The sequence below is a fragment of the Lynx rufus genome, unplaced genomic scaffold, assembly GCF_022079265.1.
Source record: "Lynx rufus isolate CCGP_SWC_20201006 ecotype Redwood Valley unplaced genomic scaffold, mLynRuf1.p SCAF_17, whole genome shotgun sequence".
Taxonomy (NCBI): domain Eukaryota; kingdom Metazoa; phylum Chordata; class Mammalia; order Carnivora; family Felidae; genus Lynx; species Lynx rufus.
Window position 1 is genome coordinate 23,085,033 of NW_025814831.1, and position 576,716 is coordinate 23,661,748.

The window sequence follows — 576,716 nt, forward strand, 5'->3', positions numbered from 1 at the left end:
ATCTGTTGCTACATATTCCCCATTCCCGAGCCAAGACTTTTCTGAGTGTCCACCCTAACAGTCCACGAGTAATAAAGCATTTCAGTTCCCTGTTGGGAATAGTCACCCATTCCTGGTCCTGTGTGGCAGTCAGGCACTTTCTCCTCCAATCTTGTCAGATGCTCCTTTCTCTAGTTTCTTCACATGCATATGAAAATGCATACTCAGCTGAATACTCCATGGAGACCCTTTGTGGTTCTCTGGAGTTTTCTCTCTGTGTAGTTCTCTTCTCTCCAGTTTCTGTCCTGCAAACTCCAGTTACATTGGGCTTTTCAGATTCTCAGCTTTGTTTCCTTAATTCAGAGCATCCAGCCACTGCCTGGCTTCCTTCTCCTTGTACTGTGACCTAGAAATTCAAGGCAGTTAAGTTGTGCAATTGTAAGGCTAACCTTACTTGTTTCCTTTCTCTCAGGGATTATTGCCCTTTTTTGTCTGATATTTACTGTCTTAAAAAGCATTGCTGTGGGGCGCCTGGGTGGCTCAGTTGGTTTGGTGTCCAATTCTTGTTTTTGGCTTAGGTCATGATCTCAAGGTTCATGGGTTTGAAACTGCATCGGACTCTGCACTGATAGAGCTGAGCCTGCTTGGAATTCTCTCTCTCCCTTTCTCTCTGCCCCTCCCCTGCATCCACAGTACTATTACAGTGCCATTAACTATGTTCTTTATGCTGTCCCTTTTATTCTAGTGACTTATGCATCCATAACTGGAAGCCTATATCTCCCATTTTTCTCATTCTCCTTCTCCCTCCCCTCTGGCAACCATGGGTGAAATCATATGTTATTTGTCTTCCTCGATCTGACTTTTTTTACTTAGCATAATACCGTCTAAGTCCATCCATGCTGTCACAAATGGCGTGATCTTATCATGCCATGTCTTCCTTACCCATTCATCTGTTGGTAGACACTTAGGTTGCTTCTATATCTTGGCTATTGTAAATAATGCTGCAATAAACATAGGAATGGGGATGCCTGGATGGCTTGGTCGGTTAAGTGTCTGACTCTTGATTTTGGCTCAGGTCATGATCTTGCAGTTTGTGGGATCAAGCCCTGTGTCAGACTCTGCACTGAGGGCATGAAGCCTGCTTGGAATTCTCTCTCTCCCTCTCTCTGCCCCTCCCCCACTTGCACTTTCTTTCTCTCTTTCGAGATAGATAAACACTTACAGCATAGGAGTGCACATATCTTTTTGAAGTAGTAGTTTTGTTTTCTCTGTGTAAAATATCCAGTAGTAGGATTATTGGACCATATAGCATTTTTTTCTTTTAATGTTTTTATTTTATTTTTGAGAGAGCACAAGTGGGTGAGAGGCAGAGAGAAGGGGACAGAGAATCCAAAGTGGGCTCTGTGCTGACAGCAGTGAACTTGATGTGGGGCTTGAACTCATGAACCGGGAGATCATGACCTGAGCCAAAGTCAGATGTTCAACTGACTGAGCCACTCAGGTGCCCTGGACCACTTGGTATTTATATTTTTAATTTTTGGAGGAACTGCTGTACTGTTTCCATAGTGGCTGTACCCAGTTTACATTCCTACCAATAGTGCATGAGGGTTCCTTTTTCTCCACATCCTCACCAACACTTGCTATTTCTTGTCTCTTTGATTTTAGCCCTTCTAACAGGTGTAAGGTGATATCTCATTGCGGTTTTTTTTTCAACGTTTATTTATTTTTGGGACAGAGAGAGACAGAGCATGAACGGGGGAGGGGCAGAGAGAGAGGGAGACACAGAATGGGAAACAGGCTCCAGGCTCTGAGCCATCAGCCCAGAGCCTGATGCGGGGCTCGAACTCACGGACCGCGAGATCGTGACCTGGCTGAAGTCGGACGCTTAACCGACTGCGCCACCCAGGCGCCCCTCATTGCGGTTTTGATTGCATTTCCCTGATGACTTTTTATGTGTCTGTTGAACATCTGTAGATCTTCCTTGGGAAAATGTCCATTCAGGTCCTCTGCTCATTTTTTAATTGGATTGTTTGGGGTTTTTTTTGGTGGTGAGTTGTGAGTTTTTTGTATATTTTGTTTATTAACCCCTTATCAGATATGTCATTTGCAAATAACTTCTCCCATTCAGTAGATTGCCTTTTTGTTTTGTTGATGGTTTCCTTCACTGTGCAAAAGCTTTTTATTTTGATGTAGTCCCAACAATTTATTTTTGCTTTTGTTTCCCTTGTCTTACAAGACATATCTAGAAACATGTTACAATGGCCAACGCCAGAGAAATGCCTGTGTTCTCTTCCAGGGTATTTATAGTTTCAGGTCTCACATTTAGGTCTTTAATCCATGTTGAGTTTATTTTTGGTGTGGTAGTGGAAAGTGGTTCAGTTTCATTCTTTTGCATGTAGCTGTATGGTTTTCCCAGCAGCATTTATTGAAGAAACTGTCTTCTCTCCGTTGTATATTCTTGCCTCCTTTGTCACAGATATATTGACCATAATCATGGGTTTATTTCTGAACTCTCTATTCTGTTCCATTGGTGATCTGGCAATTCCACAGGGCTGTGTTCTTGGTTTAAGGCTCTGCTGACACCATTTTTGACAATCTGAATCAATTTCAAACAGGGCCTGACATTTTCATTTTGCACTTGGACCCACAAGTGATGTGACTATGTGACCAGTCTTACCTGAGGATCTAGATGCCTAATGCTCAAAAGCCAAGAAAAGAATAGTTTTTCTTTTTTTTCTCCTCCTCTTCCTTTCCCTTTCTGCTTCCTGTGGTCACATACCTTCTCTGAGGCCATAAGCATAGAATAGCTTAGATGGCTGAAATGGAGGTTGGAGGAGAACCAAGTGGGAAAAGAAAATACTTGAGGAAATTTTTGGTTAGTATTTCAATTATATTTTCCCATCACATGGAAATAATCAATTTGCTGTCGTTTCACAGTGGTGTGAGTTTTCAAGGTATTGGTGAAACAAAACTTCTGCCCCTTTTACTTGAAATAGCACAGCCTCTGTCTGCTGCTCACCAACTTCTTATGTAATAGTTGTATTCCCTTTCCTATGCTTCCTTATTCTAGATGAGTTAGGGTATGATGATCATGTCAGTGCTTTCAGACTAGCCCCATTCCAGAACCTTCTGTTGATTAGGCCGCTTAGATGTTTAATGTTTGGTATGGTTCAGAATCACTTCTGATAAACCTGCCTAAAAAATTACATGTAATGTTAGGACCTCAGATCTCACAGGCTGGACAATTAGGATTCACCAATGTCATCTTAGTCTAGGGTCTTTGGATTTCAATCAACAGAACTTAAGGTTCAAGAGGGAAATCATCAGCAGGCAACAAGGTATATTCTTTGATCTAAGTACCTAGAAAAAAACGATAATGTCTCGATGTACATGGAACTAACATTCTGGGAGATCATGTTATATATCAGCCAACATATATCGAGTGCTTACTATGGGCTAGGCCCTGGGCGAAATGCTTCATATACATTAATTTCTTTTATCCTCAGAACAACTTTACATGTTAGGTACTATTCTTATCATCTCCATGAAGACACAGAGTGATTCAATATACTTGCTTGAGGTGACATAGCTGATAGGTATTACAGGTAGAATTTGAACCCAAGTGGTCTGAGTCTTGAATCTGGACATTTAACCACCTCCATCTTTCTCTAATGTATCCCAGAACACAAATACATAAAATGTAAGTGGAAATAGCAAGAGATTAAGGCCAGGAAGTTGGAAATTGTCAGGAACCAAGATTCTCTCCTCTTAGGCTCATTTCCTCTGGGGCTGCGCGGTTTACTTTTGCTGACTTTCTCATTTCTCTCTTTCTCTGAAGATTAGATTTTTCAGTTTCTCCTTGAACATAGATAAAGATGGTCATCTAACTGAGAAAGCCTCAGTTTGTACCCTCACATCAAGACTATTCAGGCAACCAATTGAATGCTTGAGTCCCAATTTTAAACCCTCAGAGGATAAAGATCCTGACTGGCCCAAATTGTTTCAGCCACTGACCAAATAGCCATGGTCAGAAAAGGGGCTTTGTATAATATACACAAGGCTTTGGGGCCCAACACTGTGGGTAGAATCATTCCCAGTTAAAGGGTGATATGGGTGAGGTATGTCAAAAATATCTGCCACATCTACTATTATCAAGGTATGGTGTTGTGGGAAGATCATTGATGGCACTAATTGTAAATAGGTAAAATTTTGAGGAGATCATGTGTTATAGGCTGAATCATGTCGCCCTTCCTCCCCAACCCCATACATTGAAGCCCTAACCATCAATATTACCATATTTGAAGATAGTGCCTTTAAGCAGGTAATTAAGGTTTAATGACATTTTAAGGGTGGGGCCCTAATCCAAAATAACTAGTGTCTTTATAAGAAAAGGGAGAGACATCAGGTACTTGCTTGCTTCGGGGAAAGGCCATGTGGGGACAAAGAGAAAAGACAGCTACCTGTAAGCCTAGGAAAGAGGCCTGAGGAGAACCTAACGCTATTGATACCTTGCTTTTGGACTTGCAGCTTCCAAAACTGTGAGAAATAAATCTCTGTTTTTTAAGCCCCCCACTCTGTGGTATCTTACTATAATGGCACTAGCAAACCAATACATCATGTAATCTCTCTATACTTCTATTTATATTGTTTGCAGAAGATGGCTACTGCTGGTGATAATCTTTGTGGGTTTTTCCAGCTTTAACATCAGGTGATTCAACTTGAGTGTGATTTTGGGGTTGGATAACATGTGCCTGTCATACTGATTAAAAGCAGTAAGTGTCATTGGGGAGTTATAAGACACATTTTGTGTAAAATATTTTTTTTTATTGGCTTTCTTATTTTTGTCTATCTTGTAAAGAAGAAGAAAGATTCTATGATCTGACTTCACTATATTTTTTCTAGGTGTCATATCTGTGGGTTGAGAGCACACTATATGACAAAAGTTGCTGTAATTTAATAGTGTATTTTAAAATATCTTGGTCATAATGAACTCAAATATGATTCTCCACCCATTAGCCCCAGTTGTGTTTTTTGATTTTGCTTTATTTTGGTAATGTCACTTTAAAAATGGGGTCTCCTGAATTGAATTTATTCTCTAAATATGGTTGGACCAGTGAAGAGAGGTTGTGGACAGTTTTTATTACTGCTGACATTAGCTGTTTTGGTGGTCATTCTTCCCCCATTTGATCAGATATCACTTCCTTAAAAAGTTTCTATTTTATGTGTCTGCATTGAAACCTACCCAGTACTCTATCACCCAGATTTGTAGAAATTTGTTTAATGGTATGTTTCTTCACTTAGAGCAACATGTTCGTCTCCTCACGTTTACTGCATTTTGAGTGTCTAATACAATGTTTGGATACTAGAAAGATACGGCATACATTTGCTGAATTAAATGAATGAATGTAATTGTTTTGAAAAATTAAAACATTAACAGGTAAATAATAGAGTTATTATGCTTCTGCATGCATATGGGGAAATTTTATGGCTGTTCTGAATTATCTTAATCTCTGTGTCAGGTGGAGTGTATTCTTGAATACAACTGTGAGCAAGCAGCTTGAAGATAGATGAAAATACATAGGTAATTTTTAGAAGAATTATGTTCAAACTGGTTATGAAATAAACTTTACCCCTCAGTGTTGGCCAGAGAAAATGTTGGAGTTATTGTAACACATCAAATTTATATGCTAATTATTTATGTTTTTGTGTATGACAGGGAGAGAGAGAGAGAAAGAGATGTGAAGGGAGAGTGGGAAGTGAGGAAGGGCTGAGAAGAGAGCTACTGATTTTAAAAGATTTGGCTCCTGCCTTTGAAGGGCTGAGTCTGATGGAAGAGACCAACAGGGAAATGGATAATTACAGTACAAAATTATTAGAATAGGGAAACTATGCATTTAATGCGATCTAGCTCTTCTTGAGGTAGCCAAGAAAGCTTTCACAGATAAGGTAAATTTTGATTTAAGACTTGAGGAAGTGATCAATGGTCTTTTTGGCAGAGCACAAAGAAATGAGGCTCTACATGACTAATTGATTTTTCACTTCTTAGCTTTTCCAAAGTTGAGTTCTTTGTTGACGTTTTTATTGCCTTTTCTCAGCTGAAACCGACTTCTCTGAGTGGCATACGTCTGTCTCATGTTCTAAAATGACTGTGGAGATGACACTCTAGACTCAGTGTAGTAGCAATCATGAAGTGACAGCCTTAAAGACTTTGGTTTGCCATTAATGAGTTAATGTGATCTTGGGTAAGTCACTCACTCTTTCTAGGCCTAAAGGGTTTTATTAGATAATCTTCTCTGTTCCCTTCCAGTTCTAAGAATTTGTGGATCTTAGGAAAAAGACATTGTGCTCTGGTAGTAAGAGGATTTGTACGTTTCACTCATGGAAATGACTCTTCCCTGTCTGAAAGCAGTAAAAGAAACGGAGTCTGTCATTATTGCAACTACTTCGAATTTTTCTTTTCTTTTTTTTCTTAAGTGAATATTTTGGACTTTTCTGATTAAATTACCATTAATTCACTCTCAGGTGTTTGCTTCCTGTAGAGGTTACTGGCCCTTTAAAAAAAAAAAAAGAACAGGGCAAGAGGGCGAGGCCCAGGGACTCAGGTGCCAGCTAATCCGGCTTCTTCCGGGAAAGTGGCCTTTAGGCCAGTCGTATGACATCCTGGGATTTGAAGTTTCTCCTAGGGCCTCTCTCCCTGGACGACTCCTTGCTTTTGAGGACAAGATGGACTACAACTCCCAGAGTGCCAAGCGGCAACAGCAGAGGGGTCTTGTTCGCTCGCTGTGGCTGGGCGGCTAGTTCAAGTTGCCATAGCTGCGAGTCTGGAGAGAGCAGAGTCGGTTGCGCCGCAGCGTCAGGTCAGTTGCACCTTCTGGGTCGCTGGCGGCCCTGGGAACCGGGAGGGGCCTCGGCGATGATCCGGCTTTAAGGACTTAGGGTCCTTTTCTATCTCAGGTACCTGCCCTCAAATGCCTACTCGCCCTTTCTTTACTGCTTCCTTATTCTATCGTAGTCGTTTTAGGTCTCACTTCCCCTGGTCCCAGAGGTGGGGACACAAAAGCTACAAGGAAATCTGGAGTGGGGCCTTGGATGGGTGGAGTGTTGCCAGGGTAGGGGGAGACAGCGTGCCTGGTATCCCGTCGCCCCTTCTCTCGGCGTGAGTGTTCACAGATTCTGGCCAAGTCATCCAGGGAATTTGAATTACGTAGGCTTTTTTTTTTTTTTTTTTTTGAGCGGTTAGTTTTGTTGCTAGCAGCTGCGAAGCCTGAGCTGTCAAGGATTTGGGCTCATTCTGGTGTTAGTTTGACGGGGATATAACTTGACGTTTTTGTACCTGTTCTATGGTTACAAAAGTTTGCTACCCTTGGGAACACTGTATCAGCGACCTGGCTTTCCCAGGCCATGAAGGAGGTTGCCCCAACATTAGCTGTTAACAGTCCCTTATTTGAGTTATTTAGCAGGAACACCTGACATTGAATTCCAGCCTCATCCTTTATTGGTTTGATGAAGCTCAGTCACTTGCACAGACGTCTTTAAAACCACGTTGCAGCCGTTCTCAGTTTTGTGTGGAGTATCTAGCACAGGACCTGACACAGAAATGCTCAGTATTTGTTATTTCTTTTATCAATTATGCAGATCTTTGCTGTGTAATAGAAATAAAATGTGAGCCACACACCCGTTTACATTTTCTGGTGCCCACGCTAGACAAGTAACAAGAAACTGGTGAAATTAATTTTAAGAATTTATTTAGCATAGTATGTCCAAAACGTTTTCATTTTAGCGTGTAGTCAAATGTGAAATTTATTGAGATATTTTACATTCTTAAAACAATTTTTTTAATGGCATTAAGTCTTCACATTCTTTTATGTATTTTACACTTACAGCACGTGTCATTTCAAACTGACCAGGTTTTAAGAGCTCACTAGGCCACATGTGGCCAGTCACTACTGTATTGGCAGCACAGATAGAAGATTAAAATTTCAGCCATTTCACATTGGCACAGAACAGTTCGGTTATTGGTATAACTCACCTGGGGAAGTTTGCCCCCCCCCCCTTTTTTTTTTAAAGAAGAGTGAATTGTGCACTATACCTGTGTCATCCCAGTCTGTCCTCTCTGTCATTGCATGATCTGGGCCATTTTGAACCTTCTAACAGTTTACTTTAACTTTTCCACAATACTTTTTTTTTTTTTTTTTTTGAGACAATGACCAATTATCAGAATAACTAGCTGGGTTTTTGCAGATTGCTTTGAAAGCAGTCACAAAGAATTGAAAACATTTCTGTCCGTAGCTCTTTCCTACAACCAAAGGCATTTTACTTACTGATTTGCAATACTAAATGTGGGAAGAATTGGGCAGCTTATAAAATGTTGCCTTTGGGAGTGCTATCAGATAGTTCTTTACTGGCTTAGAAATACAATTTAGCCATCAAATTCAGAAGTAACATGTTAATTTCGTTATCTGCCTTAGTTAGTTTACCCACTAATAGATCTGCTCAGGGACACTACTTTTGGCCAGACTTTGGCTACAATTCACCCTAGCCAGCCCAAGGGGTTACCAGGCATGAGTGGAAGTGACCAGTGAAGACTATGCTGGCTGGGCACTTGGATGTAAAGAATTCCTGTGAGTTCACTGGGACTTTTACATGATCTAAGGATAATTTTCTGTGTTCTCTGATATGCACTAAATTGTGTGTAGTGAGAGTGAGCTTATTTTGATCTTTCATTATATAAAAAAATTAAGGTTGTAAGTGTGTTTTACCCCCTTGTTTCATTTGTCTGTAGGTGATTTGGGGAGGGTGTAGGGCAACCAAAGATCGTCTACTTGACTAGGCCTTTTGCCCTGAACCTCATGAAGAAATGATAGGAGGCAGACATATGTGCCAAAGAAGAGCACTGAGCTCAGAGGAGAACAACACGGAGTTTTGGGGGTGTGTTTTGTAAGTATGCTTTCTCCCTGAGTTTCTGAGCTAACAAATTTTTGCATATGGTGGATAAATATATTTCAACAGATAGACTTGGGGGGGGGCAAGAAACTCCTTTCTAATATGTAGTACAAAGATAAAATAGGTTGGTTGTGAAAGGGTGTTACAAAAATGCAGATGAACAAAATAGATTTGATGTTACAGAAATTCAGGGGGAACAAACTAGATACCTCAACAAAAGCAACAGTGATGCATCTGTTTCTGTTTGACCAGTATTTGAGAACCTATTTTGTCCCAGGCACTGTATTAGGCACCTTTTGCATTTTATCTCTGTGCCACTTTTATTATGCTTATTTTCATTTTACAAATGAAACAGTTGAGGTTAAGATAGAGTTTTTTGACTTTCTTGGTATCTGGAGGCCCAAAAGAGTGGTCTTTGTCTCCAGATCTGTTGATTCCAAATCCCAGTCCTGTCCACTACAAAGAGGACCCATTGCTGTTTATGACTGCTCTTAAGTCAGATTTGATTTAGAGTTAGCGTTTTAGATTAGGTATACCATATAAGCAATGTTTACTGTTTTTTGTCTCTTTATATATTCAGAGGGTTCTGTTAGCTTTTTCAGTTTTTTTAAGGTATAATGTTCTTTACATTATTGAGGTAAGAGTTATAATTTGTGATTTCTGTAGACTATGCATATTCAACATTCAACATGAATTGAAAATCAAGGGTGTAGTGTTAAAAACTCAAGTGTTGCAAAAACAAACAAACAAAACTCAAGTTTTGCAACATAGATTTAAAATTCTGGACACTTTTTAACATTTTCATTTTGCATTTTGATAAAGGCACTTAAACATATAGGGGAGACCCATTGAGACCTTGCAGTAACACTGTGTCCAAGATCTGTGTTGTACAAAGTCCTTAGATTTAAAGAATTTTAGAGCTGGAAGGACCTGCTAGGATAATCTAGCCCAGAAATTCTCAGCTGCAGTCTTGACACATCTGGAAGTAATATGCAAATAATCTAGAGTTTATTGTTATCCATAGAGTATTGTCACTAGGTTGATTCTAGTAGAAAGTGTTTTCAGCATGTTCATAAATATCCCATAGTGTGTTTTTATTTCTTGTTAATATTACAAGTCAGCACATAAAATTCTCCTTGTGGGTTTTAACTGCTACCAGTATCCCAATGACTGGATACATTTACTGTATTATTTGTGTTTTTTCTTATTTATTTATTTACTAACATAAATAACTCTGCAATGAAATTATATGTACACCTACAGGTAAGATGTATACATTTGACTTCTGTTTTCCTGGAATAATATTTATAGATGTAGAATCTAAAAAATTTTTTTTAAACATTTATTCATTTTTGAGAGAAAGAGAAAGAGACAGAGCATGAGCGGGGGAGGGGTAGAGAGAGATTGGGAGACACAGAATCTGAAGCAGGCTCCAGGCTCTGAGCTGTCAGCACAGAGCCTGAAGTGGGGCTCAAACTCATGAATGGTGAGATCATGACCTGAGCCGAAGTTGGATGCTTAACTGACTGAGCCACCTGGGCGCCCCTATAGATGTAGAATCTATATACCTACTAGATAGAATCTAGATGAATATTACTTATTTTTACTTGTCAGTTTTCTAGAAAAGCTAGAAAAGCTATTCTGTTAATACTCTTACAGTAAGGGGGTGCCCATGCCAAAGCTTTTTTTCATTTATACAAAACAGAGAAAGGAGAATCTGATTCTATCATTTTAGTTGGCATTTATTAGTGAAATAAAGTATGTTGTATGTTTGTTAGGGCTATATGTGTTCTGTGAATCGCCTATTTATGTATCCTTTGCATCCTTTACAACTGCACTATTCTTTTTTAAGTTAATTTTTATTTTTTGAGAGAAGGGGAAAGGGGCAGAAGGAAAGGGAGCAAGACAATCTTAAGCAGGCTCTATGCTCAGGCAGAGCCGGACGTGGGGCTTAATGTCACGATCATGACCTGAACTGAAATCAAAAGTTGAATGCTTAATTGACTAAGCCACTCAGCACCCCCTGCTTTAGATTTTTAACCTTGTTTCTGGTGTCTTGTTATTAATGATTATGAGTGGTCCTAAGAGGCTGATCAGGCTTTTCTCAGATATAACCCCTCTCTGAAATTCTTATAACTCTTTTTCTTTCTTATTTATTTATTTTAAGAGATAGTGAGAGGGAGAAAGAGGATCCCAAGCAGGCTCCATGGTGTCAATGTAGAGCCTGACACAGGGCTCAAACTCACACAATGAGATCATGACCTGAGCCGAAATCAAGAGTCGAATGCTTCTACGACTGAGCCACCCAGGCGCCCCTGAAATTTTTATAACTCTTAATGTAGATCTGTACAATGCTGGTGCTTACAGTGTTTGGGAGATGGGAGTATTTGTGGTTACATGAATCCAGTTAGCTGATGAACATTTAGAGTCTACCCTGTGCATAGGAGTTGCCATATAAGTGCTCATGAGTGAATGAATGAGTGCTCATGGGTGAATGGATGAGTGAATTAAAGGTAAACCTAAACTAAGCTTTTCTGAAGAGAGATGTCATTGAAAAAGTGACCTATGATTAGTATTTTAAAGGAAGAAGAGATAGGCAAATTTTATAGATCCTAGAAAGAAGAGAAAAGCTTGTCATGCGAGAGTGAAGGCTTTAAAATGGCAAAAATGGGTTAGTGGCAGTTGGTACATTGAAACAGTACTGAGAATGGACCCAGATGATAAAGAGCCTAGGTAATTTGGAGTTTAGAGCTCTGTAGTACAGATAAGCAATAACTGAGGAATTGAGGAATGCCGGTGCAAATGACAATGATAAGGTGATTTGTAGTAAGTCAAGGAAATCCTCTAGTTTTTTAATTAAAAAAAATTTTTTTTAATGTTTATTTTTGAGAGAGAGACAGAGTACAAGTGGAGGAGGAGCAGAGAGAGAGGGAGACAGAATCTGAAGCAGGATGCAAGCTCTGAGCTGTCAGCACAGAGCCAGATGCAGGGCTCGAACTCACGAACTGAAGATCATGACCTGAGCTGAAGTCCGACAGTGAACCAACTGAGCCACCCTGGCACCCTGGAAACCCTCTAGTTTTGATTCAGTTATAAGTTTTCACACACGTATTCAAGTCAATTTGAAATGTTTATCCTTATTTACTCTAAATAGACATATTATCAAGTATCAAATATTCCTATTGATACTGCTTTTCAGTTAAATCCATATTGTTTGAAGGCTTAAGATAATTAATCTAAGCCATTTATCACTAGAATTATTTCATGCAACAATTATTTAATTAGTACATGCTGTTTGCAAGGGCCTGTACTTTGAAATTTGTCTCTGGATTAATCAGACAGGAGAATAAGGAAAATTTACCTGTAAATTCATTTAAAAATGTTCCAACTACATGCCCAGCACTATGCTAGGTATTGAAATACAACCATGAACAAAGTAAATAGAGTCTCTGTTGAAATTTAGAGTCTACTGAGGAAACAGACAAGTAAACAGCCAGTTTGTCTATCGGCTGTAACGAGGTCATATCCACTATGGGCACTTGGCTCGGAGTTGGGTGGAAGCAGTGAAGGAAAGTTTTTTAAGGGGCGTTTTCTGTGAACTCAGATTTGAAGGAAAAGGTAAGAGTTAACCAAGGGAAAAAGAGTGAAAATGTTCTAGGCTGTGAATCTGGCAGTGAAATGAGTCTGACCTATTCAAGGAATTAAAAAAAAAAAATATGTGTCACAAATATTAACATTTTATGGGCATGTTTAATGTCTTACTATGATTATAGAGCTATAAGAATGCAGAGGAAGGACAGATCACTTCTGGCTGGAGATGAAAGGCATCCGTGAAGTTATATTATCTGTGCTATGCCTGGAATGATGAGTGGACTTGAAATAAGTGGCAATAGTAGACAGCAGAAGGTGTTCTAGACAGAACTAGTGACATTAGTGAAGAATGAAGTGGTGGGAGAATCTGGTGTAACAGCAGCTGAATGTGGGCCTTATGCTTGTTACAGTTCTTTTGTTGGAGAAGGGTAGGGGGGCTAGCTGAAGGTCTTGAATTCCTGAATTCTTGAATTCAAGAACCTAGACTCAATCTTCCATGGGCAATGAAGTGTCAGTGAAAGTTGGAATGGACAGGAAAAGACTCCTAGTTAGCGAAACTATGTTGGTGTCTAGGAATGAGTCGAGAAGAGTCCTGGATTCTGAGTGGTGCCATTGGTGAAGAGAAGGGATAACTAGGAATCTTGGGCTTTGGAGAAAGGTTCGAGACTCAGCTCTGCCACCTGGTAGCCCTATAACCTTGGACACTTAATACTCAGTTTCTTTACGCCTTTTGTATATATATCAGGACAATAATACTTTGTAGGGTTATTGTCATATGGCAATCTGTTATGTGAAAACACTAGTTATTCAGCATTAATATTGTCTCAACTGTTGTTTTTTTGAAGGGTTTTGAAATTGAGCTTTTTAAAGTGGGGTCTACTTCCATGGAGTCCCAATGATTTAATTTTTAAGTGTAATTGGTTTTAAATGATATTATGTTTATTTAAATAGTATTTAAATGATATTATAGTGCATGTCATTATAATTGGATTCCTTTCTAATCCTGTAGATGTTTTTAAAATTTTTTAAAAATGTTTATGTTGATAGAATCCCAAGCAGGCTCCATACTGTCAGCGTAGAGCCCAAAGTGGGGCTTGAACCCATGAACCTTGAGATCATTACCTGAGCTGAAATCAAGAGTCAGACGCTTAACTGACTGAGCCACCCAGGCGCCCCTAATCCTGTAGGTTTAAAATTTTAATTCATACTTTTAAAAACATTCCCAGAAACAGTTCATGGTACAAGTCAAAGTTAAGAACTCCTAATACCTTTTTTTTTTTAATTTGTAAGTTATATTCTCCCTCCCTCCCTCTCTCTCTCTCTCTCTGTGTGTGTGTGTGTGTATGTATGTATATATATATATATATATATATATAATTTTTTTTAATGTTTATTTATTTTTGAGAGAGAGAGACAATGCAAGTGGGGGAGGCACAGAGAGAGAGGGAGACACAGAATCCGAAGCAGGCTCCAGGCTCTGAGCTGTCAGCACAGAGCCCGATGCGGGGCTCGAACCCATGAGCTGTGAGATCATGACCTGAGTTGAAGTCAGATGCTCAACTGACTGAGCCACCCAGGTGACCTAAATTATTTTCTTATACTTTGGAAAGAGTATATAAATCATTCTATTTATCCACTTTTAAAATTAAGAATAAATACCAAACTCTTGAATGAGTGTATCAGTAAGTACAATAAAGATATATTCTATGTTTTTATTATAGAAGAGTTACAGGAAAGATTTAAAGATGCAAAGTAAAAAAAGAATGGGGCAAGAAAGAAATATGGGGATTGAGAAAGAGTGGCAGAAAAAGAGAAATAGGAAATACATTTACATCATGAAGAGAATGCTTTTTTTTTAAAAAATTTAAGGTTTTAGGGTATGGTTTCTGAAAAAATAGATATGCTTTGCTGTCTGAAATGGGTTGTAAATATCCTTTTTACAATTTTTTAAAGTTTGTTTGAGAGAGCGAGAGATTGCAAGTGGGGGAGGGGCAGAAAGAGAGAGGGGAAGAATGAATCCTAATCAGACTCCACACTGTCAGTGTGGAGCCTGATGCAGGGCTCGATCTCGATCTCGGGGCCTTTGGACTCTTAACTGATTGAGCCACCTAGGTGCTCTAGTTGTAAATATTCTTAACAAGAGACAGGATTATTTAAAAGACATCTTAAAATAGCTGTAATAAATTGGATTAATGGCAGATGTAAGTATTTAATACTTTATTATGCTCATTATATAAATCTTTAAGCAAGCACATATGGAATATTCCAGCCTTAAGTGCATTTCTTGGAGGGGGAGGATGGATCATAAGAAACAGAGTAGGGGAGGACAAAGAAAACGTTTGAGTGATTGGGCAGTGTATTTGGAGTTTACATAATTCTTTATGTATAGAATGCATTGGAGAAAGCAGAGTCACAAGATGTGACTTCCAGTACCGTTATTGTAACTTTTTAGCAAAGCCATCATGGACAAGTATTTTAGCCGTTTCTCTTCAGCAAAGGTAGAGAGTTGTAATTATACCAACTTCACAGGATTGAAATGGGAGATCAAAAGAGAAAAGACTAACAAATGCTTTGTAAGCCATATAGCAATATGCAAATTTAAGGTACAATAGGAATAAGAACAATTTTCCTTTCTTAAAATTGTTTGGTTCCCTGGGAAAGTCAAGGGGAGTTTTGTTTATACTTTAAAAACTAGGAGGAAGAGAACAAATGTGCTTTATAATATACTTAGGAAATTGCTGGTTTCTTTCAAAAAACTTAATGTTATACAGAGAACAAATATCCCCAGCTGCTATTTATGATTGTTTAGATTTTTTTTCTCAAAAATTGCTAGCCTGTCACTTGTTTCATCAACTGCTTGGGCTTATTTTGTGCATCCTAATTTGAATCTGTTTTTTTTTCTTCCACCATTAGAAGACAGTCTGAAACCCACCTGTTTTCTGAAGGAGAGTAGGCTTGAGAAGAAACTTCAGGAAATTCACCATCCTCTGAACTAAATCAAATGATTTATTAGTAAACTATATTTTTCAGCTAGATTAGCTCTTGCTGCATAGCAAAGCAAAACTGGAGGCATATGACAATACATGTTTATTGCCTATGCAATGGGTTAGCTAAGCTGTCTGCTTATCATCTGTAGACTCACTGATTTGTCTGTGTTCATCTGGCTGATCTAAGCTGGAAATCACTGGGCAGGCATGGATCCCACACCTTCCTACACCATAGCCTGGGCACATCCTGGTGATGGAAGCCTTGCAAGAGAGCAAATTCCAGTGTGTAATCTCATTTCAAGCCCCTGCTTGTGCCATGTCAGCTAAAATCCTATTGGCCAAAGTGAGTCATATGGCTAAGCCCGGTTGCTGGGGCCCGGGCTGGTAACTCCACCTAGAAGTAAGGATAGTGTGTATAGGGAGGGATGAAGATTAGAGCCAAATGATGCAATGTACTGCACTCTTGTTCTGAAAGTACTTACATCAGGGAAACATTCTAAGTAGTTTCGGTCCTTCTGCTCAGGAGTAGTATATCCTTCTGGTTTTATAGTCTATAGGGATGGCTTATAGCAAAGTCGTATTACCCAATTTTCCTTCTTGTCTGTAGAGGAAAGCATTAGCTTTTGAACATTTAACCTTGATTCATTCTTCATGATTGAATTGCTTGTTTTTAATTAGGGAATGAGACTGGTAGACTTCCTTTGTCTTGGTTCTTCATCTAAAATAAAGTTGCAAGCACAACTGCTCAGTGGGGCCAGTGAGGTAACTCACCATGTGAAGCAGGTCCAGTGGGGACTGGGGCAAACAGGAAGGTGCGTGCCTGACTCTAAGGCAACTACGGCGTCCCATGTTGCAATGGGAGAATTCACCCCCAGTGTTGCCAGATCGTTGGATTTTTCAAGAGAAGCTAGAAATTGGAATTTTTATATGAAGTCTCTTTGTTTTCCAATTAAAGCTTTAAAATCACACAGTGAACATTATTTTTAAGTACATGTTGGTTGTCTGTAGTCCTCCAGTGTTCATCCACCCATTTAAGCAAAATGGTGTCAGAAACTTGGGGATGCTAGTTTCCCTTGGTCCATGCTGGTATCTTGCCCAGTCTGAAGCAGTTTGGACAGTTACTAGAAGTTGTCTCTCTGCACAGAGGACTTCATTCTTGCCTGCTATTTTGGGAATAGTGTAAGAAATATTTTTTGGCTGGCAAATGCAAGAGTTCAAAACTAGGATTTAATTACAAATAATAAATCCATCTTGGGTTCGTCAGCATCCATTTCTCTTGTAAGTTTTTCTTGAGTTTTCATTTGCTGTTTTTTATCTTGACATGTTTTACTTTTTATTTAATTTTGTAAACTCCCTTGTTGATTTTAGAAGTGTGTGTGGGTGTATATCTAAAATATCTGTATCATTTTGATGGTGAAACAGGGAGGGGATTATTAAGTAACTTTGTTTTCTTTTAAAACTGATACTGATTTTTAGCAACTGGCACATGTATAATTATCTGAGCAGCTCCTAGTGTTTTTCTCCATGTCCGAGTAAGCTGTCCTTTTGTATGGTATATGGCCTTTTCCAGAAATAGCCCTGCTTGGTGGGCACTGGTCCCTGTAACTCTGTTCTTGAACTCAGAGGTACTGGAGTAAAGGGAGCAAAATGCAGCCTAGGAGCTGAGCCTGCCTGGCTTCACCCATGGAATAGAGTGTGGGAGCGTGAGCGGGAGAGAGAGGAAATGCATGGCAGCAACAGGAATAAATGGGACATACAATAAAAAATCAAATTGTGTGTGTGTGTGTGTGTGTGTGTGTGTATGTGTGTGTGTGTGTAAATGTTGATTCTCTAAGTTCTTAACTGGAGATGATGATTTAACCAGCACTTGTGCTCCTTGCCCATGCCCTGGGGACATTGAGCAATATCTAGAGACAGTTTTAAATTTACGCCCTGGTGAAGGAATGTGAGAGCTTTGCTTATTTGTACCTTCTTTAGTTCCTTTGAGACAGATGGATGGGTTTTAACTGGTTCCCATTTCTTTTTCTCATCCATCTGTCAAACTTCTACTCATCCTTCGAGATGAGTGGAGGGATCCTTACCTGACTCCCCTGGCATTTTGTCATATTACTTAGCTCACCACGTGTACCACTTTTATGAGTCTTTTTCTCCCCTCAAAGACTGTGATTTTTTAATTTACTTTTATCTTCCATTTCTAATGTAGTGATTCAGTAAATGATAAATGCACGAATCTGTTGCCTCTCTTTGATTCTGTTTCCTTTGTCTTACATGATCTACTAACTGGCTGATGGACTGGACAGTTGATTTTGATCTTCTATTAATTTGCCAAAAGCTTTTGAGGATTTGAAGTTCCAAAGGAGCACTGGCATAAAGAAGACATGTACAATTAATAATTGTACGTGGTACTTTCTGCTGGCTTGTTTACTTTTTCTCTTGAGGGAGAAAATAAAGCTCTCAAGTCCTATAGCTATTGAAACAGTGAGAAATGCTTTCTAAAATTTGAACTTAGTGATTAAGCTTAAAAGACACTTCCCACCTCCCCCAATACTCCCCCCAACACATCGTTACCTTGAACATTGAGGACACTTGCCTTGGACAGGGCCAGCTGAGGAGCCATCACCTACTTAACATGCACTAGTCAGCTTGTGTGAAATATCACCCCCTGAGGCTGGGTGCTTATCTTTTATGGAACAGCTTGCAAATCCTAATTGTTTTAAACTGGCTCTGAGGAAAAGAGACTTGAGGACCAATAAATTATAACTCTCCTACATACAAATGTGCATCATTATAATGAAGACAGTCTGATGGCTCTTTAGGTCAAATAACAAAAGAGGTGGACGTGAGCTTGTAAAGATTCACCACAAGTCCTCTTATAGGGTTGAATGTAGTTTTACTCTCTCTGGTTGGTGTTCAGGTCTGTATATGGACATTTGTTTTTGATAGATCCTTAGTGGGAGTGAATTGATGAGAGTTCATTACTTGCTCTGGTGGCTGTATGTCTTCTTTATAAGGTTCATTAAGACAGAAGCAACAATATTTATGCCTTTAAATACTGATGTGTTGGGAACAGCTAAATAAACTATTCTAAGAATTGTACCATCTGGTTTCAGACTGAGAGTGTTCTCTAAGACTCTGAAGACTTTCACCCAAGGTCACCCCTCTTAGTTCTTTCTAGAGTCTTGGAACAAGCTCACCATCTAAAAAGCAGAGAGCGTGCATATTATCACTTTCTCATCAATGAGAAATTTTGTTGTACCAGTAGGTGGTAGTAAGCTGCAGAGAACATTTACTGCTTTTTCTTCAGTTGAAAGAAATGCCTTTCTCACCTTTAACCAGGATTTAGGTGATTCAGCTTCTTTAAATTGTTCTTTAAAAATAATTAAGTAAATAAATAACTGGTTCTTGAAAGAGCTCTTCAGTCATTCTTCAATTTTAGCTACTCTTTTTTTTTGTCAACAGATGTTATGCTCAAATTTCTTATGATGATGGAAATGGAGTTCTAACCCAATTGAGTTTTCTTCTTTTAAATCATTAACCATAATGATAAAGTGCTTATCTTTTTTTGAGCATACATTTATGTTTTTCTACTAGTCTTAATAATTTTTCTTTGGGCTACAAATTGTAACTGCGATGAAAAAAATCATTCATGAACCAGTTTTAATTTGTTCCCAAAGCAGAATTTGATTGCATAAGCTATCAGTGCATATTAGTATGCCTTCACGTAGTCCTTCAACTTTTAAGTTTATTCTAGTATTTAGTATGTTTCTTTATGAGAGTCCGTTTTTGAGTCTAATGACTGTCAGCAAAATTGCAAAGGTGGAATCATATAATTGAAAAAAAATTATTCTTTTAGCTCCTAAACTCATGATAAATGGTTTCTTTGGTCAGCCAGTATTGTACAGTGTGAAACAGTAGAGACTGGCATTGTGATCCCATCTCTTGAACTCCTTCATTGGTGAAGACTAGTGACATGACCCTCCGTAGGCAGATGGTCAAGTAAGTTGCCTGGGAGAAGGAAACAACTACCAAGAACAAGGGAGTTCTGAATACAGCTTTTATTTAAACACCTTTTCCAGGTTGTCCACTTGTTACTAATCTGTTGTATTTATCTTTCTTTTAAGTATACATTATATTTTTCTTTCCACAGTTATTGTGGAAAATTCAGGGAAGATAGGAATGTTTAAAAAAAATAGAAAATGACTGTAACTGCTGGATAGTAAATATACTTTTGGTATATTTTCTTCCCCTTTTGAAGTTGTCTTTTCCCGCTCCTTTAAATTTGTTTACTCACAGTTTATATTCACACACAGACAACATATAATGTATATACAAAATGGGACTCATGCTTTTATCCTTGCATTGCTATTAAATGTCTCCAGAAACAGACTTTTTAGAATCTGTATACTGTTTCATTGCATGAAAGGTACTGTGTTTTAATCATTGTTTTATAGTTTGAAATTTAAGTTTTTACTTTCCCTCTATTATAACTTCCCAGTAAATATCCACATATATAAATTCTGTACGTATTCCAGATGATTTTGTTAAGGGAAATTTTTGGAAATGTAGTTAGTGGGTTATAGGTACAAACTGCTCTTGATACATACTGCTTGGTTATTTTCAGACAAGTTATGTCAATTTACACATCCCCCTTAGGACAGTACAGGACTGCTCTTTTCCCTACCAACCTGGCTAACCATAGATATTATTATTTAACAGAAAAAATTTTAATGGGCTGGAAAATCATCTCATTGTTTAATTTACATTTTAGATTAGGTAGAACAGTTTTTTTGTGTGTGTGTTTTTTAAATTAATGGCCGTGCATACACTTTAGTTATGTGACCATTCTCAATATGCTTTTATCAGTGTGGAATAAATCTAATGCTCTGGGTACAGTTTGGGGGGAAGATTTTCAGAGGCCTGGTCAATTTTCATTAACACCAGTGATAATAGGATATACAATATTTTTTTAAAAATTAAGTTTTTAATTATAAAATAATACAGTCTCAATGGTGAATAAAGTGTGTAATTGACACTGTTTAGTGGTTTTCTTCTTTAGTCAGCTATATTAAGGGATCTTGGGAATTATTTTAATGGCTCTCCATATATTCCCTGTAGGTTCTGATTATGTGGCTGGCATGACCCTCTTGCCAATACTAGTGGCCACTCCTTTCTCTTTTGTTTCTCCCTCCCTCCGTCAACTCTGTGTCTGGGGAGTCATGGTGTTGGCTGATGAGACATGGGCATCTTTTGATAAGGTTGAATCTCTGCCACCACGGCTGCCTTTTGTGTTGTGACACTTAGGGTAGGGGCTCACTCACTTACTTTTGAGGGTCATGTTTGACCTTGTGAGTTGTCAGTAGTTAAAGAGAGTGCTCAGTTTTTATCAACAATGAAAGTAATCTGATTTCTGTTTTTATTACGGATTCTTTAATGCTTCTTCGTTCAGCATTTATGACACTTATGTATAATTAACGTGCTTAGTTGCTGAATGTTTCATATTTTATATAAACAAAAGTCCCGCGGAATTCTCAGATCAATCTCATCTTACATCTTGATGTCTCTACAGGAGTTCCATCAGATCCAGGAGTTTGAACATCTTTTATTGCTCAAAGTAATTGAAATTAATAGCTGAAGACTGTGTGTGTGTGTGTTTACCAGTGAAATTCATGCTGGAAAGTGTGATTTTCTCTTATTAAAAAATATGTAATCCCTAGTAGGGGTAAGTGAGAGGTCTTTCTTTTTCTTTTGTATTAAGTGACAGCTACACTTAATTTAGTTCATGTTTTATTTTAAATTCGGATACCTCAGTGTTTTCACTTGTTATACACATACTTCCCAGGTACATTCAGAATAAAGATCCAGAAAGTCTAGAATATTGTAGGTCATTAACAAAAGGTTTCATTACACTGCATTTAATAAACCAGAAAAAATGGCCATATAGATTTTAGGAAGATTATAACAATGTTGAAGATTGTTAACCCTCCATTAAGCAAAAAATGAAATTATTGGGATATTCAACAAACTTCCGCTTTTGATCAGTGAGTTTTCTCTCATTCTTCTCTATCCCAATATTTTTTTTCTTTAAATTCCATAAAAGATTTTCTGAAACTTTTGAGATTGTCATGCATGAAATGATTTTCTTTTGCATTAAATCAAAAATTGGGGTAAGGATGGGAAGAAAGCATATTTAGGGAATTTTCTGCTGATGAAACTATACTCAGGATGTTTGGCTTTCTCTTTTGGTGGAGATGTTGAGGTTGCCTTCTTCTCACATACTTGTTATTATGGAATTTTTACCTCTGTTAATAGCATTTAATTCCGTATTTTAAATTAAGGTTCATGAGGGGTGCCAGGCTGGCTCAGTCAGTAGAGCATGCGACTCCTGATTTCACGCTTGTGAGTGTGAGCCCAACACTGGGTGTAGAGATGATAAAATCTCTTAAATCTCTAAAATCTCTCAGAGATAATAAAATCTCTTAAAAATAAAATCGTAACAAAAGAAGGTGCATGAGAGTGTTCACTGTACACTGAATGCGGTTTCCTTATTTTAGGTCATTTTGTGACTGTTGTATTTTTGTTTAAAGATAACACATGTTGTTACAACTTTGTAGAACGGACTTCAGACTAATATTGAGACCTATTAAGACCTACTAAGTCTTAGCTTAGAGAGTAACTTTTTGGTTTTTCAATTGTAGAGATGCCAATCTACGAGCACCTTCTACCTTGCAATGTTGTAAGATTACGTGAGATACTGTATGTGAGAGTGCTTTTAAAATTTAGAAACATTGCACAAAACTAAGAGAATATTATTATTTGCAGTTGTAAACATGACTAAAATCGTATCTGAGGAATTGTTCACATGAAGTGGAAAAAATGAAGGAGAGAGAATTGCGTGGGGAAGTGACCTGTATTTTCAGGCTACGTGTTTAGAAATTGTGATAAGCCAAAGGACTAATGTAATAAATACTTAAGATCACGATGCAGGTAGTTAATTTAATCTCATATGTCCATGCTCTTTACTATTTGATTGACCTTGACCTGGGTTTGTTTTCAGGATTGTGTACATCAATGGCAGAATCCTCCAGCGATTCAGAACACTTTCGCTCTCGTGACCGATTGAGTCGATGGTCTGCCAGGTCAACATACAGGGAAAGTCTAAGTCGTCCTACAGTAGGCGTCACCGAGAAGGTCAACACTATAACGAGTACTTTACAGGTTAGTTTAGCAGTGGTTGCATTTAATAGATTTTCAGTAGTTTAAACTGAGAAATAGTTTTGGTCAGTGTATTAGTTTTTTGCTGCCATAGCAAATTACCACAAACTAATTATATAATTAAATAATGATATATAATTTATAATTGTTTGTAATTAATAATTAAAATACCAAAGTTATTTTCTTATAGTTCTGCACATCAAAATACAACACTGGTCTCATTGGACCCAAATCAGGGTTCGGTAGGGCTGCATTCCTTCCTGGGAGCCCATGGGACTCTATTCCTTTGCCTCTTCCAGCTTTCAGGGGCTGCCTACATTTTTTTGGGATCCTCTTCCTTCATCTTCGAAGCCAGCAAGGGTGGGTTGAGTCCTCACTTCACATCACTCTGACTACTCTTCTGCTTCCCTCTTCTACTCCTAAGGATGCTTGTGATTACATTGGGTTCGCCCAATAATCCAGGATAATATTCCCACCTCTGGTCCTTCACTTGAGCTGTATATCATATCTACAAAATCTCTGTTGCCATGGGAGGTTACAAATACACAAGTCACAAGGATTAGGACTTGAACGTCTTATTGTGCCTAGCACAGTCAGTAAAGATATTTGAAATATGTGATAGGTTGTGGAAGCATTTTGGGATGAGGCAGTATGCCCAAATAAAATGTGTGGGAGTGAAACGAGCAGGAAGTACCACAGTTTAGCTTCTTGTGGTCATGTGCCTTTGAGAGTAATTGCTCATATTTTGACTAGGCAGATTATTCATGGATTGACAATATTGAGATGCCATTTTTATTTAGGGGCTAACTTTTGGCAGTTTGAAAGGCAACCTTTTAGAAGTTTGAGTGGAGGCAGTATATATCCTTTATGTAGAAAGGGCTTGGGAAAAGAGGTGGGTGAAGGGTAACAACACAGCCATACCGAGAGTGAGGGGGGGTGGGGGAAGAAAACTCAGAAATAGAGTTTTTTTTTTTTTTTCCCCAGCCCCTTAATCTCTTATTTTTGCTTTGCCTGGATAAGCATGGATTTTGGTTTTTAATTGCTTTGGGTTAGTATTCTTTAAAAAAAAAATTTTTTTTTTAACGTTTGTTTTTGAGAGAAAGAGAGACAGAACATGAGCAGGGGAGGGGCAGAGAGAGAGAGAGGGAGACACAGAATCCAAAGCAGGCTCCAGGCTCTGAGCTGTCAGCCCAGAGCCCGATGCGGGGCTCAAACTTGTGAACCACAAGATCATGACCTGAGCTGAAGTTGGACACTTAATTGACTAAGCCACCTAGGCACCCCTGGGTTAGTATTCTTAATGAGAAGAGGCTAATTTCTGGTGGAGGGGCCATAATTTGATTTAAAACTCACAAGGCTCTTTTTAAACTTACATAAACTAGCATAACATTGGATTTTTGGAGTACAAATAAATCCTTGTACTTTCCAACCAATGAGGAGACACATTAGTAAGTGTATCTTTTTTTGAAAGAAATGCCTCCATTAATCTCTGAGGTAACACCTAGCACATTTGGGTGGAAACCATTTTTGTTGAGATTAGAACTTAATTTGTTGTTTATAGCTAAAGGTTAAAGGATACTTTTTCTTCTAATCAAGTTCCACAGTGAAGTAATAATTAAAATAACATCGTTCCTAATGATTTGCTTCTCTTATACACAATCTAAAAGGTTTGTTCTCTCAGGATTCCTTTTCTATGAAGGAGGTGTGAATTAGTTGAGGTGCACAAATTAATAATGAGGAGTCTTTTCAAATTAGGGTTTTGTTCCTGACTATTGTGGAACATTGGATAAGGATTTAAATTATGTACTTCAGATTTCACACAAGTAAATTGTGGATGGATTTGAGTTTCTCTCTCAGTGGTTTTTATATGATTTATCTGATATTTAAGAAGTACTGTATATTAATATCCAACTTAGGTATGATATAATTGTACCTTTCACAAATGGTTGACTTAGTTGTTTGACATACTACTAAGATTGAGAAAAGCGTTGTTTGCAACAATTATTAAAATCCATTTTCTTTTTTAAGGACACCAGTCGGAACCTGCGACAAGTAGACCAGATGCTTGGACAGTATCGAGAATATAGTAATGGACAGGCGGGTGCTATAGAACATGTGAGAATGTTTACATATGTTTGTGTTTTTTCTTACCCACCTTTTTGGAAATGTAGTTGTTGAGAAGTAGGGATCTGAGATAAAGGAGAGAACCACTGTGAACCTTTAGCTTTTAGACTGCTTTACTATTTTGTAGTAGGTTAGCTTGTCAGATGGATTGCCAACCAGCTTATATAGATTAGTCTATTGAATTTGAAAGTTTTAAGTCAAAGGAGGAGGTATTCAGGATGTTAATTAAATTGAGACTCACTAAATTTGGGCTGGGGATACTCCTCATGGGAGTTAAGAATTTTATGGAGGGTTTCTTTTAAAGTAATACATGCTCATTGTTTAAATAAATTATAAAACTATCTCTTAGCTCCTCTCAGTTCTACTCCAAAGAGGTAACGATCTGACAGTTCCTTGTATATCCTTCCAAGCATGTTCTATGCATGTATACACATAACTACCTTATTAATAATAGGAGTTAATTCTTTGCTTTTTAGTTTATTAGTGAAAACTTAAAAAATATTAAGTAGTAGCAGGAACAAACCTACTTTGTCATGTTGAATGTTAGATGCATAATTATGGTAGCAAATTCCCTTTGAATTGAGGAATTGAGAAATGAAATTATGTGTTAGATAAACTTCTGTATAGATAAACATTTAAAACACAAAATGTACTCTATGGCATTAAGCCTCTGTAGGAGGCCTAGAGCTGAATGATGCTGAACTTTGAGGGTGTGGTTTTATACACAGGAGGTAAATAAACTCAACAAGTATTCCATTTCCATCTGAGTTATTAAGTACATAGAATGCAAAGCTACTCATAAAAATTAAGACACAGGAGAGCAAGAGTCTTTGATTTTGCTTTAGGTCATTCCTTAGTCCGGTCTACATTCTCTTCCTTAGTTCCCCCAAATTCTTGGTCTGTTAAAACAGTTGGCTCTCAGTGTTTTTTCCCTGCAGCATACAGAGGAGTCTGTCATTCATTGCCTTCTATTAATACTTACTCATGAGAGCGATGATTTTTACCCTGCCACCTGTAAGTTACCTGGGGCAATATCTGCCATAATCTGTGGGAATATGTATAATTTGGAAAGAGTATTTCCCATGACAAGTGATTGTGATGGGCTCCTCAATGCAAATTGCTTTCTTAGCATGAAATCGTTTTATTTACTGGTATGGAATAGATCATACCTTAAAAGTGAGGTGGGTTTTTGTTTTGTTTTGTTTTATTTTGTCTTTTTGTTTTTGATTAAGATCCCTTTAGTTCTAATTTATTTTTTAATTTACATCCGAGTTAGTTAACATACAGTGCAATGATGATTTCAGGAGTAACTCCAGTGATTCGTCACCTACGTATAATACCCAGTGCCTATCCCAACAAGTGTCCTCCTTAAAGCCCTTTGCCCAGTTAGCCCATTCCCCCACCCACAACCCCTCCAGCAACCCTGTTTGTTTTCTGTACTTAAGAGTATCTTATGGTTTGTCCCCATCCCTGTTTTTATTTTATTTTTGCTTCCCTTCCCTTATGTTCATCTGTTTTGTATCTTAAATTCCACATATGAGTGAAGTCATATGATATTTGTCTTTCTCTAATTTCATTTAGCATAATACCCTTTAGTTCCATCCATGTTGTTGCAAATGGCAAGATTTCATTCTTTTTGATCACCAAGTAATATTCCATTGTGTGTATACATATATACACACCATGTCTTCTTTATCCATTCATCTGTTGATGGACATTTGGGCTCTTTCCATACTTTGGCTATTGTTGATAGTGCTGCTATAAACATTGGGGTGTATGTGCCCCTTTGAAACAGCACTTCTGTATCCTTTGGATAAATACCTAGTAGTACAATTGTAAATCAATGTGTGTTTTGTTTAGGGAGGGACCCTGGAGAGTAATTTTGTTTTTCTTTTGGAGGCTATGCTGCAACTCCTATAAGTCTTCTTGCTATAAAACCTGCTGATTTCTTTCTTTCTTTCTTTCTTTCTTTCTTTCTTTCTTTCTTTCTTTCTCTCTCTCTCTCTCTCTCTCTCTCTCTCTCTCTCTCTCTTGCTCTCTCTCTCTCGAGAGAGCAAGAGGGAGAGAGAACACATGCGAGTGAGGGAGGGGCAGAGGGAAAGGGAAACAAAGAATCTCAAGGAGGCTCTGTGCTCAGCTCAGAGACCCCTGTAGGGCTTGATCTCAGATCATAACCTGAGCTGAAATTGAGAGTTGGAGTTTAACCAACTGAGCCACCCTGGCACCACCCCCCTTTTTTTAAACATTTTTTTTTTTTTTAGTTAATCCACTATTTAACTGTTAAAAATTTCTCTATGCTAAATATGCATTGCCTTGTTGAAATTAGCATTTCTTTTTTGAAATACGAGAGACTTTCTGTAAAGTGAGACCAATTTGCTTGCTATAGGGAAGACAAGAATTTTTATTAACTTAGATTTTATAAATGATTCTGTTGCTCCACCTTATGAAATGGATAAGTGATGTGTTTGTGTATATCTATGCGTATTTAATATTTGTTTTATTGGGTTTTAACTTTGTGAACATAATTTACAGAAGTTGAGAGGAAATCTAAACATTTGATATAGTGTTTCCCTCCTGAGATGATCTTCTCCAACAAGAGAACTGTGAGAATTACTCCTGTTGGTTTGTAAAGCCTAAGGGTCAAGAGTCCGGTCACTTTTTCGATGATGTTTACTTGAAATATATACATCATTTCACTTTTTTCCCTTGAATCTTTATAACCTCCAATCCTATATTTTATTTTTTGCTCCTTAAATGTGAAGGTCTCTCTATGAGGAGTTGAGCAGTGTTAAAGCATCAGCGATGGGTCTGTAGGACCTTCTAGAGAAGCAGCACCTTCCTTTTCTTGGTCTCTTTGGGAATTTCTCCATATGCTTAGTATATCCCAGACACTTTTTGTATATTAACTCATTTAGTTCTCTCAATAATCCCGTTAGGTAGGTACTTTGATTATCCTCATTTGCAAGATAAAAACACCGGGCACAGAATGCTGGCTAACTTGCCCATGGTCTCACAGCTAGTTAGCAACAGACCCATGGATAGGCTGTTATCCCAAAGCTCAGCATCAGGATTCATTTACCTCACTGAGTCATGGTTGCTCACATTTTTATGATGCTGTGAGTTCATATTTCTGAAGATTGGGATTTTGGATTCAAAGTTTGAAGGGCTAAATACTTTATGTTGCTAAACTACATTTTAGAGATTATTTTAACTGACTGAACAGCAGAAACCCACTGTCACACAAGTCATTAATGTTACAGCTGATACAATGTCCAGAATGAGAGTTAGGTGAGACAAATAGAGAAATAGAATTGGAAAGAAATCTGGCACTGAGCTAGAATCGGCATTGACAGATTGTCAAAGTTGGCAGGTCTAGCTGCCACTTAGGCAATATGTGGGTTCTGCAACTTGCCTACATCAGCATCAATTTTTCCCTTCCTCCTAAATAACAACCACTGATTTTTTTTTTTTTTTTTTTTTTTACTAGTCTTTTTTGCAGCCATTCCAAATGAGCCGTATTTAGTTGATAGTATGTCTCAGGGTCTTTGGGCCCAATGAACTTCTTGACTTTATGGAGTGTCAATTTGCATTATTTCTCATGCTGTAAATTTCTTGGGAGGTCTGGGAACATTTGGGCAAAAGGGGACCTGTGGGGAAGGTTTTATTTGAAAGCTTACTGTGAAGATTTGGAATATATTATACTCCTGTATTAAATAGTGCAATTGATAAGCTTAGTATTTAAAATATTTCTAAAACTGTGCATTCCTATTCATGAGAGAATGGGGTCTGTTTTTGTGTTAATACTGTAAAAATGGAATGCCCTCAAGAAAGAATATTCAACATAAAAAGTTAATACCTTTTGCAGTTGAAATTTGGACTGTAGCTGAGACTCCAGTAGTTAATATTGGTTATAAAAGAAAAATACAATTGTCTTGATTCAAATCAGCAGACTTTTTAAGTTCATATTTTAAAGTAAAGATTGTTGAAAATATCGTAATATCAGATTGGTGAAGATATAGTAATATGAAATTAGAACTTAGGAGACTTGCATTCATATGTAATTTCTCTCCTAATTAAGTACTCTGATTAAAATTTCCTTTTGAGAGTAATAGGATGCTACCATCGGGCATATGGACTTTGGAAATTTGAATGTTAAATAAAAAGTGGAGGTTTTTTTGTTCTATTCAGTGGGTTTCACTTCTCAATATACTTAGTGACATCCCAGAATGATAATGGTAATGGTTGAGGGCCAGGCACAAACCACTTGTAATATCCCAAAGCTAATGGTATCTGCCCTTTTTTCTGGCTGAGTTTTCGTAATTGTCCTGAAGGTGAGACTTGTTCAGTCTTTTAATAACGTTAAAGTTAAGTAGTAAGAGTCTATGGGTAAGAAATTATAATCAAACAAATTCTGTTATGACTTTTTTATAAATATATTTTGGATCTTAAGAATTAGGTTCTTGGAGTATATTTAAAATTATATTACTAAGTCCTTCATGAAACTGCTGGACAGGAGAATAATTTTTACAGAATTTTGCTTTGAGGGTAATGGAGAAATGTAGACTCTGGAGTCAGACTTGAAATTTAATCCTGATTTTTCCACTAGAAACCATTTCATTGACTTTGGACAAGTTATTAAACTTTTCTAAACTTGAGTTTCATCAACTGAAAAATGAACATAGTTATATATCCCTCATTATAACTAACATTTATTGAAGTGGTCACACAGTCACACTGTTTAGAAACTTGCTAAACATTCATGTTTCTGTTGTTTCTTTAATTCATCTGATAATCCCTACCTTGAAGCATTTGCTGTGTTCTTTTTTTAAACATTTTTTTTAATGTTTATTTTTGAGAGAGAGAGCGAGTGTGTGCGTGTGCAAGTCAGGGAGGGGCAGAGAGCAAGGAAGACACAGACTCTGAAGCAGGTTCCAGGCTCTGAGCTGTCAGCATAGAGCCCAATGTGGGGCTGTAACTCACGAGCTGTGAGATCATGACCTGAGCTGAAGTCAGATGCTTAACCGACTGAGCCACCCAGGCGCTCCTTGTTTGCTGTGTTCTTAATGTAGTACGTGGTACATTCTAGGCACTCAGTATTTTCCTTTCTTTGAATTTATTGGGCCCAGACTCAGTTTCATTTGTGTATAAACAACATAATGTGCTGCAACATTCACAGGGATATGTATGTCTGATTATTTTGACTTCAAAGTATATGCTAAATTAGACAACATACATAAGATTACTTTCTGTCCATCTTGTGTTCATGAGTATGTCTGTCCACTCATAATACATTAAGATGCTAATAAGAGCACACTCCATCTTCCATGAGTGCTCATTTATTAACATCAAAATATTATATACAAATATTTTTTGAATACTTTCAAAATTATTAGAATGTAGTGGTATACGGGCTTTGAATATATGGGATTTCATTTAAAAATAAAATAGTTACATAAATAAAAATGATGTATTTTTGTAAGGGAGTTTTTCAATTTCAGGAATACTATTATGGGCTTATATTTCCATAAATCAGCATATGGAGAGAGGTTAGGCAAAGCAGCTGGAGCTAATGATCTTTTGGTAAATAAAAAATAAGATAGCCGCAACCATTTTAAAAATACATTTGAGCAACAGATGGTGGGACTGGAAAAATATGCAAACCATAAATTTTCACTCTTGTTTAATTTTTTAAAACTCTTCTCCTCCCCCTCCTCCTCTTCCTTCTTGTTTTACTAGTAGAAGACAAATAGACTGTGAGGAACCAAAATAGAGCTGATACGATTAATTCTACAACCAATGTATTTTGTAGTCTCTTGTCAGGTAAACTTTGGCATTGTGTAGAAAAATAGTCAGTGAAGGAAAGCCAGGCATAAAAGCACTTAAAGTGCCCATGGATGACATCATTATCCTGGACAGAAGTTTTAAAACGACGTCTTTTCTGCCTCTACTTTTAGCCTGCATTTTTGCCAAGCTGACCTCTAACATGTGTGAATCGAAGTACTTTAATTTTTTGATGTCATTAGTATAGACATATCTGAACTTACAACACTGTTTCTGTGGTCACCAGTGCTATATATGTTGTGAATGTTTGCTGAATACTGACTATTTAGTGTTAGGTGAAAATAAAACTAAGTCATTAAGCAGAATATTTAGATATTTCTAATTTCTGCTGAACTATGTAGCTAAGTCAATGCAGTTATCCATACCTGGCCAAATTTGCATGCATTTCTGTATAATCTATGTTATGTTAGGGGACATATTTTCTTAGTATGAAAATAAGAGACAACTTAGAGTAAAAAAAGTACCTGAAGAAACTGAATGGAATCTTTACATAGTTTCCAGAATTCAAGGCCTACTTTAAAGTGCAGCATTTACAACTTTTACCAAGGTTATTCCTGGCTTTTTTTTTCCCCCCTTCAGTTGTGTTTTTATTAGTGTGGAAGGTAATTAGTTGATGACTGGTAGCTAGTATATTTATGTGTGAATAATCACTATCCCTTGTGTATTTCTATTATGGTCTCTAGAATAATGGTAAATATCTTTTAAGAATTTCCTAATGACTATTTTTTGTGTGATTATTTTCCCCCCTCTCACAGTGAACATAGTCAAGGATAGAATTAGTTTTTTAGAGAATGTGAATTTGTAAGATACACTATTAGTTACTGTTGCTATATATTTTACCAAAAAAGTTGATACATCTCATCTTCCCATATTGAAGCCTAATTTTATTGAATGGCTTATTTCTTAGGTATTTCTGATAGTGTTGGTGGACTTGATGCCTAGCTTCCTAGCTGTTTACTATTGCTTGGAAACTTTGCCTTCCTAGGGACTGGTCAAGAAATTTGCTCTTACAAATTTTGGAAAGTCAGTATTTTTAACCTAAGAAAGCGGACCAGAGTTGCTGGTCCCCGGTAGATAGAGTTAACATATTCTTTGCTGAATACTGCTTTAAAACCGCTACTGGATACATGGAGCAGCCGTTTGAGGACCCTGAAAAGCAAATACGGGCAGTTCTGATTACACGGTTTGGCTGTGCATGAGTTCCATTACCCCAGTTTGTTCAAATAACACCAGTCCCTAAACAGCACAGTTTGAATTTCAGTTAACAAAGTTTATTAACTGTGAGTAACTGCAAAAAGTTCAAACTTTGCCTCTAGTTCTTCAATTCACATATTACTATGTAAATAGCAGATCACTGCTTTTGAAGTCTGTTGCTGATTGGTCGTAGGTAATAAAACACACGGTTGTGTTACTTCCTTGTCTTCTAATGATAAACCAGTTTGCCATTTTACAAGAACAACAAATAATAAAGGGATTGGCTAACAGTGCAACAATGAGATGGAAAGTGATCATGCTGGGAGTGAAAGTTGAATCATATTATGGAGGAGTTATATGTGGAATTATAAAGACATGACTGTTGGGGCGCCTGGGTGGCGCAGTCGGTTAAGCGTCCGACTTCAGCCAGGTCACGATCTCGCGGTCCGGGAGTTCGAGCCCCGCGTCGGGCTCTGGGCTGATGGCTCAGAGCCTGGAGCCTGTTTCCGATTCTGTGTCTCCCTCTCTCTCTGCCCCTCCCCCGTTCATGCTCTGTCTCTCTCTGTCCCAAAAATAAATAAACGTTGAAAAAAAAAAAAAATAAATAAAGACATGACTGAGAGTGGGAATATTGACGCTGCTGCTACTCAAGGGTCCCTAGATTGCCTACAACTGCCATAACAAAAACTACCTTATACTGAGCAAACTAATCTTCCTAGGCATTATTCTAATTATTTTACGTACATTGTCTTACGTATCCTCTAACGAAAGTATGTGAGAGTTATTATCTGATATGGTGTGAAATATATGGATAGGAGCAGAAGCAGCATAGCTGAGGAAATCACTGCTAGGCTTCCCTCTGGACTTTCTGAATCATGTGTTTTTTGTTTGTTTGTTTGCTTTTGTTTTTAACCAGTCACACCTCTTATTTGGAGAACCCATTGCTGCCTGGGTGATCTCCTTTCATAGACTTGGTTTGCAATATAGTTAGTCCTTTTGAGTTATACACTCTTTTCCAGTTCATTAAACTTGCCTTCTATTTTTGTCTCTAATTAGAGTTCTCCTCCTCCTCCTCCTCCTTCTTCTTTTTAAAGTTTAAAGGCACAGAGAGACGGGGAGAGAGAGAGAATCCTGAGCAGACTCCTCATTGATAGCGTGGAGCCCGATGTGGGGCTCAAACTCAAGGACCATGAGATCATGACCTGAGCTGAAATCTAGAGTTGGACGCTTAACTGAGTGAGCGACCCAGGAGCCCCTCTGATTAGAGTTTTTCCAGATAGAGTCTTCACAGAGCTTACAGAGCTCTATGAGAATTTTAAAATTTGATATTTTTATTTTAATGGTAATCTAAAAGCTTATGTTTTACAAAATTTCATTTATTTACTAGTTGCCAAAATAATGAGTTGGTTTCCTACTCAAAAGTAGTGACCAAGGACTTTTTTTCTCTTTGAGGATTAGCAACTCACATATTTATGAATATTTGAAGTGTTTGAATCCATTGTAGTTCATATTTCTATTGATGCTCAAATTATTTCATCATTTCCTAGAGGGAGATCTCTTGACTTCTGAGTTTGAAGGCATGTCTTGACAATTTGGATAAACTACATTATAATTGCCCTTCAGTTTCAGTGACCAAGTTTCATTTGTATTTATCCCAGTACGTAGTAGTAATGCTTCAATTATTTTATTCTAACATCAAATGAAAGGAGATAAGCGAATAGACCTAAAATGTAAGTAATACATTTATGTCAAGTTGAGGTGAAAAAAATGCGCCATAACATGTTCTGGGATGCAGGGCTTATAGTATTTCAGATAGGGGAAATTGGGTGAAAATGGAGGCATCACTTGGTACGTATAGAGATAGTGATGCTAAACTCTTAGAACCTGTACCATTGGAGTCTGTACCACAGTCTTGTGGGGAGCGTTACTTAGTTTCAGCAAAAAGACATCATCCATCATAGTAAATCTTAAATGAGTTTTATTAGTATTTTTTTCTTTGTTTAGTGTTTTTTTTGTTTTGTTTTTTGTTGCTTTGTTTTGTTTTTTCATTTAATTTCAAGTTGGGCCTGCTTTTTGAATCTAGTTAAGCGTTAAAATCCTAAAGAATATGGAACAACTTTCATAATATCATTATCTCTTTATCTCTTTGTTTTTGTGTTTTAAGAGTTATTGGCTTCATACATCATGATTAAATTTTGTGCAGTATCTCTTGTGTTACTCCTACTTGAAATGTAGATTTTAATTCTATTACATTTTTAGTTTTGTATCTTAGGATCTGTTTTTGCCATATTTGTAGGAGTAATTAAAAAATGTTTACCTTTTACCATTTACATTATAGTTCTTGGTTTTTTTTTTTTTTTTTTACGTTTATTTATTTTTGAGACAGAGAGAGACAGAGCATGAGCGGGGGAGGGGCAGAGAGAGAGGGAGACACAAAATCGGAAGCAGGCTCCAGGCTCTGAGCCATCGGCCCAGAGCCTGACGCGGGGCTCGAACTCACAGACCGCGAGATCGTGACCTGGCTGAAGTCGGACGCTTAACCGACTGCGCCACCCAGGCGCCCCTAGTTCTTGGTTTTTATATATCAGCCTGTTTATCTGTTCAGTGGCTTATGATATCTTTTTAGAGTTTTAAAATGAGGTTGCCAAATAATTGGTCTAACCTTTTATAAATTTCCAACATTTGTTATTACTTGTAGATTTTAGGGTAATGTATCATTTGTCTTATTCTGTACTATTTTCCATATGGTTCCATGGTGGGGTTTTATTTTGTTTTTGTTTTTGTTACTAGGAAGTGTGTGTGTGTGTGTGTGTGTGTGTGTGTGTGTGAATGTGTGTATAAATTCATTTTATTCATCAGCTTTTAGTTACAGCTTAGGGTTTGTTAGCAAATAAGCCCACATAAAAAGGATGCTGGCAAGTTCTCCTTCTGGCATCAGTAGATAAGATTATTTGGGATCAACTCTCCTATTTGGAACAGTTAGAAAAGCAAAAAAAAAAAAAAAAAAAAGAGGTGGGCGCCTGGGTGGCTCAGTTAGTTGAGCATCCGACTCTTGATCTCGGCTCAGGTCATGATTCCAGGGTCATGGGATTGAGCCCCATGTCAGGCTCTGCGCTGAGCATGGAGTCTGCTTAAGATTCTCTCCTTCTCTCCCTCCCTCCCCCTCTGCCCATCTGCCTTGCTCATGTGCTTGCTCTGTCTCTTCTATAATACCAAAAATGAAGTAAAAAATAATACTGTGACTGTGAATCTAGCAGAGAACAACCAAGGCTGCAGGGAACTTTATAGTCTAGGTCTGGTAAAGCTCTGGCAAAAATGGAAGTCTAGAAGGAGTCCTGCATCTGGGACTCTTCTCTTAAGTTAGTAGCTGATTTCAAAAGAGATTGCTTAGAAGCAGAGAGGGTAGGATGAAAGCTATCAATAGACTGAAGAGGCCGGGGAGACCAAAACTAGCATTTAGGAATCTTCCAGCTTTCATTTGAGACCCCAAAGAGTGATAGTGTAGGAAAAATGATGAGGTGAAAATGAGAGAAGAGATGAACTGAAAAATAGACCAGCCCTGGTGGGAGCAGAAGCCCAGTTTTCAGTCATCTTGGTTCCTAACTAGATTAAGGTGGCTTCGGTTTCCTGGTGATTCTAGCCTGACTTTGTCCTAGAAGAAAAACCAAATCTCTTCTGAAGGAAGATGTCATCATCTAGAGTTTCAAATAATCTCCACAATTTTTCATATACAATGTCTATGACATGATAATCAGGCATAAGAAAATACAAGAGGTGACTGAAAATCAAGGGAAAAAACAGACAATAGAAACATACATGCTAATATTAAAAAAAAAAATCTGATTAACCTGTTCAAGAAATTAAAAGACAAGATTGAGGATTTTGGCAAAGAATTGGAAACCCCCAAAAAAGAACCAAATGAAAATTACAGAAACTGAAAAATATAACTAAAATAAGCAAATAAATAAAAACCAATCCTGTTGAGTATAGGTTAAATAGCTGTTTTTTACCAAAAAATGGCTGGAACTGATCCATGAATTCAGCAAAGTCGCAGTATATAAAATCAATGCACAGAAATCAGCTGCATTCCATACACCAATAATAAAACAACAGAAAGAGAAATCAAGGAATAGATCCCATTTACAATTGAATTGGAAGATAGGCCAGCATAGCGTATCCAAAAAGAAAAATGGATGAATGAAAGAACCAAATAATTCAGAAAACGATGACATGGGATTTGGTAAAAAGATAGCTTGAATATATCTCAATTTTCAGAAGGAGAGGGAGGAGAGAAAGGGGCAGAAACAGTATTTGAAGAGATGATGGCTGAGAATTTATAACAGGGAAGATACCGAGGTACAGGTTCCATGATCTCTATGGGTCAAAGATGGGATAACTACAAGTAAAGCTTCACATTGTCATATCACAGTAAAGACATTAACAATCATAGTCAGACAGAAAATCTTAATAACTAGAGCTTAAAAGGGCAGACAACTCACAAAAAGAGCAGTAATAAGAAACAGCAGCTGACTTTGCTTCTAAAAGGATAATGACATCAGGCTTCACTTGAAAGATGTGAATAATAAAGATAAACAAGAGAAGTTAATAGAGCTGGTTCTGTCACTAACTTGTGTGATCTAAAGTCATTTTACATTTCCAGTCCATTTTTCATGTTATAGTTTAGATTTGAGCTTCTTAACGTGGTTTTATTTTATTTGGAGCTTACCCTAGGTTATTGATACACTATTTTGTGTTCACTGTGTAAATACTTTGGTCTACTTACATGTTAGATTTAATGTTACTTATGTATAAATTACTCTCAAGGTCGACCTTGTTTTCCTGGGCCTCATCTGTTTATTTCTCTGGATTAATAGGCTGGGTTCTATAGCTAGTGAATGCACAGGCAGGATGGTTTGGGTATGTAGATCTCAATTTAGAGAAGTAGGGGACAGAGGTGTGGAAAATTAGCCTCCCCCCCCACCCCCCGAAATGAGAACATTAGAGGTACATTCTTGAAATTTTATTTCTTTTAATCCAGAATTTTAACCTTGGTTTTCTAGCAGAGCTAAAGCCAGATAACCAAAAATGAAAGGGTTTGCTCATTTGTGATTCATATTCTTGTGTTTCATCTTGTGCTTTCCCTTCAATGGAGGCTACCTTTTTTTCTGCACAGTTCCCCAAGGAGACAACTCGTTTTCTTCATAAGTGATGTTCTACTCTTTAATTCTGGCTGAATTTAGGAAACCCTCTCCTCTCAATCAGTTTTTTTGACATTCTCTTTAAAGAGTTATGGGTGACTTGTTCTATGGATCAGTTCATTATTAATATTATGTTTTATTTATCCTTGGATAGGATGCCTAGACTTTCAGGTTCTGAATTCCTAGCAATTCAGGGTATGTGGATTTTCTTCAGCTTTAATCTCTGTTCCCTTGGGTTTCATTTGAAACCTCTTTTCAGGTCTGTAGCTGGGTACAGTTCTGGACATTATTCTTTGTATTTGGTGTCTTTTTATTTAATACAGCCTTTTAGGTCAAAAAGATGTTTTCTTATAACCCCTGTTGTCTGACTCCCCAATAATCTGAAGAGAGCATTTGGACAACTGTAATCCCTAGTATGTATTAACAGTTTGACATCTGACCACATAGTTTTCTGGGATTTGAAGTCTTTGAATCAAGAATTTAAAAAATGTTCTGATACACAATTGGACAGTGCACATCATTTTAATAGAAGCAGTCACTCTAAGAGCTGCTCAGTTTCCTGTTACAGATCTGGGGCTTCTAAAGGAATGTTTACAAGCGAGGAAGACTCTCCTTTCAGACACATTGGCCTTCTTATGTTTCTAAGCATGGGTGGCACATACATTAAACATTTTATCTGGAGACATCTCTTTCACATTCTACTAATAGAAAGATGGAATAGGTAGCAACAGATGTTATTTAAAACCAGATGTTAGAATTGGCTCTAGAATATTTATGTTTACTATGTTTCTATTTCCTAACATAACTTACTTCAAATTTTTTTCGGATATAAAGTCTCTTTGGAAAGTCAGATTTTTCTGAAATAGCTTTAAAAATCTCTTGTCTGTTTGTATTTGGAGTTGTTTAAAGAGAATAAATTTTCCTTCACTATATTCTTTAATTTAGTTAAAAGAAAGCTTGGAACAATCAATAGGCCAATTGCGGAGTCAGCGTTTATTGAGAAACTCAGGAGGGAGAAGTATTTCTGTTACAAGTCTGAGTGCAAGTGACCTCGATGGTGGCACTGTGACAGGTAAACTCTTCAGAGATGTTTTGAACCCCCCCCTTTGTTTTGTTTTGTTTTGTTTTGTTTTACAGATATTCCTGAAGTACATATTGAATGCATTTAATCTTTGGAGATATAGAACCCATACATAAAATCATACAAATGATGTTTAGAAGATGCAGTTGTCAGTTATTTTATGGTGCCTAATTTGAAGTGTGTTCAGTGAGACTTTGTTACTCTATTACTTTTGTTCTCAAACTCCATAGACCACAGAGGGTTTTACCTGACAAAACTTGGATTTAATTGTCTGCTTCTAATCAAAAGCAACACACAAATAGGATTTACTGTGTGTTATACTTTCTCGATTAGAAGTCTTGTCGCAGCTTCACAGTTTTTCAAAGTCTGATTAAGAAATATCCTATGACACTTGTTAAAAACAGGTGAATTTTATCTTTGGTGTGCAGCTAGATTTCAATGGCTAGATTAAAGCTGATAACACTTGGTTTGCCTGTAGTTAATCCTACTTAATACTTTCCTACAGCACTGAGATCACATATGAATAGAAAAGTATGCAGTGAAGAGAGGTGATTTAGATAGAAGTGAATATTAGCAACTTGCATTGTTAATAATGCTATTGATCATGATAATAAGGATTAAAAATTGGACACAACCAGCTAATCTTTTTCATGTAGTTTTTATTGATTTTTAAACTATGTTCAGATTTTAGATTACTTTGTTGGAAAAATTCTGTTTTATTGGTATTAAGTTATGTTTTAGAGAGATAAGTTATTTTTATTTTCCAATTTATTATTTTTAAAAGAATATATTGCTTCTTTGAAAAGTATAGCAAATTAGAACTTTTGATATTTTCTATTTCTGTGTTATTTCTGTTGCTCATTTTATCTGCTTTAAGAACAAGATGAGTGCCACTTTGTGGCCTTAGCAAGATACTTGGGAAATAGTCTGGGTTAGGGCGTGTGTATATATCCATGACTGACGTATATTTTCTGAGCAAAATTTTACACGTTTCTTCTCCTGCATGTTTTTATTCTCTCCGTTTTGTTTCATCTCTAAAGAGAGCTACCGTTTTCCACCTACCTCACCTCTCAAGGACTATGGGGATAAGCCGGGGAGTAAACGAATTAGGTCCAGAACTGGTGTCCGATTTGTTCGGGAGACTGACGACATGGGCCAGGTACTTTGTACTAGTCTGTGATCTGCTTTTATCTTTTTTTTTTTTTTTTTCTTTTTAAACCAAGTAAACTATTTTATTTTCAGTGTACTAATTATCATTTATTTTGTACTTTGTTCTGGAGGATTATGTTTTGTAGAATATTTAAAAATGAGTTTAGTTTTGAACAATGTTTTATTTCCTTGTTCAGGGGGCTCATTCTTCGGTAAGCCCTGCTAAGTCAGCTACTTTCTGTTTTGCTAATTTTGGTTTAGTGTAAACAAGTTAGTCCTTGTGTGGTTAACCTATTGATTTTTTTCATTGGTATTTTTCTGATTGTTGAATCATGGGTAGAGTTACTTAATTAGAAGCAAGAAATTTCATACTCTTTCCATGTATTTCATGTATTCAGTAAAGATTTTGGAAGTATTCATTCTAAGGGCATATATCTTTTTCTGCTTCTTTAAGCTTCCATACAAGAGCTGAAAAAATGTTTCTTGTTGCTTTGTGTAGCTAAATTAATTAGACAAAAGCTAGAGGATGTTGCTGACTTTGAGGTTTTTGTTTTGGTGGTTTCAGGATTGCAGCCTCAGAGCTTGTCAGGATACTCACCTGTAGCTTTTGCTTGTTACAGATTAAGATAGAGATAACAAAACCAAGTGCATGAGATGTCCCCTTGTAGAAACTTTTCCTTTACTGTGTGGGTTTTGGTTTTTTTTAGTAGGTGCAACTTACTAGCATGTATTGTATGATTAAGCCTAGAGCAGAGAACAATATCCTAACGTTGTTCATTTACTTTTCCATTCTGTTTATTTAGTGCTATTGTTCTGGGACAGTGCTTGTGCTTGGGAATAGAGATAAGCAAAGACCTTGTGTTTTTGTGGAGTTTGTAATCTAAGGGGAGGGGCTAGATATTAAATAAGTACACAGATGGATCCATAATTGTGAGCTGAGATGCATGCTGAACAGTAAGCATAGGGTCATGGGAGTGTGTGGTAGAGGGACTTGCTCCAGACAGGGAAGGCTTCTTGAAGAAAGGCTGAGCTGAAATCTGAAAGTTGAGTGAGTCATTTTGGGTAGAACAGATACCTCGATAGGAAGGAAGCTAACACCTAGGGCAACTTAAAGGCCATGTGGCTGAAGAAGTATGAAGGACCAAGACTATGCATAGTCTTTGTAAGGGGATAACAATTATTTTGAAAAGATCATTCCACCTCTAGTGTAGAAAATGAAATCAGTGTGGGCAATCCAGTTAAGAGGATATTGCTGTGTTGTGGGTGTGAGATGGTGGTTACTTGGATTAGGATAAATGGAGTTGGAGAAAAGGTAGGGTAGACTTAAAAGCTCTTTGGTGGGTAAAATGAAAGGTCTTGAAGATCAGATGACCATTTGGGGAGGGGGAGAATGATTGTAAAGGAGGGGTCAAGGATGAGTCCTAGGATTCTGGTTTGCAAAACTGGAAAATCATTGCAAAGCCTAAGTGAATGGTCTGCTCTTCATCCACTGTATTACCTCCACTCCTTTTTAATTGTTCTTCCTTATTTTAAGTCTCTTAAGATGACCTTTAGCTCCATGTGATAGTGTACTTTCTTATTTATTAAAAAAATTAAGTTTGTTTATTTTGAGAGAGCAAGTGGGGTAGGGGCAGAGAGAGAGACAGGGGAGAGAGAGAATCCCAAGCACCGATGGTGCAGAGCCTGATGCAAGGCTCAAACTCACAGACTGTGAGATCTTGACCTGAGTTGAAATCAAGAGTTGGATGCTTAACCAACTGAGCCACTCAGGCGCCCAGACAGTGTGTTTTCCGTAATGCTCTGCACATCATTTGTCATTTGTCTGCATGTCTATATCCCATGTTAAATTCTGAACCCCTTATTTCCTACCACAGTTGCTGGCACTGATTAGTTGCTCAATGTACATTTGTTGAAATGGATTGATTTGTTGTTTTTGCAAATCTCTATAACTTAAATATTTTTTAATTGTAAATTATAGTATACAGATACATATATGGTATACATATTTACAATTAAAAGTACAATAATGTAAATGAAAATCTATGTAACCACCATCCAGGCCAAGAATCCAAGCATTATTATACCCCTAAAGCCTCTTTTACACTTCCCCTTTCCCCAGGGCTATCAACTATCCTGACTTTTATAGTAACCATTCTCTTGCTTAAAAAAAAAATAAATAAAAAAAAAATTATAATACATACATCTTGTTTAGTATTCCCTGTGTGTAAACTTTATATAAATAGAATAATACTGTATATCTTCTGCTTTTTTCAATTGATGTTATGTTTTTGACATTATAGCCTTACTAATGTGTACTTACGTTTGATCATTTCATTTTTATTGCTGTGTTATACTCCACTGGGAGAACATATCACAATTTATATATGTTCCGTTCTTAATGGACTTTGTGTTTGTTTTCAGCGTTTTCATTATGAACAGTGCTGCTCCAAACATTCTTGTACATGGTTCCTGGTGCATGTGGGCAAGAGTTTCTCTGCAGCATGGGTTGGCACACGATGGCATGTGGTCCAGTTGAATAGGGTTCTTTTGTAATACCGCCACCCATGCTCCTTTGTTTATGGCTACTTCTGTGCTAAAATGACAGTGTTGACTAATTTTGACAGAGTTAATATATCCTGAAAGCCTGAAATATTTACTATTGTACCCTTTACAGGAAAAGTTTACCGACCTCTTTTTTGAGGGGGCAGGGGGTATCTAAAAGGACTGGAATTAGTGTACTATAGAGGATGTGATGGTTAATGTTATAACTTTTTAAAAGTTGCTTTTCTTTGGAAAAATGTTTCAGAATAGACATTTATTTTGTTATGTTTTATTAACATGAAATTTGGGCATTACAGCAAAAAGTAAGCTCTTCTTCTTCATGGAAGAATTAAACAGAATCCTAAATGGATAACTATGTTTTGCTTTTACTAGTTTCATGCTTTTCATCAGTCCCTCCGAGACCTCAGCAGTGAACAAGTTCGGCTTGGAGATGATTTCAATCGGGAATTTGCCAGAAGAAGCCGGTAAAAGCAGAATATGGTTTTTGTTGGAGGCATAAGTTATTAGAAGAACATAATAAGTTCTGTAATTGATATGTTTACATGAATTCAAAAACAGTGCTGTTTTTATACCAGTATTTTAAAATTTATTAATAGAACAGTTTAAAATCCTTTGAATTTAGAATGTATTGTGACTCAGTGTTAGACAAATTAAATTCATATTTTTAAAAACATGTTAACTTCACTGGAGTACTGCCATTATGGAGAGATACATTGTGAGACCTTAGCAAAGAGGTTGATTTGCAAATAGTTGGAGAGAGACAGAGAGAGAAACAGAGATGGAGACCAGATCACCAACAGTGAAGCTAAAAAAAAAAAAAAAAAAAAAGCATAGTTTGGAATTTGTCAACATGAGCCATTGTAGAATCCAGTATTTTAGCTTTCAGTTGAAATCTTCAAAAGTGAGTAGTTTATATTTGCCAGCTCTACAGTTTTGTCAATTTTATGTAGTGCCCAGCAAGTATCACTTTATTTAAAATTTCCTCACTGTGTTTTCATTTTCATCATTAGCAGTGACAGTTGGCTTTCATTTGGAGGCCATATTTTTACAGGAAACCAAAGTCTTTATCCTTCTCTAGAGTCAGTCTCTAGAGTGACTCTCCAGAGTTCTTCTCTAGAGCAGCGATGGGGGAACAACAAAGCTGAATTGAAGTTTGTTTACCAAGTTCACTTGCTAACTCCCATTCCATCTAACAAAATCATTCCATACACCAGTTTTTTGTTGCTGTCTCAAAAAGGGTCAAAGCTATAAATGTTAAATATGTGATTATCAACTGTACTCTGTGTAACTTACCTGCTTTTAAATGAGGAACATAGGAAATTTCGTAATAAGAATTAAAGACCTTACTGTTACTACTGTTAGTAGTTCATATTATGGAACACTTACTTCTTGCCAGATTTAGATTTAATTCTTATAACAACCCTAATGAGGTAATCATCATTATTTTTTCCATTTTTTGGATGTGGAAAAGGGTAGAGAGATGAAGTAACTCAGCTTGTTGGCGTTCAAATGGGGTATGTGGTAGAGTCAGGATTCAGGTATAGGCATTACGGCCCCAGAGTGTTTGCTCTTTACCACTTACAGCACCCTGTGGTTCAAATCATTTTCATATATAGCGGGTATGAATAAGGAAATTAAGTTCCTGAATTTTGAGCTGTATTATGGAGTTGTATTGTCATTCTTTTAAACCAGTATTTGTTAGTTAACTTAAAACTAGGTATTTATTTTTGACAAGTTGATAAAATAAGCAAAGTGGTGTCAACATTCTAGTATAGTCTGTTCTTGGATTGCTTTATTGTGTAGCTTTTACGCATTTGAAGAAAGGGTACAAATTAAGCACTAGGAACATGAATTTCAGGAATTTGTCCTGTTGGAAGACCCGGGAGAAATTGCAGGTTTGATTTTGTTAATTGGTTTCAGTGGTCATTTGGATGTGCAGTGGTAGACTGGGGATCTTCTGATCCATCTGGTAATAGTTTGTGTGATCCAGAGGCATGTGTGAGGCAGAGAAACTTTATTTAAGCCAAACTAGAAGTCAAGTTTCTTGTGAAATTGGTGACTTAACTTTCTTGTGAATAGATGAGGAAGATATCCGGATCCAATTCTGCTTTGCAAAAGGTATATGAATAATGAATGTACTGGAAAGCAAGCTTTTAGAAAGCATTAATAAAGTTTAACTCAGAACTCACTTTGGATGCCATGTGGAAAATTGATTTGAGAAGGGCAAGTTAGGAAACTGTTGCATTAGCATGTGAGAGATGATTGCTTGACCATGATTCTGGCAAGGAGGAGATGGACACAGATATGTTTAAGACAGGTTTTTGGAGACTGAAGAAACAGGATATGGCAGTAGATTGGATATGGGGGGTAAAGAGAATAAACCAAGGGTGACTACCAGATGTCTGATTTGAGTAGCTGGGTAGATGGTAATTCCACTTCCTGAGATACAGAAGACTGGTAGGGATATGCCAGGTCTAGAGGTTAAGAGTTTGGCCTTGGATATGTTAGGTGTGAGATATTTGTGAGACATCCAGATGTAATATATGCAGCTAGATGTTTACTCTGGAGCTTAAAGGAAAAGTCTCTGTTAGAGATACAAATTTAAGAGTGGTGAGCATACAGGAGTGGTATTTGAAAATGGGTAATATCTAGCAGCTTTATGGAGAGTATCAAGGACAGGGCTTAGTGCCAAAAAGTTCCAGTATTAGAAGTCTCATATACACAAAAGAGGTGGCTTGAGAAGGAACAGCTAGTGAGATGTGGGAAGTCCAGTGGTACAAAGAACCACAAAGCCAAGAAAGAGGTGCAAGTAAATTTTCAGAGATTTAAAGACTTAGAATATTTACCTTTAGGGTAACTTCTTTCTGAGTAAATTACCTAAGAACACATAAGTAAAGTAAAATGGTAACCAAGAAAAAGTAAGATACAGGTGATGAGAAATAATAAAACTAATCCAGAGATTTGGTGAAAGCAGTCCCCAGAATGGTAACCATGTAGCAAATCCAGGAAATATTCACTCTAAATTAGAGTAGGAAGTAGGTGTCCTTTGAGAAGGATGTAATCCACAAGAATGGAGTTGATTCTTAATAGGTGATTCTGTAAGAAGTCAAAGAAAAATATTAATAATGTGATACATAAGGGCCATATAAGGCCAAAAGATAATAAGAAACTCTAGAAAAAACCAAAAGCACAAGACTGTTAACAATGTAGGTATGAAGCTGATGAAAATGGAAACATGATAGGACATAACCAAAAGCATCAATTCTTTATGATGGAATAGTTCATAAGAGGTATAAATATATTATGTAATTTACATAGGTAACCAGTAGAAAAACCAAAAATAGTAATGAATGTATCTGAAATTGGAGAGGGGTATCAGTGAACTAAATATTTCAAAACAGAGAGTTAATTGAAAGTGTCTAGAGATAAAAATGGCTGAGTTAACCAGCAAAAGAATGAAGCATGGAAGTGGTTGAGCATGTGTGCCAGTGGCGAGTGGAACCAGAGTTAAGGAGGTGTGAGAGAGGACGGGCTTTGGTTTTATTTGTAATTCTTTCAGTGCTGTTTCATTATTTATCATGTATGTTATTAATCTGTTAGGAAAAAAGGTAATAGGGAGGTAAGTTGATGAGGACGGACTTTGTACAGCACACACTGTTGTAATTTGGTTACGGATTGCTAGAGAGGATTTGAGATCACATTTAGTCCTCCCCCCATTTCCTTTCTTCTTAATTTAAAATGAGACATATTGCAACCTACTTGTTTATTGAAGGTAATGGTCCAGTGTAGCGCTTGTTCTCAAAGTGTAATTCCCAAATCAGCACCATCAGCATCAACTTGGAATTTGTAGAAATGCACATTCTTGGATCCCATTGCAGATCTACTGATTCAGCAGTCTGTCTTAATAAGTCCTCCAGGTATTTCATATGTTTGCTAAGATTTAGGAACCACTGCAGTAGAATATTATGTAATAACATGTTGTATATTTCAGTTTGTGTATATTTTTTCAAACAGCCAACTTAAAATATTTTTTTTTTTGCCTAGGTCGGATGCTGAAACAAAAAGGGCTTTGGAAGAATTAGCTGAAAAACTTAATGAAGCCCAAAAGCAAGAAGTGGTGAGAACTGTTGGTTTATAAAACAAATTTCATACACAGATGTTAGAGTGGTGGGCCTGGTTGTAATCGCGCTGAAGTTTAGTAGATCTTAACTTTTTGGATGATACATGCCATTTTATCTAAATTATGTTCTTGTACTTCTTATAAAATGTTCATGAATTTGGGGTGTTTAAGATTAAAATATTTACAATAGTAATATATTAGAGATTGAATTATTATTTGTCTAATTTTTAGTTTCCTTATGAATATTCAAAAGATATTTTAAATTTCACTGACCCAGTGATTATATGGCTTTTCTTAAATGATGTTTTAGAAATACAGAATTTTTTTTTTTTTTAATTTTTTTTTTTTTTCAACGTTTATTTATTTTTGGGACAGAGAGAGACAGAGCATGAACGGGGGAGGGGCAGAGAGAGAGGGAGACACAGAATCGGAAACAGGCTCCAGGCTCTGAGCCATCAGCCCAGAGCCTGACGCGGGGCTCGAACTCCCGGACCGCGAGATCGTGACCTGGCTGAAGTCGGATGCTTAACCGACTGCGCCACCCAGGCGCCCCAAAAATACAGAATTTTTTGATAGGGACTCTGTAGCACTCCTCATTAAGTATTTTCATTTCACTTAGGTGTGTAATCGGTTGCTGGAAAGACTCCTAATTCTCGAGTTTTATTTTCTCAAACTCAGATTGTTGAGAGTCGTCATTCAGGGGTTTCTTTTAATCAACCCACTGTTGTTGGTGGAATTGAAGTGAAAATGAAGTACATACAGTGTCTGTTTCTTTGCATCATCAGTTGTTTGTTTTAGGAGAAAAAAACATCAATAGAAATTGTCCTTAAACTTGGAAACTTATCAACTTAAGGAGCAATGTGTATTTATTCATATCCCATAGCACCTTTTGTTTTTTCAAGACCAGGAATGGTAGCAGAATTTTTTTCCTTAACATGTTTTATTCAAACGGAAAGTATATTAGCAGATATTTTTTTTCTGCAGTTTTTACTATGTTTATAGATCCTTACACAGATATGTTGAGTTTATTTTAGAATTTGAATTTATTGCCTGCATATGCTAAGAGACAGATATACTCTGTTTTCAAAGAGATCAACTTAGTTACTCTTTTTGCAGTGAAATTTGCCCATTTCAAAAATTTGAGTAAACATCTGGCCATATGAAAAGTACATTCTTCTTGTGCTCTTGGTGCTGATTTCTTTGTGAAGCATCCCAGAGAGGTGAAGATATTATGTGTATCTTCTGTTGAAATAGACAAGATCTTCACAGTTAGTGCGTGATGATATGGCATTTGATGTGTGATCAGAATATCGGATATTTCTTTTTTTACATAAAGTCTTAGATTTTTCCAGGCATTACCAAGATTTAAATTGTGCCAGTCTAAAATACCTTAACTATTGCACTTCAAAAAAAAAAAATAAAGTATTTTCTCATATTAACAGATTGGTGCCTTTCTTAGTTAATTGCAGTGGTTTACACAGCAAGAAATCTATGCCATTGTCTGATTTTCATACTGTCTAAACAGAAGTGGAATGCACACACTTTTAAGAATGTAGCTTCAAGATCCTCTGTAGCTTAATAAATGATCTTCTGGCTCTTCTCCTATAATTCTAGAATGGAACCCGTCACCTGACAGTGGAACCTGCTGAAGCTTCATATTTTTTTTTTTTTTTAATTTTTAATTTTCTAAATTTGGAGGTATAATTTACTTACAGAAAAGTACATATATTATTGTAAAACTCAATGAATTATTACAAGGTGAACAGGCCCATTTTAACCACCACCCAGATCTAGAAATAGAACATTACCACTGTGTAAGAAGCCTCCTCATTCTCCATCCCAGTCACTAAATTCTCCTTCTTTTTCAAAGATGACCACTCTTGTGACTTTTTAATACCATTGGTAAATTTTGCCTGTTTTAAATATTTTATATAAATGGAATTATACAGGGTGTGTTTTTTATGTCTGTTTTTTGCTAATCTTGCTAATCATATACTTGTAGTTTGTTCATTTTTATTGCTTTTTGGCATTCCATTGTATGGATTTACCGCAATGTATTTTAACATTTTATGATGGATATTTGAATTAATTCAAATTTTGGGCTATTACAAAGAAGGCTGCCGTGAGTAATCTTATTTATTATTTTAGTGCACATGTATGTGGAGTTCTGTTAGTATGTAATGTGGAGTGCAATTTCTAGGTGCCTTCAAATTTAGTAGATACTGATAAACAGGTTTCCAAAGTGGTTACGTTAATTTACACTCCCACTAGCAATGTAGGAGAATTCATGTTGCTTTTTATCCTTTCCAATATTTGGTATTATTAGTCTTTAAATAATAGCCATTATGATAGGTGTGCAGAGTGTCTCATCATGGTTTTAATTTGCATTTTTATGATTACTAGATGATGAGCATTTTTTACATTTTGTTTTTTCCAGAGTTTCCAATTTCTTACTGAATTGCCTAGTAATAATCTACTCCATTTTTGTGGTCATTGGCAATTTCTTTTTTGAAATACTGGTTCACTTCTTTTGTCCCCCTTTTTTTATTGGCTTCCTTGTATTTTTGTTATTGACTTGTGGGAGGTCTTTATATATTTTGTATATGAGCACAATGTCAGTTATATGTATTTCAGTGTTATCTCCAATAGTCTTCAGCCTCTCATTCTCTTAACTTTCCCTTCATGGGGTCTTCTGTTAAAATAATCTAGTTCAGTTTTCTATCTTTTCTTTTGTGGTTAGTTTTTTTTTTTTTTTTAATCTGTTTAAGAAATTGTTCCCTATCTTCAGAACATGAAAATATTTTCTTATGTAATGTTCTAGAAGCTTATTGTTTCAACTTTTACATAAAGACTTAGTACATACTTGGAATTGGTAAGTTGTTCAAGGTGTGAAGTAGGGATCATACATTTTATATGAATATCTATTGATGCAGTTTCATTTATTGAAAGAATCAGCCCTTTGTTACTACTTTACAGTCCTGTCTTGGTCATACACCAAATGTTCACATTTGCAGGCTTCTGTTTCTGGACTTGTATTTGATCCTGTGGTTCATTTGTCTATTCCAGTGCCCATATCACATGGTCTTGATTACTGTTGCTTAATGATAAGTTGTGCTATAGTAGAGTTAGTCTTTTTTGTTTGTTTGTTTTTATTAAATGTAATTTATTGTCAAATTAGCTAACATACAACGTATGCAGTGTGCTCTTGGCTTTGGGAGTATATTCCCATGATTCATCGCTTACATACAATACCCACTGCCCATCCCAACAAGTGCCCTCCTCAATGCCCATCACCCATTTCCCCCTCTTCCCTTCCACTCCCATAAACTCTCAGTTTGTTCTCTGTATTTAAGAGTCTCTTATGGTTTGCCTCCCTCTCTCTTTGAAACTATTTTTTTCCCTTCCCTTCCCCTATGGTCTCCTAAGTTTCTCAAGTTCCATATGTGAGTGAAAACATATGATATCTGTCCTTGTCTGACTTATTTCACTTAGCATAATACCCTCCAGTTCTATTTATGTTGCAAATGTCAAGATTTCATTCTTTCTCATTGTCAAGTAGTAAGTATACCATTGTATGTATAAACCATATCTTCTTTATCTATAAGTTGATGGACATTTGGACTCTTTCCATTATTTGGCTATTGTGGAAACCATTGCTATAAACATAGGGGTTCATGTACCCCTATGAATCAGCACTTGTGCACCCTTTGAATTAATTCCTAGTAGTGCCATTGCTGGGTTGTAGGATAATTCTATTTTTAATTGAGGAACCTCTACACTGTTTTCCAGCGTGGCTGCACCAGTTTGCATTCCCTCCAACAGTGCAATTGGATTCCCATTTTTCCACATCCTTGCCAACATCCGTTGTATCCTGAGTTGTTAATTTTAGCCACTCTGATCAGTATTATGTGTTATCCCAATGTAGTTTTGATTTGTATTTCCTGATTTTGAACAATGTTGAGCATCTTTCCATGTGTCAGCCATTTGGATGTCTTCTTTGGAAAAGTGTCTATTCATGTCTTCTGCCCATTTCTTCACTGGATTGTTTTTCGGGTGTTGAGTTTGTAAGTTCTTTATAGATTTTGGATACCAACCCTTTATCCGATATGTCATTTGCAAATATCTTCTCCCATTCTGTTGGTTGTCTCTTAGTTTTGTTGATTGTTTCCTTTGCATTGCAGAAACTTTTTATCTTGATGAGGTTCCAGTAGTTCATTTTTGCTTTTATTTCCCTTGCCTTCGGAGATGTGTTGAGTAAGGAGTTGTTGCGGCTGAGGTCAAAAAGGTTGTTGCCTGTTTTCTCCTCTAAGGTTTTGATGGTTTCCTGTCTCATGTTTAGGTCTTTCATACATTTTGAGTTTATTTTAATGTATGGTGTAAGAAAGTGATCCATGTTCATTCTTCTGCATGTTGCTGTCCAGTTCTCTCAGTACTGTTTGCTAAAGAGACTGTCTTTTTTTCCATTAGATACTCTTTCCTGTTTTTTCAAAGATCAGTTGGCCACACATTTGTGGGTCCAATTCTGGGTTCTATTCCATTGGTCTATGTGTCTGTTTTTGTGCCAGTACCATACTGTCTTGATGATTACAGCTTCGTAGTAGAGGCTAAAGTCTGGGATTGTGATGCCTCCCACTTTGGTTTTCTTTTTCAACATTACTTTGGCTATTCGTAGTCTTTTGTGGTTCCATACAAATTTTAGGATTGTTTGTTCTGCTCTGAGAAGAATGCTGGTGCAATTTTGATTGGGATTGCATTGAATGTGTAGATTGCTTTGGGTAGTATTGACATTTTAACAATATTTATTCTTCCAATCCATGAGCATGGAATGTTTTTCCATTTCTTTGTGTCTTCAAATTCTTTCATAAATTTTCTATAGTTTTCAGCATACAGATCTTTCACATCTTTGGTTAAGTTTATTCCTAGGTATTTTATGGTTTTGGGTGCAATTGTAGATGGGATTGATTCCCTGATACCTCTTTTTGTTGCTTCATTATTGGTGTATAGAAATGCAATTGATTTCTGTATATTGATTTTGTATCCTACAACTTTGCCAAATTCATGGATCAGTTCTAGCAGCTTTTTGATGGAATCTTTCAGGTTTTCCATGTAGAGTATCATGTCATCTGTGAAGAGTGAAAGTTTGACTTCTTCTTTGCCAGTTTGGATGCCTTTTATTTCATTTTGTTGTCTGATTGCTGAGGCTAGGATTTCCAACACTATGTTAAACAACAGTGGGGAGAGTAGACATCCCTGTCATGTTCCTGATCTTGGGAAAAGCTCTCAGTTTTTCCCCATTGAGGATGATATTAGCTGTCGGCTTTTCACATATGGCTTTTATGATGTTAAGGTATGTTCCTTCTATCCCCACTTTCTTGAGTTTTTATTAAGAAAGGATGCTGTATTTTGTCAAATGCTTTTTCTGCATCTATTGCCAGGATCTATGACAGGATCATATGGTTCTTATCCTTTCTTTTGTTAATATGATGTATCACATTGATTGATTTGTGAATATGGAACCAGCCCTGCAATCCAGGAATGAATCCCACTCAACCTTGGTGAATAATTCTTATACTGTTGAATTCGACTTGCTACTATTGTGTTGAGGATTTTTGCATCCATGTTCATCAGGGATATTGGCCTATAATTCTCCTTTTTAGTGGAGTCTCTGTCTAGTTTGGGAATCAAGGTAATGCTGGCTTCATAGAATGAGTCTGGAAGCTTTCCTTCCATTTATTTATTTATTTGTTTATTTTTGAAACAGCTTGAGAAGGATAAGTCTTAACTCTGTTTTAAATGTCTGGTAGAATTCCCCTGGGAAGCCATCTGGCCCAGAACTCTTATTTGTTGGGAGATTTTTGATAACTGATTCAATTTCTTTGCTGGTGATGTGTCTGTTCAAATTTTTTATTTCTTCTCATTTGAGTTTTGGTAGTATATGGGTGTCTAGGAATTTGTCTATTTCGTCCAAGTTGTCCAGTTTGTTGGCATATAATTTTTTGTAGTATTCTCTAATAATTGTTTGTATTTCTGTGGTGTTGGTTGTGATCTCTTCTCTTTCATTTGTGATTTTATCTATTGGCGTTCTCTCTTTTCTTTTTGAGACGTCTGGCTAGGGGTTTATCAATTTTGTTGATTCTTTCAAAAAACCAGCTCTTAGATTTATTAATCTGTTCTGGTTTTTTGTTTTTTGTTTTTGTTTTTGTTCTTTGTTTTTTTTGAATTCTATATTGTTTATTTCTGCTCTAATCTTTATTATTTTTCTTCTTCTGGCTTTTTTTTTTTGTCTGTTTTTTTTTGTTTTTTGGTTTTTTTTTTTTTTTTGCTGTTCTTTTTCTAGTTCCTTTAGGTGTGTGATTAGGTTTTGTATTTGGGATTTTTCTTGTTACTTGAAGATAGGCCTGAATTGCCTCTTAGGACTGCCTTTGCTGCATCCCAAAGGGTTTGGACTGTCGTGTTTTCATTTTCATTTGCTTCCATGTATTTTTAAATTTCTTCTTTAATTGCCTGGTTGGCCCATTCATTCTTTAGTAGGATGTTCTTTAACCTTCATGCATTTGGAGGCTTTCCAAATTTTTCTTGTGGTTGATTTCAAGTTTCTGAAAATGTGTATCATATGATCTCAATTCTTTTATATTTATTGGGGGCTGTTTTGTAATCCAATATGTGATCTATCTTGGAGAATATTCCATGTGCAGTGCATTCTTTTCCAGTGAGAAGAATGTGTACTCTGCTTTTGGATGAAAAGTTCTGAATATATCTGTCAAATCCATCTGGACAGTGGTCCAAGGCCATTGTTTCATTATTGATTTTCTTCCTAGATGATCTGTCCATTGCTATAGTAGAGTATTAAAGTCGCCTGCAATTACTGTATTCTTATCAATAAGATTGCTTTGTGATTATTTGATTTATGTATTTGGGTGCTTTCATATGGGGGACATAAACATTTACAGTTGTTAGTTCTTGATGAATAGACCCCGTAATTATGTTATAATGCCCATCTTCATCTCGTTATAGCCTTTAGTTTAAAATCTAGTTTGTCTGATAGAAGTATGGCTACTCCAGCTTTCTTTTGACTTCCAGTAGCATGATAGATGGTTCTATATCCCCTCACTTGTAATCTGAAGGTGTCCTCAGGTCTAAAATGAATCTCTTGTAGACAGCATATAGATGGATCTTTTTTTTTTTTTTTTTTTTTAATCCATTCTGATATCCTATGTCTTGATTCGGGCATTTAGTCCATTTACATTCAGACTGATTTTGAAAGATATGGATTTAGTGTCACTGTGTTATCTATAGGTTTCATGCTTGTGGTGATGTCTCTGGTCCTTTGTAGTCTTTGCAGCATTCCACTCACAGAGGCCCCCTTAGGATATCTTGTAGGGCTGGTTTAGTGGTCATGAACTCTTTCAGTTTTTGTTTGTCTGGGAAAGCCTTTATCTCTCCTTCTATTCTGAATGACAGTCTTGCTGGATAAAGGATTCTTAGCTGCATATTTTTCCTATTCAGCACGTGGAATGTTTCCTGCCACTGCTTTCTGGCCTGCCAAGTTTCAGTAGACAGGTCTGCTACTATCCTTATGTATCTACCCCCTTTGTAGGTTAAGCCCGTTTGTCCCTCGCTGCATTCAGAATTCTCTCTTTATCTTTTGTTTTATTATTTTTTTAATGTTTATATATTTTTGAAAGAGAGAGAGACAGAGTGTGAGCAGGTGAGGGACAGAGAGAAGGGAGACACAGAATCGTAGCAGACTCCAGGCTCTGAGTTGTCAGCACAGAGCCCGATGTGGGGCTCAAACTCACGAACTGCGAGATCATAACCTGAGCTGAAGTTGGATGCTTATCTGACTGAGCCATCCAGTCACCCAAGAATTCTCTCTTTATCTTTGTATTTTGCCAGTTTCACTGTGATATGCTGTAGTGAAGACCTTTTCTTGTTGAATCTGATGGCAGTTCTCTGTACCTCCTGGATTTGGATGTCTGCTTCCTTCCCCAGATTAGGGAAATTCTCAGCTATAATTTGTTCAAGTAAACCTTCTGCCTCTTTCTCTTCTTCTTCTGGAACTCCTATGATACAGATATTACTACGTTTCATTGAATCACTTAATTTTCTAATTCTCCCCTTGTGGTCTAGTATTTTCTTATCTTTTTGTCAGCTTCATCATTTTCTGTATTTTATCTTCTGTTTCATTTATTGTCCCCTCTGCTTCCTCCATCCTTGCTGTCACTGCATCTAGTTTATTTTGCACCTCATTTACAACATTTCTTAATTCATTGTGACTGTATCTTATCTCCTTGATCTCTGCGGCAGTAGATTCTCTGCTGTCTTCTATGCTGTTTGCAAGCCCAGCTATTACTCTTATGACTGTTTTTCTAAATTCTTGATCAGATATATTGTTTATATTTGTTTTGAACAATCCTCTAGCTGTCATTTCTTCCTGGAATTTCTTTTGAGGAGAATTCTTTTGTTTTGTCATGTTACCTAGTTTCCTGTCCTTTATATGTTTTAATAACTTGTTATGTGTCCTGTACCTGTGAGCACTACTATATCCAAAAAAGGTCATATACTGTCCTGGGACTGGCCCTTCAGGAGGTGTTTTTGGAGTGTGTTGCATGCTCTCTGTTGTGAGTCTGGTTGCTTTATCTCCCTATTCGTAGTGGTGGTTTGGACCTTCCACCAGGTGTGCTTTGATTTGTGCGTTGAAGAAACCCTGGAAAAATTTTAAAAAGGAGAGGGTGGTGGAAGAAGCCTTATCCCATACAAAGAGAGAGAAATGACAGGGGTGGGGAAAAAGAAAAGAAAAAAAAAAGTGACCAGGCAGAAAATCAGAGAAATTATATGGCTTAATCCCGAGAGAGACAGGAAAATAGAGAAGAAGGAGATATGAAAGAGATGTAAAAAGAATAGATTAAAAATGTCTGCTTAAAGAAACCAACAATCAGAGAAGGGAAGAAATGAGAGGAAGAAAAGGAAGAAAAAATGTATATATAAAATAAGAATTGACCAAGAATCATATCAGAAAATGCAAAACTGGAGAACTGATACCTGATGGTGCCTTGGAACCGGTGGCTGTGCTAGTCTGGAGGAGGGGCTGTCTGGTTCCTCAGAGCCCATCCTGCTCCGGTAAATACACAGTTATCAGGCAGGGAGGGGTGGGGTTTGGTGTAGGTGGGTCCAGCCTCCACTGGGAGGCCGCTGTCCTGTTCCCTGAAGCCTCACCTTGTTGGTGATGGGGAGAAAAACGATGACAACCTAGTTTCTCCTCCCCAGACCAGGTGTCTCAAACCACTCTGTTCAGGCTGTCCTCACAGTGTTGCGTGGGCGTGAACCCGGTTTGTCCCACTCCACTGTCTCCCGCGCCTCCCAGTGCTCTGCTGGGATTCAAACCCCCATGTCTTAAAGGATCCCGCTCTGCCCTGGTTCCAGGGTAGTGTCATTCTGCCCAGCCAGCCAACAAAGGGTCTCTGGCTGGCAGGTGCCTGCCGGGTCTTTTGTCCTTGGAATGGCTATATACCTTCTTCCTACAGCATTCAAGGGAAGGAACTGCTCTCTCCTACTTCACCTCTGAGCTCACTACCCAGCCAGGGGCTGGCTCCGTCTTCCTCCTAGACACACATAAAGGGTGGCAGGCTCCAATCTGCCAGTTGAGGAAAACTCACAACCCTGGATCATGTTAGAAATTGGTTCTTTCTCTGTTTTTTTTTGTTCCCCGGTCCCTGGTTTTTCTCTTGTCCAGATACAATCCTACACTTCCACAGCCTCTCTTTCTCTTCCTTTTGTCTCCACAGAAACGGATCCCTCCCCTCCTTGCCTCCCCACTTATTTTACCTTTCCCAATTCGCAGTCACACACCTTTGGCCTGACAAGTTGTCACGTGGGCCCCTGGAGATGTTTCTGTCACTCTGTAACCAGGATTCCTGGAATTCCAAGTCTTCTGGCCTCAATACTGCTGTGCTGATGGATGAGGGAAATCCATACTTCTCTGCCATGTTGACTCCTCTCTCTTAGAGTTAGTCTTTTTACTTTGTTCTTCAAGTTTATCTTGTGTAATTTTTACTCTGCATTTCTGCATACATTTTAGAATCAGCATGTGAAATTTTAAAAACCTGGGATCTTGATTAGATTTCATTGTGTCTATAGGTCAACTTAGCATTGAAACGTTTACAATGTGAGTTTTCCAGTTCATGAACATAGCAAATCCTTCCATTGCTATTTTATAGTGTTTAATCTAGAGGTCTTATGTCTTATACATCATTTTTAAGATTCGCTTTTTGACTTTGATATTTTTATGACACTATAGAGTGTCACTTAATATTAAAAAAATTAATCTTTGTCTTTTATTTGGAGGATTTACCCTATTACATTTATGTAAATATTCATTTAATTTATATAAATCTACCATATTATGTTTCCTTTCAGTTGGTTTCACCTGTATTTTTCTTTTTTTACATTTTTTTCTTGTGTCCTTTGGATTTATTAGTTTTCTTTAAAAAAAATTTTTTTTTAAAGTTTATTTATTTTGAGAGAGAGAAAGCGTGAGTCAGGGAAGAGCAGAGAGAAAGGGAGAGAGAGAGAATCCCAAGCAGGCTTCACACTGCCAGTGCGGAGCTTGAACCCATGAACTGTGAGATCATAACCTGAGCTGAAGTCAAACATTTAACTGACTGTGCCAGGCACCCCAAGTTTTCATTTTAAAATTTTTTCCATATTTATTATCTTGGTTATTGTACCTTCTTTTGTTATATTTTCATGGTTAATATAGGTATTAAAACATGCACTCTTAATTTATCAAATCTTAATATAAACTAGCACTTCAAGCTTTTTCCAGAAAATACATGGATCTAAGAACACACTAACTCCTTTAACTTGTGTTTCCACTTTCATGTTCTTATTGTCAGTAATTTTCATTCTTTATATAATTGATCCACATAAGACATTACTGTTAATGTTTTATACAGTAATATTTACTCTTTAGCAGTCTTCATTTCTTTCTCATTCCTTTTTGCATTTTGAGATTCCTTTTCTGCCCTAAGAACATAATTTGAAATTTCCTTTACAGTGAATATATACTTGAAAAATCCAATTTAGAATTTCATTTGGAATGGGTTCTTTGGTGACAGACCCTCTCTGTATTTGTCTGAAATGTCTTTACTTTCTTTGTTGAAAGAGATTTTCACTGGATATAAAATTTGAAATAGTCCTTTTTCTTTTTTTCCTTGTCTGTATTTTGAAGATATTTTATCATTTCTCAGTTCCATTGTTGCTGTTGACAAGTCAGCTGTGAGTCTTGGTGCTTTTTTTTTTTAATTTTAATTTTTTTTTTTACATTTATTTATTTTTTCGGAGACATAGAGCACAAGTTGGAGAGGGGCAGAGAGAGAAGGAGACACAGAACCCAAAGCAGGCTCCAGGCTCTGAGCTGTTAGCACAGAGCCCGATGCGGGGCTTGAACTCACAAACCGTGAGATCATGACCTGAGCCGAAGTCGGACACTTAACCCATTGAGCTACCCAGGCGCCCCTTGTTGGTGCTTTATTTATTTATTTATTTATTTATTAAAAAAAAATTTTTTTTTTTAACGTTTATTTATTTTTGAGACAGAGAGAGACAGAGCATGAACGGGGGAGGGGCAGAGAGAGAGGGAGACACAGAATCGGAAGCAGGCTCCAGGCTCTGAGCCATCAGCCCAGAGCCTGACGTGGGGCTCGAACTCCCAGACCGCGAGATCGTGACCTGAGCCGAAGTCGGACGCTTAACCGACTGAGCCACCCAGGCGCCCCTTGTTGGTGCTTTTTTGATAGTCATATATATTTTTCTCCAATTTGATTTTGAGTTTTTCCTCTTACTCTTTGGTTTTCTGCAATTTTACTATAGTGAGCTTAGTTGTGTTCTTTTGATTTGTACCTATCCCCTTTGTTTCTTAGGTTCATTTTTATCAATTTTTATTCATTTTTTTCATTCTTTATTTTGAATATTTTCTTCTGAACTTTCATATAATTACTTTCTCTTCAGCTTAACCAACTATTAATCCACCCACTGCTTATCATGTTTCACTTAGAATTTTCATTTCATCATTTTTAATTTTGTAGTTCTTTGCCAAAATCCTTAATCTATGTATCTGTCTTTCATAACTTCATTGTTAAGATCTTTTTTTTTTAAATTTTGTTAGTGTTTATTTATTTTTGAGAAAGAGGGAGAGACAGAGACAGCACAAGCAGGGAAGGGCAGAAAGAGAGAGGGAGACAGAATTTGAAGCTGTCTCCAGTCTCCCAAGCTGTCAGCACAGAGCCCAATGTGGGGCTCGAACTCACAAGCTATGAGATCATGACCTGAACTGAAGTCAGAGGCTCAACTGACTGAGCCACCCAGGTGCCCCATCCATTGTCTAGATCTTCTAATGGTCTGTTTTTTTCTGTTCTTTCTCATTTTTCTTGGATTTCGATCACAATTGTTTTTGTGTACTGTTTATTTTTGATCAGTTACTTTTGTTTGACAGAAAATACATTTCATTCTTCTTTAAGAATGAATAATTTGATAATTATTGTGTATGAGAGGACATAATTACTTTTTGTTATAGATTAAGAGCTATAGCAATCATGGATTTCCTTGTTATTTTTGCTGAGCTGTTTCAATGTTAAACTTCAGTGCTGGGGTTCAGCTGTTTCTGGTTCACCTTATTGCTAGTGGATAGCTCTTCAGGATTGTAGCCTGAAGGCTGGTGTGGAGTGGGGGAAGTTTAACTAGGGATCTCCTTCCTTAGAAAGGTACCCAACTCCAGTTTTCCCCCCCGTAACTCCACACATTGGTTAAAAACTCTATTTAGCTTCTCAGTGTCACAACTGCTTTTTCTGAAGCAGGCTGATATTTCAGGGAAAAAACATGGACTAATCTCTCTTACTTTCTTTCTTCTCTTTCATGTTGGTCTCCTATGTCTTCTTTTTTAGTTTTCTAGTGCCTTAAAACTGATTTTTGTTTAAAATATTTCTAGTTTTTCAGTTTCTTTTAGTGGAAGGTTTGGTGTAAATTATCTGATCTGTCATTTTTGGAAATGAAACTCTCTGAATGTTTTCATATGTATCAGATTCTTTTAGTATACTTGATATTTCTAATGCTATTTTTGCCAGGACTTGTTATTTTGCAGCTGTAGTATGAAGCTCCTTTTGCTTGGTACATAGGTGCACAACTTGTGAGCATGCTTATAACAAAGACTTTGCTCCAAACTCAGAAATCCTTAGTGTTCTGCTGAGATTTTTTAGTTCTGAGTAAGCTGTGGACATTGTTTATTTGGGATAGTTTGAGTTTGGAGTTTGAAAGTACTGATTTGCATAGTGCACATCACATTTGTTAATGGTTCACCTTTCACTACTGACAAAGAATCCATAATGAAGAGTTATCACTTTATTTCTATTTCTTTCATATAGTAAATAAAACTAGTAAGAAGTCTCTACATGGTCAAGGGCATTAATGGGGATCTGACGTGTAATTACTGAGCTAAAAGTTAACAGTTGAATTTAAAAAAAAGTCCAACTTCTTTCATACCATTATTACCATGTATCAAGATTTACTACACATCAGATAGACCTATGATTGCACAACTGGATGTCACACTTCACTAACGCTCAGCTCATTGGTGTAATTGGTGTGTATAATTTGCCAGTTTACCCAGCTGTCCAGTGTGCCCAGCTCATCAGGGCATATCCTGTTATATTGTCTAAACCTGGAAAATTATACACACTTAATTGTGCGCTGGTTGAATTGTTCATCTGCCAGTTCATCCCATCAAGTTGTGTTGCTACAGCTTGTTTTGTGTTTTCTGTAATTTCCTTTCAAAGTAAGGGTGTCACCTAAGTGAGGGCATCTCATACATCATGTGGGTGTATGTAGTCCTGATTGAGAAACAATTTCCTAATGCAAAACTCAACAATAATGTGGAATTTTAGAAGGTCTTCTGAAGGCCACATGATGTTTGCTTCTAATTTGTACAAGGCTTAATATAGATTTTTGTGACTCACTTGTTCCAATTGAAGTCAACATTTACACTTCATAACTGTTTGACATATTGTGTTGTATTTGTGAATTCATGATAGCATGCTGTCAGAGAAGATGCAGTTTTGTTATTTGAATGTTAAACTTCACAACATCTGCAGCTGTTTCCCATCTAGATTTAAGTTCAAAATACAATTACCAAAGTGAGACATGTTCACTGTGGAAAACTTTAAAATACTGTACAAATATAGAAAGAAAAATGAATGCCTGCCCTTATCTCCCACCAATTTCAGTTCTGTTGGTAACCATTGTTAATCACATTTATTGTACATTGTTCTAAGATTACAGTTGCTTATCGTGCATTTTCTCAGTAACTAAAATATATCTTAAAAGTTTACAGGACACAATTTTCTTTGAGAAGCAAAAAGTATTGTTTCCTATCACACATGCCAAGATCTGATTTGTTAATCCTTTGTGACTCATAGAATTTTGTTCGTTTAGTTTCTTTCTTTCTTACTTCCCATTGGAAGGGAATAGTTATTGATTATAACATAATATTATGAAAAATATTTTCTGTTAAGACTTAATTTTGGTAATAATCAATATTGCATGGGCCTCATACCACAGGGAAATTTCAGCTTATTAGTTGTCTCCATTCTACCCATTTGAGTGTGATATGTGTATTTATTAAGTTTGATTATTCATGGAGTAAAAGTCTATTTTATTTTAGTTTTCTATAGGGCAGTAACTGTTTAAATTAAAAATGTTCATGTGGATCCAGCTGTTTCTGCAAGAGGTGGTCATTAATTGAACTTTGAGAAATCTGTCGACACTGCATTTAGGATGACATGGTTATTGCATAGATTACAGCAGCAGAATATATAACAAGTATTTACTGAAATGGATTTTAAACCAGCAGATATTGTTCAGGATATGAGGAATCAACATACTGAAAAGCCAGAATACAATCCCATAAACAGAATGCTTTTGCTTCTTTTACCTTCTTTCATTAAATGCTAACATTAAAAGACATTCTAATTTGTATTTTATTATTTTGCTGTTTTTATAACAGCAGATTTAGGGCTTTTTCAGATCTTAGTAATAAATTTAATTGATTCATATCAACTCTGATATGTTACCTTTCCAAATTTTTTCTTGTGGTTGATTTTGAGTTTCATAGCATTGTGGTCTGAAAATATGGGTGGTATGATCTTGATCTTTCTGTACTTGTTGAGGGCTGATTTGCGTCTCAGTATGTGGTCTATTCTGGAGAACGTTCCATGTGCACTGGAGAAGAATGCATATTCTGCTGCTTTAGGATGAAATGTTCTGAATATATCTGTTAAGTCCATCTGGTCCAGTGTGTCATTCAAAGCCATTGTTTCCTTGTTGATTTTTTGACTAGATGATATGTTCATTGCTGTGAGCGGGGTGTTGAAGTCTGCTACTATTATGCTATTGCTATCAATGAGTTTCTTTATGTTTGTGATTAATTGAGTTATATATTTCGGTGCTTGCACATCTGGTGCATAAATGCTTACAATTGTTAGGTCTCCTTGGTGGATAGACCCCTTGATTATGATATAATGCCCTTCTGCATCTCTTGTTACAGTCTTTATTTTAAAGTCTAGATTGTCTGATATAAGTATGGCTACTCCGGCTTTCTTTTGTTGACCATTAGTATGATAGATGGTTCTCCATCCCCTTACTTTCAATCTGAAGGTGTCTGTACATCTAAAGTGGGTCTCTTGTAAACAGCATATAGATGGCTCTTGTTTTCTTAAAAATTCTGTTACCCTGTGTCTTTCAATTGGAGCATTGAGTCCATTGATGTTTAGAGTGAGTACAGAAAGATATGAATTTATTGCCATTATGATGCTTGTAGAGTTGGAGTTTCTGGTGGTGTTCTCTGGTCCTTTCTAGTCTTTGTTGATTTTGGTATGTATGTATGTATTTATTTATTAATATTTATTTATTTATTTTTTTCATCTTTTCTCCCCTCAGAAAGTCCCCCTTGCAGGGCTGGTTTAGTGGTCACAAACTCCTTTAATTTTTGTTTGTCTGGGAAACTTTTTATCTTCCCTTCTATTTTGGTTAACAGCCTTGCTGGATAGAGAATTCTTGGCTGCATATTTTTCTCATTCAGTACATTGAATATATCCTGCCACTCCTTTCTGGCCTGCCATGTTTTTGTGGCTATGTCTGCTACAAACATGATCTGTCTTCCCTTGTAGGTTAAGGACTTTTTTTCCCTTGCTGCTTTCATGATTCTCTCCTTGCCTGAGTATTTTGTGAATTTGATTATGATATAACTTGTTGATGGTTTTTGTTGAAACTAATGGGGGTCCTCTGTGCTTCCTGGATTTTGATGTCTGTGTTTTTCCACAGGTTAGGAAAGTTTTCTGCCATGATTTGCTTACATAACCCTTCTACCCCTATTTCTCTCTCTTCCCCCCTATGATTCTGATGTTGTTCCTTTTTAATGAGTCACTGATTTCTCTAATTTTTAAATTGTGCTCTTTTGCCTTTATCTCCCTTTTTTTCTGCTTCATTATTCTCCATAAGTTTGTCCTCTATATCACTGATTCTCTGTTCTGCCTTGTCCATCCTTGCTGCTGCTGCATCCATCCGTGATTGCAGCTCAGTTATAGCATTTTTTACTTCATCGTGACCAGTTTTTACTTCTTTTATCTCTGCAGAAAGGGATTCTAATCTGTTTTCGACTCCAGCTACTATTCTTATTATCGTGATTCTAAACTCTGGTTCAGACATCTTGCTTGTATCTGCATTGGTTAAGTCCCTGGCTGTCATTTTGTCCTGCCGTTTCTTTTGGGGTGAATTCCTTCGTTTCGTCATTTTGAAGGGAGAAAAGGAATTAATGAGGTAGAAAAAATTAAAGTAAAAAATTAAAATTAAAACAATATTAAAATTAAAAAATTAAAAACACACAAAAAGAATCAAATAAATGATGCTAGATCCTAGGTGTGTTTTGGTCTGGGTGTTGAAAGTGGCTTGATAGATTAGAGAAAAAAGGGGAAAGAAGAAAAAAAAAGGAAATAATTTGAAAACTTGAAAAAATGAATACGCTGAAGTAGACTAAAATGAAATGATGGACATAAACTAGAATTTGGACAAATTTACACAAAAGTAAAAAATATAGTAACAAAATTAAAGAAAAATATATTTAGTAAAAATGGAAAATCAAAGTGAATTCTTTCTGTATTCAAGAAAGAGAAAAGATATGAAAAAAAAAGTGAATAGATGGACCTGCTAACATACTGAAATACGACTGAAATTACTTCGTTTTACCCTGGATGTCAGACTATGAAGCGCTTTATAGTCCATAAACTAAGCAGGCGGTGAGATTTCTGTTCTTGAAGAGCGAGGTTGGCCCATTTGGGCGGGGTTGAGTTTAACAGCTCACTTCTCCAGTAGATGGTGCTGCTAGCCTACTGGGGTGGATTGTTGTGGCACTTGTAGGTGCATATGTGCATGTGTGGGAGTGGTGAAAATGGCATCACCCAGCTACCCAGTCTCTAGTATTGGAACTCTCTTCTCCTTGATCAGCAATCTCTCACCCGTCCTTTGTCTTCAGCTTTCATCCACTCCCTGCTTTTACACTGTCCATGACTGAGCCCCAGGTTGTACCTCTTTCCCGAGTTTTGTCTCAGATGTGGCTATTTTCCCTGGCCCCTTACTTCTGAGGGACTGCAGTTTGACCCGTTCTGCCCCTCTGCGGAGGGTCTCACCAAGCAATGGCTGAATGCTGGCCGCACCCAGGAAAATTTGCATTACTGTGCTGCTGACGAAGCCCATAGACTGCGGCCAGGTGCCTGCCCGCCCCAGAAAAAGTTCGTTAGATAGTGTAGCAGCAGCATCTCAGGGATTATGGAAAATCACAACACATATTTGTCACTAGTGTTCACCCTTAATGACCTTGTTCCAGGATCAGTGATGTTGCCATTCTCTGGGGTCTGCTTGGCCCAGGTTGCTTCCCAGCCTCTAGCAAATGTCCTTCCAGCAGTGGAACTGCTTCTCCCCGTGTGGCTCAAGAACCTCCTGGACCCCACTCTTCTCCTGGGGATTTGCTGTTAACCAGAGCACCGCCACGTATTGAGCTGCGGAGTTGCAGACGATCTGCGGTCCCCCTGTTTATAGTCTTAATGGAATTTAAACCCTCTCCTTTCTCTTTTCTCCCTTTTTAGTTCAGTCCCTGTGGCTGTTTCCAATTTTCCACTTTCTCTCCAGCTGCTTTTGTGGGGGGTGTTTTTCCTGTATTCTCCCCACCGTCTCTGTTCTCTCTCCACACTCAAAAGCACCTCTCTGCCCTCTGCGGCTTCTCTCTCAAGTTCACTTCTCCACACTGCGTACCTTCTGACTTCTGTGGTTCAGGTTGTGCATATTGTTGTGTTAATCCTCAGATCACTTTTCTAGGTGTGCAGGATGGTTTAGTGTTGGTCTGAGTGTATTTCATGGATGCGAGACACAAAAAACTTCCATGCTGTTCGTCCATCTTGGCTCCCTCTACATTCATTGTTTTAGAACTCTTTTTATCTTGTAAAACAAACTATACCCATTAAGTGACAACCCCCCAAACTCCCGTTTTCTAGTCCCTGGACGTCACCTTTCTACTTTCTGTCTGTATGAATTTCACTACTCCAGGTACCTCATATAAGTGGAGTGATACAGTATTTATCTATTTGTGACTGGCTTATTTCACTTATCATAATGTCTCCAAGGTTTATCCATGTTGTAGCATGTGTAAGAATTTTATTCCTTTTTAAGACTTAATAATATTCCATTGTATTGTGTAAATCACATTTGGTCGATCTATTTATCTGTCAGGGGACACTTGGGTTGCTTCCATCTTTTGGCTATTGTGAATAATGCTGCTTATGAACATGGGTCTACAAATAACTCTTTAAGACCCTGCTTTCAATTCTTTTGAGTGTATATCTAGAAATAGAACTGCTGGTAACTCTATTTTTATTTTTTAAGGAAGCAACTTACTGTTTTCCATAGAATCTGTACAATTTTATACTCCCACTAACAGTGTACCAGGGTTCCAGTTTCTCTCCAACACCTGTTATTTTCTGTTTTTTTTTTTTTTTTTTTTTAATTTTGTTGTTCTGTTTTTTTGGATAGCCATCCTAATAAGTGTGAGATGGTTCTGTATTATTTATTTTCTGATGAATGTTGCTATTAGTTACTTTTTACATTCATAGTGAATATAAAGGTATTTCAATTTTGTAAAAATTGCATGAATTAACCTTTTGTTTTTTTAGTATTTATCCAATATTGTTTTCTGCTACAGTAGGTACTGCATTTATTTCAGATGCAGTAGTAAATTGTTAAATGGGACAAGGTTGATTACTAGGATAAATGAAAAGATTAATGCTAAAGGATGTTTTGAGTTTTTAGTAAAGCACTGTGAATATCACAGTAAATATCTTAGTTGTTTTTAAGCAGTAGAAATTGGAAACCCAAGAATGATCATTCTTAGTAAATAGTAACTGCTAAATTTTTTGTTCAGTGTTTATTGACAGATTAAACTTATATTGACCAATGTCTTTTTAAAAACCAACTTGATTTGAGCTATAATTTATCATAAAATTAATCTGCTTTATGTGTACAGTTCAGTGATTTTTTAAATGTACTGAGTTGTGCAACCATCACCATAATCCAGTTTACAACATTTCCATTGTCCCAGTAAGATTCCTTGTGACCAAGACCCTCCTGGCTATATAGAATTGTTGGCAAAAGATTTCTTATAATGAGGCTGTATTTATTGCTTCTCTTAAATGAATCCAAATGTTTTCTATCCCTTGTATCCTGCTTCACCAAATATACATTGTCAAATAGGTAAATTTTATAGGTATAATGATACACATGAAATGTGTTTGAATTTGTACAACTTTTAGCAAGGAAAATCTTGCATCAGAGAAAGAAATTTTTTCATGTTTATTTTAGAGGGTCCCAATTAAACATTTTTCTGTTTGACTTTAGTTTTTGATCTTTTGCAGCTGGTTTATTTTCAGTAGATCACAGTAGAAAAGATTGACAAGCTCATGAAAAACACTTTTAATTATTTGCTGCTCATAGACATCAAAACCTTTCTAGGCAGGTCATGTTTATAGATAATTAAAATGAAAAAGAACTAAATAGATCAGTTTATCATTAATAGAGTAATAAATGCAGTTGTTGGCAAACTTGGCGTTTTCCTTCTAATTCACCAGAGGGCACTCTTTTCTAGTCTATTTTAACTCTGATCTTCTGATTATTATATTATACTTTGAAAGATTTAAGTCCTTCATTGGGTTCCAGGTCTGGATTATTTGGACACTAATGATTGTTTTCTTCTGTAACTTTCAGTCAGTTTTTTTGTGATCTGCTTTATAATAAGCATCGTTAAAAAGCACTATAAACAAGCTATTCTTAAATGCTATATAGGCAGTAGTGTATGCGGCATGAAATATCTCTCCAATGTTGTCTTTTATTGCCTACTAGCTCTATCATGTCACTGTTTCTGTCTGTTGATGTTAAGGTTTCAGATCGGGTGGAACGACGGCTTCAGGAAATAGAGAGAGAGATGCGCACAGAAAGGGAGCTGGTGGAAAGACGGCAGGATCAACTGGGACTTATTTCTTTGCAGCTACAGGAGGTTTGTAAAAAAAATACCTTCTCAGAGAGTAAATCTTAAGTTTGATAATTACTTAGCTGCTGTTAAAATGATTAGAGTTCCTTGGTTGTTGCATGTGGCAGTATATTTCATTCCATATGAGAAATATAGCATATAGTTTGCATAGTTCAGTGTGAAGAAGACAGCCCTACCTGGTTCAAACCCAAAGTCTGCTGCTTGCTAGCTTTGTGACCTTGAGCAAGTTCCTTAGTTTGTCTGGGCTCATTTTCTCTGTGGAAAGTGGAAATAATAATAGTTTTTACCTAATCAGGTTTTTACCTAATGTAGTGTCTGGCATGTATTCAAAATGTTAACTGAAAGTATTATTATTCTGATAAATTTTCCTTGGCATGAACTAGACCAGGGGTCAGCAAACTATGGCCAGTGGGTCAAATGTGGCCCACTGCGTATTTTTGAAAATAAAGTTTTATTGGAACAAGCTGTTCCATTCTTACTATTTGTGGAAGGTGGTGTTTATTTTGTTCTTTGTTTTTATTTTAAAACACCATGGCAGCATTGAAGAGTTGTAAAAGAAACTATCTGACCCACAAAGCCTGAAGTATTGACTGTCTGGTCCATTTGTAAAAGTTTGCCAACCCCTAGACTGGACTATGGTCAAACCATTTCAAAATTGAGATCACTTACCTTTCAGGTATCTTTTGAAATTTCAGACTTATGAGGGCACTGAAAAAATTACAACAAAGGACTTCTGTATACTCGTTACCTAGATTCTCCCAATATTCACGTTTTACCTGAATGAATTCACATTTTACTTGTTTTATCATTATATATGTATGTATGTTATAATAATCATAGTAATGTAAAATAATTATTTTTATTAGATACGATTTTTTTGAGCTGGTTGCAGACACGATGTAAATACTTACATAGCTAAATAATAAGGTGTGTACATTCTCTTCCATAATCACAGGAAATTAATTTTGGATCAATACTATGATATAATCTATAGTTTTTTGGTTTTTTTTTTTAATAACCTATAGTTTTTATTCAAATTTTGCTACTGACATCCTTTTCTGGTCCAGGGTACAATACAGGGTCACATATGGCATGTGACCATCATGTCTCTTTGGTCTGGAACAGTTTTTTCAATTTTTCTTTTTTGTCATGACCGTGACAACTTTGCAGAGTACTGGCCAGTTATTTTGTAGAATGCCTTTCTTTTTGGTTTTTTGATGTTGCCTCATGACTAAATTCAGGTTATGTACTTTTGGCAGGAAATCCAGAGAATTGGTATTTCACTTTTTCCAGGATATCTTACTAGGAGGCATGTAATGTCCATTTGTCCCTTTACCAGTAAAAATGGAACATTTGGTTGAGGTGTTATCTGCCAGGTTTCTTCACTGTAAATTTTACTATTAGGCCTTTTTAATTATTTATTTTATGGGGAGATTCTTAGAAACTTGGAAATAGCTTATATCTTATCATATTTTTACCCACAGATGTTAACATTTATTAATATTCTCTCTTGAAACAGTTAAAACTCCTAAGTGATGCTAGATGGTGATTTTTTTTTTTTTTTTGCACATTGCATCATTTTTTCTACATTTATGAATTGGATTCCTACTGTGTGGAAGGGCTTTGCTTTTTCTCTTAATGTTGGTGTAGATTTGTGAATTCTCACTATATTACATTAGTGATGTTTTATTACTATCATTGTAAAAAATTGTTGAAATTCCCTTTAAATGTGTCTTAGATCTATACATAAAGTATAAAAAATTAAAACAAGAAAACTTAAAAATTAAAAAAATGATTTCTTTCTTCTTTACAAAATGGTTTTCTCTAAAAATGGTGTTCTACAAATGCACTTATGTGTGCATGAACATCACTAACCCTTATAAATTGATGGATTAAATTTTTTTCCTAAGTATTAGGAGACACTGCCAATTGAAAATTAGGAGCAAAAAGTGCAACCTTAAATTATAATGTAAGCTGACAGAAAAATCTACTTTTGTTTTCTAAAGTTCCGTTTTTCTCCGTTTCACAAAAGGAGGCATACCCTTGTTAGTTGGTAATTACTTTGAAGAGGATACTTTGTTGAATAATTAGATACAGCATGTGGGTAGCCTTTTTTTTAAAACCTTGATTTTTATACATTTGTTCTCAAAGCAAATTGCATCTGGTGAGCTTAAGAATAGTACTGAAGAGACAATTGTTCTTTTTTACAAGAGAAAATTAGAGAAATTTTCTGTACTTATTTTCCTCTTTCTTTGCAGAATGCACAAAATTACAAAGAAAGAAGGAGAGGAAGATTGCTTCCCACCCCTATTCTTGAGAAACCAGAGCCTGAATATTTGCATTGTAATTGTCAATTTGACTAAAAGCTTGAGTTGTGATTTGGAATTCCATCTCTGACAATACAATAGAGGATCACTATTGATGAGAAATGTTTAATTTCATATTTTGTCACTTTAAGTGGTGACCTATATGCTTTTAAAAGGTGGTTTTGGATTAAACAATGCAGTGGAAGCTGGAAAGGATTAATTTAGGCTGATACGTTTTCCTACTCCCAAGTTAAGTGGCTTAGGCTGTTCTGGAAAGGTCATGTTTAAGGAGAGGAAACACTTTGCTTTTTGTTCAATATTAAAAAACACTTTTGCAAATACCTGTACTGTATGATCATAGTAATTGATATATTTTGTTTCTGGCTGTGGTGAGAAAATGAAAGTATAGGTGAGTAAGGAGGCCTGATTTTAGCCACTGTGCTCTTCTGCCTCCTTAAAATGTATAATTCAATCTTGGTGAATATTATGACATTTAAAAATTGTTAAGAGATTAGGAGTATTCATTAAAAATTCCAGGATGTCAGAGATTTCTAGGTATAATGTCATATTACAGCGAGGCAATATGTAGTTTTGGTTAAAACCTGCTTCTTTTTAGTGATCTAATGAGGTCCTTAGAACTTTATTCCCATTTAATGAAAAACACAGTATTAATCATTGGAAATAGATTGAGAACGGCACTCTCCTCTTCTTGTTTAGAGGTCTTAAGAAGGAATTGTTCACTTTTTAATGTGTATGTGTGTTTTTCCCTCTCCTGGTCTAAACATGTGAGCTGTGGACACTCTGGAATCTACTCCCTTTATTAAGTGTCAGCTACTCATGTGCTACTGATGTCACATGAATGTCAGTTTTTCTTAACTTGGTAAGGACCTTCACTGGTCTTCAGACTTCATATTTTAAACTATGTTGTTTTGGGATCTCAGTAGAGGCCTTTTTAGAGAGGTGAATATTTCATATTGTGCAGTAAATATTCTTTTTATATATCTTTTTAAAATTTTGAATGGTTATTCTAGTACTCTGAACTTTTATTAATCAAATTCAAATATTGTTCAGCCTATAACCCTCGGTCTTTCCTTGTCAAACCAGTATGCAAACAATAAAATATTTGTTTAATATTTATCATATTACAAACTCTTAGTAAGCTAACTTTGATTAGTTAAATATAGTGGAGTGGGGTTGGCATGGTGAGTGTTAGGGTCACAAATGAGGTCTTTAGAAGTAAGCTCAAGTCAAAGCTTTTTCTTTTTTGCAGGCCCCAAAATAACATAAGATCCTAGATAAAATTTCTAACTCTTGGCTATGGCATCTTGGGAATTCCTGACTTGTTTTTTTTTTTTTTTTTCCTAGCTGTTTCTTGTAAATTGATTGTTATTTCTCCATCTTCATTTGAATTACTTAAAACAGAATACACGAGACAAATGCTGGGTGCATATTTGTAAATGCTTCTCAGATCTTTTCGTAGAATATTAAAGTGCTAGCTCTCCCACTTACCCCACCAGTAATATTCCATGCTTGCTGATGATCTTGGGAGAATCAGGTGCTTCAAGGTTTAAAGGTGCTTTGTGGAGAAGCCTGTGGGGGAAGGTAAAGGATGGAATCTTAATTGAAGATGGTGAAGATTAGTGGGGAATTGTTAGTGTAAGATGGGAGTCCAGCTCAGTGGTTTTTCAGTCTGTCTGTCTATGGGAAACCAGATTATGTGAGCCTCATCAGTAACATTAAAGTCATGTACAGAAAAATTAAAGTGATTGATAGATTTTTTTTCAATATTTTTCTTCATCTTTTGGCATTCGTACCAATTGTGAAAAACTAATGAAGAAATAGCTGTTTGTTCCTTCCCAGAAATGTCATTGTGGCTCCAGAGATGCTGAGTACTATGGATACTTCACCTAAGAAAAGCCTTGGGTACAGTTTATAAATGTATTTAGTTTGGACTCATTAAGGGAGAAGCTTCTAAGGAAGCCAAGAATGTTTTCTTAATGTCCTTTTAATAGCTTTAGCATCTCCCTTGAGACTTCTGTGTCAATTCAGAGGAGAACCTAGTCAGGCAAATGTTCTAACGTGCCCCTCATTAACCCTTTCCTTTCAAGGCTCCCCTACTCCGGTTTGGAGCCACAGGGGCCTTTCTAAGGCTGGTTGATTTTGAACTCCCCTTCACTTATCTTTCTAGGGCTGAATTGCATAACTTTTGCATGGCACTTTATCCTCTCATGTTGGCATAGTCTGTGCCCCCACATTTTCACATGTTTATTTCTTAGTACACACTTCCCTTACCCCATTAATGTTATTAGATGCCTTTTATATAAATGTCGGTTAAATCATCCTGACTTTGACCATCCCAGTAGCCTTCTTGGGCTTTGAGAAAGACCAGTAGAACTTACAAGCAAACAGGAATGTAAAATACAAGTTCCGTGGAAAGCTCAGAAGATGTACTGTATTTTCCCAGTCCCTGGGACATGAGTTCTAGAATGCAGTCCTTTTCAGGCCCAGGTGACCGGGGGGGGGGGGGGGGGGGATGTGGTAAGCAGAGAATAACACAGTAAGGGTGACATTTGGGGCCTTCAGACTGCCAAGGGCCTGAGAGCACTGAGTATCACAAAAGCACAACTACACGTGTACTATTCTGTAGGAAAATGTGTGTAGCTGGGGGAAATTCAAAAATTCTTGCTCTAGTGTGTATTCTTTATGGAGTGGAGCTGTTTGTGTGGGATAAATCTGAGCCTTATTTTAAGCCATGGTTTTTATTCAATAAACCCAGATCCCATCAACTATTTTTCTCCTTTTACAGACATGGCTTTTTTCTCCTCACTATTCAGCTTCTAGTGATATATTTCACATGAGGTTTTTTTGTCTCAGGTCATTACTAATAACTATTCCTATTACTATTTTTATTAAATATTAAACATTAACATATTTATTAAATATTTTATTAGTATTTTGTATAAATATGTTATTAAATATGGAAAGTAACCACATTTAATAAATGTATAACTGATGTGATCATATCATAAATGCTCATGCATTCTTTTTAATGTAGCTTTATTTATTTGTTTGGCTCATTCCCCTATCTCTTATGTGTTCTCTCGTTATCAACCATTAATCCTACTCACTAAGAAAAAGGAACCAGTGTAAACATGTGGAAGAGATCCCTTTATATTTTCCCTAATTATTGCTCTTAATTGTCCTAGACAGACATCTGTGGACCATATTACACCTTTGCATGTATAGGATTTTTTGTATATTTTATCTTGATAAAATGAGATCACATTATATATATGTACATTCTGCATTTTGCTTTTTCCTCCCACCAATACTTCCTGGAAATTCCTTGAACTAGCTGATGTGGTTCAAACTTAATCTTTTATTACCACGGTTGGATTTTTATCATAATAGAGGTTATAAGATTATTTTTTCAGAAGGTTCCAACCTTTTACATTTCTGTTCATGAAATGGTTGAGAATGGCCCTTTTCTCTCCATTCTCTTTAATATTTGCCAGGCTCCTGGGTATAAAGCATTAACTCATTTTTATGTTTATTTGCATTTCCCTATTAGTGAACTTGAACATCTTTTCACATATTTGTCGGCAGTTTGCATTTGTGCCCGTACAGATAGCTTGCTTATCACTGCTCATTTGGAAATACTGGATTGCTTGTGTTTTCCCTCAGGAATTTTACTTTTTTAATGACAGGAGGAAGGAATCTGTGTTGTTTTTTATGTGACTAATGAGTTGCCTCAACATCATTTTTGAATAATTTGTTCTTTCCCCTCTGATTTAAATGCTACTTCTGTTATATATCTAGTTCCCCATGGTGTCTGTCTGGTTCTATATACTTTTGTATTGATCTGTTTGTCTATCCCCGAACTGATAGCATTTTGTCTTCATTATTATAGCTTTCATTATATCTTGGTAAATGATAATGAAAATCTCTTGTCATGTTCCATGAAAAATACTGCTGGCATTTTGATTGTAATTGCACTGAATATATAGATTAATTTGGAGAGGTATTTTCTAATATTCTTCAGTAATGTTTTATAATTTTATAGAAAGGTCTTATACATTTTTGTTAGAGTTATTCCCAGGTATCTTAGGGTTTTCCTTTCTATTGTGAATGGAATATTTTCTTTTATTGCATCTCTGATTGGTTATTTAGAATATGTAGGAGTACAGTTGGTTTTATATGTGGCTTTTGTATGCAACGCTTTTGCTTAATGATCTTATTTTCTAATTTGTTAGCAACCTTCATGTATTACTATCATGTACTATATTTTGTGTAGATAATCATATATAAAATGAAAGGCAGTTTAGTCTCTAACTTTATTATTCATTTTTTTTTGTCATTGCTTTATTGCACTGGCTAGAAACTCAAGTGCAATATTGAATAGAAACAAAGATAGCAAGAATTTTTGCTTTGTTCCTATTTTTATAGGAATGCTTCCAAAGTGTTAAAGTGTTTCGTATTGTTTGCTTCTGTTTTTTGTTTTTTTTTTCAGTGCTGTCCTTTATCAGATTAAGAACATTGCCTTCTATTCATAGGTTTTCAAGAAGTTTTTTGTTTGTTTCTTAAAAATCATAATGTGTTGTGGAATTTATTAAATACTCTTGCTGCTTGCTGTATTTCTCTTTTGATATTGAAATGTGAATGTTACCAATGAATTTTGACCCCTCCTAGCACTTGTTTTTTGGTCAAAATGTGTTGATTCTTATACATTGCTGAGTTAATTTGCTAGCATTTTCTTAGGATTTTTATCTTTATGTTTATGATTGAGGGCTTATAATTTTCTTTGTACTTGTCTTCTTGGATTTGGAAGCAAGGTTACATTAACCTCATAAAATGAATTTGGTAGATTCCTTCTTTTTCTATTTCCTGGCTCTGTTTAAGAGAGAGATTGTCTATTTCTTGAATGTTTGTTGAAACTCACCCATAAAACCATTTACACCTGTTATTTTTTTGGTTGCCTGAGGTTTTCAATTTCTTCCTTTCTTTCTATTTCTTCCTTTTTCTTTCTTTCTTTCTTTCTTTCTTTCTTTCTTTCTTTCTTTCTTTCTTTCTTTCTTTCTTTCATGGTTTATATAGCCTTTTTACTTGTTAAGTCAGTTTGGTAATTCATGATTTTATATGTTATCCATTTTGTCTGTATTTTGAAATTAATTTTAAAAAGCAATCATAGGGGGCACCTGGGTGGCTCAGTCGGTTAAGTGTCTAACCCTTCGTTTTGGCTCAGGTCATGAGTTTGAGCACTGAGTTGGGCTGTATACTGACTGTGGAGCCTGCTGGAGATTCTCACTCTCACTCTCACTCTCACTCTCACTCTCACTCTGCCCCTCCCCAGCTCCCACATGGACTCTCTTTCTCTCTCTCAAAATAAATAAACTTAAAAAAAAAAGCAATCATAGCTCTGATTTATTATTTTTAAATCTTTCTCTGAAGCTGTTACTCTTTTGCTTTAGTGTTATTTAGTTATTCCTTTTTCCTTTTTCATTATTAGTCTTGCTAGATATTATGATTATTAGTTTTCATTTTGACTAGCTTTACTACTCCATCACTTCTGTTTTAACTCTATTACTTTTTTCAAACTTTTGTTTAATTTTTTAGGATAATTGTTTCATTTTTTAGACTTGCAAGTTAGAAACATTAGTTGATCTGGTTTTCAAATTAATACTGAAAATTCAAGAAATTACCATATGTTTTGATATGCTGTTCTTTTTTTGTTTTTGTTTTTGATGGCTGGATTAGTCAGTTTACACTTATGATTAATTGATGCATTTGGAAATTTTTTTAAATCATTTTATGTTTTTTTAAACATATTCCTTTCCTTTCCTTTCCTTTCCTTTCCTTTCCTTTCCTTTCCTTTCCTTTCCTTTCCTTTCCTTTCCTTCCCTTTCCCTCTCCCTCTCCCTCTCCCTCTCCCTCTCCCTCTCCCTCTCCCTCTCCCTCTCCCTCTCCCTCTCCCTCTCCCTCTCCCTCTCCCTCTCCCTCTCCCTCTCCCTCTCCCTCTCCCTCTCCCTCTCCCTCTCCTTCTCCTTCTTCTCCTCCTCCTCCTCCTCCTCCTCCTCCTCCTCCTCCTCCTTTTCCTTTTCCCTTTCCTTTCCTTTCCTTTCCTTTCCTTTCCCTCCCCCTTCTTTTTTGTTTGGTACTGGATTGAAATGTATATTCATTCTAATACTTCTGGCTCTAAAGCTGTAGATTATATTTCTATTTTTTAGATGGTTATTCTCAAATTTTAAACATTACATCTATAACTACAAATTATTCTAAGAAATCTGTGCTCTAAGCATAGTGATGTCCTCTCAGTGTCTTATCAGAACATTTTTCTTCTGACCCTCAGCAAACTTCTCTCTTCTCATCCTTGAGGTTTCATCGTTGTCCCCTCTTCAGGAGGCTCTGTTCCCTCCTTCCCTCTCTTTTCTAAAAAAGCTCTTTTCTGCCCCAGTTTTTTTCTTTTTTATCAAATTACTTGAGCTTTTCATAGCACTTAAAAACTGCCTGTAGTTGTATGTTTGTTTACTTATATTATGGTATGTCTCCACCACTAAAACGGGAACTCTGTTAGCAGGAACTTTGTCCATCACGCCTGTTTTCCGGGGCATGTAGTGCTGTGTGTTTCCCACAGCAGTCATTCCGTGAGTACTTGTTGAAGGAATGACCGTTGTTTTCACACAGGAGTGACCGTTTAGCTATATGTAGCACACTTGGTTAAAAAAACTTTTTTTTTTCCCTTTCAGGTTTGTCTACATTGTATTTTCCCACTGCTCTTATTTCTGCAGAGAACAAAGTAAATGCTAACAGATTTTAACTTCTTTGAAGTTGAATATATAATACTCTAAGTGATTTAACTGGAATCTCACAAACATTCTTCAAGAATTCAGACCATCACAATTAAATTCTCACTTTTTAGAGTATGTTGATATGGTGGTTTACTGTTTTTCAAATTGTGTTGAGAACTTAGGACAGCTAGGTTACTGGTTTCTTAATGTAAAACCGACAAAATTAGAAAAAAAAATTAGACTAGAACTGCTCAGATACATGAATTCTGAAATTAAGACTTTAAAATATTAGTTACAGATTTCTGAAACAGTGTTGATTTGGCTGTGTGGATATGAATGAACTGATTCTTCATGGAGTTGTTCCCATTTGGGGTCACTACCAGAGGCTGATTGGCTTTGATTTGCGAACATAACAAATAATGGACAGAAAAGAGATACATTATTTTTCTTTTTAATTTTCAGAACTTTTGAAAGTTCTTTCAATATAGGTTTTTCACATAATTTACACTAAATGTTTCAAATGTAGATGATAAAAGTCTTAGGAGGATACTCAAAAATAGGAAATTACTGCATGTTTTTGACCACTAGTCGTCAGTATTGAACCATCAATTGTGACCAAGCAGGCATCCTTCGTTAAAGTTGCTAAACTTTCTTGGAAAATGATTATAATACATGTATCTCTACTATTAGGACTCCCTGAAAGTATACTTGGCACAGACAGTACAACTGAAAAATAATGTAATTATTTAACTTTTGTTATTTGAAAATTTACATTTGAAACAGTGTTGCTTTTTACTGTTGAAAAATAAAATATGAAGCATTGAGTATTATATATTAAGACATCTGTTATATTTACCACTAAAACTATCATTTCTATGCCTTTTGTTGGAGTTTCTTTCATGCTTCCCATTTAGGGTTACAGTTTTTCCCTCTCTCACTCCGTCCCTATGTGGAAAAAGTCTTTTTACTTCTAGTAAAACAATGAGAGACTGTAATTTGATATGAGAGTTATTCCACTGGAATCATGTATTCTCGTGCCCTTTTCCATGGTTCATGTATCTAATATATATAGAAATGTGCCAAAGATGCACTTTCTCTAAATTTTTATCTTCTATAGATCCAAACTTTCTCCTAATTATTGTTTTCGTTTCCTTAATAATCACTGCCTTTGCAATCTGTTGTCTACCCAACCTAGTTACAGTCATTTTCCACTGGTGTTCTAATGCTGTTTGATCTTTCCTCTGTGTAATCTTGTTTGTTTGTGTTTCTTTACCTGGCAGAAAAGCATTTTTTATAGCTCTATTATGACTCATTGCATTCCTAGTTAATTTACATTTGTATTGAGTACTCATGATCCTTTTTTCTTTTTGTAAATACTGAAGCTGTGGTATTCATTATTTATTGCCCAAGAAATGGGAATCTGCTTAGAGTTTCCTAATATATCTTTGTCCATCTTATGGCCAAGTTAGAACAGTATTTACACCTCTAACTTTATTATGTAGTCATTTGATGGGCCTTGTATGGCAGTGAGGAAAAGTTGTGTGATTTCATATTTTTATCTGAGATTGAGATCCTGAAGCATTGTTATCCACTGTCAGTCTTGGATGGGAATCCTGTTAGAGGAGTGCTGTGATTCAGAGCCACAAAGACTTGGGCAGACGTGGGTTGCTGGAGCTCCATTTCCTGTTCTTTCCTCTCCTGACCTGGGAACTTGTACAGAAGGTGCTAAATTACATCTTTTTGTGTGATTTGTCCTAGTAAGTAGCTCCTATGATTGATTTCTTCTTACAAAGATGGATACTCATCTTGACAACAAAAACAATTTTAATTTTATATTTAAAAATTTTTATGTTTTTCTTTTCTGTCCCTTCCTTTGCATTTCTCTCATCTTTCGCATCTAGTCCATCATTAAATTCTGTCTAATTTAAATTCTATTTTAAAAAGTACATTCTGAATTGGTAACTGCTCATCTCCTCTACTACTATACTTTCATCTATCCTCTTGTCTCTGTTTTCTCCTGCTTGGGCTGGTGTAGAAGCCCCCTTGTTTCCATTCTTAGCTTCTTACAGTCTTTTCCCCACAGAATCAGATAGTGCCATGTCATTCTCTCTGAACCCTTCAATGGTTTATTTATCATCCTCAGAATGAAATGTGAAGTCCTCAACCTACAAGACCCCTCTGATAGGGTTTCTACATGCCCCCTCACCCTAATTCTGTGTCATTCTTCGTGTCCACTGTAGGCCAACGACACTGTTGCTTTTCCACAGCCAGGCACCCTCCTGCTCTTGGACATTTGCACTTTCCATTTCCATAGCCAGGAATTTTCAACTCTGAAAGCAGTTGCGTTGTTTACCCTTATGTCATTCAGAGCCCTACTTCAGCAAGGCCTTATTAACTATCCTAGATAAAATACCCTTTCCTCACTCTTGAGGCCCTTATGTTGTCGTACTTTTTCTTGATAGCACTTTTCATTACCTGTCATCTGTCTGTCCTCTGAGCAAAATGCAGGCACAGTTTTGATCGTTGCTGTATCTATAGTTCCTAGAGCAGTGGCTGACATGGAATAAGGCCCCAAAAAAGTGTTTCTTAAAGAAAGGAATGAATAAATGTTGTCTACTATGTAGTCAGAATTGTATATAGTAAAATATTCATCAGCACATACCTTCATGTACTTACTATATACCAGGTACTGTGCTGGGGACTAGGGATTTCATGGTACTTACAATGCTGTCTTCACTTTTAAGGGCTCCCATTTTAGTTGAGAAAGAAATGTTAACATCTAATTCACTGAGGGTGTTATTTAAGCTTTGAAATGGGCTTCAGAGTGCTCAGAGGGGAAATAATTCCCTGTTCTTGATCCTTTGGGAAAATTTGGGTGGAAGAAGTGGCATTTTTGCTGAGACTTTGTGTTTTCAGAACACTGTAGGCATTTCTTTTATGAGTGTGATTCTGCCCCATTGCTTATTGCTACATGATAAGCACTTTACCAATCTGTGGCTGAAATTCTTATTTAAATTCTGACTCACTATAGTTTTGATTTCAAAATTGTTCTCTCTCATTTTGTGACATGTTAATTATTTTCTTCTCTCTTTTATGTTTGTTACCTGTGGATTACTAATGTTTTTGCAAGGATAAAGTAAACACTTTTCTGTAAGGTTGTGAAAGAACCATTAATGTTACCATGCTGTTAAAAAGGAAATAGATGGAAAAGAATGATGGTCTATTATGGGATTTGTCTTTCAAAGCTGGTTGAACACTATTTGGCACAGCTTGAAATGTGCAAGTCCAAGATATATCATGTTCTCCAGTTTTCTTCCTTAGTCTTTTTCTTGATTTACCTCTTTGCCTCCTGCACCCCTCCCTGCTGATTTAACCTATAAGTCTGTTTTATTAGGCTTTGATCATTTCACATGACACTAAAACACTTTTAACATCTTTTCTGTGGAAAATATCTTTTCCCCCAAAACTCCTTGTAGAAGAGAAGCTGGAAGAGATCTTTTATGTTGTCTCTTTCAACCTTGTACTCACTCAGTACTTGAATTTCTATTAACAGAGTAAACTTCCCATGGATATTATAGACAGCTTGCACAAGCCATATTCCCTTTCTTTTATTGGGAAATACTGATAGTGATAGCTGGTCAGATTAAAGAATATTCCAGATTTGATGATATATTTCAGAAGCCTACTATTTAATGTTGATAACACAAAAGTTGATAGGGTAGAAATATTTTCTACATCATAGGAGAAGTAATATGTTAACTGTTAACATGCCAGCAAAGGCCTTTGGATTCCTTTGAAGGATGCAGTTTTATGAGATGATGTATAGATATAAGTTGTCCTGAAATTCTTAAAGTCTCATTTCTGTATAATTAACACTTATGTCATCTATTCTTAGGCCTTTTACTTTATTAAGAAAATATTACCTAAGACTATTAATTATTAAATGTTTATAATGTGCTTTCTGTCTCCCTTTACCTCTCCGTTTTCAGTGACCTTTCTTCCAAATCCTCCAATGTAGATAACATATTTTCTTATTATTCACATGTCCTTGAACGAGGTGTATTCTTCCATATATTTTCCTGGACTGATCAATTTGCTTGTAGCTTCCTCATTTCTACTCTCATTGAAGTTAGCCCTCTTGTGATTTTTTTGATCCTCTTTTTTTCTTTTTTCTTTCTTTTTTTTTTTTTTTCCCCTGATCATTTGCCCTCTAGGTTCTTAAAGAACCGTTTCTTATTTTCTCCAAAATGGCCATTATGGTCTCTGGCTCATTTCTTTTTTAAGTTTTTAAAATTTATTTTTGAGAGAGAGAAAGAGAGTACAACTGGAGGAGAGGCATAGAAGGATAGGTGAGACACAGAATCCAAAGTAGGCTCCAACCTGAGCTGTCAGTGCAGAGCTGGATTCATGGCTGAACCCATAAACTGTGAGATCATGACCTGAGCTGATGTCTACTGAGCCCCCCAGACACCCTCCTTTCTTTATTTCACCTGTTATTTAAGCATATGTATAGATGTTCTTGTAAAGCACCTCACATTCTGTTTGGAAATATTTGTGGTTTGCATTATAAATAAATACTCTTATTGCTGCTGTGAGTTACATTTAAGTCTGACACATTTTATGTTCGTACCATATATGACTACATCTTAAAATATTGTTTAATCACATTTATTTTGCTATGTGTACTTATTTGTTGTTGCCAATATTGTCATCATAAACTGTAACAAACAAGGCTAGCATGGATCTCTGCGAGTCCCTCTGTAGCACCATATGCAAATAGACGTTTAATGCCGCTAATGCTATGATGATGAAAAATATCTGTGCTTTTGTTGACTGAACAGCTGCCTGACAATAGACTGAGATTTTCTGAGTGCAGGACTTGTTTAATTTCTACTTTGTGCTTTTCTTGAGGAGTGTAATGTTTCTGTCTACATTTTCAGTGAATCTATCCTAGACCATCTGTTTATAAAGCCCTTTTCCACCATTATCAATTAATATTTATTGGGCAGCTACTGAGTGCATAGTGATATTGTGTAAACAGAGACCACTCTGCTACAGATAGACTTATTCATTGACTTGGTACTGTTTTATTTTGATTAGAAAATGGTAAAAAAAAAAAAAAAATCCAGAAGCATAAAATAACATCCTCTAACTGTAAACAGTGAAAGATGTTCTATATTTACAGGGCATTCTGCTCAAATACAAATAAAACTTGAGAGATTTTAAATTAAATTTTTATAATTATCTGTGATCTTCTGTTTGTCAACAATTCTAACTCAGTGGTCCTGTAATTAGAAAGTCAAATGAAGTGTCGTATCGCTCTGGGATTTCTAATAAAACTGTGAGTCTCTTTTTTGAGAGGAAACTACTCAGATAAAAACAGACCCTCCACTAAGAGCTTTTGCTTTTGGATTTTGAAGGAAATCCTGGAAAGTGCACTTGTTGGGCTCACATTTAACTTTACTTGCAAGATTTTTATTAAGTAAAAGATTGCATAAAAATAAACTCCATTCCAGTAAAAGCAATGGCATTTTAAGGAATAATACTCATTACCATTGTTGCTTTTGTATTAAAGAAGGCAAAAGACTTGTATGTCTTTTCAGCATACCAACTTTGTAGGCAGTGATTAAGATTTTGTTTTGCATATTGGCAAATTTAATAACATATAAAGAATGAAATCTTGACAGTAGTCAGTAGGGGTTTTACTTTAGAGTTATTTTTATAGTCATTGTAGTGGATCTTGCTGATTCATCCAGGATCTCTGGCCTAGTTATTCTTCTATGTGGCCTTTGGCTAAGGTTTAGGGTAAAGACTATGACCATGGAACAGAGCAAAGGGAATTGGCTCTCATGGTGATTGAACCCATGACCTTGGTTGGCTTTGTGGGCACAAGGTGCCCCAGCCAGTCATAGACTCCATAAATATGGACATAGTAGAAACAGTAAGTTTCCTTTATAGGTCAGCAATAAGTGTCTATCTGTCCTCCCACGATAATTTCTATAAAAGTTCTTTGGATTCCTGAAAAAATAAACACCTTAGCATAAGAAGACAAAAAAAAAAAAAAAAAAAAAAAAGAAGAAGAAGAAGAAAAGACATCTGAGCCATTCTCAAACAAAAGCTTTGAGTTTTATGTTTCAAAACCTCAGGTATCTTTAAAGAATGTCATTAAGGATTACAATTACCATCAGAAATAATACCAATGTACTTAACTACTGATAAATCTTACTTAACTACATGATACTTGATATTACTCTGCCTTTTGAAAAACAGGAATGGTTGCATCTTGTGACTCCATGCACTATGTGCTTACCACTTGCATCTGGAAAATACACATAATTCAACTGGCACAAGTTTTTAGAATTTCCCCCTTACTCTGATATCCCGGAATCTGTATGGTGTTATAATAGTAATGATTACAGTTGGATTCTCTTTGGACTTTATCATGTAATTTCTACTTTAACTTATTAAGCTTATTTTTTTTTTTCTTTTTTGTAGTGGTAGATGTTGGTATAGAACTTTTGTTCCTTGGTTATGGCTGAAAAATAAATTTCTTTGAACAGTTTAAAATCTATCTGGCTATTTTTAAGTTAGATATTGGTTCAGGGATTTAGAATATGAATGCATTGTTTTCTGCCTTAAAAAGAAAGTTAATTTTTTTTGTTTTGCTTGGTTTTTGTTGGCACAGATAATCCCCAACTGGATGAACTTAAAGGCTAAAATTTTCCATGACTTGAGCTAGTTCTCATGTGGGAGGAATCTCTAACTTGATTTAGGAAAAAACAAAATTTAGAAATTCACAGAACTTGACAGAAATAAAATCTCTGTTAATTTAAGTGAGTAGTACTAGTTCTGAGCAATAAAATCCTGCTGCATTATGCATATATATTCATTTTCAAAATATGTATTATTCTATTGATGTTTGATGGTTTTAGAGCTGTGATTTAGGTTTCCAAACAAGAATTTTAGAAATAGACACCAGATCTCCATCTTAAAAAAAAAAAAAAAAGGAGTTAAATGAGTTTCTTATTACAGTATTCTATACATACTAAGTACTTAGTAATTTTTTTTCTTGATTTGAAATATAGCAAATGTTCTTAAAGCTATTTAAAAATTTTAATATACATAAATATAAACAACTTTTAACTTTATAGTTCATGTGGTCTTATCTGGCTCAGAATAGCATTATATCGTGAAGCTTAAAATATTTGCTGACTTTTATTTTGTACCTACATGAAGAATTTAATTATAAAAAACATAGTCAAATGAGCTATAAAGCAATGAAAAGACATAGAGACACTTTAAAGGCACTTCAAGTGAAAGAAGCCAGCCTGAAAAGACTACATACTGTATGATCCCAACTATGTGACATTCTGGGAAAGAAAAACCATGGTGACAGTAAAGAGATCAATGGTTGCCGGAATTTGGGAGGTAAGGGATGAATAGGTAGAGCACAGAGGATTTTTAGGGCAGTGAAAATACACTATAATACTGTAATGATGGATATATGTTATTCTATATTTGTTTAAATCCGTAGAGTGTACGGCACCAAAAATGAACCCTAATGTAAATTACAGGTGATTATAACGTGTCAGTGTAGGTTCATTAGTTGTAACGATGCACTACTTTGTTGAAGGAAGTTGATAATGGGGGAAGTTATGCCTGTATGAAGACACCGGTGTATATGGGAACTCAGTTTCCCTCTCAATTTTTCTGTGAACCTAACTCCCCCCGCCCCCCAAGGAAGAAAAAAAAGTCTTTAAAAATATATAGTAAGAGCAACAATTTTCTAATTCTCAGTGACTTGACTTCTTCCTTCTTTGTTACTGGGAGGAGAAATCTGACTTGGAAGTTTGTACCTTTTCAGGTGTGATATTACTGACCTGTTGTTTGATATGAGCACAGACTTGTTTTTCTATAGTCTGGTTGGTTTACCAGTGAGTCATCTACATGTTCTTGCCCTTGTGACCAAAGGCATGCACTTGTAGCACTGCTGAATGATGAGGATGAGACCAGATAGTTTATGTTCATCATTTTTTTTTTTTTATTACATTTCAGTAGCCTGTGTGGGAGTTATGATAGGACCTTTATTTCATTCCAGCTTCTTCATTCTTACCCAAGCTGACTGGTCCCTTTACAGTAGACAAAGGGCCTTTAATTCCCTATTTGTTCTTTATTTTTGAGTGTGTTATTTAGAGCCTCTTGATAAACATGCCTGTTGTCAAAGTTGTGGGAGCTTTTATGGTCAGATGAGATGTCTACAAACATTTTCCTTTTCTCCTTTCCCTTACTTTTTAAAAGAAAAGGCTGTCCCCCCCCCTCCCCCCGATTTTATAAATAACTGAGAATTCAGAATCATCTACCTTCAAAGAACTACAGTAATATAATACTCAATATGTTAGTCTTTTTAATGGAAATAGGTATACTTAAGGAAAAGAAGAAAAATTGTTGTTATTAAAGATTTAAATGTGCCCCAGGGACCCACTATTAAGGCTCAGTGTTGTTGCTGTAATCTTAAACATGTAAAAGACAGTCTGCATCCTGGAGCAGGGTATGATAGCTTTATAGCTAAACTGCTTTTAAGGAAAAAATGAGCTTTAAAAAGCAAAATAACATAATAATAGAAATTCATTGGCATGTGATTTTTTTCCTCTTTTTATAACTGCTTTTACTGGGTCAGTTTTAATATAATTCTCAGTTTCTTGATCTAAGTCAATGGGAAGGAAATCTAGTGTCGCCTTATACACTTAAAAAGGTAGTAAATGAGTTAAAGTTTGTTATTAAGGTTTAAAGAAATATCTTGTATTTTCGATTCAGTTAGTTTTAAAAATCTTTATCTTTGAGTGTTATTTGTGTTTTCAGACTTTTAAAGTGCATTAAAATATATGTATGGGGTCTTAGGAGTTAGATTTTCTTTCTTTGTGTTTCATTGTAAACTATGTAATGTAGAAAAAGATTCAGTAGTCTGGGCTAGAATATTGCACATGTGTTTGTTTGTTTACTGACTGATGGTCTAATGTTCAAACTTAATGACATTTCTAGGTGATGTGGTGGAAACGTAGTAATTTGCTTTGGGTTCTCCTTAAGACCTCACTTTTATTCCTCTACTGAAAACAATAGTATTTAAGTTCTCACTGATTAAAATTTTCTAAGACTTCTGTATCTGTAGAGTAAAAGGAGAAATAAAAAAGGGGGGGTGTTAAATAACATTTTGGGCACCAAGTAGAGCTATAATAGAAAGGTATATTATTTGGAAAAGAGATATCACAAGTTAACTGGTCAGATGTGGAAGGTAGAAAGTGAAGAGGAAAGGAAATTTTATTGCATATTCCTAGGTAGCCAAAAGAATTAGAGGTTCTTTTATTCATTTATCTCATATATGGAAATTTAGATTTTTAAAAAGTTGACTTTCAGAAGAATTATGTTTTTATGAGGCATAATTCCATGTACTATAAAACACAATTTGTTTAATTAAAGTTCAGCTTATTGATTTCTATTTCTTTCGCATCAAGTAAAAGTATTAATATTTATACTAATTATAAGAAATGAAGATTAAATATTTCTTAGCCTAAGCATGAAAATAATTTCTCACATTGCCCTTTAAGGGGAATTAATTCTGGTAACTGATAGATCTTTACAGGGGTGGGAATGTAGGGATGTTGGGTGTGGTTATGAGTTTAAGTTTTCGAAATTGAGAACTGGAAGAGAGGCAAACTGCTTTGCATAACCTGGAGAGGGAGATTTAGAAGCCTGTGGGGAAGTTCCAGAAGGTGCAAAGAAAGTAAACAACGAGGGTGGACAAGATGTGAGGGAACAGCAAATAGCCCAAGAGAATTGCGAGAACAGCCAGTGTTTGGTGGCTCTTTGATGAGCATACTCCACTGATCTGTAATAGTCTTCTGTAAATTCCAGATCCTAACAGTGTCTTTCGGTTTTCTATGGGTTTTGGACTAATACACATTTTTTTTTTTAATCTTTCATTCTAGGCACTGAAGAAACAAGAAGCTAAAGCAGATGAAAATGAGGGAGCCATGAAAAATAAGCTAAGACAGACTGAAACTGAGAAGAGTCAAGTAAGATTTTGAGAAAGTAACACTGTTTGGAGCCGGTGATATTTGTTGAGTGTCTTAAAAGTTGTCCCTGGGATCATTTGTTAAGACACAGTGAAGCCTTTATGTTCTGATATGGAATCACTTGGTTTGATGGCTCTGCCATTCTCTGTTGCTTGGTCTGGGAAACGCGTACAGGTCATTTGCTACCTTTTCACCTGGCCACTTCCTTTCTAGAGGCGAGTCGAACTTGGAACATGCAAGGAGCTTGACTTTGCTGAAGGGTTAGGAAAAAGACTTGTTGTTTAAAGGATGGGTATTTTGAATATATTCATTTTCATCATAGAAGATAGGCGTAGGCGCAACCTACAGGAAGAATCCTCTATTCTCATTAGATATTAAGGACTTTTGACATGTATTCATGTCTGCAAACCTATAGAGCCTAGGGCATTAGAATTAGAAAGGAATTTAGAAGATAGATAACTCTCCTCAGTTTGCAAATGAATAGATTCAAGGGTGAGCCCAATGATAAAATGAAAATTTGCCCCCCCCCCATGTAATATTCTTACTCCATATCACTTTTAAAATCTACCATGGCTTTCTTGATTTTTATTCACCAACCTAGTCAAGTTAAATGATGCATCCATGCTGCCTTTCTGGTAAGCGAGTTAGGTCAGGTCATCGTGCTTGCCCTTTGAGGGTCGAGGCTGCCAGAATTATCCAGTGGTCGTGACCAGTATGGGCCATGGTAGATTCTGAAGCCATTTTGACTGAAGTGTGATTCCTTCCCTCTTTATTTCTTCAAAAAAAGAAGACAAGTCAGATAGTATTTTGTGTGGATTCTGTGATTGTATACATACCTTATTATTTTTTTTTTTTTAGAATATGGTATTTTATTGGCCACATGTATAATTTTTTTTAAAACTTGTATAACCAGATTTAAAAATTATTTTGAAATAGTTACAGATTCATAAGGTGTTGCAAGACAGAATGTGCAGAGAGGTAATATGTGCCCTTCACCCAGTTTCCCTCAGTGGTAACATTTTGCATAGTTGTCATTCCATATCAAAACCAAGAAACTGATTTGGTACAGTTCACAGAATTTATTCAGATTTCACCAGCTTTATGTGCGCTCATTTGTGTGTGTAGTTCTGTGCAGTTGTATCTCATGTAGAGATTCATGTTGCTGTCACCACAGCAAAGATACAGAAACACAATGCCCCATTATGCTACTCCTTGATAACCATACCTACCACCTGGACCATATTTGAAGGACTAATATATAGAAAGTAGTTTGGTCAAGTGAAATAATAATTTAGGATAACTATCACAAATCTAAGCACTTAATAACACCTTAATATAAATTTGTGGTTTCATAGAACAGCCTTACTGTTACAAAATGCAAACATGTCTAACATATGTATTCTCTGGAATTTTAACAAACATGTGTCCCATCTGTAGGTGTGAAAAAGTAATTTTACTCTTCTCGGTTCTTTGGCTAATTTAATAATTAAATTGACATAAGACAGGTTAACAGGAGAAAAAAAAATTTGATTTTGTATGTGTAGAAGCTGCATAAAAATAAGAGCCTCAAAGACAGGCAGTTGAGGCTTGTATGCCATGCTGAGCTAAGGAAAGGGGATAGAGGTCTGGGGCTTCAAAGGAGAGGAAAACAATTCATAGGAAGATGAGAAGAGCAAATGTTTGGTAAACAAATGTTTGCCTTGTCTTACAGAGAAGTCTTTCAGGTATAAAAAGTTATCTCTGGGAATAGCTCTCTTCCTGGTACAGACTCCCTCTCTAAATTCTTTAATGCAATTAAGGGAGAGGTAAAAGCTTTTCCAGAGTCTGTTGGGTCTTGATTACCTTCAGCCCCAAAAATCCGTATGCCAAAGAGGCCTAATTTGGGGTGGTACATTCCTCTCCCCTTCACATCCTCTTAGATTTTTCAGCTTGTAGGAAGCTAGGCACATTCAGACTTTGTAGGTATTTGCACACTTTCTTTGAATATTTATCTTATGACTATATTAAGGAAATTTTAAGTATCTTATTCTGAGAATAAATATTTTTAAGTTTTAGGAATGTTACAAATATTGGAAATATTAGGAACGTTAGAATATTATGAATACACAAAATCACCATTTAGATGAAATATACTTTAGTCATTGGGTCCTCGAAGTTTTTATTCTAATTCAGTTCATATGACATTACATGTACTAAAGAAAAAAAAGTGTTTTGGAATTTAGATTACAGTGATTTAGAACTGGAAAGAATCTCAGAGATTGTCTAATACAAAGTCCTTATTTTAGAGATGACAGAAAGGAGACCTAAGGAAAAGAGGGTCATAGTTAATATGGAACTGACTTAGAACTCAGACCCCCTGAGGTCTGGTCTGGTTCACTTTGTTGTTATGCAAATAACATTATTTTCTTGGAAGCATCAATATGTTTTGATAGCAAGATGTTTTCTCCTGTTAGCTGTAAATATCTTCTGAAAACTTTTCCATTTTTCTACTCTTAAACTATACCTATAATAATTTAGTTATTTTCTGCCCCACTGGACATTTTTCTTTATCCTCTGTTGAAACTCTAGCTTGAACAAGAATTGGAGCTATCTCGAAGGTTATTGAATCAGTCGGAAGGCAGCAGAGAAACACTTCTGCATCAGGTAAATCTATGCAAGCTATGATAATCTGCTTTTAAATTAAATCAGGACTGGGGTCCCTTGGTGGTTCAGTCGGTTAAGCATCTGACTCTCGATTTCGGCTCAGGTCATGCTCTCACTGTTTGTGATGTCGAGCCCCGTTTTCGTCTCTGCGCTGACAGCAAGGAGCCTGCTCAGATTCTCTCTCTCCTTCTCGTGGCCCCTTTTTCACTCATGCATGTGTGCTTACTCTCTCAAGATAAATAAACATTTAAATAAACTTTAAAAAATAAAGATAAAAATTAAATTAGGATTGAGTCGCCTTTTCTATTCAATGTCTCTGTGAAAGGTAGAAGATCCCACCTAGGTCTAGAAGTTTTTTTTTCCGCCCCCTAAGGAATGTATATTAAAACGCATAAGCAAAAGAAGAAATCCTTTCAGGAAGAGTCAGAGAAACCTTAGTACAAAGCACTGGCCCAAGTTCCCACTGTGATAGTGAGTGCTGCTCCAATTTAGGATTTACCTCTCCTAGCATAACCAGTGTAAAAATGAGACTGGATGCATGAGATAAAAATTTCCCAGGAGTTTAATTTTATTCAAGGAGGCATTGGGAGAGTGAAGAAGTAAAATACATTAAACAGACCTTTGCATATTCAAGTTACTTTGCATTATTGTCTTATATTTATGGTTTTCAAGATGCTGCCTGCCCCTTTTAACCAAAGATAAAGCTTAATTTTAAAGCATAGCATTTTGTAGCCCGTAAGCCTGTAATGAGAGTTTGGTTCTTCTGCTATTTAAAGTTCAATAACTTGAAGTAGTCATCTTACATTGGATAAGGGCATATGTGTTTCTAATCGCCTGTCAGTGTTTGGTAGAAACTGCAGTTGTACCTTTTTCTGTTTTGAGGTGTGGCTTGCATAACTCACTACATAGTATGCTGGGTAGGCAGAAATGTCAGGCATCTTCGATGCTCAGGAGTATTACATTTTGACAATTAATGCTAAAAATATATCATAACATCTAATTTACAAAACCTTTAAAAATGTTCACTGACTTTGTTCTACAGCCAGTGTTACAATGGAATTAATGTTGGCAGAGTTCAGGTTTTCTTTTTTTCTAGTTTATATTTGTAGTCATTTACACTCTGATTTTTTTTTTTTTTTTTTTTTTTTTTGGTACTCTGACTTGTGATTTCTGATCTCATCTTTTGAAGTAAGAGATTACCATATTCAGGTTGTCATTGACTTAAACTGAGTCTTTTTGATACTCCTAATTTGCTTAATGGTCACTGGAGACATACCTGCTATGCGTTAGGCAATTTGCTAGTCTTTAGAAATACAGATGAATAACATAGTTCCTGACCTCAGTGAGTTTATAGTTTATTCAACAGCATTTATTTCTCACTTATTTTGAACAGTACTTTGATATTATAATATGCTAAATTGTGATCTTTTCACTTGAGTTTACCAGTCAATAGGCCATATTCACATGAAAGAGAAGGAGTAAAAAATATAAAAATGATTATGTAGGTGGTTTGGGTTAATAGTGGTGGAGTGCACTGAGTTCACAATAAGGGATTTTTGGAGTTTTTTTTTTTTTTTTTTTTTTTTTTTTTTTTTTTGTGTGTGTGTGTCAAATTCTTTGTCCCGATAGACACACAGAAGGGGAAAAAAGACATTCATTCTCTGTGGAAGTAATAGGAGAAATAAAGAAAAGGAGCGAGAGACTGTTCCACTGTGCTTGGCATAACAAGGAGGTTAACTGGGCTTCCGTTTGTGCTGACAGAAGCCCATGAGAAGTAATTTTTTTCCCTAGAAAAAATAATATACAATAATTTGTGAGTTCATTTATTCTTTTCCTGCACTGAAAACTGATACAAGTTTCATTTTTGACTATACGTGTTTAGGTAGAAGAGCTCCGTACACAACTTTTGAAAGCAGAAGGTGATCGAAAGGGTTTACAGCATCAAGTGTCTCAGATTTCCAAGCAACAATCAAACCATCAAGATGAACAAGGAGATGACTGGAGGTTTAGGAGAGGTACAATTGTGATTTGCAAATGTGTGGGTTGTTTTTGATCTTCCTTAAATACTTACCACTTTCAGAATTGCATTTCTTACATTGCGCTCTTGTCATCTTATTTCTTGATCTACAGGTTTTCAATAAGCTAATCATGATTTAGCATCTAGTTTTCAAAAGCAGACTGTGTTTTTTAGTTTTATGTTTATAGCAATATTAAGCAGAAGATACAGAGATTTTCCCTGTGCCCCCAGCTGCCACACATGCCTAGCCTCCCTGCCCTCCCCACCCCGTATCAACTTTCCCCCCTACAATGGAAGTATGTTTGCTATAACTGATACCCCTGCCTTGACACATAATTATCACTTGAAGTCTATAGCTTGCATTAGGATTCACTCTTGGTGTTGTGTATTCTATGAGATTGGACAAAAGTATAAATGACATTTAGGTGCCATTACTATATCCTAGAGTAATGTCACTGTCTTAAAAATCCTTTGTGCTCCACCTATTCATCCCCTTCTCTCCCCAGCACTGGCAACCACAGATCTTTTGACTGTCCCTATAGTTTTGCCTTTTCCAGAATCTGATATAGTTGAATCATACAGCCTTTCAGATTGGCTTCTTTCATTTAGTAATATACCCCAAATTTTCCTCCATGTCTTTTCTTGGCTTGGTAGCACTCTCTCTCACCTTTTGTTTTTGTTTTTCTTTTTTTTAAAGCATTGTCTGAATGTACCACAGTTTGTTTATTCGTTCACCTACTGAAGGCCATTGGTTGCTTCCAAGTTTTGGCAATTATGAATAAAGCCACTGTAAACCAAACATCTCTATATAGATTTTTGTATAGACATAGTTTTCATCTACTTTGGGTAAATGCCAAAGAATATAATTGCTGGATTGTATGGTAAGAGTGTATTTAGTTTTTTAGAAATCATCTCAACTGTGTTCCAAAGTGGCCGTATCATTTCTTCATTTCCACTGGTAATGAATGAGAGTTCCTGTTCTTCCACATTCTTGTCAGTATTTGCAGTTGTCCGTGTTCTGGATTTTGGCTCTTCTCATAGGTTTGTAATGGTAGCTTGTTTTAATTGTATTTTCCTGATAACATATGATGTGAAGCATCTTTTATTACTCATATTTTCCACCTCTATATCTTCCTTGATGAGATTTTTGTTAAGGTCTTTGGCCCAGTTTTTAGGTGGTTGTTTGGCTTCTTGTTGAATTTTAAGAGCCCTCTCTTTTGATTATTTTATATAACAGTCCTTTACCACCGTGTCTTTGTGAATAATTTCTCAGTTTTTTCATTCTTTTGACAGGGTCTTTTGCAGAACTGAAATTTTTAATTTTAATGTAGTCCAGCTTATTAATTATTTCTTTCATGGAGGATGACTCTGCTCTTGTCTCTGAAAAGTTCTCGTCAAACTCAAGGTCATCCATAATTTCTCCTATCTTCTAAACGTTTTATAATTTTGCGTTTTATGTTTGGATCTGTGATCAGTTTCGAATTCCTATAAAAGGTGTAAAGTCTGTGTCTAGATCCTTTTTTTTTTTTTTTTTTTTTGCATGTGGATGTCCATTTGTTCCAGCACTTTCTGTTGAAAACAACCTTGTCTGCATTGTATTGACTTTACTTCTTTGTCAAAGATCAGTTGACTGTTTTCATGTGGGTCTGCTTCTGGGCTCTGTATTCTGTCCCATTGATCTATTTTTTTTTTTTGCTACTGCCACAGTGTTTTGATTATTGTAGCTTTATAGTGAGTCTTGAAGTTACATAGTGTTAGTCTTCCAACTTTGTTGTTCTTCAATATTGTATTGGCTGCTCTGGATCTTTTGCCTCTCCATATATCTTTAGGATTAGTTTGTTGGTATTTACAAAATAACTTGATGATATTAATTTGGATTATGTTGAATCTATGTATTATGTTGGGAAGAACTGCTATTTGGCAATATTGAGTCTTCCTATCCATGAATATGAAATACCTCTCCATATATTTCATTCAACTATGATTTCTTTCATCAGAATTTTTTAGTTTTCCTCATACAGATTTTGTTAGATTTATATTTGTTTCATTTTTTTTTGGATGTGAATGTAAATGGTATTATGTTTTTAGTTTTAAATTTCCCTTGTTTGTTGCTGATATTAGCATCCAATTTAATGTCTCCTCTGCTTTATTTTTAAACCCATTTCAGACTTGCTTATCTCATGGGGCTTTCAGCCAGAAAGAACCAGCAAAGCTGGTAGTGGAGTTTCTTCCAAGCTTCTTATTTCCATGCCTAAATGTGTGTGTGTGTGTGTGTGTGTGTGTGTGTGTGTGTGTGTGTGTGTGTGTATACACTTGTCCTTGTACTTAAATTGGAAATACCCCTATGTTTTCACTTTCTTTTTTTCCAATTTTAAATATTTACAATTAAAATTAAGATTTTGTCTTTTTTTGTTACCCAGATAACAGTGACAAAAATTAATCATCTGGTAGAAGTGGTCATGAACCATACGACTGGCTGTTTCTTATGTAGATTAGGAATACTTGGTGCTTGAGAAACATTAGAATACCTTTTTAGTGGTGGTGTTGATTTAGGTTGTGGAATTTAATGAGTCTGGATGTATTTCTTTTTGGAAGTTCACTTGTAACAGAAATGGTAATACTGAAATTTTATAATGGTTTCTAATAGACTAGTCCAGATTGTTCAGCTGTAAATTATTTCAGTAATGAGGCTTCCTACTCAAATGTCCATATTATTGAGAAACTCTTGTAAGCATTTGGTGTACTATCAAATTCAGGGAAGATAAATATTTGCCCAGATTCCCCACACATAACTCAGTATGTTGCCTAAGTTAGAATTTCCACATTGCCAGAAAATCTTCACTAGATGGCAAATTCTGACATACGTATCCTAACATAATTGCATGCCATTAAGTTCCCTTAAGTTTCATGTGATGTTATAATTGAAATATATTTTGACATCAAATATTTTAAAATTTATTTTTAAAAGTAAACTCCTAAGGTTTTCGATTATTCATCACATTTTCATAAGGATGTACACAGGAACTCTTATTTTGTTTGGAAAAAGACTCTGTGGAACATGTTATATGTTTCCTTGCCTTATAAAAATATAGTTATTTTTGGTATAAGTCTTTGAGGACTAAAAGAATCTCCCATTTTCTTAACTGTTTATCAGGTTTAAAAAAAATCTGTAAGTTCTCTCATCAGTATAATAGACTTCTTCACCTTCTCTTAACAGTTCTAGAGTTTTCATCTTTATAGAATTCTTGTATTACTTTAAAAAATTCTGCATAAGAAATCACTCATTGTCTTTTATCCAGATAGCCAAGTCTAAAATACAAAGAACATCCAAATTATTCCTTCTCTTCTCCATCTTCTTTGTCCCTATTTATAGATCCTGATATTTCTTGAATTTGGCCCATCTTGTTCTTTATTCCCACTACCCCAGTTTTGACATGCTTCGTCTCATTTGTATTACCCTCTTAATAACTTGTTCTAGTTCTCTGTAACCTGTCTTCTATACTTCTGCTACTAAAGGGATGCTTTCTAGGCCACAAACCACTCATGTTACTCTTCCTGAAAACCTCTTGTCCTAAGTTATTGACCTTTTACTGCGTACAAGGCACTTTGCTACCCATTGTACATTGTCTCCTCTATGAGAAGGGTACTAGTATTTTTTCCGTTTTAATGATTAAAAAAAAAAAAAAGAATGAAGAAGAAAGAGATTGAGTACCTTGCCTAAGGTCATATTGGTGGGAAGTAACAGACCCAAATCTTTTTCTCCCCAAACTTGAGTTTGTAAAACTGCTCTCCTGTAGTGACCCATTATGTCTGTAGCAAGTGTTTTCAAAGTGTAGCATATGAGACAGTCTTCTGGGTTTGGGAGGAGAGTGTTTATAGCACTATTTATATTTTATACCTTATGTTTTAAGTATTTTAATTTTGCTAAATGTTTCATTATGTATGTATGTGTGCCTACCTATACATATCCATACCAATTTATATGTGTCTAGATTATGAAATTTATCAAATTATTAGGTCTCACATTAAACATATATGTTTCATGAAATATGTATTACGGTAGTGCCTGGGTGGCTCTGTTGGATGAGCATCTGACTCTTGATTTTGACACAGGTCATGGTCTCACAGTTCATGAGGTTGAGCCCCACATTGGACCCGTGCAGTGCGGAGACTTCTTGGGATTCTCTCTCTCTGCACCTTTCCTGCTTGCTGTGCACTTGCTCTCTCAAAATAATAAATAAACTAAAAAATATAAAATATATATTATATATATGTATTTACACGTGTATTCATATATATTAATATCTCTATATTTTATATACTATATATTCCTGTTACTTTATCTATATACACTAACATATATCCTGAAATGTATGTCTATATATAGACAGACACTCTGGAGATATGTGTTATATATACACACATATACATATCTAAACATAAAATTTAAAATATATATTTATAAAATTGATAGACATTTACACATAAACAAATATTGCATATTTTCACATTGGAAACTGAGCAGAGGTGGGCAAAGTATGGCCCAAGGGGCAAATCCAGACTTTTGTAAATAAACTTCCTTGGAATATAGCTATTCCCATTCATTTATTCACTGTCTAGGTTACTTTTGCAATACAATGGCAGAGTTGAGTAGTTGTGACAGAGATCATAAGGCTAAAATATTTACTATTTGACCCTATACAGAAAATGTTTGTGAACTCCTGGTCTATGGGATAATTTCTAAGCTCCCTAGCAATGTACAAACACCCTGCTGATTCTCGCCCTTCCCTTGCTCATAGGTGGTAGCTATGTGGAAGTACTGTTTGCAGCTACCTCAATATTAAATCCATTATCGTACCTCTGTGCTTTATGGTGCTTCCTTTCCCTGAGTTATCACCCTAGCTCCTTTGGTGAAATTCCGTATTCATTCTTTAAGTCTAACTTAGTTTCCAATTCTTCCTACTCCAGTTTTTCAACAAGATAGAGTTAATCACTTTATGTAAAACCTTGGTTTATGAACATAATTCATTCCAGAAACATGCTTGTAATTCAAAGCACTTGTATATCAATGTGAATTTCCCCATAAGGAATATTGGAAACTCAGATAATTTGTTCCACAACCCAAAAATATTCATATAATAATGATTACAATACTGTAATATAATACAAAATAACACAGAAAGTACAGAATATAAAGAAAAATAACTTAACCTGCATTTACCTTTGAAAACCTTTGGGGCTGGTTTGTGAGGGAGACCAGAGAGGAGGGTTACTGTGTAGGACAGCTTTCCCTATCACTAATGGAATCACTGCCAACTATTGGCTCAATGGAATCTTTTTCTTTTTGTGCACTTTTAACAAGGAACCTATCCAATGACCTAGAATGAAGCAAAGCGTTCTTAAGCTTACTCTTGTGTGGAAAAGCAAAGGACTGTCCATAGGGACTTTGAAATGACAAAAAACTAGTGCCAGTTGTGGGCACCTTCCAATGTTCTGAAAAATCACTCATTTCTGCCAAACACTGTGGCCTGATACTGAGCATCCAAGCATGGGAGAAGATCACCCACGATCCTGCAGTGAGCAAGTGAGCGAGCCAGCGAGCGAGAGAGAACCATTGACTCCGTTGTGATCATGTGATGTTTGACGTCACGTACTACTAGTATTTTTTAGCGAGATAAAATTTATTAGAAATGTTTGCTCATCTTGCAGAACACTCTCAGAACAAGTTACTCACATTCCAGTGTTTTACTGTATTTCTTTCTGTGTGATAACTGTATCTGTAAAATCTGTATAGTATCTGTTATTACTTTTATGCTATTAAAAATTCCTATATATTTTCCATTCATGTATCCACATTCATCCAAGATGTGAAATTTTGAACAGTGTGATTGATATCTCTCAGTTCAGATGTATCTTGTGAATGATGTATAAATTGAATTTGCTAATGTTTCCTTCCCTTTCCCTTTCCCAGAAAGGAAACTACTGGAAAAACAGTAGTTTTAAATTGGTAGTAGATGTTCTAATTTTTGGTATCTTAGACTCCAGGAAGTACTTTATTTATATGTTTTATTTCCATTCGTGGAGTGTAAGTTCATCGTGAAAGGGTTTTTATGGTATTTGTCTTTGAAGAAGATGGTATGACAGTGTCTTGTGTGTCCTAGACCAAGTGTGCTGAATTAAATGCCAAGTCTGTTTATATTGTTCAGTGATGATAATTTCAGATAGTAGTCTCCAGAATTAGTAAATTAGTTAGTGGTCCTACACAATCAGAGATTTAACAGTATCATTTGTTTATTTTGCAAGAAATCATCATTTTGTGTGTCAACTTCAGTAACCTTCAGCTGATGTAGAACTTAGCCGAAAATTCTTTCAGTATTTCTGTATTAGAATTTAGAGGTAGGGATGTAAAGAAAGTTAAAGAAAAAAATATATAGGATTTTCCTGAACTCAGTTCTATTAGAAACCTGATACCAACTCAAGTTTTAGTATCACAGTGGAATAATACTGGATAACACATCAACGTATACATTTTAGAAAACTGAGTGAGACTTGAAACAATAGACTCGCAAATTCTGAACAGTCTGTAGAGTGACAGTGTTAATAAGTGGATTGTGTTAGCTGGAATTTTCGAACGTCAAGGCTTTGTACCATTTGAAGGTACATTGTCCCGTGAATGAAGAACAATCATCAAGCTTTACATTTTCTCTTTTAAGGGGTTGAGCGGGAAAAAGAGAATCTGGAGAAGCAGATGTCAGATTTGAGGGTGCAGCTGAACTTCAGTGCAATGGCATCTGAGTTAGAGGAAGCGAAGCGGTGCATGGAGCGAAAAGACCAGGAGAAGGCACATTTTGCAACGCAAGTAGAGGTGACTTTGCTATTTTCAAGCTGTATTTGAAGGACATTAGTTTTGTTTCATAGAATTGCTTAATGAAGTTTTAATGTAAAGTTTGTGATATTTTATGAACTCTAGTTTGAGTAAACATAACATAAAGTTATATAGATGACTACTTTATATATAGAAATGTCTGTAGATTCATTTCTCTTTCATTTGGACCTTAAAGCCAGGAACCTATTAAACTTGGCAGTATTTTAGTTCTAGTAGCAAATTGAGCCCTTCCTTCAGACAGAAAGTACCTTTATTTGAGGGAATGGTGAATTATCATTTATTTTGGGGGTGAAACTGGAAGACGGCACAGCAAAGAGGGTATTATTGGTATTTCCTCTTTGGAACCATGAATGTTTTTAAATCTCTGCCTGCTGTGGAAGAGGTGGAATTACACTGCCTCCATTAATTTAGGGTGTGTGGTAATCACGAATGAGGTGTAAGTAGGTAGCTACCTTTCCCCATTTGCCTTTTTTTTTTTAATGTGTATTTATTTTAGAGAGAGAGAGAGAGAGAGAGAGAGAGAGAGCATGCGCCAGTGGGGGAGGGGCAGAGAAAGAGGGAGATGTAGATTCTCAGGCTCCAGGCTCTGAGCTGTCAGCACAGAGCCTGACACGGGGCTCAAACTCAGGAACAGAGAGCTCATGACCTGAGCCAAAGTCAGACGCTCAACAGACTGAGTCACCCAGGTGCCTCCCCCGTGGCCTTTTATCTAGCGTAGACAGGGTAATTATCTGAAAATATTAAAAATCAAAAGAAAGAACTTCATAAAAAGGAAATGTCTTAATTCCAATTATAATTACACAAATTAGATCAGACATGGATGACACATTTAGAAATAAATATGTATCAGCCCTCCCTTTATATCTGTTTTTTCTTAGTGGAGTTGTATTCCAATTATAATAAGGTGCCATATTTGAAGAATTTTCTAAACTATAATGAAAGGTAGAAAATTGGTGTTAAAGATATCAAACTTTATATAACCCAAAGGAAATATTTAATGTTATGCTAGTCTGAGTTTCTTTTTCATCTTGGAAAGATGCATTTTCTTCATTTTCATCAATGGAAAAATGTATTTTAGATTTGCTTCAAGATTCAGATTATAAAGCTGATGAAATACTGACATACTTTTTACAAAGCCCTTTACATGTATAATAAATACTTATCAGAGACATTATCGGAGCAATTGTAATTTAGGACTTCAAAAGTTTGCTTCACAGGTATTGTTTTAACCCTTGATCCTGTTGGCAAAAGTGCTAAAATATTATTTTGCCAAAGTTAAGTATTAAAAAAAAAAAACCTATACTAGTAAATATCAAAGGTAGAAAAATTCCTTGGCTAACCTGTTTATAACCACATATTGGTCTGTCCTTCTTCCCTTCCTTCCTTTTCATTGTTTGATTTCATTTACCACTTGCAGAATCAGTTGAAAAAAAATCTCACATAAGCATTTAAAAAATTACTTATAATAACCTAATAATGCCCTTATTCAAAGAGCCTGGCTTTCCCCTTGCCCTAACAATAGATCTTTTACATTTTCACCTGGATTAGGGAAAGACTTGGAGTTCTCTTGGATTAGTTTGGGTTAATTATACAGGTTTCGATGTGAAAGACAATTGGACAGAGAGGTTGAGCATTTACTCACATATTAAACACTTAATGTCTGTTACATGTCAGGCACTATTCTAGGTGGTGGTGACATGGTAATGAACAAAAGTCAGGCAGATTTCCCTGTCTCTATGCAGGTGACATTCTAAAATTGATGAAAAAAGTTCTTTGGGTTTGTCTCAAGTCTAATTCAAATTTATTTCGGAGGATGAAAATGTTTTTTTCCCTGTTGCCATTAAAACGGTATTACAAAAAGATACTGTTTTTTCTGGAAGAAATTCCCATTAACCAGTTTTTATTTTCCTGACATTATTTTTAACAATAAAATAATTAAATTTATAACCATTGTTTTAGATTAAAAAAATTTTTTTAATGTTTATTTATTTTTGAGAGAGAGAGAGAAAGAGAACACCACGTGAACAGGGGAGGAGCAGGGAGAGAGGGAGACATGGAATCCGAGGCTCCAGGCTCTGAGCTGTCGGCACAGAGCCCAACATGGGGCTCAAACTCCTGAACCACAAGATCTTGACCTGAGCTGACGTCGGATGCTTGACCGACTGAGCCACCTAGGCGCCCCCCACCGTTTTAGATTTTATGACATTTCTGATTATGGCTTATTTTTCATACCTTGTGAAGGCCCTTTGAATATCTTTATTCCCAAGCTATTCTCAGAATGACATTTAGTGTAGGCTTTGTGAAGGTATTGGTCATGGATCACTCAATGTAACTTCTAACAGTCATTTTATTGAAATTTAACTGAAAGATACTTAGTCTCTATTTTTCAGATATGTTTGATAGCATTTATTTTTCAAAAATATTTGGTGTTGCCTTATACATTCTGTAAAGAATGGCTATTAATCCTCTTTAGTTCCTTTTTAGAAAGCAAATACGAGTAAGACAAGATGCTCAGAATGTGACTGTTGGTCAGGCCCCCAAATATTTACATAATACTCTTTCTTTTGGCTTGTTCAGTCAGTAATCTCTCTCTTTTTAATGTTTATTTGCTTAATTTTGAGAGATAGGGACAGAGAATCCTAAGCAGGTTCCACGCCGTGAGCACAGAGCCCAGCTTAAGGTACTTGATCCTAAAAACCATAAGATCATGACCTGAGCTGAAATCAAGAGTTGGATATTCAACCGACTGAGCCACCCAGGAGCCCCTAATCTCTTTTCCTTCCTGAAGCCTTCTTAGACTCTATCAGCTGCAAGTGATAATCCTTCCTTCTGTACCTCATCCTTTTGCTCACATCACTAATGTTCTTATGGCACCTTTCTCACACTGCCTTAAAGTAGTCTGGGCAGATGTCTTTAAAATTTCAAAACGAGTTGAAATGAAGGAGAAAGGGGACTGCATTAGAAAGTTGCCCTGTCAGTAGGACAAATCTGACCTTGATGTCCTTACCTTGGTGAACACCTCATGTTTCAAGATCTTGTCCTCACATCTGGAAACTTGAACTTTCTGTGTTCTAGAATTAATGTGACCCAGGAAACTGGTTCATACTAATAATGAAATTTACTAGAGAGCAGTGTATAAAAGAGTGCCAGCTTATTCATGTACCCTCTGGGGGTTTCTTTATGGATGTTTAAACACTGATCTCTTATACAGGGCACCAGTCTCCCAGTTTTCTATACCTAGGTTTTAGAAGGTTGAATTAGTGACCAAAAAGTTGCTTGGTGAACACAGTCAGAGAATGATGTCTGAAGAACTGTTTGTTCCTGGCTATTGTAAGGTTCTCTCACCCTCCACCTTTCTTTACCATAGTCCTTGTAACCAGAGACCTGTTTATTTCCTTAGATTCCTATCTTTATTTCTGGAGTATGTTGAACTGCCCTTTTTTTTTTTTTTTTTTTTTTTTTTTTTTTTTTTTTTTTTTTTTTTTTGTCTAACAGTCTTCTCAGCTTCCACTCTGATGCTTAACCTTCTGTTTGCATTTTCTTCTGATATGTTGCGGTGCACAGATTTTGCTCTGGGCTATTTACCAGTATGCATTGATGTTGTAATTCAAACTTGTGGCATTCTGGAAGCCACTTATGAATTAAATACTTATATCTTTTTCAAATCATAAATGAGTATGGGTTAAGAACCAGGTCTTGTCTCTATACTCCTTTGTGCTCCTTGACAGTGTCTTACCCATGTTAGTTGCTAAGTTAGTATTTGTTGACCAAAATCGTAAATTATACAATATTTTTGTGGTTATTTTTTAAAGCTAACATTTGTTGTCTGGTCATTTTTTAAAAGCACGTTAAGGGTGTCTGGGTGGCTCAGTCGGTTAAGCGTCTGACTTCAACTCAGGTTATGATCTCACAGTCTGTGGGTTCCAGCCTCATTGGGCTCTGTGCTGACAGCTCAGAGGCTGGAGCCTGCTTCAGATTCTGTGTCCCCCTCTCTTTCTCTGCCCTTTCCCTGCTCTCTCTCTCTGTCAAAAATAAATAAACATTTAAAAAATAAATTAATAAAAGTCTGTTAATTTCTGGAAGAGTTGTCAGTATTCCAGAGGACCTTTGCTCTTTCTTATTGATGGCATCAGTTTTTTGTTGATCCAGAGTACACATTTTAAGCAGTTGTTTCACACAGGAGAAAAACAGTGAAAACACCTTGTAAAAACCGGAATGAAAGGTGCATTTGGGTTTGCATAATTTACCTTTAAAATTATACCTAAAACCTTAAATCTGTATATGCATAGAAAATACTAAGTACGTTTTTTTCTTCTTCTAAACTTGAGTTGAACCTCATTAACCTTGATAGGCTATTTGTATTCATAAGAATTCCAAGTATCCTTGATCGTTGATTCCCCCTGATTTAATCTCAGCCTCCATCTTCCATCAACTTACTTTTCTTGAAAAAAAAAATTTGACTTTTAAATTCAATGAGGAACTTCAAAGAAAGGGAAAAAAAAACCCAAGGTGCTGTACATAATTTAGATTAAATGTTGAAAGTGATAATTGAGTGACAACTGACATGATTATTCATTAGCAGAAACTTGGGACTGTAATGCCATAATTTACTTTTAAAAAGAGGATAGTGGAAAACAGGAATGATAATCAATAATAACTTTTCTTTTTGATGATTAGTACATTAGGAACAGAAGGAAGGTTGTTCCTTTTAACGCACTTTTAATATAAACTCTTGATTCTTGGATTTCTTATACAAAGCTGGCTACTTTACTATGTACTTTGCTATAGTGTTATACAATACTATACAATATTACTTTTAAACCCTTCTTAGAGATCTTAATTGCCCTGTCTGTAATTTCTACTGTTCTTTTTTATCTTAATAATTTATTCCTTATCTAAGTGCTTGTTGTAAAATAAGGTATTATCTGAGTACTAAGTAGTATTTAATGCATAGATTATAAAGAAAACAAATATTGACAACAAAGCTTTATAACAAAGGCTAAAATTGTTGAACCTAGGGGAGAGGAGATCTGTCTTTGTTATTAACCAAATTCACTGACAGTGAAACAGATTGCTAAGTCCACAGATGCTCTGTACTCCAAGTTCTTCATAAAGGCAATTACTGGCAGAGATGCCCTACGATAAAAACTCTAAAACTAAATAAACCTTGACACTTTGAGGAAGATTTAGTTTCTCAAATCTTACACCTATATGGAATAATAAAGGAATTCTAGGAGCTGTGAAGAGAGGCAGCTTTTACATTTTCTGTAACTTAGAGTTGCGTGAATATTTCCATAAAGCTGGAAAGTAACAGTGGACCAAATATCTTAAGTTTTCTTTTAAGGTATCACCAGTGTTTGCTGTAGTTTATCATTTGAATACGGTCAGTAAAGCAATAATTTGGGAATAAAAGTGTCTATTTTCAAAATCTTTATTTTCTGAAGTCATGATGATATCTGTTTCATGTGTTTTATATATAAAATACATGTAAATTTCATGTATTTTATGTATATATTGACATAAATTTCATGTATTTTATGTATATAATGAATATATATAAATTGAAAAGGCCTCTTTGTGGCGTGTGTGTGTGTGTGTGTGTGTGCGCGCGCATGTGCACGTGCATGGACATAGATGCATGAAGTTGGCGGGGAGAGAGGGAGAAACATTCCTCACAAAATAAGTATTGATAACTTATGTTAGTTATCGATTTGATATTAAAAGCAATTATAACGATAAAATATACCTTTGGGGATAATTATTGAAGGACTTAACTATGGAAAAATACGTGATATCAAATGAATAAGGTAACGTTTTTGCAGAATCTAACTAATTTATAGTTCTTTTCTTGACTACCACAAATGATATTAAAGAGCTATAAAGTAGACTTTATAATAAGCATATTTGACTGTTCATGCATTATCCCTATAGTTTTTACAGTTAATTTTAGAGTGATTTTAATTGATAAGGTATCATTTTAAGTGGAGAGTTAAATTACATTTTAGATGTTTGTTTTCAGGCAGCTTTCTACAAGGAGAAATGAGATTAAGCTCAGCCTCAAACAACAAAAAAGTCCGTGGGCCTGTTATACTCCTGAAAATGTTTGAATGGTATAAATTATCTTTACAAAACAAAGTTTTTAATAAGTAACACATGGCTAACATAAAAGTCAGTGTTAGCAACTTTTTTTTTTCAAATGTATTACACATTTAATTTCTGGTACTTGCAAGAAATATGTGTTGATGTCAGTACTTATTTTGTGGAGGAAACTATCATGATGTTAGACTATGGTTTGCTCTTCCTTAGAGAAGATTAACCAGTTAGGCAAATTTTTGGCAATTGTCATTAGAGAGCAGTTTATGCGTTTGTTAATGGTGGATTACCTTGTTGTAGAACAAACTTCCTAGTGAGAAAAACTGGAAAAGCTGGGTAAGACATGTATTTAAAAAAAATACATATATCTTTGAAGTTGTCAGAGAGTTATCTGGGTGCAAGGACAGGAGGAGTCCTGTATTCTGCTGAGGAGTAGAGTGCAGAGTGATTAGTCTGACACTGGGTGCCACTCTTCCCCTGAAATGTCACAAACTGAGCAAGGCTTACCAATAGAGCGTAGGTTCGTGAAAGAAGCAAGGCCCTTGTAAACGTCCCACACTCTCAGTTGGGATACCCAAAGGGCTCCTGGGTGAGCGGAAAATGCACGAACAGTCACAGAAATGTAGCTTTGAATCTGCTGTGACGTTTTCTGTCCCTACTCTAGCTGCCCATCTAAATAAAAGTAGATCTTTTGTGGGGGTGGGGGGAAAGGTATTATCCAGAGCCCTCGTGTTATTTATGTAATTTGTCTTACAGTGTCTAGCATTTTATCAAAAACTTAGCAGTCATATCAAGAAACAAAACGCACATTACTAAAAAGCAAGATATAAGCAGGAAATAGAAATAGGTATATAGGCTGTTCAGATATTGGAATTAACACATCAACTTTATTTTTTATTTTTTTTCAATTTTTTTTTTTTCAACGTTTATTTATTTTTGGGACAGAGAGAGACAGAGCATGAACGGGGGAGGGGCAGAGAGAGAGGGAGACACAGAATCAGAAACAGGCTCCAGGCTCCGAGCCATCCGCCCAGAGCCTGACGCGGGGCTCGAACTCACGACTGTGAGATCGTGACCTGGCTGAAGTCGGACGCCCAACCGACTGCGCCACCCAGGCGCCCCTTAACACATCAACTTTAAAACAATGGTTATTAATATGTTAAGAAATTAGATCATAAGATACTTAATTCTAGCAGAGAACAGGACATTATAAAAAGAATAGAAATCTGAGAACCAAAATATATAGTAACTGAAATTAAGAGCTGGATAGGTAGGTAAGGTTTAACAAAATTAGACACCTTTTGGGGCGCCTGGGTGGCGCAGTCGGTTAAGCGTCCGACTTCAGCCAGGTCACGATCTCGCGGTCCGTGAGTTCGAGCCCCGCATCAGGCTCTGGGCTGATGGCTCAGAGCCTGGAGCCTGTTTCCGATTCTGTGTCTCCCTCTCTCTCTGCCCCTCCCCCGTTCATGCTCTGTCTCTCTCTGTCCCAAAAATAAATAAACGTTGAAAAAAAAAAAATTAAAAAAAAAATTAGACACCTTTTTTCTTATTCTTTTGAAGAAATTTATGAGGCTTCCATTCATATGTATGTTTAGGTTATACAATTTGTGGTTTGGTTACTGGCTTTATGATCTGTTTTTCTATCTTCTAATTGGTAAAAAGAAAAACAATTTATTCAGTCTTTCATTCAATACATTTTTATTAAGGGTCTATTAGGTATTGAGTCTGGTGGTAGAATCAGGGGTTACACACGTGAAATCAACATTCATTGCCCTCAATAAAGTCAAAGTCACCGAGCTTCTAGTTTCAGTTCACTGGAAAAGCCAGGCCCCCTTCACCCTTGAGAGGAAGAATCATAGTGAGACTTAAAATGAGGAACAGGGATGTGGGGGGTCTGAACCTTAGGAAGTAGGCATGAGGAGCCTCCATCCCTATGGTACCAGGATGGCCGCCCTCCTCCAATGGTAGAACAATAAATGTAAAAGCAAAGAGTCCTTGAAGACAAAAGCAGAAATACCTTCAAATATAAATTGGTATTTGGTGATTGAAAATATGAACGATGGTTTTATAGTCTCATAGGCTTAACAATTCCATTATTTTGTCACATTGGCCCGTTCTATTTGTCCCTTCTAGATTACAAGAAACTGAAACACACTCAAATGAGGTTTCATGTAGGGAGGCAAGAAACTATCTTGACAGCTGCCCTACTGGGCTTCATGGAGAAAACAAATTTTATACATGTTACCACACTGACTCTGTCATTGAGACTCCTTAGATTGCAACGATAAGAAAACTTGAGGGTGCCTGGGTGGCTTATTTGGTTAAGTGTCCGACTCTTGGTTTTGGCTCAGGTCATGATCCTGTGATTTGTGGGTTTGAGTCCCGGGTCAGGCTTCCTTCTGGCAGTGCAGAGCCTGCTTGGGAATTTCTTTCTCTCTCCTTCTCTTTCTGCCCCTCCCCACTTGAGTTCAGCACTCTCTCTCAAAATAAATAAACTTAAAAAAAAAAAAAAAGAAAAGACAGGGTGCCTGTGTGGCTCAGTTGGTTAAGCATCTGACCTCTGCTTGGGTCACAATCTCACAGTTCATGAATTCAAGCCCTACGTCAGAGTCTGTGCTGATAGCTCTGAGCCTGGTGCCTGCTTCAGGTTCTGTGTTTCCCACTCTGTCTGCCCCTCCCCTGCTCACATTCTCTCCCTCCCCAAAATAAACAAACATTAAAAATACTTAAAAAAAAAATAAAGAAAAAAAAAAAAGAGAAAACTTGAGCCATTTTTAGATGACTGTCTTGGATTCAGCATTAATTCATTGGTACAGTCATCTGTGACCATGGTGGTGTAGTCATAGGACTCGACTACAGTCTTTTTTTTTTTCCCTGTGAATGGATTTGAGTTACTATTGAGTATGAATTGCTTTCAAGCTAAGAAACTTCATTGAATTTTTCTTGTAAAGCTGGTTTACTAGCAACATATTTTCTTAGTTTTTGTTTACCTGAGAATGTCTTTATTGCACCTCATTTTAAAAATATAATTTTGCTGGATTTAAAATCTTAGTTGACTTTCTTTCAGCACTTTGAATATGTCATCCTGCAGGTTTTGTTTCTTCCTTGTTTCTCATGAGAAGTCTAATGTTAATCCCATTGCATTCCTGTTCCTGAGGAGCCACTATTTCTTGTACTGCTTTCAAGATTTTATCATTGTCTTTGCCTTCAGTGTTTGATTCGGATATGTTCTTTGTATTTAACCTACTTGCAGTTCATCAAGCTTCTTGGATATGTAGCTTATGTTTTTTTTCAGATTTGGGAAGTTTTAGCTATTATTTTCTCTTACATATTTTTTGTTTGTTTCTCTCCATTCCATCTAGTGTTTTTTGTTTTTTTTTTTTTTAAGTTTATTTTGAGAGAGAGCACGTGTGCACACAAATGGGGGAAGGGGCAGAGAGAAAGGGATAGAGAGAATCCCAAGCAGGCTACACACTGTTAGCACAGAACCCGATGTGGGGCTCAAACTCATGAACCATGATAGCATGACATGAGTTAAAATCAAGAGTCAGATGCTCAACTGACTGAGACACCCAGGTACTCCCCTCCACACCCATCTAGTATTTCTGTTGCATGTATGTTGGTATCCCACATTTCTTTGGGGCTTAGTTCATTTTTATTTTTTCTCTTTCTCCTTAAGGTGGCATAATCTCCATTGATTCACTGAGCCTTTCAAATGAATTTTTTATTTCACTGGCTGTATTTTGCAACTTCAGAATTTCCATTAAAAATAATTTCTATCTTTTTATTGCTATTCTCTATGACATTGTCATTATACACTCTTTTTATTAAAAAAAATGGTTTCCTTTAGCCCTTTGAACACATTTATTAAAGCTTTTTAAAAATCTTTGTTAAGTTCAACATCTGGTCCCCCTCAAAGATAGTTTCAGTTGTCTTCTTTTTTCTTTGTAGAGGTCACACTTTTTATTTTTTGTTTATTTTTTATAAAGTTTATTTATTTTGAGAGAGAGAGTGCATGAGTGGTGGAGGGGCAGAGAGAGAGAGAGAGAGAGAGAGAGAGAGAGAGAGAACACCCCAAACAGACTCTGTACTGTCAGCACGGTGCCACCGACGCAAGTCATGAACCTGATCTGAAATCAAGAGTCAGATGCTTAACCGACAGATCCAACCAGGCACCCCGCGGTCACACTTTTTAGATTTCTTTTCATGTCTACTGATTTTTATTGAAATTGGACATTTTATGTATTAAGCCTGGATACTAATTCCCCACCTTTTGGGGTTCGCTGTTACTATTTGCCTTTTTGTCTCTCCTGTTACTCCTCAGAGGGTACAACCTTAAGTATGTGTGGAGTCTCCTTGACAACCAGGGATGATTGTGGTTTTAGCTGGGTTCTCTTTGACTCTCTAGTTCCCTGACTCTCCCCATTAAACTTTTGACTTTTGGATAGTCTGATTCTGTTGATACCCCACCTGGCTTTATCCTCTCCAGTAATTGCTACCTGATCTTTTTTTTTTTTTTTTTTTTGGACAATGCCCTGGAATTGTACCACAGTCTGATTTTATTAAAGACCACTCTTCTTAGCTTTTTCCTTGACTCTCTCTATTAAATTTCTAGCTGATCTGTTGTTTCACTTGTTGCTACTAGTATTATGGAAATTACCAGCTTCTTAACCACTCGCCCCCAAGATCTTCATCATTTTTGACATCATCCTTAGACATTAATTTCCTTATGTTCTGTTACAAGTAAAGTCAGTCCCCTTAGAACTTTGAGCTCTCTGTTTATGTAACTTCCCTCTTCTCAGCTGAGCTCAGGGACTGTGGCCTGCTTCCCTTTGGGGTGGTGCCCCAGCTCTTCAAGTGTGGTGCTGAGTGGGGATGGTAGCCCCTGATCTTCTGAGCTTGTCTCTTCTGTTGTGGAACCTTCACTGTATGAGAGAGCTGGGGCAGGAGCAGTCTAAGTCTGCGATGCCTTCTGTCCTATGAGTAGAGGCTGGTTGGGAAAAGAGACCCTCAGTCCTTTGACTGTGTCTATTTGGCATAGAGTTTCCACACATTCATCTGGGGGGTGATGGTCCCTCTATGGGTCCTTGAATCTAAGATGAAGGATGTTGTAAAATTTACTAAACTACTTTATATGTTAATAAGTGAAGGATGCATATAATAATCTCTAGGGTAACCACTAAAAGAAGAGTAATGGGTATATAGCTAATACAGAAGAAAAAAGTGAAACAATTAAAAATTATTTCCAGGGGTGTCTGGCTGGCTCAGTCCGTAGAGCATATGATTCTTGATCTCAGGGTTGTGAATTCAAGCCCCACTTTGGGTGTAGAACTTACTTAAAAAAAAAAAATTACTCCCCAAAGAGAACATAAAAGAAAATCTTCACGACATTGTGTAAATGAATATTTCTTCCAAAATTTCCACCTTACACTTGGCTGCATTAGGAAAATGAAAAGAACAAGCAACCCTGGGAGAAGATATCTGCAGAACATATATGTAACAAAAGACTGGTATCGTGTTTATATATCATTCCTGTATATTTGGTGACTTACAACTGTGCTTGGTAGTTTTAACATTTGTAAAGTATATGAGAAAATCCTATTAGTATCTCAACAGATAAAGCATTTATGACAGTTCAATATCCATTAATTAGGGAAACTTTTAGTTTCCCTAGTTAAAAGGAAGAGAGGGAAACTTTCTGATACTGAAGAATATCTACTAAAAACCTATAGCAAATGTCATACTTAATAGTGAAATACTGATTTTATTTTATTTTTATATTTTTAAGTTTATTTATTTTGAGAAAGAGACACAGAGTACATGAGCAGGGGTGGGGCAGAGAGAGGGAGAGAGAATCCTAAGCAGGCTCTGCACTGCCAGCGTAGAGCCCAGTGTGGGGCTAAAACCCACAAACTGTGAGAGCATGCCCTGAGCTGAAGTCAAGAGCTGGATGCTCAACTGACTGAGCTACCCAGTCACCCCTGAAATACTGATTTTAAATGAAGGAAGCACTTTCCTCTATTCAATAATGTAATAGGGTTAATAGTCCAGGCAGTAAAGGAAAAAGAAGGGTATCTGTTAGGAAAGGAATTAATAATGTCTTTTTCCACCTGATATTTTAAAAAAATCCATGCACTCTACAGGTCAATTATTAGCATTAACAAGTGAGGTATATATTTAAGCTAAGATAATTAAAACCACATATCAAAATAAAATGAACTTTAATCAGACCTTTAAGGCTAAACTAAAAACCACTGAATCATGTTCAGTCACATTGTTTCCACAAAACATGTTGTCCTAAGTACTGATTAAAAACAAATAGAATTTTTTTTGCACTCTTGGTTAATTTATGTAATTTATTTATTTATTTTTTTTTTTTTAATTTTTTTTTCAACGTTTTTTATTTATTTTGGGGACAGAGAGAGACAGAGCATGAACGGGGGAGGGGCAGAGAGAGAGGGAGACACAGAATCGGAAACAGGCTCCAGGCTCCGAGCCATCAGCCCGGAGCCTGACGCGGGGCTCGAACTCACGGACCGCGAGATCGTGACCTGGCTGAAGTCGGACGCTTAACCGACTGCGCCACCCAGGCGCCCCTGTAATTTATTTTTTTTTAAAGAGAATATACATAATCAACATTAAGGTCAAGAAAAGAATTCTACCTGTACATATGAAGAAGAAAATTAGAGTATCAAGTCATTATATTAATATGAATCCGTGGCTGCTCTAGATTAGCATCATCTGGTAGCACTTTCAGCAGTGAGGGAGATGTTTTAAATCTGTGCTGTTCAATATGTTAGCCATATGTACCCATAGAGGACTTGAAATGAGGTCAGTGTGGCTGAGTTTTTAATTTTAATTTTACTTAATTTAAATATAGGTGGAACTTAAATGGTGGGAATGTGATTGGATGGTGTGAAATTAGGTTAGGAGCCATGTCTTATATTCCTGTGGGTGTAGAAAGCACACTGATTTTCCTTTGATTGTCTGAAATATGACCTGGCTGTGTCGTGGGAAGGTGGTGTTCTTGGACTTGATTGAGAACTGATTAAAGGAACATCCTTCATAGCCAGCCCTTTCTAAGTGTATAGGAGTCAAGAAATGGATCTTTCGTTCGTTCGTTCTTTCTTTCTTTCTTTCTTTCTTTCTTTCTTTCTTTCTTTCATTGTGGTAAAATACACAAAACATAAAATTACCATCTTCACCATTTTTTAAATGTACAATTCAATGGTATTAAATAAATTCACATTATTGTACAACCATCCATTCTCATCCCCACTGAAACTCTGTATCTATTAAATAACAACTCCCACTTCCTATCTCCCTCAGTTTCTGGCAGCCACTATTATACTTATTATACCACTCTGAGTACCTCACTGAAGTGGATTCATGTAGTATTTCTATTGATGTGGTTGGCTTATTTCACTTAACATAATGTCCTCAAGTTTTATCTATGTTGTAGCATATTGCAGAATTTCCTTCCTATATATTCCATATATGGAATCCATATATCTATATATCTATATCTACACACACACATACATATATGTATGTATATATATATATATACTGATGCATAATTAAGCAAAATGAGGTCTATATTTTGCTTATCTTTGGTATATATATTCCATATATGGTATACCATAGATAAGCAAAATATATATCACATTTTGCTTATTTATCCATCAGTTCATGGATACCTGGGTTGTTTCCATATTTTAGCAATTGTGAATAATGCTGTGAGTGTATAAATATCTCTTCGAGACTCTGCTCCTAGTTTTTTGGGGTGTATACCCAGAAGTAGAATTATTAGATCATATGGTAATTCTGTGTTTAATCTTTTGAGGAACCACCATACTCTTTCCCACAGTGGCTATACCATTTTATATTCCTATCAACAGTGCACAAGGGTTCCAGTTTCTCCACATCCTCATCAACACATGTAATATTCTGTTTTTTATTTCTTTGTTTGTTTTTTAGTAGTAGCCATCCTAATGGATATGAGGTGGTATCTCTAGAGAGCATTATTTTTGTTTGAAGCAGTATTAACAAAAGAAAAAAAGGCTCCCCTATTCCATTTAGCCTTCCTTAGCTTTGATTTCTTTCAAGAAATCAAAATTGAGAAATTAAGAAAAGTTGATTTCTCTTAACTGCACAATGTTACTGTGTCACGTAAGATAACATGTCTGTTTTCTTTCAAATAAACCGTAATTCTCTATTAGAATGTAGAACGTTAATATTAAGTGTTAGGTTACATTTAATTTCTCCTCTTGACTATATGTCACGTAATTAGAGATAAAATATTTCTTTAGTTGAACTGTGTAATTTATGTTGGTCCTCAGCTGCCACATCAATATTGGTAAGAACACAGGTGTCTGTGTTTTATTGATGCCTGCTTTGTCCTAATACATTTCATAGCAAATGTATAATCAGAGGTGGTTCTGCTTCAATCAAAAGCAGTCGCAAATACCAATCTGCTTAAAGCAGAATAGTTTTATCCCATCTATATTCAAATTTTCTTCTCCCAAAGTGCTTGCTTTAGTTAAACATCAGAGTTGCAGAGTTAAAATTATCAGTCAGAGTGTGAGAAAAACTAAGAAAACACAAATGTACTTTGAGATAAGGTGTGCCAGGGTCAGAACTTCCCCATTGTGTTGCTGGGGCCTAGATGTTAATTATATGTCCCCTTGTGTCTTAAGTTGAATACTGTGAAGAAATGTGTATTTAAAATATTCCATGTAGTGAACATCATGACTAATGAAAGAGAAGTTAATATTTTATTTCTTCACAAGGATATGAATGTATTTAATTAATTGAACATTATTTTCTATACTTTGCTTAAACTAAGTATCATGTTTCATTAAAAAGTACAAGGAAACTATAGTTGTATGAAGCAGATATGTTCTCATAGGATTTGTGGAGAAGTAATTATTTTTAATCACTGAGAAAGTCCAAGGAACCTGTTATTTGGGATTAATGTCCTTTTATGTATCTCTGCTTCATTTGACAAAAAGAAAATGATACTAGTATACGTGGTCAAAATTAGAAGGATAGAAAAGACAGAAGGTTATATTGGTAAAGGAAGAATTTATTTGTGACATGGTTACTACAGTGATCCCTGATGTTTAATGTGACTGATCCCTAACTCATAAAAGGGTTTGGATCAGTTATTTTTCCTTATTTTTAAGAACTTTTTAATTAAAAATTTTTATTTTTTGAGAGAGATTTTCAAGCAAGTTCCATGCTAAGTGTGGAACCTGATGCAGGCCTTGATCTCATGACCCTAGGATCATGATCTGAGCTGAAATCAAGAGTTGGACACTCAAACCAGCTGAGCCACCCAGGTGCTCCTAGATCAGTTATAAAAGACAATTAATATGTATTTTGCTTGAATTAAAAAAAATTGACTCAGATTTTAGGTATATATTCTACTTTCAGCCAATCATGACTTAAAAAAAAAAGTTTTAAATAGTGTGATCTCAATGAGTGATGGTCTAATTTAGCTGTGTGTAGCTATATTTTGGGGCTACCACACTTGTTTTGATTGATTTGAGTTCTTTTATTCAGAGACTTCCCTTAACTCTCCTGACTGGAAAATTGATTAGTTGTCCTCTTACTATCAGTTCATAAAACGCCTAAATTATACCGAAATGAATGAGTTTATCAAGATATGCAAGAATTTGTCAGGCTCATTTCCCAATAGAGGTGAGTGGGGCATGGCTTAATTGAGAATCTGAGAATTTCAGGTGAAATACTGTTAAATCTGTCCTTTTGTTTATACAGTAAAGGCAAAACTTTATAACATCAGGTAGGGGTTAGTGTGGGAAATAGAACTGCTCTAGGTATTTTATGCAATAATTGTTTATAATAATATTGGCAGATGTGGCTTGGCCTAGGCTTCTAAGAAAGAGTAGCATGAAGGGGGATATTCACTGCAGAACAAAATAAATTCTATCTATGAGACCTTGCTGGCCAGCAGCAAAAAGCCAAATTAGCAAGTATATTGTCTCCACCTCATTTCCACAGTTTAATTCTGTCTCTGTTGAGTCTGATTTGCCCCCAAACCTAGCTCAAGGGAGTACTGAACGTTCAGTTTTGTAGCCTCTGGAATGGGAGAATGTATTAGAAGGAATTGGGCATAGGGACTGACTGCTTTTGGTCCTAAACCACAGTGCTAGTAATCAGGTTTTCTTTTAGCTGAGAAACATGACCTTGCTTTGTCTTTGAGCCTAGCCCTGTGTCCATAGTTGGCACTCTGCGAATGCTGGCTGAATTCATGTTAATCCTAATATTTACAAATACCTTCCTGTTCATTAGTAATGTTATATTCAATCTGTAGTTTCTTTGCAGGTTTTTGTTTTTGTTTTTTGTTTTTCAAGGCTCCTGTCCATTTTAGGTTTGTTAAAATTAAATCATCTATATATGCAAAGTCACATGGAAACTAAAATGTTCCAACATGCTAGAAAAGAGTTTAGCTTCAATAAACACACAAAAAAATAAATAAAATTTTAGTGTTTTTTTTTTTTTTTTTTTTTTTTTCCTGTACTTGAATCAGTTCTCTTTCTCACCTGAGAAATTTGCATCTCCTTTTGGCTGTAATATCCCTATTCAATCAATGTTTTCATCTTGTGTCTTCTTTAAGGAAGTCATATTTTGGACTGGAATTAGTCTTATCTTTGTTCACAGAGTCGATATTAAGGTAATTAATTGAATTCTGTTTCTAATGGTGTTCTACTTGAGGCTTGTGTGTTACTTATTAGCTTGAATGTCACTGTTTTTGTCCATATAAAGAACTGGATTTATATGCCTGTACTTTCAATATCGTTTTTGTTTCAGTGTATCCTTTTGATATAGAGAGTTGCTACTTTTCACTGTGCTGGGTATTTAGAGACCTTATTGTGAAACAGATCATTCTGTTGTGGTTTTGTGTGTTTTTATATGAGAAATATCGTAATTAATAAGGGTGTTTTCAACCAAGGAAACTTGGTAACCAAAACACCCTTAAAATAACTGGTTGTCAATACCAAGATATAAAAACTCTTAATCTTTGTAGTAATTAAAACTTAAAAGTATTTATTAGTTTTGGTAAAGTGGGTATAATACAAATACATAATTGTAAACGTTTTTAGTGTACTAAAAAAGCGTGTGGTGTGTGTGTTTATCTTCAACTGTGGTACCATATATTTGATGAATGTAAAACTGAAAGGCTAGAATTATAAGAATTAAAAGAAAAATTTATAGGTAATTTTGTCCTAGAATTTAGAAGGCACTTTAATCAAACTGTTTGGGAAGATTGAACAAATTGAACAAGTGGCTTTTTCTCTGCACTGATTTTTCATTACTATATAGAGCCTTTACAAATAATTGTATTTCTATTTGGTTTGCCCCCGATTTGGAATCATTCATTTTCAAACATTGCAAAATCAAGTTATTTTGAATTCTTACAAAAGATTATTTGCATATGTTTGGGAGAGGTGTCTAGTTGATCGGATTCTCTTGCTGATCTTTTTCCCTCTTCCCCCTTCTCCTCTCAACACCATTTCCCATTTCCCCTGCCAACACCAGTATTAGGAGCACTTCCATCATGAAGGAAGCTACCTAAGGGAAACAGAGGACAGGAGTGCTAGGCACACGCTTGCCCTGGCTGTGTCAGCTGCTGTTGACTTCTGAGATTGACTGCCACGGACACTCATTTTCTCTCTGGCTCTGTTTGTCTCTTTCTTCCCCCTGCCTCCTTCGCTTGCTCTCTTTCTCTTTATTACTTTCAATAGCAACTGCACATTATCTTCTTTTTGATCCCTTAGCCACCGCCTAATGGTGTTAGCTCAGGGCTCTTTTCTTTTTGATAAAGAATCATTGCTAGAAAACATTATATAAAGATAAGAACAGAGGTAGACAGTAAGACATGAAACAGAAGTGTAGATTAGGTAGCATAAATTGGGAAGAGAGGCAAAATTTGAAATACAGAAGAAAGAATTGCTCACATACATCACATTTATTAAAAATAACTGTTATGTCTCTGTTTCCCCAACTACGCTGTGTGGTTCTCTGTAGCAGTAGAATGGAGAACCATGCCTTCTTATTCATCTTTTTGTCTCAGAAGCTTGGTTGTTGCTGAGTGCAGTAAATGTTTATTGGAATGAATGAAAACATACTGTATTTTCTTTGGAAAGACTGACAGGTGATTTTTTTTTCTTGCTTTTTCTTTTTTTTTTCTAGTCTCTTGAATGCCATAGATGGTTCTTATCTATTATAAGACAGCTCTATTGAATTTGATTGCTGAAATGAATTCAGATGAGGAAAAAATTGGTTCTAAAAGTCCATTCCTGCTTTAAAAAGATGATCTTCAATTATTTTTAATGTTGCTATAATATTTTAATATCCTAGTGTTAGCATAATGTCCTTGGGTGATTAATCTTTCTCAAGCACATATCTGATCATGTTATTCCCTTGCCGAACAACTTTTGAAAGCTTAAGCTGGATTTCACCATTCCCCCAACCTGGTTCCTGACCTTACTTTTTAAATCTCTTTTTAGCATTCTTGAAATTTACTCTTTTTTTCCCCTACTGTTTATTAATTTATTTTGAGAGAGAGAGAGAGAGAGAGAGAGAGCGAGTGAGCATGAGCAGGGGAAGGGCAGAGAGAGAGGGAGACAGAGAATCCCAAGCAGGCCCCGTGCTGCCAGAACACAGCCCCGCGTGGGGCTCTAACCCACAAACCATGAGATCATGACCTGAGCTGAAATCAAGAGTTGGGTGCTTAACCAACTGAGCCACCCAGGTGCCCTGAAAGTTACTCTTCATGAACAGCCCTGGTGGCCCAGCCTGTGGCTCTTGCCCATGCTACCATTGGTCTTAAATGCCTGTCATTTGATCAGTGACCCAGTCTTTTCTGTTCTTGACACTTGAGTTTGCCCATTGTCTCCTTATTTTATGTGCCTTTCTTGATGAGTTCTTGCTGATCAGAGTAGTTTCTCTTGAATTTACTTGCTTAAATCCTATTTCTACTAGCCAGCACTGATGTCCCTTCCCTCCTGCTTGGCTGTATTTGTCCCAATCAGTATTTCCCATACAGTACTTTTCTTGGTCCCTCGGCAGGGTCATGAACATAGGAGGGGATACCTAGTCTATGCCTGATTTTGTTTTAACCAAGCCAACTCTATTCTGTGATTTTGTTTTTTAATTTCAGCTTCAGAAGTTTCCAGAAACATACATGCATCACATATTGTATAATTCCTATTCAGGATTTCCTCCTAGCTCAGGAACATGGTATCTTACTTAATTATTTAAGAGGTTGTTTGGCTAGTATCCAAGTTGGTAATATAGTTACTAACTATATGGAATCAATATTAGTTTTAATATTAGGGACCTGTGGCTAGTCTTTTTTTTTTTTTTCTTTTCTGCTGTAAACTACCTCCCTTATCTGGGATTGATTACTTTATCTCCTTGTCTCTCAATTTCTTTATCTCTAAAATATGGGCATTGAATCACATCTCTAATTTTTTTAAAAAAATTTTTATTTTAGAGAGTGTGTGAGTGGGAGGGAGGCAGAGAGAGAGAATCTTAAGCAGGCTCCATGCTGATCATGGAGCCCAACACGGGGTTTAATCTCATGACCCTGGGATCATGACCTGAGCCAAAATCAAGAGTCAGATGCTTAACTGACTGAGCCACCCAGGCACCACCACACTACTTTTTAAAATAGAATATCTCAGGGCGCCTGGGTGGCTCAGTTGGTTAAGTGTCCGACTTTAGCTCAGGTCACGATCTCGCGGTCTGTGAGTTCGAGCCTGCGTCGGGCTCTGGGCTGATGGCTCAGAGCCTGGAGCCTGCTTCCGATTCTGTGTCTCCCTCTCTCTCTGCCCCTCCCCCGTTCATGCTCTGTCTCTCTCTGTCTCAAAAATAAATAAACGTTAAAAAAAAAACATATAAGTGTTAAAATAGAATATCTCTTTTACATTTTCTGTTTTCGTTTTAATGCCTTATTCATTTGAGTACGCTGTCTGTTGTTTTCTTAAAATTTGAATACGACCACTGCAGCAATTAAAAAGGGAGCCATTGGCAGCCAAAGCCAGTTTCAAGGGGAGAGTTCTTTTCTCCCATCTTCTAAATGCATTGCTGTAATGCTAATGCATTCTTTTTTTTTTTTTTTTAATTCTTTTTTAAAATGTTTATTTTTGAGAGAAAGAGCAAGTGAGCATGCGTGTGCGTGCAAGCCGGGAGGGGCAGAGAATTCAAGCAGGCTCTGCGCTGTCAGCACAGAGCCTGTTAACAGGGCTCGAACTCATGAACTGTGAGATCATGACCTGGGCTGAATTCAAGAGTCTGACATGTAACTGACTGAGCCCCTGTAATGCATTCTTTAATACATTCTTTTCCTTTCTGTCTATTCTTTGGCCATTTTAATACAAGGACGAAAAGAGTTAACACAGTAGTTAACATAGTTTCCTTAGGCCTGCTTCCAAAATAGGCCCTTGTTTGGCATCTGGGAGCCTTAATGATGATCAAGTTAGAAACTTTCCTTGATGAGTGTAGCTCATGGTGCCTAGACCTTTTGTACAAAGAATATGGTTTATGCTGAACACTTGCTTTCTTTCTGGGAGTCTGGAATTTTGGTATATACCAGGCAGATGGTACGTAAGTGACTAGTTGTAATTAGAACTTGGGGAACTGAGTCTCTAGTGAGCTTCCTTGGTAGATAGTACTTCATACATGTCGGAGTTCATTGCTGGAAGAATTGAGTACACTCTGTGTGACTACTGAGACAGGACTCTTGGAAGCCTGTGCCTGGTCTCCACTGGTTTATGCCCCACATTGTTTTCTCTTTGCTGATTTTGCCGTGTATCTTTTCACTCTCATAAATCTTAGCATAAGTACGACTATATACTGAATCCAGTGACTCCTTCAAGTTCTCGCCAAACCTGAGACTCTCAACACAACTACTCATTAACATGTTTTCCTACCTGAAGAAAGAGAAACAGGAAAAGACATTAAATGTATGTTTTAGATTAAGTTGGAGCTTTTAAGCTTTATAAACCTTTGGTAACGTACTGTGAAAGGGATCAGGACATACCACCCCAACATATGCCACTTTGGTATATTGATTACTTTGAGCTGAAGGCACTTGAGAAATAGTAGATGCAGGAAGGGTACTCTGAGCTCTTTTTCTACCTAAAAAGAAGATACCCTGAGGTAGATACCTCAAGAATCCCCTGAGGAAGATACCCTCCCTCTACCAGGAAGAGAAGAACATTTTTTATCATTGGAAACTGGGAGCTGATTCCAAAATGGATCTGAACAGACAAACCTAAAATAACCCTGATCTTCCGTTAGTTTCCACCATGTATTTCCTAGTCACTTGTCCACAGTTTACTGACCCCTAGAAGCTCATTAGATCCCTTTTCCTTTTTCTTGTCATAAATTAGAATTTATAAATTCAAATGAATTAAAAAAGGCTTAGAAACTCTTGGTCCTAACCACTTTTTTGGGTCTTCATGTTTCCAACAAAGGCTCTTAGGTATATGTATAAATATTAAATAAAATTTGTGTGCTTTTCTTCTGCTAATCCGTCTTATGTTGGTTTAATTCTCAGGACCAGCTACAGAACCTAAAAGGTTCCCTTTAGGAACCAAAAAGTCTTCTCTACCAAAAAACTGGAAGGAATTCTTGGGAAAAAGAACATTTCTATGTTTTTGGATTACGTTTGTCTTTGACAGTACTTATGTAGTGATAAATAATAGACTTGATTAAGTGATATGAAATTTAACCACCGTGCTCTAGTGGCTGAGATAATTTCATATAATTTAATTGTAAAAAGTTCTTTAGGATGGAAGAGGCTTCCAGGAATGTATGATAGTATTAACAGAATTGAAAATCATTCTAATGGAATAAATAAAATTGCTTTTCATTTAGCATTTCATGTAGTACATAGGAAGATACTAATATTTAGTATATGAAAACATTTATTTGTGGGTTAATGATGTGTTTGTTTACTTGTGTGCGCTATGTATATGTGTGTGTGCTAAGGATTGTTATGAGGGTTCTGTAATATAATCTCTTGATTGTTGGGGGAAGAAATGTATATTACAACTAGATAATTATGATTGGTTATTTGAGGAAGAGGGATTAAAAAAAAGTCAAAATAGTGGCTGAGTAGAACCTGCCAAGGAATGAATATAGGAAGGAATTCTATGACAGGTTTTACCTGAAGTGTAACACAGATAGACTGTTGGGAGCAAATCAGTAGCAACAGTTTCCAGACTCAGGGCAGTTAGAGGCAGTGTTCATCCAGTTCAAATTCAAACCTACTTTCCCATCAGTAGTGAGAACTACAATTCCTCAGGATTAGAACCTCATCCTTTTCTGTTTATTTATACTAACATACCCAATCAATACCGTGATGTTTTCAAATACTCTTCTCAGTGAAATATTGTATGTAATATGTTAATATGAAAGTGTATAATTTTTAAAATGTGAGAACAAAGGAATTTATGTGCTGAAGCTCTGGGCTTACGTATATTAATCATGTGCCTATTCTTGTTCTGTAATTGCAGAAGAATAAATAGTGTTGAACTAATTTTCCTCCTGGGTTCAAAAGCTTGCTGGAGAAATTTGAAAAATTTGTATACTTGAGTCCATTATAAATTTGAGGCTCACTGTGACCTTATTTCTGTTTGTTAGCTTTTAAACATTTATCTCTTGTTCATTTTCTCTTCTTTTCCTATAGCAGTTATTTCAGACTTTCTCACTATTTAAATATACAATTCCATTCCCATTTTTATACTCTCTCAGCAGAGAAAGTCTTTACTGCCATTTTATTAGCAGGACCACCTTTTTGTTAGGAGTTGGGCATCAAATAAATTCAGTTTTTTTGACATACTAAAATTAAGATGTCTGTGGGATTCCCAAATGTAGCCTGTCATTACGTAGTTAGGTATTTAAAGGCCTGGAGTTTATCAGTCTGGCTCCTGAACTAGAAATCACTTATATTTCTGTCTACCTACATACTTACTTATTAGAGATATTTTATAGATAGGATGGTGCTTAATACTAGAACCCTATAGCATTATCTGTATTTAAAGGCTAAATGTAGAAGAGACCCAGGAAAGGAGATTATTAAAGAACAGGAAGAAAAAGAACTAGTAAAGAGCAGTATTATGAAAGTCAGGGAAGAAGAGAGACGTAAAAATCAGAAGGGGCAATTGACAGTGTCACATAGGAAACTAGGATAGATTGTTAAAGAGTTTGTTGTGTTTGGCTATAGGTGATCTTTGGGCGTCTTGATGAGAGTTATTTTAATTGTATGGTAGGGATGGAACCGAGATCCAATGAATGGAGAAATGAATTAGGAATAAAATTGTGAAGTGTCAGGTGTGGACTGCTCTTTCTAGGAGTTTGGCTTAATAGAAGAGTGTAGGGTGCTGGTTAGATCATGTTGGATTGATAAAGGTTTTGTTTGCTTCATTAAAAAATAATATTGTGATTTTATTTTCTTATTCAAGTATAATTAACACACTGTGCTACATTAGTTTCAGCTATACAACACAATGACTTAACAATTTCACACATCTTTCAGGGCTCATCAAGATATAACCCCATCCCCTCTTCTGTGACAACAGCTAGTTAATTTTTTTTTTTCTGTTTAAGAGTCTATTTTTTCTATTGAAGAGTCTATCTATTTTTGTCTGTCTCTTTTTTATTTGTGCATTTGTTTCTTAAATTTTGCATATGAGTGAAATAATATATTTGTCTTTCTCTGACTTATTTCACTTACCTTTATACTTTCTAGGTCCATCCATGTTGTTGCAAATGGCAAGATTTTTTTGTTTTTTACATTGGAATAGTATTCCAGTGTGGTGTGTGTGTGTGTGTGTGTGTATCACCTCTTTATCCATTCATCTATGAGTGGGTACTTGGGTTGCTTCCATATCTTGGCTATTGTGAATAATGCTGCAATAAACATAGGGGTATATGCATCTCTTTGGATCAGTGTTTTCATTTTCTTTAGGTAAATGCCGAGTAGTGGAATTACTGATCAGATGGTAATTCTAGTTGTAATTTTTTGAGGAACCTCTATACTGTTTCCCCACAGTAGCTGTTCCAGTTTGCATTCCCTCCAACAGTGCATGGAGGTTCCTTTCCCACCCCCCCCACATCCTCACCAACACTTGTAATTTCTTGTGTTTTTGATTTTAGCCATTCTAACAGGTATAAAGTGATATCTCAATATGGTTTTAACTTGCATTTCCCTGATGATTAATGATGTTGAGCATTTTTTATGTGTATGTTGGCCATCTGTAAGTCTTCTTTGGAAAAAGATCTGTTCAGGTTCTCTATTTTTTATTTGGATTATTGGTTTTTTTTGGTATTGAGTTGTGTAAGTTCTTCATGTAGTTTGGATATAAACTCCTTATATGATATATCATTTTTAAATATCTTCTACATGTTGGTAGGTTGCCTTTTTGTTTTCTTGATAGTTTCCTTTACTGTACAAAAGCTTTTTATTTAGGTGCAGTTCCAATAATTTAATTTTGCTTTTGTTTTCCTTGCCAAAGGACATATTTAGAAAAATTGTTTCTATGGCCATTGTCAAAGAAATTACTGCCTATGTTTTCTTTTAGGAGTTATGGTTTCAGGTCTCATGTTTAGGTCTGTAATCTATTTTGAGATTATTTTTAGGTATGGTGTAAGAAAGTGGTCCAGGTTCATTCTTTTGCATGTAGCTGTGTAGTATTTCCAGCATTGTTTGTTAAAGAGACTGACTTTTCCTATTGTATATTCTTGCCTTCTTTTTCATAGATTAATTGACTTTAAAAGCATGGGTTTATTTATGGATTCTTGATTCACACTGATCTTTGTGTCTACACTTGATCTTAGCCAAAAGGCCGAGAAGCGATTGATCTTTGTGTCTATTTCTGTGCCAGTACCATACTGCTATGATAACTATAGCTTTGTAGTATACTGAAATCTGGGATTGTGATACCTCCAGCTTTGTTCTTTTTTTTCAAGATTGCTTTGGCTATTTGGAGTCTTTTATGGTTCCATACAAATTTTAGGATTATTTTTTCTAACTCTGTGAAAAATGTTTTTGGTATTTTGATTGGGATTGCATTAAAAGGGTAGATTGCTTTGGGTAGTAGGGACCAATCCATGAACATGGAATACCTTTCCATTTGTTTGTATCATCTTCAATTTGCTTCATTAAAAAAAAAAAATTACTGTGATTTTTAAAGATGGGAATAGTAGAGAATAATGATCCAAGAGGAAAAGAGAGGTTCAATACAAGGAAGAGAAGGCATAATTGTTGTAGTGAAGCCCTTGATGGAAGTGGAAGGAAATTACAAAGATAGGCTAATTTATTTAAGAAGGATTCCTTTTCCCCAGAGGCTGGAGAGGAGGACAGATTAGCCATTGGTAAGTTTTACAATAATACATTAAGGAAATTTGGGTGATGTCCTGCCTAATGGCCTCAATTTTATTTCTTAAGGAGGAGCTATGCTACATACTAAAAGTGAGTGAAAAGATGGTAGGTCTGAGACAGGACATTTTAGATGGGCCACATGTGGATTGGAAAGCAGCATGCAGTAGAATTTCTGGGCATTGAGGAGTTGCCTGTCCATGTGCCATCACATCAACTAATACTCCTGTGTGATTTTCCTTAGAGGACTCAGTAACTGGATATAGGAAACAGGAAATTTGTCAATTCCCCAAGAGCTGACGATTTTGCCATTCAAGTTTTGTTTTAAATAGGAGTTTGAAACATGAACAACAGAGTGGCTAAAGTGAAAATTAAGGAAATTAGGTCAAAGAACTTGGATTTAAAGCCAGCAAACGAAATATCAAGGCGTGGTCATCTTCCTGACAATGAGGAGCAGATGTATCACAAGAAAAGGAGTGAGGGAGCTGGGCAGATTGGTAGATAAAGCCTAAGGCCTAAGGGGTAGGAAGGAGGGGGAGGATGGGGTAGTGGGAAGGAGAGGGAGTACTTGGACATACCTCTTACTTCAAAGGTGGCAGTTCTGAAAAAAGATAACTCGCTAAGATAGGACTGTGGGAGTAGGTGACAAAGAGGCATGGAATTAGGGTCATCTGAGAATCTGTCCTCTTAGCAAAGAGTTGGAAACATGGCCTCTGGAGTCAGACAATCTGGGTCTGAATCCTGTTCCCTCACATATTAGGTATGTGACCTAGGGCAAGTTCCAAGTGTTGGTTACTCATCACTAAAATCAAGATAATAATAGTGGGATTGAATGAGATCATTCTTATAAAGCATTTGCTTAGTCCTTTGTATAACTCAAGTGCTCAATAAACTTCAATAGTAGTAATAATAATAATAATTACTATTATTGCTGGTTCCTCATTTAGATCTCAGCTCCTATGTCACCTCCTGAGAGAGAACCCTCTCCAGCCAGGCTGTAAGATACAGGCCTCTTCAAGTAACCACCCATCATTTTAGTATCTAGCATTATCTATTCTTGTAATCTAGTTGTTAGTGTGAATAGCTCCCCAATTTAGATTAAGCCAGGTCTTATTAACCATTTGGTAAACTATGTGCTAACACATAGGAAGGGTACCCAGTCTCCGAAGCGTTGGTTGGGGGAAAAAAAAATACTAGTACCTCTCTCTGCTGATGGAGAAATCACATGAATACTGCTTGTTGATAAAGTCGATTTCTAGCTTCATGGTAAAACTTTTAGATAAGGGCAAAGGGTAAACAGCCAGCATCATGGTTTTCTGATTTCATTTTAGAATTTTCCACACAAACTTGTGCATAGTTCTCAATTTACTGTTTTGGTTGGGTAGATAAAGGAATGACTCCTCTCTTCCAGACTGCACTGAATTTAGCAAACTGAGCAAATGCAAACCTGTTGCTTGGAAAATGAAGCTTATTTTAAGACATTATTTTTATTTTTTTGCCAGAATGTCAAACCATGACTTTAATCATGAGAGAAATTGTATTTAACTTTATTTGAGCCACAGTTCAAATATAATGGAATCTGGAACTGAACATTATGCTGTTAGAGTCAGAGGAAGCTGGTAAATATTTCCAGTCTTCATTTGTAGGCACCTTACAACAATGTAGATGATATTTATTGTTTGTCCTAGTGTCATCTTAGTCTCCTGGACACATGGTCTTTTCAGGTTATCTTTGTCACCCCCAGTATTTAGAAAGTAAGGCTCAGGAGGAGCAGCTTATGGGATACATTATTTCTGAATTTGTCACTCCTTTCCAAAGCTTTATAAGATTGAAGATGGAAACATTCTTTTATTTGTATAAAATGTTATATAAAAGCAGTGCCTTCTCATTTTTGAAGTTAAAAATAGATCTTCACCAATTCTTCCCAAATTAAAAATAGGTATGAATCATGATGATTTAGTGCAATTTCCAAATGTATGGTTGACCACTTCTGTTTTAGGGAAACTAGATTTTAAGAGTTCAGGTTTGCTTTTCTTGATTATTACGTATTCCAAGTAAATTTAAGTTTGTTTAAATATCTGTCCCACAGTGATTCATATAAGCTTGAGATAAGTTCAGCAACTTGTAAGGTTAGACTTAGCTGGAAATAACCTATCTATAAACACTTTGAGAGCCTTTTAAATAGACTTTCAAGTATAGTATTATCTATACTGATGTTTGTATCATCAATGCACATTTTTATTATAGATTTTTATTTTATTGTAACATTTTATGTGCTGCCAGAAAGTGAAATATTATGTATGATTGCTATGATAGTCTGACAATTGTAAAATATTGATCTTTTTTCCAGTTGGACAAAGCAAGAGAGTTTACAAAAGTAATGCACATTGTTTTTCTCATCAACAAGGCCTTCTATTTCAGTGACAGTCAATTGGAAAATACATATCTTCCCTTTTTGGATAATGAAATAGTGTAAAAAAGGAAACTATTCCTATAAAAAATTATTCCCAACTAATGTTCTTATAAAATACACAGAAGGGGACTCATATTTTCTAGACTGATTACTAGTGAAATTTAATACAGATGATTCCCACTTCAGTGACATTAGAGATTCTTGTTTGATGATATGTTATGCATCCAATTTTGACAAGAACATGTTCCTAATACTTCACATGCTTTATTCCCAGAATTTAACACGTGAATTGGAGAACAGGGAAAAGGAGCAACTACAGATGTTGGATCAACTTAAGGAGATCCAGAATCACTTTGAGACTTGTGAGGCCAAACATAAGCGCGCTGACCTTCAGATCTCAGAGCTGACTCACCATGCTGAGGATGCCACCAAACAGGCCGAGCAGTACCTTCTCGAGTTCCAGCAGTCAGAGGCCCTGAGACAGGCAGCGGAGAAGAGGAGAGAAGAGCTGAAGACGAAAGCTCAGGAGTCCATTAGACAGTGGAAGCTTAAGCATAAGAAAATAGAGCGAGCACTGGAGAAGCAGTCTGAAACCCTTGAGCAACTGACAGACAAGAATAATCAGGTATAAAAGCCAAATTCCCAATGGGTGATTTTTTCTGTGACCAACCATTCATTCATCCATCCTTTGAACAAACACTTGAATGCCATGCTGTTCATATAGTCTATCAAGATGTCCTTGAGAGAGAGTCTTTATGTCTTGGCTATTTCAAGGTAAAAAGTAACTTAGTTTTTTTAACTTCTTAAAGCCTTTTTCATAGTTTAACATTCTGTAGATTTTTAGAGTTTGGCCCTTAAAAGAGATCCACCTCCTCCCCCATCTCCCAGTTTAGCTTTTAGTCCCCTAAGTTGAAATTGTTCTTTAATATTCAAATGGAAAAAGAGTAGTGAAATCTTCCATAACATCACTTGACTTTTTCCCCCAGTGTATGAATTTTAGAATCTCATCTTGTTATGTATTTCAATTTAAGTATTAGTTGGAAAGAGACATTTAAAGATGTGGTAGTTACTACTGGACCATTTTTTTGGCAGTAACTACAATGGGTTTAATTAAATGAGTGATGTTCACAGTCTCACTGAGTAGTGTTATCAGGTCGCAAGCCTCTTTAAAACTCGGCTTTTGTGCCTTTTTGATAGCAACAAAAAGCATTTCCCTGATCCATGTGTGCATTTCACATCATCTTTTCTCTTGTATAATCAGTTAGTTTAAATGGATTTTATGCTCCTATGTTGATTCTCAACTCTATATTTGGGTTGAATTAAACCAAGATGTTTATAATATGATCAGGAAAGTCAGGATTGACTTTTATCCATGTGTATTCTTGGTTTATCATTTCTCCTTTGTCATTTGTCACTTGTCAAGAATTCTGAACATTCCAGAAGAATAATCATTTGGATAAGTTGACTTTGTTTCAAAAGAAAACAAACTGTGGGGCAATTATATTTATAAAATCAATTGTCAGCCCTTAAGAGTGACAGATGCTTATTTCAGATGAGCTGGCATGGAGAAGATGCTTTACCATTTAGATACGAATGTCTCAGATATAAGATGGAGGAAGTGATCACCTTGGGCTCACTGTGGAGGGCTTTTCAATTTAACCCATCTGACACATACTGGGTGACTGGTTGCCCTGAGGTAAAGCAGTTCTAAAGCTTTCAGACTTGAATCTGAACTGATTTGATCCCAGGAAATTGCTCTACCTTGATTATTCTGTTGTCAGTCTGGTCTGGTAACTGGTTCAGTGAGCATGACTGTAGGGGAGGCAGCTAGAAAGAAGGGGGGGGGGTGAGAGGGGTAGACTGATTGAGAAGTGTCTGGGGATTTTACTTAATTAGAGGAAATTTAGAAGAGTCCATGTCATCAGACGGTATCCTAATCCACAATGCAGAGTTTTCTAGATGGAATTTTTTTAGAATATTCACAATTGTTAAACAGTTATTTCCCAGAATGCTTCTGATATAATTATTTTTATCACTTAGCATTGCTAATGATAAGCAAAGAAGTAGTTTTAAAGTGATTGCCACAGTTAGGGTAGTATCACAATTATCACAGCAGGCTTTGTAATTTTCACTTTAAAAGCCTTAAAAATTAATGCAGCATGTTGGAGTTAGAGCAATGGTTAATCAAAGAAGAAAGGGTAACATATTTCACTGCAAATTCAAGTGTCCGGTAAATCCATGATGTGGAAATACACTGTAAATAATTTCAGAAAAAAAGCATGTATATTTTTATGTCTTAGTGAATAATACCCCTAAGGAGTATTTAATACTTAATAAAATCACAAAGCCACCCTAAGGCATTAGTTATACAGCCTATTCCTTTTTTGTTTTGTTTTGTTTTCTTTTTTGGATTAATTATTTTCAAAAAGTGACTCCAGGGTATATTTGGAAGTATGTATTAAAATAAAAATAATACTGATTTACAAATAAAACACATTATGTTTTACAGAATAAATTAATTGCTTACTAAGTAACTTTGTTGAGCCATTTTCCATGCTTAAATGATGCAATTTTTTGTGTTTTCTAAATACTTCTGTGTCTACTTCTCTCTTTTTCCAGCATAATTTATTTTCTGCTTTAAGATTTGCCACTTAAAAATGTAGTAGAAGGCTAAAGGGTTTTATTCTCCTAAAAATTGCACTGATTTCTTTTTTTCTTTTTCACATTTTTGGAATTTTGGTAAGATTATCAGATACATATTCTATTATAGAACTACTTCATTATTGAATGATATGAAATACCAAACAAAAAGCAAAGCATTGCAGAAAAAAACCAGGGAGATCAGATTGTATACTTTCCTTGAAAGAAAATGGCATGGATGTTGACATTAGGGAATCATGATGTTCTTTAAGAATATGTAGATGAACACATATTGGAAGACCTAAAATTCTGTAGATACAAATAAACTAATCATTAGTTGTGATTCTTGTGTCTTTATATTTTTTATTTTTTATGCATTTTGTCATTATCTTTTTTAAAGTGTTGTTTGAAGTTATTGGTTCTTGAATGTGCTTTGAAAATGATAAAGGAAAAAAATGTTGAACTTGGATTCTGATCATAATGTATGCTTTTCTGAATATTTCCAAATTTATATAACTTTTTAGGTTGTTTGTTTTGCTTGCTGAGTTGGCAGAATAATTGGTTTGGCCCTTAATATTGAGCTTTTTACTTGATAATATTTGACTTCAAGAATCTTAAATTGCCATCTTTTCCTTTTGTGTATTGCCTTCATGCTGAGGAGAAAAAGAGTGTATGTAATATATACTGTCTTTTAAAAGCTGAGTTTTTTAATTTAAAGGTTGAAAAGTAAGAAGGATCAGTGATAAAGTACATTTTAAATATGTACCAGTTCTATCACATGCAATTTTAGAAAGGCTCATGTACTGATATATTAGAATAATCCAGCAGTCTGTCTGCATGTACCCTCAAATGCAGAAAAATAACTTTTTTTTCTTTCAAAAATTTCTGTCTACCTTTTAGTTAATTCAAACAAATAAACAGACACAACTTGCATGGACAACTTTGTGGTCAGGCTTTTGAGGAGTTGGTTCCTGTTCTTATTAAGGTTTTAGACAGTATCATTCTTCTGGCTTCACACAGCCATTTTCAGTCCTTCTTTCACAATCTTCTCTTATAGCTTTTCGTCTTTGGAAGCAGGGTTTGTTTGGTTAGAACATTCTCTTCTCATTGATCCTGACTGCTGCTTATTTTCCATTACGCCTCCACATTTCTCAAAGATTTTTACACCTGGCTTCCCCTCAGCCTGTTTCATTACATGCAAGTCTTATCATCTTTGATGATTCCGAAGTTCAAGTTGGCAACCCATTGAACTCTGTGTCCTTAAGCTTCACTAATTTCCCATTTTACAGTGACCTTCAAGTTGCTCAGCAGCTAATTTCTGTGGGTAAAATTTGTCCTCATCTGTAATTCTCTATGTTCATATCTTCAGTTCCAAAATTTCAATCTCTGATCTTACACATTTCTTTTATTCCCTTTTCCTTTTTTAACCATTAACATCTGATTTTGATTTTCCACATTCCTCTGGTTGACCAGCCATTTCCTGGAATCTATTTTTTCCTGTCAACTGGACTTCGTGAAAAGCTACTCTGATGACATGCTCATCATCATCTTCAGTTTCTTCTTCCACCTCACGTGTCTTACTGATCGTCAATCTGGAATCAAACCAACTCTTTACTTTTTCCATTTTCACTCCTGAATAGTACCAGCACAATTTACATAGAAATATCAGTTGGCTCCTATAGTGGTCTTGATTATCCCCATCTCCCCCTGCCCCAGTCCGTTTCGTTCAAAAAGTAATGTAGGCCAGTTACCAAGCACACAGCCCTGTTCCGATCAATGAAGAATGAGTTATGAAATCTGTTGGGGGAGCTTCCGGTAAATATTTACTCACTTCTGAAGAAGATACCTAAGAGAGATTTTCTCCTTCTCTGGTTTTGTTGTATTTGGCTGTGATACCTGCAGTGGCTGAAGCTGGCTGTCTTGCAATGGTCCTGAGAATGAAGTCTCACACACAGGAAGGTATTGCCAAGAGAATTCAGAGAGGTGGGCCTGAACTTTGACACCGTGTCTAGAGCAGTTCTGCATGGAATGATATTAAATTACCTTGTAGTTTAAGTCAACCTGAACTGGAGTGTTTCTGTACCATCAGCTGAAGATAGTCAAGCTGATATGAGACATCAATTCTGGGAGCCAGGAGCTTTAAGTAAAAGAGCCTAAAATGTAGGATTGACTAAGTGGGGAATAAAGTGGGGACCGGAGGAGCCTACCTTTCTAAGTGGAAAGTTGGCAAACTGTGCTATTGGAAGTAGTTAGTTGAACCATTGGAAATCATATGTTGGGTTAGTGATGTTGTGCCTCAGAGTGGGGTATTAAATGACCAGAATGAAAACTTGAGGACGTTGGCGTGTGTTGTGAACGTACTGCAGCCTTCAGAAGAGGCACACAAGAGAAAGACAAGTGTAGGTTGAAGCCTGCCTGTCTATATAAGCAGAGAAAAATAATAAAAGCAGAGAGCAAGATGTTTTGGGGGTAGAGAGATTGAAAATCTGCAATTTATAATCCAAATATACAGAGCCTGTAATTTGGAGTTTTTTTAGCATTGGAATAGCCAAATGATCTATGCATGCTGAAGTTAGCCCAAGCAAGAGAGGGAGGTAGGAAACTTAGAAATAAAAATGGGATAAAAAAACAAGCCTGATTTCTCAGGCCCCTTTCAAGTGCTTCTCCTTAAGCATTCCTGGCCTGACAAAGGGGATCCAAGTCCATTGTTTTGAATTCCCTCAAGATAAAGCTTATTCAACTGAGGGCCCCTGGGAATGTCCAGGATATTGAGGTAGCAGTTGAGACACGGTCATTTTCAGACTCAGAGACCATGTCTAGACAAAAACTTGGGCTGTGGCTACCAGCCAAGCAATTAACAAAAAGAAAATAGAACTTACTTAGTTTTTAGTAACTATATTGGCAAAGAAATTAAAAATTTGACCAATATAGTCTGTGACTGTCCACTCTAAGGCTGCCACCTGTTGTCATGTGATGTGCTGCTTGGAACACTGAAGCAGAGGGCAAAACCTGGAGAACTGTAGAGAGGCAGAGCCTGAGTTTTGAAGGGCTCTTCTTGAACTGTTCCATCTGTGGTGTTCCTGTTACGTGAGAAAAATAAATACCTTTGCTGTTTAAACCAACTTCAGGAAGACATTATAGTCTTTTGTGTTCCAAGATGTTTTACCTGCTAAAGCTTCGTCTTGAAAATATAATTTTCATTGTCAGAGCTGCATGGAAGTCTCTTAACTTCTGGCCAGGGGCGTCTGTTATGTGTTCCACACATTAATCACTGTCTTGAAGCCACGTCTCCTTGTTCTCAGGACCGTCCTGCATGTCCTTATAGCCAAGACTTGTCCATTTCTGTCTTCTCTAGTATGGTAAGCAGAGTGACCTCCCAGAAATGAGTTACCCTAATTTTTGGATACCGTGAACATGATGAGCTATCACTCTCATGATTATGTTATATGGCACAGTTGACCTGAAGATAAGGAGATTATCCAGATGGGCCTAATCTAATCACAAGAGTCCTTAAGAGTATAGAAATTTTTCTGGCTGTTGAGAGAAGGGGAAGTCCAAGGCTTTGAAACAAGAGAAAGATTCATTGTGGTGTCACTGGCTGCAGTCTGAGGAGTCCATGAGCCAAGGAGTGTGGGTGGCCTTAGAAGCTCATAGCAACCCCTGGCCCAAAGCTAGCCAGCAAACTGGGACCAGAGTGGTGAGAGCATGGAACTAAATTATTCCAACAACATGGATGAACCTGAAAGTGGAGTCTCCCCCCAAAGCCTCCAAGTAAGAGCCCAGGCCAGCTGACACCTTGATTTTAGCCTTAGGAAACCCTGGGCACAATACCTGTCCTGGCCTTAGGATCTATGGAAACAGAGAGATAATAAATGGGTATTGTTTTAAGCTACGGAGTTTGTTGGAATTTGTTACACTGCAATAGAAAAATAATACACCTACCCTTAGACCCTATAGTTCTAGCCATTTTTCCTGCCTTTCAAGGTGAATCCTTTCCTCTGTGGACCTGAGTCTTTTCAATCCAGGGACCTTGCTTTTTCAATTATACCTCTTCTTCACAGAGTTGATCACTGTCTTGAACAAATACCTCCTTGAGATCCTGGCTTCTCCTTGAACTTGAATCTTCTGTCTAACCAAACTCTTTTCTACTAGTCTTCATCCCAACCCTATGATATAGGTGTTATTGTTATCTTTATAAAGGTAAATAATTTCCTTAAGGCCCGAGAATGACTTATGGCTGGACTGAGAATCATATTCAGTTCTTTCTGGTCACAGCCCAGTTGCATAACCACCTCCTTTCATTATTTCTCATGCTAGCTTCATTCTGTTTCTCTTTTGCTAAAACTGACAAGGATTTGAGGAAACTATTTTTTTTGGAGTGATTGCCTTATTGCAGTTTATCATGAATTGTTTCATACTGAAGTATAAAACATAAAGTGTAAAACTTCCTTGTAAGTATTTGTGTCTTTAGTCATTATTTCTAATTCTGAAATGAGAATCTTAATTTTCTTTTTTCTGTCATCAAGCCGTGACATGTGCCCATAAGCAGGGACAGAGATTGTTCTCGGTGCCAGTGTTGGGGGTTGATGGGGAGAAATGATTTCAGCTTCCTTAGCTGCTGGCTTTTTCACTGCATTGGTGGCTGGTGAGGATGAGAGGGTTAGTTCTTGGCCTCCATCCCGCATTGTCAACCCTAACCTGGCAGAGAGGCTGGCGCAGGGTGATGGACATCCGGTCCCTTGACTTTTCTCTTGAGTCCCTTCCCAACCTCTCCTAATCCTAATCTCAATCTTAATCTTATTTCTGTCTTTTTGGGACTTCAAGACTCCCAGTTACATACTGGTGTATTTCTTGTCACTACTAACTTTCTTTATTAATGACGGTTGATGTCTTTCTTAGATTGTATCTTCATATATCTTCCGTATATTATCTTCCATATGTTTTTTGAGGTTGCTCCTTTTTAAAAGTGTGCTATTGAAAAAAAAAACTGTGCAATTAAAATGCAAAGAATTGTTATTTTAATTAACATTATATTATTTCAACCTCTGGTAAATTATAATAGGAGTCTTTTTTCTCCCCCATTCTTTTGCTGAATCTTATCCTACATTTAAATACTTATAATCAAGGACTGACCTGTGTTGGTGATGAAAATCTGAAACATATATTTCAATGTGGCACTACTTCAGGGTAATTGTATTTTTCTAGCCTGAAAATTATTTTTCATTAAAAAAATGGAAAAATACAAAATTTTATTTTATGAATTTTTCTTCTCCGTGTGTATTAAACTTTATTTTCTGACAGTCCCTATGATGACCTTTACAGTGATTTTTTTTTTTTTACCTGATAGATTCTAAAAGAAAAGGATGAATTGAAAAGCCAGCTTTATGCAGCGTTACAACAGATAGAGAATCTTCGAAAGGAATTGAATGACGTCTTAACCAAGCGTGCCCTTCAAGAGGAGGAACTTCACTGTAAGGAGCAGAAACTAAGTGATATTAAGGCTCATCAAGCTGACCTTGAACTAGAAGTCAAGGATTCCCTGGACACTATCCATAGGCTGGAAAGTGAATTGAAGAAGCAGAGTAAGATTCAAAGCCAGGTGAAAGTTGAGAAAGCTCACCTGGAAGAAGAAATCGCAGAGCTAAAAAAGGGCCAGGCCAAGGACAAAGCTCAACTTCTCGAGATGCAAGAGGCTGTCAAGGACTTGAGTGCCATCCGGGCCGATCTTGCTAATAAACTGGCTGAGGAACAGAAAGCCAGGAAAGAGGTGCTTAAGACCCTTGCTGACCTCAAGACACAGGCGAAATCTAGAGATGAAGAAACAGCTACAATCGTTACACAGTTAAAGCTAGAACGAGACGTTCACCAGAGGGAGCTGGAAGATCTCACATCATCATTGCAGAGTGTGAAAACTAAACACGAGCAGAACATCCAGGAGCTGATGAAGCACTTCAAGAAGGAAAAGAGTGAGGCTGAGAATCATATTAGGACACTGAAGGTACCTGTGCTGAATTATCCTGATGCTACTGAAGGAATTTTTCTGGTGGCTCATGAAGTTAATAAAGCGTAAACTTTTAGAGATCATTTTGTATTCCTAAGCACTGAAGGGAAGATAAAACTAACAGTAAAGAGGCTTATTCTTGCCTGTTCGGCGGGGTTGAAATGAGTTATAGCAGCCACCTGGGAGCACCTATTTCAGAGCACTGAAACCCTTTAAAAAGAACGTTTAGCTATTTTGGGAGTTCAGGAAAGGCAGAGGTGGCAGTAAGTCGTGGACCTGAAACGTGCCCTCATTCAACATTTGTGACCTCCCCAAAATATAAAAGGCAAAGACTTGTCAAGGCCATAGAAGCTATAACCACAGTCCTTATTAGCATGGTAACTAAAGTGGATCCACTTATGAGCTGTGTAAACCCAAGGCTTTTGAGATTTACCCCTTCTTTTCCAAATCAAAGTTGCCTGGATAAATGCTTAATTGAGATCTGGCATTTGGGGAAATGTTTCTAGGGTCTAATGGTATCAGCATTATCCCCATGCAGGGGAGTTATTTCATAACATGATTATCAGGAGTGTGATAAATCTATCCCTCCTTCCTGCTTTAGTTTTTCTCCATAGTACTTATGATATAGATTCCATATTATTGATTTTTTATTCTCCCTTTATTAGAATGAAAAGTCCATGAGGACTGAGATTTGAGTCTATTTTGTTTACAGCTATATCTTCAGTGCCTAGAACAGTTCCTGGAACATTGTAGATATCTGTTGAATAGGTAAATAAACAGATAAGTCTTCAAAGGTTAAATATAAGGTTTTCAAAATTCCTTGAAATAGAACTACCATAATAATGCTTATGACGAAAGATGAAATTATATTGAACTATCTGACATTTGTCGAATGCTTTCAACTATTTTATGAATTCTTCCCCAGTTCCATATAGCCTACTGGCAGTAGTGGATTTGGGGTTATTAATTGGGGTGAGCAGAGCAGAATGGAGGCTGGAAGAATAGGTAAGAGGGCTTTACTACATTTCATTGAACCTAAGACACCATCAGTTGTCAGATGCATCATTATATCTACTAAGAAAAAAAATACATAATATACTATCAGCTGCAAGACAACATCCCAAGACAGGGATGGTAAAATGTGAGAAAATATGTCTTAATATTGATGAAGTATGGCATAATAGTCTGTCAGAGTTGATGAGGACATAAAAGTAGAATCAGAGTTATGGAGAAGAGCTAATCTTAAAGAAAATAAAATATGTGTCATATGTTGATTGATTGGCTCTTGACAATAATAATAATACCAGCAGGCTTTTTTTTTTTTTTACTACTCAGTTTGTGCTAGTCATTGTAAGAAACTTACATGGGTTAACCATTTAATACTCATGTCGTCCCTGCAGATTGTTTGGTATTTTTTTCTCTAATGAGGAAATTAAAACATAGGAAGTTAATAGCTCAATGTGTTACATCTGGAAAGTAGTGGCGACTGGGTTTGAACCTAGGTAGTCAAGTGCCTATGTTCTCAACTACACTGCTATACTGGAAAAGGTTTAGAATTGATGATGACTAGGTATAGACTTGGGTGACTAGGTGGATAATGAAGCTGTTTGTCAAGGTAGATAACACAGAACAGATTTGGAGAGAACAGTGACAAATCCAGTTTTTTAGCATGTTGAGTTTAGGTGGAAAGGACCTGAAGCCTAACCATGAAAGTCTAGGTAGAACAGTTTTCAGTGCATAATGGGTTAGACATTAAGGAGGAAATTGGGATTAAAGTTAAATATTTGGGATCCAGTAACCCATTGGTGGTAGTTGAAATCTTGGGATTTGGATGAGATCGTGTAGGGAGAAAAGAGAATTAAACTCTAGAACACCAATCTGTAAGGGAAGTACTAAGAAAGAGGTTCTAGCAAATAAGAATAAAGGATTATATGAGAGACAGGAGGGAACCAGAAGAGAATGGTATCTTGGAAACCTAATTGTATAACAGGTTATTTTAGTTTCTGTTCTATGGACAGTGTAAAGCATTCAAACAAGGGTTTTAATATAGATGGTTTTTTGCACCCATGCTGTTGATTGCTAAATGTAATAATCTGATCATGATGCTGAATAAATGTGTCTTAAAAAAAAAAAAAAAAAAAGGAAACCGAGGCAGGGCATTTCAGGAAAGGTATAGTCAAGAGTGTCCAATGTGGCAGACAGGTTAAAAAGAAGAACTAAAAACATATCATTCCATTTGTCAGAGATTGGTGGAGAAGGTCGCTGAGGAATTGTGAGGGGGTTGGATCAAAACAGAGTGCATAGTATTCAACAGGAGACTGGGTGGTTTTCCCCATCCTTTCTTTAGGAAGTGCTTTGTGTTCATGTGTGGTGAGATGACAGTAAAGCTGTAAGAAATTACCTTTATGTAAAGAATATATAATTTAGAAATACGCTGTAGATATTCTGAAATTTTTAGGCATTTTTTAAATTTGAAAAACAGATATAGGAGGGGTGTTATAACCACTCTTTAATGTAGTACAAAAGCAGCATAAGAGCTTAAAAAGAGAACCAGAGATTGTGAAAGCCCAGCACTTTTTATTTTTATTTTATTTTATTTTATTATTATTTTTTTAATGTTTACTTATTTTGAGAGTGAGAGAGAGAAAGAGAGAAAGAAAGAAAATCCCAAGCAGGCTCTGGGCTGTTAGCACAGAGCCCCACACAGGGCTAGATGCCAGGAACCATGAGATCATGACCTGAGCCCAAATCAAGAGTCCTACACTTAACAAACTGAGCCCCCTAGGTGCCCCCCAGCACTTTTATTTTAATGAGTTGCCTATCAGGAACAACCTTGCCTCCTGCTATTTCATTTACATAATTCTATACTTTTTACTTATTTATGTTAATTAAAAGGAGTTAATAATGGTCATCATAGGTGATTTAGTATACTGAATTATGTACAGGAGGACTTTGGACAAGTAGCTCTATAAATGTTATATTTCTTTGTCTTTTGGCTTCACCTTTATTAGTTTTCTGAGTCTAACAAATGCCTATACGTTACCCATATTTTTTCTCACAATATATATTTTCCCCATCTAGAACTACCCTTACGCTTTTTTTAAATTTAAATGTAAAATATTTTAATGAAATACTCTAGCTACTATTAATATTTGAAGGATATTGGGTTATCACCTCATTATGATTTCAACAAAAATTTTGGTAGAACCTTTTTATGGAATCAAAAGACCAAGGATTTGAACTCTTGCTACTTGCTGGCTTTTTGACCTCGGTCAAGTTACTTAACCTTTTTGCACCTCATCAATAAAATGGGACTAGTAATGTCTTTATCACAGGGTTTTTGTGATATCACTTTGTAAACCTTAGAGTGAAGTGTAAATGTAATAATAAAATGGCAACAAGAAGTAAGTTCATAGTCAAATTTAGGCATTAGCGTGCTGGTAAATATTTCAAAATAGGCTCTCAGGGAGTACAGGGGGAAACACTGATTTACAGGATTTGTCGGGTTTAGTGTTATATAAATACATCATTTGATTTCAGACTATGAAAGAAGATATCACCGAAGAGGGACAGTGTCGCGAAGACATGGGCACAGCTGGTTCTTAAGGCTCCCTGAGCCAGCTCCAGCTTGCCGTTGGCTTTAGGGGGAACCTTGTATACCTAAGATCCTTGTATACTTCACTGATCATAAAGAAAAGGCAGAGCGTTCTCTTGAAACTTAAAATCATAATTGAGCAATTTTCTTGATGAGAAACTTTATTTTGTAGTTTTATTTTTGGGTTGTGAAAACAGGATTCCTCATTAAAAATCAATTCTTTTGTTAATTTAAAATGGCATCTAGTCTTAGGTGCATTTTGTGAGGTGAATATAATATAGATTTTGTTGAAAGCTGACAAAACTTCCTTTCAGGAAATTGATTCCAATGAACTAATTCCTACATCCCTGATTACACATGTATAATACACTTGTAAAAAGAAAAGAAACATACATTTTAGGAGTTAATATATTTTAAGCAGATCATAGGTAGTTGCTTACAGCCTGTTGGTAACTGGTAGGTATGACCAGTTAACATTGACAAGTGTATGCAGCTGGTTTTTTAAAAAGGACAAATTTACCTTTTTAAAGGCAGTGCAGCAGAGTAGTTGAAAGCATGGACATTAGAGAGAACTCTTGGGTTCACATCCTGGCTCTGCAGTTACTCATTACATATCCTGGGCCAAGTTATGAGTGTCTCTGGGCATCAGCTTCAAAAAAGGAGGCAGTAAAATAGTACCTCCCTGGTCGGGTTCCTGTGAGGACCAAATGAGGGAAAACTATGCAGAGAGGTCTGAGAGTAGTGCAGTGCCTGACGTATAGCAAGTGTGTACGTTGTTGTTATTTTTAAATTCATTTAAAATGTTAAATGTTTATTTAAAATAACACTTAAAATGGTATCTTAAGTTTCACATGTCTGGCAAATCTTTATTGAATCCCATACATGGAATAGATTATTTCTCACTTTTTCTGAAACTTGATTCTGGCTTATTCCAAAAAAAAAAAAAGAAAAAAGAGCAAATACCAGGTACTTTCTTATGCTGTTGGTACTGAAACAATCACTGGCAAACTCCTTTTCACGTTAAATTTTTTGTAGTTGCTTGGCTGCCATGATTCATAATCCTTTTAGCCTCAAGGGTGGTTCGGTAATTTTGTGGTACTGAAAATACATAATTCTTTCACAAAACCTAGGATCGTAGATGAAGAAACTGATCAGTCAGTACTGTGTCTTAGTATTTCCTTTTTGGGACGCTTCTGTCATAAGCCCTCAGCAGAGTTGGTGTCCCCTCCCTGGGCTGTCACAGTATCTGCTTCTGCCTTTATTAACACTCCTCATTCGTTGTTGTGGAACGGATAGCTGCGTCTGATGCCTCTACTCTTCGTATTCATTATCTCCGCACCTAGTGTGGTACCTTTCACTGAGGAAGTGCTCTGCGAGCGCTGAGGAGTGATTGAATAAACGCAAAGGGCATTTCCTTTGTGTGTATGTTTCTGTACAGCTGCATAGAGCAAAGTCTTGAAATTTTTGCCCACTGATCAAATGTGTACTTTTTTGGTGTACAATTTGCCTGTGGCCAGTGGACTTTCTCTTTTCTTCTCTTTTTCTCAGGCAGAAAGCATAGAAGATAAGAATACGGCTAAAGTCCATCGTTGTCAGCTAGAGAAGTTGAAATCACAGTGTGACAGGCTGACAGAGGAATTAACCCAGAATGAACAGGAGAACAAAAAACTGAAGCTAAAATATCAGAGTTTGAAGGACCAGCTAGAAGAAAAGGTAAAAATATGAACAAATGCTCGTTTTAAAGACAAATTCAAATTTCTTCTAGGATTTCTTCTTAGGATACGTTTTATGTATTAATAAATGCTAATTGTAGTCTTTCATAGGTAAATTGTATTGGTGCCAGAATAAAATGTTAGTTTATTAAAATGATGGATTTTTATTCTTTGAACCGACTGTTAACATTCTACTACATTAGATGTTTAAGTTTCTTCTGGGTCTTAAAATAGTTTAGAGGCAAGGTAGCAAAGAAAGGAATTCTGGTTTATTGAGGACGTGCTATACGTCAGGCATTTATGCCAGTTTATTTACATATGTGTCCTTATTCAGTTCTCACAACTCTGGGTTGGATTTTATTGATCCCTTTTAACCTATGAGGAAACTGAGGCTCAAAATAAAACCTGTAATAGTTAAGTGCACGCTATATGATAGGCACTTTTAATGCTCATGGTAATTTTGTGAAATAGATACTATTATGCTCATTTTTGCACTTGTAGAGATGGAATCTTAAGAAGGTTGGTAACCTTGGAACATCCCTAGCAGGCTTACCACTTTCCTTTCAGTAGATGTGTGAATTTATTTTGAGTATCTGCTGTACACAGGAATTGGGTAGAATATGAAGGACTTTTAGAGAGTCACTACTTTTGAGGCAAAAGTCAACTAAAAATAGAAGACAGAATATTTTTCTTCTACCTGCTTCCAAAAAAGATTTGCAATTGAGTGTGATAGAAGTCAAATGTAAATAAAGATGACCATTGAAATACTGATAGTAGAAGACAGCATAAACTGGGCCAAATGAATCCTGTACTTGATAAGGGTTACTAGCATCTGTGAGGAAGGTGCTACCACTGGGTAGGATATCATAAAATGCTTCATAAACCTTCCTTAATGCTTTACTGATCTTTTCCTCTTTTTTGTATTTTGCAAAATTCCTATATTTTGTACACACACACACACACACACATTTTTTTTTACCTTTCTAGTAATTCTTAAAATCAAGGAAATAAGATAGTAGTTAGGTGTTTATGATTAAATGTGCTAAATTAAGTTGCTGAATTTAAGCCTACAATCTTGACAACTGCTGCAATTTAGTTCTTATGTCATGTTTTGGTTTTAGTGTGTCCAGTGTTCACACATATTTACTGTATCTCTTGCCAGGGTGTAGTTGCTGTGGAGATAATGCGAAACATTCCAACTTTTCTGTAATTAAAATTCTAGTCAGAAGATTGTGTTAACATGTTTTATATTTACCTATTTACATTTAAGAAATAGTGGTTCAAATTTCATATATTGGAATGTAAGTTTATCTTGTTCTGCTTAAATATTTCTTCACTGATTCTGTTCATGATGTTCTAGATATATATGTTCTCAGGCATTCAGATAAATGGAGCATTTACCTTAGGACAGAGTTTCAAGAATTATTGACTGTATTCCATTGCTATGTATTGAGCATCCAGTATGTGGCAGGCCTTGTGCCGGGTGGTGAGGGTTGGATGTAGATAAGACACAGGTCTGCAACTGAATGCTTATGACTGGATTGTGAAAAACTAAATCCCTTTCAGTTGTTAAAACTGTATTGTTGAGTCTTGACATTGGGTACTAATGCAGAGAAAAGATATCTCCTGAGTCTAAACTGGAGAATGATCTTAAAGATACAATAGTCTTAAACACACCTACATAAATATATATATACCTTATATGCTTGCTTTTCTTTAATATCCTTTTTGTGTGTGTGGTTATATACTTTTGGTTGACTTAGCTGTTTATGTTGACTCATGCCTTAGTATATGGCTACATATGAATCAAAATTTTGTTGGGTCAGGGCATCTGGGTGGCTCAGTTGTTTTGAGTGTCTGATTCTTGTTTTCAGCTCAGGTCATGGTCTCACAGTGAGTTTGAGTCCCCCATTGGGCTCTGCACTGACAGTGTGGAGCTTGCTTGGGATTCTCTCTCTCTCCATCCCCACCCCCTCTCTCTTTCTGTCTCTCTGCACCCCCGCCTCAAAATAAATATCTTTTGTTGCGTTAAGCCATCTATAAATAGGGCTGAGAGGTGATAATAGTATTAGTGGCTATGGGCAGAACGTTGAGTGTCAATCATTTTCTAGCTGTATGTCTTTGGGCAAGTTGCTTAAAACTCAAAGCCTGTTTTATCATCTTTGAAAAGATGATAGAATTGGATGTGAAAGTAATTCTATTATACAATTAAATGTGAAAATGTATATAAAGTGCTTGGCAGAGTAACTGATATCTAATAAGCTATTAGTAGTGTCAATTAGTAGATGCCATTATTTTGTTATTGTTGTGTTTCCAGATATTGCTGATTAGTGGTTCAACCAAACAATCAACCAATCAGCAAGTATTGATTGACTGCCTGTGGTTAGTCTAATAATGTGTTAGGCAGTGAGGGGCCAGGGAACTGGGAATAAAAATTATTGCACAACTATGCAGGTTGGAAGTTTAGAATGAGACTGCGTTGAGTCACTTGAGACACATGGCCCCCAAAAGGAGGCTCCCTCGTGAAAAGACCTGGCAGTTCTATCAGCAAGTGATACTGAAGGCACGTGTGTTAAGCAAACCAAACAGGTGGGAGGTATTATAATATGTTTTCTATTGGAGGACAGGAATCAAATCTTGATTGTTTTTCCATCTCCAAGAGATCAGGCATAGAGCCAGGTACACAGTAGATAATTTATAAGTAAATTGTGGGTAAAGAGGTGTGTGTGTATACACACATACATGCTTATACATGTATGTAACAGATAAAAAATATGGATAACCTATGGGTATATATGTGTGTGTGTGTGTGTGTGTGTGTGTGTGTGTGTGTGTGTGTTGTGGCCAGACTGCAGAAGGTAAAAACAAGAAAAGATGAAAATACATTTTCAGTGGAAAAAAAAAAAAAAAGGCCCTGTGACTTGTAGCCCAAAGATTACTATGTGAGCAGTGCAAGTGAACTTGGTAAATGTGGCCTTATGCATTGAAGAGGTTTCAAATGTGGTTTTTCTGCAATCAAAGGGGAAGCCTTTCTTGTTTGCCTAACACAGCATTATTCTTGCATGCCCGTCTTATGGCGTTAATACACACTTCCCCTCTTTTTTTTTTTTTTTTAAGTGTTTATTTATTTTAGAGAGAGCGAGTGTGAGCCGGGGAGGGGCAGAGAGAGAGGGAGACAGAGGATCTGAAGCGGGCTCTGCACTGGCAGTGGAGAGCCTGATGCAGGGCTCGACCTCACGAACCATGAGATCACGACCTGAGCCCAAGTCGGCCACTTATGCTACTGAGCCACCCTGGTGCAGCATACTTCCTTCTTTTTTAAATGTCTTGCTACCATTTTGACTGCATACTTTAGGTCTTTGTTTTTTGTCATGTTCTTACTTGGTAAGCTAAGAAATGTTAAAATTTCATCAAAATTCATATAAAGCATTAGCATCAGCAGCCTTAATCAGGCGATCAGGAGAAGATTGCTGTTAGTATATATGCACAGAATAACTAACGTTAGCATATTTTCCTAGTGCACTCAGTGGTGATATGTGGTAATAAAATGCATTTTTTTCCAACATCTGATTTTGCTTTAACATCAAATGTTATTTTTCAATTTTACATGACAAAGAGAACAAGTATTATGCAACCACAGAATTTTTACGTATGCATTTAAAACTTTATTATGAGCTTCTTACCAGGGAAAAAGCTCTCATGAAGTGTTAGAGATAGAACTTTTTCTCCATCTATAGTGTCATTGAAATTTATTATTCCTTTTGCTTAAAATTTTAAAAGAAAGTATTTGATTTCTTTTGTTCTAAAAGGATATTAATATTAATCTTTTTATTTTTCTGGTTTTACCTGGAAACTCATAATGTTGTTTATTTTATCAGAAATCTATTTTTATTAGTTTCCCTGAAATCTAACTCATCAAAAGAGTTCATGTATAATTAAGTCATTTTTGCTCAGCAGGTCAACATCAAAATTTGTATAGTGAAGGTTTTAAATGTTTTATCTATACAGACCTATATCTGATCCAACCTAAAAAAATTATTAAAGTATGAGTTTATTAATGATTATTAATGGTCATTTTTGTGGAGCTTTTCAAATAATTTTGTAGTGTAAGTATTAAACATTGTTTTCAATTTTGAACATATTTACATAATGTTTGAGACATAACTGGTGTCTAAAAAAATTGGGAGAATATTATTTTGTAGATTATTCTGTTCATACTATGTGTATTATCTTGAACCTTATGTTTTAGAAGAATGACTGTTTTATGAAAATATATATAAAATATTTTATTCAGATACATTTATAAGCAATGCAAAAAATGCTATAAAAATGTGAATAATATTCTGAGATGTTTTCCTATGTCCAATGCAGACATAATGAAGACATTAATTTTCAGGAATTAGGGAAATAATTTAATTGGGGATATTCATTTTTATAAATTCTGAAATTATAGGTTTAGAAAATATATTGTTCTTTATAAGGGAACACTTAAAAAGTATGAAAACAGGGACTCAGTGGGTTAAGTGTCTGACTTCGGCTCATGTCATCTCAGAGTTCGTGAGTTCAAGCCCTGCATCAGGCTCTGTGTTGACAGCTCAGAGCCTGGAGCCTGTTTCAGATTCTGTGTCTCCCTCTCTCCCTGCTCCTCCCTCACTTGTGCTGTCTGTCTGTCTGTCTGTCTGTCTCTCTCTCTCTCTCTCTCAAAAATAAATATTAAAAAAAATTTTTTAATTAAAAATTTAAAAACTTATAAAGCAAATTTTCATTGTGGAAAATGCAGGGTACTTTATAGGGAAGGTTTAAAAACTCACCTATAATCTCACCACCTAACTTTCCTACATTCAGTTTTTGGTGAAATTCTTTTCAGGGTTCTTTTCTATACACACAGATACTCAGGTCCCATTTGGGATCATTTGCCATGCACAGCTTCATAGTCTGAATTTGCATGTCATTGAACATTTTTCAAAATCAAGTTTATTTGGGGCGCCATGGGTGGCTCAGTTGGTTGAGCATCTGCCCTCGGCTCAGGTCATGATCTCTCAGTTTGTGAGTTTGAGCCCTGCATCGGGCTCTGTGCTGACAGCTCAGAGCCTGGAGCCTGCTTCAGATTCTGTGCCTCCTCCTCTCTTTGCCCCTCTCATGCTCTGTCTCTCAATAATAAATAGATGTTAAGAAAAAAAAATTTTTTTTAATTGTTTATTTAACGCCCAGTATTTTATCTGGTGAACGTGGCATTCTTTTGTTGTTGATTACATTACTGTTTTTTCTATTTTAAAATTATAGATCAAGTAATTTCTATCCAAATAATCTAGTACTTTCCGTATTTGGATATTTCATTTGTATTTTTTACTGATTTAATTCTAAGCAGAATTATGCAAATATGCTTCTTGCTTCTAGATATTCAAACCTAGAAGAGAAAGGTATTTACTGTCTTCATTTTGCTTTCTCCTTTAATCCACCCCTAAACACAACCGCATGTAGAACTTCCTCTGTTACTGGAGATGCTGTCACATGGATACATATACCTTGTGATTATAGCTAGCCATGGCAACGTTGGAAGATTTTTCAGTAGTTTGTTTTTCTGCCCCATATCTGTATGCTAGATTTTGATTTTTTTTAATAAACATTGTCTCAGATTTACAAGATCGCACTGTAATATTGTGCAGAGGTGGTGGTTCCCAAAACATTTGGCACCAGTGTAATTCTAAAGTATGAAAGAGCCTTGAACAGTACCAACCTCCCCATTCTCCCCCCTTTTATAGATGAGGCAGTTCTGACCTAAAGAGTTAATTGACTTGCCCAAGTGTTCTCAGCTGTCCATTGTAGAAATGGAAATAGGAATCAGGTTTACCAATCCTATTCTCTCTATTGTATCAGAATTTATAGGACCTACTATATTGATTATGTAGGTTATTTGGGATGTTTAGTTATCTCATATAATTCTTGCTTATTTCTGTAGTATACTGAATTCTCTTTAGAGGACTTTTTTTCTCTGTTATTCTTTCAGGAAATGAGAATCCTTGATGAAACATTTAGGAGCACGTTAAAGCCACAGATGGTGCGACATCCAAGGCAGTTCATAGGAACCTAAGTTGTTGAGTAGATCAGGATTCATAGAAATGCATTTTTGTTCCTTCCCACAAAATGCTTTATTCAAGTTATTTGTGAAGCGACACCTAGCAACATATTTTAAAGCTATGATTATATCGGATTAAAACATTTAGGAGATAGTTTTCTTATACAAAATGTGGATCTTTGAAAAATGGTAATTACAATTCTCATTTGCAAATGTAATCATGATACCCATTTTTACAGATGGTGGAGACTGAGGTTAAGAGTGTAATATAGTGACTTGCCCAACATTGCACAGCTTGTGGTGGAATCAGGATATGAGCAAAAATTCCTTGTATTTTTTCCCTTTATTTACTGCCAGTAAAATGACTCACATTTGTATCTTTTCATTGAACTCATAGTGTTGAATTTAAATTTAGGGTTATTATATTCAACAGATTACCATATACTCTTTTATTTTTTTAGCTTTACACCAATTTTGGAAAAGGAGTCATCAGATTTTGTTAGAAAAATCAGATTAAAACCTGATATTGTGACATACAATATATCCATGGCAAGAAAATATGAATCAATGTTGTTTAATTTTGTGTTTCAGTTCTCATTTGACCATCTGTTAAGGACTGCTACTTTTCATGATGTGGAAAAATACATATGATTGTCAGATGCCTATTCTATAAAATATTCACTACTTTGCAAAATCACATTTCTGTATTTTCTTTTACTAAAAACTCAGATCGTAGCAGGCACAGTTCTCCGATTTCAGTGGTGTGTGTGTGTGTGTATTTGTTTTTTGTTTTTTTGTGTGTGTGTGTTTTTTTCAGTACAAAAAGAAATAGAAGCAAATGAGTTGTGACTTTTTTCACTTACTTTAGGTCATTTTTAAGCAGACTTTTTCTTTGGTGTTTCATCTATTTTAAAAGTGTAAGTAGGATAAAGCTGTAGCTACCACATATTAATTTGGAGGCAAATTTAAAGCAGATACTCTAAATAAACACTGACTACGATGTTACAAGTAATTTCCTTTGAGATTGCTGTCATCTTAAAAAAAAAAACAAAAAAACAAAAATAATAAGATGGTCAAATTAAAGGTAAAATGATAAATTTTGTATATGTCATTTATAAAGTGATTTTAATTGAACCACTTATAGTCATTAAGTCCAGAGTAGTCCTTGACTTTTACAGAGAATTGGCTGAAGCATAAGACTGCTTACCATGTATGAAATACTATGCCAGATTTTAAGAAGCAAGTTTAAAATGCAAAGGTGACATGACTATGCATTGACTGGGTTGGGGGGCAGTTACACATGCAGCTGTGGCAGAGGATGGGGCAAGAAGTAAAAGTTGTATAGAAGTACATTTGCTCTCTACTTTCCAAAATGGAACGTAGGTATGGAGAAGCCATTTTCAAACTCTGTTCCATTGGCAGTGACTTTTCCACTAAGCATTTGCAATCAAGGAGGTCCACTTTAAATAAAGGTAATGAGTGAAGTCAGAGTTTGCATCTTTATCATTCCTGATTTGGACTTGATTGAGAGGCCTGCCATTTAATCCTTAATTCATTGAGTGGTTGATAACTACAGGGGCTTGAGAGGAAAGTAGTCTTGTTGGACACTATCCTTTAAAATCCTGTACTGTTAGTTTGATTTCATTTAATTTTGAAATTGTGAGTGATACCCATAGTGTAGGAATTAGGCTAAATAATGGTACACATGGTTGTGGTGTGGAAAGCCAAGGGGAAAAGTTCTATATTATATCTGTTTCAGTGCTTTGTTGGAAGTTAAGCAGGCCTAGCCTGCTTGCTTTGGTAGACCCTAAAAGGAAACATAAAATGAATGTCCAGGTTTGTTTTCATTGAGGTTTCTTTCTTTCTTTTTTTTTTTTTAATCACAATTTAAAATGACTCAATCTGTTTTGTCATTTAATGTTGAACAAGTAATATTCTGTTAATTTTAGGAACAAAAACAAACAGGAGGTACTCATTGCTTACATAAGTTATATTATTTAGAAATTTGTTTTTAAACTTTTCCCCCATATTCTTTCATAAGAATAAATGCATGCTTAAGCATCTTTTAAGAAATAAAAAAAAAGGAGAAGAAATCCTGATGGTTTTTAAAGACACTGTAAGCTTATAAACATTTGTCTGGTGATGAATGATGCATTTTTTTCTTTTGAAAATTAAACAATGTTCGTTCCAAATGCATAATTTGAAACTCTAGTTGTTTGTTTCCTTGTCCATATTTTGTTTCAGAAATAGAAATGCATCAAAAGTGGCTGATTTTAAATAACTAACGTTATTTCTGTTTCCCAGCATTTGACTTAAGAGAAATACGTAATGATTGCAAAATGGTCCTAAAACTTAATGAATGCATAAAATAGCCTTCAGTGGTATTTTTGTTTCCAACTTTGAATATTAATTTCTAGGAATGTATCCAGTACATATCCTGACACCTTTCTGATTATGCTGCCAATGATCTTTGTATTGCTCAATATTCCCCTAGAAAAAGATACTTAAAAAGCCCGAGGCAAGAATAATTTCCTTAAGTGGGGTTAGAAGTTTAAATCTGAATTTCCATTTTTTGGTTTCTGTTTTATAGATAACTTTCCTATGCCTGCTTAAGACTAGGCTATGGATTGGAAAGTCTTTCATACTCAAATTTTAATGTGCATCAAATCATATATCCAGTGTTCTAATTATGCCTTCCTTTTTTTCAGTTAGCTCTACTGTTTTACTAATGCTCTCAGTTCTTATTCTTAGTATGCTATTAATCCTAACTTCTTCCCTTGCTTTGAAGGAAATAGTGTAAAGCATCTGCTTACAGAGGAGAAGAGAGTATATCTAACCCACAAAATAGGAGCAATTTTACTTTAGGAAACCAATCTTCTAGTAGGAATTACAATGTTCTTTTGCTTTTTAAATACATGTAAAGAATCATCTCATTCTCTCACATATGGATCCGTACTTAATTTGTCAGCAGACCTTATTGATTCTACCCTTAAAACTTACTCTGCATCTGATAGCTTCACACCACAAGGCAGTGCTCTCACTTTTGTGACATCACCTTGCCTTGATGGTTACAATAACCTGTAATTGACAAGATGATTGCCTTCAATGAATTTACTAATTAATTTATTGAAAAATAAACTTACAGAAACACAAGCAGTCACTTGAGTTCAGAGGTTCTGTTTTTTTTTCATTATCATATAGTGGGGTCTGTTCTGCCTAGCGCATAGAGAATACACACACACACAAATGCTCACAGGATGAATGGAACGTAGGAGAATATATATGTTTCAGAAAGATTTATCGATTGACTGCTGTGTGACACACTACTAGGTACTGGGATGTTTAAATAAAGAATAAGATCTCTACCCAACAGGAACTCACAGTCTGGTGGGGAGACAGACATAAAAGACACTCAAATAGTAAGAACTCTAGGGGAAGCTTGTGTAAAGTGCCTTGGGAGCATAGAGAAGGGGTAGACATTCCTATTATTCCTAAGAGCTCAGTTATCTGTTGTTATAATATCCATGTGGGTGAGGAGGGAGGTTCCTCATGTTACTGCACTTCTATAGGAAGTAAAAAATTCAGTTTATGACCTTCCCTTGTCCTCTTTATTCCTGAGTAGTGTTGGGTTCACTGAGGACAAAAGATTTACATAGGTTAGATCCATGGAGACTTTTAAAAACTGATCTGAATTGTTGATTGTGGAAGTGTTGCTTTGTTTTATTTTTTTGCGTATTTTTTGATACCAATCTAAACATTTAATATATAGCCGTACTTTGAATTTAAGAAATGCACCATCATATAAAGATCTTGTATTTTCCAGAAATAAGTTTGTAGAAAGTTGTTATGGTGTGGCCAATACTTAATGTTTTCTTTATTTATTTTCTTGCTGTTTTGCAAGACAGTTTGAACTGCAGTGTGGTAGTTTTCCAGATTAAAGTCTTTTCAGATACCCTGTAATATCTATGGTAGATCCTTCTCTTTTAGTTGTGCTGAAGTTTCTGCCTTGGTTGGCATTTCATTGTAACTTAACTTCCTTGCAGCTGAGTCAACTCTGTTGGCATAAGTAATATGAGCTTTCTTTAGAGAGTTAGATAAATGGCTTCCAGACAGATCCAATTTTTGTTCAGGATAGTTTCATAATTTGCCTTGTAATGCCAGTGTCCTGAATTTAAGGCTTAGGCGTAACAGTTATCTTGAGTTACACAAATATTCTTTCTCAAAACTTTTTAGGCAGGGGCGCCTGGGTGGCTCAGTCGGTTGGACGTCTGACTTCGGCTCAGGTCATGATCTCGCGGTTCATGGGTTCGAGCCCTGCGTCGGGCTCTGTGCTGACATCTCAGAGCCTGGAGCCTGTTTCGGATTCTGTGTCTCCCTCTTTCTCTGGCCCTTCCTCTCTCTCTTTCTCTCTCTCAAAAGTAAATAAACATTAAAAAAAATAAAAAAAAAACTTTTTAGGTTTTTATATATTTATATATAAAATATATAAACTTCTCTTCCTCCTTCTCCTCCTCCTCCTCCTTCTCCTCCTCCTCCTCCTTCTCCTTCTCCTCCTCCTCCTTTTCCTCCTCCTCCTCCTTCTCCTCCTCCTCCTCCTCCTTCTCCTCCTCCTCCTCCTCCTCCTCCGTCGAACCCCAAGACTATGACCTGAGCTGAAGTCAGACACTTCTCCTTCTCCTCCTCCTCCTTTCCCTCCTCCTCCTCCTCCTCCTCCTCCTCCTCCTCCTCCTTCTCCTCCTCCTCCTCCTCCTTCTCCTTCTCCTCCTCCTCCTTCTCCTCCTCCTCCTCCTCCTCCTCCTCCTCCTCCTCCTTCTCCTTCTCCTCCTTCTCCTTCTCCTCCTCCTCCTCCTCCTCCTCCTCCTCCTCCTCCTTCTCCTTCTCCTTCTCCTCCTTCTCCTTCTCCTTCTCCTTTTGTGCTCTATTCTGAATTTTCCAGTATGTCGTGTATTTCATTTGTAATAATGTCCATTCAGAAGTATTTTTTGTATTCTTTCTTTTTTTTTAAACTTTTTTTTAAACTTTTTTTTTAGTTTATTTTGAGACAGCACAGCATGGGAGGGGTAGAGAGAAGTAGAGACAGAATCCCAAGCAGGCTCTCTGCTGATAGCACGAGCCTGATGCAGGGCTTCAACTCACAAACCTTGAGATCATGACCTGAGCTGAGATCAAGAGTCAGATGCTTAACTGCCTGAGCCACCCAGGCACCCTTCAACTTATCTGGCATTTAAAAATTTTTTTCTTTAATGTTTATTTATTTTTGAGAAACAGGGAGAGACAGAGCATGAGCAGGGGAGGGGCAGAGAGAGAGAGGGAGACACAGAATCTTTTGGTTATATGAGGACAGGAGCCTTATCTGATTCACTCTGTCCCTAGTACTCAGGAGAACATCTCACCATAGTAGGCCTTCCATAAAAATTTGTTGAATGAGTGAATAAATCAAATTACAATTCCTTAAGTACAGAGTAGAAGAGCTTACTTAACTTTTAGATTTAAGGTCTTAGAGGGCATGTGGGTGGAGTGCCTGAAATTGAGTTAAATAAAAGAACATGGATTTACCTGGAATGTAACTTAGTAAGGGTATAGGGTTCCTTTATTTAATTCTTAAGTACAGCGCTTAGACTAATGGAAAGATGTGACAGTTTTGTCAAGTATCCTATTCTTGGAATCTAGGGCTGGTCACATAGGGCTTCGATGACCATTTGTCAGAAATGTCAGAGAAGGGATTCCTGAAAGAATAATAGGTAATTTGACTTACTGATCTAAAAGGTCCATGTGAGTTCATCGTTTTGTGAGTTTTACTTCAAAGGGAGGTTGGACGTAGCATGTGGTCTCACCAAAAATAATGAAGTGGATGATGAAGTTTTCAGTCTTTGCTACAGAGATTGAATTTATGGAGCCTTTTCTGACAATGTTAACATTTTCAGGAATATCAAAATACAGAAATAGTTTTGTCTTCTTATTGATAAGTCAAGTGATAGGGAGCACAGAAAAGTGATAGTGGATAGAGGAAAGCCAGATCTGAGGGAAATGAGAAAAGAAGGAAGAGTTAGAATATCATTGTTAATTGCTTGGGTTTAGAATATCAACAGGTGTCCTCCAGGTGCCTCAGTAACCCCTGATAGAGTATTTTCTTTATTAATGTCACACCAGTGAGAATATAGCAGCAGTCTGGAGGTTTATGAATGCATAAAAAGAACTTCCTAGCACACCTCAGTAGCCTCTGAGTACATGTAGGTCTGCATGATGAAATGATCTTTCTGGTGTTGAATCTGAGTCTTCAAAAAATATTAAATCATTTCTTCAGCAAAGTTGGAGAGTTTAAAAGATGATTGTAAACATGTTTTGTTGTCTCCCCAAATTAGCAGTTTATTGAGGGAGGCTTGCACACAAACAATTATATTACAGCTTGATACATTTTTAAAAAACTGTGACATGTGTAATATGCTCTGGGAACATTCTGCATTGGGCACTCAGTAAAGAAAGGAGACTAGATCTTGGAGGATAAGCTTAGAAGGATATGAAGTGTAGGTGGTCGGTACGTAGCAACAGTACAGAGGCAAATACCTTCACACAGGGACTTGGCAGTAAGGTTGCTTTGTAGTAAGTAAGCTTGAAAGTCATCACGTATTGTTCAGAGCCTGGGTGTTAATTTTTCAGAAAGCCTCTTAGATGAAAGCAAGACTGTGAAGATAGCAGTGTATCTAAAGAGATGCAGTATCAATCAGGCGGGAGAGAAACTGAATGGTAGGAGGGCAGAAACAACGTGAACAAAGGAGAAAGTTAGGGAGATGTACTTCAGCAGTCTGCATCCAAACACCACCCAGGAGAATGGAACACTCGTTTTTGTGGTTTGTACATCTCTGATGTGTAGATGGACACGCCAGGCTGCCGTTAACGTGATACCATTTGTGAATTGTTTCATAAAACAAACTCCCCTCGCTACAATTTCCTATTAATTAAGCAACATTCTGATTATAATTTGCCTTCCCATCCAGATTGGTCTGCAGGGAGAACATATACTGGTTATGCTGACACGAACATTCTGATCTGCATGGCAGTTAGGGTTCTTATTGTAAGCTGATGTAGTTAATTGAGTGACATTCTAGTTTGTACATTAGTCTCTCGTGAGCTTAATGTTCCTCTATTGCTGAAAGATGGCTCCACTCAGAGTACCAAAAAGAAAAGAAAATCCAGTCCCTAAGTTTACAAAGCTGAGCTACAGACCAGGAGGATGTAGTCATCAGGATAAATGCCGCCTCTGAGCTACTGGCCCCATTTTCAAATAGCACAGCTTCAGGCAGAGTCGTACACATCAGATGGGGGTGGGGAGACGTACACAGGCATGTCGGAGAAGCTGCAAGTAGTTGCAGTCAGAGAGAGTGGGAAGGAGGGAGGCGATGCTGGACAGAAGGGCAGAAGACAGGTTGTGCGAGGACTCTCTTCTTGTGGGCAGAGGGTTTCATTTATTTTGCAAAAGTAATTTGAATTGAAAGGAAATGTTGGGTGATTCTGCTAAAATGCTATCTTTTCCTCTTGTGATGAATTTTCATTGAGCACATCTCTTTGTTCTTTTAACTTCAAGCTGGATTTTTTAGCCACATCATCTCCTTGCTTATGTTGTATTTGCTAGGGTAGGTAAAGATGATGAGGTCGCTGTGTAATGAGTGAAAGCAAAGCTGGCCAGCCACCATGACTTTTTGGGCCACTGTTTACACTACATTCTAGTGATTTTGTGACCTTCCTTCAGGTGTGTGCAACACCACTTGAATTTTTCTAGTAATGAAATTGTGAAGCCGTAATGATTGGGACTTGCTTTGCCTAGAGGGGGCCCCCAAGTCTTTGTAATCTCCTAAATGATGCTTAGAAATCTCTTCTCATTAAATATTTTTGCTTACTTTTGAGAAGTACCTCTCTTGCTTTGATCAAATTTACATGACTCAAAGCATTTATGAAGTATGACTGTATTTGAAAACTTAGCCTTTTTAAAATCTATGTTTTGATGAGATAAGGTAGTAACATTTTTTTTTCTGAAATGAAGATACTAACAATCTTATTTTATATTTTACTTTTCTAGCGTTTTGCTAATATTTACTGAAAGCTCCAAGTCCGTTTGTGGCGTCAGCTGTTACTCTGCAATCTGTTAATGGCATTATGTTACTAAAATGTGAAGGATTTCTTTAAACTTCTTTTTCTTTTGGTTACAGAATTACTTTAATTTTCTTTGCCAAGTATCCACTCACCCAGTTTCCTCAATGCCCTTCTTCTGAATTCTCTGTAACTTGACCTCAGCTGATGAGTAGGCAAAATGTTTTTAGTAAAGAGACTGACAAAGTCAGATGTGGTTCCTTACACACTCCTTTGAGTTGGCTACACAGGTATTGCAAGCGTTTCTTGCCATTACTTAATTCTGTTTTTATTTCTTATCCATGTTTTAGGAAAAGCATATAAGCAATGAAGAAGAGTACTTAAGGAGGATGGAAGAGGCCAGATTGCAGCTCAAGGATCAACTTCTTTGCCTGGAGACTGAACAGGAATCCATTCTTGGTGTCATAGGAAAAGAAATTGATGCAGCTTGTAAAACCTTCTCCAGGGACTCGATGGAGAAATTGAAAGTAATTATGAGTTCTCATTGTGCCTTTCAGTTGGTTTCCTAATATATAATTATAATACGATTTTAATGCATGGTTACATGGTAGTCACATTTTTATTCTGGAAAGTTTTATGAAACAAAATAACATCTTGCATTTTTTAAAATGAGATACCGTATCTATTGCACAGTTGTGGGAGAGAACGTGTATCATTATTTCATTGAATTGCCTCTATCTCACTCTGGAAAAGAAAATGTCTTATGAGAGAGGCAGCAGTTCTGACTAAAAAAATATCCTTGGAGTCAAGAGGCCTGGGTTGTCGTTATCAGGCCATTTTTGTTGTTGCTAGTGTATTAATGGCTAATATTTATTGAGGACTAGTTACATTACAGGTACTGTGGTAGCTACATATGTGCATTCTCTCCCTTAACCCCTAAAGCCACCCTTTCCTTTAGGTACTCTGATTAAATCAATTTTAGGCCTGAGAAAGCAAGGCTTGGAGAGGTTAAGTAACTTGCCCCTCGCCATATATCCAGTTAAATGCTAGAACCAGGACTTTAAACCTTGGGAGTCTAACTCTGGAGCTTAAACAAGTAACCATGATGCTATTTGCATTCCTTTTTTAAACAAATTATACTTAAGTTAGTTTTTCTGTCTTTAAAATGGAATATTGCTATTCAGTTTATAGTGCTAGGGAAATGATGAATAAAAACAGAATTAATCACGTATGTTCTTAATTCCTTGAAGATAAGCACCTCTTTGTACACTGCTGTATTGTATTGTGTTCCTTTTTTTTTTTTTTTTTTTTAAACGTTTGTTTTTGAGAGACAGAGAGAGACAGAGTACAAGCAGGGGAGGGGGAGAGAGAGAGGGAGACACAGCATCTGAAGCAGGCTCCAGGCTCTGAGCTGATAGCACAGAGCCTGACGGGGGGCTCGAACCGATGAACTGTAAGATCATGACCTGAGCCAAAGATGGATAGTGAGCCACCCAGGCGCCCTGTGTTGTGTTCCTTTGATGCAGTAGGACCATAACACGTATCATGTAACCATCGTTTTCCCTGTATTTATGTCATGTGGTAATATGGTGGGACTCAAATTATAGTGTTATGCCTAATATTTCAAAACTTTTTCAGGTGATTCTTCTTTTTTATTTTGTCATGTCTTTCCTCATATAAAATGATCTTCCCTTTTTGTATTGCTTTCTCCTCCTTTTTCCTGTTCTTATCCCTCTTTCTTTTCTTTTCTTTTCTTTTCTTTTCTTTTCTTTTCTTTTCTTTCTTTTTCTTTCTTTTCTTTCTTTTTCTTTCTTTTCTTTCCTTTCTTTTCTTTCTTTCTTTCTTTCTTTCTTTCTTTCTTTCTTTCTTTCTTTCTTTCTTTCTTTCTTTCTTTCTTCTTTTCCCTTAAGTGGTGTTCTAAAGAAAAGAAAACTATAATTCTACTCTTATAGTGGAAGGTATCTTAGGATTCCACTTCAACAGAAATTTTTCAATGGATAGATTTTGGTAGAGTTGATGGAATTTCTACAGTATGTATTTCTAGTTACATTGAACAAAAAGCTCAGATGTCAGTTTGAGAGGACTATGAGCCAAATATGAGAAGTAATTGGCTTTAGAGGAAAAACTCTTTGAGTTTTGTTACAGGGCCTGTTATAATGCTGGTGTATTCTTTTTCCTATCTAATGCTGTTTTTCTTTAAGACTTGTTACGTTTAAATATATTTAAAAAATGTATGGCCTTAAGATTCTAATTTTATCTAAAAGGAACACATATTAATAGTGAAATATTGAGATGCCTGGTTGGCTAGGTCTGTTGAGTGTCTGACTTCAGCTCAGGTCATAGTCTTGGGGTTCGTGAGTTCAAGCCCCACATCGGACTGTCTGCTGTCAGCACGGAACCCACTTTGGATCCTTTGTCCCCCTCTCTGTCCCTCTCCCGCTCACTCTCTCTCAAAAATAAATAAATATTTATTAAAAAGTTAAAAAATAGTGAAATATTTATTCTATATTTAAGTATTTGTGTCAAGACAGCTTATTTTCAATCAAGATGTAGAAATGGAATCATTTGGATCATGCTATAAGATATATGAACCTTGTTATGGGCAATTACAGCCTAAAACATAGTGAGAAGATAACAGATTGGTTAAATATTTTCTTATTTCTTTTTGAGGCACAAATGATCCTTCTACCATATTCCAAAAAGCACCCTGTTCTTTAATAGGAAAGCAGTGACTGTGGTAATGGATCTTTACACTTTGTCCCTAGAGAAAGACTAATTCAATCCAAGTGATGGGTAGAAAGTAAATCTAAAAGAATGGAAATTATATTAAGTTTTATTTATTTATTTATTTTTTTTTAAGAGCACAGTTTTTTTCATTGTGGGTCTCTTTCCATTAATAATTTCTGTTGTTACCGTCCTATAAACTTGGGGGGAAAATGAATACCCAAGAATATAACATTTGTTCTCCTCAAATAAACTACCCAAGGTGTTGTTAAAATAAAATTCTTTGCCTTACAGTTCAGAGATCTAAGGGAGAGTGGTGGTCCTTATAAAATGTTTTAAAAAATGGAATAATTCCAATTATTCTTTGTCATTTGTTTTTGAAATATTGTGGATGAAATTTTTAAGCCATTTTATGTAGTGACAGCTATGATATGAATTGGATAATAGATATGTAACAAATGAGCCTGAGAAAAGTACTTGGGAGTGTTGGTATTATTTCTAATTACCTTTTTCTAGCCACCCTATTTATTACTTATCCCACTTTAGTAAATGCATATAATATTAGAAAACTTAAGGACGGACACTTAATAAGCCACCACTGTTATAAAACAATTAGGAAATTGTTTGAATTTGAGTTAGGCATTGCCTGAATTAAAGTTACATCATTTTCACAAACCAATCGTCGATGATTGAAGAGCTTTTCTTATAACACTTATTCTGAGTATGCACTCTTTGGAGAGCATAAAGAGGATAGGCTTTGGATCAAGACAGATGTAAGTTCAAATTACATCTCTCTAAATTGCTAATGTGTGACCTTGGACAACTTAGGTAATTTCTCTTTAAGAATTCATGTCCCATTTATAAGTTAGCTTATTTTGAGGATAAAGTAAAATAAGATATATGAGGTGCATATTATGGAGTGAAATATTTTGCACTTAGTAAATACTCAAATAATGCTAGCTGTCATTATTATGTAGTGCCCTTTTTGTCATATATTCATATATATTTGTATATTTATGTATATATTCTTTTTTTTATTCATCTGTTTATGACAAATTGTTGTTGTAGTGTTCTTGTTACCATCGAACTGGAAGTCTATTTTCTGATGATGACATCTTTATATGCAGTTAGTAGTAATAATGATGTTCTCTGTGCCAGATACTGTGCCAGTCCTCATTTTATTTAATTTGTACCTTGACCTTATGAGGCAGTTTGCCTACTTTATAGATGATAACCTGCAGCTTAGAGAAATTAAGTCACATCACTTGTAAGTGGACAGGCTGTTTCTTAAACACTATATATAAATTTGTAAAAAATCACAAAATGAGAATATTATTTGTACTCCTGTCAAATTATTTTAAACTTTAATCTTTAGCACTAGATCTTAGGTCACTGAAGATTTAATTGAAACTGTGACACAGATAAATGGAAAAGAATAATGAAAACATCATAATCAGTGAGAAATGGATGCTTGCAAATAGCAGAGTTCAAAGAGGAAGAAAACACCACAAGCTAGAATAGGCAGAATTTGACTGAAGGAAAGGCGGTCTGTGAGTTGGGTGAGATTTGGATGGTAAGAAAAGTGGAGGAGAGAAAAGTGGGAGCTAAGAATACAACATGTTTGTTTATGGCATATGGTCAGCATCATTATACATTCTTCATGTGTCTAAATGAATCACCTAATGATATTCCTTAGGGGAGTGATGTGCACACACATCAGGAAGTATGGAAGTATTTGAGAATAGGAATAGACATCTTGCAGAGGGACAGGATATTTTTACACAACATTTCTAGGAAGGAGTCCTGTAAAAATATCATAGGTAGCACCTGTTTCAAGGCAAGTAGGAACTGAAAAAAAATTTGTGTTTAGAATCATAAAGTCATTGACAGCCTTTGAACATCATTTTATTAGTAATAAGGCAGAACCAGATGGCAATGGATTTTATAAATGAGTTGGTATGAAGGAAATCAAGGCAGCTGGTATACAGAACCTATTTATTGTAGGATTTTGTTACCATCATGAAATATAAAGCAACATTTGCACAAAATCATGTTGATTAGTTGCTGTCAATTCTACCCAACCATTAATGAGACAAAATGGCCCTCACAGTATAAAATTAAAGAAGGATAAAAGAAACAAAGAATTAAGTTTCCATGTAATTACATCTAACCAACTGTGAAATATATTATGTGGAACAAGACTGAGGAAAAGAAACAAACAAAAAAATGAAAAACTGGTTTGATTGAAGCTGCCTGACAGAAGTCCATGGAATCAGCCTCTAACGATTCTAGCAATGATAACGCTTGAGAGTTGATATGTGCCTCTATATATGAGCCAAATATTTACTCTCAATGAGTACATACGTATATACACGTGTACATAAATGGACATAATAAGTGGTGGTTTGGAATTAGTTGAGTACTTGATAATGAACTTTCTTCTTTTTAAGCCTTTAAACTTAGGGATTAAACTTTTATGTGTTATGGTGAAGAATTTCATTTATGTAAGGTTATTTCAGAGAAAATTCTACTTCTAATAGACTATTTCCTTTTTCTGTAGGTTTTTTCATCTGGTCCTGATATTAATTATGACCCACATCGCTGGTTAGCAGAAAGCAAGGTAATTTGTTTTTAAATCCTAAAGTTATCATAGTATTTATGACCTTCAAGGTGTCCTGTTTGGGCTAACCATACCATTTTGTTATTGAACGAGCATATGCAGCTGTAATACTTCATTGCTGGGGAAGACATCATTGTCATGAATTTAAGAAACTTCCATGTTTCTTTAGTTTAACATTTACAAATTAGCTTAACTGTATAGGTACAGAAGGAGAAAATAAAGGAAGGTAAAACTGTTGAAGTAGTAAAACTAGATTGTCAAAGAAGCAAATTCTTCTGCCTTTTCCTTGGGATAGGCAGTGTCTCTGGAAGTGTACGAAAGTCAGGGCTGCTATAACCAACCTTTCTTGCTTCATGGTTCTTTTGCATGATGATTTATTTATTTATTTTTTTTTTTTAAATTTTTTTTTTCAACGTTTTTTATTTATTTTTGGGACAGAGCGAGACAGAGCATGAACGGGGGAGGGGCAGAGAGAGAGGGAGACACAGAATCAGAAACAGGCTCCAGGCCCTGGGCCATCAGCCCAGAGCCCGACGCGGGGCTCGAACCCACGGACCGTGAGATCGTGACCTGGCTGAAGTCGGACGCTTAACCGACTGCGCCACCCAGGCGCCCCGCATGATGATTTAAATTTAAAGGGTAGGTAAGCAAATCTAAATAAAATTGAACAATTTGCTAATTTTAGCAAAAAGCTTCTTCTGCACTATGGGATAATTACCTGCTATCTTCGTCTATCAGATCAACTTGGAAATTCCTTGATTAAAATATATAGAAATTCGTGGCCACATAAGATGTAGATGTCTTTTTCCAAGTGTCAATGCTCAAGGACTTGCATTCCTTCCCAGGCTAGTTTCTTTCAGCTTTAAGGCGCCTGGGTGGCTCCGTTGGTTAATCGACCGACTTAGGCTCAGGTCATGATCTCATGGTTCAAGCCCTGCATTGGGCTCCATCTTGGCAGTGTGGAGCCTGCTTGGGATCTCTCTCTCCCCGCCCTCCCTCTCTGCCCCTCCACTGCTCACGCTTTCTCTCTCTCTCTCTCTCTCTCAAAATAAATAAACTTGGGGGAGAAAAATAAAGAAAACCAGCTGTACTTTAAACCTGAACAATTGTGGTCCAATTTAGGATTTTATTATTTGAAAGAACTTTTAAGTTTGTGCAGCATCCTTATTTAAATATATGAGAAAAGGGAGGTTTTAGAAAATGTACATGACTTTTCCGGTGCCATATAAAAAATGGGAACATGGACCGCATGCCATGTCAGACTCACAATTAATGTTCTCACCATTATGTGTGATGCTGTCTAAAGTCTTCAGTTAGCCAAGATTTATCAATTATGTGCTCTTTTGTGTATAGGCATGAGGGTTATCAGTGTCAGCAAGCCATGGAAATTAATAAAGAAAATGGAAATGTAAACAATTTAAAAAATCCTTAAGGTATGTTATATTTTTATAGAAATACATAAACATTGGGGCGCCTGGGTGGCGCAGTCGGTTAAGCGTCCGACTTCAGCCAGGTCACGATCTCGCGGTCCGTGAGTTCGAGCCCCGCGTCGGGCTCTGGGCTGATGGCTCGGAGCCTGGAGCCTGTTTCCGATTCTGTGTCTCCCTCTCTCTCTGCCCCTCGCCCGTTCATGCTCTGTCTCTCTCTGTCCCAAAAATGAATAAACGTTGAAAAAAAAAAATTAAAAAAAAAAAATAAAAAAAAGAAATACATAAACATTAACAAATGCAAAAAGAGGAAGAACTGACTGTGATATCAGTACTAGAAGGATAGGGGGGTATGATGCCACCAGCATGTTACAGGTGGTTTCTGCATAAATGCAGTATTTAATTTGATCATACAAAAAATATATAGAAGTTCTCTAGTTGGCTAATTATAGGCAAAATAATGGTAAGAAGTTGAGAATACCTGAATAAACACAGATAATGCCTTGAACTTGGTGGCAAGGTATGGGTGGGAGTTGACAGAAAGACATGATTCACCTTTGAAGACCAGCTGTGCTTTAAGGAAACCTTTTTTTTTTTTTTTTTTAAGCATTCTTAATAAGAAATGAATAGCATTATGATTGACCATTGAAATTTACCCAACCCGGTAAAATTTTCCTCCTTTTTTAAGTACAGTGATGCTGTTCATCCCTAACCGTTTTTTTTTTTTTTAATTTTTTTTTTCAACGTTTTTTTATTTATTTTTGGGACAGAGAGAGACAGAGCATGAACGGGGGAGGAGCAGAGAGAGAGGGAGACACAGAATCGGAAACAGGCTCCAGGCTCTGAGCCATCAGCCCAGAGCCCGACGCGGGGCTCGAACTCACAGACCGCGAGATCGTGACCTGGCTGAAGTCGGATGCTTAACCGACTGCGCCACCCAGGCGCCCCCCTAACCGTTTTTGATAGAACCAAATGCAAACTTGTATTTATGCCACCTTCGTAGTAAATTCAGAATATACATGTTTTGCTGGCTCAGAAATTTTGGGCTAGAAACTTCTGTTGTGCATTAATAAAGCATTTCTCATTTCTCTTATTTCTTTTTCCCGATTCCTCAATTCTGACAACAAGAGCAATGTACTTGGAATTTTCTTTCAAGTTAAAATCTTTATCATTTCTGAACAGAAAGCTTTCACTGCTGTTGTTCAGTTAAATTATGAGAGCCAGAGATGACTCTTAATCATAGCTCTTTAATTTGGGAACTAGTGAGCAGTTTTCCCTTATCATTTAATGGGATTGAACTTCTGATCAGACGAGTTTTAATACTGCATGAGACAACCCTTCCTGTAGAGCGTAAAAGGGTCATGATAAGCAATACCACGCTGACCAACTGACTAAGGAGGAATTGAATCTATTTACCAGAAAGATGGCTTAGGTTATTGATGGGCTACAATACTGTAATTCCCATGAACTATGACTGGACAGCTCTATAAGTATTGAAGATAAGATCTGAAATCAGAGGACAAAAACTATATGGAAAGTAGAATTGCTATTCAGCTAGTCCATGCTGACATCTTGCAGTGTTAGAAGGACCTCTGAGGGCATTTGGTAATTGTTTTCATAAATCTGCCAAATGAATTTCTTCTGTTAGTGTTAATCCTGGAAGAACTAGGGGACTGGGTGAGGATAGGGTCACTGTTGCTTTGTCGACATTGGTTACATAATATAAATATGAAGTCCAACTCAGAGTTGGACCAGGCTTATATGTAAAATAACCAAAGAATGGCAAGAACCATATAATACAGGGAGGAAGAGGATTGAGAATTAGGAAATACCATTGAGGAACACCAGGCAATCCGTTCCAATAGATCAGCGATTTGTTTCTGTCATAAATCCCAATAAGGCATTTAGAGGCCAAATTTTATTCAGTTTAACAAGAATTTACTGACTAGCTACTGTGTGCCAGATGCTAGATTACATGCTGTGGGCATAATAATGAATTTGGCATGATCCTTTCTCTTGAGGAACAGTTTATTTTCCTAGAAAAGCTGACACATTGATAATTTCAATATTATGTCTAAGAGCAGTGATACAGGTGTGCAGAGGCCACCATGGAGTCTGATCCCTCTAGTGAATTTTGAAGCTGGGCAGATAAAGAGGAAAGACCAGGCATGCACAGTAAACAATTGTAGGCCTGGTATAGAAGAGAAACAGCATGATAAATGGAAAGAAACCCCAAGCGATTTGTCAATACAAGATGAAAATATGAGGCAGAGAATGGCAGAGATGAGGCTTTAGAAAGAGGTAGAGCAGGGGCGCCTGGGTGGCGCAGTCGGTTAAGCATCCGACTTCAGCCAGGTCATGATCTCGCGGTCCGTGAGTTCGAGCCCCGCGTCAGGCTCTGGGCTGATGGCTCGGAGCCTGGAGCCTGTTTCCGATTCTGTGTCTCCCTCTCTCTCTGCCCCTCCCCCGTTCATGCTCTGTCTCTCTCTGTCCCAAAAATAAATAAACGTTGAAAAAAAAAAATTTAGAAAGAGGTAGAGCATAGGTAACTAAGAAGAACACTGTATGCTATTTTAGAAGTTTGACTTCAGTTCTGCATTTAGGGAGAACCACAAAGGAGATTTGAACAGGATACTGATAACTTTGTACTCCTATTTTAGAAGCATTACTCAGATAGTGATGTAAAAGGTGGAGTAGAAGTGGGAAGACTAAAGGCAGGAAGACCAGTTAAGAGGTCTTTGGGTGAGACCAAAGTCTCTGGGGTGAAAGTCCAAACCAAGGAAATTGTAGAGATTCAGAGGAAGGGACAGTTTGAAGTAATGCTTTGGTGACAATATGCAGATGATGTTTAATGTTATGTCAGATGGAGTGGTAGAGAAGGAGATATCTATGGTTTTCAAGACTAAGTAGGAGATCCCACTCAAAGTTCAGTATGTGAATAGATCAACATGCAGAGTCCTAGATAGGCAAGCCAGCAGAAGTACTGAAGGAGTTTCTAGCACTGGGATTGATGTCTAGAAAGTCCCATTTGGACAGGAAGCCCCCCCACACACACATATATATATTCCTTCTTGGAAATATATATATGAAATATATATATATATAGGATATATATATATATATATATATATATCCTATATATATATATATTTAAAGAGTAATTAGGAATGTGACTTTTTTTCTACTCAGATTACTTCCTCAGCTTAAATATCACTGAAGAATAAATAGCAAGCAGATTAGATTTCAGTAAATCTACTAATTCTCAAATATTTTATTTGATCAGAACTGTCAACTTTTAAGGTTATATAGATAAGAAATAGACTTCCAAAGTATTGGGGGATTTTCCTTTTTTACTCTGTTTGATATCATTCCAAAGAGTCCCACTTTTAATGGTATAATGTGTTCTGGTATTGCTTTTCCTGCCATTTTTGGAATATTATAACTGAAGCAGCTTCAGAAATCATGTAGTCTAACTTCCTTGTTTTATAGATGAGAAGGAGGCCCTGGGAATTGTTTACCTCATGACATAAAGCTAGTTACTGAGAAGGATTTAGAACCTGGGTCTCTGAATTCTGTGCCAGTCTTTCTTGATTGGTAGTATAATCTACCTTTGAATATAAACCTTGCTTTTATGCATGTTGTCTTTTTAGTGATACGGATTTTTTTAAAACACCCATTGTATGAGAAGTATCAGACCCAGTATATTTAATTCTTGTTGAAAGATGTGAATAATCATCTAGCATTTTATCCTTCCAGTGTAGACATCAAAATGAGATACAAATACTCAGGTATCTTGATTCATTAAAGATACTTTAGATTGTGTGTATGGAACACATTCAGTTTAGTTGAAGAAAAGCATTTTGTATTTTTACATATGAACTCTTATTATGGAGTTATTTTTTTTCTTCATGATTTTATTCATAACTATGTAGGAAACCAGAGAGAATATTACTAAAAGAGGTTTTGAGGTTGATTTGGGTTTGAATTTTGCACTTCAGTTTAATTTTTGTTTTGGTTTCCTGGCACATTCTCAGAAATTGCCATAGTCTTCCTTTACCTTTGGTTTTTCTATTAACATTTCCTCTCAAAATTGTTTTTTGAGTTGTGGCAAAGGAAGTATGGTAGTTAAAAGCAGCAAAATTATGGGCCCTGGTATTATTGCTAACTCTATCAGCTATAATCTTTTTATTCGAATTTTCTATTTCCCTTGGTTTTGGCTTTGAGTCATTCCTTAATGACTTTAGTATATTATTACTCTAAATCTCACTAGAGGATTCTTACAGATAAAAAGATCATTTTGATTGTTTTACTAGATACTTATTCCCACCTAATTGCAAGCTGTCAACTATGAAGGTAAAAGACTGCCTTATTTAGAAATTCTTTCTCTATTATAGTTTATTTAGCAATACTTGCTGATATAGTTAAATAAATGAGCCTATTATGTAATCTTTAAGATGCTCTTGTGAGTGGTTAATAGAATGGTGTTTGCACTGTGATTAATAGCCTTGTCAGGTAATTATTATTTGGAATTGGTAAAGTTATTCCTATGCTGTGTTCCAAGCTGTTTCTCCAAGGCGTTTAATGAAAGACGTTGGGTGTTTCTCTAGCAAACACTGATTCTCATAATTGACTATTTGTTGATTAAATTTCCATAAGTTGATATTTTGTTTTGTAGGATTAATAATATATTCTGCATACATATTCAATTCATTACAAGCATCTAACTATAACCTATTTTTAAATTTTGTATGTTGATGGAATAAAGGCTTTGTTGGAATAAACTGAAGCCATAGGTCAGTCTGTTTAGGCCACTATAATAAAATACCACAGACTGGTGGCTCAAACAACAGATAATTTATTTTCTTACAGTTCTAGAGCCTAGAAGTCCAAGGTCAAGGTGTCAGGGTTAGTTTCTGGTGAGGCCTCTTCTTGGCTTGTAAATGGCCACCTCTCATGTAGGGGGACGGGCATTATGGGGGGATGGGATGGGAGTATTATTGGAAGAATTGGGGGTTGGAAGACAGAGTGTCTCTTCCTCCTCTTATAGGGATGCCAGTCCTATAGGATGAGGGCCCTACTGTGGTAACCTCATTTAGCCTTTATTACTTCCCTAAAGGCCTTATTTCTAAACAGAGTCACCTGAGGGTTAGGACTTCATGTAAACTTGAGGGGGGTACAATTAGTCCATAACACATATCAAACCTGATTAATGCTTTGGTTCAGAAATTGTGGGTTTTTTGTTTTGTTTTGTTTTTTTACCAAAATCAGTACGATTATTGTTATGACAACATATCTTTTTGTTTCTCCATTATCAACCCTTAGCAATGGTACTGAGCACAGGCCAAAGATTAGGATGGAGTAAGTAGGAAATCTTTGAGAACAGGGAAATGAGTCCTTATGTTTTAAATTTGCATTTAAATCACTGGGCAAGAACAGATTAAACAGGGTGATTCAAACTGGTGATCCCAAAAGACTCACTTTGTTTAGACCACATTGGTTTTAAAACAGAGAATTGGTAGCGAACATTTAAAAAAACTTTACAATTCCGTACTTACAGCATGGAATTTGTTTTCCTTTTGAGGTATCAGAAGATCTGATAACATTAGTGTTTCATTCTTATGTGATAAGAAACTGTTGGATCTGAGAAGAACCATGGACATAATCCTATTAGAAGGACCATCCTTCCAGCCCTTCTTCCTGGTTGTATTTTTATAATCCAAATCAATAGTGCTCAGGTCCTAAATGTGTTACTTATGAATGTTCATTAAACTTTCTTAATATAATAATACAAAAATTTTTTTTGATTTTTTTTGTTTTCAAGATATTTTATTTTTCTGTTTTATTAAACACAAGGTGCTACCTCTTTACAAGAACTTAATGGCATCTAATTTTTCACTTAATTGCATGTGTCCTGTCCTCACTATGTGCAAAACAGTGTACTGGTTTTAGTGTGTGTTTGAGCATACAAACATGAACACACATCCACTCCCGGGGTACTTTAAATTGAAGAATATGTTTAAATTCTTGAAAAAAGTCTTAAGGATTTAGTATATCAAATTCATTAACATTCAAGGATAAAGATGTGCACATGTTTAAGGTGCCAAATAAGTAGCAAAAAGACTTGGTTGAAAATATATCTTTTCCAGGGGCGCCTGGGTGGCTCAGTCGGTTAAGCGTCCGACTTTAGCCAGGTCACGATCTCGCGGTCCGTGAGTTCGAGCCCCGCGTCGGGCTCTGGGCTGATGGCTCAGAGCCTGGAGCCTGCTTCGGATTCTGTGTCTCCCTCTCTCTCTGCCCCTCCCCCGTTCATGCTCTGTCTCTCTCTGTCTCAAAAATAAATAAACGTTAAAAAATTAAAAAAAAAAAAAGAAAATATATCTTTTCCAGAAATTATACATCTAACTTCCCCCTTTTCCCTTGCATAATATGATAATTATTTGGGCTTTTCCATTTATTTATTTTTCTTGAGTAACTGCTAAAGTTTGATGAGGTGAACAAAAGGTATGATCAAAGGTGAACAAAAGGTTCAGATTGTAGTTTCTTTTTTTTTTAAGTTTATTTATTTATTTTGAGAGACAGAGCATGCATGCACGAGTGGGGGAGGGGCAGAGAGAAGGAGAGAGAATCTCAAGCAGGCTCTGTGCTCAGAGCACATACCCACATGGGGCTAGAACTCACAAACCATGAGATCATGACCTGAGCCGAAATCAAGAGTTGGCCGCTTACCCGACTGAGCCACCCGGGTGCCCCTATTCAGGTTGTAGTTTTGACATAGAAGCAGGCAGCAATAGTGTAGGCTTTCTTTTATTTTTCCTGGTTAATATCAATTAATAAAATGACTTAGGTAGTGATGTTTTAGAATAATTTTCCAACTGACTTATATCTAAAACTACTGATTAAATTGTCTAGAATAATTTTTTATTACATAGTGCATTGAACATATTTTCATTTTCAAGACTTTAGCAATATAGAAGTATGGAGAATAAATTTGGAATATATGTTCTCCTTTCCCTCTTGACACCTCTCTCCTGAGTGGGCATAATCATCATCAACAATTTGGCATTCATATTTTCAGTCCTGTATTGGTTTGGTGGGTTGAACTCCAGTTGTTTTTGATAAAGATGCGTATTTTAATTGCTAAATATAGTGGCCCTTTCCTTTGGCAGTCTTTGACACTAAGCATATCCATCCTGTTGTAGTATTTTCATTTTCTTCCTTTGCAAAACTCGGATTTTCTTCCTGCCTTTCCAACTACTTCTCAGCTTTATTTTTCGTTTCTCTTCTGTTCATCTCTTCTAAATTCTTCTCTCTTGTCTCCATAGACACTCCATGGGCTGTTTTGCCTTGATGCTGTTGATTCTTTACTTTGTATCTCTTATCCATATCTCTCGAGCTTTAGATCTATATATCCAACCAGTCGTTTACACTTCTCTGTGTTAGTCCTAACAAGTTCAGCTTATTCCAATCTGTTGTTAACTTTTTAACCCCTAAATCTTTGCTTCTAGTTTTCCTCTTTCACATTTCTTCAGCTAGAAACACCAGCACTGATTCCTTTCTCTCTTTTCCCCCTAACATTTAAGTCTCAAGTACACACACTTGGGTCCATTCCATGTCATTTTTGCTTGTTTTGAATATTGGTAACATTCTCCTGAGTTCCAGCCTCCAACATGTGCTCCACTGTCTCCATAGAGTGTGCTTTTGAAAGAATAGTCCAATTCATTTCCTTCTCTCTCTCATATTGTGGTTCAGTGGGGGTGGTGGTATATGACTCATCCTGACCTTTGACCCTATATTCTGCCTCCATGCTTTATTTAGAAAAAAGTTGTAGTAGAAAATGTTCCTTTTATTTGGTAGAGAGTTGACTATGTTTGCTGGTTTCCTGTCCTATGGAAGCTTTTTATCTTTTTGTATTTGCATGGGAATTTCAAAATGGATATTGGGAAATGAAGCAGTCTTAATTAAAGTTTACAATCATATTTGGAAGTCCATAGCTCAATTTATTTTTAAAAAAATTTTTAATGTTTATATACTTTTGAGAGAGAGACAGACATAGTATGAGTGGGGGAGGGGCAGAGAGAGAAGGAGATGCAGAATCTGAGGCAGGCTCCAGGCTCTGAGCTGTCAGCACAGAGCCAGAGGCAGGTCTTGAACTCACAGGGTGCAAGATCATGACCTGAGCCAAAGTCGGACGCTTAACTGACTGAGCCACCCATGCACCCCACACAGCTCAGTTTCAGTTGGAGACTTCCAAGGGGTGCCTGGGTGTCTCAGTTTGTTAGGCATCTGACTTCTGCTCAGGTCATGTCTCGCGGTTCGTGGGTTTGAGCCCCGCATCGGGCTCTGTGCTGACAGCTCAGAGCCTGTGCTTCAGATTCTGTGTCTCCCTCTCTCTCTGCCCCTCTTCCACTCATGCTCTGTTTCTGTCTCTCAAAAAATAAATAAACATTAAAAAATAAAAAGAGAAAAGTAAGTTGGGGACTTCCTGTTTTTATCTAGTGACATTCAGGTAGGACAGAGGCCCATAAATTATGTAGCAGATACTAAAGCCAGGTGTCATCTCCACAAGGAGATTTAATTTTAATTTGTTTTTCTGTCCCTTATTTACCTTCTTCCTTTTGTTAATTGTTAAATAGCTGAATTGTTATATAATTCACATATCATACAATTGACCTATTTAGACTGTATCACTCATTATTTTTAGGTGTATTCACAGAGGTGTGATGCCACAACCATAATGAATTTTGGAATATTTTATCACCCTAAAAGAAAATATGGACCCTTTAGCTATCACCTCCTAAATTTGTCCATCCCACTCACCCCTCTTATAGCCTTAGTCAACAAGTAACCTTTCTATCTCTATAGATTTGCCAGTTCTTGACATTTCCTATAAACGAAATCATACAGTATGTGGTCCTTTATGAATGACTTCTTTCATTTAGCAGAATGTTTTCAAGGCTCATCTATGTCGTAGCATGTGTCAGGACCTCACTTCATTGCTAAATAATAGTCCCATGTATGGATATACCACATTTTATTCATCCATTTATCAGTGGATGTTCATTTGGGTTTTTTCCATTTCTTGGCTATCATGAATAATGCTGCTATGAACATTCGGTTACGCGTTTTTGCATGACTGTATGTTTTCGTTTCTTCTAAAAATATACTCAGGAGTAGAACTGCTGGGTTATATGGTAACTATGTTTACCCTTTTGAAGAATTGCCAGATGGTTTTCCAAAGTGACTGCATGATTGTACACTCCTACCATCATTATATAAGAACTCTAGTTCCTCCACACATACCAACAGTTGTTATCATATGTCTTTTTGATTCTAGCTGTCCTGCTGGGTGTGAAATGGAATCTCACTGTGATTTTGATTTGCATTTCTGTGATGCTTAATGATTCTGAGCATCTTTTCATGTGATTATTGGCCATTTGTGTTATGTTTTTTGAAGAAATGTCTCTTGCTTAATTCATTATGTCTTTTTATTTTTATTTTTTTCTAAATTTTTTTTTTTAACGTTTATTTATTTTTGAGACAGAGAGAGACATAGCATGAACGGGGGAGGGGCAGAGAGAGAGGGAGACACAGAATCTGAAACAGGCTCCAGGCTCTGAGCTGTCAGCACAGAGCCCGACGCGGGGCTCGAACTCACGGACCGTGAGATCATGACCTGAGCCGAAGTTGGACGCTTAAACAACCGAGCCACCCAGGCGCCCCCATTATGTCTTTTTATTACTGAGTTCTTTATGTATCATTCTAAATTGTTCTTTCTCAGATATATGGTCTACAATTATTTTCTCCTATTCAATGGGTTGTTGTTTCACATTGTTAATTGTGATCTTTGAAGCACAATGTTTTAATTTTGGTGAAGTCTAACTTAACAGCTTTTTTCTTTGGTTGTCTGTGCTTTTGGTGTAATATCTAGGAAATCAAGGTTGCCAGACCAAGGTTACCAAGACCTACACCTGTGCTTTCTTCTAGGAATCTGCTGTTTTTAGTTCTTACATTTAGGTCTTTGACCCATTTTGAGTTAATTTTTGAAAACTTTATTTAGTTTGAGAGACAGAGTGGGGGAAGGACAGGGGGAGGGAGAGAGAGGGAATCCCAAGCAGGCTCCATACTGATATCTTGGAGCCTGACGCGAGGCTCAAAGCCAGGAACTATGAAATCATGACCTGAGTTAAAATCTAGAGTCGGGTGCTTACCCAACTGAGCTACCCAGGTGCCCCTTGAATTAATTTTTGAAGATGGTATGAAGTATGGGTCCAACTTTATTCTTTTGCATGTGAATATTCAGTTTTCTCAGTACTATTGGTTGAAAAGACTGATCTTTCCTCATCAGATTGTTTTTGGAACCTTCGTTGAAAATCAATTGACAATATATATGTATGGGTTTAATTCCACTGATCTATGTCTGTCCTAATGCCAGTACCACACTGTCTTGATTACTCTGGCTTTCTAGTCAGTTTTAAGATCAGTTAAGTGTGACTCCTCCAACTTTGATCTTTTCTCAACACCTGTTTTTGGCTACTCTGGGTCCCTTGAATATCCATATGAAATTTAAGATCGCATTGTCAGTCTCTCCAAAGATCTCAGCTGGGATTTTGATAGGCATTGCATTAAATCTGTAGATCAGTTTGGGGAGTATTTCTCTTAATACCTTAATGATATTAAGTTTTCTCGTGTATGTACATGTAAAATCTTCTCATTTATTTAGGCCTTCTTTAATTTTTTCAACAGTTTTTTGTAGTTTTCAGAGTATAAATTTTGAACTTCTTTTTAAAAGTATGTTTTTCTTTTTAAATGTATGTTACTCTTTTGATGCTATTGTAAACAAGATGGGCTTTTTAACTTAGTTTTGGATTGATGATGCAAGTGTATAGAAATACAAGTGATTTATGTATAATGATATTTTCCTGCATAATTGCCCTGCTATGACCTCCTGATACAATGTTAGATAGAAATGGTTAGAGCAGACATTATTTTCTTGTTTATGATCTTAGGGATAAAGCATTCTGTCTTTAACCATTAAGTATGATAATAGGTATGGGCTTTTCATAAAAATGTTTTATCAGGTTGAAAAATTTCCCTTCTGTTCCCTTCTGTTCAGTGTCTTTATTGGGAATAGGGGTTTAATTTCATCATACACTTTTTTCTGAATCTTGATATGATCATGTAGCTTTTGCCCCTCCTTCTCACAAACAGTCTGTGGAAATGGCAGATTGGATACCAGTATTCTCAGGCTGCTGTGTCTGAGGTGGAGTGGCCACACTATCAGTGAGGGGTTGATAATGGAAGGAATCCCTAGTTTCTCCACTTCACTTGCCAGCAATTTAGCTACTCAAATCAGAACTATGACGGTGAAAAATCCTAGCCATCTGACCTTCCAGTGCCATACTTACTATTATGATCTGTCTCTGCTCACATCACTTTTCATTCCAGATGTGTGAGTTTTCCAAATGAGGTAACTCTCCAGTTCTCTGCAATGGGGTGTCCCACAATTTAATTCACCTCTGACACAAACTACGCAGAGTTAGTACAGATACCACAGGTTAAGGGCTCGGCCCCACCTGTACCCAATTCAGATATCCCCAGGTTACCTACACTTCCTTCTGACCTGGCTACAAATTGGGGGTTCTCATGGCTCTCTCTCCAGGTTCAGTAATTTGCTGTCATGGTTCACAGGCCTAAGGGAAATACTTTACTTACCAGTTTATTTATAAAGGATACAAATAAGCAGCCAGATGAAGAGGTTATATAGGGCAAGGTCTATATAGGGCAAGGTCTCCAAGAGTCCCCGTGGAGTTTGGGGATGTCTCACACTCCTGGCATGTGGCTATGTTCACCAGTCTGGAAGCTAATCCAACCTCATTGTTCAAGAGTTTTTAGGGGTGCCTGGGGGGCTCAGTAGGTTCAACTACCTAAACCACCTCATTAGCATGAGCTTGGGTGTAATCTAAGAGCTTGTTATGAATAACAAAGGACATTCTTCTCACTCTGGAAGTTCCTGGGCTTTAGGAGCTCTGTGCCAAGAATAAAGGACAAAGACCAAATATCTTTCTTATTATGCCACAATACCATATAACTTGACTGTGAACTGGGGGAAGAGGGACCCCTGTCTTGGCAATACCCTCCAGGAACGTGGAGTGGGGCTTTTGTCATGCAGGGTGCAGTCCTTCCCCTGCCCACATCTAGCTTCCACCTCGCATTTTCATTAAAGAGCAGCTTGGCAGAACTTCTCGTGCCATCATTCTGGAAGGCAAACTTCCATGAAGTCCCCCCCTTTGTTTCTGATGAGCATTTGTGATAAATGTGATCTAGCTTTTGCCTTTACAAGCTCCATTTCCCTTCATGTAACACATTCACATACTATACCTTGGTCATCTTACAATATTATCATATAATTTTTCCATAATTTGACTAGTGATAATATTTCTTCTGAGTCATAGAGATACCATCTGCTCGACAGACCTTCTGACCAGAGAAACTGGGCATCTTTTTCTGTTCTGGGGGGTGTTTGAAAGCTGATACATGTGGGGATCCCCCAGTCTAGTGGCTGTATCCCAGTCTCACTTTATCATAAGCTATCCTACTGCCGCTACTTTTAATATACTGTGGCATATCCTGAGAACTTCCTAGATTTCTGGAGGCCTAGAACTTTCTTGCTTACTGATGAATGCTGTTCCGGAAAATTCTCCCTTAGCTTAACCTAACTTTCCTGTTTAGTCCACTCTTCCTTTAATTTGCTTTTTACTGAAGTAAAGACTTTTATTTAGAATCAAATAGAACTTGAAGGATAGGCTCACTTGGGAAGGTCCTGAGACATGACTGAAATCCTGTCCTAGTGAAGATGAAAGAAAAATTTATTTATTTATTTATTTATTTATTTATTTATTTATTTATTTACTCACTCATCCCTGATTTAAATATCTAACTAATAAAGATGGTGTGGTTAGAGTCTGAGAAAACGAGAGTTGCTTCAACTAAATTCCCTAGTCTTTTAAATGTGGGAAAATACTAACTTTATCTCCCTCATGTGATATAGAATATCTTTTCCCAATTAGCTGGACCCTTGGGAATATGCATTTTTAAAACCAAAACTATGAATTTTATCTTTCTTTTTTTAAAAATCTTTGAATTAAACTCCATTTTGTAACAAGTCTCTAGTTCTATTGTGTGGTATGTTTGACTTTAAAATGCTTTAAAGTGTACCAGATTGCCTTATATATCACATCAGGGATCTAATTGGAGTATGACTGGGAATCCAGCAGGCCAGACTTCTCTGTAGTATTACCTTTACAAACCTGATAGAGGATATCAGATATTTTATAAAAATCCAAGAAAATTTGGCTTAATTTCGACACCATCTTTGAAGTCATTATGGAAATTAAAACATTATAGATTTTTTTTTATTTTGCTTATGTTTGCTATGGTCTGTTCAGTTATCATGACTTTTCCTTCATGTTTTGAAATGCTACTGTTTTCTAGATTTTTTGACAAATTAGATATATGTGTCATTTTTTTAGACTAAACTTAAGTGGCTCTGTGAGGAACTGAAGGAGAGAGAAAACAGAGAGAGGAGTCTGCGGCACGAGCTGATGCTGTGCAGACAACAGCTGAGGAGTATGACCGAAAACAAGGAATCTGAGCTCCAGTGTCTCTTCGAACAGATAGAAAGACAAGAGCAGCTTCTGGAAGAAATACAACAGGAGAAGAGAGGTGTGTTAGCTGTTCTTACTCTTATTTTTCTTTGTTGACATTCGTGGAATCCTAGGATTGAGGGAAAAAACAAAACAAAACCATTTCCGTTGTCTCTACTTGGAATATTTCCAAATCCCTCTCCTTTCCTTGTCTCTGGTCTCCCTGTCTTTCTTCATTTCTGGATCCAGAAGAGGAAACTGTTCGCCCTGAGAGTTTTTCCTTCAGCTAGTACATCTCTCCTATGTACATAGCCTTGTGTCCGTGGCCATTTGGAAATTTGCATTTGGTAAGATGTGTGTTCTTCCCTGATAAAATGCTGAAGTTTATATTTTACTTCAGTAAAATATTCATAAATATATTCAATAAATATTTACTCTGTGCCAATTTTGTCTTGGACACTATTATAGGTGCTGAGGATACATCAGTGAATAAAGGGGAAAAAAAGTCCTCTTGTTGAGTTTGCATTGTATTGAGTGGAGTGACAGAAAATAAATGTAATAAATAGGTAAATTGTTTAATATGTTAGAAGGTTATAAGAACCGTGGCAAAAACAGTAGAGTAAGGGAAGGAGAGTTTGAGGCAATACTTTAAAAGTTAGACAGGTACTTTGGAAAACTGCTTTTCTGTTTTGTTCTAGAAGGGATGCATCGTGATGGGAAGAAGAAAAATAGCACTATGTATCGGAATCCTGTGGGTATCTTGTGTCAGGCTTAGGTCTTTTTTTATTGGTGAACTTTATTAATTTAAGAAAGAAACTTAATGTAGTGCCCTACTAAGAAAAACAGAACTTTAACATATGATAATCCTCTAAAATTTGTTTTGGTTTTTCATTTTAGTTATCAAGATGATGATGATGATTCTTCCTCCTCTTCCTCCTCTTCCTCCTCTTCTCCTTCTCCTCCTCCTCCTTTCTTCTTCTTTTTCTTCTCCTTCTCCTCCTCCTCCTCCTCCTCCTTCTCCTTCTCCTTCTCCTTCTTGTTTTATTTATTTATTTTGGGGGGAGAGAGAGAGCTGGGGCCGGAGACAGAGAGAGGGAGGGATCAAGAATCCCAGGAAGGCTCCACATTGTCAGCAGGGAGCCTGACGTGGGGCTCAAACTCACACACTGTAAGATCATGACCTGAGCCAAAATCAATCCGACACTTAACTGACTGAGCCACCCAGGTGTTGCCCCAGTTATCAGGATTATTCTTTCTACATGTTCCAGTTAAAAATTATTTATTGCTATACTGCAGTGATTCTCAATTTTTTTTTTGCTATCAGGACCACATTATATTCTTAAAAAGGCAAATAATATCTTCATATTATTAATAAGGGGTCTTAGATAGTTCCCAAACCATCTTTTGTGAACTACCGCTCTAGTGCACTTGAAAGATGCAAACTGTGCTAGTAGTGAAAGTCAGAGGATGCCTATACACGCACACACACACACGCGCACACACACACACACACGCGCACACACACATACAGACAGTACAACAGAATCTTTTCTTTTTTTTTCAAAAAAAAGTTTTTTAATGTTTATTTATTTTTGAGACAGAAAGAGACAGAGCATGAGTGGGGGAGGGGTGGAGAGAGGGAGAATCTGAAGTAGGCTCCAGGCTCTGAGCTGTCAGCGCAGAGCCCGATGCGGGGCCCGAACTCACAGACCTTGAGATCATGACCTGAGCCGAAATCAGACACTCAACCAGCTGAGCCACCTAGGTGCCCCACAACAGAATCTAATTATGGAATTTATAGCTAAAACACTGTATGATCTCTAAACATGTTATAGATTATTCACTGACACTAGATTGCAACCTGGTTTTACTTTTAGTAAACATTGTCAATATTGTCACCCAGTAAATCATTTCTTTTGTATAAGGATTAATGCAATTGTATATTATAAATAACCGTAACTGTTAACAGGATGAATCCAAGGAGAAAGAACCAAATATTTGTGCACTTAAGTAATTATTTTCAAATGCCCAGCTTTTTCATAAAAGCTTCAGAAGATAAGTTGTAAAGTTTATAATCTCTCAAGGTGATTCTTTTATTTCTACTTTTCAAATTTAATAAAAATGTATTGATTGTTTTATATCTATATAGCACTTGAATTCTTTTATGCATCTTAAAATTAGCTTGTCAGTTTTTTTGAAGAGAATCTACTAGTATTTTAATGGGACTGTGTTGAATGTACACATTTAAGAATGGATATCTTGATATTGAATCTTCCAGTCCGTGAACATTGTGTATATTATACATTTATTTAGGTTTTTAACTTTTCTCATGGATATTTTGTACTTTTCAACTAACAGGTCTTGAACATCTTTTTTAGATTTATTCCTACTTTGTCTCTTATTTATGATGTTATATTAAATGTCATTTTATTTATTTATTTATTTTTATTTTTTAAATGTTTATTTTTGAGAGAGACAGAGAGACAGAGCCTGACAGGGGAGGGGCAGAGAGACAGGGAGACACAGAATCGGAAGCAGGCTCCAGGCTCCAAGCTGTCAGCACAGAGCCCGATGTGGGCCTTCAACTCATGAACAGTGAGATCATGACCTGAGCTGAAGTCGGACGCTCAACCGACTGAGCCAACCAGGCACCCCTTAAATGTCATTTTAAACGTTGAATTTCCAACATTCTTTTCTAATAGAAATACAATTGATATTTTTTGTATGTATTAACCTTGTATTCTGCAACCGTGTTAAGCTCATTTGCTAGTTGTAGTAGCTTTTTGTTAGCTGTTTGTTGTTATTGTTGTTTTTGATTTCTTAGCACTTAGGGTTTTCTTTGTACATGATCATGTCATCTGCAAATAAGGACAGTTTTGGTTCTCCTGCTTGGTTTTTTTTTTTTTTTTTTTTTCCTTAATCAACTGGATGGAACTTCCAGTACGTATTAAACTAACCTTATATTTTTGGGATCAGCTCTATCAAAATGTATTTTTCCTTTTACATATAGCTGGATTTGATTTATTAATAGTAAGATTTTTTTGCGTCTATGTTTATGAAGAATATTCTGTAGCTTCTTCTAATGTCTTTATCTGATTTGAATGTTAGTATAACAGTGACCTTTTAAAATGAGTTGTGTTTTGCCTTTATGTTTTGGAAACATTTGTATGAATTGTTTATTATTTCTTTTTAAATGTATGATAGAATTGATTAAAGAAGCTTTTAGGCCTGTAGTTTTTGTCTGGGAGAGGTTTTAAATTTCAAACTCAAAGTCTTTTTTTTTTTTTTAGTTTAATTTTTATTTTGAGTGAGAGTGAAAGAGAGAGAGAAAGTGTGAGCAGGGGAATGGGGAGAGAGAGAGAGAGAGAGAGAGAGAATCCCAAGCAGGCTCCATGCTCAGTGTGGAGCCTGATGGGGCTTGATCTCACAACCACAAGATCACGACCTGAGCTCATATCAAGAGTCAGACGCTCAATTGACTGAGCCACCCAGGTGCCCCCAAATTCAAATTTTTTAATAGCTATATGACTATTCAGAATTTCTCCTTCTTGAGTTAGTTTTGTTAATGTGTGCCTTTCAAAGTATTGTTCATTTCATCTAAGTTGTCAAATTTATTGGCTTAAAATTTTTCATGATATCTCCTTTTTCTTTTCATTTCTGTAAGGTCTGTACTGGTGCTTCCTCTTATATTCCTGATATTGGTAATTTTCTCTCTTTTGTTCTTTATAAGACTTGCTGAGGGTGTTATTAATTTTATTAATATTTTCAAAGAAACAACCTTTGAATTACTTTAAAATTTTTTTTTCAACGTTTATTTATTTTTGGGGGGGACAGAGAGAGACAGAGCATGAACGGGGGAGGGGCAGAGAGAGAGGGAGACACAGAATCGGAAACAGGCTCCAGGCTCTGAGCCATCAGCCCAGAGCCTGATGCGGGGCTCGAACTCACGGACCGCGAGATCGTGACCTGGCTGAAGTCGGACGCTTAACCAACTGCGCCACCCAGGCGCCCCTGAATTACTTTTTTATTTGTCTTTTTAATGTTTTATTGATCCCAAATTTTATTGTTTTCTTTCTTTTACTTTTTGTATCATTTGCTTTTTTTCTGGATTCTTGAGCCTTATTTTAATACCTTTATTTCTTAATATCGTCATTAAAGTTATAAATTGCTATCTTAGCAACACTTTAAATGTATTCCACAAATTTTGCAATACCATGTTTTCATTATCATTTAGTTTGAATTAGAAAATATTTCCCTTGTGATTTCTTCTTTGACCTATGGGATTTTTTTAGAAGTGCACTACTTCTAGTTATGTGGAGAGTTTTCTACATACTCTATTATCAATTTCTAACTTGGTACCCTTGTGGGTATAGAATATACTTTCCATGATTCTCATCCTTTGAAACTTACAAGGACTTGTTTTATGGCCCCAAATGTGGCCTGTCTTAGTGAATTTTCTATGTGCAGTTTAAAACAAGTAATGTTCTGCATTTGTTATGAAAAGTTTTGTAAATATCAGTTATGCCAAGTTGTTTCGTAACGTTCTCTGTCCCTGGTGATTTCTGTATCCCTACTGATTTTGTATACTTCTACCAATAACTTATAGAAGATTGTCAAAATATCCAGGTATTACTTTGAATGTGTGTATGTATGTCACTCTTTTTGCTTCATGTATTTTTTGAGACTGCTATTAGATCCTATTTAGTATTGATTGTGTGAATGTTTCTAATAATGAACCTATTGTAATAGTCTCAATAAAAGCAAAAGAAGAAGGACGTTAGTAATGGCAACAATGCAAAAGGTGTTTTGGAGGAATTAGTACAGGATTGGGCAGTGTAGGTGATAGAAGACATACAGGAGATTCTAAGGTCTCAGTAGTTTTGCCATTGGGAGAAGTAAGAAAGTTAGGAAGTAGGGGATGATTTGGTGGCAGAGAAAGAGGGATTCTATTCTTTACCTATTCCTTAAAGTCATAAATGAAAAAAGGTTTTGCGAAGAACCAAACTTTTGTTAACAGAGAAATAATATGGTAATCTCCTGCCTTATATGTATAAGATGTATTAGGTGCTGTCTGGTGATTCAGAAATAGTGCAGACCTAATATGACTAATGAAGACCTAATATGGCTGTTATAGTTGGAGATGTATAAACATATTTATTAGGAGGTAGGGTGAAATAAATATGTTACTAGATATATAAGCAACATGTTCTGGTGAAAATGGAAGTATTGATTACTTGGGTAGACGCCCATATGGGGAAGTTTTTTGTAGGACATGGCCTTTGATTTAGATCTTGAAGAATATAGCAGGATTCCTGTAAGAGAGGAGGAACAAAGATTCTATGCAGGATTTATCTGCCTAGTGATCTCTTACTGCATACTTCAGCATTTGTTTACAATGGTATATACATAGGAGATGTGAAGGGCAGCAAGACCCATGATTAAATTTAGATATTTTGGAAATATCAGAATGAATTCTTATAGAAATTTATGTTTGATTTCCTTCGCCATCTTAGAAAGTTACCTGTCACATAGAACAGATATGGTTAACCTATTTATAAGTGAAACATGACAGAGAAACTTCCCGTTCATTGGAATTGCCATTCTTTGCACTAATATTTTTAGTTTGATTTAATGTCACATTACCTGACACATGCCGTGTTAACTAAAGCCAGTGTGCAAGGAATTTATCAGTGAGTGTTGCCAGATTTGTAGATCCAAATTGTCTGTATTCTCTGGGCTATTCTAGGCCTGTAGGTTTTTGGCTGGAGTGTTCAAAAAGGAGAGGAACTCTACTGAGAAGTTAATGTCATGGCCCTCTTAGAAGTTGGTAATTATTGACTTAGAAATTCTTCATTATTATGAATGGTAACAAAGACAAGAGTAAAGAGATGTAAACTGCAGCTGGGAGTCATTAGGTATGATATTTTAACTTGTGTAAGTAGTCATTTTAAATATTTTCTTAATAACCTACTGCTCTCTACCTTCTTAATATTCTCATAAGCTCCTGCTCCTGTATGTGCCAGTATTTCTCTATAAAAATACTTTAAAACTATGAAGTTTACTAAAAACTAACATTTACATGGAAGTTGAAAAGATTCCTTTTTCCAAAGCTCTTCAGAAGGAGGGACATTTGTGTAGGATGATTTCATTTCATTCTTGCTATATGAAATGCTAATAGTGATGAACAAATATAGCAAGGCAATTGTCTTAACATATTTTCCCTAAACTGAAATTACAAGGCTTTAAACAAGGGACCTGCCTTACTTCCCAGGCAGTCTGTGGTTGTGGCTGTGACTATTTATCATGCATAATATTTCTTCTTAGAGTAATTAGAAATTGACAAGCCTCTGAAATTTTTTTCCCTTAAAGATGAAATTTTATCTTCTTATCCAGTTTCTATTTTTGGGTACATGTTATACTCATTTGGCTTTGTTGGATTAGGTCGGATCTTCACCAAACCCTACTACCCTACTATTATGATAGATACAGTGCCTAGAAAGATAGTAATTCTCCACAGCACGCACTGTGGTTTCAGCCTCCCTTAATCTATCTCTTCCTGTCATATATCACTTTTTGGGAATGTGCATGCAAGGTTGAAATAAGCCATTGTCAGGGCCTCTTTGTTAGGGAGTTACCTTTTCTGAATAAAAAGGAAAATACTAATAGGATGTGGAAAAAGGGAAATAGTCCCCCAGTCACTTCAAGAAGTAGTATTTTTTGCAATAGGAGACTACTTGCTCAGATTGTTTGTTTGTTTTTAGGGTAGCATCTATGCCTTAGCCAAGAAGTAGGTAATGGAGAAAAGATGCCTCAAAAAACAAAAGACAACACACACACACACACACACACACACACACACACACACACACACACACAAATGAACAAAGCAAAACAAAACTCACAGTGTACTGTATGTAACGAAAATAAACTCTGCATAACCAAAAGACAAATCAGTAAATATTTGGCAGAAGTTAACTAATTTAATCCGAGTGGTTTACATTTTGTTTATGACACTCTGGGATTAGGTAACAATATTTGTCTTTCCTAATATTTCAGTTATATGTTAAATTTTACAGTAGAAGTATTTAAACCATTTATGTTTTTATTCATTTTGTGACAAAATTTTCTCAGAGGTTCCTGATTCACTTAGGGATGCTATAACATTGTTAGTAGTAATTCTAGCCCCATTTTGTACTATGATTTGAGTTAGCTCTCTAGTATAATATCCGAAAAAAATATTTTTTAATAGCTGAATACCAGTAAACAGTATTAAAAGTATCCATCTAAAATAGTCTCAAACACTTTTAAGATGAATATAACTTTTAGATTATTATTTTCTATTTGCTACTGATGATAGGCAAGCTTAAGCATCGTTATAAATGTTGAGTAGAAGGGTCCAGGAATGGAAGAGGTTGAACACTTAAAAGAAAGGTTAATTGTATAGCAGAATCCCAAAAAGTATGAGGGTGGATGGTATCAAAGGTCACAGTGGAAAAATGAGTCCTGGAAAGAACAAGGAAAAGAGTTTAGACTTTCCTTCCTTCCTTTTTTAGTTCTTGAATACACTACTATTTTTTGGCATTTTCACTTTATCACAATAATTTATGCAGTGATTTCCTTATTTTTATTGTTCCTCAACATCTGCGATTGGATTTCATTGATCTTTGCCTATTATATGGTCAATACCTGCTTGGAGAAATGGGTAGAAGGACTGAGAGGTGGCTACTGGATTTGCCAATTAAGGCTGAGACACCTGTTTTAGTAGAAGCTTTGTGAATTTTGAACCAGATCGTACAGTGTTTGTCATAACTATATTTTTTGCAAGCTTCTTCCAAAGGTTAACACTTGTCATGTGATAGCTATCCAAGGTGTAGAGCCAGCTTAGTGATGAAGCTTGTATTTTCTATACTCATTATTCTAGCTTTGTAGAATAGTTTGAGGATGAGCATTTTTACTCTGTAATAGAAATAAGACTCAGTTTTTTTTTCTTCATTGCTATAAAATTGCTGTGCTGTTTAAGATATTGATTCTAAAAACACTCTGCATTTTCATAGGTTCCTATTTACCTGATTTGTCTCCATGAGAGGTGTTCTCAACTTTAAAGGGCTTTTCCTTTGGTTCCACTGTTCCTGGAATTCTGAGAAACTCCTTTGAGCTGATTTCTCTGTTTTACTTTGTTTTTGTCTGAATCTCCGTACCAGTTTTGCAGCCAGATGACTGAACAGAAGATAATTTCTTAGAATTCATTTGTGGACAGAAATAAGGGAGAGCCTTGCAGTCTGAAGGCATCTTTCCTAACATCTTTCCTTGGCTACACATGGGGTCGCGTGGTTTGCATTTTGTGTGCGGCATATTTTATTTATTGGTTTAGTTTTCCCACCATTTACCCATTCATCTATTACTTATTCCCACATCACTTCAAGCAGTTTTTGTCTCATTGAAAGAATATTTGAGCATCATGGCACTTATGTAAATACTAGTCATTGTTGTCTAAGTCTAACAACAAGGAGAACCAGTTCTTTATTGCATATTGGAGTGTAATTAAGCATTCTAAATTAATTTAGGGGATGATCTCTAAATATAATATAATTTATTTATTTGGATTTTAGTCAGAAGAAATCTGTCTGGGACTTTATTTTACATTGTCATCAGTTCAGAAGTTGAGAGGTGTTGATTATTAGAGATAATGAAATACTATTTTGATTGATAGATTGAGGAAATTATTTAAATTCATTAAACTGCTATTTTGTTTGATGTGAAATTATGTCTTCTCTCCTTTATTTTCAGGCTTTCTTCATAATTATTTTCAAAAAAGAATTGAGAAATAGTATTTTTATAAAATTATGTCCACTATTTGAGTCGAGCTAGAAAATTTTTAATTCATTATTTTTTTTAATGTTTAATTATTTTGAGAGAGAGAAAGAGAGAGCACACAGAGGGTCAGAGAGAGAGAATCTTAAGCAGGCCCCACACTCTCAGCACAGAGACTGATGTGGGGCTCAGCGTCAAGAACCATGAAATCGTGAACTGAGCCAAAACTGAGAGTCAGACACTTAACTAACTGAGCCACCCAGGTGCCCCTAGAATTTTGTTTTAATCTTCACCTGTGTTTTTGCTTATATATGTTTCATTATAATACTTTTATTTCTTTTTTAAATAATTTTATTTCCTATATGTTTTATGTTATGATTTGAAATCCAGCCAGGTCATCAGAGATTGAAATTAAACACCATAGGTTGAGTGTTCCTAGGACCAGAATTAAATAAGTTAATGATATGCCTGGAGCTCCTGATACACAGATCTGTGCAGGTGTTAACTTCAGTTGAATATGAAATCAACATTGACATTGTTAGTAAGTTGGTAATAGAAAGTATGACTAATTATTCTTTAGTTAGCCATAAGTATCTCTGCCCACCCATCCCTCTGTGGAATGAACCTAATGTTTATACTATTTCTATTGGATAAACTTAATTTTAGAGACAAGCATTTTCACTATCTCCAGTAATATGCTTAGTTGGTAGTAATTAAGTATTGACTGGATGGAGAATTCAGATATTTAAAGTTTGGATTTTTTTGTCTTCTAAATTACTGGAGGAGTGTGTGTGTGTTCGTTCTGAACTATATCCTGGAAAATCCAGAAATGTTAAATATATGACATGAATGAATTCTTAGATTTTCTTGTTTCATCCTCTGGTAGGTTACATTATTTTCTGCTGTTTCATAGTACAACAAAACTGGTATACTTGAGTTTGAATCATGAGCATATTCAAGGAGAAGAATAAGATAGAGGTACATGTGCTAAAATAGATTTGAATGAGTTCTTAGGTCAGCAAATAACTTTATTAAATTCAAACCATATCCTTGCTGTGTTGGAGCTCTTTTAAGCATTATGTCTTTTAAGTGTTACATCTTTTCTATTTTGTTGCATATGCAATAGTTATCAATTGTGATAGGCAGAATAATAAAAGCCTACCTCCCTCAAAGATGTCCACATCCTAATTCCCAGGTTTAATCTAATATGTTATATTACATGGCAAAAGAGATTCTGTAGTTGTGATTAAATTAAATATATTGAGAAGGGAGCTTATCCTGGATTATCTGTTTGGACCAAGTGTAAACATAAGAGTCTCTGAAAGTGAAAGAGGAAGCAGAAGAGGAAGTCAGAGTGATTCGATGTTAGAAAGACTCAATTTACTTTTGATGGCCTTGATGATGAAGGAGGAGGGCCATACGCCAAGGAATATGGGTAGCCCATAAGAAGCTGGAAAATGCAAGGAAATTGATTTTTCCCTGGAGCTTCTACAAAGGCATGCACTTTTGCTGACATCATAATTTAGCCCAGTGTGACCCATATCAGACTTCTACAGGATTGTAACATAAGGAATTTGCATTGTTTTAAGGCACTAAATTTATGGTAATTCATTATAGGATTCATGGTAAACTAATACACCAATAAAATCGTGAAATTAGAGATTCGTGAGAGTTTCCCTGACACTTGATTCACTGCATATCGAGAAATTCTCTAGCCTGCTTGAACCTCTTTGAGTACATGTGTCCATCTTGGATGTTTGTCAGAAAGTTAGGAATATACATATATTACTTTCAGTCTACTAAAATTAATTTTGAAATGAGCTTAGGCAGTTCTTAAAATGTGTGAAATGTGGTATTTTCAAAATGAATATAATTTCTTTATACTGTGTGTATATATTTGGTACTCTTCATTTAGGTATAGCACGAAAATTCAAAGAAATTACATTGGGTCGTGAATGAACCTGAAATATAGATACTACTTTTTGGCTTAGGCTGCTGGGAGGCCTTTGTTCATTTCTAATCCTTCCCACCTTCACATTTTGTTATTCTTCCACTTTCCATGGTATTAAAATGTATATAAAGAAAATTAAAAAATAAAATCACAAGTCAAAAATAGGGAGCCTAGAAATGTGTCCCCGGCACCTAGAGGAAGTTATTGTGGCTTATCACTTAATTTAGTTATGACTTTTCTGACATCTAAGAGGGATACTGTTGGGTCATATGATTCTTATCTTAGTTAAAGAGGGCCCGGAAACTTCTATAAGAAACAAACTTATTCTGGAAAATGAAATCTAAACTAAAATCAAGAGGAATATATTATATTCACCTTCCTACAGGCAATGTAACAAGTAGTGTTTCTGGTTATTGTTTAGGTAGTAATAAGAGCTAACATTTACTACTAGTGTGTCAGATACTAAGTGCTGTAAGCAATTTATTATTTCATTAATCCCCAAGTAGGTATTATCATTCACCTTTGAAAAAACAAAAACAATTGGGGGTTCGTTTCTTTGTTGAAATTCTACAAAGTAACGAGGGACATGTTCCGACTTTTGTCGTCCTGAGGCACCTTGGCCTTCAGGCCCCTTCTTCTATGAAATAATTAAATTTTGGCTGTGGTGGTATGAGGATGAATATAATCCAGGATGGAGATATTATTATGTATTCATTATTATATTCATTTTTTCTTCTAGTTTTATAGAAAATTAAAATGAGTCATTTTCTTAAAAAAAAAATTTTTTTTAACGTGTATTTATTTTTGAGACAGAGAGAGACAGAGCATGAACGGGGGAGGGTCAGAGAGAGGGAGACACAGAGTCTGAAACAGGCTCCAGGCTCTGAGCTGTCAGCACAGAGCCTGACGCGGGGCTCGAACTCACAGATCGCGAGATCATGACCTGAGCTGAAGTCGGCTGCTTAACCGACTGAGCCACCCAGGCGCCCCTAAAATGAGTCATTTTCATTGGACTGAGACACAGAGCCTGCTGTGCCTAGTGGAGAAGTTAGCCTCAGCTAGTAGAATAGGGGTTGTGCTATGATACTATATGGGGCATCTGACTTTATGGGGTAGGGGGTGAGGGGTATGTTGAGGACAAGAGTTCCTTAGAAAATGACACATATGGGGGTCCTAAGTCTGAGTAGACATTAGCCAGAAAGGCAGTGTTGTCCAGCAGAGGAAACAGTGTTTGTGAGGGGCTGAAGTGAGAAAGAACCTTGCTGGAGCATATTGACATAAGGAGATTAAAGTGCAAACACAAAGATTATGACTGACCTAACACTTTACAGATAGTGGACTTAATGATATTACCTCTGTCCCTACGATGGACTCAATGTTCAGGTGATTGGTATATTTTGGTGGAGATAAAACTTCAATTTATCCTTGAATTCTTGACTAAGTATTAAAGTTTGATTATTCTTTATTATTTGAGTAAGTTGGGATCCAGAATGCTTTAGATACCAGATGTGGTTGTGAAGAATAGACATATGCATGTCGTGAAATTTAAAATGGAAATATTTTTAAATAGTGACTGCCAACATACTGTATATAAATCCTGTGTTGCCTTATAGCTATGAGATTTTAATTTAAAACTCCAAGGAAAATTTTCTTTTAATTGAAAAAATTAATAAGAAAGATTTCCTTAGAGCCCTTAAAACCTATCCTTATACTTATGATTTGAAAGATTACTTTGATTTACTTGTCCTCTGCAACAAGTGACTTTACATGATTTTCCTTGGTTGTTTCTTGCATATCTACTCCTTCCTCCACTTAGATGGCTTTTTTTTTTTTTTTTTTTTCTGAGCAAGAGAAAGAGCAAGCGAGCACAGGAGAAGGACAGAGAGAGAGGGGGAGAGAGAATTCTAAGCAGGCTCCATACCAGCAGGGCAGAGCCCGATGCAGGACTCCATCTCACAAACCACGAGATCATGACCTGAGCTGAAATCAAGAGTCAGATGCTTGACCTATTGAGCCACTCAGGTGCCCCGAAATGACTTCCAACTTTCTTAGCTCTGTATTCGTCTTCAAGGATTGCAGAAGCTTCCTATTTGCAAGATCTTCTTAACCTTTAGTCTGCTTCACTGGTCTTCATCTATGAGCCTGCCAGAGCTCCCAAGAGCGAGGACTTTCCCAAACAGACACACTCCAGTGGATGTGTTCAAGTTCACCCTATTCCCTGGGCCCAAGCCATCCTTTATCCATTTCTCTGCTATTTAATAAAGCATAACATCTTTTAGAAATAACCTTGAATATGCTCAGATTAATACAAAAAAGTAAATCCTTCTCAAACTTTGGTTTTGTATTTTTATAATAAATTACTTGCAACACCCCCCACAATTGACCTCCATTCAATAGCATTTCATTCGAGAAAACACATGTGTGCACATACAACTGCTTTTCTAATTATTTCTGCCAAATGAATCTTCATTAAACACAGCTTTGAGCCTGAGATCCTCAGCTCAGATACCTTCAGTGGTTTTCTCACTGCTGAACAATTAAAGTTCAAACTCTTATAGGAACCCACCATTTTCCCCTTCTTCTTATGAAAACTCTGCCCTTGGTAGCAGACATTTTTCCTTTTACCACTCCATTACTATTAAAACATTTGGATATAATTACATGACATTTGCCATTTATTGCTCTTTGTTCTGGGTAACTGTATGTGTATTTTTTATATATTAAGTTTTAATCTCGTTTATTGACCCCTCTCTTTCCATTGCATCTTGTACCATTTTTTTTAAATATTTAAACCAGAAATAAACAATTTTTGGATGTTTGGTAGGTGTGCAGGTAGATGGATGGGTGGGTGCAGAGATAAATCAGTGGCATATATTTAGCCTTCTACCTCTTTATCCCATTTATTATGGTATCTTCATCATACTTAGGTCTGTTTTACCAATCAAAAAGGAAGAAAACATCAGTATTGATTTATTTTATTTCTGCTTCAAGACACAGGAACAAACATGAGGTTTTAGACAACAACTCAGAATTTCCCTCAAACTATTCTTATAATGTCCTTTAGTAGTTTAGCTATCTTCACTAAATTTTTGAAACTAGAATAATTGGCAATAAGAGAATCCTTCTCCTATCTCCCTAGTAGTATTTGGAAAGACTTTAATACACGTGTTCTCCTTCCTATATTTGATGATAGTTCATCACATTAGCTGTGAGAGATTGCAAATTTGATCTATTTCCTATTGAGACTATTGACCTTATCTTAATGATGTCACTCTTTGAAAAGATTCCTTAGCAGTGTCCCTTTCCTCCCAGTGATGTTGTTAGATCTTTATGTTCAGTTATTTACTATCAATGTCTTTGAGATGGCCTCTAGGGGAAGGAAGGAAGCTAACATTTCTTGAGGGCTTTCTATATTCAAGTTTTCATATTTATCATCACATTTAACTCTTAAAACAAACTTGTAAGGCTATGAATCCCATTTTACAGTCAGGCAGCTGAATCTGGGCATTTTTGTTTTGTTTTTCTCACAAGGTGAGACAGTGAATTATAGATGGGAGAGGTCTTTGTGAAACTCAGATGTGTGTTTCTACTACCATATCACATATCAGAATGAACCAGCACTACTCAATTTCAGTAGGCCTTGTAAATTGGAAACGACTCATCTCCTTCCTAATTTGTTGGGCTCTATTCTTTGAAGTTGTAAAGAGATCAAATTTTTGTTAAGAATGTTAGAAATAATTGCTCTGTCAAAATCTCATAGTCTTTTTTGGCTACTAGTTCAGTTATTAATTAATGCAGGTAATTCTAGTTTAATGGTATTAGAACCTTTTTCTCCCATAAATAAGAGACTTAGATGAAACCTTTCCTTATGTGTGTCACTACCGTGAGTGAGTGTGATATCTAATCCCTAATTTGTTACCCAGGACCATATCTTTCTGTTGTGGTTTTAAAATTCAGAACGATTAAAGGACACTATAGTTTCCAGAGCAACTGATTAGTTTTCATATCCATGTACTTAAGTCCCATTGAACAGCTAATTCCAAGAACTACTCTGACTTCTACTTTTATGGTCATGAGAAATTTGGCTCTCTTCAAAGCTTTCAGAATTCACTGAGGTCAGGACAGGTGTATATCCAATTTGTGATCTACAGTTTCTTCCTTTTTTCCCCCCTTTTAACAGTCTTATCTGCCACAAGAACCTTAGCTGACTCTGGCTGTGTTTTAGCAGTTGCCCTCAGGTTCACATCCCTCTCTACCTTCTTCTGTTCTGAATATAGAATGACTCTACATAGCCTAACAAAGAAGCACTTTCATCTTGAGAAAAGAGATGTAAACTGCAGCTGGAAGGATTTAGCTAAGATGTAAGAATACTTTGAAACTATGAGGTTAGTAGAATAAAAAAAGTTATGGCAGTTGGAAGGAGTCCTTTCTTCAAAGATCTTCAGAGGGCGAGACGTCTGTGTAGTATGATTTAGTCGCAATGAAATGCTAATGATTATGAACAAATATGGGAGTTAATTTTCTTATTCTTCTTTAACTGAAATTATGAACTCTCATTTAAAGAAGGGACTGATCTTGGTTTCCAGGCACTTTGTGGTTCTGGTTATTTAATAGGAACACATATCTAAGTAACACAGTCTCTTCTTCCTCCTTACCAGTGAGGCCTTTTCTTTAATATTTGTATCCTTGTTCATGGTGAGCTTAAAATGTTTTTTAGGACAATACAGGAAAGAGAACATGGCAGCTATGTGTAATGCAACTTTGGAGGTACTCTCTAAACATACAAATCCTTATAATAATTTATTAAATATATTTATCACAATGGCATTAATTAAGGGAAAAGAGGCAAATGCAATTTCAATGAAATACTGATTTCCCAGCAAACATTCTTCATGTAAAAGTTGTTCTGAAAAGATACACTGTTAAAAAAGGGAAAATACAACTAGTTAATATTTGGTTACATTACAATCAAATCGAAATAAAAACTCTGGCCTACGGTATTTGTACTGTTCTGAAATATTCGTATCTGCATATATTTTTAAAGTAATTTTCCACTTAAATCTAACAATTATCACTTTTTTTGCCCTTCTTTTAATCCAGGCAGAGAAATAGTCTAATTGACTATTAAGAGAGAATAAAAAACCTTTGATTTAAATACCTTAAAAATAAGAGCTAATAAGGGGCACCTGGGTGGCTCAGTCGGTTAAGCATCCAACTTCGGCTCAGGTCATGATCTCACCATTCATGAGTTTGAACCCCGCGTCAGGCTCTGTGCTGACAGCTCAGAGCCTGGAGCCTGCTTCGAATTTCGTGTCTCCCTCTCTCTCTCTGCTCCTCCCCTGCTCATGCTCTGTCTCTCTCTCTCTCCTTCAAAAATAAATAAGTAAATAAAATTTAAAAGAAAAAGTTAAAAAAAAAAAGAATAAGAGCTAATAAGAATTTGAAGTGTCTTCCTGCCATTTGGGTTTGAATTCAGTTCTAGTGCTTTTTACAAAGTTCCAATAGAAATACGTACCTGTACTCTTTTTCCTCTTTTTTTTTTTTTTTTTAATCTGTGGAGCAAACATTTGAAATGTACTTTCTGGAAGAAGGTTTGCTCTCTCTGCCTTTCTAGCTCAGACATCCACAGTGAGCTCAGATGGCTATCTGGATTTTCTCCTGAGGCTTTGGCACACAAAACTTTTTTATTGACTGATTTTTTTTTCTTGATCTTTATTCCATGTTAAACTAATATACCCTACTATTTAAATTCTTTACAATCCCCATCTGCACATCAAATTATAACCTTATTTTTGTGTAAGCCCTGCTGTAAGGTCAGCATTAGACAAGACTTAAATGTTGTTTGGCCTCAGATGTACATCTCCATGTAAGCCAATCTGAACTCCGTCATAATGGGATTGTAGTGGTCTTTCAATCTGCACACCTCCGTAACCACGTCCAGGTGACTAAGCATCTTATTACTTTCGTACAGTTCTAGCTCTATCTAACTTTCTAGTTTATTTTTCATTTGCAGGGTTTGTTTTTTTTTTTTTTCAGTTTTTTTTCAGTTTTCCTCCAGGAACACCTTGAAAGGCCTTGCTCCTTTGAAATTTCTGATTCTCAAATATTTTACTCACAGCATCTCCGTTCCAAAGTCCATTTTGTAAGAAACTGGTATTTAGTCATTAACTATGCTCGCCTTTTTTTGATGCCTTTTCCTTGAAATACTTATTTATTCTTATTACTACCTGGGCAGAAGTATGAAATGAAATCCATTGCTATATAATGCACATGTGGCTGTCTAGTTTATATTTTTCTCCTCCAGTTCAATTCATGCTAATGAAAATACTTTCTTGCTCAGGCAAGCCATAAGAAAGACAAAAGTGCCTCATTTTCAGTGACTACCTATTAATGTCTTTGGGGATTGTGTTGTAATTGTGTTCCACATGTGAAAGAGACATACTCTTTACTTTCAGGGAATTTAAAATTCTAATTCAGATAAAGATTTACACAAATATTTATATATAAAGTCTCAAAAAGGATTATATAGTTGTGGGTATATGTTCTATAAAAGGGAAAAGTTGTTGATGGAGTGGTTCTGGTTGGTTCTAAAGTTGTTGTAGGTTTGGTGCTTTCAAAGAAGCAGTCACCGAAGGGATGATTCATTTTGTCTTCTGTGACTATGAAATACTATAAATGCCCTAAGGAAATATAAACTGTAGATTATTATAACATTCATAACGAGAAGTTTGTCTTTGTGATTTTTGTGACTAGGAAGTTTCCCTGCTAGTCCCAGGTTATTATTCCCTGCTAGTTCCCCAGATGTTATTAGCACCTGTTGCTTTGGCTAAATCAGGCACATCATAGCTGTTATGGTGGTAGAGATAGGAGATGTCTGCTGGTTTCTTAGCCACAGGCAAGGAAAGAAGTACCTGTGCTTTGGGGGATTTGGAGATTGGGAAGATTGGAGATTTATTTTTATGCATAGTACCTTATACTACTTTTTCCCTTATTCCTTATGAAGGAACAGAATAAGTGGATGATGAGAGCATTTATTGGGGAAGAGTTATTTTGGGGGGACAATAGTTTTTTAGATCTCATATCCCTCCCTTGTTTTTTAAAGATCTGTAAATGTAGCTGAGAAATACCAATGTCTGATTATTCCATATAAGTTAATTAATTGGAATTAATACCATTTAAGATTTCTATTTGTTTTAAATGATGCCTATTTTCTCCAAAAGGAGATTTTCCTCTTAGACTTTGAATTTGATTATAGGTTACAATATCTTCTTATCAACATGAACCCTCTCTTGTACAAAATTCCAGCATCTTACAATTCTTGGATTTGTGGAAATTTTCTTGCTTGTATATTCAGTCTTCATCAATTTTGGGTCATTCCTGTTGGGGATAATTTGAATAAGAGGGAACTTGTGTTCTGAAATAGATAATAGAAATAAAGGAGCAAATTTTCTACAGTAAAAGACCTTGGGAAAATGAGAATGTGATAGAGCATCCCTGAACTTAAGACTTGAATTCCAGTGGTGGATGGAGAAAAATAAATAATAAAATAAGATACCTTTAGTGTCTAAGAGAGGCAGGTGGAGGTAGAACTTAATGACCCCAGGCACCTGGGTTTTTCTTGTTCTTCATAGCAACATATAGTAAGTACTCAGTAAATGTTTGTTGAGTGAAGTAATGAGTGAATGAACAATGGAACAAACAACTAGGGTTTGTAGTCCAGAGTAAATAATCAGAAAATATTAATTGCATGGGGGCAAAAAAATTTAGCTTCTCGTTGTATCTTTTTCTAACAGCAAAGTGAAACACACTTATAAGCATTTTATTGAAATTTCAGGAAGAGTGTCTGATGATATATGGAAATCAGTAGTAAGTTCTCACTGTCTTCAAACCCCAAAAATGTATATGTCATTTGATCTTATTTTATTATGCATATTTATTGTTAATGTGAGCATAAAATGATTTTAAAGTCTTTTATAGGTTAATTCCAGACTTTTTTCTTTTTTCACACTCATGAATTTCACACAAAAATTAGTCTACTCTGGTTTTGTTTGGAGAACTTATCAGTGGTTAGTGTTGCGGATAAATGAATTAATTTACTTAAAATTATTCCAAATTGGGTGTTTTTATGATATGTGTATGTTGATGAATTATTAAGTATTATTTTTTTAAAATAATGAACAGCTTGAGGGCCAAGATAATTGTATTCAGTGTCATGTCTTCTATGACATAACACACAACAAATGTGGGGGGGATGGATGAATGGTCATCTTTGCAAAGGTAGAAGTAGACTACATGTCCAGTAGCACCAAATGAACAAAAGTGTTACTAAGTCGTGACCCTCTTGAATTACCAGCACATGGTTGCTGAGATTTACAGATTACGAGAAGATATAACCAATTATTTGATATGCACAACACATCATAGAACCAATCCCAGTACCTTGTTTCTATAAAACTTGCTTGGCCTGTTATGGTACTCAATTAATTGAAGATCACTGTTTCTGTTCTACTTGTTCTGTTTCTATAAGCCATCTTCAACCTTTCTGGGTTCTGCGTTATGACGATGATTACGTTCCATTCTGTGTAAGTTACTATTTGGTGAAACTTTCCAGAACACTGTAAGATTTCAGCAGTAGCTTCTAGTTAGTTCTTCATCTGTTCTCAAGTGACCTGGCAGTCTTGCCCTTCTCTCTGAAGTGGGCTTTGTATGGTCTCCCATTGCCTCAGCCAATTAAGACCTTAAAATTAGGCTTTGAGGGACCGTGCTCATGCATCCAGGAACATAATAGCACCACTTTTCATTGAAGGAGATGAGAAGTGTTTAAGTTTGGCCAATGAACAAAGCAAGGATAAAAACAAGCGCTAAAATCACAATTAGCCCTGAATATTTTAATGCAAAAAGGGTATCAGTTTTTGGACACTATTCCACCATTATGCTATAATTTGTAGTTCAAACTTTTACGCTTCTTATAGAGATAATTAAGTTATGTAGTAAAGCATTTTGAAAAGGGTACTACACCCTTAATTTTGAGGCAAATAGCTTTGCTATATTAGATTTAAGCATCGACTAAAACATCTTGTTGCCTCAAGCATGAATGAGATTCTAGAATATAAGTTCTTCAAAGGAGCTTTCTTTGATTTGAGTGGGAGAGATGGCCATATTGACATTGAGCTATTACATTTTTATGGGTTTCATATGTATTTAGAAGTTATTATCAGATAATGAATTTTAATTTTTATTCATGTACGTTTTTTCTTTAAAGATTCTGGCATTTTGTATTGAGTAGTGACTATCTTTTGCTTACTCTATCTTCTAGATTAGCAGTATCTTTTTTTTTTTTTCAACGTTTATTTATTTTTGGGACAGAGAGAGACAGAGCATGAACAGGGGAGGGGCAGAGAGAGAGGGAGACACAGAATCGGAAACAGGCTCCAGGCTCTGAGCCATCAGCCCAGAGCCCGACGCGGGGCTCGAACTCACGGACCGCGAGATCGTGACCTGGCTGAAGTCGGACGCTTAACCGACTGCGCCACCCAGGCGCCCCAAGATTAGCAGTTTCTTTTAATGGTTAAAAGGAACAGAGTGACCTCTATATTGACAAATGAGAGAAGTCTTTCCCCCCCCCCCTTTCTTTCTTTGGTTAATTTTTAGTTGGGAGTCAGATAAGAATGGCAAGGTTGGTGTTCTAGTCTCAGTAACAAAAGTATTTGTAAATGGTAAAAATTTGTTAGAACAAGTTATTTGCTCATCTATGGAAATTGTTTATAGCTGTCACATGCTTCACGTATTTTTTTCTTAGACTGAAAATGACAAAATATGTCATGGACAGATACCATATCTGTAAGTGTATATGATATGTTTATGTGTGTATGTGTATATATTTATATACCAAAGAAGAGAGAAGGTTTTAAGTAATCTTATGTTGATCGCACTCTTAGAATGGAGTCTCTCAGTGTTCAGGAACCAGCCTCAGAATATAATCACTGAGTCTGTGTTGTATTTTGCAGTTGTGATCTTGCCCACAGTGTGACAGGACATTGGATGTTTCTTAGTAGGAACACTGTGAATATTTTGAATTGGATAGTTCTTTTTGGGCAGGATGCTCCCACGTACCGAAGTGCATTTGGTTATCCTGGTCTCCAAACACTAAATACCAGTAGCACTGTCATTCTCTGAAATAAGAAAAATGCCCTCCCCTGCCCCTCCAATTTTTTTTAGAGAACTATTAGATCCCTTTCTCACAGCACCAAAAACATTGCACTTACTTATATTCTTCCATAAAACTATGAACCACATAAGAACATAGACCTTGTCTTAAATATAGTGGTGTTCTGGGGCGCTTGGGTGGTTCAGTCATTTAACTCACGGTTCGTGTGTTCTGGCCCCACATCAGGCTCTATGCAGACAGCATCGAGCCTGCTTCTGATTCTCTGTCATCTTCTCTCTCTGCTTCTCCCCTGCTCATGCCCTCTCTCTCAAAAATAAATAAATATTTAAAAAACCCAAAAGTTCAGATATATTTGTGTTCCACCAGCTGTCACAGTGTGTAACCCATTAGCATTTAATTTAATACATATTTATCAGATAAAATGCAATACTAACTTTAACATTTACGTAATTACTTAAAATGTAGCATTTCCCTCAATTATTAAGCCATATTGTGAAATTAACCAGAGATATCCTGTCAAGAGCTTTATTTATCCATTTTATTATTCATCTATTCATTTGTTTATACCTTGACTTCATGTAACAGACTTACAGAGTTGTTATTTAAAAAATGCACATCATCATAGAGCAGTGCTGTTCAAAAGAAAAGAGACACAAATGTGAGCTACATACGTAATTTAAAATTATAACCATGTTAGGAAAGGTAAAAAGAAAATGAAGTTAATTTTAATAATACGTCTTACCTAACCTGTCCTTTCTTAAATATCATTTCAGCATGTAATCAATATGAAAAGTCCCTGAGCTATTTTTTCATATCAACCTTTTGCAATCTGGCATGTATTTTACCCATATTGCTCATCTCAGTTCTAGCCAGCTGCATTTCCCATGCTCAGTAGCCGCACGTGTGGCTCATGGTTAGTGTAGTGGACAGCACAGCCCTGGAAGACCTTTTCTATTGTCTCTTACTTCGTTTCATCCTTCCTGTGATGAGACATTCACCTGTAGTAGGATTGCCAGGATTGTTGAGAACTCTTTAGGAAGCAGAAGATGGTTATATAAGCAGAAGCTTATAAACTCTAATATTCCATTTATGAAACAAATATTTATATCTAAAAATGATTTATTTATTTTTTATTAAAAAAATTTAATGTTTATATTTAAGAGACACACAGAGCAAGTGGGGGAGAGGCAGAGAGAGACAGAGACAGAATCCAAAGCAGGCTCCAGGCTCTGAGCTGTCAGCACAGAGCCCCATGTGGGGCTCTAACCCCCAGCCATGAGATCATGACCTGAGCCAAGTCAGATGTTTAACTGACTGAGCCACACAGGTGTCCCTATCTAAAAAAATGATTAAGGCATCTTATGGTAAATACTATAGCCACAATACCAAAATATTAGAAAGGAAATTAGAAAGATATGTTGAAATGATTTGCATAGATTATAATCTTTGAATTTTTCTTTTTTTTTAAATTTCTTTTAGAATCTTTGAATTTTTCAATTTTCTCTACATCTATTTGAAACAAATGGTAGAGAATATCATAGTTATTTATGCAGCTGAGTAGTAAAGATTAAAACATCAGAAGGAAGGACATTTCAAGATTTATTTGCCCTCTTTACCTACCTTAGAAAAAGTTTTATACATTTTTGCATAGTTTGCAGTAAAGAACTGGGAGAGTTATTAAATACAGAGTTTATTCTTTGGAGCACATAGGGCATGCAATGTACCTAATCTTTGGTTTAGATTGTAGAGCTTAGTAAATATTTTGCTCCAGTCAAGGTTTTTTCCATTCAGACTATGGAGTCTAAATTGCGTAGGCGCTGTTTCGACTGTCTAAACCAAGTTGCTTGGCTCTAGCAGTTTGTTTTTCAAAACTTAACACCTGCTAATGAATTTGGAAAGGTTTTTATTAACTTCACAGAAAGTAAATGAAAAGGTACTAATGTTTCTGAGTAGCTACCACATGCTAAGCTCTGTGTTAGACATGTTATATAACTTCTCAGGTAATCTTTAATTTAAGGTAGATATTTTTATTCCTAATTTATTGATGAGGAAATTGAAACTATTAGACGTTAAGTGACAAGCCCTTAGATCCATGGATAATGTAGAAGAGATTCCTTTGTAAAATGTGGCCTGACTGGGAGTGCAGGAATGACTATTTTTTTTTTTTTATTCCCATTAAGCTATAGCCCATCTCTGTCATTCACCGCTCAGCAGTTTAGAGTAATTACTTTGTAACATAAATTATATCATCTTATGCCCTACCTCAACCCTTTAGTGACTTGTGCACCCACGGGAAAAAAAATCCAAGCTTTTTTTTTTACCATGATTTCCAACATCCCTTCTGTTCTGGCTTCTTCCTCCGCTTCTGCTTCCTCCATTTCCCATCTCAACTTGATCATGAAGTTCTAGACACATTTTATCCTGGTCTTCTTTTTGGCCCTCTTACATGCCAAGCCCATTTCGTCCCCACCGCTTTCACGCCTGCTGTGTCCCCCACCCCTTTTCCATTCACATATGGCTTTGGTCTCCTTCTGCTTTAGGTCTTAGCTTACTTAAATGTTCTCTCTTCAGACAGACCTTACCCAACCACCCTCAGTAGGTCCCTTCCTTTATTTCTGTCATTGCAGCCTGTCAATTTATTTTAAAGAGAATGTAAAACTAATCTTATTGGATATGCTCATTTGTTTATTTATATCCTGTCTGTCCTTTCTGCTAAACTGTAAATTCCATGAGGCCAGCGACCAGATCTGTCGCTCTTGCTGTGGCAGGTGTACAGTTAATATTTGTTGGGAATAAATGTTTGCCTTATTGTACCTGGCTTGCCATAATTGCGTCCTAAAGCATTCAGCCTAAGTTCATTGTCTCACTTCTCTGTTTCATCTGCTAATGTTGCCAAATTGTAATGAATACTAATTGGACTGACTTTCTAGCCTCATATCCCCATCTTTGTTCTAGTGGACCGTATTTCCTGACCCACATGCATGGTGATATAACCAGGCTGACCTGGCCTGGTAGCTCAGTGCCCCCTCACCACAGGGATTGTTGCAAGAGATGTGATCCAATCTAGGCCGTTTCGAGTGAAAATTTCAGACTCAGAATAGGAGAGGGAACCTTTTTTTACACTTCGAGCATGATATTGAAAGGTTATAAACCTTTTCTGTCAGAGATCATGTTTCATGTAAGGACGGAAAAAAAACCAACCTGTGATAGCAGACAAATAAGCTAACACTCAGAGAAGAGCTAAAGATGTTGGGCAAATCCTAGGCGTGCCGGTGTCAAGCCCTTGTACCCATTTGCCCTCATTTATGCCTCTGCCTTTTTTTTTTTAAATTTTTTAAAATGTTTATTTTTGAGAGAGTGCAAGCGGGGGAGGGGCAGAGAGAGAGGGAGACACAGAATCCAAAGCAGGTGCCAGGCTTTGAGCTGTCAGCACTGAGCCCGACGCGGGGCTCGAACTCACGAACTGTGAGATCATGACCTGAGCCAAAGTCAGACACCCCACCTACTGAGCCACCCAGGTTCCCCTATGCCTGTGCCCTTCCTGATCAGATGCTGTATTTCATTCTTTTTGACTTAAACTTAGTTAAACCTGTCTCTCCCTCCTCTTGACAGATTAATGTACCCAATCACATCCTTAACCACACAGCAGGGACTTTCAGGATCCATTTTTGTTTTCTTATGTTAAATAATACTTCCCAGTATCACTATAAGATCATGCTAAACAATTTCATTTAGTTTGGAAATGATAGTTCTACTTTTTCTGCTACTATGTATTTTCTGTTCAGAATCCTATTCTTAATATTATTCCTTCAATTTCTGAAAACTTAGGTATTAGGTATATATATAAATATATATATATATATATCCTTTATATCATATGTCAAATATATATATCAACATATACACACAATAATTATAACTTGTAGGCTGTATCACTTTATTGCTAAAATTATCTTTTTGTGCCATATAAATTTTGGATCCACTGAATCTAGTTTAATTTTTTTTAAGTCATCATTTTTTTAAACTAGAATTTAGAATTAAGTACAATGAGACTTTGTTGAAAAGGTGGAAGCAATATAAATACCAATGTGAAATGATCCCTATACTAAAATTAATGAATTGACAATAATTTGTACAGACTGTCCTTTATGTCAGTAAAGTCATTGCTGCTGGATTGTGTAAGACTTGTGGATATTATTCCAGTCTGATACACATGTTCAACTACACAGGAAAATAACAGGCTCACCATTTTGCTTTGATTAAGTCATGTGCAAATGAGGATTCAGTGATTGAGACTCTGAGAAGATTCATATGAAGCGACATATATAATTTATTTATTTTTAATGTTTATTTTTGAGAGAGAGTGAGGGAGGGGCAGAGAGAGAGGGAGACAGAGGATCTCAATCAGGCTTCACGCCATCAGCCTGGAGCCCATTGTGAGGCTCGAATTCACGAACTGTGAGATCATGACCTGAGCCTAAGTCAGACAAGAGTTCTAAAGAAATGAGTTCTAAATGTTATAGTCTGCTATATAAACTGAAGAAAATGGCACTTCCTTCTTGTTTCAAGGGTTTTATTTCTAGTACTTTCATTTATTCTTTAAAATAATTCAACTTCTGATTCTGCTAGTCACTATGTAAGGGACAAGTATCCTTCAAAGTGAGTTATGGGAAGAGTCTTTCCCCTTTAAACTTACAAATTTTGTGAACTAACATGATATACTAGATTTGGCCATTATTTTTTTCTCAATTAACTTTTGCTTTTTGCTTATGGTATTTTGCTTTGCCCCTACAACTCAATAATGAAATGACTAATAATTCAATTAAAAAATGGGCAAAGGTCTTAATAGACAATTCTCCAGAGAAGATATAAAAATGGTTAATGAGCACAGGAAAAGATGCTCGACATCATTAGCCATCAGGGAAATGCAAATCAAAACCACAATGTGATACCATTTTACACCCACCAGGACAGCTATAATCAAAAGGACAGATGATAACTGTTGGAGAGGATATGGAGATGTTGGAACACTTACACACTGCTGGTAAGAATGTAAAATAGTGCAGCCACTTTGGAAAATGGTCTGGCAGTTACTTAAACTTGGACTTACCATAATGCCCATGAGTTTTACTTCTAGGTGTATACCCAAGAGAAATGAAAACATATTTTCATGCAAAACTTGTACATGGATAACGTAAATAATATTAACGCTAATGACGTAGTAAACTCACTTTACAATTTACCGTGCCAAACATTGTTCTGAGTGCTAAAATGTTAACCCATCTTACCTTTGCCACAGCCCTGTGTGGTAGGTGCTGTTACTGTCTCCATTTTGGGAAAACTCAGGCACAGAGAAGTTAAGTAATTTGCCCAAGGTAATACAGCAACTAAATGACTGTCATGTGAAATAGATCAAGGAACCTCTTGGCTTAACATTCTCTAGTGAGAGAGAATCCCAAGGAGGCTCTGCCCCATCAGTGCAGAGCCTGACACGGGGGGCTCAAACTCACAAAGCATGAGATCATGACCAGAGCCAAAACCAAGAGCCAGCCTAACTGACTGAGCCGCCCAAGCACCCCCTTATCATTCTTGACATCTGTGTCACATCCACAGAAAAGCTGTCTTCAGTAATTCTAACTTGCTCTTACATTTTCATATATTTTCTTCATTGCTTTTATCAGTGTTTGAGGTTAACTTTTTATTTTTTAATTGTATATGTTTTGCTCTTGCCTAGTAGAACAGGCAGAAAACACATATATGTTTTCTGACTTACTGACTTGTGGGAGGGTAGGATTTTATATATTCTTCAAATTATGGTTTCATAGGATAAAATATGTGGTTTTTATGCCCTAATGACTCATGCTTTAAGGTGGGAACTGGCCTTTTGATAATATATCTGACTGATTGGACAATACTGCTCTTCTTAAAATGTTCCATGTTTTTTAAGGTGTTGATTTGCTCCTTGTACATGGTGGTTTTATTATTCTTAAGTGTGGGGTGTGGGTACAGTGTGTGAAAGGCCAGGAGAGCAGTTCTTAGTTATTGGTATTATGGGGACTTTGAAGTGATGTAGCTATAGGCAGCAGAGAAAATATGACAGATCTTGGGTAATTTTCTAGATCCCTTCTTGCTGATACTAGTAGATTCTAGATTACCACTGTATCAGTCTTACCTTCTATCCTTTGATTGGACCAACACACATACATGTACTCGTGTGTGCATACACACATGTGCAGAAACACACCTTAATGCTCCATATATATAATGTCCTTTCAGCAATAGGCTTCCTTCTGTTATTTTTCTGTTGCCTTTCCCATTTCAGAATGGTGGTGCTTATATTCCCAGTGAGAGAAATAGCTGTGTGTGTGTGTGTGTGTGTATGTGTGTGTGTGTGTGTGTGCGCGCGCGCACGTGTGTGTGTATGAAGGGTGTTGCAATCCATGTACAAATTTTAAAATTCTGAATTTATACATACGTCCTAAAGAAAACATGGACTTATTTAGGAAGGAGTATATTGTACAATTAGATGTCTGAGATTTACATTTTGATATTTTGCTGGGCTCTGCTATATTGTAAAAGGATGCAATATTTAGTATTGTTACAAGTAGCTATATTTTTCAGAATATTAAAATTGGGTCCCATGTAAACAAATAATATTCATTGAATTGAATTCTCTACTTTTTCACCACTCAGCAGAGCAAGAGAGTAAACACTAGGTGCTGAAAAACAAAATAGGAAACTGCAGCCCTGAATGGCTAGGCTCCAGTTGCTTTTACATAGTTTCTAATAACCAAGATTTTCCATGCAACTGACTCTTGATTCTCTGTGCAAGTAGGCTACTTGCAGGATGACTAATACAATCTAGATAAAATTAGAAGCAAAACCACTAACGCCATTTTCAACCTTCTCTTTCATCCAGTACTTACAAGAGATGCTGAACAGAAGTTACTGTATTTAAAAACATTGTATGCTTTAAATACATACACAAAAATAAACCTATTGCGCATGACTGGGAAGATTCAAAGAATAGCAAAACCATATCCCTCCCCTAGAGGAGATTATAGCCCACTAGTCCATGGATTCACTTCAATGCCCCATTGTATATATGGCTGTAGGTAATAATAAAGTGCTTATACACATGTAACAAGGGTACTACCTCTACCTGAAAGGGTCAGAGAACTGAAAAGTATTTCAGTTCAACTCTGAAGTTTAAATACAGATTTGCCAGGTGAAGAAGGAACCAAAGGAAACAGCCTACACAGAGTCTTAGAATTCTGAAAAGGCCATGTTTGCCCAGGAATAGGATGAAATTCAGGAAGGCACAAATAGAAAAGTTTCCTTAGATGAGAAGCAGGAGTAAATTTCAGCAGATGAAGAGTGGGAGAGGAAGAATAAAATAAGATGAAATGTGTTTGATGCTAGTTTATGAGGAATGTTTTATATCAACAACCAGATGTTTTCTAGTAAGTGAGTATGATGATTCCTTTTACTTATTTGTAGGCTAATGCTAGCAGTAATGGGGAAACTGCTCTTTACCTGTAATACCATACATAAAGTGTTCTTCTGGAGAGCTGCTCTGTTATTAGTACTAACAAGGGTCTACAGTATTATTCAGCCCGCTAGTATGCCTGTGTCTACCTCAACTACCCCGTTGATGTGTTTAAATTTAACTTTGGTATTCTTTCCAGATAGGTCAGGGCAAATGATGGAGTTAGGTCAACCTCACATTTTCAGTTTAGAGTTTGTACATTAGGTGAAATTTGGAAGTAGTCTGAGGTCCAGCTGGAGCTGGATCTAATGGGGAATGTGAGGCGCAGGGAAAGTACAGCCTGGTCAATGACATGGTTGTCATTTCAGAATATTAATGATGGGATAGCTGATATGTTCCTGACTGCGATAGGTTGATTGTCAGAATTTTAAGAAGGTTTCTAACTGAACAGGTATATAAGTCTTGATGATTATTGTGTTCTCCAACTGCCCTTTAAGGATACGTCTGAGTGCCTGCCTTGGGCCTTGTGTGTTAGATCATCCTTCTATGGGATAAGGAGCATATGGGGGCATGGAAACATGACTAACCACTCATAGCCATCTTATCTCCTTTTTCTAGACCCTGCTCTCGCTACTAGACTCCAGAATTCCCTGTTAAAATTGCCAGGCCTGTTCAAGTTTCAGGCCCCTTTTCTAGATACATCTTCTTAAGGACAGTGTGAATACCTCTAGGCCCAAAAGGTGGTTGAAAAGTAGCTGTTGGATGTGTGCAGTGCTTTCCACATTCATGGCTGAATCCCCTTGGTGCTAGATGGAGTCAGGTGGAACAGGAAAGCCATGGGCCTCCTTTTAAATTCCTGAAAGTGTTAAGAACAGCCTATCGGATCTGATAGAATCAGTTGGGAATGCAGAAGTTAAAATGATCAAGAGGCTACAATATAGAATTGTATATGTCAACTGTCATATGTATACAATGTATACATATGTATACAATATGTCAACATGTCAACTGAGCTCTTTAGAGAAGGTGTATGCTACTCTTTTCTTAAAATTATCTGTCTCAAACTCCTTGCTGTGCTGGAGACAGATCTTAACACTAGTGTTTGTATTTCCAAACTTTTCTACCTTCTTATATTCAATTTTTTTAAGTTGCAAAGTAAAAAGTTTCTAAAGAGGATTATTGAATTATGCTCTTATACACTAATTCCTTAGGATGCCCAGGTATAGTCACTGGACTTAGAATGAACAAATTAATTTCATGTACTTATATTTGAAGTAGAACAAGATAATCAAAAGTGAATTGGCATGAAAATACTTAAATAAGTAAATACCACTAGGCCTGTGGAATTATTTTCACTCCATTTTAAAAAACAAATATATTAGTATTACAATTTCATTGTTTTCTCTTTTACTGGCTTCTCACTAGTATAATACATACAAAATAATCATTTTTTATGATTATGTATTATTTGATTGTTATGTAAGTATCATAGTAGGATGAAAAAACAATATACATAAACACACACATACACACACATAGGTGTATACATACACATACACACACACACTGTATGTGTGTGCATATATATGGCCTAGTCTCATATGTCAATCTTCAGACCATACTTTAAAGGGAGTGTTCTTTTTCCTTCATTAGAAAAAGAATAAGTAGGGACGCCTGAGTGGCTCAGTCGGTTAAGCGGCCGACTTCAGCTCAGACCGACTTCATGATCTCTCGTTCTGTGAGTTTGAGCCCCATCTCAGGCTCTGTGCTGACAGCTCAGAGCCTGGAGCCTGTTTCAGATTCTGTGTCTCCCTCTCTCTGACCCTCCCCCGTTCATGCTCTGTCTCTCCCTGTCTCAAAAATAGATAAAACGTTTAAAAAAAAAAAAAAAAGAAAAAGAATAAGTAATAAGGGCCTGATTTTGAATAGGAAAGGTGTCCTAAGTGAATTTATTGGCTTTGTAACTCAATCTTCAGAAAGAGTAAAAACCATTTCTGGAGATCAGAAAAACAAAATTAGATAGCTTTTCACGCAAGCCTGAAGGACTGTTTTGTTTTTGGGTGCCATACTTTGTTTTCTAAAGAGGATGGATGTTTGTTACATTTGGGGAGTTATCAAGATTTCCTTTAATGCTCCAGAGTGTGCAAGTTAATGATTTTAGCCTATAATTTTTTATATCATTTTAAAGAAGAAAAACTGTTGGACAACTTGGATATCAGATGGTTTACTTCCAAAATCATATTATGGTCTTAAAATTGTTCTGTGTAAATGTTTTGTGTAGTTTGCACGTGCCAGTTCTATTTATTCTAAATCACTGTTGATTTTTTTTTATTCCGTTCAAGAAACTATCCAATTAAAGTCAATGGAATATACATGCTGTAAAATTCCTGAGTAGTTATGGGGAATTTGGGCAGGTAGGTGTTTACCCTAACTTTAAATTATAAGTGACTTGCTTTATTTTATATTCAGTTGAATACTACTTAATGAAAGTATGTAAATGGAAGTCTCTATTCCTTTCATATGCACAATATTCCAAAATAACTTGTGGAAAAGAAAGTACTAGAAATTAGGTTTAAAATTTTTTTTATGTTTATTTATTTTTGAGAGACAAAGTGTGAACAGGGGAGGGGCAGGGACAGCGGGAGACACAGAATCTGAAGCAGGCTCCATGCTCTGAGCTGTCAGCACAGAACCCGCGGGGCTAGGACTCACAAACTGCGAGATCACGACCTGACCCAAAGTCGGACACTTAACTGACTCAGCCACTCAGGTGACCCTGGGTTTTATGATATAGACAAGTTACTGTTACTTTTTACAACAGTATTTTTTTTACTGGTACTTTGGTAGCTTGTGCAGAATATGTATGAATCCAGTTGACTCTGAAATAGATGGGAATAAGTATATATTGTTTCTTTTCTGAGTGTCTAATCAGAATTTAACTTTCTTCTGTGCTAACATGATATACCGAATTCATGCTACAGTTGTGGGATTTCACATGAGAAAATAAACTCAATAAGATATATTGCCTAGTAACTAATTATCAAGTATGTCTGATAAGAACATAAAAACTGTTTAGCTTATGTTTAAAACCCTTTGGTGATGGAGATTATTTTTGCACCGGTTTACCGTATGAGTTCATCATTCTGAGATTATCCATACTTGTCCCCAACAAAGAGCTGTTTTTTTGTAAGTAGCTGTTATTTTGTAAGCAGCTGTATGTAGAATATATGTTTCTTCTACTCAAAGGTCAGGATTCAAAACTAGTTATTAGCCTAGATTTAATTGCTGTGCTGACTACTTCTTTTTCCCAAGAGAATTCCTATTTCAGCCAATCTCTTGGTCTTCATCTTCCACTTTTTACATTTGCCATATTGCTCTACAGTATGTAACAGAAAGATGACAATCTATTTGTGGTTTTTGTGAATTGATTATAGGAGCAAATGAGAAATATGTATTGATCCCATTACAAACTTCTTCCAGCTCCAGATTATGCTTTACTTCTTTTTTTTAAATTTTTTTTAATGTTTATTTATTTTTGAGAGAGAGAGAGAGGCAGAGAGTGAGCAGGGGAGGGGCAGAGAGAGAGAGAGACACAGAATCTGAAGCAGGCTCCAGGCTCTGAGCTGTCAGCACAGAGCCCGACACGGGGCTCGAACTCACAAACCGTGAGACCAGGACTTGAGCTGAAGTCCGATGCTTAATCAACTGAGCCACCCAGGTGCCCCAATTATGCTTTACTTCTTAATGAGCTGTCTCCAATTAGAGGACACTCCATAGATCAGGTAGTATCTCTGAGGAAGGCAGATGTTCCTTGTGACATTTCATTTGCAAACTATCAAAATTGTTGATAGTAAGAAACTGAACCATTCAGAAAAAAAATTCATTCAATAAAAGAGACGTGAAGACAGCACTTATTTATCGAAAAAGAAAACAAAATACCTAGGTATAACTAACCTTAAAAAGAAATGTCAAAAAACACATGCAGAGAAATGTAGAACACACCTAAAAGACATAGAAGTATACTAGGAGAAGTGAATACTGGAAGAAAGTATCCATTTTCTTGGATAGGAACACTCAAATATCATAAAGGTATCATTTATTCTTAATTTATGAATTTAATGCAGTCTTATATGCATACAATCTCTCTCTCTCTCTCTCTCTCTCTCTCTTTTGGCATTTGGTTCTTTTTTTTTTTTTAAACTGGTGCTTTAGGGGCACCTGGTGGCTCAGTCAGTTAAGCGTTTGACTCTGGCTTAGGTCATGATCTCACAGTTTGTGGGTTTGAGCCCCACGTCAGGCTCTGTGCTGACAGCTCAGAGCCTGGAGCCTGCTTGGGATTTTGTGTCTCCTTCTCTTTCTGTCCTTCCCCCACTTGAGCTTTGTCTCTTTCTCTCTCATTCTTTTAAAAATAAACATTAATAATTTTTTTTGAAAAACTAGTGCTCTATATAACTGATTAGAAAAATCATTTGGAAGAATGAAAAAGCCAGAATATCCAGCAAAATCCTGTAAAAGAAGAGCATGAGAAAAGGTGGTTCTAAACCTTTGTAATATTTTTTTTTTTTTTTTACTAGACAGCCCAGTGGAACAGAATAGAAAATTCAGGAAAGATCCAGAAGTTTGAAAAAGTTTAGTCTACAGTAATGCTGACATTTTAAATCAGTGGAATGGGTAGACTTTTTAATAACCGTGCTGGGATAACTGGATATCTATATGGAAAAAGATAAAAAGTTAGATCCATTTCTGACACCATCTACCAGATTACGTTTAAAATGGATCAGAGATTTCAATGTTAAACATGAGATTATGGAAATACTAGAAAAAACCTGGGCAAATGCCTCTATAGTCTGACAGTAAGCAAAAGTTACCTAATACTAACTAAAATGCAGAAGCATTAAGGAATCAAGTGATGGATAAATTTGGTTGCACAGAAATTTTTGTAAATGGCTGAAAACCCCCACCGTAAGCAAATTGCTGACTGGGAAAAAAAAATTTGTAAGTCTTATGATAGACAAGAGGTGTTATCCCTGATATATAAACAATTATTAAAAAGTCCAAATGTGTGAGAATGTCTGTGAATCTGGGAACTATGAGGAAACAAGCCTTTCATACATGGCTTATGGAATGCAACATGTTACGACTCCTTTGAAGGTGACTTTGAATCTAGTTGATTTTCATAAGCATTTACTTTTAACAACTCCTTGGTCCTACTTCTAGCAATCTATGTCAAAGATATAGTGGCAACAATACAAAAAGCCCAATCCATAGCACTACTTATCACAGCATTACTTTTTTTGGGGGGTGGGTAGGTAGGGCAGGGGCAAAGGGACAGGGGGAAGAAGGAGAATCTGAAGCAGGCTCCATGGACAGCATGCAGGAGACAAAAGCTTAAGCGACTGAGCTGCTAGTATTACTTTTAATAGCAAAAGACTGGAAATAATGCTATGCCCATCAGGAGGGAGCTAGTTGAAGAAAGGGTGGTGCATTCAGAATGCAGGAATATGCAGCACGGAAGAGAAGTGTCCTTTTCACTGTCTGGTGTATTGGCTGGAATGACTTGAAGACTAATCGCCTACAAGAGAATCTCCATGTGACCCTGTTTCCTCACAGCCTGGCAGCCTCAGGGCTCCAAGCAGGTGTCCTAGGGAATTGTGCAGAAGCTGCATTGCCTTCTCCAAGGGGACACAGCATCCCCTCCCTGCATGGGGTTGGTTACAAGCTAGTCACAAGTTTGTCTATGTTCATAGAGTGGGACTGTGCCTCCTCCACAGCCCCCATGCCTCCCACTTCTCACTGGGTAAGTGTTAAATATTTCCTTTTTAACTTTTTTTTTTTTTTTTTTTTTTTTTTTAAGAAAGAGAGACAGAGACAGAGCATGAGCATGGGAGGGGCAGAGAGAGAGGGAGGCACAAGATCTGAAGCAGGCTCCAGGCTCTGAGCTGTCAGCACAGAGCCCGACGCGGGGCTCAAACCCACAAACAGTGAGATCATGACCTGATCCGATGTCAGACGCCCAACCGACTGAGCCACCCAGGTGCCCCAAAGGGAAGTGTTAAATATTTTGAGATGTTTCCAGAACCACATGCTGTTGACTCTTTATGAAATAATCTTGTCCCTTTCTCTCACACATGTATACACAGAACCCAATCCGATCAAGGCTGTAGATCTAATTACTTACAGTAAATGCAGAGGAATAATTTCAATCAGCAGAACTCAGACGGTGGGAACTTTACAGGACAAAAGATCTGCTTTCTTCAACAACAACAAAAGTATATGGAGAATAAACTAGCTGGAGGGAGAAACTATAGATTAAAAGGCACTTAAGGGGCCCATCTGTCAGTGTAATGAGTGAAATTGCATTGCATGACCCTGATTCAAATGAACAAACATGAAAAAAAAAAAAAAGTCAGGGAAATGTGAACACTGAGTGCCTGATAGTATTTGAATATGCTATTAAAATTATTAATTTTTGGGGCGCCTGGGTGGCTCAGTCGGTTAAGCGTCCGACTTCGGCTCAGGTCACGATCTCACTGTCCATGAGTTCGAGCCCCGCGTCGGGCTCTGTGCTGACAGCTCGGAGCCTGGAGCCTGTTTCAGATTCTGTGTCTCCCTCTCTCTCTGACCCTCCCCCATTCATGCTCTGTCTCTCCCTGTCTCAAAAATAAATAAAACGTTAAAAAAATAAATAAAATTATTAATTTTTTAGATATGATAAGGGTTATAACAGTTATCTTTAAAAGATAAAGATAATTTTATTTTCAAATAACTAAATCCTAAATTTCATTTAACATATGTTACCTCTTTTTTTCCTCTTAGAAAATTTAGTTTGAATATTCTTTTGGCTAAAATGTTAACTTTTTGGCTGAAATGTTTGCCCTATGGCTTTCTTCATTCTTCAAATGAATACTGGTTGCTTAAATCCCAGTGTAATCTTTGTAAAAATCTTCTAATGATATAGGGCTACATATTTAAATTAATTCCCAGAGATACTGTCATTCTAAATTTAATTGTGCGGTAAGAAATAAAGGTGTTATTTTTAGTGTGTTTTTCCCATTACATAAGCATCTGTCTTGGTAATCTAAATAGTTTCTTAATTCTGTAGTTTAAGGTTTTATCAATAATCCTTTTGTGGGTTGAATCTAAATTAAGATGCTATTGCCCAAACAATTTTCTTTGGTTTTCTCTTATTTTAAAAGAAAACAGAGGGACGCCTGGGTGGCTCAGTTGGGTAAGCATCTGACTTTTGATTTCGGCTCAGGTCATGATCCCACGGTTTGTGAGATGGAGTCCTGTGTGGGGCTCTGCTGGGCATGGAGTCTGCTTGGGATTTTCTCTCTCTCTCTCTCTCTCTCTCTCTCTCTCTCTCTCTCTCTTTTCACCCTCCTTCCTCCCCAACACCTCCCCCCATTCATGCTCTCTAGTGTGCTCCCTCTCAAAAAAAAGAAAGAAAAAGGAAAAAATAAGAAAATAGGGTGTAGCTGTGACTATAAAAGGGTAGGATGAGGGATCTTTATGCAGGACCTGTCCTGTGTGTTGACTATGTTGGTGTTGATGTTTACACAGATCTGCACATATGCTAAAATGATAAAATTGCATGGAATTAAATATACCACATACCCATAACGCACGCACACACACAGACGAGTAAAAATTGGTGAAATCTGGATAAAGCCCATGGGCTGTATCCCAAGGTCAGCTTCCTGGTAGCGATAGTGAATGTTAGTTTTGCCAAATGGTACCATTGGAGGAAACTGGGCAAAGAGTATAAGACATCACTCTCTATAATTTCTTACAGCTGCATGTGAGCCTATAATTATCTCACAATAAAAAGCTGAAAAGTAGGTTACATTGACTTTACTATTTTTGAATGGGAAATTACTGTTATAAGAAAATCAGACATCAAATCTAGTTAGAATAGTAAACACAGTTTTTTTCTGATTTCCTAGTTTTTAGCTTTTGATTTTTTTTAGCTTTTGATTTTTAAAATTTTAATTAGAATAGGACCTGAATAAAGTCTTAAAAACTGATATTGCTCAGCAAAAACATTTTTAAATATGCCATGACAAACACAGAGTCCTCTGGAAATCTTCAGTAACTGAAGGCATGCTAACGGCTGGGATGCTACAGAGAATGCGGTCTCTTGGTAGATGCTGGGGAACTTACGTACCCAACTTAATTTAGACTTAGAGACAGCCACAGTTTTGAGAACCAGGAGGGTCCCTTTATACCTTATTGTTTATAACTATCTTTGTTACAAATGAAAGACTGAACCCAGAAAGGTTAAGAGACTTTTCCAAGGTTCTACACTAGAATGTGTTTTAACACATTAAATGTGTTTAAACACACTAAAATGTGTTTTAACACATTAGTGATTGATTTTGCTTACCTTTTTATCTCTGGCCATCTTTTTCTTGCTTCATGTGTCAATCCATACATTTTTACTCTCTATTTTAATAACTTTTTCCTTTAGTTCTATTCATCTAAGTTACCATAAGCATAGTAGAGACAAATGAACAAACAAATGATCGTTTGAGTGTACATTTTTTGAGTGTACATTTTTAAGTGGTGACATTTATGTGACTAAAAACCCCTGCTGTGTGTGGATATTTTGTTAGTGGTTTGCCTTATGTATTTGTATTCCTATACCTCTCTGAGACTTTTTTTTTTTTTGCTTGATTTAAAAGAAATACCCCTTAATATGGTGTGGAAAATAAGGGGCAGTGGGGTTGCTGCAGGGTATCCAGGTAACCTATGCAAATGTGTGAGCCCTATGCAAATGTGTGAGCCCTATGCAAATACATGAGCCCTATGCAAATGCATGACTATAGGGTGCAGTTAAGAACATGGGCCCTGAAGTCTCACTGCCTAGGTTCTACCACACTGTGACCTTGGGAAACTTTCCCAACCTCTCTGTTCCTTAGTTGCCTCATTTGTTAAGTTGCATTGATAATACTGTCCAGCTGGTAGGATTGTTGTATCAAATGTGCTGATACATGAAAAATTGATTCAAACAGTAGCTAGGAAGTATTGAGTAAATGTTAGCTGCTATATTTAAATTCCACTCATAGTTTTGATTTTACTCTTATTAGACATCAGTTAGTCCCAGAGCTGCACTGGGGAATGTGGGAAAGGCGACAATAAGAATATGATCAGGAGTATATATGATGAAGGATCAATAAATCAGCTTTGAGCACCTGTAATGTCAAGGGCAAATGGATGTATTAGAAAAAAGGTGGGTTCTTTAATTTGGTCCGTAATCTGGTTTTCCTCTTGAATCTTATACCTTTGGTTAATCAACCATTTAACAAATATTTGTTGAGTGCCTCCTTGTAATGCTGGTTGTTGTTGGCTTGGAACTAGAGATACGGCAGTGAATAAAATACACAGAAATCCCCACAGCTGTATTGGTTACATTTTACTGGCAGGAGACAGGCGATAGACAAAAACAAATTAAGTAAATTATGGAGTACGTTAGATGGTAATAATTGCCATGGGAAAAGGCATACAAAAGAGGCTTAGAGGGCTAACGGATGCTAGTAAAGGAAAAGCGTAATTTTAAATAAGATCATCAGGGTAGGCTTCATTGAGAAAGTGCTGTTGGAACAAACAATGAAAGAAAATGTATGTGCATATGGGAGAAGAGCATCCAGGCAGAGGGAGGCATTAGTGCAAAGGCCCTGAGGCAGCAGTATATCCAGCTTATTTGAGGAGCTGCAAAGAAGCCAGTGTGATTAGAGTAGAGTGGGCAAAGGGGAGTGTGAGTGTAGTTGGGAAATTTGAGAAAAAGAGGGGAGTCAAAGATGATATTGAAGATTTTAGCCTGAACAGCTGAAACATCGGACTCTCCAAGTCTGAGGTGGGAAGGCCGATGGTGGAGCAGGAAGAAAATTAGTGGGAAAGAGTGAACTAAATGGCAGATAGGGTTTAAAATTTAAAATAGTCCTTTTCAGTCTGTCTTAGGCCAGGAAAGCTAAGTCTCTCAGATCACCTCTTCAGCATCAGGGAGAGGTCAACTTACGTATCTTTGAGGCAGAAGAGAAGCCTGCCTCCCCTGGCTCCTCTGTCCCTGAGTGCAGTTCTTCATCCATTTGGTTGGTGCTTCCCTGCTGGCGTTTATTTGATGGCTGGAGTCTGTAGCTGGTGTAACTTGTCATCTGCTGCATTTCATCTCGGGCAGCATTTCCTGTAGCACTGGCCAACCTGACCTCCCGTCCCCTCCTGCTGCTGCCCTCAGTTCCTCTGAGACCTGTATATGTGTCCACTTTGATTCCACGGAACCATCTGCTTTGTAGCCTCCCTTCATTATGGCAGCCTCTCAGAGGTAGGTGCCCCCGCCAGACTGTCAGCGGCTTCTGCTTTCTTCTCGACAACGCAAGAGCCAAAGGCTAATCGGCAGATTGAACCTTGGGTCCCCCTGCTACCTGACAGTGCTCTCCTGCCAAGGCGCTGTGTCTTTGCTGTCTAGGGCAGCCTGAGAGGCAGTCACTTTTCAGAGTCTTGAACAGGAACCAAGAATCGAGAGCCCTGCGCTCCCCTCAGTTTTACCCTTGCTAATCTGATGAGCTGCTGCTTCTCTAGACAGAGAACCGAGAAGGGAAAATCAGTTCATATGTGAGACAGTCTTGTTTGTTTTCCTCTCTCTTCCCTGCCCTCTTTTAAGCCATAAAAGGAACCGACTCTCCTGTTTATCATGTCCTATTACTTTTGGATCTCCGTTATTTTAAAGCTATATGGTCAGCTCAATGAGCTTGTCCCTTGGTTTGCTAAAATGGGAGACAGTATTTTCTTTCAAATTGATATCTAGCTCCAAAAATCCTATTTTGCATGAAAGAAGATGAACATTACATTGTTCTTTCTCCTTGTATTTTTTGTTTTATTTTGAGAGAGAGAGAGAGAACGAACATGCCAGGGAGGGGCAGAGAGAGAGGGAGAGAGAGAGAATCCCATGCAGGCTCCCCACCATCAGCACAGAGGCTGATGTGGGGCTCAAACCCATGAACTAGGAGATCATGACCTGACACCAAGAATCGGAAGCTTAACTGACCCAGCCACCCAGGTGCCCTGTTCTTTCTCTTTGAATCCCTGAAGTCCCTAAGTCCTAAATTACTAAGTCAAATCAAAACCCTTCGTTACTAATTGTAATCTCCACTCAGATAGATGCTTTGGACTGACCAGGACAAAGCCCATATTCCTCAGAAAGACAAGTTAAAAACTAATAATTTTAAACATCTATAGCTAGAATACCTATGGTCTCTAAAATATATACATTTTTCCTTTTTGTAAACGCAAGTACACAAGTCCTATGAAATAGCTTTGCTTATTTTAGATGACATAATAATGATATTTCCCAAAATGTTGAAGTGTGTCTGATTTTCATCTTTTGCCATGCTCACTCTTTGTTCAATGAATCTTCTTATGATCTTCCCTGAACTCTTGTTTCATAAAATAAAACAAAGCACATTCGAAATCTGATTTAACATATCTTCACATTTTGAGGTAAGCAGATAGAACAGATGTTAGAGCATAACTTCCTCTGTATTTCTATTTAAAAATGTTAGCCTATTTTCTATTCAGCATTTTCCAAGTTAGCATGAGTTATTAAAAACAAAATGCAAGCACAGACAAAAAAGAAAATGGCTGTGCCTTCTTATTTTAAGAATAAAATCAATTAAATAAGGTTTTTCAAATGTGATCTTAATAGTAATAAGTTTAGAGAGGGAAAAATAGATAATTTAGAAAGTATTTCATTAAAAATTCCTAATCTCAGATGTTTCAAAAGATGTGTTTGAAGACATTCAGTTGAATGACGGTTAGATACATTTTGGGAGATATAATTATGGCATGAAAATAGAAAATCCATTACCTACTCTTTAGTACCTCTAAATTATTTTTATTGTATAAGGAGGCCTACCATTATACTTCTAGTTCATCAGTAAGATCTTTTATAGTAAAGCTAAAATAAGAGAAGGAAGTCTTGTATCCCTGAAAAGTCAAATTGATGTATAGAGTTCCTTACTTTTGATGTTTGGAAAACTTTTTTATTTCTTAAATTTCAGATATTGGCATTTGGTAATTTGATACGACCTAAATACACATAAGCAGCTAGTATCAAGAAGTTATGTTTTAGGTTTAATCCAGATAATATACACAGTCTTCTGACAGGATTTCGCTTGAAAAGCAGCCTTCTTTCTCTGCCCCGAATCATTATCTCCTACCTCAGTTATTTTCTCTCTTTTCTGTGTTTTGCACCCATTTTCTGTAATGTTTGCTTTCCTTCAGTATATTAATGTGTTTAAGTCTGCTCTGTCAAAAAAACAACCCTCTCTGAATTTTATGCCCCATCTAGGTACAACTTAATTTTATTCTCATTCGAAGGCCTGTGAGGAACCATCTCGCTCATTACATTTTGCAGCTCCTCCGTTCTTTCATCGAACTACTGAAATCTGATTTCTCATCTTACTTCACTGAGGTCAGGGCTGATATCCTAATGGTGAAATCCAAAGGCCCCTTTTCAGGGGACTTGTCATTTCATCTCTGTGTAGCACTTGACATTGATGGCCACTCTCTTCTCAGTGAACACTTGACACCACTCTTCTCTGCTTGCTAAGTGCATTTCTGAGCATGTTCCAAGCTCCTCTGTCAGCTCCTTTTACTCTATTCATTCCTTAAATTTTGGTGTTTCCTAAATATGGATTCTAGACCCTCTTATCTTTTCATACCTCATGTGCTCTTGGGAAGATGTAGTCTCCTGTCATGATTTAAACATCCAAATGCTCATGACTTCTAGCCAGCCTCTTCCTCAGTTTTCCGACTTGGGTATCTTACAGCCTTTCAAATACATATTTGCTTGAATCTCCTATAAGTAGCTCACATGCATTATATCTGAATATTCACCAACCATGTTCTTTCATGTACAACTTGTCTTCCTTTATTCCCTGTCTACCCACTCAACCAATCTAGAACCCTCCAGGTCTTTTCAATATCCTGCAACACCCCTCATATCCCAATAACCAAGCTGTCACTAAGTGGTCCTCATTTACCTTTCTCATAGTTTGAAAATCAATACACCACACCCCCCTCCACCACCACTTTCTGTCGTCGTTTTTTCCCAGTGACTATTGTACTGTGGTTCAGACTTTCCACATTCTGTTCATGGCACATCCCCTATCTCTTAAGTCTTTCCACCATCCAGTCTATTCTCTGTAATACCAGAGTGTTTCACCCACAAAGAAATCTGGAGATGTTTACCTTTGTTTAATCCTTTCCACAGTATTTTGTTATATAAGGGATACACGATATGAACCTTAAAGTTTTTCATGGACCCTTTAAATCTATTAATACTCTTACTCTCCCAGGCACTTTGCCCTCCAGCAACACCATTTGACATTATTTGAGCACATTCCACCATTTCATATCTTGTCCCTTCGGATATGCTTTTTTTTTTTTTTTTTCTGTTTCAAATTCCATCTTCAACTGCTGGTGAACTAATTCCTTCTCAAAGCTCAACGCATGTGTCACCTGCTGTCTGCAACATCGTCTGCCCTTTTTCCAACTTCTGTCAAGACCAGTGAAGACAATTCTGACCAATGATTCCCAAACCCTATTTTCTCCCGCATGAGGTCATGTATTTGTGTGCTTTCCACTTTGTCTGTCTTGCACTTTACATTTCCCGCGATAGGCAGTCTCTTTCTCGGAGGCACAGAGGTAACCCCTGCAACAAATTTTCTTCTCCTCTTTCTTTTCCAAGGTTTGCCTCCAGAAGCATATCTACTCCCTTTCCTTTTTTTTCCCCATTCGTAAACTGCAAATGATATGATTAGCTTAATAGTTTAAAAAACAAAATATCCTTAGTTGTGATTAATGTATAGAAACCATGCAAATGAAGAGTTCTGTCTTCCGAGAAAAAATTAAAGTCTTGAATTGAGGTCATGTATCAGAGTCTAAAGCATTTCTGGGAGGAAACAGAAATCTCTGCTACATCCCTCCTCATCCTCAAACATCCTTTGTGAAACACTAACACCTAAGGTAAATTGAAAATGATTTCTTATTCAATTGCAGTATTTTCCTTTTCTTATTTTTCAAATGCATATTTTGGCAATGCGAACCCAATATCTTAAACAAATTCCTACTTTATGCATTGTGATCTATCCTAGGGACAACACCATTTTTAAATGGGAAATTATGGTCTAAATTTCAAACAACTGACTTATTGATATAGTTAAACATATTCGTAAGTATGGAGCTGCCTTTTTGTAATATCTTTGATTTTTAGATATCATAACTTAGCAATGGGCTCGCTCGCTCTCTCTCTCTCTCTCTCTTTAAATCAACAAGTATGGCCTCTAATTCTTGTCTTGTAGAGCACCTTTAAAACACTTGATGATTTTTTTTTCCCAAACAAAAATAATGATACCAGCTGATTCTTAATGATCAAAAATAAACTCCCTGAAGAAAAAATTGGATTTCAATTAACTTTTGAAAGAGTACTTTATGTCTTGTTAAGGGCTAAAGTGAACTGTGAATAAACCCTAAGATCAACACTATTGCTTCTGACCTAGAACATAACTGTTTGTAACTTGTATTTTCTGAGAACTGCATAAATGACATGTAGATGTAGGTTCCTTTCTATTATGGACCTAAAATGAAATATTAGCATTGAATGGAAATTCTGTCTTTATTACAGGGGACTTGATAGTAAGTTGAACTGGTAAATAGGCTTTAGATTTGATCTAGAATATAAATATCTTGAGCTGTTGCTGTGCAGACTTTAAGAAATCTGGGGTAGGCTGCTGCTGCTGCCTAAACCATTGATACCTCCAGAGTTAGCACAGACCTTTTTGCTGCTCCTGGTATGGTCCATGGACCAGCATCATTTACATTGCTTGAGATTTTGTTAGCAATGTAGGATCTCATTCCCCATCCTAGATCTTCTAAATTCAAATCTGCGTTTTAAGATATCCAGGTTATTAAAATACACATTAAGCTATGGGAAGCACTGCCTTAGACTAGTGGAATATTATGTTCCCTCACTGGAGAAAGATGGAAAGCCTTCTTATGCAAAGAGACCAGACTTCTGTCTCTACTCTTTAGCTCACTCCACCACCTCTCACAGGTCCTGTATTGCTCCTTCGCATTTCATAACAGGCTTATGCCTCCTCCTTGCTGGATTCTACACCTTGACCTTTGCTGATAACTAGTTAGAGTTTTTCCATTTCAGTGAACTGTCAAACCCCCAAGTCCAGTTTTTACCTTTCCAAAAATCCCTCAATGTGGGTGATCAGTTAGAAGAATTCATCTTTTGGGGATCCCTTTGCACCCACTCTATGCCCCAGAGTCAATGGTACTTATTGTGTGTTTCACATTTTAATTACCTTTAATCTTGTCAAGATTTCTGTATATTTTTTGATTGCTCTCCTTGATTCAGTACAGTTACAAAACCTTATTAAATATTTCTGGGGGTGCCTGGGTGACTCGGTCAGTTGAGTGTCCGATACTTGATTTTGGCTGAGGTCATGATCTCACAGTTTGTGAGGGATTCTTTCCCCCTCTCTCTCTGCCCCTCCCCAGCTCGTGCACACGTGCTCTTTCTCAAAATAAATAAACATTTAAAAAATATTACTGAATGTGGAATATTTTAAAATCATACTATCTTGGCAATAAATGTAAGGTATTAAATTTTTCATTTACTTATAATTATCATGTCCTGATTTTTAATGTTCTTGGAACTTAGTTTGAGCTGTGGTCACCTACAAAACTGCAGTTTCATTTCAGTGCTAGAGGTATGCAGTTAGTCCTTTATTGGTGAAGATTTAGTGAGTAGCTTTTTTTCTTTTTTGGGGGGGGGTGGGATAATATTTTTTAAGTTGGAATTGTATAAATCTAAAAAGGTCTGGATTGTTTGTGAGAGAATTAAACAGTTTGCTCTCCTCTGTTCCTGCCAGGCAGTCAGCCCCAGTCGTCTGTTCAGTTGTGGAGGCCTGTGGATAAGCTGAGGGTGTTCTGGGTCCTTTTGTCGCTTTGGACATGGTTATTCCTCCCCTGAGAATCTGACCCCAGAGAAGATTGTGGTTAAATGGCGATTTGGGATTACCTATGACATTGTCTTCTTTCCCAGCACCTGCATGACTGCTGTTATCTTTTACTAACCAGAAAGCATTGACAGACACCCCTGCTTAAAATCATTTGCCTTTGTCAGCTTGTAGTAAGTTTTGAAGTAAATTTTGCCCATTTAAAGAAGAAAAAAAAATTCTTAAGGTATTGGGGAAGGCCAGGAGTTTAAGATGAGTTTGTATCTATATTTGTTGGTCTGTGGATTTTACTACAAAATTTCTGTGTTAATGGTTTCAAAATGAGATGATAATACATGTACTTATAGGTCACAATACATGTTCTAGTTGAGCATACAGAAGTTGTGGCATTATTTATTACTTTACTGTTAGAGTAGATTTGTGTTGTAATGGAGAAATAGGAAAACCATTACAAGACTGTCATTTTTTCACATTAAGAATACCATAATGTGTGGGGCGCCTGGGTGGCGCAGTCGGTTAAGCGTCCGACTTCAGCCAGGTCACGATCTCGCGGTCCGTGAGTTCGAGCCCCGCGTCAGGCTCTGGGCGGATGGCTCGGAGCCTGGAGCCTGTTTCTGATTCTGTGTCTCCCTCTCTCTCTGCCCCTCCCCCGTTCATGCTCTGTCTCTCTCTGTCCCAAAAATAAATAAAAACGTTGAAAAAAAAATTTTTTTTAAATAAATAAATAAATAAAAAGAATACCATAATGTGAAATAATATATTGCACATCTATTAAAAATGTCTGTTTTAAAATTCTGTGGCAAATATTTAAACTAAATATGTATTCCTAACATTAGCTATTTATTTTTAATGAATAAAAAAATGCAAGAAAAAAATGTCTGACCCACTAAATCATCATATTTCACATCTTTCATTTAATAATCAGTATTTCAGGATACTATATATGAAATTATTTTGAGTTTCTTTTTCTTTTTTGGGGGGGAGGGGGGAGAGAGAGAGAGAGAGAGATGCCACAAGTGGGGGAAGGGCAGAGAGGGTGAGAGAGAGGCAGACTCTGAAGCAGGCTCCATTCTCTGAGCTGTCAGCACAGAGCCCAACATGGGTCTCAAACCCACGAACTCTGAGATCATGGCCTGAGCCGAAGTAGGACACTTAACCAACGAGCCACTCAGGTACCCCTGTTTTGAGTTTCAAAGTAGATCATGGTAAAGAGACCTCAGTATAGTAAAGGGATGCAGGAAAGTCACAAATGGGTAGTTATTTAGTAAGGTATTAAGTATGATATTGATAGTTAGGTTTTGGAATTGCACCGTGTTGAAATTGCACACACGTAAAAAGACATATGTATTTTTCTGATACCCAGGTTTATGTCATGATGTAGAGCTTTTTGTGTTACACTTACTTTTAAATATCTTAGACAAAGTGTGTTTGCAATGATTTTTGTCTATACCTGGGCCAACTAATCTGAGAAATTTAATTTCCTGAAGATTGAAGCTACTTAGCATCCAGCTCTCTTCCTGAGTAACTTAAGTGAAAATGTATGTCTGCCAGACTGTGCTTTCTATCAATCATAAATATAAAACACTATAAAACAGTGAACCTAATTTGCTGATGCAATAGCAAGTGGAGCGGGTTAGAACAGAATGGATGGTTGATATTTTGAAGATCACTCTGTCTTGTATTCAGTAACATAGTCTGGTTTTGTTACTTTGGTATGTTTGTTCCTCTTGTCCTTTTCCTCATGTTACTATATGATTTTTTAAAAAGGGATATAGTTTAGGCAGTCATCAAAATCAAACTATAATCATTCGACTCTACGATTATATAAATTTTAATTTGTGAATACATCAGAATGCTTTCACTTTAAAATATTTTAAGATATTATCCATATTAGAAAAGAACTTCCTTGGCCTGTAATATAAGAAGTCTGTTATGTTATATATAAAGTTTATATAAGTATATGTGTATATGTACATAAATGCACACACAACCCCCCATAGTGCCCTAATATTGTTTAAGCTTCTCAAAACTAAAAGTCTTTAATGTATGTATTCTAAGAATCTAACATATATTCAGCATGTTTTTGAGCAATTGAGTTATTAACTAAGTAAGTAGTCTCCATGTCCAGCATGGGACTCAAACTCATGACCCTGAGTTCAAGAGTAACATGCTCTACCTCCTGAGCCAGCCAGGCACCCCAAGCAATTGTGTTATTTAAATATAGTTGCATCTTCTATGTAGATGATTGGAACTTGGGGATAATGCTTAAATACGTAGCAGTTCGGGTAACCTAGAAATCTCGCCACTGTTCTTGCCGTCTTTAATTCCAGCTCTGTCCTCTCCTCTTTAACATCACTATAAATTCACCTGCTCATTCGCTTTCAGTGATGCCTCCAAATTGTAGCTTAATGTAGTTTGGTCTCCTCCTACTTAGACTGTGAACAGGTTGAGGGTAAGAAGCATTTCTTACCCATCATTGTATCTCTGGTGCTTGGCGTATTGTGAGGTTTCATAGCAATTTCTTGATGAATGTTTTGGAATAATTATGTATGCTGAGAAAATTTCTGCTTTATGATTCTTTTCTCTTTAACTCTTGGTCTTTTTTCTTGCATCCATCTAATGTCTGCACTCAAAAGGGTTTGATATAATTCAGCCTTGATGGTGAGGAAACATACAGATTTAATTATAATAAGGTAACATGTTTTAGAGTTTTAATAAATTTACTAAAGCTATCTGATTTAGTTACTCCAAAGCTTTATAAAGCAAGGTCTCCTCTCATGTATGTATTTATTTATTTATTTTACGGAAATAGAGACAGAATCGTCATTTTGTTATTTCTAAACTACCTTTGGGAAATATTTCCAATATTTTAATATTTCCAATATTTCTATTTCCTCTCATCAACTAATAAGAATGGAGGACTCCCATGAGCCTCCTATGCGATGCCTTAATCTGATCTAACAATTGGGGAAAAAAAAACAGGAAACAAACATGAAAATTTGTTTAGTGCAAAAACAGTTATCTATTTGTAAGAACTTTTGCAAAGAGCTTCTTGCTAAAGCTGATGCCATTTATTCAGAATGATGAATGTTGATTTCATTTATTTTTATTACATGGATATAGTATAGCCTAGTGAGTAATTGAGTTTATGTATTCTTTATTATTGTTGGCAAGGCTGTTTTTACAGTCAAGACAGAGTAGCTGACAATTAAGGTCATATGGATTCTGGACCAAATGAAACCAGCAAGCATAAGGATTGGAAGAAATTAAGACCTCGTAAAGGAGTTACTGATCATCTAGAAACATTTTTGTTGTTGTTTTAAGTTAAATTAATATAATATTTAACACTTATTCTAACCAGCATAGAGTTGAGGGAAGCATGTATTTTGGCAGAGGGTAAAATATTTAATGATGTTAAATTGAAATAGTGGCTCTTTTTATAAAAGAGCTGGTTAGAGGACTAGACATAGGTAATCAGATGGAGACTTAGTCTACAAAAAGTCAAGCCAGAATAAGATAAAGCAATGATCAGAAAGAGGAAGAGGAGGTAAATAAATGCTTGAAGACTTTACTTGGAGGAATAAAAAATAGTTCTTGTTAATTCCTGGTCTATATATTTTATCTGCCTCAGGGAAAAAAGTCTATTACATACTAATGTTTTTAAAGAATAGGGCACATCATCAGGTGATAGTTAGCATCCAGGGGTCAGATGTTAATTTTCAAGCATGAGTAGAATCTCATTTCTGGGGAGAGTTTACTTGTACCTTTTCAGCTCCAAACTGGTTAACCTCATACATATTTAGAGTTTGATTTTTTTCTTCCTTTTTTTCTTTAAGGAATGGAGTTAGAACATTTTACAGTAAGCAATGTAAAAGTGTTTTTGATATTTTTGATAGATGATATTTTATGTGAAAGTAGCATTTGTGTTTATTTTCTTTCACAGCAGGATTACAGATTATCCCCAGTGACTGTATCTAAGAAAAAAGTGATGGAAAGTCTGGGTCTACTATATACATGCTGTTCCATTTCATTTTAATTGAATTGGGGCTCTTAGATCACCTGCGGGAATGTGTGCTTAACTGATGGGCAGTTCTTCATGTCTTCAACTGCTGTGTAATTTTCCCTTGAGCATATATATCTCTTAAACATTAACGGTCCATGTTGAAAATAGAGGGTGGATAGCAATTGACAAACAGCCCTTTCTTAAGCCAAGAAAATCTGAAAAATATAGATTAGCGTATCCTAGCTTTCTATATTAAGGACTCTAGTATGTAATCCTAAAACATATGAAAGATGTCTCTTACATTTTTGAGCATCCCAACATTTTTCGTGCTATAAAGTTCCTAAATTATTTCTTGTTTTAATCCAATATAAAATCCCAATTCCAATGAAGGTTCTGTGGGTTTTGTGTATTGTAAGGTACATAGATAGATATCATTTTATTTTAAGATTGTAGTTTTAAGTGATTTTTCTATCCAATGTGGGGCTCGAACTTACAATCCTGAGATCAAGAGTCACATGCTCTGCTGACTGAGCCAGTCATGTGCCCTTAGATATTTATATTCTAATATCTTTACCTTTAATTTTTTAATTGAGCTCAACACAGTTGGGCAAGTTATGCTTTTCATCATCTTTAGCTTGTTACTTGAGGAAGAATACTCTTTTAAATATACAAAGGATGCTAGTTTTTGTATAGGTAAAATAGCTTCCTTAAATTGTTTTTTTTTCTTGATCTAAATAACATTAATTTCTTTTACTCTTCATTGCATATTTTTGGTTAAAGTTGCCTTGTCTATAGATAAGGAACAGGTAGGTTATCAATAGAGAAGAAGCAGACAGATACACAAACACTCAAACATTCACACATTCCAAAATTTGAAGAAATGTTGAAGTAAACTATAGGTAATTTAATGACAGGACAACTTACCATATAAAATCTGTATTTTAAATGCATACATTTTGATATTAAATTCAGGAAATGAGTATAAGAAAAGAGTAATGTAGTCCTTTCACTCATTTCATTTAAACGCAAATGTCTGGGGGGGGGGGTGTTGCTCCTGGGGGGCTCAGTCAGTTAAGCTGCTGACTTGGGCTTGGGTCATGATCTCATGGTTCCTGAGTTTGAGCCCTGTGTCAGGCTCTGTGCTGACAGCTCAAAGCCTGGAGCCTGCTTCAGATTCTGTGTCTCCCTCTCTCTCTACCCCTCCCTTGCTTGTGTTCTCTCTCTTTCTCTCTCTCAAAAATAAACATTAAAAAAATTAAACACAAATATCTAATATTATTAAAAAAAAGAAAATATATAATGGTCAAGTTGGCTTTGTCCCAGAACTGGAATAGTTTAATATTAGAAAATATCTAAATATTATTTGCCAAATTAAATGATCAGATGGAAAAAACACATTATCAATAATGTGTTGATAGTTACAGAAAAAAATGTATTTGGTTAATTTCTGCACAAATACATATTGCAAAAAATTGTTAGCAAATTAAGGGCACATTTATTTATTTTTACTTTTTTATTTTAGAGAGCAAGAGAGCATAGGCAGGGGTGAGGGGCAGAGAGGGGAGAGAGAGAAAGAAGGAGAGAGAGAGAATATCAAGCAGTCTTCACACTCAGCACAGAGCCCAATGTGGGACTTGATCCCACGACCCTGGAATCATGACCAGAGCCAAAATCAAGAGTCGGATGCTTAATTACTGAGCCACCCAAGTGCCCCAGCAAATTAGGGCATTTTAAAATTTGAAATAAAATATCTACAGAAAAGTCTTTTAAAAACATCATCTTAGGGGCACCTGGGTCATGATTTCACAGTTCATGAGTTGGAACCCCAAATTAGCTCCTGCTGTCAGTGTAGAGGAGCCTGCTTGGGATTCTCTCTCCCTCTCTCTCTGCCCCTCCTGTGAGTACTCTCTCTTGCTCTCTAAAAATAATCCTAAAAAAAAATATTAAAAAAATCATTTTAAATAGGAAGATACTATTAAGATACTATTAAGATAATAGGTATAAGAAATTATGCTCATTTTTACCAATTTCATTCAATTTTATACTAGTATAAGCTGCTAGTTTTGTCAGTGCAATAAAAGAAGAAAAATAAATTTATGGTAAAAGGATGGGAAAGGATAAAACAAAACTGCCATGATTTATAGATAAATGTGATTATTAAGAGAAAAATAATCTACAAATTATTAGAAATTATACAAGAAGTTAAGCGTCTGGATATAAAATTCAATATGTAAAATCAATTCTTATTTATTAACGATGACCAAGTAGGAAATATAGTTTTTAAGATTCCATTCACAAAAGTAATACAATTATAATATACTTTGGAATATATCTATTAAGAGATGTATAAAATGTACACATACACATTGTAAAACTTTACTGAAATCCTTTAATAATAGATAAATGATAAACTATCTCGTGTTTATGAAAAGGAAAACTTTTATATCAAAAGATGTTTAGTTTTTTCCAAATTAACCTAGAGATTCACTAATATTCTAATTCTCATTTAATTATATTCTGATTTCATATATGGAGTATATATAAAAACTTTACAACATAACTTTACATGACATTTTAGGGGAAAATGGAGGACTATTCAAAATGTAGGAGAAAATGTTTAATCCATATGAAAAAAATTAGAATCCTCTTATTCACTGATAGCTTTGACTACCTTAAAATTAAGTACTTCTCATCAAAAGATACTTAAAAAATAAACTACGGATTAAGACATAGTTGTTAGTTGTAAAATTAAACCTGCCTAGGATTAATATTAAGGATATATGAGGGTCACCTGGGTGGCTTAGTCAATTGTACATCCAAATCTTGATTTTGGCTCGGGTCATGATCTTGGGGTCATGAGATTGAGCCCTTTGTTGGGCTCTGCACTGAGCGTGGAGCCTGCTTAAAATTCTCTCCCTCTCCCTCTCCCTCTCCCTCTCCCTCTCCCTCTCCCTCCCCCTCCCCCTCCCCCTCCCCCTCCCCCTCCCCCTCCCCCTCCCCCACTCCCTCCCTCTCTTTCCCTTTCCCCCCCACTCCTCCCCTGCCCCTGTCCTCCACTCACACATGCTGCCTCTCTGTTAGAAGAAAAGAAAAAAAAAGAATAAATGAACTCCTAGAAATCAATAAGAAAAGGCAACAACTTAATCAAAAATGGGCAAAAGAAATGAACAAATATTTAATAGAAGAAAGTCATGTAGGTCCAGTTACCATGAAGAAATGAGATAATAGCAGGTTGCTAGTTCAATAAAATCCCACTTTCATTTAGCATAAATTTAAATCTAGTAACTTTAAGTGTTGGAAGGGATATGGATCACCAGCATCTTATGAATTGTTTGGTGTAGTATAAACTGGTATAACTTCTCTTGAAAAAAAATGTGCACTCACAAATTGTATGTTTCAATAATATTACTCATGAGAGTTTACCCAGGAGAACTTCTTGCCTATGTCTAACAGGTAGTATGTTCAAGAATATTCATAGAGATTGGAAGAATAAATATTGTTAAAATGTCAATACTACCCAAAGCAATCTACACATTCAATGCAATCCCAATCAACATTGCACCAGCATTCTTCTTGAAGCTAGAACAAGCAATCCTAAAATTTGTATGGAACCACAAAAGACCCTAAATAGCCAAAGTAATACTGAAGAAGAAGACCAAAGCGGGAGGCGTCACAGTCCCAGACTCTAGCCTCTACTACAAAGCTGTAATCATCAAGACAGCATGGTATTGGCACAAAAACAGACACATAGACCAATGGAATAGAATAGAGGACCCAGAATTGGACCCACAAAAGCATGGCCAACTAATCTTTGACAAAGCAGGAAAGAATATCCAATGGAAAAAAGACAGTCTCTTTAACAACTGGTGCTGGGAGAACTGGGCAGCAACATACAGAAAAATGATACTAGACCACTTTCTTACACCATTGACAAAAATAAACTCAAAATGGGTAAAGGACCTGAATGTGAGACAGGAAACCATCAAAACCCTAGAGGAGAAAGCAGGAAAAAACCTCTCTAACCTCAGCTGCAGCAATTTCTTACTTGCCACATCTCCAAAGGCAAGGGAATTCAAAGCAAAAGTGAACTATTGGGACCTCATGAAGATAAAAAGCTTCTGCACAGCAAAGGAAACAATCAACAAAACTAAAAGGCATCCGATGGAATGGGAAAAGATATTTGCAAATGACATATTGGACAAAGGGCTAGTATCCAAAATCTATAAAGAACTCACCAAACTCCACACCCGAAAAACAAATAATCCAGTGAAGAAATGGGCAGAAACATGAATAGACACTTCTCTAAAGAAGACATCCGGATGGCCAACAGGCACATGAAAAGATGCTCAACGTCGCTTCTCATCAGGGAAATACAAATCAAAACCACACTGAGATACCACCTCATGCCAGTCACAGTGGCTACAATGAACAAATCAGGAGACTATAGATGCTGGAGAGGATGTGGAGAAATGGGAACCCTCTTGCACTGTTGGTGGGAATGCAAACTGGTGCAGCCGCTCTGGAAAACAGTGTGGAGGTTCCTCAAAAAATTAAAAGTAGATCTACCCTTTAACCCAGCAATAGCAATCCTAGGAATTTACCCAAGGGATACAGGAGTACTGATGCATAGGGGCACTTGTACCCCAATATTTATAGCAGCACTTTCAACAATAGCCAAATTATGGGAAGAGCCTAAATGTCCATCAACTGATGAATGGATAAAGAAGTTGTGGTTTATATACACAATGGAATACTACTTGGCAATAAGAAAGAATGAAATATGGCCTTTTGTAGCAATGTGGATGGAACTGGAGAGTGTTATGCTAAGTGAAATAAGTCCTACAGAGAAAGACAGATACCATATGTTTTCACTCTTATGTCGATCCTGAGAAACCTAACAGAAGACCATGGGTGGAGAGGAAGGGGAAAAAAAAAAGTTAGGGAGGGAGGCAAACCATAAGAGACTCTTAAAAACTGAGAATAAACTGAAGGTTGATGGGGGGTGGGTGGGAAGGAGGGGAAAGTGGGTGATGGGCATTGAGGAAGGCATCTGTTGGGATGAACACTGGGTGTTGTATGGAAACCAATTTGACAATAAATTTCATATTAAAAAAAAGAATGTTCATAGAATCACTGATAAGAATAGAAAATCAATTCATAGAATCATTGTTTACAATGGCAGAAGGAACTCAAATGTTCATCATCACACCTTGAATAGCAAGGCATTGTAAATATACTATTTTTGTGTGTATTTGAAATTTTCTGTAAATGAGGAAGAATGATTGAATGACGAAATAGAAAGGATCACAGGAGCAGGAGAGAGTGAAAAGGAGTGGGAATGATTGTGAGATTAAAGCAAAGTGCCTGTAATTAATGGTTTCATGAAAGTCAATGGGTGTTCCATTTGAGCTTTACAACAGTTCTGTATCTTAAACAAGAAGTAATGTGCTCCATGAACCCCAATGTGTATAGCAGCACTATCAACGATAGCCAAAGTATGGAAAGAGCCCAAATGTCCATCGATGAATGAATGGATAAAGATGATGTTGTGTATATATACAATGGAGTATTACTCAGCAATCAAAAAGAATGAAATCTTGCCATTTGCAACTACGTGGATGGAACTAGAGGGTATTATGCTAAGCAAAATTAGTCAGAGAAAGACAAATATCATATGACTTCACTCATATGAGGACTTTAAGATACAAAATAGATGAACATAAGGGAAGGGAAGCAAAAATAATATAAAAACAGGGAGGGGGACAAAACATAAGAGACTCTTAAATATAGAGAACAAAGAGGGTTATTGGAGGGGTTGTGGGAGGGAGTCGGCTAAATGGGTAAGGGGCATTAAGGAATCTACTTCTGAAATCTTTGTTGCACTATCTGGTAACTAACTGGATGTAAATTTAAAAAATAAAAAAAAAAGTAATATGCTCCATGAGTATTGTCCTTATGGGTTAATAGGGAATTGTATCTGTATATCACTTTTATGTAATATGACAAGGTATTTGGGTCACTTAGCAGGGGAAAATATGAAATTAAGTTTTCTGGTGGTTAAGCCAGTTGTGACTAGTGTACCTTAATATCTTCTTTTCTCTATAATAGAGCTATGTGGGAGGCAGTATATATGGTGTAAATAAAGCAAGTTAGTATTAAATATAGCTCTATTTCCTATCTCATTCACACATAATACTGGTATATATGTGTATACGTACACATACATATACATATATGTAATATATGTACACACATTTTGAGTCATACTTTTTCTTCATTTGAAACGATAGAGCTTTCTAAAAGTCAATAATGAAATTTTCTTATAAGCAGAAAATTGAGCCCTTAAACATTTTTTTACCTGTTTTAAAATATGTTTTGCATTTAACTTTGAATATTTTCAGAACATGACATTTTATGGAAATCATGGGATGTGTCACAGACTATTTTGAGATCATTTGTCAGCCGAAGTGGAAAATTTATTTGTATTTTATTTTTTTGGGGGGGAGTGGAAAATTTTTATAGTGATGTGATCTCCAAAATATCTGCAAGGATGGTGATGATAGTGAGTAATTACAGGAACAATTATTATAAAACACCATTCACAGACTGCTTATTGAACACTAAGCATAGTGTTAATTATTTTTAATCATCATGTCAATTGTTCTTTGATTTAGATATTGTTATCCTCTCAGGTTCAGAGATCACACAATTGAAGTGTCAAAGCTAGGCTTGGAACCCATGTATTTGGATTAAAATCTGTTAGCTCTTTACCAGTTCTCTAATACCAAAAATGTGTACATTTTTCAAAGTGGAAAAAAATAGTATTTAATAAGCTTTTTAAAAGATTCTTTTGTGTAGGGAAAGAAAATGGAACCCTTTTTCATAATCCTATTTACGCAATTATTTATTTTATGTTTTCTGCTGAATTATTTCAAAATTTGCTAATCAGAAGCACTGTCAATTTCCTATAAAGGACCAGTGATTCAAAATCCTTTATTTATAGTTTTTGCTGTGAAGATAGCACATCCTTGGATTTATTAATTAATATCCACGAGTTTATGGAAGCTTATCTTTTCTAGAGTTCTGATGCTTAAAAGGAAAGTAAAGAAAGGCATACATATCTCCTTCCGGAAAACCAAAAGTAGGCCAGGATTATAGGTTGTAAGCAGTTTTTCATTTCTGAATGTGATATTCCTTTCGTTTAATGCATTTTAAAAAATGCTTATCAGCTCATTAATGAAACAATGGTTTTAGTGAAGCAAGAAATGATAATATATTTCTTTCAATGGATATTCTGGCTTCCTTTAATTGTGTAAACAAATACCACAAAGAGTTTCTTTATAATTTCAGGATGTAGTTGTTTTAAAATGGTTTATAATTATGTAAATCTTCTAGTAGAATGGTAATTTTAAATTTTTGCTCAGACTGTAAATTTCCCTGTTATTAATTAATTTCCCTGTTATTAATTATTAATCCTGGTCCTGAAATAGATTTCAGGGGGCAAAAAAACATCCAAAATATGGGAAGTGCTATTATATAGGTCATATTATACATAGATGCTTACCTCTCTTTTCTAAAAAGATTTCTAGCCATTACACCTTTTTTTTTCTTTTAACCTCAAATATTTTAGAGACAAAGTTTGGAACTTTGAGCTTCAGAACAGATTATTTGGAGGGGATAAAGACAGATAAGAATTAAATTGCAACTGATAAGTTTTCACTTAATTTACTAATTTCACAAACTTCAATGGAATTATTATGCAGAATAGTATTATCTTTTGATTTTGCTTAATTTTCATGTGATATATAATATTTTCCCCGGATGCTATAGTACTTTCCAATTAGAAAATATATTTCTGAAATAGAAAGCATAGGCTGTTCTTCTGAAATGAAATTAATCAATTGATTTAGGGATCCAGTGAAATTTTAGAAGAAATGGAAACATAAACTGTACTACAGATGTGACTTTAATGGGCACAAATGTCTATAATTGGCAGTGAAAAATAAGAGGCCAAGTAAAGTGTTAAAAACCTTGGAACTTGGTTCAGAATTGTTATGGTTCCCTCCCCATTCCTTACTCCCTGTGTTTTGTAGGTGAATATTTTTCATTTTACCTAAAAATCTTAGCTATATTGGATTTGTTAATTTGAATGTTGATTATCTCTGTAGTTCCTTTTCATAGAACCTAGATTCAACAAGTATTTTAATATACTGACTGTAGTGTCATCAATTCTGTGATAGTGTATGTTTTAAAAACATTTTTTGTGTTTATTTTCATTGCACTTTCTTTTGTTGCTTAATATGTATTTCAAAATTTGTTTAATGATAATGTCACGTTAATTTCACAGGTGAACAGAAGACTTCTGTGCTTTTTGTGAGGATTATTTTAAACAGTATTTCTTTCCAGTTTGAACTTTTTAATTCCTAATAAATGGTATAGACTTGTTTATTTTATAGTCAGTAACTAGCTCGTATGTTCTATTTGGATTGTCAGAAAAATATGCTTAGAAGTATAAGAAACTTATAATTGGCAGGCCGCTGGGATTCAAGGTCAATTTATACGTGTTGTCTGTTTGGTGTAAATCTCTTGTTTTTGTTTTTACTAAATTGGAATTTTGAAAGGTGCTTTTAAACTTAAAGGGCCTGTCAGTTTTGATATGTGAGGATAATTTTGAAGATGTAAAATTCTCCCCAACCTGTCCCCTCTGTTTTTTCCAAAAAGCAAGAAGGAGAGAACAGATTACTGTATATAGACAATACAATAAGGAGATCAGTGATTTGTGAACAGTAAACCATAAAGCAACATCCCTCCCCTATAATCAATCAGTCCTTCTCCATGGCTCATTAAAATAAAGCATCCAATTTGCTCAGCTTGCAAAAAGAGTGGTGAATTTCAGTTCGTACTATTCACATACCCAAACTTTTTTTGGTCAGTTATCAGTCAATCACCTGCTTATAATTCTGTTCATAGTTCTGTAGTTTGTCTTTGGCACAGAAAGGAGGTTTTTAACCTTCTAATTATAAGATATAGAAAAGGTCTATGGGTCCTGTTTTCATTGTAGACACAGTGATTGTGTTGTGTTCTGGTTTGACATGACACAAGGTTTGAGAATGGCTAAATTGATCTTAGATTTAGTTTTGATACTCTTCCCCAGAAATCTGCCTTGCGGTATTTTTGTTATTGATGAGCCATATGTTAGTAATGGAGAAGTCTGTCAAAGAACTTGGCATTTGTTAAAGTTTATTTGATACCATCAGTACCTTACCTACAGTCCAAGGCCATTTAACTTATAGAGCTGTGGTTTCTAGTTCTTACTGCTTATTTTTAATTCAAGAAGACAATCAGCTTAATAGACTGTCCTTTATAAATCTATTTGCTTTAATACCCCTAATGGAAATATTTAGCCTTGTAACTTTTCAGTGTGTTATATTTGAGAACTTGCTGTCTGATAAAATCCTGGAAGCTGTTGTCTATGACAAACTCCTATACTCTTTGTGGGTCTGTGTTTGATGTGATTACCTACAACATTCTAAAGAGCTACCTTATGCATCTAGTCATTCCTCTGATGACCTGTTGATTTAAGTAAGGATTCTCTGATTTAGTAGAAGTTAAAGGTAAGATAGTTAAAAAAAAAAAAGCAAATAAATGTGATAATTCTCTTATGGCTCAAGATAGCTGTCGGTGAGTCAAATGTATATTTAAAAAGTCAAGTATAGAATCTTTCTCACTGATAAAAATCTTTTTCAATAATAATCTTAAGGTTATATTATTTTTAAAAAATGGTGATAGGTCTTTATAAAAATGAACTGAAAATTGGAGGTGAGTGTATGTATAAGTGGCTGATGAATGAAGAGTGATGGCTTTAGGTTTTAGAAATATTGATCTGTTATACTACTAGTGAATATCTGGGATTTTGGTTTCATCTCACATTTGTAGGTTAGACACACTGAAAGATTTAGTCCTGTGCACTTTTATTAACTTCATAGTGAAATTAGATAATCATGTGCTATAACCATGTTCTTCCAAATTTTCTGTGTCTGTTTTAAAGTATTTTTTACTGGGGTGCCTGGGTGGCTCAATTGTTTAAGGATCTGACATCAGCTCAGGTTATGATCTCACAGTTCATGACTTTGAGCCCCGTGTCGAGCTCTGTGCTGATGGCTGAGAGCCTGGAGTCTGATTCGCATTCTGTGTCTCCTCCTCTGTCTGCCCTTTACCTGCTCATTCTCTGTGTCTCTCTCTCAAAAAATGAATAAACATTAAGAAAGTTATAAAAAAGAACTTTTTATTGATAAAAATCTGAGTACCAGGCAACGGTCAAAGCAGGGAAAACCTGGGCAAAAGGGAGACCATTGTTAAGTTCTATTTAAGAGCAGTACCAAGATGCTATCTTTTTTCCTCAAAAAACAAAGCTTCCAACAATACAATAAACACCATGGTAGCACAGAATAGAAGCATACAGTTTCCAGTTTTGCTGGAGTGAGTGACACTTTTTATAAATGTAATAGCATTGATCACATTAATTAGATATACATTTATTTACAGTTGTTTCCAAAATCTTTTCTTTTAAAATTTTCCTGAGTCCCTCAGACTTGTAACAAACATCTAGACAATGCGTGTTCATTTTCTCTTAAACTCCTCATTGCCATTTTGAAGATAGGTTATTATTTTTTTTCCTTTTAATTATTTGCAACTTGGAGTTCTTACAAATAATAATGATTTGTTGTGGTAATTTGTTTTCATTATATTGAAGATACAGTGAGAAGCTGAATTATTTTTTTCTGGATTTGGATGTTTTTAGGTTGGAGCTAGTAAAGCTTTAATGCTTAGATTTGTATTATAATAAAATTGGAACAAATCAATAACTGAGTTGAATTCAATTCATCGTCTCAGTGTTCCCAAAATAAATCTTCAAAAAGCACCAGTTTTTAAATTATCAATAGGTTTTCCCACCAAAGATGGTGGTCAAGCCAGGGTTGCAATTCTTTAGAGAAGGAGAGGTTTGAAATAATAATTTATATACACTTCTATATTTTCTTCATCTGTAAAGAACACCTGAGCCTCTGAGAAAATTTTTCTAGTACTATAAATTTTGCAAATTAAAATTGCAGTAAGTTAAATGTTTTTTTCAAGACATTTCAAAAAAAAAAAAAAGGTGCACCCAAATAAAATGACTGAATGTATTAGGATTTGTGAGGGTTGTGAAGTAACAGAAAATGTAAGGCACACTTACGTTTAATGAGGGGACTTCCTTAACTTGTGTATATTAGTTTTCTTGGGCTGCCATGACAAAGTACCACAGATTAGGTGGTTTAAACAACAGAAATTTATTTGATCACAATTCTAGAGGCTAGAAGTCTAACATTAACCTGTAAACAGGGTTGGTTAAATTCTATCTCCTTGGCTTGTAGAGGCCACCAGTCATGTTGGATTAGGGTCCACCCTAGTAACCTCATTTTACCTTAATTACTTTTTTACAGGACCTGTCTCCAAGTGCAGTTATATTCTTAGGTACTGGGGGTTAGGACTTCATCATATGAATTTTGAGGGAACACAGTTTAGCCCATAATAGAAGGTATGGGACTTGCATGAATATTGGGTCTTCTATCTTTGATGCTATTCAATTCGTCCTCTATATGTTTTCTTTAACTAGATTTAGCACATGTTTTTCCATTTTGTTGCCCTTCAGAAAAATAAAACAGCTTTGGGTTTTACTTATTTACTATTATTTTTAAAGAAGTCAGTTGATTCCTCTCTAACCTATTTACTACTCTTTCCCAATTCCATTATTTTTTCTGAAAAGAGAGAAACCTAGAAGGAACCACTATTTTGATTTGGTGTTTATTGTTACTAAACATGTTAGGTACTTTTATTACCAAATATTATTTATCAGCAAAATATATATACTATTTGTTGTAGGTTTTTAAGCTTTATGCAGATGACTTTTTTCCATATAATAATTTTGTTTTTAATTTTTACTCTTTTGACCATATAGTGCTGTTTCATTTCATTCATTTTAACTACAGCTGTACTATAATTCATTTTTCCCATTTTTGTGAACATTTAGGTTGCTTCCACTATATTTTAAAGCAGTTTCTGTACTGAGCATCCTTGCATAGATCTCCTTGTACGTATGTGAGATACCTTCTTCAAGGTTGATACCTAGGAGTGGGGTTCTTGCATCATAGCCAAGCTGTAGGCACAACCCATCTTATTATCAAATTGCGGTCCAAGTGGCTCTTTGATATATATTTCCATCATTCTTTTGATTTGTATTTTTATATAATACTGGCATTTGGAGATTTTTTACTTTCAGGAAATCAGATGGCTGGGTAATGGTATCTGATTACTGTTTTACTTGTATTTTAATGGTTACCAGTGAAACAACATTTTCATGTGTATTTTCATGTGTCCATTTTTCTTTCTTTCGCCCATTTTTTTAAATTATATCTTTTGTGTTTATTTAACATACTATTTAACATACTATGTAATGTACTGTTTAATTTGGTTATGGCTTTATTGACCAAAATTGTGTGTGTGTGTGTGTGTGTGTGTGTGTGTGTGTGTGTGTGTGTGTGTATTTACATTTATTTTATTCTAAGGGGTGCCTGGGTGGCTCAGGTCATGATCTCACGGTCCGTGGGTTCGAGCCCCGCGTCAGGCTCTGTGCTGACAGCTCAGAGCCTGGAGCCTGTTTCAGATTCTGTGTCTCCCTCTCTCTGACCCTCCCCCGTTCATGCTCTGTCTCTCTCTGTCTCAAAAATAAACGTTTAAAAAAAATAAATAAAAATAAAAAAGGAGGGGTCCTTAAATTCATTTTACTCTAAGGTCATGATGATCGTCTTCTATATTTTCTAATGAAATTAAAATTTTTTGCTTCTCACATTATGAGGTTTATTTCTTCAGGATTACATATTTATATGTTGTGAAGTAAACATCTGCCAAATAATTTTCCATTTTGATGATCTTTAAAAGTTACTTTTGGAAACATGTCATGTATATTTAAAATATATACATGTGCATTATTATTTCTGCCTGTAGAATTAAGGAGTTTGTATATCTACTAGATTTCTCTTATTAGTTTTACTGTTAGAATCCTTTCTATTTTTTTTATTTGCTCAATCTATCAGCTTAGAATAGAGGTATGATGAAACATCCAGTAGCAGTATAGATGGGTGTGTTTCTCACTGCAGTTCTGACAGTTTTGCTTTTAATATTTTCACTTGTTGCAAGGAGCATACAAAGTCAAGTGCTATATCTTCTTTGTGACTGGTATTCTACTTAAAAAAAAATGTTATCTCTTTATCCATGCCAAAGTTCAGTACAAATTTGTTTGATGTAAAAATGCCACAATGGCTTTTTTGTGGTTTGTTATTGTCTGAGGTATTTTTTTCTTACCAGTTTAATTTCACTCTTCTGTGTTGCCTTAGGTGAGATTTTTGAGAAGGAGCAGTTTTTTGTTTGTTTTTGAAAATTTTTTAAGTTTGTATATTCACTTGGAGAGAGAGCTCAAGCAAGATGTGAACAAGGGAGAGGCAGAGAGAGAGGGAGAGAGAGAATCCCAAGCAGGCTCTGCACTGTCAGCACAAGGCTCGAACTCACCAACTGTGACATCATGACCTAAGCTGGAATCAAGGGTCAGATGCTTAACCAACAGCCATTCAGGTTCCCCTGTTTGTTTGTTTTTAAGTAGTATGTCTTTAATAGGTGAGTTGATTCCCTCTGAATGTATTGTGTATAATAACATATTTGGACTTCTGCCTTTTTTTTTTTGGTGTGATGTTTGTTTATTCTTCACTTTTTCTAACTTTGTTTTTGACCTGAGTTACACTGGTAACATTTTCTGTATTTACTCTTTCCCCTCATTGATGCTTTTGAAGGTACAGATTTTATTCTAGTTTTATCTTTGAAGAAGAATCACACGAAAAGCGTTTTTGTGGGGTGTTTTTTAGGACTCAGTAGTTAATTCCAGTTTTTTTTTCAATTTTAAGCTATATCTCTTTCTATATCACTTTTCCCTTGTTTTCTTTTTCTATGTGCTGAAATAGATACTTTATCTTAGTCTGTGTATGTCAAGAGATATCTTTATTTTGCCTTTTTGTTAGACCTTGTAAAGCAAAAGCTTATTTTCTTATATTAATATGTTCATTATAGGTCAGCTGCTGGTGTCTACTCATTTTGGGAATCTGACTAGAGCAGCCCTAGTTTGCAATATGTCATTTTTGTACCATGGATGAAAGACCAAGACAACTCCAAACTATGTTTCTTAAAGCTTTTGCACAGAGGGGGCACATATCAGTTCCCCTCCCATTGCATTGGCCAAGGTAAATCTTATGGCCTTTTGTCATGGGGATGAGGGCGTATAATTCTTTTATGAGAAAGGACAATATATAATATGAGTCAATGATAAAAACTCAGTTGAATACTAAATTCTAGTTTATTTTTTCTCTTAGTTCTTTAAAATATTACCCCATTTTCTCTTGGGGTTATTGTTGCCAAAGAGAAATCTCCTATCCGTCTAGTCTTTTTTTTTTTTTCCTTCACATTATCTTTCTCTTCTTTGTAGCTTTTCAGATTGTCACTTTTTTGTTAATGTTAGTGATTTCACTCTGATGACCCCACCTTGTATTTCTGAGAATTCACATCTTTCTTCAGTTCTTAAGATTGTCAGCCATTATTTTTTTCCACATTATATCTAACATCCCTTTTATCTCCCTCAGGAACGCCTAATAACCAATTATTGGAACCTCTCAATCTATCCTTCATGAGACATAATTGCTCTTTCATATTATTTTTAACGATCTCTTGTCTGCATTCTTATCTCTGTGCTGTGCTCTGAATGAATTCCCTGGAAGTTTTCATTTCTAATTCTCTACTTTGTCCAGTCCAGAATTTATCACATATATTTAATTTTTATTTGCATGACTGTATGTTCATTTCTTAATATTTCACTTTGGTAATTCTTTATATCCCAAAATCCTTGTTTCATTTCTGCTTCATTGTGTTTCATAATCTCTTGTTCTTTTAAAGGGATTTTCAATACTTTTTACTCCTTCAGAAAAACTGGTGTAGTTAAATTCATAGGTTCTGGAGGCAGTCTGCTTGGGTTTGAATTCCAGCTTTTCATATAACAGCTGTGTTTCTTTAGGCAAGTTAGGTACTTAACTAGACCATGCCTCAGTTTCCTCATCAATGGAATCAGGGTAATACAAATATATATTTTAAGTTATTTTGAGGATGCATGGAATTTAAGAGTTGCCTTATGTAAGGGCTCCTGGGTGGCTCAGCCGGTTGGGTGTTCGACTGGCTCAGGTCATGATCTCGCAGTCTGTGGGTTCGACCTGTGCTGTGCTGACAGCTCACAGCTCAAGCCTGAAGCCTGCTTCGGATTTTGTGTCTCCCCGCCAGCCCCTCGCCCACTCTCACTCTGTCTCTCTCTCTCTCTCTCAAGAATAAATAAACATAAAAAAAAAGTTACTTTATGTAAGATGTTTAGAGCAATGCCTAGCACATAGTATGTTTTCAATTGCTGTTAGCTCTCATTATCGGTACTGATAGTGTCATTGGCACCAGCACCATCATAATAACCTTTATCACTAATATTATTATCATGATTTTATTATCAATATTAATATCACTAATATTATTATCATGATAATATTGTCACTGATATTATTATCATGAGCACGATAAATGTTACTTTAAAGTCTTTGTCAAAACACACTATAAAATTCATTTAATCTGAAAGAAATTCATATTCTGTGTGTCGATTTTGTTGGTCAGCTTTATCCCTATAGACTTTCTTCAAGAGTTTTAAATTTGGGCTTGAAAACTCATGTTGATTGGTTGATTATTGCTACTGTTGTCTCACTCTCCGCCTCTGGATTCCCATTCCCTAACAGTTTTATAGTTTTCTCTATCCAACATTCTGAAATCATGTCTGATAATTGAGTCTCAGTTCCTGCCCTGGGAACATATGGGCTGAATCTACATCCAGTTATTGAGCCCCTCAGCCTCTCCTTTGTCTCCACTTCTAGTGTGTGTCAGTGTCCTTGCTTCAGGAGCCATAATAGCATCAGGCAGCATTTTTCACTAGCTTCCTTTCTAATGTCTGTAGCCCCACCCCAAGTTTTGGCTTCAAACAGAGATCCTGGGCCCGTTTCTTGAATGAGCACGCTGGGTCTCCCTTATCCTGACCTCCCCATCCACAACCTGCTTTCATGATCTGGAACCAAGCAGGCCTCATTGATCTGGAAGGCCTTGTCTTCATGGAGATAGTTGCTTTGTTTGGGGTCCTGGAAATAGCTGATTGCTTGTTTTTATATATTACTCATCACTGGTGTATGTGTGGAACAAAGGGGAGCAGAACTTCGTGTGCTATCCTGACTGGAAGCTTTTTAGTGCCTACTTTTATCTATATTATTTCTTCTCTTTTATCTTTTGTGAGGTTAACTTTGTTATTAGTCACTTGCTACTTGCTGTTTCTCTACCCTACTTTAATTCTCCTGGGACTCATACTATATTGTATTTATATGTTTTGGGGTTTTTTTTTTTTGGATATTTTTACACCTCCCCCAGAGTGTATGTTCCATGAGGACAGTATTTTGTTTTGTTCCCTACTATATTCTTAAGATCTTAAGATCTTAAGAAGTTCCTGTTACTTATGCAGTAGGTACTTAAACGTTTGTAGAATCGGTGAGTAAAAGTTGGTGTTTTTTCCTGAAATGTTACATCAACTCTAATGGATTTCTGTTTAATGTGTATTGTAAGTCTGTTGACTTTTCAGGGAATAGTGGTTCTGATTGGAGGAGAGAGACAGGCCATATGACCAGAGGACTGTTAGTGTTGCTGATTTCCTGAAAATTAAGTCTTTCCGGCTTCCTGGGAGACATAAATTACCAAGATCTGTCTTTTTTATCCTGCCCCACAATCAAATCTGTGAGACTATGGTGTCTGAACTCCATTTCTGAGAAGGCAACCCAATGCTTTGTCCTTGGCCCATTAACTGGAGTCAGGTATTTCCTTCCTTTATTTCTTCTTCCAGTGTCAGCAGAACTTGGAAATTTAATCTGCGCTTGTCCTTTTTTCTTCCTTGTCATGCTATTGTTTTATTTATTCTAATTTTATTTTCAAAATTAAGATTGAATTTATTTAACTAAAAAAAAAAAAAAACAAACACCGTGCACCCATTTTTCCCACACACCCCCCACACCCCACCCCAGGTAACCATCAATCTGTTCTACCTATGAGCTTGTTTTTTGTTTGTTTTTGGATTCCACATTTAAGAGAAATCATAAGGTATTTGTCCTTTGTCTGACTTATTTCACTTAGCATAATGCCCTGTAGGTCCATCTATATGCTGTAGCAAATGACATGATTTCATTCTTTTCTATGGCTGAATAATATTCTATTTTACATATACAAAGAAATTTATATAATATATATATGTACTATATCTCCATTGATGGACACTTAGGTTGTTTCCATATCTTGGCCATTGTAAATAATGATGCAGTGAACATCGGGATGCAGATATGTTTTTGATTTAGTGTTTTTATTTACTTTGGATAAATATCCACAAGTGGATTTATTGGACCATATGGTAGTTCTGTTTCTAATTTTTTGAGGAAACCACATCATGTTTTCCATAGTGACTGCACCAATTTACATTCCCACCAACAGTGCACAAATGTTCCCTTTTCTCCACATCCTGGCCAGTGCTTGTTATTTCTTAACTTTTTGATGATAGCCAATCTAACAGGTGTGAAGTGAGATCTCATTGTGGTTTTAATTTGCATTTCCCTAATGGTTAATGATGTTGAACATCTTTTCACATACCTGTTGATCATCTGTATGTCTTCTTTGGAAAAATGTTCAGATTGTCTGCCCATGTTTTAATTGGGTTGTTGGTTTGGTTGTTTTTTGTTGTTGTTTTTGTGTTTGCTATTGAGTTATAGGAGTTCATTATGTATTTTGAATAGTAGCTCCTTATCAGATATGTAATTTGCAGATATTTTCTCCCATTCTGTAGGTTGCCTTTGCATTTTATTATGCAAAGCTTTTTGGTTTAATGTAATCTCCCTTGTTCATTTTTTATTTTGTCGCTTTTACTTTTGCTGTCGGTTTCAAAAAACGTTATTGCCAAGATTTATGTCAAAGAACTTACCCTGTGTGTTTTCTTGTAGGAGTTTTGTAGTTTGAGGTCTTACATTACGTTCACGTTTTTAATCCATTTTGAATTAACTTTTGTGTACACTATTAAGATAGTGTTTGAGTTTCATTCTTTTGCATGTAGTTGTCCTGTTTTCTAAGCACCATTTATTGACAAAATTGTCCTTTCTCTGCTGTATATTCTTGGCCCCTTTGTCATAAATAAATTGACCATATATATGTGGGGTTATATCTGGGCTTTCTATTCTGTTCTGTTGATCTATGTGTCTATTTTATGCCACTATCAAATAGTTTTAATTACTATAGCTTTGTAATAGAGTTTAAAAGCAGGGAGCGTGATGCCTCCAGCTTTCTTTTTCTTTCTGAGGATTGCTATTGATTCATTTAAAAGGATTACTTAGGGTTTTATCCTTGGGGCACATATCACTCCCTCTGCTGTTCATTATAAGCAAACTTGATGGAATCAGTTCAGTGGAGTTATAACATTAACTAAGCTGGTGGTCCTCTCTTGATTCTTTAATAAGTTTTACTCTGATTGGAAAAGCCCTGGAATTGCTAATACCCAGAGAGTGATTTTCTCCTGTCCTTTGGATGATAATATTTCCTTCTTTCTTCTTTCTCTGGTATTCCAATTCCTTCCACTTTAAAATGTTGCAGTAATTGCTCATGTTCTGGTCAGCCTGTGGTATACTCTCTGCTTTCTAGTGCAGGTGCACTGGTATACCTTTATCTTTCTTTTTTATTTATTTCATTTCACAGCTGTCATTTTATGATGTGGGGCCTGGGGCTGGGGTGGAGACATGTGCACTTTCCTCAGCTATTGATTCAATTTTCCTACTTTTTTTTTCATTTGTTTAAGGAAAGGATCTTTCTATATTTAATATAAGCCACCTGCATTTGTTAACTTTTTCTGAGGTGAGATTAGGGAATAAAGAGCGATTATTTAGACAGTGATTCTGGTTATTTGGAAGATGGGAATTGCTTATCCCCCATGTTTTCTTCATGCTTAACCTGTAGATTATCTCCTTTTAATGGAGTTTGAAACTTTTGCTTTTCTACTTGCTGCATAGAGTTTAAAATGATAGCATGAGTTTGATTTTTCCCTTATCACAAGCCATAGTACCGTACAGTAAGGGGGTGAGAGCACAAACTAAGAGAGTCCATTGAATCTGGAGTCGCCTCTTTTCCCCTTTCAGGCTCTGCCTTTTGCCTTTTCTCCCAAGTTAATTAACTTCTGTGTCTCCTGGCCATCACCAATTAATTAGATGCCTTTCCAAATTTTAGTCTTCTCATGTTAGTTTTAACTTGCTGCTACTAGGAGATGCTCATTTATTTGTTTTAAAATATGGAAACGTTTCCGTGCTGTACCAAATACTCAGCTGACATCCAACTAATGAAAGCAGACCTGCCCCTGACCTACCTGCATAATGTAGGTATATTTCATTGACATTTGGAGTTGATTTTTGTGTGCTATTTAATAGAGCAAATCCATTCTGAGATTGTAGATTCTTACCTACACTGTTTGTCTGGTTTTAAGCCTTTATTACTGGCAGAGATGTTAGCTCATTTGTTTCTACTTGTTAGAATAAACATACTTTAAGGTTTGGCTAAGTCACTGATTACATTAATGAAATATACTGCAATCACAATGCAGTCAGATCTCCATCACCCACACTCATGAAGGGAAAGTTGAAAATGGAGAATGATGTATTTGTCTTTTCAGTCAGTTTTGACATCTGAGAAAGGAAATTTGCCATAGGAAACAGTTTCTTAACATCAAATCAGCTGATAAGCTCTGGTACTCATTTTAGGCATGCCTAAACTGGCAGTCATGTACTTTTACTTTCTAAAAATTATACTGATGTTGGCAGTTAAGAAACTCTCCTCAAAATCAGATAGACCTAGGTTTGAAATGAATCACTTATACTTTGTGGCTGGGGCAGTGAATGTATCCTCTCATTGCCTTGGTTTCCTCTTGTGTAGAATGAAGATAAATAATGCGTGCATCCAAGAGCTGTCGTAAGCAGTTGTTCAGCGCACATCTAATGGGATCAATAATTAATGTAGTGTATTTTCTTTGCCTCATTTCCTTATTCTGCTTTATATTTTTAAAAGGTTTATGTATTTATTTTGAGAGAGAGAAAGAGATGGGGCGAAGAGAGAGAATCCCAAGCAGGCCCCACACTGTCAGCGCAGAGCTCGACTCCGGGCTCAAACTCACAAACCGTGAGATCATGACCTGACCCAAAACCAGGACTCAGACGCTTAACTGACTGAGCCACCCAGGTACCCCTCCTTATTCTGCTTGCTAACTCATCATGTAGCCAGAGCATCAGCTGACTGGCTACATCCCTCTGATGATGGCTCCTTCTCAGCTTGCTCGTTGTTTAATTGCCTAAGTTGGTGAATTTTCTGATATTATTATTTCCTTAGACTCTTAACTCAGTTATTTTCAAGCCCTCTGAAGGATGATTTTGACCTGAACTCTTATCTATCCCTTCTGATACCTGCTGTTATTAGGCCTTGGGGCCATCCTCTCACCATTTTTCTAGAACATCTAGACTGGAGGACACCTCCAATTTCCAAGTGTTAGGTACTATATAGGTGGCTGTTTGTATGTGAAGTCAGCCCATATTCTAGGTTGAATAGCTGATCAAAGGTGTTAATTAAATAGACCCAAGAAGTGCACATTTTCCAGGAAAGTTGATGGGAAGATAGTATCTTCTTGTCATGGACTGGTATAGGTGATGGTTACATTGGTGGCTGCTTAGAATCTTGGGAAGTGTAAAGAGGTAGGGGATGAAGAGTGCCGGGTAGGAAGTTTCCAGGCAAATTCTGCATTGCAGCTACCTCTAAATATGAACATTACAGTTGATGAGGATCAACTTTGATACCAGGAATAGGGGTGGACAAGAATAAGATCAGAAGCCAGTCCTAGCTGAGGCATCTGTGATGTAATTGAGTAATACAGTTTCCTAGATCTCTTACTCTGAGTCTCTGCTTCCTCTCTTGTAAGGGGCTGATGGAAATGATACCAGCGTCCTGGAGCTGGTGAGAGAATACAGTGAAATTGTGTGTGTAAAGCACCTGCAACCAGTACAAACCAGCACAGAGGAGGGCTCATTGCTGGTGTTATTGCTGCTCTTATCTGTGTTGCTGCTGTCTTTATTGTGATTTTTGTTGTTGTTACTATTGGAAGGTGGCTGGAGAAGAGCTCTTTATAAGATCTAGGGGTGTTTTATATCCTGACTGTCCAAAAAACCTATAAACCAGAATGTCTCATAACTTGTATATGTCCACTGACTGAAATAAAACTTTTATTCTTGCAGTAGATTATAATATTTTTGGAGATTTTTGCTACTGCTCCCTGGAGGAGGATTGTATTGCCTGGTCCCATTGACATCAGCTTTGTCATGTGACACTAGGCTCCATCCTATTGAAATCAGGAGAGGCCATTGCTAGTTTGGGCCAATAATGTGGGTGGAAGTGACATGAATTACTTTTAAACAGAAATTTAAAACCCAGATTGCAGTCATCAGTTTCTCTTTTCTTCCCTTTTGTCATGAGTCTTCCCCCTCAGCCTGGGGCATAGTGAAGATGGCATGGAGCATGACAAAAAATAATCCTTAGTCACTTACAGTATTGACTTTTTTGTTTCTGCAAAAAAAAAAAAAAACAAAAAACAAAAAAACCCTGATAGACTTAATTGTCATATTTTGCATTTCAGACATTTAAGAGTGTCATTGTCAACGGTGGTAAAGAGAGACATATAGAACTACACTGTCCACTACAGAAGTCACTAGCCACATGAGGCTATGTAAAATTAAAGATAAAATTTTAGTTTCTTAGTTGTACTAGCCACATTTCCAGTGCTCAGTAGCCACATGTGACTAGTGGCTTCAATATTGAACATATCTAGAACATTTCTATCATCACAGAAAGTTCTATTGGGCAATAATGGTATAAATATCAGTGTGGTCCCTAAGACCTATCTGAGATTAACACAAAGTGACATAGCTAATGTTTTATTTTTCCTCTCCCGGTATTTTTTAAAATATATTATCTTGTTACCTTTCATCTCGTTATTACATATGGGAAAGTAATAGGTATGTTATAAGTTACAGAATATAACTAAAGAGACTACCCTTTTGTTTTTCCATTTTTCTTTTTTTTGCAATGTTGCAAATCTTCCATTTAACTGCATGCTGTCAAATTTAAGGCTGGGTGAATGGCTTTATTTTTTTTTTAATATTTTTATTTAGTTTTGAGACAGAAACAGAGCATGAGCAGGGGAGGGGCAGAGAGAGAGGGAGACACAGAATCCGAAGCAGGCTCCAGGCTCTGAGCTGTCAGCACAGAGCCCAACGTGGGGCTGGAACTCACAGAGTGTGAGATCACGACCTGAGCTGAAGTCGGACGCTTAACCAACTGAGCCACCCATGGTGCCCCATGAATGGCTTTATATTGGTGAGTGGACAAGGTAGAATGTTCCTTGATTGTCCATCTGGATTCTTCCAAAGGCTTAAGGTCAAAATGAGTAATAATTCAGTGTTATATCAGTAGTAGTATATCAGCAGTGTTGTATATTGCTTAGGGATAAATTTAATTTTAGAGCTTGAGATTTAATGTTTGAAAGTATGCTTAATAATTTCTATTTCATAGAGAAATAATCAGAGTCACCATTATGGCACATACGTCACCCACCGTCCATGGCACAAACTACTGTCTTTTTAGGTTTGTTTCTTTTGAGAGAGAGAGCACGCGAGCGTGCGCGCGCGCACACACACAAACAAACAGAGGGGAGGGGCGGAGAGGGAGGGAGGGAGAGAGAGAGAAAGAGAATCCTAAGATGTGGGGCTGGATCTGCTGGACCACGAGGTCATGACCCAAGCTGAAATCAAGAATCTGATGCTTAACCGACTGAGACACCCAGGTGCCCCCCAAGGCCCAAACTAAACTACCTTCCTAAACATGTTAGGGCCTACAAGTGATACACATACGCATTCTTCATTGATTAGTTGTGGAGTGTTTCAGCAAATGTTGTCCTATGATTTTGGGGTCACTTGAAATAGTGTTTGTGCTGTTTCTTATGCATTCAACTCAGATCAAGTTGCCCTTACCTAAAAATCGTATAGTTCTACGAAAACTGGAAAGAGCATTTGTCTAAGCATCCAGAAAACTTCTGTGTCTGCTGATGGAAGATTTGATAGAAACTGAGTGCTATTGTTTCAGCCCAATGTATTCTGTACAATTAAGCAATTGATGTTCTTTAGTCCATTAAGCAATTTTATCTACCCTTCCCCAAACTACTTTGAATTCATATTTTGTTGGTTATTCTGATCATTTCTTAAATCTCATTAATTAGAGTTGAGAAGCAACATTAGCGAAAAATTTGAACTCTAAAGCTTAAAGCATCTCAGAAAAAAAGTACTTAAATTGCTTAATACATATAGTTATTTGAAGTCAAATCACCTAGGAAAAACCTTTGATGAAAAGATAACATTACAATTCACAGTATCTTTTTAAGGAACAATATTGACCTGCATCTAGGTAAAAAGTGCATCTGAAGTTCTTGCAAACAGTTTAGTCTCTCAATTATATAAATATTCCCCTTGACAACAATTTGCACTACTTTTGTTATGTTTAAGTGGGAGACTTCAGTTTAGCCCCTATCACAAGTGGAAGCATATCTACAGTTAAAGATTCATGACTTAAGGTCATTAGACAGAACAACTTCTTGCTTCTCTGGTTGTCCCAGGACCCCTCATATCTTTTTTTTTTTTTTTTATGAAGTTTATTGACAAATTGGTTTCCATACAACACCCAGTGCTCATCCCAAAAGGGACCCCTCATATCTTTGAAGCATATTGATGGTGACTCTAAGATCTTGGAGTGGTCCTAGGAATAACAGGTATTAGCACAACAGGCCAGTAGACTCTTTAAACACTTGGAAATAATGCCATAGCACTGTTAACAATGGGGCAGAAAAGGAGGAAAGACTGATGCTATTGCTAGTGGGGAAGTACTTTTAATTTAAGTATACTAGTTTATCATTAATTATACTAGTCCCATTTCTTTTTTTTTTTTTCCTAAGTTTATTTTGAGAGAGAGAGAGTGCAAGTGGGGGAGAGGCAGAGAAGCTGGGGGAGAGAGAGATCCCAAGCAGGCTCTGCATTGCCAGTGCAGAGCCAGACACAGGGCTCCAACCTACAATGCCGCAATATCATGATCTGAGCCAAAACCAGACGCTTATCCAACTGAGCCACCTACACACCCTGTTACTAGTTCCATTTCTTAATATCATATTTTGATTTCACTGGGTGGCTGAGCCTGTGTTCAGGCAAATGAACCTTCATTCAGCAAATAAGCCTTCATTGAACCTTGCTTGGTGTTAGCACTGCCCTGGATTTTATGGGATTCCTGGTACACATGTTAAAGTGTCTGTAGAAGGACATGGATAAGTCAATAAGTAAGAATACAGATTTTCCAAAAAAAAAAAAAAAAAAGTAGATCAATGAAACCAGAAGCTGGTTTTTTGAAAGAATTAACAAAATTGATAAACCACTAGCCAATTTGATCGAGAAGAAAAAGGAAAGGACCCAAATAAGTAAAATCAAGAATGGAAGAGGAGAAATCACAACCAACACAACAGAAATAAAAACAATAATAGAATATTATGAGCAATTATATGCCAACAAAATGGGCAATCTGGAAGAAATGGACAAATTCCTAGAAACATATACACTACCAACACTGAAACAGGAAGAAATACAAAATTGGAACAGACCTATAACCAGTAAAGAAATCGAATTAGTAATCAAAAATCTGCCAAAAAAACAAGAGTCCAGGGCCAGATGGCTTTCCAGGGGAATTCTACCAAACATTTAAGGAAGAGTTAACACCTATTCTCTTGAAACTGTTCCAAAAAATAGGAATGCAAGGAAAACTTCCAAATTGTTTCTGTGAAGCCAGCATTACCCTGATTCCAAAACCAGACAGAGACCCCACTAAAAAGGAGAACTATAGACCAATTTCCCTGACATGGATGCAAAAATCCTCAACAAGGTACTAGCCAACTGGATCCAACAATACATTAAAAAAATTATTCACCATGAACAAGTGGGATTTATACGTGGGATGCAGGTCTCATTCAATATCTGCAAAACAACAACGTGATTCATCACATCAGTAAAAGAAAGGACAAGAACTATATGATCCATCTCAATAGATGCAGAAAAAGCATTTGACAAAATACAGCATCCTTTCTTGATAAAAACCCTCAAGAAAGTAGGGATAGAAGGATCATACCTCAAGATGATAAAAGCCATATACGAGCAACCCAATGCTAATATCATCCTCAATGGGGAAAAACTGAGAGCTTTCCCCCTAAGGTCAGGAAAAAGACAGGGATGTCCACTCTTGCCACTATTATTCAACATAGTATTGGAAGTCTTAGCCTCTGCAATCAGACAACACAAAGAAATAAAAGGCGTCCAAATTGGCCAGGAGGAGGTCAATCACTCTTTGCAGATGACATGATACTCTATATGGAAAACCCAAAAGATTCCACCAAAAAACTGCTAGAACTGATTCATGAATTCAGCAAAGTTCCAGGATATAAAATCAATGCACAGTAATCGGTTGCATTCCTATACACCAACAACGAAGCGACAGAAAAACAAATCAAGGAATTGATCCCATTTACAGTTGCACCAAAACCCATAAAATACCTAGGAATAAATCTAACCAAAGAGGTAAAAAATCTATACACTGAAAACTATAGAAAGCTTATAAAGAAATTGAAGAAGACACAAAGAAATGGAAAAAGATTCCATGCTCCTGGATAGGAAGAACAAATATTGTTAAAATGTTGATATTACCCAAAGCAATCTACATATTCAACGCGATCCCTATCAAAGTAACACCAGCATTCTTCACAGAGCCAGAACAAATAATCCTAAAATTTGTATGGAACCAGAAAAGACCCTGAATAGCCAAAGCAATCTTGAAAAAGAAAACCAAAGCAGGAGGCATCACAATCCCAGACTTCAAGCTATATTACAAAGCTGTCATCATCAAACAGTATGGTACTGGCAGAAAAACAGACACTCAGATCAATGGAATAGAATAGAGAACCCAGAAATGGACCCACAAACATATTGGCAACTAATCTTTGACAAAGCAGGAAAGAATATTCAATGGAATCAAGACAGTCTCTTCAGCAAGTGGTGCTGGGAAAACTGGACAGTGACATGCAGAAGAAGGAACCTGGACCACTTTCTGACACCATACACAAAAATAAACTCAAAGTGGATGAAAGACCTCAATGTAAGACAGGAAGCCATCAAAATCTTCAAGGAGAAAGCAGGCAAAAACCTCTTTGATCTTGGTCGCAGCAACTTCTTACTCAACACGTCTCTGGAGGCAAGGGAAACAAAAGCAAAAATGAACTACTGGGACCTCATGAAATAAAAAGCTTCTGCACAGCAAAGGAAACAGCAAAACTAAAAGGCAACCAACAGAATGGGAGAAGATATTTTCAAATGACATATTAGGTTAGGATTAGTATCCAAAATCCGTAAAGAACTTCTCAAACTCAACACCCAAAAAACAAATAACCCAGTGAAGAAATGGGCAAAAGACATGAATAGACACTTCTCCAAAGAAGACATCCAGATGGCCAACCAACACTTGAAAAAATGCTCAACATCACTCATCATCAGGGAAATACAAATGAAAACCACAATGAGATACCACCTTACACCCATCAGAATGGCTAACATTAACAACTCAGGCAACAACAGATGTTGGCGAGGATGCAGAGAAAGAGGATCTCTTTTGCATTGTTGGTGGGAATGCACGCTGGTGCAGCCACTCTGGAAAACAGTATGGAGGTTCCTCAAAAAACTAAAAATAGAACTACTCTACAACCCAGCAATTGTACTACTGGGCATTTATCCAAGGGATGCAGGTGTGCTGTTTCAAGGGATACATGCACCCCAGTGTTTACAGCAGTGCTATCAACAATAGCCAAAGTATGGAAAGAGCCCAAATGTCCACTGATGGATGAATGGATAAAGAAGATGTGGTATATATATACAATGGAGTATTACTCGGCAATCAAAAAGAATGAAATCTTGTCATTTGCAACCACGTGGATGGAGCTGGAGAGTATGAGTCTAAGTGAAATTAGTCAGAGAAAGACAAATTTCATATGACTTCACTCATATGAGGACTTTAAAAGACAAAACAGATGAACATAAGGGAAGGGAAACAAAAATAATATAAAAACAGGGAGGGGGACAAAACAAAAGAGACTCATAAATATGGAGAACAAACTGAGGGTTGCTGGAGGGTTTGTGGGGAGAGGGGATGGGGTAAATGGGTAAGGGGCATTAAGGAATCTACTGAAATCATTGCTTCACTATATACTAATTTGGATTTAAATTAAAAAAAATAAAAAACAAAGTTAAATAAAAAAGAATACAGATTTTATTTTTTTCGAAACAGTGATATAACTCAGCTACTGCTATTGGGCAGAACGTCTTTATAGGTGATAATTTATGTAAATCTTCTCTCTGTGTTTCAGTGTAATATGTATAAAATGTGCCAGGGATACAGAATAGCCAAATGGCTAAAGACACAGGCTCAGCTTTACTACTTTCTGTGTGACATTGGGAACGTTACATAACATTTCTGACCCTCACTTTCTTCTCATGCATAAAAATAATACCAAATAGCTCATAAGATCATTGTGAAGATTAACTATACTAATTAGGATAGTACCTAAAAATACCAAACATTCCATTAATGTTATTAACGGAATTAACTCTAGTCAACATGACAATGATCTGTTAATGCTTTTAAGTTTCTTTTTAGCATGTGTCTGTCTATACCTACATCTGATGCAAGTTCAATTTATGTTAGTGATGGGCTCTTCTAGATTTATCACTACCATCATAAGATCTGATAGAAGAAGTAATTTTATATTCTGTGTAATTGGCAAGTGTGTCCAATGTAGAAAATGGCACATAACTCACTCAGGTTTAATAGCTATTGTGTGGGCGTCAGTTATTGCATTTGTATCTCAGGAGCTAATTGATATGGTCAATAAGCAACGAATATTTTAACATATGATAAGATGACTATGTTAGTTCAGGTAATATGTACAAACTGAAGACTCTTAATTTTAGGAAGACAAAATATCGATGATGTATTTGAAGTGCTATGAGCCCCTTCCTGTTACTTAAACTTCTTCATATCTCAAAGTCAGATCCTGTGCTGTCTTTGAGGATTTAGAGTATGTGGGTAAAGAAGGGAAAGATGGGAAAAGAAACTATGGAGAGATTGAAAATGTAATATTGATAATTCATAGTATCTTTAGTAGGCCTAAAAGACCCACCTATCCATTTATAAGCATTTGCCAAATATGTCAGATCTGCTATCTCTGGTAAACACCACTGTTAGCATACACTTTCTGGCTCTGAGAACATTGCAATTAAAGGGGCCTGGGTTCTGGGAAAGTTTAGGGTTGTACTTCAATACAAGGCTAGTCAGAGTCCATCATAATAATTGAGGAATCGTAAGTACTGCTGATTTGTCATGTAATTGCACATCTGACTTGGAAAAATAGGTGTCATCATTATTTATAACAATTTCACAGGAATTTTTAAAAAGCAAATGTTGCTAATGAAACACATACCTGATTCAGTAGTTTCCAGTTGGTACTGGCCTGTTGTATTAGTTAAAATATAAATGTTGCCATCACGTTTCAGTAGTAAACCATAATTATTTAAATCAGCAAGTTCATTTTATTATTTTTGGTATAATGATTGCAAAATTTTAAAGTGGTAGAGCTCTCAACTGAGTGAACGGGGGGAATTGTAGCTGTATCACATGCAGGAAAGCCATAAGTGATGGAGGTGCTGCTATGAGTAAGCAAATGCACGTGGATCCTCATTCACTGAACACATACCTGCGTGCCCTTGTTATGTGCCACGGCCTGAGAAAGCTTACCTCCCAGACCCTGAGACAGGTAATAATAATAAATTGTAATGCATGTTAAGATAAATTATTTTGATGGAGAGAGGGGCATTTTGGAATCTATATGTTTCTTGACCCCTTTCTTGCTGTGGGGCAAAATTATTACCAAATCTTGTCACTTTGTCTCCAGAATGTCTTCTTCAAAAAACTTAATCCTGCCCTATTTGTACTTTATGATTTTGTCTTTATTAGCAAAGGTTACTTTCATTGAGAAGGTCTGCCATTTCCTAGAAGGGAACAAAGTTCTTCAGTAACTCTGTCCTTTGAAATCTTTTTACCACTTGTCACAGTACTCTGTCCATTGTCTTTCCACAAATGTCTTTCTAAAAATGTCTCTCAATTCATTTCCTCAAGTATTCACAGGCCATGTTTACACTTCATGTTCACGTAGGTCAGTTAATATGAAGACAGAAATTTTGCTGTGTAGTCTGGTTGTTTCTGTCCCCTGTCAGCGGTCTCATTACGTAACTCTAAATATTACCTTGGGAGCTGAGTTCTCATAAACGTGATAGAAAATCTTCATAGCTAATGTGATTTTGCCCACGGTGTTACCAAATGAAAATAGCTCTTGATATAACCAGGTTCTGTCAGTTGCTGTGCCTGTTTTAATTCTTGATAAGCCACACCTGTTCTCACAAGGGTACCACATCTTCTGTATTTGTTACAACCTTTTAAAAAAATTTTTTTTAACGTTTATTTATCTTTGAGACAGAGAGAGACAGAGCATGAACAGGGGAGGGGCAGAGAGAGAGGGAGACACAGAATCTGAAACAGGCTCCAGGCTCTGAGCTGTCAGCACAGAGCCCGACGCGGGGCTCGAACTCACGGACCGCGAGATCATGACCTGAGCCGAAGTCGGACGCCCAACCGACCAAGCCACCCAGGCGCCCCTGTTACAACCTTTTAAAGAGGAATCTGCATCTATCTGTTTTAAGATGTTATAGACAGGGGTGCCTGGATGCTCTTCATTTTGGCTAAGTTGTGATCTCACAGTCATGCCATTGAGCCCCACAGAGCCATCGGGCTCTGTGCTGACTGTGGAGCCTGCTTAAGATTCTCTTTCTCTCTCCCTACTCCCCCTTGCATATGTACCAGTTTCTCTCTCTCTCTTAAAAAAAAAAAAAAAAGAAAAGAAAAGAAAAAAAAAAGATGTTATGGACATTCTACATATATAGAGATGTTTAAAAAATTGAGTTACTATTTGCTTTGAGCCTACAGATCTCAACAGTGATTATCCTACTTTTACAGTATTGTTGGAATGCAATAATAGTTAATCTAAAAATAAATAAATAAGGAGGCTGCCTGGGTCCAAGGGACACTGTGAGTATCTTAAAAAGTGGAAGCTGGGGGCTCTTCTGAAAATCAGATCATGTTACTGGGTTCAGAATTGCTTTCATATATTCTTTATTCACTAGGGACTATGGAAGAACAGCTGCCTTTTGAATGTAGCCAAGGGAAATTTGCTGACAAGCATAGATGTGAATAGGGCAATAAAGCTTGCAAAAAAACAACAACAACCAAAGAATGTTGATGCAAAACCTCTAAGAAGACTCAAAACCAATTTCCTCTCTCCATCATTTTCTATATCGCTTTCCATAATTCTTCTATAGTTGCTATGCCCATAAGCATTGTCAGATCAAAAGTGACAAATTACCTTTTTAAAACTTGTACTAGGTGAATTAAAAACCAATTAACTTAAATTTTTTCCATGTTCTTGGAAGGTCTGAATTATCAATCTAAAGTACTTTTCTTTGGTGATAGCTTTTGAAAATTTAAAGTATACATAGTAATAGGAGACAGGGTGTTCAGTGGGACTTTCAACTTAAACTTTGCTTTGTCAAGAGTCCTTACCTTCAGAAAGGGTTTTTTAGAGGTACGTTTTATTGTCCTCATTAACATCAGTACTTGTCACCCATTAGTCTTTTTGGTTGCAAAAGAATTCTTGCTCTTGCTCAAAACTGACCCTTGTCTGTCTTACCCGAGATTCAAACTTCTCTTATCCCCTCTCTTCCGTAAGTTTTTTACATGTTTTCCTCGAGTGTTAATGGGATTTACATGTATAAAACACACACAGTAAGTAGAGCTACTTCTTTCTGTCATTTCCCTTGAAGAATCTTAATCTCCACTTAATGGCCACAAATATAAGACCAAAGTAGATTTCTCCCTTTGGAGAAAAATGAGATGCCACCATTAAAAAAAAAAAAAAAGTTCAGGGGCGCCTGGGTGGCTCAGTTGCTTAAGTGTCTGACTCAGGCTCGGGTCATGATCTCACGGTCTGTGAGTTTGAGCCCTGTGTCAGTCTCTGTGCTGACAGCTCAGAGCCTGGAGCCTGTTTCGGATTCTGTGTTTTCCTCTTTCTGCCCCTCCCCCACTTGTGTTCTGTTTCTCTCTCTCAAAAAGAAATAAACATGAATTTTTTTTTAAGCAAGTTCAATTTATTCTTAGAAAACGAATGGATTTCCAACTAGTTAAACCTGACTGGGTGTTCTATTTGTCTATCTAGAGGTTCAGTTCTATTTACACCATTTGGGGTTAGGCCAGGACAGCTTGGAACAGGAAAGGTCTGTATGAGTGAACGTAGGTGGACCCAGGACCAGTGAAAAGCAATGGGAACCTGGATATTAGATGATGACCGGAGGAGGGGAATTTAGTAACACACTATAAATATTAATTCTGGTCTCTTTCTTGGTCACCAAAAATTAAATTTAGATATGGTTTTCTTTTGATTTTGTTCTAAGAATGCTTATTCACAAGTTCCCCGTTAGATTTAGGTAGAATAGAGCTAAATTTAAGATTCTCTTGAGGCTACTTAGAACTTGTCACATTTAGTTTCTGAATAATTCCATGATTAAGAAAAGTAAGAAAAAGGAATCCCACCTTTTCAGCCCTATTTACTTTACCCAGTGCTCTAATATTCTATCAGATGGCATTTTCTGCTTTCAATAAAGTTGACGAAGTGCAGTCTGCAGCTTCAACTATAGGAAAAAGAACGTTGAAAGCAGGGGAATGAGTTTCTTTCTATAAACTTGTGTTATTCAAAAAATACTTGAGCATACTTCACATTAGTATCGACCCCCACCCCCTTACTCATGAAATCTCAATGGAGAGATTTATTGTAGAGAATTAACTTTGGACTTTCCCAAAAATGTAAAATTTCTTCTAAAGCTTGTGATAGGCTCCAGTTTTTTTCTAACTCTGTGACCAAAGGCATGATACTTGGAGTGGAGAAATAGCAGTATGCAACAGAGAAGAAGGATGAATAAAACAAAGTAGATTAGCAAACATTCCTTAAAGTAGCTATTATGAGTAGCATACTTTCACCTGCAACAAAAGGAAGGCTCAAACCTGGCTTAAATCAAAAAACAAAACAAAAACTTCCATTGGTTTTGGTTCATGTGACCCAAAGGCCTAGCATAGGTCTGTTGTTAGAAATCTGTCTTCAACTGTTTTCCATTGTCTTTTGTGTTTCTTCCAAGTGGTGGGAAAGATAACCACTAGCATTCCCCGTCTTTCTACCAGCCAAATAACCATGATGGTTGGGTACCTCTTTCCTGAAAGTTATAACAAAAGTCCCCTACAGACATCTCCTTAATTCAGCTTCAATTAGCTATCTTCTGGGAACCAATCACTGTGGCCAGAAAGAAGTTGTTCCCTGAATGGCCAGGCCTGGTCATGTGTTTACCCCTGGAGCCCCTTAGGAGGATGCTAGGCAGACAAAGAAGGGGGTGGGAGGGAGAGAATAGGAGAATTACAAAAGATAGATGGGAGTATAGGGAAAGGTGTATGCTGAGTGACTAGGCTAGAGTGGAATCAGTAGCCACATTGTGAACAGTCTTTCATATTAGCTAAGGATTTCACACCTCATTGTAAGAGCTCTAATTGAAGGATGCACAAGAAGTATGACATTACCAGTTTATACTTTAGGAAGATCACTCTGGTGGTTATAAATAGGACGGATGAATGGATAGAGATGGAGATGGAGATGGAGATGGAGATGGAGATGGAGATAGAGATATGGAAGTTATAATATTTTATTCCAAAATATAATCTTGTGTGTCTCCCATCTCTTTACCTGGATTTGGCATTTAAGGTCTAGATATGAGATATGAAATAATAAGAACTTAAACAGGGGTAGAAGAAATGCAAATACATTGATATGAGTAAATGTGAATATATATATATTTTAGTGTGGCTCCTTCTGGGAGACTTATTTCAAAATTGACTACCTCTTTTATAAAAATGACATTTAAAAATCAGTGATAATTATTTCTTTTATTTTGTCTGCATCAAAATTGTCATCATCTTTTCATATTCCATGAGAAGAAGGCAATCAAACTATTGATAGAAGTTTTTATTTGAGATATCTGCTTCCTTATAAAATTATCATTGATATACTCATCAAAATCTGGATAGAGAATATACAACCAAAAATAAATGTTTCATTTTAATTAAATAAATAAGGCTGCCTCTTGCTTACCCTAATTTCCATGCCAACTCTTCTCCTTCATCTGAACTCCCACCACATTTTATCTGCTTCTCTTCTGATACCAGTCATGTTCCAATTAAAATTTTATGTGTCAGGTGCTTCTTTCCATAAAGTAGAACTTCCTTGGGGTGACACCTGTTTCTTTCTTATCTCAATAAGGGAAGAAACTAAATGAGTATCTGTTGAACAAGTGAGCCTCACTGATGATACTTAAAACATTGAATTTGTCTCCATGTGTTCAACTGTAATTTCACAATGACTGTTGCCCATGTGGTCCATAATGACATGAAGGTTCCATGGCTATTTATACAGTCCTTCACCTTTCCTTGGGTTACTTTCTGCATAAAATATTTAGCTCACCTTGAATAGTGGTTCACATAATATCTGATTTTCATCTTTTTTTCTCACTTGTCCACATTTTCAGGTCAAAATTCTCTTTGCTGTTCTGATAAAAATCGCATCATTTTTTTTTTTTTCATGTAATGATGTGATGAATTTCTTTCCCTGCCAGAAGCCCATTTTGGCTTCATATCCTTGGTTTGGAAAACTAACTTCATTTTGTCTTCTACTGTCTAGGTAGTTAGTTCTTCGCTTCCCATATTCCCCTTTCTATTTAAATGTCCTGACCTTCAACTAAAAGAAGAAATGAAAACTGTATCTCCCGAGCCCTTCTGCTTCCTATCTTGGGCTTCAGAGTCACTATACATATAGTCCATGTTTTTCTGACTATATTATTCATGGCCAAGTGAATCAGAAATAATAAATACCAGCCAGTGGATTTGATAAACCTTGTCAGGTCATACATCTGATATTTGCTATAGGACAAGAGCACACTTTCTAATTTGTCATGTCAGGCCCGTATAGCACACAGCAGGAAATCACCAATCACAAATGCTCATCTCTTCTTCCTGAAGTCAAGAACTGAATTCTGGCTACTGACTATAAATGTTTCTTATTGTCCCAAAACAGACTGTCTCTCCCATTTATTTGACCCTGACCTTCCTTAGGAAATGTGTTGTGTCACTACCCGCTACATATGCGTAGCAGTGGAAACCCACACATGCACTGCACACATTTTTATGACTGAAAAGTATCATGAAACAATACTTTCCTTATGCCAGGATGTGATTTTGTTTCTTATATTGGCTATGTATTCTGTGTCATTACAAAGTAAAGAAACTTATAAGTGAATATAATGATCTCATGAGTCACCTTTCATAATTTGAAAAACTTCAGATGCTGAAATTTGGAAGATTGCTTTTAAATCAGTACTAGATTTACCATCGACTTCACTGGTTCTCAGAAGTTAATATACATAAATATTTGGGGGGCTTTTTTAAACACAGGTTTTTGAGACCCATCCCCAAAAGATCCTGTTTTGTAATTGCAAGGTGAGGCCCTAGAATAGGCCATTTAACAGTGTCCCCAAGTAAGCTCCATACAAGTGTCCTACAGACCAGTCTGGAAGGCTTTAGATTTAGAGTCTTTCTGAGGTTGCAGAGGTGCAGAGGTCCTGCTTCCCCTTCATCTCTTTGTGTCATTCATCTCAGCCATTGTTTTCACCAGGCCCACATTTTCTCCACTGCGTTAGCATCTTTATTTAGTTTGCATTTCATTTTGGCATTATTTCTTTATGTTCTCTACATAGGACGTTGTTTGTTATAAGCCGAAAATTAAAGAAATGCTCTGTAGGCCTTTCCCCCTGCTTTTTACCTCTATCAGAGAGATTAGTATCAACTAGAATGAGTCAGATTATGGGTGACCTTACAGGACAGATGTAGGACCTGCATTTGTGAACCTGTCAATTGCAGGGGAGGGGTACTGTTAAAGAGGGTAGATAATTGGGGGTGCAATTTGAACCATTGTCCTTTGTGTTAGTCCTTTGAGCCCACGCACCTCACTTACCACATTTCCATCGCCCTACCCTTGCACATTTTCAGGAAACAGCTACAGCATCTTACCTGTTTGCCAGGTCTCTTTTTCCCTAAGTTCACGTTAACCTTATAATTAAGCTTTTCTATTTTTATTTGTGCTGTCCCTGTGCTTCATGTCACATTTACAGTTTCTTGCATCAGCTAGATTTGCCTTTCAAACCCTTTCATAGAAATTCTAAGCCATGATGGAAACCCACTGGATACTATCTATACTTTACTTTGAAACAGCTTATAGTTTACTTTATCATTTGCTGTTTATTTATCATTTATTGTTGCCTATTTGCTGAAATTAGATTTTACCTTTTTCCTTGCACAAATGATGAGGCCCCAGAGGTAAGTAATATGTTATGTATTTCTCTTTGGTCCATGAGTCTTTAATACAATTTCATATTTAAATGAATACAAATATATTATTGAAGGGAAGAATGAGTACACAGATAAATGACACTGTACAGAGTACACTCTGATGTCATTCAGTTTTTAAGTTTACAAAAATGTAGATACTTTTCTACAGACTTCTTTTATTAATTGGTGTTTTCATTAGCATTCTTTTATTTTTATGTACCCATCTTAATAATTACTTTTAAGGAAAGGTTGAAATAGAAACTAGTGTAATAAGAATTGAAGAATAGGAAAGGAGGGTGGGTAATATTAATTTAGTTGAGTTGCATCCATTATTGCTGATAACTGAAAATCACTGTTTAGGGGTTTGAATCATTATCATGTATTAGTTACAGCCTCTAATGAAGGTTCTTCCAGCATCCTACCAAAATTCCTGTCAAGCAGCTTACTGATACTAAAAACCAATTACCAAGCCTAACAGGTAACCTAATGCTGAAATCTAGCATTGAATTCCATAAATATAACACAGGTGAACCCGAATTAAGGAAAATCAAATAAAACCTTACTTCATTAATTATAGACCCCCTGAAAAGAGGTAAGAAGACACTTTTACCTCCTCACCCCCCAGCTTCTCTTGACTCAGAGTCTGAAATTCTTTGTCAACTGTTAACCAGCAACTCTTATTCTCCCTGATTTGGGGGTAGCCATTTTTCTGTGTCTCTTTAGAAGTACTAACTTCCAGAAAATAATTCATCAATACAGTAAGGGGTGGACTGGTTGTGACAACTTGCATATTTTGACCCATATTCTCTACCAGGAAAACTTGGAAAAATGCTGTAGTTAATTAAATTCGGGAAATAGGGAAATATAAATTTGTATATACTTCGCTAGTTTAGGGGATCTGAGAACCAAGCAATGAGAATCGGAACACATCCACCACAGCAGAACTGCATTATGTGAAGGAATACCTGCAAAAGATTCTGAATTAGACCAGAAGCAGTGAAGGTTCACAGAAGTTTCACAGTTCAGACTGGTCCTTGAACACAAGGTTTCTTAACCTAGGCGCCATTCATATTTTGGACTACATAATTCTTTTTTCTTTTAAGTTTATTTATTTATTCAGAGAGTGAGTGTGCAGGGCAGAGAGGGGGAGAGAGAATCACACGCAGGCTTGACATTGACACCACTAGCACAGAGCCCGATGCAGGGCTCAAACTCAGGAACCATGAGATCATGACCCGAGCTGAAATCAAGAGTTGCACACTTAACCAACTGAGCCACTCAGGTGCCCCTGGATATATAATTCTTTTCTTGGGGTGGGGAGGTTAGGTGGAGGTTAGGTCACCTTTACTCCACCTAACCTCCCCACCCCATTCTCAAGGAGTGTCAAGTTAATACAAATAAGTTTAACTAGACAGTGACAGAGCTGGGGTTTTTCTCTAACTGCAAAACTCATGCTCTTAAATTTTTAGGAAGACAGGTAGGGAGGGAATAATAAGTTCAGATTTAGAGATGTTTGAGGTACCCTTGAAATATCTAGGTCAAGTTTTCTAATAGACCATTGGAATTTGGAACTTAAGCTCAGAAAAATGATGGGTCTTTTGGGTGGGCCAAAATGGGAGTTGTTTAAATACTGGGTACTTGTCAAAGCCACATACATATTTGTGATTGTCCAGGGGCAGAGTCTGGAGTAAGAAGAGAGCTTTATATGGAACCTTGGGAAGCATCAACATTTAAGGAAGTAGTAAAAGCAGCAGAACCAGGGAAGCATACAGAGAAGTGGGGATTCAGAAAGATAAAAGGAGAAAACATTGTGGAAGAAAAAACAGGAGAAAAATTTGAGGAAATGGTCCATAGTAGCCAGAGAAACAGATAGGTCAAGTTAAGTTGTTCATCTGAAATATCCATTGAACTCAACATTGGGAGAGAATTGGTGGTGGTTTTAAAAAGAGGTGAGAGCCCTTTGTAATAGCTTGAGAAATTAATAGATGGGGTAGGAAAAATAATATGAATGCACTGTCCTCCGTATATGAAAGTAGCAGTCTTTACCCATTATTAATAAGTCATGAAATTTGTTTCTTTAGCAGTAATGATGGCAGATAAAAAAAGAAAGCTTATCATCCATTTCTGGTTTGATCCCACCTGTCACTAAAGATATGCTTTATGATCTAGGAAAGGAAGAAGAGGGTACCTCCGGTGTACTTGAATTAGACTTATTTGAATTGACTAATCACAGAGAGACCCTATCCCACTGGAAATAAGAATCTGTTACTGTCAATACCCTTTCAAGGTAAAATAACAAAGATGCTTCCGTATTCCAAAGGATGATGGTTAGAAACAATGTGTTGTTATTGAGGTTACTATAAATGTGATACAACAAGTGCTTCTGTTGGTCTTGGTCCATGGAAAAGTCACTTTCTATAAGAATGAATTTGATTATGTGTTACTTTCTTTTGTATACAGTCAGAGAGGCTGAGTTAAACTTTGTTTTTTGTTCTTTGGTCCTGACAGCATGTGATGATCACTGTCAGTTCTTCTTACCTATTGCATTCTACAAACACAGTCCTCCATCAGAACAAACCATGGCTCACTGTGAGATTGTAAATGTACTCAAAGGAATAGCGAAGTTTGCATTATCTCCTCAACTCTTCCTTTTTACCTCACAAGATAGACTAGACATTACTGAAGGATGGTTGTCAGTTGTTTCTAAGACATACAGACTAAGAATCTTATTTCCAGTAATGTGTTAATTTTAGACAAATTGTATTAGAATAAAAAGATTTGGGTGGTCCACAGATTTTCATTGTAAGAGATCTAATAAGTATCAATAATAAACATATTTAAGAAGGGCATACGATACTTTATTGTCTTTCTATTATAATAATACAATGAGTTTACTTCAGGCACACATTGCTGGGGAGAATTCCAGTTCTTGTAAGCTTGTATTTTACTCTTCTCTCACATTCTTCATTTGAATTGTATGTCAGTATCCTTCTTGCTCTCAGTGGAACATATTGGTGTTTTTTGCTTCAGCAATTCTTTTTTGGTAACTTCTCCCATATGTTGTTAGCCTTTGCATAAAACTGTTTTGTCTGAACACAGCTTCTGAACCACATCTTGTATGTAGCTGTCAGAATGAGGATTGTTTGAGTTATTTTTGTACAGGTAACTTTGTGTTCAGAAACATTTCGGCTATTTGAAGGTAAATGTAAATCTCATTTATGGAAATAGATAAAAGAGTATAATTTTAATATTGATTTGATTTTTGGTTTAATACTATCTTCTATCAGAGCTCACTGACAAATGTTCAGTTTGTCATTGCTAGACATCGCATAGGGAATATAACCAACCATCCATACATTAGACAGTTGGGGGGCTGCCTTCCATAATTTTTCCTTCACATTCAGCTTTCAGTTTCTGTAGAATGGGACAAAAAGAAGGGGGAAAAAAAGGACTTGTTTTTTAACCTTTAAGTGGTTTTGCAATGGGTCATTGAGTCTCAGACATACAGAAGAAACTGAATAAAGGGGCTATTGCAGTTGAAATTTGGGCCTTGGTTGAATTCACAGATAGTATTTCAAATATTATAGGAGCTACTATTTCAGTCACTTATGTTCAGATTAGTTTCATAAGCTAATAAAAAGATTAATATTAGTTCTTTACATTCATTCATTCATTCACTTAATATTTACTGAGTTGTTACTATGTGCTGGTCACTGTCCCAACCCTCCTGGGGCTCACTGTCTCATTGTGGAAGGAGAAGAGCCATCATAAACAAAAAATATATCAGGGTGTATGAAAAGGGTTGTAAAGAAAAATAGAGGAAGGAAGTAGAAGAATGGGAGGGAGGGGTGTTATTTCTAGATTGGGTAGTCAGGTAAGGCCTCTCTTATCAGGTGACCGTGGAACATCTGAGTGAAGAGAGCTGTTAAACCCTGTGAACATTTGGGAAGAAAACATTTCAGGCCCATATGCCCATAAATTGGGCTTTGTGCACAGCCTGAGGGACACCAGGTAAAGTTAAATATTTCATTGTATCGGTGGGTTAATTAGAAAAATATACCAGTGGGTATATAAGTCCCAAATTGCAAAATTCTGTAGAATTTATCATCTCTACACACAGATGGGAGAGATTTACTTGGCCTTAAATATTCCGAGACCACTTTATGGAAGAAGTAACACTTGAAAGAACTATAGGATTTAGCTATTTATTGTTATTTATTTGCTGAACATTTATTGACACATGAAAATAAGGAAGTCAAGACTTGTGGCTGCATCCCTCCAATCTTTACTTCTGTTGTTACATTGTCTCCTCCACTTCTGTATGTTTCTCATCTTTCTCTGCCTTTCTTTTGTAAAGATACTTGTGATAACATTTAGGGCCCATCTGGATAATCTAGGATAATTTCCTTATCTCAGGATCCTTAACTCACTCACATCTCCTCATCTCAAAATCTTTCACTTTATTACATCTGCCAAAATGTTATCATATAATGTAACATTCACAGGTTCCAGATATTAGGCCTTGATATTTTTAGAGGACCACCATTCAACACCCCCCCCCCACCATAGAGAAGATAAGTATGTTTAACCATACAGAGCCCAATCTAACAAAAATACAGGAGTTTCTATCAAGAGTGTTTCCTTCATGTGCTTAGCAAATATTTAATGATTATCTTCAAGCATGTAGAAAATATTTACCCAATGTCTGCAATGGGCACTGTGTAGGGCACAGTTGTAGACACAAGAGCAAACACAGACAGAACTTGACCTTATAGAATTTATACCTTATACAGGTGAAAGGGTAAAGTAGGGACATAAAACAGAAAGCCTTTAATAGTAGGATTAGGAATTATAGACTCATATATTTCTCGTCCAGATCTGCAACTTGCATGAGATTGTTGTGATTTAAGAGTGAAGAACCTGAAGCCCAGAGGGATTTAACTAAATTGCCTAAAGACACTTAACTCAGGAAGGAAGTGGTGAAAGGGGAACTGCAGTTTGCTTCACTAATGTACATCTGTGTAACTGCTCTCTATCCATGATCGGTTCCTGAAGTATGGTGAACTCTTAAATTGAGGAATCCTGTGCTTGGTAGTTTAGGAGATTTATGTCTAGGATTGGGGTATAGTGTTAGAAAGAGAAACACTGGAGCAATAGTCCACTAGAGGGCGCTAGTCAGGGATTTGATGGTACCTCTATGCTTGGCTGCGTTCATTCAACAAATATTTATTTGGTCTCCTTTCTGTAGTCTCTGGGTTGTGTGCTTGTGACAGAATGGTGAAAAAAATAAGACACCATGTCTACCTCCATGGACTTTTCCATCTAGTTAGGGACATGGTATTATTAATCCAAAGATTACAACAAATAAGTGTAAAAATTGAAGGCCCTGTGGCAGCAGAAAGCATGGTACCTGTAAGGAGGGACTAGAAGAGGAGTGTTAGGTGGTATTGCAGCTTCCTACTGATGCTATCTCAAATTAGCGCAAACTTAGATGCTCAAACAGTACAAATTTATTTCTTTAAAAAAAGAAATAGATCAGAAGTCTGTAGATCAGAAGCCCAAAGTAGGCTAAAATCAAGGTGTCAACAGGCCTTTCTGGATGCTCTAGGGGAGAACCAGTTGCTTTTCCAACATGTGGAAGCTTCCCATGTTCCTTGACTCATAGTCCTGAGACTGGACAGAGTTCTCCTTGTATCACGGCACTCTGACAACCTTGCTCCTGTCCTCACATATCCTCCTCTGACTCTTCCACTTCCTTCTTCTACATTTAAGCACCCTTCTGGCAACCCAGAATGTTCTCCTTATTTTAACATCATCTGATTAACCTAATTTTGTCTGCAAATCTAATTCTCCTTTGCCATGTAGTCTAATATACTCATAGGTTCCTGGAATTGGGATGTGGGCACCTTTGGAGGCTGTTATTTTGTCAACCACAGGTAGGACAGACCACATAAAGCATTTTAGTTTTATCCTAATTGCACTAATAGTCCATCACTGGATTTTATGCAGGCTGGGGGCATATGGTCAGGTTTATGTTTTGAAACGGTAATTCTAAGTGTGGAGAAGAGCTGGAGAGGCCACTTAAGAAGATACTCTAGTCCCAGGAAAAATATAATTAGCTTGGAGTAATGGTAATAGAAATGCTGAGATGCAGCTGGACTTGAAAGAGACTGAATCAGAGAGGCCTTGTGTGAGATTAGAGGTGTGGGGTGCATTTGTGGCATGCAGAACCAAGAAAACTGTCTGGTACTATTCCCTGAAAGGGAGAACACTAGAAGAGGACAGGTTTTGGGGAAACAATAACATGCTTTTCTGCATAGCCTGGAGGCAACAATAGTAGAAGGGGAAGAAAAAAAAGCACGAAAATAGAGACTTTTTGGAGTGAGGATTGGCACGAGTTGATAACTGCATATGAAAAATAGAGGAGAAAGGGACTATATCTGTATACTATAAAGCATAACCTGTGTTCCTGGAGAACCATAATGGTGGGCAGTGGGAATGGAGATGGGTGTTGGATTGGGAGGTAGCATTCTTAATTATTTGAGTATTAGTAGCTCAGTAATTTCCTAATGTTCCATGTACCCATCTAGCAAGCAGTCACTGGCTACCACACACACATACAGCTCCCATTCTATGGAGTAACATTGTAAAGGGAGAAGGCAGAGACAGTCACAGAAATAGAGTATTTCAGAAAACAAGAGGACAAATAAGTAGTACAAATATGAAGATGCATTTTTATCCATTCAGGATTTTATCCATTCAGGATTAAGTTCCTTTCCTTGCTGAAAAATCTGCATTACCTGAACCAATGCCTGACACATAGTGGGTACTCAGTAAATGGATAGATTGATTAATTTATTGAAAAGCTAATGTTAGTCATTGCTGTTGCATAGCATTGTATTCTCTTTATGTAACGATCAGACATTGTTCTTGCCTTCAAACTCTAAAATTGTAGTCTTCGGGACTAACAAGTTAAGATGTGCAATAACAGTCATGTTTGGGTTCTGTCAAGGGGGTGGAAAGGCCTAATTTGGAGCTGAAATTCTGTGAAGGGATGAGAGAATGCACAGAAGCAATGATTATGTCAAATCTTACTATAATGTGCGCTGGATTCAACATGTCATATCTATTCTAGGTCCAAATCAAAGCGAAATTCAATTAGCAAGTGTCTAATCTATAATTGAGTATGGGCTCCAAGGAGAACATTATAATGAATTTTCATTGACGGACTCAGTAAGTGATCAGAGTTGGAAGAATTAAACCAGAACAGTTCTTTAAGGCTATCGAAAGGTAGACATTAGAGGTAGCTGGAATGAGCAAGCCAAATGATGGGATTGATCAGAGAGAATCAGCTTCTAGGAAAAGAGGAGATACTTAGAAAATACTGAGTTATGAATTTGAAGGGCTGGTGCTTGCGAGCAGGGTCACATGTCAATGGCGAACCAAGCAATTTAAGGCAAAGGTAGACTGATAAACTAGGCTCTGGGAAGCCACTGGTGGTTCTTATAGAAGACAAAAAAAAAATCTTATGAATGTTGTGAAATTTCAGTGTTAGGAAAATTGGAGATTATCATGTTGACTGTGTTGGGGATATGCTGGAATAGAGAGAAAATGTAGATGCACTGTTTGCAGGCTTTTGTTATAATCCAAGCATCGGGAGATGGACCAAAGTGATAGCTGTGGAAATAAGCAATAAAAAAGAGAAAGAATAAGTCATGGGAGTGACTTTGTAGAAGATGGAATAGAGAAAAGAGAAAGAAATAAAAGATAACTAAGATTATGAGGTCGGCTTCTCTGAACTAGAAGTTAGGAAAAAATACTGGCTAGTATAAAGGGAGAGTAACAGCTTTAGTTCTATTTTCTACTCTATACAATCTGGAAAAAAATACCTACCAAACTTAACTCACCAACTGAGAAAATATAAAAAACTGAAAAGTTTCACAAATTACTACTTTTCATATCTTTTCTACTTGTGTCTTCGTGGAACTTCTATATTAATGTTAGTGCCACTTTCAGATCTTTCAAAACAGTCATAAATGTCCTCAGAGATCATTTTCACTCCTTTAAAAATTTCCACCCAGAAATGCCCTTCGGGAATCTCTGGTATCAAACTCCAAAAAGTGTTCCCAGGAGGAAAATATTAAAGATTCATTCATCTGTGAGAATCTAGTCAATGTAAAGTAAAAGTTGACATCTTGGGTTTCCAGCAAGAAACCTTGTTTCTCATCAGTTTTTCTCCTTCAAGCATCCTAAGAAGTTTATCTGAAATGCCAAGTTAGTCATAATTGACCTAAGCTTAAATCTTGCAGTGGCTGCCATTTCCTGTAGGACAGAGTCTGAAGTCAGTAATGCAGCGTGCTGGACCCCCAGTGACCCACAGTTCTAGCCTCGTCTCCTGACCCCTGCGTATCTCCAGCCATGAAAATTGTTGAGGTTTCAAATATTAAAGAAGACACGTGTGTCACAAATACTTCCTGTTCTAGACATGCATCCCCAGGAAGGACTCCTTGATTCAAGAGGGCTCCGTAGGTCATTCTTAACCTTGATAAATTCAATATGGTCTGGAGTCTGATACTTAGACCTAAGGATGCAGATTTTTTCACACCAGGAGTAGAGGCCGTTCTTAAGGAGCAGATTTATTTTACCTAGGAAAACATAATCATCCATTTTAGTATTTATTGAGGATTTCATTTGAACCAGTGAGCTAGACAAAGAAAAGAGGCGAATGAGGTAGATCTCATCTCCACCTTCACAAACCCTACTGTGCAGCTGGTGGATAGGAGCACATAGTGGGAAGTTTGGCTTGTCTGAGGTATAGGAGCAGGGATGCTTTAATCAGGAAAGAGAGGAGTATGTTTGTATCTTAATACCCATAGAAGACTTTATGGCACAACTTTTATAATGAAAAGTATTACTACCGACATAGCAGACCTCTTGTGCCAACATGTATTATCTCTCTGGAGGAAAATCATATAAAGAAGACTTCTTTTTTCTTTTAAAAAGGTTATCAAACTTAAAAAAAAATCACAGTAACAAATGTGGTGCATACTACAACAGTAGAACTTTCATTCGTTCTTCAGGCATACTTTATAAAGTGATGTAAGAACACTGGAAAATAGCTCAGCATTATTTTATAAAGTTGAGTGTATGCTTGCCATGCACGAGTCAGCAATTCCAGTCTTAGCCGTACACCCAGGAGAAACTCTTTGTGCTCCTGAACCAGATTATGTACATAAATATTCACCATTTGTAATTGCATACTACATGCCCACCCATAGAAGAAGAAAAAAACAAACAAACCTGTGGCATTTTTATACAACAGGATACTGAAAACAGTTTAAGTAAATGTATTACGTGTATCGACTCACCAACATGGCAGTCTCAAAATTAGAAAGTTGAGTGAGAATAGCAAGTCACAAAAGAACACATACGGTATAGTTATCAGATGTCAAAATACAGTAAAATGAAACATATTATTTAGAGGTATATGTACGTAGACAACTATAAAGAACAATTCTGAATAATAGTGGTCATAGTATTTATTCTGGCTGTTTTCCTGTCTCTTCTGTGTTTATTACTGTGTAATGCACTTGCTATTATGTTTCAGATATATAATTTTATACATTTTAGAATAAGCCAATCTTTAACCTGAAGAGTGTTTGGTGAGGAGTCCGAATACCGGAGAGCTTAATAGCATACTGGCTAAGAATATGAACTTTTGAATCATGCAAAACTTGTTGCAAGTTTTGCTCTCTTAGTAATTTTGAGATTGTTCTAAGTACTTGGGATATACCTCTGAGTAAAATGAGTGAAAATCCTTATCCTCATACTGGTTACACTCTTACTGTTGGAAATTAATGTTTATGAATGCTTCTTAAAATAGTGATCTCCCTGGAATACATGGTCTGTGTTTTATTCATCTTAGTGTATCTGGCACACAGTAGGCATGTTTATGGAATATGTTTATAGAATTGAACTAGATTGCATGAATAAGTGAACACGGTACTTCGTACTTCTATGGAACAAGAGAAATACAGATTGTTCCAAGCTTTGTCAATCACAGGTGGAATCTCAAATCGAAGATCAACTTTCTAGAGCTTCCCTCATTAATCTTAGCAGCCTCTGAATCATATATAGAATGATATCAGCAATGCTGTCTTTAAATACAAAAAACAGACATGAATAGACCTTAGTACATGAGCACCTTTGCAGTTCCTAATTTGTATTTTATCTGTCATCACTCTAAGTTCTTTAGACCAGTCATTTTAAGTACCAAATGAGCTGCATTTTTCCCTCTTTTGAAAACTTTACATTCTCTTCCTTCTATAATCCTTTAAGTTATTCCTATGTACACTAAAACTTTTACTGACTTCTTTAATAGTTTTCAAGGTAGATGGCAATGCAGTGTTTATATTATGTTCGGTGTATGTGTATGCAAGTGCATGCGTCTGTGTTATAGAAATAAGGCAAAGGTGTGTATTTCTGAAGTAAAGAATCCTTACTGTTCATCAGATTCTCAAAGGAGGTGATAACTAATCTATCGCCAGATATTAGGTCCTCTGGAAAATGGGTTATTATAAGTAACAAGAGAATGATAATCTTTACACATACGTAATTCTATACATTTATGATTATTCTTTTAAGTAGAATTGCTGGATCAAAAAGGAATGAGTAATTTTAAGTGTCTTGGCATAAAAATAAAAAAAAATTACCCTTTAGTAAGTTGGCATTGCAGATTTTCTTTTACACTGGTCCATAAAGAATCAATAGAATTCCAAATAAAACATCTTATGGAAAATTGTTTGACACTGTAAGGTTATGTCTCTTGTAATCTTAATATTACCTTCTATTCACATTGTGTTAGATTGTGCCCTAACAGTAAATTTTTGTGATGCTAGATATTATAGACTTATATCTTTGTCTTTTTTGAATCTAGATTGAGTAACTTATTTTCATTACATTGATCAGTCCTTACAAAATAAAAACTTGCCTACATTCTGCCATGAAAACAAATCATTTGAATTTAATGGAAATATTTGTTTATTGGCTTAGTATGCTGGAGTTCTTTATTATCTATATAATTCAGAAGCAGTGTGTATATTATTGTAACTAGCCAACCTCTATTGTAACTTGTGTTTTTGCCATATGACTCAATTTTTTTACAAAGGTAGATTTTGGGGTATTTCTTAAGAGCTTTGTTTTCATATGCTAAAGAATCTTTCATAATGTTAATTGTTAAATTGATTACCCATACACTACTATCCTAATGAATTCATCTTACATCTAAGTTTAAACTCAAAAGCCTATAGAAAATTTAAACATTAACTATCATGACACATTGCCATACTGTTTAATCCTGGTAATAACAAGTGTTCAATTATAGTTGCTTACAGAATTCTATGATTTCTTCAAAATCACAGGTTAGGTAATTACAATGAATTGCTTTGAGCTTATAGAACTGAATTTTTTTGGAAACTTAATGTAAGAGAAGTGACCACTACAGTTGATTAAAATGTGGAATATTTAAGACTAAGCTTTTAAACCACTGATGTACTGGTATGCTTATATTGACCATTGCTAGAGAAATGTTAAAGCAGACAGGACTCATCTGTGTCTAATATTACAGATTGGTTTTTCTTTTTAGGGTGGGTAATAGCTATATGAACATATCATCTAGGCTAGGTTTCAAGAATAAAAGGAATAATAAAATATCTTAAATTTTTATGCTAGCTGACGTGGCTTTAGAAATTTATAAGTTTGCTGAATTCGTTATGGAGTTTTATGATTGGTACAGTGAATAGCAAACCACATGATTAAAACACATTACATTCACTCTTAAATAGATTTGTCTACCTAAAACTAATTTAAAATGTTTTTTATCAGGATACCTAATTCTCATGTTGTTCTTGAATTATAGTATCTCAGGAATATGTGACTCAAAGTTACAGACACTTGGATTGAGTAAGGCCCTGATGGAAAAGAAAAGAAAAATAAACCAAAAGCCTCAGGCCAATTAGAATCAACAAACAATAAAACCACATAGAAAAACTTCTGCGCAAATCCTCGGACTGTCTAGACTATATACTTCATCATGATGCACATTAGTAAGGCTTTTGTTTTTGTGAAAAATTTTTAGGAAATCCTTTATTATTTACCTATTTCTAGATTTTTGTTTCTTTTTATTTTAATTTTTTTTAGTGTTTGTTTATTTCTGAGACAGAGAGAGACAGAGCATGAGTGGGGGAGGGGCAGAGAGAGAAGGAGACACAGAATCCGAAGCAGGCTTCAGGCTCCAAGCTGTCAGCACAGAGCCCAACGCAGGGCTTGAGCTCACAAACCATGAGACCATGACCTGAGTCGAAGTCAGTCGCTCAATGGACTGAGCCACCCAGGCGCCCCGATTTTTGTTTCTTAGTTCCCCAATAGAGGGTTGTCCCTACCTTAAAAAACAAAACCTCAAAAAACAGAAAACCCCCACATTTCTAATATATGTGTTAAGGATTACCTTGTCTTTTGAATTTCCAAACCCTATCTTAGAGGAAACTTTTAGTCATTTCATCATGAAATGTAAAAAAATATAAAAATAAAATACATAAAAGCCCTTCAGTTTCTCAAAAAGGGAAAGGAAATACAATTTACCAAGTGTCCAGTCCACGGGACATTGAGCACACTGTGCATTTAATCTTGTACACAACCTTGCAAGATACTTATAAATAGATAAACCAGCCTCAGAGGACATAGCTTGTCAAAGACTATATGGGGCACATTGCTGATCCCAGGATTAGAACTCAAGGCCTCACTGGGGACTCAAAGCCCAATTCTTTTGATTGTTGGTAAATAATAAAATGTCAAAGTCCTTTGCAAAGAAAGTAGTGAGTAGTAGGAGCTATTGTATTAATTAGTCAGGAATCTTGTTTGAAATGACATTTAATCTAGTTAAAAAATAAAAAACTGACTTAAGGACAAAAAGAAAAAGAAGGAGCTGGGGTTACTTAGGTTATTTACTGATGTAGGAACTATCAGTACAAATGTAGTCTAACTGTGGTACGAGAAAGTTCATTCGTGCCATCCAAAAGTCTTACTGCATTGGTCTGTCAGTTTTTTTATTTGTGTGTGTGTGTGTGTGTGTGTGTGTGTGTGTGTGTGTGTGTATTAATGTTTGTTTATTTTGAGAGTGAGAGAGAGAGAGAATGCAAGCAAGAGAGGAACAAAGAGAGAGAGGGAGAGAAGAAATCCCAAGCAGGCTCCATTCCCAGCACCGAGCCCCCTCTCCCTCCTATTCCCATGCAGGGTTCGATCTCAAGATGGCAAGATCATGACCTGAGCCAAAATCAAGTCAGCCTCTTAACCAGCTGAGCTAACTAGGTGCCCCAGCCTTTTTATATTTAATGCTTCCTTTTATGTTAACTTTTTTTCTCAGCTGGCCTCTTAGGTAATGACAACATGGTCCTAGTTAGCTGTAGGCTGACATTCCTACCATCTTAACAAGCAACAGCCAGCTAAAGCTTAATTTTCAGTAGTTCTCGTAAAAGTCTTGGGACTGGTGCTCTTTCACTTTGATTTACCTAACTATATATGCTACTCTTAAACCATTCCCAATAGATCTTACTGATCAGGTTTCAGTCACTTGTCCAAAGTTAAAATCAGACAATGGGGTCAGCCCTACTAGAACATTATAGGGTGAGTGTGGGGAAGGATGGTTGCCAAAACAAAATCTGGGCATTCTCTTCAGGGAAAAGGAGAAAATGGATACTGGACAGGCAAAAACAATAGACATCTATTGCAGCTATATAATATATTAGGAATTGAGCCTATTGAATAAAGCCATGTCCCTTCCTATTTTGAAGTTGGTTTAAATATGTTGAAATACCTCTCTCTTCTCTAGCTTCTACTGCATGTATCCAATTTTGCAAAGTGCTTTTCCTAATTTGATACTTGATACTGTGTCTAAACACATTCAATCAAGCTAAAGAAAATGTATATTATGTTGAAAATGCAAGAGAATACCAATAAACAGATATCTGTAGTGCTCCCAAGTGTGAGAAAGGAAAATCTTTATTACCAACGTTCACTATTTAGGATAGCAAGTGCATTAATCTGTGTTTCTAAATAAAACCTCAAGCACATGTTCATAATCATCTACTTACTATTCAGATGGAACGTTCCCTTTGGAGGTTAGTTTGATCTGTCAAACTAACAGATGGGTCTATAGCAGTATAAAGCTCTCTGAATTTTCTGTCCTTGCAACCTAGGCTTTCTCACTGGTATGCTTAACTTCTGAAAATAAACTACCTCCAATAGAGCAGTGCTGAGGAGATTTTGAACATGACTTAAACACACACACAGCCCGAGAGAGGTAAACGTGTTAGGTTTCTTGAAAAACCCTTAAGGGAAATCAAATGCAATCTCTGATATGGAACTTTCATTTTATAGCCTGGTGGGGTTATTGCTCTAGTTCTCTGTTAGGTATCACACCAACAATCCGAGTGAGCAGGCACTGGGCTCAACTTTATTAAGGCTTTTAAAAAATAAACTTCAAATGATTTTTCTAAGTATTTTCATTTCTCTTATTTTCTTCTTTCTCCAAAGCTGCTGCTGAGCTAGATAATTTCTAAATATTTCTCTTAAATACAACCTAAATAAATATATAATTTATTGCACTTACTATCAACATATATACAATAAGTGAAAGTCACTACTCATTCATGAATTTACCTATCAAATGGTAACTGAGCATCTACAAAGTTCTGCCAGCAGCATTAGGAGTGCTGTACATAGGTAAATGTTTCAGCTGATTGAAGCTTACTTCCTTAAGCATGAATAGTTGTTTTAATTGCATCTGAGGCTTTCACTAAAGGGCCTTCTAGTTCCTTGTTTTCCCTTACCTTCTTAAGGAGAATATATATGCCAAGCACTTATTTATGACCTGGGGCAGTTGTTCCCAGCCTGTGATTGTATTCTAACAAAATAATCCTCAGCATCAACTGAGTGTATAACACTACTCTTTCTTCCTGTACCACACTCTAACATTTCCTATGTCTCTTTCCTTCCTTATTCTGAGATATTGCTTCTTCCAGCAATCAGAGTGCATTCTTTTTATCAGTTCCCCAGAATTTCCATGTGCCCAAGTGTGATTGTCTTCTTTAAATGTCCATTGGCCTAAAAATGCCTGGCCAGGATTTTATGGAATATAAAAGTCCTTATGCTCCAAGGAAAGCCTTGAGAGGTTTACCTACAAATAAAATGTATGATGTTTTGGATGCATAGATTTGGGGGCATCTGTTTTGACTATTCAGTATCATTCCCCCTGCACCTCAAACTTGTATGCATATGTGTGGTGGGGGAAAGGTAAAATAGGATGTCTTTGGACGGAGTATATTGTTTTCATGACTGCACTCTAATAGTTGAGATCAGTAGGTATTTAGGGAAGGCATGTGTTATTCTGATAAATGCTAAAATTATTTTGTTTATATTTTGATAATTTCTAAAATTATTTTGTTTTTAGGTATTTTTCAGTATAAATTTGGAGACATAGCTTATTTGAAAGTTTTCATTAGTTATTCAACAAATTCATCTATAAGATTTGCTTTAGGCAGAGAAAAGTTGGTTGGCTTTAGACCCTTTTATTTTCGTTGTGTTTTTGTATTTCTGTAGTTGTGAAACACATAAACATAAGATTCAAAATCAAATTGTCCATATCCTTGTTTCCTAGAAACCGGAGATTAAACCCAATAAAAATTAAGGTGAAAAGGCGCAGGACCAGTTATTACCTTCTGGTGGAGGCAGGAATAAAGAGTTCCTGTATTAGTTTCTTACTGCTGCTATAACAAATTACCACTAACTTGGTGTCTTAAAACAACACAACTTTAGGGGCGCCTGGGTGGCTCAGTCAGTTAAGCAGCCCACTTGGGCTCAGGTCATGATCTCCCGGTCCATGAGTTTGAGCCCCGTGTTAGGATCTATGCTGACAGCCTGGAGCCTGCTTTGGATTCTTTGTCTCCCTCTGTCTCTGCACCTCCCCTGTTCACATTCTGTCTGTCTCTCTCAAAAATAAATAAACATTAAAAAAAAAAAATAAGCGGGGAAGGGGGTGGGTGCCTGGGTGGCTCAGTCGGTTAAGCAGTCAACTTAGGCTCAGGTCATGATCTCTTGGTACATGGGTTCGAGCCCCACATCAGGGTCTGTGCTGACAGCTCAGAGCATGGAGACTGCTTCAGATTCTGTATCTCCCTCTCTTTCTACCCCTCCTCCACTTGTGCTCTGTTTTGCTCTGTCTCTCTCAAAAATAAAGAAATGTTAAAAAAAAAATTAAAACACACACACACACACACACACACACACACACATCTCTATCCCCTTACAGTTTCGGAAGTCAGAAGTCGAAATCATTTGCTATGTTAGCATTAAGGTGTCCACAGAGCTAGTTCCTTCTGAAAGCTCTGAGGGGAAAATCCATTTCCTTGTCTTTTTCAGCTTGTAGTGGTTGCCCGTAGCTTGGCTTACGGCCCCTTTCTCCATTGTCAGAGTGCATCATTCCATCCCCTGCTCCTTTGTCACATAGCCTTCTCTTCTCCTGTAGTCAAATCTCCCTCTGCCTCCTCCTTTCTTCGTAAGGACAGTTGTGAGTACATTTAAGGCCCAGCTGGATAATCCAAGATAATAGCTTCACCTCAAGATCCTTAAAATCTACAGAATCTTTTTTGCCATGTAAAGTAACATGTTCACATGTTCTAAGAAATAGAATCCAGATATCTTTGGGGGCTTTTCGGCTTATCACAGTTCCTGTGTAGTATTTTGTGGCTTTTAAGAGTAATACAGGCCCATTTGATTTTGATATGAATGAGAAAGCTAATTTCATACCATAAAAAAAAAAATCACTTCTAGAAGGAAATGATTTTTTTTTAATATGCGTTTCATTTAATACTAATGAGAATATCTAGCTTTTAGGTATTTCCTTTTTAAATGATACTGCTTTTGGGTATTGAAGAGTCAAAGAAATAGTAATAGGACCTATTAGCTAATCAGTCGCAATCTGCTAAGTCATTGGTGTTTGAACCCACTGACCCCTTAAAAACTGATGAAAGCTCTACTGACTCAACATAAAAATGCATGTATAACAAATATTTACAACTTCAGGAATAAAAAAAAAATCAAGGAACCCCCAAAGATTAGCCATTAATTCTAAGTATAGATATATAGATCCCAGAGTAAGAGTTCTTGCCCTAGATGTATCCTCAGGTTTGTATTGTTATAAAATTCAACTCAAAGCAATGTATCTGCATTTTTAAGATGTGTGCTGCTTTCACTGCACAGGTACATGAATCAAAGGTTACTAGTCTTTTGTGAAGCTACTCAAAAAGATACATGTGTAATTGTTTATACACTTTAAATGAATTTGCTCATGCTTTCGGTTTTTATCCACATTTCTTACTGTGCTCTATAATTTATTCCTGTATATTCCACTTGTAATTTTGAAGAATAAGATCAGATGGCTTATGAAATCACTAAACTCTCTTTTAGGGGTCCACAAACAATGACCCACAGGCCACCTCTGGCTCTCTGCCTGTTTTTGTGTGGCTGGTGAGTAAGAGCAGTTTTTACATTTTTAAAGGTCAAAAAAAAATCAAAAGAAGAATAATATTTTGTGGCACATGAAAATTATATGAAATCCAAATTTCAGTGTTCATAAAGTTTTACTGGAATACGGCCACATTGATTTGTTTGTGTATCATCTAAAGCTCTTTTCCCACTCCAATGTCAGAGTTGAGTATTTGAAGAGACCTGTGGCCTTCAAGCCTAAAATATTTATCTGATCATTTATAGAAAAAGTTTGTTGACCTCTGCTCTAGTTCATCATTGAGTTCACTAAATGTTTGTTGAGTGCCTCCTGTGTGCTGAGTCTGTAACATTCTAGTTTTCTATCCTTCTGCTTCATGACATTGGCAAATATATTTTGTTTTTGTTATATAAAATATGAATGTCAGTTGTAGCATTTTATATTTCAGACCAGAGCTGATGAAACCTGAAGCAGACAATGCTTTAAATCTTAATCAATGATAGTGGCAAGGGATAGGACAGCTTAGAGGTCCATTCCAATGAAAAGTAAGTATTTTGAAAGGATGCCATCTTTGTCTAAAGGCAAAAACAAACAAAAGACCAAACAAACAAAAAATCACTGCCAATAAGTATGCCTATTTTTAGCTGCATAAATAATGCCATAAACAGCTTTCTGAAGTCTATCTCCACATCCGTGTGCACATGTTTTTCTTTTACCCCATTGTACCTGTCAGCTTTAATTTTAAAAGCGAGGAAGGCAATTTCATTTCTCTGACTTCTGCCCTTATGCCGTTGCCTTATAAGAAATGAGCAGCTGGAGGGGGGAAAGGTCAAAGCATGCACATACCTGCCTGGAAACAAAGTGGAAGCCAAAAGGTCTAATTTTAGCCTTCATTCTCTTGGGAATAACCTAATAGTCAGTAACAGGAATTGTTGTGGAACTAATAAACATCATACTGTAAGGTATGAGTCATTAAAAAAAAAAAGAAGCATGATTTTCATATGATGTTATGTGGAAATAGCAGAAGGATTGAGTTATGAGTGAAAAATGCTACGGTTAGGGTCTTTTGAAGTCAAAGTGAAAAAAGATATATACAGCAGATCTGGAGCTTGACTTTTGAGAAATAATAAAACTAATGAATTTCAAAGACTAGAATGCAACCTGTTTTTAGTCTTTCTGATTTTCTTATGTGTATGTTTTAAGTTGATTAGAATAGCACTATCACCCTTCAAGTAGTTTTACAAGAGTTTGGTTAATCTGTAGAATTTGCTTTAAATCCTATCTGATAGCATCTTTTATCCGTTCATCTCCACTTCTCACCAGTGATGCAACCCTCAGTAGAATATACCACATTTTGGTATGTGTTTTTTTCATTATAAATTCTTCTACAATCAGAGAGTCTTAGACAAACCAAATAGAAATTCAAGAGGAAAAAGAATATATATAAAACATTTTTTAACCTGGTTTTCATTAGCCTGCTACCTGATAAGCCCACTCTGACTTCTTTTGGAAAATAAATCCATGGTAATTGTTAACTTTCCAGTTAACTAAGTCTTTCTTACTATGTTGGATTAGCTAAACTTACTTGCTTTTTTAAATTAAAAAATTCATCACAAAATATTTTAACACATAGTATATAAAAATCAAAATGATGGACATTCTGTAACCGTAACCTAGATTTAGTGGATGGTAACATTTTGCCATATTCTTTTATGAAATAGTTGTGTATTGTTAGGATCCTAAACATATCTGTTTCCTTTTCATAGTCTTTAGTTGTGACCATACAATATCCTTCTGGTAGATATATCTATACTTTTACTATTTATGTATATATCCATAACTTATTCCGGTTTTCTTTGTATTTTTCATTTCTACATGTTTGAAGTGTTGCATCCTGTTTCTTTTACTTGGGTACATACTTTCAAAACCATAACATGTCTCCTTAAAGGCATACAGTGACTAGTGTCTCTCTCTTTAGACATTAAAATATCTTTGTCTTCACTCACCCCATTTCACATGTTAGAATTTATCTAGTTCTAGTTACCTGTTGTTCTTAAACCACCTTAAGCTAATTATTGTTGGTAATTGTGATGCTTATTTAGATTTACCCACATATTTACCATTTTCATTGTGCATCATTGTCCCTATAGCCCAATCTCTCCACCCCCACTGCACCCTTGGCTCACTTTTTTTCTTACTGAAAAGTATCATTTAGTAGTTCTTTCAGTGAGTGGTAAAGTCTCTTTGAAATGTTTGCTTTTTGTTGTTGTTGCTTTTTGTTTTAATTATTAAATGACTATTTGAGTAGAGAATTCTAGGCTGACAGTTATGTTCTCTCAACCCTTAAAAGAGACTTTATTATCTTCCAGTCTCTGTTTTGCTATTATCTATCTCCTGTCAGCCAAATTGCACTTTCTTTACAAATGAATTGGCTTATCTTTTTCATCCCTGGAAGATGTTTTTTGCCAATATATTCTGCAATTTTACTACTTTTCTATATTTGTTTTTTGTTGGTTTTGGGGTTTTTTTAAGGTGTTTATTTTGAGAGAGAGAGAGTGCACACACGCAAGTGGGGGAAGGGCAGAGAGAAAGAGAGAGAATCCCAAGGCACCATCTCAACCTACTGTGAGACCATAACCTGAGCTGAAATCAAGAGTCAGAAAAGAGCTTAACTGACTGAACCACCCAGACTCCCCTATTTTTTATATTTGTCATAAACTTATTTTTATTTATTCTTCTTGATTCTTTAATCCCATTATCCCAGTTCTGAGAGATTTTTAACCATCATATATTTTAAAATTGCTTCTCTTTTTAGCCAACTAATAAAACTCCTGTTAGCCACATGTTGGAATTTTTCATCCTAACCTTAATATACCTCACTGCTCGTTAGTATCTTCTCTTTCTATCCCCTGTGCTACATTCTATGTAATTTCTTTACACAGCTTCTCCAGTTTACCAAAGCTTTTTTTCCTCCAGTATCTCATCTAGAACCTATTTATTGAAATGCTAGTAGTAATGACTATTATTTTTCATTTCTACAAGTTCTTTTTTTTATGTTTTCTATTCCTGTGTGTGTCTTAAAATAATTGGAAATTTATAGGTTTTTTCCAATTCTATTAAATTGTGGGGGTGCCAATCTTCTAGGGTTTTTTAGGGGGGTTTTTTCACAGACACATTTCCTTATGTGTTTTGTAGTTAGTCTTTGTGAGTTATTTGAATGGGAATTTTACATAATCTGGCTTGTGAAAGTTTTCCTACAAAGCAGTCTTATGTTTACTTCTTCATATGCCTCAGAGGAATCCCCCAACCCAAGACCAATTTGAAAATGTTAATTTCTTACATGTAGCACTCATATACTGTGTGGGTAGTACACATTTTTATCCCAAACCTGTATACAAATGTATAAAATGTACAAACAGTATACATTTTTATTCCAAATCTGTATACAAACATGTTGTATACAAACATAGGAGCCCTGGTCAGAGATAAGCTTTCTTATCATCTCTCTGGGTCATGAAGGATTGTTTTCACTGGTGGTACACCCCTTAGGGCAGAGTTATTCAGAGTCTGGTCTGTGGACCAGCAGCTTGTGAGAGCTGGGAGCTTGTGAGAGATGCAGAATCCCAGACCTGCTGAGTCAGACTTTTTGGAGTGGATTGAGGGTTCTAGGTTTTAATCAGCCCTCTAGGTGATCATGATGAATGCTGAAGTTTGGGAAGTATAGCCTTAGAGAGGACTCCAACTTCATGCAAGAATCTCAGTTCCCGCTTGCTTCCTCATTTAGGCAGGGCTCAAGACTTTGTTTCCTGTCAGCTAATGGGCACTAAAACCTAAAACTAGCTGTTAGTGCCTATCTGTGGGTTTGATAGACCTCCCCAGTCCTGTCCCCTCCTCAAGGTCTGTTGCAGCAACTTGTTAGCCCATCTCAGGTTGTCAATTTACTCTCTGTGCATGCTGGGACATCTCTTTTTTTTTTTTTTTCTTATGAACTCAACTGTGTTTTTGTTTTATTCAGAATTTCAAAATGTGTGCAGCGAGACGACTTCTAGCATAGCTAGAGTCACCTTGTTGCCAGAAGACTTAGCTCAATTGTTCATGTTGTATAATGAGGTTATCTTGAATAGTGAATACACATTGTGATTTGTTTTAAATTTGGATACTGGGAATAGATGTGTGGACCTCAATTTTCCTTATGTAATTACCTGATGATCACAGGTTCTTTAAATCTTCACACACACACAAAAAGATACGGGAATAAAAATTGAAGCACAGGTATTGACATAGTATCTTTTAGGAATATTGAATACTCAAAATTCTTGCATATTACAAAATGGAATCAAGATGATTTTTCTCAAGAGCATTTAATATGGCTTAGGGTGTAATAAGCTAAGTGCTTTACATGTTTTATCTAACTAAATCCTTAGAAATAGTCCATTCCTATTTTATAGATGAGAAAGTTAAAGCCTGGAGGGTGCAGTTATCTGGCCCAAATCACATGGCTGTTAACTGAAGTGGGATTTGAACCCATACAGCCCAACTGCAGAGCTGAGACTTTAACCAATGTACTGCATTTCCTTTTAGGCAAGAAAAACAGCATTTTGATCAAACATGGTTTGTGTGTCACACTAAGTGCTTTCCCCCATTTCCTATTTAATTTTCACAACAATCCTACAAGTAGTTATTACCAGTCACCCCACCCTCTTATGGTTTTTAAGAGATGGAACTCACGTATGTATTTTGCCCCAGTGAATCCGAGTTGAATTGGAACCTAAGTTTATTTCCTACCAAAGCATCCTCCATATGGTAAGTAGGCTGGCTTACTTAGTTCAAAATTTGTTCTTCTGTCATTATAATATAGTTTATTGACTGCAAAATTGCCGGCCCAAGCACCAGAAGTTTTTGTTTAGAGGACAAAGTAATTTCCAATCAGCCCTGTGATTAGCAGAAGGAATCATTAGACTAAGTAACCTAAAAGAAAGTAGTCTTAAAAGTGACGAGGCAGTAGGGCCATTAAGTGTGTCCTGTTCTTCCTGGGTTTCAGTTTTCTCTTGTTTGTTTTTCTTAATGTTTATTTATTTGCTTATTTGAGAGAGAGAGCGCACTGGTGAGGTGCAGAGAAAGAGGGGAACTGAGGATCTGAAGTGGGCTCTGTGCTGACCACTGACAACAGAGAACCCTGATGCAGGGCTCACACTCTCAAACCACCCTGTGAGATCATGACCTGAGCTGAAATTGTACACTTAAATAATTGAGCCACCCAGACGCCCCTCACCTGTTTGTTTTTAAACTACATCATCTCTCAATGTTTTTGTAGCTTTGATATTCTAATTAAATACCAGTAGTTCATAATAATTTAGTTTTTTAAGCTGCAGACAGTTAAGTCTTAATGATGCAGTCTTACTTTGCCACTCTTTCCTCAGTGAGAGTCCACATAGTACTTTGTGATGTGTAGCCGTGTGAATTTGAAACATTCACCACTGATGTGGGGAGAACTAAAGTAAACTTGAGCATCTTACATGATGACCCTCCTGCTCTTTGCGTCTTAAGAATCTCATCAGCAGCTGTCATCATGACTGAAATGTAAACACTTGACTGTTAAAATACTTATATCACAGAAAGTAGTCATTTGAATTTGGGTAATTTAGTGTAACAGAGAAAAGTGCAGATTCTAAGTCCATCTTGGATTAGAGGGCCAGCCTTGCTAATTCCCAGTCGTGAAGGGGAGTTTTTCTTCCCGCCTGTTTTCTCCTCTGTGAAATGGGGAAAATAACCGTCTCTGCATAATTGGGTGAGGATTAAGTGGGCAAAGGCATGAACACCTTTAGTGCAGTGTCTGGAGCACAGTAAGCACTCATAAATTTTAGCTATTCTTATTGTCATTGTCACTATGATGATTCCTATTAAGAATCTTTCCTTCATATTATAGCTCTCACTGAATGAACTACCAGGGAAGTAAAAATGTAATACTGAAATTGATGCAGATTTTTTAGTTGTGTAAAATAATTATTTCAGTCTGGTAGTGACACCGTTCTCATCAGCAGGAGTAAAATTGCATGGGCCACAGGAGACCCATTCTATGCAAACCACATTTGTAGTTAGTCCCATTTGGCTATAGCAGTTGCTCTGATTGCTGATACAGTTGACCCTTGAACAGCATGGGTCCATGTATACATGGATTTTTTTTTATCAGTACCATAGTATATATACATTTTCTCTTCTTTATGATTTTCTCAATATTTTCTATCATCTAGCTTAGTTTGTTATAAAAATGAAGTGCACAATACATATAACATACACAATATATGTTAATCAACTATTTATGCTATCTGTCAGGCTTCTGGTCAACAGGTTTTATGTTTTGGTGGAGTCAGAAGTTCTATGTGGCGTTTGGACTGTGCAGGGGTCAGAGCCTCTAACCCCTTGTGTTGTTCAAAGGTCAGCTGCATAGCCTCTCCGTATTTAAGCTTGTGCTGTCTTGCCTCCCAAGCCGCAGACTGTTCTTACATAAATTGAGACACTCTGTCTCTCAGTCCTGTATACCAGTGGACCCCTCTGCTGCTGTCACTTCTAAGCACCTGACTCATGGAGTTGTGCTTTTGTGCCCCTGTAACATTTCTCCTGGCCTCCTTTCCCACATCCACTCACCATGGGGCAGATGGGTAGCTGGTCCATTTTCATCAATCCTTTCAACATGTTCAGTGCTAAGAAGCCAAGCTGTTTAGCAGCTGAGGCTGATTGCATATCCCTGGGTTTTACTCTTAGAGATCTTCTGTGACTGACCCCGTAACTGGCTCACCCAGAATACCATGTGTTGACAAAAGTGATATTTGATGGACCCTGATCTTCCCCTGGATTTTGATGCCAAGCTCTCTGTATTTTGGGGTTCCTGGCAAGGTGATTGTGTAACTTCATATTTTTTGAATTGCAAATTTCAGCTCTATGCTATTGCTAGTTTATGTGACTGGAGAGGTTGCCCGTTAATAAGTGATATGTGATCTTTGTATCTAAAATCTGATTTTTGGATCATAACACAGGATGATTTCTTGCAATGATTAATATACTCCAAACCTGATTAATGTCCTTTATTACTATTTATCATATATTTATATTTATTATCCACTAATCACAGAGGATGCAAGTTCAATAAGATATATGACCTTTCTGGGACTGGTTACAGCAGGTGTACACATGGTGATAATTCCTTGAACTTTTTGATAGCCTTTTCTATGTGCACTTTATACTTCTTAGTAAAAAAGTTAAAAAAAAAAAAAAGATGTGGTCTGACCTCAAGGAATGTATCGTCTAGTAGGAAAGCAGACACGTAAATTAGTGATTTTTAAGTTGTGATGTGTACTATTACATGAACAGATATCTGTGGAAGCACAGAGAAAAGTAACCTTATACTAGGGATTTATGAGAAAATTCTTAGAAGAGATGACACTATACCAGAGTTTTAAAGGTTAAGTTGTAGTTACCATGCAAAGGAAGGCATTCAGAAGACAAGGAGCAGCATTATGAAAACAAGATCTCATGGAGCAACCTACCTGGATGGTTGGAGGTGGGTCATGGGAGGTGAAATTAGGCTACTCACATTGTTGAACCAGATCTGCAGAGGCCCTGGATATTAACCTGAGGAGTTTAAGGACAGAACGATTAAATAGTAATAAGTAAGGTTTAGCCATGGGAAGGGGACCTTCCTCCAGGAAGGACCTCTGGAGATCTGTGTCACATGAGCCAAAGAAAGGGTGAGTCTCCAGGATGGGAATGTGGTCAGAACGGTCAGATGCTGCAGAGACCCCAGATAAGATAGGAATAGAAATGTCCATTGGCTTCAGCACTGTATTGGAGGTTATGTAACAGTAATAGAATTATATAGAACAAAATAAACTAGATTATTTCTGAGTAAGTCATTTTATTACTTGTCCTTTTTTTTTAACATTTTTAACCACCTCAATTTTTTTCTTCCCATTTTATCTTTTGTGTATCTTACTCATTAATTCTTATATCTCTTTCTCTTTATCTATAACTCTTTCCCCCTGTTATTTAGAAACCTTATCTTGTTAAATATGAAAGAGATTATTTTATTATGAAAAATTATGTATAAAATATTTTCTGTAATCACTTTTTCTTAAGTGAGATTAGCTTGTTATGGAAATAACCAAATGGTTTCCTTTGTACTCATGATGATGATAAAGAGGCACATTTGCATTTGCAAATGTTGTATCTCAGCTTTCCCATCATAAAGAACTCTGTTTCCCGAAAGGGCCTTTTGCCATCTTCTACTCAGTGTTCTATTCTAGTCCTTTCCCTGGGTCCCTATGCTATCTTAATTCACAGTAATCAAAATATAATGAAGCTGTTTAGAAATATGTTATACATTACATACGTACATATACACACACATGCATAGAGAGCAAGACAGATCATCTCTTGTAAAAGGTCATTTGGATAATGATTTTGGAAAATGTTTTTTTAAGTGCTTCCTTTTGTTTCAGAATAGTTTTGAAGCCAACAGCAGTTACTCTATGTAGTAGTTTGTGCTACACATAAGATCACAGCCATCATTACCTAGCAGCTATTTTTATTTCTGAGCCTTTAAGAACAGCATTTCTGATTTCCCTGATATTTAGGAATTTTAGAAATTACTTTCAAAATGTAATTGGATCTATTAAGCTTTCCTGATTTCAGTTAAATTCAGTGTCGCCAACAGTAACTCTGGATGTGTTATTTTATTTTCATGACTATTCTTCAGGTGTCTGAATTCGACTAGGTCCATTTTTCCTCTTCAGGCTAGTTTTGATATACCATTTTGCTTTCAGTTTTCAAGGTAGAGTATTATTAAGTAAGTCACAGACTCAAAGAATATGATTACCTTTTGGTATTTTTGGAATTGAAATTCTGGTTATATCTCAAATGAAAATTCATGGCACTTTTTAAGTAGCTAAGAATGATAATGTTCTGATCTAGTAAGATCTAATATGGTAATCACCAAGGACACTATACATAACAAGAGAAGTACATGATCAAATTAATATGATTATTCTATTTGTTCATGCTGTTCCCAATCTTAGAATTTAACATTCTTCCTTTTCATTCTTTCGTTGTGTATGTCTACATAACTCTGTATTTTCTTTGTTTAATCTTACACTTCTTTTACCAAGTCATTTTGGGATTTGTGAGATGACTTTATCATAACTTTATCAAAACCAGTAAAACAACTGTGAAGTCCATCAAGCATATTGGACAAGAAATGATTACCATTGTTTCAAAGTAGTTAAAATTCAGACTATACTTTTATGGCTTACACCACATAAAACAGCAAGATCATAGCCAATATCATGCTAGCAGTTACTTTCATTTGTTTTAATGTTTATATATTTTGTGAGTGGGGGGAGAGAGAGAGCAGGGGAGGGACATAGAGAGAGAGAGAGAATTCCAAGCAGGGTCTGCATGGACAGCACCGTCTTGATCCCACCAACTGGGAGATCATGACATGAGTCAAAACCAAGAGTCAGACACTTAACAGAGTGAACCACCCAGGCACCCCATAGCAGGTACTTTTATATCTAAGTTTTTAAGAGCAGAATTTACTGATTTTTCTTATATTAAAATGTTTACACTTTAAAAGAACCATAATCTAAGATGCTATGACATTAGTGTTAAATTGAATTATCCATATATTATATTGAGGCACTTTTCACTAGATTGCACTGTTGACTTACTTTGCCGTAATTTATAATGGAATGGACTTTCTTTCTCATTCCAAGCTAAATTTACTTTAGATAAAAATTATTCACTTTTTTTTGTTGTTGTTGCTTAGTGCTGGTAGGTAGGTATTTCTCTCTTTTTTCCCCCCTCAATAATGCATGGCAATGTAAAGTTGTTAATATTTTCTCTTTAGTCTTTTAATATTTAATAAAGATGAATTGAATAAATTTAATAACAAAAGTGAAAATTTCATATGATTCTTATAATATAATAGGTTTTCATTACTTTACCATTGATTCCAAGGTTTAAAACTAAAATGATACATTAGAAGATATATTTTAAAAATCTTACCATCAGTTCTGTTCCTTTGCTACAGATTTGCACACCCCGTTGTGTTATGTATTCTTCCAAGAACAACTTATGCATATATAAGCAAATAAAATATATATTATTTTTTTATTTTTACTTAGCTGACATGCTGCAGACTGTTCAACATCAGGCTTTTCACTTAGCATGCTTTGAAGATCTTTCTGTATCAATGTATGATGAATTTCTTCATTCTTTTTTAGCAACTGTGTAGAAATTCCACTGTGTGAATACACTTCTTTTCCAAGTTTCCCTGCTGATGTGAATTTAATATAGTCTCAGCTTTTGCTGTAACACTGCAATGATTAAAAACATACATATGTCATTTGCACAAGTAAACGTATAGCTGTTGAATAAATTTCCAAAAGTAGAATTGTTAAGTCAAAGGGTATGTGGATTGATCATTTTGGTAGTATTTGTATAATTTCTTTCCATAGGGTTATACCAATTTGTATTCCCACTAGGAATCAATGAAAATATGTGCCTTCCCATGCATATAGCAATAATGTGTTCATGCTTTTTACTTGATTGTTAAACCAAAGGTTTTTTCACTATTTTCCATGTAAATACTGAGATTCAGGGTTGATGAAAGTACCCCGTGAATTATAGTTTATGGTATTCATAACACAATGCCGCATCTGCCATTCTATGTCACCTACCACATAATTCGTTGTTAGATTCTTATACCACTTCTGAGTTATTAAAACACAAATCAACATTAAATTAATGGTAGTAGTAAATGACCATGCAAACAGATTATAGGAACAGCAGTGTTCCTGGATATATGCTCAAATATATACAGAGTTTAGTTCCCAAAAAGATTTCATTTCAAACAAGTAGGTAAAATTTCGGTAATTTTATAAACGGTTTTAAGTCAACTAGCCATTTATCTTTAAAAAAAATAAAAAGATTATGATCCATACCACACTTTTTTCAATGAAATTAATGCCAAGTGGATCAAAGATTTACACATTAAAAAAACACATTTAAAAAGTATATATATACTTGCAACATTTGTTAAAAAAAAAAAGAGAGGACTGTGCACATATACACACACATCACCTACGAACATGCTAATACAACGAGTTGGAAATGAAATTTAGAGAGTGGTAATAGAAGTTGGCTTGTGGTTACCTAAGAGATGGGGAGTCAATATCTGAGTATTGGGGAATGAAGGTTACTTTTGAAAATATGTTAGGGCAGTTTCAATTCACAGCAAAATTGATACAAAGGTACAGAGATTTCCTGTATTCCTTCTGCCCCCACACAAGCCTCCTGTATTATCAACCTCCCTTAACAGAGTGGTACATTTTTACATATGATGAACCTACATTGACACATCATAATCACGCAAAACCCATATTTTATATTAGGGTTCACCCTTGGTATTGTACATTCTGTGAGTTTGGACAAGTTTATAATAACACGTATCAATTACTATAATACCATACAGAGTATTTTCAGTGCCTTAAAAATCCTCTGTGCTCTGCCTTTTTTTCCCTCTCCACCCACAGTCCGCTGGCACCATTGATCTTTTCACAGCCTCCATAGTTTTTACCTTTTCCAGAATGTCATATGCTCTAAATCATGCAGTATTTACATGTATCATGTAACCTTTTTAGATTGGCTTTTTTTTTTTTTTACTTTGGTAATGTGCATTTACGGTTCTTCTATGTCTTTCTGTGGCTTGATAGCTCATTTCTTTTCAGTGCTGAGTAATATTTCATTGTCTGGATGGACCACAGTTAATCAATTCACCTACTGAAGGGCATCTTGGTTACTTCCAAGTTTTGACAATAATGAATAAAGCTGCTATAAACATCCACGTGCATATTTTTGTGTGGACATAACTTTTCATCTTTTTTGGGGGTCAATACCAAGGAGTACTATCGTTGAACTACATGGTAAGAGTTTGTTTAGTTTTGTAAGAAACTGCCTAACTGTCGTCAAAAGCTGCTATACCATTTTGCATTCCCACCAGCAATTCGTTATCATCCCTACGGCTCCACATCCTTGCCAGCATTTGCTGTTGTCAGTATTCCAGATTTTGGTTGTTCAAGTAGATATGCATTGGAATATCACATCATTGTTTTTATTTGTGTTTCCTTGATGGCATATTATATGAAGTATCTTTCCATATGCTCCAAATCTTCTTTGGTGAGATGTCTTTTAAGGTCTTTGGCCCGTTTCTAAATCATGTTTGTTTCCTCATTGTGAGTTTTAAGAGTTCTTTATATATTTCACGTAACAGTCCTCTGTCAGATATCTTTTGCAGATATTTTCTCCCGGTCTGTGCTTGTCTTCTGATTCTCTTGATGTTGTCTGTCACAGAGAAGTTTTTAATTTTAATAAAGTCCATCATATCAATTATTAATTTCATGAGTCATGTCTTTGGTATTGTATCTAAAAAAAAAAATCATTGTATCCAAGGTCATCTGGATTTTCTCCTATATGTTATCTTCTAGGAATTTTATAGTGTTTTATTTTACATGTAGGTCCGTGATCCGTTTTGAGTTCACTTTTGTGAAGGATGTGAGGTCTGTGTTTAGATACACCTTTTGCACGTAAAAATTCCAGTTGTTGAAGTGCCATTTGCTGAAGAGACTATCTTTGTTCCATTATTGTCTTTTCTCCCTTATCAAAGACGAGTTGACTATAATTATGTGGGTTATTTCTCAGTTTAAGATTTTATGGATCTAATCTTGCACCAATAACACACTGCCCTGATTACTTTAGCTTTATAGTAAGTCTTGAAGTCAGGAAGCATCAGTCTTCTGACTTTGTTCTCCTTCAATACTGTGTTGACTATTCTGGATCTTTTGCTTCTTCATAGGAACTGTAGAATCAGTTTGTCAGTGTCCATAAAATAAATACTGTTGCTGGGATTTAACTGGGATTTCACTGAATCTATAGATAAAGTTGGGAAGAACTGACATCTTGACAATTTGAACCTTTCTATTTGTGAACATGTAATATTTCTCCATTGATCTAGTTTTTCTTTGATTTTGTTCATCAGAGTTTTATCATTTTCCTCAAATTGATCTTGCATATTTTTCATTAAATTTATACCTTAGTATTTCATTTTGGGGATGCTAATGTAAATAGTATTATGTTTTAAATTTCAAATTCAATTTGTTCATTGATGGTATATAGGAAAGCAGTTGATCTTTGTATAATAACCTTGTATCCTTGCAACCTTGCCTATAGTTATTTATTAGTTCCCGGAGATATATAGATATAGATATAGATATAGATATAGATATAGATATATAGATACAGATATATATAGATATATAGATATAGATATAGATATATTATTTTTCTTGTATATTCTTTCAGATTTTCTACATATGTGATCTTGTCATCTATTAATAAAGACAGTTTGTTGGGTTTTTTTTTACTTCTTCCTTCCCCAATCTGCATAACTTTTCTTTTTCTTGTCTGCTTGCATTAGCAAAGATCCAAAATGATATAGAAAAGTAATGGTGATGGTGTCTGGGTGGCTTAGTCAGTTAAGCATCCGACTCTTGATTTCAGCTTAAATCATGATCTCACAGTTCGTGGGATTGAGCCCCATGATGGGCTCTGAGATAACTGTGGAACCTGCTTGGGATTCTCTCTCTCTCCCCTCTGTTTGCCTCTCCCTTGCTTGTGTGTTTTCACTCGCTCTCTCTCACTCTCTCTCTCTCTCCCTCTATCTCTCTCAAAATAAATAAATAAACATTAAGAAAAAAAAAAAGAAAGAAAAGGAATGGTGAGAGGGGACATCCTAAGTGGGAAAGCTTCAAGTTTCTCACCAGTACGGATGACATTAGCTATAATTTTTTTTGTATCAGGTTGAGAAAAAAAAAAACACCACTCTATTCCTGTTTTTCTCAGAATTTTTTCATGAACAGGTATTAGATTTTGTCAAATGCTTTTTGTTATCTATTGATGTGATCATGTTATTTTTCTTTTTTAGTCTGTTGATGTGATGGCTTACATTAGTTGATTTTTAAATGTTAAACCAGCCATACATACCTGGTATGAATCTCACTTGGTTGTGGTATAAGATTCTTTTTATACATTATTGGATTCATTTTCTGAATATTTTGTTGGAAGTTTTTGCGTCTGTGTTCATAAGGTATTGATCTGTAGTTTTCTTGTAATTATTTGCTACTCTCAGTATTAGAATTTTATGGTCTCATGAGTTACGAAGTACTCCCTCTGCTTTTATCCTCTGAAAGAGATTATATAAAGTTGGTATAATTTCTTCCTTATAATTAAATTCACCTGTAAACTCATCTCGGCCTGGTGCTTTATGTTCTGGGGGTGGGGCTTATTATTATCCATTGAATTTCTTTTAAAGGTCTAGACTTATTTATATTATCTATTCTTGTGTGAGTTTGGGTAGATTTTCTTTCTTAAGGAACTGGTCTGTTTCACCTATAGGTTCTCAAATTTGGGGGCATAGAGCTACTTACAGTATTTCTTTATCCTTTTTATTTCTGTGGGATAAAAGTGATGGAAATAGTGATGCCTCCTCTTTCATTTCCAATGTTAGTAATTTGTGCCCTGTCTATTTTTCTTAGTTAACCTGTCTAGAAGCTTTTCAATTTTATTGATCTTTATTGAGAACCAGCTTTTGGTTTCATTGATTTTTTTTCTCTATTGATTCCCTGTTTTCAATTTCATTGGTATCTGCTCTATTTCTTATTATTTCTTTTCTTATGCTTACTTCGAGTTTAATTTGCTTCTCTTTTTCTAGTTTTCTAAGGTAGAAAGTTAAATTACTGATTTTTTGATCCTCCTTTGCTAATATATGCATTCAATACTATAAATTTTCCTGTAAGCAGTGCTTTCACAGCATCCCAGAAATTTTGATAAGTGCTCCTTTTTTTTTCTTAATTCAAAATATTTCCTAATTTCTCTTCATATTTTTCCTTTGATCCATGTGTTATTTAGAAGTATGTTGTTTTATATCCACATATTGGGGATTTTCAAGTTAGCTTTCTACTACTGATTTCTAGTTTAATTCCCATTATGGTCTGAGGACAGACATTGTATGTTCTAATTTTTAAATTTGTTAAGATATCATTTATGGCCCAGAATGTGGTCTATCCTGGTGAGTATTCTATGTGAGCTTGAGAAGATTATGCTGTTGTTGGATGAAGTAGTCTATTGATGTCAGCTATATCCAGTTCATTAATGGTGTTGATTTCAAGTCCATTCTTACTGATTTTCTGCCACTGAATCTGTCCATTTTTGATAGAGGGTTTTTGAAGTCTCCAGCTATTATAGTGGGTGCATCTATTTATCTTTGTAGTTCTACAGTTCTGTCTCATGTAGTTTGATGCTCTGTTGTTAGGTACATACATGTTAATGATTGCTATGTCTTCTTGGAAACTTGATCCCATCATCATTATATACTTCCCTTCTTTATTTCTAATTACTTTCCTTGCTTTGAAGTCTGCTCTGTCGGAAATTAATATAGCTATTCCTGGGCCTTTTAATTACTGGGAGCATGGTTTATTTTCTCCATCCATTTACTTATAATCTATATATATCTTTATATTTAAAGTGTATTCTTTGTAAATAACATATAGTTGGGTCACTGTTTTTTGATGTACTCTAAAAATCTCTCTTTGCATTTAGACCATTGATATTCAAAGTGATTTTGATATGATTGGGTTAATATCTACGATATTGTTACTGTTTTCTATTTGTTGCTCCTGTTTGTTGTTCCTATTTTTTCTTCCACTCTTTTTCTCCCTTTTTTAGGTTTTAGTATTTTATATGATTGCATTGTCTCTCTTTCTTAGTATATTAGTTATGTATTTTTTCTTTTATGTAGTGTTTGCCCTAGAGTTTGTAATATATATTCAGAACTAATACAAGTCTGCTTTCAAATAACACTGTACCACTTCACTGGTAGTATAAGTGCCTTATAAATTACAAAATAATCCTAATTTTCCTCCTTTTCATCTTTTATATCATTATTGTCATTCATTTCACTTATATGTAAGCACATATAAGCATAGATATATGTGCATGTATATACATATGCACATAAGTACATACATAAGCATACATAATACATTGTTGCTATTATTATTTTGAACAAACCATTATCTGTTAGATTATTTAAGAATAAAAAAATGAGGGGCGCCTGGGTGGCGCAGTCGGTTAAGCGTCCGACTTCAGCCAGGTCATGATCTCGCGGTCCGTGAGTTCGAGCCCCGCGTCGGGCTCTGGGCTGATGGCTCAGAGCCTGGAGCCTGTTTCCGATTCTGTGTCTCCCTCTCTCTCTGCCCCTCCCCCGTTCATGCTCTGTCTCTCTCTGTCCCAAAAATAAATAAACGTTGAAAAAAAAAAAAAGAATAAAAAAATGAAAGTTTTTATTTTACCTTCACTAATTCCTTCTTCACAATCCTTTTTCTTTATATAGGTCGTGAAACTTACTGTTCACTGTAAACTTTTTCCAACTCTTTTACTTTTTTTACATACATGTACAACTTTTAAAAAGTCAGTAATTGTGCCCTCTTTTGGTCCATAAAATATGAGTCCAGGTGTTTCCTTCTTATTGCATTCTTTCCAAAGGGACTGATTTCTCCAAAGGATGGAGTGTTGTGCTATTTTCGCCTGGTATTTACATTGAGGTTAACTCTGTTGGTTAGAGTGTACTGGTAATGACACCAATGACATGGGTTTTATTTCCATGTGGTTCAGTTAACTTTGGTTTTCCACTGCCACAGACTGCTCCCATAATTATGTCTAAAATGTGTTCTTGGCCCAAGGGAGACCTGATGAAGCAAAGTGCAAATCCATCTCCATGTGGGAAAATGGACACCCAAATGCTCACCCTACTGATGGGAGAAGGGGGATGATTGAGGGGTACTATCATAGTGGAATCTCTAAGTTCACTTAAACAGATTTGTATTATTTATGCTATGAAGTTCAAGATACACGATTTAACATTTTGGTTTTAAAAGGTTTAAAGTCAGTTACAGGCAAGGAGTTTCAGTTTATAGGCCAATCTTGAAATATTAACCAAGGTTACATTTTGAAAAAAAAAATGACTCATGCTTAGCCCTTCCCAATTACATAATATTTACTTCTCCAAATGCTTTACCAAGTTTAAAATATCTCAGCTGTATATTTGACATTACATATAACAAATATTTGATTATGTATCTTATTGAAAATGAAGGCTCTAATGTGGAAATTTGTGATCTTAGTCTTTGCAGTATCATCATATGTCTCCCAATATTCTCAGGTCATGGTTCAGCAAGCTCTCAAGTCTCCAAAACCAGAATACTTTAGTTTTTGATACAAATTTATACATTCACTAGTCGATATTCATTAAGTGTTGACTGGGCTCCAGGTTCTATGTTGAATAAGTGCACAGAGACACTTTATAGTCCCCAAAGAGGAGGCAGGGCAGATAAATAAGGAGATCATTAATATTTTTTTAAAATAGTGTGAAAGTGGTATGTTAAGCCAAGCACAGGGTAGTGACGATGAGAGCAGTTACAAAGGGAATCTAAGCCCAGATGGACAAGTAAGAGCTAGACTGGGTAAAAGGGGTAGATAGGGCACTCTAGGCAGAAAAAAACAAACTTGGACATAGAAGTTGAAGGGAGCATACTATACTGTAGATATGCAAAGAGTTTTTTAAAAAATTTTTTTAATGTTTGTTTATTTTTGACAGAGAGAGAGAGAGAGCATGAGCCGGGAGGGGCAGAGAGAGAGGGAGACAAAGAATCTGAAGCAGGCTCCAGGCTCTGAGCTGTCAGCACAGAGCCCGATGTGGGGCTCGAAACTCATGGACTCTGAGATCATGACCTGAGCTGAAGTCGGACGCTCAGCCAACTGAGCCACCCAGGCACCCTGTATACAAAGAGTTTAATATGAGTAGAATTTAGAATATGAAAAGGGGTGGTAAAAAATAAGACCAGAAAATTAAGTAGAGCTCTTAAAGGGAATGTAGATTATAGTGTGAATGCATCGGGAAGTCGAGTAAGGTATTCTGAGCAGCATTAAGTTGGTGTTGGAGGAAAATGAAGTTATGAAATGAGATGTAATTTCTGGTGTATAAAGTTCAATTTTACATTAGTAAGAAGGCTAGAATTAGAGTCATTAATTTATCCAGTATTTACTGAGTACCCTCTTTGTGCCTGGCACTGCTCTAGATGCCTGAGATACCTAGTGACCTGAACAAACAAAACTGTGTTTTCATGATGCGTACATTCTCATGGAGGGTGAGGGGAAAAGATCATAAACGGTTAAAAGATGGAAAGGTAAATTCTGTATGTCAAAAAGGACTAGAAGAAATTAAAGCAGTGTGAGTTGGAAGGGACAGATGTGTGTACTGTTTTAGATGATTTTAGATCAGGGAAGTCCTTTCCAATATGAGCAGAGACCTAAATGAAGTGAAGGATTGAATGGAAAGTTTGTTCTAGGCAGAAGGATCCTTCCTGGCGAAGAACCTGAGTAGAGTTAATGGCATAGAGAAGCAAGTAGGACTGGAGCTGAGACTGTAGGAAGGAGAGCTTTAATAGAGCGCAGAGAGAGCCAGTGGCAGTGTTGAAGGAAGGGTTGCATATGTGAGGACAGGACTTAAAAATGAGATCTACTTTGGGAGAAGGGGGAAATGCTATAGGAATAGCAATCCTTCCGATGTGTCTTTTGCTATTGTTTCTCACTCTATCTCTTTCTCTTCTTTCTCTAGTTTTCTGTTATTTCGGTTACCCTGTAACTGGTCATATTTATTAATCTTTTCTTAGTATACAGTTACTTTCTTTAGAGCACCTGTTTATTTTGAAAATGAACCACATCTGTTTGTATTTAGATATAGCCTTTGATATTGATAAATATATATATCTCAGTATCAAAGTAAGGTAAGAGTACAGGAAGTGATGATAACAGAGAAGAGTGTAAGTAGTGTTTTAGATCTTTTTAGATCAGAAAAGTCCTCTCTGATAAGATGGCATTTGAACAGAGATCATGTATGTATATACACACACACGTACATATACACATGTATTTGTGTGTATATATATGTGTGTGTAAACATATATATACACACATATATATAATAACATAGTGTCCAAGAGCCACATACATGGTTTCCACATATATTCACATATGAAAGTGCTGGGAAAAGAGGTCATTGTTTGGAGTAGAACCCTTGAGTCTGTTACAAACTTGTACACTTGCCTAAACCTTATGGATTAGATTGCAAGTATAGGACATTCTGTTTCCCAAAGATCACAGTTTCTACTTTAGGGAATCTAAACAATGAGCATTTTCCTTTCCTTTCTCTGTTTTATAAGCCTAAACTTCCCTCTAGCCTGTCAGTTATGATTATATGTACAGTTCCCAGCTAATGCAAATAAGAGAAGCTGCTGGTGGAAATAAGAGTTATAAAGAGACTTCCAGACGTATGGTGGCAACATGAAATTGATTGAGTCAGTGTGCTGGTTGAGGTCACAGAGCATGGATTCTTTGAATATAGCTGCAAGTCACCACCATCCACATCTTTTGCATTTTCTGTCCTATTTTTCAGTCAAAATGCTGTAGATCTAGAAGCCAAAAAAAAAAGAAAAAAGACAAAATGCCTCTGTCACTGTTTCATGATCAACCCTAATGGGAAAAGAAAAGTTAATTAAAATCTATGAAAATGAATCGAGTAACCTTTAAAGATAAGCAGTACAATGTAGCCAGTGTTAATATGACAATTTGTTAATGGACTAGGCAGTTGTAATCGGTTTTAAAAATAACTTTGAAATTTTTTTACGTTTAAACAAAAGTTACTAATTAAAGGAAGCAATGACCTGTATGTGAGGCTATCCATGAAAACCATTTGCCATCTGAACAGAACACCAAAGAAAACACTAATTTAAGATTTTTCTTTTCATGCTATAATCTTACATTGGAAACTGTTTGGGTTTACTCTTATTTTTCTGTTGCCAGTTAGTTTAGTATTCTTTAATCCCTTCTATTTGCATGAGACACACATTTTAAATTCTCATTAATAGTAAAGAACTAAAACCACGAAAATCCCAATCTCACCTCTTCGTGAACTGGGTTTGGTGTACTCAAATGCCCTGTAGAACATCTGTATAATGCCTCATTTGGGGGAGAACTATCCTTTGAAAACATTCTTGGTCTTGTTTTTTTTGTTTTTTGGTTTTTTTTTCTTTTTTCTTTTTTTTTTTCCTATTGCCTTGACACTGACGAGGAAAGAAACTGATCTGGCAAATGAAAATATTTGTGTTATTTAATCCACATGTAAAAATCCATTTTGTGCTGTTTTTCTACTTCCAGATGAAACAGTTGATTTAACTTATTTATTGGAATTTAAAAAGGACTCTGAATGAGAAGATATAGAAGAATTACTGTAATTGTGAGGATTTGAAGAACAAAAAGGGAAGATTTGTAATTATTTGAAGTGTATTTACCCTGGGTGTAAAAGAAAACAGATAGATATTAGAGGTGAATGAGAACGAATTTGTCACATGTTCATTATCTATATACAGTCCTAACAATATGAATAATTACTTAAACTAAGTGAAGAATCTGTTTAGGCTTCTAAAAAGTTTTTTGGGGGTGATTGTCGTCCATATTAATTCTGGGTAGTTGTTACTCATACAGATTGAGTATGTCAACTCACAGACAACGACTAATATGTAGAGACCTTGCAACAATCTGCCAAAGTACAGTGCTTAAAGATTCAGCGCTGGAGGGATCTTTGCAATAATCTAGGCTGCTCCCATTATTTTACTGATGTAATCACTGTGGCTAAGAAAGATTAAGTGGTCATTTTTATAAATCCATTAGCTAACTAATAGCAGAGGAAGAATTAGAACCCACGTCTTCTGATTGTCATTCTGGTGTTTTCCACTCTACTGAGTAAACCATACCATTTGAATGGGCTTGGTAGAAACTTGGCCATAAACTTGAACATTACTGATTGGCTTGTATAGTCATGGGTTTTGCCATTATTATCCTAATTGTCAAGTTATCCCAATTGTAGATATGACTAGATTCTTCTGGCTTTTGCCAGAGGATAACTACTTTTTGTTTTTTGTTTTGTTTTGTTTGGGTCTTTTTTAAAAAAAGAATTTGTTTTTAACTAATCTGTACACGGGGTTTGAATGCACAACCCTGAGATTAAGCTACATGCTCCATTGACTAAGCTAGCCAGGTGCCCCAGAGATAACTACTTTTGGAATAGGAAGTCTCAATTATTTCAGAAATATTAGAAGGGGATAACATTTAGAAGAATAGTATAAAATGTAATGTAGTAAATTATAGTTATAGCTTCAGAATAATTACTTTGAAATGCTGATATTATTTCCCTATTTTGTATCATCTGGTTTGTCATCTAATGTTCCTCTCTTGAGCAACATATATCAAATCTGTGATGTTTCTAAATTGGCCCAAGATAGTGAGCTCTTAACCTCTCCAGCTGGTATATAGATGTGAAAACTAGAATACAGCAAAGTAGGAGTAAACGTTTCTTCTTTCTCTTATCCGCTTACTCTATGAATGTTTATTAAGAAATTTGGCTTTTATTGTTTTCTTACAAATCCCTTTACTCAGTAATGTTTCTTTAGCATATACAATATTCTGAGCTAAAGTTCCTGAACATGGTACTTATCAGAGTGTGAATTTGGTTACAGGTTCAAATGTATAACAATTAACTATAATAGAATAAATAATAAAGTACTCTGTGAACACAGAAACCAAAGCAATGTTTCCAGGAGTATGAATGGTATTTGGACATGGGATGGTTTGTGAAAGTCTACAGAGGATATTTGTTAAGCTGGGGTTTGAAGAGTGGTTAGATATTTTCTAATTAGTGAAGTTCAGGAAGGACATTACAGATAATGTAAGGAGATATTGAAGTGATGATAAAAGATAATGGTCTTGGAAGTAAACTTTGGAGAGATCCTTTATAAATAATGTACCAAGGAGTTTGGACTTTATCTCAACATGGGAAATACTAGACATCTACATTTCACCATTCTCCCCTGCCCATACATTCATGGAAGACATCAAAACTGAATTTAAGACCTTCCACTGAGCTCAGACATATCCCTGGAGTACATGACCATACACACTCTAGGAAGTCATGACCAATCGGTCACTTATGGCAGCACAGATGGAATCCAATACTGTAACTATTTCAAAGCCACAGAACATCCTTGAGCAAAGAGTGACAGCAAATGTTCTAGATTCATCACTCTGGGCAGTCTAGGGGAGAGGTTGAGTGATGAGACACTGAGGGTAGAGAACACAGGTAGGACACTATTGTAATTTGGATGAGAATTTCAGAACACTTAAATGGAATTTATGGAACTTGAAGATACCATTGCTTTTCTGAAAGTGTTAGTAACAACTTTTCTCCCCATCACATCCATTTTGGATTTAATAAAAACTGCGTAGTGTGTTTCACACCACTCTGCTATAGTGATTCCTGTAAATTCAGATCAACAAAGGACTTAATTTCTAGTTATAAGATATGGGAGGGGGAGGGAATAATAGCTTAGAGTCTGTGTCTTCAGAACAGAATATAGTATCTGAGAAAAAACCGGTCTCTATCCTGTCAGTGTGTGGCTATACATAATTATATCTCTCTTGCAGGGCTCTCTAATCATCAACACAATTTATATTCATAATTAATAATAATAATTATATCTTTGTACAGGTGTGATGAAATAATGATGATTACTATTAACTGAAAAAGCTATGTATATTATTTCATACAATCAGTATAACAGTTCCATAATGTTGGCATTTTTGTCCCCATTTGAGAGTGAAGGAAAGAGGAATATGTGGATATGGTTATATATCCAAGTGATTCTTACACTAAAGCTCATGCTGTGTATTCTTCAGCATGTCCAAGGTGTTTTTATTTTTTTATTTCTTTTATTTTAGTAGTAGTACAGTGTCAAGCCATATACTTTCCTTTAGAAATATGGGTTAACTATAGTTGTCTAGAAAAGAGAAGATGGCTGTGTAGGCTAGGGCAGTTACAATGAGGATGGACAGGAAAGGGCAAATGTTGAGATACTGACCTCAAAAAGTAATTAATTAATCAATTCACTCTAATATCCATTATCTATTATTTTGTCTAAAGCCATTCTGATTTTTTATTAAGCTTTTATTGAAATTCCAGTTAGTTAACATATAGTGTAATATTAGTTTCAGGTGTAAAATATAGTGATTCAACACTTCCATACATCACTTGGTGCTCATCACAAGTGCATTCCTTAATCCCATCACCTATTTTACCCCTGCCCCCACCCCCATCAGTTTGTTCTCCATATTTAAGACTCTGTCTCTTGGTTTACCTCCCTCTTTTTTTTTTTTTTTTTTGTTTTATCGCCTTTGCTCATTTGTTTTGTTTCTTTTCTTTTTTTTTTTTTTTTAATTATTGTCAAGTTAGCTAACATGCAGTGTATACAGTATGCTCTTGGCTTCAGGAGTAGGTTCCTGTGATTCCCAATGCTCGTCCCAACAAGTGCCCCCCTCAATGCCTGTTGCTCATTTTCCCCATCCCCCCACTCCCTCAGTTCTCTGTATTTAAGAGTCTCTTACGGTTGTCCTCCCTCTCTGTTTTTGACTATTTTTTTTTCCTTCCTTCCCCATGGTCTTCTGTTAAGTCACTCATCTTCCACATAGGAGTGAAAACATATATCTATCTTTCTCTGATTTATTTCACTTAGCATAGTACTCTCTAGCTCCATCCATGTTATTACAAATGGAAAAATTTCACTCTTTATGGCTGAATAATATTCCTGCGTGTGTGCGTGTGTGTGTGTGTGTGTGTGTGTGTGTATACTATATGCATTTATCTATCAATGGACACTTGGGCTGCTTCAGTAATTTGACTATTTTAAATAATGCCACAGTAAATATAGGAGTGCATATTAACTTTTTGAATTAGTGTTTTCATATTCCTTAGGTAAATACTAGTAGTGGAATTACTGGATCATATGGTAGTTCTATTTTTAATTTTTTGAGGAACCTCCACACTGTTTCCCACCATGGCTACACCAGTTTGCATTCCCACCAACAGTGCCTTAGTATTCCTTTTTCTCCACATCCTTGACAACATTTGTTGTTTCTTGTGTTTTTTTTATTTTAGCCATTCTGACAGATGTGAGATGTATCTCGTTGTGGTTTTGATTTGTATTTCCCTGATGATCAGTGATGTTGAGCATATTTTCATGTGTCTACTGGACATCTGTATGTCTTCTTTGGAAAAATGTCTATGCATGTCTTCTGCCCATTTTTTAATTGGTTTGTTTTGTTTTTCAGTGTTGAGTTTTATAAGTTCTTTATATATTTGGGATACTAACCCTTTATCAGATATGTCATTTGCAAATATCTTCTCCCATTCCATAGGCTGTCTTTCAGTTTTGTTGATAGTTTCTTTTGCTGTGCAGAAGTTTTTTTATTTTGATGGAGTTCTAATAGTTTATTTTTGCTTTTGTTTCCCTTGCCTCCAGAGACATATCTAGAAAGAAGTTACTGTGGCCGATGTCAGAGAGGATACTGCCTGTGTTCTCCTCCGGGATTTTAGTGTTTTCATGTCTCACATTTAGGTCTTTCATCCATTTTGAATTTATTTCTGTGTATGGTGTAAGAAAGTGGTCCAGTTTCATTCTTTTGCATGTTGCTGTCCAGTTTTCCCAACACCAGTTATTGAAAAGATGGTCCAAATTTCTGCACATTTGCACATTGATTTTTTTATCCTGTGACTTCGCTGAATTCATTTACTGAATTCAGTTTTTTGGTGGAGTCTTTCGGGTTTTCTATATAGAGTATCATCTCATCTGCAAATAGTGAAAATTTAACTTCTTGCTGATTTGGATTCTTTTTATTTCCTTTTGTTGTCTGGTTGCTATAGCTAGGACTTCCAATACTATGTTAAATGACAGTAGTTTCATTGAACTTTTTATTATGAGGATCATTTTCTATTCACATGAAGTTGTGAAACTATTGAGAGATCCCATAATATATAAAGATACCCTTACCCATTCTCTCCCAATAGAAATATCTTGCAAAACTATTGTATAATAGCACAACCAGGATATTGACATTGATACAGTCAAGATTTAGAACATTTCCATGGATACAAAGATCCTTCATGGTACCATTTATGGCTACACCCACTTTTCTTCTACCCTCAATCCATCCTTAACTCATGGCAACCACTAATCTGTTCTCCATTTCTGTGATTGTATTCTCCATCTGTTTCATTAATCTATGCGTATATACCTTCACAAAGACCACACAGTCTTGATTCCTGTAGCTATGTAATAAACATAGAGATTGAATAGACTGATTTCTCCCAGTTCACTCTTCTTTTTAAAAACTGTTTTAGCTACTCTTGTTTCATTTTCTTTCCATACAGATTTTAGAATAATATTGTCTTTTATATTGATTTAGAGAGAATTGATAACTTTATGCTGCGAGTCTTCCAGTCCAGGATCACAAGATGTCTCACCGTTGTTTTGTGTCTTTCAGCGTGCAAGTCCTTTACATGTATTGTTAAATTTACACTTAGGTATTTCATTGGGGGAGAAGGGTCTTTTCAACTGGTACTATAGTTTTTAATTTTGGTCTTCACATATTCATTCTTAGTATGTTGAGATATGATCAGTTTTTATATGTTTATCTTGTATCCTGTGACCTGGCTGAACTCACTTATTGATTCCAAGAGCTGGTTTTTATTTAGAGTTTTTGTTTTTGGTGGGTTTTTTTTTTTTTTGGCAAATTCTTTGAGATTTTCTATGAAGACTATCATGTCATCGGCAAATAGAGGCATTTTTGTTTCATTGTTTCTGATTTGTATACCTTTTATTTCTTTGTTGTATTGTATTGGAGAGATCTTCCAAAACCATAATATCTAAGAATTGGGAGAAAGAGCATTCTTGCCTTATTTCTGACCTTAAGGGGAAAACATTCCCTTTTTCACCATTAAGTATAATGTTAGTTGTAAGGTTTTTTGTAGGTGCTCTTTATCAAATTGAGGAAATTCCCTTGTATTTTCTTTTCTGAATTTGTTTTTTAAAATCATGAGTATTATGAATTTTGTGGAGTAGTTTTTATATATCAATTGATATAACCATGTGATTTTCTTCTTTACCCTGTTAAGATGATAGATTATGGAGATTGATTTTTGAATATTGAGTCAACCTTGCATCCTTAGAATAAACCCAACTTAGTCATGATATATAATTCTTTTTATATGTTGTTAAATGCTATTTGCTAAAATTTTGTTACGGATATCCGCATCTGTATTTAGGAGAGAGCTGCAGGTTTTTTTCTTTATCTTTTTTTTTTTTTTTTAGCTGTATTTTTGGTACTAGGGGAATACTGGCATGATGAAATGAATTGGCAAGTATTCCCTTTTTTTCCTGTCTTCTAGAAGAGATTGTGTAAAATTGATGCTAATTCTTTTTTAAACATTTGGTAGAAATCACAGGGAATTCTTACGGGAGTTTTACAATTATAAATCCCATTTCCTTAACACTTACAGGCTAGTCAAATTATGTATTTTATATTGGGTGACTTATAGCACTTTGTACTTTTTAAAGAAGTGACTCGCCTCATCCATGTTCTCAAATTTATATATGAAGAGTTGCTTGTAGTCTTCCTTAATATCCTTTTAATAGCTACAGTATTTGTAGTGATATCCTGTTTCATTTCTATTATTGATAATTTCCCTCCACCCTCTTTTCTGTCTCAGTATCACTCTGTTGGTCAGCCTTGCTAAAGGTTTGTCAATTTTCTTGAACTATGTACGGAACCAGCTCTTTGTTTCATTAATTTTTTCTATTGTTTTTCCATTCTTAATTTCATTGATCTCTGTTATTTGTTATTTCCTTCCTTCTGCTGCTTGGGATTTATTTTGTTCTTTTTTGGGGTTCTTGAGTTATAGAATATTCATTTAAGGCCTTTTCTCTTTTCTAATGCATGCATTTAGTGCTATAGATTTTCCTGTCACCACTGATTTGGCTGTGTCCTATAATCGTTTTATTCAGTGTATGATATTTTTTAAAATCTCACTTGAGACATTATTGTCTTTGACCCGTAGATTATTTAGTGTTGTTTAGTTTCCAAGTGTTTAAAGGTTTTCCTGATATTTATGCTTAAATAAATCTTTGATATGTGCTTCTATCTAGTCTGATGATTTTCTATCTAGTTGTACAATTGGTTGTTGAGAAAGGAATGTTGACTTCTCCAACACCAATCTTTAATTTTTCCATTTTTCTTCTCAGTTATATCAGTTTTTTCTTCACATTTTGTTTTTGCAGATTTGTCTTTTGGTATATACATATATAGGATTGCTATGTCCTCTTGGTAGATTAGCTCTTGTTATCATTATATATAATGTCCTTTGCTTTTTCTGTTAATTTTCTTTGCTCTGAAATCTACTTTGTCTCGTACTGATCTATCATTCATGGTTTTTTCATTAATGTCTGCATGGTGTATCTTTTTTCATTTTTTACTTTCACCCTGCTGAATCAGTATATTTCAAGTGAGTTTTTTGGGGTATCTATGTGGCTCAGTCAGTTAAGTGTCTGACTTCAGCTGAGATCATGATCTCACGATTCGTGGGTTTGAGCCCCACCTTGGGCTGTGTGCTGAAACTCAGAGCCTGAAGCCTGCTAAGGATTCTGTATCTCCCCCTCTCTGCCTCTCTCTCTCTCTCTCTCTCTCTCTTTCTCTCTTTCTCTCTCAAAAATAAATATTTAAAAATTTTTTAAAAAATTAAGTGAATTTCTTATAAATAGTATATAGTGGGGTCCATGGATCATATCACAGATTTTTTTTTTTAAAGAGAGAGAGAGAGACTCTTTTTTTTTTTTCGGTTTATTTATTTTGAGAGAGAGCATGAGAGAACATGTGCACATGAGTGGGGGAGGGACAGAGAGGAAGAGAGAGAGTATCCCATGCAGGCTCTGTGCTGACATGGGGCTCAATCCCATGAACCATGAGATCATGACTTGAGCCAAAATCAAGAGTCTGAAACTGATCTGAGTCAACCAGGCACCCTGGATCATGTCATGGATTAATGATAGAGAGGTCATTAATCCAATCTGGCAATTTCTATTTTTTTAATTGGTATATTTAGACCATTTTCATATAATGTAATCATTGATATGTTAGAAGTTAAGTCTGCCATTTTTGTTTATTTTTTGTGTTTTTTATTTCTCTGCTTTTATTAACCCCACCTTTACTGTGGGGTTTTGTTTTGTTTTGAGCATTTTTGTTTGTTTGTTTGTTTTTAATTCCATTTTATCAGTTGTGCTTTTGAGTGCATCTCTGTGTAACTCTTTTGGTTGTTGCTGTAAGCATTACATTGTATATACACAGTTATCACAGTCTACTAGTATTGTATTTTACCAGTTTAAAGTGTAGAAAATTTCTTTCTTCATGTTCTTTTGCCCTGGCTGGCCCAGTCAGTATAGCATGAGACTCTTGATCTCAGGGTCGTAAGTTCAAGCTCCCATGTTGGATGTGGAGCCTACTTAAAAAAATTAAAATGTATATGTATATGTGTGTGTGTGTGTGTATGTATACATATATATATATATACATATACATATATAAATGTATGTACTATAAATATTTCCTCTATATGCATTTAGAACCATGTCAGATAGTATTCAAATTTTTTTGTCTTAACATCAAACATAATTTTATGTATTTTTTTATTTAATTTTTATTTACTTTTTGAGAGAGAGAACAGGGGAAGGGCAGAGAGAGAGAGAAAGAAATCCCAAGGAGTTTCTGTACTGTCAGCAGAGCCCAATGTTGGGCTCAGACCCACCAACTGTGAGATCATGACCTGAGCAGAAATCAAGAGTCCAACGCTCAATCTACTGAATCACCTAGGTGCCACCAAACATAATTTTAAAACTCAATAGGAGAAGGAAAATCTATTGAATTTATGCATATTTTTTATTACTGTGTTCTTTCTTTCTTCCTAAACTTCTAAGATTCTTTCTTTTTTAATCATTTCTTCTCTTTTCTTAGAGAACTTTCCACAACCAATGTTTTAGTGTTGGTCTGCTGACAACAGATTATTTTAATTTCTGTTTCACCAGCATTCTAATTGTTTTCCCCCTATAACCAATTTATTGTTTCTCTCTCACTGCTTTCAAGATTTGTTCTTCATATTTGTTTTTCATAACTTTGTCTGTAATGTATTTAGCATAGATGTAGGGCAGACCCAGGAGTCTGAAATGCCTAGGAATCTGAGTGTGGTTTAGTAGTAGGTGCATCAAGACACCAGCACAAACTTTTGTATCTTCCATAAATCGATTATTGAAGAACAAGTCAAATACCTAGGATTTCTATGGGCCCAAAAAATACGTACTCACTTATAAGCATAGAATCAGAATAGGGCCTAAAATAAACTGCCTTCCTACCTATGGAATTTAAATAAAAACCAAACTTTCTATTAGGTGGACACACTTTAGAGATAGTGTATGTAAAAAGAAGTATGATTTTATGCCTAGGTTTGAGCATATGAAATTTATTGTTGAAGTGGCATTTACAGTAGATTATAAACTTCTCTTGCTCATCTTATTCATTGTCACATTAATTCCATTGACCAAGACAGCCCTGAAACCAATTTAGAACAGTGACTTTTGGATTAATGTGTATGTTTTTACTTTCTCTGCTTGTGTTGCTAATAAAAAATGATAAGAATCTTATTTGTTGGCTGAGTCAGAATTTTTTGTTCTGTATCGTGGTGGTTCTCCAAGCCAGGGCCAAGACTGAGATGGAATGGGGTAGATTGTTGTGTTGTTTTCTGTAGGGTAGCAGTTTTGTGGAGAAGAGGTTTTAAAATCTCTAAAGTTGTCAAGATGGAAAGTTTTACCAGCAATGAATTGGCATCAAATAAAACATGAGTACCTGTATTTGGATGTTTTACCACATACCCAAGACAGACAGTGGATTGTAAACCTTTCATTTATTGGACTATTTGGGCTCCATCTGTAGACCAGTATGTTGTTTCAGCGTCTGAGACAAACCACAGAGGCTAGCCATACTTTTTGAATGTTGTTCTTCATTTTAATCTGTGTGTTTTCTGTGGTCAGTCCTGATGAGAAAACTCTTAACTCATTGTGGTATATCCAGATATGTACCAGTGGGTGGCAGTAGATATGGCAGAGTTCTCAGTAATGTAGCTACCAATCATAGACGGAGTCTAAAAGCAGTACACTTGAAGGCTTTTTTTTTTTTTTTTGCTTGTTTTAACATGCATCTGATTATATTTTCACACATATTCCTGATTTTAACAGGCATACTGAAGGGTAATTTTTAAAATAATAACAGCTAACATATAATTCTTACTAAGTGTTTTACATATATTAATTTAAAAACAACACATTTGATTATTTTTGAGATATTTTGGTTAATGTAAAGTTATATTATTATCCATTTATCCCGTTTACATATATTAGTGTGATAGAATAGAAAAACATTTGCTGATAAATATTATATCATTAAGTGGAGGAACTATTCAGCTGTCAGCCATTCATTTAAACAGATCTGTTGTTGTTTTCTTTTGTGAGATATTCTGTATGTTGTGTGTTGAGCACATCTTGCCAAAAACAACTGCCTTTTCCAATGTTTTAAGTATTTGCTTTCCATCAAAGCCACATCTTGTAATGTCATCTCCCAGGGTTGAGGAATTTCATTTTGGACAGCAATTAACTATAGGTCTTCTCACAAATTGTAGTTACACAATTTGGTTTCACAAAGTTTCCTTTAAGTTTGGGAAAGCATTGGAAAATGTGTAAGCATTTATGACAGAGTTTGGAATAGTATGTCCAATACTATTGTCCAATACATCTTGAAAGGCAAAGGATACCAGTCTCTTGTGTGCAGGAAAAAGTATTGGACCCTGGTCCAGTTTAGAAGCTCTGGGCTCAGGTTCATGCATTTCTGTTCACTAGCTGTGTGACATTGACAGAGACTTTTGCTCTTTGGGAACTCAGTCCTCATCTATAAAATGTGAGGAGATTGGATTAGATCAGTGGTTTTCAATCAGCATAATTTGGAGCTTTATAATAGCTCCACCATGGCATCACAGGCATTGATCCCAAGATAGAAATGAAGTCCCAATAGGCTGGCCCCTAGGTCCTCCCTTCTGCTTTCACCTGAGAAGCTTCCTTCAGCTTTTAAATTACTGACTTTATAATATACACTGGAAAGTGTATGTGATTTCATTTGTAAGACAGAATTCTACTTGTTTCATTTTTTTAATGTTTTTTAAACTTTCTGTGTTTTTTTTTTTAACGTTTATTTTTGAGAGAGAGAGACAGAGACAGAGCACGAGTGGGACAGGGACAGAGAGAGAGGGAGACACGGAATCCAAAGCAGGCTCCAGGCTCTGAGCTGTCAGCACACAACCCAACACAGGGCTTAAACCCACAAATCGTGAGATTGTGACCTGAGCTGAAGTCGGACCCTTAATCGACTGAACCACCCAGGTGCACCTCTACTTGTTTTTAAAAAAAAGGATGAAAATCCTGGGATTAGGTTATTTCAATGGTCCTTTCTGTCCCTAAAGTATTAATGATTCCAATAACTAGGGAGCCAAAAAAGAAACAGAGAAATTGGGCATTGACTTTAGCCCGTTGCTAGCATCTTGAGTATCCAGTATACAACTGTGGGAGGCTAGGTCCATCATTTATGACCTCTGAAGGGTTGTTGTGTGCTCTTTTATTTGATTAATTTTATTATACCACAACTGCCACCCACAAAGATGAATGACATAGACTTACTTTTTAAAGAGCTTACGTTCATTGAGAATTTACATTATCTATTGTTTTAGGCAAATGTCAGGACACAGAGTAATCCTGAAGAGGAGCATTGGTTACTAAGTGAGATATAGAACCCAGAAGCTAAATGCTTTTCTCTGCTATCATTAATTCGCCATACTCTGCTGCCAGTGCTACTCTGTCCACTGCTGCTGTTATAAATGTTGCTGTATCTGAAGCCCTTGTTTCTACAACTTTTTCTGTATTACCAGCTGAGTGGGGTTATAATATGGACGAGATATTTTACAGTAAAGATGAAAGGGAAAATCTACTCCTTTCTAAACTTAATCTCCAATCTTTCTATGAAGGGTCAAGTTGCTAGATAGATTTGTTGCTCAGGTACAGCTGGACATGATCCTCCTTTTAAAAGCAAATAAACAAGCAAACAACCTATCTGCTCCCTTGGCTACTAGGAACCAGAATCAATATAAAAATGTGTCAAACCTTCTTAAACAGCCAGACCACTAGTTGCAAAAACTGAAGGAAGTAGTACAAGACTGTCTTAGCCAAAAACATGGTCATGATATATTACCCTGAATGTGCCAGAGAAATGCAAAGTGAAACAAAACAACACAACACACCCAGATTCTCCACTTCTCATCCACTGATGTCCTGCTTTTTTAAATGGGATTCCCTCCCACATGACCATATGTCATAATGAGTTAGTATCAGCTCATTTAAAGAGTTGGAGCCAGTCCAAGGAAAACACACAGGACTGGTCTGCCCTTTTCACCAAAAAAAAATCTTTCATTAACTAATGTTGATGGAAGCACATTTAGCCACAGCAATTTGCATCGCAGTTGAATTGCTGTTTGTATTGAACAGCAGACCAGAGAATAATAAAGCAACACATGAACATGCCAGTGAGCAAGGGAGCAGAGCATGCTCTGATCATTCGTTCTAAAGCTGGTAAGAGCAAACAACAGCAAGATTGCTTGTTCTAACGAGGGGTGCACTAGTCACACTCTGTTGTCACAGCCTTATGTCACGTCAGCCGTCCAGAGGTCTCACCTACATTGTCTCATCTTGTGGTTGCCGCAGAGTAGTTGCTTCTCAGCAGGGCCCACTGGCCATATTTTCTCGTCACAGGTTAATAACCCCGTTCATCATCCCAAAGGCATGTACTTGAACAAAGGAACTAACAAGTGAGCAATTGCACAGAGCAGTGATGTTGGTGGAGAAGACAATTTGGGGGATCCAAGTTAAATAGCAACCGTAGAGAGGCAGTAGTTAGGGAGGATATGGATATGAAGACAGCAGAGCCCTGATTGTTGACATCAGAGAACTCCTAAAGGAAATCAGAGGAGTAGGAACATGTGCAATTTTTAAAATAACAGTATGAAGAAAGGTACAATTAAGCACTGAGTGGTACAAATGAGAGCACGATATGATATATACAGCAAGAAGATTAGAGAGCAAAGTGCTAGCTGTGGCTTTAGCACTAACTAGGTAATCTTGGGCAAATCATTTGCCTTCTCTGTATTTATTGTAGGATGAAATGCTTCCCTGTATAACAGAACATTCTTGCCAATTTCGAGTTCTCCAAGTTTCTGAATAAAGATAAAAAAGTTCAGTACAGCCATACAACCAGAGACTTTTAAAACTGATGGCAATCCAACTAAACCTAATTTAAGTATAAGTAAAACGAAGGAAAGGAAGGGAGGGAGGGAAGAGAAAGATGGAAGAAAGGACGGAAGGAAGGAAAGAAGAAAGGAAAAAGAAGGGAAACAGAGAGTTGGAGGGAGAGAGAGCTAGAAGTTCGGGAGTTTTGTGGGCTTCAGGCAAGGGTGGATCTGGTCTTCAGCCAACTCTTTGTCTCTTGGCTCTATTTTCTTCTTTACCAGCTTTGCTGTTTTACAGGTTCCTTTAAGCATAGTACAAAGTACAGCCTTGGAAGCACCAGGCTAATATAAACTTGTGGCTTCAGGAGAGAAACTCTACTCATTTTTGCCTGTCCTGGGCAGGGTTTGTTCCCTTTGTTGTTAGTGGTCCATCCTGGGGCCACTTTGGGCTTGAGTTGACGCCTAGCTGGAGGGGGCACATATACAGGAGGACGCTGTGGCGAGACATGCTGTTAGCAAGTTAGGTAACAAGTGTTGGTGCCTCGCTGGTTCCCACAGGTATCTGTGTGTCTAGGCTGGGGGCAGGGGAGAGGGAAATGGTACCCCCTAGCTCTTTTATTCTTAGAGAAGTACCCTAACGATCCCTGCCTGTCCAGTATATACTCTGAGATTTTTCATTTCATACTCAGGCATTTTTCAAACTATTGCTTTTATGCTATATCTTTGCAAGGCTCTTTGTTTTACTGTCTCTTTAAGGGTGGAGACTCAGTTTCCTCTCACCCTCCAGGCTCTCCCAGAGTCCAGCCTGGTTATTTTTCAGGTTCCAGGTATTAAGTGCCACTGACCGTACCACTGACTGAACTCCCAAAATTGTGCCCCTCTAGTTTGCAAAGTCAAATGTTACAGGAATTCCTCTTCCCTGTGCAGGTTCCCCAGGCCTGGGCGCCTGGTCTGAGGGTCTGTTTCTTTCCCCTCTCTGTGCACACTGTGTCCCTGCCTCCTGAGCATAGTCTGAGGACCTGTTTAGCTCCCAGTCTATCTCTGCCCTTCCTACCCTCTTCCATGTGGCCTCTTCTCTATGTTTAGCTGTGAAGCGTCCATTCTGCCAGTCTTTGAATCATTTCCTGGATTATTTACACTGATGTGGGTATTACCTAGTTGTTTCCATAGGATGAGGTGAGCTTAGGGTTCTCCTACTCTGCCATCATTCCCCAAAGCCCAGGAGTTCTATATTTTTATTTAAAAAATTTTTCTAATTTATTAATTTTGAGAGAGGGAGAAAGTACGAGTGGGGGAGGAGCAGAGAGAGAGGGGGAGAAAGAGAATCCCAAGGAGGTGCAACACCATCAGAACAGAGCCCAATGCAGGGCTTGAACTTACAAACCATGGGATCATGACCTGAGCCGAACTCAGACGCTTAACCAACTGAGCCAAGCAGGCACCTCTAGGAGTTCTATTTAATTTAATTTAATTTAATTTTATTTTATTTTATTTTATTTTATTTTATTTTATTTTATTTTATTTGTTTATTTGAGTTTGTTTGTTTATTTATTTATTTATTTATTTATTTAGAGAAAGAACCAGCGGGGGGAGGGTGGGAGGGAGGGGGGAACAGAGGAACCAAAGCAGGCTCTGTGCTGACAGCAGAGAAGCCTGCTGTGGGGCTCAAACTCGAACTGTGAGATTATGACCTGAGCCGAAGTTGGATGTTTAACCGACTGAACTACCCAGGCACCCCAGGAGTTCTATATTTTAAATGCCAATTGTAGTAATCTCTGTAGTCGTTTTTGTTCAATTGTCCAAAATCAAGGGTTGCAATGGGATTAGCTTTGCTGGAAAGCAACTTGATCTCTATGCATTTGGAGAAAATAGAGAACATAATTTTGAAGTTGCAATAATACTATGAAGTTCTGAGGGTGATGGAGCTTCTTTACATTTATAATTTTATCAAATCTGTGAGTTGAGCTTGACTCTATAGGAGATCCAATACCCATTAATTATCCAGTAAGTTTTAGCTGTTTGGTGTTTGCTGTACCAAGCTGACTCTGGTGGAATGAGATCAGTTTTCTTTGATTGGTTGATGAACCCTACTGTCCACCACTCCAGGTCCAATGTCCCATTTAACAGTGTAATTCACTACAAGGGGCCTAACTTAGAGAAGCTTCTAATCTTGTATGTAGAAACTATCCTTCCTGCTCCTTGTCTTCCTGGGATTATCAGTGAAGGTGCTCCATCCTTTCCCCTAGCCAAACAGTAGTCAAGAGATGTGAGTGAGTCTCATTAGCTCCTCTCTTCATGGAATTTGAGTGGAGTGATGGAGTGACACAAAGATTAGAGACACCCAGGATAAAATGCCCATTCATGCTACTTACATCCCTACCCTTCAAGACCAGTTGTTATTCTCTGCAGAGTCAAGATCCTTTCTCCCAGGTATCTATTAATTACTCTTACATACTTCTGATAAATCTGAAAGCTTCCTGTACAGTTAACAACTGGTTGCTGTAAGTTAGCAAGTGCTGGGTACCAAACCATCCCCCAATTCCATTCTTTAGGTCTGGATTCTGTGAATTGGACTTGGCCCTGGACTCAGCTGGGCAGTTTGTCTGGTCTCCACTGGGATCCCCTTCTGAGTCCACTGTGGTCATCTTCAGGCCAGATGAACAGCTATGCTTCTGGGCATTTGCTAGCTGCCAGTTAAGGCAACCTGCAGGGCATCTTAGGTGGGAAGAGTCCTGGGCTCTTGTCATCTAGCAGGCTGTCCTGGGCTTGTTCGTAGAGTTCCAAGTAGAAAAATGAAAATCTGCAAGTCCTCTTGAACTGTCAGTACAGATTGGCACAGAGATGCTTCTGCTGTATTCTCCTTAGCAAATCAAGTCAGGAAGCCAGCCCAGATGTGAGATGTAGAAAGTAGATGAACGTGACCTCTTGATGGTAGTAGCTGCATTGTCACAATGCGAATGAATAAGGATTCAGAATGAGGAATTTTCAAAGGCACTTAAACCATCTACCACACTCAAAGTTGGTTTCTGTATTGTTAAAGAACCTGATAAGCCTACCAAAAACCCCCTTAAAAGTACAGCCTAATGCATGGACTTTCTCCTCTCGCTTTTTTGATGTAACTCTGATTATGGAAGGTTTAGGAGCCAAAGTTAACTCTTCTGTGGGATTCAGAGCAAAAATTACCTGTTACCCTGAATCCCAGTGCATTGTGTCTTGAGGGGATTGTTTGCAATTCCTCTGTAGCTGAATTAGCCATCCAGTCTCATCATCAGTTATATCATCTACCAGGTTTCCTGAAGGTTCAGCCTGTTCAGCTATGACCTATACCAGTATGACTTGGCTACTTACTATAGTATTGCTTCCTGCTGTATGTAGTATAGCACTTGCTAAAAAACATTTGCATTTGCCTTTCTGGGATATATATTGAATTTCTGTAAGTTATAGTTTCCTTTTGTGCAGCATAGCCTCTTGGTGAGCAATATCAATCATAGAGCAAGGCAAATGCTAATATTAATGTGCACTGCTGTAGGTGTTTCTTGCCTGTTTTCATCCAACTTCTGACTCAACCCAGCCCTCTTTAGGTTTGTGAGATCTAATAAGATCATAGCACAGGGTGGTAAAGCTGCAGGCAGAAAATTCTGCTTGCCAAATATATTTTCCTTTATAGCAAGTTTGTAAATTAATGTGGGGCACTGAGATACCATAGCTGTATACATGCATTTAGACAGAACTCTCTTCAGTTGACTACCCTCCCTTCCAGCCACTAATTTCTCTGAGATGATGCCAAGCTCTTGGTCAGATGTAGCTTCAATGCTTCCCACCTTCTCAGCGTGAGATGATAATTAATATGACTTTACAGCTAAGGTGGTGTTCTGCTTCCATTAATAACACCCATTATTCTAAGATGTTTTAATTTGGTTATAAAAATTGACTCTGGAGGTGGAACTTGGCTTGGAAGCTTATTTTAAGAGCAAATAGTTTGTTTCTCATTTTTCATTTAAAAAAAAGTTGTTTTTTTTTTTTTTTTAAAGAAAATGTTGTATTACTTTGGAGTTATATAAGCACTGGGCCAAATTCCTAAAATATTGATATGATTTTGGATTTGTAATTTAGTCAGTTTTATTCTCTGGTATCTCCATCAGAGTCAAGACCTCCCAGGGCTTCTCATCTAGCTTAGGATTGGTAGAGTCCAGAGCTCTGCCCCATCCTATCAGTTGGGATCAGAGGGCATTTCTTTTACATTCCTTTTCACACTTAAACACAAAATTCTCTTTCCAGGCAACAGTTTATACAAGCTATTGACTGAATTGGGTTTGATAGTAAGAGGCAGCTCATTTTCACATTATCCTGATGGGTATTTTACTTTCTTACAGATCTCCTGGAGGAGACCCACAGAAAAGATGAAGAAATGGAATCTCTGCAGGTAAAGTAAATTCTCCCATAGGTCAGGTATCTTTGGGATAAAAACATTTGTTTTACTCTGTTAGGCTTTATTGTTATCACATTCAGACCACAATGCCAAATGGAGTGAAAAATAAGTCTGAATTTTAAAGCCTAAGTTGGAATTTGCTTCCTTTTAGAAGTGTTTGAGAACATTTATAATCTCCTGAAACAGGAAGCCAACTCAGCCCCTGTGCTACTCTTGAAAGGAACCTTTATTTCTTGGTAGAGCTTAATGGGAGGTGCAGCATTAAGAAATGAAAGCAACATCTTTGCAAAGTCACTTCCCCCAGAACAGGGCTGATAAACGAGGATGAATTCAGGGAAGGCACATTCCAAGCGAAAGTCAGGACTGTTCTGACTCCATGAATGTCATCTACCAATGACCAGCCGAGAATATTAACACATGTATGGAGCTTAAGGTTTACCTTTTATGCCTCTTAATTCACTATGGATTTATACACAGTTCTCGGGCTGGAAAACTGTGTTTGAAAGATTACTCCAGAATTTTAATTGGCAGTTCCATGGCATGAGCAATTGACGTTAACTTGGCATCTGACAGTAGTAGTTCTCTCTTCCTTTTACATTGGGCTCACTTGCAAATGGATAACTCAAGAGTCTGTCTTTATTAGGGGAAACATAATCAGTTATATTCACATGACAGAACCAATTCACTTAATGTCGCATTGGGGATTAAAAACAGTAAATAGTTGGGACATTTAGAGTTCTTCCTGGGCCTGGAAGCTGTAAGGTGGGACTGAAGAGTGATTTAATGAGCTAGCTTGAATGCTTAGGGGTAAAGATGTTTGCTTCTGGCAAATGAAGGATGGATCAAATGAAGCCCAAAGAGCAAGGGGAATGTTCTGTAATTGGAGATTCTTCTAATTAATGGTGTATTTGTTAAAAGAAAATTATATTAATCTAAAAATGATGAAGAAGAGTGTAGTTCTATATACTTAAAAAAAGTGGCATGTGTTGGCCACAATTCTGTACAGATTAAATTCTTTTAACATCTTGAGCTATAGTCAGGTTGAAAAGAAACAGCCCTGGTTGGTCCTGTCTGGGGCTAGGAAAAATCTCAAGTGTATACTCATCTTGTCTATCTCTGAGAAATTAATATCAGAGTTATGAAAAGCAAAGCTTCTATGTATACTAAATATATATATTGAGAAGGTAATAACATCTTTTTAAGGCTCTGTGGTTATACATTGTATTTGCCCACAATAGCACATAGAAACCTATTTATTGAGTACATAGTACATACATGGCCTTTTGAAATGACAGCACAAACCTTTTTAAGTTTATGTCTCTCACAATACAAATGCTGGAACTGGTAATCCTGTTAAATTTAATAGCCTAAGTTTCTGCTCAAATATTTATGAAGAACTGGTAGCATTTTCTACCAAAATGTCCAGCAAGTGCAGTAGAATGCACCAGCCAACTAACAATGGACATGTATAGATGTAGAGTATCCAGTATGATGTCCAGCAGCAGGAAAGTTCAATGTTGGCACTTTGTAGTGGTAATTAGTGCCCGATAGTAACACTCCATTAAGAACAAAGAAACTGACACCTCTGAGAATGTACAAGAGTACAGAGACACATCTCCGAAAACCTTTCATTTTAACACGAGGAAAATTCAGCAAAAAGACCTATATTCCTAAGTTTCTGTATTCAAATAGAAATACCACAGGTGATACTTTTGAGAAGACAAAGTATTTAGGCTGAAGTCCTACAATCACACAGAACTTTGGGGAGTCAAAGGCAAAATAGTTTCAAAAACAAAAACAACAATAGCAAAGGATTAGAAATTGACAGCTTTGAATTTTAATAGTGGTTCTGCTTCTGGGCAACTTTGAGTAACTCAATTAACTTTGCTGTGCCTATTTTCTCATCTATAATATAAAATCATAAAACTGTCTTCCAGAAGTATTTAGTGTGGATTAGATTATCCTAGAAGAGAGAGATAAATATTTAATTCCAATTTGCAATGTTAACAAATCCCCATGTATCCAAATTGGAGTCAGTTTTATTTACTCATTATCATCATATAATTATGTATAACAGACATTCTGTATTTAATGTTATCCTCCTTAAGGATAGAGGGGTGTTTATCTCTATACCCTTTCCAGTTTTCTCCAAGTAAAAGATGTGTCATATATTCATTGAACAAATGCTTGTTGAGCACCAGTTCTGTGTAACACTGTACTGAGTGCTAGGGATACAAAGGCAAGCTGCTTCTACTGGATGCATTCCTGCCCTGGGAAAGTATCTGTTATATAATAATAAATGGTGTATAATAAAATAATTAAAAATGATATGAGAGGGGATATGAGTCACTGTGGGAACATATAATAAGAACACATGTCTTTGGTAGAGATAGGATAGGTTGGGTGGACGTGTAGAGGGTTGAAGGTGGGTAGGGTGAGTAGCAAACCAAGTAGGTTTCCCAAAGGAAGCCAATATTTAAATGCTCTGGCAAGTTTGGAGGGAAGATTGGAAGAGTTTTAGGCAATGTGAAGGAAGTAAAAGAACATCAATTTCATGTTTGAGGAAGTAAAAGAAGTTTGGTATGGTAGAATGTAGCATTGAGAGAGAAAAAGCAAAACTGTAGTTGATAAGGTAAGCAGAGGTCTAAAGAACCTCATAAAGGAGTTATAATTTTACCTTTGGAATATGGGAAACCAGTTAAAAATTTGAAGCAAAACAACAACATGATCAAGTCTGAATTGTTAATAGGTAACTAACTGGTTGTAAAGTCCAAAATAATTGGGAATATTCAAGATTGAAACCAGAGGGACCAGTTAAGCAGACATTTCTGGGAATCTTGACAACAGAGGATAGTGACCTGGATTGGGTGGTAACAGAGAGCATGAAGAGGAGTGGGTGGTTTCCTAGTATATTTTAAGATCTAAAACTCCATGGAACTTTGAGATTGGTTGCCAGGAAATAAAATGGAAGGGTTAAGAATGACTCCAAGGTTTCTTGATTGGGCAACTTTGCGGATGGTTGTGCTAGTCAGTGAGAGAAGCGGAAGTTGATTAGTTCACTTTTTGATATTTTCACTTTGGGGGCCTTGAAACATCCAAGTGGCAGTGTCAAAAGGAGGGTTCATACCTGAGGCTAGAGCTCAGAAGGCGAAAATTGAACATGCAGAGTTTGTTGTTGTCAGATTGGTCTCCATATCATGTAGATGGTACTCAAATTCCTAGGAGTGGGGCACCTAGCTGACTCAGTCGGTGGAGCATGCAACCTTGATCTCAGGGTCATGAGTTCGAGCCCCACATTAGGCATAGAGCTTACTTAAAAAAAAAGTCATAGGAGCAATGAAAACTCCCCAGGGGAAGTATGTAGATTAAAGAGATGAAAATTTAGGCCAGAGCCATAGGGAACACTAACTCTTAAATTTCAAGCTAAGGATGAAAATCCTGCAAAGCAGTCTAAGACATAGAGAAAATAATCCCAGAAGAGCATAGTATCATGAAGCATGACAAATAATATTTCAAGGGCGAAATAGTCAATAAAACTGGGTAAATATTTGTTAAATTCTTGAATCTACGTGGATAAGGGGATTAGATTTTAAAGTTAAAATTTACCATACAATAAGTGGTAATTTCCTTTCAAACCTGTGGAGCCACTCTCCTCTTTCACGTTCCCAAATATCTACTATTTAGCACAGCGCCTCACCATAGTAGGTACTCAGTGAATTTTTGTTACTTAGTAAGCAAATGAATTCCACATTGCTGGACTCGTATTTAGCACCAATTTGTGGTCTCAGTAAGTTCTACCCATTAAAAAACAATAACCATCCCTGTCCTAGAGTTCATTTTCTGTTAAAAAAAATTTTTTTTTTGGGTAGGGGTGCTCCTAAGTTCTAGCATTCCTGTGTATACACACACACACACACACACACACACACTTGATTTCACTCTCCCTCCTTTTCTCTATCTTGCTCTGTTTCCCCTCCCTCTTTGAATGTAGTATTGAACCAAAAGGTCAGTAAGTGAGTAATTTGGCACAAGTAGCAAGAAACAGTGGGCAAAGAAAAGGAAAAAATGGCAAGGGAGGCAGGCAGCAGAGAGAAGAGTGTTTTCAATCTTAAGAAGAATCACAAACAATGGAGACAAACATATTTAACAGTGATTTCTAAAATACAGCTGGTAATTACCAGAATTCTTCACTGGAGCTTAATATTGTCTGGCTAGGTTTTGTGTGTGTGTGTGTGTGTGTGTGTGTGTGTGGCATTCATTTGCAGTTACATTGTTTGCTGCTCTTCTTAAAAACAAAGTATTGTCTTTGACCATAAATGTGTGGTATGGTATCAGAGTCCTATTTGCATATGGGTTTTAGGTATATTGAAACAAGCAAATCCTTTATTTAATCCTCTCTGAGATCAGCTGAAATGTTTTAAATAGACACAAAAGGTAATCCGTTTCCCTCAATTTAGGTGAAAAATATTCAGTGACTGCCACCTTACTTGTGATGACTGGTAATGAATGGTAGGTGCTGCTATTGTTTTTTGTTTTCGTTTTTGTCAACTACCAACCTACCTGACTCACCTTTCATCACTTTCTTGCTTTGTGAACCCCAGAGCGCAAATCACACCAAAGGAGTACCATACTTGGTTACAAAAAGCTTCAAAATGCTACCTAGGACAGTCACTAAACAGAGTATCTGGAAAACGCATATGCCCGCCTCATATGCTAACTCATTTTATGTCAATAAGATAAAACCAGATGATTGTCCACATGATTTTTCCTATTCACTTTCCTCTTTTACTAAGCCATCTTCACTTCACTTTGAGGCAATATCCATGTCTATAAATTGGGGACAGTAATAATACTGACTTAAAAGGACCTTAGAGAGGATTAATTGGGATAAGAAATGCATAAACCTTGGTGCCTGTAGGTCTTCTATAAATATTAATTCCACACACTGACTACTTGTTTGTACCTACTGTGCACCAGACATGGTGCTGCATAATGGAATAAAGTAACAAATGTCCCTTTGCCTTCCCAGAGCCACCCTCTCCCTCTCTCTGACTCTACTCACTCCCTCCATGGGCAATCATGATTTTAAATGAAGATTTTAGTCAGATTATGCTAAAGAGAGTGTTGTGTCTTTGGATAGCTACTAAATATAATGAAACAGTGAAAAAAGTCACCATGTGGCGATAATGAAATTGATTATATGGGCCAAATATGAACATCAATCATTTTTTAAGAGGAAAAAGGAAGGAAACTTTCTAGTTGTAGGATCTATAAATGTCACAAATATTTCTAGACACAGTTTCTTTAGTATCAGTATTTTCATTAGAAATGAGCTGAATCCTTCATTTAATTAAAAGCATTGGGTTTGTGGGGTTTTTTTTTTTGCAGTAATATATTTTTTTCTGAGACATTCCAGAAGCTACAGATGCCCTTGAAGGATATTAAGTGGCATTACTGTGACATGCTGTTTTTCAGATGACCCATAATTATACTTAATTTCTTTCCCAGGTAGCTTTTAAAAATAGCTGGAACCTGCCATTTGAAGGATTTGATCTATATTTTTAGAAACTTTGGGGGAGTGGAGGGGCAGGTGTTTGATTTTGTTTTTGTCACTCCAGTAGTGCTCAGGGAAAGCATTTGAAATGAGTGGAAGGAGAAGATAATCTTTTCCTCAACCATTACTTCATTTCAGCTACTTATGGAATAGCCTATGACAACATGGTGTTTGAGCAAAAAATAGAATTGAATTTCTTAGTTCTTTTGGAACAAGTCTAATAAATATTAATATAGGGGAATTATAATATGCAAAAGAATTCCAGTGTAGAGTTGGCAGATACATCATTGGAAATTAACTGGGCAAGAAAAACACCAAAGACAAAAAGCTGACATGGGTAGATAAATCACCCTGGCGGAGGCTGGCAGGATCGTGCATTAATATCTGAGTAGTACCCATAGATGGCCAATCCTCCTGGTGAACAACCATGTGATAAACTGGGATAGTCAACAGACCAACTGGATAATTTCCACGATTTTGCTGTCAGTCATTTCTTCCTGACACTAGAATGCCCACAGCCTGTACTTTCAAACCACATAGTGATTCGGGGATTTTAGAGATTACAGGTAGAAATGCAGAGATGGGCTGCTAAGAGTCCTTGAGTTTATTTAGAAGGGAAAGTAAGGATGAAGTAGGATGCTGTGTTCTAACACTGAATCTCTAGAAGAACTGAAGGATTGGTTAAAGCAATTCTTAAATTTCCTTGGAAGTTATAATTTGCTTAGAAGATTCTATGGTACATTTTTAGAAGTCCCGATTTGAATAAATTGATAGATTATGATTGATTGTTCAAGTCTTTATTAAACTAGAAGGTAAATGCAGTATCCTGCTCCTCCGTAGGACAACTCATGAGAGTTAAAATGCAACTTCCATACTTCTGGAAATCAGCACGTAATGCACACCTACATATTCTTCCCAAGATGCAAGAATGTAGGCAAATCACTGTATGTCTGCATTTCTTTTTGTGATATGATTTAAAAAAAACATACCTGTTTGTAACCAATGACATAAACCATGCAAAACATGGGTGATTATGGGGGTTGGAGGATTGGGCAACACTTGCCACTTTCAGGGCTAGGTGGCTTAATGGCCCATTAAAATCTGTTTGCTCAAGGTAAAGAAGCTTACCAAGCTTAAATTCGGTATGAGGTCTCACCAGAGATGAAACGTTAGCAGTCTGTATTAGGGTCAAGCAAGGTCTCAGCCAATTACATTTGCACACTTCCATTTACTATGTCAAGAGGCCTCAGGAGAACAGGGAACCAAGCTCAGTAAAATACATTCTACTTGAAACTTTAATGACCACTAAATTTTATCACTCTATTTTACCTAAAATTCGCAACTTAATTTTAATTCTGAATCTATAGCAGTAAAACTGGAAAATAGAATACCCTGAAAGCAAGCGAAGTAGTCTATGTCTGAATGTATGGAAGTTGATTAATAGACCATGGCCTTTGAGAATAAAAGAAATATGAAAGTGTGACTGGTTCTGTGTATCCAAAGAGATGCAAAGCACAAGTGTTTGGGATTCAGCAGCCTCCTTCCTTTGAGTCAAGCTTCTACAGAAGCCTCTAAAAACAAACAGACGCCCTTTGGAAACATTTTTAAAATGCAAATATAAAGTGTAATTTTTGAGTTCAAGTGCCCAAATTTTACTCTGTGACAAAGTTTTATAAAAACTTGGTAGAGAAAATGAGCCAACTGAGTGTTACAAATTTTATAAATTGTTCCCACAAGGGGGGAATTTATTTTATGTGTCTCCATATACCAGCCCCTTTGCAGTGGACTCCATGAAAAGCAACACTTCCAGAAAATATCCCTTAGGGCCTTTGTCACAGTCTGAACCGTGGGCTCCATGAACACTGCAGCTGATGGAAGAACGGCTTATGTTTTCTTATGACAAATGAAAAACATCTAAGCCTGTTACGATGTTTTGCAGTGTTGAGCTTGTCTGGGAGTTTTTGCCACACTTCCGGAGTAGTCAACTGTCACCTTACAATTTGTGGCAGTTTCATTTGGGTTACAGTTTAAGTAATTACTTCAGGACCAGTCTCTTTTATGTGTGCATCTACTTATTCTCCTCAGTCACGTCCCTGGATAGGCCTCAAACTTTGGATAAATAATAGTATGTCTGCCATTTGAGCTGCTATAGCAAAACTACCGTAGACTGTGTCTTAAGCTAGAAACCTTTATTTCTCACAGTTCTGGAGACTAGGAAGTCTAGGGTCTAGGCAGTTTGACTGTCTATGTTCAGTAGTTATGTTGGCAGATTCAGATTCAGTATCCAGCCACTTCCTGGGTCATAGGAGCAGAGACAGTACACTCTGGAATCTTTTTTTAAGGGTACTAGCCCATTCAGGAGGGCTCTACCCTCATGACTGATCACTTACTTAGGGCCCTGATAACACATTAGGGATTAGGATTTCAACCTGTGAAATTTGGGGGGGACACAAATATTCAGGCCATTAACACTCCATTTTTCTTCCTCCTGATAACAATGACAGTTGTGAAAACAGTGTTCTAAGGAATATCTATAGTGTGCAATAGATTTGGGAACAAATGGTTAGCAATAATACATTTCTGGTTGAAACCATTTCCATTGACTGTGAAATCTCTGAGGTTCTAGGGGTGCCTGGGTAGCTCAGTTGGTTAAGCATCCGACTTCGGCTCAGGTCATAATCTCACAGTTCATGAGTTTGAGCCCCACGTCAGGCTATGTGTTGACAGCTCAGAGCCTGGAACCTGCTTCAGATTCTGTGTCTCTCTCTCTCTCCTCCCCTGCTCACATTCTCTATCAAAAAATGAATAAACATTAAAAAAATTAAAAATAAAACAAATCTCTGAGGTTCTAAGTATTAATAGAAGATCATTGTAAGCAACTATAGTTCTCATTTGTAGGGCTGTCTCCCATCCTTATCTCTGTCACATTCTCCAGAATGTAAAGAAATATTGCAAAAGATTTCCCCAGACTGGGATCTTGAAAACTCACTAATATTATGTTTTAATTATTAACGAATACTGATTTAGTAAGTGTTAGTTCCTGTCAAGGTTTTGCTAAATCGATCCAAAAGGGTGATGGTCTGTGCATCAAAAGAGAAGAAAAAAATGACCCTCTGGCTTGTTAATGAATGATATTAATGGTAGACAATACTTTTGTGTCATACACTGCTGAAACTTCTAAATGTATGTCATTGATTCCTTGTGATACTTCTAGAAGATAAATACTTTTATTTTCATTTTACAGATGAAGAACATCCCTGGCTTGCTCAGCCAGTAGTTGGCAGGGCTAGTACTTACACTAGAATCTGCCTGTCTTCTGTACTACTGTGTTTCAATGCCTCCAGAGCTTATGGAGAACACAACCTCCACACTTTGTTTGTTTGTTTGTTTAGGTTCTTGGCCTCTGTTTCTTTGGATTTCTTCCATCTTTTTCTTCTAAGAGAATGATTCATTGAAAAATATATTAATAATTTGGTGTGGTAAAATACTAACTCACCCCTTAGCTTCTTAAGAAAAGACTATAAGAAGGTAAATGACTTGTACAAAATGCATTAAATAAATCAGATAATACTGGGGACTAATATTAGTGAAACTCCTTACTGCTTTTCTAATTAACTTTAAAACTATTTACAAACCCTTAGGCTCTAAGCTTTATGTATACATGGCAACTGGGCTGTGTGTGTGTGTGTGTGTGTGTGTGTGTGTGTGTGTCTGTGTGTGTGTGTGTGTGTGTGTGTGTGTGTGTGTGTGTGTGTGTTTGTCTCTTGGCATGTGAGGAAACTTTCAATTCCTGGTGCACGATTATGAGCAATCCAGTAATCTCAAACACTTCTAGGAAGGAGAAGGGTCATTTTTCTTTTTCCATTCTGCACCTTTTCTTTTTGCTTATTCATCATGCTTTAAACAAACAGACCAAAGAAAGTTGTTACTAAAGCCCTCCTTGGGCTTCTTCAATTTCAGTTTTAAACCAGGTTCAAAATATTCTGGCAAAAATTAAAGGCAACATTGAAAACGTTTGCATAAATTTTGAATTGTGGAAAAAGTGATAAAACTAAAATGAGCTGAAAGAATGAGTAATAAGCATCTCTTCATATCTTTGTCTTTTTATCATAATCACTGATGATTTGGGTTTTTAAAAATTGATTCTGAAGTGCATTCCTTTTCCAGAGTATCTGCATCACACTTACTCTTCTAAATTTAATTTGTTAGAAGTTTAATGTTTACTTTTAAAAGTGTGAAGGCTTATTAGCATGCTAATAAATAACATTTAATGTCTATTAACAGTACTTCTATATTTGCTCATAAAATGGAATAGAAAAATATTACCTACGAGAGATTCCATGCCTTTACTACATTCTGGGTGTAATTGAAATCCCTAGTTCTCATTTCACTGTTAGAAAAGAACTAATAAATTTGTCACCAGTAAAACAGGGGTGGGGGAGCAGAGGCCATTTATGAGCTCTGTAATGAATCTAACTCCTGCAGCCTAGACCTGAAAGAATTGGGAGACCAGCACAATAGAGGTGCCATGTAGCTGTACAGCATCACAGCTAATTAAGTTTAGATCTTTGCTTTTCTTTACCCTTTTTTCTGATATTTCCCCAGTGGTATTGGCTGTGTGTCTTCAAATGGCCTAATATCACACCTAGAAATAGAAGCAGCTGCAACTCACTTAAGAAACGCATATGGCAAAAATACAATCCCTTTTGAGGATATGGTAAATAACTGTAAGAATGTGTGCAAATAATGGTTTTTATTTGAACATTAAATTTTATTGTGATATAGTATGTGTTTTGTTACACTGCCACCTGACATCTGTTAAAATTAGTGTTCTGGAATGCTGTTCTGGCCTGTGTAATTTTGAGAAAGAGGCTCTAGAACACTCCTCCAGTATGAAACCTAATCTCTGCCACACACAAAATATAGTTCTCATGGTAATAAAAAAAGGTATCATCTTTATAGACAAATATATATAAATATACACATATATGTATTTCTTAATGTGCAGTCTAAGCTCAACCACAATGTGGAATTCACTACATTTAATGTCTTTGAGTCTACTTCTCTGACTTTCAAAATGAATGAAATTAATAATGTTGACCTATTGAGAGTTTTGGGGAATGTCAAATGAAAAATACTGTCAGCACATAATAAGCTTGTAATAAATAGTGTTGAGTTTTATGATACTGCTAATTTAAAAGGATATTTTAATATCCAGTGTCCCTGTTACTCCTGAAATTAAACAAACCCAGGACCTTTGCATTTGCTACTTCCTCTCTCTGTAATGCTTTCCCTTAGCTCTTTCAGTGATGGCTCATTGTCATCCTTTGAGTTTCAGCTCAAATGTCACCTCTTCATGGCATTTAACCTGGCCAAACTGCCTAAAGTAAATCTCTGCCCTCACTCTCCATCATGGTGTTTGAGTATCCTCTTTATTTAATCTCTTAGTCTACTCCTTTCGAATATAAACTCAATGAAGGCAGAGAGACCTTATCTCCCTTGTTGATAACTGTGCACCCAATGTCCAACAAAGTACCTGCCTCAATAAGTGTGAATGAATGGATGAATTAATTAATTGAATATATGAGTGAAAGGGAGGGAAGGAGGGAAGAACAAAGGAAAGACATTGGAAGGAATGAATAAAAATGATGGATAAAAGGAATAAAGGACAAAAAAAAGAAACTTTCATGGCCTGAGGAATGATTTATATTCTGGATATATGTATTTATGCATATACAACTTTTAAACGTTATTTTTTTAATGTTTATTTCTTTTTGAGAGAGAGCACAAGCAGTGAGGGAGGAAGGAGAGAGGGGGACAGAGGATCCAAAGTGGGCTCTGTGCTGACAGCAGAGAGCCTGATGTGGGGCTGGAACTCACGAACCATGAGATCATGACCTAAGCCAAAGGTGGACTCTTAACTGACTGGCGCCCAGGCACCTGTAAATGTTATTTTAAAGTTTAGGGGCACCTGGGTGGCTCAGTCGGTTAAGCGTCCGACTTCAGCTCAGGTCATGATCTCGCGGTCTGTGAGTTCGAGCCCCACGTCGGGCTCTGTGCTGACCGCTCAGAGCCTGGAGCCTGTTTCACATTCTGTGTCTCCCTCTCTCTGACCCTCCCCCATTCATGCTCTGTCTCTCTCTGTCTCAAAAATAAATAAACGTTAAAAAATTTTAAAAATAAAATAAATAAAGTTTAAAATTTGGGTAAAATTTTTCTGGTTCCTGTCATCTTTCGTTTCTTGTCCCTGGTCAATGTGTTTCACCTTATCTTCTCCTTCCAGAAGCTTACAGGGGTTGTTTTGCTATAGGGTGACCTCCTTCTGTGAGACAGTAAGTAATTTTTATGGGATACTGACACCTTAGAACAGAGGGTTGCCAAACTTTTTGTGAAGGGCCAGATTCTAAATATTTTCAATGTTACAAGCCATGTGCTGTCTCCAACGACTCACCTCTGCCACTATAGAAAGAAAGCAACCATAGACAATATGTAAAGAACGGAATGGACTGTGTTCCAATAAAAATAATTTAGGGAAACTGAAATTTGAATTCCATGTAATTTTCACATGTCATAAAATATTATTCTTACTTTGATTTTTCTTCAGCCAAATAAAAGCGTAAAAGCCATTTTTAGCTCACGGACCTATAAAAACAAGCAGCAGGTTAGAACAGCCTTAGAATGAACTAGTTTAATGGTTTTCTCTCCCAAGACTGTTGCCTTTTAAAAGATGAACTAGATTGGGGAAGGCAAAGAATAAATTTCTATTGGTAGAATTTCTAATAATTTTGCAAATGGGAGAAAAGCATAATTTTGAGTGATCAGACCTTCCTGAACTCCGAAAATCACACTGTATCAGTGGTCCGTTGTCAACAAGTAAGTTGTAAGTGTTAAAAGTAGCTTTCATTACTGACTAAAGTTGCCCAGGTGTGCCTGCTAGCAAACTCCCACCTTATTTATTCCTTCCCATTGTAGACTTTGGAGTTTAGGATTAGTTACATCTAATGATGTTTGATGTGAAAGCAAGACAGTCTGAGGATACTTGAGCTCTATAGTCCTGAAGAATAAACTGTTTTCAACTTCAAGTAATGATTTCCCTAAAATTTGTGCATGTAAGTTGAGTAAGGAATTATTTGGGGAAACATTTTAAGAGCACAGTGTGACATAATTTTCTAAATGCAGAAATTAAAAATTCATTAAAAATTATTATAGTCGTATTAGTGTTATCTTTATAGCTATGACTATTGATAGTGCTTTCGAATGTTTTAAGACAATAGAGCTTTCCAACTTTTTTTCTTTACTCACATCTCTCTCAAACAGCCAAAGCAACTGTTTAAAATTCCATCTTGGGAAGATGCTAGTCAGACTGCAATGAAAAATCAGAATGAAGCTCAATTTGAAGAAAAAGCAGTTAAGTATTTCATAGGTAGGAATATTTAGGATATTTGGAACTGAATAGTCAAAATACGTCTGCTTTATTTTAGGACATGCAGGCTAAGTCAGCCTTCAGGTATGCATCTCAGAAGTGTAACTAGAAACTAAGTTGTTGGGGTTTTTCCTCGGTTTTCTTGGATACTAAGAACAGTGCACCATTGATGGTCAGAGTACAGATAATCTGAGGCTAATTTTAAATCCTTTAACTACCTTTCCCTTCCTACCTGTGCTTGTATATCAGGAAATGGAGATTAATAATAGTTTTGATCTTAGTCAAATGGAATAGGAAGCAAGGAAAACCTTACTCGTGTCAGCCAAATACATTATTTTGAAACCATCTGCTTATGTCTGATTATCTTTATCAGCACCCTCTCTCTTTAGTATAGAACAGTGAGAGGTAACTGTACAGAAGCCCACGGAAGGAGTATGGGAATGAGGGTGAGACAGCCATAGGTTCCTGGTGCTTTAATTCCTGAAACACTTGAATAAATGACTGCATGTAAATTGAGATGAGGATTATTGGAATTGCTCAAAGGTAAGCAATTTAATTCCCAAGGTGGACTATTTCATGGCTCAGTTTGTGACCTGAATGATAGTCAACCATCGAGTGCTAGGGTTGAAATATTCAGGAAGAAGGAGCTTGGGACAGTGGGTTCCATGTGGGTTTCTTTGTGAATATTCTTCACCTGGAATCCCAGAAGATGGGTGCCCTTGAGGGAATCAAAGGAGATGGCAGCCTCAGGGAGTCTCATTAGGCCAGCTATGTTTGGTGACAGTCAAATACACACTCTGAAAGAAAAAGCATACCTTACTGTTTCCCACAAATTCTTCCTGACACAAACCTACTCATAAATTATGCCATAATCACTACTGCAGTATGATTTGCATAAGAGTTCAGAGCATATTCAGCTGAAATATGACTTACCTCGCCACTGGAGACATGTACTTTACTTTTTTAAATGTAAATCTATGGGGGGGAAATACAGTGTGTTGGTTTCTGGGTTGCTGGTTTTCTCCCTCTACTACTCAACTTCTGTGTGTGCATCTCTTTTGAAGGGACAGTCAGTCTTTGAAATTACATTGGTTGTCATTTGCATTGCCCCTAGCCACCATCATAGCCTTTATATTATCTGCAAATAATTTTTAGTTGTTCCCCAGTCCAGATGTCATTCACTGAACTCTTGTTACCCATTATCAGCAGACTCACCGTGGAATTGCACAGTTCTGGGAGAAAGACAGTTCTGTGTCTTCTGCCCTCTATTTGGTTTGTAGTCTTAACCTCTAGCCACCTGTGAACCACATTGTACGTTAAAGAGGAGTCTTAATTCGATTCTTCATTTTAAAGGGAAAAAAAAAAGGAAACCTCATTGATTTGTTCTGCAATCTGAAACACAAAGGGTAAATCTGAGAGGTTTTGGTGTTAGTGTTACACAACCAACTGGAAGTGTTTACAGGGATTTCAAGCAAAACCCTACTTCGCCTCTCAGGCTGCATTTTCCAGCATGAAATCTGTCAAAATAAATCACCACAGCTCCATTTTCCATATCTTCCTCTTCCCCACCACACAGACACATGCACACATCCCACTTTGGTGTAGGCGCAATCTCTAACTTCTCTGAACAAGGTCAAACAGTGATACAAACAATGCCAAAGTATAAGGGTCAGTGATCACCTCTCAAGATCACAAACCAAAAATGCAACCAGAGTGTTGCCCAGGAAACCTACAGAACAGCTGGCTGCCTCCCATCTCTATCATTGGTAGTAGATGAGAGAATAGATCAGAGATGTGGAGCACATATTTGACTCTGTTCGTAAATCCTGTTTCTGATTCTATCAGGGACTTGTCACACCCCTAGTGAAAAGCAGGTAATGAGGAAAGTTACTGGGTACTCCCTCTAGGTTAGGAAATGACACATACCTTTAAACCGGCTTTTCTGGATAAGTCAACATGTTGAAGGGCGTACTTACAGCTTTTTAGACAAAATGTTGATACCTTGCTGCGTTTTTCTTTTCAGCGTTTCCGTTTTGTTAGCTTGGATCCTGTAGTAGATTATTTGAAAACGGCACATAAGCAGCTAGAGAAATGAATTAACAAAGATAGACTACATGTGGGGCACCTGGGTGGCTCAGTCAGTTAGGTGTCCAACTTCGGCCCAGGTCGTGACCCTGCACTTTGTGGGTTTGAGCCCGGTGTCAGGCTCTGTGCTGACAGCTCAGAGCCTGGAACCTGCTTCGGATTCTGTGTCTCCCTCTTTCTCTGCCCCTCCCCTGCTTGCACTCTATCTCTCTGTCTCCCAAAAATAAATAAATATTTAAAAAAAATTTTTAAGATAGACTACACATATCTAAAAGATGGGTACAACGAACTCTGGATGATCAGGAAACCACTGCAAGCTGCTCTAATGCCACTTATTCTAAAAGTTTTTCTTAAGTGTCCAGTAATTTTATCTGACTTTTAAGTAACATGCAACTTTATGTATAGATCATTGTTTCCTTTGATGTATTCAAGGTCAAATTATGCTATATTTTGAAGCTTTTTTTGGTGTGGCAACATTAAGGTTGTTTGCAGTTTTTAGCTCTTTATTTTGTTTCAATTTACTTTAAATCTACGTGAAACACCCTTTTTTTTTTAGTTTATTTATTTTGAAAGAGAGAGAGCATGAGTGGGGAGGGGCAGAGAGAGAGAGGAGAGAGAACCCCAAGCAGGCTCTGCACTGTCAGCATGGAGCCCACTGAGCCTAAATCAAGAGTCAGACATTTAACTTGACTGAGCCATCCAGGCACCCCGAAACACTCATTTTATTGCCATATGGAAATTCATAGAGAAAAATGCACATATTTGTGTTTCATTTTATATCATATAAGAAGTAGTAGGTAAAGTGTGAGTATTAATTAAATAGAGTTAACAATATAAATAAGCAAATAAATAAATAAATAAAGTTAGCATTGACAGGAAAAATGCCACACAGTGGTCTCTCTGGGTGAAGCCAAGTGTATTTTTCTTTCGGAAGAGAGGCTTTTTGGATTTAGAACAGTAATGGAGGGAGTCCCCATTGTGGATCTTTGCTTGCTTTTTGAAAATTATTCATCTATCAGTCCTCGGGAAGTTTCCAGAATTATTCTATACTGTTAAAGATCCTTAGACTTGGAAGAGTGAGAGACTCTTGTTTTATTCTTATACCATTATTCTTATACCATTCTTATACCAATATACCATTGGTTTTCATATGCAAATGGATATATGTAAAGCGTTCTTGGAAAATGCCGCATTATTGTGATAAAATAAAGTCACTAGGCCTGTTCAGTTACACTTCGCAGAGGCAAAACTCAGATTGTTTAGACCTAGAAGGCCTCTATATCTCTTAGATGCGAGATAGATGAATCCATGTGTCTACTTGATTGGCTTGGATGAATCAAATAAACTGTTAATGACCAGGGATTCAGATACCAATGATCTATATAGCACTCATTTCCTAATTTAAACTACAAATATTTTCTCATCTCCGATGATGCTAATGAACTAACTGCCTTGGTTCAGTTATAAATTCCAGTGTACAACCAACCCATGGTAACCAAGTAGCAAAGGCAGGTTAAGTTATGTGTTTTTATAGTACATATGCCTCTCCCTTCTTGATGTGTCAAGCCGGAATGAATTATAGTGTATTGTCTAACAGCATTATTGATACTCAGAAATTTTATGAAATATTCACTTTGTTAAGAATGGCTACCACTTCGCAGTGGAGCTCAATGACTATGCAGTGACTACATGTATAATCTTTCAGAGTAAACATTAAATGTTGCCATATCAGGTGTTTCTTAGACTTTCCCCCTCCTTAGGTAGAATGAAAAGAATAGTGGAAAGGAGATTATCCGGTCACAAAAAATCTATATCAACAAAACAGGTTTTCTTCCCCCAAGCACTTTTTCTTCAAAATATTGAAGGAATTTTTTCCTTTGTTTTTTGTTTAACCTTCCACTCCCAATTGTTTCTTTCCTTGTTACTAGTGTTATTTTTTCAGAAATACTTCACACATGAGAAATGAACAGATTCGATTTAATAGAATAATTTATTTATACAATATTCTTACATCTTATTTCAAGTGTTGTTTGGAGTAAAAGGACTTGAAGGCCCATCGGTGGGACCCTAAGAGTCTGCGATTCTCCTAAAAGTGCGTGCAGAATTATGTGTATGTTGTGGATAATGTACATTTTCCTGGGGAGAAGATCAAATTTCCTCAGACCCAAAGTTCCTGACTACAAAAATAAGAACCACTGATGTATCGAAACCACCTGAAACAGCATGACTGTAGTGAGAGTATCTTCACTATTTCTGGAGGCTGTTTTCTCTCTCGGCCCCTCCCACCTTCTAACCCTCCTTTCAATGCCCCAGTACTTTTCTTTTCAGGATCCAAGTGTGGAAGTGTGTGTTCATGCTGGGGGAGGGGGGCAAGTGTTGAGCCTTCAGGTTGGACTTGAAGGTAAACTGGGTTGAAATGAAAATTGGAGATTATACAACAAGAACAAAACACTGTGGCTGCCCTTCTGGTGAGAGTGGGAGAGGTTAAGACCAATATAATTTATTGTGGTGTAGTTATATGTCCATTCTAGGACATATACTGGCATTTGGTTCCTGGGCTGTGTCAATGCCACAGCGCTGGCTTAAGTTACCTCTGTTTTGCTAAGAACATGAGAGGAAGTATGAAAATATTTTGTTAGAGAATAAATACTTGCAGTAGCCTAATTTTTTTTATATACAGAATTATAATAACTAACCTTATCTGCCAAAAAAGAAGTCAAACATTTAAATTTTCAGAAAGCATTTCTTAAATTTTCAAAGCAAGTTAGTAAGTTCATAAAGACTAGGAGTAGTTTCTTTTTATTTACTGCCCACAATGAAGACCAAACAACTCTACAATCTAGACGAGTCTCACTAACTGGCTACGATGGCTGGTATTCTATTAGCCACTGTTGATTGGCAAATTGAATTATTTAAATTCAGGTTCATGAACTGAATTGTCTGTTTCCCTAATTTTCTCATTTTGGTAACATATTACATTTTTCATAGAAAGCTGTCTCAATACCAATTTGGAATGAAATGGGTTATAGATGAAAAGACGTCAGTAAGTTGCACTGAAATAAATCATGTATTCATCTTTATACTTTAACAAAATGGAGTTTTCTTTGACCAATTGTGTTCATAGTCTGAAAGACTAGGCACATATCTTAGCTTGGATTGCTATAATAAATTGCCACAGACTGGGTGGCTTAAACAACAAACGTTTCTCATAGTTCTGGGGATGAGGAGTCCAAGATCAAGGTGCTGGCAGAGTCGGTCCTGGTGAGGCCCCTCTTGCTGGGCCTCTTGTAGATGGCCAACTTTTCTCATTATGCCCTTATGTGGCAGAGAGCAGAAAGAGAAGCAGACTTTCTTGTGTCTCTTCTTATAAGGGCACTGATCCCGTCATGAGGACTCTGTCCTCGTGACCTAATTGCCTGCAAAAGATCACATGTCCAGATGCCATAGCATTGGAGATTGGGGTTTCAATACATGAATTTTGTGAGGATATGAGCATGCAGTCCACGACAGTGTGTATTTTTTTTAAATCTGGTAACAAATATTCAAGTAAAATGAAGACACCAATATATAAATTATATCAGTCTGTCTTTGCCAAACACTGAGATCTGAATTAGGACAGACAAAATTTAATTCTACTGTTTTGACATCATATGAAATCTCTGATTTCAAACTAGCTGTCTGTGTTCTTTTAAAATGTGCTAATCCTGAAAAACGTGAGCCCATAAATGTATGGAGAAAATTTAAGGTCCAAATAGTGGCTTTACTTATTTTTTAAAGGCTTCCAAGATGGTTCATATAAATGTGATCCTGCCCAAAGGCTATTTCTGTCTCTATAAGGTATCTAATGAGGTCTTCTGTTCAATCTGCAAAGGATGATAAAGCATTGCTGAATGGTTTTGTCCCAGATGCACTGTGAATAAGATGCCTGGTACAACAGATCAAAGCCCCCTTGAGGCATTATTATATGCATTTATTATGAAGCATTCAAAAGTGACAGTACACAAGTCACCAACAAAACAGCGGTTATTTCACGAAAATTATGGGGACGAGGGTGAGGTTCTCTCCAGTATGCCAACAAAATGCAATTAAACAGATTATGTTGCTAAGAACAGTCTGCTTTGGGCTGATTTTGCATAATATATTCACTTAACTTGTACCCACATAACCAAATGTTTAACGGGTAGAAACGTTCAACTCAGTTTCCCAGTCTGAGGGTTGTGGATCATATTGCAGAAGTCCTCCAAAGGCAAGGCCTCTGTGTGTTAGGTGAGGCTGGGAGTTCGGCAGTGAGCGCCAAGTTCTTGCTGCTCCTAAGTGTGCTGGGTCCACGTGGATCCCTGTAGGACCACAAGAGACCTGAGCTGAGTGGCTCTCTGTACCAGTTCCCCCCTTTGCCTCTTAGGACAGGATTCATTTGATTAAACAAAAAAGAAATCCAGATTTCACACACCTCCTCCCACTGCTTAAGATGAGAGAAAAGGAAGAAAAGTGGCCTTGATCTTCCTAAAAAAAGATAGCTTTCTATTTTCCTGAATCTTCAGACATTCCTCTCACAAATCCAGCATTTTTTTATTTGGTAAAGACTTCCTCCATGTATCTGTCAGCTCTGAAAAGAGCTGAGAAAATGTAGATGTCAGTTTGAGAATGCAACCGTTTACTTAATCATGTGGCATTTTTTTAACTTTATTTTTTTTTTTTTGAGAGAGTCAGAGTGTGTGCACGCACTAGCAGGAGCATGGAGGAAGGGACACAGAGAGAGGGCGAGAGAGAGAATCCCAAGCAGGCCCTGCGCCCTCAGTGCAGAACCCAATGCAGGGCTCCATTCGAGACTTGAACTCCCAAACCATGAGATCATGACCTGAGCGGCAGTCAGATGTTTAACTGACTGAGCCTCCGAGGCACACCAGTCATTTAGCTGTTTAAGTCATATTGTCAGTGACCCTTTTTTAAAACCAAGATTTCTGTAAAACTTCTAAGATACTACAGATAAGGAAGGCCCATCTGGGTTCCAGCATGTGATAGATCTTTCTCGTTTATTTTTCCTGTATTGTTTCAGTTAACAAATTACTTCTTAATTTTAATTGATGAAGTTATTCTTATGCCTGAACTTTACTTTCCAAATCATACTTTGTGCTGTATACCTGAGGGCTGGTATATGTGCTATAGTCCTTTTTTTATATCACTACTATTGTCTAGTTGTTTTTATAACCAAACGTGTGTAATATTTATAAATCCTTAAATAAATAATTTTACCAATGTGAAAGTGGTAAAGTATATTCTGTTTAGTAGTTATATCTGAATTTATGATATTTACTGTTAAATTAAGTCTTACAGTCCTAACACTAGGTGAGATAAGAAGTACAGTGATTCTTTTATGACCGTTTTGATTGTAGAAATCATCCTGAGTAGGAATTCTCATTTTTTTTAATATTTTTTAAATACATTACTACCAATGGAAGATAAAGAGAAAATGTGACAGTTAAGTAAACTTGAAATTATTTTTAATGCTTTGTTTTTATAATTATATATTATGCTTTATTTGCAGGACCGTGTAAATGCATTAGAAACGGTAAGTTGGGGCATTTTCTTTCTCCTTTTGTCAGAATTACTGTTGTGTCTTGGTGTGGATTTCAGAGCACCCCCTCACCCCACCCAAAGAAGCAATTCCAGAAAGCACTTCTAAAACTACATCTAGGATTGAAAGGGGAGAGACTAAGCTAAACTATACCTGAAAGGTAGGTGGACACACACCTTTAAAATGAAAATAATAGTAAAAAAACCATCAAGAATGATGATACCAAGATGTCCTAAATTATGGAAAACATAATTAGTTTAAATGTAATCAATATCCTATCTGTTTGTTTCTGTATTTCCTAGTCACTAAAAGGATTGGTTGACAAGAAGTGGAGATTGGGATCCTGCTTATACTTTGAGGTCCAGATAGTGAACCTCAGTATTTTTTGTTTTTAATTTTTTAATGTTATTTATTTTTGAGAGAGAGAGAGAGAGAGAGAGAGAGAGAGAGAGAGAGATGGAGTGTGAGCTGGGGAGGGACAGAGAGAGAGGGAGACACAGAATGAGAAGCAGGCTCCAGGCTCTGAGCTGTCAGCACAGAGCCCGATGCGGGGCTCGAACCCACAAACCGTGAGATCATGACCTGAGCCGAAGTCGGATGCTTAACCAACTGAGACACCCAGGCACCCCAACCTCAGTATTTTTGTCCATTGTTTTTACCACTACCCAAATAATGTTAAAAGCTGGTCAGCCTTTTCCTCAATACTCTTACTTGCAGGAATCTAGTATTAGGGAATACATTTCTTGAGGTGCATGAATGTAAGACGACATGCCTGCAATGTTTACTGTAAAATGATTTATTTGAAATGATTTTAGAGAAAAAGGGACAACCTCGTTTGACAATACAGTAATGAATAGTTAAAGTGTGGGCTTTCCACCCAACATGCCACTATGGTTATGGAAAGGGCTTGTACTAGAAGACAAATTAAAAAATAAAATAAAATTGTGTCTGCTGCAATAATAACACGTAATGATAGGCATATGAATAAAGAGTAGAAGAGATGTAGCAAAACTCATCAGTGACTTGTTAGACATGAGTTAGGACTGTGATTTCATTCCTTTCTCTATTTTTTCAAGTTTTATAAAACATTATATTACTTTTATAAATAAACCTTTGTATAATGAAAACCATGTGAATTGAAAGAATGGTAGAATAAATTATGGTACCACCTTATGATGAAAGATTTTCAGCCGTAAAAAGTCTTATTTTTAAAAAGTAAATATTGCCATATTATGCTCCCCATAATATGGGAGCAGTATATAAAGTAATATATATATATGTGTGTGAGGGGGAGTGTGATGCAAATATTGAGTATTTTGTGTTAAAAAAAAAGACTCAGAAAGCAAGCACACAAAATATTAAGAGTGGCTTGGGACTAGTGGTGATTTTTATTTTTTCTTTCTATGTTTTTAATGAACAGGAAAAAAAAAGAAGCCTTTCAACAATATGGCCAGTAAAGAATAAAATATTTATTTTGTGAGTGTGAGGTGGAGAGATGCTAATGGGGCACATTTTAGTCCTGTGTAAGCAAGTGATTTTGATTGACAGTGTCCAGACCCTAGTGGGTAAATAATCTATTCCTTAGATTTAACTGGGCCATTTGGAAATTACACTGACCTTCTCAGTTTCAGTATGATGACATTGTAGGTGAATAAAATGTTTAGTGTTCTTCCACATATATTTTACTTACCCTTAGGAAGTGTCTTGCCAACAGGATTTGGCTTGTGAATTAAACACTCTTTTTAAAAATATGAACAAAAATAGAAATTTTGAGTGTGAGGACTTGGGTTCAGCATATAAAATGCCGCTTATACAACATTTAGCAAATCACTTGTTTCTTGATTCCCTCATCTGTAAAAATAAAGATAACAATAATTAAATTTATTTTACCAAGTTGTGAGAATTAAGAGAGAAAATATATATGAACATGTTTAGGGCCAAACAAATGTTAGGTTATCATTATGTGATTGCTTATTATTTCTTATTTAATCATTTTCATTACACCAATATGCCATGCAAAACTTAAAATCATACAAGCAGAAACCAAAACCTATAAATTTTATTAGTATTTGTTAGTCTTTTTAATTTATCAATCTCTTTACTAAAAGTACTATGGAGTATGATCTTAATAAGTACCTATTCTAAGCATTCCTTTAGGAATAAAGGTAAAAATAAAAAGTCATCATGAGAAAAATAAAATCGATTAAATGGACAAGGTTTTTTACAGTGGCAGTTTTCTCAAGATGGTTTTAATTTGAAATAATTATCATAAGTAAAGCCATAAAAATGAAAATGCTCAGTAATAATGTTAATGCTCAAATATTATGAAGTCCTTTGACTTCATATGGCATTATAAGCAGCAGATTTAATACACTTGGTAGACTATTCAACTAGTAAAGTGTTTTATAGTTCATAAAATCAAATATGCTGAAAGTAATCTCAAGATCATTTATTATTCTCTCACAACTCAGCACTTAAACCGTAGAAAAGAATTGGTGGTCTACATTTGGTTGGGTTGGTATTAATATAAGATATTGGATGTAGGGTGTATGTTCTGGTAATACAAATATGCAAAAGTTCAAAACTTCATTGTTTCATTAGGAGATTTTAAAGGTTCAGTAGTTATAATAGCTGAAAATGAGATGGTCTTTTCATCATAATGAGCAACTTGAGTTGACTTGTCCCCAGTGATCTAAATACTTATGTCGGAATCATGTGTCTGTTTTTTCTCCTCTTCCTCAACTTTTCCCTCTCCTTCTTCACTAGCATGTAAGCTTCTTGGGTTAGAAATTACTTTTTACTTGCAAATGCAACCCAGGGCCTATCAAACATTCCTGATATATACTGGACAATCAGTAAACATTTGTAGAATGGATGTCAAACTGTACATATGTGACACTCACATAAGGATATGCGGGTTTAGGGGCGCCTGGGTGGCGCAGTCGGTTTAGCGTCCGACTTCAGCCAGGTCACGATCTCGCGGTCCGTGAGTTCGAGCCCCGCGTCAGGCTCTGGGCTGATGGCTCAGAGCCTGGAGCCTGTTTCTGATTCTGTGTCTCCCTCTCTCTCTGCCCCTCCCCTGTTCATGCTCTGTCTCTCTCTGTCCCAAAAATAAATAAACGTTGAAGGATATGCGGGTTTACACAGAACCAGTCCCAATAGTTGAAGAAAAAAGTTCCCCGGAAGCAAATCAATTTATTATTTTCCCCTAGCCTTTTTGGTTAGGTTTAAACTTTATCTGATGTTTCACAAAAGTTCTTAGGATCTTCATTAAAGTTTAATGTGAATTTTTTAGTAATGAACCAACTCTTAACCAAAATATAACAGTCTAATACCCCAAATAAAGCTAAGTAATTACCTAAAAAACAAATCTTGATGGAGAGCCCCAGTTGATGGGCCATGGATGAGACATAGCAGTGGATATTTATTGGGTACTATATAAGGCACTGTGTTGACAATGGAAGAGAAAAGGAAAAACTATAATCAGTTCTCCAAAGGAATATGTACTTGAATTGAGAAGTTACTTACATGTAAATAAATTAATGATGTAAGATAAAGATACATTGTCTATACTACATGAAGGAAACACAATGCATTTTGTAGGAGCTTTTATAAAGAAAAAAAAAATCTTAAAGAAAAATTATAAAATAAGACATCATGGTCCAGGTTCTAGGAAAAACCATGGATTTTGTACTTTGAGGATATGATGGAGGAGATTAGATTCATCTCTGAAAGTGGAGAATCAGGGTCAGGCAGAAAGAGCCAGAGAAGGCATTTATGTTGGGGCTGTAATTAAACTTTGAAGATAGTAAGAAACCAAAGGGTTTGTTAAAAGACAATTTTACCAAAAAAGTAAAATTATGAAATCATGACTCTTCTACAAATATGAAATGAAATCATGACAAATGACTTTATTTAACTCTTTAATTAATGAGAGAATGAATAAAATGTTACTGAGGCTTAAAGGAGAAAAGAACCACACATAGGTAGGCACTAGAGTTCTGACATGCATTTAAATTAGATGCAAAACTGGTTTCTTCCATTGTGGAGGAAGGAAATAAGTTGAAACTCCCCCAGACAACATTTATTTGCAAGTCTATGAACAAGACTCATTTGCATTGCTATCAGTTATCTACAACACCGAGAGTTAAAGTGGTAGCACAGCTATTTATTCATTTTTATTTAGCTTTTATTTTGAGCATAAAATCTTCGTTAATGTTTTATTTATTTTTGAGAGAGTGCAAGCAAAGGTGGGGTGGAGAGAGGGTCACAGAGGATCTGAAGCGGGCTCTTTGCTGACAGCAGTGAACCCGATGTAGGGCTTGAACTCACGAACCATGAGATCGTGACCTGAGCCAATGTCTGACACTTAACTGACTGAGCCACCCAGGTGCCCCCATAAAATGGTTTTAAATCAGGCCTTGTGTCACGGCAGATGTAGTGTGTAGGGATGCAAATGTCCTGCTCCTGATCCAAGATGCCTGTAACCACTTCCAGCCTTTAGATTTGCATTGTAATGAGACAAAAGAAAGGAAGAGAGAGCAGGTAATTTCCCTTTAGTAGACACTAGAATTTGAACATACTATTTCTGTCCATTTCCTTGGGCCAGAATTTTGTGGATGATTATAACTAGCTCTAGGATTCAAAAAGAGAACCAGATAAGGCATAGACTTTTGGAAGTTTCAAAGTAAACTTCTAATCCACTCAAGGTCAGAAAACAAACTAGAGTAGAAGTTATGAAATGTATGGATGTGAATCATAATAGTAACACTGTGTTATAAAATGTGTGTGATACAGCAAAAGTAGTATTTATGGGGCGACTTCATGGCTCACATCTTTAATTAGAAAAGAAGGATGAAAAATAATGAGCTTAGCACCCAGCATAAGAAATTAAAAGGATGCACAAAAACCTAAAAAAAAAAAAAAAAAAAAAAAAGAAAAAGAAAGGAAAAAATAGAGAAATGATTATAATAGAAAGCAAACATGCAATATGCAAGCCCAGTAAAGTAAAGATGGTTGTTTAAAAAGAAAAAAACAACCAATACCCAGCATGACTGATGGAGAAAAAAAAGAGAGTAGATACAAAGGAATAATATTAGGAATGAAAAAGTGGATATTACTATAGCTATTTGAGAATGTAACCACATACCAGAGTATTGTGAATAATTTTGCAATCATATATTAGGAGAAATAACTAAATTCCCAGAAAAAAATTAATTTTCCGGAGTTAAGAAGAAATAACATGAATAGTGCCATAAGTAAATCTTTAAAAATAATAAAAAGTTTCATCAACAATTTTTAATCAATTAAGAATTTCTCCAGAAAGGGGCCACCAAGCCCAAATAATTTTTTTAGAGAAGTTCTACCAAATATTATGGGAACAGATGATTTTAATTTTACAAAAACTCTTCCAGAAACTAGAAGAAGAGGGAATATGCCAAACTCATTATGAGTTGGCATAACCTTGGAGACAAAACCAGACATAGAAAGTATAAATAAGGGAAATTAAGGGACTTTTCACGCATTAACATGGATGCAAAAATATTATACACAAAATATTAGCAAAATAAATCCAGGAATGTATTCAAAGGAGAATTCATCATGAACAAACTGGGTTTATTCCAGGAATTCAGAGTTGGTTTAATATTAGGAAATCAATCAATGTAATTCACCATATGACAGATTAAGGAGAAATAAATTTAATAAGATCATCTCAGTGGATGAATAAGAAGCATTTATTCTCATATCATTATCAAAACCTGTTTAGCAAACTTAGAAGGGAATTTACTTAATCTGAGTCATGTAAAAAAAAATCAATGACAGACATTATCTTAGCGTTTTGAAAGTCCTCATTTAAGACCAGGAACAAGGAAAGGATGCCCCATTCCACAGCTTCTGTTAGATACTATACATGCAGTCCTAACCAAAGCAGTTAAACAGTTGTTATTTGCAAATAGTGTTGCTGTCTAAAAAGTTCTAGGAATTCATAGTTAAGAAAAATAGAGTTTAAGAAAGTCCATTCTCTTTCTAACTCCAGCAGCAAGTACTAAGAAAATGTAACTAAAAGTGTACCAGTACAAAAGGAACAACAAATACAAAATACGTAGAAAAAAATCAAACAACAACAACAAAAATGCAAGTTCTTCACAGAGAAGATACTCCGGAATAGCCAAGATAGTTCTGAAGATGAGCAAGTTGGGGGTAGTTTTCGTACTATATATGAAATCTTATTAAAGCTATGAAAATTCAGGTAGTGTAGTCTTGGCACAGGAATATAAAAATAGGCCAGTGTAATCAAATATACGACCCATAGGCATAAATACGTGTACATGGAAATGTGATGTCTGGTACAACTGGCATCCCTGATCAGGGAAATAAGGAGGGACTTTTCAATTGCTGGTCTAGAAAAAAAGAAATTGAACCTCTATCTCAGATGCAAAACTTTTTTTTTTTTTAATTTTTTTTTTCAACGTTTATTTATTTTTGGGACAGAGAGAGACAGAGCATGAGCGGGGGAGGGGCAGAGAGAGAGGGAGACACAGAATCGGAAACAGGCTCCAGGCTCTGAGCCATCAGCCCAGAGCCTGACGCGGGGCTCGAACTCACGGACCGCGAGATCGTGACCTGGCTGAAGTCGGACGCTTAACCGACTTCAGATGCAAAACTTTAAAACAAAGTGTAGTTTAATATCTTCATGATCTTGGAACTTTGAAGGATTTCGGCGGGGGCGGGAGGGGGGATGACACTGAAAACACAGATCCTAAAAGATGTGACTGATGTGACCACGCTAAAATTAAGAACTGCTATAAATCAAAAGACAATATAAAAATAGTGAAAAGAAAAGCCACACTTAAAATATATTTGTGGCAAAATATATACCTGAGTAGCAATTTGTATCCAAATCAATTTGTATCCAAATCTTATTGCCAACAAAGCAATTAGAAAAAAATAACCTAGATTTCAAAAATAAAAAAAGAAAAGTAAAAGAGGGTAAAAGATATAAGCAAGCATTTCAGTTGAAAAAGAAATATGTGAATATATTCAGCTTCATTAGTAAACAGGGAAATGCTAATTGAAACCACAAAGAATTGTCAATTTTCTTCAAACTGTGTGTATATATTTTATATACTCTTTTGTATCTGACACATTTCGCAAAAAAAAAAAAAAAAAAAAAAAAGGAATGGGAACATGTTAACAGAACTTTTTTTTTTTTTTTCAATTTTATGACAAAATGATTAATGCTGACCCTGAGGGTAATGTTCAGAGATAGCTGGTGAGTTAGTCTCCAGACTGGAGTAAAATAACCCCTAGGAGTAGGCAGAGATTTTCCAAGGGGTCTTCAGACACAGATAGTTTTAAGAGAATCGATTTTTACATCCTCAGCTTCTACATGCATTTCAAGCAGAGTCCTAAAATGACCCTGCCTGAGGAGGCCACCGTACTTTTCCTAATCAACCTCCTCTCCCTTTACAAAAGAAAGGAACCTTCACCCACCCAAGGTTCCATGATGCCAGATTCCCCCAGACACTTCAAGGTGCCAAACAAGGGGCAATTTATGATTTTGATGCCTTCGAGGCCTCCTCTAATCAAGTCACTAAGGTAAGGCTTCTTGTCCTTGTTAGTCATACATATATTTTTGATAAGATGGTTTTATTAGATATATGTGGTATTGGGAATATATATTCTGAAATTGATATATATTGTTGATAGATGTTGCGGAGGAATAATGACAATTTTATTTAATGACCTCACCCTTTTACCCCCCTACTATAATCAGGAACAAATGTATAGCTCCTGAGAACAAAACTGAGGGTTGGAAAGAAGTAATTGAAAGTGTCTTCTTTTATTCAGGTGACAAACTTTGGCCTGGCTCCATGCCTTATTTATCTGTCTTAGAATTATAATTCAAGGGGCGCCTGGGTGGCGCAGTCGGTTAAGCGTCCGACTTCAGCCAGGTCACGATCTCGCGGTCCGTGAGTTCGAGCCCCGCGTCGGGCTCTGGGCTGATGGCTCAGAGCCTGGAGCCTGTTTCCGATTCTGTGTCTCCCTCTCTCTCTGCCCCTCCCCCGTTCATGCTCTGTCTCTCTCTGTCCCAAAAATAAATAAATGTTGAAAAAAAAAAAAAGAATTATAATTCAAAAAGTGGTTGTCACAGAGCATATTAACACATTTATAGAACTGAAAAATCAAGTCTGACTTTTTTCTGCCAGAAAGTTAGCCTGATTTGGCTGATTGGTTTGACATAAGGACTAGCTTTGCCAATCTGCAACTCTAGGGTTTTAATGAAAATATATTTAATGCTAATATAAAAGTATTTTTTTAAGTTTATTTTTGAGAGAAGGAGAGCATGCATGTGTGCAAGTACATAAGCAGGGGGTGGGGGGGGTTGGGGGTGGGACGGGGGGCGCAGAGAGGGAGAGAGAGAGAGACAGAGAGAGAGAGAGAGGGAAAGAGAGGGAAAGAATCCTAAGCAGGCTCTGTGTTATCAGCACAGACCCTGACGCTGGGCTCGAACTCACGAACCGTGAGATCATGACCTGAGCTGAAATCAAGAGTCAGATGCTTAACCTACTGAGCCACCCAGGCACCCCTAATACAAAAGTATTAAAAATGTATACTGAGAGAATGGTATTAACATTAATATTTTTAGTTTTCTTCATACTTTCTTCATATGTAGAATTCAGCGAAATGCCTCTAAGTGAAAAAAACAGTTGTAGTCATTTGATAAGTCTTGGTAAATAAAGCCTCTTTCATAGACCTTCCAAAACAGAAAGTGAGTGACTTTAATAACTACATTATAGTCCTTTGGCAAGTCAAGTAGTTTCTAATTCTTTGCTTTCAACAACACTGAAAGAGGACCTAATCAAGCTGATAGATCATTAAAATTAATTTTTGATGACAGATGACTATGCAATATTTGCCATAAAACTAGGAAGGCAACTGAGTGACATTGTTATAACAAAACCACTTTCATTCTCATGTACTGTTACATGTGAACAAGATTTCTCAGTGATTAAATCTACAGAAACAAACAAACAAAAAAGAAATAGAAGTGAAATGGATCCCTGTCTTATTCAAGCAAAAGTTAGCACTTACTTATGGATACATGAACTAACTGAGTACAAGAGAAAAGTAGGCAGTATCCATCCATTAAGGGATATACTTTTGGAAGCTTTGGAGTCCTTATACATTTTACATTAATATTTCTTCTCAAAAACTTTGATATACCTAATATTAGTTATAATGAGAATTCAGGCAATAAAAATATATAACACTTAAAGCATTATGGTCACAGGACATTTTAAAAATCAGTTTTTTCTAAATATACATTTTTGTTACAGACAAGGATGAAGTATGATAGGATAACCAATACAAAAGACTTCCAAACATAAGTATATTTTATATTAGGAGAAAACTCTGTTGGGGAAAATAGATGGGAAATAAATTCAAAGGGCAAAGGAACAATATAAAATGTCTGTCTTCTAAAGAGGATCTAATTTAGTTATTCTGTCCATGGGTAAATGGTGGTAACAAATTACTGAAGTATTTAAAGTTTGCTGGATACGTTTATGTGAGTAATATAAGAGTTTTATTTGAAAATGTCAGTATTTACAATATTCCAGAAATTTCATCCTCTGCAACTACCTAAATTTATGATAAAACATTTGGAAAACCTTGAAATGTGTATGGGGGGGGTGGGGAGGGATAAGGTAGACACATAGTTTAAAAAATCATTTCAAGAGTATTTACTCAAAAATTTGAAAATCATTGACTTAGAGCAAATGTGTAATTATGTAGCTATAATTTCTCAGTGTTTAATCAGCTTCTCAAATCCAAGTGACCTAAGACAATCCAATGTCCCTTGTTTTCAATGTATACTTAAAGAGATGATATACCTTACAGGATAAATCCTAATATGTAGCAATATGGAGAAATATATACATAAATTTACCTATATTGGGAAAAATTACAAAACGCTGGGAAACTCTTAGAAATATAGGTTTTATTTAAAAAGAAAAAAGAAAACTGTTGGATCCTTTAGCACACCCCTAAAGGATTCATTCAGGTAATATTAGTGGTAACAGATTTGAACCATGCACACTAGTTGATCTTCAAGAGTACAAGAGAATGCCAGTATGTCTCCGTGGAAATTACCAAGTAACGCTATATTCTCTCCCTTCACACATCTGCCAAAACAGTAGACAATTGCCATTGGAGTTTTTATTTTTAATTCTTTCCATCCCACCTGGAGCCAGCACTGGTTGTACTTCATCCTACTACATGTGTGATCCACTCTTCAAGCACTTAAGTTGTTGAAGAAGCACCATTGTTCTTTGTTAGAACACCAAATTCAGCTCTACGCCACTTAGGAATATATGGTGCCAATAGAGTTAACGTACTTACTGAAGTGTCCTGGTTAAGCTCAGGAAGTAACTGACTTGAGTATGTAAATCTGGCCAAATAACTGTTAATTATTTGCAGTGCTTCTTCTAAGTATTTGTAAGAATCTTAAAGCTAAGTAAAACTTGCCTTTATCTCTTTATAAAGCCAGAACTTGCTGTTTCAAAACCAAAGATCAAGCTAGGTTCATTTTTGGTTTTGCCAAGACTATGAGCCTCTCATTGAAGTTGCCTGAAAGGTTTAGTCAAATTGGCTTTACACCAAATAAAACGCAGTGTGCTCTGTACAGTTTTGACCCAGAATCAGGTGAATCTCAGCAGTTTTGGCTGAGCTACATTGTAAAATTTTGGATTTGTTCAAACTTGACACTTCCTGGGAACCCATTCAAACTGAAACCGGAAAAAGGTTTTGCACAAACCCTGTCCTAGCCCGTTCTGCCAAGTTTCCCACTGCTCTAATGTTAGTCTACCTTCTGTATATTCGCATTGAGGGCAAACGGAAATATCCTCATGAATCTCTCATGAGGGATCTTGGTTGAAACAATCTAGACATTCTCCTTTCGCCACCTTGTCCCAAAATACAGAGCCTGTTTTCTGCATTAGTCAGTATTAAAATATGTACGTTTTCCAATAATGGGGTCATCTTCAAAGGGTTAAATTTCTAAAACATGTCTGTATTTAAGGTCAAAGGAAGAAAATGCTACTCAAACAAATAGGCTGTTTATTAAGAGTTGCAACCTTGTGGCAAAAGGTGATGACCAATTTAAAAATGTAAGACTTCCTTCAGCCTGCAAAAACGGTTTCTTACAGCCCTGTCAAATTTCTCATAAACACGGTGACATAGGGAAAGTGTCATTGAGAAATTATATAACGAATGCAGCTTCACCAGCAGACGAATTTAATATTATCAAATTGCTCAGTGTTTGGAGGTCAGACTGACAGCTTCATATTTGATGCTGATAAGTAGTCATACTGCCTAACTGCCTTACTAGGCAATGTGTTTCATAGCCCCACTCTAAATACTATCAATAACATAGTGCATCCTCAGGAAGAAGCTCTTGCTTTATATAGAGAAGATAATATGAGTGTATATTACAAAACACGATGGAAGTAGCTTTCTGAAAAAATATAATACATTTAAGAAATGCTTTCTGTTTTCTTCAAGAGAGCCCATATGGGTAAAATCTCCGAGTAGTAGTGTATTAAGTTTTGTTGTTGTTTTTTTTTTTAAAGATCCTACCTTAACTATAAAACAAAATATTTGTATTATACCCTTAATATGTAGTTGGTGGGAGTAGTATATTTTACATATTTGAAGTAGCCTTTAAATAAAAAGCTGATTTGGGGGATTTTTATTTTGTGCATCTAATTTTAACAAATTACAGACAAGTTTTAGCTGAAAATTATTATATGCCTAGTTTAAATGATGATGATATGGTAAAAATAGTATCTGATTCAGAGTCAGAAAAGCTAGGTTCTGGTCATATGTCTATCATGGCCAGGCATGTGAGCCTGGACAATGTGTTTAACCTCTCTCATTTTTAATTTTCTTATTTTTTTTTTAATGATTGGGCTGGGCTAGGTGATATCTAGAAGCTCCCCTCCCTAATAGGCTCTGGTCTAATCTAAAAGGAATTAAAATTCTGGCCTTCAAAATTTCTGACCTACCAATAGTTGCTATCAAACAATTTACTTCACTCAATCATAGGATATTATATAACAGGTACTTGTTGAATCCCTACCGTGTCTCTCTAATTTCCTATGGAGATAGCAGATTAAGTCCCTGCTGCCATTTTAGATAACATTCCACCTGGAAGGAGTCTTAGAGATCCTTTTGAAAACCCCTCACCCTGCAGGCCAGAGAAGTTGATGAATTGCCAAGTGTGGCAAAACTAGGGCTAGAATTCAGGTGTCCTGATCAGTGACACAGTGTTCTTTCCATTCCTCATACTCCTCTTGTGACTCGTAAGAGCAATGAAGACATGAGTAAGGAACACTTGACAAGTGTCTAGTGAATGTGCAGAATGAAAAAAAAGGAAATCAACAGCTAGATCCCGTGTCTTTCTTGAGCAGGGCAAGAAGTGGACTTATACATAGGACATTGACATTCCTGGACCATATGTAGGATTGTCAGAATATGCCCTCAACTTATTGGTAAATAGAGTTTTATAAAGCACCTTTGAACTAGTTTTCTTCCTTTTGAATCTTGAAGAAAAGAGTTGGCATGCCTAGTTTGCATTACTAGTTCTGTCTTGAGCTTGCTCAGTGATGCTCAGTGCCTCAGTGGATCTGTTTTATTTTATGCATCCACATACCAACTCTAATTCTACTTACACAAGTGTTTATAAAGTTTATTTAGGGCTTTTAACAAACTTTGATCTCAGATGAAAGGCTGGAGAGAGCATAAATTGTCACTATTAGCACTATTAATATAAATATCCAAAGTGGTCTTATGTTAATTATTTAACATTAGTGAATGATTTCAACCTATCATTGCCCCCAATTACATTATATTTGAACATCAAACGGTAAAAGGCCAAACCATCAAAATAGCCCTTCCCTCATTATTCTCTTTAGGCTCTCTGTTCGTAATTATTTTTGCTTGGCTGGTGTTACGTAAATGGTTTTCTGAAGCTTTTTCAGTGCTTTTCACTACTATCATCTCACCGTCTACCTCTCCACAGCAAAGACCAGTGAGACATATCCTTGACTTGTCATCAGACATGAACCAGATTGTCTAAAACACATTAAATAGAAACTCACTGACAAAACACCTGGAGTCAATGAAGTACTCCCTTTACATCTTTTCAGAGAACTTCCTGTTTTCATCCCTTGCATTTCTCTATTATTTCTAACTCAGAACTTGTTTTGTTCTGTAATACCTCAAAAGTCCTCATTACACATTAGTTTTCCTTGAAGAAGAGTGTATTTGCAGGTGAGTGAGAGGGAAAGGCAAAAGGCAGGTGACCTCCAAATGTCTTAGAGAATGATTAGGATTTGGTAGACCGGGAGTTAGAAGATCTAGTTGTGAGCCCTGGCTCTATCACAGCGACAACTCACTTCACTCCTCTGAGCCTAATTTCTATTATCTATAAAGTGAGCCCAATTATTGGCCTGGCTTGTCTCACTGTTTTGTTGAGAAGAGCAAATGAGATAATCGATGGGAAAGTCCTTTTCTCATTTTTAAAAATATTCCTCCATTATGTGTGTGTTACTTTCACCAGTCACAGAAGCAGGATATATATGGACTGGAAAGTTTGGGCTCATTAATCAGGACATTCAAATTTTTGTCTGAGTTTCACCACACAGGTTATATGTCTAAGTACTCTATATCATATGAAGTTTACCTTCACAATTCAATTCAATTGTGTCAAATTTTGGCTCTGAGACATGTGGGTTTACAGATCTTAATAATCCTAACAATTTTAGTTCAACATGCTCCCACCCCCAGATTTGGTTGACCTGGCGTAGGACTCAGTATTTTTTACAGCTCCCCAAGATGATTCTAATTTGAAGTCATGTTTGAGAATCCCTGATTTGGGTCATTGTCAACATGACCTTTAAGAATATGCCTTATGGTTCATCCCCTCCAGCCTGTACTCTCCCTTCATGTCTATTGGAGTTTGTTCTATTCGTTTCCACTGAATTAATTCCATACCTTTTCTACTATAGTATCATATATTCTGTCTCCAGTATTTCTTCTTTCTAATCTACCAAAAACGTTGTAAGATTCTTTCTCAGGCATTGTGTTCGTTAATTTTCAAGTATCTTACTGAAATTTAAATTTGTCAGACTTAACATGAAGGGCAAATTTATCCAGTCATGAATTTGCCAAATGACTAATTCTCTTATTTTAACAAATTGTAACAAACTGGCCAATGGAAAAAAAACATTTTTGGAAACTATATGAACAGTTACAAAACAAATAAGTTGTTTTGTAAATCAACATATTGGGAAAATTGGCTTTTTAATCCGTTTGCTTTTGGCATCTTGACTAAGGCTATATAAACTACCTGCCTTCCTCATTTCTTCTTGTTTCTCCTTTTACTACCTTTGTATTAATCCCCTTTGTAGCATCACATTCATTACCTTTGAATCGTTTCTCCATTCAGCATGTGACAACCAGATAGATACTCCATGTGAAGGATTGAGTGTGAAACATGTCTTCTTACAAGGCAGTGTTGAGCAAGTGGTTCGTGAATTATCACACTTCCCATCAGACCACCTAGAAGCAGTTCAGGAAGGCTCAAAGGGAAGAGAAATTAGGCACTACATGGTTGAAGAGGATTCTGAGAGGTGGTATAATCTTCAGTATATCATTAGGGTTAGTTGGACCCAATCTTGAGTTTCAGTTCCTTTGGTAAGGATTGATTTTTTTTTTTTTTTACTTTTATTCTTTCTTAAATATCTTCCAAAGAATAAAGAGAAAGTTTCCTCATTTTTAAAAGGGAAAACACTGATTCTGTCTTGCAAATACCATATGGATCTATTGAACCATGTTATAAATCTGAGATACATAATGGATCTTGGTGAGCTTATTTTCGTGAAGCATTTTCCTACTTCATCATCCTTGGAATTATTTTATATGTTATCGATCAATCGTTCCCAGCTATGCTAGAAAAAAACTAAAATAGTATGAAAGTGGAGGGATAATGGAATCACACAGAAGGATTTGTAGTAAGTGAACTAAGTCATTACTATAATATTTCAGTTTTCTTACTGTGCTGTCCAAAGTCTATCAAGAAATGAAGAGATTTTACCCTACTTGTACTTTACCAAGTTAGTCTGACACACTCTGATGGATGGTAGAAGACATGAGACAAAAGACTTTGTTACTCATGGCACAGTGGGCTCCGTGAGCTACATACATGTTTGCAACTTCTCTTTGCCTCTGAGGTCTCACAGGGACAATATGGACATGGGTCTAGGTGGACATTGCACATGCAGTGAATCTGTGTTATAGCTAAGGAACCCTGAGGTTACGCAACCCCCAATCTTTATAAAAAAGAGCTACAAGAAATGCTACACAACCTTTGTCCCAGGGAAACGCTACATCTATTTGCTTTACAAAAATCCTTGAAAAGCTGGGATAAAAGCTATCATAAGACATTGTAGCAGTGCCATGGAGAAGTTCCTCCCAAATGTTATATTATCTTTCAAGAAGAAGCTTTGTAGGGTTTTCTTATTATTACTTTTATTGAATGCAGGTTGAGAATTCAGAATCTCTCATTTCTCTCATAATGACAAAGAGAAGGAAACTGACAGAGGAAGACATTTCAGTTATTAGATGAATCATAAAATGAATATAAAGAGACAGACAGCAGCAGTCTAGAAACTAGTGATGATGGTGAAATTGATTATATAAGCAAAAAACCAGATTATGTGTCTTCAAATGATAATGTCCTAGATGAATTTTCCAAACTGAAGAATCGATGAATAAAGAATGTATTTTTAAGGACAAAAAGGAAGTAGGATACTCTCATCCAGTTAGTTATGCAACAAGAAGAACTTCATCGTGCAATATTTTGCAACAAGAAGCTGGACCAGCCCATTTTTCTAAAAGAATGTATTCAGTAGGCTTTCATCTTGTATTCCTGTGTATTTACTTCATATGGTTCCTAAGTGGGCAAACGTTGAAAGCAGATTGTATAAAAATGTGATTGGAAGGAGGAGATCATACAGAAAAGAAAATTTTCATTGGATTGACCATCTTAATTGATGCTTATAGATATAAAAAATGAAAAAAAATTGCAATTATGTAGTGAAAAGATAGCTTTATCAATTTAAAAAAATAGGGGCTGTCAATACTTTTAGAAGTATTGTGTTTTGAAGATGCAAGTGCAAGAATAATGAGCCAGAAGCAATGATAAACTAGAACTTGTTGGAAATATATCTGAAATTCGGAATCAATATTTATAAGATGGGTATTTTCCAGAATCATGAATGACAGTTAATCAGAAGTCCATTGTATTCATACCTTTAAAACCAGGAGAATATATAACATGCTTAAATTCTTACTAAAATTTCCAACAAAGTTATTCTTCACTGTTATCTGTTATTTAAATGTTAATGTCTGAAATTCGGAATCAATATTTATAAGATGGGTATTTTCCAGAATCATGAATGACAGTTAATCAGAAGTCCGTTGTATTCATATCTTTAAAACCAGGAGAATATATAATATGCTTAAATTCTTACTAAAATTTCCAACAAAGTTATTCTTCACTGTTAATCTGTTATTTAAATATTCTCTAGATTATTTATCAAATAAGTAAAATACTGTTTTTAAAACTTTACGTATTGGACCAGAGTAAATGGCGATGACTAATTTTTCACGTTTACTAAAGATTAAGGAGAAGTAAATTGTTGTGTTCCACGACCTGGAAGCAAAGTGCCATTCTATATTCTTGTTTGTTTGTTTGTTTGCTTGCTTGTTTGTTTTACAAATGAATTTCCTGTTCCCCTGGTGTGTAAATTGCGATTTACTTCAAATGATATTACAGTAAATTTGATAGACCCAGGTTGACTATCAATAGGTATTTTGTTTGCATGTCCAGAAATCTCCTTTAAGTCATTGGATTCCCTCTAAGTTTAAGAGATAGAGAACATATTTATATGTAAAGTAGTGTTCTGCATGACTTTGTGATGTACCTATGTCTGCACCTTCTTAAAATAATATAGACCAAATCTCTCACCTTTAGCCTCCAACTAAAGTTGGTGATGAGGGTGAGGCAGGTAAAGGCAATGTAAGGCAATACAAAATACTTCAAATTTTGTCTTTCTGACTGGTACTTCTCCTGGGTATCCTGTCCTAGTATATCCCAAGAAAATGTAGGGAGCAGGAATTCTCAAAGAAAAAGTAGAATACCTTTCTCACGTAACTTGATTTATTGTTGCAACATCATTATTTCTTTTAGAATGTATCCCAGAACTCCTGGCACACCCATATTCACTTGAGAGCATTATCTCCTCTTTTACATTAGCATATTTTTAAATTACCATTGCATGTATACAGTTACTGGATGACTGAGAAGTAACTATAGGACCAAATTCAGTATGTATTTATTGGGTAGCTGTTATGTTTTAATACCAAAGAGCCCAAAAATAGTAATGTATAGTCACTATGCTTAAAATTTCCCAGTTTAATGGTTAAAAAAAAAAAAAAAGGTCTGTTAATGAGACATTACAATGTAATATACATATGTCTCACTATTGCCCTAATAACTTATTTTCATTCAGGAACCGAAAGAATATGCTTGAACTAAATCTGGGCAGCTTCAGCAGAGTGAACTCTGATGTAGTGATGTTATGTAGTTTGATTTGCACACAGTAAGTGCTCAGTGATTCTTGTTGCCTAAAAGAAAGACATATGTCTCATCCAGTTTCTGTATAACAAATCCTCTGAAATCCTGCCTAATTTCCAGAGTATTGCATGGTTTCTGGAGTTTTTATAGCATACTTTTAAATGTCCAGAGTCATGTGGTTTGGGTTACTTCTGTTTTTTTGTTTTTTAAATGTGTCCAGTAGAGCCTGCGGAACTTGTTCCTTTAGTTGAGTATGTTAAAATGAAGTCGGGGGAGGGAGCCTAAGTTCAAAATTTCAAATTGTTTTGGCAAGACCAACTCCTTTTCATACTAACCACGAGGCCACAAAGCTTCATTGTTGTCCAGTTAAATGAATGCATGGCTTTCATTTGGAAAAAAAGAAAAAAAAAAACCCTAGAAATTCCCAGTTTCAGGAAAACAATTGGTTGTGGCAAATGTCAGATGAATTTGCTCACTGAATAATATTGTCAGCTGTTTTATGCCCACTGGCTTTCATAGCCCATCTTTTTCAGCCTGCGGCATAAAATTGAGAAACTGGTTGGCTTTAGCTAAAAATATATACTTCTGCTCACATATACCCCATCTGTGCCCTCTTACCCTTCTGTTCACCATTCAAGACATAGCTTAACAGGGCATCTCAAACATACTTAAAGTTCACCTCTAACATTAGTCATTGAGGTGAGCTATCTGCTCAAATGTATTGCTCTAACTTCAGATTATTGGTACTTTGAACTAAGTATGGCCTGGCAGTTGGGATTCCTTAAGAGATGGTTCAGTTGAGTTTTCAATGGTTTTAAAATATTCTAGATACTCTCTGCTTCTGCCTGCTTTGGCAGCAGTCAGCCAGGGAATGCTTTGTACAAGATCCAAAAGAGTGTTTCTAAGTGTTCAAAAAAGGATTAATTATGAAAGCACACTCTAAAAGTATACGCAGGGTTGATCTCAGTTATTTTGAATTAAGTCTCAAAGCCACAATGATAAAAATAAAATACCTTGCCTGATTTCTATTTAGATCTGATCTGCCTGTCACCAGAAACTCATCCATATAGGGGATTAACTGTTCACATGCTCTTTCAAAATCCAAGTGCTGTGTGTGGAGTAATGGAAAATGATTAATTTGTTTTGTCATTCTCTTTGAGAACACAAGACATCTCTTAAAAAGAAAATAACCCTTTATTTTGAGAACAGAGAAGATTAATTATATTCACCTCACCAGTGTGCTTTTAAGTAAATTAGCCTGGACCCTACCTCAACCAGAACAATTATCTTTCCTTATCAGTGATCCACGTCAGGACCCTCTGTTCCCTGTTAAATACAGAAGAGGCAAATGTGATTGCCTGCTTTAGCGTGTCTTGAGGCCTTGGGAGGAAGGCTTTGCAGTATTCAGGGAAATGATTAGCATTTCTCGGTATCTGCCCTGTGTCAGGTTGTACCCTTCCCAGCCTGGTGTGGCTAAGCCCTTGCCAGGCTCACCCACAGGAAGCAGGGTGCTCTCCACACCACAGGCTTCCTGCTTCAGCTTATTAGGTCCACAAAAAGATCTTACTCTCATCTTCCTCTCTCTTAACTCTGTCTGTACCTTTTTTTTTTTTAATTTTTTTATTTTAACGTTTATTTATTTTTGAGACACAGAGAGACAGAGCATGAACGGGGGAGGGGCAGAGAGAGAGGGAGACACAGAATCGGAAGCAGGCTACAGGCTCCAAGCCATCAGCCCAGAGCCCGACGCGGGGCTCGAACTCACGGACCGCGAGATCGTGACCTGAGCTGAAGTCAGACGCTTAACCGACTGAGCCACCCAGGCACCCCTGTCTATACCTTTTAACTCAACTTTATGGTACCTCATTTTTCTCCCAGTTCTATTTCTTGTTCCTGTTTCTTTAATTTTGAGTCTATCTAGAAATATTCTCTACCCCTCAGAAACAGTCAGTCATTAAATTCTACCTTTACAAAGTATTTTTCTTTCCACAACATTTCTGAGTTCTAACTGTGCCTTTATTAGTCTTTGGGTTGAGAAGGGTTTTTTTCAGAAAACTGAAATATATTGTGTATGATACTAAGTACTCAGCACTAGAAATATAACGAAAAATACACTCCTGCTTTTAAGGTATTTGCTGTCTACTAAAGGAGACAAGCAAACACACAGGAAATGATTAGACACATGACGGGAGACATGTGTGCATTGGAAGCACTGAGTATGGGCGCCTAACCCAGACTTTAGGGGAGCCTTTCACGAAATGATAACTAGTATTACCATTGGAACAACACCTAGTGTTTACTGAGTGCTTACTAGTATCCCACCCTGCTCTAGGCACTTTCCATGTGCTAATGTATTTGGTCCTTAACTATAATTCTACACATTCCTATTTATAATTGAGGAAACTGAGTGCCAATGCAGAGGAATCTGGGAACTTCCCTAGGGAAACATAGCCAGTAGGTGACTAAATCAGGATTTCATCTCAGGCAGACTGGCTCAAGAGCTCCTTCTCTGAACTGCCACATTAGAGAAGGTAGTGACCAAGCCAAGTCTTGCAGGAGAATCAGTGAGCTAATTTAAGCAGTGTGTAGAGAACATTCAGACAGATGGGCTTCATGTGCAAAGTCATGATGGCACAGAAGCTTTGTGGAGAGAAAAAGTATGGAGTAACATTCATGTAATAGAACCAGAAGCTAATTAGAAATATTTAGATGAAGGGAAATTATAAGGACAGTTACAAAGTGAAAAAAGATGAAAAGCCATTCTTTGCCTACTTTTGGAAGTATCTGTTCTAAAAAATACAAAATGATAAATATTTGGAATTTTTTGATGGGGCAAACACCTAAAAAGATAAAAATGCCCATCTTCCTGTTTTTCTTCTGCAATCATTAGTTTGGCTTTCTACTGTAAAAAAGTAAAGGTATTTCTACCCCACACATGTTCTTGGGTAGTTCTTGAGAGTTAATATTAACTCCTAAAATCCCATATGTGATTTTCTCCTTATTTTACTTTCTCTTTATAAAACGATTTTTCATATTCGTTCCAACCTTTTAAGCTTAAAAATCAGGTCCCAACCTACTGTGGAAAGAAGTTAAAGCTTAAACAGCTAAAGCTATAGCCAGAAGGTCTCTTAGAGATTTTTATATCCTACTTTCCCATTTTCCTGATTGGGAAACTGAAGCCCATGGGATAAATGATTTTCCTGGATCATGCAACTGGTTATGGCAAAGCTGGGATAGAACCTTGTACCTCCTGTTTTCTAATCAGTGACCTTTGCCACTGTATCTTGCTGCTTGCTGTCTGACCTCAGACAGAAAACTACCACAATAAAAATGTTATCAGATTAATCTATATAACCTATCATCGTTATTAGAGATGATTAGAGATTATTAGAGATGTTAATGGTTAGACATCGTTATTATTACAGTCAGAAAGTATGTTTTCGAGATGTTAGAGTATTTTGGGTAAATCAAGAACTTTTTCTTTGACACCAGTCACTTTCCAGGGATATGGTGTATTCTCTCAGTAAATTTCTCATGGCGCTCCACCCAGGTGGTGTCCATGAGTTGGGTCTCAGAGTTTCTGCTGCTCAGCAGGACTCCAGCCTGGGAGTGAGATAGATGCCTATCTCACCTTCTCACAGCGCCCCTGTAATCCATGGATTCCACATGGGGTGAGGGATGAGCAATCTGCAAACATCAGAGGGAACTTTGGGCTGTAAATAAGAGCACATTGCTCCTCTGCTCAAAGTCCTCAGAAGACCTTCGACCTCATTCAGAATTGAATATAAATACTGTGGCCAAAAATGCCCTCTGAGATCTTGCCCCCAAGGCATCTTTGGCCTCATCTTATTGTGTGCTCCCTCAGCTCACCTAACGCCTCACCAGTATAGAGGAGGCATTCACTAAATGTTTGCAGATTGAATAAATGAAATGAGAACCTTTCCATCACTGAATAAGATTCATTAGTTCATTCAAGAAGTAGTTATTGAATACCACCTGTATGGAAGCACTGGGTGAAGTGCCAGGAGGTACCGTGGTGAGTGAAGACTGATATGCCCTACCTTTGTGATGATTATTGCCTGATGTCAACATAACCATTAATCAAATAATCCCACAAATAAATATTCTGATAAGTGTTGCAGAGGAAAGGCTCAGGGTGCAATGGAGAGCTTGTGTGATGAGATCAGTAAAGTCAGGGAAGCCTTCCCTAAGGAAGTGCTAAAAAATAATAAAATTTAGCCAGTTTACTTAAGATTTGTACATTTCATTAGATGTAAATTTTACATCAAACAAAAATCCAAATGGAGCTAAGGATATATGCATGCTGAAGTCTTTAGGGGAAAGTGTAGTGATGTATATGATTTATTTTGTAAGGCATCCAAAACATAAATTGGGTTAGTGGATGCACATAAGGTTAGATAGATGGATTAGTATGTAATAAAGCAAATAAAATGTAAACAGTAGAATCTAGGTGGTGAGTATATATGGGTGATCTCTGTAAATTTCTTTCAGATTTCCAGTATGCTTGAAAATGCTCATGATGTTGGGGGGGGGGGCAGGGGGAATTTTAACCAGATAGGGAGACTGGAGGGAACATTCTCCACCAAGGGCACAGTATGTACATAAGTAATTTATGTGCCATTACACTTCTATTACTTTTGTGTTTTGGATAATGTCTCTACGTAGAACAGCAAATGTATTTCTAAATACTGGATATAGTTTTAATTAAGTTTGCCTTGTTTCTCCTTTCTACTCTAATTTTCATTAGTTGTAATTTTAGACTGTCATTGACCTCCTCTTCTGCATTTGAGAATTACCAGAATGGACAGTGCCTCACAGAATCGGCCTTTTTAAAATACCTGCTGTTTGGAAAGTATTTGGCAACTTTCAACGTGCTTTCACATTTACTTTCTTACTTGATAATCACAGCTGCCCTGTGGGTGTGGCATAAGAAAGACCAGCAGTACTTATACCCATTTTGCAAAAAGGCAAGGGAAATATTCCCCAAACCACAAAATACAAGTAACATTGCTGGAACTATGCCTATCCAGAAATCAGGTGTGCTGACTCCTGGTTCACCACTGTTCTTCATCTGCCAGCATGCAACACACGTGTGGGACCAGTAAATCAGAAGTATGGTTTCCTTCCCTGCCACCTTAGCAGAAATGGCTAAACTCCACCCCTTCCGGGAAGTCTTAAATTTCTTTGCCTTGGGAATTCAGTTTATTTTCAGTTTTAAGAAATAGTGTGATTTCACAGGAATTAGATTGTGGATCTCAAGACCCCCCTGCTTGTAAACCTGTTGTAAGGACATAGAGAGAACACTAGTTTGTCTTCATATGTTATTTTTCCCTTATCTCAAGAAGTGGCAAGAAAAATATGTAAAGGCAATTTCAGGAATCTCAAGGGGAAGAGAGATGTTTGTTTACTTCTTCTGTCTTCCCTTCTCCTCAGTGCATTCTTGGCTTATTTTGTTTTTGTTTTTGTTTTTGTTTTCTCAAATTAAAAAGTGAATTATTTTTTCATTTCTTTTTATTTTTCAAGTTTTTACTTAAACTCCAGTTAACATACAGTGTAATATCACTCTTGTTATTATTGAAAAAACTCTCCCAATTAAGCAAAAAATAAGATCATGGGTTGACTATAACATATAGTTATATGGTCAGTTCTGTCTTAAAATAACAAAGCAGTAATCTATTATGGCAGATCCAGTTTCTTATAGTTCTTTGCTTAAAAAAATTATTGTGAATGAGAATTGGAAAAGATCTAGAAAGCCTTCTTTATTCAAGTTTTCCAATGAAATTAGGCTACCTGTTCTCAAATTTTATAAATTTGAGCTTTTTAAAGGAGATCTACTTTTGACTAGAATGGTGTTAAATGAAGACAAATAGGATTTGTCCTTGACAAAAATTCTTCTGGATTTTAGCTTAAATGTAGTCCCTAATGTCATATTGCCACGTGAACCGGTGTTTTTATTTAACAAACCTTGTTTACCCTCTTACCCCAAGATACACATAAACACTTCTATCTAAGTGGGTGTCTGATTTTTAGAACTCTTCTAAAGTACACAATCTGGAAATAGAGGACTCTTCTGATATTCGAGAAATCCATGCAACTTTGAGCGCTGGGGCCCCTTGAAGGCTGTACGTCAACAAAATGACTTTGCTGGCCTATTCTCTGCTCCTGTTCCGTTTGGTCTCAAGGAGTGCCTGATACGGTTTGAATGAAAAGAAGGCCCTGTGAAGCCAATACAGCTGTGCTGGATAGAGTCTCCACAAGTAAAAAGGCAGACAGTCTATCCTTTTTACGATTTCACCCTTCCTCCCCTTGAAATTTGTTTACTCAGGTCCTCTTACCACCTTTCAGCCATTTGTCAAGAAAGTTTTGCAGTGGATCTCTTTCCAAATGAAATAGAATTGCATTTTTGAACCCAAATAAACTGCTTCATAACCTTGTTTATTTAACATCTGTATAGTGCCAAAAATGCACACACTTATTTTTAAAATAAAAATATAGCATCTCCTTTATTTATCATCTAAACCTCAAAACATATGATTTCAGTAGCACCCTAAGAAAATGGTAGTTGTTTTATGCTAAGAAAAAAATAAATACATGGTGCATTTTTACAAAGAGAAGTATATTTACTAAAATATACCCATGGTTAAATCTGTTTCTTTAAGCTTTCTCTACAGGAGACAGGAAACTAACAACTGCAGTGAAGCCCCTTTCTAATTCCTAATTGCTGCTACTTATGTTGTCATACTGCACTATTCAATTTCCCTGTAGTTGGAAACAAAGGAACAACTAAAGAAAAACACACTATAGACCAGTACAAACCGCTCAGCTACATGGCAGTTTGAAGATTTGGAATAGAAAAATCTCCCGCATATTCTTCGCCCTTTTCAACAGATTAATATCTAAACCTACCTGTAGGTGCACAAGCCACAGAGCCTAATGGACAAGATTTCTGAATTTCACTGTTGTTTCTACCATTTGATCTTGCCTTAGTCTAGAGAAGAGAAACAGCAAACTTTTGCTGCTGAGTTTTTAATAAAGAAGCCAAGATTCAGTGGGTTGATCAGAGAGTGGTGACGCTGCCTTTGTCTTTATTCAGCCAACATTCATCAAAGCACCTCCCCTGGCCAGATCGTGCGCTATGCTGCTGCTCCATGTTATGAAAAAAGAAAAGGGTGTGTTGGTGTCATAAAACTTAATCTCATACCTAGCTTCCTCTAATCAACAGAAAGAATATCCTCACCCCTTTTGTGCTTATATATTTGGATGCGTGGTCTTGGGCACAGACTTCGGCCCTGGCTAGATGAAATTCTTCCTGCATTCATCTTGAAACTTCTTTTCCATAAATAAGCCCATCAGAGACATAGCTCCAATATTCTAGTACTAAAAGCTGATAGCTAGAGAGGGAGTAGGAATTTACATAAAATAGTGTTACAGATTCTGGTGATTTACCATGAACATATTTATATAAGAACTTTGCTGGGGTGCCTGGTGGTTCAGTCGGTTGAGTGCCTGCTCAGCTCGGATCGTGACTTCGTGTTTCATGAGATCAAGCCCTGCCTAGGGCTCTGCACTGACATGGCAGAACTTTCTCCCTCTCTTTCTACCCCTCCCCCACTGCACATGTACTCTGTCTCTTTATCAAAATAAATAAACTTTAAAAATAACAACAAGAACACTGCCATATCTGCACTCTGACTGCTTGGATTCGCATCCCAGTTTTTCCACAACATGACTGTGAGGAGGTTATTCACACTTTGGTTCTCAGTTACCTTATCTGTATAATGGGAATAGCAATAGTGACTACATCATACCATGGGGTGAGGGCTAAGAAGTATTTGAAATTGAGTTACATTTTTATGGTTCAGTCTTTCATTATGCCACTAAATGGAATTAGGAATAATTGATCATTTGCTTTGCCACCACTCTTAGCTCAGTGGAAGTTCAGCTCTTTAGCTTCTGAGATAAACCAATCATTATACACAATGTATTGGTCCTTTATGAAATGGACTCTTAATTGTGAATTTTTCTTTGTTTTCAATTTTGATACGAAATTTAATATCTACTGATATTTTCAAAAGAGAAACAGTGTTTAAATCCTTTTGTGAATGTCCCATTTAATTCTAGAAAATCAATAAGAAAATTAAAGACAGGTTAAACACCTGTCATTTGCTGGTGCCATTTCTGAATGAACTGGAGAAATTATTCCCTTCATTCTAACAGTGGAGACTTGTCTGTGCCCTTTAAAGCATTAGATAGTGTAAGACAGAAAATAATGAACCAACTTAAAAAATAAAAAGTTTCCCTGACTCTGCACGAGTTGCCCTAGAAACTAACATGCTTTATGGATCTTTGTGGCATCTAAAAACCAACAAGTTCCTTATTTAGACTATTCATTTCTTAATGGTCCCCTTTTTCTAGCACCGCTAGTTTTTGGGGAAAAGTGAACTTGAAGTGACATGTAATGTGAGCGGACTCTAATCATAATGCCTAAGACAGTCTCACATTATTAAAAAAGAAAAAAAGTTTGTGAATATGCATACTCTTAAGTCTGTATGCCAGAGTGGTGGTTTTAAGCATGCTCACATGTATACAGAGAGAGACATCGACAGAAAATAAATATATTCTCCCCAAATATCACTTACTGATGAAATTATGAGACCTGAGATACCTACAGGCCTGGACTCATTGTCTTCATTATTTCCTATTGTACCATTGCAGATGCCTTAAAAATCTCAGCATCTATATATATAATTTCTTTAAAATAAATTCAGTCCACTTTTCTTTGTATAATTCTCACATCTTTTGGATGTGCACATTTCTCCCCCCAGTGAGTTACAAGCTCTTAAAGAACAGGACCTGTGCCATCTATGTCTGGTGGATCTTTCTGTGATACCTAGATACACATCTGATGTTACTCGATTGACGAGACTATAAGGATGAAGGGAAAGGCTTGTGTATCAGAAACAATTTCTGATACTGAGGAAGATGCTAAGATGCTTAGAAACAACACATGAAAGGAATATAAGTAAGCCACAACTAAAATAAGATGACGAGAAACCTTAAAGACCTTAATGGAGATGTGGGGGGTGGAGGAGGAGAGTAGAAAAAGAACTGTACTTAAGAAAGTAGAAGCCGGGGCACCTGGGTGGCGCAGTCGGTTAAGCGTCCGACTTCAGCCAGGTCACGATCTCGCGGTCCGTGAGTTCGAGCCCCGCGTCAGGCTCTGGGCTGATGGCTCGGAGCCTGGAGCCTGTTTCTGATTCTGTGTCTCCCTCTCTCTCTGCCCCTTCCCCGTTCATGCTCTGTCTCTCTCTGTCCCAAAATAAATAAACGTTGAAAAAAAAAATTAAAAAAAAAAAAAAAGAAAGTAGAAGCCAGTGATTTTTTAAGGTTCAAATATATGTATGTATATATTTGCCATTTTGAATATGCATCCAAAAACTATCAAATAGTCAAAATAAACTAGTATGTGAAAATATGAAAGAAAAAAAATTTTTCACACAGCCACCTGGTTGATTGAAAATTTGAAGCAAAAATATTTGCATAACATGCTGAATTTTACAGTAGGGAAAGAAATCATTTGCTTATTTTAAGAACAAAATGAGTTTACCATACTTCTCCCTGGTTCAGAGGGTCACTTCTAAATGAGAAGATTTATGGGATTAAAAAAAAAAAAAAGGGAAATAAAGTTTCCAAACTACAAGGCTATTAGAATCATTGTTTATGAAGAAGATTTTATTTGACACACAAAAAAATTTTGCTTTGAAATCACCATGGCATTGATTTGTATTTTATTGTTAAAGGGCCAGTATAATTCTTGGGGGAATTTTACTATTGAAATGAATATAACACATATGGTGGCTAAAATTACTTGCTCTCCTAAACCTACATGTTGGGGCCTATATTAAGAAACATGTCATTTTGATGAATCTTTCCTACATATGAAAAAACAAATGAAGCCATTTAAAATGCATGGGCCTTTAAGTGAACACATGTGGAAAAAAAAACTAACAAGCATATAAATGTTAAGCAGAAGGAAGAAAATACTAAATCCTTTAAATGGAACTGGAAAAGAAGATTTTTACGAACTTGAAGAAACAGCGCATATGACTTCCAGTTTCAAAATGGTAATGTGAGGGTGTTTCTGCTCTTCTCTCAAAAATCACACTTGAGAAATAAGAATATAAAGAGAGAGAAACACCGATTTATGCATTGACAGCTAAAAGACAGGTAGAACTCCCAAGATGGAGAACACGGAAGGGAAAATGGTAAAATGACTCAAAACAGAGAAGTTAAAACCCAAGTGCCTATCAAGGGGATACAGATGGAAAGCAAATATCATTCACCCTGAAGAATTTTAGAGATGCTTTTGAATTGGATGTACTGTTTTCTACAGAAGGAGAAGGTGGAAGTGAGTGTATCAAAAGTGTCTGCAAGGAAGAGTTAGACTCTCAACTCTGTCTCCATCCCTACCCCCACACAAACCTTGCAGAGCTGTACGCATATGTTCTGGAGAAGCTCTGTACTGGAAGTGAAGGCAGGCAACAGCATTGAAATAGAAGATTTGAAATAGAAGATTAAGTGTAAGTGGGTATACCAAATGATGATAACACCAGTTCCTAACCCTGTCTAGTTCCAGGGAAACTGAACTTCTGAGAAAAAAAAAAAAAAAAATAGAATCCTCATATAATCTGGAGCCTCCTCCCACCAAAAAAAAAACAAAAAACAAAAAACAAAAAAAATTGACCACTTGATTAGCCTACATTTTAATTATGTAATTCTCAGGCATTATTTTCAATAATTAAGGCAACTGTGCTATGTAATCATTAACAAACCCTGAAATCTCATGACTTAACACAATAGAGGTTGATGTGTCACTCATGTGAAGTCCAATATGGCTGGCGGCTCTCCTGTCTTGTGGCTATGTCATCTGAAGCTTGTGGCCTCCAAGTTCCTCATGACCAGGGCTGGGATGGGACACATAGGCTCTTAACTGACTCAGCTCATAAGTGAGACATGTCACTTGTACTCATGTTAAGTTGTTCAGAACCATTCACCTGGGAGATGTAAGGGAGCAGCACATAGAATATTGGGTGGCCAATAACTTTTCAACAACTCTTTGCAAACTTACGTTCAGGTTCTTGCAAGGCATTGCACTTTCTTCCCATGCATCAGCCATGGGACTTGTGGTTTATTTCATTGAATAATTGCAACTCATTTTAAATCTAAAAGCTAATATCTATTGACTGAGGATACAGAGATGTGCTGTCCCTGTGACAAGGCTAAGAATGCAGAAATGCATATGATACAGTCTCTGGTCTCAAGGTTATTCCGCCACTTCTTAGTTTATATTGGCTTTGAAAGAATTTTCAGATCATTCCCTCTTAATGTTTATATTGGTGGGTGTAAATCAGTGACCACCTAATCAAAGACTAAGTTTTTGATTTATAATCAACAGGATTTTGTGTCCCTGTGGCAATTTTTTAATTTCAGGTGCTTCTCCAAAGTTTTATGACAACCTCCTCTTCCTTTTGAACTAAAATAATTGTTGAGAACTCTTTTCTTCTTTGTAATGGCAACATGTGAGGATCTCTAATATGCTCCATAGAGAGGTAACTGCAAATTCATCTATCCCTCAATATTATTTGGTGCTTTATTTCTGATGTTCACTGAAGCAGGTTTGTAAATTAATATTAATATGAAATACTCTATAGAAAGTTTCATAGCATGTCAGTTGAAAATAATTATCCAGGAAGAGTTTTTATGTGAGTCAGTTTTGCAAATGCATCTCATATACTTCGTGAAAGGAAATAATTCTTCTGAATTAAAAAGATACACTTATCTTAGAAATGCTATTATATCTGTTCTTATTTGACTAAATCTATAGCTTGAACTGCTTCTACCCTGGGTACAAGTGGTTTTTAGTACTTGGATTCTGAGAGTATTGATCAATTTTTTATAATGTTTGGTTTCCTTATGTTTTCTTTTTCAGAGTACCCGAGTGGCCTTGGACCATCTGGAGTCTGTGCCTGAGAAACTGAGCTTACTAGAAGATTTCAAAGACTTCAGAGTGAGAAAGAGTTGGCTTGTCTCTTTCAGTATTCTTATCTGACTGAGAACATTTGACATCTTCCTGATGTGCAAAGAAAGTTGTAGGGAGGGAGGAAAGACCAAAAAACATAGGGGATTTTTAATACTCCATCTTATCAGACTTTATTGATATTTGTCAAATCAAGATTGAAAATACTGGAACTTACATATTAGAGGAAAAATAGAGACTTTTACCCTCACACTAGAAGCTCATTTGGCCTCCCAAAGCTTTAACTTTAATTTAGAAAAACCTAAGATTCAAAAGGGGTTACATATTACACTGAAGATAGCTTTTTTAATTTATTATTTTTTTAATTTACATTCAAGTTAGCGTATAGTGCAACAATGATTTCAGGAGTAGATTCCTTGACGCCCCTTACCCATTTAGCCCATCCTCCCTCCCACAACCCCTCCAGTAACCCTCTGTTTGTTCTCCATGTTTAAGAGTCTCATAATGTTTTCTCCCCCTCCCTGTTTTTATATTATTTTTGCTTCCCTTCGCTTGTGTTCATCTGTTCTGTGTCTTAAAGTCCTCGTATGAGAAAGAGATATTTGTCTTTCTCTGACTAATTTCACTTAGCATAATACCCTCTAGTTCCATCCACGTAGTTGTAAATGACAAGATTTCATTCTTTTTTGATTGCTGAGTAATACTCCTAGACAGCTGTTTTGATAAGCAATTTCACCTTATGAACTATCGTCTTTTTTTTTTAATTACAGATTTTCAGAGTACTGTTTGTTTTAGAGACATGAAGGTACACAGGTTATTTCCATACTATGATAGTTGAATTCAGATCCACAGTTTTAGATTTTACATCTCATGCTATTTGTTAATAGAACTCTACAAATCATTCCATATCTAGGAGATTAATTACATGTGTAATTAATTACATGTGTAATTAATCTAGGAGATTAATTACAAAAGTTACCTATTGTAACTTTTAAAGTTTTCATAGAGGAGAGATGCAAAACAACTATCCCTGCCAGCAGTCCTGCCAAACAAGGTTCAGGCCAGAGAATATCCCTTTTGGGATGAATACACAATGGACAGTTTTAGCAATTTATAATTTTCTGGCCCCATATGGCTGAAGTTAACAATGGTGAGAGTTCTCTTTGAAAACCATGAACCTCTTATTTCACATTGGCTTTAAAATATAATATGTTATATTTAGGTTTTGTTTGTATCTAACATATTATTTGAGAATCTAGTGAGTAGGAAATATAGCCTGATCATGCCATACTGATTACTGGAGGCACTGATACGATGTGGCTCTCAAGGTCTGCACTATCTTAACATCAATTCACTTAGCATATTTTGGTAGTTCAGCAACTAAACATAATTGAAAGGGATCCAGGGTTGAGCTGACATATCCAGAAATCTAGACTATAACAAATAGAACAAATCCAAGTGTTTCTAGTACATTTTGCTAAAGTTTCAATTCTTTCTCATGATTTAATTATGTATTTGCATTTTTTTAATGCTTGTTTGTTCTTTTTTTTTTTTACATTTATTTATTTTTGAGAGACAGAGTGAGACAGAGTGCGAGCAGATGAAGGGCAGAGAGAGGAGGAGACACAGAATCCAAAACAGTCTCAGAGCAAGCATTCACCACAGAGCCTGATGTGGGGCCCGAGCCCACAAACTGTGAAATCATGACCTGAGCCGAAGTCAGACATCCAACCAACTGAGCCACCCACGTGCCCCATTATTCTTTAGAGAGAGACAGACAGACAGAGACAGAGTGGGAGCAGGGGAGGGGCAGAGAGAGAGAGAGACACACAATCCGAGGCAGGCTCCAGGCTCTGAACTGTCAGCATGGAGGCCAATGGCCCAACACAGGGCTCGAACTCCCCAACTGTGAGATCATGACCTGAGCCGAAGTCAGATGCTTACCTGACTGAGCCACCCAGGCGCCCCCCATGTATTTGCATTCTAAATCCCTGTCAAAGGATTATGAAACTAGTATCCAAGAAGATGTGATTTCCACTCACCCTAATATTACCCAATGTGGAGAGTAGGCAATATGTTACACCCATATATATCCTTTCTGCTTTTTTCTCTGTAGCTAACAGAAGTCATCTAAGGGAAGGAAGGGCAGACAACAGGTGGCGTTTGTCACTGAGAAACCGATGTCATCTTATACCAGCATAAAAATATAATTTAGCCTCTAGTGACAGCTCACCTTTTCTCCAGGGTCTACACTGAACAGGATATTCATAAGTACAATTTAAAAGTTTAGTACTGTTGGGGCACCTGGGTGGCTCAGTCAGTTAAGCCTCTGACTCTTGATTTCAGCTCAGGTCATGATTTCGTGGTACGTGAGTTTGAGCCCCATGTTGGGCTCTGGGCTGACAGTGCAGAGCCTGCTTGGGATTTTGTCTCTCTCTCTCTCTCCAAGTAAATAAATAAACTTAGAAAGAAAAAAGTTCAATACTATTACCAAAAGGTTTTATTATTATTTTTTATCGTATGGGCTAGTGATTATCTCCAACTCTAGCTTATATATACACACACATATGAAGATGCCTATATAGTGAAACTTTGGGGGAGAATATTTTCCAAAGTTCATAATTGTACTTTCCAATATTAGTCATTAAAATTGAAACCTTTAGCTTGAAATGGAAAGGAGTTCACTTAGCAAGTATTCTGCACTACTATGCAGCAGGCAGTAGCTAAGTTCTAACCCTGTATTACTTAAAAAAAAAAAAATCCTCAGACATGCTACTCATGGGCACTATCTTCCCCCAAGTTACAGCTGAAGAAACTGAAGCTTGGAGTATGTAAATTAGTTGGAACTGGGACCTAGTTCCATGTATTAACTACAAAACCCATTTTCTTTGCCCTACTGCCTCTAGCTTGAAACCCACTCTCTATGTACTCTAAAGTCATCTCTACGATTAAAAAGAGCTTATTTAGTCAACCTAATGATTTTTAATTCTAAAAATCAGGATACTGTCAACAAGAGCCCAAAGATGTAAACTCTGATCCAAGCTCATGTACCAGGCAAAATTACTTAATATCTTACTTATATCCTCATCCCTAAAATGAGGGGCTTATACAATATTATCTGCATGGTTCCTACTCACACTGGCCTCACTAGCATATATATGAAGATGTATTTCACATGTATATTTCTTGTTAATACTACAGTCTATTAGGGGTGCCTGGGTGGCTCAGTCAGTCAGTTAAGCGTCTGACTTCGGCTCAGGTCATGATCTCACAGCTTGTGAGTTCGAGCCCCATGTTGGGCTCTGTGCTGTACGGCTCAGATCCTGGAGCCTGCTTCATTTCTGTGTCTCCCTCTCTCTGTGTCCCTACCCTGCTTGTGCTGTCTCTCATAAATGAATAAATGTTAAAAAAAATTTTTTTAAATAATAAATTAAAAAAATGCTACAGTCTATGACTCTAGGCAAATATAAGCTATAGCAAATACATATTTCATCCTATTTAGATAGCCTTGGCTTTTTTCTTTAAACATGTCATAGTGTCTCTCATTTTTTTTAAAACTTATTTTGAAAGAAGTGGCTCAACTCTACAATTCCACATTTAAACTTTACATATTTGGTATGGTAGGAAGGAAACAGCATTGGGCTTGAAGCCCAATCTGTCACAAATTGCCTAGTCTTGGGCAAATCATTCTTAACTTCCCTGGGCTATAGGTTTTTATATATAAAAATGAGAACTTTGGGATTCTAATACCCCTTCCAGCTTGAACACTCAATAAGTTCCTTGGGACTATTTGGGGAATGAGATCCCATAGATAATTTTTCTTACATATGCAAATCAGTTGCCCTCATTTTATTCTAATTTTTCCCCTAATTCATAATGGAAACGTCTAAGTAACTGGGTATCGTGACTGCTGTGTTCCATTCTCTCCCCCCGAAAAATGGAGGAAGGGAAGAAGGGAAGGAGAGAGAGGGGAAGAAGAATGAATGAATGACCCCAAAACTTTTCTTAATTTCTTTATTACCTGAATCTTTTTATTCTTTTGAGGGCAGATGAAATACCCTTCAGTTTCAAAGTCAACGTGATATGCTGGTTAAAAGGTAAAATATTGTTTAAGAATTAGTGATAACGAGGACTCTACTCTCAAAGGTAAATTGTTTTTTAACATAGAATATTTTGATGTCAGATACTACTCTGAGAGATAGTACACAACATTCAAAAGTGTGTCGTTAATGACCATCTTTGGACAACTCACTGCTACTTAAACCTTTTTCCCTTCAACTAAAGGATGTCGATCATTTCAGACTGGCATAGGACTAGTATAAAAAGGACACAAATACCAATGTGGGACCCTGTTTTTATTTTTAAGGTAGCATCCAGAGACTGTTTTCTTCTTCCTCCTTGGCAACCTGTAATTCCCCTATATTTCCCTAACCACCTATAATTATCAATACTTTCTTATGTGCAATTCAAGTACTGATTTTCCTCTCACCTCCTGGTTTTGACATTGCTGTTTTTTATTTTTTTGTTTTTCAGGATTCCTGCAGTTTATCTGAGAGAATTGATGGGAGATATTCTAAATACAGAGTTCACAAAGAATCTCTTCAGCAGCGCCGAGATGATACCAAGTACGGAGTCAAAAACTCCAAAGTAATGTCCTTTGTATCCATTTTCAGTCTTTGAGCGTTACCCATGTTTATGGCTATAACCTGCTAGGCTACCCCTGTAGGGTTCATGTAAGGATACTTGTAAAAGAAAAGATATTACTCTTCAGTTTTGTGGGAGTAGAGAATAAAAATCCAAAGATTTTGCCTGTAAATTTGCACATGGGAACTATCTTTAATTTTATGCCATTGTTGCTTACTATGTTGTCTCTTGGCTTTGATGTTGTTTAGGAAATTTGTGTGGAAGGAAACCCCTGGTCTCTAGGTTGGCCAGAGACTTGACATAGGTAGTTGCCCTCCTCTGTGTGTAAATCCAGCCACTGTCAGTGCTGAAGTCTCCAGAAGGTCCAGTAACACATAGTACTTTGTAAACTACAGTCTTGGCATTTATAGTCCTTTTTTCCCTGAAGATATGAACTCCATTCATCTACTTCAGCATATGGATCACTGGTGTGGAATCAACACAGGAGCCTGGGAACATTTGACCATATTGACAAAAAAGTCTGCCCTTCCCTAGAGTCTCCCCAAAATCCATCTGGGGTGTGGGTGATTTTAAACCCATTTGACCCTGAACAGTTTTTAGCTTAGAGCAGGGTTTCTCAACCTTTGCATTAACATTTGGGCCAGATAGGTCTTTGTTATGGAGCCTGTCCTACATGTTATAGGACATCTAGTGGCATCCCTAGATTCTACTCACCAGATGCCAGTAGCATCTTCCATCACAAGTTATGGCATCAAAATGTGTCTCCAGACACTGCCCAGCATCCCTAGTTTGTCCCCCATTCAGAACACTGACTTAGAGAGAATCCATCTATATTCAAATGTATACTCCCAAGTCAATTTAGAAAAAAAAAAAAAGGCAAAGGTTCTTCTGTCTTTTTTATATTCTCACAGACCTCAGTATGTATGAATATTCATTATACTGTATATATTCACTTATTACAGCCAAACATAATTATTTCTAAGAAGCTTCTTCCCTCCTCTGAATGTAATTGGATAGAATGCTCAGTGGATATAAAGGCAGTGTTCATTTTCATAAGCCCTTCCCTAGCATGCTTAAAATGAGCTCTCCACTTGCACCATCCCAAATAAAAACAACACACTTATGCCACATTATTGATGCTCTCATTGTGAAAAGGGCATCCTGTAACTCTGTGCCCTTTTCCCTTTGTTTTTTGTCATTTGGTATTGATGATAACAGTGACCTTGTTGTCTCTTATAGCATATCCTCATTTCACTAAATCAGCTCCCAGCATTCCCAACAGGTCCCATATACTCAAGCATTTCTCCACCACCTATAGGGTCTGCTCCTAACCTTCAACAGAAGCACAAGAGTTAGGCAGCAGTAGCTAATAGTAATAACTACTCATTGTTGAGCCAACCACATAAGTTGCTCTTTTTGTAGGTGTCACAGGCTTTATATAAGCATTCTCTCATTTAATCCTCCCAGCGACAGGTTGGCACCATTAGTTTTCCTCTTCCACCATTGAAGATTATAGAGCGATTAAATGGTTGCACCAGAGTTAAAACCTAAATCTGCCTGACTTCAGTAATCTATGTCCTTGACACTAAGCTATCATAGTGTATATTTGGACCTCATATACCTTCATGTTTCTAGCACCAAATGTAGAACTATATTTTTAATATGTGAAAGTCAGTTGTCTCCAAAAATACACACACAGTACATGTCTCTTAGTTCAACAGAGGTCTAGATGCAAATGAAACATTTAAAGCATTATTTCCCACTACAGTTAGATTTGGTATCAGGTGAATCAGTACCGTCTCGTGACACCCAGATTGCTTTACATCATTGTAATTTCCATAACAGCATATGGCAAAGCTATGAATGGGTAACATGTTCGGCAAGTAATCTTGTTGGAGTTCTCTTTAAAAATTATATTTGCAGCGGAAGAGGAAACCGGGCCTGGTTTGTAAGTGAGGCCACCACTTAGCAAAATGAGAAAAAGTTGAAAATGTCGCAAATATGTAGTTCAAGTATAAGAAAAGGGCACAAAGCACATTTTATGATGACATTGTTCCACATTCATATTACTTAAACATTTTAAAACATTGATCCTTTTCAGTAATGAATATGTACACTATCACCATTTATAACAGATGTCTGGCCTGAAATAATGCAGTCATCTAACTCAACACTCATGAGAGTATATTTTTGTAGTCATTGGAGCAGAAAACGTGGGAGCACATTTTGGCCAGTTGTGGATACCAACAATGATTTGCTCATGTGCTTTTTGTGAAAATAATTCATTGAAAAAGTTTCAAAAGAAGCATGAGCTCAGATGGGCAGTGAGACAGTGGTTAATCGTTTCTTGGCTTCAGGGATAATCAAAAAAGCTACCTCTGGTTAATTATTGACATCCGAAAGAATACGCCTCAAGTAAGAGGCATTGGTACTCTATCAAGAGAGAAGGTGTCCTAGTTTTATTTGACATTATTTCTGCAGCTATTAACTTCCCACACCTTTTTTGCTAGGAGAGTTCAAAGAAAAGGCAGCAACTTGAATTTGTTGGTTCTACTGACAACTGCGGTTCTGGGAAATCACTTGCTGTAGGATTCAGTTTAATTCTACAAACATACCGTGCAGCTACCACACTGCAAAGCCCTGTACTACGTACCTGTTAGATGTGAGGATGCGGGATGTAAAAAGATGCAGAAGGCATGGTCTTTACAGAGGGAGTAGTTACCTCTCTGTCTTAATCCTAATAGATGATTCTTGCGTAATTGTGTTAGAGCAGGAATCAGCAGACTACCTCCAGTGGGGCAAATCTTGCCTGCCAGCTGCTTTTGCAAATAAAATTTTATTGAAATACAGCCTCACTCATTTATTCACATATTGTCTGTGGCTGCTTTCACACTCAGCAGCAGATTTGAGTAGGTGCAACAGAGACTAAATGGCTCAAAAGGCCTATATTTGCTATCTGACCCTCTAAAGAAAAAGTTTGCCAAGCCCTGGTCTAAAGAAAGGGGAAATGGCCAATCTAGTCTTTCTTCCTTTACACATATGTGTAATATTTCCTCTTCTTTATTTACCAGTCAAATAAGTACTTCCCAGGCTCTTTGGAAATTCATAATACTTATCCATGCATTCAACAAATATGTACTGAGCGTAAGTTATGTGCCACAAACTTACTAGGTGCATCGGCTCACATCAGTGAACAAAAGAGACGAAGCTCCCTGCCTTTTTGGAGCTTCCATTTCTTAACTGTAGGATATACGTGTTTGTTGTTGTTTAATTAGAACATCCAACAAACATTTGGGTCTCTACTATATACAAGCACTCTGCTAGGGGCTAGAGGCAATGACATGATAAAGAAAAGTCATTACCAACCTTCAGGAATTCAAAGCCTTCACACAAACTGTAGTGCAAAAGACAAAAGGATAACTACTGTAACGGAAGCCTCAATACATTGCAGCTGGTGTTCAGAGAAAAGAAAGATGCTTCAAAGGCTTTTGAAAAGAGGTTTGTAATGACAAGGCACAGGGAAGAGTATTGTGCACATTTGTTTGGAACAGGATCACTATTAGCATTACAGTTGTAGAACCCTGACTGCATTACTACTGACCGAAAGTTATCTGTTGGGATAACAGAACCATATTGGCAACTGACTTCTCTCATTTTATTGCTGTTGTAAGAAGGCGGTGAGACATCCAGCACAACCCCCCTGCTGGTGGAGAGTAGGGTTAGCAGGAAGCATAGGAGGCAGGTTCCCTTTCAGCCAGGGCTACCGTGATCTCCTGCTGTTTACTTCCATGGCAACCAGATGGGTGAGATAGGTGATGGGGATTAAGGAGTGGCCTTGACATGATGAGCACCGGGTGATGTATGGATGTGTTGATTCCCCGTATTGTACACCTGAAACTAATCCTACATTGTGTGTTAACTAGAATTTAAATAAAAAGAAAAAAAATCCAATTTCTACAAACCTTTCGAGATCCAGCAGGACCAACATCCACAGTTTCTGAGAGCATAACATAGTTTTGTATGAAGCTGACCAGGTTTACTGGACAAAGCCTGATCTAAAAGTTTATGTTTGGAATTCAAAGCTGAGTCTGACACAACATTTTCTCTCCATGTGTAGACACCAGAAGCATTTCATGGCCTCTCTTTCATCTGATTGGGTTTCTGTAGGACATACAGGCTTCCTTGCTGCCCCAGCTGTTTCAAATAGAACAGAATGTTCAAAAGTCAACATAGCATTCCTAATCTGAATTCACAGAGGAGCGTGGTTTTGTCCAAGAAATCCCCATTTGCTGCCCGCCCTTTTTGCTCTTCACTTATGCTAAATACGTAGTTTTAATTAGCAGTGGGTTTTATAGTAAAATCACAGAAGGCATGTTTTGTTCCCTTCCTTCCTCCTCCTGAAAGAAAAATCATGATTTTCAGTTTCTAGTTGAAGACTTTAGTACATAACGTCTTTTAAAAGAAGCAGATGTTTTACAGGATAAGATGAGGTAGGTGAGGAAGTGTTGACAATGGCTTTCAGCACAGTTTATGAAGGCAGAGTTTGCCAAAGCCCTTTGTTGTATTTGTTCAATGTAAGCATGCGTATGATATAAGTATAGGCTTTTCTCCTGGAAGCTGTTTCTCCCTCCTTGAATCTCTTATGATTTGTTTATACTTTGCTCATAGCAATTAATGGCTGTTAGCTCTTTGTCTCTCAGGTCAGCTATTTCTGTACATATCTTAAATCTTCTACAACAGTAGCTGCTAAAACGTGCTATGCACAATCCTGGTACAATTCAAGATTATAGGTGATTTTTATTTAATAACCATTAAAATACATCACTAGTGTATTATTATTCAAGTAATTTTACAGATGTTGCTTAGAAACAATAGTATTAGCTGTGGGAGAATTTGAGGAGCTTTAACCCTGTAATAATCCAGGTATCTCATTTATAATCACTTCTCTCCATGGTTTGGTAAGAAATAATATATAAACTCTATGCAAATATAGCTCCAGGCCTCCCCCATGCTCAACCAATCTCCCATCCTTTAAGCCTCTCCTATATAGAGACTTAGGGTGCAAGACTAATCTTTAACATGAAAGAAAATAGTAAGTGTAACTGTAGGAGATTACTGAAATTTTGGAAATGCTTTTGAGGACACTATTTGCTTCATCTTTTACTCCAATATACAATGTGTATACTATTATACATGTTAAGTTGGTGGTTAATTTTCTTCCCTAGCTTCAGCCTTTCTGGAATTCTAACAAAAATTTAAATGCTGTTTTCCCGATAATGCTTAGATGACTCATCTGAAACTTTGTAGGCAATCAAATCATGCTGAAATTTGAAGAGATTTCTATTCTTTTGAAGTGATCAATAGTAACTTGCCAGCCATAATATTTAACTAGTTGATTTCATCTAGCTCTTAAAAGCTAAACAAAAGGTTGCCAAATGAGTTGGGGTTTTTCTTTGTTATAAATTTGAAAATAGCAATGGGTCAAAGGTGCTTCTTTAGGAATCAACAAGATACTTAGATGAGCACATTAATTTTTTTAACCTACTTGAGCCCCACTCTACCAAACCTAGTTCTCTGTAATAAGCACCATACTTTTACTCTGCCCAATAATTTACTCAACAAGAGCATTAGGAAAGATTGTGGAGAAACTCACCTATAAAGATAACACTTTTAATCATCTTTAATTCAGAATTCTAGATACTAAAAACATAAGGAATACTAATTAAATGTCTTAATAGTTTTAATTAAAAATGTCACAACATACTTATCCAAACAATCAGTTTCCTTTACACTTTAAGAGAATAATCACTGATTCCAGTGAGGCACCATTATTAAAACAGCTTTGATGCCTCCCTTTGGTTCATAAGTTGGTGGCACATATTCTTGAGTATCCTTATTTATAGCAAATTTTTAGTTTCTGAAAATGGACTGAAATCATGTGGATTCAAATATGAAGTACATAAAAAAATACAATCTTTTTCATTAGTGACTCACTAGGAATATTAAATTGTATACAATAAAATATCAATTGAATAAAGATAAACAAATGGCCTGATCTGGCACAGTATTTACATGAGTCTCTTCATCCGTGGATGACTGTGGCTTTAGGTTTATAGTACTGTTATATAAATTTGAATTTCCTGTGGCAAAGATAGTTTGCATATAGTACTGGTTGTTCAGTGGTTCTGTTCAGATGGATTACAATCATAAAATGTTAGTGCCCAGAGGATTTAGACATGATCTGCTCCATTTGCTCTCATTTTTTAACATGAAGAAACTGAGAGTATGAGAATGGCAATCTCTTCTTTCCCAGCTTCAACCATGGCAAACTTTAATGTCTGTACTTTGGCCAAGGAATGAGCCTACCTGACCATTTTTGAATTCCTTAATGCAAACAGTACTGTGCTAAATTTTGGAACATTGGGATGGGTAGATGGAAGGATAGAGACAATGAAAGCCTTACTCTCATTGAGGTTAAAATTAAAAGCTAGAGTTGTAGCCATGCAGGTTGAGATATGGAAGGCAGGCTTTAAGTAAACTATCTGCCCAGCCAAACTTCCATATAGGAATAAAATTTACTGAAGAGGTTAAGCTTTTTGGACCACTTACAGAGAATTGGGAATTAGCAGTGGCAAAGAGATGCAGGTACGGTGCATTGTTAGGCAAGAGACAAATTCAGGAAAATATTGCTGCCACAGATTCAGAAACACGTAAGTGTTTTTTTTTTTTTCCCCTTCTCTCCAGGGGAAGGGTTGGATAAATTAAAATTAAAAAAAAATTAAATGTATCATCTGTCTTCTAAACTTTGAACTTATAATATTCCTGGGAGAAAAATACTTGGTGGGCGTCATTAAATATTAATCATTAGAGATCAGTTTAGCAAAGAGATTTAGTCAGGTTGGAACCGCTTTTAAGAAACCAATTACAATGTGGGTTATGAAAGAGAAGTGGAAGAAACCCAGGGAAAATATTAGAAAATGCAAGTCCCTTCACCCAGTGGAATTTTTGCAGGGAATTCTGGCTAACTAGCTTGTTGAGACTTAAGACAGCAATAAAAATAGGTCCTTGTACTAAGGATATAAGAATTGGTAAAAAGCAAGAGCTAGAATTCCTAAAATTGCAAAGAATCTTCCTTTTTAACCAGTATTTCCATTTAAATATTTAAGTATTTGATTGAAAGGTAAGAATTAAAAAAGAAATCTTAGGTTACCTTGTAAAATTTAGTTGTATAGAAATTCCACAAATTAAATATCAGTATAAAATTGGAGAATATGGAAGGTTTTTTTTTTTTTTCATATTCTAGCTTGTTGATTGCTCAAAGGGATTATGAAATATTTTTCTTTGGGGGTGTTCTTTTAGGGTTCATTTCATTAGTTATATTTCAAGCTAATGAGGGATTCTGACAGTCTTTTGAAGACCTATAAAATGTTGCAACTTAAAGATGTATTAGAGTTAAGCTTCCTCATTTTCTGTATATGAAAAGGAATGTGAGTGGTTGAAAAAGTCAACAATTTTAAATGGAAAGGGGTATTTAGTCATAAATTGTACATACCTATTAACAGGGTGTCAAAATATATGAAGTAAAAATTGATAGAATTACAAGGAAAAAATAGATCCACAATTATAGTAGTTGAAGACTTCAACATCCCTCTCAGTAATTGATAAACCAGTAGGCAGAAAATCAGTAAATATATTGAAAACTTGAGCAACACTATCAGGCAACTAGATTTAACTAACATTTATAGGATACTCCACCTAACAACAGCTAATTACATGTAATTTTCAAGTGCACATCTAGCATTCTCCAAAATCGACTATTCTGAGCAATAAAACAATTCTCAATAAATTTAAAATGATTGGAATTATGTGAAGTATGGTCATCTAACCACAATGGTATGAAGCTAGAAATCAATAACAGGAAGATATCTGGAAAATTCCTAGAGGGAAAATAAACAACATATTTCTAAATAACCATTGGGGGATCAAAAGGAAAATGAGGAAATATTTTAACTCTATAAAAATAAAAGTACAATTTATCAAGATTTGTGGGACTCAGTTAAAATAGTGCTTGGAGAGAAGGTTATGACATTAAATGTGTATGTTACAAAGAAGAAAAGTCTCAAATCAATAGTCCATGTTTCCACTTTATGAAACTAGAAAACAAATAACAAACCTAAATTAAAAGGAAGGGAATAATAAGGAGCAGAAATCAATGAAATAGCAGAAAAATGAGGGAGGGGCATGAAAATTAAACAGGATTTTTTGAAAAGATCAAAAAATTTTTAAAACCTCTACCCAGCTCAATTAGGAAAAAGAAAAGGCACAAATGCCAATATTAAGACAGAACAAGGGAGGAGTGCCTGGGTGGCGCAGTCGGTTAAGCATCCACCTTCAGCCAGGTCACGATCTTGCGGCCCGTGAGTTCGAGCCCCGCGTCGGGCTCTGCGCTGATGGCTCAGAGCCTGGAGCCTGTTTCAGATTCTGTGTCTCCCTCTGTCTCTGAGCCTCCCCCATTCATGCTCTGTCTCCCTCTGTCTCAAAAATAAATAAAGGTTAAAAAAAAATTTTTTTTAATAAATAAATAAATGGATATTAAAAAACACCCTTAAAATGTGTCACCTCATAATTCTACTTCTAGAAATCTATGTTAATAAATTTAAAATGTGGACCAAGCTTTATTCACCAAGATGTTTATCAAATTATAATAGGAAAAAAAAAAAACAACGGAAATCAGACTTAACATTTCCAACAATGGGACATTACTCAAATAGACTATGTTATAACCATAATGATGATAATGACAATGGTAGAGGAAATTCCTGTATCTAATGTTACATGAAAAACTAGGAAACAAAATTGTCAACAAATATAGAATCCCAATATAAAAAGGTATTTATAAAGAAGAACCAGAAAACATACCTTTACATTAGGCTAAAAGGCTATTTTCAAATTTATTGCATTATTTTCTTCTCAATTTCTTCTGTATTTTCCAAATTTGCTAAGAATGAAATATGTCAGTGACATATTGTAATTGTCATATGTCAATAAGCTGGTTTATTTATAATTGAAATGTAAATTATTCTTTTTCTGTAAATAGAAAAAATATAACTCACACTTTGATGCTAGTTGCTTTTGTTTTAGAAATTTAAAACAGTGCCTTTTGGGAAGAATGAAAAGGATTTGAATGTCTTTGGGTGCTTTATCCTTCCTCTGGTAGGCTCATCTTGAGGCTGTCTTTGCACTATGTTTCATTCAGCAATGCGCCCAAACCTGCAACTCCGCTCCTCTTCTCTCACTTTTTCAGCCCAGGTATCAATGGGCAAAAAGTACATTTGCTTCCCTTATTTTTTCTTTTTCTTACTGGCCCATAATGATCAAAGCCTCTGTTAGTGGGAAGCCATTTATTATGCTTTTCTCCTTCATGCTTTTCATATAGAAGCCATAATTAAATGGAGATTTCTAGCACTGGTTGAGAACGTAACTCTCCTTTTCATTTGTGCATCTTCCAGCTCCACCCAGGCCTTAAGTAGTTCATGTCTGAACTGTGATAAGCTAGCTCTGTTGTCCCATGTCAGCTCATATAAGTAGCTATTGAAATACACTGGGGACACAATGTATATCCTTTTCTTTCCAGAGATCCTATAGAGAATGATTTTTAGTTTTTTATGAAATCCCCATAATTAGTAAAAACCATAAGTCACTTGGTTAAAAAACCTCAGGGCCTTGTTCTGAAATAGACCTAAACTTCCTTTTGGTACATGAGGCTAATTATCTTGAATCATCTAAGGATTATGTCCATGCTTTTAGCTCAGAATAAATGGGCCTTTTACGATTCTATATAAAATCGTTTGGGCTTTTCTTTTGGATTTGCATACATACCTATGTGACAAATAAAATGTTAACTTGGTATCTGATACAGAAAATTATAACTAATTCATCAAATAGTCCTGTGGCATGAGGCCCTATTCTGTGGGTCCATGTTTTGAGGGATCTATGTGGACCACCTAGACTCTGGCAGCATTCATGATCCCTTCTTCGCCCTTGATCCCACAGTTATCCTCAATTACAGCGTTTTCACTGGTCTTCCCACTTCAATACTTACGCCATTCCAATCTGTTCTCCACATGGTGACCAGAGTATCTTTGAGAAATATACATCTAAAACCTTTGATTTTAAACCTTTGATTGCCGTGTAATGGTACTTAAGAAGAAGAAATCCCAGATCCAGATCCCACCTCTGGATATCACTGTATTCACTTCCCCCCCTCCCAGTTCATTGTGTGGAAGTCATGGGCCTTCATACAATTCTTCAAACACACTAAACTTTCTCACTTCTGCACCTTCACACAAGTCTGGTACATCAGCCCCAGACCACCATCTCCTGCGCCCCCTTACCTCCCACTTCCTCATCCTCCACTCATAAGTTTCTGCCTGGCCGACTCATACTCAACATTCAAATATTGCTTTAAATATCACCTCCCAAGGGGGCCTCCTCTGGACCTATAATCTAAATTTAATTATTTCCTGTTCTTCTTACAGTACTCATCATAATTCTTCATTATGTTATATTCTGTGTAGTTTATTTGGCACCTTTCTCTTCTGAAAGCCTGAAGGTTTCATAACTGCATACCTCAATATTTTGTTGCTCTTTGACCAGTGCATACTAAGTACCCAATAAATTATTGTTGCATGAATGAATGAGTGGGGGGGGGGAGGAAAAAAGCAAAGTGTCGTGTAAGTGGTTAGAACACATTCAAGAGAAAACAATTGCAATTTCACTATTATAAAAAAATACATTAAAGTATCTATTTTTAATCTAATTAATAAATTACTTGAAGTTAAAATTCATTCCCATTTTCAACTAAGATTTGGGTACAAGGACACATTCATACAGTCCATGAGGAGAGGGCCTTATTCTCTATTCACGTAGTTTATGTATTAAATATTTGTTGAATGAGTAAGGGAATTAGTGTAATCATTATGGAATGCAGTGTAGCTAAGTGTATTTAAAAACATCAAATTGTTTTTATTGACCCAGTATTTCCACCTAAGAATTTGTCATAAGGAATAGTCCTAAACATAGAAAAGGTTATATATTTAAAGATATTCTCACAGTGTTATTTATAGGAGTAAAACATTGGAAACCACCTAAATGCCGAATAAAGTAATAGCTGAGGAAAGCATAGTTTATCCACTAGATAGTAAATGAGTAACACAAGCTAAAGGTTAGGATAATATACAGACTTCAAAAGTGCTTAGAGTAATAATGTAAATAAATGAAGAACACAGTTTTAGAACATGTATAAATCCTATCCACAGGAAAAAAAGACTGGAAAGAAATATGTCATGCTGGTACAGCCATGGGTGATTTCCTTCTGTCTCTTTTTTAATGCTTTCATATTTTCTTTAACATGCACATATTTTTTTTACAATTAAATTGTTGTATAACATAGCTTATATATTGACGTTCAGTTTCATTTTCGGTATATTTAAATGAATCCCAATCCTTACATTTTGTAACCATTGAACTGACTTTGTTTTAGGATGACGGAATCTTTGCTGAGAGTTCCCATGCTCGTAGGTTAGACCACTCCCCGTCTTGGCCTGATCGCGGTCACTTCCTGTCTAGTCCACGATTTTCACACTTGAATTGTAAGTAATGAAGTCCTGTACCAGTTTTTAAATTGGATTTGAGGAAAGGCAACTCATGGAGAGATTAAAGTGTAAGGCAAGCACACGATAGTAATATTCATGTTAGGAATTTGAAGAAATTGTTATTATGAATCATACATGTAACATTTATCTTACCCAATTTACTAAAAAGTGTATGGAATCCCTTCTTTTCAGTCCTTACACTTTTCAGAAAAACTTACAATGATCGCCAAAGGTAATAATTTTACTTAAACACATATTTGTACGTGGAGGTTTCTGGTAACTGTGGAAGAGTGGGTAAAGGAAGTTAGATAATATTATTATAAAATTCAAGTCATCAAAAAGTAGAAAATCTTTTCATAGAACTAATCAGAAATATATAATCTTGTGCAAAGAATAAGGATACTAATTTGGTTACTGGCTGGTTTCATTCTGTGAATATCCTGTAAATGTGTATAAAATGTTATCAATGTCAGCAAGGTGTGAATCTGTTGACCCAGGATACTATCCACACCATTTCCGCCTCTTCTTCCTTACTATACGTATTCTTCAAGTCCCAGCTTGTATGTCATGTCCTTAAAGAAGCCTTTGGAACCTACAGGTTTAAGTATGGTGTCTGTTAAAAGTGCCCATAATGTATTAAAGTTTCCTTTAAAACCCTTCTGATTTATTTTTTTTATCTGAGTGACTTTGTGTTTAGTGATTAATCTCTTCATCAAAGTGTGAATTCCATGATAGGAGGATGTCTGTTTTGTTCACCACTGTTTCCTCAGTGCCCTACATAGTACTTGGAACATAGTAAATGCTCAGTTAATTAGATGAATGAGTATATGACTCTTTTTTTTAAGTCCACTTTTATCTAAACTATTGGATCTCAAATGTTATTTCATGGATTCTTATTTAGATAATCATTTAGCTCCTCAATTTACCACAGGCATAGAGTTTGTATATTAAATCTGACAACTCTGTCATTTAAAAAATGCAGGTGCTATAAAATACAATACCAAAATAAGCCACAAAGAAGTAGGTCAGATCCAAAAGTGATCACTCTCATTTTTGCTGATTTATATTCATGCATTCATTGAATAAATATTTATCAGTTTCTGATAAATGGTTTGGTTTTTATTATATCATTATTATTTTATTCCAGAGGCTGAGCATCTTCTCTGTCCTGCCCTAACCATTTTACCAAGTGATTTTATATAGCTGCATAAAATCCCTGCTGTTCTAATCTGGCAGCTGCCCTCCAATATGGATTGTATCTCGGGGCGCCTGGGTGGCTCAGTCGGTTAAGCATCCAACTTCAGCTCAGGTCATGATCTCACGGTTCATGGTTTTGAGCACAGCATTGGGCTCTGTGCTGACCGCTCAGAGCCTGGAGCCTGCTTCAGATTTTGTGTCTCCCTCTCTCCCTGCCCCTCCCCCACTTACTCCTTCTCTCTCTCTCTCTCTCTCTCTCTCAAAAAAAATAATAAACACTAAAAAATTTTTAATAAAAAAATATGGATTGTATCCCAAGTTGATTATAGTACCTCAGAATCTGATATACACATAAGGCAAATTTTTTATGTTTCATATAAAGAAATGGAAAATTTTCCTCAGGTCTGTTTCATGTACATAAACATGGAGGAGAGGAGAGTAGGGACAAAGCACCAGCAAACATCATAGTATCCCACCCATTAAGACATTCAGGTTTGGAGATAAATCAGCACCATGATATGAGCACAGAGGTCAGTATTCTGTTATTTAATTTCGCCATGATGACTTTCCTAAGACTCCATGGAAAGGCACCTAGAAAGTAGTGGTTGGGAGACATTGTGGGAAAACATCAAGATTTTTAGATTTTATTAAATATTATGACAGGCAGTGAAAGAAACTACATCCAGCTTTTTACTCAGTAGCATTTCAAGACCAGTGGTGGTCATTTCTCTGTGAGATATTCCTCACAGGAAGCCATAGGTTTTATATAAATATACTGGCTCAAAAGGAAGTAAAGTTAAATAAGAATGGGAAAAAATATCATTGAATACATAACTTGGATATGAAAATACATATTATAGTCTCTATTGTAAAATCTGACTGAAAAATTTAGCTTAAAAAGTAAACCTCTTCATTAAGTTATTGTTAACTTATTTAGTTAATTTATTAATTTATTTTTTTTAAACGTTTATTTATTTTTGAGACAGAGAAAGACAGAGCATGAACAGGGGAGGGGCAGAGAGAGAGGGAGACACAGAATCTGAAACAGGCTCCAGGCTCTGAGCGGTCAGCACAGAGCCCGACGCGGGGCTCGAACTCACAGACCATGAGATCATGACCTGAGCCGAAGTCGGATGCTTAACCAACCAAGCCACCCAGGCGCCCCAATTTATTAATTTATACTTTTATGCTTTACTATTCCTCTTTTTGACAAGCCTGTTTTATGATTTTCCTCTCTTCCTATCTGCATGCTTTCAAGAATACTTTTAAAAATTTAATCATAGGTGCCTTATTGTTAATAACTTTCAGTGGTTGAATTGAACTTATTTCTAGAAATCATAGTTCTTCTTATTTATTTTTCTGATGAACTTTGAAATTTCTGTGTTTTTCACAATGTGGTATTTTAATTTTTTTTTCCAACGTTTATTTATTTTTGGGACAGAGAGAGACAGAGCATGAATGGGGGAGGGGCAGAGAGAGAGGGAGTCACAGAATCGGAAACAGGCTCCAGGCTCTGAGCCATCAGCCCAGAGCCTGACGCGGGGCTCGAACTCACGGACCGCGAGATCGTGACCTGGCTGAAGTCGGACGCTTAACCGACTGCGCCACCCAGGCGCCCCCACAATGTGGTATTTTAGATCACCCTGAATGCTTCTCCATTTTTATAGCACAGTTTCAGCTTAGTTATAGAAATTGTCCTATCATTTTTCTTTAACCTCCTTTTAAACCTCCAAAATTGAAGAGGAGAGATCTCAAGACCAACAAAGAGAAAAATGAGCCTATAATAAATTGATCACACAGAGAACAGAATGTGTCTTTTAAAATAGCATTAATGTCCTCAGAGATAGAAAATATTACATCCATTAAAAAGAAGAACAAGATGCTATGAAAAAGGAACACAATATAAGAGGTCTCAGAAATTTAAAATATGGGGACACCTGGGTGACTCAGTTGAGAATCTAACTCTTGATTTCAGCTAGGTCATAATGCCAGAGTTGTGGGATCGAGCCCCACGTTGGGCTTTGCACTGAGCATGGAGCCTGCTTGAGATTCTCTCTGTCTCCCTCTGCCCCTCTCCCCCCACTCAAAAAGAAATTTAAAATATGAAAAACCAGAAAGGTGGAAAACAAAGTTGAAACCACAAAGAAAATAGAAGAAAAAGAATGGGACCGTAGGAAAGAAAAGATATTTAGAAAATCCATTCCAGAAGAATAGTACCTGGTTAGTGAGGGTCTTGAGAGGAGAAAACAACAGCCTGGAGTAGGAAGGTTAGAAGGGCCCACCCAACTGTCATCCTGAGATTTTTCTTCACCCTCTTCTTGTGCTGATGCCCAAGTTTCTCAGAACACATGCCTTCCTCTGTTTGTCTCAGTTCTTTCTTTTGTGGTTAGCACATCAAAGAAAGAAAAGGGAGGTAACTGCTTTCATTCTTTGTACTTCGGAAAATAGATTTCTTCTATTCACCCTTGACGAGACTTTGGCTAGCTATAAAATTCTGGGTTGAAAATGACTTTCCTTCTGAAGTCATTGTAGTATTCTCTTCCAAAATCTAAATTGCTGTTGAAAAACATTGTCTTTTTCTTTTGACCCCACTCCTCAGAAGCGATCTTCTCCACCATCACTACCACCCAACCCCCAGCCCTGGGACCTTTTAGGATCTCTTGTTTAACCCCAGTGAGTTTTGTGATGATTTGCCTCCCTGCAGGTCTTACTTTATTTGCCTTTCTAGCTATTTGATGGGTGGGCCCTTTTAATCTGGACACTCATGTTCAGTTGTCTCAGATTGATAGAAAAAAGGAAAGATTCCATCAGGAAAATCTTTAGGAAATAAACAAACTGTTAGGTTATTTGATTCAGTTGAGCACTTAGAAGAAAAACTACTGAAAGACATATGGCAGATCTCATTGAGCAATTAGAAATAATTAATGATAGTCTCAGAGAAAGAGCAAATAAAAAAAAATAAAAACATAGGTCAAATAATAACTCCAGGGGGGAAAAATGGGCAAGAAAAGAAACATTGTCATAGTATACTTATTAGGTTTGTGTGAGCCATGTTTACGTAGTCATGATATTATAAATACTACTGACACAACTAGAAGTTCAAATGTAACTATATAAGGAGGATGGGGTGAAGGGAAGTGGATGGGTGTGAATAAGTCTAAAAATGATAAATCAGAAAATAGCAATATAAGCTGCTTTTTCTTACAAAAATTGAAGTAAATACAGAAAATAAAGCTAAAAGAGTTGATTGTGGTTGACTCTGGGGTGCAGGATTGTGGGATTGGGAGGGAGGAGGTAAGAGGCCGCTGTCTTCCTGTGTGGCCCTTTGGTGCTGTTTGATAGGTGTATGTACACTTTGGCTAAAAAGGCATCTTGTAAAAATAAAATGCTACTGAGAACACCCAGCTTTTATGTCTGACTAGCAAGTATTCGATTTTCTTGTTAACTTCTAAATGGAACATGAAAGCTGGGGGTTGGAGTTTAGAGCAGTTTAGACCTGTATAGAGATGTAAGGAGTAAATAACTGTAGGTGCTGAGGCAGACATGAGTTTATGAGCCCACAGAACAGGCTCCTTCTTACTCAAGTTGGGATTTGTACTGGATGAGGCCCTTTTGTCTATGCCATAGATGCTAAGGCATTCGTTCTGCTGACTTAGGTGCCCTGTCAAACTGTGACCAAACTAAAGCATAGAATCACTGACCATGGAAAAAACAAAGGAAATGGGAAAATACTGCATAATTTGTGGTCTCTGAAACGATCCAGCATTAATGAAAGTTTGTTTTAAGTAGTAATTTATGTCAGCTTTGTGTAGTTCAGGTCAATTCAAGAAAAGGTAGATTCCTTCTGCCAGGAAGAAGGGAAGAAATGTATAAATTGTAAGTTTATATTACCATTGGAAATAGGAACACAGAAATCCATTATTTAGAGCCATGATTACTACCAAATTTATCCTGGCTGGCTACAAGTGATGGCCGTGGTTCAGGACACTCTTTTAGAAGGCTTGGATTCCATTACCTTCAGCCTCTAGGACAGTGGGGGCTTAGAAAGAGAGACTTAATAATGCCAGCTTTTGAAACTGTCATTTTTACTTTTTATAAGTAGTGACTGACCACTAGTCTCCATGTATAGCTCCTTTTAGGCTAAAGGAACACAGCTCTCAAGACAGGGCCCTTACTCTTGGGGCCAGGACTAGACTGGATTTGAGGGAGGACTATTGTAATCTGATGATTTCTCGAAATCTCGAGACCTTTGAGATTAAAATGCCTAATGTGTGTGGAGTTGGTACTAAATTTTAAAAATAAATGCAGATTTCAAATTTTCTGGAATTCTAAAATTGTTATAAATAATGTTTATTAAAATAAACCCCAAAAGAAAGGACTATGATTTTTCATGGGGGAGGGGGGGAATGTTACAGGATTTTGTTGTGAATCTTACATATTAATTTAACTTGATATTCTTATAAAAGCAAATCAATGAAAGTTGCTAAAAGGAACTATCTCTCGCTTTCTTACTTCAGTTTACATTGCTATGAAAAGAAAAGTTATTATTCTCAGTTTGCGTTTTGAGATGCCTTTAGTGGGAGTTTAAGTCCCTCCAATGAAAAACAATTTATCTACAGCAAGAAAAGCACACTCTTTTCACTTCTGTGTTGTACTTCAGGATCCACTGGCTAACTGTGAACTGCCTCATATGTAGTCTGTCCTCAGCCTTGCAGAATAAAATACCAAAGATCTGTGGTATTAACAATGTGGGGTTACTGGGTGCCTGGGTGGCTCAGTCTGTTAAGCTACCAACTTTAGCTCAGGTTGATCTCACAGTTTGTGAGATGGAGTCCCACATCACATCGAGCTCTGTGCTGAGAGTGTGGAGCCTGCCTAGCATTCTCCCTCTCCCACTGTCTCTACCCCTCCCCTGCTTGAATGCTCTCTCTCTCTCTCTCTCTCTCTCTCTCTCTCAAAATAAATAAGTAAACATTTTTTTTAAATGTGGGGGTACTGATAAAGGTAAAAAAAAGTTTCTTGTCCATTAAAAGATTTATTTCATGGAAGCACAACTTTTTTGTCTCTCCATTTTATAGGTTCATTTTATGTGATGGTGATTTTTGTAGGTGAGACAATCTTTTCACTAACTAGTCAGGTGTCAGATATTTTTAAATAACTGAGTTCTGATTATAATGATGTACGGGGTACTCTGTAGATGCTGTCTGGAAAGCAGCCAGAAAATTGCCAGTTGACTGTCTCTTAAAGATCCCATAAGTATATTCACTTCTTCAAATAATATTTACTAAGAGGTTATGTAAGAGGCTCTCTGTTTGGCTTGGGGGGTATACAGTAGTGAGCAAGACAGAAGTGGTCACCTCTCTCATAGAAGAAACAGGTGGTGGCAAGTAAACAATTTAAAATGGTGATTGGTGCTGTGAAGGTAAAATGAGAGGAAAGCGCCTGGAAAACAGGACTGCTTTAGATCCGTGATTAGGAGAGTCCTTTTCGAGGAGGTTACAGCTGAGCTGGAGCCTGAGTGGCAAGAACCAGCTGAGCTGAAATTGGGTGGGAAGAGTTTTCCTGAGAGAGGGAGCAATAAATATGAAGGCCACAGAGAAGAAAAGAGGTATGGTCTTCTAGAGAGTTGGAGCATTGAGTGAGGGGGTCTGGGGGAGAGAGGAAGGAAAGGTAAAGTTCCACGGGAGCCTTTTTGCCACAGTCCCATGTTTGGATTTCATTCTAAGTTTCCTGGGAGGCTGTTGGAGGATGAAGGTGATGGGTTATGTGGGAGAGTGACATAATCTGATTTACCTTTTGGAAAGATAATTCTGGTTGTGGTGGTGTGGGGAAGGGGATACAGTGAAAATGGGAAAAGAGAAAATGGTGGCTTGGGCTGAGGCGATAGTAATGGAGATGGTGTGAAGCCTGAGAACTAGGGTGAATTTGGGAGGGAGAATCTTCAGTATTTACTCTTAAGTTGGATGGGGAGAGCAGACAGGACAAAGGAAGGAGGGAACTAAGGTTTGAGAAACCAGGGTTGGAGGGGAGGAGTATATCACTTCCTAAGAAGGAGAAAAGAAGGAATGGGCAGGTATCAGAGATTAGAAATCAGGCAGGCAGATTTCCTGTAGGTAGTTGGACATGCCTATCTGGAGCTCAGAAGGGAGGTAAGTAGGTAGTAGAAAAACAGTAAACCTAGATTCCAGATCTAGTCTCAGTTTGTGTAACAAAGAAGATTCTGTAAAAAGAAGGCCCTTAACATTTCTCCCTCCAAAATTCTGTGTGTGCTTTGTATTGTTATATATTGACCAAACATACATCTTCCACTCTCAGATACTCTTCAGATCCCTCCCAAATTAAATCATATGAATAAATGTTTTCCAAAATACAGTGAACTTATTATGTTTATTCCTACACTGAAGGTCTGTTAGTCCTTGTAAAGTTTACAAAAAACTAGATCAGATACAGTGATTACTTACAATTTTGTCAGCCCAAGGATTTTATTCATTTAGGTTTATTTTTGTCTTTTCTCTTGCCTTTCCAGCATTTACCAAAAGAACAGTTACTCCAGATTCACCTTCAATCAAGGAAGATGCCAGCAGTTTACCAATGGATGGGACAAGTCCACAGTCTAAAAAGGAGGAATACGAAAGCAAAAAAAGCAAAATGTAATTGTTGCTCTACATGAGTGTTTCACAAATAATAGCATATCTGTCCTTGTTGCCGTCTGGCCTGGATTGTCAAGCAGACGTATCTACAGCTTCTGCTCTTTAGCATTGCCAAACACTGACTAAAATAACACTATACTTGGTCTTTGGAAATTATAGAAGTTAAACTAATCCAAGTAATATCAGCTCATGAATGGCATACAACTAACTTATTGGCAACTTATACCAGCCGAGAAAGAGAGATATTTTTCACTTTGCATTTTCCTTTTTCAGGCATGGTCAGCCAGTTTTTGAACCAAAATTTGGATATATAATTGGGATGTTTTAATAATTACTGGCCAAACAGGAGGGAAATGAGTTCCCCTCGAGGCAGAAGTTGTCAGCACTTTCGACTCAGGGAGTGTTTATATACAATCGATTTTTAAAAATGCTTGCTCCCTAATAAATTATCATGTGTTATAACATGTCATGGAGATATGCATATATAATACCAGACGGTCTGCTTTATAAACGCTCAGGATTGTTACATTCATCATCCCAGCAGTCTGTTAGTACATGCAGTATCTTAAAATTTTATTCCCAATCATCCATTTTTAATAGCAATAAAGAATTTACAAGTGATACCTGAATTGTAGAACACTGTAAAGAATTCATAGCACAACTTATTTATTTATCTTTTTGTGGCCAAATATCTCACTGCAATCACTTTGTCATATTCTGGACCATCATTGGTTTTACTCTCACCAGACTCAAAGTTCCCAGACTCCTGTGTCATGATATTTACTCCGCAAGAGTTCTCTCATAATTCGGTACTATCTACTTCAGCATCTCAGCCTTCTTTGACATCAAAGTGTTTTTAAGAACTTATGCTCTTTACATGCTAATCTACCAGTGGAGAAAGATTTCTAATGATGCTAATGAAAGGTAAAACAACCAGGAGCTAAATCCCACTGGGTCATGATGGAAAATTCTTCATGGAGACAAGGGCAATAAAGCAATGCCTTCGTAATTACATTTGTGCTCTTTAAAGCATACTTGCTTATTCTCATATTTGTGAAGATGCTTCTATTTCCACCACCATGTCGTACTAACTTACTATATTTGAATGTCCAGAGCAAATGACACTCTTTGTTTATGAACTTGATTGGAAAGGCTACTACAGAGAACAGAGATCTTTGTCTCAAAAGATTACATAATACAATCTCCATAAGCTCTGAGAGTACAACCATGAGTTTTACCATTTATTCATGACAAAAATCTTTTATTGAGTTCCTACTATGGGGCAGTCATTGCGCTAAGAGGGAAAAAAGAGACACAAACAGCTATGCATGACCCAAAGTTTATTTGGCATTAGGAATTGCATGAAAAAGGAGTGATGTGTTCAGGCTAGCTTGAGAAACTCTGCATTAGACAACATTAAACAGGTTTGGTTTTGTTTTGTCTAACCTCAGGACTTCAAGCTGTTAATGTGCTAATGAGCACTGTGGGGTTTAGTGGGAGTAGCCCTTTTTGAAGGAGCAGCTCACAATCCTGGTGTTTCTCAGAACCTATATTACACTATAGTAATACTGGGGGTATTGAGAAATTATGTCAATATTTTCATTGATGTGTTGACCAATACTGTAATATTTTATCTCCTTGGGTCTAAGTGACTAACTGGGAAGAAAATAAGGGACAATATTAACACATTTTATTTAAATCCTATGGATAAAAGTGAGTTAAATAGCTTTTCCCTTAATGTGTTAGTAGGAATGCCATGCACTCCATTCTTTTTTAGTAGGAATTGATCTAAACCACTCTTAGTACCTCTGTGGCCATTAAAAAAATTACACCAGGCCAGTTAGACCTGAAAGTTGAAGGTAACACAGGTTATTTACCTGGAAAATCCTTGAAAACATATTAGCTGATGATTTTATAACAGAATGGAGAGGGACCTTATGAAAGACCTTTTTTAATCTGAAAAAAATAAAGCCATTATATCATATTATTGAAGGCCTTGTGCTACTGTTGGATGAATGAAGGTGTCTGACTTTAAATATGGAACACACAAGAACTTCAAAGGCAAAGTCAACTTTTTGTGAGCAAAAATTTTGTCAAAATTCCTTGGCCCTCTGTTTATATGGAATTGAATCCAAGGACCTGTCTTCTCAGAGGATTTTTTCCTATCTCTTGCAGTCAGTCACTGTAAGCTCAAGTTGGAAATCAAAAGGAATGCTAAGGAAACACTAATAGCTTGATTTGTACATTTCAAAGCCAGCAACTGTTTTTCCTTCACTCACCCCTTTGGCAGAATAACCTGTGATATCAGCCCCATTTGAGTTGTGGTTGGTCAGCCATATTGCTTATAGTACTGGGACATTGGAAGGGATCAACCTTATTCTTGCAGTGAGCCTGGTCCAAGACTTAATTTGAAGATTGACCTTTTTGGTTTAATAATTTTGATTCTTCTGGCCATCGTTCTCCCTAAACACACTAAACTTCCATTGAAGTTACTGAAGGCCACAGAAGGGAGAAACACAGCTGGGAGAAATCTGGCTGGATGTTTTTCCCATTGGCTAAGGTTATTATTATTTCCTTGACTAGTGTCTGATTTAAAGGTTGGAAACCGGTTGGTTACATAACATCTTATGCATCCAGTTTCCCAGAATCACCGGCTTTTCTTCTTATTGTTACAGTTTACATATCTTTACTAGTAAAAGATATAAATTCTATAGCTTAACAAAAAAGTACACATAAGGCATTTGAATTTAAAGGTTACATAGATTAGAAGTGCCTACCTACTTAGCTCAGAAAACAAGCCTATTTTTTTTTCATTTTCATCTTTTCAGCTAAGGTTTTTGAGGCTCTGGTCAGTGGTATATGTAAGGTGTATTTACACTCATAGTAATTGTTACATTTTCTTTAATGTGTATTAAAATAGCAAATATTGTTTTAAATGGAGCCAAATTCTTACACATAATTAGATGGGTATATTTACTTAGCCAGACCCTTTTTAGGAAAGGGTTAGGAATCTCAAATTGTTTTACTCAGGTTTTGTACTATAAACCCAACTATACATCATTTAATAGCCAAGAATAGGAATGATAATTGAGTAAATTATTCCTTTTCCAAGATTCTTACACCCCCTCCTCAAACAAACTATCCCGGTATTTCTTCTTAATTTATTTTTTTAAAAAAGAAAGAAATTTGTGATGTTCATGGCCTTCAAATGAGGAAGCTGTCCTCACGAAGGCATCTGGTTTTCTTGGATCAAAACTACCATGAACCTTAAGCTGGAAAGAAAATTTGGGAAAGTTTGTATATAAAGGCATTTCATGCACCAAAGTATGATATAAAAATAGTTACATCTTTCAACTTTTAAGTTCTCAAATGTTTAGCAATAAAAACATCAGCTTATCCCTATTTGAGGAAAGAAATTTAAACCATGAAAGATTCCATTTAGTTTCATTTCCGTACAAAACACGACACATCTAATTTAAGGCTAGGAGAAATGCTTACATCTAGAAACAGAACTTTTAGATTCCAAGCCCCCAAACAAATTTCAGAGAAGTCTCCCTTGCTTTTGATTAGTAACAAAGTAAACCAATTTTTCTGCTCTGGTGAAACCAGACCAACCTTCCAGTTCTAACCTCATCTGCCCCCAGTTTAGCTTCTCCTGCTTTATCCACACCTATGACCCACATCCTACCTAAATCCAAACCCAACTCAGGTCATTCCTCGTGTTCCACCAGGTCAGCCTCAACTGTTGATCTTTGAAGTCTAATAACTACAACTTACAATGAAGGGGCAGACTGTCAGGGGTTTGGAGCACCTGCATGTCTTCCAGGGCCACCAACTGCAAAAGGATTTAAATGGCAAGTGGCTGGCTACTCAGAGTTGAAAGCCTAAGAAAACTTCTGTGGCTGGGTATCTTCTGTAACACAGCTTGACTCTGACCATGGTACAAAGCCATGTGACAATTGTGGATGAGAACTTGTTGCCTTGTTCTCTGCAGGAGGATACTGGATTTCTGAACATAACAGCATGTTAGTTGCCTTTCAGGAGGATAGTCAAAACAATATGTAATCTGATGACCTCCACCTGTCAAAATGTAGAGTCTTATGCCATTGAGCATATAGATGAGAACATGAAAAGAATTCTATAGTAAAGTAAGAGCCATACATTAATCACCTGCAATTCTAATGATAACTTGCTATGTTTTAAGGCATTGAAGTCACTCAATTGCCATTCCAGAATGAATGCTCTTCCTCAAACTGGCAGATGCTGGACGTTCATGCCCAGACTATCTTCTGTCATCTTTCCATAGATCCCCATGATTTGACAACCTCATTTTTCATTCTTTAGTAAAGCATTTTGACTGGCATTATTTAAATTTTAAAAAGTTAACAATTTATCCTTAAATACTGGAGCTTTGTGTCAGCAGTATAAAAGATCAGAATACTGGTTTGAAGCAATATTTTTTAAACAAAATTAGTGGATATTAAACTACCAACGGTTCAGATGTTATAATTTAAAAGTAAGAAAATATTCTGAGGGAAAGGAGGATAATATTATATGCTCATTAGTCACTAATTGACAGTGATTTAATATTTTCTTAAAATGTTTTTTTTTGTTTTTTTTTTGTTTTTTGGGGGTTTTTTTTGTTTTGTTTTTTTTAATTAACAAGTCCTGGGGCATCTGGGTGGCTCAGTCGGTTAAGTATCTGACCCTTGATCTCAGCTCAGGTCTTGATCTCAGGGTGGTGAGTTCAAGTCCCACGTTGGGCTTTGTGCTGGGTGTGAAGCCTACTTAAAAAATAAGAAAAAGGACAAATCTAAATTTTATAGTATCAGGTTTTCCATCAAATTACGGTTTCCTTTTGTTTGTTTTTATTTTCTTACAAATTTTCCATTTTAGAGTCAGTTGTATTTTTGAATCATTTGAAGCCACCAAGAGCTCAAATGGCCTTTAAAACACTTGGCCAACAAGATGAAAATCTTTACTTTGAGACAGTGCATCTCCCTTTGTTCTTGAAATACTCTATTTCAATTGGAAATATTTCCTCCAATTGTATGTCTGTCTGGCTGGCTGTCTGTCTCTCTCTCTTTCTCTCTCTGATTTCTTTCTCTGGAATCCATAGTCATTTCCTCAAGAATCTTTGGAAGCACCTTTATGTCCTTTACTTGGGCCAGCCTGTGGACTGGAGTAATGCTGGTCCTGTGCCTGCATTTCAAGACATCAGAATAATGGCAACCATAAAGAGTTAGTGAGATTAGTAATTAACTGATCATTTTTTTCCTAATGAAGTAGGCTGGTCTGTTAACCAGGGGTAAAAATGCTTCTTTTGGTAAAACAAGATGGTTCCTCTTCATCCTTTTGTGATTGTGCACAGCTTTTTTTCAGAGCAGTATTTATATGTACTTCATATATCAGAAGAACCTATTTATGTCACCTAATTTTTACCTGAAAGCCGAAAGAGCAATCCCCAAAATGTGTCACATTGCACATAGAATTTAAAATCTAAGTTTCTAATATATCCCCTTTATAAGGGTTTGGTGTTTTGTTTTGGTTTGGTTTTTTTTGGTTTTTGGTTGTGGTTTTTTTTTGTTTGTTTGTTTTTGTTTGTTTTGGTTTTTTTGGTTGTTTTTTTTTTTTTTTTTTGCCAGCACTTGAAGCCAGCTATTATCAGATCATACTGCATAACTCGTATTCAGTGTTATCCCTAGGGTAGTGGTAATGCTAGTTTAGATTTTGTTTGTCCATTATTGCTGAGCACTTAGCTGGATAAGGGAATGAAGGATGGCAGGAGTTCTGTAAAATGATATGAACACAGAGGAAGCTGGGTTGCCTTCAACAACACACATTTTAAACTGTTTACTTGAGAGAAAGAACTGCGGTAGCACTGCATCCTTTATCTGATGCAGGGTCCTGGAAAGCGGCATTGTGCAAAGTGGAGAAGTGCTGTGAACTTGTGCCCTATTAAGTCCCCTTTCTGAGGCACGTTGCACTAATCTTTAATGTTCTTTGTGGACTGCTTTCTGGCAGTTTGGATCTGGATGGAAAGTGTCCTCCTTTCAGATATTTTTCAGTCAGAGTGCCCTGTGCTTGTCTGTCATTTGGGATTTTCATTTTATTTATGCTGTCGTTAAGCCCACCGTGAGTGAAGATACAGGCTTGATTTATGGCTTAGCGTTCTGAAAACTTCCCATCATACTGAACCTCAGCTGTCAGTTACCAGAAATCAGGCAGCCATGGCAGTTAAAGCCATCTAATATGGTGGCTTTGGGGAGGTTGGGCAGTTTAAAAGATGTTTGGAGAGACCTAGGGAGTTTGGCTTTTTTTTTTTCTTCTGAGCAGAATAAAATAGATGCATCAGTTCTAACGAGGCACTTCCTGCCCAGAGTCACTGGCAGAGCAGTCTCCTCCCAACAGCTGCAAGCTTGAGAGACCTCATGCTGCTGGCCAAGGTTCATTCTGTGCTTTGACTAAGACCACAGCCAATAAAGCCAATGTGTACCGTGGAAAGACTTTCCCATTTTTTCCATTGGAGAAGGCTTTTGTGAGGTTAGTTTGACTGTTGCAAATTAACAGTGGTGGTCATTGCTCATTTTTTTAATTTTAACTGCATGTAAACCTACTGATTAGATTCCATTGAGAACAAATCATAGTTTTCTGTAAGATACGTACCCTTTTGTCCAGTATTCCTTCAACCCCTGGTTCTCAAAATGTGGTTCCCAAGCCAGCAGTGGCAATAGCACCTGAGAGCTGGTTAACTACAAATTCTCAGGTCAGGAATAGGTGTATTCCTCTCACTGGTTTCAAGAGTAGAACTAGTATTAGATTATGAAAAGGGTGTGAACTTCTTTAGGGCTGAGTTCTGATCCTGTTTTCTTTCCATCCTCCCAGGTTACTTGGAAGCAACCTGATTTGGGACATTGGTTCTATGTTACCATTTCACATGCAGTTTTGTTTTGTCTATACCAGCAGCTCACAGCTATCCACACTGTGTTTCAGAGTAACATTTCCAGACTCTGACATTGTCATCTTTAAAAAGATTTTGGTGTAATGACCACTGTTAAGTCTCATCCAGCTTTCCCTCACTGTCTACAACTGAGATGTGGGATTTAATGTATCATTCCATCTCTCAGTCCTTGGAAGGCTAACAATGGCCATATGTAATTTGTCTTGGCCTTTTATCTTACGTGTTGTACCTCTCCCCCTATTATATATGACTGATAATTTGAAATATTTGTTTGAAATTGAGTTGCTTCCCCTTCTCATTTGCTTAGGAATGGACTAAATTGAAATCTACACAGAATTCTCCCAATTGTAAAGTATGTCAACTAAATCTTCTCAAGAACTTCTCAATTTCTGAGCAATTGATTTAAATATTACAGTATGTCTTACATTAAGGAAAGTTTTTCTGAAAGAGTGATTATTTATTGAGCAACTACAGTGGATAGGCCCCATATCAGAGTCTTTGCAAAGCCCCCACTCCAGGTAATTGCAGCAACTGAAATGTACAATTCTTACAATAAATAGCAATATCAAGTAAATTAAGCAAAGAGCATAACCCTTTAAACTGTGTTTAAAATATCAGTTAGGGGCACCTGGGTGGCTCAGTCAGTTGAGTGTCCAGCTCTTGATTTCTGCTCAGGTCATGATCTCACAGTCATGGGATCAAGCCCCATGTCAGGCTCTACTCTGGGAGTGGATACTGCTTGAGATTCTTTCTCCTTCTCCCTCTGCCCCTCCCCTGCTTGTGCACATACACTCTTTCTTTTTAAAAAACAATAAAAATGAGAATAAAATATCTTCAATTCTTTTATGGTTTAGACTTTTTACCAACTAATCATATAGATAATTTAAAAAAAAAAAAGAAGCTTACATAAATATACAAATGCAGTTTATTATACCTTTTGTGATCTGTTTAGAAAAACTTTCCACTGTTGAACAGGGACTGTGCCTACAACATATTTAACATTCATAAGTTACTCTGCATTGGGGGCCTTCCACCCAAGAAATTATTTCCATCAATTCAAATGTGTATCTATTTTTTTAAATTCATTCATGCAATGTGAACCTATTATATCTTGTTTCATTGGTCAGAAAAGTCTTCTGTATGTATTGCCAATCTTAACCTTGTAATTTTTAAGAATTTAAATATAATTCCTTTATTTGGTTCACTGATAAATTTGATTAGCTGGGTGTATATGTTTAAATATACAAATATTTCATAATTCCTAGTTACCAATTATAATAGTTACATAATACACCATTTGAAATTGATACAACTAAATTTACATACTCACCCAGACTTGCATATGCTAAACTTTCATTTCCCATCAACAATTTGCTATTTGTTTCCCTTCTCAGAAAAGGGAATGAAATTGAACTTTTTTAAGAAAGCAGGTGAAAAATTGTATGTATTTAGATCACATCAAATAATATAGGAAGACAGCCAAGACCCTTACATTATCCTTGATCTCTTTTGAGTGTAAACACTAAAGGTGAAGTATCAGTTTGGACACAGCCATACAACATCAAAATGATCCTTGTTTTCATATTTTGCTTTTGGGCCACGTTTACTTTCCACAAACAAGGATCTTGTGAATATGTGAAAATTTACCATTTGTTGGGCACTACATAAAGCTTAGATTCAAATTCTCAGAACCGTTACCGAAGATGGGCTGAGCTTCTCATAGACAGATCTCATGTGAGAACAATCCAGTTCTGGAGCCACTGAGATCCAGATGTCCAACTGAACAGCTGCCATCCTCTGTCTGCAGTAACCTTGGGATCACTGACCATGTGTTATGCATTTCTTATCCTGACGCCCATGATTGAGGTCAGATGTTCTCTACCCTTAATTTTACCCTTTGGGACTCTATATTTCTCAGTGGGATGTACAGTCACAGGCACTGGTACCACAGAGCAACTAGAGAAAAACTTTCCCATGCAGTGTTCATATAAGTAGATGTTGTGGCTAAATTTCCATTACCTTTAAATATTTAGTGTCTATTTCTCTTCTCAGAGAGTGATTACAAGTGAACCGGAAACAACATAGGCATATAAAGGAGAGTAACTTAATTATCTTCCAGGGTCTGTAACCCCAGGGTTATATGTTGAGAGCATGGATGTGAAAGGAATCTTGTTTGGTCCTTCTACATGTGCAGTCAACACATTTGAAACTTACCAGCTTTCCTAATGTGGTAACTGAAGCTTATCAGAGTAGCAACTACCTGAGTGAAATCTATGCTTATTTTGATACTGATCTCAACACAACTTTATACAAATGTTTGATCGATTTTACAAAAGCAACATTGTCTTTTACCAAACAGAGTAATTACTTACCTTTTGCTGGTAGCATCATGACAGCTAATTCCCACATTACCCATAGCTTGCGTGAAGAGCCATTAGGTAATGTTTGGAATCCAGGTAGGATCTGGGAAGGTCAGACCAAAGTAAATTATCACCACTTTAATATTTGCAGTGCATTTTTCAAATTACCAGCCAAAGGTCTAATATCCAAAACAATGTGTAATTTGGAACCAAGATTCAGTTTTTAATTGTTATTTTGATAACATCATAGATTGAACATCTTCCCAATTCTTTAAATCAGTGTGAATCCAGAATCAATATCTTTGAAAGCTATATAAAAATTTGTCATATCAACCATTGGTACCTAGAAAGCATGTTTATTTGAGGTAGTATGTATAGATGCTATCAAAATAATTATATTTCTAAATGTAAGATGCTTCACTAGAGAAGAAGACACTGTGTTTCACCTAGCAAGGGAGCTGACATATTGTAAGTGTTTAAAATGCATTCAGTAACTTGACTAACCACCCCACACTCAATCATTTTTCTCTACAATAAGCAAAGGTGTTTATTAACATCTTGATAGCCAAATTTGCAATGTCTTTCAGCGCTTAACAGACCATTTCCCTGATTGTATTCATGAAAATTCAATCACAGTGTTATTCTTGGAATTTCTGCCTAAGGGTTTAAACAATGCCTCAGTACTTTGAATGGCAAGGATATCACACTGATCAGATAACATCCCTATGTCACCAATATTAGTGACTAATTTCCTACACATGAAATGTGCTGATTTTCCCATACCGGATATCAGTAAAATATCTGTGTTATCATGGCATACACCATCTCCCTTGTGTTTGTGTAAATGTGCTTTGAGGACTGAGTACGTGTTGGCCATCATATTTGTGGATTTTTATAGAGATTCCTGTCATCACCACGTGTTTCACCAGGACTTTTCCACCAGATGGTTTATATGGAACAAAATCCCTGAGATTGCAGTGTTGGTCCCTTAAATCCCAAATTGATTTTGCAACGTAGTATTTTATTAACATCAATTGCTCCATCATTGTTGACTTCAATATTATCTTCCGGAAGCTGTGCTTCACCCGCTATACGATAGAGCAAGTAAATTTTTGCTGGGCCTTCTAGGCCTTACAATACCCAGCCAACTTGTGGCTTCTTGTGGTTTTGTTGCCTATTCGGTCCCAAAAGCATTCCTTTATTTCTGGACATTTGGCTTGAGAAATTTGCTTAGTTCGTATGCCAATTTCTTGTCAGTTGGCAATTTATTTGCTGACTTGGGCTAAGTATCTGCTATAAAATCACTTAGAATTGTGTACTTCCATCCTTCTTTGTCTTTACTTTTAGTACTTCCCTCCTTTGCACAATGCCATTGCCATCCTTGCTCCCAAAATGATGTTTGGCACATTTGGAAGTTTAGGTAGAAAAGTTTGCGATTCCCCAGGTCTGGTATCTTCGGCTGTTTTGTGATGTTTGTAATAACGCAATGTTTCTGAGGCAGCGGATACTGTGCTTTTCACATTATAACTGTCTTCTATAACTCACATTAACAAGACTTCCCAGGGTCCATGATATGGCTTTGTCCTATGATATAGCTAGATGGTCCAGTTTTTTTTTAGTATAGGTCCATCATGCTGCCTCACACTTGGCAGTCTGATAAGAGAGAGTGCTATTAATGATGAACTTCTGGTATTCACTGTGAAAGAAATTGTAAGCCTTTGGACTTCGCATTACTGATGGTACAACTAAGAAAGTGCATACTGGGGCACCTGGGTGGCTCAGTCGGTTAAGCATCTGACTTCAGCTCAGGTCATGTTCTCAAGGTTTGTGAGTTTGAGCCCCGAGTCGGGCTCTGTGCTGACAGCTCGGAGCCTGGAGTCTGCTTTGGATTCTGTGTCTCCCTCTCTCTCTGCCCCTCCCCTGCTCATGCTCTGTCTCTGTCAAAAAATAAATAAATGGTAAAAAAAAAAAAAAGATGAAAAAAAAAGTGCATACCATGCTTTTCGTGGTTGGAAACAACACAAACATTGGAATAGTCAAGATCCATCTCCTACCTCAACTGGTCATCAGTAGTAGCTGACATAACATCAGTGACTGTTGTCATAAAGTCATATTATATACTGAGCGTATGAAGAGACACCACTAATCCATGACTATCAAGAACTCGGTGCTGTAATTAGTACCAGAAAATATGCAAGGAAAGAAGGATTCCTGCTATTATTGTTATTTGATACTCTAAGTATTTGGTGAAGGAATGCAATCTAACAACAACAAAAAGTTTAAAGGTCCCTTTAATTCCTCTCTGCATGAAGAAAAACAACACTTTCTCTTTAAAAGTCTGTTTTCCCACCCAGACAATATTTAAATTTTGTTCTCATTTTGACAGCATACAACAATACCAGAATTTTGGTTGTTTTAAAAATAGAAGTTCCTAGAGATAAACTCTGTTTTCCACTAGAGAATATTATTATTTACTGTATCTTCCCAAAGAATTTTAAGAATCACTTTAATATTCTTTTTAGGTTCAGATGCTAAAGTAGGAATTGGAATATTTAAAATGAACTAGAATTCACATGCATCTAAATGGATGGATTTAAAACTGTGGTGTCCCAGTTGGCTATTTTTCATGCTGTAGGGGAGAAATGTGGGGGCCACAGGAATCCCAGCTGCTTATGCTGCCAATTGCCTGTAAGACACTGAGCCTGTCACTCCACCTGAAGTGTCTTAGCTGTTAACCAAGGAAGTTGAACCAAATGGTCTTCTAAGTGGCTTTCCATCTCTGCTAATGTTTAAGTCTACTATTGACATGTACAATGGCTTTCTTCACAGGATTAAAAATGGACAGTTGAGGGGCACCTGGGTGACTCAGTTAAGTGTCTGACTCTTGATGTCCACTCAGGTCATGATTTCATGGATTATGAGTTTGAGCCCCACATCAGGCTCTGTGCTGATGGTGTGGAGCCTCTTTGGGATTTTCTCTCTCCCTCTCTCTCTTTCCCTTCCCTGCTTGTGCACCCTCTCTCAAAAAATTTATAAACTTTAAAAAGTGGACAGTATGTAGTCTGAATATCTACCTCAAAGCTGATTCTAAGACATACCAAACCATACTGGAATTATAAACCTGTTTTGTCAATGATTTATTCAATAAATAAAATCACTTTCCTTGCATATCCCATCTTTTTCTTTTCCTCATGTTATTATTTTTATTTTTTGCTTAAAAGTGGTGTAGGATTAGAATCCTACCTTTACCACCAACTTACTAGCTGTGTGATTTGGGTAATTTACTTAGCATTTCTGAGCTCATTTATCTCATCTGCACAATAGAACTTACTGTATTTAATTTAAAAGAGCTGTAAAGAGACTTATAAGTAATGGCACATGAAAAATGCCAAGCTCAGAACATGGCACATAGTGGTTCTCCATAAATGTTTCTTACTTTACTATCTAGGTCTGAGCCATGTCATCCATACAAGTCTACACTGAACCTGAGACTCTTGTCTCCATTTATTAACAGCAATGTATCACCCCAAATATAGAACAATCAGTGATAAAGCTAATTACATTCTAGATAATATGCTTACTCTGTTATATGGTATTAATTCACCAAATATTAACTGAGTGCTGGTTTTATTTATATATAAATCTATATTATAAGTTTATAAATGTATATTTACATATATTATGTATGTATTGTATATATATATATATTATATACACACATACATACACACAGTAGATCCTTGAACAACACAGCTTTGAACACAGATCTACTTACACTTGGATTTTTAAAATAAATACAGTACAGTATTATAAATGTATTTTCTCTTATGATTCCCTTAATAACATTTTCTTCTCTCTAGCTTACCTTACTGTAAGAATACAGTATATGAATCTTATACAATATATGTATTAATTGACTGCTCATGTTATCAAGTTACGGCCAATAGTAGGCTGTTAGTAAAGTTCTGGGGGAGTCAATAGTTACATGCAGATTTTTGACTGAGTGAGAGGTCAGGGTTCCTAACCCCCATGTTGTTCAAAGGTCAACTCTATATACAGAGACACACACACACACACACACACACACACACACACACACACTAGATTGCTACAGACATGTCTTCAAATTTTCATGTGTGTCTGAGAAAGAGATTTAGATACTTTAAAAAAAATCTTTAATGTTTATTCTTGAGAGAGAGAGAGAGAGAGAGAGAGAGAGAGAGAGAGCGTGAGCAGGGGAGGGGCAGAAAGAGAGGGAGAGACAGAATCCAAGGCAGGCTGTAGGCTCCAAGCTGTCAGCACAGAGCCTGACAGGGGGCTCAAACCCATGAACCTCAAAATAATGACCTTCACCGAAGTTGGACGCTTAACCAACTGAGCCACCCAGGCGCCCCTAAGATTTAAATATAACCCTAATGCATACTGTGTACCAAGTGCCAACACCATTCTGAAGCACTTTGCATATTTTAATTTCTTTAATCCTCACATTATGAGGTTGATATTATCATTTTCATTCAAAACTATATCTCAAATGAGGAAATTGAGGCACAAAGAGATTGAGTAACTTATTCAAGATCAAGTATGGAGCCTACATTTGAATGCAGAGAGTAGCTCCCAAGTTCATGTTCCTTGTCACTCGGCCATATATGCAAATAGCCCTGTAAAAATCATTTTAAAGATTCAGTAGCACCAAGGAGTTTCTTTTCTTTCAGCAAGTCTAAACAGCATTTCTAGGAGAGGAAGGAGAGACAACTGTTGTCAACCCCACTACACTGCTGAAATCTGGCTGAGATTGGATTGTACATGAGGCTTTGATATATACTTCCTGCAACCCACGATGCAGGGCCAGGTAGGGGAGAAAGCAGCCAGGTGGGGTTAGAGCCTAGAGGGCTGGACACACACCATTTTCTGTCTCCACACTCTAGCCAAGGCCAAGGCCAAGGAAGTCTTTTTTTTTTTAACTTAGTTTTCTGCCCTCATAAATACAAAATATACTCTAAAGAAGAGCCTCTGCTAGTAAAAGTGACTTTTGGTTCAGTAGGAAAAACAAACAAAAATCAACAGAAAAGAAACCCAGAGTGGGTGTCAGAAGGAGGTGACGGGAAGCGTGAAGAAAGGGCGGTAGGAATGGGAGCTTTTCCTTTGACTGTCCCATTAAAATGTGTGAGTGCAAGTTGGGGGTGGATTTCATGAGTAAATATGGAATTTTGCCACCAAATTCTTTCCTCCAGAGCTAATATTCTCATGGGATATTAATATTAATACAAGGAAAAAGGCCCTGGGTGAAGAAAACTATTTCTTCCCTCAGGGCAGAGTTCTCTCAGGAAGACAGTGAAGTTTAAGAGTTTCAGAAAGTGCTAGAATATAAGGCATTTTATCATTAACAAACAGGAAAATGGACTACAACCTGTAGGATTCTCTGGAAAGTGGAAAAAAGAAGCCTGGTAATATCAACCTCCTCAAATACCCTTTTCTCTACATAAAAACCTTCAAACTTTTCATGGTGTGTGGGACTTTCGATCTCAGTCATTATTCTGGACTAATTAATGACATCAAAATAGAAATCTGCAGTACGTATGGGTGATGTGACTGCATCATGCTTTCGACATTGTGGATAACACAGTGTGTGTGTGTGTGTGTGTGTGTGTGTGTGTGTGTGTGTGTGTGTGTGTGTGTAGGGGTGCATTTACAATTTATAATTTCATCATTTTGAATTAATCCTTTTATGGTTTCCCTGAATCATTCTTTTGATGCATTCTAAAGAGCGAGAAAAAAAAAATGAAAGCTTTTCTCAAGCAACTGACTTAATGGATAGCTGAATGTCCAGTTTCAAAGCTGTTACTTATAAAAGGCCAAAAAAAAATGTTAATATGGGGCCATATAACTGCAACATAATTTTTCCAAGGTGGGAAAGGCAATAAACTACAAAATACCGTACTAATGGAATATATGGGTTTTTTTTAAGTTTTTTTTTAACTTTGTAATTTAACTTTATTTTTTATTTTTTAAAATTTACATCCAAATTAGTTAGTATACAGTGAAGCAATGATTTCAGAAGTAGATTCCTTAATGCCCCTTACCCATTTAGCCCATCCCCCCTCCCACAACTCCTCCAGCAATCCTCAGTTTGTTCTCCATATTTATGAGTCTCTTTTGTTTTGTCCCCCTCCCTGTTTTTATATTATTTTTGTTTCCCTTCCCTTATGTTCATCTGTTTTGTCTCTTAAAGTCCTCATATGAGTGAAGTCATATGATTTTTGTCTTTCTCTGACTACTTTCCCCTAGCATAATACCCTCCAGTTCTCTCCATGTAGTTGCAAATGGCAAGATTTCATTCTTTTTCATTCTTTTTGATTGCCAAGTAATAGTCCATTGTATGTGTGTGTGCCACATCTTCTTTATCCATTCATCCATCGATGGACATTTGGGCTGTTTCCATACTTTGGCTATTGTTGATAATACTGCTATAAACATGGGGGTGCATGTGTCCCTTCGAAACAGCACACCTGTATCTCTTGGATAAATGCCTAGTAGTGCAATTGCTGGGTCGTAGGTAGTTCTATTTTTAGTTTTTTGAGGAACCTCCATACTGTTTTCCAGAGTGGCTGCACCAACTTGCATTCCCACCAACAATGCAAAAGACATCCTCTTTCTCCATATCCCCGTCAACATCTGTTGTTGCCTGAGTTGTTAATGTTAGCCATTTTGACAGGTGTAAGGTGTATCTCATTGTGGTTTTGATTTGTATTTCCCTGATGATGAGTGATGTTGAGAATTTTTTCATGTGTCAGTTGGCCCTCTGGATGTCTTCTTTGGAGAAGTGTCTATTCATGTTTTTTGTTCATTTCTTCACTGGATTATTTGTTTTTTGGGTCTTGAGTGTGATAAGTTCTTTGTAGATTTTGGATACTAACCCTTTATCTGATAAGTCATTTGCAAATACGTTCTCCCATTCCGTCAGTTGCCTTTTAGTTTTGCTGATTGTTTCCTTTGCTGTGCAGAAGCTTTTTATTTTGATGAGGTCCCAGTAGTTCATTTTTGCTTTTGTTTCTCTTGCCTCCAGAGAGGTGTTAAGAAGTTGCTGTGGCCAAGATCAAAGAGGTTTTTGCCTGCTTTCTCCTCAAGGATTTTGATGGCTTCCTGTCTTACATTGAGGTCTTTCACCAATTTTGAGTTTCTGTTTGTGTATAGTGTCAGAAAGTGGACCAGGTTCATTCTTCTGCATGTCGCTGTCCAGTTTTCCCAGCACCATTTGCTGAAGAGACTGTCTTTATTCCATTGTATATTCTTTCCTGCTTTGTCAAGGATTAGTTGGCCGTACTTTTGTGTGTCCATTTCTGGGCTCTCTATTCTGTTCCATTGATCTGAGAGTCTGTTCTTGTGCCAGTACCATACTGTCTTGATGATGACAGCTGTGTAGTATAGCTTGAAGTCTGGGATTGTGATGCCTCCTGCTTTGTTTTTCTTTTTCAAGATTGCTTTGGCTATTCAGGGTCTTTTCTGGTTCCATACAGATTTTAGGATTATTTGTTCTAGCTCTGTGAAGAATGCTGGTGTTCCTTTGATAGGGATCGTATTGAATATGTAGATTGCTTTGGGTAGTATCAACATTTTAACAATATTTGTTCTTCCTATCCAGGAGCATGGAATCTTTTTCCATTTCTTTGTGCCTTCTTCAATTTCTTTATAGGCTTTCTATAGTTTTCAATGTATAGATTTTTCACCTCTTTGGTTAGACTTATTCCTAGGTATTTTATGGTTTTTAATGCAACTGTAAATGGGATCGATTCCTTGATTTCTTTTTCTGTCGCTTCATTGTTGGTGTATAGGAATGCAACCGATTTCTGTGCATTGATTTTATATCCTGCTACTTTACTGAATTCATGAATCAGTTCTAGCAGTTTTTTGGTGGAATCTTCTGGGTTTTCCATATAGAGTATAATGTCATCTGCTGAGAGTGAAAGTTTGACCTTATCCTGGCTGATTTGGATGCCTTTTATTTCTTTGTGTTGTCTGATTGCAAAGGCTAAGATTTCTAATACTATGTTGAATAACAGTGGCAAGACTAGACATCCCTGTCTTGTTCCTGACCTTAGGGGGAAAGCTCTCAGTTTTTCCCCATTGAGGATATTAGCATTGGGTCGCTCGTATATGGCTTTTATCATCTCGAGGTATGCTCCTTCTATCCCTACTTTCGTGACGGTTTGTATCAAGAAAGGATGCTGTATTTTGTCAAATGCTTTCTTTGTATCTATTGAGAGGATCATATGGTTCTTGTCCTTTCTTTTATTGATGTGATGAATCACGCTGATTGTTTTGCAGATATTGAACCAGCCCTGCATCCCAGGTATAAATCCCATTTGGTCGTGATGAATAATTTCTTAATGTATTGTTGGAGCCGGTTGGCAAATATCTTGTTGAGGGTTTTTGCATCCATGTTCATCAGGGAAATTGGTCTATAGTTCTCCTTTTTAGTGGGGTCTCTGTCTGGTTTTGGAATCGGGTAATACTGGCTTCATAGAAACAGTTTGGAATTTTCCTTCCATTTCTATTTTTTGGAACAGTTTAGAGAGAATACGTTTTAACTCTTCCTTAAATGTTTGGTAGAATTCCCCTGAAAAGCCATCTGGCCCTGGACTCTTGTTTTTTGGCAGATTTTTGATTACTAATTCGATTCCTTACTGGTTATGGGTCTGTTCCAATTTTCTGTTTCTTCCTGTTTCAGTTTTGGTGGTGTATATCTGTTTAGGAATTTGTCCATTTCTTCTAGATTGCCTATTTTATTTGCATATAATTGCTCATAATATTATCTTATTATTGTTTTTATTCCTGTTGTGTTGGTTGTGATTTCTCCTCTTTCATTCTTGATTTTTACTTATTTGGGTCCTTTCCATTTTCTTCTTGATGAAACTGGCTAGTGGTTTATCAATTTTGTTAATTCTTTCAAAGAACCAGCTTCTGGTTTCATTGATCTGTTCTGCTTTTTTGGTTTTGATAGCATTAATTCTTCTCTAATCTTTATTATTTCCTGTCTTCTGCTGGTTTGGGGTTTTATTTGCTGTTCTTTTTACAGCTCCTTGAGGCATAAGGTTAGGTTGTGTATCTGAGATCTTTCTTCCTTCTTTAGGAAGGCCTGGATTGCTATATACTTTGCTCTTATGACCGCCTTTGCTGCATCCCAGAGGTTTTGGGTTGTGGTGCTATCATTTTCATTGACTTCCATATACTTTTTAATTTCTTCTTTAACTGCTTGGTTAGCTCATTCATTCTCTAGTAGGATGTTCTTTAGTCTCCAAGTATTTGTTACCTTTCCAAATTTTTTCTTGTGGTTGATTTCGAGTTTCATAGCATTGTGGTCTGAAAATATGCACAGTATGATCTCGATCTTTTTGTACTTACTTGGGGCTAATTTGTGTCCCAGTATATGGTGTATTCTGGAGAATGTTCCATGTGCACTGGAGACGAATGTGTATTCTGCTGCTTTAGGATGAAATGTTCTGAATATATCTGTTAAGTCCATCTGGTCCAATGTGTCATTCAAAGCCATTGTTTCCTTGTTGATTTTTTGATTCGGTGATCTGTCCATTGCTGTGAGTGGAATGTTGAAGTCTCCTACTATTATGGTATTACTATTGATGGGTTTCTTTATATTTGTGATTAATTGATTTATATATTTGGGTTTTCACACATTTGGCTCATAAATGTTTACAATTGTTAGGTCTTCTTGGTCTATAGACCCCTTGATTAAGATATAATGCCCTTCTGCATCTCTTGATACAGTCTTTATTTTAAAGTCTAGATTGTCTGATATAAGTATGGCTACTTTGGATTTCTTTTGTTGGCCAATAGCATGATAGATGGTTCTCCATCCCCTTATTTTCAATCTGTAGGTGTCTTTAGGTCTAAAGTTGGTCTCTTGTAAACAGCATATAGATGGGTCTTGTTTTCTTATCCATTCTGTTACCCTATGGCCTTTGATTGGAGCATTGAATCCATTGACATTTAGAGTGAATATTGAAAGATATGAATTTATTGCCATTATGATGCTTGTAGAGTTGGAGTTTCTGGTGGTGTTCTCTGGTCCTCTCTAATCTTTTGTTGCTTTTGGTATTTATTTATTTACATATATATATTTTCATCTTTTCTCCCTTCAGAGTCCCCCTTAAAATTTCTTGCAGGGCTGGTTTAATGGTCACAAACTCCTTTAAACAAACTCCTTTGTTTGTCTGGGAAACTTTTTATCTCTCCTTCTATTTTGAATGACAGCCTTGCTGGATAAAGAATTCTTGGCTGCATATTTTTCTAATTCAGCACACTGAATATATCCTGCCACTCCTTTCTGGCCTGCCAAGTTTCTGTGGAGAGGTCTGCTGCAAACCTCATCTGTCTTCCCTTGTAGGTTAGGGACTTTTTTTCCCCTTGCTGCCTTCATGATTCTCTCCTTGCCTGAGTATTGTGTGAATTTCACTATGATATGCCTTGTTGATTGTTGGTTTTTGTTGAATCTACTGGGAGTCCTCTGTGCTTCCTGGATTTTGATGTCTTTGTCTTTCCCCAGGTGAGGAAAGTTTTCTGCTATGATTAGCTCATATAACCCTCTACCCCTATTTCTCTGTCTTCCTCCTCTGGGACCCCTATGATTCTGATGTTGTTCCTTTTTAATGAGTCACTGATTTCTCTAATTCTTAAATTGTGCTCTTTTGCCTTAATCTCCCTCTTTTTCTCTGCTTCATTAGTCTCTATAAGTTTGTCCTGTATATCGCTGATTCTCTGTTCTGCCTCGTCCATCCTCGCCACCGCTGCATCCATCTGTGATTGCAGCTCAGTTATAGCATTTTTAATTTCATTCTGGCTATTTTTTACTTCTTTTATCTCTGCAGAAAGGGATTCTAATCTATTTTTGACTCCAGCTAGTATTCTTATTATCATGATTCTAAATTCTGGCTCTGACATCTTGCTTGTGTCTGTGTTGGTTAAATCCCTGGCTGTCGTTTCTTTTTGCTCTTTCCTTTGGGGTGAATTCCTTCATTTTGTCATTTTGAAGGGAGAAAAATAATGAGGTATAAAAATTGAAATTAAAAAAAATAAAATTAAAAGAAATATTAAAATTAAAAATTAAACACACACACACACACACACCAAAATCGAATAGATGATGCTAGATCCTAGGTGTGTTTTGGTCTGGGTGTAGAAAGTGGTTTGACGGATTAGAGAAATAAAAACAAAAACAAAAGGGTGGGGGAGAGGGAAAAAAAAGGGAAATCGTTTGAGAATTTGAAAAAAATGAATACACTAAAGTAGACTAAAGTACACAAAAGTAGAGAATATAGTAGAAAAAATTATAGAAAATATTTTTAATAAAAATTAGAAAGACAAAATATGAATTTTTTCATTTTCTGTATTTAAGAATAAAGAAATGAAAAAGAGAAAAAAGATAAAAAAACAAAAAAGAAAAGACAAAAAAAGAAATCATTTGAAAATTTGAAAAAGTGAATACACTGTCTTAGACTGAAATAAAATGATGGGGGTAAGATAGAATTTGAAAAAATTTACATAAAAGCAAAAAATATAGTAATAGAAATTAAATCAAATATTTTTAAAAGAAATTGAAAGTAAAAATGAAGTTTTTCTCTTTCTGCATTCAAGAAAAAGAAAAAAATGAAAAAGAGAAAAAAAGAGAAAGAAAATAAAGGAAATTGTTTGAAAATTTGAAAAGGTGAGTACACCGAAGTAGACTAAAATAAAATGATGGACGTAAAGTAGAATTTGAAAAATTTTCCACAAAAGTAAAAAATATAGTAATAAAAATTAAAGACAGATATTTTTAATAAAAGTTGAAAATAAAAATGAGTTTTTTCTCTTTCTGTATTCAAGAAAAAGAAAAGAATTGTAAAAGATGAAAAGGAAAAAGAGAGAGAAAAAAAATTGAATAGAAGAACCTGCTAACAGATTGAAGTAGGACTGAACTTGCTTCGTTTTCCCCTAGAGGTCAGTCCATGTAGCTCTTTGTAGTCCATAAATTAAGCCACGGGTGAGGCTTGTGTTCTTGAAGAGGGAAGATGGCACAGCTGGGCGGGGCTCGGTGTAACAGCTCCGCTCTCCACTAGATGGGGCTGCTAGCCTACTGAGGTGGATGGTTGCAAGTGCTCCTTGGTGCGCATGCGCATGCGCGGGAGCGGTGAAAAATGGTGCCCTCCAGCCACCCAGTCTGTTCTCCCAGATCAGCAATCGCGCACCGGTCCTTCGTCTTCAGCTGTCCTCCACTCCCCGCTTTTCCACTCTCAGTGACCAGGCCCCAGGCGGTACCTCTCTCCTAAGTTTTGTCTCAGATGCGGCTGTTTTCCCCGGCCCCTTACTTCTGAAGGACTGTGGCTTTGACCCGCTCCACCCCTGTGCGGGAGGGTCTCACCGAGCAATGGCTGAAAGTCGGCTGCACCCAGGAATGCCCGCTGGACCCTGCTGCTGCCAGTGCGCCCCCCCCCCCCAAAAAAAATCGCGAGACAGTGTAGCCTCAGCGTTTCAGGGACCATGGAAAATCGCAACACACATCTGGCACCAGGCTTCACCCTCAACAACCTTGCCCCAGCACCAGCGAAAGTGGCTGCCTTCTGGGGTCTGCTGGGACCAGGTGGCTTCCACAGTCTCTACCAAGTGTCCTTCCAGCAGTGGGACCATTTTTCCCCGTGTGGCCCGAGAACCTCCCGGACCCCACTCTGTTCCTGGGGATTCGCCCTTCCCACCAGAGCACCTCCAGGTATGGAGCTGCGGAGTTGCAGCCTTTGCGCTCCCCTTGTTTACAGTTTTAATGGAATTTAAACCCTCTCCTCTCTCCTTTCTCCCTTTTTAGTTTAGACCCTGCGGCTATTTCCAATTTTCCACTTTCTCTTCAGCTGCTTTTGGGGAGGGGTGCTTTTCCTGTATGCTCCCTCCCCTTCCCAGTCTCCGTCCTCTCTCCATCCGCAAAAGTGGCTCCCTACCTTTCGGGGCTTCTTGCTCCCCAAGTTCAGCTCTCCTTGTTGCGTACCTGCTGAATTCTGTGGTTCAGGTTGTGCAGATTGTTGTGTTAATCTTCCAGTCGGTTTTCTAGGTGTGTAGGATAGTTTAGTGTTGGTCTGGCTGTATTTCATGGACGCGAGACACACAAACAGCTTCCATGCTGTTCTGCCATCTTGGCTTCTCCCTGGAATATATGGTTTTTAATAAGAGCAGCTGTTATTTCATTCACTAAGGTGTACAATATTTTAAGTCTTGGTTTTCTGTTTTGGAGGTATGTTAATTTGTTCACTTGCTTAATTTATTTCCATTTTCTGAGTGTGGGTCTTACTTGTGGAATGTGTTTTTTATAAACTACTTTTACATGATGGGAATGCCTCAATGTGCCTTACGTCTTTTTAAGGTTAAAAAACAAAATATAATGCACATTAAAATGTGCAATCATGAGGGACACTCACAAATAGTCGTAGGTCCTTGATGAGATTCTTTAGCCATGTGCGCACATAATGGCTTGCACTTGGCTAGTTATCTTATCACTTGCTGAGGGATGATTTGCTGAACTGAACTTAAATTTCAGTTAGGCTGGATGCAAATGAGCAATATGAAAATTATAAACAGTCCCCAAAATGCAGACTTTCCTTTGGGAAATTTAAAGCCAGGACATATAAGCAATTATAAAAAAAAAGCTTACTTTTATACTAAGAGTTGGCATACATTGGGAAATAAATGCGAGAAAGCTGGTACTCTCAGGTATATTTTAGGATAAACCTGTGACTCTTCTGGTAATACATAAATCTTCAGATGCTGTGAGTATTTGGGACTTGAGGAGTTGCTGTTAACTGCATTTTGGAGTTAAATTAGGTTGAATGAGAAATGCTTTCTGGCCTCAACTCTTCCAGTTAGAAATCTTTCTAAAATGCATGAGTAGACTTTTTTAACCAGCAAGACAATGAATTTTGTCTTTTTTTTTTTTTTTTTTTTATGATTTAGACCTAGCATGCCTCAGGGACATAATTCTCAGTATCAGTCATCATTGTACAATATGATAAGAGGTAGAGATAAAGGAGATGAGACCATCTGTATTACTGAATAGAATAGTAGGTAGTCAGTCACCACAGGACTCTTACAAATCAGCCCTGTACAAAGTGTTGGAGGGGGTATAAAAATATAATTCTTTGTTGCAGGGAGTTGTACATTTTAGGATGTTTAGGATTTGGGGATCTTTTATCTCGTTTGCCTTCTGTTTTCTCATTCTTCTTCCTCTTCCCCACTTCCTTTTTCCCACTTAGGTTAGACTGATGGAGGTCTGTGAGAAGAGAATCCACAGTCATGACCACTGTATTAGTTTTGTGTGGCTGCCGAAACAAATTACCACAACCTTAAAACACTGGAAACGTATTCTCTCATAGTTCTGGAGGCCAAAAGTCCGAAATTATTTTCGCTGGACAGAAATCAAGATGTTGGCAGAGCTCCACCTATATCAGAGGCCCTAGGGGAGAATCCTTTCCTTGACCCTTCCAATGTCTGGTGGCTGCTTCCCTCCAGTCTCTGCCTCCCTGGTCACATGGCCTTCTTCTCTTCTGTGTGTGTCAAGTCTTCCTCTGCCTCCCTCTTATAAGGATATTCATGATTACATTTAAGGCCCAGCCAGATAATCCAAAATAATCTTCTCCATCTCAAGATTCTTAATTTAGTCACATCTGCAAAATGCTTTTTTACAAATAAGGTAACATTTACAGGTTCTGGGGATTCAGACCTGATACATTTGTGCACTAATGTACATATTAGTGGTGGGGGGTTGGAGGGAAGGGAAAATGGGTGATGGGCATTGAGGAGGGCACTTGTTGGGATGAGCACTGGGTGTTGTATTTAGGTGATGAATCATGGGAATCTACTCCCGAAGCCAAAAGCACACTGTATGTACTATATGTTATTAACTTGACAATAAATTATATTTAAGTCCTTAAAAAAATCAGAATGATACAGAGTCCTCCCTTTATATGGCAGTCAATACCAAGTCCATCGTAAACACATATGAACCTCTCTGCTGGATCTCAACTACAAGCATTAAAAAGGAGTCATACCTCTTCATGTATCTTCTGTTCATTGGAAGAGCTTTTTGTGTTTGAGCAGCATCTCCCTCCAAGAATTGAGGAAGAAGAGACCTCATTGTAACTTTCTAGTTCTCTGAGTACCAGCCATCAAGTCCCAAATAATGAAAGTCAGGACCAACAGTTCTCCTTATGGAGAGCTTCCCATTTTCCTCTTCAGAGTGTGAAGGCTATTCTTTAGTAAGGAAAAACCATCCCCTGGGCCTACTTAGTTCTGGCATGTTCTGGCAACATGCCCTCTTCAACTCAAGCTAGAAGACATACAGAGAAAGTCACAGAGAGGATTGATAAGGAGTCCTCCCTAACTGGAGATCCTACTAAATTCACTGAGACACTAGGACTGTGAGGAAAGAGATACTTTGAGAGTTTCATATTTATCTTTCTTTAAATAACCCCATCGCCCACAAAGTAATTAAGGTTGAGGAAGGTGAAGATACAAAGGAGCGTAAAAATTCATGCCCACTTTCTTTGCTACCCGGTATCCACTATAAACAGACCATGATCTCTTGCTGGGTCCTGTGGGGGAAGGAATCCCGCTAAGTTTGTGAGCATTAATTTTTATGGGACCTGCAGTCTCTGAAGCCCTTGTGCATCCTTGGTTATGCACTTTCTGAATTTTCATTCAATGAATTTTAGAGTAATGATTCTAGTAAGAAATAAATATTACTCTTTTGAAAGAGTATTTTAACATAACTCTAAGACATACTGAAGTGTTATAGTCCCATAGAGCCAATAACCATTTGACTTTTTCCAATATTAGCTTACTAATTGACATTGAAAAGGATGTGGTTTTTGTATGCCTATTTGATTTTCCAGCAATATTTGATTAGTGACTTCTTATGTCCCCTGGGAAAATATCTCAGGATCTCTGTTGGCCAGGAATGGTTTTTCTCAACTCAGTATTTCTAAACTTTGGTACTATTGACTTTTGGACTGTTATTTCTTTGTTGCAGGGGTGTCTTAGGTATTTTAGAATGCTTAATAGCATCCCTGGCCTTTACCCTCTAGATGTCATCCCATCACTGAGTTGTACCTATCAAAAATATCTCCAGATATTGTCAAATGTCACCTGGGGAGCCAAATCGCCCTTGGTTGAGAATGAGTGTTCTAGCTCTATTACTTGCTTGGTTAATAATAATAGCTAGCATTTATAAAGCACTTGCTAGTTGCCAGTCACTGTACTGAGCACTTGACTTGTATTAATGAATTTAACTTATAAAACTTCACCAGGTAGGTGCTATTATTATCCCTATTTTATAGATAGGAAAGATGAGGCCCAGAAGCATTGAGCAAATGTGCTACCATTATACAACTTTTCAAGAGTAGAACCAGGATTTAAACCAGCAGTTAGGATTTAGAATTAGAATTTATGCTCTTAGCCATGGTGGTATAGCTGCTGTCCAGTGATCATTAAGATAATATTGTGGGGCACCTGGATGGCTCAGTCGGTTAAGCATCCAACTTCGGCTCAGATCATGATCTCATGGTTCATGGGTTCAAGCCCCATTTTGGGTTCTGTGCTGACAGCCCAGAGCCTGGAGCCTGCTTCAGATTCTGTGTCTCCCTCTTTCTCTGCCCCTCCCCCGCTCACACTCTGTGTGTGTGTGTGTGTGTGTGTGTGTGTGTGTGTGTGTGTGTCTCTCTCTTTCAGAAATAAGCATAAAAAAAGAATATGTTGTTATAGACTTGAAAAACATCTTCTTTTGGAGCTAAAGATTGTAAATAAACTATGACAATGGATGAAAGCAGGACCATTCCTTCCATGCAAGGAAGGGTAAAAGAATGGTTCTTCGGAAGGACCATTTATTGAATTCATACTAGGAGTGAGGCACTCACCTTGAAACTTGCATGTGGTTTATTTCACTTAATCCTCGCAGTAGATTGATGGAGTAGATATTATTACATTCATTGCTTATATGGAAGAACCTGGCTCCAAACAACTAATTTTACCCAAGCCATTATAATGTAAGAGCCAGTATAATAACTACCTGAAACAGAATTTGAGTCAGTGCTTTCTGACTTTAAGCCCATGTTTTCTCTGTTTTGTATCTTCCTTGGGTTTAAAAAGATGGAAGGAGGAGCATTTTTAGATGCTCCATAGGTATCTTCTGGTCTGAACATCATTTCCTGTACAAATTAAATTACTTGAAGCTGATACTTGGAGATTTTGAGCTCTCACCCTCCACTCAAGCCTCTAACAAAGTCTAGTAAAATGTGAAGGCACAGGTAGGTGGGCTTGGCATCCATAGACCTGGTTTGAGTTCTGGCTTGGCCACTTCACTGCTATCCAACCCTGGGCAAATCATGAAACACTAGGAGCTTCAGCTTCCTTATTTGTAAACCTGGGGTTAATAATAATAGTACCCACTTGGCAAGGTAAGTATTAGAAATAATGTATGGAAATACAATTTTATTTGGTACAATTTTGCTTGTTAAAATTGAAAACTATGCATTTTGCCACTTTTCTTTTTGCTATCTTCCTTTCAAAGCCCTGGCAATGTTTCCACCACAATTTCCCCTACCCCATTCATGGGTATCTGGAAACCTGCCATTTAGAAATTCATTAAGATTCATTCTTGATTAAAATGAAGATATCTAGGGAGTAGACAGAAGTTTGTGTTAGCTAAACACACTTCTAAAGACTGGTCTGGGCACTCGGAGAGGGAAGGTGAAGACAAGGAGACAATGACTTCACAGGATTGTTTCCAACAGACCATGTGTAAAAGATTATTGTGAAAGATTGCATACTCCGATCTGCATCTACAGAGAACAATAATAAATGTTAAGAACTTAATGAAAACTTTCTTTTATCACAAGGCTGAGTTGTGAATTCTTTAAGTGGGACTTAACCTAGAACCTAAGTCTTTAACTGTGGATATATGAGCACACACACGCATGTGTAATTGGTGTATAAGGTGTAAAGAAAGTACAAGAAACACTGAAAAATAAAATTGTCTGGGACAATATTGTGAACTTTACAACTCAACTATGTGGGTGATATTAAAGTTCTTGTTACTTCCAAGTTAGGCAAAACAAACAAAAGTCCCTACAGTTCATAGGAATATGTATCACATGTACTCAGCTCAATGAATTGAGACCTTGCAAGGTGACCAGTTACTCAAGGGAGATGTCATTTTAAAAAAAGTCAGTGGAAAAGAAGGTGTTCATATCTAGTTGCCTTACTGAGAATGTGGGTCACAGTTTAAAGGGATTCCAAAGGTAATGTGATAATATGGCATGTCTACTCAAGGACAACCAGTGGAAATGTTCTGAATCAAAAATAACTCAACATTTGAGAATTCTGAGAGGACATTCAGTACATCTCCATCCCTGAGAAATTGGGAAGAAGGGGTGCAGTAGTCTGTTGCAAGATTTCAAAAGATTAAACTTAGCATGTTATAAATTTATTGTTGAAAATGTTAAATCTCATTACTAATTGAATTTCACTGGAAAAAACACTGTAGGAAAAGTTGACATTTATCTATTCAGCAGGAATCAGTTAAATTCAATGAAACATGGTTTTAAAAAGATGTTTTTGTAGTGTCTGTGTAGACCAGGGATGAAGAATTCAATTTACACATAGGTAATCATGCTATCACATTCTGGTTATCAAAAATGGTCATGATGGAATTAAAAAATGGTCTATTGGATATCTGCCATTTCAGCAAACATCATTACAGTAGCAAAGTATATGCATAGCTGAATGATTCTTAAGCTTTTCTTTTGCTTTCATTCAATAATGGGTATAATAAAATTTCACCCCAAGAAAGTAACTTGGAAACTCCCTTGTCTTATTATGGCAGAATTTCACCTGAATATTCATTTGTGCAATCAAGAAATGAAGATGAAATGAAAAACTTATTACAGTTATTACTCCTTGAAAATCACATATGTTCATTCTGTAATATGGTATGGGAAGCTAGGAATAACAGCATTTTTGTTTTTCTTTTCTTTTCTTTTCTTTTCTTTTCTTTTCTTTTCTTTTCTTTTCTTTTCTTTTCTTTTCTCTTTTCAGAAAACAACCCATAGCTTCCACTGTGTCTGAAGAAACTTTATAAATAAACTTTTATAAAGAAGAAAAAAGGGAGAAAATCATATTAAGAAAGGAAATATTGTTGACCTAAGTAGGAAGGTGTCCAATAGGAAGGCAACAATGGGTTCATAATTTTGGGAGGTGTTTGATTTGGAAGACAAGGTAGGGGTTCAAATATAGAACCTGAGTTTTCTTTCTGGCAGTGATATGCTATTTATGCAGACCATCCTTCTAAAACAGAGCCACATTATGGTTTGTAACCTGTGGGTGAAGAGAATAGATAACCTCCCTTAGCCTTTTAGAAAAGCCAAGGCCAGCCATGCAAGGGAGAGAGACAAGTCTCCAGGGAAAGGAGTTACAAGAAGCTACCTCCCACTGACTGTCACTTTGGGTCACTGGAAATACACATACGTGCCCAGGACATGCGTAGATGCTCTGAGGGAATTTGGAGACATTAACCCTGCATGCTGCTGAGTGGAGAACATTTCAAAGGCAAGGAGCAGTGAGAAAACCAGAAGCCAATCAGAGTGAAGAGGATGTTTGAACAGAGAGGTAGGTGCATATAAAGACTAAGGAGTTTGGGGCTTCTGTCTCTCTTTGCTGTCTCTTTTCTAGCTGACTTCTGCCCATCGGGGTAGGTATTTGCAACTCCAAGAGGACAAGAAGGGTCGGGTGAGTCCTGGGTCAATTAGACTATGTTTACTTGCATACATTTTGTCCCTTTGCAGTTGCTCCATGAAATGGGTTAAATTCTAATCACAAGGACCAGCATTCCCAATGTATTCTACTTGTTTATTCCGCACCCGCTTAAGGAGTCTGCCATTGACATGTGAGCTCATAAATGCACATTCAAGAAATGCATAGAATATGTGGCTGTCACTGTTTCCTCTCGTTCTCTCTGCTTGGAGAGAGGCCGGGACAATACTTAGGCCTCCATTTGTGAAATGGGCTGGTGATCTCTGCAGCCTCTTTGGCAAGTATACTGTGATACTAAGTGGGACAATGCTTTTGGAGGTCTCCTTTAGAAGAAAGGCACATTACAGTTCTAAGGTGGCAAGCTTTGGATACATTGCTGCAGAATTCTTCCTTAGGAACTCTTTTTTGTGAGTATCAGAAAATAGAAGTATTAGTCTGGAGAAGAAATTCCAACTTCTGAAAGACTTTTGTCTTAGTTGTGAGCATTATTTTAATGCCTGGAAATGGTCTTGGACTGATTGCTCTGGTCAAGTGATGAGGCAAACCACAGCAGGAGAACAAAGTACAGAATGTGAGTCAATGATCAGCTCTTGCTCTTTGTTTCCATACCGTCTGTGCAGATATTTCTAACCCATTGTAAAATTCATTATCATTTTATTTAAGGCTGGAGGTGGGAGAGGAGGGGGAAAATCTCAAATGCCATTTTTTTTTGCTAGTCCTAATGTTAATCTAGTGATTATTCTGTGAGTATTAATTTGAGATAGATGGCCATCAATGCTAATCTGTCCACTAAAAGTGCAGTCTAATATATCTTTTTGTTCACACTGAGGACTGAGACCATAAAATTCAATGCTCTGTTTGTGGTTGTTTTAAATTAAAGATCAAGGGGAATTGATGGATGGTTTCAAAATAGAATGGTATTGTCTGAGCTCATGAATCCAAGATGCTTGTATTACCCTCTGCCTCACAATGAAATTCATTCCTAATTTATTTATGTTTACATAAACAGGAATGTAGCTCACTTGAATTTATTTTAGAATTGTTATTGGGCCTCAACAATTATCAGGTGATGTAGAACTAGGTAGGGGGAAGATTAGTTATTCTCATGATTCTTAGTTTGTTCCTTAATCTTGGATGATCACTAAAAGTTCAAAAGAATGTTACAGTAACAGTCTTACTGACCTTAGGGTACAAGCCTAATGTGTACCCTGTGTTCCATTATGAGAACTTGACACCTTCCAGATGTTACTTCCTGAAAACTCTGGCAGAGGTGGCCTATGAACTTTATCACCCAGAGAGGGGAGACAGAGGAATAGGATATGGATGAAACCTTGAGATTAGACGTAGGTCGTTGTTAAGATTCTTTTATTTGGGGTGGGGGAATTCAGAGGTGTTCAATAAATTATTGGTAACCTGTTATGATTACAGCAAAAGTCTCCTCGTCTGCTTTGCTTTTAACCATCAATGAAGAGCGAGAGGACTCCACTAAAAGATACTTCTTAAATGTCATCTACATAGACTTTGTCTTTTTTTCAGAGTTCTTCATTGCACGTTGGCATTGTGTGTTAATCTATAACTGCCTTGACTCTGAGGCAACCAGGACACAAATCCTAAATAGTAAAAGTTTTTAATTTAGCTACCATGTGTGTGTACCTTTACGTATATACATGTACATATCTGTAGATATGTGTTCATATGTGTATATGAACAAATACATTTATAGGTGGCTATTATTGATAATGTTAGTTTTTCTTATATGCACACATGCACACACACATACACATGCTATTGTATATTTGTATAAGCTTTTTATTTTTCAAAATACTTCTTAGAGATGATCCTATTCTGAACTTCATAATCACTCTGCACAAAGGTTAAATGACCTGCCCAAATTCACACTTACTAAGTGGGAAAGCCAAGCCTAGCAATGAAGTTTCCTGACTCCTAGCCAAGAGTTCTTTCCACTACATCAGCTGTCACTGGTTACCGGGAAGGTGAGGGGAAGAAACTGATTTGGCTTCACTGAAGCTGGGAATTATTCAAAGTGACTGAAATTTCAATAGTGCAGTTATTTTTCAAGTCAGTTGATCCAAAACAGTCCTATTTGTGATTGAGTTAAGTTGTATAGGTGGCCATATATGATAACTTTGATATGTTCTGTCTATGTTATGCTATATTCCACCATCACCTGATGCTCTAATTCTTTTACCACCTATCTTTTTTATTGACTTTATTTTTGACAACTAAGCCATCTCATAGCTATTCATTACACTAGTAATAAAATCACTGACGCAAATACCCTATGCTGAAGGTATGCAAAATTAGAATCTTGAATCATGTTTTACCTCATTTGCCACAATAGTGGCAAAACAATATAATAGACTTCTATTTCCAATACTGACTGCCCTTTAGTAAAAAAAATTAAAAAAGTTTTAATGGAAATCGGAGGTTATGGTATACAAAATTGACACTATTATTTCAAGGTTAAAACTTAGTGAACCATTTTTTTTAGACATTCTCTTTTGAGACCCTCCATTTTTTAAAATCTAATTTGTGGCTAAGTCTAATAACAGAGATAAGGCAAATTGAAGGGTCTTTAGTTTAGTCAAACACTACTCACTGGCAGAGTTAGTAAAATAAATGGAGAAGTGTTACTTCATTGCAAACCACAGTGTAATCATAATCAAAACCAACCAACTTGACAATTAAGCATTCTCCATTAGAATTCAAAATACCGTTATCAAGTGAGGAGCAATGGAAAGCCCTTGGAATGATAATGAATATTCAGAGAGTTCAGCTTGACACATCAGACTTTTGTCTTCAAAAATCTGTTTGTCCCCTAAGTCCTGCAGGCAATTTTCACAAGTGAAGCCATTTTTTTTTCTTGAAAAAAAAGGTAAAACCCTGCATTAGGTGGGGGTAGAGACTGAGATGCTATAATAACAACAACAACAAAAACCCCAAATGTAATGGCTTACATAGATAGAAATGTGTTTCTCACATTACAGTCCCGCCGATCCAGGTGGTGAAGTAGATTGACTCCTCTAGGTCATTAAAGGACGCAAGTTCCTTCCTTTCTGCTGCATTACCATTCACTGATGTCATGCTCTTCAGCGTTACCAAACCTGGGTCTCTACCACATCTGTGCGATAGCCCACAGAATAAGGGACAGGGGAGAGTACAGAGCATGTATTTAAGGAGATGACCCAGAAATGAAAGATATCAATTTCACTCATCTTCCATCTCCCGGAATTTTAGCACAGGAACTTATTTAGCTTCTAGAGATGCTGGGAAATGTAGTCTGCACTGGGAGGCCATGCTTCTAAACAATGGGCTGGAGATAGAAGGTTGGAGTGTGAAGAGGTGGGTTCGTCTACTAAAAGAAAGTGGAGGGCTCTTGGGTGGCTCAGTCTGTTGACTGTCTGACTTTGGCTCAGGTCATGGTCTCATGGCTCGTGAGTCCGAGCCCTGTGTCAGGCTCTGTGCTGACAGCTTGGAGCCTGGAGCCTGCTTTGGATTCTGTGTCTCCCTTTCTCTCTCCCCTCCCCCACTCATGCTCGCACACACTCTCACTCTCTCAAAAATAAACATTAATTTTTTTTAATTTATTTTAAAAAATGTAAAAAATATAAAAGAAAGTGGAAAAGAAGGTATACTGGGAAACATCTAACATTATCTGTCACAGCCACAATATACAAGGTAAAATGTATTTATCCAAGCAGGAATAGAATGAAGACAAATCATTAAAGGTGTTCAAACAAATCAAAAGTGAAGTAATGCTGGTAGTACTTGGGTTATTTAAAAATAATGGTTTTCAAGTTTTCTTAGCGCTACTTCTGTGGAGCAAAAGTTATGCAGGCCATCTAGCCTCTGCACAAAGGTTTAGCTATGTACCTGGCTTTGTTTTTAATGAGAAGATATGAAGGTAGTTTCTAATTTTTATATAACACAAATAGATTGAGAGGCATGCCATTTTTTTGGACATTACTGAAAAATTAGCAAACTTTTGTAAGCAAGTTAACTTCTCAAATAATGGAATCTTAACAATTTTAAATTATGTGAAACAGACTCAGTGTTCTCTTTTGTGAGTATGTGTCTGAGTGTGTATGCAATATTTATGAAACCTCCTTAAATAACATGTACTGACCAGGTTGAGCTAATCTATATTTTCATTCAATGCACATCTATTCACCCCCAATTATGCGCCAATGACTACGTCAGGCCCTGCACAGGGCTTTCAATTCAATCTTCCCAATAAGCCAATGAGATAGGATAGATTTTCCCTATATCACATGTGAGATAATGAAATGTCAAGGTTAGGTAACATGTTCAAGGTCACATAGCAAAGCCTAGTTTTAAATCCTAGTCTCTGCTATTTATTCTATTTCTGTCAGTTTTCTTCATTCAACAAATATTTATCAAGCAACTTCTGTGTCCAGGCAGTAAACTAGATGATTTCATAGGTTTTGCTCCCATTTAACCTCAGGACAATCCCATGAAGTAGATAGTATTTTTCCATTTTGTAGATGACACAGCTGTGGTTCAGCAAAGTGAAGTAACTTACCCAAATTGCAGAGCTCTGAGTACAACAGACAGGATTTGAATCTATAGTACTGGCCTTTCTACTCAGAATTTGCCTTTCCTCCTATTTTATGAAGTCACTGATTCCACTGGGCTCCCAACTTAGACACAATGCAGACTCCATTTACTTCCCTCTCTGTATTTCCCATCCACTGCGTTGCCACTGCAACCTTATTGCAGACACATCTCCTATCCACCCTCCAGCCTCACCGGGCCTTTATCATTTGGGGCCCGGAACTGTTAGCTAAGCAGCCTTTCCACAATCAAGTTATACTTACATATTCCAGTCTCCACATTTTCACGGGGTGGTCACTCCCAAGTAAATAAAAGCACCCAGTCACAATTCTGTTCTTAAAATGTTCCATTTGTTCTTTGATCTCCATAGAATAATATCTCAGTTCATTTCTTTGGCATACAAAGTTCTTAATTCAGCTGTGGCCTCATCTCTCATCACTCAGCTCCCACCCAACCTAAATTCTATCCATACTTAATGCTTTGCTAATCTCCAAACCCATCTGCTTTTTTATGCCTCTGTACTTTTTGTACATGATGTTCTTGTGTCCTAGAGTAGCCTTTCCCACTTTTTTCTGCTTACAAAACTTTTACACTTTAAAGAGCTTATTATAAAATTATAGTTACTCCCCAAGTGAAGTTGGTCACACTTCTTTGCTCCCATAGTAATCTGGTGTATCTTAAGTGCTATTATAATTATGTGTACACATGCCTGTCTCATCCAGGCTATGTTCTTCTTGACAGCCAGGACCACCTGGGCCTTGCACAATGCCTGGCACATAATAGCCATTCAGCAAATGTTTAATTGGGGACAGTGGGTAAAAGACTCAGCTGCTATGCTTAGCACAAAGGTAGTTATGACGCAGTGACCGTTTAACAACAAAACAATCAACTGTTTATTGAACACTTATTTTAGAAAAGCTCTGTAGCTTGGTACTCTAATGGGATCAAGAAAGGATAAAATAATCCTTGCCCTTAACTCTTTGACCTAGTTTAAAATTTAAATAAGTATCTGGGCATCTGGGTGGCTCAGTCAGTTAAGCGGTCAACTTTGGCTCAGGCCATGATCTCACAGTTAGTGAGTTCCAGCCCCATGTTGAGTTCGGCACTGACAGCTCGGAGCCTGCAGCCTGCTTCGAATTCTGTGTCTCCCTCTCTCTCTCATCCTCCTCTGCTTGCGTACTCTGTCTCTCTCAAAATAAATAAACATTAAAAAAATTAAGTATCTAAGACTGTCATTTTAGAAATTAGAGCATTCGTGTCCCTCCTTAATTGTTTCTATTAGACAGTAAAGTCCATGAAGATGACTTCTGTTTTCATCATTAAGTATTCCTAGTTTCTGTTGTTGTTCACATGGTGGGTGTTCAAAAATCTTTGTTAAAAGATGAATAAATAGTTTGTTTTCAAAAATAAACAGAGCCACAATATTTAAAGTACCATGTCAATAGCATACCTTCTATGGGTACATTTGAAGATAAGATGAAGATAAGGGCAATGAAAGATTTGGGTCAATCTGAGACATAGGAAAGTTGAGGGAAATCTATTGCAGGACTTGGGGGATAATTCTTAAAATTGCTAAAAACTTAAAGTTCACAGACACTCAAGATAATGACCATGATTTTAATCTTATAATAGTTTAGAAATGTCTGAAATTCACTACTAGTGACTTTTGCAAAGGCCTAGCATATAACACAGAGATTCTTGTGTTGAATATAGCCATCTTTACAGCAGTTTGTTTACTTTTTTTTTTTTACACGAAGACTTGCCCTATTTGCTGCTTCTGTTCTTTCTTGTAGTGCTTACTGCTTCACTTCTTGCTGGAGGCCTCCATAGGATTGCTTTCTGAGTTGGAAGCAATCTCTCTGATCAACCAATATAATTTTTGCCTCATACAAGTGAGAAAATGAATCACAGAGAGGTTATGTAAGTTGCCCAATTTGTTGGTAATAGAAAATGGTACCAGAAAATAGGCATTTCAAATGTGAGATGGTCTTTTTCCAGTCCCCTATGACACTCAGGCCAATTCTAATTTCAAGTAGATCAAGCCAAAGCATGGAGTGGTAGACATCACTGTGCCCCTCTCTGACAACCTTCTGGATATATCTCATAGTTGCTGTACTACTCTAAATATTTTCTTTCATTATGGTCTTAAAACTGTCTTTTTCAACACATTACCAAGTTCTCGGAGGTGTGATTCTTCAGTCTCTCCAAGGCTATTCTGTATCTTTCTGCACAGAATGGAAGCTTGTCTAACTCTCTTTGTTGTCTTTCTACATACCACTGGAAGATATCCCCATATTTCGGGCTTCCTGCTCATGCAATAAAGACGTGCTTCATGAGACTAAAATCCTAGTACAAACGGTGGTCTTTTCTTCCAGAATAAGCATTGTGCAGTAGATTATATTTCATCTTAATTTTCACACAAATGTCTATAGTAGAGAAAACCATGGTTCCATATGTTGAACTCTACCTTTATTTTTGGCACTTCCTTCAGGCCAAAATTTTATACCGTGGAATATTCAGGTCATAGTAGTCAGTGTAAATACAATGAGGATGTCAGTCATTCTTCCTCTTTTCCTTCTTCTCTTCTTCCCATTCTCCCTTTCTCCTTTCCATGTTCCCTTTCTTTCTCTCTCTCTCTCTCTCTTTTTGTATTTTACTTACCTAGAAAGAAAGAATTTTCATCTTCTCTGGTAGGCTGAATTCTCTCATTTGTCTGAACTATGCCCAAAGGTATGTGCAGCATAGCTCCATATGGTTAGACTTGTGTGTTTTTCCATCCTGTCTGGCGTGTTAGGTGTTTTGGCCACTTGAGATTGTTGGTGCATTTTATGCAATTATTCCTGGTGTCACTTTGTTGTTTTTCTGAAGGTAATCTCAGACCTTCATCTTCCTCTACTGGTTATGGTCTTTTGGTTTGTCTTAACGTTGTTTGATCTTTGTTATTACCACTTGTTCCAGAATCATATCTTTTTGTCCCTCCCTTTTTTTCATTCCCTCTCTCACTCTGTCATTATCTCTCCTTTCTCCTTTCTTTTCATCCTTCTCATCCTTTTCACTCATTCCCTAATGTAGCCACTTACTAGGTATTTGGGGGTCTATCATTTCCCAGACACTGTGAAGTCAGAGATGAGTACTTTTCCCTCTCCTACAATGGAGAAGAGGAGGACCTAGTTTGTAGGGTTGCTATGAGACATGAGATCTTATGTATAAAATGCTTAGAGGGGCACCTGTCTGGATCAGTCATCAGAGCATGCCACTCTTTTTTATTTTTTTAATTTATTCTTAAGTTGGTTAACAAACTCTGTAGTCTTGGCTTCAGGAGTAGAATCCAGTGATTCATCACTTATATACAACACCAAGTGTTCATCCCAACAGGTGCCCTCCTTAATGCCCATCACCTGTTTTCCCCACCCCCATCAACCCTCAGTTTGTTCTCTGTATTTAATGGTCCCTTATGGTTTGCCCCCCTCTCTGTTTTTATCTTCTTGTTCCTACTCTTCCCCTATGATCATCTGTTAAGTTTCTCAGATTCCACATATGAGCAAAATCAGATCATGCCACTCTGGATCTCAGGGTGAGTTCAAGCCCCATGTTGGACGTGGAGCCTACTTAAAATAAAGATTAAAAACAATGTAAAATCTTAGAACAAGTATCTGATAGTAAGTACTCTTAGCTATTACTACTATTTTAGTCAAAATAATGTCAGGCATCTTATATGGTACAGATTAGAATTGTCAAGACTGCTTAAATTGTGGCAGTACCTTCTTTATCCTTCTTTTCCAATTCAGTCCCAGTCCTGTGGAAAACCAGGATAACCAGGACCCTTGCTCCAAGCGATTGAATTAAGGGCTCTTTGGTCAGCACAGATGGCTTTCTTATTTTCCTTTCTTCTTGTCTGCTAGGTAAACATGGTTTCTGTAAGGTTGTGGTTTGTTTTTTCTGAAGACTACTGTTGTTAATACATTTTTGCCTTAATCTGTTTACAGTCACACTGTTGTCCTTGACTTCATGGTAAACTTTTATGTAACGACAAAGTCACAGCTCATAAGCGATGTTTGAGGCCCAACTATTCAAAAATACCATTATGAATTTCTTTTTTTTTAATTTTTAAAAATGTTATTTTTAAAATTTATATCCAAATCAGTTAGCATATAGTGCAACAATGATTTCAGGAGTAGATTTCTTAATGCCCCTTACCCATTTTGCCCATCCCCCTCCCACAACCCCTCTAGTAACCCTCTGTTTGTTCTCCATATTTAAGAGTCTCTTATGTTTTGTCCCCCTCCCTGTTTTTATATTATTTTTGCTTCCCTTCCCTTATGTTCATCTGTTCTGTGTCTTAAAGTCCTCATATGAGTGAAGTCATATGATTTTTGTCTTTCTCTAATTTCACTTAGCGTAATACCCTCTAGTTCCATCTACATAGTTGCAAATGGCAAGATTTCATTCTTTTTGATTGCTGAGTAATACTCCATTGTATATATACATACCACATCTTCTTTATCCATTCATCCATCGATGGACATTTGGGCTCTTTCCATACCTTGGCTATTGTTGGTGTTGCTATAATCATTGGGGTGCATGTGTCCCTTTGAAACAGCATACCTGTATCCCGTGGATAAACACCTAGTAGTGCAATTTCTGGGTTGTAGGGTAGTTCTATTTTTAATTTTTTTGAGGAACCTCCATAGAGTTTTCCAGAGTGGCTGCACCAGCTTGCCTTCCCAGCAGCAATGCAAAAGAGATCCTATTTCTCTGCATCCTCGCCAACATCTGTTGTTGCCTGAGTTGTTAATGTTAGCTATTCTCACAGGTATAAGGTGGTATCTCATTGTGGTTTTGATTTGTATTTCTCTGATGATGAGTGATGTTGAGCATTTTTTCATGTGTCGGTTGGCCTCTGGATGTCTTCTTTGGAGAAGTGTCTATTTATGTCTTTTGCTCATTTCTTCACTGGATTACTTGTTTTTTGGGTGTTGAGTTTGATAAGTTCTTTGTAGATTTTGGATACTAACCCCTCATTTGATATATTGTTTGCAAATATCTTCTTCCATTCCATCGGTTGCCTTTTAGTTTTGCTGATTGTTTCCTTCACTGTGCAGAAGCTTTTTATTTTGATGAGGTCCCAATATTTCATTTTTGCTTTTGTTTCTCTTGCCTCCGGAGACTTGTTGAGTAAGAAGTTGCTGCGGCCAAGATCAAAGAGGTTTTTGCCTGCTTTCTCCTCGAGGATTTTGATGGCTTTCTGTCTTACATTGAGGTCTTTCATCCATTTTGAGTTTCTGTTTGTGTATAGTGTCAGAAAGTGGACCAGGTTCATTCTTCTGCATGTTGCTGTCCAGTTTTCCCAGCACCATTTGCTGAAGAGACTGTCTTTATTCCATTGGATATTCTTTCCTGCTTTGTCAAAGATTAGTTGGCCGTACTTTTGTGTGTCCATTTCTGGGCTCTCTATTCTGTTCCATTGATCTCAGTGTCTGTTCTTGTGCCAGTACCATACTGTCTTGATGATGACAGCTTTGTAGTATAGCTTGAAGTCTGGGATTGTGATGCCTCCTGCTTTGGTTTTCTTTTTCAAGATTGCTTTGGCTATTCAGGGTCTTTTCTGGTTCCATACAAATTTTAGGATTATTTATTCTAGTTCTGTGAAGAATGCTGGTGTTATTTTGATAGGGATTGCATTGAATATGTAGATTGCTTTGGGTAGTATCAACATTTTAACAATATTTGTTCTTCCTATCCAGGAACATGGAATCTTTTTCCATTTCTTTGTGTCTTCTTCAATTTCTTTCATAAGCTTTCTATAGTTTTCAGTGTATAGATTTTTCACCTCTTTGGTTAGACTTATTCCTAGGTATTTTATGGTTTTTTTTTTTAATTTTTTTTTTCTCAACGTTTTTATTTATTTTTGGGACAGAGAGAGACAGAGCATGAACGGGGAGGGGCAGAGAGAGAGGGAGACACAGAATCGGAAACAGGCTCCAGGCTCCGAGCCATCAGCCCAGAGCCTGACGCGGGGCTCGAACTCACGGACCGCGAGATCGTGACCTGGCTGAAGTCGGACGCTTAACCGACTGCGCCACCCAGGCGCCCCTATATTTTATGGTTTTTAATGCAACTGTAAATGGGATCAATTCCGTGATTTGTGTTTCTGTTGCTTCATTGTTGGTGTATAGGAATGCAACCAATTTCTGCACATTGATTTTATATCCTGAAAGTTTGCTGAATTCATGGATCAGTTCTAGCAGTTTTTTGGTGGAATCTTTTAGGTTTTCCATATAGAGTACCATGTCATCTGCAAAGAGCAAAAGTTTGATCTTATCCTGGTTGATTTGGATGCTTTTTATTTCTTTGTGTTGTCTGATTGCTGAGACTAAGACTTCCAATACTATGTTGAATAACAGTGGCAAGAGTGGACATCGCTGTCTTGTCCCTGACCTTAGGGGGAAAGCTCTCAGTTTTTCCCCATTGAGGATGATATTAGCGTTGGGTCTTTGATATATGGCTTTTATGACGTTGAGTATGCTCCTTCTATCCCTACTTTCTTGAGGGTTTGTATCAAGAAAGGATGCTGTATTTTGTCAAATGCTTTCTCTGCATCTGAGAGGATCATATGGTTCTTGTCCCTTCTTTTATGGATGTGATGTATCACATTGATTGTTTTGCAGATATTGAACAAGACTTGCATCCCAGGTATAAACCCCACTTGATCGTGGTGAATAATTTTTTTAATGTACTGTTGAAACTGGTTGACTAAATATTTTATTGAGGATTTTTGCATCCATGTTCATCAGGGAAATTGGTCTATAGTTCTCCTTTTTAGTGGGGTCTCTGTCTGGTTTTGCAATCAAGATATTGCTGGCTTCATAGAATGAGTTTGGAAGTTTGCCTTCCATTTCTATTTTTTGGAACAGCTTCAAGAGAATAGGTATTAACTCTTCCTTAAATGTTTGGTAGAATTCCCCTGGAAAGCCATCTGGCCCTGGACTCTTGTTTTTTGGGAGATTTTTCCTTACTGGTTATAGTTGTTTTTCAATTTCCTTACTGGTTATAGTTCTGTTCCAATTTTCTATTTCTTCCTGTTTCAGTTTTGGTAGTGTATATGTGTCTAGGAATTTGTCCATTTCTTCCAGATTGCCTATTTTATTGGCATATAATTGCTCATAATATTATCTTATTATTGTTTTTATTTCTGTTGTGTTGGTTGTGATCGCTCCTCTTTTATTCTTGATTTTATTTATTTGGGTCCTTTCCTTTTTCTTCTTGAACAAACTGGCTGGTGGTTTATCAATTTTGTTAATTCTTTCAAAGAACCAGCTTCTGCTTTCATTGATCTGTACTACTGCTTTTTTGTTTTTTGTTTTTGGTTTCAATAGCATTAATTTCTGCTCTAATCTTTATTATTTCCTGCATTCTGCTGGTTTGGGGTTTTAATTTGCTGTTCTTTTTCCAGATGTTTTATGTGTAAGGTTAGATTGTGTATCTGAGACCTTTCTTCCTTCTTTAGGAAGGCCTGGATTGCTATATACTTTCCTCTTATGACTGCCTTTGCTGCGTCCCAGAGGTTTTGGGTTGTGGTGCTAGCATTTTGATTAACTTCCATATACTTTTTAATTTCTTATTTAACTGCTTGGTTAGTTCATTCATTCTCTAGTAGGATGTTCTTCAGTCTCCAAGTATTTGTTACCTTTCCAAATTTTTTCTTATGGTTGATTTGAAGTTTCATAGTGTTTGAAAATATGCACAGTATTATCTTGATCTTTTTGTACTTGCTGAGGGCTGATTTGTGTCCCAGTATGTGGTCTATTCTGGAGAATGTTCCATGTGCACTGGAGAAGAATGTATATTCTGTTACTTTAGCATGAAATGTTCTGAATATATCTGTTAAGTCCATCTGGTCCAGTGTGTCATTCAAAGCCATTGTTTCCTTGTTGATTTTTTGATTAGATAATCTGTCCATTGCTGTGAGTGGGATGTTTAATACTATTATGGTATTACTATCAATGTGTTTCTTTATGTTTGTGATTAATTGATTTATATATTTGGATGCTTCACGTTTGGCACATAAATGTTTACAATTATTAGGTCTTCTTGGTGGATAGACCCCTTGAGTATGATATAGTGCCCTTCTTCATCTCTTGCTATAGTCTTTATTTTAAAATCTAGTTTGTCTAATATAAGCATGGCTACTCTGGCTTTCTTTTGTTGACCATCAGCATGATAGATGGTTCTGCATCCCCTTACTTTCAATATGAAGGTACCTTTAGGTCTAAAGTTGGTCTCTTGTAAACAGCATATAGATGGGTCTGTTTTCTTACCCATTCTGTTACCCTATGTCTTTTGATTGGAGCATTGAGTCTATTGACGTTTAGAGTGAGTACTGAAAGATATGAAATTATTGCTATTTTGATGCTTGTAGAGTTAGTTTCTGGTGGTGTTCTCTGGTCCTTTATAGTCTAGTTGCTTTTGGTCCTTATTTATTGATTGATTGATTTTTTAAATCTTTTCTCCCCTCAGAGAGTCCCCCTTAAAATTTCTTGCAGGGTTGTTTTAATGGTCACAGACTCCTTTAATTTTTGTTTGTCTGGGAAACTATTTATCTATCCTTCTGTTTTGAATGACAGCCTTGCTGGATAAAGAATTCTTGGCTGCATATTTTTCTGATTCAGCACATTGAATATATCCTGCCACCCCTTTCTGGCTTGCCACGTTTCTGTGGATAGGTCTGCTGCAAACCTGATCTGTCTTCCCTTGTAGGTTAAGGACTTTTTTTCCCCTTGCTGCTTTCATGATTATTTCCTTGCCTGAGTATTTTGTGAATTTTACTATGATATGCCTTGCTGATGGTTGTTTTTTGTTGAATCTACTGGGAGTCCTCTGTGCTTCCTGGATTTTGATGTCTGTGTCTTCCCCCAAGTTAGGAAAGTTGTGTGCTACGATTTGCTCCCATAACCCTCTACCCCTATTTCTCTCTCTTCCTCTTCTGAAACCCCTATGATTCTGATGTTCCTTTTTTTTTTTTATTTTTTTTTAACGTTTATTTATTTTTGAGACAGAGAGAGACAGAGCATGAACAGGGGAGGGCCAGAGAGAGAAGGAGACACAGAACCTGAAGCAGGCTCCAGGCTCTGAGCTGTCAGCACAGAGCCTGACGTGGGGCTGGAACTCACAGAGCGCGAGATCATGACCTGAGCCGAAGTCGGATGCTTAACCAACTGAGCCACCCAGGCACCCCAGTGACATTCCTTTTTAATGAGTCACTGATTTCTCTAATTCTTTAATTGTGCTCTCTTGCCTTAATCTCCCTCTTTTTTTCTGCTTCATTATTCTCCATGAGTTTGTCCGTTATATCACTGATTCTCTGTTCTGCCTCATCCACCTTTGCCGCCCTGGTATCCATTTGAGATTGCAGCCCAGTTATAGCATTTTTATTTAATCCTGACTAGCTTTTACTTCTTTTATCTCTGCAGAAAGGGATTCTAATCTATTTTTGACTCCAGCTAGTATTCTTATTATCATGATTGTAAATTCTGGTTCAGACATCTTGCTTTTATCTGTGTTAGTTAAGTCCCTGGCTGTCGTTTCTTCATGCTCTTTCTTTTGGGGTGAATTCCTTTGTTTCATAATTTTGAAGGAAGAAAAGGAATTAATGAGGTAAAAAAATTAAAATTAAAAAATATTAAAATAAAAAATATTAAAATCAAAAAATTGAAAACAAACACACACAAAATCAAATAAGTGATGCTAGATTCTAGGTGTGTTTTGGTCTGGGTGTTGAAAGGGGTTTGATAGATTAGAGAAAAAAAGAAAATCGTTTGAAAATTTGAAAAAATGAATACACTGAAGTAGACTAAAATGAAATGATGGAAGTAAAATAGAATTTGAAAAAATTTACACAAAAGTAAAAAATATACTAAAAAAAGGTAAAGAAAAAGATTTTTAATAAAAATTAAAAATAAAAGTGAATTTTTTCTTTTTCTGTATTCAAGAAAAAGAAGTGAAAAAAAGGAAAAAAAAAGAATGAAAGAAATAAAATTGAATAGACGGACCAGTGAACAGACTGAAATACGACTGAAATTACTTTGTTTTCTCCTAGGAGTCAAACTATGAAGCACTTTATAGTCCTTAAACTAAGCAGGCAGAGAGACTTATGCTTCTGAAGAGCGAGGCTGGCCCAGTTGGGCGGGGCTTAGTGTAACAGCTCCGTTCTTCACTAGATGGCACTGTTTAGCTCACTGGGGTGGATTGTTGTGGGGCTTGTTGGTGCGTATGCTAATGCGCTGGAGCAGTGAAAATGGCATCACCCAGCTACTCAGTCTCTAGTATTAGAACTCTGTTCTCCCTGATCAGCAATCATGCACCCGTCCTTTGTCTTCAGCTTCCATCCACTCCATGCTTTTACACAGTCCGTGACCAAGCCCTAGGCGGCACCTCCCTCCTGAGTTTTGTCTCAGATGCGGCTGTTTTTCCCAACTCCTTACTTCTGAGGGACTGGGGCTTTGACCTGTTCTGCCCCTCTGTGGGAGGGTCTCACCTAGTAATGGCCAAGTGCTGGCTGCAACCAGGAATGTTTGTGGGACTGTGCTGCTGCTGATGCCCAGAGACTGCAGCCGGGTGCCAGCCCACCTCAGAAAAAGTTCACGAGATATTGTAGCAGCAGCATTTCAGGGATTATGGAAAATCACAACACACATCTGACACCAGACTTCATGCTTAATGATCTTGTTCCAGACCAGCGAATGTGGTTGTTCTCTTGGGTCCACTGGGGCCTTGCCTTTGGGGACCTACACAGCCTCTACCAGGTGTCCTCCCAGCAGTGGAACCACTTCTCCCTATGTGGGCTGAAGAACCCCGTACTCCACTTTGCTCCTGGGGATTCACCCTTCTCTCCAGAGCACCACCAGGTTGAGCTGCTGAGTTTCAGACTCTGCACTCCCCGTGTTTATAGTCTTAATGAAATTTAAACCCTCTCCTTTCTCCCTTTTTAGTTCAGTCCCTGAGGCTGTTTCCACTTTTTCATTTTCTCTCCAGATGCTTTTGGGGGGGGGTTCCCCATATTCTCCATCCCACCCCCCGTCTCCATCCTCTCTCCATATGCAAAAGCAGCTCCCTGCCCTCCGCGGCTTGTCTCTCCCCCAGTTCACTTCTCCGTGCTGCATACCTGCTGAATTCTGTGGTTCAGGTTGTGCAGATTGTTGTGTTAATCCTCAGATCAGTTTTTTAGGTGTGCAGGATGGTTTCATGTTGGTCTGGCTATATTTCATGGATGCAAGACACATGGAAAACTTCCATGCTGTTCCGCCATCTTGGCTCCTCCCCTTTACAATCTCTCATTATGAATTTCTTTAAGCCACCTTTACTTTTTCCATATTACTTAAAGTCCATGAGAATTTTCCTTTTTTCCTTCTCTTTTTCCAACAACTCATGTGGATGGACATCTCTATGTTGTCAAGCTTTTAAATTTACCTCTTAGTTGACACCTTCCTCATACATATTTTAAATATATGTTACAAAGTTCTCATGTCTTGAACTGCCTTCAAATATCTTTTAGCTGCTTGCTGGTATAGGTAACTTTTCCCCCCTACTGTTGTATAACTAATTTCTAAGCTTTGGAAGACATGATTTCAGCCTCACACTTGTGTGAACAGAAGAGAAACTTTTTAAATTTCACATGGCTCCACCTCTCTCTTTGTACATCCATTCATTTTCCTGATTCATTACCTTTTTTTAATGTGTATTCCAAACATTTTCCTGATTCATTAACTTTTTAAAATGTGTATTCCAAAGACATTGTCATCTTAATACTATTTAAAGAGCTACTTTTAAAAGCTTGTGCCCCTCCTATGTTTTTATACTTCTCTGAATTTTTAGCAGTTTCCTAGAGACAGAGTTCATATCTCTTTCCAATTTTCATATTTTTCCCCAGAAAGAAGGGAGGGGAATATGAAATTCCAAACTTTTTGTTTTGACCAGCTACAGTTGAATTTATATCTGAGGGTTTTTCCAATTTAGATCTCAGGTCCTGTTAACTTCCTGGAACAATGAAGCTTAACCTCTTCTTGGGACCTGGGCACCATGCCTTCCTCTTCATATTCAGATTTGTTGTTGTGCTAAAGGAACATCCACTTATTTTTCTTCTCTCAGAGCTAGACCTCTAGCAGTTGGTATTTGTAGACTTTTTTCTTTGTATTTCATGTTGCTTTTTGTACTTTTTTGACTTTAATGACCCTATAAAGATTTCTTTTGAATATTTTCCCCCATCTGCTTTGATTCCTCTTTCTGCATTGCCTGTCTATCCCAGGCTGAGTTACTCCTATCCCTACAATAATTCCACCTTTCACCCATTCCGCAGATACTTATTGAACGCCTACTGTATGCTACTGTATACACAGCCTTAGGGATGCAAGATTAAACAATGCAGCTGGGCTCTCTGTTCCCATGGAGTTTTCATTTTAGTTTGGAAGACAAACAGATAAATGAATAATATAATTTCAGATAATGACATACGCTATGAAGAAAATAATGGAGAGGAGAGCTGGGTTTAGGTGAGCATGCAAGTTATTTTTTTTAATAGGATGATGAAGGTCTCTCTGAGAAAGTAACTGAGTTGAGAATAGGATGAAATAAGAATTGAGAGAAGAGCATTCCAGGCAGAGCGAAAAACAAGAATGTAGACCTGGAGGTGGGAAAGAGCTGTTTAAAGAACAGAAAGCAGGCCATTGTGGCTATAACACAGCTGGGCAGGGTAAGAAGCACAGGAAAAAGAAAAAGGGAAAGTGGAGAAGTGGAAAGAAATCATATCATACAGGATGCTGTGGTCCTTTGTCCTGGATGCCCCTATAGACTTGCCTATAGAAGGCTGTAAGCCTTGGTACAGATTTCGGATATATTCCAAGGGTTATAGGAGGCTACCAGGTAATTCTGAGCCAAGGAATAATAATATATGAGTTAAAAGGTAGGTCACTTTGGCAACTGTGTAAGAATAGACTGTGAGGAGAAAGAGTAGAAGCAAGAGGACCAGTTGGTGGCTACTGTTTTTAGTTAGGATGGTGTTTTGTTTTGTTGAATTCAAGGGACCCAAACTGGTTTATAGAACATAACTGTTTCATATATAAGAAGTCCATGAGCAAGGTAGACTCCAAGGTTGGTTATTTCAGCACCTCCATGATATTGTCAGAGATGCCCTCTACCATCCCTGGATTTCACGTCATCCTCATGCTAGTCAGGATAGTTGCTGTATCTCTGAGCTTTACATCCCAAGATGATCAAGTCTGGAGGTAGGAGAGAAATGAGCACATCATATGGCAATTTCTTAGCAAGTGTCCTGTCTTCTTAACTTGTGCCATACCTCTTTGGCCAGAATTGGGTACTCCTGAATCCATCACTGGATTCAGTGTGAAATTATCAGTATTTGCCTGGGCCAATGATTTGGGGATGGTATGGATAATGGGGAGTCAGTCAGCCCCTACTGCTGCAGTCCAGAGAGAAATACATACCAAATGCATAGCCTAATATGTGGTATACATCAAGTCCTCAAACAAAACTAAACCCAAACCAACCAAACAAACCCTCCTCCCCTTCTTTGGACATTTCAGAAAAACTGATATTCCCCTGGAGGCATTTCTGTTTCCAAATAGGTTCTTCCTGTCTGTATGGTAGCAAGAAGATATTCAACTAACTCTCCAAGTTTGCTTTTATTTGAATGTCTTTCCTATACTCTGTGAAGTTTATAGATGAGAACTGTGTTGGACTTTACAACCATCCTAGGAAGTAGGTATACTTAAATCTATTTTGCAGACCAAAATCTGGGCCTGATTAAACTGATGAAGGTCACACAGCAGTTTTTGCCTTTCTCCAAAGTTGGTGGTACATTCTTCTATGATTTTGAGAGTAAAATAAAATTTATGGCCATTGTTGAATCTGCATACATGAGCCTTTCTAAAGGATTCTGAATAGGTAGTTTGCCTAGGTCTTGATAGCTGGATCTCATTTTTAGCTTCCAAGGGCTCATAGGCAATATGAAAAGCAATAATCTTCAAATTGAACAAATAAAGATCAGAAGTGATATATCACCTAGAAGCAGACTCCAGAGGAGGATCTCTTCTATTTGACAACTCACATGTAATAAAGACAGTGCCTAATTATTTTAAAAATACTTTGGTGTGAGGAGGATGTTGTTTTGTGGTTGTTGAGGTGATAATCTTTTCTGAAAGGGTTATTAAGAAAGACAAAATCAACAAAAATACACTGTTTCTACCTGAAGGCAAGTTCTTTTTTCCACTCAGTTTGAGGTTTTGTCTTTGAGTTTTTAACCTCTGCCTCAGTGTGTACTTTGCTCAGATATTGACCAAACCATAGCTGCTGAGATGTGAAATTAGGTGATTTAAAGATTCACTTCTGATTCCCAAGATATGCTCCAGGGCATACTGTGATGTGCTTTAGGGCATAAAATGATCTCAAGCTGGGGCGAAGGGGGGAAAAAAATCTCTACAGTAACAATAAATATTGCATGGTGGCAAGATGGTTAGAAAATTATGTTCTTAAAATTTTTCTGAGCACCTACACTTTTCATAAAATCAGGTTAAGTCAGGAAACTAAACTATATCAATTGTTGACGTAATTATATCCTGAAAACTCTAACTTATTTAATATGTTGTAAATTGCTCTCAGTGGTTCAAAGATGAAATTCACTTTGTTTTTTGTTTTCTTTTTTTCTAAACTAGTTTGGTATCAATGTGTGGAGTTAAAAATAAATATAAAACCTCTGGGAGATTTTTGGTACACACAGATTTTAATTTGTCCATGGTAATGAGGGGGAAAGGAGAGATGGTAGCTCTTGAATGCCCATGTCTAAAGAATGGAGTATTGGTATAGAAAACAAGATAATTCTACCAAGGCTTTGATTGATCTGTCATTTGCATAATCAGGAGTAAAGGACAGTCTTAAGAGTATAGTCTTCCAAATAACTTTTATCTGTGTAACCAGAAAACAATGAAACATTGACTCAATGCTTCCTGAACATGTTCCTTTCTACCCTCTGGCAGAGCTTCTAATAAGTGAACTGATCAGAAAACAGTGGGGGAAAGTAGGCAGAAAGAGAAACAAGGAATCTGGGTTAATTTCCAAACTGAATAATCAGCTTCCTACTAAAAAAAAGGAATTGGCAAGGCTGTATGGAAGGTTCCATGATTCCTTCATTCCCATTGTGACAGAAGTATGTGAGCTGGCAAGAGAGACCTGCAAATACTATGGATAAACCTAATCATTTCTCAAAGGCTCCCATTTAACTCACTATAATTTAAGATTACACAGCCCTACTTGCCCTGCATACATCCCCTTCTGTGTTGAGTCTACAACTTTGCTTGAGAACCTAACAACTCTCACTTTGAATGGTGTATTAACATGGAGTCCTTTGTAGTTGGTGACACACTTGGGGATTTGCAAGATTGGCCCAGGGAAAAAAATCTGTCTTCCCTCCTTGAATCTTGGAAAAACTTGGCCACTATCCCAGTGGCCCATATCCTCTGATTCCCTATTCCAGCATTCTTTTTATGATTCAAAAAAAAAAAAAAAAAAAAAAAGTCCTGCTCGTTTGTGTTGCTCCAGGGTGGTGCAAAGCAAAAACCTGGATGAAACTCATGGGCTTGTATCCCAAACAACCTAGATACTATCCAAGACAGCAGAGATTATTTGAGTCTTTAGAAAAACTTCAGAGCCTCTATTAATATACTGATTTTACATATGAGGAAATGGGACTCAGAGAGCTTAAGTGACTTGCCCAACTTCACACAGTAAGTGTCAGAGCCAGGATTTGTACACAGATTGGTTTGATGCTGAAGATGTTGTTTCTACTGTACTCTGCTATTTCCCAGATTTATATTTATATAAAGCACCAAGCAGTAAAGTGGAAAGTTGTCTTCAAGTAAAATTGTATGTGGCATGTACTAAGCATTCACTAAATATTTCTTGAATGAAAAAAAATTAATTAGCAATTGGCTTCTGGATTTTTTTTCCTCCTTTATACTTGCTAAATTAAAAAAAATGAGCATTCAGAAGAAAAAAAAAAGGAAGAAAAAAAAGTTGCTCTTTTCCACATGCAGAAAATGTTTCCAGAAATTTTAAAAATGCCTATAAAGAAGTTTTGGATGAGGAATGTTCTGCAAAGGTCAAATCATCACTACTAGCACTGGGTCAGTTATTGTTGGTTTAGTGGATTCAGTTCTTAGAATGGTCAATGTCACACAGTGACCTTGTAATTCTCTTTCCCTTTGTCTCTCATCTGTGAGCAGATTTAATCCCTGTCACCCATCCAGGAGAATGAGATGTTCTAATGAGTACAGAGATGTAAAGTACTCTCAGAGGCTTGGAGAAAAGGCCCTGGGAGTAGAGAACAGTGTTATAAGTAAGGTTGCAAGCCAGTACACATTCAACAATTACTTGATTTATAGCCCACAAGGCTTTAAACACATCATAGAGAAGCAGAGAAGAGAAAGAAATGATTAGCAATGTTCATCCATGGAGCTTGATCTATCGTAATTACATAATAAGAATTATATGCTGTGAAAAAACAGTCTTTGCATTTCTAATGGGAGACAAGAAGCCATGCTTAATTTTTGGATCTCAAGCATAAAGGAAGAGAGGTATACATCAATTCTTAAAATTTAGAAAATAGAAGTTTGGAAGACAACCCCTTCCCAATGATTTCTAAATATAGAGATACGTTGTCATGGAATTACTGGGACCAGAAGCTTAGCTTAACAAATCCCACAGATGACTCAGGGCAAAAATGCTCAAATCGACACCATACCATCAACTACCGGAAAGCATTGTTCTGTTTGTTGTTCAGTACTTTCTATGATGATGGACATGATCTATTCTAAGCCATCCAAAACAGAAGCCGCTAGCTAGCTGTGTGTGGTTATTGAACACTTGAAATGAATATGACCAAGGAACTGAAATATTAATCTTACTTAACTTTAAATAATTTGAATATAAAGGTAGTTACGTGTGGCTAGTGGCACAGGTCTGAGGACACATTAATGTACCAGACACTCCTATTTCATGGCCTATGTTGTAAGCACATCTAATTCCAATGACCATGCTAGCTTGTCACACTCAGTAGGGTCAAAAGAGCCTTCTCAGAAATGAGACTTGAATGGGAGAACACTCTTTCCCCATTATTTCATGAGTCTATTAGTTCTTAAGCCAGGGCATTCTCTTATAATAAGAAACCCAAAATCTCCTTTAGGCAATTGTTGGCTTCTTCATTGAGGGCTCCTTCTTTGTAGATAATGGCAAGGGACAGACTGACAGGACTTTTAAAGAACACCGATTCCATATGAATCCCTCTTTATGTATTAGGATTCTTGTACACATTTATTTACTCAAAAAACATTGAGTGTCTATCATGGGGCAGATGCTGTTCTGTCAAAGATAATTTTCCACTGTTAACATTTTGTTGTGTTGCCTTTCACCCCATCCCCTATGCAATAGCAGGTGGGAAATATGGCATGAGGGAGGAGCTTTGGAATCAAACCAACCTGAAATAGCACTGTCACTTAGAACAGGGTTCACCAAAATCATCATAGTTTTTTAAAGTTTATTTTTATTTATTTGAGAGAGATAGAAAGAGCAAGCACGGGAGGGGTGGAGATGGAGAGAGACAGAATCCCAAGCAGGCTCCATGCTGTTAGCACAGAGCCCAACCTGGGGCTCGAACTCACCAACTGTGAGGTCATGACTTGAGCTGAAATCAAAAGTCAGACGTTTAGCTGACTGAACCACCCAGGTGCCCCCACATCATGAATATTTTATGCTCTATGAGCCATATAATTTCCTTTACAACTATTCAGTCTGTAGTTGTATTGCCAAATATACCATAGACAATACATAATCATGAGCTTGGCTATACTCCAATAAAACTTTATGGGCATTGGAATTTGAATTTTATATATTTTTCTTGTATCACCAAACATTATTTTTCCTTTGATTTTTATTGAATTATTAAAAATGTAAAAATCACTTTTTAGCTCATGGACCATACAAAGACAAGCAGCATAATATATTTGGCTCATGGTCTATCATAGTCTGCTGACCCCTGGCCTAGAACTAATAATTGAGAAAATGCCTATGACACAATGTAACTAAAAACTCTTTATGAACATTTTAACAATCATATTACATTCTATTATGTAATATGTGTAGCATATACATGTTGTCTTCTTTATTTGGAGATTTTAGTATTTTTCCATTTGGTATTTTAGTATATTCAGGATTTTTAGTATTTTAGTATTTAGTATTTTTCAATTTTAGTCATTAAAATTAAGATGAACATCTTTCTTCGTAAAGATTTCTAGTATGGATTATTATGCAAGCTGAAAGGTGTAAATATTTTAAGATTTTTGCTACAGTGTTCCCAGCTTGCTTTCCAAAAAGTTGTACAAATTGTACAAGAGCCCTGAATCGTCTTTTTCAAGTTTCCTGAAATGTAGCCCTTCTGTAAGTAGCTCTGTAGGGTCATTATTTAGAGTCTTAATCCCATATTTTAAAGCATTCTTTAACTCTATTTTAGAGACAAGTAGACTGAAATATCCTAGCTGGAATTTTCCCAAACAACTTACAATGGGGTAAATATTTTTTTAAGCTTATTTATTTATATGGAGAGAGAGAGAGCAAGTGAGCGGGTGAGGGGCAGAGAGAGGGAGAGAGAGAGAGAATCGCGACTCAGGGCTTGAACTCACAAACTGTGAGATCATGAGCTGAGCCAAGATAAAGAATCGGACCCTTAACCAAATAAGCCACCCAGACCCCCCTGGGTAAACATTTTAAAATTAAAAAACTCCTACTAGGAATCATACTTTCCTGCCATCAGAAACAATAGGCATGAGCTTATTTTAAAGGTTAGTCTTGTGTGGCATATGTATATTTGGGCATACCATGAGTCAGCTTAAAAGCCCAGATGAGAATTGGTCCAGAATGGTTTATATACTGAATTGTCTGAAATGATAGCCAAGACCAGTTTTAGGTTTAAGTCCTATTTGTGAAATATTTGCTGTAACTGTGGGTCTCCAAATCCAGCTCACAAACTAGTAACAGTCTGAGATCAAGTTTTCATCCTTCTATAGAAAAATGCATAACATAAAGCTGAACAGCCCAAATTTGAATGTGAAGATCTACTTTTTTGTTTTAAAATGTCTTTTTTCATTCAGCAAAATAATGGGTGTTCTATGGATTTTTTTTCATAATGCTATCTGACAAAATAAAAGAAACATTGTATTCTGTGGGTCTTGACCTAAATCAAACATATGTATATATAAATATATGTTATTTTTATACTTTATATATATGCTGTGCATATACAAAATATGTAAAATTTTTATGAAATCTACAGGTCCAGAAATTACTGTGTTTGATATTGACAATCTGTACTAGTTACTTCATAGATATCATAATTTACTCTTACATTTCATAGCCACTTGAATTAGGTATTATTATTTCTTCTTTTTTATAGACAAAGAAATGGAGGCTGAGAGAGGTTAAATAATTTACCTGAAGTCACACAGCTAGTAGGTGGTATAGTCAAGTCTTAAAATTGAAAGATTTTTTCCTACCTATTTCTTTATATATTGCCATATAAATTATTTTTACAAAATTAGTGCTATTTTGAATTCCCTTCCCATGATTCTAATCATTTAAAAAAATATTATTACTAGATAACAGAAGAAACAAATATGATTTGTCATTGAAATATTACCTTCTATGATATGGCTATTATTTTTATTGAAGTATAGTTGACATATCATATGTTAGTTTTAGGTGTACAACATAGTGATTCAACATTTCTATACATTAAAGAGTGATTGCCATGATAGATCTAGTCACCATCTGTCACCACACAAAGTTGTTTTATATTATTAGCTATATTCCTTGTGCTGTACATTGTATCCCTGTGTCTTATTTATTTTATAACTGGAAGTTTGTACCTTTTAGTTCCTTTCACCCACTTCCCACCCTCTTCCCTCAGGCAAACACCACATTGTTCTCTATATCTCTTTTGTTTTGTTTGTTTTGTCTCCTTGAATTCCAAATATAAGTGAAGGCATATAGTGTTTGTCTTTCTCTGTTTGACTTATTTCATTTAGCCTAATACCCTCGAGATCTGTCCATGTTATCATAAATGGCAAGATTTCATTCTTTTTTATGGCTGAGTAACATTCCATTTATATGTGTATCACTGATATGGTTATTTTTTCATGAGATTATTAATGACCTTTTTATGGGTGTCTTCATAATCCTATTATGCACATTAATTCTACCACCAAACAAATGATACAAAATTATGTTAGAAGAAGAAGTCATTTGAGTTGTATCATTTTTCCCAGGTGGATTTCTCTTTCAGTTTATTATTATTATTATTAATTTGAGAGAGAGAGAAAGCATGTACGAATAGGGAATAGAGGAAATCCCAAGCAGGCTCTATGCCCAGCACGGAGCCTGACATGGGGCTCGATCCCACAACCAGGAGGTCATGACCTGAGCTAAAATCAAAAGTCAGATTCTCAACTGACTGAGCCACCCAGCCACCCCTCTTTCAGCTTTTCAGTAGTCATTCTGGTGGGAACAGGGATGCCTGGGACAGTGGGAACCCCATAGTTACCCTCTTGTGTACTAGTAATGGTGTGTTAATGTAACAGTTGGGATTAGAAATGATACATAATACTCATTGATATTAAGATCTTCAAAAATAGTTGTGGTTGCCTCAAAGGAAAAGAACAGGTGCTAAATGAAAGTGGTATAGGTTAAGATTTCTAACTTTGAGTGGAGTTCTGGGAAGAGAAGTTTAATCTGAGATTGTGGGCTATGCTGGAATCATCCAGGTGAAGATTGAGGGGAAAGGGGACCACCTAGAAAAAAAAGGAGCATTTGAGGGTTCTAAGATGCCATGAACCAGAGAAAGAATGGCTCAAGTGGAGACTGGCACTGTGGTTGGAATCTAGAGTATGTGAGAGAGACATTTAAAATCTTTATCCCAATAGTCATTGGAAGCAAAGTGAAGGCTTATTCAGCAGAATCACATGATAACATTTGCATTTTAATAAGGCCATTTGGACCGCATCTAGGAGACTGGATTAGAAGACAAAAAGAACATATGCAAAACAGTTATTTTGATAATCATATTGAGCCATGATGGGGACTTAAAGTGGTGAGAGTATAGATGGAGTAAAGTTGATGTTTATGAGCATCATCTAGAAGGCAAAATCAATGCATGAGCTTATGGAGACAGTAATTCTTTTTCTATATCCTCTGAATTTGGAATAAGTTGAAGAAAGTTGATGCATGAGACAACCGCATCATTTGGGGGAAGCTTAGTTGTGTGACAAGTTCTTTCCTAATGCCTCTGTCCAAGTCTAGAATATGAAATGGCTTACTAAGGGAGTGTATTAGCTCATTGATCCACTTTGTCAGGATTGCTATCTCATATCTGTGCAGGCCCCATCACAGGGACAGAGAGACATGGGCTTTCAAACTGCCCCTGCAAGCCAGACTTGGCATCTGACCTGGCAGATGTTCTTCTGGAGGCAGAAGAGCAGGATGTACCCACTCTTTAAAAAACAAAAACATATTTAATGAGATATAATTTACCTACTGTAATCAGTATAATAATGGACTCCCAAAGATACCATAATTTAATACTGGAATCCATGAATATGTTACCTTTCATGATAAAAGGAATTTTGCAGATGTGATTAAGTTTAGGAACCTTGAGATGGGGATAGTATCCTGGGTTATCCAGGTGGGCTCATTCCCATGGCATGAGTATTTTCAAGTGGAAAACCTTTTCTGGTGGGGTTAGAAATAACTATTCAACAGTGTATTAGGGTCAGAGAAATGTGATGTTGCTAACTTTAAAGATGGGTAGGAGGGGCGCCTGGGTGGCTCAGTAGGTCAAGCTTCTGACTTAGGCTCAGGCCATGATCTAGCCGTTATTAGTCAAGCCCCATGTCAGGCTCTATGCTGACAGCTCAGAGCCTGGAGCCTGCTTTGGATTCTGTGTCTCCCTCTCTCTCTGCCCCTCCCCTGCTCTCACTCTCTCAATCAATCAGTCAATCACTAAAATGTTAAAAAAAAAAAAGGTGGATAGGAAAGTAATTCACATACCATAAAATTCACCTGTCTAAAGTTAAATATTCAGTAGTTTTTAGCATAATTACGCATGCTATAATTGTGTCCCTATAGACCTGCCTGTTCTGAACATTTAATATAAACAAAGTGATAAATACATGGTTTTTGCAATTGGCTGGCTTCTTTCACTTAATGTAATGTTTTCGGTCATCCATGTCATAGCATGTATTGGTACTTCATTCCTTTTTATTGCTGAATAGTATTTCACTAGATGGATATACCACATTTTGTTTATACATTCCTCACTTGATGAGCATTTGGATTGTTTCCACTTTGGGGCTATTATGAATAATGCTGCTATAAAACTTCTGTACAAGTTTTTGTGTGGACATTAGTTTTAGTTTCACTTACATATAACTAGGAGTGGAATTTCTGGATCATAAGGTAACTCTGTGTTTAACATTTTAGGAGCTGCCAAAGTGGTTTTCCAAAGTGGCTGCACTGTTTGACATTTCTACTAGCAATGTTATAAGGGCTCCCGTTTCTCCAAATTCTCAGCATCACTTGTTGTCTGTCTTCTTTTATTATAACCATCCTACTGGATATGATGTAGTATCTCATTAGGATTTTGATTTGCATTTTCCTGATAACAAATGATGTTTGGAACCTTTTCATGTGTTTATTGGCTGTTTGTGTAACTTATCTGAAGAATTTTTCAGATTCTTAGCCCTTTTTTTAAATTGGGTTATTTATCTTTTTATTGTTGAGTTGTGGGAGATCATTTTTGTATATCTAGATAAAAGTCCCTTTTAATATATATGTTTTGCAAATATTTTCTCCCACTCTGTGAGTTGTCTTTTTCACTTCCTTGATGGTGTCCTTTGAAGTGCAAAAGTTTTTGATTATGATGAAGTCCAACTTTCTCATTTTTACTTTTGCTGCTTGTGCACTAATATCTAAATAATAAATTATTGCAAACCCAAGATCATAGAGATTTATTCCTTTTTTTCCTTCTAATAATTTTATAGTTTTAAAAACCTATTTTTATGTTGTCTGTTACATTTAGGTCTCAGATCCACTTTGAGCTAATTTTTATATATGATGCAAGGTAGATATTCAACTTCATTCTTTTGCATACAGATATCCAATTGTCCCAGAATCCTTGTTAGGAAGACCATTCTTTACTCTATTGAATTGCCTGGCATCTTCGGAAGATGAAAATCAACTGACCGTAAATGTAAGATTATATTTCTGGATCATTAACTAGAATTGATAGGTTCCATTGATTGGTCTACCCTGTGCCAGCACTACCCTGTCATGATTATGGTAGCTTTTTAGTAAGTTTTGAAATTGAGAATTGTGAGTCTTCCAACTTTCTTCTTCTTCCTCTTCCCCCTCCCTCCTTCACCTCCTCTGCTTCTTTTTTTCTTCTTCTTCTTTTAAAGTTTATTTATTTATTTTCAGAGAGAGCACACAAGCAGAGGAGTGGCAGAGAGAGAGGGAGAGCTAATCCCAAGCAGGCTCAAACCCACGAATTGCAAGCTCATGACCCAAGCCAAAATTCAAGTCATACGCTTAACTGACTGAGCCCCTCAGCTTTCTTCTTCTTGAATTGTTTTGTCTATGCTGTCTCTTTTGCATTTTCATATGAATTTTAGTATCACATTGTCATTTTCTGCAAAGAAGCCAGTCAGGACACTGACAGGGTTTGCAGGGAATCTGTAGATAATTTGGGGGCAAATATTAATAATATTAAATCTTCCAATCCATGAGCATGGGACATATTTTGTTTATTTAGACCTTCTTTAATTTGTTTCAATGATGTTTTGTAGTTTATAAGTCTTGTACTTTTTTGGTTGTTTATTTTTACACGTTTTAGAATGCACCCACTGTTACAGCATGAACAACCAAAAGAAGGAAATACAGAATGGCCTGGCTCCTTCTCCTAAACTTACCAAGAAGGCAATTCATTTCTTCTCCTCTGAGGAGGAAAAAGGAGGTGGGGAAAGGAGGGCTAGAAAGAGAACTGGAAGTGTTCTTTCTTTTTTTTTTTTTAATTTTTTTTTTCAACGTTTATTTATTTTTGGGACAGAGAGAGACAGAGCATGAACGGGGGAGGGGCAGAGAGAGAGGGAGACACAGAATCGGAAACAGGCTCCAGGCTCTGAGCCATCAGCCCAGAGCCTGAAGCGGGGCTCGAACTCACGGGCCGCGAAATCGTGACCTGGCTGAAGTCGGACGCTCAACCGACTGCGCCACCCAGGCGCCCCTGGAAGTGTTATTTCAATACAATTTTCCTTTAGGACCAGAAATTCCTTTTAAGCAACATGACAAGAGAGACATAGGAATTCTCTGTATTAGAGAGAACCTGATGATTGATTGGTTGTGACAGTTAAGACACAAGAAAGTGTCAGGGGTACCTGGGTGGCTCAGTCGGTTAAGCATCTCACCCTTGATTTCGGCTCAGGTCATGATCTCATGGGTTTGTGAGATCAAGCCCCCGTCAGGCTCTTGCAGACAGCATGGAGCCTGCTTGGGATTCTCTCTCTCCTCTCTGGCCCTCCCCTACTCACGTGCTCACTCTCTCTCTCTCTCTCTCTGTCTCTCAAAATAAATAAATAGATTTTTAAAAAGGAGAGAGAGAGAAGAAAGTGTCAAGAATAATTCCCCAGTTTCCTGTGTGAGCTTGAATATATGATAGTACTATTAGATGGGGAAGATTCAGAATTACTTTTGGGAAAATAGATTGAGATTCGTTTTGGACAAATTAGATTTAAGGTCCTTTGAAATATGTACACAAGGATGAATACGTTGGTACATATGTAGATATGGACCTCACAGAAGGTTAGTAGCAAATTTATTTTGGCTTAATTAATCTACTAATGGTAAATGAAAATGTGCAGAGTGGTTGCAATCATCTAGGGAAACTTTGTAGTTTTATATGAGAAGAGAGCCTAGATCTAACTTTTGGGGAATTCCATCATTTCCTGGAGAGGTAAAGCAGGATGAGTTGGGAAAACTGAGAAGAGAGATAGAGATGTCTATGGTAGGAGGAAACAGGAGACTATAGTGTCATAAAATCAAGAGTAGAGAATGTTTCCAGCAGGAAGGAGTGTGCTGGATACCATAGAGTAGTCAGATGAATACAGCAAGACCAATGAATGTTGATGACATTGAGGTCTTCGGTGATATTGGCAAGAACAGTTTCAAGGGATTTGTGGTAGGATAGAGTACAGGATCCTGAGGAACTAATAACACAGAGAAAGGGACTAAATTAGAAGTAGTATCTGTGGGGGACCCTGGGTAGCTCAGTCAGTTAAGAGTCTGACTCTTGGTTTCAGCTCAGGTCATGATCTCACAAGAGACATCAGGCTCTGTGTTGACAGTGAGGAGCCTGCTTGGGATTCTCTCTCCCCCTCTCTCTCTGCGCCTCCCCTGCTTGTGTGATCGCTCTCTCTCTCTCTCTCTCTCTCTCAAAATAAATAAATATTTTAAAAAGCAATGTCTGTGAATAAAAACAGAGAGGTAGATGGCAGTGGGAATACAGTTAAAGGAGATTGTATGTTTTTAAAATAAGAGAAAGTTGAGAATGTTTAAATGTTGATAGCAAAGAGGTCACATAGAGAAAAAGGATGATGATGAATTAATGATGTGGGGCAGTCCATAGGATTAGGTTCTTCAAAAGGCAGAACCATAGGACAGGTAAAAAGGTTATCTTTTTTAAAAAAAAATTTTTAACGTTTATTTATAATTGAGAGACAGAGAGACACAGAGCATGAGCAGGGGAGGGGTAGAGAGAGGGGGAGACACAGAATCTGAAGTAGGCTCCAGGCTCTGAGCTGTCACCACAGAGCCCGATGTGGGGCTCGAAGTCACAAACTGTGAGATCATGACCTGAGCCAAAGTCGATCACCTAACCAACTGAGCCACCCAGGTGTCCCAAAAGGTTATCTTCTTAAATAAAGAAGTCATCCATTCTTTTTTGTGGAAGGATGCAACATGTGTTGATGCACTCTTTTAGGTTAGTTGTTTGTAAAGACTTGAGTTTTCTCTGTGAAGTAGGTGGATAAGGTCAGTGACTGAAAGAATTGGGTAGGTGGAGTGGTGAGGGCTGGAGATTCAGGGAGAGTAGAGGGTTGGACGTACCACTTACGATGAATGGAAGAGTGAGCCAATGAAGGACATATCACAGTATTGCTGGATGGTATTGAGAGCTTGGTGTTTGTGTGTGCAGGAGGGGATTATTGAGGGAGCCATAAGAAAGTGATGTGATGGATCCTAAAGGCTGATGACTGGGACAATAAACCTAAACTGGAGAGGTGGTGAGTTTAGACTAAGGTCCCCTCCAACTCTTTCTTGTTTCCAAGAAGAGCCTAAATTAATCAAATCATCTTTCATGAAAGTATTTGAAAAGGACTTGATGGTTATGAATGACAATTGCCAAATTTTCATCTTTATTTTCCCACAAGACTAGACAGTGTTTCCAGTTCCATTCTGTCATAAAGAAAAAGCCAAGGACAGTTTTGTAGAACAAGGATTCCTTCCTTGGTTTCCTCCTCCAGCTGCCTGGTGCTAACAGACTGGAGTATTTTCTTACAGTCATATGATTGGTAACTACAATTCAGAGTAAGAATCCAGACAGGAATTTGTGCCATCCAATTAGAAAAGGTCATTGCACTAATCCTAGTGGAATGAGGATAGGGAGAGGTGCAACTGGAAAGGCTAATTTTGTCATGTGGCATGCGAGGGCATGTGGCAAGCCAGTGGTCCCCACCTTATCTTGGCTGAGAGCCTATAGTCCTTGGTTATGATCAGATGTATGGGGAAGGAAGCACTCACACTAGAAGTCACCGTGAGGTTAACTGTAGTCAAGAGCAAGCCTTCACATTTCCCTGGCCATAAAGAATTCCAGAATGCCATGGGAGACTTGCTGTATCACCCTCCTCCTCCTCATCTGGTGAAACTTGGTAACCTTAGTTACCCTGTGACGTGTTACAGTGGGAACATTTATCACATTCCGTGCTGAGAAAAGTAAAAGAAATGGGAGGTGGCTGAGATGAACAAAGTAAAGCAGGAGTCGAATTGCTAACTCAGATAACACCCATGTGGCGAACACATTTGACACTGGATTAAAATATTAGGTGTGTTTTAAAGAAAATTACTTGTCTTAAAATGCTGCAAAGAAACCTGCTTAGTGACACTCGTGGTGGAAAATCAGAATGCGTTTTAATTAATATTAATCTCCTATGCTTCTTAAATGTCCGATATTTAGAAGTGATATGAGCTCATTTTTGATTATGAGGTTTGGAAACATTTTACTTTCGAGTAATTGACTCAAGGTAATAATGGTTGAAAGCATTACTACTTGGTCATGGTAATAATATGATAATGATAGTAATTATAGCTACCATTTATTCCTTTGTGTGAAGCACTGTGGTAAGCATTTTGCATACACTGTATTGTCTAAGCCACACAACAATCTTGTAAGCTGGAACTGTTATTTTATGGTATTTATTTTACAGAAGCCTTGTGTAACCAACAAGGAAACTGGGCACTACTAAATGTCAGGATAGAATTCACACCAGGGTGTATTTGCCTCTACTTCAGTAGAGAGCCTCAGCTTCCTCAGTATAAAATAAGAATAATTAATAGCATTACTCTTATTGGGATTTAAAGATTAAATGAGACAATACAAGTAAAATTCTGATAACAATGCCAAGTACATAGAGAATACTCAAGTAAATGTTAGTTGCAGGACTGTACTCGAGTAAATAATGTATCTTAGAAGTTCTGCCACTTGTGTTGTCTGTCCTGATAATCTGTCAACTTGCACTTTGAACTGCTTTTCTTGCAGTAGCTTTTCTTGCAATAACAGGGCTGACCCATCCACAAACTCTTTCTTGGGGTCGAAAGCTCACATCAACTAGCCGGTAAATGGGGCTTCAGTTCTAGAAATAGAATAAAGTAAAGCCTAAATGGCCCATAGGAGAACTACATTCATAGCTACAGTTTTGTAACAATATACTGTATTCAGCTAAAAAAAAAAAAGTCTGCAAAAAGGAAAGATGGGGGGCACCTGGGTGGCGCAGTCGGTTAAGCGTCCGACTTCAGCCAGGTCACGATCTCGCAGTCCGTGAGTTCGAGCCCCGCGTCGGGCTCTGGGCTGATGGCTCAGAGCCTGGAGCCTGTTTCCGATTCTGTGTCTCCCTCTCTCTCTGCCCCTCCCCCGCTCATGCTCTGTCTCTCTCTGTCCCAAAAATAAATAAACGTTGAAAAAAAAAATTTAGAAACAGCCACTTAAAAAAAAAAAAAAAAGGAAAGATGGTGTTCAGCAACAGGCTCTTTGAGAAGTATTTGGTTGGTTAAAACCACAGCTTTCTAAAGCAGGGTAGCAAAACCAGGACTAACATAAGAACACTGGGAATATGCATTCCTGTGAGGATTTCCAGGATGTGAGGTCATCTGCCTTGTCTTTGCTTTCCCATATTTTTAGGAAGTTACCATTTCAAATCTTACTTGGGAATACTACTCAGCAACAAAAAGGAACTATTGATACTTGCTATGATATGGGTGAGTTTTTAAAATAATTATGCCCAATGAAAGAAGTCAGATAAAAAGAAGGCATTCTATATGATTCCATTTATATGCAGTTCTAGACAAATGAAAATTAATCTATAGCAACACAAAGTAGATCAGTAGTTGCCTCGAAACAGAGTGGGGGTGGGGAGGGAAGCATTACAAAGAGGCATAAACTTTTGGAGGGTGATGGTTTCACAAATATATCAAACTGGTCAAAACTCATCAAACTGTACACTTTAAATATAGTTTATTATACTTCAATTATACCTCAATAAAGCTGTTTTTAAAATTGTAACTTTTATTATTTTTTCCTTTAAATCTATTGTCGATTCTTATTTAAGAGAATGTTGTTTTCTTGCAACCTAACTTCTGTGTTGATGTTAGAGTTAGTGATCAGATTTCACTTATTCACATACACATACGTTTGTACCCTCCAATCCCCACACATACACACACACACACAAACCTGTTAACACTTTGATGAACTGCACTGAAAATATACATTAATTTTGGAAGAAAATACATTTATATGATATTGAATATCATGAACCATAAATATGGTATATCTCCATTTATTTAGGTCTCCTTGAAATGTCTATCAACAGTTTTACAATTTTCTCCATAGGTCTTGTATATTTCTAAATATTTATGATTGTATTGCTATTGAAATAATATTTTTAATAATTTTTCTGTTGAAAGTTTATAAAAATACAATTGACTTTTGCACACTGATTTTTCAATCCAGTAATCTTTTATTAATTCTTTTAGATTATTCTTTCAGGTTATCTATGTGGCCAATGAGAGCATCTGTGAATACCAAGTATTTATATATTTTTTTCTGATGCTCATAACTTGTATTTCTTTCTCCTGCCTTACTGTTTGGTCTGGGTTCTCTAATACAATGATGGATATAAGTAGTAATGGTTTCTTTACTTCTTACTCTTGTTCCTAATCTTAAAGGAAATGATTCCAGTACTTTATCACTGAGTATGAGTTTACTTTGTAGGAAGATTCTAAATCACAGATTAAGTTTTTTTAAAGACTTTCTTATTTATTTTTTATTTTTTACATATTTTAGAGAGAGAGCATGCAAGCAGATGAGAGGGGCAGTGGGAATGACAGCAAATCTTTTTTAAAAAAATTTTTTAGTGTTTATTTTTGAGGAAGAGAGAGAGAGAGAGAGAGAGACAGAGTGTGAGTGGGGGAGGGGCAGAGACAGAGAGGGAGACACAGAATCCGAAGCAGGCTCCAGGTTCTGAGATGTCAGCACAGAGCCTGATGTGGGGCTTGAACTCCTGGACTGGAGCTGAAGTCAGACACTTAACCTAGTGAGCCACCCAGGCACCCTGACAGCAAATCTTTTTTTCAACGTTTATTTATTTTTGGGACAGAGAGAGACAGAGCATGAACGGGGGAGGGGCAGAGAGAGAGGGAGACACAGAATCGGAAACAGGCTCCAGGCTCCGAGCCATCCGCCCAGAGCCTGACGCGGGGCTCGAACTCCCGGACCGCGAGATCGTGACCTGGCTGAAGTCGGAGGCTTAACCGACTGCGCCACCCAGGCGCCCCTATGACAGCAAATCTTAAGTAGGCTTCACAGTGCAGAGCCTGACATGAGATTCGATCCCACAACTGTGAGATCATGACCTTAACCTAACTCAAGAGTTGGATGCTTAACTGACTGAGCCACCCAGGTGCCCCACAGATTCAATTTTTAAAAGCCGTTCTAGGACTATTAATTTTCTGTTTCCTCGTTGGTCAATTATACTGTTACATTTTCCTAGAATTTGTTTTCAAATTTTTTGGCATAAAGTTGGTCATAAAAGTTTTTTAATATCTTTGAAATATATGCAGCATTTTAAATTGTGCCTATTTTATTCTTAATTTGGCTTACGAGAGCATTCTCTTTTCTTGACAAAATTTGACAATTTTGTTTTGTCAATTTTATAAGTTTATAAGGACTTTTAACTTATGTTAATGTCTTATAAGTTTATAATAATTTATAAAATTAAGCTTATAAGAGTTTTATAATTGTAGAAGTAACTTTGCATTTGCAGATTATTTCTGTTTTTATATATGTTCTAAATCTGAACTAATATTTTTTTGCCTTCTCTCCTATTACTGTGGATAAACTTCTCAAAGCTAAGTGTAACTCCTTCATTTGTGCATTAAATTTAATTCCTTTCTCCTACTCAAAGACAATGGCCTTACAATTCTCCTTTCTTTTTCTGCACCGTCATATTCTCCCCTTGTTATTGGAACCTGTCCATCAATATAAAATATGCCATTATTTCTTCATCTTACAATAGTAACAACAAACAGCATCCTCTTGACCTCGTTTTTTCCAGCTGCTGCCCTATATCTGTTCTGCAGCAAAACTCTTAAAAACCTGCCTGAATTTGCCATTTCCGATATGTCTTCTCATTTTTTTTTTTCTTGAATGCAGTCAAATCAGGCTTCTGGAACAACCACTGCTCTGAAACTGCTTTCTTCCGGTCACCATGTCGCTGAAATCATGTTGCCATCTCTTGGTCCTTTTCTTATTTGGCTGATCGGTAGCATTTGACACAGCTTGTCTCTCCTTTGAGACACTTCTTCCCTTGGCTTCCAGAATACCACCTTAAGCTTGTACTCCTAGTCTGTTTCTGGCCATTGCTTCTCAACCTCTTTTGCTAGTTCCTTCTCATATCATCACTATCTAAAATTTTAACCCCTCGGTTAAAATGGCTTAATCTTTGGACTTTGGACTTTCCTTTGTCTATGCCACTTTTATGGCCATGTCACCTAGTACCCTGGCTCTAAATATCATCTATATTCTAATGACTCCAAAATTACATATCCATTTTATATCTTTATTCAGCATACCATTTTTAACCTCACTTTCTCCATGACCACCATAAACCTTCAATATGGCTGGTGAAAAAAGTGGCATTTAGGTTTTTAGAAGTCAAAACCAGTTCAAAGTCAGTGCCTAATAATTCCTGAAATGTCTGGGTATTTCTTTTTCCTATAGTACAGTCATACTAGTAAGTGCCACACAGTGGAAAAGATTCAAAGACTCAAAGAAAGATTTATAGTATGTATGTGTGGCACTGTAGCAGGCTGTACCCTCAAATGAAACTAGCTTCTTTTAATGAAGGGGTTCTAGACTTATGAAAGGAAACTTGGAGAGAGGCATTGTGCCAACTCATGTCTGGTTTCTAACAGACTCAGAATTATTATTTTATAGATCACGTAACATTTTAGCAAGCTATCTATGTATTTCATTCCTTAGAAACACTGTAATTAATTTGCCACAGCCAAAGATGTCTGCAAGAGAAAACCTACTGACTACCCACTTATTCCTTCTGCCCATTACGGTAAATGTATATCCACATTGTCTCTGTCAGTTAAGCACTGACACTTGGCCTGTGCAACTGTAGGGTCCTGCTGAAAATCAGGAGAGCATCTCAATGGCAGCATTTTCCATTTTCATACCTTTCCTACAAAGAACAGCCATCAGAAAGCTTTCCCAAGATGCTGGTTCTTCCCTTACCAACGTAAAATGAGTGTCCCTTCAGCTTTCTCAGGGAATGTGGTGCAGGTTGAGGGTAGCAGTAAGGTGGGAATGTAGGTCACATATGATAAATCTGCTCTAACATTCTTATCTCTGCAAGCCTTCTGTATCTGTTCTACATTTTTCCAGGAATGTTCTGGCATCTCAATCTCCTTAAACGCAGGCATTCAAAAAGTCAAGGGCCACTCAGCCAGAATAAACTATTAGAACCACTTCCAATTAACACATTGAATCCATAAACACTCATAGATACATCAAAATCAACAAATTCGGTCCTTTCCAGAATTCTGTTCCATCCTCCTTGGCCTCACATCCTTTAGAATCCACTCAGAGGATTCCCCATCTTCTCTCTGTAATTGTCCCGATGCACTCAGAGAATCCATCTCACACAACAGTCCTTGTTACCTTTAATGCCACACTAGCTGAAGGACAATAGCCGTTTGGTTTCCCAAGGATCTACTTCAGTGGGCATTTTATCACAATCAATCACAGTGAGGCTTTGATTAATCATATGCCAGTGCATGTCACGGATCACCAACAATCCATTTCCCATTAACAAGGAGCTCAACACTCATGCAAGCCCAGAAAATGACCAAATTAACCCCAATATACTATGTTCGATGGTCTGTTTCATAGTACTGTTCCTGGTGCCAATATCTTTATGTTAGAGCCCTTCAAAAACAAAACAGTGTTTTGAACAGAAATGAATTGATGTAATGAATTGATAATCGTGTCTAAAATTATTGTCTATGTACCAGAAAAATAAAGAGAAATAAAGAAAGAGAAAGAGAACACTAGGGTGTCTCAGAGGTAGAAATTGCTAGAAGCAGCCATTTCCTTAGGGCTGAGACAGCAAGAGGGGAGGTTGAAAAATTTAAACCCTGGAAGCTAGGAGGAAGGGCCTGTGGTTCTAGAAGTCAGACTTCTGACTAAGTGGCTCTGATTAGCTGGTGCTGACATCTTTAATGTGGAGATGGGTGGTAAGGATGTTTTTACCAATACTGGAATAATTAAAATTGGATTCAGCTGCTGTTACTGAAAGGGTATACTGCTGCCAAGGTGAGAGCATTGCTAGGGGAGATGCTCACAGAAGTAAAATCAAGTAGGAAGCAAACACGAATCCTATAGCAAACAATTTGCAGTAATTTGAGGCTTATTCTTACCTTGCAATCAAACCACAGCTAAAAAAGCTATAGCATAGAAAATCACTGTTAGGGCCTCATAAAGACTAAACTCTTAAAAACAAGTGCAAATAGCATACATCTAATATAGATAAAAGAGTGGTAAAAGAAGTTACCTTTCCATCCATCTCACTTTGTGTGCATATGTAAGAGCAAAACATTTGCATGTTTGCATGTATATACAAGTAAAACATTTGGGGTTCGTCAATATGGTCACACAACTAAATTTGTTTCCATAATTTCGTTTGTAATAAGAAACTGTTCATCAAGACAATGAGTGAGTATGTCATGTCAAAATATCATCTTTTATGTGTATGTATTTAGCATATTTTTGGATGAAAAAGATGTTATTCTGAAAAAAAAGGAGTTGTCCAAAATGTGGTTTAACTTTTCAAGAGCTTTCAGGGTGAAGAGTAGCCAAATGAACAGGTATTATAGAAGGTAAGTCTTCACTTGAGATTTAAGTGAGGCTCCTGGAAAGGAAGAAGTACAGCTGCCTTATTCTCAGGACACAGATGGGTTTATCTTGCAGATCTTAAGGAAAAGCCCATATAAGTGTTTGCTACTATGAAGTTAGCAATGTCATAGAATGATTGGCCAGTGCACAAAAATCAATCGCATTTCTACATATAAGCAACAAGAAACTGGAAATTGATAAATAAAAAGTGTCATTTTTACTAGCAATAAAAGTCTGAAATACTTAGGAACAAATTTATAAAATGTGCAAGACACACACTTTAAACTGTAATGAATTTAAACTACAATATTTGTTGAGGACTATTAAATATGATATTAGTATTAAATTAAACTTACATTACATTAATATTAATATTTAACATAGCAAATTATGTTCTCTAATAGAAAATATTATATCTCATAAAAATTGTTGGGGCGCCTGGGTGGCTCAGTCGGTTGGGCGGCCGACTTCAGCTCAGGTCACCATCTCGCGGTCCGTGAGTTCAAGCCCCACGTCGGGCTCTGGGCTGATGGCTCAGAGCCTGGAGCCTGCTTCCGATTCTGTGTCTCCCTCTTTCTCTGCCCCTCCCCCGTTCATGCTCTGTCTCTCTCTGTCTCAAAAATAAATAAACGTTAAAAAAAAATTGTTATCAGAGGAATGTAAACTAAAACCACAAGTAGATACTATACAAGTACAAAATAATGGCTCACATAAAAACTGATAATGCCACAATCCACGAGGATGTGGAATGACTGAAATGCTCGCACATTGCTTGTGGGAATGAAAAGTGGTACAGCCACTTTGGCAAACAATTTTGTAGGTTCCGACAAAATTAAACACACTTGTGCCATAAGACCCACCAATCCCATTCCTAGATATTCAAAGAAATGAAAACATATGTCTACACAATTGTACAGAAATATTCATAGAAACTTTGTCCATAATAGCCAAGAACTAGAAACAAATCACATACTGTCAAAAGCAGAAGCCAAACACAGAAGACTGTATGATTGCATTTATATGAAATTCTAGAAAAGTTAGAACTATAGGAAGCAGACCTGTAGGTTTCAGGGTCTGCAGTTTGGGAGAGAGGATAAACCACAGAGGACTCTTTTGATGTGATGGAAATATTCTGTATCACGATTATGTGTGAAATGTATACCTTCTCATCAGATTGCTCATTTAAGATTGGTGAGTGTTATTGTGTGTAAATTGTACCTCAAAAAGCTGATTTTTAAAAATTCTCAAAAGAAAACTAAATCTTCCACGAAAGTGAGAGTAATTTTTACTTTCACGAGGAATGTAGCCTCATGCCTCTCCTTATTTCTGAGGAGGCAAAGTGAAAGAGAAGGAAACTCTCACATTTCCCCTTGGTTTACGGGAATGTAACCATGAAATGTAATTTCTCGTGTTTATTCTCCAAGGAAGTGAGGCTATCTGCAGGCATGATTTTTTGTCTGTTTTCAGAACATATCTCAGACTCTTTGTTAAAACCTCTTACTAAAAATATTATTGAAGTGCTTGGGTGGCTCAGTCGGTTAAGCATCCGACTTCGGCTCAGGTCATGATCTCGCGGTCCATGAGTTCGAGCCCCGCGTCGGGCTCTGTGCTGACAGCTCAGAGCCTGGAGGCTGCTTCAGATTCTGTGTCTCTCTCTCTCTCTCTCTCTCTCTCTCTCTCTCTCTCTGCCCCTCCGTGGCTCATGCTGTATCTCTCTGTCTCTCAAAAATGAATAAACATGAAAAAAATATGACTGGCATTTGCCTAGGTCTATGAACCGTGCTGGAACTTTATATACATTATTTTAATGTAACTTAATCTTGACACTATTCAGAGAGGAGGTACTATCCCACCTTTTTTTTTTTTTTTTTTAAACATGAAACTGAGGTTGAGAAAGGCTGACCTGCTCAAGCTCACAAAGCCATTAACTGGCAGAGTTGAGAAATAAGCAAGATCTCTGTCTTGGGCTTCAAAGGTCGTATTCTTTTTATCCAAGCATACACTGCCTCCAAAAATAAGGAAGAGAGGGATGAGGGGGAGAGGAGAAGAATGATGTACTCTTCTGGGTCACAGTAAACATCTGTGAGATTCAGAACACAGTTCTCCTTAGACAAAGAAAACCTAGGCATTCTGAAACCTGGCCTTAAACATTCTGAGTACCAGGAAACACCAGTGTTTGTGCAGTGCCAGTTAAATCAGGCTCCTTCAAGATAGACCAAGGATTGATACAGATATATATATATATCTATATATAGATATATATAGATATATATAGATATATATAGATATATATATAGATATATATATTAGTGTATGTAACTGTGCATATATGTGCACATAAACACTGTGTTAATCTACTTAAACTGTTATAATACCATACATGCTGTGGCTTAAGCAACAGACGTTTATTTTTTCACAGTTCTGGAGGCTAGACATCAAAGATAAAGGTGGCAGGGGCACCTGGGTGGCTTATTCGATTAATTCAGTGGCTAATTCTTGATTTTGGGTAAGGCTGTGATCTCACAGTTCATGAGATTGAGCCCCATGTCGGGGTCTGTGCTGACAGCACAGAGCCTGATTGGGATTCTCTCTCTCCCTCTGACCCTCCCCTGCTCTCACACTCTCTCTCAAAATAAACATTTAAAAAAACCCCAAAAAAACATAAGGGTGCCAGCATTACCAGTGTGCTGAGAACCCTCTTCCTGCCTTGTGACACCTGTCTTATTTTTGTGTCCTCACGTAGTGCAGAGAGAGTGAGCTTGGGTCTTTTTTCCTTTTAAGGACGCTGATCTTATCATAGGATGGGCTCCACCCTTGTGAATTCATCCTGACCAAATTATCTCCCAAGGATTCCACTTCCACACATCATCACATTGGTACCTTTTCATGGTTACATTCCCCTAAACCAAGGGGAAATGTGAGAGTTTCCTTCTCTTTCACTTGCCTCCTCAGAAAGTAAGGAGAGGCATCATTGATACCATTCATTCAATATATGAATTGTGGGGGGACACAAACATTCAGTCCGTGGTGTACCCACACACCCCATGTGATTCTAAGATTGCGAACCATTGCTTTATTCTTTTTTAAATGTTTATTTATTTATTTTTGAGAGAGTGAGCAGCATTGCATGGGTGGGGGAGGGGCAGAAAGAGAGAGGGAGAGAATCTCTCTGATGCAGGACTCAGTCTCACAACCACAAGATCATGACCAGAGCCAAAATCAAAATTTGGATGCTTAACTGACTGATTCACTCAGGCATCCCCTGCTTTAGAAAAGTCCCCTGCTTTAGAACAAGCTTCCGTACGCATTAAAACCACCTGGAGAACTTGTTAATAAGTTAATTGACAGGCACCACCCCCAGTTTCTGACTCTCTAGGTTTAGGGTGGGGTTCCAGAGTTTGCACTTCTAGCATGTCTCCAGGTAATACTTACGTCGAAATCTTACTATGAGAAGTATTTTAGAAGTTGCTGATTACTGATGTTTATAAGCTATTAGAAATGTTGTATCTACTTTTAATGAATTCTTGATTTCAGGAATTCACTCCATACAAATTTTTTAATATTTTTCGTTTTTTTAAGTTTATTTATTTTTGAGAGAGACAGAGACAGCATGAGCAGGGGAGGGATAGAGAGGGAGAGAGAGAATCCTAAGCAGGCTCTACACTGTCAGCACAGAACCCAGTGTGGGGGCTCGAAGTCACAAACTGTGAGATCATGACCTGAGCTGAAACCAAGAGTCAGATACTTAACTGACTGAGCCACCCAAGCACACTACGAATTCTTTTATTTAGTCAACAAGTATTTGTTGAGTACCTAGTAACATCTAGGTCCTCTATTAGGTTCAGGGGATACAATAGGGAATAAAGGTTGACAGAAACCCTGCTCTTAATGGGTTCTATTCTCTTGGAACCCAACACTGAGTGAGTCACTCGTTTGCATTTCTCATGTACTATTCATTTTGCTTTGCAACTATTTGTCTGTATATCTGCTCACTTATGGTGGGAGAGACTGCATTGTCATTCATTCATTCATTCATTCATTCATTAGTTTATGAGGCACTGAGCTTGCAAATGAGATCCAGAGTAAAAATCATAGTTCTTATCCTCAGGAAATTTCCTGTGTAACAGTGAAAACCGTAAATAGCCAATACAAGCCACAGCAATAAATGTGAAAGAGGCTGTCGAAGATGCTATTACCAAATCTCCACTCCCTGGCTGGAACACCTTTTCCTCAGCTGCTGCCAATGCCAACCTAATGCCTTATACCTGCCACCTGTTTTGGAGCATGACCCCTGGCTAATGGAAGCCACCTGCCCTGGAGATCGCTGAGAGGTTACCACCCACCTACATACTTGGAGTAAGAATAGACTTCAGCTGGGGGAAGAAGATGGGGGCAGGCTATAAAATCAGAAGGATCTGTGCAAAGGACCTCATAAGTGGCTAATGTGACGGGAACATGCTAGGAGGATGTGTGCTCTGGTTGATGAGCCTGGATGGTGTGGGCAATGAATGTTTTTCAGTGACATAGGCAGCCATTTCATGAATCTTCAGGATTTTAAATGGGTGAGTCAGATTTTCATTTAAAAACCATCACTGTGGCTTGAAGAAGGGATTGGAGGAGGGTGGAGGTGAGTTTGGAGGCACCAGGGTAGTGGTTAGCTGGCCTAGTTCTGGAGTCACATGTCTTGGGTTTGAATCCTTGCTCTTCCTCTCACAAGCTGTAATTCATTGGTTAACATATATAATTTTTCTTAGTGCCCTCAGTGTCTTTATCTGTACGTTGGGATTAAAGGTAGAACTTACTCTTTAAAGTTGTGCAAAGAGAAGTAATTAATCAAATTATGGTAAGCACATAGAACAATTCCTGACTCCTAGAAAGTACTTAATAAATGTTGGCTGTTATTATGGTTTTATTATTTCTATTGTTATTAGTAGTGGTTGCAGAATTAGCACAAGGAAGGAGAAAAGAAGCAGTAGTAATGTTAGTAGTTTGTTTAGATGAGAAAGGATTGGAAGCTAAGAAAGTAGCAGTGGGATGGAGGGGGAAGAATTTTGTATGATATTTAGGTTTTAAGTCTTGGTAACAGTTTGAACCTGGAAGTGGGTGAAAATACAGCTTGCGCTCCTAGTTGGATACACAGTGGTGCCATTTCCTGAGATGGGGCTCACAGGAGAAAATGCTGATTTGAATGGGAAGGTTGGAGTTTAGTTTTGCATATTTTGTGTTTGAAATATATTTGCTACATCCTTGGGAAAATTCCCATACATAGTTGTAGAGGTTATGCAGGTATGGCATCAGGGAGAGGGACAGACTTAGCCTTGAGATAACTATTTGATAGTCAAGAGTGTATTTACAACTATAGTATCTATGGAGTGCCCCAAATGTTTTTAAATTAGTAAAAAGAAAATTAGAAAAAATGAGAGCATGAAATACTTTAAAAATATTTTAAGCAGAAGATAAGGATGGAGGTTTCAGGACCCAACACAGAATAATAGAAAAAAATGCAGCCTTAGGAAGAGTACATTGTACACCAGGTATCTTAAATAGAACCAATAATGTCCACTATGTCTGTAAAACTACAAAAGCAGACTCACGTTGTCTAGGCAATGTCTGCAATTCCCAGACCACAGAGTGAATAGATAGTATAAAAGGAGGCATTTTTACCTTTAAAGTTACAGGTGACATTCCAGTGCAAGGTGAGGGAGACCTCACACTTGAAACTCATGCTCCCTTTGATGAATTTTCTTTTAACACTGGGGCCCAAGCTAAAGTCATTCCACAGTCTGTAGCGGTAGCCCTGTAAGAAAAGGTGACTTGTTTTAGATGTTTTCTTTGAAAAACCAAGAGCATAGCATCATAGAAGGCTACAGTGATCCAGAAATTAAATGAACAAATTAGAAAAAATAAAAAAGAGGTGAGTAGAATTGTTCTGGGATCAAGAGTTCCCATTCCCCTGCCAGAATTAGGTAAAAATGAAAATCATTATAAAAGGTTTAAATTGTATTTTACAAAGCTAAGTGTGCAAGACCTATATTACTTTATTTTTTTTTAATCAAGTTAAATTTGCCCTAAGCTTCTATACTACAGAGATAGTGGTAAATTCACTCTGGGTTACTATTGGGACCCCTTCCCTAATTATAAGTGCAATGTAAGAAAGAAATCTTTGGCTTCATATGCTTTCCAGAGATGTGGGTTTCATTCTGATTACCTCTGAAAAGTCCATGGTCTTTGAGGTCCAGAGATGCTGTTGATCTTTCCCACACAACTCTTTGGGCACAGGAATCTGAATTGTCAACACCAGAATTGCATACCTCAAGAATATATACTTCAAGAAGGAAGGGGGAAATCAAGACATTTTAAAATAATGGAGGGGCACCTGGGTGGCTCAGTCAGTTAGGCATTCGACTCTTGATTTCAGCTCAGGTCACGGTCTCACGGTTCATGAGTTCAGGCTCCACAGTTGGCTCCACACTGGCGGTGCGGAGCCTGCTTGGGATTCTCTCTCTCTCTCTCTCTCTCTCTCTCTCTCTCTCTCTCTCTCTCTGCCTCTCCCCTACTCACTCTCTCTGTCTCTATCTAAATAAATAAACTTAAAAAAATAAAATGAATGGAAATTAAGAGAATTTGTTGCCGGCAGATCTATAAATGAATGACTATCAGAAATTCTTTTTTTTTTTTTTTATATGAAGTTTATTGACAACTTGGTTTCCATACAACACCCAGTGCTCATCCCAAAAGGTGCCCTCCTCAATACCCATTCTTTAAACAGAAGTTACGTTTGATGGTTTAAACACAATTATTACACCAATAGGGCTTTTAATCCATGTAGACAAAATATTTATTACCATTATAAGTGTGGGAGGGTAAAGGGACATAAATTCAGGTAAGGTTTCTATACATTACTTGAACTGATAGACTCAGACTCTGATATGTTATGTATATAAAATATAATAATTACATTACATATATAATAATTACAGCAACTGCTTAAAAGCCTAAAGAGAAAAACTAAAAAAATGCTATAAACAAATTAAAATGGAATTCTGATATGAAAAACCTCACAAGAAGACAAGAAAAAGAAAACAGAAACGGAACAAAAAATGGCATGGGCCCGATTTATCTATTTTTGTCACTGTTGCTTGTGCTTTTGAGGTCATATCAGTGAAATCATTGCCTAATCTAAGTTCATGAAGATTTTTACTTCTATATTCTAAGAGTTTTATACTTAGGCTTTTAACATTTTGATCTTTGATCCATTTTGAATTTTCATATATGATGTGAGGCAGGGGTCTAATCTTTGGCATCCTTATTGAAAATCAATGGGGTTTACTTAAGCATTCTTAATTCTCTTCCATTTGTCTATATGTCTGTGCTTATATTATACTACATTGTCCTGGTTACTGTACTTTGTAGTAGCTTTTGAAATTGGAAAATGTGAGTCTTCCAATTTTGTTTTTCTTTTTCAAAATTGTTTTGGCTGTTCTTATCCCTTGCATTTCCATGTGAATTTTAGGATCCATTTGTTTTTTTCTGCAAAAAAAGACAGCTGGTGTTTTGGTAGGGATTGTTTTGAATTTGTAGATCAATTTGGGGAATATTGCCACAGTAACAAATACTCTAATTCATGAACAACGGTGTTTTTCAATTGACTTAGGCCTTTTATTTATTTCAGTGATGTTTTGTACTTTTCCGAGTGTAAGTTTTACGTTTCTTTAGTGAATTTATTCATAAGTACTTTTGATACTACTTTAAATAGAATTATGTTCTTGATTTCATTTTTTATGTGGTTATTGCTACTATATAGAAATATAATTAATACTCATATTTTGATATATTTTGCAACCTTGCTTAACTCATTGATTAGCTCTAATAGTTTTTTAGTGAATTCTGAGAGGGTTTTCTACATACAAGGTTATATCCTTTGGCAAATAGAGACAATTTTACTTTTTCCTTTCTAATCTAGAGAATTTTAGCTGTAGATTTTTTGCAGACAGGCGTGTGTGTGTATGTGTGTGTGTGTGTATTATTATTATTATTATTATTATTATTATTATTATTTAAGAGAGAGGGAGGGAGAAGGAGAGAGAATCTTAAGCAGGCTCCTTTCCCAGTGCAGAACCCGATCTCACTACCCTGAGCCAAAATCAAGAGTCAGATGATTAACTGACTGAGACACCTAAGCACACTTTGTATATATTTTTAACACCAAGGGACTCATACTAAATTTGGTATTTGTCAGCCTGATTTTTTTACTTGCTATACCACAAAAATTTCTCCATATCATTAAATAGTCTTTTCTACATGACTGTAATGGCTGCATGCTATTTTATTGTATGTTGCACCTTTTGAAATCAATTGTTTTGTGTGGGGTGTCTGGGCGGCTCTGTTGGTTAAGCATCTGACTCTTGGTTTCAGCTCAGGTCAGGATCTCATGGTTGGTGAGTTCAAGCTGGAGTCAGTTTGGGATCCTTTCTCTCCCTCTCTCTCTGCCCTTCCCCCATATTCTCTCTCTCTCTCTTTCTTGACATAAACTTAAAAAAATCAATTCTTTTTAATTCCTCTAAGGTTATTCTAAAAATTAGTAGAGGGGTGCCTGGGTGGCTCAGTCGGTTAAATGTCCGACTTTGGCTCAGGTCATGATCTCACGGTCTGTGAGTTCAAGCCCCGCGTCGGGCTCTGTGCTGACGGCTCAGAGCCTGGAGCCTGTTTCAGATTCTGTGTCTCCCTCTCTCTCTGCCCCTCCCCTGTTCATGCTCTGTCTCTCTCTGTCTCAAAAATAAATAAATGTTAAAAAAAATCAGTAGAAACCCATGTAATTGTTTAGGCTAAAACCTGAGAAATAGCATACCTGTTTCAAAGGGCATGTACTTGTGATGGATTTTTTCTAATTCAAATTTAGTATTAATTTTACTTGTGTTTTCTTTCCAACTGAATGGTCAGCTTCTTTTAGAACAGAGTTGGACTTTTCCTTCTGTGTATCCTCCATGAGACTTATAACAGGACCATTTGCCTGAAGGTGCTTCAGGAACTATTTAAGTGACAGCTATCTCTTTGCAAGAAATTATTCTTCGATTTCCCCATTATATTTGAGATGTTTCAGTTGTTATCAAAGGGAGAAATGTCATTTTGTAAAACAAAAAGGATACATTAGAATTTTTTTGTATATTCTCTTCATTTAACTTTATTGGGTGTTTATCAAAGATATTTCTAGTCTTTTTTTTTTCTTTCTTTTTCTTTCTATTCCAGGCAAAGAAGGGAGCATTGGGAACTTTGCCCTTAATAATACATTGTTCAAGTAATCCAGGGTTTGATGTGTAAATATAGTTAGTATAAAGTTTAGTTTCTTTTAAGTTTATAGCTGGATTGAATGAATATCTTCAGGTTGTCAAAATAATCATCACAGGTAGTAATGGTAACACTTGGCACCTACACATGCAGGCATTGACTGAGTAATTGGGTGTGTTTAGTAGATAGTTTGCAGAGGTAGGAGACTGGGAAGCATGTTGAGTTAAAAGAATGGGGGGGGGAAAGAATGGGAGAGGAGGTGTCCCCTGAAAAGATGGGGTGGGGGTCATGGCAAAGAAAATTCATGAAAATCTGTGTCTGGTGAATCAAACAGGAAAAGGTAATGGTCATTAACTGTGAATAGTCTGAGCTTTCATGCTATTAGAGTTTACTATAATATAAATTACTATTTTGGGATCACTGTGCCAAAGAAAAAATGACATTTTGTTTAAAACAACAGCAATAGTCCTCATACGGGCCTCTGTTTTACTTTAAAGTTGTTTTCCAAGGAACTCTTAAGAACCTTTTCTAAGTGTGACATTTCAAAGCCTGAGGTTTTGTGCCCATCTGCAATTTATCTCTTAGCATTTATTAAAAGGAAAGATGCTTTTGTGAAATTTCATTTGACTGTTAGCATAGTACATGTCTTTTAAAGTTTACAAATTCCAATATATACATCTGTATCCCCAGCTCCTTAGCAAGGAATATAAAATACTAGCTTAAAATACTAGCTCATTTACTAATATTTATTGAGTTATAGAATGGCAATGCTGTGCTAAACCTGGGCAGAACAAACTTCCTGTGCTTGGAGATTGTAGATCCCAAGCAGTGAGATAAAAATACAATAAAACAAGCTGATAATGATACAGTATAAAAATCTACTGTTCAGACTTCTATATCTGAACTGCTTGAGACCAAACCCAAACCCAAACAGTAAGTCCCTGTATAATATGTGGAGTTGCTTTATGGGGGGTAGAAGCTGGAGAAATCAGGTAAAGCAAGAATGTGTGCTGCTGTGCAAAGAGCCAAGTGTCATGGATGAGTTGGGGCTTGAGATCATAGTGTGAAGTGGTCAGATAGGAGTTCACATGCTCCTTAATTCCCCAATCAAATCATAAAGAAGGAAGCTCATGCATTCCTTCAGTGTGGGGGGATGGAAGGAAAGATTTCGGGAGATGAGAGGTCAGTGTAAACACTACTGGAGGAATGCACTGCAAGCTATGAGTCAGTGTGGTCAGCATGGCACCCAGAACAGATCATCATCATTGTCTGGGGGCATGGCACTGTCTTTGTTTAGATCCTTGAGCAATCCACACAGAAGGCTGGAAGGGGACAGGCTAAAAGCTGATGGGTTAGAGAAGAATCCGGGTGCTGAGGAAGACCCTGCCAAAGTGATAAACTATTGGTGTGTAGCTTCCATGGTGACATCAATACCCATTGTCTGAGAGTCTTTCTCTTTCCTCTCCTGCTGCTGCTCAAGTAGGACTACTACCTACCTCTGCCTGGGCCACTGTACTAGACCCCTATTTGGCAACCCTTTCAAGGCCTGCCCTCCTCTTGCCTAACTGTTCTTTATACTAATGATCAATCTTTTCAAAACCCCACTTGCAGCTTGTCTGATCCTGCAAACTTGACCTTCCTGCTTCAAGTTCATACTTTACTAATCATTTTTCAAGTATTTCCATAAACTGTTATGAATCTTATTTCACAGGTTTTTTTTTTTCCTCCAGATATTTAGCCCTTGCCTCACCTAAGTCAGAATTTTTATTTTTGCTTCTGTGCTTTTGCTCAGCTATTTCCTTGGCCCCACTCCCCTTGGTTTATATTCTATTGACCCTTCAAGGTCCAGTCTAAATCCTAATTTTAACTTAAAACTGTAGGCTACATACTTCAGTTCATGAATGTTTGTTTTCTTTTCTGTTTGCCAGGGATGAGTCTATGAACTAGGATGCTGGAAAGAAATTACCTCATTTCACTTTCTGGTGAGTCCAATAGTTTCATGTATTTCCATTCTGCTTTCTGTACCATATAGTAAACAGTTTGACAATGGAAGTCATTCTGAAAATCCTATGGTACCTCAGGCAATGTTGGGCTTCAAGCAGTTAATACATAACATGTGCTTATTAACTGAGGAAGCTGTGTTGAAAAGTGTCATAAGGATACAGAGTATAGAGAAGTGATCAAGAGTTGAAGGGTACTAGTCAGACTTTCCAAAGAAGACAATATAATTGTGCAAGGGCTTTATTTCTTTTCAAAGACTTAGAATGGGAGGGATAGAAGGGAAAAAATTCCAAATATTATATGGTCCCTTGTATTGTTTGGTATAAGCATCTAGGGAAAAATAGAACCTGGAATATTTGATGAACCCTCCAACTATGATATATTAACCTGGAATGTGCTTTATTCTTATTTTTTTATTCCTCAGAATCCCTGTGGTTTTTAACAGTTGAAATTATCCAAGGAGAATGTGTGGTCCTTTTGACCAGGGACTAGTTTCCATAAATAAAATAGCCTACTAATTATCATCTCTTCTGTCTCCAGTCCATTTCTGCCACCCATAGCAATGAAAGACTCCATTAAAAAACATTACTATTTTATTAAAAATGTTAGATTGATTTAATATTCCTTTTAATTTCCCAGTAGGTTTTGAAGAGATTATGGAACCATCTGCATATGCCCAGAAGCAGTGATAATAATAGCAGGAGAACCTGCTTCAGCATTAGTGGCCCTTTCTTTTTTAAAAGTGACCTAAATGGGGTCATTGCCTTTACTGATCAGTTAAAGTTCTTTATCTTCTTTCAAGTGGTAACAAGGGAGATGATACTTTTCAATACTCATCTAGGGCATGGTAAAAATGAATGTTTGCTGAAGTAAACAATTCATGCAGACTACTTATTGGGCTTATTCAGTAATCAGAGTCCATGAAAAAGTTGAGCCTGTTCATTCTTAACTTGTTTTCATGTGCTGTATATCCATCCTTTAGTAGTTTGGTGAAGCTTATGAACCATGTCTGTGCCAGTGATAAAGCAACAGCTTCTTAGCTGCAAGCTCACTCTTCTAAATTCCACTTTGTGATACCGTGGAAAAGACTTTGCCAACCACATTTCAGAATGGCCACCTGGCTCCCTGCAAGGCTATGCCAATGGGGGCACTTGAGATAGAGGACAAGACTGGGGGACAGAGAAGGGAGGATTTTCTTCTTCCTGTTGGTTTTGTATGGGCTTCCTGTTTGTTTCCTGCCTGCTTCCTATTACTGTGCAATACTTATTCCCTTAGAATCAGCTGTATGCTTGCACAACAACAGCTGGATTCATTCTGTAGCTTTTCAACATTTGTAGAGTTGGGTTATAGAACCACCTCAGAGACCTCAGCCCCAGCTAGCACTCCCTTCCCAGGAGTCTGCATTTCAGCTCCACAAGGTCTTTCCTCTAAGTTTAAAAAGTTCCAACCTCTTCCCTTTGTTTTCCCAGGTCAAGGAGTGTGGGTGCCTCCTGCAATTGATACCTCCATGATATTTTAGTGCAGTGGTAGGCAAATACACATACATTATCTACTGCTGTTTCGGTTCTCTCTCTCTCTCTCTCTCTCTCTCTCTCTCTCTCTCTCTCTCTTCTCTCTCTCTCTCTTTTCCATGCCCAGAGCAGAGCCCAATGAGGGGCTCAAGGTGGGTCTGGATCTCATGACAGTGACATCATGACCTGAGCTGAAATCAGGAGTCTGACCCTTAACCAACTGAGCCACCCAAGGGCCCCATTGCTTTAGTTCTACAACAGAAGAGATGAATTCTTGTGATGGAGACTACTTGGCTGTATTAAAATGTTGATTATGTGGTCCTTTATACAAAAAATTCACTGAACTCTGCCTCAATGTTCTATTCTTGCCTTTTTAGTTAATAAATTTACACTAAATTTAAAAACTTCATATTAAATTTTCTCTGTTCAGGGCTGCCTGGGTGGCTCAGTCGGTTAAGCATCCGACTTCAGCTCAGGTCACCATCTCGCGGTCCGTGGGTTCGAGCCCCACGTTGGGCTCTGGGCTGATGGCTCAGAGCCTGGAGCCTGCTTCCGGTTCTGTGTCTCCCTCTCTCTCTCTGCCCCTCCCCCGTTCATGCTCTGTCTCTCTCTGTCTCAAAAATAAATAAAGGTTAAAAAAACAATTTAAAAAAATAAAAAAAATTTTTCTCTGTTCAATAACACAAATGGGGGCACCTGGGTGGCTAAGTTGATTAAGTGTCCCAGTGTTGATTTAGGCTCAGGTCATGATCTCATGGTCATGCGATCTAGCCCCTGCTTGACATTATCTCTCTCACTCTGTCTTCCCCTTCCCCACACATGCATGCATTCTTTCTCTCTCTGTCTCTGTCTCTGTCTCTGTCTCTCTCTCTCTCTTTCTCTCTCTCAAAATCAATAAGCTTTTTTTAAAAACCCAAAAAAACAAATAACACAAAGGGTTCTGTTTTCTGCTTGGACCTTGAATGATTAAAAAAAAAAAAAAAACTGGTTCCACAAGTGGTCTAAGGAAATGGACACTCCAAAATGGGGATTTGGGGATTGCTTTGGTCATATTCTTGTGCTTGAGCACAATGATGAAGTTAGATGCTAGTAGTCCACAGCATGCAGTAGCATCTTGTTTAATCAAATAATCATCTGTGATTGATTGTGATAAAGGATCTACTAAAGAAAGTGCCTAAGAAGCTGCTGAACTTGACCATTAGGACAGCAATGATGATAATAAGGACTTTGTGGAATGGATTTTGGATTGCTCATACAGAAAGAAAATGACAAATCCAGACACCCAAAGACTTCTGCAGCTCTAAAAGAATATTTTATTTTTTGTAGCCACAGAGCTAACATTGCTGAACATCAAATACAAAATTTCAACTGGGCAGGGTGTACAATTAAAACAAAAGTTAAATGCATAATATTTTCAAGTCTCTCATGTATGAGCACGGAATCTGACTTGGGAAGAAATGTACCCCTATTAGTCTGGTGAAATCTATGAACCCCTCTTGGACTACTGCTTTTGGATGCACAAAATAAAATATAGAGAACCAAAAGGAAGCTAATATTGAAATACAGTAATCAAAATGTTATACATGTTTTTAAACAATGAATGTTTTAAAGAAAAAATCTAGCAGTAGTTCTTATAAATGCCATAATTTTGAACACTTTCTTGAGATATCTGCATCAACTGTAATGTAATATGAAATATCTGTTATTTCTGTTGTTGACAAAGTAATTGATAACGGTAACACTACTGTGATTTTTTGCCCATATATATTATTGAAGGAAGTGCTAAGTTTCAGTTAGAGGTTAATAAAAATAAAGATGTGTATTTTCTTCTCTAAGTTCAATAATCTTCTGAATGACATCCATGTATCCCAAACTAAGAATCTCTGTTTTAGTCGTATACATATTCTTGAGAAGTTAACTGAATAAGTCAAAATTAATTAGATGAGGGCCAAAGCTATAAGGCTCATTTAATCATCTTTTAACTCTTTCTACTTACAACTCCTCCTTGTATCATTCTCCATTTTTTACCCCAGGAATCTCTTCTCTAGGAGATGTGATGAGGTACATCTTCTGTGTGCACCTATATAGTATCCTGGACTTTTACTATAAAAAATATACTACTTATGTAATTTCCTGTACTGCACTTTCCCCATTAAAGAACTATGATACTACACTGCCTATTTATCTTTATGTATTTTCCCCACTAGATTATAAACTTTCTGTTATTAGAGACCATGTTGGACTTGTTGTATCTCTAACATAGGGCCTCCCACCCAGTAGATGCTCAGTATATATTTGTGAATAAACAAGTGAATGAATTGATGAATTCCAAGGTAGAAGTGGTTTTTGCTCTTATTGGTGGCCAAAGTTCTCACCTAGATATATTTGTTAAATGTCTATTTATTTTGAGAGAGAGAGAGAGAGAGAGAGAGAGAATGAGAGCATGAGAGTGAGCAGGGGCGAAGCAGAGAGAAAGAGAATCCCAAGCAGGCTCCATGCTGTCAGTGCAGAGCCCTATGCGGGGCTTGATCTCAGGAACCATGAGATCATGACCTGAGCCAAAATCAAGAGTTGGATGCTTAATGAACTGAGTGACCTAGGCACCACTCTCAGCTAGATATTTTATATAAATGCTGCCACAAGTGGAGATAGAAGAGAGAATGTGAGTGACATATCAGTTCAAATCTGCCCACCACTAGAAAAGGAACTCCGTGTTCAGACCCTCCCGACAGTGGTATAGTAGACATGTCATTTACTGGGGTGGACACTGTTGATTGCTTAAGCAGCAGCCACTGTTCCATTTTCTCCTTTGCAAATAGAATTATGATTTGTTTTTACAGTATCGTATGATATGTATGTCAGGGGAGACTGGGTCTCTATTAGTGATGGGGGTGGGAGATGAGTCTTGTTTAAGCTAATCCTGTCATGTGACTCCCTTTGACAACATTGGCATGTGATGCAATTATGGGCAATGAAATGAGATGGCAAACTGGTGAGGGGTGTCTAGGAAAAGTCAAAAAGAGATGCATGGGAGGCAACGCCCCTGTTCCTCTCCCTTGGAAGTTATTATATGAGTAAGTGATGCCTAGAGCTCATCCAACCCAAGTGTGACAATGAGGGGAGCAGCTGGCACACTGAAAGTGACAGTGTGGAAAAATGGAAAGTTCATCATTGTTGATCTCATCGTGATGCCGTATGAATCAAATGTTGTACTTGTTATACAACAGATGTCTTTATTGTTTGAGCCATTTTTTGATTGGCTTTTTTTTTTTTTACTTGTATCCCAAGGTGTCATAACTATATCACTTTCTTAAGGGAAGCACAGCTTTACTAATGCTCATGGATGAATGTGAAAGAAATTTCTTTCTGCCTGAGATTTCGATACTTGACTGTACCAGAAGTATGTCATAGGATGCAGGAATTTTTTTAGAGATCCAAAGCTCTAGCAGACTAATTTAGAGAGTGGGTAGGATGCCAGCCATTTCTGAAGCTCATCAAATGAGAACATTTAAAGCTGGGTGATAAGCCTTTATAGGTAAACTAATGCCAAAACCTTTTTCAAACCAAGTATTCTATGGCAAGGCATTCTGCAGCATGTTATGTGTTACCATGTTATGAAACTGGCTTTGACATTTGGATGTCTACCACTTGGTGAGTGGTTAGTTATAAAATGCTATTGGTTCAACAGATTATACTTCTGGAATAAAGCCTGGACTTCTGGGATCTTTTTAGTGGCTGGTTTATTTGTATTTCCAAGGCCATTTTTCCAATAAGCCAACACAATCAAATTACATGCAGCTTTGAAGACATTCTACCTTACAGTTTGACATTTTAATTAGGACTTTAAAGAGATAATAATCACTGCCCACAACTTCCCTAATGTTACCTAGAAATGGGTCAGTTAATTAGGATCCCAGAAAAACCACTGCATACATTTCTTTTTAATTGTTTTTCCAAACTTCCATCACCACATCTCTTGGCTTCAACTCAGACCAAATCAAACAAACAGCAGGGAAGGGTTCAATCTCTTCAGCCTTCTGAAAAATCTAAGGGTGCAAATAAGGAAGTCAGTCTCTGTCCATCATCTAAAATTGTATGCTTCACTCTGCATAAGATATTTTTCTTTCATTTCAAGATTGCTTTTGAAAGGAAAACCATGCCAGTTCATTTTATTAGATCATTCTCTATGAAAGCCATTAGGATCCTGTTCACCTGGTCCCTTTGATTCTTGTATCTATACTTCATTATTCTTTATCTCTCTAGGGTAAGTTTATTAATGGGTGGTCCCACTAAGGAATTTTTTAATGCTCTCTGGCTGCGTTAAATTCCTTCTAAGTGGATTTTACAAGGTGGAAAGAAAAATGAGTCCATCTATTATTGAGAAACAAAGGGGCCTAGGGTGTGATAGCAATTCAAGAAATGAATTCTGCTCTCTTGGGCAGATTATGTGTAACAGGATGCTCACTGCCTCACCAAGACTTGCCGCTCCCTATCCCTTGGGTCAATATACAAGAATGGAAATGTGGTAAATGTCTGAGTTGTTTTCTAATGCTCTGATGTGTTTTGACACATTCAAGAGGGAGAGGTGGTTGCTGCTTCCCAGAAGAGATTTAAGGAGTGTAACAATATGCCACTCTGTCATTCTGCCAGGCAAGTACCTTTAGCCTCACTTTTGAACCTGACTGCATGTGCCTCAGTCTCCAGTTGGATGATCAGTTGCAACATTTATTTCAGTTCCTCAGATCTTGCAGTTATAAAGTTCTTTTAGTTAAATAGTTGGACTGTTGGTGGTTAATTTGAAAGATACCTTCAAATTGCAACTGCATTGATGATTTAACATCCTGCTTAGTGTATTCACTTCACTCTTGTTCATTGTCATAGACAGGTGTCCCTTGAATCATGTGAAGCTCAAGCTTTAAGACCCCTGCAGGATCCCCTTCCAAGTCTCTAGCAAAGAACTCTAACAACGAAATCATGTTTGTGTAAAATTTGAAAACAGAAGATTATATAATAACAATCAGTTGTAACCACTGTGTACTTTCACAATGAATTTTGTATTCTTTTTCTTAAAGAAGGGTCCCCAAATGTCATAAAGTTTAGGCTGTGTTAGGCCTCGATCTGTCTCCTTTGTTATATACTTTTTCGAAGATTGTAGGTCCTTGATTAGAAAAGTGTGATGTGTCCAGATAGCTACGTGGTTGCTTTCAAAGTAGCTATCTATGCAAAGGAATGTCTTTGAAGCAGACAAAATTAGTTTGGTATATTTTATTGTTCCTGTCTCCGTGTTTCTTTGAGATTTCTCCAAATTTGAGATCTTTATCTGATCTTGGGAGTTTAAATCAGTTAAGATATGTGTGGCACTTAGTACAGGAGATATGCATGGTAAGTCCTTGGTGAATACTAGCTATAATAATTATTACTGTATTTATTTCCTCCAAATTTTGCATCGTTGTGTATCTTTTTCTACCACTCTTCACTAGAGAGACCATTTCTATTATCACCCTGAGAAACACCCCATTGCCCAGATGAATCATTTGGTTTTCTTCCCTGCTTTTGAAAATATTTCTCTCACTATTTTCAGCCATATATAAGAATAATATAATAAAATTCTTGATGATGGGCCAAGAAAAATGATGGCTTAATACAGTGTCCCAAGGTGACATAGTGGAAGAGTGTAGGGACCAAATGCTTGCTCCACTATTTGTTAGGTGACCATCCTAACTTTACTTACTTCTGGGAGAAAAAAGATATTACTTATTTTAGAGCGCTGTTTTGGGGAATAAGTGCGTAAAGCACTTATCACAGTGTCTGTAATAGACTAAGCACTAATGAATAGGAATAATTAATGTAACCAGACCACTCTTTAGGACACAGTGTCTGAACCCAAAAGAAGGCACCTTTAATGGAGCCATTCAGATAATTTTTTGTCAGTTAGGGAGATATTCAGAAGCATGGTGATTTATCTAGGGTTTCTCAAATATGGTTCAGTTAAAATTCCTATATCTATGAACAGCTGTATGTTTCCTAAGATATAGGATGAAGAACAATGGGAAGATAATATTCTGGCATGCTTAGGAATGCTGATAAGTTATCTCATAGGCTTACTTTACATGGCTTCACAGCCCTTAAAGTCTCAAACTAACTAGTGGACTTTGAAGTCTACTAGAATTTAATAAAAATGTTATCAGAATAAAATTTGAATTTATTTGCCTAGTTGATATAACTTTATACTGGATTTATGTACAGATTCAAGTAATAATTGGTAATGGTTAAGAATTAGAAATAGCATACTAGGAAATATAGTCCTCAAATCTCATTTGAATCTCATCCCAAGTGTCTTCACAATCAGGGATTAGAAAGATTGATTTCTACCTTGCTTGGAAATTTTAGGAAAAAAATATCTATAGTATTTCTTTAATTTGTTTGGATAAACTATTGTTTTGTTCCGTACTTAATGTATAGATCATCTCTTAAGTTCTTTGTCTAATAGGGCCAAAATTGATCAAATATTTTCCTGAATTTGAAAATGTCTGTAGTCTCAACAGTGCTAGACCAAGTTGAGCAATTCTATACAGACACACAAAAAATGGATGATGTACTATATAAGAGCATATGTAGCCTTTCAAAAAATATCTACCAAATATGAAATAAATAAAAATTTTAGACTATGATGTTCTTAAGGGCAGTGTCTAGCAGAATGCCTGGAACATAGATGTTCACTATATATTTGTTAAATGAGTAAAGGAATATATTGACCTGAATTTAATTAAGTTGCGTAGTTTGGACTTGGTAGGGAAAGCCCATGAAATATACTGAAAAAATTTGAATCTTTGAGGCTCTTAGAAGGATAGTCAGAGACTTTGAGGGCTTAAAAAGGAATTTAGTGACCATACAGGCCAACCGATTCATTTTATACCAGGGAGACCAAATGACTTTATATAAACTAGAGATGGAACCAGGAGATAGTATGGAGTTTAATTAAGTGGGGTAATTTGGACTTGGTAGGGAAAGTAAATGAAATATACTGAAAAAATATGAATCTTTGAGCCTCTTAGAGGATAGTCAAAAACTTTGAGGGCTTAAAAAGGAGTTTAGTGACTATACAGGCCAACTGCCTCATTTTATACCAGGGAGACTGAATAACTTATATAAACTAGGGATAGAACCAGGAGATACTATGGAGGGCAAATGAGTTGTACATGAAAACATTCTTGTACACTGTATTTCCAAGTAAATCAGTAAATCATCAGATTTTGTGGAATGATATTAAGAAAACCAGTGCTCTGCCAATGGCAAGGTTTGGTTTCTTCTATTATTTATGTTTACTTATAGTTATCAATTTCTTTCAGACTAACTCCCAAGGACAGTCTAGATAATTTTGTTATAAGGGAAAACTATAGCATTGCATAGAAAAAAAAAAAGATGATCATGGCTGAGGAGTTTGGAAATGTCTGTCTTTCAAAGGTTTCTATTGTAGTGAGGTTTGACATATATCATGTACACGGTATAAGTGAAAATTTAGGGGAATGTGAAGAATAGGAAGTAAGATTTATACAATAGATGAAACCTGAGGCACAGCAATCCACATGGCTCCAATCAGTGTTAACCCCTATTTAGATGGTCATGAAAAGAAGGGAAACAAGAGAGTACTGTGCTTCTGAGGTTAAAAACACTCCACTCCAGGAATCTGGGTTCCTAAACCTGTGGGGGGGGGGGGGAAGAGAGCACAAGAGCTAGTGCACGTGTGGGAGGGAGGGCAAGTTTTGATACATTGGATACCTGAGTCCTTTAAGGTATTTGGCTTCCTTAACCTCATACAAAGCTACTTGCCTAGGGAGAATAAGGAACATATCACAGTAAAGCTGGCTATGTATCAGCTCAAATAACCGGTCAGCCTTTTAAGTCCCAAAGGAAATTTAGCCTCAGCCAAACTTTTGAATTCCTTTGAGCAACCCTCTAGGCTGGTGCTTCTAAGAGTAGTTCTTCCCATTAGTAGCCATCATGAGGTCTGAACTAGTTTCCTTTCCAACTCAGTTTTGAAGACTGGTGAACAAACCAGACTTGAGTTTGGGTTGATGATCTGTAGGATTGATAAGACTCCCCAGACTAAAATTGCATTGTCTTAAAGCAAGAGACAAACAATTAAGGCTATTCTTAGTGGCTAGTAAAAGACAGTAGGCAAAGTTATAAGATTCAGGTGTGTCAAAAGCATTACATTAGTGTTGCCAGCATGAGACCAGTAAGTACTAAAGAAGAGTTATAGCTACAGGTGGAAAATATTAAATCACTATTTTTGTACTTCCTAGTGCCCTCAAAAGTTTTGGCAGAGATATGCCTATAGGCTGCTGCTCTGGCTGTGCAAAAAAAGAGAGAAGAATTTAGTAGAGAAAATTGAATTCAGGATCTGTACTCATAGAGTTGGATATGAATGAGCAAATGCTAATTTTTCAGTGAAGTAATTTCTATAAACCGAAATTAAATTGATTTGATGGCTCTGAAGCTAACAGTTCTGGGTATCCTTTTTAAAGGAGCTTCTGAAATGTCAATTTGTGGTAGAGACACGAAGCTCACAATCCTATTTGAAAAAAGTTGGGCATAGCAAAAAATTTATTTTAGATAAAGTAAATGTATTTTATTAAATAAAATTTTATTTTATTATTAAATAAAATTTTAAATAAAAATAAAATTGTATTATTAAATAAAAATTTATTTTATTAGAATATTCCTAGTGTTTTCAAAATTAGTCTTGCATCACCTGTTATTATAGGGGAACACTGAATAGAATGTTTCTCAGACATGGCTGGTGTGTCCAGCTTTGAGTACTAGTTAGGACTTTTGCCAAAATACACATTTACTTTGCTAGCTTGGGGGAATGAAACTAGCAACTGGATGCTGCCTTTAAGCACATGAGTATCTTTTTGGTATATGCTAAATGAAAGAGTTTAAAAGAAAAGGAAACTTCCATTCACACAAAACTCTGGTTAATATCTCAGAGCTGAGTTCCCTGCAACATTTGGAAGGGTGAGGAGAGTAAAGAAATATCTCTGGCATTTACCTTTAGGTTGAACAAACCACATTAATTCTACACTTTTATTGTAGCACATTTTTTCTTTCCTGGATTTTTGATCCTTTCTACATTACTTTTGACCAGTGACCACTGCTAAGAATTTCCCTAGGTATATATAATAATTAAGACTCTACCGTGTAGAATAAAAAATAGTCTGTGTTTCTTATCTGTATGTCATTTGCTTGTACCAACCTAGCCATTTTATGATTACGATAGATTGTATTTTTCCAACCTCAAAGAATGTTTTTTACTAATTCCTTTCAAATTCTTCTCACTCAGTGAACGATTCAGAAGGAAAAGCTCAGATTCAGGTGAAGGCAGTCATACCAGATACTTGCCAGACCACAAAAACTTCAGCTGCCTGGGCTTAAGGCTGATTTCAGTCACTTAAGAATCTGGGGATGAAAATACTGTTTGTAGGGAACTTGGAGGAATTCTGTGAATGTCACAGATCAGGTCTGTCACCCATTCAGTTGAAGAAGCATTTAACAGTCTTCTTTAATGACTTTCTTCATCTCTTTATCATCATTGTTTTGATTCTTAGACCCTCTAATAATTTCCAGACTCCAGAATTAGAGTTTCTTCCCCTGAAGACCTTGAAGTTCAGCCCTGATAATCCTTTGGGGAAGATGGTTTGCTCTGTCTTGCTTTTCTCATCCCTGTGCTTTGGTCTTCATGCCCTAACTCAGTGGTTCTCAAATGTGAACATGCATCTGGATCCCTGGGAGGCTTGCTGAACTGTGGATTGCTGAGCAAATGCCCCCACCCCAGAGTTTCTGACTCTGGAGAATTTGACTTTCTAAATAGTTCCCAGATGTGACATGCTGCTGGTCCCAGGACCATACTTAGAGAACCATTGCTCTAATTAGGCACCAATTCCCATTCTGAGAACATTCCACTTTTCTTTCCACTTTCCATCCATTTCTATCTTTTTCCTCTTTTGAGCCAATTTTTCTGCACTTGTTTTCAAATATGTTGCTAAATGTGCCAGACATGCTGAAGTCTTACTGTCTAATACAGTAGCATTCAAATTACATAGTTTTCATCTCACGTTGTTCACCTGGGCATTCTAGTGTTGCAACTAGCTACCTAAGGATGATTTGACATCTCCAACTATCACAGCCCAGCTTCTGAATTATGTAACTCAAGCAGATAAGGACAAATCAAGGGTCATAGAGGAGTTTTGTGCTGGCAAGCAAGCTTATTTCTGTTTCATGATGGACTTCTTTGTCACAGTGATATTATTTGCTCATCAACCCAGGCTCTAGGTAGTTATTTTGGAAAACAGATTTATGTTTTCATACAGTGATGCATTTATCATTTTCAAAGTATTTTCAAATCAGTTATGCATACATTGTTTGGGAGATCTCAAAGTTGATTATCCAAGTTGGTTACCACCAACAGTCAAAAGGCGTAAATATAACACTTGATAAGTGTAATATAAATGCCAAGGAAGCAGCCTGTCTTGTCAAATTCCACCAAGGGCAAGCAATGCAGCAGTTGCAGACCTGTCCATAGTGGCCTGATGGATGGCTGTGCGTGTTGGTACTTCAAGGATCCTGGCTCTATCCCCACCCATGGGACAACCTTACATGTGATGAGAGTTATAATTAAAATGGGACTTGACAAAGTAATTGGGAGAGGCAGCTGCTTTTGCAATGTTCAGGACTAGTTCAATGGATTTTCTTCCCCCTTTTCAGTAGCATTCAGCAGCTTCTTTGGTGACCAGCTACGTCGTTTGGCAGCGGGCTAAAGGGCTCACAATTGCATGGAGCAAGAAGCATGCTGAACCATGATGTTCCAGTTTAAAAGGACAGAGCTACAAACAAAGGTAGGCTTTTATTTGGGTAATATCCTTTCAATTGCACAAAATCTCATGCCCGACCACATGCCATTCACCACTGCCTTGCTCATAGCTCCGTGCATATGTCTTCACTCTCTTATTCTGGAATCCTGGGTGGTGATAGTGGTGGTGGGGGGTATGTAATCAATGTCAGCATCTTGTCTTGAGTTTTCCTATTTTTCTCCAGTTCTCATTTGCCTCTTTGATTCTTTTCTTTACCAATTTCAACACCTATTCCCTCCTTCTTTTGGGGCCTATGTTTCTTATTAAGATGATTATTTTTGGCAGGTGGTTTGGGCCCCTGAATGTAATATTCAGTATTCTCTTTTGATGGGAGAAAACTCATAGTATTGCAGCCTTCGCATAGAATACAGATTAAGTCTTGCTCTGCCTGTCCACAGGTCCACAGGCAAAGTGCCTGTCTACAGAATGTGGTGATGCTTCCCCTTCATTGTACTTGTCACAGTTAATAGTTCTCACATATTTGAATGACTATTCGATCAATATCTATCTTCCTCACTGAACATGGGCAACTGGGAAGACAATAGCTACCTATTTTACTGTTGAGACCATTTGGTTTCAAGTGCCTCTCAGTGTGCCTGGCAGAGCAGTCACACAATATTTGTTGTTGGGAAGAAAAGAATATAGATCTCAAGTGTACCAGTCCTTAGCTGATGTTAAGTACACGCTGGGAATGCTACTCTGCTTTGGAAAGGATTATGCAGAAAGATCTAAGTTTCATTAATGAGTTCGTTTTTTGGTTTGTTGTTTCAGTTTATTTTGAGACATTCAGATGACGGTGTTTGTTGGGTGGAAATAGAGCATGTATCATGCAATATGGAAAAATATTAACTATAGTGAATTATACCTTCTAGTCTAGCAACCTGTTGCTGGAATATATAGATTGTTAGAGCTTTATATTAAGTTTCTCACAATTTTGGAAATATGGTATGTAGCAGTTTTTCTAGCATTATCCTAACAATTATCACAGACTGGGTGTGATAAATCTATTGTCTCACAGTTCTGGAGCCTTGAAGTCCAAGATCAACGTGTTGGCAGGGTTGGTTACTTCAGAGGACTATGAAGGGAATTTATTCCATGACTCTCTCCTCACTTCTGGTGGACCTTGGCAATCTTTGGCATCCCTTGGCTTGTATAAGCATCTCCCTGAGCTCCTCATGTTCAAATGGTATTATCTCTGTGAAGCTGTGTCTTCTTATAAGGACACCAGTCACTGGATTGGGGCCCACCCTACTCCAGGATGACCTCATCTGAACTAATAACATCTGCAACAACCCTATTTCCAAATAAGGGTACTCTCTGGGGTATTTGGGAGTCAAGATTTCAACATATGATTTTTGGATGGACAGAATTCAACCATAACATGATCTAGTAAGAGGTAGCTATTGAAAAGAAGATGCAGCTGCTCAGCCAGAATCTTTGTACCCAGAACCTCCTCCCCACGTTCCATGCCACCACCTTTAAGTGGCAGGGTTTCAACCTTTTCTGATGCAGGGTCAAGACAATCTTGGCTTGGCAATTAACTTTGATTTAATGAGTTGAACCTGTTTTGGAGAGCCAGCCAGCAGGTAAGGTGCCAGCTGGCACCTGTCTCTGTACCATGTCCAGTGGCAGTTAGGGACACTGCACGAGACAGTATGAGAAGATTCCTGATGTCTGCAGAAGGTGCAAAGACTTATTTCTCCTCACTGGCATTTGAAGAGCAGTGCCCTCGGCTCCCCCTGCTATGTGAAGAAGGCTAGAGAAGCTTCTAGAACAGTATCTGGTGTTGGCTACTCAGAACCCTGACATCAGTTGATGAACACCATTGATCTGTTCTGACATAAGAGTTCCTATCAAAGGAAAACTAGGGTGATGAAATACATTGGAACCGTCTGACACAAATATTTTATTTCACCATAGTAAAAGGGGAAGGTAATGTTTGACTTCTGGCTGAATGTCCATGAGAAAGACCAATATGTAATCTTGTCTTTGGCTTGTCATCAAGAGAACATGTTACATCACTTGCTTGTAGCTTCCAGGTCCTTAAAAAAGTAATTGGTTGAGATATAAAGGCTTTCCAAATTGCAAAATTCAGAGTCCGTTGTCTCTGTTAATGCTGCCTGTGCTCTCAGGTGCAGTCATTGCTTTCGTTTTGGGATCAGTGATAGAGAAAGAGGGAAAGAGGAGGAGAAGGAGAGAGAGATGGAAAGAGAGGATAGGGAGAAATAGAGTGTGAAGTTACAGCAATGGGCCCGCACCACGGCAAATGATTTGTCCACAGTGAGTTAGTGTAAGAGGTGGAACTTGAATGTAGATCTCTTCCTGAATGGGGCAGAAAGCTCTTCTATAAAAAATATCATTGGGTAAAGAAGGTGAGGAAAGAAGATCAGGGATAACACTAAATAGAAAACAAAACTGCAAATGGCAAGGAAAAGTGACAAACCGGAGAAAGAACTATACAATGTGGCCCTGCTTCAGCTCCTGACTACCTATGTCATCCCAGATGAGGCACCCCAAAACTACAGGCCTTATCTTTTCTCACCTGGAAGAGAGGGCACTGGGATAGCTCATTTCTAAGGAAGTTTTAGAGTAAAACTTCCACAATATTGTTGTTTCAAGTCCATCTAGAATCTGGATTCCCTATATCTTTAGTTAGCTAGATCTGTCTCCATGGTCTTAAAGTTGTTTTTTTTTTTTTTATGTTTAGTTATTTATTTTGACAGTGAGAGAGAGAGTCCTTGCATGCAAGCTGGGGAGGAGCGGGGAGAGAGGGAGAGAAAGAATCCCAAGCAGGCTCTGCACTTGATCTCATGAACCATGAGATCAGGACCTGAGTTGAAACCAAGAGTAAGACACTTAACCAACTGAGCTACCCAGTGCCCCATATAGTCTTAACGTTTTATTTATTTCGTTTACAGTTCCCTCTAATTGATTCTTGTCCTTTTATATATGATATTATTTTTCCTTTACATCCATGGTTTTAGGGTAGCTGTGCTACAAACTATACTGTAAAACTATTTTATAAAAAGCATGTGGCCAAAATTAATTATTTTGCCATTTTTGAAGTTAAATACCTTAAAAAGATAAGCCTTAATGGCAAAAAGTGAAATCAAATCCCCTCTCCCAAATGGTAACTGCAACAAAGAAATTTGTGTGTCATAAAGTAGGGTCTTTATGGTACATACACGATCCTACCTCCAGTTCTTCAAACTATAATTCTGAGTATGATTGCACACCAATAAGCAAGCATATAAGGGAAGAGGAAGATAGGCTTCAAGACTTATACTCTGAATTTAAATCCACTGTACAGATTTGATGATATTTGGAAGTACAGTAAGAACATCCCCAGTAAGTGTCTCGCTGAGTGAAGGCCATTTTGAACTTGTAGTCAAGGTGGCAGCAATTTAGCTCAAGCGAGAACTTACATCCACACAGATGTCCCTCACAGAAGCTCTAGTAGGTGGCACCATAAATGCTTTTGTGTTGGCACAACTTTGGGATGCTGTGTTGATAGATTATATTGGGAAGGTGGGAGGCCATGTTAGGTAGTGGTCAAGAACACAGGCTTCCCAAAGCCCAGTGGTTGTTTTAAAATACTATTTTCATTTCTCACAACTGTATGACCCTGGGTAGCCATTTTATCTTTAAAAGCCTCAGTTTCCTTACCTGTAACTAGGTGATGGGTCTTAGTACGTATTTTAATTTTCTTTTGTGTGTGAGGATTAATCAAGATGATAAGTGTAAGGTGGTTGGTAGAGTGGCACATAGTAAGTGCTTAATACATACTAAGTAATAATTATTATAAATGTTATGATATCCTCTTTCTTGGAGAAACTGACTCCAGTACAATAATGGATTCATAACTTAAGGACTTTTCATCAATGTGGATCACTTTGTATTATTAATCTGTGACTGGTCACAAATTTCCAAGTGTACCAGAACATAACATCACCCTATAGACCCAGAGCTGAAGAGAAAGAAAATACCCCTGAGGTAATGCCTGGGTGTGGTAGAGCTGCTGTCTGAGGAGCACCCAGTCCGTTACAAGTCTGAACAATGTGATCCTCGCTCTAGGCACAAACACTAGGCAAGGAAATGTCTGTTTTATAAGAAGACAATCCAGACTTGTTTTTCAGGGCCTTCATAATCCCAAACTTCAGCAGCAGCAGCAGCAGCAAGAATTATTGAAGATGGGGCCCAGATATTGTGAGAAAATAAAAAGGAAAAGGAAAGGGTAGTTTGCAACCTCAGGGTAAGTCAATAGAAACCAGATAGGAAAAGAATACAAAAAAGACATGAAAACAAATGTGAATGAATATAAATGTGTATCCCTAGGTATATGGAAGTACAGAAATGACCTTAAAAGGCTACCTCATTTGAGTAAATGTCTGCCCCCTCCTTGACCACCTCTAATAGTAGGACCCTCCATGTCTTCTAAGCATCCCACCCACTTTCTCCAGGGACTGGCTGGATAAAACTTTGTAGAGGCAATAGTGAGTGGAAAAACCCAACTCTTTATTCAAACCTTGTTTTCAATCCATTGCTTAACATTCCTGAGTTTTGGATGTAAAATAAGGACAATGTATAAATGGGCATCATATTAGTACCTACTTCATGAGGTTGTTGTAGGGATTCAATGAGATAAAACATATAGAACTCATAAAGCATAGTGCCTGGCACATAATTAACACTAACACAATCAACCAAGTGTTCAGTTAATTGTATTATGATTGAGCAGGACTGTCTATGATTGAGCAGGACTGTTCCAACATTATAATCTTGAACAATTGACTTTATTTCTCTGTACTTCTGTTTCCTACTCTATAAATGGGGATTCTAGGAGCATCTATCCCATGAAATTTTTGAGAGAATTAGAGGAGTTGATACAGGTAAGGCTCTTAGAATAGTGCCTGGCACATAGTAGGGGTTTATTTGATGTTAGCAGAGAAAGAGAGAGTGCGCACATGCGCATGACCAGGGAAGGGGCAGGGGGTGGGGGACAGAGGATCTGAAGCAGGCTTTGTGCTGACAGCAGAGAGACCCAAGTGGGGCTGGAACTCAACAACTGTGAGATCATGACCTGAGACTAAGTCTGATACTTCACTGACTGAGCCACCCAGGTGCCCCTGATGTTAGCCATTATTGATGAAACAGTTCTTCTGACCAGTTGCTGCTTCTTTTTCCACTCTTTTTGCTTACTGAGCATTCCTCTCAAGCAGAATGCCTGTTCCCTTCCCAGCTCACTGTCTTCACGAGAACTCTTCTAGGGTAGGATCTAATTGAAGCCAATGCAGTAGGTTTAAACTTCCAGGGGCCACTGGGACTCTCACGTTGCTTATGTGCCTCCTAGGAGCAACAGTGGATGAAAATAAATTCATTTCCAGGGACAGCTGAGGGAACAAGCCCGAGGGAGAGATAGTTTCATTGTGGCATAGAAAGAACATGGAGTACTGTGAGAGGGGGAGGCCCAGGATGGTTGCAAGACAATGTAGTTTGTTTGGGAGGCTAGCCATGTGGCAGATGTGTGAAAGGCTCTGAACCTGGAGATCTTGCTCTGCCAGGTGCTGCTCCCCTTTCACAAGCATGAAATCCACTTAGGTAATGCCTGGTACATACCCTACTGAATCCACAGTTTGTACTTCACAAGTTTTTGGCGAAAAGCATTGTTCATTGGTTATGCCCAACCTATTCTATATTTGTTTGGAGGGTACAGGACTAATGAGATAATCATACCCTGGGGCTGAACTGGTTGAAATCTGTAAATCTCCCAAAAGTGTGATTACCTATTCATAATCCTACTTTCCAATATTCTGGAAGTCTCATTAGTACATATTTTTTTATTTATATGATGGAAAAAAATTGCTTTTTGTTTGCCATTGAAAGAACAGTTGTTACGAGAGACTTAGGTGTTTTGTTTGAGCTATTTGTTTTTATCTCTGTGATCAGATCAAAGAATGTGCTTCCAAATGTAGGAGACTCTTAGCAGTGAGTTCTGTTCAGCCTTTTGCTTCTATAGCAAGGACCCTCTGTGAAGGTCTACAGGCACTGTGAGACTGGAACATTGCAGAGTGAAGACTTGGCTGAAATTGATTGTTATCTAAGAATGGTTCCTAGAAAGACATGGGCCTATGCACCAACATAGGACCAGGAACCCTGCAGAGAACAAAATTAATTCTAGTGCAGGCTCTAGGGACAACACCATGGCCCTCTGCCTGAAGCATCTGTCTAGACTGGACAATAACAACATAAGATTTAGAGGTTCATGCACTAAGAATTGCAGGTGATTGGAGATTAGAGGAATGTTGTTTTGTTTTGTTTTGTTTTGAATTTCCTTAATCTTGTGATTTTTCTAGGCAGAGATGACATGAACATTAATGGAATTTTCATGCCATTCCCATTTTATTTAATTGGTCATGTGCCTCACAATGCATGGTAATACTTCATAGTATATAAAGTGGTTTTGTAAATTTCTTTGATGTTTCCAAATTACTTCTTCTTTGATTGCTGCCCAACACCAAATAAAATTGCTTGAAATTGTGGTCCCAAACTACCATGTAGCATGGGGCATGGCAATGGTGTGGGTCTGTGCATGTGACCCCACACTCCTTCCTGAGCATCTTCCATTTATGATACTGTAGTCAAAAGAGTCTTATTAGAGAAGCAGAAGATCAGGATTCTCCTTCTGTGACTGCCACCAACCTGTACACTATGATAAGTGGGCCACTTCTCTAAACCTTAGAACAGAGGGGTAATAGAGCACATGACCTCTGGATCTCTGGATTATACTTTAGCTGTCTGTAAATTGCAGCAAACCATGGCCTCAGTCTTGAAAGGACTCATAAGGCCATAGCCTGTTTGGCTAAGTAGTCAAGGGGTTTGAGAAGAAGGCAGTGGGGAGGGGGACATTTTAATGGGGTAAAAGAGGAAGGAAGCTGGGGTATGGAAGCACAGTTTGTCCTATGCTTTCTGAATGTCCTAACCTCCCCCTTCTAAGTAGCAGGGCTAAGGCTGGAGAAATTGGCTTGGTCTCTCCTATGTCTCCCCATCTCAACTCCTCCACAAAAGAGGGTGCAAACCCTCCATAATTATCTATTTGATTCTCTCTTAAAATGCATTGCTTGGGGCGCCTGGGTGGCTCAGTCAGTTGAGTGTCCAACTTTGGCTCAGGTCATGATCTTGCGGTTGTGATTTCAAACTGTTGGCTGTGCTGACAGCTCAGAGCCTAGAGCTTGCTTCAGCCTCTGTGTCTCCCCCTCTCTCTGTCCCTCCCCTGCTCATGCTCTGTCTCTCTCTGTCTCTCTCTCTCTCTCTTAAAAATAAACGTTAAAAAAATCATTTTAAAAAGGCATTGTTCTAAGGGCTTTATATGCTAAAGGACCAAATACATTTAGACTGAGTCTGAGTCTGCATTTTTTATTCATGTCCTATCTAATATGGTAGGCATGTAGATAAAAAAGTATAGTTTCCCAAACTTCCAAACTCTTTGTTTTTAAAACCTTGGAGTATTGCAAGCTAAATATCTGGATAATAACTTAAAATTTCACTTTTGACCACTTGGGTTTATAGATACAACCTTTTTAGATCCAGCCTTTATGCGGTGACACAAGACAATAACAAGTCTTAGGTGACTTAAAAATTTTGTCTCCCATAACACTTTATCTTCAAGTATCTTAATGAGATTTAGACTTTGTACCTTAATGTAATATAACTGCTGAATGAAGTGTGCTGATCTCCATCAGATGCAGGCAGAAGGCATCTTTATCTTCCACTCCCTAATCCTCCTTCATTTCTTTAAACTCATTGTCCCTCTAGGCAGCCTTCTTAGGTAACAGACCTTAACTGCTCTAGAACAGCTGTTTCCCACGTGCTGTGGACCACATGCGGTACTTGGAAAATATTTATGCATCCTTGTCCCTGCTATTAGGGGAAGCACAATTTGCCCTCAATACAGAGAACAAATCACATACTATAGGTAGCTTCTGGCAGCTTCTTGTCTGGAGATTTTTTTCAAGAATATGTCTTCCTTTAGACCCTGTACCCCCAAAACTCTAAAGGGAAACAGACCAATCTCCCCAGGTGCTTCTCTTAACATGTCTTTCATTTGGTCTCAAGTAAGGAGGAAGTACTCCCCAACTTCTTCATTAGTAGAGTGGGGGCACGTGGAGGGGCAAATGCACAATATTCCAACAAATCCCTCCAAAAAAAAGTTTCTTTTCTTGCCTCTTTAACCATACTCCTTTTATCCCTTTAAGGAGGGTGCTGAGCTAAAATTGGAAGATTAGTTTTTGTCCATCCACTTTGCAAGTGCTGTATAGGCCTGACACCTCAGGTTGTGCATATATATTATATATGATAATGCATTCTATGTAATATATGTATTATATGTAATAATATAGATACTATATACAATGTATTATATATACTGGTTTAATTCATTAATAGGAGTAATTTAATTATAATTCTATTAATATATTATAATTATTACATAGGTCTACAGCCTCCTTAAAGGTAGAAGCTTTTATTTATAGGAGTATATTTATACTCCTTATAATACCTAGCTCCATGCCCCATATGTGTATGATGAGTGAATTAGTGAATCACTGATTGTCTACTCTCCTGAAGAATGACCAGTTTCTGTTAAGCTATGCACACTTTCAAGTTACCCTCCTGCATTCTGCTTCTCATGTAAGTACTGTTATTAAACTTCTAAATACTTAACAGAAGGCTGTTTTTTGGCAGTGAATGAACTCTTTTTGTCTTCTGTCCCGTGAATATCCTAACTACTTTGTCACTTTGATCTAGGGGGCATTTCATCCTCAGAAATGCAAAGGAGTTGGCGACTGCACAAAATGTGTCCTATTTCCTATTGCCGTAAAATCCACTGCTCTTGAGCCTTTGCCCGCCCCCTTTCATGACAATGTGTAAGCCACTAAATTGCAGTTACTGGCTGTGGCCATGGCCATCAAAAAATCGTGCATGCCATGTAGATTTGAGACTTGCTCCACTAAAGAGTCCACAATGGCTTTACTGTAACTGGGTTAACTAGAACTTGGCAAAGAGCTCTCCAAGGAGGGTGATACCGAGCCCCCTCCCCCCTTCCAGGATGCTGGCCTGATCTTCTTGTATTTGTGCAACTGGCCCATCCAGAGACTCACGAAAGCTGGGAGCAGGGCCCCGGTGAGGGTAAATCTCTCTGGGTCAGGTTGCCCTTTTGCAGCTCTCTTTCACACAGCTTCTCTTCCTGCAGTGTGAAGTAGGTTAGAGGGTAGCTTGTTTTCTTTTGCTATTTGAAATACAGCATTTAGGGTCATGCTCTGAATAATTTGTGCTTGTTAGAAATGACTGTCGTCCTCTTGAAGCAATAACAAAGGACTACATTTAAATTAAATTCAGCCAAGCAAGAGCCTCTCCACAAAATCAATGGAGCCAGGCCTTTTTCAAAGAGTTATTTTAATTTTTTTATCTGTAATATTCTAGGGCATAAATCAGCAAAGATATCCTAGAATCTAGAAAGAGATAGTTCATAAGTCTTTAAAAGTATTTGGTAATATTTGGGATGGGATTGAAAAAGCAAGATAAAGTATTAGATACAATCATCTTTAATATCACTTATTTTTATATTTGGCAAACTTTATTCTTCAACTTCCTAGTATAAAATTTTAAGTATGGATTTTTTGAAAGAGGGCTTCATTTATTTATTATATCTGTAAAATCTTAAGAAATCAAAGCCATGTCAGATGTAGTTTTAAAAAGTCAATTTGCATATGTGTATTCCTACATAGACACACTGCTGTGGTCTTCTTACCAAATACGGCATCAGTAATGACCAGCAATATGGTGGCCTCATGTGCTGGAGAAGACTTGCTATGTCAATATGCAGAAACATACCTATTTTTTAAAGGCTTTATTAGTTTTTTTTGTTTGTTTGTTTTTTAGAGCAGTTTTAGGCTCACAGAAAAACTGGGAGGAAAGTACAAAGATTTCCCATATATTCCCACTGTCACACATGCATAGCTCCTTCATTGTCAACATCCCCTCCTACCAGAGAAACACTAGATATCTAGGCTTAAAATTCTCTTTCCACAGTATCTGTATTAAACCATACTTCAGTACTCAAAGAGTCCACTTTGGACCTGAATGCATTACAGCTGGCACACTTTACAGTTCTTTAAGACCAAAACCTCTCCATTCTTTTCTCATATTGGGCATATAAATATTTGGAGCTGCCAACTTTATCTTTTAAAGTCAAGAAAGAAAGTTCCATCAATTATTTTAATAATTTGCCTCGCGGTTGCTCTTCTCCAATTAGGGACTAATCCTGTCTAATAAACCTAATGAGCAGGTTAATTATTAATACACACTGAAAAATTAAACTCCTCATATACATTCACCTTGTCTGTATGATAGGCAATAACATTGTTATATAGAAACATGTGCTTCTCTGCTATAGTTTCTGCTTTTAAAACAAAGAGAAGATTTTTAATTTTAGTCCATATGACTATTCTGAACAAAATTATTTTACCTGGTTTTTGCCTTGGCAAGAGCAGAGTTGCTTTTTTTCTGTTTTTTGTTTTGTTTTGTTTTGTTTTGTTTTGATGCTTGCTATTTATTGCAGAACTCTTTCTCTGTGGCTTTTTGCATTAGTGTCACATAAACCCAGTACACATCTACTCCTTAGATATTCACTTTATGGGCCACAAAGGCAATGGATCTTATTTTCTATCAGCCTAACCCTTTCCCCTTCTTCCCTTCTACCTCATAATGCCCTCTCCTAGCCCATGTGTCCTTTGACTACTTTGACCTTAAGGAGACTTGCACAAAGTCAAGGGTGATATCTCTAATAACTTACACATTGCCTTTTCAGGCTCTGAAGCATGTGTGAGGAAAGACCCCTTTTCCTGACTAAAAATGATATCCGCTATTATTGTTTCTTCTCAGTTCAAACATCAAATTCTTCCTGAATCCCTTCTCCCTGCCAAGGCCAGTTAAATACTCTCAATACCAGCTCTACCAAAGGGGCTTCCTTCTCCCTTTGTGTCTACTTTTAATACTTTTCAGACTTTAGTATCATTAGACTCAGCAAGATTAACTTCCTGAAGCCCATTTTCTAAAAATATAGCTATCATGAATCCCTCCTCAGAAATTCTGATTGACTCAGTTGATTTCAGATGGTACTTGAAAACCATTTCATAAACATGATTCTGAAGTGGTCACATTTTGACAAACACTGTCTCAATTAACTTTGTGGTTTCAGTCTGCTTTCTCTGTGTCAATGCTTTATTTGTTACCTTGGTATGACTTAAGGAACACTTCCTGTTGCTGCTTCAGCAAATCTATGAAGGGGGAGGGGAGCGTGCATATGGGAAAGTAACTGTAAAACAAATGCTTTTATTATCTGATAAACATTTGGATGCCGGAGAAGTTTCCCATCTTACCATCTTTCAGAAGATGACTAAATCATTCCTTTTTACTAAAAAGACACACTGGTGATAAGACAAAGCTGATTAGCTCATTCTAGAGCCATGATTAGACACCTGTCCCCATTCCCATCCCCTTCCCCATTCTTTTAATAATCTATCTAGAGTGACTCTAGCATGATCAGGAAGTTATGATCTGTGGACCCATGTGCATGTCATTTGCTGCCAAAATACCTCAGTCTTGACCTCAAAGAACCCTGATTGATGAGGCTACTGCTATTGAATTATTACTCTGACATTTGTTAGAAAACTGAATTTAGGAACAACTTCTCTTTGAGTACTATGAAGTTTATTGAATAAATTGCTATTTTTCCATGTTTGAATATTCAAATTTAATCCAATGGAGTAATTCAAATATTGCCATTAGTTCTGTGTCATGACAGTAGAAAGTTCTAATAACCATCTACTTAGATAATGCTGAACTTACAGGGCAAAATGTTATAAACTTTGGAAAAGGATCAGTAACTGAGATTATCTAGGGAATTCTTGAGTTTGGAATGGTAATCCCATCAGATTTTCTGCCTGTGAATGTAGCTATAGATCGTATTTGAGAAGGAAGTTTTGGGCTCAGGAGACAGCCTGACAGCCAGACCAGGACGGTTAAGCACCAGGTAAATGGACTCAACTCTAAAGTCCCAACCTCTTGACCTGCCCACTCAGGTCGATGGATGGAGAATTAGGGAGGTAGTATTTTAAAAACTATTCTAAACAGTTGGAAAAGATGTCCAGACAAGCAGGGAACATGCTATTTATAGAACTAAATAATTCAGCTGCTGGTCAGTGTCAAAGTGGTCCAGTGAGGTGTGATCTTGGCAACAGGTATGGGGCACCAGCTGAATAATAAGGATTTAGTTAGCATGACTGCAGCCTTGAATGAGCTAGAAAAATTAAGGAAGGATGCCATATTTAAAAGCATTGCCTGCAGGATCTGAGAATCATATCTTTCTTTCTTTGGCCTCCTAATGATCTCTAGACAAATAGCAGATTAGTGTCTCCACTGACTCAATAAATTTTAGACTCTTTTTCCAAGCAAGGTAATGGTAAGATTCATAAATTCTACAAAAGTGAGGTTAAACATTTTCTGTTATATATATACCACTTTGCACTCAAGAATGGAATGGGCATTAAATCAGTATGACTTTGAACTTATTCTAAATTTCTTTATACTATTAAGATTTAATATCACATACATATTTTGTGAGTGATTCTTTGAACTTTCATATTATCCCCTCCATCATGTTTTTGGAATATCAAGTCACAAAGACAAACTAGTCTGGCAGGATGTAAAATATGAGCCTCTATTAGGGTATAAGATAAAAGCTTGTGAACCAAATATTGGATATAAGGTCACAATAGAGCTAACTGGAAGGCTAAATTAGTGCTGAGTTAAATGAGTTGTTGAAGTAAGATTCCTCATATTTCCCTAAAGATTCGGGAAGTTCCATGTGTGCAGGTGCCTTTTAAATTTTTTGTTTTGTTGTTGCTGTTCACCGCTATATCCATATAACACAAACGATGTCTAGTGCTTGGTAGGTACCTAATAAAAATTTGCTAAATGATTAATTGAAAGTGATCCAGGGGTGCCTGGGTGAATCAGTTGGTTAAATGTCCAATTTGATCTTGGCTCCAGTCATGATTTCATGGTTTGGGAGATCGAACTCCAAGTCGGCTATATACTGATGGCATGGAACCTGCTTGGGGCTCTCCTCTCTCTCTCTCTCTGTCTCCCCCCTCCTGCTCCCTCCCCCACTTGCATGCAAACACACATGCATCTCTCTGTGCACATGCAAGTTCTCTCTCTCTCCCCTACCCCACCCCACCCCAAAATAAATAAATAAACTTAAGAAAGAAGGAAAGTGATCCAAACCCTAGTAAAGGAGAATAGTCTGGAAGTGGTGCATGGGGATAGGAAAACAGAGGAAGTTGAGGAAAGCAGCTCATTAAAATTTTCAATAATCCAGAATTCTCAGCTATAAAATACATGTGTTACAATGAATCCATTTTGCAGGATTATGCTGAGGAATCACTTTTTCAAAAATAAGCACTTTGTAAATTCAAAATCCCTTTGTAAAGATTTATACAACCTGATACCCAAAAAAGGTGATAAAGGGGATAATTTGAAAGTTCAGAGTACCATCCAAAAATATATAACTAATACTAATGTTAAACATATAAATAAACTTAAGACAAGTTCAAAGTTGTAATGGTTTAATGCCTATTCCATTCTTGAATACAAGTGATACTTTATATATATATATATATATATATATATATATATATATATATATTTATTTATTTATTTATATTTATACACACACGTATATATACACATAATAATATATATATTATATATATATAAAATATGTTATTTTTACAGAATTTATAGATCTTACCATTACCTTGCTTGGATAAACGGTCCAAAATTTATTGAGTCAGTGGAGACACCAATTTGCTATTTGTCTAGAGATCATTTAGAAACCACAGAAAAGTTCAATTTCTTTTTTCTATCTTTGATTTGGAAATTATAATTGTTTTCCTCAAAATATTTATGAAATCAATTGTATGGTTTCTAATGAAAAGAGTTCTAGTACATTGAATCTTATAAATGAATGATGTCTCTTGCTAGACTTTATACTTTGTACATTACTAGAATTCTATTAATTTTCAATTAAAGACACAGACTTAAAACTTACTATACAATGCATTTGAACCCATGAATAATTTCAATAATAAAAATAAATAAGAAACCTCAAAAAAGGTTATAACAGTTTTCCTTCTCACTTTCCTCTTGTCTCACAGTTATTTTGATTTAGTCTGTAGTCATGAGTGTTTCATGAAAAATTTATTGAGAATAAAGCTGGAGCTTCCCTTAGTGTCCTATAGTGCACTACCCTCTCATTCATTGGAAGCTTGGTCTCAACAGGATTCTACCTGAGACTATTTAGTTCTTACCACCATGTTATTCTTTGTGTTTGTCAAACAAGTAGACTGAATCATAAACCTGAGCTTTTATGGATAATTGCTCAGAATTGTAATCAGATTCAGTGTTTCCTAAGAATCAGACCAGGGACCATTCCAAATCCATGGCCAGATGAAAAATGTAAGGACAAGTCAATGAGATTTTATGAACCTATTTTTCCCCCAAATTAAGAAATCCCCTTTATATAAAGGTGGTATTGTTCCTATTATTTTTATAGCGATCTTTCATTATAGTTATAATAATCATTTTATAATTCTTATAGTTTTTAAAAATGTTTTTACATGGCTACCTAAAATATTGGCAATCCTGATTATGTTATTTCTTTAATTAATATATAATATATATGCATACATATATACATATATATATATTTTTTTAAAGTAGTTATAACAAATCCAGGTGTATTCTGCAATTAGCAATTCATGGTCAATCTTACTTTGACTATATCACTGCTCATCTCTTTTCTTCTTTCTTTGTGTCTGGATATCTTTCTCATTTTTTAGCAAATCCATCTTATATTTTCATCCATAAATATTTCAGCATTTAATTGTACAAAATAAGGATGAATTCCTTAAATGTATCTTGAAAATTGAAGCAAGTTCCAGGGAAGATATTTAATTCCCTCCAATACTGGTGAGAACTGGATCCCAGAAAAGGAAAATGCCTCACTCTAGTAGCTGGTAGAACTGATATTTCAGGTTTGGAATTTTGATTCTAAGACCAATAATTATTCATAATAATACATAAAGAAAAATATATTGTAGAGGACTCCTACTTACTATCATATAGAAAAATAAATTCAAAATGGATCAGAGATCTAAATGTTAATGCTTGAACCATGGAAGTCTTAGAAAATATAGATGTTTGCCTATTGGGGTAGGCAGTAATTTCTTAGAGATGACACCAAAAGTGCCAACAATCAAAGAATAAATAAATGAAATAAACTTCATCAAAATTAACTTTTGTACATCAAAGGACACTATCAAGTAAGTGAAAAGTTGGCCCACAGAATGGGAGAAGGTATTTGCAAATCATATATCTGATAAGGGTCTATTATCCTAGGCAATAAACAGTTATTATAACTCAGCAATAAAAAGAAAAATAACTTGATTTAAATGGGGAAAGGATTTGAAAAGACATTTCTCCAAAGAAGATCTAAGAATGTCCAATAAACACAAAAAAAGATGTTCAACATTATTAGCTATCAAGAGATGCAAATCAAAGCCACATTGTGAAATCAAATCAAATCAAAGCCATCATTAGGGTGGTTATAATAAAAAAGACAATAACAAGTATTGGTTAGAATTGTAAAAAAAAAAAATTGAATTCGCATGCATGGCTGATGTGAATGAAAGGCACAGCCAAGCCATTTTGAAAAACAGTGGCATTTCCTCATAAGGTTAAATATAGAGTTATCATATAAAACAGCATTTCCACTCCTTGGTGTATACCTTAGAGAAAGGAAAGCATATGTTCACACACACACACACACACACACACACACACACACACACAAAACTTGTACAAGAATATTCATAGAAGGACTACTCATTCTAAACAAAACATGAAAAGCAAAATGCTCATCAGCTGATGAGTGAATAAACAAAATGTGACCTATCAGTACAATGAAATATTATAAAGCCATACAAAGGAATGAAGTGCTGATACATACTATACTACAACATGGATGAATCTTAAAAACATGATGCTAAGTGAGAGACGATGGACATAAAAGGCCAAATATTGTAGAATTTCGGTCATATGAAATGCCCAGAAATAGGCAAATCCATATATACACAAAATAGATTAGTGGTTGCCAGAGGCTATGGGGAGGGAGGAATGGGAATGACTGGTTTCCCAAAAGAGAATGGGGTTTCTTTTTGAGGTAATAAAAGAATGTTCTGGAATTGGATGGTAGTGATAGTTGCACAACTTTGTGAATATACTAAAAACCAATGTACAGTACACGTTAAAAGAGTCAACTTTATGGTATGTGAATCATGTTTCAAATAGGTGGAGGTGAGCATGCTTCTATCCCCCAGGGTTATTGCTATCTTCATTTGAGTAATCTTCTTTATCTTTTTACTGCCCTTTCCTAAAGGAAGATTCTGTAGTGGCAAACTAAAGTTGTACATGAACAACATGTGAAAGAGCAAGAATTATTTTTGCATTTTAATTTTTATTTATTTATTTAGTTTTTATTTATTTGGAGAGGGAAAGAGCATGCATGTGAGTGGGGGAGGGGCGGGGGGGTGGCGGGGAATCCCAAGCAGGCTCTGCACTGTCAGCATGGAGCCCCATGAGGGACTTGAACTCACAAACCATGAGATCATGACCTGAGCCACAATCAAGAGTCAGACATTTGACTGAGCCACTCAGGTGCCCTGCATTTTAATTTTTTAAACAATCTTTTCAGTTTAGAGTGATTTTAGATTTACAGAAAAGTTGCAAAGATGATAGAGAAATCCTGTATGTCCTTCACCTGGTTTCCCCTAAGGTCAACATCTTATACAAGTGTAGGACCAAGACCAAAAACGAAGACAGTTACATTGCTACATTACCATTATATAAACTCCAGCTTTATTCAGATTTTACCAGTTTTTCCACTAATGTCCTTTTTCTGTGCCAGAATCCCATCCAGGACACCAATTTGTATTTAGTTGTCACATCTTTTTAGCCTCCTCTAATCTGTGACTATCTCATTCTTTGTCTTGTTTTATTTTTTGACCTTGACAGTGTTGAGGGGAATTGTTGAGGTATTTTATAAAATGTTCCTCAGTTTTGGTTTGTCTGATGTTTTTCTCATGATTATATTGGATCCCATGGGTTCTGGGGACAAATGTTGCAAATATGCCCCTCATTACATCATATGAGGGAGTACATGGTATTAACATGACTTAGCACTAGAGATACTAAGCTTAATTACCTCCTTAAATTCGTGTTTACCAGGTTTCTCCACTATGAGTTTATGACTTTTCCTTTCCATACTGTGTTCTTTGGAAGTGAGTCATAAATCCAGCTCACATGAAGAACAGGGTGTGGGGAGATTAAGCCCTATCTTCTGGAAAGGTGTTTTAGTCTGTTCAGGCAGCTATAACAAAATACCATAGACCAGGTGGCTTATAAACAACAGAAATTTATTTCTCACAGTTCTCGAGGCTTGGAAGTCCAAGATCAAGATGCTGGCAGATTAGGTGTCTAGTGAGACTTCCCTTCCTATTTCATACACAGCTGCTTTCATATTGTATCCTCAGAAGGTGGAGAAAAGAGAGTTCTCTCAAGCTCTTTTATAAGGACACTCTCCCATTCATGAAGGCTCTACTTGATCACCCCCTAATGACTTGACTCCATCACCTAATACCATCACACTGGGAGCTAAGATTTCAACATATGATTTTTGGAGGGGTCACAAACATTCAGTCCATAGCATGGGGGAGTGTCTACATAAATTACTTGTAACTTTTCTGTATGAAAGATTTGTCTCTTATCTTCCATGTACTTATTCAACCATTTATATCAGTATGGACTAACATATTTATTTTATATTGTGTTATAATTCAGCTCCATGTTATTTATTTTGTTCATATTGTCCCAGCTTTGGCCATTGGAACTCTTTCAGGTAGGTCTTTTTTTTTTTTTTCTTTGACTTGCTCCATCCTTTTTAAAAATTAAAAAAAATATATTTTTTTCATTGAGCACCTTCTTACTTTCTGGCACTACCAGATGCTCTGGGCCCATCTTGTATATCCCCTTGAACCAGTCCCAGTTTATTGGAGAATGGTAGTAGAAACCAAGATATAGGTGCTGGGTGTAGAAACAGTAATGTTCGTATGTCAGCTTAAAGGAAAGGAAGGGAGCAGCTGTCAAATGGAAAAGAGAAAGAGCTAAGAATGAAGGTAGTAGGTTAGATGATAGCTGAGGATTGAATGATATGTTGAAGCTGGAGATAAATCATGGCATCCACTGGCTCACCCACATGAAACACCATGCATTAATAGGCATGGTGACCTACTCAGGCATTTAAATTTGATGATGAGGGGCACCTGGGTGGCTCAGTTGGTTAAGCCTCTGACTCTTGATTTCGGCTCAGGTCATCATCTCGTGGTTTGTGGGTTCAAGCCCCATGTCAGGCTCTGCTCTGACAGCATGGAGTCTGCTTGGGATTGTCTCTCTCCCTCTATCTCTGCCCCTCCCCTGCTTATGCTCGCTCAGTCGCTCTTGCTCTCTCTCTCTCAAAATAAATAAGCTTAAAAAATAACATTGATGATGAGACCATGAGGTAAATATATAAAAAGCCACCTTCGAAATTGAGTAGGATATGCAATTCTAGAAGAAAAATTCATAGCTGACCTCTTAGACCCAATTTCATTTGTATTCTCAAAACTGAGTACTGCTTGATATTGCTCTCTTTGCACAGTGCTTTCTCTCCTTTTATGAGGTAGACTCAAATAGCCACTTAAAATATAAATGGTATAATAATGATAATGATAACTAGAGAGTGCAGTTGTTTGGGATTCTGAAGCTCCTGTTTGTGTTTTATTATTATGACTTCTTATTTTGTCCCAGGCAGAGAAAAACTGGATACCAGACACGCAAATAGCTGTGGTGGAGAGATTGGAAGGGAAAAACGGTGTAAAAGTCATGGTACAGCAGGCAGGGAAAGCATTGCAATTCTGTTCTCTCTAAACCTGAAGTGCAGAGGCTGGCTATGTGGGAGATTGTAAAAGGAAATCTGCTTAATAGGAGAGCAACGAGGTGGACAATCTTTGCTATACTTATATTAACATATGTGCACCTCACAAAATACATTTTGAAAATGCTGGCAGACACATTTTTTTTTAAGAATAGAAACTGGAGAGTGCAGTTTTTTTTAGCAGCTGAAGATTTTGAATTGTACTATAGATTAGCTAGAAGTTACAATAAGCCCTTCCTGAGTCAGCTAAATAGTGAAATGAAGTTTCCTAAAGTTGGTTTAGCACTGGTGGGTAACATAATAACTCAGGAATCACTGATTCAGTCCATTTAGGGGACAGAACAAATGTTTTGATTTCCCCTTCTTATTTGCCCAGGGCACCCTAGGGGGCTGTTATAATTAACAATACATTGTTGTACTTGTAGAGTCCTTTTTATCTCAGAAACCTATGATCCTGGAGGAAAAAGATCTTACAGCTTGCCTTAAACAAAAGTAAATGGTATGTTTCATTTGATCTGCAAAACTGTATTTTCCTACTTACCTGTCTCTGGAGGCAGCATGGCTAAGTCACACTAGTCTAGGGCTGGGGATTTGTCCTGCCTCTACTATTTACTTGCTATGGGCTAAATTGTGCTCCCTTCACAAACTGATACGTTGATGTCCTAGCCCCTACTGCTTCTGAATGCAACTGTATTGGGAGATAGATCTTTAAAGAATTAGTTGAATTAAAATGAGGTCATTAGGATGGTCCCTAATCCAATATGACTGCTGTCCTTCTAAGAAGAGGAAATTTGGACACAGTCGTGTACAGAGGAAAGATAGGAAATACACAAGGTTAAGCAGAGGGAGGCCTGAGACAGATCTTTTGCTTATGTCCTCAGAAGGAACCAACCCTGCTACACCTTAATTTCAAATTTCCCAGCCTTCAGAAGTATGAGAAGACAAATTCTGTTTAGGCCGGTCTTTGATACTTTGTTAGAGTATCCTTAAAAAGCCAATGTTGTGCTCTATGGAAATATTACAGAAATCTTTTTGGGGAAAGAGAAAGCTAATATTTCTTGACAGTCACTGTATAAACAAATAGGAATAAACTAAGATCTCCCTTAAGCATCAGAACTACCCTTCAGATGAACATTAACCTCACGGTACTGGTGAAGAAATGGGCCCTGGGAGAGACTGGGTAATTTATGGAAAGTCGAAGAGCTGGTGGTGGAATGTATTTAAACTGCTATCTCTTCTACTCCCAGCCCTTGCCATTTTTACTTTGTGCCATTGGAGGTAAACTACAACATATAACCCAAGCCCAACCCTTGGTGTACTTCTACAATGATTTCAATAAAATATATACTTGCTTATTTAGGAGTAAGCCCAAGGAAGCTTTAATCTGGAAATAATCCAAACCTCTTGATAAAAGGAGCCCCCAGAATGACAAACAACCCTCTTAATAATCCGTGAGTTACTTTGGTCTCCCACTAGATGGTGCTAGAGCCTATTTCTAGGTCATGAGGCAGTATGGTCTGGGGATCTTCATCTAGTACAACTTTTGGTGCTTCGGCCATAACCTATTTTGTTTTAACATTTTTTTCCTATTGTTCATGTTTTTCTACTTATAATTGATAAGGGAGTCCTTAAAAGTGCCAAAGTGAGAGAGTCTTCCACCATATTGGCATAGCAGGAAATACACACGTGATCTTGACGAGTGATACCTTATCTAATAAGCACAGAAGACTTTATTTATGGAGAGGTCTTCAAGACACGAAATTGTGGTTGAATGCATAGAAAACAAAAGATTTAAAATTCTTCTATCTTTATTTCTTCTAGTGATGGATTCACTGTGGGGAGAGGCACATAACTGCTCACTGCCCTAGTTTTTCCATTTATAAAATAGAAATAAAATATGGGACACTTACTTCAAAAGGCACTCAGGAGATGAATGAGGTAGTGTCTCTTAAAATACTCTGTGGTTGTTAGAGAAATAGTTATATCCTCTTTGCAAACAGTGCAAGAATGATGAAGCCTACAACCTGACTTTGACCCATCAATGCTTATTTGAATTTTTTAACCCCACTTGGTCACAGATTATCCTCAAGTACTTTCACTGCTCTTTTCCTCAGTAAGATAAAAGGGCATCCACATGATGGAAACTACCATTTGGTGAATGGATTAATAGGTGCCTTTCAGTTTCTCAGTGGAGGAATTTGTTCTGCCCTCCAGAAGTCATTTCATCTCTATTTTTCTCTAAGCTCAAATGCTTTGCTAAGGGTAACACGGGATAAGTTTATGGATAGTCTCTTTATTCTTAGTCAGCAGGAGAGGTTTCTACTGTGCTTTCTTTTCTTTCTTTTTTTTTTTTAATGTTTATTTATTTTGAGAAAGAGAAAAGGTGTGTGTGTGCACACGCATGCAAGAGAGGGGGAGAGAGAAAGAGAGAGAGGGAGGGAGATAGAGAATCTCAAGCAGTCTCCACACGCTGCATGGAGCCCAACAAAGGGCTCAATCTCATGAACTGTGAGATCATGACCTGAGCCAAAATCAAGAGTCAGATGCTTAACCAACTGAGTCACCCAGGCACCCCTATTGTACTTTGTTTTCAACCTGTTTTCTAAATGTGTTTAGAAAGGCACATTGGAAGGTACATTTAGAAAGAATGATCATGGATATTTAAGACCAAATCATATTTTTTAGGTTTGCAGAATGCTATAGGTTGAATTGTGTCTCACAAAAATTCATATGTTGAAACCATAACACCCATGGTGGCTGTGTTTGAAGATAGGGTTGAAAGGAGGTAATGAAAGTTAAATAAGGTAATAAGGTGGGGCCCTGATAGGTTAGGATTAGTGTCCTTAAAAGAAGAGTTATCAAAGAATTTCTGTTCTTTCTTCATGCTCACCTCCAACCCCCCTAGTCATGTTAGCACACAATGAGATGGTGGCCACTTATAAGCCAAGAAGGAAGCTCTCACCAAAACACAGCTTTGTTGGCACCCTGACTTACAACCCTCAGAACTGTGAGAAGATAAATGTCTATTGTTTTAGCTATCCAGTGTGGGGTATTTTATTATGGCAGCCCATGATGACTAAGCCAAAATACTTGCCTCTTCCCTCTAACAAAGAGGTTAGCGCACTGTGACTGTAAAGGGCCATATAGTAAATATTTTAGGTTTCACAGGTCATAGAGTCTTTTGCAACTATTCAGCTCTGCCATTGTGGCACAGAAGCAGCTATAAGCAGTATGTAAAAGAGCAAATGAGGCTGTGGTCTCATAAAATTCTATTTATAAAAACAGACAATGGGCCATATTTGGTCACAGGCTGTAGTTTGCTGGCCTTTACTCTAAGAAAACACCAAAATAATAAAGTAGATATATTCAGTTTTTTTCTCAAAGGCATATTTTCATCGTTACTAAACAAACACAAAATAATGACAATTAATCATCTCTTCCACTTTTTAAAAGTTCCAATGTATGATTCTCACTAGTAATAATAGAGTTACTTTTAGACCAGAGGCACATGGGCTAATGCTTACTTCTATGGCTAAACCATAGAAATTCTGAATCTCCTAATTTTTTATTTCTCCTGATCCAATGAAAATAATCTCCTTAATGTCTTAAGGAGACATTTCATACCACCTTTTCCTGTAGGAAACATTCAAGTGGGAGATCATTTATGGCTATAAATGTAAGTAGCCTTTCTTAGTTATACATGCCATGCTTGTTACTGAGCCCTTTTGTGTTTTTTATGTGCTGGTTCTGATGGTCACCTTTCCCCCCTCTTCTTTCCAGTGCTGTCCAGCACTTAGCTACATTTCTCCTTTTCCTATTCAAGGGCTATAATTGTTTGAAAATGCCTCACTGGCCTCCATGACTTTACTATGACTGCCAAACTTTTCTGCTTGATGGTTTAGCTACAACCACAACCACCATTCCCAGGATGCTTATTTTGTCCCAGGAACTAGGGCAACTATTTTCTAAATATAAACTCATTTAATTGTTATAATATATCTGTAAGATAGGTATTATTATGTCCATTTCATAGATGAGGACAATGAGGTACAGAGTAGTTAAGCAAAGAGCCCATAATTGAGTAATTGGCAAGTTAGCAGCAGAACTTGGTTTGGAACTCAAAAGTGTCAGAATCCAGAATATGAATTTTTATTCACTATTGCCTGGTGGCTCTCTGATGCATACACTTTGAAAATGTTCTTTCTCTTTTCTTATACCCTCATAATACCAAAAATATGATCTCCATATAATTAACAACCCTTCAAAAAAGCTGTGAGTACTAGAGATTGAATATATTATACATCACCTTAACAAGGACAGTCTGAGTATTTTATTTTTTGTGAATTTTACAACTTAATTTCTTGTAAAGATGGATTTTTTAGATCCATGCATGTACCATTTTAGTGCATTATTTTCCACTGAGTTAAATATGGGTTAGTCAACTCCATGTCAATATGCTTTTTTGTCTGTCTACATGTATTAAGACTATCAACTCATAGAAAATAGAGATGATTTAGCTTTTCTTATCTGTAAGGGAACATGCTACCTTCTGGAAAAGTGGAGACTGTGGGCTTATGTGTTAGGCAGAAGTTGTATGAGCCTTTTATTTGCTTCACATGTTATGTAACCTCTTGAAGCTTTAATATTTTTATCCATTAAGTAAATTAATAATGCATCCCTTCCAGGGTAATCAAGGTTAGAACTAACATTTGTAAAGTATATAGTCTGGTACCTGGCACATAACAGGTTCTTAATAAATATTAAGCTGTTGATGAATTGATCAAATGACAAGTTTTTTCAGAAATGATATAGGTTGATCAACTGAAAATATTATTGTATTTCATGAGACATGAGTTAGCACAATATCTATTTTTGAGATTGAATGTTGTGTGTTTAGGAAAAATGCGACTTTCACATTTGGAATAAAAATGACATTTTGGAAGTCCTTGATATGACAGTGAGCTCCTTCAGTGCAGTTTGCTGTTAAAGGGAAGGAGTGAGACACATGGCTTAGATTTACCTTTGAAATACATGATTTAACTTTTAAATGAAGGGGAAAAATGCTTGGGGCCAAATGTGTTTTTGGGTTTTTTTACAGACTACACACCATGAACTTCTACCATTCTTTCTCATATGCACTAAGTATATACTTAGGTTAACAGATCAGGGCAGGATTGCATAAATGAACTGAGCCTTTATTTCATTGCATTTATTATTTAAGCCATCATGTTGGGTCAGCCTCTGTGAGTGCCAGGAGTTGCTGACCTCCAGGCAGTCCTCTGAGATAAGATGAAGAGGATACAGCTCTGACTTTCTTACCGAAATTGCCCCTTATGTATCAACCAACCAGCAGGGATTAAATGCGATTATTGCTCCTTATCTGCTTTGTGGATTATTAGAGGAAAAACAAACAAAAAAAAGGAGGCAGTTTCCTTTCTTTTTTTTTTTTAAAGTTTATTTATTTATTCTGAGAGGGACAGCATGAGTGTGCAAACTGGGGAGGGGTAGAGAGAGAGGGGGAGAGAGGATCCCAAGCAGGCTCTACACTGTCAAGGCAGAGCCTGATCTGGGGCTCAGTCACATGAACCATGAGATCATGACGTGAATAGAAATCCACAGTTGGATGCTTAACCAGTTGAGCCACCCAAGTGTCCCTTGGCAGTTTCCTTTCTTCTGTCCCATTTCTGTTGACTTTATATGCCATGAATTAGTGTCTGTCTTAGTTAGAAAACTAAGACCTTTTGATCCTTATTCGAACTACACATGATTAAGGAAGCAAATCAAGAAAAAAAAATCATAGACTTCATTGTTAAGACAAATATATATGATTTAGGGTTTTTCAGATATTTGGGCAACTCTTATACCAGCAGAGCATATAAATATTTCTCAATGTGAACCTCAAGTGGTGGTGACTGGAGAACAGAGTTATGATCTGTCTGCTACACAATGCAAGGTATGAGTGTTGGGGAAGAGAGTCAATCAGGCTCTCTGGCCCCTGGGGTAGGGTTCAGATTTAGCAAAAAACAAATAAACAAAAATATAGGATGCCCAGTTAAAACCGAATATCAGATAAACATGAATGACTTTTTAGCGTAAGTATGTTACAAATATTGAATGGGACATATCTACACTAAGTGAAAATATTTTTTATTAGAAATTCACATTTCTTATTGTTTTTAATTCTAGTAGGTTTAATATAGGAAATTCACATTTAACTGGGCATCCTGAATTTTATCTTGCAACCCTACCGTGGGAGTTTGACAAAGACAGATGTCAAGGCAGAGCCATGGGTCCAAGTCAGGCAAATTGAGAGGAAAGCAGAAACACACACAATGAATTGGGGTAAGGGGATCTTGAAAATCGGGAAAAACCTGTTTCAGTATAGGGAAGCCGTTAGATCTCCTGGTTGTAACAGGAGCTCGGAATTTTGGCTTTCTAGAATGTGTCCTCCTCAGATCTTAATGACATTACTGAATTTACCACCTCACCACATGAAGCACACCCTGGCAGATCCTTAGGATTGAAAAGCCTGCTCTGTGGTACGGTGGAGAGAGCCCTGGGTTGTAAAATGCTATACTTGTGATGGAACCTTGTTTCTGCCACTTACTGGTAGCACAGCTAGTCAAGTAAGCTAATCTCTGTAAACTCCTGGATCCTTGTATCTGAAACAGAGAGGTTTGAAGTGAATCACTCATTCTTAAATTTGTTATTGGCTGAGTATCTAAAATTAATCAAAATCCCTCTTTTTGTGTCTTCCATCTTTCCCTCTCTACTTTTTTTAAAAATCTTTATTTATTTTTGAGACTGAGAGAGAACATGAATGGGGGGAGGGTCAGAGAGAGAGGGAGACACAGAATCAGAAGCAGGCTCCAGGCTCTGAGCTGTCAGCACAGAGCCCGACGTGGGGCTTGAACTCACGGACCGCTTGAACTCACTGACCGCGAGATCATGACCTGAGCCAAAGTCGGACGCTTAACCGACTGAGCCACCAAGGCACCCAATCTATTTCTTTCTCATTAGTACCCAAACCTCTTTTAGTCTATTGGGTTACCCAAATAAGTGTCTTCACCAAATAAATGTCTTCAATTTCATATCCTCTGTTCCTCCCACTGGTGACATATCTCTTTCCTTCTTTTCAGCCAAACATCTTGAAAGAATAATCCCTGCTTGTTGTATCTTTGTTCTCTTTGTTCTCTCTACTTCCCAGTCTGCTGTGGTCTGGTTAAGGTTTTGAACAACCTCGTAACTATGAAATCAAATGGATGCTTTTCAGGATTTTTCATCCATGACTTTTCTGTAGCATTTCTCATGGCTAGTATACCGGGCCTCACCCATGCACTCCATACGCTCATTTCCTCTGGCTTCTGAGACTGCCTGCCAGCGTTTGCAGACTCCTCCTCCTTTGCATGTTCCTTGTATGTGGACACTTAGGAAGATTTTCTCCTCTCTACTCAGTCTGCAAATTGTCCTTTTACTGGTTTAGGCATTGCCATGGCTTCAATTTGCATCCATATGTTGATGAACTACCATTGAAAATCTCCAGCTAGACTTCTCTTCTGAGCTCCATACTGATATTTCCAACTATAGGATACCTAGAGTTGATATCCTGTGGCCACCTCACTTTTAGTATGGCCTAAGCATCTGCTGCTCCTATACAAGCAGAGTATAAAGAGAACGCCATTTATTTTTTTCTGACAACCGAGAAGATGGTAAAGGAAGCAAGATTTAACTTCTGTTTAAACTCCTTTTACTCAGATAAATGTTTTCTGAGTGCTGACAGTAGCGTTTTGTAATTATAATGACTTGTTTTTTGATAGGTAAATGTGCTGATTATGGCTGAAGTTTTGTCTGGCCATGTGCCTTTACAAGAGGTATTCCCATAGACTCTACCTGTTTATTGATTGTCCCAGAGACAAATCCTATTGATAATATTCTATTTGCTTTTTTTGGTTGTACAGAATTTTGTACATATCTATTTTATCATGCACAAAGTCATTGCTGTGGTTACTGTGTTATTAATGCTAAGCATAGTTTGGGTTCACGAGGCAGAGTGTCCCAAGAGGCATTTGGTGATGGTACATTCTTCCCTCATACACCTTCTGCCAACTAAACAAGGGACATTTATTAGAGAGCTCAGCTAAAACTACGTGCACTGGAGTAATTATGCACATTTTGGGCACACATCAATTTACCAAGGGTTGTGCTTCTAAAGAATTATTCTGGACACATTTTATAAAGAAAAGCACATTTTATAGTGATTTACATTATAATTTCAGGGATGTGTGCCCTCATTAAAAATGTTGGCACTAAGGCAAATTAAAATCATTTTTTAGTGTAAAAACTCTGCAATAACATATTTATTTTGAAAGAATGGTTTCTGAAAAATTATCCACAAGATATCAGAAATAAGTGAAATGGCCTTGTTGTATCTTCTAAATTTCACAAAATTTTAAGATGAGAAGTTAACCTTGAAATACACAACAAAATGATATTCATTTTAGTTTCCATGGTATCATTTGTATTTTTTTTTTTTTTTTGAGAAAGGAAGTGGTTTTCTTGGGGTGGGATGAAGGTGATAGCAAGGGATTGTCTTAGTCTGCTCAGACTGTAATAACAAAATATCATAAACTGGGTGGCTTATTTCTCACAGTTCTCGTCTAAAAGTCTGAGATCAGGATATCAGTGTAGTCAGATTCTGGTGAGGGTCTTCTTCCAAGTTTGTAGATGTCTGCCTCTTGCTGTAGCCTCATGGCAGACAGCAAGAGGAAGCTCTCTGGTCTTATAAGGGTACTAACCCCATCAGGAGAACCCCACTCTCATGACTTCATCTAAAGCTAATTACCTCCCCAAAGCTCCACTTCCTAATACCATCACATTGGGGGTTAGAACCTCAACATATGAATTTTAGAGGGACACAATTCAGTCTGTAAGAGAGATAGTCTCTCTGCCAGGAAAATACTCTGCATATTTATAAGTTGGTAGCAATTTTTTCTGTTTTGAGGTAAAGAGTACATAGCTAAATACATCTTAGAATAAACATTATTTAAACTGATTACCAAGTTTTAATAGATTATTACTCTCTTTGTCTCAAGAAATCTATGATATAGAATAAGTTGGTGCCAATAAGTTTTATTGTGTTCTTTAGACTATTGTACACCTGGAAGAAAAAAGTTTATAACCCCTGATAAAGTCTACCTTATCTAGCATTTTGAGTTGACCTTATGTCATTTCTCTGTATATACTTACTTGGGCACAGAATAAAATTTAGAAAGGGTCAGATAAAGAATTCAGTAGATTTAAGTGGATCATGTCTAGCTTTTCATTCTTTTAAAATATTGCTGGTGTTTGTATTTTCTGTAGAGTTTGACCATTTCAATAGAGTTTTTGAGGAAATTAAGGCATTGAGGATAAAGAACTAGTTTTGAGGAAGACAGGATTACTTTAATTTTTAGTGAAAGCTTACATCCACACAGAGACAAGACATGTACATGAATATTTGTAGCAACAGTATTCATCATAGTCCCAAACTGGAAATAATCCAAACGACCATCAGTGGGTGAATGGACAAACATACAATAGAATACTACTCAGCAATAGAAAATTGTCCACAAGATGTCAGAAATAAGTGAAATGGCCTTGTTGGATCTTCTAAATGTAATTATAAGCTAAAATGTAATTGAACCTCAAAAACATTTGGCTTAGTGAAAAAATACCAATGCATAAGACTATGTATTACATAATTTCATGTATATAAAATACTGAGAAAAGACAAATTTATAGAGACACTAAGTAGTTCAGTGGTTGCTGGGGGTTGGGATGGAATAAAGATCAACTGCAAGTAAGGGACACAAGGGGACTTTTGGAAGTAATGGAAATGTTCTAAAACTGTATTGTGGTGATGGGTGAACAAGTCTATGGATATTCTAAAAAGCATGGAATTAAATACTTACAAGGGGTAACTTTATGCTATATCAATTATACTTCAAGAAAGCTGTTAAAAAATAACTTCTAATAAAGCTTCCTAATCTTCCTTCAGGTAAAACTGTTGAAAACTCATATCCTAGGGAATTGCCTTTGCTCTGGTCCAGCCTAGATTTCTCTTCTTTTAGATTACACTGATCTTAACACCATGATCTTTTCACAAATCCTTTGGAGTCTGTTCAGAAGCATTACTAGCCAAGTGGACACTTATTTTCCTTGGAAAGAGGTGAGAAGGGAGATGGGGCTACTCTGACCACAGAATTATCTATGACTTTCAGGCACAAGCCGCTTAGTAGAATGACAGGAATTGTAAACACATTAATTGGGAGGCACTGGGTGAGGGCCTCTGTCTTTTCTGGCACTGTCAGCCAAAGTGGTGTGGCCTTGGCAAATAAATCTAATAGCTGCGCTTGATTCCCATTATGAGCCACAGGGGTGCAGTTCCTGACATCTCGAAATTCTTGAATAATGTCCGTCAGCACTTTGCTATCAATGTGCTGCACATTGAGCATGTGCTCGCTTGAGGAACACTCTGCTCATCTCTACATCAGAATCTTTGGAGAAAATGCAGAGCACTGTTGAAAAGCAGATAATAAACAGTAATGGAGCAAGAACAGGGCCGTGTTAGTGCTGTTAGTCACAGTAAATGCATCTGATATTTTCCCCATCATCTCTCACCATTACTCCTTTGTGCAGAGAGCAAATGATGTTTATAAACTTGTCTGGATAGCCAGTCTTTCACAAGGTTTTCTACATACTAATTCAGTTAATAGAATCAGATGCCCAAGTTTCATTCGCAGAACATAAAATCAAAATGCAATTCTTGCCACTTGTTCTGCTGTCACCGTAAAAGACGGGAAATGATGTTTAATTTTCTACAATGACACAAAAGCCCAGCTGATTGGATCATCGTGAATGGTACACATGGAGGCACTGAGTTATTCTTTGGTTTGAGACCTTATATAAACAGAAGGAACATTGTCATGCAGGAGATCCCATTAAAACATTGCTATAAGGGGATGCAACTGTGCTCTTCATAAAAAGCTAGATATCTTACATGATACTTCACATGCGCATGCTTTTACGGGACATGATTAGACTGTGGAACATCTAAATCTGTAAAAGTCCAAGTCATTCTATAATGTAAACCTTTAGACAAATAGAGTCACAACATTAAGAGTTGTAAAAGTAAAAAATGAAGGTCCAAACCTTAAGGAAATTGAATTTGATATGAGAGATAAAATGTATTTATTCTTTAAAGCTAAATCATCCAAACATGAGGAGTGACAAGATAAACCAAATATAGTCCGTGCTTTCTGAGAGAGTTGAATGTTGTTTGGAAGAGAAGGAAATATTTCAGGAGGAGATGGTACTTATAGGTCTATCTTCTATTGGGTAAAACCTAGCCACTAGGGAAGAAAGTGGGTATGGGAGTTGAGGGAAGCATTCCAGGATTTATTGAATATGGAGGTGAAAATGCTAAAGTATGGTTTGTGAACAGTGAGGAGAATGGTCTGGCTCTAGCAGAAAATATATATTGGGGAGTTATGGGAGACAAAGCTGGAAAGTGTCTTATACTTTGTGGATTGTCTTGAATGTTAGAATTACAGGTTTAGATATTATTATGTAGATAGTGGTAAACCAAAGGTAGTTTTGAACGAAGAAGTCACATTATGCAGATGATATTCTAAAGATAATGTGCCACCTTTTTAGAGAAGGAATTGGAATAGAAAGACCCTGAATTCTGAGGTGTTCATTAGAACATGATAGGAAAGAACAGATGTGAAATAAAAGTAGATAGTTGTGGAGTAGAAGCAAAAATATGTCCTCTCTTCTCCTTCCTTCCAGTATTCAAGTTAACCCCACGATTACACATCTGGATTAAAAAGAAAATGATTGTAGCCTTGACAAAAAATATTAATCAAGAAAGATAGCTAGTGGAAAGGAAAATGATGAATCTTAAGCAATGCGTTTTGAATGCAACATGTTGAGCACACATCTAAGGAGATCACTGGTAGGCAGTTCCAAAGTCAGCTACATTGACTGCTTTGTGTTCTATCATACTGTTGTACTCCAGGTTCCTGTGACAGGATTTGTATGGAGTAAGTGCCCTGTGCATGTTAGGTGAATGACTTGAAAGAAGTAAATATTATGATGATGGTGATTTGGTTAAATGTCAAGAACACAGATTTGGAAGTCCTCTGCACAGAGATCATAGTTCAGATTGTGAGAAATGATCAGGTTGAATGCATGTCAGGAAGGAAGGAAGGAAGGAAGGAAGGAAGGAAGGAAGGAAGGAAGGAAGGAAGATAAAGGCAGGAAGGGTAGGAGGGAGGACAGCAAGAGAAGAAAGAAAATGATCAGAACCCAAGTCTTGGGAAGGTCTTCTAGTGAGAAAGTATAACAAGACAAGGAATCCACCAAAGAAACTGTGTAGATCAGAAAGACAGTAGCTTCAATGTAAAAAATTTTTACAGTTTAAAATTGGGAGGCACCTGGGTGGCTCAGTTGGTTAAGCTTGATTGCAGCTCAGGTCATGATCTCATGGTCATGGGATTGAGCCCTGCACTGGGCTCTGTGCTGACAGTGAGATCTTTCTTGAGATTCTCTCTCCCTCTCTCTCTGATTCTCCCTCACTTGAGCTCTCTCTCTCTCTCTCTTTCTCAAAATAAACAAACACTTAAAATTGGTAGATAAAAACAGTACTTCAGTGGTAGTTTTAGAAAAAAAAAAACTACCCTTTATCCTACATTCATTTTTTTAAAAGTTGATTATGTGAGGGGGACCTGGGTGGCTCAGTCAGTTGAGCATCTGACTCTTAGTTTTGGCTCAGGTCATGATCCCAGGGTCATGAGATTGAGCCCCGCATAGGGGCTCAGCATAGAGCCTGCTTGGGATTCTATTTCTCCCTCTATTCCTCCCCTGCTCACATGCGTTCTCCCCCACCTGCCACCAAAAATGCATTATGTGAGAAGTGAATATGCTTGGTTACTATAAAATGTTCTCTGGTAAGTTATGTGGGAAATAGGCATAATAGTGTGCCTTCTGTTGTACGGTTATTTTTCTTGTTTGCTGAAGGTGAAGAAAACAGGTGTCACATGTGTATGTTGATGAATATCGATTCGTGACAAGCAAAACCTGTTTATTTCCTCTGGGGTGATATTTTACTCCATTTATGATTATATAAAAATTAACTTTGGAAGCTGAATTAAGCATATTTTAAAACTTCTCCATCAAGTGAGTTGTGGATAGTCCAATCCTAGAAAATATTTGTGAGTTTCCAAAAGGGGTTTTTAGCCACATCATCAAGAAAATACCATCCACATTTTTCTTTTTGTAGGAGTAGATGAGACTCATTTTGTTTTCCTCCTTAAAATCATTTTCAAGACATGGTCCTCGAAATCTTCACCAACTTGAGACAATACTTAGATTTTTTAGCATTAATATACTATATCCATAACTGGTTTGGGCTATAAATGTGTAAAATTTATTATAATGAGAAAGGTTGGAAATTTTCTCTTGAAATTTCACATTCAGTATACTCAATGCTTAAAGTATATCTGCCAAACAGCCAAGATCCACTGACAGTTATAATTTTTTCAAGTTTGACACAGTTGGTCTTTTCTCTGGTGTTCCAAAAATAGGTCACTTGGTCTTTCAGCTCATAAATTTAGCCAAGAATATTTTCTTTTGAGAATCAAAGGACCTCAACATGGAACACAAGTATTTTTTGATCCACATAACATATATTCACAAAGCAAAGGAAAAAAACTGGTGTTTCATGTAATGTTATTCTCATATTGATCATCTTAGTAGTGAGATGAGTTCTTCTATAAAAGAACTTGGCAGCATTTGGAAATTCATTGCTTGTGGACAAATGGCACAAGACACCTAAACTGATGATTTTTCTTCCTATTCAATTTTTTTTTTTTTTGCTAGCAATCTAGATTACCAAGCCCAATGTTTCTAGAATAGGAAGAGCATATACCACAATCTTTCTCCTCCCTAATTCTGCTCCTTTGTTTAGAAAAACTTTCATGAAGATAATACATCTTTGTGATAGTTGCCAAGGTTTGAAAAAAGAACAGTTTTATTCCACAGAATCTTTAAACATTCAGAATGAATACTTAAATAGACTCTCCCAGTAATAGAATCATCCCAAGTGAACCAAAGAAAATAAAAGGTAAGGATTGATTTTTTTTCATCAAACTTGCGTTATGGTATTTTCTGCTGAGTTATCTGTCTGAAGATTGACTACAGAAATTACACAAAGAAACACCATAATGTTCTTTAATCAAGAACTTTACTTCTACCATAAAGAAACACCATAGTATCTTGGAAACATTTGGAATACAAGGTTTAATACAAGTCACCAAAGAAGTCAAGGTTTTCTTTTTGCAGTTGAAGGGATTATTTCACATAAAATTTTCATAGTCTTTGAGGATTCTTGGTTATAGGTTTTAGTAACTGCCAACTTCAAGTGTGTGCCAAATAATAGTTTGGGTTTTTTTTTTAGGACTAGAAGGAATTTTACTTAAATTTTTTTTATTCAAGTACCATTCAAGAATGTCATTTGGTACCATTACTCTGTATATTTAGATCTAGACCATACTGAGAATTTTGGACATAATCTTTTTACATTTGTGAGTCTTGGTATCAGTCTTATAATATTTTGGAGTTTTATTTTTGCTAACATTGACAGTTACCCTACTCAAAACAAAAACACTTACCCCCCATCACTCAAAGAACTTAGAAAAACAGGAAATGCTGATCAGAGCCTGGTATTACTTCTATAGAGGTCTAAAATCTAAGTTGTGTGAAGGAAGAGGCTTTCTTATTCATCACTCAATCCCTTCACCTAGAAGAGCTGATGAGTCATTGCTCAGAAAATATCTGTTGAGTAAACTTCTTAAATGAATATTTGTTTAATATCATTAGGGATGTCAAGGGTGGGCAATGGATGGTGGGGCTGGCTGCTTATATATATATATATATATATATATATATATATATATATATGGGCTCCAATAAGTAGTATTTTTGGTAATTTTCCATGTATAGCTATTCATTTAGACCCATTTAAAGGTTCCTGGGGCCAGTTTCAAATGATCTTATTTTTAAATCTGTGTTCTAACTTCCTTAGAATGAACCATAGCTCATGGAAAAGGAAATGGAAGATGCATCATCATAAATAGCTTTCATGACACCCACCACCCCCTTTTTGATATTATAGTAATATATTATGTTAATTTTTAAAACATAAAACATTACATTTCAATAAGCATTTGGTTTATCAATATAAAATACATCACACACATAAATTATATTAAACATAATTTAGAAATAATTATTAAATGTTGCATTAAATGTAGTGCTTATTATGAATGTGTTCTCATACTGTTTCTTGTACAACCCCCAAACTTAGGAGTATTTTTGTTTGGAAACTAATTTAAGTGTTTCATATTATGAAAGCTATGTATTTTTTCAAATTTCCCAAGTTCTATTATTAAATTATATTTCTTTGAAGAGTACATTCCCTGATTTATCTACCAGATTTACACATGAACTTCTACGGGAACATCTTGCTATCTGCTTCCTCTCCCCCCAGAATGCTGTTAAATGTAAGCAAAAGGAGAAGAGAGTTTGGACTTGGTGTTTACCAGTATGCCAAATGCGATTGAGGTCAAGCAGAATGATGAGTACAAGAGAAGTCTTTGAGATTTGGCAAGAAGGTGATTATTAGATGTCCATGGGAAGAGCAGTTTTATAGCTAAACAATGATGGAAACCAAATTGGAAAGCAATGGTAAGATACATTTAAACCCATCAGACAGTATAAAATGTAAAATCTGACAACACGGATTGCTGCAAAGCTGTGGGGAAGCCTCAAACCTTAACAGTGAAAGAACACATTGAAACAACTATTTTGGAGATGCAATTGGTGAAAACACACACTGCCTGAGACCCAGATATTGCACATCTGGCTAATTACTTTAAAGAAACTTTTACCCATGCCCAGAAAAAGACATGAACTAAAGTGTCCATTTTGACATTATATTTGGTAGTGAACAATTAGAAGCCATGTAAATGTCCATCATAAGGGAAAGATAAATGACTTGTGTCTTATTTATATGATGAATATTACTCATCAGGTTAAAATGAATAAATTGAAGTCATGTATCAATATTGATAAATCTCAAATATATACAGTATAAAATATATTTAATGAACAAATTTCAGAATGGAACATACAGTATGATATCATGTACTTAAACACTCAAAGGAACACTATTTTAAAAACTACATAGACCCATAAATATGTAGCAAAAGAATAAAATACTAAATGAGAAGGATTCAGAATGGTTACTTAGTGGGGGAAGGAGTTGACAGAGGTGTTAGGTGGGAATGGGGCCAACCAGAGCTACAAGGATACTGCAAATGCACTTGATATGCTTTATTTATGTTTATTTTTTTTTAAGTTCAAATTAAATAAGACCAAACTCTAACATGGGTTCATTTAAGTGGTAGATGACTTCTTATTTTACTCTAGATATGTTTGAAATATTTTATTAAAACATGAAAGTAAAGATTGGTTTTCAATTTGGGGAGGCATAATTGTATTTTAAGATAGAGGATGCTAAGAAAGAAGGAGAATTTTAAGACTCTGAAGAGACTGGGGATAAAGCATGGACCTCTTAAAAATGAAATGCACAGGGTCTCTAATCCTGAGACTGGACTCTGAGATCCGTGCCACATCTTTCTCTTCGCACATCAAAGAAGACTTGAAGGAGAGAATAAATCAGAGCTAAATTAAAGAAAGGACAAAAGCTGTGGCATTTATTCTGTGTAACCAAGAAAAAAGATATTTTCCTGTTGAGAATGGAAGGGCTTAAAACACTAAGATTTATTTTCTTTTTCAAACACTTGAATCATGTTCTCTTGGTAGTGGAGCCTAACTAGGTCCCCAAAACTTAAATTCAATTATATCGTGAGGGAAAATGATAATTTGGGAAAAGCAATTGCCAGATCTACTGAACTGTAAGAGATAACTTGCATTGGTATATTAAGGGGAAGCAGACATAAAGGGAATTTTGTGAAGCTTTGGATAAGTCAGAGAGTTGGTAAAAGGTGGTTGATTTACTGACTGAATTGAACTGGGTTAGAAAACTCTGTAGCAGTAACCTTATTTTGTATTAATATGAAGACTATGCAGGCATATGCATTGGACAACTCACATACTAACAGTGCTGTACCAACAATGGGTAGTGTTGCTTTGAACTATGAATCACACTGTGTGCATAATAGCAACAGCTACATTAAAACTCTCACTAGGGCTGTCCCCAAGATCTGCAATTAGAGTCGACCTTAACTTGATTCTTTGGTTTCATTCATTTAATACTATCACTGATGTCAGAGGACTAAGGACAGGGCAGATGTTGATTATAGGTCATTTGTAATTGTGCTATTGCACGTGATAAATCATCAAATAATTCTGAGATAATTGCTTGGCCAAATAAATAACACCAAATAATTCTGAGATAGTTTCTGTCTTCTGGAAAACAAATCTCAGGGTTTTATGACATTATACAGAATTTCAGTGTCAAAAAATTGCAATTGATAGGTAGTCAAATTAGTTGGGGCTTTCAGATTTTCTGCATTATATTTTCTTTATGACTAGAAGCTCTAAAAGCACCAACTAAATAGAATTACAGTAAATTAGAAAAGGTAAGCGTCTATTAATATTTCACAAAATACAGTAGTCAGTGGGCATCTGGTAACCATTGTGTATAACTTGAACCAAATTTTATTATGTTTTTATCAGGTGTTAAATCTAAGAGTATAATCATATGATGGATTCTGAAAACACATAAAATAGTATAAATATGGAAAGGGTAACTATGGGCCTACTGGCAATTCCAGTCCACCACCTGTTTTTGTATGGATGTGTGCTAAGGATAGTTTTTATATTTTTAAGTGGTTGAAGGAGATCTAAATAAGAATAGTATTTTATTACATAAGAAAATTGTAATAAATTCAAATTTTTGTTCATAAATAAAGTTTGATTGGAACATAGCCACACTCATTCATTTCTGTATCATCTGTGGCTCCTTTCACACTACAGCCAGAGTTGAGTAGTTGTGACAAAGACCACATGGTCCACAAATTCTAAAATATTTACTCTATGGGCCTTTACAGAAGAAGTTTGCTGACCCCTGGTCTAAATATGTTATTTTGTAATTATGTAGTACTTTTCCTTCCTGAGATTGGCATAAACAACTCTTTGGGTCACTTGACAGTCTTGGGGTTTGGCTGGTCATCAACCATCACATTAATCGTCCTCCTAAGGCCACAAGACAGAGAATAGACAATTATATAACAGTCATCCATGTAGGAAATAATGGCAATAATCATGTAGAATTTCCTGAGCACTGCAAGAGGAGCTATTGAAAGCATACTTCCATTAGAGGCCTTTCAGCTCTTGCTGGAAAAAAAAGATCTTATTTAACCAACTTGTTGAGAATGCTTTACAAGTAATATTGGTAGTCATAGACAAAGAAAATAGAGTTGTTATGTCTTAGAACCCTGAACAGAAGTTGCTAGATGAATATCTGCTTCCTTATTCCTTATTTGGAAAGGCCAGCTTCTATAGCCGAACTTTGTCCTGCGTATTCAGCTCTTGTTTTTTAGTGTTTAATAGCTCAATTAAAAAAAAAAAAAAAAAGGAATTCTTCCATGAAACTAGCTGTCTGTGCACAGAATTTGCTCATTTTTTGGTGCTTGTTGTTTTAATTGCCTGGCCCCTTTGGCTCTCTAATGCCCTTTTACTGTAAATTCTACACCAACTTGGTCTTTGTGTTTTTGTTTCAATGCGCTGGGCATTGAACGTGGAGGTACAATGTCCCCACATACTATAAAGGAGCCATAGAACCTTAAGAACACAGGAAAAAATTCTCTTTGGTATTTGACCATGTCAGAGTAGTTTCTCTGCCTTGCTGAGGAAAAATCCAGAAATGATGTTTTCCTAATAAAACTTCTTTTCAATTACTGAATTTTATTGGAAATGTCTAACATTGCTATTGGCTTACCTGTCTCTTTCAAACAGATGTGATTTTGTGTTTTCATAGTTGTTGGATTCAGAAATACCTACATGAGGTAGAGACTTTTTTTTTTCTTTTTCCTTTTCTTTCTTTCTTTCTTTCTTTCTTTCTTTCTTTCTTTCTTTCTTTCTTAATGTCATGGCTGTGGAGCTTTTTCTTCCTTTGATGGCATTGAAGACTGTTTAAGCAGCCAGGCAACTAGTGAAGCTCATAAAGGCTGAAAAGGCAGAATGGAAATGGCAATTTCTCTATTGCTTCTGGAGAACTTTGAGAGAAGTTTGATACCACCATGCTTGTCTCTGACACACTTTCAATTTTCAATACAGAATTTTATATTTCTCTAAACATTTTTTGCAGTTTCCTTCTCTTCTTCCCTTCTTTCTTTTCCCTCCCCTATCCTTTCTCTCTTTCCTTTATCTTCTTTTCTTTCCTCATCCTTTTTTTCCCCTCTATTCTTTTCCTCATGTGTGGAAAGGAGTTTCCTTTCTATTTTTTTATTGGATTATCATTTCTTAGATAATACGGATCATGATTTCAGTTTAATTGTCCAATTTAATTATGTGTGTCAGATGTACTATCACCACTCCATGCAAACAGGGGAACAGTCAAAGAAACAAACCTAAGCATGTTTTATCTCTAACTAGAAATATTTAGGGGCACCTGGGTGGCTCAGTCAGTAAAGCGTCCGACTTCAGCTCAGGTCATGCTCTTGGTTTGTGAGTTCAGGCCCCGGGCTGACAGCTCAGAGCCTGGAACCTGCTTTGGATTCTGTGTCTCCCCCTTTCTCTGCTCCTCCCATGCTCATGCTCTGTCTCTCTCTGTCTCTCATTAGTAAATAAATGTTAAAAATTTTTTTAAAAAAGAAAAAGAAATTTTTAGGGCAGGGGCGCCTGGGTGGCTCAGTTGGTTAAGCGTTGGACTGTTGATTTTGGCTCAGGTCAGGATCTCTTGCTTGGTGGAATCGAGCCCTGTGTTAGGCTCCATGCTGACACTGTGGAGCCTGCTTGAGATTCTCTCTCTCTCCCTCTGCCCTTCCCTGCTCACTCTTTCTCTCAAAATACATAAACATTGGAGAAAAAAAAAAAAAGAAATATTTAGGGCAAACTTCATATATCTTATCTCTTTCCACCTTTATGTCTTTCCTCATTTCTTTCCTTTGATGGTGCTCCGTCCTACTCAGTTTTCACCTGGTTTCTTTCTCACTCCATTCTTTCTTCCAGGTTTCTCTCTTTGTTTTCTCACTGTAATGTAATAATATGTTTTCTGTTGCTGTGTATTACTGCAAACTTACTGGCTTAAAACAATACCCGTTTGTATCTCACAGTTCTACAGGTCAGTGCCCAGGTGGACCTGATTGGATTCTTGGCTTAGGGTCTTGAAAGTTTAGTTAATCTGGAGTCTCCAGAGAAGAACCCGTTTCTAAGCTCATTCAAGTTGTTGGCAGAATTTAGTGCTTTGAAGTTTTAGGACTGAGGCCCCTACTTTCTCACTAGTGGTTGGCTGCTACCTTTCTCAGCTCTTTGAGGCTGCTTGCCTCAGGGGCAAGGACCCCCGCCCCCCATCTTTGCAATGGAGAACCTCACTTATAACAATCTCTCTTGTACTTTGAATTTCTCTGACTTTCTCTTCTGCTACCAGTTGGAGAAAACATTGCTTTTAGAGGGATCAAGTGATTAGGGTGGGTCCCTGTGGATAATCTCCCTGTGATAAAGTGAACAGATTGGTCATCTTGATTACAACCAAAAAATCCCTTTTGCCACATGAGGTAGCAATCACTAGGGCTAACGCTAGGAGGTACAGGTCATGGGGGTCATGTTAGAATTTTGCCCACCACAAATAATAACATTTATTTCTTCTTCCTGGGATAGGTTGAGACATTGGTAATGATGAAAGTTGACCCTGCCTTTTATATATGAGGAAACTCACTGATATCCTCAATAAAGTTAGTTGAATCAGATGTTATCAGATATGTGAGACTAAAAAAGGGCTTTATGACTCCTGCTAAAGTGTTTTCTTGGCTATACCTTGGTGCTTTTCTTATAAAAGTTGTAGAATGTGAATTCCACTTTTTCCCTCCAACTTTGAATACCAACACTTGTCAAAAGACAAGTAGTTATTAAGGGCTGAAAGGTGGAGGAGTCTTTGAGAAGAGCTTTTATTTATTCCTTCATTAAGAGTTGTTATGAGTTGAATTGTGTTTTCCCAAAATTCATATGCTAAATTCCTAATCCCCAATACATCAGAATGTGACCTTATTTGGAAAGAGTGCCTTTGTAGATATACTTGTTAAAATGGGGTCATACAGAAGTGAGATAGGCCCCTAATCCAACATGACTGATGTTCCGATAAATAATAAGGGGAAATTAGAACATGGGCATACACAGAAGAATGCCACTTGAAGATGAAGGAAGAGATTGTGGTGACGCTTCCACAAGCCAAGGAATGACAAAGGTTGACAGTAAACCTCTAGGAACTACGGGAGAGGCATGGAGCAGATTCTCCCCCCACAGAACTCAGAGGGAACCAGCTTTACTGACACATTGATTTTGAACTTCTAGCTCCAGAACTATGGGACAATAAATTTCTGTTATTTAAGCTCCCCAGTTTATGGTACTTGGTTATGGCAGCCCTAAGAAACTAATAAAGTTTTTTACAGTGATCCAAATTTTAAAACTCTATCATATATAAGTTACATTTTGAACAGGTACCATCTGAGTTCTAATAGATGACTAAGCAGTCCAGTAAAAAACATTACAGAAATTAAAGACACCTGACTCATGAAAACACATATTTCTTTTTGTTTTGATTATTGAACTCTTACTAAAACTATGATATTAAATAAGGAAAACCTAAAAACCTGTCAACAGTTTGAAGTAAGCAGCGAGGGTTCATCTTCGTATCCCAGCCCTGGTTATTTATAGCAGGTGTTGAATAAATGGTCGTGGAATCAAAGAATGCAAAAGAGGAAAGTTGATACCCCAGTATCAGTTCAGAGAAGGCTCTAAAGAAATAAACAAGAACAAACTATTTTTAATTCAAAAACAAAGATCTTAAATGTATGGGACCTTCTTAGGAGAAATCCTAAGTTCATCATAGCACTCATTCAGTAAATATTTATTCTGCACACATGACCTGTGAGGCACAGTACTGGGCTGTGGGGGTAGACACCCAGAGCCGAGCCTCTTGGAGATGACAGTGAGTGGAGAAGATCTGAAACAAACACCCACTGGCAGATCTTTTAAATTACAAGTTCTCTTAAATGTGATGAAGGAGACAAAGTCTTCCATTCTCACTCCCTGTCTTTGGGGGGGGAAAAAAAAGATAAAAATATAACACAGCTCTAGCTGCGATAATAAAATATACACTGGGTGGCTTAAATAATAATCTATTTGCTTACAGGTTTAGAGGCTGGATGTCTGAAATCAGGGCTCCACGATAGTCCAGTTCTGGCCTCCTTTTCAGAATGTGTTCATATGACATTTCTTTGCTGCCTGTATGCAAAGAGAGAAAGCTCTGGTGTATCTTCCTTTTATAAACGTATCAGCCTTGTCAGATTAGGGATTTACCCTTATGACCTCATTCAACTTTTTTCACCTCCTCACAGGCCCTATCTCCAAGTGTAGACACAATTGGGCCTTAGGGCTTCAACATATGAGTTTTGGCGGGGTGGGGTGGGGGGAACACAAACATTCATTGCATAAGTCCTTCAAATTATTCCCCCAAGGAGCAAACAGGATGATGAATTATATAATGCAAAGCAGATCGTATCACCCTTCACTCAAAAACTTCCAAGGGCTTCCGATTTCAGTGAGGGTAAAAGCCAAGGAATCTGCTATGATGTCCAAGGTCCTGCTCCATATGACCCTACCATTACTTCTCCAGCATCATCTCTTACAGCTGTCCGCTACTTCAGCCAGCACAGTCCCTTGTCTCCCTCAAATATTCCAGGCACTTTCTTGCCTCAGGACCTTTGTGCTTGATACTCCCTCTGCCTGGAACACTTTCTCCTTGGATAGTCACAAGGAAACTTGCCGGTCCCCTTTGGCAGTCTCTTCTCACCTGCTAGCCTCTCAGTAAAACATTCCCTAGCTCCAGTATCTAAAATAAAGTATCTAGATGTTTTTGATACTCATTTATTTTTCTCACCATATGCTTTTCTGACTAAAATGTTCATCAATGCACGCATCTTTTTGTGTGTTTTGTTAACTGTTGTATCCACAACGCTTCACACAGGTACTGGCACATAAGTATACAAATACATTTGTTAAGTGAATGAAAAAATAAACAGGGTGTTTTGTGATAGGAAAGAGTGGAGGATATCTGTCTAGGTCAAGAAAGGCCTGTCTGAGGGGCAATAAAGTGCAAACCTGAAAAATAAGATGCCATCATGAGAAGAATCTAGGGGAGGGCAGTCATTTGGGAGAGGAGAACAGGTGGGGAGGGATGTGCTACACAAAGAGGGAAAAGTATATGCTGTGGGTTGGGAAAGGGTCTGGCATGGTTTAGGAAGTTAAAGGAGAGGAGTATTGATGGGACAAATGAGAAAGGGAGAAGGGGTTTATGATGAGGTTGCAGAGGTAGGCAGGGGCCAGTTTATAAAGCACTTTGAAGGCCATGCTAAAGAATTTGCACTTTTTTTCTTTGTGCAATGGGAAGCTGTTGAAAGTTTTAAGTGGGGGAAGGGTATGACCTGATAGAGTATTTGTAAAAATCATTGTAGGCTACATGAAGAGAAAGGATTAGGGTGGGCAAGAAGGGTGGTAGAGCAGATGTTACAGCTAAGTAAGATACAAGGGTTGTTTGGATTTAGTGGTATCTTCCCATAGCTTTATTTGCCCCATGCCAGTTACCTTGCTGGTTCCTGTTATCGGCATATAGCTATAAGAGGGGCAGCAGGCTGTGGACATTTCTCTTGACCAGTTACCATTACTTGGGTGCAGTATATTCAAAGCTTAATGACAAACATGGAGTTCTACAGTCTTTATCTTACTGGAAATACTGTTCTCAACCTATTTGTTACCTCAGTGGGATCTAAGGGTGAGGATTACTTTTGAATTGGCACTCTCCTATCATGATAAGGATTCTATCTATGCTGTATGACTTTATGGAATATTGATTATGTGAGCAGAGCACAACCAATCAAATGCCCATTTTTTCCATCTGCCAAGTGGGAATGCTCCTTGTTTTTAAGGGCATGTCTCTCTTGAGGTAGAGACAATAGAGAAGATGAATAAGTCAGCAGGGACAGCTCTAGAGATGAAAGGTGATATGCAAAATTAAAAGTATTCTAAGGACTCTTTAAGAACTTTTCAACTGAGACTCTCAAAGGAGTTTACCAGCTCTTTATTATTGGTCATGACTGTTCCAGCTGAGGAGAGAGGTAGCTTGCAGTGGTAAAGATCCCAGGGGTAACAGAGTTGAGTTCCCCAAAGTCCTTGGCCTATTTTACAAATTTTAATAAATATGCAATCCAATATGCCTGTTCTAGGACAGAACTAACATTTTATTTGGATGCAATACAGCGTACAATTGCAATGGTTTTGACACATTCAGTTAGACAAGAGTTACTGAATCCTGCTATTGTACAGAAAATTAACAATGGATGCTATTGCTGAATCTTAGTATCTAGATATAATCAATCCAAGGGCAACAAATCGAAGTGGGGAGGTCTGTTAACCACCTCATGCACAGATATAAAAATATGTGTGAGCGAAGTTTCTAAGGGCAAGTAACTTCGTGTATGGCAACATTGCTAAGACCTGTAGGTACACAGGCACATAGGCATGGGCCCAGAGCACAAACTGAAAGGAAGAGTCTGTATTCCCCATGCTGGTTACTATATTCAGTAACTGTTATCCTTTCTTTTGGTGATGGTCATGCTCAAATTTATTTTTAAGCAAGATTATCACGAGAGAGGAATTGCTAATGATTTGTAAGTTTAGCTAGGAGGCTTTAGGGAGCTCTGCCTATGCCTCTTGATTGCCCAGCTGCTTTCTGCAGGTCTACTCCATTGGTAGAAAATTTGGAAAGTGGGTTGAAGAGGACTTTGACAGCATCCTGGTAGAGATAGGGATTATTGCTGCGATCTCATGACAGGCCATGATTCCATTGGGAATTACATGCTTGAAAATACGCTCAAGTTTTGCCCCACTTCCTCAGCTTGGCATATTGGTCCTTGGCATATTTGTGACTTAAGCAGAATTTGCAGTGACACTGTGCATCTGCCAAAAGACCTCATGTTGTATATAATGAGCTTCCTCAGGTATACAGTCTTAATTCCCCCAATATGAAACATTTATTTAGCTACAGTGTAATTTACAAATAATGTCCTGATAGTGCCTGTGTTAGGCAGCTGGAGCTACTGTATCTTGTGCAGCATATGCTCTAGTGGTTAAGAACTCTAGTGTCTACCTGTCTGGCTTCAAATATACACTGCGACTCCTGCTACCTCTGTGACCTTTGCCAAGTTATTGATTCCATGTGCCTCAGTTTCCTTACCTGTAAAAATTGATAATGGTAATTTCCACATAGGTAGTACTAACACCATAGAGTTGAGGATTAAGTACATTGATTCATGTAAAGTACTGAGAAATGTGCTGAGTGCCTAGTAAGCTCTCTATAATGTTACTTTTTATGATGTAGTATGAGGCAGAGCATGACTAGAATGAGAGCAAAAGCCCAATAAACATCATGTCAGCAGGAAAGAGTACATATTTACTAGAACATGTGGTGACTTTGCTCTATAAGAATTTAAAAGAGCACATACACAGTTTTACTTAAATAGCTACACAGGGCTGAAAGATTGCCAGTGCATGGTGTTGACATTGTGAAACACTGTTATTTCTAAATTATTGCTACTTTAGTGCTATTTGGGGACTTTTATCCTATTCAAGTGTCCCACCAAATGTGATGAGTTTTTGTGCTGAGAACTAAGATGGATGTTAATTGCCTCGTGCTTTCTTTAGGAACCCCCACCCCAACCCTTAAATGTCTTCCTATGACCGAGCATTCATATACTCCTGCTGCCCCCTTGTTAATTCTTAACTTAGGGCTGATCCATTGGTTGAACCGTTCATTCATTCATTCAACAAATTTTTTGAATGCATAGTAATAATTATGGTTTCTATTAAGTGCAAACTCTGTTAAGCATTGTGAGAAGTACTTAAAAGTATATCTTTATCCTCAGAAGAATATTTGAAGGAAGGAATTACTATGCTCGTTTTATAGATTAGGATTTATGAGGTGCAGGATCTTATCCAAAGTCACAGAACTTGTAACTGGCAAAATTTGAACTCAAGCCCAGGACTGTAAAATCAAAGCACTACGTTAAACTGCTTCCATGTGATCAGGCACTATGCCAGGTGCTGGTAAAACAAAAATAAACGAGCCAAGGATCCCAATTTTAAGATCAGTTTAGGTCAGGGACTAGTTACTATACAAAGAATGACAACACAGTGGGATAAGTGTTTATGTAATGCACCAAGAGCTTTGCTCCAAATCTTTCCTTCCTCCATTATCACATCTATCCTTCCTCTTTCTTATTGAAATGTGCCTGCGTCATGTCCCATTAAGTCAGGGCTCTAATCTCAGATAGGGAATTGCTAAATAATTGAGTATATGGTTACAATGCGTTAGAGTCCTCTATGTCGGATATTTTACAGAGTGCTTCTAGAGGAGGCAGGAGGCATCTTATTGTAAAAGGCTGACATCAGTAGGCATCTCAAGGGAAAAGCTGTGAGGTTTAGTCTTTGTCATTACATCAGATCATGAGGGCCTGTCATTTATGTGACAACCATGCCTGTGGCCCCTTTATTTGTGCAAAGGAGAATTCCTTACCTCCATCCCTCATCTATTTCCTCAAGCAAAGCTTTCTTGCCTTTGCTTCTTCACTACCTGAGTTCACCTTTGAAGGAAGGGGAGACAAAAAGTCTCAATATTTCACAAAATTGGATGATTTACTTTTGGAGTCAAATTTGGCAATGTGACCAGGAAATCTTTTGGAAAAAAAAAAAAGTTCTTGGTATTTCCTGCTTCTTTGCAGATAATGAATTCAGAAAGGATGACCTCCCCACAACAAGCTTAAAAAAATGTTTACCTACCCTTCTGTTTTCCAATCCAAACTGGTATGATAACATTCAGGAGGTCAACATTTGAAAATGGGTTTTGAAAAAGAAAACCACCCACACTCAAAAAAACTATTTTCCTTCCTAGTAAATGTAATTTTAAATTTCAAAGACAGGATTTAGGTCAGTGGTTTGGGTCATTTTTTATTTTACCCAAACTGGGCCACCCTTCCCTTATTGTGCAATCTAGAGGAATCAGAAAGATGTCAGGTAATAAAAATCCAGCAAGGAAAAAAAGTTGGAATACATTCTGCCCAAAGTTGCATGCCCTTAAGTCCTGCTGACTTCAGCAGGATTTGTACATAAGTAACAAAGGGCACAATCTGGTCCACTGACTTTATTATCATTGAAAAGGAGATTTTTCTGACTGTAAAATGAAAAAAAAGATAATTTAGGATTCAGACCCAGGCTGACAGGCTGAACAAGAGATGGCAACTTACCTGCTTGTGGCTTTAAATACAAATATATGCAAGTCAGTGGCAAACAGGAGCACCCACACGTGACCGAGAGGCACTCAGGTCCAACGTGACCTTTCCATTCCCAGAGCATCCAAAGCATATGGATGTGCTTTCAGACAGGGTCTGCAAGTGAAGTTTATTATGACATGGAAGCAAGATGAGGTATGCCAGGCTGACTGGACAAGTGACCTTTTCAAGCTGTCAATCTCTGTTATTCTCATATATCATTTTAGTGCAACGCAAGAGCCAAGAAGACTGCTTCTCACCTCATACATAAAGCTTTAGCTTGCTAGTGCTGATGCTTAACCTGGACTAATCACCTTTGATGGATGGTAAAAATATGGCCAAGGTGCAAAAATGATGTTCCTTTGAAAACCCTTTTCTGTTTTTCTTCTTTTTTTTACCCCAACCTGTTGTACTCCTATCTGAACTTCTTACCTCCTGCAGTTGCTTGACCTTCTGATTTCATACGAATGTGCTTCTTTCTTGTACTAAATGCTCCAGTGTTATGGTCCTTCAGGGACTGGTGACTCCATTTCAGAGATGATTCCAAACAATTGATGTATGCAGTTTTGCTGTTTGTGATGATATTAACATATAGACTCTCTAACAAGTTCACATTTAATGAACATGTTTTTCTTAATCATGCCCCCTTCTTTTTATGTAACACTTTTTAGAAGCTCATATGTTTATTCAACAAACATAACCCAGTACTTGGTACATAGTAGATATTTAATTAATGTTTGCTGAATAGATGAATGGCTTCTTATTTATAGAAGATGTTGTATTTGAACTGGAATTTGAAGGATAGATAGAATTAAATAAGTGAACAGGGCTTGGGGAAGGTTAAAGCCATAGGTAGGGAAGTACAAGGTATGTATGTGGAATGGGCTTAATGTCTGGTATGAGGTCAGTAATCAACAAGTATATGTTGAATGGGTGGATGGATGAATGAATAATGGTGTTAGACACCAAACAAATAGAAGGATAAGTTATACTCTCTTCAAAGAGCTCAGAGTCTAAGCTGTAAATAACTAATGATAAACCATTTACTTATTCAACAAATATTTACTGAGTGCCTATTATATTAGAGTTCCCCAGAAAGAGAGAATCAGTAGTATCTCTCTTTTGATAGGTAAGTAGGCAAATAGATAGATAGATAGATAGATAGATAGATAGATAGATAGATAGATGATAGAGACACAGATGGATATAAATTTCTATATCCATATATAAATATATATATATATATATATATAGAGAGAGAGAGAGAGAGAGAGAGAGAGAGAGAGAGAGATTGATTTAAGGAATTGGCTAAGAAGATTGTGGGTTCTGGCAAGTTTAGTTGTCATAGTAGGAGAGCAGGCTGGATATTCAGAAAAGAGTTGTACCATAGCTTGAATGCTGTCTGAAGGCAGAATTCCCTCTTCCTTGGAGGGAGCTGAGGTTTTTTTCTCTTATGGCCTTTAGCTGATTGAGTGATGCCCACCCACATTATGAAGGTTCATCTACTTTACTCAAAATCTACTGATTTAAATGTTATTCTCATCTAGAAATGCCTTCACAGTGACATCTAGACTGGCGTTTGACCAAATATCTGGTTACCATGGTGTAGCCAAGCTGACACATAAAATTAGCCATCATACCTACTAAGTAGTGAGCCCTGTTCTTGTTACTAAGCATACAGCAGTGAATGAGATAGGTAAAGATCCCTGTGATTATGGACTTTACAGCACACCCATATGCAAAATTTGTATTACAATATATGGTAAATACTATGTGAAAAATATAGTAAAATAAAAAAGAGAGAGGGGAAGCTACAGTATTAAAGAATGGTGAGAGAGGCCTCATGGAGAAACTCCCATTTGTATCAAAACCTTAAAGGGGCGCCTGGGTGGTGCAGTCGGTTAAGCGTCCGACTTCAGCCAGGTCACGATCTCACGGTCCGTGAGTTCGAGCCCCGCGTCAGGCTCTGGGCTGATGGCTCAGAGCCTGGAGCCTGTTTCTGATTCTGTGTCTCCCTCTCTCTCTGCCTCTCCCCCGTTCATGCTCTGTCTCTCTCTGTCCCAAAAATAAATAAACGTTGAAAAAAAAATTAAAAAAAAAAAAAACCTTAAAGAAGTAAGGAAGTGGCCATACACTGTTCCCGGAGAGGGAATAGCAATTGTAAGCCTTAGGAGGAGAGTGCCTAGTGTGCTTGAGGATCAGCTTTTGATAAGTGTTTTAATATATGTAAAATGTAAGCAAAGATGTAATATAGGCAGAGCTTGATGTTAAATTACTGTGGAAAGAGAGATTATTGTCTGCCGGAGCTTTCTTGGAATAGACCCCAGTACCTAGTACGTAGCAGATAACATTTTCTGAATAAATGAATGATATCTCATCATAGATGATGCTATATTTGGGCTGGATATGGAAGGATAGGTGGAATTAAGTAGGGAACACAGGGAGAAAGAACAAGATGAGCAGGAAGAAAGTACAAGGTATTTTTGAGTCATGGACACTAGTCCAGAATTGCTGAGGCATGAACAGTTTGGGGGAACTGAGCATGGGGTGTATAAGGAAGACTGGCTCAAAAGAAAGTTGAAGCCTGACCATGAAAGGCTTTGTAGCTAGGCAACAGAACTTGGGTGTCATTTCATAACCACTTCTAACCATCAGATTTTTAAGGGAGGAGAAAAATGAAGTTATGTTGTGATTTAGGAAAGTATTTGCTGAAGGACATTCTTTAAACACTTATTCTTAGATTATTGGTAGGTATTATATGAAGAAAACCAACAACAATGTAATTTTCAAACAAATTTGGGACATGGTAGATTAAGCAAAGTTAAAGAGTTCTTTTTTGTTCTGCAATACTTCAAATAATCTTAATATGCCAAGAGACATTTTAAGGCTCAGAGAGATGGATGTAATAAGCTATGTTTTCCTAATATTTTTGGTCACAGAAATGCTTTTATGATAGTATATCTAAAAGGATTAACAGATCATTGTGCACACTTCATTGGAAACCCTGTTTTAGGAAGATAACACTTGTTGTAAGACTGGATTGAAGGAGTAACTGACATAAGGAAGATTGTTTGGAAAGCTGATAGAATAGCCACAGGGGAGGTAATAAGAACCTGAACTGGGGCTAAGTGGGATTGTGAAATTTTTCAGAGGCAGTATCACAAATCTGTCAACAGATTATTCTATGTTTGATAGAGGGGTTTGGGGGGTTATTAAAAGAAAAAAACTTGAAAAGTTTAATGTCTTAGAGCAAGGGAAGCTGCTGATGTCCTCTGAGGCAAAACCCCAAAAATAGATTTAGGTTTAAGGAGGAAAAAAATACATTTGAGAGACTTAAAGAGAAAACAATTTTATAATTCCTAAATATTGGGGTATTTTCTAGGTATCTTTTTGTTATTGATCTAGTTTAATTTCATTGTGGTCAGAAATTATATTTTGTATGATTTAAAATTTTAAAAATTTGGGGTGCTTGAGTGGCTCAGTCAAGCATCCAACTTTGGCTCACGTCATGATCTCATGGCCTGTGAGTTCCAGCCCCGTGTCAGGCTCTGCACTGGCAGCTCAGAGCCTGGACCCTGCTTTGGATTCTGTGTTGCGCTCTCTCTCTCTCTCTCTCTCTCTCTCTCTCTCCTCCTGCCCACTCATGCTCTCTCTCTGTCTCTCAAAAATGAATAAACGTTAAACAAAAATAAATAAAATAAAATAAAATTTTAAAAATTTGTTGGAATTCATTTTCAGATACAGAATATAGCCTATCATGGTGAATGTTCCATGTTACTAGAAAATAATGTGTGCTATTCTGTTGTGGAATGAAAGATCCTATAAATATCAATTTGATGAATTTAGTTGATAGTGTTGTTCAGGTCTTCTATATCCTCACTGATTTTCTATTGTTTTATGAATTACTAAGAGAAGAGCTTGGAAATATCCAACAAGAACTGTAGATTTGACATTTTCTTTTAGTTCTGTTTTCTGTATTTTAAAGTTCTGCTTTTGGGTGCGATAATATTTACAGTTGTTGTTTCATTATGAAATGTCCTTGTATATACCTAGGAGCATTCTCTGTGCTGAGGTCTTTCTGATATGACAGCCACTCTTGCTTTTATTTTAAGTTTATTTACTTATTTATTATGAGAGAGGAGGTGGGGCAGAGAGAGAGAGAGGGAGAAAGAGAATCCCAGGGAGGCTCTGTGCTATTAGTATGGAGCCCAAAGTAGGGCTTGAACCCATGAGCTGTGATATCATGACCTGAGCCAAAACCAAAAGTTGGACACTTAACTGACTGAGCCACCCAGGCGCCCCACTCTCAGTTTCTTCTGACTTCTGTCTGCATGGCATATCTTTTCTCAACCTTTTACTATTCGCCTGTCTATATCATTATAGGTAAAGTGGATTCTTACAGATAAAATATAGTTGTGTCTTGCTTTTTAAAAAAATTCAGTCTAACAATCTTTGCCTTTTAATTGGGGTGTTAGACAATATATTAATGCAACTACTGACATGCTTAGATTTGACATGCTACTTCTCCTCCACTTGCCTCATGTATTCTTAGTTCCCCCTTTCCTCTTTTTCTACGTTTGTTGATTCAGTTTTATTTTCATGATGGGCTGATTAGCTATACCTCTTTTACAGTTTTTCAAAAGTGCTCCAGGGTTGGAATACATAACTTTCGTTTAAAATAGTTGATATTATATTAAACTATTTCACATATCGCATAAGAAACTTTCAATCATATATTTTAATTTCCTCTCATACTTTGTGATATCGTTTCATACAGTTTACTTCTACATGTTATAAATCCAGCAAGACATTATTTTTGGTTTAGACAGTTAATTGTTGTTAAAGCAATTAAAATAAGAACAATGTACCTTTCTTATAGAGCCTCCGTTTAAAAAGCTATTTCTCTTGCTCTTAATTTGTCTTTGTAAGATCCTTATTTCTAAATGGTATCATACTTCTTTCATGAAAGATTTTTCTTTAAAACTTTTTGAGTACACATCTAACGATGAAACAATGAAAAACAATGAAAAAGACTTTAAATTCCTTTCATTATTGAAAGATAGTTTTGCTAAATACACAATTCTGGGCGTGCAGTTTTTTGTTTGTTTTCTTACTGTTTTTTTTCCCCTTCCATCCTTTAAGTATGTAAGTCTAATACCTTTAGGTTTGTATAATTTCTGACAAAATATCTGGCGTAATTCATATCTTTGTTTCTCCTTATGCATATTCCTTTTGTCTATCTTCAAGATTTTCTCTTTACCTTGCTTTTCATCAGTTTGACTATGGTGTGTCTAGGTGTGTCTTTTCATGTCTATCCAGTGTGGAATTCTCTGAGCTTATCAGATCTGTGGTATGTTGTTTTTCATTAGTTTTAGAAAACTGTTAGCCATTGTCTCAATGTTTTTGATGTTTTATTCTTTCTCTCTTGGACTTCCGTAATATTTATGTTAAACCATTGCTATTATCCCACAGTTTTTGAATGCTTTGTTTTAATCCTCCACTCTTTTGTTTTCTGTCTTTATATTGAAGTGTTTATGAGAAGGATGGTGTTCTTTTCATATGATGACATGGTCTGAATCTGTTTGTCACCTTAGTCTTTGTTCCACATGCCCATCTGCAAAGGGCCATAATAAGAAGGGAAACCCCTTATCACCCTGAACACTAGGTCTACATGCCACAAAAAATTTTATAATACAATTAAATTAATTTTTTTTTAGAATCTAATAAAGGAGAGACTGAACTAGCATATATTAAAGGGATTTTACCAGGCTGGTTTTCTTTGCTTGTGGGGACTCATAGGCTGTTTGGTTCTTTCTTCAGAGTGACATAGTCTTGGGACAATTTAATCATGGGGTAATCAGCAGATATAGGAAGTGGCACACAAATCTCAATCTCAGTAAAATCTGATACATATATTTTGAGCTACTGCTATGGTGCTTATAGTTCGTGCTTGATTGAAACACCCTGTTAAATGAAGTAGAAATCCATCTGAAGTTGGTACTTCTTAGGGATATTCCTAGTTAACTCAAAGCTGCCATAATAAACATAGAAGACAAACTGGAAAACACATGGATGAATCTATTATGACTATCTTCAACTATCTTTGAGAAATTATCACAAAACTCTTGCAAAAGTTTAACAATTATAAGAGAAAATGTAAGAAATATGAAGAGTAGCCCCAGGCTATTCAATCTAGTAATATGAGAAAAAAAAAAAGGACAGATAAATAATAAAAAGCATATGAAAAGGAGGAAATTTCCCACAGGTGAACACTTGAGTTTTTACCTTGCAAGCAATCATCATATCAAATTCAGGCAAAATAAAAAGAAACTGCACCTGTACTTAAACTCAACATATTTTAAATTTGGGGAAAAAAGGAAAAATTCTTGCAAACATTCAGGCAGAAGAAATAAGTTGTTTATGAATTAAATTTCTTTTAAAATATTAAATGCTATGAGGCAGTCTTCACATTTTGAGGGGGAAAATTTGACTTAAAAATTTTATACTCAGTCAACGTATTTTTCACAATCACGGCATCAAAAATAAATTTTCAGAAATTTAATTTTGTTTTTTAAAGGTAAATTCTTTAAAATCTTTGAAGAAAAGATAAATCTATGCTCTGAAACAAAGCTTAGTACAAGATGGACCTCTTCTCAATTTGTTTTACAAAGCCAGACTAAGCTGATAAGAAAATATATATATATATATATATATATATATATATATATATATATATATGTATATATATATATATATTGTTTTCTTGGTAGATGCAAAAAATTTGGTAAAATGCAACACCTCTTGACCTGAAAAATAAGAGCCTTAGTAACCTATGACAGGGGAAAACTTGCTTAAAATACTAAAATTATCAGTCTGAAATAAATAGAAAATGTAATATTTAAAGGTGAAAGACTAGAATAATGTCAAAATCAGGAATAAAGTAAATATATCAGTTATTACCACTTATTATTGCTTTTTAACAGATGGAATAAGATAAGTCAATGAGTTATAAATAGTAGAAAGGAGGAGACAATTACTATTTGAAGATCATATAGAAAGCTAAATCAACTTAAGTGCTAATTAGAACTAGCAAGACAATGAAATAAGGTATCCTTCTAAAACTTAAACAATAAGAATTAATAGATTTCCTACATGTTTATATTTTAAAATGTGAAAACAATAGAAACGATTTCTCAATAGTCACAAAATTTGAAAATACCTAAGAATAAGGTTATCACGAAGTATATATAGTTGACAGAAAATTCATAAGCTTTACTAAGCAACCTAAAAGAAGACTAATAAAAATCGAATCCGTTTTTGAAGGATTTAATTACATAAGTAATTGCTTATAATATTTCCTTGAAATTGGCAATACCCAGAGCTTTATTTTTTTTTAAGTTTGTTTATTTATTTTGAGATATAGAGAGAGAACCAGCAGAGAAGGGACAGAGAGAAAGGGAGACAGAGGATCTGATGCGGACCCTGTGCTGACAGCAAGGAGCCCAATATGGGGCTCAAAATCATGAACCATGAGACCATGACTAGAGCTGAGTCAGATGCTTAATTGACTGAGTCACCCAGGGGCCTCAACCCAGAGCTTGACATACAGCATAAATTCAATTTTTTTTTTTAAATTCACTTGGGAAATAAATTGAAGAAGACCTACCAAATGTTAACAGTGGCTATCTCTGTATAATAGAAGGTGGACTGATTTATTGTTTGTGTGATTTTTTTTCTTCAACATGAAGAAATGAATAAACATTTTTAAAATTCAGAATAAATCAAAAATTATATACTTTTAAAAGGTAATAACATCATAGCGTTATGGATATGAAACATGTAGGAGTTAAATCAGTATTTGTCAAAGTATAATCTGCAGTCATCTCATCAGATTTCACCTGGACTATTTGTTTAAAAATTCTGACTCTTGGATCTCATGTCACACCCACCTAATTAGGCTACCTTGGTGAGAGCTCAGGAACTTATATTGTAAACAAGCACTCTAAGTGGTTCTTTTGCACACTAGAATTTGAGAACAACCAGGGTAAAGGGCTTGCTCAGCTTATGCAGAGGGAAAACATTTTGTAGAGCAGAGGATAGAATAAAGTTGTAAGACTTCTGCGGTCTGGAATGAGTTTAGATGCAACGCTGGAAGTCACCTGGAGGGTGAAGTGAGTCTCACTAGTTACTAAGTCATTTCTTTTCATACTTGGCAAAATTCTCGCCCAGGTGCTCATGAGCTGGAGAGAAATTCTTACAGTCTTATTGGCTCTCATTGTTCTCTAAACTCAGTAAATTCCACTTTCTGGGATGGAAGCACAGCCTGTCATCTTCACCACTCTATCCCCAGCACCTAGCATGGTGCCAGGAAATTATAGATGCACAGTCAATACAGTAAAACCTTGGTTTGTAAGCATAATTCATTCCAGAAACATGCTTGTAATCCAAAACCCTCGTACATCAAAGTGAATTTCAAGAACCATTGGCTCAGTTGTGATCATGTGACATTCAGCATCACATACTACTTGTATTGCAAGACATTGCTCATTTATCAAGTTAAAATGTATTAGAAATGTTTGCTTGTCTTATAGAACACTCACAGAACAAGTTACTCACAATCCAAGGGTTTACTTTTGTTTAAGGAATGAAAATTGGTCTGCCAGGTGTATTTGAAACCTGGTGCTCTAAGGAAACCACCCAGGACTCAGGCCTGTGTCATTTACTTCTCCTCCCCTACCCACCTCTTATCCTTACAACCTGATGGTAAACCCAAGATTTGAGAAGTCAAAGTTGCTCATTGTTAGGAAATTCTGGGGCTCTTATATCTTAGAGATATGTGAGAAATTGTTGAAGTTTGAGGTTTACAGTTCTCTGGTTTTGGTTTCAGTACCTAAGAACACTCTTTATTTCCTGGAAAACAGGAGATTAATGAATTCTTTATGTCCTAATAGCATACATGGTTCTGTGTAAAGAGAAGAAAGTTCTTGTATTAGTGCTCTTCAGAGAAACAGAACCAGTAAGATACATGTATAGCTGTATGTATATAGATAAACATATTTATTTTGAGGAGATGGCTTGGCTCACAGATTATGGAGGTGAAAAAGTCCCATAGTGTACCATCTACAAGCTGGAGACACAAGAAAACCCGTAGTATAATTTAATTTGAGGCCTGAGAACTGGGGAAGCTAAGGGTATAAATCCTAGTCAGAGTGGCAGAAAATAGGAGATGAGATGTCCCAATTTAGGCTGGCAGAAAGCAAAAAGGGAATATTACCTCTTCCTTCACCTTTTTTTTTTTTTTTTTTTTTTTATCCAGGCCCTTGATGGTTTGGATGATGCCTATTTGAGAGGGTAATCTGCTTTACTGAGTCTATGATTCAAATGCTAATCTCCTCAGGAAACACCCTCACAGACACACCCAGAAATAAAGTTTATTTTGGGAACCTCATGACTAGTTGATCTGACACATAAAATTAACCATTACAATGCATTTCTTTTGGTAGGAACAGATGCTAAAAATACCTGTTGTAAAGGTGCAGTGATATTCCTTGTGAAGTGCCTGAGTTGCCTCTTAACTTGAATATATTTTGTCTTAGTTTCCTACGGCTGCTGTAACAAATTACTACAAATTTAGTGGCTTAAAACACATATTTCTTATAGTTCTGCAGGTTCGAAGTATGACACAGGTGTGATTGGGCTAAAATCAAGATGTTGCCATAACTATTTCTTTTGGGCTCTAAGGGGCAGTCTGTTTCTTGACTTTTTCAGATTCTAGAGAGTGTTTCATGTTCCTTAGCTTGTGGTCCCTTTCTCTATCTTCAGAGCTGTTACTGACTCCAGTCCCTGGGCTCTCCAAGTAATGGAGCCAAATGGGGCTAAATGAGAGTTTCCATGCAAGGCTTATGCTCCATCACAAGGGAAACAGCACAAGGAAAGCATCCTTCATGCTGATTCTCAGAACAAAGGCCAGGAAACATTTTTTTAAAGAGGCTAAAGCAGGAAAGGAGTGACATCTAAACATGTAGGGGTTGGGAGAGATACAGGAAGTTGGGCCCACAGTCAGAGTGGATAGAACATGTGCATGTCTCTTTAGCATGTTAAATCTCCACCCTGGGGTATGAATTTTAGTATTATAATGAGAGAAAAAGTGGGTGAAAGGTCAGCACTGGGGTCTACTTTGGTGTAGACAGGTTAGGTTTGGTCTTCACCAGTCTTTGTAGTGAATCCTTCCTTTGGTAAACATCCTGCTTCTGCATCCTGTAAGACATGCTACTCAACAGGAATAGGGTTTCAGCCAACAAGTAAAGCTGGATTTCATGGTCACAGTTGAGGGAACCCAAGTGCAGTCCCTGCTCTTTCTCAAAGCCAGCAAACTGCATCTCTCTGGCCATTCTCCTGTATTCATATCTCTCTTTCTGATTCTAAACCCAACTGACAAAGGTTTTCCTGTTTTAAATACCCAGGTGATTAATTGGGCCCACCTGAATAACCTAGGATAATTTTATCATCCGAAGGTCCTTAACCTTAATCACATCTGACGGTCCCTTTTGCTATGTAATTTACAAATTCACAGGTTCTAGGGATGAATATGTGGACATATATTGCGGATTCATTATTCCACCTACCACAGACCCCGTAAGACACCTACGTTTTAGGAATGTTTGGGGATATGGGTGAGTGAAGAAATGCTTCTTTTTCCATAACAGAGTACCTTTGTCCTGCAACTAAATCAGACAAATGTTCATACTGCAAATGCCAGAGGTTGCAAAGAATTTACTGCATAGAGAGGAAAAGGACTGAAGGCTTTATTTATAAACATGATGCTTCATTTGGCCTAAAAAAGTTGAACTGAGATCCTGTTTTTGCTGTGAGGATTTGACAGAGAAATAACTGTTTTAATGTAAACCAGTGTGCTCTTTACTTCAGTTGCAGAATCTGTACCTAATTCTCAACTAGGGTTATGGTATTTGAGTTGATGTTATTTGAAGTTTATGGACATTTGGACCATCAGGGATTGGAAACTTGAGATTCTGGAGTTAGACATTATCTATCATTGGAAATAAATTACTTCTGGCTGTATTTGTTTTTTAAAAAAGAAGGCAAGAAAAGATCTCTGCAATATTATTGATATATATTAATGATGATCCTAAGATAAACCAAATATATAAGACTCTGAACAAGATTGCTGAAATTTAATTAAGACACAGTAAGGGGTTCAGTTGGTATATTTATACACTGTCAGTTATTTGCAGAAGAACATTAATAATCTGAGAAGAGTGTGACCTATATTTGTCTGAGTATGTAAATAATAAAGTCCTTTTGCCAAAAGTTAAAGCTGTTTATAGCCTGTGGAGAATTTCATAGTAACTATTTTTATCCTGTCATTTCTGTGTATCTTATGTAAACATCACTCGAAGAGGATTATCTGCAAGCAGGAATTAGTTAGCATTAAAAATAAGATGTACTCATCAAGCTTTCAACACAGATACCATTTTCCAAATTGACATGCTGTCAGAGGACTTCATGACTGCAAAGATATCATAATGAGAAAAAGGGGGCACATGCCTAAGTGATCCAAGTGTTCTTGCTTTCTACACAAATCTCTCTTGACAAGTGGAATGAATTCCCATGTATTCTCCCAGGATGTGTCTGTGTGTGTATTGTGTGTCTCTTTCTACCAATGATCAGCCGGTTTAACTATAAATCACTGAGAATGTTCTTTTATGTTCCTGAATCTTTAGATAGTGGGGCCAGCTGTTGATATGATTACCCATCCATGATACTAGTCAATATCCGGGAACATAAAAAGCAGGAACAAAGGGGTCCTGGATGTGTTTGTTGCCTACCAACATCCTGATTTCTGCCTCCTAAGTTTGGGAGTGAAAGGCCATCTAGTGTGGTGGTTAAGAGTGAGGTTCCAGATTAAGAAACCTAGTTGAAGATCCAGACTGCCACTTTTCAGTTGTGTGATATTGGGAAAGTCATGTAATTTTAAAGGACCTCAGTTTCCTCATCTATAAATACAGAGATAAAAATGCTACCTATTTCATAAGACTGTTCAGAGAAGTCACTTTACATATGTAGAATGCTCAGAACAATACCTGACAAACTGAACACTGAGTATTGCCAAATTGCTATTCTTGTTTGAGGTCATTTTGCCAGCAAAACATTTTTATGAAGAGTTGTGCAAGTAACTTTTAAGGAAACTGAATTTTTTCCAGAAACATTTTTAGGACAGCAGCGTATTTGAAAGAAGGTATAGGATATGCTTTGAATAGTGAAAAAACGCTTCACTCTCAAGACACTAACATCTCCCATTCTTTCAGAGCAGGCCTGTATCTCCACAATATTTGATCAGCGGGTTATGTAATCAAGGAATATTCCTAACTTCTTTTATTTACATAAGTGATATAGGACTGGGACTAGGGTGAGGCTCTAGATTTAGGCATCAACCCCTTCCCAATTAGTGATATGTTAACACAATATTTAAGAAAAATAAAAATTAATGCAAGACGTCCATGATGAACACAAAATCAAAATTTAAATAACAGGATCAGCATTTCTGATTTTCCCTTTTGCCTCAGCCTCAGTATGGCTTGTCATGGCACTGAGTAATGTACTCATACGTTCCATATAAAACTATTCAGGAATATATGTAAGATCAATGGTTAACATTAATGAATGACTCTGTTCTAGACATTATGCTAAGTGATTTGTGGTTTTTTTTTCTTTTCAAAATTTTTATTTATTCTGAGAGAGAAATAAGGTGAGCAAGGGAAGGAGCAGAGAGAGAGGAGAAAGAGAATTCCAAGCAGGCTCTGTGCTGTCAGGTCTCGAATTCATGAACCTCGAGATCATGACCTGAACCAAAATTAAGAGTTGGACACTTGGGGTGCCTGGGTGGCTCAGTCAGTTGAACCTCCAACTCTTGATTTAGACTTGGGTCATGATCTCACAACTTCTTGAGCTCGAGCCCCACATCTGGCTCTGCACTGACAACATGGAGCCTGCTTAGGATTCTGTCTCCCCTTTTCTCTGCACCTCCCCCACTCTTGCTGTCTCTTTCTCTCTCTAAATAAATAAATTAATAAAAAAAATAAAATAATCAGATGCTTAACTGACTGAGCCACCCAGGTGGCCTATGCTAAGTGCTTTCAATGAAGTGATTGAATTAGTATAAATACTCCCATTTGTACATCATTAAATTCAAATTAAGTGACTCCTGCCAAGTTTGTTAGTATCATATGTTTTACTTCTACATACATTGTAAAGTCCATTTTATATTATTATTAATTTTATTTTAAGCAATTATCTTCCAAAGAAAGGAATTTAAAAAATGCAAAAAATAATTTTTGTATTTAGTCACATATTACCATTTCTGGTACTCTTTGTTTTTGTGTAGGTTCATATTTCTGTCTGGTATCATTTTCCCTCTGTCTGAAAGATTACTAGTGATAGATTCTTAAAATTTTTGTGTGTCTGAAAAAGTTTTAAATTCACTTTCTTTTTTGATATATATTTTTCCTGAGTATAGAAATGTAGAATTCTTGGTTGAAAGTGTTTGGTTTTTGTTTGTTTGTTTATTTATTAATTTGTTTCAGTACCTTTAAAGCTGTCACTACATTGTCTTCTTGCTTCCATAGTTTCTCAAAGGAAGTCTGCTGTAATTATTATCTTCAGTTTTCTATATGTAATGTGTTTTCCAGTGAATGTTTTTAAGATTTTCTCTTTATTATTGGTTTCAGCAATTTAAATGTGATTTGCATTGGATTGGTTTTCTTCATGTTGGGGTGTGGTGAACTTATTGGATCTGTGAGTTTTAAGTTTTTATTAAATTCAGAAAATTTTTGCCAATATTTTTTTCAAATATTTCCCCTCTCCATTTGCATGTTAGATCATTTGATATTGTCCCACATTTATGGTATGTTCATATTTTAGTCTTTTTTTTCTCTTTGTTTTATTTTGGATATTTTCTATTGCTCTATCTCCAAGTTTACTGATATTTTCTTCTTCAATGTCTAATCTATTTTCAACCCCATTCAGTGTATTTTTTTCATGTCAGATATGGTTTGATTTGTGTTTTTTGCATACTCCATTTCTCTCTTCATCATGATCTTATTTTGTCCCTCTATCTTCTTGAAAACTTTTTTAGTTTTAATATCCTTGTCTACAAGTGTTGTCATATTTTAATTTCTGGACCTATTCCTATAGATTGATTTTTCTCTTAAAAATGTGTCAGAGTTTCCCCTTTATTTGCATGCCTGTAATTTTTGATCAGATGCTAACATTGTGAACGATATGTACTTGAATGATGAATTTTGTTTTATTTGTTAAGTACTATTTGGCTTTATTCTAGGTTACAATTAAATTTATTGTTTCAGTTTGATCCTCTTAAGCCTTGTTTTTAAGTTTCATTAGGACAGATCCAAAGGCAGCCTTCATTCTAAGACTAATTTAGCCCAACTTCTAAGGAAATGCCATACTGAGGACTCTACTCAATACCCCAGGTATAAGGAGATTTTCCTACTCAGTATGGTTGGAACAGAACTATATTCAGTCCTGTGTGAGTTTCAGGAATTGTTCACTTCTTCTCTTACCCTTGGATAGTTTCCTCTCACACACATGATCATCAGTATTTAGCCAAAAACTGAGGTCATCCCCTCTTCAGATTTCTGGGTGCTGCTCTCTGGGTAACCCCCCCTCTAGTACTCTGTCCTACTAATTCTAGCTTTTTTAGCCTCCTTGAGTTCCAATCTCTTGTCTCCTCAATTCAGAAAGACTTCCGGTTCAATTTGGGATCCCTTTTCTGTATTGCAACCTGGAAACACTGCACACAGTAGGCAGGGGAAATCATAGGGATCATTTTATTTGTCTCATTTTTCTCAAGGATCACTGGCCTGAGTTGCCAGTTGTCAAATATTTGAATAGCATTGTTTCATTACCCCCCCATCCCACCCCCCCCCCCCCCCCCCGCTCTGACCTCCCTGGTTTTCTTATTTGAGGTAGGAGGATAAATCTGGTCTGTTACTTCCACATGACTGGCTGGGATTAGAAGTCCTCTGAAGGATAACTATTTAAAAGTTAAGGACATTTCATGTATTATGTAATCATCACAATCCTTACATTCTCATAGATTAAAAGACTGAGGGTCAAACAAGTGAAATTATGCTGAAGAATGATATAGCATAGAGGTTAAGAACATGGCTGAACAGCTAGCACCCTGAGTTCAAGTATTAGCTTTTCACTAACTAGCCATTTGAAACTCTTTTTCTGTTTCAACATCAATAAAATAATAATATCATCTAATTCATACAGCTATTATATAGACTATACTTAACATGTCAGATGCTAATATCTGTTCCTGGAAAATACTAATTTCTCAGTAAGTGTTATTATTTTCAAAGTCACATGGCCTGTGGTGGAGCTGGGTCTAAAATGGGGCCTCTAGGGGCGCCTGGGTGGCTCAGTCGGTTGAGCGTCCGACTTCGGCTCAGGTCATGATCTCACGGTCTGTGAGTTCGAGCCCCGCATCAGGCTCTGTGCTGACAGCTCAGAGCCTGGAGCCTGTTTTGGATTCTGTGTCTCCTTCTCTCTTTGACCCCCCCCCCCATTCATGCTCTGTCTCTCTCTGTCTCAAAAATAAATAAACGTTAAAAAAAATTTTTTTAAATAAATAAAATGGGGTCTCTATTGCTCATTCAATTCTTGTGATTTCCTCTATTTCATGCTACTTCTGAAGAGTGAGGCTTATGAATGTGCTGTTATCAAAACAACTGGTGGAATCTGGTAAGCAAGTCTTAATAGACTTTCATTAACATCTGTGCATTGAAGATAGGTTCCCAAGTATTCAAACACTAGAACTAGTCATTTATAATGTAAAGTTACTCCCAGTGACACAAGTAAATTTAGGGTCAGTGACTTCAGTATGGGAATATAAAAATTAAAGCTGGAGGGTCCTAGCTATCCCTGCTGCCAAGAGGAGGCCAGTATTTTGGTAACCTGCAAGCAAATGGTACAAATATCTTTGATGCATCATTTTCTTCTTTCCTTTTCCATATCAGACCACTCTTTTGCCATATACCCACCCTGTACTAATTCAACTAATGTCACACAGAAATATTTTGGATGGTGCCCTTGCCTGTATGGCAATGCCTATGGGGCTAGGTTGCTTCTGTAATTTCCTTTCAGGTTCAAAAATGTATGAAGGACTATTTCAATGGAAAAATTAATCTCTTTCATCATCACAGAGGTGTGTTTCTGCTTTGACATCTTGAGAACACAGAGATAAAGACATTGGATCTTTTTCTTCTATTCAAAGAAGAGAGGGGCACCTGGGTGGCTCAGTTGGTTAAGCATCAGACTTGGCTCAGGTCATGATCTCTTAGTGAGTTCGAGCCCAATGTCAGGCTCTGTGCTGACAGCTCAGAGCCTGGAGCATGCTTCAGATTCTGTGTCTCCCTCTCTCTCTGCCTCTCCCCCATTCACGTTCTGTCTCTCTCTGTTTCAAAAATAAATAAACATTAAAAAAATACAAAGAGAGAAGGAGAGAAAGAAGACAGGATGTAGGAGAGAGAAAGAGCAAATAAGCCATGGAATAAAATGACATATTGAATAGAAACTTCCATTATATCTAAATGTTTATGAGAAACAGAAAATATTTAGGGTATCTCAAAGTTATTTTACCTTGGGGCGCCTGGGTGGCGCAGTCGGTTAAGCGTCTGACTTCAGCCAGGTCACGATCTCGCGGTCCACGAGTTCGAGCCCCGCGTCGGGCTCTGGGCTGATGGCTCAGAGCCTGGAGCCTGTTTCCGATTCTGTGTCTCCCTCTCTCTCTGCCCCTCCCCCGTTCATGCTCTGTCTCTCTCTGTCCCAAAAATAAATAAACGTTGAAAAAAAAAAATTTTTTTTAAAAAAGTTATTTTACCTTAAACTTATTGGATAATACTAAGCTTACTAGTAAACTCAGTGTTGGAAACTCCTGTAAAAGCCTCCAATGTCCTAAAGAAGATAAATAATTAGAGGACTGATGAGCTGCCACCCTTCCCTTTTCACCAGCTGATCTGTATTGTTAATCTATTAAAAAGATATCTGTTGGGGCGCCTGGGTGGCTCAGTCGGTTAAATGTCGAACTTTGGCTCATGTCATGATTTCCTGGTTCATGAGTTTGAGCCCCATGTCAGGCTCTGTGCTGACATTTCAGAGCCTGGAGACTCCTTTGGATTCTCATTCGGTCTCTCTCTCTCTCTCTCTCTGCCCCACTCCCACTTGAGCTGTCTCTATCTCTCTCAAAAATAAACATTTTTTAAAATTTAAAGAAAGATATTTGTTCTTTTCTGACCAACTCAGCCTTCTTTCCTCAAAATTCGTCTCAATTGATGTGGTTTCCTATCAAAAGGATTATTCTTTTAAGGCTAATCTGTGTTTTTTTTTTGTTTTGTTTTTTTACAATCTGGGGTCACTTCAGGCCTTTAAGGTTTTAGTGGGTTTAATTTTTTTTAAATTTATGCATTTCTTTTGTGTCTCTGTCACTTCCCTTTATGAGTACATCTGAATGGAATTTCTTCACTTTAATTATAAGTCACTAGTGTCCTTCGCAACTTGTTCCCCAAGCGATGAGAAGCAGCTGGTCCTTCCATGAGGTAGGGAAGCACCGAGATGGCCTCTTCCCTCTATGCTGAGAAGTCCTGTTAGGAATGTACCATGTTTAAATGTAAGTTCCTTTGTTTGTTTATCTACAATTTCATGACTGACCTTAGCTAAGTGGAACCTGATGAAAGAGAAGGGAAACTCTCATCACCATCCATTCTTTTGTTTTCTTGGCCCACTGAGTACATTTTCCCAAGTTTCTGGCATTTCATTTTAAAATTTATTTGGAACAATTTTTCTGTTGCATATTTAAAAACAAATGCATTATAAGTTCATTTGGGTTTTGCAAACAAACTTTGCAAAATGGTTAACTTTATAAGAAAAAGCACTTTGTGTTCTTAAAACTATTTTTTCTTTTAGAATGGTGGAAATGGTGGTTTTGTCAGCAATCAAATCTGTAATCTTGAATGAAAATTGTACTCCACAAGGATCAGTGGACAATGAGGGGTCTTCTACTGGAACTTGGTACTTTATTAGCCTTTTAGCCTTGATTGTTTTAATTCCCTGGTGACCCATTTGGAAGTGAAGTAATTCATTTTCCATGCACCAATCTATTCTTGAGCAGATGGAGGCCACCAAACAAATTGAAGCAAAATGTCAAGTTATGTAGTGTTACCCCCATCACTTCTGAGAACATGACATGCTGCATCCAGTCGTTGCCCCAATCTCAAGGGTGTGCTTCTCTACACATTTGAAGTAGTTGTCATTAAATGATAAATATCATTATATAGACCCATGACTGGTTAAAGCTTGGAGTACATTCTAGAGGAAGGGTTTACTGCGTTTCCACAGTTTTCCTTATAGGGCACATCTTGGTTTTATAGAAGGGTATAACACAGAGGAAGTTTGGGTAAATAGATGCAGAAAATAAAATCTCTTAAAATTGTAGGTTTTAATCTGATAAAGAAAGTTGCAATGTTGAATGTCTATTTATTTCCTACTGATGTTTTGCATTGATTTAGGATAGTGGTAGGAGGAGCCTCACAGTACCCAAATGCCCAACTTTATGTAGTGTTTACAACCGCAATGTACAACCTTGTTTGGGTATTGGAATGCATGTGTGGACCTGAAAAAAAAAAGTGCAAATGTCTAAGCTCTGCCCAAGACCTACTGAAAACAAATTAGGTGGAGGTCAGACCTGGATATCTGATTTCTTTCAAAAGTTCCACAAGTGTTTCTGATTGAGAACAGTGCACTCAAAAAAATTTTTTTTCAGTTGTTATCTTGGGAAGCTTTACCTTTCTATCCATACACTACAGAATTATCAGAAAAGTTCAAATAACAGTCCATTTCAAAGATTCTGGACAGCTTTTTAGAAATAGAAAGTTCTTAAAACTCTAGTTTGAGAATGAGATGTTATATAGTAAGAACATCTCTTTCTTTAATCCTTTTACTCAAAACACAAACAAACAAACAAAAACCACTCACTACCATCTGTCTTTATTGAGGATCTTCTCTGTCAAGCACCATGCTGGCTCTTTACATTTAATGTCTCATTCAATATTTACATTTATCCTAGACTAAATGTAACTGTGTCCACCATAGAGATAAGACACTTTGGGCAAAGACACATAGCAAAAGCCAGAATTTAAATTAATGATCTGATTTCAAAACTTGTTCTTTTTTTTTTTTTTTTTTTTTTTACCAGCCACCCTCTCTCCTCATTTCTTTTCACCTTCCCCACCCTTTTCCTTTCAGCTCCTATGTCCTTTAATTCTTGTTTTCTTTACCTTTCCATGCTATAATATCTGGAAAATGAGAGAGAAGGGTGCATATGTCTCACTAAAATTCTTGGTAACAGAGATTGTCTCAGTATTCTTGTAAACATTTCCACTTGGAGAAGTTCTCACAGTCACTGATTTGACAAACCTCGGTCTGGTATCCTTTGACTAATGGAAATATTTATATTTTTTGACTGCTTCATTTTAAAGAATGTACTGGGATTTGCTCAAGAGAATATAAAAACCTGCTGTCCCTGTTTCCATTTCCCGACCCAGACATGACCCCAGTACATTAAAGCATCTGCTTTTGATTTCACATCTTTCTATCTTAAGGGCCATCTTTCTGAACTAGGGTTTAAAGTAGCTCAACAAGCAGCAAGTGTGAGATGAAGGCAATGAGGGAAGTGGTTCTAGTTGAAAAGCATAAATAACAGAACTATCTATGTAACCTGAACTTTGGTGTAGTCATCTACATTCATGGCCTCCCATTTACCCTTGCCATGGGCCCTGGTGCATCTAGCTGCTCATCTGCCTGTGTTTCTCAAGTACTGCCAAAGAATTGCAATATGACTTACCCTTTCTCCTCTAATCCACTTATGTTTCTCTCTAGGTGGGGCATGGGGAAAGGGGTCTATGGCTAAAAACTACTATGCAAGGGGCACCTGGGTGGCTCAGTCAGTTAAGGGTCCGACTTCAGCTCAGGTCATGATCTCATAGTTCATGAGTTTGAGCCCTACCATCAGGCTAACAGCTTGGATCCTGGAGCCTGCTTTGAATTCTGTGTCTCTCTCCCTGCCCCTCCCCCACTCAAGCACGTGGTGCACGTGCTCTCTCGCTCTCTCTCTCTCTTGCTCTCAAAAATAAACATTAAAAAATTTTAAAAACTATGCAACATAAGACAGCTTAAAAACAAATATGAGTTATGGAGAAAAGCTTTGAACCTGTCTGACGTGGAGATGTAGATATTTACTTAAGTAAGATTCTGCATGATATTTTATAGTATTCATCTAGAAATTATAGAGGAAGCTAGTTGTAGATTCAGGGAACGTGGAGGTAAACAACTTGATCAATTTGAGAACTGAAGAAATTGACCAAGCTGGCAAGAATTCAATATCTCTGCCTAGTGAATATTCTGCACACAATTAGTTCATACTTAATAAATATGGGCTAGTAGAGTATGCAACCAAAGAAGACTAAAAGGAGGTAATACAGTTGATAACTCAAAGCCACAATGTGGTTATGTGGAGTCAGAAATGTCCATTTCTACCTTGGGCAAGTGACACATCATTCCTGAAATGGCTGCTTCTTTTGTAAAATGAGATTTATGATACATACAATGGACTATTATTCATCCATAAAAAAGAATGCAATCTTGCCATTTGCAATGATATGGATGGAGTTACAGAGCATTATGCTAAGTAAAATAAGTAAGAGAAAGACAAGTACCATGTTATTTCACATATGTGGAATCTAAGAAACAAAACAGATGAGCAAAAGAGAAAAAGAGAGAGAGGCAAACTAAGAAATAGACTCTTAATTACAGACAACAAAATGATAGTTACCAGAGGGGAGGTAAGTGGGGAGATGGGTTAAATAGATGGTGGAGATTAAGGAGTGCACTTGTGATGAGCACTGGGTGATTAAAATAAAAACTTAAAATAATAAAACAAAATGAGGTTTATGATACCTACCTCACAGATTGTTATGAGGATCAACTGAAATGATACATGTGAAAGAACTTCAGAAATTATAGACTATGAATAATCAGGGAAGTATGAGAATCCCAAATCATAGATATGTAGTATGGATTCAATTAAAGCTTTGGTAGAGAGTCATGAAAGGGAAATTAATAGGAGTAAAGCTACACAGACTACATATGTTTGTACCTAAAAGCTAGTGCTGTTGTTGAAGACAAAAACTTTGGTTGAAGTAGATAATTGATTTAGAGAAAGGACCGTGTCATGTTAATACTTACAGTTCTGGTTCCAGCAGGGTCTTCCCTGGAGTAGATGTTTAGTGCATGTTAGAAAGGATAGGTGAATTGATGAACAGATGGATGTGTGACTACATAGCTCTAGTTCATTTTTAGGTTCAGAAGTGGAGAAGCAGTTTTTAATATTCTCTTTAGCTCAGCCCAATATGGTTTTATAAGAAAACCAACATCATGACTTTTACTAAATATTTTTTTTTTTAAGACTGCGGTGTTTACCTCATTTTCTAGAAAGACAGGTGATGACATGAAATACTGCTGAGAAAACAAGGCTTATACTTTGTGATTGTAAACCACATTTTCTGAATTAGTATTGCAGTCAGCCAATGAGACCAAGCTGACTGTTAAGTGATTTTTAAATCACATAAGAGGTATAAAGACTATGCCATCAGCCAGTTTTATCACATACCATAGAATGGTGCCTCCTGGCAATGGGAACCAATATCCTTATTGGGCATTAGGGTAGAAAGGAGGTAGCAGTCTTTGTTGGGGAGGCAGCTTTATACAGAATTGGGGCAATTATGATTGAGACATTTACACTAAGTACCAAGACTTATTTGAACCTATCAGAATTTCAAAAGCACCAATGTGGTGTATCTCATGATTTGTGTTTTCATTTTGGTAGGCTTGAGTTTTTGTGGCCTTGCATTTTGCCCATTAACATTTTTCACAAAGAATAATTGTGTGTTTGTAGATAGGCATCCAGACTATTGGTGAATCCAACCAAGTAGCTTTTTCATTGCACAAACTTGTTTTGATAGTTTGAAATACCCCACAAGAAAGCAAGATAAAAAAATTGACCCCTGGAGGCTAACAAGATAGACATGAAACTCTATGAAAGCAATCCAACTCCTATTATTGCTCTCATGGGGATACTTTCTTGGGATATGTGAATGCATCAAGTTTAAGCATGCTCAAAAGAAATACGAGCAGATGTAGACAAAGAAGTTTAGTTATCAGGTCTATCTATGTCCATAGGGCAACACATGTCAGTGAAAGATGCTTCCTGATGACTGGACAGTCAGTCTCCAGTAATAAAATCATAATTATAGTACCTAATGTGTAAAGGAGAGAGAGACCTGGGATTATGGGCAGTAAAGGATGAATCCGGGCACATAGATATTACTTGAAGCCTATATCTGCGTGTCTTGGTTTAACAGGTAAAAACCCATTCCCTTCCTTTTCTCATCTTGAAGACCTTAAAGAATCCCTAGGGTATAAGAGCAAATAGGTGATCCAGTTACAGTATTATTAGGTGAAATATGGGTATAGAGACCCTTTCCACTATTTACTTATTTATCAATAAATATTTATTGATCAGATACTATGTGCAGAGAGCTTTCTAGGTGCTTGGGTTACAGCAATGAACACAACAAAATCCTTGCCCATATGCAGCTTACATTCTGGGTGTTCAACCACATGAACACATGCATTATAATGCTAAATAGGGATAAGTATGACGAAGAAATACAAAGTAGGCTAACAAGATAGAGATGACCTGGGATAGCCATGTTAGAGGATGTGGTCAAGGAAGGCTTCTCTGAGAAGTTGAGGTTGGAGGAGAGAACTGAATGAAATGAGGGAGCAAGTTGGATAATGTTATAAGAGGATGGAGCAGCAAGTGCAGAAGCCTGGAGGTGATTGAGCTTAGATTTTTAGAGAAGGAGAAGGGAAGTGAGTGTGCCTTAAGTTGGAAGGGTCACAGGAAGAAAATGAGACTAGAGAAACAGGCAGACAGCAAGAGAATCAGGGACCTCCATGTAGGTCATGGTTCAAATTTGGGTATCATTCTAAGTGTGCTGTGAAGCTATCAAAGGGTTTTGAGCTGGTGAACAATATGATCTCATTTGTATTTTAAATTCATCTTTCTTCTCCCAGAGACTAAACTTCTTGGGTCAGCCATGGTTTGAAAGCAGAACCAATTATCTCTCTCCCCTCTCATGATCTCTAGCCTAAAAGAATATGCACTCCTCATGGATGGAGACTACCTACATCTCTACTATTATTGTTCCCAGTGCTTTGCCTTATCTTGGCACTACATGGGTACTTGGCAACTACTGAATATATTCTGGAGGGGTGGGTGAGGGAAATTTCTTAGACTGGGGCCGATATATCTTCACCTATTATGAATTAGGACCCCTCTCATAGATGGGTCAGTCCCCAAGAAGCATGAATTGGGTATCTTATGTTTTCTAGAGTTTCCTAAGTGATTTCCTGGGATTGTGGGAAGATCATTATAATAGCGACCATATAGAACTTGCAGCGATATATGGAGGGAACTTTGAAAGCGTCTCATGAAATGGAGATGAGAAATTTGAGTCATACAGAAAGTTTGGCTTGAGACCAGAGACCAAGACTACATCAGTTAGCTGGTCAATTTGTTGTCATTTCTCGAAAGGCACTTTGCAGATTTAAACTATGTAAGCATTAAATTTTTTCTTCCTCCTTGTCAGTATAAAATGTATTTGATAAGGTCATGAGTGTTGGGTAAGAAATAGGTCTTTCTTCTTTGATGGGCCCCTCTGGAGACTTGTCTTGACCTGTGTCCATAAAATCACCCTTTCCTAGCTAAATAAAAGAAACAAATCTGTGCAAGCCTCCTCATAATTTTGACTTGTGGGTGTCAGACAAGTCTGTGAGCTCCCGCCCTTATTATAAACACCATCTCCAGAGGAGGCAAACGTTCTTAATTTTTACAGTCACGATGCAGTCATGCTTTGAGATCATCTGAGAAGTGCTGTAGAAGCACAAAGCATTATTACTATCATTAAGGCAGTAATGACTATGATTATAATGCAGTTAGGGGAGCTGAGGAGGAATGGTAGTTAAGGGTGAGTAAGCTTTACCCCCCATATATCTAAGTAAGATTTGCAGTATCAGAAACATGTATGTGTGTGCATGTGTGTGTGTGGTGGGCACAGAGAGGCAGATGATATTGAGATATCATTACTGGAGGATATGTACTGAAATCCATTTTAGTGAAAATTTTCAGAAAACATCATTCTATTCCATTCTACTTAAAACCTAGAGCACAGCTTTGCTTTGTTTCAGTAGTAATGTGTTGGTAGAAATGTGATTTCCCTGCATATCTCTTGGAATGTGATGGTGATCTCAGAAGCTCTGGATGTAGCAGAAGGTTGTGATATAAAGTATTTATTTCAGATATTACTCTAACTGCTCTGCAGAACAAAAGGAGGATGTGACAGAAAGTCTGTAGTTTGGCATTTTGTCATTTACTATGTTTTCCCACTTTCTTCCTTGATCTCCATTTAAGAGAATCTGTGATTCTGAAAAACTAACATTTACTCATTCAATAAGCATTTATGAAATATCTATTAAATGCCATGCCTGGTGTTAGCTTGTAGGATTAATAGGATGAATATGATTTGATCCTTGCCTTAAAGGTGTTACAGGTTAGTGAGAGAGTCAGACAAGAATATCAATGGGTTTGATGTGTTAAAGACAAGCTTTTCCATTGCCAGAGCACCATGATCAAATCTACATCTTGGATGTCTCCCTTTGGGGTCAGTGTGTAGGATGGATTTAAGTGAAGTGAACTGGAAGCAGGGAGAACCTGATCAAGGCCATTTCAGAAGTACAGGTGAGAGATAACTGTTAAGTTCTTGAAAGATTTTTCATCTCTGAAACCCACATACTTGACATTATTTATTATGAGACCAAATGAAGGGAAGGACTGGTTTGTAGGATTCACATAGTTTGTGTGGTTGGTATCTTTAATTCTTTGCCCTGGCTGTGAGTGGAAGTGAAGAGTGATTGTTTCACAGGGGTGGGAAATGCCTGGATGTTTCCTCTGAGTTGGAGAAATTCTGCGCAACTGAGAAATTGACTTAGAAATATTTTGTGAGTTCTTATAGAGGGCTAGAGTTGCATGTCACATTTTGGACGTGGTCCTAAATGTTGCCTAAGAGAGCATGCACAATGATAATGACCAAAATAATTACTTATTTTCTATCAGATTGGATTGTTAATGGAGATTTTAGAGACTTTCTTTCAGAATTTGAGAATTATTTTAGTGGAGAGAAAGAAAAAGACCATGGGCATTGAGACTCCATCTGCCTTGCCTGGGGTTGATACAGTGGGTTTTGGGAGAAGACCTTGGGTCATTTATTTCAGGCAGAGGGTCCAGCAAGTAAATAAACTCATAAGGCTGTACAAGATGTACTCTATAAATTCTTCCCTATCCTGAACGAGCTATAAAGCCCATGACCTTTAAGATTTTAAAGAAGCTAATTGTTTTGAACTTATAATTTGAAAAGATGGAGTTTGCCTTTATATCACTGGGAAAACTTTAATCCCTATGAATTAATGCTGCAGAGTATGTTTAAAAGGGTCATGTTTTACCCACTTAGAGATCAAACAGCTTTGGGAGGACTTTTGAAACTTTGCTTGTATGCAAATATTTGCTGTTGATTACAAAAGAGGCTTAATTGAAGTCAGCCTAACTTTGCACCAGACCTGAGTAATAGAGTATGGGGACCAGCTATTTTCCATTCTCTCTCCAAGTGTGGAAAAGATGAATGATTTTAAATATAGCCAGGAAAGATAAAGTCAACAAGCTCTGTTCTTAATACAAGTAATATAACAAACAACAGTAGAAGACTGAGATTGAATCAAGAAAAAAATCTTGTTAGCCATTGCAAGGTGACCTGAAAGAGCCAGCCTCAGTTTTGCCAAACTCTTCCTAAGAGTTTCAATAACATAAGAGTCTGCTACCTTTTAGGGATGCTTTCATATATGGTGAAGGGACTGGGTAAGCTCTTTTAGTTCTGTATTAACAACATTATATTTAATTGGAAATTACCCTTGAAGCATTTGTGGAAGTGTGGACTATTTTTGAATTTAAAGGTGATATTTATTTATTGCCTGTAACTAAGAAAAGGCTTTCTAACTTCGTTGTCAGAAAGTACCTTTGCCAGAGCAGAAATAACATGGGTTGCATAGGGACACTCCATGATATGAAAGCACTGCCTCCTACAGCTATATAAGCATTTTTCTTTTCATATCTTCAGAAGAAACAGAAATGATTGCCCATGGAAACCTGTAAGTCTAATTTGCCTCATATTTATTAATATCTTCTGATTGTGATAGGTGCCATGCTAAATGTTCATGTGCATGATCTCATTGCATCATATTTTATTAAATGAAGAAATAGAAAAATAGTGACTTTTTTTTCAGAGACATAGAACTAAAATGAGGCAGAATAAAATTTCTGAGTTTGAGATTTAGGTTTCTTTCCTGTGCATCTGTGGTCTTCTACTCTCACTGACACACTGCTGATTACTCCCTGGCTGTCAGGCTGAGCTCCAAGCAATAGCTCTATCCCACCCACCACCTCCTTCAACACCAGCTGTATCCCCCTCAAGCTAAGCTGTCCTACACATTGAAAGTTTCCATCTCTGCTTTTAATTCCTCCCCTGTTATCTCCATCCATACCTAGTATTGAGACCAGAACTTCTGGTTCCCTGAAATTTTGGTTTCAGAGGCCTTTTTAATACATACACTGCTACAATGTAAAGAAACATGCTATAGTTCTAACACCCAGATATATCTCAAATCTGTCAAATTTCCTCTATTAGCACATTTTTGATCCTAATCAAACCATCATCTTGAAAGAGACAAAAGTCTGGACTGCTGTAAAAGTTTTCTCATACTTTGTGATTCAGAGCATGGTCCTTGGACCAGTAGCATCTGCATTACTTAGGAGCTTATTAGAAATGCAGAATCTCAAAAAAAAAATGCAGAATCTCATGCCCCACCCTGGACTTGGAGACACAGAATCTGCTTTTAACCAGATCACCAGATGTTCATGTGTACTTTAAAGTTAGAGAATGTTAAAGTTCTTTAATGGCGTCCCATCTCACTTATTATAAAGCCCAAAGTTTTTACAAGAACTTACAAAGTCCTGCAAGATCTGATTCTTACCGACTCCCAGGCACACTGACTTCCCCTTCCTTTCAGCTTTTAAAACACACCAAGCTTGGTTTTACCCACAAGACTTGCCTCATTATTTCCTTTACTTGAATACTCCCCTTCTGCTCTTGGTATAATCTTAATTTTCTTAACCTTTCATTTCCACTTAAAAGTCACCTCTTAGAGAAAATTTACCTGAATACTGTAAGGAGGTTCCTCCAGTTTTTCTTTATTATAACCATGTTGGTTTCCTTAGAACATATATCTCAATTTGCCATTATATTATCTATTTATTTCCCTAACAACTGTCCATTTCCCTTCTTGGACCATATAATATAATGGTAAAACCCATGACTACTCCCCTAGCCCTTAACACAGTGAATGAGAAGTGAATAAATATCTGTTCAACAAATGAATAAACCATAGTATAGTTATGCTTCTTGCTCATTGAAATTTTTTCAGGAGTATATAATCAAAAAGAAATCATTAGTGTTTATAATTCCTGCAATTGTTACTAGTTTGTTTGGTTTTTTTTTTTGTCATTTTACCTGGATTATGCTTAGTTAGTTATACAGATTCTGGAATACCAGAATCTAATACTTAATACCAACTTTAAACATTATTGGTATAGTGATTTTTGTTTTTAAGCTATTTGCAAATGTGAGCTAGTTCTTATTTATCTACTTTATCCAACGAATATTGTCCTTATATCAAATATCTGGCCATTTCCTTAATGGAAAACAGAAAATGTTGTCTACAAGTATAATTGCTTTGGACCAGGGTTGATCAGGAAACATATTGAACAAATATTCAAATATTGTTTTTTCCTTTCTTTTCTTTTTTAAGAGTATTGTAAAGGATGTAGGGGTAATGAGTTCAAGGGCTGATGTCTTGAAATATTAGGCTGCAACTGATGGTTAACCCAGGGTCGGAAAAAGAAAACTCCCTTGTGATGTATCATTGCACAATTGCATAAAGCACATGTGTAATAGAGACTTATATCTTCCCCTGGAACATCTGGCATTACTCATCATGAGAAGCAGGTGCCTAGGTTGGACGGACCATATGTCCTTTCCAGGATGACACATTTCTGTTGTTTCTGGGTTGCATTTGAATTTTATTTGGCTCTTGTCAACCCAAGCACATTAATGATCAGAATGATAATGTAGAGAAAGATTGCCTAAGAATGACGGTAAACAAGGTAGTTGTTGCTTCTGGTATGATGAGGTTCTGGATTGCAGAAAACTTAGTAAGCCACCCTGTGATTGACAACTCATGACAGTCCAGATGTAATGCTTGTATACTTGCTCTGACAAGTTGAGTCACAGCTTCCATGGATGGAACTTGTCTCCAAATGGAGGGTTTGCCTGCTAGCTAGCCAAAGTCTTTGTTCAGTCTTAGCCAACCATGGGTCACAGTGTCATAAAAGTTTACTGAGTTGTACCCATTCCCCTCACATAAGCTGTTGTGGCTCAAAAGATGAAGGTTGGTGAAAGTACTGGAACAAAGTTTATAAATGTACAATACTTCAGCCAGGGTACATCTTGGTAAACTCATTAAGAGAACATCGTGAAGTCAACTGTCCTGTTGTGCTGTTCTCCCTTGCTTTACTCCAGCGTGGTGTTAAATCACTAACTGTTAGATTTCCACGATGAAAACCCTCTGGTTATCTGGGTCCATGCACACTGCTTGTATTGTGATCTTTCTGAATCCCGTGTGGAGTTTGGCAGGAACTTAATATTTGAAGTTCTAATAGTCATAGTGTTTCTCCAGGTGTGGTGTGCTGATTATCTGTTTTGCAATTACCTTCTGAAAAGCCTAGATTTTTGGCACTGCCCCCACAGATCTACTGAATCGAGGTCCTGACATAAAGATTCGAAGTCTGTGTTGTCAACAAATGTTCCAGATAACCCTTATGAATTCTGAAGTCTGAGAACTAGCTTCTCTTGAAATTAAGTGTGCTATTTTAAAATTATCTTCCAATAGGCTTTAAATAGAATTGGGGGTTCAAATAATCAACTTTAAAAATAAAGGTTTCATGGATTACCAATAGCTCTACAATGCATTCTTGGCTTGTCAGCTATGACACTAATAAAAATTATCCTAAAGTTAATCCATAGAAATGTAAATGTCTGAGTCCTGCTCAAAAGTGACTCTTTATAAAACAAAGACTTATTTTCAGGGATGGTATACATGATTTGGAGTGCATGCATGTGTGTGTGAGTCTATTTGTGCATGTTTGCATATGTGTGTAAGAAGAAAGTTAATTGGGGGCCTGTTGTTTCTGAGGATTTTGGATCACTCCTTTTTATCCCAGGTTAAATACTTATGGAATCCTAAGAGGAATTCATCTTTTTTCCTTTAGTGAAATGATTTTAAGAGATTTTCTTTTGTCATTTTCTTTTTGCAAATGAATAGATATCCACTATACCTTAGCTTTTTTCATGGCTCTTGTTTATTTTTCTTTAAAAATCTGTAGTGCAAAGATGCAAAACCATCATTTAAAAATCAGTCAGGGTGCTTTTAGTCCTCACTGCTACAGGTCGTTTCTTAGAAATGTTTATTGAACTGTGATATATACAACTGAAAATATACAAACTAAGCTTCACATTTAACCAATACTGACATCAAGCAACAGAATCTCATTGATAACCCAGAAATCCCTTTGTCCCTTATTTCAGTCACCAAAACTTTTCAAGAAAAGTCATTTTCCTGATGGCCAGAAGTAACTTTATTACTAAAATACATCTAATCATTTTACTTATTTTTTACTGTAAATATTAATCTTTCTTTACATATTGGAATCTTTAGCGTCTTAATGATCCATACGAATTCAATCTGAACTTTCCTGACTACATGCTGACTTTTCAAAAACCCTTTTGTTTTGCTAATTTTATAATTCTAGAATTTTTATTTCATTGAGTGGCATTCTCTATGTTCAACTTGAATCATTTCTGGTTGCTCCATGTTTTGTTTCTAACCTGGAATGTACAACTTAAAATTTCAGGGTGGCATTAGCTATGTAGTTAATATCAATTATGGAATACTTCAGACAATTGTTTGAACTATATTAGCTTAAAACAGTGGTTGACTTTTTTTTTTTTTTACCATTTATCTAATGGGAAAACTTGGTCAACAAACAAACCAATTGGTTGGATAGAATAGATTCAGTGCAATAATTTATTAGAGCTAGGAATAATTCATTAAGAATTAATATTTGGTGTGTTAGGGAACCACAAATAAAAATAAATATGGCACTCCTAGGGACTTCCCATGATTTTCAGGTTTAGTCATAAATCACATGGGCATTCTCAGCACCAGGCAAGCCTATTGTCTCTAGGATTAAAAAGAAAAGGGATCATGGGGATGTGAAAAGAGTACTGTACTTGGGGTCTTGAAACCTTGTGTGACCAAAGGCAAGTTATATAATCTCACTGAGAGTCAGTTTCTAGATATATGAAATGAGGATGATAATATTTTCCTTGAAAAGTTGTGGTGAGAAGTAAGATTAATGTTTCTAACCATCTAAGAAAATTCCTGGACATAGACATTGCTCAATCAGTGTGGCTTTCATCTCTCAGCATAGCAGGCTTTTTCAAAGAGGCTTAACATGGGAGGCCTATTCTATTGGAAAACAAAAAGCACTATACTTTTTCCATACATTTTCTATTTATTTATTTCCTATTCCAAAACAAATGCATGCTAGTTACATAAAAATTTGGAAATAGAGTTATACCAAAGAACTCCCATACTCTCAGAGATAGCCACAGTAAATATTGGTTGTAAGCATCACCCTTACCATGTACTTTCTTAGTATTCCTCCAAATGCTCTGTACATAGTAGGTCTATCAGTGCTTCCAGAACTGAACTTTTTTCCAAAAATATATGAAAGTGGTTGTAAATCCTTTATGAACATTAATTATTGGCTTAGTGTGAAACCCGGCAGACTTTCTTGTCTACCTGCTATTTTTTTCAATCCTCAAGGACAGATACTTGTCCTATTAACTTCTCAAATAGCTCTAGGGACAGAAATTATAAGAGGATAGGTCTATAGAGCAGATGTTAATAAAATAAATCACTTAAAAACTACTTTATTAGACTTTCATTGAATTTTAAAATTAAAGCTGGGTTTTTATTTTCTTTTGAAAGGAGTACAGCAGGGTGGGAAGAACTGAATTAGGAATCCCATGAGCTGAGTTGTAGCCCCTGCTCATTCATTCATTCATTTCCCTGCCTTGAGATCTAGGTAAGTAACACAACTTCTGTCACCTTGTAAAAGCTGAGGCAATAATGCCTGCCTTGCTTTCCTCTTATGTGGTGAATGTAGAGCTCAATTGTGATAATGTGTGTAGTAATGTTTTTTGTGCACCAATGTGCTATAAACTTTTTGTGTTGATATGCTATTAATAGGAAAATTAGTATGTATAACATTAACATAAATATTTCTTTTGGGCTATATGTGCAAAACACCAGAATTTACTTTATTTTGATTTTATTTCTCAAAGTGGTTTATACCTACATCCTTAGTCATATGGATGAGTAGATAGAGGCTGAGTGCTATACCTCGCAATACAAAATTCCCCGACTTCCTATAACTTTTGTGGATTATCATATCACTTCTTTACTATGTGCCAGTCTAAAAATTCAGAAAGCAGAATTTTAAAAAAAAGGATAATAATACATTTTCCAGCCCTTATCTTACCCAGGAATAGAGTTCCATTTATATTACCATTAGTCTTTTTATATACTTTGATACAACATGATGATAATAACTGTTATCCCAAGCATTAAATGGGCTACTTAGCATTTGGGGAAACAATAGCATTAACCACTTAAAATTATAATCATGCATCCCCTAGACATGTTGTAACATTTCTGTGTCTTTGTGCAGAAAGAATATACATTTTGAAATCAGAACAAACTGTTTTTGAACTTGCTACACTTCACCAGCGATGTGACTTTGGGGGTAAGTTATCATCGCCTCTGAATCTCAGCTTTAACATTAGGATTATATGAAATGGTGTATATAGTATACCTAGGACAGTGCTTGGCACATTTTTGGCATTCTGTAAGTATTAGTTCCCTTTTCCTTCTCATCATGACACCAAAATGTTTACTTATTTTAACAGATATGAATGTTTGATAACTTAGAATAACATGGAAAATTTATCTCATTTATGTTTCCAAGGCATAGTATAAAAATCCATGCTTTTATTTGCATGGATTAAGAGGCAAAGAATTATATTTTCAAACAAGACATTTTCTTGGGAATTTGTTTACCTTGCATAATGCAAACATAAGCTACAATTGGGTTAATGACCTAAATGTGAAGCTAAAGCCACAGAGGAAATAGGAGAAATATTTTAATCATAGGAGGATATTTTAATCATCTTGGATTGGAAAAAGTTTCCCTTTACATGATAGCAACTCAGGGATCATAAAAGAAACATGTCACATTTCATTGCACTAAAATTTAAGACCCCTGTCAAAAAAAAGTAACCATAAAACAAAGGGTAAACTGTGGAAATTTTTCTTACAATTCGGAAATATTGTGAAGAGTTCCCACAAGTCAATAAGAAAAGATAACTTAGTAGAGCAAGCAAGTGAATGGCATACATTTAGGTAACTACTTCTTACCACCTGAAGAAGTTACCTTTGTAGTCTTGAGTCCAAGTACTGAAAACACAGTATTCAACCATCTTTGTAAATGAATGGGAAGACAGTGGTCCTTCATTTTGGCAGTGTGATCAGCTTTGTTTTGAATGAATGAGTTTTCTTGACTGAAACCTAGAGGTTTCCTGAAAAAAACATTGTTTAAAAAATTCTAGGCTTTTAAATGGATATTTTTCCTAAACATTTCTGTTTATTCCGTTGTCTTTGTCAGAGTGAAGAAACATACACCTAACCCTTTCTTGATGACTTTATTCATCATCAAGAACATTGTTTATTATATTGTGCTGTCATGCAGTACAATGAGGTTAGGAAGAGCTGTTTACCTCTTGACTAGTTAGGTTAAGATTGCTCTGCACTTTGAATTCTTAAGGAGATATTAACTAGCAATAAAAGACAATCATATAAATTACAGTTACCTTTGAAAATCCCCTAGGGAGTTTCCTCTGTGGAGATCAATGTATAATCAGTCTCTCAAGAATTCCAGAAGAGCCCATTTTTCTTTGGCATTGGAAAGGATTGTTCTTTCCCTGAGGATCAGATAGTTGGTTCACAATGTGGTACCAGATTCCATGAAACAATATCTGCATTTAAACTCAAGGGCACTTGCTTTGTGTTTATACTTTACATGAGTGTGCTGATTACATCTTCATACTTATCCTATGAAATATCCGTTTTACAGGTGAGTAAATGGAGGCTTTGAAAGGTTAAATCTCCTACTAATACATGGGAACTAATATATGGGAGAGCCTGTGATTTTGATTTAGATTAATCTATGTTTTACTAAATTTCTTAGAATTGTGTATAAAATAAAGCTAAAAAGGTTCTAAGTGAGAGTCCAATAAACTTTTCACTGAATGAAATATGGAAGTTTCAGGTATGAGCTTTGGAAGTAAATGTGTACTAGCTGTTCAGAGGTATGGCCATCTTCTGCTCATCATTAACATTCTGCCTATGTGAGCTATTACTTTGCATATCTGCAAAGGTGATAACTAAAGTATGAGGTGCCATAGTTTATAAAGAAATGTTTTTGATCATGTCTGCAGCTTGCCACACTGTATTATATAAAACACATTGTGATTGAGCAATGAATGTCATCTTCTCCTGGATATCTCGCATTTCACACCTCTACACTGTCATTGTCCTCATGAATCTTTCATTGTGGCTCAGAGTTGGGTAATAGAGTTGAGCATATCAGGGATGGAAGCTTTCCTGGAAGGGATGTCTGTAATCAGCTGATGAACTGAATACAATTGGACATGTGTGATGTAACTCCTACCATATACACCCCACAGAAAAAGCCTGAGTAAGGGCAAACAAACCCGCCATGGCATGTTTGCTTTCTATTCATGATTGCACAGTCTTGGCTTCCAGTATTCTGGGATCAAAAATGGTGATATGGGTAGCAAGAGTTAAGGGGAGGCTCTGAGAAACAGGGAATTTTATATAAACTTTTCTTCTAATGATTGTGATCAAATTACTTAATGTTCTTCTGTTCTTTCTAAGAAGACATTAAAGAATCATTTTCCAAGCCTTGCTTCAAGCAGTTAACTCAAATACTTACTTGCCCAAATGTTTGAGATTTTATGACATCAAAACTTTTTCCTATTTTCTTTTCATTGTCCTCAGTGGAATTCCTTGCATTAATTACTCTTAGGATGTGTCCCTGGTTTCTTTTTTAGTCATTATTTCTCTTCCACTCTCCTTCACTCCCCCATCACACAGATTCTCCACAGGAAGAACTAGCTTGAACACATTTGTTAAATTTTACATTTTACCTACCTATACTCTATTTTATTCTTTTTATTAAGCTTCTGTTGCCACAGAACTTCCTCAGTTTCTAATGTTTGAGTTGCCATGAATTACTCCATTTGTTTTCAACTTTTGAGTTTGAAATTACTCTAATTTCTTTGTTTTGTAAATTAATGTGGATTGGGAGCTCCACATTTTGCTCTTTTGCCTGAGAGAATGCCACTGCTGGTGGCACACTTTGGAAAAGGTGGCTAAAGCCAGTCCCAAGCTGGGTGACTCAGAGCTCTTGCAACTCCTTCAGGACTTACTCTCTTGTCTACAAAATGATGATAATAATAATACCTCATGGTACAGTTGGCTCAGGTATTGTTCCTTAACAATGCCTAAGGAGATTGTCTGATTGCTTTTTTGGGTGTTTACCTTGGGACTTCAAATGGTCAACAAAACTATTAGTTTGGGAAACTAAAGGCATATAACGGAAAGAACTGCTTTTGGTTAAGTAGTAAATATATATACACATACCGAATTACAAATGGCAAAATAATAATAATAAAATAATAATAATAATAATTCATCATGGAATCAATGCAAGGATTAAGCAAAGGACACATATAATGTTATTGGCAAATTATCCTGTGTAAACAAAATGTTAATTATTGTTGTGATTGACATCATCTCATTTCTCATAAGTTATTTTTATTTTTCTATTTTTGAGAGCAAGAGAGAATGAACATGAGTTGGGGGGGGGGAGAGAGAGAGAGAGAGAGAGAGAGAGAGAGAGAGAGAGAGAATATTCCAAGTAGGCTCCATGCTCAATACAGAGCCTGATGCAGGGCTCAATCTCATGACCCTGGGATCATGACCTGAGCTGAAGTCAAGAGTCAGATATTCAACTGACTGAGCCACCTAGGTACACCTCAGAAGCTCTTTTGTATATGAAACTTGATCTGTGCTTTGCCATTCATATTCACTTGGTAATATATGTAATGTATGTTGTCTTGATTTCAGTTTACCTATGCATTCAGATGGTTCCTTACGTACATTTTTCCTTCTAGCTACCACCCTATTTTTCTCCTTTCATTAGACATGGCTTGAAGGAATGTTCTATATTATCAGCTCTGGGTTTAGAATTTTAGAAACCCTCAGCTGTGAACACATTGTGGTACCCTTACCCCCCAGTACCCATCCATATATAAATCAAAGTAAAGTTGTATTTTTTTGAAATAATGCAAAACCCTATAATAATATCTCTATAATACAATAATCTCTACAGATAAATAATATGAGACTTAAATGATGAAATTAAAGTAGATTTTTCATGTTATGTTTATAAATTTCTGAGTCAATTCACAGCACTTGACCTTTTTACTTTTTTTAGAGGGGCAACTGTTGAGTCATTAGTCTCTGTATTAAATAAGTCAGTCTTGTTAAGCCAGTTGCCATTCCTTTGGCACACACAATCACACACATATACACTTTACTAGGGAGCAAGAATTCCTGTCCCCTCAAAGGTCCTTCTAGCCAGACTAGAATCAGTTTGACATGAGACCAATTAATAGGAGAACATCAAACTTAATGGCATACACATGGGGAATCCACACAGACCTGGAAATTTCAAAGACAGGTGAAATGAAGTATGTATGACATCCTGAGTTAAGGAGAAGGGGGTAAGGTATCTGGGAGTTCAGAAGAAAGGAATGCAGTTTACAGAGTAATAAGAAAAGTAGATGTTCAGTATTTAGATATTTACTTTGCCATACAAATAGGTTACTCACATAAAAATTATCTTTGATAATCAGCCTTATTCTGAGGAAGACCCCCAATTTAGATTCTTCTATGTAGTTAAGGGAAGGACAAAAGTTTTTCTTGAGGCTGTGAGGGCTTGCTTGCCTTCAGCTCAAAATAATCTTCATGCCAAAGTGGTTCATCTTGTCCTTGGCCCTTATAACACATACTACTATCTGTGTGTGTAGTGTATTTTGTACTCAACTGTATATAGTATATATAGTTTTATATAGTTAATGCGATATTTATATAGTTAACTATATATAATATATATAGTTATATAGAGTCACAATATTATTTGAAGTGCTTAAGTCTGGAGGGAGAGTATAAGACAGCTGTTATATCTGCCATTTGCTAGTATGTTTTTGTGTAGATTCTTAGCATTTATGAGTGTCCTTTTTTGGTATGTGAAAATGATGCCACAACAATATTTCTTCTCAGATTGCTGTGAAAATTGGGGAAGATTATGTAGGCAACACCATTTAAGAAGTTATTAACTACTTCGGGGTGCCTGGATGGCTCATTTGGTTAAACATCTGTCTCTCGATCTTAGCTCAGGTCTTGATCTCGGAGTTGTGAGTTCAAGCTCTGCATTGGGCTCTGTTCTGGGTGCGAAGACTACTTTAAAAGAGAGAGAGAGAGAGAGAGAGAGAGAGAGGAAAGAGAAGTTATTAACCACTACATAACTTCTGTGAATTAAATTTAAATAATGGTATACTTTGTCCCATTAAATTATTAAAATGTGAGATCAAGGTCAGTATTGAATAATTGTTACCTACCCATCTCTGTTATACCTGGCTGTTACTGAGAACACTGTCTCTTTATCACTAAAGTGTGAGCACCAAGATGAAAGTCTTGTTTCATGCAAGGAGAAGGTCAAGGGGCAGATGTGAAAAGTGATATTTACTTCATAGACTTATTGGGAGGTTTAAATTACTTAAAGTATTCAGAACATTGCCAAGTGCACAGGAAATGCTAAATAAATGGGGGTGGTGCTGATTTTTATTGATGGATATCTTTGGAAGCAGGGTCCATTCTGATTTTTGACCAAAGTCAGACTTGAGGTTCAAGATTTGAAGTAACCAAGGGTGAAAGTCTGGTTGAAGTGAGGACATTCAGAATTAACATGGAGACAGGCAGAGTTTCTGTGGAGAATGTATCAGTTCACATCATTTTTATGGACAGCGATCTGGATAAATTTTTATGGACAGTGACTCTGGTGAGCTAAGTTTATTTCAGAAAATATAACTTCTCATTGCCTCCTTTGGGGTAGATGGATGATGTAAATCAGAAAGTCTTTATTTTTCTGAGTGTCAAGGGCACTGGATGCAATTTGGAGTTAGTCCCTGGGGCAGAGCTGAAATTTTCAACATCTTGGAGGGGAGAGGTGTTTGAAGATCCTGAGAATTTGGGAGAGAGAAGAGTCAATAAGATTGGGCAGCATGTGGAAAAAGAGAAGAGGGAAAATAAGTCCTGGTAGTGATTTGGAAAAGAAAAGAAATATCTAATGGAAGACTTTAAAGGTTTTGGAGATAATGCGCAATTTAAATCTCTTCCTCCATCTTCCCTACAAAATCTTCAGTAAAATCTGCCACTATTCATGAATATTTTGATGTAGATGGGTTCTTTAGAAGAACTATGAGATAGAGAAGTACCCCAACGCAGAGATAGTACAGAGTGGTGCATTTGAAAACATGTGGGCTACACTCTGCTTTTCTCTGTTCCTTTTACTCTGACTCCACTGTTCTCAGAGGCTTCTTTTATGCAGAACAAGCTTTCTTGTTTATAACTTTTTTAATATACAGATTTGAGGTCACTTTCAAGTTAGGTTCTGTTCCCTGGAATCCCCAAGTCTATCTTAAATTGTTCTAAGACATACATACTACTCTGATGTGAGGTTTTAGATGTATATAGTTCAAGAGATTAGGAGTCAAGATGTTGGTGATGGTGGTAGTGAGGATAGCAGTACCTGTCCTCGCTGTAGAGAAAAGCATAATATAATGGTTCAATGAAAAAAAGCCCATGTAATTTTTGAGTTAGACTCACTTGAACTTGAATCAAGTTTCTGTCATTGTTTACAGTGTGACCTCAATTTATTTAACTTCTCTAAAATGTAGGTGTTGTTATCCATAAACCCTTTCCTCACAGAGTTGTGAGTTTGTTACCCACAAAGACAGGTAATAGTAGTGGAAGGGCAGAAGGTTGAAAGAGTCTAGTAGATATCATCATTGCCTGTTAAAGCTAAACATCTTTTTTTCTTCGTTTTAATATTCCTCTCCACTAAATATTTTGTAGAACATGGTTAGTTCTACAACATACCAAAAGAAAGATGAACTTTGATAAATGTTTACTGTCTTTCATCAGAAAGCAATTGTAATAGTCAACCAAGTCTAGTTTTTATTTAATTGTAAATATTCTGATAAGTTTTCAAACATTCAGATTCATACTAGTAATTAGTATTGACTGCCTATGTATAAAACTCATTTTTTTAAAAATTATCATTATTAAACTACTGAGAGGATAAACAACTAGACAGTTTCTTAAGGTACTACCTTTTAGATACTGGTAAATTGAACATTTCCAAAACCAATTATATCTATCACAAAATAGCAATGGGAATATGCTACATTTGCAAATGTATTCTTATCTTAAAATTTTTATTGTTCAATTAGCACTTCAACTTAAGGTATTGTCCGAGTACTAAAGGGAGGACTACTGAACCATTTACTAGACAAAAAGTATGAAATTACTTTCTCCCAAGTCAGCTTCAAATTTTTAGTGCATCTGGAGCTAGGAAATGCCAACCAATTTGAAAAGGAAATGATCACAATCTCTTTGCCAATATTTTCTGTCTTAATAGAACCAAGGATTATGGCTAATGTTTTTCCTTTAGCTGTTGCTGGGCAAAAATTTACTTTCTATAAATCTTGCTTATATAACAGGCATAGTGGTGCTTAAGAAATATAACAGATAATAATGGCTGTTTTGTAGAAATGTCTTCATTGAAGAAGATGGTAATTCCATTATTTAAACATTTATGGAATAATTAAGGGGTTTAAAATGAGAGGTTATTTTTAAGTTTTTTAATCATGATACTTGTGTAGCAATGGGAATATTGTTTAAGTTTATTTCTATTAAAAGGGATATTCAAAGGCTAAATACAACTAGAAATCTCTTGAGCAACCAATATGCAACTATATAGTAAATAACAGAGAAATTAGATGGCTTATACAATAAAGAGTTTTTTCCAAGCAAATTTTAAAATTATTTTAACAGGGACTAGTTGATAATTAATAGAATCCACTACTAAGAGTGGATAGCCTGATCCAATACTTTAACAAGCATATTTATTCATCTTCAAAGCCAAGGGAAAATGCTTTTGAAACTAGGTCGAAGGGAAAAGTGGTTTTTCTTGGACTGTTATATGATCTAATATTGCTTGACTTCTATATTGTAGGGTAACAGACCACCACAAAGGTATCATGTGCTTTGTTTACATTTCAAGAAACACACAAAAGACTACTTCATTCTGCAAAGTTGAGAACTTTTGTGATTCCTTTACTGTTGATTTTAGGGCTTTTTAAAGAACTTTAATAACAATAGATTTTGTGACTTTTTTTTTCAAGTCTTATCTCAAGCAATCTAATTTCATGATCTTTATCTCCATTTCTATCTCCATTTTTACTCCTCCCTTTTCTTATCTCTATCTCTCTCTATAATTTAATCTATAAAATTACAACACTAAAGTAAAATACATTTTAAAATTTGGGTGATAGAGTTATGTCTTCCCATGTTTTAATAAATATCAGTTAGATTATGTCAGTTTAATGTGCCTAAACTAATAAAACCACTTTCATGTTTATGCTTGATGTTAGCAGATGCACTTGGCATTTATGGATTATGGCTGATGCTGAATAGCTGCAGATGAACTGTTGCTTTCTCAGTCTTGACACTTCTTATTAAAGTCTAAGACAATTCTGATTATTTTAGGAGATAGAATGAAAGAGATTAAAATTATTTCACCTGGAGAAAGAAAGCTTATTGACAATCTTCTAGGATAGAATCTTGAAAAATAGTGGCCTGCTGGTCTCCATCAATTCTGAGAAATAGTTTTAAAGCAAGAAGAATTTTGTTAATGTCTAAGGAAGAAATTCCTAAGAATAAAGATTTCAAATACTGACATGACTTACCCAACATAAGCTTGTCTTTTTTTTTTTTCTCTCTCTCATCCATAGGAAAAAAACAATCCATGGGATCCACTGTGGACATAATGGTTTGAAGTAGAGGACTTCCTTGGAGTCCAATGAACAAATCAGACACTTTTTTCCTCCCAGGAAATTTTTTTTTTTTTAATTAGGAAAGTTCAGTATGGTCTAAATTTTAAATTAGCTTTAATGTGTTTTATGTTAGGGGCTCCTGGATGACTCAGTCAGCTGAGTGTGACTTTTGATTTCCCTTCAGGTCATGATCCCAGATTCATGGGATTGAGTCCCTCTACACTCAGTGTGGAGCCTGTTTAAGATTCTCATATTTTCTCTCTCTCTCTCTCATAATCATTTCTCTCTCTCTCATTTCTCTCTCTCTCATTTCTCTCTCTCATAGTCATTTCATAATAAGGATCAACTTCTGCTGAAATAGATCAGTTGAATTGACAACCTATACTAGCTTTAAACAAAATTAGGAAGTTGATAAAGTTGTTCTTGGTATTCTCTTTCTTTTTCTTTTTCTTTCATGAACACTTTCTCTTCCTGGTAGGCAGCATGGTTTAGTAGAAAAGTATTAGACCTTAAAATGAAATCCAGTTTCCCGTAAACCAGTTGTTCATCTGGTCTTAGTTGCTGAACCTGAGTCTCTGCTTCCTCATTTTCAAGAGGAGGATTATCAGTCCTGCTTTATGGAGCGGATATGAGCATTACATGACACTTCACAATGTACTTGAAACAGAAGAAATGTTTTCTTTCTTTTCCTCTTAAGATCTTTCCTGTCACAAAAGAAAGCAATATATTTAAACCATCCTAAGGTGTTATTGTCTTGTAAGTTACTATTTTCAGGAATATTTGAGTTTAGAAATAGCCTGTATAGAATTTGCAATAACATATCGGAGTGGAAGAAGGGAGACATTTGAGAATGCAAGGGCACTCTCACTTCCCTTAATATATGGAAGTGATTATGTATATCATTTACACATGATTCTGGACAACTTGCTCATGGTATTATACAAGTTATCAGCTAGTTGGCCAAGGATGTCTGGCTTCATGACTTTGATGTAATGACCATTTATGTGACATTTTAAAATAATCATGTACTATGAAATATTATTCAGTCCTTAAAAAGAAATGGAATTATGACACATGCTACAAGATGGATGAACCTTGAAAACGTTATGCTAAGTGAGGTAAGTCAGACACAAAAGGGCAAAATGATTCCATTTATATGAGATACCTAGAATAGTTAAATTCATTGAGATGGAAAGAATAGTGGTTTCCAGGGGCTGGGGGAAAAGGAGAATGGAGAGTTATTACTTAATGGACAGAGAGTTTAAGTTTGAGATGGTGAAAAAGTTCTGGACATAGGTAGTGGTGATTGCATAATAATGTGAAGGTACTTAATGCCATTTAACTGTACACTTAAACATGGTTAAATTTAGTTAATTTTGCATTATGTATATATACCACAATAACAAAGGTAAACTGCTTAATACAAAATAATGATATAATGTCAATACTAAAAAGTACACATATTCAAAAACAGTGTCGCAAACTGGGAAAAAATATTTGCAAAAGACATATTTAAAAAGGACTATTACCATAATATACAAAGAACTCTTAAAACTCAACAATAAGAGAATGCACAACTCAATTAAAAAATGGTCCAAAGGCTTTAAAAGATAGCACATTAAGTAGATATACAGATTGCAAATAGCAGATGAAAATGTGCTCCATATCATATGTCATTAGGGACATGCAAATTAAAACAAAAATGAGATAGCACTACACACCTACTCGAATGATCAAAATCCAGAACTCTGACACCAAATGCTGGCAAGGATGTGGAGCAAGAAGAGCTCTCATCCATTGCTGGTGGATATGCAAAATGGTACAGCCACTATGAAAGGCAATTTGACCATTTCTTACAAAACTAAACATACTCTTACATTACATCAGCAATCGTCAGTCTTTTTGGTATTTACTCAAATGAGTTGAAAACTTGTATCCACACAAAAACCAGCACAGGTATGTGTATAGTAGCTGTATTCATAATTGCCAGCTCATAATTGCCAAACTTAGAAGCGAGCAAGATGTCCTTCAGTAGGTGAATGGATAAACTCTACCACACCCAGACAATGGAATATTACTCAGTGCTGAAGAGAAATGAGCTGCCAGGCCATGAAAAGACAGAGTAACCTTAACTACATATTAATAAGTGATAGAAGCCAATCTTAAAAGGCTACACATTGTAGGATTCTAACTATATGATGTTTTAGAAAAGGCAAAACTATGGAAATAGTAAAAAGATCAATGGTTGCAAAGGGCTGGTGAGAGAAAGAGACGAACAGGTGGAGCATAGAGGATTTTTAGGGTAGTGAAACTATTTGGTGTTATAATGGTGGACACTTGTCATACATTTGTTAAAACTTCACAGAATGTCAAGAGTGAAACCTAATGTAAACTATGGACTTGGGATAACAATGTAAGTTCATCAATTATAACAAATCTACCACTCTGGTGTGGGATGTTGACAGTGGAAGAGGCTATGCAGGGAGGATATGTGGGATCAGGGGTTATATGGTAAACCTCTGTACTTTCCCCTCAATTTTGCTGAGGAGCAGCATGAACTGCTCTAAAAATGTCTATTTTAAAAAATGTGCACAGAGCATAATTATATAGCTTGGTGGATTTTAATAAACTTGAAGTTAACTTTTATAAACAACACTCAAGAAATAGAACAATACTTGCATAACAGAAACCCCCATGTAACTCTTTCCAGTCACTACCCACCTGTCATGACTAACTACTCTCTGAACTTCTAATAGTGGTTGAGTTAACAATCTCAACTTCTCTTTCTCTTTTTATAAATTCAAGGGTTTTTTTTCATTTTTTGGTTTTTTTTGTTTTTTGTTTTTTTGAGAGAGAGAGTATGGAAGGGGCAGAGAGAGGGAGGGAGAGAGAATATCAAGCAGGTTACATGCTATCAGTGTGGAGCCTGATGTGGGACTTGAACCCATGAAGTGTGAAATCCTTACCTGAGCTGAAATCAAGAGTCAGACACTTAACCAACTGAGCCATCCAGGCGCTCTAACAAAACTTCTAACAATAGATTCCACCACCCCCCCCACCCCTTACTTTTTTTTTTTCTGGGTACAAATGGAAGAATACAGTACATACTCTTTTGTATCTGGCTTCTTTCACTAACCTGTTTTATTTGTGTCATCCATATTGTTGCCCATACTTGTAGATTGTTTATTTTCATTGTCACATAGTGTTTCATTGTGCAAATATCCTATAATTTCTTTGAACTTCTCCGCTATTGGTGGGCATTTGAGGCATATTTTGTTTTGGGCAATTATGAAGTATACTTCTATGAATATTGTAGTGCATTTTTTGGTGAACATATGGTACATTTCTGTTGAGTTTATGCCTGGAGGTAGAATTGCTAAGACATAGGGTATGTAGATATTGCCAAGCAATTTTCCACAGTGGTTGTGTCCACTTATACACCAAGAGCAGCAAATGGAATTCTGGTTTGCTCTGCATCCTTACTAGTGTCACCAGTTTTGTGAGGTTTTTTTCCCCCACATTTTTTTTTTTTCCAACGTTTATTTATTTTTGGGACAGAGAGAGACAGAGCATGAACGGGGGAGGGGCAGAGAGAGAGGGAGACACAGAATCGGAAACAGGCTCCAGGCTCCGAGCCATCAGCCCAGAGCCTGACGCGGGGCTCGAACTCACGGACCGTGAGATCGTGACCTGGCTGAAGTCGGACGCTTAACCGACTGCGCCACCCAGGCGCCCCTTTTCCCCCACATTTTAATTTTAGCTCTTCTGGTGGGTAGCCATACAAATTCATATCATTTTTAAAATGACTTCTCAATTGCCTCTATCATATGTGCCTAATGTCTCCGTTTTAGGTTAGGTTGATGCTCCAGTTAAAAACAAAACAAAACAAAAACAACTCCCTTTATTCTTTTATCTTACATCTAAATTCTTATTTCACATCATCTCTTCATAAATAACACAGTGGATTTTTGGTCTGTGTTTCACTTTTGTTTTCTTGGCAAGCACTTCAAAAGGCAACTGGTAGCATCAAGATTCCAATGTCCTGGTATGAATAAATTAACAGTTGTCTCTTCAGAGTTAAAAATCTAGCTTAATTCTTTTGAAATATTTTGACAACTGTTTTACTGATGTAAGTAATTTAGATAGCCTGTCTTTATGGAGAAGAAAAATAAAAATAGTTTGAGATCTCAAATAGGTACAGTTACTGATATTGACTAGTAGAAGTTAATTATTTAGGAATATCCAGGATATGTACAAAAATTGGGCCTTTCAGCTAGAAACCAAATAGGAATGGCATTAAATCTTAGCAACTGAGATTGAGACATAGTAATAGAAATATTAAATTTGAGTTATATATATTAAAGTATATTGATACAAAATATTAGTTTCAGGTGTACAACATAGTGATTTAACAATTATAAACATTATGAAATGCTCACCATGATAATTGTGGTCAAAATCTGTCACCAAAGTTATTATAGTATTATTCGCTATATTCCCTATTCTGTACTTTTCATCTCCATGACTTACTTATTTTATAATTGCAAGTTTGTACCACTTAATCCCTCCAATTGGTAACTAAAGTGTTGGTCAAAGGCCATTGAGGAATTTGTTAAATTCCTAAAAAGTGAATGGATAAGAAGAATTTATAATATATTAATTAAGGATTGATAAAAAAACTTAGGTACTCAAAAATTTTTCTATTCTGTTAAACTTTGCAATACCATATTCATTTGTGATTTCAATAACACACCATTTTTCTTTTAGCCTTTTTCTGGTCTATCAAAAATTCAAAATGAGTAGATTAGGAATTAACTAATAAAGCGTTTGAGCTTCAGGGATACCCAGGATTAAAATTACATCCAAACAAAACAATTATTATATATAAAATTGTTTATATAGGTTGTTAACTGGTACATATAAGTTTCTAAAAATCATCATTACTCATTGCTATAACTGCAAAACAGTCATTATACTATTAATAATGTGTTTCTGGATACTCAACCATGTTACAAAATCCATTAATCGTTCTGTCAGTCTTGAGTCTATCTTTAGCTGTCACTTAAGGGATAAGCAGTTTAAAGGTTGAAGATGGATTTTCATGTTTACACTGGATTTCAACCCCAAGGCCATACCACTCTAGGATGGTTGAATCTCTGATTTTGAAACAAGAAGCATCATGTGTCTTATTTAACTATCCTTGAAGGGCATATAAGGAGGCCCTTGAGGTATTGAATTAATGGATTCATCCCTATGCGAGGGTTATTGGGGATTTGCCAAAGGAATATAATACTCAGTTGGTACTTCAAAAGGCTTGTGTGCCAGTTGAAAAATTATACTTTATAGTTTTAAAATAAGCAAGTAGAGTTCCAATGTTCTGTGCTATTCTATTTACCACAAAACTGCCAGAAGTGATCTTCAGTTGCTATTTTCATTGGTTAGTAAGGTCATTTTTGTCATTCTTTACTGTGAGTTTTTGGAAACTCCTTCATATTCTTAACAAAATTCTAAAAGACATGATCTTTATTTTTTATTTCTTTCTTTGTAATTTTCTGACTTTCCTGTATATCTATTGGCTAATGTTATACTTGGAGAATGCCATTTTTCTTCCTAGAATACATGATATGCTAGGACATAATCTTCATAGGGACAGGAACTTTTGTCTATTTTATTTACTACTATATCCCCAGTGTCTAGAATCATGCTGGGCACATGGTAGGTTTCCATAAAATGTATTGAGTGCATGAATGATAAGTGGCAATTTAAGCTTCAGGTAAATTATAGCAATTAAAAAAATAGAATTGCAATAGTAATTCATTTATTTATTTTTAAATAAAGGGAGAGAGAGAGAGAGAGAAAATCCCAAGCAGGCTCCTCACTGCCAGCACAGAGCCTAATGTGGGGATTGATCCCACAAACCGTGAGATTGTGATCTGAGCCTAAATCAAGAGCCAGATGCCTAATGACCAAGCCACCTAGGCTCCCTTTTATTGAAATAGTAATTTAAATCAAGTTTTTCAGATACCATTAGTGAAGGAATACACTTATCTTACTTAAAATTTCCAGATGATCCCAGAAGGCAAACCTCATGAACTCCTCTCTTCTTATTTTATTTTATTTTATTTTATTTTATTTTATTTTATTTTATTTTATTTTATTTTATTTTATTTATTAACTTGCTTGCTTGCCTGCTTGCAGTAAATTGCCTTGTTCTCAAGCTGAGAGCCTACCTTTCATATCTTCTTTACTGCCAAAGCCTTTGCAAGAGCAAACTGTCTTTACTCCTTTGCTGATGGGTCATCCTCCTTACCTCCTCCTCCCATTACAGTCTGGCTTCTCTACCACTATTTTCCTGAAGTTCCTTTTACTGATGTCACAAAGGTCTTCCACTTATAAGATTGGATCATATTTTGTAGTCTCTTTCTCACTTGACTCTTTTGGAGGATTGATCCTCTTACCCTGCTCCTTTTCCTTGGTTTTTATTTTTCCCTTTCCCCTGGCTCTCTTCCTAAATTATTGCTTATTTATGAGCCCCTTTCTGACTCCTTTCTGTTTACTGTTGCAAGAAGAATTGGTCTCCCTCAGCCCCACTTCTCTTATTATATGTCTTTCCTATCATGGCTCCATTCATTTCCTTGACTACAACCCTGATCTCCATGCTGCTGACTTTCTAGTCTATATCACCAGCTCTGGCCTTACCCCAAAATCTCACACCTTTATGTCCCAAAGCTTTCTAAATTTCTCTGCCTGTATGTCTCTTAGATTGAACATATTCAAATCTAACCAAAATTTAAGTCAATGCCAACTCTTAAAATTAGTACCATCTTCTGTCTGCCTATTGCAAGTTAAAGCATTATCGTCTTCTCAGATACTCAAGCAAATTAATATTTTTTTTGTTGACTTCTCCTTTGTCCCCCACATCCAGGCCACAGTTGAATCTTATAAATTCTTTTTTTTAATTTTTTTTTCAACGTTTATTTATTTTTTTGGGACAGAGAGAGACAGAGCATGAACGGGGGAGGGGCAGAGAGAGAGGGAGACACAGAATCGGAAACAGGCTCCAGGCTCTGAGCCATCAGCCCAGAGCCCAACGCAGGGCTCGAACTCACGGACCGCAAGATCGTGACCTGGCTGAAGTCGGACGCTTAACCGACTGTGCCACCCAGGCGCCCCGAATCTTATAAATTCTAAAATAAAGTTGATTTTTATTTTTCACAGTGATTATGTTCTGTAAAGTCACTTTGAACAATAAATTAGGAATACTGAACCATTGCTACTAGAGGAAATACAAGGTTAGGTTCCTGTGAGCCTCTGGTCACAACATCTTTGTCAACTAAATAATGGATAACCTTGTTTATGAATTTTTGTTTAAAGAAACCATGATTATGATATATTGTTGATTTGTTAACATTGAATTCATGGCCAGCAAACAGCCTTATAACTCATGCCTAAATGAAGTCACCTAGCACATGTATTTTCTCCATAAGGCATATCACAGTCATCTGGCACTTAGGAACTCTAGACAGCACTATGCTTGGGATCATTTTAAACAGTGAAATAACCAACAAAAAGCACAGAGATATAAAAAACATGGCACTAAATAGACTCAAATGTGTTTTTTACACTATATGTTAACTAGCTAGAATTTAAATAAAAACTTGAAACATTTTTTAAAAAGAGGACATGTGTTTTCCATATGAAAACTGAAATAGGAAAGCAGAGCTTTGCCTTGTTCAATCTCAGCTGGGAATATGCACATTGGGTAACTCAAAATTTTCACCACTCCGTGACTGTCTGCAAATGACTATGAAAAGAACACAAGTATTGATTTGGGAGTTACAAAAAAATTTAGTAAGTAGGAGTAATTTCAAGTACTTAGGATCAACTGTACATTTGAATCCCCCTCCTTCATTGTGCTCAGAATTTCTTTCCTGGGTTGTAATATTTGCCTAACTATTATCATTGACTCAAGTCTCTCTTCAATTCCTCCTCCTATTTTTTTTTAGAGCTCATCACTAATCTTGTCACATTTCAGTGTTAACTCCATTGGTGAAGGGATATATTTAAATATATCAGCCCACCATATAGATTAGCCCCAACTTACTTTTCCAGTCCCATCTTTCATACCTGCGCATACTATTTTCTTTTTGAACTATTCAATGTTCAACAAAAACTAGAGATTTTATGCCTCTAGACCTTTTGATATTCTTCACACTCTTCAGTAATAACCTCATCCATCTCCATTGACAGATAAAGATAGACCTCAAGGGGCACCTGAGTGGCTCAGTTAGTTAAATGTCCAACTCTTGACTTCAGCTGAGGTCATGGTCCCAGAGTCATGGGATTGAGCACCACAATGGGCTCTATGCTGAGCAGCAGCCTGCTCGATATTCTTTCTTGATATTCTTTCTCTCTCCCTCTGCCCCACTCATGCTCTCTTACTCTGTCTCTAAAATAAGAATATTAAAAAAATATTGGTCTCAAATGTCATCACCTCTGAGTAGCCATCTGAATCTTTGTCAGACAAGTAGTTGTCCTCTTCCCTTGTTTCCATAGATTATTGTTACATTCCTGGACTCCATTATTTACTTAGGCCACCCTGAACACTGTGCCTCCTTAAAGGTAGAATCCATATTGTATTCATATAATTCTTCTTTTTCTACTCATATCCAATTAGCTATTAAGTTTTATGAATCAGCTTCTAAAATATTTGATAGTACCAGGCTTAGCTTCTGACCTTTGTTAGCCTAAGAAGACATGTTTGCTGAGTAAATGGATGAATGAATAATAAACTTTAGTCAATTTATGAGAGGTCTTTGATTGATCATATACTTTTATTAACAGCTCATAAGAGATCATAAAATAATAGTCCTCAACTATCTATGTATCTATGTACTAAAATTAAACTACAGTATGTAAGCATCTACCAGCATTTATTCCTATCTGTCTTCATAGTTATATCATGTTTTCTCTGGCATGGAAACAAAATGACAGCCATTTTGAAATTCACTCTGAGCTGGTGCCACCTATATTCAGTTGGTGTGGATCAATTACCAATGATTTTGTGCTAACAGGATTGTTTAGGGAAACAATGAAAGAAGAAATGTGTTCATATTTGAAGAATATTGAGTCATACACATTATTTTTTAGCTGGTTTCTCTGAGGGAAAATCATAAAACAGAAAATGATAATATCAAGAACAGTTCAGTGAAATAGTTTGTAAATGATAGTGTGAAAACTTTATTTTTCCTTGGTAAGTAATAATATTTGAAATCATGGATGTCTTTCACTGTGATCCATCTTTACATTCTAGAAAAGTCATTTATATGCTGATGAATTTAATACCTTTCGCCCTCATTTTTCGATGAACATCATTGGGTTACTTGCATGTTAGCAAGAAAAATTAAACTTCTGAAATGTTTCATTCAGGAATAGAAATTGGGTGTTTTATTATATTTCCTTCTAATGGATGAAAAACTACAAAGGATGCATTTTTATCTATGGGAATCTTGTCTTTTATATCTTAAATGTATTTTACTATTGCTTGGAAGCTATAATAAAGCTTTTA

The 576,716-nt window shown here is 36.7% G+C and overlaps 1 protein-coding gene across 1 annotated transcript; it reads left to right on the top strand.

Moving 5' to 3' along the window:
• Positions 1-6,651: 6,651 nt before the first annotated feature.
• On the top strand, positions 6,652-389,215 carry CEP128 (centrosomal protein 128). Its single transcript, XM_047080283.1, has 24 exons — positions 6,652-6,836; positions 22,555-22,715; positions 24,741-24,827; positions 38,015-38,141; positions 39,191-39,309; positions 42,234-42,325; positions 45,906-45,978; positions 66,509-66,625; positions 85,694-85,780; positions 88,349-88,423; positions 90,306-90,438; positions 97,154-97,305; positions 125,524-125,874; positions 133,237-133,887; positions 139,034-139,198; positions 153,709-153,885; positions 158,643-158,702; positions 173,659-173,851; positions 313,607-313,656; positions 334,270-334,293; positions 364,014-364,091; positions 368,595-368,708; positions 380,248-380,356; positions 388,083-389,215. The coding sequence occupies exons 2-24, from the start codon at positions 22,569-22,571 to the stop codon at positions 388,208-388,210; spliced, it is 3,309 nt and encodes a 1,102-aa protein (XP_046936239.1). The 5' UTR covers positions 6,652-6,836; positions 22,555-22,568; the 3' UTR covers positions 388,211-389,215.
• Positions 389,216-576,716: the final 187,501 nt, after the last annotated feature.

Bases quoted from the DNA above. Each gene is read 5' to 3' on its own strand.
- CEP128 (XM_047080283.1), top strand. From the start codon at position 22,569: ATGGCAGAATCCTCCAGCGATTCAGAACACTTTCGCTCTCGTGACCGA. The intron at 125,875-133,236 runs GTATAAAAGCCA...TTTACCTGATAG, and splicing joins TGACAGACAAGAATAATCAG to ATTCTAAAAGAAAAGGATGA. The intron at 380,357-388,082 runs GTAAGTAATGAA...TTGCCTTTCCAG, and splicing joins ACGATTTTCACACTTGAATT to CATTTACCAAAAGAACAGTT.